The following is a 576,716-nucleotide window of genomic DNA, read 5'->3' on the forward strand; positions in this document are numbered from 1 at the left end:
AAGAGAATGACCTGCTACAAGAAGCTTTTAACACACATTTACCATACTGTTCCCAGGAAGACGCAGATATTTTATTGGTTGGGAGAACATATTCAAGGCCTTTAAAATTAGAGATACCTGCCGCCATCAGATAGATAAACAAAAGTTATGGTGGACAATATAAACTATTGGAGTTTCATATATTTTGACAGAAAAGGTTCTGCCACTTAAGTGGTTAATGTTTTGAGAGTAGTTGACAACTATGGTACGTGCTCTGCTATACTGTCATTTGTTTATCTCTTACATAGTAAGCTATCAGCAACACAATAGATCTGACCAAAAACAGTCAGCCTTGATCCGAAGGGGGCTACACTAATATGTGAATAGAATTCAGCATAGCCCAATAATCTCCAGTCCCCCACCTTGCACACTTGTGAAATTCAACCAACATTCTCTTTTCTCTGTCAACATGCTTTTGCCAGTAATGCCAATATATACAGACATCATTGAATTATTTCACTTTCATTCTTCGCTGTTTCACTATGAGACAAACATTTCCTGTACTTCATCATATTTTGTAATTAACATTGGACTGAAATTCAACATCAGTTAGCAGGCAAATTCCAACAATACTGGAAGCAAATGAGAATTATAAAACAATCCATGACAAAGGACAAAATTTTCAAAGTTACGTGATATTAAGGGACTCAAATCTTTAAAATTTATCTTCCATTCACAAGCCTAAAAGTAATGTGCCATACGGATCATTCCTCCTGATACCATCTTTTCTGCACTGGGCAGTTGGGAAGCCTCCCTGCAATATATTCAACATTAACCTGCATCACCTTCTCTACTCCCACTCCAGGACTACATACAGCCTTCTATTCCGCCGATAACACTCTCACTCCTCGCTTTCACTTTATTTATTTCTCTCATGTCCCCCTAGCTTCCCCCCCCCCCCCCCCCCCAGTTCCACACCTCCTCTTTACCTTTACCTCCACCACCTATTCCAGAAGGCGGCTCCCCCGTAGGCACAGTTGCTGTCCGCAGTCTGGCCACGGAGACAGTTGTCGTGTTTATGTGAATAGTGTGTCTTTTTTATTTCAGAAGAAGACCTTTTGGTCAAATGCTTAAATAGGTAGCAGTCTTTTCGTTGTGGTTGTCTGAAGCTCAACATCTCCTCTATGTGGTAGGTAGCAATCTATCCTTTTTGTAATATTGTTATTTAAATAAATATTTTCTTTGTACTGCCAAACATTTAAATATGTGCAACCATTTCCCATACAGAAGATATAGGTAATAACATTTATTACAGTACTTCATATTGTTTTCAGATTGCCCAAGCTGGTTGAAATCTATGACTAAGATGCAAGTGATGTATGGCATTGCTGAATGTACTGCGCCACGTGCCAAACTACCTAAATTGAAAAGTTTTATTTTTCCACATTTTCTTTGCATATTTGCATAAGTGTGTGCGTGCATTGTTTCCTTTGTTAACAGTAACAAGAGAGAAGCAAATGGATATCAATACAGTTTACTCCTCTCAAATAGGGCTAATTAGAAAGCCAAGCTTACCATCATCTCCAACCCTTTCCTCCCACCCCCTTTCCTGGGACGGATCACTTTTAATAGCATTGTGTGTGCCCTCACTCCCCAAGACACTGTGGACATAAGGAGGATTCTGACACAGGGTGTTAGTTACATCCTGTTCATGAGGAACCTCACACCACTGTCAAAATACTGATTCTGAACAATTCTTCAGCCACAAGTGTTCAAACCACCAGAATTTACTGCATATTAGCGGAGCAAGAAATCAAAAATTTGACACTTGATTCTGTGCATGAAATTCACAAAATTAGTTGAGAGAGTGGATAGATGGAAGAAAACAATTACAATAGAAGAAACAGCAGAGTATTCGTGAACAAAAGCTGAAATAATTGCAGAAAAGTTTAATTGTTCTCTGAAAATCAAAGTACATTAAAATACAACAATCAAACAATGGAAAATACAGGATGGAATGTAACAATACCAGAGAAGGAAAGTTGCTACTCACCATATAATAGAGATGCCGAGTCGCGATAGTCACAATAAAAAAATTCACACAATCATAGCTTTCGGCCATTAAGGCCTTTGTCAGCAGTAGACACACACCCACATACACACACGCACACACACACTCCCCCCCTCCACACCTTCTCCTGCCCTCCGTCTAAAATGCAACACGTCACTGTCCGCCACTCTCAAGATACTATCTCTCCTCCTTCCAACCCCAGCCTCCTCCTTACCCCCACCCAGTCGCCACTCCCATCATGCACTGGTGCTGCTGCTCGCAGTGCAGTTTCAACTCTCTAAGACTGCAGGCGTGTGAGCAAGTTGATTCTGAGTGTGTGTGTGTGTGTGTGTGTGTGTGTGTGTGTGTGTGTGTGTGTGTGTGTGTCTACTGCTGACAAAGGCCTTAATGGCCGAAAGCTATGATTGTGTGGTTCTTTTTCTTGTGCCTATCGCGACTCAACATCTCCGCTATATGGTGAGTAGAAACTTTCCTTCTCTGGTATTGTTAAAATGGAACCATTTATATTAAGACCACAGTATAAGTAATGTGATAAATAAATCCTTTATTTTGCTTGTCGTCAAATCACTCATTCCTAATAATGATTTCGGTATTGAGGTTTAAAACATGGCAAGAAAAGTCACACAATATGAGTAGCTTTGAAAAAAGCACTCTTATCTTTTTGAGCTGGTTGTTCCCTCTGTGGGAGCTAAATACTAATGTAAAAGAATACTTATGTAGACTACAGTTGAATTGGTGAGAGGAAAAATGGTACAACTCCAATAGTGTCAGTTTTTTTTAATTGAGATAGCCAAAATCATATTTAAACATGTACCTTTCAGATGAGTTGAAGAGAAGTAAAACTATGTACACATTTCTGAAGCTACCTATCATGTAATTGGATGGAAGAACAATAAAACTCCAGGAGTTGTAACATTCTTCCAACCAGTATCATATGTTCTTCTAGTTGCAAGAGCTTGACATGCACAGACGTTATCTGTAAACCTGCAATAAGGATTATCAATGTTGTTTGTTCGGTTGAAAGTTACTCTCAAGACATATACCTGTGTAATAATGAAATACCTACAGAATATCCAGTAGTGTGCAGATAATGAAAGAGACATATATACATGCAAACATAAAAGGTGTTCTGAAGCATGGAAGAAAACAAGCTTATCTTCATGGACAACAGTGCATCACTGAAAGGGGAAAAGTGGTAGAGAAGAAAGATACTGGGCCAGATTACATGTAAGTTTTTTCTTATATCATTAAATGACATAAGATGTTAACAAAGAAAATTAACAACTGATATAGCTATATCTTTCCTTTCTGTGTAGTAGCAAAAAGTAGTGCATGTTCAATTTAAGTCAAGCAGAAAAGGAATCCATTTTGAGTAATATGTATGAAGAAGGTTCTAAAGCCCAGCACGATACACATTTGATTGGCCTAATGGAATGTTGCGAAGTAGCTAGATGTTGTCTGAAAGGCAAAACCAAGCAAAAAGATGTTTTCATATTTTATACAAATGGTTAAGAGATACTATCCATTTGTAAAACATCTTTTTTTCAATATACATTCAACAACAAATTCCCATGTTCATGAATAAATCAGTAAACTGATTTCTGGACAGTATCCTAAAGAATTTGCACAGCTAGCATAGAAAAGGTCATATGTATTGTCACCTCAGATAATTGCTAAAATAAAATGTCACATGGTGTCATTCTCCACAAAGGTTTCTTATTGCAGTTCCAAAGATGTATACTATATTGACACCTCTATAAATTTGAAGATTGTGTATCACACTCCCATGAAGAAATATGCAGAAGAAAGAGAGAAAGTTATGTATGAATTCTACTTGAAGACTTTCAAAGAAAATTTTGCTTTGAGGCTTGGGAGGCCAAAAGTTGATATTAGTGGTTTAAATGAACACCTAAGTAAGAAACTAACAGATCAAAGTCTCATTTATAATGTGAAGCAAAATGCTGGAACAGAAATGATGGTACACAAATGAAGAGCTGATAAGTCTTATGCCAAATTAAATTAAAGCTTTGTGCTAGGAACAAGAAACTGGCAATGTTACAGTTTTTTATTACATTCAGAATATGGCAGTCTCAGTGATACCTATTCATGAAATGTTTTACCATTGACACTTCTGTCTCTATGGATTTGAGATTTATGACTTGAAAAGTGGTACTGGACATTTCTATACATATCATGAAGGTGGGGTGTATTTTTCCATCTTTTTCTGCTGTTGTTTATTTTTTAGGATTTTTTGTGGATCTTATACAGTGCTAGTAGGAAGTTGCATACCTGGCCGATATAACAGGACAATATTTTGCCTACCCAAATACACTTGCAGATGAAGGTAGTATAACCTTTATCCTCTCTTTCCAGAGTAGTTTTTTGGTGGTCCAGATCCTTCCATGCCACATCCCTGTCAATCCAACTGCGGTGAAGATCCCTGGAATGCTTCAGCAAATTCTCTATATTGCGCTACAAAATAAATAGCCACACTTTTCACAAACGGGGGAAAATTTTGTTCAACATTTTCACAATTACTTTCCACAACACAACTAACAATGGCTATGGTAATACCACTCTCTCGAGTACATTCAAACGTCCATACATGTGTAATGTAGGACCTGAGAGAAAAAACAGAAAATCAACTAGCGCTCTTCAGTTGTTCATTATGCCCTTGTTGGTACATCATTTACTCCACGGCTCTTGGATTCAGGCACTTGCTGCACCATGGCACAAATGGTTCCCAGACAACCAGTGGTTGTAATACCATTTTTACTGGTCCCTACTTGCCAGCTCCACCACTGCTCCACATTCACTGCATACGAGAAAAGGAGAAACACAGTTTCCCTTTCCCACTAAATTTATCTTTATTCAATTTAGTCACAAGCATCTCTTGTTGATGGCTGTCCAATGGTATGTTGGGATTTTCACAAATATCCCAAAACACTACAAACGCCAAGCTTTGAAAGGTCCAAATGAAATTTGTAGCTTTATTTACAACTACATAAAAGAATGCCTCCTGAGATAGAGGGATTTTTATGGTTATTGGATTTTTTATTGTTATTATTTTTTTAAAGGACAGATGTCTGGGGCAAAAAGTTATCATACAATTTTGAGATTTCTCTTAAAAAGTGTTTTCGTACAATTTTTCAGTATTTCCCTGTACATGGACACTTCTCCTCACCATGCAACAGAGCCTTTGGAAATGTCAAACGAATCATAAAATGACATGATCAAATTTATCTACCAGAAGGTTATCAGCTTGTGATTGCGAGCAGTCACAAATCAAAGACATTTACAGTATCAGTAATCAAGTATACAGAAGTAACGGACTTCAAAAGCAGGTTGCCAAGCTATTACAAAAAAACCTGCAACTCAATTGTACAAAGAAATAATGAAACCTTCTCAGTTTCAACCAATAACCAGTTACTCTATGGCAGTTCTGCACCAGTTTATATTTCTGCTAGTTATTTTGTTGAGGACTACATACAAACACTTTTAAACTACTCAAGCCTCATGTCACTCCAACTTTTAAAAACCAACCAGCCTACAAGAAACCATTACCAACCAATGCAAAGACGACCAATGATCAATTAAAATCAGCAGAGATCATGTAATCATTACAGTTCTAGGCCAACATACTATGTAAAAAATCTGTTCAAATGGCTCTGAGCACTATGGGACTTAACATCTGATGTCATCAGTCCCCTAGAACTTATAACTACTTAAACCTAACCAATGTAAGGACATCACACATCCATGACCAAGGCAGGATTCGAACCTGTGACCATAGCAGTCGCGCAGTTCCAGACTGAAGCGCCTAGAACCACTCGGTCACACTGGCTGGCTAAAAAATCTGTAATAATGGCATTCTTATTAAAAAGAGCAAACTTTTTAATAACAAGTTTGTTTGTGTGGCCATCCTCCACAGCAAGCATGTAAATACTTGTTTTGTAAATAAAACTGCCGTTTCCTGCTGCTGCTAGTTACATGTATGGGACAGATAAAGTAACTAGCAGCAGGAAAAGGCAGTTATATTTACAAAACTTTTTTTATGTTTGATGAATATTGACTGGATAAACGGCACAATTCCAAGTTTTGTTTTTGGCTGTACAGCTTCTCAGCATACACTTAATGAAACTTGCTTGGCAAAGTCTTCTAGAGGAAGTCATTCATTACAACTTATCTGTTCACATGATTGCTATAGAATGTACACTTTTCACCCAAAACATGGTTTCAAGTTTATCTCAAAAAAAGGATTTTGAAGTTTTATTGTTTTCCACTCCTCAATTCAGTTAATCTGTGTTTCTCCATTTTCTGTCACATCAGCTCAATTTTGCATCACATGAGAAACAAAAATGACATTAAGATAAAAAAATTGTTATGAGAAGTCAGAAAGTTGTGTTGTGTGTTTCTCTGACCATTGCTCATTCTGGTGCTGGTGTTGTGTGTTTCTCTGATCATTGCTCATTTTTCAAGAAAGAAACAACCTAAGTATTTCTGGAACTGAGTAAATGGCTTAGCTGATGTATGTGGATGCTAGAAGGAAGAAGATTAAGATTAGGTTTTAATATGCCACAGGGTGAGAACAATGAAGAAAATTGACTGCATCCAGTTCAAAGGAAGCATCCCAGCATTTGACTCAAAATTATTAGGGAAGTTACAGAAAACATAAATGTGTACTGATGTGCACTTCCCCCAACAGTCACTTGAAGATGTGAAGCAGGTGTTCTGAAGGAACTTCTAGCAGCATCACAAAGTGAGTGACAGGATTAAAGATAGTCATGTATCTGAATGGGAGCTAACAAAATATGGCAACTAAGCTGAAAATAAATTTTATCATTCTGCCATGGAAAGTGATTAGAAAGTGAAGGAACTGCTCTCACTAAATGTTGGTAGTATGACTGTTCAAAATTCATTTTCAGAAGTTTCTCTCACTACACAATTACCTGGTGCCCACATCATAGACGATGTTAGATGGAGACGAAACTACTTTACTAAATGTAATTCATCAAGATATTAAAGCTGTTTACGAAGAATTGTATAATCAAATTTAACAGATAGAAGTAGCCTCCTAATTTCAATCATTTGCTTAACCAAATGAATTTGTTTTACAGACAGAAAGGGCAGTGGAAAAGTATATAGAGTAGTATCATTTGTATTAAACTGACTTCTGTTACCATACACTCGGAAACACACACACACACAAAAAAAGAAGCAGAACAGTTATGTCACTGACAGACACACACAAAATCTCACTAGCTTTTGGTATGAATCCTTTTCCAAGCTAGCTCCACTAGAACTTTCCGTCTATTACATGGAAACAACACTTGATCAGGAACTGAACTAACCAGTTCTCATAACAATTCTACATAATATTTGCTTTTAGTAATTGGTTGTGCTCATATTATAAGATACATTATAAATCACATAACAAACAAAAAATACCAAAATACAGAAGGGGTACACCTATGTGTAACACATAGTACCAATGGATTTTAACAAGGTATCTCATCTTTTAAGTATTTCACAGTCAAAGCCAAATTATTTTTGAGACAAAAGAAACAGGTTTACTTATATTCTCACTTATTCATTTATGAAAAGAACAATATGCAGTTTATTGTACATGCAGATCATGTTGCACATTATACATAAGAAATCCTACATTTTTAACTGAATTTTATTCCTATTTTCTTATTGTTTTTATGATATCTGTGTTAGTAATATCTATAACTATGTAATTCTAATGGAAGCATTATCACTAAAACTTTTCATGCATACAGTGATAAAATACAAAAAGTCACAAGATTACAAAAACATCTGCTATCTAACAGTGTTCTCAGAACTGTGAGGTTATTTGGGAATGTGTTTACAATTGGAGTACGTTTAAAAAACTGTATGCTCATAATTAATTTTTGTATTAACCTGGTAATAAAATATAACAATTACATTGTTGTTAAAGCAATATTTGTCTCTTAATAAACTGCATGGTAAGCATTGTAGATCTTAGAAGCAGAAAAATGTAATTTCCGTTATTTTTCTTACATAAAATACTTATAATCAGTTCATCGCGAGAGCTAATTTCATGAATGCCCTATGCAAAGATCCATGAATTAAAATATAATTCATGATCTTTGCTGGTACCTCAAAACTTAAGAACTCTGATATGTGAAACTAAAGCTGCCATGAGCATTAATTTTCATTCAGATATGTGTAGAAGTGTTTTCTTTCTTTCTGTACATCACATTTTAATTACAAAACAAAATAATTTCATTATGTTACAATCCTAAAACCATGATTTATGCAGACACAGTCAAAGGAAGCAAAAATCCTGGGAGGAGATGAATACTATTCTACAAAACACACATAATGAAAGCCCATCCATATCAGTCAAACTTTTCACATCTGTGTTCTATCCCTCAGATGAAATCGTGTGCTATGCCATTTTTCCTAGGATTAACAATATAGTCTTAACAGTCGAATACAAATTAAAATGAACAATAGCATAAAAAAACTCTCACACATCATTATCACCACCGCCTCACCAGGAATTAGGCTAACTGCCTGTTCTATGTTCAAAGTTTATACTTGAGGATTTCTCAAATTGGGCCTACCCAGGTTTCTTCTTCTGCTTGGACTGCATCTTGACACCTATTTTGTCAGTCTTTTGCTCACGATCTCTTTCCATATTTCTCTCTTATGTTGGTTATTCTCTCAACAGTCAGCTCTTCTCCAATCTGTCCATTCCTAAGCCACTACAGACATAAAGAGGCCAATGGCCACAGAGGAGAAAACCAGGAAGACAGATCCTGTTGGCTAGGAGGCAGTAAAGTGGCAGCCTTGATACTGGGCAAACCCTGCACAGCACCCACAGTACAACTGCAGGGCACTGAATCACTGGCAGTCTTCAAGGGAAAACAAACATGGACGGATGTCAATGGAAATGACTCTCTCACATAATCCACAAAACCATACTTGCAAACGACCCCATAAGTAAGTAAGTCAGTATTAGCTACATTCCACTCTGCACCCCACATCAATACTTTTAACAATTAACCAAAACTGAATGTAATACACATGTGCAATGTTAAAGATGACAAAAAATTGTAGTTTTTCAAATAATTAAATCATAAAATTCTCTCTTCTCTTCCACCTTTGACTGACATTCGAAAGCAAACATCACTCAAAGCATATTTTTAAAGAACTGAACACTAACTTGCATAGCCAACCAGCCTGCCTAATTATGCAGCAAGCGGTACAATCCACAAAAATTCTTACCATCATCTTCACTTTCTATTCTGAAGATAATGTTGTCATGAAATAATTAAACTAAATAAAGCTCTAGCTGTCATACTATAAGAAGTTATCATAACACATAAAAACAAGTATCCTAGCTTTTGAAACTGGTAGTTCCTTTATCAGGAAGGAAAGAGTGATACAGGCCAGGGAAAGTTAGAAAAGTGAGGCAGGAAACAAATATTCATGTTGAGAGGGATCCATGTGTTTCTTGCCATCTCTGAACCCTGCACTGACAGAATACAGGAAAGATCTAGGACTCAAATCATCTGGAAATTGTCAGAAATACGACCTATTAAAAGGGATGAAGTTTCCAACAAGCAAAATTGCAACAATACCACACCTAAAATTTAATGTGCAACCTCCTTCACTTTGGTGCTAGTGGCAGCAGTAGAGATGTGCAAATGAAAGTGATATAGTCCAACAATGAGAACACGCAAAATATTTGTTACCTGATTGCGAGAATGAATTTTTTTGCCTGTGCAAATAGTAAACTGTCTGTGAAATTTCCACTGCTCATTTGAGTAACTACAGTTTGTTATTACAAAAGAATCTCAGGACATCCTAACTATTTAAGTCAATACATTACTGCAGTTACTATGGATAGCATGCAAAGGATAATTATAAGCTAATCTTCGCAATCCTAAAGCTTCTCTCCTACATTCACACAGCTTGTCATTGATTATTACTTGACATTAGATTAGCCCTTGAAGCAAACAGTGAACACACAATTTTGCTACAATTAAAGTTTGTTATAATGAAGGTATCAATAACCACAAATATATGTGAAATCCATTAAGTAGAAAAGAAAATCTCACACTATAGTAACTAAAATATAAAAGTATCAATGAAGAGAAAGGAAACTATATACAATCACAACCAATCATAGGAAACTAAACACTACATGAATAAATCTCTTGATCAAACATGTATTGTTATCAGACAACACAGAAGGTAAAACATGTAACCAGATTCAACACTATAAAGACAACAAGAAAAAGAATCTGTGAAGAAGAAAGAAGAGATGTCTCTCTTAGGAAATGTAAAAAAGTGACAAAAACTGAGTTTCTGTTAAAAATTTCTTGAAGAAGCAGATGTCATTGGTCCCATAGTTCCTTTATTGCTGGTAAATACTGAAGTCTTCATAATATTCTAAAGAGGGTTGTAACCATCAGTAACACTGAATACAGTCATTCACTACAAAAGAAATTTAAAACAGTGCAAACCAGTGGCTCATTCATTCTATTATTTGAAACATTAGAAAAGTGTATACAGCAGAAAGTATGGCAAAATTTTTCTGTATTGACATAGCAGCAAATTATCTGTGCCTTAATAATCTGAATGAAGGGGGATGGGGGCAAGAGGTGTATGTAGTAAATCATATAAAATGTTAACACAAACGGCTGTAACTGACATGAAACTAATAAAACAAATGAGATTGTTTGTGCTTCCTTTGCACAAAAAAGTCTCCTGAGTATGAGAGTGGAAGAGGAAGTGTCACTGTGAACACAAATAGTGTACCAAGCAAACATCCAGAACAGAATGTGTAAGAGAATCAACAACACTGAATCATGCCTGTAAATTGCATGTGCTACAACATGGTAACAATTACTTCACAACCATCTTTTTTATTTACTTTTTCCAAGAATTTGGAGTTAAATATTTTTGATATGTTTTGTCATGTCCACTTCTCCAGAAAAATGCAAGATTTCAACAATAAACAACATTGTCTCCATCAGGAAAAGCAACTAATGGTAAAAAAAGTCACATTTAGATGGAAAACTAACACACTTAGTGCACCAATAACACAAACTGCAATAAATGTGTCACGAAAGATTTTATGAAAGTCTAACATCTACCTGCTGCCATATAGACAAAAAGTAAAATTTGTCACAAGTAAGTGAGAAGACACAGATATTTTTTAACACTTTTGGCCTATATGACAGCGGTTTTCCGCCTTCAGATTGGATGTGTTTTCCCTTGAAAGAACACAGAAAATGGTATTGAACGGAAAGTTACATCGACCACAGCTATGAGCAAGCAGAGAAAGATGGTACAAAACTGTAAATGACTAAAAACAAATTACAATGGAAGAATCTGACCGTCCAACATCTGCAATGTGGCCATTAAGAGGCAGTGGGAAGGGACAGATAGATAAATGGTAAAATGGTTGTGATACAAATGTACCTCTACATTTTAAAAATAAAAAACTGTTATAGCCACTATGTGTTACCCAAGAGTTTCCAAATTGAGGAAGCGAGAGAGAGAGAGAGAGAGAGGGGGGGGGGGGGGGGGGAAGGGAGGGGGGGGGGGGGGGGGAGAAAATCACTGTACACATACGAAACAACAACTACTCTCTGAAATTATGTGTGGCCCTAAAAAGAAAAGCACCCTAAAATTTTGTTACTGCAGTTTCAACCTTTTTAATTGAGAGGGTTCAGTAAACAACTGGTTGGTATCCAAGTAAAGTAGCCATTAATTAAAAGTCAGAAGGTGAGGTGCAAAACATTGTGACATTTCAATACTGTACTGTGCTGGAAGTCTGAAACTTTTTCACCATGACTCTAATGGTGTTCAGTGTTACAGCATAACAATAAGGGGGAAGAGCACAAGATAATCACAAAAATATAGAAACCAGTGTTTTCAAATTTACATCAGTTATAATGAGAACTATCATTAGGCCATTAAAACTTGCATAGGTTATGAATCACTAGGTTCAAAAGTACCTTAATTGGATTTTGTAAAAATTCTATACTGACTATTTTAATTAAAGCCCAACCAGGTGGTGGAATTCATTATTTGCAGGACTTACTAGTCCTTAAATTAAAAAGTCCATAAATTAAAAAAAAAAGAAACTAGAAAATATTTTGTTATAATGTTGTAGAAACTAGAACATTGAAATTGCTTAAGAATGTGACAATACCCCTTATTAATTCATAGAGTGGAGATAAATTTACTATGTTGTGTTGTGCCTGCACCTGTGGCTAGACTGGTTATTCTTGAGTGCCTTGGTTTCTTGATGGTTAATGCCTCTAAATGTTGAAAATCTAGCATTTCTTGCAGCAAGAAAAATCATCAGACTTTAGATGACTCCTAATTACAATAATGAATTCCCACAGTCACTTCTTCCCAAATGTCTCTCACATTTTTGTTGTTAACTGTTTCTGACATACATAAAAAATGCACCAAAGAAACAGTGCCTACAATCACTTTACCGTAATCTATCGAAGATGCCTATAATCAAGTAAAAATTCTGTCGTGATTTAAAAATCAAGCACTTAAGGCATAAAAAATCTGTTTTTAATAATACTTTAAATCAAATAATGGTAAGTTAGAAAACAATTAATAATTCGCACTGTGTTATTTACAATATAATTTTTCAGAAAAAATGTCTTACTTAAACGACAAAAACAGTCTTTCATGTATTTCACATTATGCATTGCTTAAATTATGGCAGCACCTCCTTTAAAGACACCCCTGAAATCAAATTTGCAATAAGATCGCTGACCATACAAAGGGTACAGTGATGAACAACTGATATAACATACTGAACAAAATATGTAAAATTCCAGCATTAACATGATGATTGTTTCGAAATCTGAGAATGTGGTGAATATTAATAAGTGCTTGCTGTTTCAAGGCAACAGAACATTATCACTGCAAAAGTGCAGATAGATTATTCTCTACTCTTCTGAGCAGGAGTTATGATTATGCTTTATTGTTGTTCATTATCTCAGCCTATCTCTTTTAAAATTATTTCAGATGCCTTGTAGACTTCCTGTGACACTAATATCAGTTATCTCTTTCTTGGAATTAATTCTAAAATAAAATAAAATCTGATGCATTTATGTTGGGAACAGAAGTGAACTGCCTCTTCTAAATTATGATAAATGTTCTGTACAATCAGTATAGCACAAGCTACCTTTTACATCATGCAAGGTGTACATGTATTTGTCCTTATCCTACCACATGTACTTCCCTCTTTATAAAATATTATCCTTAAAAAAATCTCTTTGTACAATAGGAACATAATATCTGATGCAACATCTAATACTTAGCACTATCTTATTTTCTCTGACACAAAAAAATGTAAAGTGAGTGAAAAGACTTACATTGTAGTTCAGTTGCAACTGCAACAAATCTTTTTTTTGTACTATTGTTAGACAAAGTTTCGCAGCAGAGTTATCTGAATTAAAATAAAAGTATCGGTTTTAAAAACGTGTCATGTGGCAGCCACATTAAAAATACTTTAGTGAGAAAAATAGATGAAGAGAAAAAAATTCATAAATATAAAATTATTTCTGCTCAAATAAAATATTTACAACTTCACTGTATTAATATTTCACACATTGTAGTGAAGACACACAATGATGCACCAACAGCTCATATTAAAAATTATGTGAGAAAAAGCATTATATATGTTAATAGTAAAAACCGTCTGACTGGCAGGTATTGTAAATCTATAAAAATGTATGGCACTATGCAACAACAACCATAAACTGTGTAATATACACAAGTATTACTTTCCTATTACCATAGTAAAGCTTTTTAAGAGATTTCACTTAGGAAATATAATAAACGTGTCTTAATGTTAAAAGACACACTAAATATGACAGACCACCTTATTGTTCGCTTGAACAAAACATTAAAGGTTCATGATATACACAAATCTCTAGTAACAGCAGCCATTTCACAGTGCTGAAGGAATCCATCCCAGTCTCATCTGTAACTGCAGTTCCTTCGCCACCTACAAAATGAAACTGAGCATGAAATCAAATCCATATATTCAGAGGCTCACTTAAAGATTATACTTAGAAGTTTTTAATTGTTTCTTAGATAACAGAATGGTACAGTCTTTGGTGGAAATGCAATAGCACTCACTTCATTGATCTTGAAGAATACAAAACTGCAGAATGGAATTATGAGTTGATTAGAAGAAGAAAGGAAGAGTTATGGCAGAGGGAAAATGGGAGGCCGGCAGGGGGGGGGGGGGGGGGGTTGTGTGTACTGCTACTGCACAGGTAGCATCAGTGACATTCATCAGCCAGTAAGATAACTGACTAGTTTCTGTTTGACAATACTGTGTATGTTACGTATGCCCTAGCTTTAATTTCATACAAAAATACTTGGTCTTCCACAATGGTTGGAACAGACAGTTAAATGACTGAGTGAAAAAACAGTAAATTAACTTTATTACTAAGATGATGAGGATATATAAAAAATAGTTTCCAAACAAGTTGGCAAAAATTAATGACTGTGTGCTACAGCAGGATTACTTTACAGTTATAAATGTTATACGCACAGAGGTTTGATATTATCGAGGAGAAAAAAATATATAAACCTGCCGAGCACATTTTCAAGTGCATAATAATATTGAAGTGACTTAGCAAGGTCATCTTCATTTATAGGTGAGTACCAGCCAGCCAGCTAGGGAAAGTTCTGTTGAAAGGATTCTGATGATAAGAAAGCAGGTAGGATCAAGAACTGGAGAAAAAGCATTATTTAATGCATAATCTAATGACAGATAATTCACAAATAACTCCCTCACAAATGAGAAGTAACATTATGCTCTGCTGTAATAAAATAAGAAAATATTCCATACATCTTGTATGTGACATGTTAAAGTCACTTGGTAAATTAAACTCCATTCTGTAAGACTTTGCTGAAGTCATGTTCTGTTATGTTCCTATCTATTATCTGAGACCGTTGTGGTCGCTCCATAATATGACATTTCTAGAGTGCGGTGTTTGCCCCCCCCCCCCCCCCCCCCCCCAACCCCCGTGATGAAGGGCATGGATTTTTGTAGAGTTTACTCCCCTAGGAATGCTGCCTTCTATCTCACTTTTGACCCCTCACTGCCTGGCCACACACTATGCCTCCACTGTAGGGAACTGTTCGGTCAGTGGGCATCAGAAGTCGATTTCAGCTATAAATAGTGGTGCAAGATCGACACAGTCTGGTTGGAATCCAGGCAGCCAGTACACACAGTAGCATCTAAAGACGACTGTGTCATTGGGTGACATAGCGTGAATAAAATTGAAATAAAAACTTTATTAAGCACACTAGTAAAGAATCTATGCCTGACTGTATTCTTATATTTGGTGACTTACATGTATTGTTACGTAAGCTCCGGTCTATTACTTTAATATGCTTTGCTCTACAAAGTGCTAATAAATTTATACTTACCTTAACACTCAAAAACACATATAACAATAGAAACATTTTTCGCAAGAAGTGATATACAAAAATGTTCCATTTTTATTAATTTTACTATAGTGTTACAATTAATTTCCATTCGAGAATTAAATGAAAATGAAATTAAATCTGTTTGATAAATGTGTATTTCCCCGTGCACATTTCATTTCAGATATACAGACTGGTACAAAATGACATTTTAGAAATTTGGGAGATTGTAGATAATGAAATTCAGAACATTTCGCAGTTATGAACCTATAGCTGGAAATGTGAAATAAAGTTTCTACATCACTTTGTACGCATTCAGTAAGCTAAACGAAACATTCAAACATTATAGCCTGAAAAAAGTTTACTGACAGTAAAGTACAATCGAACACTGGAAACTGATTCCGTGGATTCATTACATTATGTAATGTGCTACAGGGAACAATGTATTGTCTGACTCTTTGCAGGATTCTGTGCTCACCTCTGATGGTATCAAATGCTGTAAAGACATACTCAATGACCTCAGGTAGTTTTCCTACTGGTGATGAGTACACAAAGGCCTTTACAAAAGCCCAGATAAAAAAGTCAAGAGGGATGGGATCAGGTGAGTGCACCAACCAAGGGACTGGTTACTCTCTGCCCGAGACAGGCCCTGGCTCGATGATCAAACTGTGCTGGAATACCGTCAGGCAAGGCATTCTCCAAAAAGTTCAAATACTATGCACAATTCAAATGATCCAGTGAGATGTGTGGTCCAATAAAATGAGCTCCACGATTTCCAGCCTAAGTGTTCACCGAGAATCTCACCCGATAACCTCTCGAATAGGATGTGCCTGGATTTTTAACGAGGTAGTGGTGGCTGTAGAAACTGTATTTCACATTTCCCACTATATGTTTCTTATATCAAGATGTTCCAAATTTCATTCTCTACAGTCTACCAAATTTTTAAAATATCAATCTGTAACAACCTGTATTTTGTCTATGTATTACACATAAAGTTTATTCTGATTTAAAATGAAATTCAAAAATACGTATTAACAATACTTCACACTTACCTCAAAGTTTACTGGTTGGTTGTCATCCTGTTGTGCAGCATATCCATGCTAGGATCTGTGTGGTGTATAGGCGGTATATAATATCCCATGTTGCTTAATGGTAATGCAGCTGGCACATACGAGTGAACGTGATACGAATTCATAAGATTTGTCTGTGCAGAAGTTCTATCGACTGCATCCTGGCTACCGTCCTGCTGATGGTGATACATGTTACCAATTGTGGGCATCTTCGCAGCAATGTGATTCATATCACTATTGCCAGTATTGTGAAACACGTTTGACACTGCCACTTTGTTTGTATTAGTATGTGATCCGTACATACTTCCAACAGACATTTTGGCAACGCCTGCGCCAATATTAGGATGGTTCTGGTACAGTACACCTCCCTGTACTACTGGCATTCCAGTTGGTCCTAAACCACTATTACTACTACTGTCACCAATACCACTATTCGTGTGATTACTGCTCAAATTGTACGGACCACCGAGAGAAGATACTGACGAAGGTGGTGGCACGGCAGAAACAACAGCTGTCGACGTCATTACACTACCACTTTGCTGTGGTAACATCTTCATACTGTCTGGTGCCATAATACTGCTATGTATTGTGTTTGTGGGAGCCTGTAAATTAAGGAAAAAAATTATTTTATTTGTATCAGACATTGGATATTCGTGTAAGTACCTTCTAGTTTTTAAGTTCATAGTGTCTTTGACTTAAATATTCCACACATTTTACCTTATGTCGGAAGATGAGAATAAAATTTTCTAAAACCTATTTCATATTTTAAAAAAGGCACACAAAACTCTGCACCAAGCAAACATAATAGACAGCATATGATGGGAAGCAACAAGCTATAGCTTTATTTCCTTGGCTTCACCATATGAAGGAACCCATAGTTCAGAAATGAGGCCTCATTTACTTTTTCTTTATGTCAGCGCCTGTGACCCTGAGGTTACCAGAATTTTTTCTGTGTTTATTTGACTATAATTTCATTTTTAAAGTCGTTTCCTTTAAACGATGGAATACTAATTTACCTTAACCACAACACTTTCAGTACAACAGAGAACCTGGACAAAAAGTGTTCAGTAACCTTGGCAATGTCAAATTTACATAAAATCATAAGCTTCTGATGACTGCCTCCACCATCTTCATCATCTCTTCAGGTATTAGGCAGGAACTGCCTGTTACAGTACCCATCTCTGTCATGGTCTTCCTCTGTCTCTTCTCCCATGGCACTTATAATTTCTTTGTTCCATTTTCTCCTGTAATCTCGAATTTTATCATTGAGGCTACGGATTTGCAGTTCTTCTCTAATATCTTGATTTCTTAGCCTGTCTTCTCTTGTGCAATCTTTAACACCTCTAAAGAATTTCATTTCTTGTGCCTGAAACCGATTTCTTTGCTTCTTGGTAATCACCCGAGTCTCACTTCCACAGAGCAGTGTGGGAACTGCAACAGTTTTGTAAAATTTAATTTGAGTGTCTTTCCCAGTTTGTTTTTTAGGTTCCTGTCGATTGTTCCACACACTTGACTGAATTTACTAAGCTTAATTTCGATAGCTCTGCTGTAGCCCCATGTCATTTCACACCCGAGGAAACTGAAATGGTTTACTTGCTCTAAAATCTTCTGATCTATTAATATTTTGGTTCTAATTGGTTCTTTCCCCATAAAGGGCATTGTCTTAGTTTTTTGTTATGAAATTTCCATGTTAAATTTTGCACTTATTTGTTTTAGCAAGTAGATTCATTTATGAAGGTCATCTTCCTGCATCATCAGCATATATGAAAATTATTTAAAAGAATGTTCCAGTCTAAGTAGATGCCTTTCTGAAAATCTAATTTCCATATATGTATTATTTCATTAATGTAGATGTCGAACAAAGTTGGAGAGATGCAACAGCCTTGTCGTACTCCTTCGTCAGTCGGTACCTCATTAGTTGTTTTACCATTGAGATCTAGAGAGATACTTGTGTCTCGATATAAACTTTTTATCGCAATTACTAGATGCTTCGGACATCCATGATTCGTCATTATTTCCCAGAGTCTCTGTCTATCTGTCTATTGACACTGTCAAAAGCTTTTTTAAAGTCAATAAAAGCAATGTGTGTCGCTTTATTATACTGTCTCCATTTTTCTATTATTTGCTGTATAATAAAAACTGCACCTATTGTGGAGCGCCCTTTACTAAAAACCCATATGTTCCTCATGCAGTACTGCTTCTGCTATGATTTTAGTCTCGTGTTTAAAATCTTAGCATACACCTCGTATGCTGAGTCCAGTAAACTTATTCTTCTATAATTACTGCATAGGCTTTTATCTCCTTTTTTAAAAATTGATGCCACTCTAGCTGTTTTCCAGTCTTCGGGAATACTCTTCTCCGTTGAAGAGATGTAGCAGTTGTCGGTATAGCGTCATTCCTCCATATTTTAATAATTCGGCATTAATGCCATCTTTTCCTGTTCTTTTCTATTCTTAAGTGATGTTAGTGCAGCTGTTAATTCGTCAGACTGTATTTCATCTAATCCTTTCTCAATTAGTTGTTCAATTTCACTTTCTCGTGCTGTATGATCGTACCACAATTCGCTGTAATGATTTATCCACTGTTCTTCTTCAATACTATTTATTTGTGTCTTCTCTCTTTACGTTGTGTTTAAGGTTTTTAAAAACTTGTATGCTATTTGTCGTCTTCCGTGGATATTGTGTTCGATATTAGAAATAAACCTATCCTGGTGTTCAAAAATGGCTCTGAGCACTATGGGACTTAACATCTATGGTCATCAGTTCCCTAGAACTTAGAACTACTTAAACCTAACTAACCTAAGGACATCACACAACACCCAGTCATCACAAGGAAGAGAAAATCCCTGACCCCACCTGGAATCAAACCCGGGAACCGGGGCCTATCCCGGAGTGCTTTCCTTACTATGCATTTAGCATTATTTATGTTCTTCTTACAGTATTGTTTGTGTCTGAATGTTGTGAAACTGAAGAGGCTGCCACTTACATGGCATCTGATTTGTCTGCTGCATTATACCACGGTGACATCACAGAAATATTGCCTACTGACGTGGTGCCCTCTACGTCCACAGATTATGTTTGTGCTCTCTGTACACAATTGCTTGCGATGCACAGAGTGGTAAACTACAAAAATTCTTCCTCTGTACTCTTTTTTTATCATGTGCAAGCTTCAATGCATTGATAAGTGCACAGCTGATGTTTTTATTTAAGTTTTTATCACAAGCTTGAGCAGGATTTTCATATGTTCGAACATATTCTTATGTTTATTTATCAGACAGTACTTACCCACTACTGATTTTTCAAAATTCCTTTACTTCAGGTGACAGTGATGTTCATCACAGTTATTGGCAACAGTCTGGAAGACTACGCCATGTAACTGCTGTCAAACATCCCTGGTACTCTAGGGCTGAGCTTATCAATGTTACAAATTTCCAGCCAACCGGTTGCTAATAGAATTTAAAATTCTTTAACTAGTTTTCAACGCCAACTAGGAGTGCCTTCTCCAGAAGAAACTGTTACCTTACCTAACAATATCACAGGAAGGTACATTAATAGCAGGTAGGCATCAGAACAAACACTTAATTTTTACAAATCCTGAGCTCGTCTTTAATAGGTCGCAACATTTCCTCAATTTTTCTGGGTGGCCGATACACCGATCTGATGCCTCGCCTATTTAGGACTCTCCTCATCTTACTAGTTGTCGAACAGCAGAACAGAAGCTGTGCTACATGTCGGTCCTCCCGGCTTTGTCATACATCATCGCACCTCGGTTTTCTTGACGACCTTGCCCTAATATTACAGACTGAAAACTGTCATCAGATGATTTATCTCGGAGACAAGGTGCACCTTGTCTGATGTAGTCCTGGCTCTGTGTGTTAGGATGTTCAGCATTGCACTCTTCTGACCTGTATAGTGAAAACTACACCCATTGCAATACAGGTCTGTAAGCATTGGTTTTCAATATACAGAAAGGCCAAGTCATCCACCTACTTTCTGTTCGACCGACACATCTCAGAAGGTAACTTTCTGTCCTCTGTTTCTGTGATAAATCTTATGTTTGGCCACATGGCCGACATTCCTTCATATTTAACCCTCTTAAAAAACCTATGTTTCAATGCACATCTTCTCTAAAAACTGCCTCGAGCAATTAGCTCGATAGCCCACACGCAATGAAAGTATTTTAGAGGTTGTAGCTACACATGGGCCTGACTTAATCGACGGCTTCAATGTAGAGACATGGGTTAGTGACTATGTCATCATGGTGACTGGTTAGTACAGTTAATAGACCTATCAAGAAGGCTAGGGGAGTATATCTGTTAGAAAGTGCAGACAGACAATGATGAATTGATCTCATTCAGTTCCACTACGATGATTGCCGAGGAATTATGGGCAAGTGGCCTGTAAATCATACTCTGGATAAGAATGTGGATTAAGGATGGAAAAGACCTAATTTGGTTTAACAGCGAAATTCAAAAAATGATAAAACACAGGCTGTTGCACAATTGGTTCAAAAGAGAAAGTGCAAATGATGACAGGATAAAGTTAAGAAATCTTTCATGCAGGAGAATCGTACAAGCATACCGTAATTTGACAGGTGCACAGAGTCCCCTATGGATGACATAGTTCTGAGCAGCCCTGACATAGAGGAACAATTGAAAGAGTCATCAGGTCTACATGGAATCCGAATTCAGTTTTATGAAGAGTACTCTACAGCATTGGGCCCTTATGTAGCTTGCATTTATGATGAATCTCTTGCCCAACACAAAGTCCCAAGTGACTTCTGTATACGGTAAGAGTAAAAGAACAAGCCCACAAACTTACAAACCAATATCCTGAACATCTTGCTGCTGAATCCTTGAATATATTCTCTGCTCGAATATAATAAATATCTTTTAGAAGGGTGAGCTTCTGCCCATAAATCAGCATGGTTTCTATGGATGAAGGGAACAGATGGATTCCATATTCCTATATTTTCCTAAAGTAACTGACATGGTGCCACACTGGTGACTTTTCCAAAGGTGTGAGAATACAGAATAGGTTACCAGATATGTGAGAGGTTCAAAGACTTCTTAAGTAACAGAACCCAGTATGTTGTCCTTAACAGTGAGTGTTCATCAGAGACAAGGGTATTTTCAGGAGTGCCCCAGGAAAGTGTGATAGGACAGCTGTTACTTCCTATATACATAAATGATATGGCCAACAGGGTGAGCAGCAATTTGTACTGATGACGCTGTGGTGTACGGGAAAGTGTAGTCGTTGAGTGATTATAGGAGGATGCAAAATGACTTGGATAAAATTTGTAGCTGATGTGATAAATGGCAGCTAGCTTAAAATGCAGAACAATGTAAGTTAATAGAGATGAGTAAGAAAATCAAACCCATAACATTTGAATACAGCATTCGTAGTGTGCTGCTTGACACAGTCACATCAATTAAATATAAAGGTATAACATTGTAGAGCAATATGAAATGGAATGAGCATGTAAGTATAGCAGTAGGGAATGCGCTCGTGTCTCTATCTGAATGGTCAGCGCTTATGATTGCCGTGCAGTGGGCCAGAGTTAAATTCCCTGACAGGTCAGAGATTCTCTCTGCTCATGGACTGGGTGTGTGTTATCATCATCATCATCATCGACATGCAAGTCACCCAGTGTGGCATCAACTGAAAGGACTTGCAACTCGGCAGCCGAATTGCCCCAGGTGGGGACTCCCAGCCATCAATGCCATATGAGCATTTCAGCAGGGAAGGCAAATGGTTGACATCAATTTATTGGGAAAATTTTTGGAAAGTGTGGTTCATCCTCAATTAAGACCACATTAGGACACAAGTGTGAGTCATTGCTGAGTATTGTTCGAGTGTTCGGGATCACACCAGGTGGCATTAAAGGAAGACATCAAGGAAATTTAGAGGTGGGCTGCTATATTTGTCATATTTGTTACTGGTAGGTTCCAACAGCATGCAAGTATTATGGAGATGCTTTGAAGGTAAGGCATTTTTTTCCCCCTAGCCGCAATATTGAAAAAATTTAGAGAACTGTCATTTGAGGCTGACTGCAGAACAACTCCACTGCTGGCAACATACAGTTTGTATGAGGAACACAGAGGTACGATTAGAGAGATCAGGGCTTGTACGGAAGCACCAAGACAGTAATTTCTCTTGTTCTATTTGAAGTGGGACACAAAAGAAAATGACTAGTAGTGGTAACAGAGTACCCACTGCCATGCACCACAAAGTGGCTTGTGGAGTATGTATGCATATGTGGATATGGTCAATGAACTACTGCAGCACCTCAATGTCATGTAGTCAGATTAAAAACACATTGATACCACATCTGAAGAAGCAGGATGGACAGAGGGGGAAACAGTGGTCAACCCATGGTTGTTCCATTGGTCACTGCATAGTACCTGTAACTTCCACTACATAAAAATATGTGGTCCTCAGGTTGCGCTGGGATAATTTTAAGATTTAAGGTGAGAAGCCAACAGTCTTAATGTTTCTTTTATTGGTACTTTCATAAACAGGACCTCATAGATTTTTAATGTGGTACTGGAGTAGCCAACAATTGGTGCTATTAACTTAGATAAACACTTTGTCACAGTGTATAGCTGACAGCACCCACAAATGAGTAGTACATGATATTTGTGTATTTTAGGCAGACCATACACAACCTGGGTGCCCTAGGAGCACTTGGCCTCAAATTCTTCACAAGTTCATCAGAGAGGCGAGAGTTCGTTAACAGCTCCCTGCCTTCTAGCTCACTGACAATGTGGCATCTCATTTAAGAATTTTGTGTCTGCAGTTTCCTGCAATAGACTCAGTTAGCTAGGATAATCAGTTACACTGAGGATAACCATATCATTCCCCTTGTTCCCCTTGTCAGGAAGTGTTGTTGTTGTTGTGGTGGTGGTCTTCAGTCCAGAGACTGGTTTGATGCAGCTCTCCATGCTACTCTATCCTGTACAAGCTTCTTCATCTCCCAGAACCTACTGCAACCTACATCCTTCTGAATCTGCTTAATGTATTCACCACTTGGTCCCCCTCTACGATTTGTTGCCCTCCAATACTAAACTGGTGATCCCTTTGTGCCCCAGAACATGTCCTACCAAACAATCCCTTCCTCTCCCTAATTCCATTCAGTACCTCCTCATTAGTTATGTGATCTACCCATATAATCTTCAGCATTCTTCTGTAGTACCACATTTCAAAAGCTTCTATTCTCTTCTTGTCCAAACTATTTATCGTCCATGTTTCACTTCCATACATGGCTACACTCCACACAAATACTTTCATAATCGACTTCCTGACATTTAAATCTATACTCAATGTTATCATTTTTCTCTTCTTCAGAAACACTTTTCTTGCCATTGACAGTCTACATTTTATATCCTCTCTGCAACAACTACCATCAGTTATTTTGCTCTCCAAATAGTAAAACTCATCTACTACTTTAAGTATCTCATTTCCCAATCTAATTCGTCAGCATCACACGATTTAATTCGACTTCTAATTCGACTACATTCCATTATCCTCATTTTGCTTTTCTTGATGTTCATCTTATATCCTCCTTTCAAGACACTGTCCATTCCGTTCAACTGCTCTTCCAGGTCCTCAACTGCTCTTCCAGGTCCTTTGCTGTCTCTGACAAATTACAATGTCATCGGCAAACGTTGAAGTTTATATTTTTTCTCCATGGATTTTAATTGCTACTCCAAATTTTTCTTTTGTTTCCTTTACTGCTTGCTCATTTTACAGACTGAATAACATCAGAGATAGGCTACAACCCTGTCTCACTCCCTTCCCACCCGCTGCTTCCCTTTCATGCCCCTCGACTCTTATAACTGCCATCTGGTTTCTGTAGAAATTGTAAATAGCCTATTGTTTCCTATATTTCACCCCTGCCACCTTCCGAATTTGAAAGAGAGTATTTCAATCAATGTTGTCAAAAGCTTTCTCTAAGTCTACAAATACTAGAAATGTAGGTTTGCCTTTCCTTAATCTAGCTTCTAAGATAAGTCGTAGGGTCAGTATTGCCTCACATTTTTCAATATTTCTATGGAATCCAAACTGATCTTCCCCGAGGTTGGCTTCTCCTAGTTTTTCCATTCGTCTGTAAAGAATTCACATTAGTATTTTGCAGCTGTGACATATTAAACTGATAGTTTGGTAATTTTCACATCTGTCAACACCTGCTTTCTTTGTGATTGGAACTATTATATTCTTCTTGAAGTCTGAGGGTATTTCACCTGTCTGATAAATCTTGTTCACTAGATGGTAGAGTTTTGTCAGGGCTGGCTGTCCCAAGGCTATCAGTAGCTCTAATGGAATGTTATCTACTGCTGGGGCCTTGTTTTGACTCAGGTCTTTCAGTGCTCTGTCAAACTCTTCATGCAGTATCCTATCTCCCATTTCATCTTCATCTACATTCTCTTCCATTTCCATAACATTGTCCTCAAGTACATCACCCTTGTATAGACCCTCTATATACTCCTTCCACCTTTCTGCTTTCCCTTCTTTGCTTAGAACTGGATTTCCATCTGAGGTCTTGATATTCATACAAGTGGTTCTCTTTTCTCCAAAGGTCTATGTAATTTTCCTGAAGGCAGTATCTATCTTACCCCTAGTGATATATGTCTCTACATCCTTACATTTGTCCTCTAGCCATTCCTGCTTAGCCATTTTGCACTTCCTGTCAATCTCATTTTTGAGACATTTGTATTCCTTTTTGCCTGCTTCATTTACTGCTTCTCCTTTCATCAATTAAATTCAATATTTCTTCTGTTATCCAAGGATTTATACTAGCCCTTGTCTCTTTACCTACATGATCCTGTGCTGTCTTCAGTATTTCATCTCTCAAAGCTACCCATTCTTCTTCTACTGTATTTCCTTCCCCCGTTCTTGTCAATCGTTCCTTAATGCTCTCTCTGAAACTCTCTATAACCTGTGGTTCTTTCAGTTTATCCAGGTCCCATCTCCTTAAATTCCCACCTTTTTGCAGTTTCTTCAGTTTTAATCTACAGTTCATAACCAATAGATTGTGATCAGAGTCCACATCTGCCCTTGGAAATGTATTAGAAATCAAAACCTGGTTCCTAATATAGTGCCCCCAGAATTTTACAAATGTCTGGAGACCCTTGTGTTCCAGCCGTTTCGAACACGCGTTATTTTAAAGCAGCGTGTAAGGATGATCATGGAATACTCCACCCATTTATTGTTTGTGCAGGCGAAACTGGAAGGGAGATAATTCATCAGTGCTGGCCAGTGTTCAGTGCAAACTGCCAAGAATAAGCAAATACGGCCTGGAAGCTCCATGGCCAGCTGCAAAGAGTAATGTAGCATTGTAGTGTTAAAAAACAAATGGAGAGACTCGAAACAGTGACTGTTTATTAGATGTCGAACTGCTGTTGAGAGTACGTAGACTGGACATGGATAGTCAGCCACGATAAAAGCTTATGCATTAAATTGTTCAAAAATGTGTAATTAACTGATTCTGGGTGCCCGGTAATGTGTGGAATTTTGTCATATAGGTTAGTTGCTTTTTTGTACAAAGTGGAAATAAATATGTTATTGAATGATATTCCAAGAGGAGCGTATTTTTTAAATAAGAAGAGAGAGAGCAAGAGAGTGAACATTTCCCCTTTGTAGCAGTGAAATCTTTGGAGAAACGTCCGGTGCTAGCAGAAGACATTGGTGCTGCAAGAAAGCAGAACCAGCATTCTTCAACAAGTAAGTCCACGAAAATGCTTAAGCTGTATAGAGAGAGCTTAACATTAGACTGGGCCACTGCAAGAATGTGGCAACCATAAAGTAAGGACCTGAGAAAGAAGGAGAAATATTAACAAAGATAGGGGGACGGGGGATGGGGGGGGGGGGGGGGGGACGGTTGGGAGTTGCCAGAGGAACAGATAACAGTGAGGCTGAAGAGCGATTCCACAATACTTATCCAGAAATGTTGATAAAGGGAAAATGATTAAGGGAATCACGAAAATCGCACAACGCTGCAGTTAGTCTCAAATCGCTGCCGCTCCCATCTACAAACGCTGACGCCGCTGCACACCAATGCCGACCCCACCGTACACCAACGCCAACGCCGCCATACACCAACAGTGACACCGCAGTACACTGGTGCCGACGCTGCCTTCCACTGACGCCGGGTGAGCTACTACTGACCTTTGATTGTGAAGTGTGGGGGGTTGTGGAAATAAGCGAGTTTACTTTTAATGATAACTAGATTAAAAGCAAAACAAAACACAATGGAAAAAGAACATCAATCCATAGAGTCTTTTGGGGCTATGGGAATTGAAAAACAGGGGCCAGATTTAGGCAAATTAATGAGGTTTATCAAAGCGCAGTTTGAATCACAGAATACAAAACAGGATGAACTGAAGGCAGAATTAAACTCTAAATTAGATTTGCAAAACACAAAACTAGAGGCTCAAGTTAATATACTAAGTAATCAGATGCAAGAATGGAAAAAAGAATTGTCCAATTCCCTGAGTGAACAGACAAATATTTTATTTAAGGATTTAGAACAAAGAAATGAAGCTCATCTAAAAGGGTTAGTTCAAAAATTAGAATACAATGTAGACTGTAAATGTAGTAATTTGGAAACACAATTTAACAAAAAATAAGACTGTTTGAAAAATGTATGTAATGTTACATTTGATGTGGTCGAACGAGAATTAACTACGCTAAAAAGCAATGTCCAGAAACAAGGTAAGTTGCTCTCCCTAGTGCAGGTGCAAATTTCAGGGGTCAAATCACGGGTGGAAACCGTAGAACAGAACTTCAAAGAAAAGTTAATGACTGCAGAGCTTATAAATTTGAATGGCTTAGAAGAATAAGTAGAAGAATTAATACGATGAAAGGTTGAAGAGAAACTAAGTGTTGATATCTCTTCGCCTATGGTAACTTCTGATTTAGATAACACAAAAAAAGACAGAAATGTTGAGGAAAGAATTCAAGCTTATGCAGGAGTAACTAGAGAAAGGCACAGATTCCCAAAATATTATATTAAATAAGGACATGGTAACTGATTCGCAATGGGGATCAAATTCAGGCTTGTCGAGGCAGTTTCCTAAACTCAAACCAGACGGGGATGTACACCCCACCCATTTCTTAAAACAGTTTAATCAAGCCATACATTAAAGTTGGGAGGATGCTAAGAAAATAGAGTTTGCGGTAGGTTATTTAGAGGGTGAACCTTCAGAATGGGCACAGTAAATATTGAAAACTTCACATCCTGGGAAGATTTTCAGAGAAAGTTTAAGGAAAAATATTGGTCTTCAAGTGCGCAAGAGAAGTTGATCTCAGATTTGTGGGATCCTAAACACTATAGTAATGCCTGGGGTACAAAGCGCAAGTATTTTGACTGCCATTAGACGAGGGTGAAATATTTAGATCGACCAATGGAAGAAGAGGGATTAGTTAGAATTTTAATAAGACGTCTACCTACTTATGCTAGAAAAGATATTCTATGCAGTGGGTGAGAAACGGTGGAGGAACTGTTCTCCTTTGTAGATGCACTCGATGCAATCAATAAAAACAGGAATGACAAGGGGGGGGGGGGGGGGGGAACAAATTTTAGGGGGAATAACATGAATCATAATAACCAGTCAAAGCCTTATAAATACAATCTTGCCAGAGTCCACCGACCTAGCAGGAATGTAAATAAAGGGGGTTGCTCACGAGGACCATTAACGTCCAACCTCGGTCTAGTAACTACGCAGGAATTTGTGCCCAGCAACTGCTGTGGAACAGGGGGTAACGCAGTTCCAACGTTTGGAAATTGTCCCTTGGTTGCTACCCATGAGGAAAATGTGGAGCAATCTGGACCCAGGGCCAGGGCCCAGGTCGTCGAAATACATTGAGAGGCCTAAATAAGAGGGTACAGGTTTCCTTTATGCATGAACTACCTACCAAGGAGTGGCTACTGCTGGAGGAAACAAACAAAATAACTATGCCACCACAACCTATTATAATAGGAAAGATAGGATACCACAAATTAGACATATTCATCGATTCTGGTAGTAAAGTATCACTTATTTCTAAGGAATACTTTAATACATTAAAAACTGAAAGTAATTTTCCTGTTTTACTAGTAATTGGGGTATACATATTTGGTATAACTGGAAAGAAGAGTAAGGCACACTGCCGTATAACTGATATGACGTTTCAACAACCTCTTCTAGTAGTGGAAGACATAAATAGAGATGTATTGTTTGGTTTAGACTGGTCAACTGATTTTAATGTTACACTAAACTTCGACGAGAACTGTATTTATGTGGGGGAACCCGAGAATAAACATTGCATTACGTTTGTGAGGGACAGCGATGTGTATAAACAAACATCTGAACACCAAAGATTACAATTAACCGTGTCAGCTCAGTTGTCTCTAGAAGTAGAGTTAACTACTACTGCATGTCCACAAGACGATTTTCACAAAAAGGTAAGTAAATCTGAAGTGTTAAATATTGAACAGCAAATGGATTTAGTGAGAATTTTGTCTAAATACCATTCAGTATTTTCAGAGACTCCAGGTACTGTTGACGATTATGTTTGCAAATTTAAGATTAAGGACGAGACTCCGTTTTTTTGCAAACCGTACCCTATACTTATAATTCTTAAACAAGCGGTTAGGGAGGAGATTAATAATATGATTGATCAAGATATAATAGAAAGCAGTATGAGTGTCTATAATAATACCTTAGTAGTAGTGAAAAATGCTACAGGTGCAGTGAGATTGGTGTTAAATGCACGCACTCTCAACCGTCATATTGAAACCAAAAGAGATCGTCTCGTTAATATAGATGAATTATTAACTAAATGTAAAGATACACAGTATTTTAGCTCCGTTGATCTGATGGCTGGGTACTGGCAAATCTGGTTACATGCTGATTCAAAAAAGTATACTGATTTTTTGTTCAACGGAAAATCTTACCACTTTAAAATACTACATTCTGGACTAAATATATCAGTATTGGTATTTATAAGAGCACTTGATACGGCTATTGGATGAGAGTTATTGAAAGAACTAGTTATTTATGTGGATGACATCTTAATTATTTCACCTACTTGGGAAGAACATTGTAGGACACTGAAAAAAAACTTTGGAGCAATTTAAGGAAAAGGGTATCACCTTAAAGTGAAGTACCAAATTTACTCGAATCTAAGCCGCACCTGAAAAATGAGACTCGAAATCAAGGAAAAAAAAATTTCCCGAATCTAAGCCGCACCTGAAATTTGGGACTCGAAATTCAAGGGGAGAGAAAAGTTTTAGGTCGCATCTCCAAATCGAAACAAAGTTGGTCCATTGTAATACGAGACACATTTTAGGTCGAATGAATGATGCTACAGCTACAGTAGTTTGGTTTGAGTCGTAAGCTTAGCAGTTAAGAGTTAAGCTTTACCAGGTAGCCATTGCTATGCGTCAGGTGCTCCATCCGTATTTATACGGGTACCCTTCATCTACATCTACATCTACATCTACATCCATACTCCGCAAGCCACCTGTCGGTGTTTGGCAGAGGGTACCCTGAGTACCTCTATCGGTTCTCCCTTCTATTCCAGTCCCGTATTGTACGTGGAAAGAAGGATTGTCGGTATGATTCTGTGTGGGCTCTAATCTCTCTGATTTTATCCTCATGGTCTCTTTGCGAGATATACGTAGGAGGAATCAATATACTGCTTGATTCTTCGGTAAAGGTATGTTCTCGAAACTTTAACAAAAGCCCGTACCGAGCTACTGAGCATCTCTCCTGCAGAGTCTTCCACTGGAGTTTATCTATCATCTCCGTAACGCTTTCACGATTACTAAATGATCCTGTAAGGAAGCACGCTGCTCTCCGTTGGATCTTCTCTATCTCTTCTATCAACCCTATCTGGTGCGGATCCCACACTGCTGAGCAGTATTCAAGCAGTGGGCGAACAAGCGTATTGTAACCTACTTCCTTTGTTGTCGGATTGCATTTCCTTAGGATTCTTCCAATGAATCTCAGTCTGGTATCTGCTTTACCGACGATCAATTTTATATGATCATTCCATTTTAAATCACTCCTAATGCGTACTTCCAGATAATTTATGGAATTAACTGCTTCCAGTTGCTGACCTGCTATTTTGTAGCTAAATGATAAGGGACCTATCTTTCTATGTATTCGCATTACATTACACTTGTCTACATTGAGATTCAATTGCCATTCCGTGCACCATGCGTCAATTCACTGCAGATCCTCCTGCATTTCAGTACAATTTTCCATTGTTGCAACCTCTCGATACACCACAGCATCATCTGCAAAAAGCCTCAGTGAACTTCCGATGTCATCCACCAGGTCATTTATGTATACTGTGAATAGCAACGGTCCTATGACACTCCCCTGCGGCACACCTGAAATCACTCTTACTTCGGAAGACTTCTCTCCATTGAGAATGACATGCTGCGTTCTGTTATCTAGGAACTCCTCAATCCAATCACACAATTGATCTGATAGTCCGTATGCTCTTACTTTGTTCATTAAGCTACTGTGGGGAACTGTGTCAAACGCCTTGCGGAAGTCAAGAAACACGGCATCTACCTGTGAACCCGTGTCTAAGGCCCTCTGAGTCTCGTGGACGAATAGCGCGAGCTGGGTTTCACACGACCGTCTTTTTCGAAACCCATGCTGATTCCTACAGAGTAGATTTCTAGTCTCTAGAAAAGACATTATACTCGAACATAATACGTGTTCCAAAATTCTACAACTGATCGATGTTAGAGATATAGGTCTATAGTTCTGCACATCTGTTCGACGCCCCTTCTTGAAAACGGGGATGACCTGTGCCCTTTTCCAATCCTTTGGAACACTTCGCTCTTCTAGAGACCTACGGTACACCGCTGCAAGAAGGGGGGCAAGTTCCTTCGAATACTCTGTGTAAAATCGAACTGGTATCCCATCAGGACCAGCGGCCTTTCCTCTTTTGACCGATTTTTTTTCACGTGCTTCGTCTGGTTTGAATTGATTGCTTATTTTTCTTTGATCTGATAAACGCCGTTTTCTTTGTTATAGGTGTTTACGTCACTCTAAGCTGAAAATGCATTACTGTACTGTGTCATGCATTGTTTGTCGCATTCTGATAGTGCGTGTTTACGGCCTGTCGCCGCTCACGGCATGGCTTGCTTTTATGTGCGCTACCGCCACTTACAATTAAAAAAAAAAAAAAGAAGAGATGAATCTTCTCATTAGCGAAACAATGGCAAGAGACTGCTATTTGTTGTTACTTACTATGCTGCTTTCTTGGACAAGAACCAAATAATAGACTACGTATGATAGAAGATGTTCTGAATGAGAGTTTAGCGAAAAATTTTCTCTGTTTGAAAATCTTTGCAGGCGCCTCTTTAGTACATTACATTCTGCACAGAAATTAGAGTCATCTTAGATTTAAAAATCTAGTCAATTGCCGTGCTTCATTTCTGACTGTATCACTATTAGGTATAAGAATAATACGAATATAAACATGACATGATATGTATATCCTTCCGCGTTTGCTGTTGTCTTACTCTAGTTTCGTAGTTTATTAGGCAGATAGGATTTAAATGAGATAGCAGCAAACACGAGACAATACATGGCAAAATGTTTATATTCGTATTATTCTTATGGTGAAGAGAATACTGCATGTGATTCACAATTCATAAAAGTTCCTATTAGCAACCATCTCTTCTCGCAGGTAGGAAAAAATTCAGTATATAGAGTTGAGCATATTGACAAACATTCCTAACAGTCTTGCCAGTTGGATTTCCGTAGTACATTGAAATTCTGCTACATTCGAAGATGAACAATATGGAATTTGTATTTACTTTGTTGGATAATGTATGAAAATGCAGTGGTTGAAACTCGAGGAAGAGAAAAAAAAAAAAACTCGTCTTTTACCTTGTTTTTTAATTTATTTACTGAGCAGAGGTTATGGTGCCAGTATTTATCTTTGTGCCTACAAAGCATGCCTGTGTAGCGCTACATGTATTCGACGGCAGAAGTTAATTGTGGCGGCACCCACCAACATTTTTCAGAACTCCCGCTTGCTTTGCACTTGATTCTAAGCCGCAGGCGGTTTTTTGGATTACAAAAACCGGAAAAAAAGTGCAGCTTAGATTCAAGTAAATACGGTAAATTTCACTTTGCGAGGCAGGAATTAAAGTTTTTAGGACACATCGTAGGAGTAAAAGGCATTAAACCAGACCCCGAGAGAATCGAGGCTATTAAAAACTGTCCATCTCCTCGAAACGTTAAACAACTAAAAGGGTTTCTAGGAATGGCAGGTTATTATTGGCGCAATGTGCAACGCCAAGAAATGAACAACCCTAGACTATTAAGATTATTACTTAAGGTATATCACGGAATTGGGACCAAGGGACCCAAGAAGTCTTTGACAAACTAACACAATCTTTAGTAAATGCGCCTATCTTACAACATACCATAATGAATGAACCTTTTAAGATAGCAAATGATGCATAAGATGAAACTTCCTGGCAGATTAAAACTGTGTGCCCGACCGAGACTCGAACTCGGGACCTTTGCCTTTTGCGGGCAAGTGCTCTACCAACTGAGCTACCGAAGCACGACTCACGACCGGTACTCACAGCTTAACTTCTGCCAGTATCCGTCTCCTACCTTCCAAACTTTACAGAAGCTCTTCTGCGAAACATGCAGAACTAGCACTCCTGAAAGAAAGGATACTGTGGAGACATGGCTTAGCCACAGCCTGGGGGATGTTTCCAGAATGAGATTTTCACTCTGCAGCGGAGTGTGCACTGATATGAAACTTCCTGGCAGATTAAAACTGTGTGCCCGACCGAGACTCGAACTCGGGACCTTTGCCTTTCGCGGGCAAGTGCTCTACCAACTGAGCTACCGAAGCACGACTCACGACCGGTACTCACAGCTTAACTTCTGCCAGTATCCGTCTCCTACCTTCCAAACTTTACAGAAGCTCTTCTGCGAAACATGCAGAACTAGCACTCCTGAAAGAAAGGATACTGTGGAGACATGGCTTAGCCACAGCCTGGGGGATGTTTCCAGAATGAGATTTTCACTCTGCAGCGGAGTTTCATATCAGCGCACACTCCGCTGCAGAGTGAAAATCTCATTCTGGAAACATCCCCCAGGCTGTGGCTAAGCCATGTCTCCACAGTATCCTTTCTTTCAGGAGTGCTAGTTCTGCATGTTTCGCAGAAGAGCTTCTGTAAAGTTTGGAAGGTAGGAGACGGATACTGGCAGAAGTTAAGCTGTGAGTACCGGTCGTGAGTCGTGCTTCGGTAGCTCAGTTGGTAGAGCACTTGCCCGCGAAAGGCAAAGGTCCCGAGTTCAAGTCTCGGTCGGGCACACAGTTTTAATCTGCCAGGAAGTTTCATATCAGCGCACACTCAGCTGCAGAGTGAAAATCTCATTCTGGATGCATAAGATTACAGTAATGCAGCAGAATTATTACAAGACGAATGGGGGATAGAAACCTATGATCATAGATCTATAGTATTTATTAGTCAAAGCTTAAAAAAGCATGAACGAAATTATAGTGCTACTGAGAAAGAATTGCTAGCGATAGTGCGGAGTATACAAAAGTTCCAAACTTTGATATGGGGTTCGGAAATCTACATTTATACTGACCACCAGGCTTTTTCATTCCTAATGAGTAGTAGATTATTACACAGTAGACTAATGAGGTGGATGTTGTTTTTAACAGAATATGATATTAAAATACAATATATAAGAGGATCAGAGAATATAGTACCCAATGCTTTGTCACGACTACATCAAAACATGAAAGACAACATACAGAAGGACCTGGGATAGTTTTCGTGATAAATTTTATAACAACAGAATATCCAACCAGGGAAGTACACGCGTTAGCCCAAATGATAACAGAAAATATTAAACATGACCCTTATTTTACAGAGATCAATGATATGTATATAAGAGTGTCATTACCGGTAAACAAAAGGGAACAGTGTGAGATAACAAATCACAACTTGTTCTGGAGAAACAGCAAAGAGTCAAGCTATTGGCAGCTCTGTATACCACAAACAGCAGAGTCTAAATTAATACAGTCAGGATATATACGGGGACAAGGAAAAAAATTCCCGGATTATTCCCGGATTTCTCCCGGATATACCGTTTAAAAAATATGCTTTTTCCCACCCGAAAATACACTTTTTCTGTGCTAAGTGTCAGTAGGTTTTCCGTAGGTTTTCCCTCGGAACTGTAAAACTTATCAATCCTTTGAATGGTTAACGTTTTATACAATTGCGCCGAACGTTCCGGAAAAAAAAAGATGGGGCAGAGAAGTTTTGGAGAGACTTTTAATAAAAAAGGATAGATGTTTTGGAAAGGCCTTTGATTTGCAGAAACATATACACTGCATATTTTCGTATTACGAAAGTATAAATTCGAATTGCACCAAACACAGCGCGTTAGTTTCCAGAACATTGAAACCGAGGTTGCGATGTCCTTTTGTAAGCGAGTCATCTCTCAAGCCAAGAGATCTCGCCAGCCGATGACAGTAGCTATTCAGAGCATACTCCACATGCAAGATCACTGGTTACATGTGAACACACAAGAGGAAAAGTTAACGGTTTACATTAATGTACACAGTACGATATATCTACAAGATAAGCTAAGCTTTCACATAAAATATTGGTCTTTTTTGCATGTGTTATAATTTAAGACACATCACACAAATGTGCCAGTAAATTTAAAATTATGACATAAATGTCTCTGCTCGAAATTCTTGTAAGTGACTGGTTCTCAAAAAGTTCAGCACGTATCATACTTCACCTTGCGGCGCGGGGAAAAAAAAAAACTTTGGAAGTAACGCTTTTCTAACCACCATTCACAATACTATCCGGAGACTGTTAGAAATAGGTTCAATTTACCAGTTGCCAGAGAGCGCCAGAAAACAGGCATTGTTGTGTGTGTGCAACTACAGTGGTGTAGGAAGCCCGCATGTTCCTGTGTATAAAGCACTAAGAGAGCTTACATTACACCATAAAAGAAACAGGGCATCAGTGGATACTCCAAAGAGCATCGGAATTTCATAAACCATACTTCAATGCATAATTCGGCTTGAAGCGCAAATTGGTTTTTTCCAGATTCACAATGAAGTAGGTCCCATCTGATATTAAGCTTTTCAGTGTGGTTTTTGGGATGTAAATTTTCTTGGAGTACCAGTATGCTACAATCTCATTTTTGGTTCTTTATTATGGCATAATGCCATATATGACAGATGATGATAATGTGCACTTGAAATTCAGGGAACAGTTGGAACTAGCCAATACTGTAGAATGAAACACTTCGTTTCAAATAAAATTACTGCCTCAGCAGAAAGATTAATAAAGCCAAATTTCTTTAGCAAACTTGCAAAAATAACTTCACTGTTCTGCAAGGCGATTAATGCTTGACTCCTACTAACTTGGAAATAAAATCAAATCAGAAAACTGAAATTAATAATATATTTTTGTCCTCCGTAACTATGTGAATGTGTTTTAATTCACATGATAGCTCCCGACCACAGAAATCCGTTTTGTTTTCATTTGACGTGGGAGCTGTACAGGAAGAGAAGCAGCGAAATGACTTAACGTAAACACATGCCACGTGGAGACTAGCCCCCTCCCCACTACAACTCGGACAACTCTGTGCAAGCGCGAATCTGGCAGCTAGGGTGCACGAGGAAAATTTTTCTCGTTTGCATCTGGCTGCTTGCTGCTACTACCGATACAGCTAACAGCCAAACTTCAAGTAGCGGGAAGAAGGGACAAGGTACTGCTTATACGCAAGTCAAATGCGCATGAGCAACAGACCACTGGCAACTGGTCAAATGAACCTACCTAATGTGAACAGTTGTGACGTCATAGTCATAGCAAGCAGTTTATTGTTACGAAGAATTACAGTCTACGCCCTATGGCCTTTGACATATTTTTGCTATTTGCAGACGCTTGTGCGTGCACAGTGTTTTGTTGTTGTAAATTGCACATTTCCTTTGTCACTAAAGTTTTATTTTTTTCCCTCTCGTTTACATTTTATTGCTGCAGTATCATTCTCCAGTAGCATGATACATTAACATTCTTTGCTAGAGAATCAACTCTGCAATCAAAATTCCAAAATTTAACTGAAAACTAAAACAATGAAAAATTACCGGAATTCCGAAAAGTTCCCATGTTTTTCCGGTTTTCTCCGGATGAAAAAATTCCCAGGTTTTTTCCAAATTTCCCGGTTTGTATACACCCTGACAGTACATTCATAGTAGATATGGCAGCCACTTTGGAATGAAAAAGTGTATAGCTCACATGAATAAGTTTTAAAATAAGTGACTAGGACGTGTGAAATCTGTCAGAAAGCTAAGGAGAATAATACCCATGTAAAGTATAAGGTATATCCGATTATTCCTAAAGCATTACATGAACTCACAGCTACCAATTTTTTTGGACCATTACCCAAAGGGAAGGGAGGCAGGGCTTATATATTAGTACTTATAGAATATTGGTCAAAATATGTAAGACTGTATGCTATTAAGAAGGCTAATGCGCAAACTGTGATCAAGTGTTTGCAAGAATATTTTATAGCTACAAGTAAACCGAGGTGTTTTCTGTCTGATACTGTACCTCAGCTTACTAGCCATGAAGTTAAGGGATTTTCAGCCTGGGAAAATATATGAAACATTTTAACATCCAACTATAATCCATCTTCGAACCCTTGTGAAAGAGTAGTGAAAGAGATTGGTAGGTTGTGCCGCACTTACTGCCACGCCACTCATACCTCATGGGCGGAAAGAATTAAAGATTTTGAGCTTATTCTAAACGAACTACTGCATTTGTCTACAGGAATGATGCCTGTAGAAGCCATTGGCAAGCCATTTATAGGAAAACCTCTAATTAAGTGTTTTACGTGGCCGGAGCAAAAAGCTACTGATCACCAAGCATAGGCACAGACACGACCTACACACGACACCCTCCATACAACCCTTGCAAACAAGTGTGACTGGTTCTTCATCATTTGCCGTTCCATTGGAGTTGCTATGACCTTTTCTTCAGGGACTTCAAAGGTGACGGTGAGAATGTCCATTCTGCAGGAGACGCTGAACATCATAGCTCCTCTGGTTTCTCGCTTAAGTACCGGCGAAGTGGTGATCTTGGGGAAGGGGGGTGGGAAGGGTTTCCTGTCTTTGGGGCTGTCTTCTTTCTTTCTTCAATCTTAGCAACCAATTCTTTTATTTCCTTTCTTACTTCTCTTATGAGTACCAATCTATGTTTCCCTCTGTCAACATTCATATACTTCTATCGCTGAAGTCCTTCCCTTTTCTGTGATTTCTATAAAGCTTTAACTAAGAACCATAGTGGGCCGAAGAATCAGGATGCACGATCACACTACCACACTCAAACAATTAAATACAAAGACGCAGACAAGTAATAACAACCTTCACAGATAAGGGGAGAAGTAATGCTCAAGAAAGGCTCGAGCACACGTGCTAAGTAATGACGGCTGCACATCTCAAGTGAAATGGTATAGTAGGCTTAAGCTAAAGGAACAAGGGGGGACAAAGTGTATATCCATCTGTGCTCATAGCTGTAGTAGTACAAGGTAATATGAATGGAAATAAAAAGAAATAGATATTAAGCCAGAGGAATCGAGTCAAATAAGTTTTCTGATGAATAACAGGATTGTGCAGACCGAATAGTCCGAAGAAAAGAAATAAAGTTACAACCACGGACAGAACATATTTAGTTATTAAGGCTATATAAGTGAGCTGTTAGCAATGAACAAGCGAAGAATTTAAGCAGGTAGGCTGAAGAACTCAGGAGGAGGAAAGGAGAGGTGGATAGAAATTTTACCAGGAAATTTTAAATAAAATAGTGTGCAGAGGAGTAAGAAAGAGGCAAGACTAGGAATCATTGTTAGAGAAGATAGGGAGGGCGCATCTGATGTAGATGAAATGAGAGAAAGAGAGGCAGGTAGGCACACCCACATGAGGCTGACCTATACTGTGCGGGCAGGGACACCAAAAAGGGGATTGACCTGTACCATAGTTTACTACAAATGGAAGGGGCATACCTACTCAAGGATGAGGAAGAAGAAAACCCCCCCAGTACAACAAATTTTTTTCTGACCCAAAAAACCGGTGGTTATCATTGCAACAGCTTCTTAAAACAAAAAAAGTAAAGACTCTACTCAGAATAACGCCTGAACTTCGAAACTAGCTAGGGGGGGGGGATTTATTTTGGCTCAATCCTGGAAGCAAGAGTAGATAACTCTATTGGAAATAGCTAATACTTGTTGTACTATTAGTTTATCATACTACTATGTCTAGGAAAGATATTACCAACAGCTTAATGAAATACCGGAGACGGAAGAGAGTTTTTGTACCTAATGTTTTCATGTAGTACAAAGTAACAAGATAAGTGTTAAGAAAAAAAATTATTAAAATATATGTTGTGTGCAAAATAACGAGTGTTTGAGCTAAGGTGAGGGATATGTAGTGCCCCCAGAATTTTACAAACGTCTGGAGACCCTTGTGTTCCAGCCGTTTCGAACACGCATTATTTTAAAGCAGGGTGTAAGGATGATCATGGGATACTGCACCCATTTATTGTTTGTGCAGGCGAAACTGGAAGGGAGATAATTCGTCGGTGCTGGACTGTGTTCAGCGCAAACTGCCAAGAATAAGCAAATACAGCCCGGAAGCTCTGTGGACGGCTGCAAATAGTAATGTAGCATTGTATTGTTAAAAAAAAAAAATGGAGAGACTCGAAACAGTGACTGTTTATTAGATGTTGAACCGCTGTTGAGAGTACGTGGACTGGACGCGGACAGTCAGCCACGATAAAAGCTTATGTATTAAATGTGTTCTAAAATGTGTAATTAACTGATTCTGGGTGTCCGGTAATATGTGGGCTTATGTCATATAGTTTTTTTTTTTTTTTTTTTTTTTTTTTTTTTTTTTTTTTTACAAAGTGGAAACAAATATGTTCTGGTGCATTGAATGATATTCCAAGAGGAGCACATTTTTTAAATAAGAGAGAGAGCAAGAGAGTGAAAATTTCCCGTTCCAGCAGTGAAATCTTCAGAGAAGTGTCAGGTGTTAGCAGAAGACATCAGTGCTGTAAGAAAGCAGAACCAGCATTCTTCAACATGTAAGTCAACGAAAACGCTTAAGCTGTATAGAGAGAGCTTAACATTACACTGGGCCACCGAACTAAGTCTCTGTCTTACCATTCATAATCTATCTGAAACCTTCCAGTGTCTCCAGGCCTCTTTCATGTATACAACCTTCTTTCATGATTCTTAAACCAAGTATTAGCTAAGATTAAGTTATGCTCTGTGCAAAATTCTACCAGGCGGCTTCCTCTTTCATTCCTTACCCCCAATTCATATTCACCTATTACTTTTCCTTCTCTTTCTTTTCCTACTATCGAATTCCAGTCATCAATGACTATTAAATTTTCATCCCCTTCACTATCTGAATAATTTCTTTAATCTCATCATACATTTCATCTATCTCTTTGTCATCTGCAGAGCTAGTTGGCATATAAACTTGTACTACTGTGGTAGGTGTGGGGTTGGATCGTTTCGGGAAGGAGACCAGACAGCAAGGTCATCGGTCTAATCTGATTAGGGATGGATGTCGGCCATGCCCTTTGAAAGGAACCATGCCGGCATTTGCCTGGAGCGATTTAGGGAAATCATGGAAAACCTAAATCAGGATGGCCGGACGCGGGATTGAACCGTCGTCCTCCCGAATGCGAGTCCAGTGTCTAACCACTGCACCACCTCACTCGGTGGTAGGTGTGGGCTTCGTGTCTTATCTTTGCAACAATAATGCGTTTACTACACTGTTTGTAGTAGCTTACCTGCATTTTTTTTATTCATTATTAAACCTACTCCTGCAGTACCCCTATTTGATTTTGTATTTATAACCCTGTATTCACCTGACCAGAAGTCTTATTCCTCCTGTCATTGAACTTTGCTAATTCCTACTATATCTAACTTTAACATATCCATTTCACTTTTTAAATTTTCTAACCTAACTACCCTATTGAGGGATCTGAGATTCCAAGCTCTGACCCATGGAATGCCAGTTTTGTTTCTCCTGATAATGATGTCCTTCTGAGTAGTAGAATGGGGAACTATCTTAACCTTCAGAATATTTTAGCCAAGGGGACACCACCATCATTAAACCATACAGTAAAGCTGCTTGCCCTCTGGAAAAATTACAGCTGTAATTTCCCCTTGCTTTCAGCTGTTTGCAGTACCAGCACAGCATGACCGTTTTGGTTAATGTTACAAGGCTAGATCAGTCAACCATCCAGACTGTTGCCCCTGCAAGTACTGGAAAGGCTGCTGCCCCTTTTCAGGAACTACACGTTTGTCTGCCCTCTCAACAGATAGCCCTCCGCCGTGGTTGCACCTACAGTATGGCCATCTGTATCGCTGAGGCACGCAAGCCTCCCCACCAAAGGCAAGGTCCATGGTTCAATGGGGAGGTGTCAGCCTGTCAGATAACTAATTCTTCATCTTCCTCAAATGATTTCATAGATTGTCTTTCCACTCTGCTAATAATGGATATATGGATGTCACAAAAATCAATTGGGTAACTTGAGCAAGAAAACAGCAAAATAGTCTGATAAACTTGGGAGTCTTATCCGTGAATGGTATTTACAACACAGAAATCAAATTTTCTAAAAATAAATTTGACAAAGACACCATCTCCGTGCTGAGTACGGGACTGAATTTTGTTCCAGCTTCACGAACACTACCAGCTGCCAAGATTATAAACAGTGTGTAAAAAGCAGTGTGGCATTTTCCTCAAGAAGAACCACATGAGATAGGCTTAGGATTATAGCAAAGGTCGAGCATGCTTTCTGTAAAGAAAGAGCACAGTGGAAGACTTCTTGTGGCTTACTGCTTGCCTGATGTGAACGCTGGTGCTGGATAGGCGGCACCACCTCACCTCAGTATGTGTCATTTCTGTCTACATCTACATCTACATCTACATGACTACTTTGCAATTCACATTTAAGTGCTTGGCAGAGGGTTCATCGAACCACAATCATACTATCTCTCTACTATTCCACTCCCGAACAGCGAGCGGGAAAAACGAACACCTAAACCTTTCTGTTCGAGCTCTGATTTCTCTTATTTTATTTTGATGATCATTCCTTCCTATGTAGGTTGGGCTCAACAAAATATTTTCGCATTCGGAAGAGAAAGTTCGTGACTGAAATTTCGTTAAAAGGTCTCGCCGCGACGAAAAACGTCTATGCTGTAATGACTTCCATCCCAACTTGTGTATCATATCTGCCACACTCTCTCCCCTATAACGTGATAATACAAAACGAGCTGCCCTTTTTTGCATCCTTTCGATGTCCTCCGTCAATCCCACCTGGTAAGGATCCCACACCGCGCAGCAATATTCTAACAGAGGACGAACGAGTGTAGTGTAAGCTGTCTCTTTAGTGGACTTGTTGCATCTTCTAAGTGTCCTGCCAATGAAACGCAACCTTTGGCTCGCCTTCCCGACAATATTATCTATGTGGTCCTTCCAACTGAAGTTGTTCGTAATTTTAACACCCAGGTACTTAGTTGAATTGACAGCCTTGAGAATTGTACTATTTATCGAGTAATCGAATTCCAACGGATTTCTTTTGGAACTCATGTGGATCATCTCACACTTTACGTTATTTAGCGTCAACTGCCACCTGACACACCATGCAGCAATCTTTTCTAAATCACTTTGCAACTGATACTGGTCTTCAGATGACCTTACTAGACGGTAAATTACGGCATCATCTGCGAACAGTCTAAGAGAACTGCTCAGATTGTCACCCAGGTCATTTATATAGATCAGGTACAGTAGAGGTCCCAGGACGCTTCCCTGGGGAACACCTGATATCACTTCAGTTTTACTCGATGATTTTCCGTCTATTACTATGAACTGCGACCTTCCTGACAGGAAATCACGAATCCAGTCGCACAACTGAGACGATACCCCATAGCTCCGCAGCTTGATTAGAAGTCGCTTGTGAGGAACGGTGTCAAAAGCTTTCCGGAAATCGAGAAATACGGAATCAACTTGAGATCCCCTGTCGATAGCGGCCATTACTTCGTGCGAATAAAGAGCTAGCGGCGTTACACAAGAGCGATGTTTTCTGAAGCCATGCTGATTACGTGTCAATAGATCGTTCCCTTCGAGGTGATTCATAATGTTTGAATACAGTATATGCTCCAAAATCCTACTGCAAACCGACGTCAATGATATAGGTCTGTAGTTAAATGGATTACTCCTACTACCCTTCTTGAACACTGGTGCGACCTGCGCAATTTTCCAATCTGTAGGTACAGATCTATCGGTGAGCGAGCGGTTGTATATGAGTGCTAAGTAGGGAGCTATAGTATCAACGTAATCTGAAAGGAACCTAATCGGTATACAATCTGGACCTGAAGACTTGCCCGTATCAAGCGATTTGAGTTGCTTCGCAACCCCTAAGGTATCTACTTCTAAGAAACTCATGCTAGCAGATGTTCGTGTTTCAAATTCTGGAATATTCCATTCGTCTTCCTTGGTGAAGGAATTTTGGAAAACTGCGTTCAATAACTCCGCTTTAGCGGCACAGTCGTCGATAACAGTACCATCGGCACTGCGCAGCGAAGGTATTGACTGCGTCTTGCCGCTTGTGTACTTTACATACGACCAGAATTTCTTCGGATTTTCTACCAAATTTCGAGACAATGTTTCGTTGTGGAACCTATTAAAGGCACCTCGCATCGAAGTACGTGCCAAATTTCAGCGTCTGTAAATTTTACCCCATCTTCGGGATTTCGCGTTCTTCTGTACTTCGCATGCTTTTTCCGTTGCCTCTGCAACAGCGTTCGGACCTTTTTTGTGTACCACGGGGGATCCGTTCCATCTCTTACCAATTTATGAGGTTTGAATATCTCAATTGCTGTTGCTACTATATCTTTGAATTTGAGCCACATCTCATCTACATTCGCATAGTCAGTTAGGAAGGAATGGAAATTGTCTTTTAGGAAGGCTTCTAGTGGCACTTTATCCGCTTTTTTAAATAAAATTATTTTGCGTATGTTTCTAATGGATTTGGAAGAAATGGTATTGAGCCTAGCTACAATGACCTTGTGATCACTAATCCCTGTATCAGTCATGATGCTCTCTATCAGCTCTGGATTGTTTGTGGCTAAGAGGTCAAGCGTGTTTTCGCAACCATTTACAATTCGCGTGGGTTCGTGGACTAACTGCTCGAAATAATTTTCGGAGAAAGCATTTAGGACAATCTCGGAAGACGTTTTGTGCCTACCACCGGTTTTGAACAAGTATTTTTGCCAACATACCGAGGGTAGGTGACGTCATCACAAACAATCTCATACTGTCCTTAGGGCATAAACGTTGGAACTTCTCCAGTTCCACATAGAAAGAGCCCATGATGATAATGATGATGATGATGATGACAGATGTAGTCATCGAAAGCTTGGAATTTTATGTGAATTTTACCTAGCAAGTTTACTGATAACTTTTTATCTGAGGACTCTGCCACAGAAGACTTTGTAGCTAACTGTGTGCCCAGTTATCAAAGCTCCATAAAAAGATATTGTGTTTTGCAAGGAACAATGTCAAATGGCATCAAAGATACCTGAAAATAAAGGAACAAATTTATATCTGGATCAGTAGAGATTTCTGCAATAACTGTTCACATAAGCACAACTGTTTGAAGCAAGGAAGAATTCAGCACATTTTGGCACACAATCTTTGAAACTTCTGCAACTACTTCCTGTTGGTGGTTTCAGTTAGTAAGTGGTCTCATAACAGTTTTTTAAAAATGGGAGGAGCTCTACTTACCGCACCTGCAGATTGTGGTATGTGTTGGAACTAACAATACCAGTCATCTATGCTCTGAGGTCATACTCACATCATTCCAGTGACTAGCCGAGATGGTTGAGAATACCAACCTCACTCTACTGGACTCACATCCGGGAGGACGACGGTTCAGCCCCACGTCCGGCCATCCTGACTTAGGATTTCCATGATTCCCCTAAATTGCTCGAGGCAAATGCCACGATGGTTCCTTTGAAAGGGCACGGCCGTCTTCTTTCCCCATCCTTCCCTAAACCGATGAGACCGATGACCTCGGAGTTTGGTCTCTTTCCCCAAAACAACCCAACCAACCTCAATTGTGGGGTTTCAATGAGGCTCACGAAATGCTGCATTGGCCCAGAATGGATTTTTTCCCTGATTCTTAGCTACACTATGGGTGGGGTGTACACTACAGTTTTCTAGATTAGCTGACTCTCCATCGAGTCCAGTAACTATACCTATGGGAAACTCGTAAGTATCAGTACAAGATCCCAGTTGCTGAAGCAAATGCAACAGAGTTTGAAGCTCTCCTAAAAACAGTGGAGCTCACATAAATATGGCACAGGTACAGAAAGCTGGTTAAAATCTGAATTGGTCAGCAGTGAGATTTTGGAGGAAAATATAAGCGCGTACTTAAAGGATAAGCTAATGGAGAATGGAGGTGATGTATTTGTAAAACAAGAAACGAATCAACAAAGATAAAAATTATATATTCATGTGAGGTTATTTGGGCAATACTCAGTACGAATGGTGGGCATAAAATTATAATTGGGTCCTTCTTCTGTCAAACAGACTCACCTCCTGCTAACTGAAAACTTTGTAGAAAACCTTAGTTTGCTTGTATGTAAGTTCCCTGAGTGTACTGTAATCATCTGAGGGGACTTTTAATCATCCAACAATCAATTTGTGCAATTACAGATCGGATAGTGGTGTGTGTGACAAGGCAGCATATGAAGCATTACTAAATGCTTTCTGTGAAAACTTCCTATAATGGGCCAGTTTGAAATCCCACCCATGATGGAAATATGTAGGATGAAACATGTTCAGTTCACTAGATAAAGAGGCAATAATGTCATGTCTCAAAGAGGAACTTGAAACTTTTAGCTCAGGGCAGGAGCATGCAGACGAACTATCTCTCATGTTTAAAAGAGTAGTTGACAATGCACTGAACAGATACGTATCCAGTATAATAGTTAATGATGGGTGGGACTCTCCATGGTATACAGTCACTGTAAAGAATCTTCTATGGAAATGGAAACTATAGCTGAGTAGGTATAAAACTAGATAGATAATAGAAAACTTAAGGCTACAATAAAACAAAGCATAAGGATGCAACAGAGAGATGCTGCAAGAAATTTGTTTGGCTGTCAAGAGAACAATATGGAAAGCCTTCAATCACAAATACAGCAGAATATTGTCAAAAGACCTTCCACAAAACCCAATGAAATTTCAGTTGAAAAAATTTCCCTATATCCGTAATTAATGACCTTGCGGCACTGTGTTTTAATACAATGTCTTCCACGATGCATTTGGCTACCTCAGATGTTCGGCTGTTTTCATGGCTTTTGTAATGGCGAAGCATGTCAGATAATCAGAGCAAACAATAATCCATCTATTGCCACTATCACACGTTGGAAATCATCCAAGGAGGTCAATCCCAACACACTGAAAATGTGTTTTGGCTGGTGGAATTGGTATTAGTCGGCCAGGTGGTTTCTGAGGAACTGCCTTTCTCCTCTGGCACTCTCTAGATAGCGACACATAGTGACGGACACTCCTAAATAAACCTGGCCAGAAAAATCTTTTGCGTATTCTATCGGAGGTCTTAATAAATCCTAAAGGTCCGGCCTCAGGTATGTCATGGAATTTCTGTAGAACATCTAAATGCATGTGTTTAGGAATCACTGGTGGTCACCTCTTTCCAAAAGGATCAAAGATTTTCAATCCTTTAACTACCTTGAATTGTCCTTTCACATCCTCTGACCGATTTAAGGCAAGCATATGGCACCCTTCTTCTACTCAGCAGAGAGATCCTAGAGTGCAGCGAGACAATTACTATCTTCATCAAAATCATGACAGTCTTGCACAGTGTTTCTTGAGAGACAGTCGGCATCTTCGTGTTTTCTTCCATTATTGTACACTATGGTAATGTCATACTCTTGAAGACGTAGTGTCCACCTGGCGAGTCGTACCGTTTGATCCTTAAGATCTGTCAGCCAACAAAGTGAATGATGGTCTGTAAAAACTGTGAATGGTCTTCCATAGAGATACTGTCGAAATTTGCACATGGCCCAGATCACAGCAAGACATTCTCTTTCTGTAGTTCAGTAGTATCTCTTGGCTTTTGTAAGTGTTCTAGAAGCACAGGCTATAACCTTCTCTTTTCCATGCAAAATTTGCACCAGAACAGCACCAATCCCATACCCACTGGCATCTGTGTGTACTTCTGTAGGTGCTCTCTCATCATAAAGACCAAGTACAGGGTCAGTCGTCAGAGCGTTTCGCAGCACATCGAAAGAATCTTGTTGAGCACCACCCCAGATAAATTTAGCATTAGCTTTTAACAACTCTTGGTGTGGCCTGGCTTTGACACACAAGTCTTTGATAAAACAACGGTAATAAGAACATAATCTGAGGAAACTTCTCAAATCTCTAATAATTTTACGAACAGGAAATTCCATTATAGATCTCATCTATTCTGGGTCTGGCCACACACCTTCATTTGACACAAGGTGTCCAGGTATTTTGATTTCTTTTTCTCCAAAGAGACAGTCTGCCTTTTTGGATACACTTAAGAACGGCACTCAGTCTTTTTATATGCTCATCAAATATGTCTGAGAACACTGTAAAGTCATCTACATAACAAACACACATCATCCACTTCAGGTGACATAGAAGAGTATCCATAATCTGTTCAAAAGTTGCTGGTGCATTACAGAAACCAAACAACATTACTTTAAACACATACAGGCCCTCAGGGGTGATGAATGCAGTTTTCTAACAATCACCCTCATCTACTTCGATTTGCCAGTATCCCGAGTACATGTCCATGACAGAAAAACTTATCCCCTTTCAGACAATATGGTCTATCGTCAATTCGTGGAAGAGGGTAATCATCCTTTTTAGTTAACTTATTCAGCTTCCTGTAGTCGACACAAAAGTGCCCACTACTATCCTTCCTCCTGACGAGGACCACTGGTGAAGACCCTGGGCTCTGCGAAGGCTGAATGATGTCATTATTCATCATCTTCTCTACCCCATCGTGAATTACTCCACATTCCATTGCTGACACACGGTATGTTGTCTGGCTTATTGGTTGATGATTTCCAGTGCTTCACCATCGATTTGTCTAATTTGCTCTCCACGTGTGGATTTAAGCATTCAGAGAACTCTTGAAGAATGGCAAGTTGCATCCCCTGTTGTTCCTTAGTGAGATCTGGTGATAGTTGAGCTAGAAGAGCTTGTCTCATAGTCGTAGCACTAATTTCACCCACAGACTCGGCATGGGAGGTTTCTATGATGCTCAGATGTTCTTCAATTAACAGCTCAGCATTTGCTATGCATATGCGTCTTGGAAGAATCTGCGGTTCTCAGCGACAGTTAACTATCCACAATACACAGAATCCATTCTTAAACGAGACAAAGAGGCTGGGATGACCAAGTAATTCTTCAGTGGTATGCTTCTCTTACATTCCACTACAAGATCCATGGTTTGATTCATGGCATGACACGTGACAGTTACCTTTCCAGCACTGAGTGCAGGAATGATCACTTCATCCAGCACACAGTCTCCACACACTTGGATACGCATCCTCCTGTCCACAGTATCTCATCTAACCTAGCATAATCTTCGAGCGACCACAATCTATAATTGCCCGAGAAGCTTTCAAAAAGTCACATCCGAGAATGACGTCATGACTGCACTCTTGTAAGATGATGAATTCTAAGGGCTGTGTATGGCCACTTATACCCACATGAATGGTACATCTTCCTGTAGGTTTTACATATTTCCCATAAGCCACCTTCAGCAGAGATGTTTTGTTGTCGATGAATACTGTGTTCTGCAAGTGGGGACAGTAATTCTCCGAAATGACTGAATATGATGCTCCAGAGTCCACAAGAGCTGGTCGGCCATCCATAAGGTACTGACGTAGTTCCCTATCATTTTTGTAGTGATCAACGGAAGAGGATTTTTCTCTTCGGTGGCCTCACCTCCAAGGAAGGCCACACCCTTTAGTTTTCCAGGTTGCGGCAGGTGGGTGATCCGCTGAAGGTTCTAAATGGCAATGGAGACCTTGATCGGCATGTCGGGGAGCGTCCTCTCCAGCGGCTAGCTTGCGGCGGTGGTGACCTACATCGTCCTGCACCCACATCTTCTTGTTCATCTTCGTCGTCCCGGAATTGGCGTCGGCTAAGATCGGTCTGTTGTGTTCTGGCATGGGCATCATCAAATATCTGCTACCCTTCTTGACTAAAGTGCATCAAATGTCCTGGTCGTCCACAGTGGAAACATAATGGTCGGTTATCCTGGATCCTCCAGACATCAGTCTTCCTTAGTTTCCAAACAGGTTCCTCATGCAGCATTGTAGGAATGTAACTCAGCCTGGATCTCGACTTTTTCACCATTTTAAAGGGAAAAGAAGGACATGAGATTGGGTTCAATATCTATTCCACTTCTCCCTTATGACCTCTTGAAGCGTCTCGGTGTTTTGCTCTCCGTGCAATCCGAGTGCCTTCTGAACTTCCTCTCTCAGTATCTCACAAAGAGCACTTGTGAAATCAGTTGCTTCCTCCATCACAGACATCGATAAGACATTTGGAAGCTGCTCAAACATCTTGCATGTAATTCTTTTTTTATGCATTGTCTCGATATACTGGCACCATTTTATGAAGTCGTCTGCAGTCAAAACCTCCTTCAGGAGTAGGGCTTGATACATGTCCTCAGCAACACCCTTCATGAGATGTGCAACCCTATCTTCCCCCTCCATTCTAGGATTCACTATTTTACACAGCTCCAAGTTGTCTTGAATGTAGGATGCTGCAGTATCTCCTGCACGCTGTGCCCTGCACTTTAATTTATCTTCAGCCTTGCACTTCTGTCGTTTTGTGTTGCCAAAATACTTGCGCAGATCCGCCTGCAATATTTCCCAGCTTGTTAACTTTTCCTCGTTGTTCTCATACCATTTCTTGGTAGAAAAATATGTTATCCAAATACACGGTGTCATCCCATGTCTGTGTCTGTATATGTGTGTGTGTGTGTGTGTGTGTGTGTGTGTGTGTGTGTGTGTGTGTGTGTGTGCGCGCGTGCGCGCGCATGAGTGTATACCTGTCCTCTCTTTCCCTCTAAGGTAAGTCTTTCCGCTCCCAGGAATGGAATGACTCCTTACCCTTATGTACATACTGACACACAAGAAACTTAAGTTTGTCTTCACAGTCCTTCAATCCAGTGCACTGCATATTTCTAGCAGGAAGTCCTCTTTGGCACCGTAATAGGCTCGAATCCTGCATACACTGACAATGTGGTGAACAGCCTGGTATCGAGCCCCGCAGTCACAAGCTGGATCAGGCAGCTTCTTCCACCTAAAGAGAGCATCCCTGCTTTGGCCATGGCCGGTATGGATTCTGTTGAGAGTATTCCAGGTCTTGCGTGGTAGGTCAAATCCACTTTGAAGTTTAGCATCTGAGAAGATGCTACGTTAAGAGGGTGGTGTTTGTAGCATAGTGTACAATCCAGGATGACACCAAGATATTTTGGTTTCCAATTATGACAAAGAATTCTGCCTCTGAAACTTACTTCAAGTTTTACATTCACCAACGGGTTATTTGGAAGGAAGCAACACACTTCTGTTTTACTCACACTGGGTTGGAGTCTTCAGATTTTGAAGTAATTATCTAATGCAGACAGGTCATTGGCTAGAATCTCTTCTGTTGTCTTCATTTCCTTGTGTTTTATGGCTAGAGCCAGGTCATCGGCATAGCAGTATTTTCTGGACGAAGTGTCAGGTAGATCAGATAGATATAGGTTGAACAGTAAGGGTGAGAGAACTGATCCCTGAGGCAATCTGTTGTTCAGCTTCCTCTCCTTACTTATGTTGCTTCCAGTGATTACCTGGAACTTCCGACCACTTGGCGTGCTGTTAATCAGTCGAGCCATTGTTCTGCAGGGCATGATGCGGAGAAATTTGTAGATAAGGCCTTCCCTCCACACAGTGTCGAAGGCGGCAGTTAGATCAACAAATGCCACAGATGTTTTCTGCTTCATTTGTTATCCTGACTCTATGAAGGATGTGAGACACAATACTTGGTCGCAGCAGCTACGCCCTGGTCTTAAGCCTGCCTGATCAACTGGAACGTTCTCTAGGATGGCGCTACTTATTCTGTTCTATACTAACCTTTCAAAAAGCTTGCAGCAGTAGCTAAGTAGGGCACTGGGGCGATAGCTTCCTACCTTCTTGCTGGATTTGCCGTGTTTCAGAACAGATATTATCTTCGCCTTTTTAAACTCCGATGGAAGTTGACCAGTTAGCAGGATGTCAGTGAAGAATTCTGCCAGCCATTTCTTAGCTTTTCCTCCCATATGCATCAGGAATTCTGGATGGATACCATCGAATTCAGGCGCCTTAAGAGGTTTGAGGTCCTTCAGTCCAGAGTCAATGTCTGAAACTGTGAAGGGATGGGTATACTCAGATGAGGGAGATGCCTTCTTTTTCAGGTCATGAAGCTGTCGTCTGATATGTCTTATATGTTTCTTATCAGGAAGTACTCTTGAGGTAGTAATGATGTGGGAAGCAATTTGGTCTGGTGTTACTTTGGAATTTTTTCTGCATGCTGGTGCACTTCCTCCCAGCTTTCTCAGAAGACTCCAGGCTTTCCTGCTCAAGTGGATAAAGTCCATATTTTCGACTGTTTCAGCCCATTTCTGCCTCCGAGACACGTCCAAGCTGGACAATAGTTCCGTAGCTACCTCTGGGTCACCACTTAGCTGGAAGTGTTGTACAGTGTTTCACCTTAGTCGTTCCATCCTGGAACATATCCTTTTCGATATCCTATTGGCACACATTTTTAGCTCTTGCTGTTACTGCACCAATGAAGCATTGATAATTATTATGTGATGGAGGTATCTATCGAATGGTCTTATCCAGTTCTGTTGAAAACTTCATCCAGTCAGCTTTCTGGAAATTCCATCAAGCATGCGTAGTTGATCGTATGACAGGAACCGTGCAGCCAATTTGTATCATTATAGGTCTGTGTTGGCTGTGAGGAAAGACATCTATCACTCTCCTTGTGGCATTGATGGCAAAGCCAGTTTTGTTGTAGCTAACAAGTCAGGATTTGAATCCTTGTCCCAAGCAGCTGACCTGAAAGTGCCTTGATCTTTGGCATCAAACATTAGATAGAGATTATTCTCTTCGACCCATTCTGCAAGCATGCTCCCATTTTCATCATTCAGAGAGTGTTTTCAAAGTTCGTGGTGACTATTGAAGTCTCCAGTGGAGTGAAGGAACATGGACATACAATTTATGTGTAATGTCAGAGAGATGCTACCTGGAAAAATTAGGGAAACATTTCAAAGGCTACTCTCCTTACAACAGTGTTGCACCGAAGTTCTGCTGTCTATCATAATGAGAAGTAAAGTGAATATTGTCTACTGAGGCAAAAGAAAGTCATTTACTCCAAGGGAAACTGATTGTCATCATTAGATGAGACTAGTCATCCTAGAATTGGGAAAATTACTATTTAGCACATGGTGGGTGTGACAAGATATTCTATGAAATATTACTAAATGCCTTCCCTGAGAACTATATGTAGTTGAGTTGGTGTAAGCACATCTACATTTACATATGATGTGTGATAACAAAATAATGGGATTTTATTTAAATTTTGAGGGCTTCATAGAAATGACTTTCAATTTTTTTTTATCTTGCTGGTACACATGTTCCTCAAGTATCTTTGCATTTTCAGCCATTTTGAGTATGTAGTTTACTGTTGACAGCGAAAAAAAAATCAATAAATAAATAAAGAAGGTTATATATGTTTTTGAGAGCTCAAGAATTTTTACTTTAACTGAAAATGATGATTGTGCTATATGCCCTACTACATCAATTACTGGCAACAGTGTGGAATAAGTCAAGAAAATGGTTCTGGAAAATCGCCAAATCACCATCAGAAAAGTTACTGATGATGTCAGCATATTCCTTAGCTTCTATCCTTATCAGAAATAAGACTGATAGTTCGGAAACCTACTCATGACAGAAATATATTGGTTCTAACAGCAACAAATTGACCTTACCCTTTTAAAGAATATTTGGAACTGCTATCAGTTAACATGAACTCTGGTTACCAAAGTACAATGGGCTACTATAATAAATAGAAAGATTTACATGTTCAGGAAATTAGATAAAGAAGCAACAGTGTGGTATCTCAATAAAGAAATCAAAACTTTTAGCTGTAGAAAGGAGCATGCAGAAGAAATATGACTCGGGTTTAAAAGAATAATTCACTATAGACTTGACTGATATGTACCTAGCAGAACAGTTCATGATGGGCAGGGCCCTACAAAGTAAACAGTCACTGTACAGGAACTTCTAAAAGTAGTGTAGAGTATTGCATAATATGCAATAGGAGTAGAACAAAGCACATGGCTATAGCCAGAGAGATGCTGAACAAAACATATTTGACTGTCAAGAGAGCAATGTGTGAAGCTTTCAATGACAAATATAGCAGAGTATTATCAAAAGATCTCTCAACAAACACAATGAAATTCTGGTCATATGTAAAGACTGTGTTACCAAAGTTAGTGTCCAACACTCATGCACAAGACAGAAACTGAAACTGATGGTAGCGAAGTGAAAGCAAATATGCTTAACTCCATTTTCAATGTCCTTCGACAAAGGAAAATCCAGGGATACTGCCCCAAATTTAATTCTCACACCACTGCAAAGATGAGAGATATAGACATTAGCGTCTGTGGTGCTGAGAAACAGCTGAAATCACTAAAATTGAACAAAGCTCCAGGGCCAAATGGAACCCCTAACAGAATCTATACCAAATTTGCTGATGAGTTAGTCTCCATTTAAACCATACTCTACCATAGGTTCCTTGAACACAGAACAGTGCCCAGTAGCGGGAAGAAAGCACATGTCACACCCACCTACAAGCAAGATAACAGAAGTGATTCACAAGGGTACTGTCCAATATACTTGTGGATATGTAACAATACTAGAGAAGGAAAGTTGCTACTCACCACTGAAATCACAGTTGCCTGAGATTGCAGACGTGTGTGTGTTTGCGTGAGTGTCTGTGTGCTTGTGTGTATGTGTGTTTATCACTGACAAAAGCCTTAAGGGCAGGAAGCTATAAGTATGTGAATCTTTTTGTTTTGCCTATCGTGACTCAGCATCTCCACTATATGGTGAGTAGAAACTTTCTTTCTATAATATTGTTACATTCCATCTTAGATTCTCCATTGTGAGAGGATATAAAATCGTCTGCCATCTTATTGGTCAGAATTTCAAAAAAGCGAACAATCTGATTAATAGGAAAATCCTGTGCTACCTTGATGTATAAATGAAAAAGTGTATGAATTGTGTGGTTTGGTAATGTTGAGTGGAAAGGTAATTTTGAGGGTTACAGCTATCTTTATTACATAAGAACTTTTATTATGGAGCACATTCTCAAGTTGTTGATCTATTTATTTGCCTGAGGTATTTCTTATGGGCTTATGGCCATAGGGTGCTTGGGTTTTGGGTTCTGCTGATTATGTCAGGAGTCCACTACATGCTGCAGGCAGCTACAAGTGTAGCAGAGGCTGTGAGGTGTGGACTGGATGGTTTTATATGTTAGAGGACTTGGGGAAACACAAAAAGGGCTTCAGTCACAAAGAGTGCAGGTCGAACATAGGAACAATGTTGATACAGGAACCATTGGCAAAATAGTTGTCAATTGCTGTGTTGGTAAAGTACCAGAGCTCCAAGTGCTAATAGAAAACAATGATGCTTGAATTGTTATAGGCACTGAAAGCTGGCTAAAGCCGGAGATAGGTTGAGCCAAAATTTTTGTGGAAAGGATACACTACACATGGTGGTGGAGTGTTTGTCACTGTGACAAGTAGTTTATTTTGTAATGAAATTGAAGCAGAGTGTTTGTGTGAGTTATTATGGGCAGAAGTCATCCTTGGCAACCACAATATAATAATAATTGGATCCTTTTACTGATCTCCCAACTCATATGATACAACTGCTGAAAGGTTCAACGAAAATTTGAGTTCAATTTCAAGCACATATCCGACTCATACAATTATAGTTTGTGTGACCTTAATTTACACTTGATATGTTGGCAAAAATACGTGTTTAAACCTGGGGTTATGCATAAAATATCATCCAAACTTGTGCTCAATCCATTCTCTGAAAGTTATTTCAAGCAGTTCGTTCATGAACCCATGCGAAGAGTAAATGGTTGTGAAAGCACACTTGATCTCTTAGTAACAAATAATCCTGAGATAATAACGAGCATCAAATTGGATACAGGGATTAGTGAAAACAGGGCTGTCATAGTGAGACTGAATATTGTAACACCCCAACTCCTCCAAAAATAAATGAAACATATACCTAATTAAAGAAGAAGATAAAAATTCACTTGACGCCTTCCCGACACAATCTCCACTCTTCCAAATTAACAATGTAAATGTAGACCAGACATGGTGTTGATAGCAATTCAGAGATTTATACCAAATAAATTAACAAATGGCGGAGCTGATTCCCCTTGATATACAAAATGGGTCAGAACACTGCTGCAGAGAGTACAAAAAAAGCATGCCAAATTCAAATGAACACAAAATCTCCAAGATTGGTGATCTTTAACAGAAGCTCAAAATTTAGTGCAGACAACAATGAAAGATGCTTATAATAGTTTCCACAACTAAACTTTATCTCGAAACTTGGCAGAAAATTTGAAGAGATTCTGGCCGTATGTAAAGTTTGCTAGTGGCAAGACACAGTCAGTGCCTTCTCTGAACAATAGTAATGGAAATAATACTGGCTACAATGCTGATAAGCAGAGTTACTAAGCAGAGCCTTTCGAAATTCCTTCACCAAAGAAGATGAAGTAAATATTCCACAACTTGAAACAAGAACAACTGCCAACACGAGTAACTTAGAAGTCGATATCCTCGGAGTAGTGAAGCAACTTAAATCACACAATAAAAGCAACTCTTCTGGACTGTATACCAATTATGTTTCTTTCAGAGAAAGTTGATGCAATAACTCCATATTTGACAATCATTAACAAACGCTCGCTCAACGAAAGATCTGTACCCAAAAACTGGAAAATTGCATAGATCACACCAATATTCAAGAAAGGTAGTAGGAATAATTCACTAAATTACAGACCCATGCCATTAATGTTGATATGCAGTAGTATTGTAGGACATATGTTGTGTTCAAATTACCTTGAAGAGAATAGTCTATTGACACACAGTCAACACGGATTTAGAAAGCATCATTCTTGCGAAATGTGAAAATGAACACTTTACAAAATGAAAAAAAGTAATGTCCTATGGCTACAACATCAATAAGTTACAATTGCAATAAGTCAACACATACAAGTACCTGAGTGTAGCAATCTCTAGGGATATGAAATGGAACAATCACATTGGTCAGTCATAGCAGGTGGCACACTTCAGTTCATTGGTAGAATAAAATGGAAATGCAATAAGTCAAGAAAGAAGATTGCTTTATTGTGTCCCATTCTAGAATATTGCTCAAGTGTGTGGGATCTGTACCAGTTAGGACTAACTGGAAATATTGAACATGTACAGAGAAGGGCAGCACAAATGGTCACAGGTTCATTTGCGTCACGGGAGAATGTCACAGAAATACTGAAGAAATTGGAATGGAATATGCTTGAAAATAGATGCAAATTATCTTGAGAAATCCTATTCAGAAAGTTTCAAGAATCAGTTCTAAGTGCTGAGTAGGAATATACTACAGCCTCCTACACTCACTTCGTGTCACTCCCATAGGGATCGCGAGGCCATGATTAGGCTAATTACAGTGTGCTGCTATCAGTTTTTCCATGATCCATACGTGGGTGGTGACGTGAAGGAGCCATAACAGCTGGAACTATGGCATGCACTTGACAGTGGTTTGCAGTCAAATAAGAAGTTTCTCCAAATGTATAGGAAATAAAAATATGTCTACAGAAGAATGAGTTGTCTTCAGTCCAAAGACTAGTTTGATGGAGCTTTCCAGGCTACTCTATCCTGTGAAAGCCTCTTTATCTCCAAATAACTTCTGCAACCTACATCCTTCTGAATCTGCTCATTGTATTCATCTCTTTGTCTCACTCTACAATCCCCCCCCCCCCCCGCCCCCCCCTCTCTCAAACACACACACACACACACACACACACACACACACACACACACACACACACAATCTTCCCTCCAGTACTAAACTGGTGGTCCACTGATGTCTCACAACATGTCGTGTCAACTGACCCATACTTCCAGTCAGGTTGTGCCACAAACTTCTGTTCTCTCCAGTTGTTCCCAGTACTTCCTTGTTAGTTACGTGATCTACCCATATAATCCTCAGCATTCTTCTGTGGCAATACATTCCAAAGCTATTACTGTCTTCTCTTCTAAGCTGTTTATCATCCATGTTTCATTTCCTTACATGGCTACACTCCACACAAATACCTTAAGAAAAGACTTACTAACACTTAAATCTATATTCAATGTTAACAAATTTCTGTTCTTTAGAAATACTTTTCTAGCAATTGTCATTCTACATTTTATATCCTCTCTACCTCAGACATCATCAGTTAGTTTGCCGCCCAAATAGCAAAACTCGTCTACTACTCTTAAGTATCTTGTTTCCTAATTTTGTTCCCCAGCATCACCTAATTTAATTCCACTACGTTCCATTACCCATTGATATTACTCACCTGGTAAGTACGGGTAGTGCTTCTGTTGGTATTTAAGGCATTAGGGTCATCACTGTTCCGGTGACGCCTCTTCATGTGCTTATTGTAGTTTGCCCAATTTGTGAACTCTCGCCTGCACTCCTGACAGCTGTATGGCCTCTCCCCCGTGTGCTGCCGCCTGTGCACCTGCATGCAATTAAGATTCACAAAGTGTGTACCAAGTTTCATTTATGCAAACCCTTTAAGTGACAATATACTTTTTTCCAGCACATCAATGAAATAAATGTCAGCATGTACTCTTTTGGAATAGTAATGAATAGAACTGCTCAATCTATTATATATTTCTCAGTCCATCATAAGCTACTGGGTAGCAAATATTTATACCAATGTATCATGAGAATAAAAATTACACATGGTAGTTCCCATTGTACATACATTTACCAGTGTGGATTGACAGCATTTTTACTAATCTTTGAAAAGAGGAGGAGCAGAATTAAGAGCAAAATAAAAATACTGTTATCACAGAATGTTCTGGCACTCACAATTCAGCCTGTGGGCAACTGACACAGATTAAGCTGATCTCGAGATACCCAAACAGAATCCATATCATTGCGAATATAAGCCACCGACGCTGCTCTGTAATTGTTTCTATTTCATATTTTATAAAACATTCACAATGAGCCCATTTTGGCATATTGCCATCATCAGGTGCTCTGTAAATACGTAAGTTAGCAAAGGTCTTAATATAACGGCCTGTAACTACGACCGGAAAAGTTATAATACATTGTTACGTGCTTTTACTTTACAGTAATATTGTTGCTGTCATATCGTCACGGTCGTGTCCTGTCTTTTTTAGAATTATTATTTCTCCTTAGATGCACACTGGAAATGTATATCTGATTTTAGTTGGTTTCCATGTATGCTATTCTTTTGACTGCCTGCAAAGGTAGTACATGCTTTTGCCTATTGAGGCCGGTGACAGTGAAACAGACTGCCACCAGTGCCTGATAGTTTACTACATGTACACAAGCTACTACTGAACACTGCACGTGAACTGGCACTTTGGTGTTGCACACTTATAATGGTAGACAGTTTGTGTGTGGTGTTGAATGCTCTGTTTAAAGTTCCAAATATCGAGTGCCAAATAACAGTTTTAGTTGCACTAGAGCTAGAGTTCTGCACAGATGGACATGTCCATGGATATCCACACAGTAATTACCTAGTGGATAAAAGCTTGTTTGGCTATAGACATAAGCAAGGTATACTTACAGATATCTATAATAAATAATAATAATAATAATAATAATAATAATAATAATTACACTCTGGTTAAAAGAGAGACAACAATTAAATGTGCTTCCTATTGCTGTTCTAACAGCTATTGCGTCTGAGTAATTAGTTTTTCTTTTGCAATAAAATGACTAAATTATGCAATTATCAAAAGATGCCACAAAGTGACACTTATGCTGTTCTAGTGCAAGCGATTCTTTGGAATCTTTGGCCCACAGTCTGACTCCTGTCTGAGATTTACATATAACATAAATAATGTTTCGCATAAAATCATGGAATCTATAAATGTTTCTGTTACTATAGTGTGGAAAGATCTGGAATAAACTTCACTAGTTTCACACTTGTACAGCTACAGGATGCCATCTGAATACACAATGTTTCTTTTAAGTATATTTAAATAAAGAGTATAATACAATGCTTGCTAGAATGAGAAATGAAGCATGTTGACATGCTTTTAACATACATATTATAAACAAGGTATGTGACTAACATTTAACAATATGCAAAATATGATGATGGAATTCATTCGACTTCCAAATGTTGCAAAAATACTCCACAGAAAGTTTCAAAAATCAGAATCTTTCAAAAAATCCATTTCAGTAATTAGGATATTATTACAATTTATGGAATGTTCTGGTAATATGACAATGCAGTTACAATTTGACTATACTTTCTAATTTTATGACACGTATATACAATGTTTGTTGATAAAATGTTAAAAAATGGATATGAAATTTCTTTTCAGCATGAAGCCTATAACATAATTGAGGCAAAAATGTTCTGAGGCAGCCTTAGATGCAGAAAAACTTAGAATTCGAGTGTAGCTTTCAGGAGACAAAAATTCAGATAGGCACAAGTCTCTCATACTGATTGGGTTAAAATGTTTCACAAAACTTTAATGTCCACAGATGCAAATGTGAGAGTGATGTCACTAATATTTCTCTTATTCTTGCAGATGTTTGGTGGTAGCATTACTATCCTTTTAACTTTGAAGGTAAATAACATTTCATTACATTTCGTTCATCACTGTCAAAGCACAATATTTTGCAATTATAAATGTACTAACATAAAACTTCTTCATTGGAGATAACATGGTATTTTCACAGTAATATATTTGTGGGGACACAAGCTCTATGGACTTCTGTCCCCAAGAATATAGCTGCAAAAACAGTATCTCTGGACCTTGGACAGTGTATTCTGAGATGCCAAGTGTTTAAGTTGAATCTGTCCATACAAGGTGTGTAAATAAATATTGTGTGTATGAATCAGTAATGTTGACAGTCATTACACATCATGAACATCATGTGTATTACCCAAATCCAACATTGGTGAGCCCGAGTTTTTTGACGACTGTGCCGCGACATTTTCATGTGACACATTGCTCCACATCCAACCAACACGAGAATCCAACACTTTGCTGACATGGATCCTATATACACTGACAGTTAGCCAGCTGTAGTCAATAACAGCAAGTGTTGTGGGTGTTTATCTAACAACTTTCAGTGTTACAAGACGGAAATTGCAATACTTCTGTGTTTAATATCCGCACAACAATACAACCATTGTCACATCATCGCACACATAAAGACTATGATATTGAACTTCCATTAACTACAATGACTTTAACGAACACTGAAAATAATGCTACGAGTGCTTATGTGGACACTAGCCTCGTCAGACTATATAACGAAGGGACAATGACAATCGGTGGTAGTGAAGAATGGCACTACCCTTCCACTCCCAGCATTTTTGAGTGCAGTATTCCAGTTGATATACGTAGGTTGGAACTTGAATAGTGGCAACACTGCTGTAGAGACACTATGCAATGGTATCTAATATTGTCGCTGATAGCACACATTGTTGACATATTTACCTAACCTCTGAGCAAATGGACTCGCCCGTCCCACGTCACCAGCATGCGCACAAGCAAGGGAAACACAGTCACTTGTGAGCAAGTGGTCTGACACTATGTTTTCAAAATGGACACAATGGTGTTGGAGCAAAATTGAACGTGCCAGAGGTCGTACTGCATGACAGTGTCATCAAGATCCTCAAGTGGTGTGTGGGGAATCAGCACTGCCGTACAGAACGGGGAATCAGCACTGCCGTACAGAACCGTGGCACGTTGGGTAAAAGCCTTCAATGAAGGTCGGAACACTGTGGTAGACATGCATCGGGCAGGTCATCCTAGTATCTCTGAAGAAGAAGTGCATGCTGTTGCCACATTACCTGAAGGAACCCCTGGGCATGTGAAAAATTGCATCATGATGGGTTCCGCAGGAACTGACGGAAATGCAGAAATGGATGTGTTACAACGCTACTTGGAGCACTATGAGCACCAAGGAGGGGCTTTCTTATGCCATATTGTAACACTGGATGAGATATGTGCCACATTGTATGAGCCAAAACTGAGTCGCCAATCCAACGAATGGCATAATTATGGGTTGCTGCAAAAGTCAAAAGTGTGTCAGAGCCCCAGTATGGTGAAAGTTATGGTGATTCTCGTGTACAACTGTGATGGTGTTATGCTAACGCATTACGTTCCTCCGTGGCAGACCATCGATGCACAGTATTACTGTTCGTTGTTGAAGCATCATCTGCGACCAACTTTGCAAAGGAAGTGGCGACACTTTCTATGCAACCCACCCATCATTTTGGACAACAATGCGTGAGTGAATACACTGCAAGCTGTGGCTGCTCTGTTCGGTTGATGGGACTTGTAAGTACTGTACCATCCACCATACTCCCCAGACTTAAGTCTATGGGAGCCTTTATATTTTATGAAGTAACGGCTTTTTCATGAGATGAGAAAACATTTTATTTTCCAAGCACAGATCAAAAACTAACAAGAATAAACAACTCGTAACCAAGCCAACTACGTCAAAGATAAATATCTATAAGCTGCAGCTTTCACCCGCTGTTTTTGGCGTGGATACATGACGTCGCCATATCAGCCCCCCTCCTTTTTTGAAACCGGGTGCACCAGGTATGTGGGGAAACTTGCACTTGATTTTTCTACCAGCTCTCTTGAAAACATCTGGTGCAGGCAATGGCTGCTCCTGTTCTGCACTTGCTGCTTCGTTGTCCTCTTCTGAAACCGAGGGCTCGGCGAGACTATCTGCTGTTTCTTTGGCCTCCATGTTTGACGGTGGTTTTGCAGACCGAGGAAGGAGTGTACCCTCTTTGGTGTAAGCAGGTTTAAGCCGCTCAATTGAGACTGTCTCTTCTTTATCATCCTCATCGATTTTGAAGCTGTGGCTTCCTCTTGTGATTACACTGAATGGTCCAGAGTAAGGCGAAACAAGCGGCGGGCACACCGTATCATCCCTAAGCCACACGAAGGATGTTGCTTGCAGATCTTTATGTACAAACACTTTCCGGTCTCCATGTCTGACAGGGTTAGTGGGTTTGATGTTTCTCATTCTAATGCTGAGTTGTCTCGCGAATTGCGTGCATAGCTCAGGGGCGAACGGCTGTGTAGATGCTGGAACAATAAATTCTCCGGGAACCCTCAATTGCTCGCCATAAACCAATTCTGCGAAAGAGCATTGTAAGTCCTCCTTCACGGCCGTTATCAATCCGAGTAGGACCAGCGGTAGTGCTTCAGGCCACGAAGTGGAACTACACATTAATGCAGCTTTGAGCGTGCGGTGTAGTCGTTCCACCATTCCATTACTAGATGGATGATAGCTTGTGGTGCGTAGGTGGTTGCACCCGTACAGTAGTAAAAGTTCATTGAAAAGTGGGCTTTCAAACTGCCTTTTGCGATCTGTTGTTATGTTTTGTGGAACGCCAAACCTGGAGAACCATGAATGCAACAGTGTATTTGCAACTGACTCCGCAGAAATGTCTTGTATTACAATTACTTCTGACCACCTGGTAAAACGATCAATGATTGTGAGCAAATAGCGTTGATCTGAAGAGCATGATAGCGGGCCCACAATGTCCACATGTATATGTGAAAATCTTGCAGATGGTGTTGGGAAGTCAGCAATAGGTGAAAAGACATGTCTGCTGATTTTATTATGCTGGCATGTTAGGCATGCACGTGCCCATGCGCGACAATCTTTTTGTATTCCAGGCCACACTACTTTGGAGGAAACTAACTTGGCTATAGCTCGTACTCCTGGATGTGATAGATTATGTAGTGCATTATAAATCTCGCGACTATATTGTTCTGGTATGTAAGGTCGCTCCTTTCCTTTTGCTACATCACACCAAATTCCGTCTGGAACATTTGGGACAGACACACGTCTGAGCTGCAGTGCAGTTCTCTGTTCCACTATTAGACGGCACAAGAAAGGATCTTCTCGTTGTTTAGACGCTTACTCCGTCCAACGAACTGAATTTAAACTGGCACAATTCCTAGACAGGCAATCTGCGACCAGGTTGTCTTTTCCTGAAATGTGACACACATCAGTTGTGAACTGTGCAATGTACTCGACTTGCCTGCCCTGCCGTGGTGAATTGAGCTCTGTGTCTTGTTGAAATATAGCTACTAACGGCTTGTGATTGGTAAAAATTGCAAAGTGCCTCCCTTAGACAGACGTGCGAAAATGCTTTATTGCTAAGTAAATAGCAAGCAACTCACGGTCAATAGCACTCCATTTTTGCTGCTGTCGAGTCAGGTTTTTAGAGAAAAATGTGGGCGGCTGCCATCTGCCATCAACTGCTGTAGCGCTGCACCCACTGCTGTTTGGCTCGCATCAACCATGAGCGCTAAAGGAGGGCTCAATCTTGGATGTCCCAGTAGTGTTGCCCAAGAAAGACATTTCTTTAAGTCATGGAAAGCTGCTTCAGCATCTGGACTCCATGGAATTTTACGATTTCCTGTTGTATTTTTACCTGCAAGTAAAGTTGTGAGTGGCTCTTGGGCGGCAGCTAATTTAGGTAAGTGACGTCTGTAATAGTTGAGCATGCATAAAAATCTGCGATGTCCTTTGTAAGTTGTGGGAAGGGGCATCTGTTGTACTGCTTCAACCCGCTCAGGCAAAGGTGACAGGCCTGCTGCTGAAACCAAATGTCCCAGGAACTTAACCTCGCGTTTTGCAAACGTGCACTTTGTTTCATTAATAATTATGCCATACTCTGTCAGACAGCGGAAAAGCTGCCGCAGATGTTCGACATGCTGATATACAGAACAAGAAAATACTACAATGTCATCCATATAACAAAATACGAATGGTAATTCTTGAAGCACCTCATGCATGAATCTTTGCCATGTTTGGGCAGCATTTCTGAGGCCAAATAGCATAAAATTGTACTCAAACAAACAGAATGTTGTGATAACTGCTGTTTTCTTAATGTCAGATGGAGCCATGGGAATCGGGGAAAATGCTTTGGCGCAATCAATCACACTAAATATTTTGGCATTGCTAATCGTACTGTTAAAATCAGTCACACTGGGTACTGGGTAGCGGTCGGGAATTGTGCAGGCATTGAGTGCCCTGTAGTCTCCACATACTCTCCATGAATTGTCTTTTTTACGGGCCATGTGAATTGGAGATGCCCATGAACTATCAGACCTACTTACAATACCTGTTTTTAGAAGTCTGTCGAACTCAGCTTGCGCCGCGAGCAGCTTCTCTGGAGGCAGATGGTGTGATTGGTTGACTACAGATACCATGGCGTTTTCACCTCTTTGAATCACACTATGACTCGGGCGCCTATGTTGTTGTTGATGAACGTTAGTGCCCTTTAATGCCCGCCTTTTAAGTTTGGGTAGCTGCAGGGTTGAATACATTGACGGGCAGTGTTACCGAAGCATCTGTGGTATCAGCACCATTAATCTGTCAAATCCTGTTGGATAGCATTTCTTCATCTTTTCCAACTGCGACTTCGTAGCTACTGGTGGTGCGAAGTTACTTGCATGTTGAGTTTTGCCACTTGTGCTGCCAGCTGCTGTATGGTGGGTTCGGTCGATGAGCACAGCTCTTGGGAAGTATTATTGCATGTTCCTGGCTCACTGACATCAGATTCCATCACACTACACATTCTTGGGCCTCTATCCTGGCTGTAGTTGAATACGGAACACGCAGAAACTTCGGTTAACGTGTTTGAGATGGTGTCTGCCTTTTTTGCTAAGACTTGCAATGGTAAGTCTGTTTCTGCTGCGATGACGGCACGGATGTTGGCAGGAAGTTTACGAAGCCATATTATATGTAAAGACTCTTCAGGTAGGAGTTCCGGGCCGGCTAATGTACGTAAGGCTTTGAGTACTTGTGACGGAGTCTTGTCGCCCAAATCTTCGTATGCGAAAATTTTTTGTAGTTGCAAATCTGGTGACAACATATAATGCTGTATGAGAGCTTCCTTTGGCACAAAGTAATTTTGTTGCAACAAGGTTTCTTCTACTTGCTCTTTCACTTCTAAATTTAGATGTGAAACCACTATATTAAATTTGTCAATGCTGTTAGACACCCCACACTGCCGAAATATGCATTCAGTGTGCGTGAACCAAAGCTGGGGGCGCGTCGGCCAGAACGCGGAAAGCTGAACATTTCCGTGTCGCGCGCAGGTACTCCCATCTTTTGCATTAACATCTGTCATTCCGTTTTGTGGCAAATCAAAGGGCATGGACCGCGATCCTTGGTCGAACAGACTGTAGTCTTCAATCTTGATTCCACTGCCCCATGCTTTTGTCTCTGAATTCATTATTCTCAACGGTATATATATTTTCTTTATGCTTCTGCTACGATTTTTCAGGGTCACCACTATGGGAGCCTTTATATTTTATGAAGTAACAGCTTTTTCATGAGATGAGAAAACATTTTATTTTACAAGCACAGATCAAAAACTAACAAGAATAAACAACTCGTAACCAAGCCAACTACGGCAAAGATAAATATCTATCAGCAGCAGCTTTCACCCGCTGTTTTTGGCACAGTGGATATATGACGTCGCCACAAGTCCTTCTGACTTTGATTTGATTTCAAAGATGAATGAACCACTTCGTGTCATTCGTTTCAGAACTGTTCCAGAGATTCAATAGGCAATAGATCGCTCCATTCACACCATCAACAGAACAGGTTCTGCTAATAGTATATTATGCCTTCCACATTGCTGGCAATGGGTTCTACAAAATGCTGGTGACTAGTTTGAAGGACAGTAATAGGTGCAAACATGTAACTCTTTTGTATCAGTTGTGAATAAATAGTTGCTACTATTAAAGTTCCAACCCTCTTACATTCAGCTAGTACTAATGCTACTCGCACGTCTCCCTATGAACCGAGTATCATTACTGAGATATCAGGGATTGACAGGTTACCAACCACAGTGGCGTAACAAATGCCGAACTATCAGTGACAACAAACAAACAAGCAGATCGGTGTATTTGGTGGTCTCAGGGAGAGATAATGCCAGTTCACAGTGATTTTGAACAGAATGGCATATTCCTGCAAACTGCTTTCACTCTCACACATCACGCAGGTGACATTATGGCAGCTGCACCGTGTACCACAGTACACCTTGGGCGTGATGTCAAGGCCACGCCACTGCACCGCTACCCATACTCTAGCTTGCACCGGCATATGCTGATGCCCGCCACGTGCTGGTATGGACACACAACACAATTGTTTTACCGTGACCACACATCAACAGCTACCAGGATGCCAAAACAGACACATCAACAGCACTATGACCACAAGATGAATATCAAGTTCAAAACAAACATCACTGCTGCACCTACAGTGAACCCCATACCATGCGGGTCAACAATTGGCCACGAATTTATCCAGGTAACGATGATTACAAGACATGTTGCTGATCCTATGGGCACAATGCATGGATCTCCCATGCCACAATGGCCTACGTTCGACTGTGACTTCACCCCACCTACCGTGATGCACGTTATGACCGAGGTGGGCAATTCCGACTTACTCGCTATGCCGTCCACGCTGCACGCTATGTTTCGTTACACCAATGCCACCGCGGCAACTGCAATGGCTGCGAGGCGACTAATGGAACAGTGTACACAAAGGACACGCAGACGAACACCATCAGAAAACTGTGAAACCTAACAGAACTGTATTTCTCCGCAGTCTGCAGATGCCTCCATACATCACAGGGGTGATGGCACACAGATATCAGCTGCACCGCAACACTGGCCACTCCAAGGGTGTAACATCACCACCTGGCCAGCCATGCTGCATGCCGAACCACAGCTCCATTCACAATATCACACCACACCATGCCGACAGGTACAACAAAGAGTGGCCATCTGTCATCCAGCCACCAAAGTCAGTCCGAGCAATGCCGTGCAACTACTGCATGCTGGAAACTAATTGGGACCAACACAAAACAACCACTATGGGAACCACTCACCCTCTATCAAATTCCACCTGCCGCCCATTCACACAGACTCACCAGATGTGTGGTTTGCTTTATGCAAATGTATGAGGAGGGCAGCTAGGATTGCTGACGACCAGAGCGAGCCGTTAATACTTCTCAACCGTGTCAGTGAACAGTGGATCTCGTCAGTGATCTACTGATAAATACTCCAACTGCGCACAAGTATGAGATAGTGAAGTCACTAATATTGCAATGATTATCACGCACACTGGAGCAACAACTACACCTCACCATAAATGAGAAGACGATGGGCAACGACACGTCATCGGCATTAAGTGTAAAATGCGCCAGATTAACAACCTAGCACCAGACTGGGCCCTATTGTCATTATGGTTACTCAAGCTCCCAGAGCAAATAGAGACAGCAGTTCTAGTACAAGCAGACACACCACTGGCCAATAGGATACTGGCACTCGCATGGCTCCGGACACTGATCAGTGCCAGGACACCTATCTGTGACCGCCACGCCTGCGACGAATAGGGTGCACAACAGACAAGGAGAGCAGCAGTGGCACACACAGTGCAAAACACTGCATGCAGATCCAGGGAAACCTCCTCCTCCTCCTCCTCCTCCCCCCCCCCCCCCTTCACCCGTAACTGGACCCTCGGCTAACTTCAGGCCACAAATGCTGCAGTGCATCAACAATCACGTCGCACAGACTCAGTTCCTGCAGGAAATCGACAAAAAAGGAAGACAGCTGATCCCTGGTCAGCCACAAAACAGCACAGCCAAATTAAAACAACAAGCGACTATATTGGTTTCACGCGCGGTTCAGCGCCAATGCACACCACTGCCGACAGCCGTGTGGCTACCCAAACTACACTGGTGGACAGGCGCACACCAGCCCGCCTCCCCACAGCAAGTTGTTTCTACTGGCAATACCACAGCACATAACACGCCACACACACGAGCAGATGGCATGCAACTGTTTGTTTACAACTGCCGGCTACATCAGTACCTGCCGGTCGATATGGGCGCAGACATCAGCACACTACCCCCACATCCCAAAACACGAGATTACAAGCCCTCAACCATACAACTCCAAACGGCAAATGACACAAAAACACTGGTAATGGGGACAACCTCCGCGACACTCTAGCTACACGACCACACACCATGCCCACGGACTTTCTTTGGAGCTGAAACAGTGGAACTATTGCTCGGAGTGGACTTCCTCTGTCATTACCATCTCATCCCAGACCTCACAAGGGCTCTGTTATTACAAGGTGATGGACAACACCCTACAAGACCCTTCCCCTCCACTGCTAGACTTGGAGAACGCAGCGGATCTTGCATTACAATGTGCAACACTGTGCAATGAACTTGACAAAAAAATTACGGCCTACACGAACATCTACAAAGAGAACAACAAAACACATACAGAGAACTAGCAGCTATGCAGCCACCATTACGAACTGGACAGCCAACTACAATGAATCTGGCAGCGACTACAGATCACCTGATGCACCCGACAGCCGCAGGATAGCTGCACAACCAGTAGCATGGATACACAGGTGTCTATTATACTTGGTGATGCAGCTCTCACAAGCAGGATGAACAGTGACAGTGTTTCTGTTCTCGCGAGCTGATCACTCACCGACAAGGATACCACCTCTGTGGACAGGTTAGACAACAGGATTCCTTCTCCTGGACCATCCCTATCAATCAAAACAGTTAGCATAGTTATGGACGGCACCATCCACAGAATTAATACCACTGCCTGTATGCCATCACCACCACCACCACCACCACCACCTAGCCCCCACAAACGCAAGGCGGCCATAGCAGCCATTGAAGAACTTTTGCAGGATGCTTCATTCAGACCTTCCAACAGTGCATGGGCATCAGCTATCACTATATGGCTAAAGATAGATGGTTCATGGTGCCTCTATGGCAACTACTGGTACCTCAATGCCAGAACAATTATTGTCTTGAATATCCGAGATTTCACACGTGAGTTGGCAGGGGCAACCATCTTTAGTGTAATGGACTGTAAAAGAACGTACTCCCACATACGTATGGAGGAGATTCACAAAACAGCCATTATCTCTCCATTCAGTTCACATAAATTCTTATTCAAGCTGTTTGGGTTGAAAAACGCTGCACAAACATGGCAAAGATTCATTGATGTTTTTCAATGTGCCACGTGGTTACTGCTATATATAAGATTTAATTATATTCTCAAAATCCACAGAGGAACACGTACGACACCTGCATGGAGTATACGAAAAGCTGTCACAACACGGGATAGAAATTAATACTGACAAATACCACCTGTGACAGCCTTGTGTCATGTTCTTCAGCCTTCCAATCAACCCAACAGGCATACGGTCCACACAGGGCAAAATTGAGTAGATTACTAACTGTTCCCCTCTCATAAATTGCCAAGAACTACGTAAATTGTCTACTGACAACACCTACTCTAGGCAGCTGAAACTCTTACTTCCCATCACAGAAGCTCTATGGAGGAAAAATACATTGGTGAAGAGGAAGCTAACATGGAAAGTGCCAGGGATGACACAACCTCTCCGTTTTCTCTTAAGGGAACTGACATACTGTCAAAGGAGGTGGTCGACCTTTGACCGCAAACTGCTAGCCATGTACAAAGCAGTGTGCTACTCCTGCAATGATACTGAAGGGAGACCACTTACTATACCATCAAGCATTAGCTGACGCAGTAAAGAACCCATCTGCCACTGCCACACCACCAGGTTTAGGCACTTGGACCACATCTCGCAGTTCACAACAGACATTCACCACATGCTCGGAGTGGACAATATGGTTGTGGACTACCTGTCCCACCTAGTGGCCGTGACCAATTAAATGGATTTCGATAATCTTGTGGACGCAAAGGCAACAGATACAGACCTGGAACGATTCTTGTCAGACGGCAACACAGGATTACAACTACGACAATGCCCAGTGCTTGAAACCAACTAGTTTGATGCAACGTGTCAACTTGGAGGCAATGAACTTTTGTCCCTGCCAACTATTGCTGAACAACATTCAACTTGCTCCATAACTTAGCTCACCCTGGAGTGCACACCGCAATGAAATTAGTTTCGGAGCGTTACATATGGTCGAATACAAAGAGGGATTGTGCCACTTGGACATGAGTGTGCATTCCTTGCCAGAGCGCGAAAACAGGATGACACAACGACAGGTGTTGGGGAACTTCCCTGTCCAGAAGAGCCATTTTTGACGTGCTCATATAGATTTAGTAGGGCCACTACCTGAATCAAACAGATTTAGTTATATCCTATCAGTCATCAACCGAATGACTCAGTCGGTGGAGGCTGCTCCGCTGAGGGACATATCAACAGAGACAGTGGTGAGATCATTTATCAGCCAACGGATAGCGGGATTTGGCTGCCCTGAACGCTAACAACCGATCAGGGCAGACAATTCATATCAACAATGTTTACAGAACTGTACCACCTCTCTGGCTGCCACCGATTTCAAATCACAGCCTACCTACAATCCACAGTCAAATGGCCTAGTGGAGTGGTGGCACCGTATGCTGTAAACAGCACTGGTGTGCCACGATAACGAATGGTCAGAGATGCTATCCTGGGTGCTGCTGGGTATCAGAACGGCCCACAAAGATGACCTCGATGCCTTGCTAGTGTTGATCGTCTACAGTGAAGCAATTCGTGTCCTGCTGTAATTTGTCACACAGACAATGGACGAAGGCAATGAGGACCTCCCAGACCTTGTATGATGGGTCAGAGAATGGACACGCAGCATCAGAGTCCCACTGCCTTCAAATCACACAACAACCACTGTACTCGTAGAGGGGGGGGGGGCCTACAGACTTGCACTCATGTAATGCTACGCACAGATGTCATCGAGCCAGAGCTGTACCCAGCATACAGTGGACCGTATAAAGTACTAAGACCAGGACCCGACACATTCAAAATCATGATAGCTGGCAAACAAACTACTGCGTCTTTTGATAGACGGAAGACAGTGTGGACTTGGGCAGAGATGTTGGGGAAGTCCCTTTGATCTCACACCACAACGCAACCCCCTTTTCCGTCACAGTCGATGTCAATCACTACCTTCCAGAAAATGTCAGTGTCTCTAAATGACACGATGATCGTGGTATCTGCCACATACGAAAATCGACAGGTCAGCAACAGCATGGTGTCGCAATCATTGTACCACTCCACACTGATACTACAGTCAGTCGATACAGCTGCACTCTTATCTACACTATCCAGGGATGGCATCCTACAAGTGTCAACCCCAGACTACAATGTGGACAGGATCACGTACAATCACCAGTGGACGACCTAACGATAGCACCTCCACTACCACCTACTCGGCCAGTACCGATGTCATAAACCGGCAGACCACACCGCAACACAACATAAAAGAGCACACCGCAATACAACTTCAGCACTCCAGCCATTGGGGGAGGAGTCCTATGGGGACACAAGCTCTACTGCCTTCCATCCCCAAGAATATCGCTGCAAAAACAGTGTCTCTGGACCTCGGACAGAGTGTTCTGAGATGCCAAGTGTTTTAAGTTGTACCTGTCCATATAATGCATGTAACTAAATATCGTGTACGTGAATCGGTAATGCCGACAGTCATTACACATCACGAACACTGTGTTCGTTACCCAAATCCTACACACTCATTTCCCAACATATGAGTTCTTTTATTTCAATATTTTCTTAAAACCGCACCTTAATGGATTACACTGTATTTCTAAATTTTCACTTACTTCAAAGAAAGCTGATTTCATTTTAACTGCTGCTGTGCAGCCTTTGACATGTACTATTTCTTTCAAGATCTTTTATTTTAGTCTAATGCCATACCGTGGGTCTCTCTATCTAGGATCATCGCCAGATCTAAAAGTCTCGTGTAGTTCTTGGTATGCACTTTGCTCGGCCAGGTATCACACAGAATTTTGTGGTGGACACAACATAGCGAAACAGAAAAATGAGTGGGCATCATTATTGGTACAGATCACCTCCTTTTTGCTTTGTTCATTTTAGTATTGCTTAAATTGCGTTAGGTGGATACAGCACATTTTGTGCACCTGGAACAACCTCAACTGAATGTACCAAGTCATAGGTGAAAGTATGGTGCAATATTAAGGACCAGCTGAGATTTGGACCAGGCATCAGTTACATAAGGTAATGCATATTTTGCCAAGGAACAGATTTACATAAAAAGCAAACCAAACAATTACTATGTGAAAGACAATAGGCTTCGTGGTGGAACTAATGAGAGAATATACACTCCTGGAAATTGAAATAAGAACACCGTGAATTCATTGTCCCAGGAAGGGGAAACTTTATTGACACATTCCTGGGGTCAGATGCATCACATGATCACACTGACAGAACCACAGGCACATAGACACAGGCAACAGAGCATGCACAATGTCGGCACTAGTACAGTGTATATCCACCTTTTGCAGCAATGCAGGCTGCTATTCTCCCATGGAGATGATCGTAGATATGCTGGATGTAGTCCTGTGGAACGGCTTGCCATGCCATTTCCACCTGGCGCCTCAGTTGGACCAGCGTTCGTGCTGGACGTGCAGACCGCCTGAGACGACGCTTCATCCAGTCCCAAACATGCTCAATGGGGGACAGATCCGGAGATCTTGCTGGCCAGGGTAGTTGACTTACACCTTCTAGAGCACGTTGGGTGGCACGGGATACATGTGGACGTGCATTGTCCTGTTGGAACAGCAAGTTCCCCTGCCGGTCTAGGAATGGTAGAACGATGGGTTCGATGAGGGTTTGGATGTACCGTGCACTATTCAGTGTCCCCTCGACGATCACCAGAGGTGTACAGCCAGTGTAGGAGATCGCTCCCCACACCATGATGCCGGGTGTTGGCCCTGTGTGCCTCGGTCGTATGCAGTCCTGATTGTGGCGCTCACCTGCACGGCACCAAACACGCATATGACCATCATTGGCACCAAGTCAGAAGTGACTCTCATCGCTGAAGACGACACGTCTCCATTCGTCCCTCCATTCATGCCTGTCGCGACACCACTGGAGGCGGGCTGCACAATGTTGGGGCGTGAGCGGAAGACGGCCTAACGGTGTGTGGGACTGTAGCCCAGCTTCATGGAGACGGTTGCGAACGGTCCTCGCCGATACCCCAGGAGTAACAGTGTCCCTAATTTGCTGGGAAGTGGCGGTGCGGTCCCCTACGGCACTGCGTAGGATCCTACGGTCTTGGCGTGCATCCGTGCGTCGCTGCGGTCCGGTCCCAGGTCGACGGGCACATGCACTTTCCGCCGACCACTGGCGACAACATCGATGTACTGTGGAGACCTCACGCCCCACGTGTTGAGCAATTCGGCGGTACGTCCATCCGGCCTCCCGCATGCCCACTATACACCCTTGCTCAAAGTCCGTCAACTGCACATACGGTTCACGTCCACGCTGTCGCGGCATGCTACCAGAGTTAAAGACTGCGATGGAGCTCCGTATGCCACGGCAAACTGGCTGACACTGACGGCGGCGGTGCACAAATGCTGCGCAGCTAGCGCCATTCGACGGCCAACACCGCGGTTCCTGGTGTGTCCGCTGTGCCGTGCGTGTGATCATTGCTTGTACAGCCCTCTCGCAGTGTCCGGAGCAAGTATGGTGGCTCTGACACACCGGTGTCAATGTGTTCTTTTTTCCATTTCCAGGAGTGTATATAATAGTAGACACATGTGACACTACAAGAAAGGGAACATTTAATCTTAACACAGTAGCAAGTGCTGTCAACACAAACTTTTCCAAACTGCGCAGATGGGAGCTCTCCCTCTGTTCCCGTCACTACTCCGGTCTTCCACCTTCACCAGTCCCTGTCCTCCATCAACCTATCACCTTCCCTGCTCTCATTCCAGCAATACACATGCTTTCTATCCCACCGACACAACCACCACTTTTTATCCTTCTCCACTCCTCACCTCCTCCTCCTGCCCACCCTCCTTTCCTTTAGCACAGCTTCCCACCACTGCAGCCAGCAGCCCTATCACATCCCTGTACACTCCCACGTGCAGCACCATCCACCACCCATACATTATTATCCCTCCCCCTTCCTGACCAATGCCTCTTCCTCTCACCCATCACCTACTCAAGTAGATTGCTGCTCACATCAGATGCACAGGTCCCAGCATACAGAGACAGTGACCGTGTGTGTGTGTGTGTGTGTGTGTGTGTGTGTGTGTGTGTGTGTGTGAATGGTTCAAATGGCTCTGAGCACTATGGGACTCTACTGCGGTCATCAGTCCCCTAGACCTTAGAACTACTTCAACCTAACTAACCTAAGGACATCACACACATCCGTGCCTGAGGCAGGATTCGAACCTGCAACCATAGCGGTCGCACGATTCCAGACTGTAGTGCCTAGAACCGCTCGGCCACTTCGATCGGTGATTGTGTGAATGTGTGTACATTTTCTATTTCGTAAATAGTATTTTGTCCAAAATCTTAACATTCTAGGAATCTTTTTCATTGTGCCTGTCTGTGACTCAAAACCTCCTCTATGTGGTGAGTAGCAATCTATCCCTTTTGTATTGTTGCCTTTCCATAGTGTTGTTATTCCATCCTGGACTTTCCATTGTTTTACACCCAAATTAAAGGTTGATAAGGACGGAGATTTTTGAAGCTGATATTGCAAATAATTTCTCTAATGTGTAGTTGGAGAGAGTCTCTCTTAAGGTCGCATTACATTGAGTCTTTCTATCCTACAGGTGCAACGTGTATGAGAGTGAAATACACTCAGACTTCAAACAAAATGTAGTACATCCAAATCCAAAGAAAGAAGTTGCTCACAGAAGTGAAAATTACTGAGCAATCAGTTTAATAGGTCATGGTTGCAAAATACTAACACGAATTCTTTACTGGAGACTGAAAAACATGTAGAAGCAGATCTCGGTGAAAGTCAGTTTGGATTCTGGAGAAATGTAGAAACGTGGAAAGGAATACTAACCCTATCACTTATATCATAAGGCAGTTTAAGGAAAGACAAGCTTACATTTATAACATTTGTGGACTTGGAGAAAGCTTTTGACAATGCTGACTGGAATACTCTCTTTGAAATTATATATGTAGCAGGGGTAAAATACAGGAGAGAAACGCTTTTTACAACTTGTACAGAAACCAGATGGTAGTTACAAGAGTCGAAGATTCTGGGTCAGTAGTGGAGAAAGGAGTGAGACTGGGTGGTAGCCTATCGCCGATGTTATTCAATCTGTATGTTGATCAGCAGTAAAGGAAAATAAATGGAGTAGTAATTAAAGTTCATGGAGAAGAAATAGAAACTTTGAGGTTTCCCAGTGAAACTAATTCTGTTGCAGACAGTAAAGGAGTTGGAAGACCAGTTGAACGGAATGGAAAGTGTCTCGAAAGATGGATATACAATGAACATCAACAAAAGCAAAACAAGAATAATTCGAATGTAGTCGAATTAAACTAGGTGATGCTAAGGGTATTAAATTAGGAAACAAGACACTTGAAGTAGTATATGAGTTTTGCTATTTGGGCATCAAAATAACTGATGATTATCAAAGTAGAGAGGGATAAAATGTAGACTGGCAATGGCAAGAAAAACATTTCTGAAGAAGAGAAATTGGTTAACATCAAATATAGATTTAAGTGTCAGGAAGTCTTTTCTGAATGTATTTGTCTGGATTGTAGCTGTGTATGGAAGGGAATAATCATCCTGGGATTGAAGCTCTTTTCTCCCATGTTTGCTTTCACAATACATATGTTTTTGGATAGGGTCCGCCTTTAGCAAAACACTATTTTGTTTTTCAACCCAAACATGTTTCACTGCAGTTGCAGCGTCTTCAGTGGGCTTTTATTTCGTGGCTGTTAAAGATAGAGAATGTTCTTTAATGTTTGTATACACAGTTTGTCCTCTGCAGATGACAAACTGTGAAACAAAACAGTCACTGTAGAAACTTAATATGGAAAACCATACCATGTGGTAAAAAGGTATGAATTCATAATTTTATGTATTGTTTCAAATATCTATAATTAAGATTTGAAAACTAATATTTACATGTATACAAAAAGTAAAGAACGTTTATTATCTTTAACAACCATAAAATAAAAGCCCACTGAAGATGCTGTAAATGCAGTGAAACACATGGTTGGGTAAAAAGCAGACCCTGTCCAAAAACATATGTATGGAAGGGAAACAAGGACAATAAACAGTTTACATAAAAAGAGAACAGTAGCTTTTGAAATGTAGGGCTACAGAAGAATGCTGAAGATTAGATGGGTAGATCACATAACTAACGAGAAAGTACTACATTCAATTGGGAATACAAGAAATCTGTGGTACAACTTGACAAAAAGAAGGGATTGGTTGATAGGACATATTCTGAAACATCAAGTGATCACCAATTTAGTATTGGAGGGAAGTGTGGGGGGTAAAAATCGTAGAGGGAGACCAAGAGATGAATACACTAAGCAGATTCAGAAGGATGTAGGCTGCAGTAGGTACTGGGAGATGAAGAAGCTTGCACAGGATAGAGTAGCGTGGAGAGCTGCATCAAACCAGTCTTCAGTCTGCAGACCATAACAACAATGGGTTTCCTTTTCCAGATACTCTATGAACAAATGTCATATTTCCCTTTCTTACTTCTTTTAGAGATACTGTAGTTTCCTGCTCTTCACTGTCTCTCTTCCAGGACATAAAATATTTAATAAAATATGTCAGAAGATTATCATTTCTTTTTTAAATTTTAATTACACAATATTTCCAGGATTTTTTAAATGTAGTTTCTCTTACTGCCTATTAGTCCACATTACAGTTATTGTGGCAGATTTTAGTAAATAATTTTCCTTTTTGAAAGTTTGTATCCATAAAAATTAGCTCAAACTTACAGTGAGAATACCCTTGAAACGGAAGTTCTTTCCACAGAACTCACACGTATATGGCATAGCACCAGTATGTATCCGGTTATGCTCCCTCAGTGCTCCACGTTCCCGAAATTGTTTTCCACACACGTCACATTGATGAGGCTTGATACCAGTATGTAAAGTCGCATGCTTTCCCAGAAGTCGTGCAGTCTTGAATCTGTTGACATCATAAGACACAGTGTAACAGTGTTTTTGGTGCACTAAAGTGAAATAGTGGTCAGCTTTAAAACTATATTCTGACACAAAGAATATGAAAACAAAATATTGAGAACAAATTAGAGGAACAAGTTTTATTGTCTGGTACACAACTAAATATAATTTCCATCATTCCAGTTTCCTGTTTCTTCCCAACATGATTTATGGTGGCCCCACTGGAACCGCAAACACAAATGAAGACGAATAGTGAAACAGGGGAGACACTGGAAAATAAAAGATCAATACAAAAGATCATCAAAAACGAGACCATAAGGGACAGAGTACAAAATCGAGCAGGTCAAGGACGTGTCAGGAGACACCCATGGACTTTCTGAAGAAACCATATGCTTAAATGTCTGATGGACACAACAGGGAACCAAAATCTGGATGGCCAGGAGGGAATTTGATCCAACTTCCCCCTGAAAGTGACACCGTATTTTACCACGGCTTCCACCACATAGCTCGGTAGCTATGGCACAGTATACTAATGTAAAATACGAGTAAGCAACATGAAATGAACAGTGTTCATCTCATAGCAGTTGCTTCTCATTAGTTTACACACACTATTTAGAGGCACAATGTTGCTGGATAAAGTTCTGCAGTGGTGCAATATTAAACGATTATTTTCAAAAGTTCATTCCACTGATGATGGAGGATCAAAGGCCACGTTTTACACATCCAACTATAGCCCAAACACAAAAGCTGAATTAATATTACTAAAATCTTACACATAATACTATATTCTCCACAACCTCAGAAACAGAACAGTCTTATAAAATCTAAGGTAAGTTTCAAAACTGGCACAAAAATTTCTTTAAGGTGAGACACTTTACAACATCATTTTGCAGTCATTTGAAATTGTTTATCAATAACATTAAATTTATTTTGCTAAGTTGTCACAACTGGCTGTGGGTAGAACAGAACGTTTGCTACCACATTAGTATACAGTCCGATAAATGCAGTATGCAGAGGGAAAACACTTTTCAGTTAAGATTACCAGGAATTAAAACAGCAAGAGCCATCAGCCTGCTTAAATCTACTACAAAGTAGATGTTTAAAATTCTTTTTTTGACATTTCACATCCCTGAAATTGGTGGGGAGAAAAATGTCTACAAATAGATTTTAGAAAAATGACAAACAACATTTCTCAGTGACCTCACATCATTATATGACATGTAGACCTACAATTCTTTTATTTATGTGAATGGTTGTTGTTGTTGTGGTTTTCAGTCCTGAGACTGGTTTGATGCAGCTCTCCATGCTACTCTACCCTGTGCAAGCTTCTTCATCTCCCAGTACCTACTGCAACCTACATCCTTCTGAATCTGCTTAGTGTATTCATCTCTTGGTCTCCCTCTACGATTTTTACCCCCAACACTGCCCTCTAATACTAAATTGGTGATTCCTCGATGCCTCAGAACATGTCCTACCAACCGATCCCTTCTCCTAGTCACGTTGTACCACAAACTCCTCTTCTCCCCAATCATATTCAATACCTCCTCATTAGTTACATTATCTACCCATCTAATCTTCAGCATTCTTCTGTAGCACCACATTTCAAAAGCTTCTATACTCTTCTTGTCCAAACTATTTATCGTACATGTTTCACTTCCATACATGGCTACACTCCACACAAATACTTTCAGAAACGACTTCCTGACACTTAAATCTGTACTCGATGTTAACAAATTTCTCTTCTTCAGAAACGCATCCCTTGCCATTGCCAGACTACATTTTATATCCTCTCTACCTCGATCATCATCAGTTATTTTGCTCCCCAAATAGCAAAACTCCTTTACTAATTTAAGTGTCTCATTTCCTAATCTAATTCCCTCAGCATCACCCGACTTAATTCGACTACATTCCATTACCTGCGTGATGTTCATCTTATATCCTCCTTTCAAGACACTGTCCATTCCGTTCAACTGCTCTTCCATGTCCTTTGCTGTCTCTGGCAGAATTACAATGTCCTCGGCGAACCTCAAAGTTTATTTATTTCTTCTCCATGGATTTTAAAACCTACTCTGAATTTTTCTTTTGTTTCCTTCACTACTTGCTCAATATACAGATTGCACAACATCGGGGAGAGGCTACAACCCTGTTTCAATCCCTTCTCAACCACTGCTTCCCTTTCATACCCCTCGACTCTTATAACTGCCATCTGGTTTCTGTACAAATTGTAAATAGCCTTTCGCTCCCTGTATTTCATCCCTGCCACCTTCAGAATTTGAAAGAGAGTATTACAGTTAACATTGCCAAAAGCTTTCTCTAAGTCTACAAATACTAGAAATGCTCTGTCAAACTCTTCATGCAGTATCATATCTCCCATTTCATCTTCATCTACATCCTCTTCCATTTCCATAATATTGTCCTCAAGTACATCGCCCCTGTATAGGCCCTCTATATACTGCTTAGGATTGGGTTTCCATCTGAGCTCTTGATATTCATACAAGTGGTTCTCTTTTCTTCAAAGGTCTCTTTAATTTTTCTGTAGGAAATATCTATCTTACCCCTAGTGAGATGAGCCTCTACATCCTTACATTTGTCCTCTAGCGATCCCTGATTAGCCATTTTGCACTTCCTGTCGATCTCATTTTTGAGACGTTTGTATTCGTTTTTGCCTGCTTCATTTTCTACATTTTTATATTTTCTCTTTTCATCAATTAAATTCAATATTTCTTCTGTTACCCAAGGATTTCTCCTAGCCCTTGTCTTTTTACCTACTTGATCCTCTGCTGCCTTCACTACTTCATCCCTCAAAGCTACCCATTCTGCTTCTGCTGTATTTCTTTCTCCCATTCCTGTCAATTGTTCCCTTATTCTCTCCCTGCAACTCTGTACAACCTCTGGTTTAGTCAGTTTATCCAGGTCCCATCTCCTTAAATTCCCACTTTTTTTGTAGTTTCTTCAGTTTTAATCTACAGTTTATAACCAATAGATTGTGGTCAGAGTCCACATCTGCCCCTGGAAATATCTTACAATTTAAAACCTGGTTCCTAAATCTTTCAGTGTTACTCTTCAAAATGACATATGTGTGATATCTGTACAATGTTTGGTTCTTGTGCAATAAATAATTGAATGTGTTCCTGAACTTTATGTACACCCTGTACATCAACATGTCTTGTCCATGTCCTATTTTTCTACATAATCTCCAATACATTCTATGGCCATACACCAATGATGTGGAAGAGCATTTATTCCCTGCTGATAAAAACTTTTGTCCTGTAGGCGTAGCCATGTTTTCACTGCATGACTGACACTCTCATCATCCTCAAAATGTGTTGCACCAAATAATAACACGCCAGAAACAATTTTAATCCATTTTAGGCACCCCAAACAACACTTACACGAATCTGTGAATGTTTCTGGCTTTTTCTAAATTTTTGAGGCCCGAAAAAAACAATGAAATTTTTTGACTTTTTTCAGTTTTTTGCCTATAACTCGAAAACTATTCATCCTACATAAAATTTTGCCAGTACCAAAATGAAAGAGCATAGAATGACCTACTTGTCAGTTAAAATCGGTTCTGTGGTTTAGCCACAATTGATAGTCAAAAATGAGTATTTTTTTTCAACTTCATGGTTCTAATGCCTGTAGCTCAAAAATGGCTATTCCAAATGAAAAATACCATGTGTCAGAGTTATAGAGCATTAAAGTCTGCATTAGAAAGAATTGCTAAGTTTTAAAATTTGCTCAGTCTTATGCATATATACTAATAAAATCGCGAAAGTATTTGTAGCACTAAAATCTCGATAAGACACTTTTGCGAAGTCCAATTACTTTTCAATCTCAAATCATTCACATTCGTCCAAATATTCAAGTTTAAAGGCATTTTAGATAGGTCCCTATATACATTAACTCTGTTTATTAATTTGAAGTATTCTAGTTTGTCATTTATAGTTTTTTGTATTAAGAAAGTGTTTTTATGGTCATAGGCATCCGCAAGGGAGGGGGGAGGAGACACAGGGGGCCCTCGCGTGTTCATGGACGTCCATACAGTAAACTCAGAAACAATGACAATTTATGTTTTTATAGAAAACAACTCGCGACAAGCCATCAATTGATCCAATTTCTCAGTAAAGACATGAGGTGGGTAGTTGGAATAAAGTATACATTGTAGCGCCTCTCACTGATTGGTGCTCAAATGACCACCCTAGAACCACATCAGCGATAGGATCATTTTTACACACCCTCCACACCCCTATGCTCACGTCTGAATGGAACACGGCGCTCCTTCGTCTTCCAATGCGGACCAGCCAGCTCCTCTTTGTAGACTTTTAGATTTATTTCCAATAGTTACTAAGGGAGAACTTTATGGCACTGCTGAGTCTCTGCTAAAAGGCAGGACATCAGATGGGGGCATCTGTCTCACCATCATTTGAGGTCAGTTGGCTATGTGCTGTCCATACTAATCAACATGATAAGGTGCTCCAATTCCTGAAAGATCAGGAATTTTCTCCTTGGCTTTAAATGTCAATTGCAATACTGATCAGGTTCACTCTGAAATTTTCTACATGCATCTGACATAAATTGATTTGCACAGAATGTTTATGGTAATCATATGAGAAGTATCTACCAATACTTATTACTTAGTTCCCCTTTGTTGCTTTCAGAAATCCAATTCTGGAACAGGATAGTCAAATGACTGGCCATCTGCCATATCTCAATTAGTGAAGTTGTTCTTGTTAAGTTAATCTCTTTTGCCATTTGTGGAGTTCTAAAACAATGTGTATGAGTTGTGAAACACATGATTTGTAGGCAAATTGCCTTGATATGGTGGGCACTACTTGTTTTTATATGCAGTGATGCTGTTGAAAATAATGAAGATAAGGGTATACTCTACATCTGCAAACCACCTTGAGGTGCGCTGTACCAGTTATTAGGGTTTCTTCCTGTTCTATCTACATATGGAGCATGGAAAGAATGACTGTTTCAATGTGTCTATGAGCGCAGTAATTATTCCAATTTTACTCTAACGATCTCAGGCCCAGGGTCTGGGTGTTTGTGTTGTCATCATCATCATTTGTGACAGTGGCCAGATTGGACTGTGAAAAAATTAGACTGTGTAAAAATTGGGACTTTGTATGGGCGCTGATGACAACGTAGTTGGGCATCCCACAAACTGATCATTATCATCTCATGAACCCTGTGTTGTTGGGGGTTGTATTATATCCCTAGAGCAAGCATTTAAACCTGATTCTTGAAAATTTGTTAGTAAACTTTCTTGGGATAGTTTCTGTCTAGCTTCAGCCAGTTCAGTTTCTTCGGTATCTCTGTGCACTCTCCCATGGATTAAACAAACCTGTGATCATTCGTTCTGCCCTTCTCTGTATATGTTCAATATCCCGTTAGTCCTATGTAGTACAGGTCACACACCCTTGAGCAATATTCTAGGGTGGATCGCACGAGTGATTTGTAAGTAATCTCCTTTGTAGAGTGATTGCACTTATCCAGTATTCTACCAACAAAACCAAGTCTACTACCTGCTTTACCCATGACTGAACTTGTGTGATCATTCCATTTCACATCCCGACAAATTGTTACACCCAGGTATTTGTATAAGTTGTGCCGATTCCAACAGCGACTCATTGGTATTATAGTCATAGGATACTACATTTTTTCATTTTTTGAAGAGCAAAATTTTACATTTCTGAACATTCAGAGCAAGCTGCTGATCTCTGCACCATGTTGAACACTTATCAAGATCTGACTGAATATTGATGCAGCTTCTCTCAGGTAGTACTTCATTATAGATAAAAGTATCATCTGCAAAAATCCTGATTTTAATATTAATATTATCTGCAAGGTCAATAATATACAACACGAACAGCAAGGTTCTCAGCACACTTATCTGGGGCACATCCGAAGTTATTTCTACATCTGATGATGACTCTCCATCCAAGATAACATGCTGTGTTTTCCCTACCTAAAAGTCCAGAATCCAGTCACAAATTTCACTTGATACCCCATATGATCGTGCTTTCAGGAATAAGCATAGATGTGACACTGAGCCAAATGCTTTTTGGAAATCAAGAAGCACTGCACCTACTTGGTTGCCCTGGTCCAATGCTTTCAATATGACACGTGAGAAAAGTGAGAGATGAGTTTCACATGATCGAGGTTTTTGAAAACCATGCTGGTTCGCAATGAGGAGGTCATTGTGTTCAAGATACCTCACTATGTTTGACTTCAGAATGTGTTCTAAGATTCTACAACAGATCGATATCAAGAATATTGGACGGTAGTTTTTGGATTGCTTCTACTACCCTTCTTGTAGGTGCGTGTGACCTATGCCTTTTTACAAGAACTGGGCATAGTTTTTTATTTGAGGGATCTACAATAGCTTAGAGTGAGAAGACAGGCTAACTCAGCCATAAATTCAGTATAGAATCTGACAGGGATTCGAATGGGGCCTGGAGCTTTGTTCAGTTTTAACAATTTCAGCTGTTTCTCAACATCACTAACACAAACACTTACTTCATTTATCTTTTCAGTGGTTTCAGGCACTGAAAACCTTTAGAGGAGAAAAGATGGCCATCATACTTGGTTAGAGTGTCAAACATCTGTTGTTCATGACAATTGTCAAAAGATGTCTACACAAGAAGTCAAGTGTTCTCAAGGCTGAAAGAGAAGTAAAAGATTCTAAAATGTGCATCAAGAGGTAAAGTGAACAAGCTGAACTTCAATTAACTACATATTTATTGTGAAACAGATGCCTCTGTATCCATTAAGGCCCAACAATGGAAGTTTAATAAACACAGGTGAGATAGAGTGCGCCTCCTAATGAATTTCAGACACCACAAAAAATATAAAAATGGCTGCTTCAGCTAGAGCAAATGAATGGGATGAGGGCATTTTATGGAGGCTTGGCACTGGAACAGATTTAAAGAAGCAGCATAAAGTAGGTACCTCAGTTACTGTCACATGCATTTCCTTCTCTCTGCATCTTTTTCAAGACATTGTGGCCAGCTGGAAAAAGCTGTAATGACTGACTGTATAAACTTCATCATCAAATGGATGGAAGAAAATGAGGAATTGAGTCACTTTATACTGGAAGACATTCTGCAAATACATGAACCAGTTGCTCCCAGAAAGAAATATACCCTTCCTAAGTTGCCTGAAATATGTAAAGCAATATAATTGTGGTACCCAGAAACAATCAACTCCAGCAATCCCGAATATGCTTTGAAATGTGAAGTCATCAGGTGGACAGTGAATTCATTGGATAAATTTCCCTCTCCTGACATGTTTTCGAGAAGTGTGAATGACAAGATCCCAAATTCTTTGAATGTCGTTTCAGCCATGGGTTTCAGCAGTTCATAAGGTGAAGTGATAAAATTTGAAATTTCAGCTTTTCAGCAGCCTCTTGAAATCATAATCAAAAACCTAGTCACACAATTTATTCTGACAATGCAGGCATAAAAATTGATATAATTGATGGCAATGACACTTTTAATGCAACGTGGGGTATTCAGTGTTTTATCCCCAAAAAATCCATGATCCCAAAAACCCCTAGGCCTCCTGAAAGATTAAGTCATTACCGAAAATGACATCCTTGAGAGAGTACGCCAGTATTCCACCGGAGCGCTTCGACAAACCTAGTGTAGAAGGTTTAACCACAATAATCTTTGAAGCTATAACTACTTGTGAAGCTGAGAAAGGTGTACTGGTGAGGTCAACAGATCTGCTGTGAATCTTCAGGAAATGTAAGAATGCCATCAACTTATCTGGATGGAATGGGTTTAGGAAGACAATAACAGCCGGCCGGAGTGTCCGAGCGGTTCTAGGCGCTTCAGTCTGGAACCACGCGACTGCTCCGATCACAGGTTCGAATCCTGCCTTGGGCAGGTTAGTTAGGTTTAAGTAGTTACAAGTTCTAGGGGACTGATGACCTCAGAAGTTAAGTCCCATAGTCCTCAGAGCCATTTGAATCATTTGAACAATAACACGTAACCAGCCCTCATGCATGTTGTGGCTTCCATTTATCGAAGTCCACCCCACCCCTCCAGATGTTGACACCATCTATATAGCTGTTAAAAATGTAAGGAGCAACATCAAAAAATCTGTTTGTCACCTTCGATCATCCACTCTATATAAAAGCAAGAAAAATTCTTGCTTCCTGTGGACTACATTGTGAGCTGAGTTGTGTAACCATGTGAATTGATGGCTTCCATTTCCTAATGTCCTTCATGGCTGCCACGGGATTTATAACGGATGGGAGTGGTTTTCAAGATATATACATTGTTTGTTTCACACTAGTATTGACAAAAGCCACGATGTCTGGTTCCACCATTCAACAGCTGTAAGCACTTTTGGCTCAACTTGCTCTGCGTGAAATTATTCTATCAACATGGAAGCTATCACAGATGGAGCAAACAGCACTATCATCTCTTCTTGACCTCTTTGGGAATGGTGAATTTGAAATGAAAGACTCCATTGTGGAATAAGTGATGTGGAAATTTCAAGCACAATGTGGAAAAAGTGATGAGGAAATTTCAAGAACAGTTACAAAACTTGGAGGGAAAAAGCCCAACAGCTAGACTAGGTGCAATATTTTCATTTGGTTTCAATACTCACACAATTCATTGAGAATGAGAGATGTGGGGATTAGGAGTTGCACCCATCAATTGCAAAGAACACAATACCTTATTTTGATGCAAGTGACCACTTTATGCCAAAGCAAGAAAAATATACTTGCAGGATATGCAGGAACTTGATAAAAAAAAAAAAAAAAAAACCCTCACTCCTACCAAAATGAGTAATTTGTGAATAACAGTTATTTGACCAGCAGGCAAATCCAAAAACACTGGTCAGAACATATGGTCAGACATGAACACTCAACAAGTTCTCATGAGGGCTATATCCACCTCTGGGGGCTTGTCATGAGGGCAGGGGGTTACAAATGGAACTCTGGCTAAATGGATTGCTGGAATGCCAACAGAAGTGGACATTACACACCAAATTGAGGACTTCCGTGGTGTATTGTTTACCTCATCCAAACAACAAGGTGATACCACAAATTCTCCGATGAAACAGGACAACCCTGATGTGGATAAATTCAGTAAAGGGTTTGATTCTCATGATCCATTCTCCCAAGGAGAGTTCATCATGCCCATTAGTACCCTGAGGAGGGATCTCAGAAAAGCATAAAATCTGCTGAATGTGCGCAAAGAGCACATTTCATGTCATCTGCTTCTGTTTTACTTGATGAAACAATGTCACCAACTGTGTCAAAAGAAAGTTTATTATTAAATGAACTTAATAAGAAATGTCTATCTCAATGTTGACATAAAAATTATGAGGTGAAGGGATCAGGTCAAGCAGACCATTGAGGATGCAGACTCCTTGATTGTTGGCATAGCCGTAGAAAAGTCAAGAAAGGGAGGCAAGGTCTTCATTGTTGGGGAAGATATCTATTTGTTGGCCCTACCAACTGACCACATAGCTGGTAGTAGAGAACAGGAAGGACTGTCACCAATATCTTGTTTATGAAAGCTTTAAAACGCAAGCAAGGCACATCCATCTACACGCCCAACAGTTCTAAGCTCTCTGAAGAAGGCAAGAAACATGTTATTTCTTCACACCTTCAGTGACTGTGACACAACCTCTACATTGTTTTGATATGGCAAACTAAAATTTATAAACAGTTTTAAAATGAACGTGAGTCTCCAATACTTCACATCAGACTTCATGGAACCCAACACCACTCCTGATACGGTAGCTGAGGCAAGAGTGAATTTCATCTCCAACCATTCCAGAGAGTTATAACGAAAAATAGTATCTTCAATCTCCAGGAACTGCTGAACACAATATCCTGTAATGCAAGAAGGTATTTCAAGCAACTTGTTCCTGCACAAAAGTGTTCATAAATTGCTCGTCTATGTGCAACAATTGTAAGGGGCTTTTCTGCCTTAATTGTCTAACAGATAAGGATATCTTCCTTGATTAGTTGAAAATTGATGATGAGATTGACATCTTTGAAGACGAAATTGATTTACATCTCATGCCAGAAGAAGGCAAAGAATTGGATGATGTTTCCTCCCCTGGACCATCTCCCCTGAAATGCAGAAAAACATAAAAAAAAGGAATAAACTGTGAGTAAATGAAAATACAAAACAATAACTGGGTCATATAAAGACTGTTCGTGAAACCTTATCTCTCATCAGTTTTATATTGTAATTTAAGCATATTTTGATCAATTAAGCCTGTCATTTGACATATTCCATTTTTAAATCAGTTTATTACCATTATAGACAGGCATGATAATTAATTCATATTAATACATACAGCTATCTAGTTAGGTAGGTATGTACCTAAGTAAATTACCTTTAAATTTGAATATTTAGATGAATGTGGACGATTTGGGGTTCAAAAGTAATTGGATGTTGCAAAAATGTCTTAGCAGGATTTTAGCCCTGCCAATACTTTCAAGATTTTATTGTTATTTATGCACAGGGGTGAGCAAGTTTTAAAATTTACGAACTTTTTTTACACGTAATTTAATGCTCTTTAACTCTGGTACATAGTATTTTTCATTTGGAATACTCGTTTTTGAGTTACGGGCATTGGAATCAGAGCGTAACTCAATTTTCCATTACGTTGGTAAGGAATGTTGATTTTTGACGATTGATTGTGGCTAAAGTAGGCCACAGTACGTGAAATTTTATACTCTTTCTCTTTGGTCTTCACAAAAATTTTCTATAGGCTGCATCGCTTTCGAGTTATAGGTGACAAACAGAAAAAAGTAAAAAAAAAATTAGTTGTTTTTCGGCTCTCAAAAGTTTAGCACAAGCCAGAAACCATCGCAAACTCATATAACTGTTATATGGGATGCCTAACATTGATGAAAATTATTTCCAGCTTGTCTATATCTTTCCAATTTGGCTGCGCTATAGGGATAATGAAGTTCTGTGGACATCTCTGTTGGATGCTGGGGTCTGAAGACAAGTCAGCAACCTAACTCATACCAAAGGTGTTCCACTGGGACTCTGGGCAGGTCAACCCCTTTCACAAATAACTGTCGACAGCTCACTGCTTCATAGATGGTGTCTTATGACAGGGTACACTGTCTTGCTGATACAAGCAATCACAATCTTTATAGTGTGTAGTACACAATAGTGTAAAATGTGTTCATATTCTTACAAATTTAGCATTTTCTTAAGCTCAGGAAGGGGACCACAACCTAACCATAAAAAACACACCATATTCTAACAAAACCTTCTCTGTATTTAACTATTAGTTTTGGCTCCCGAGGCTACACTAGCACTCAATGTTTTATTTAATATCTGTTTATGTACCCACTCAATTAGTGGGTTCAATGAACACTCTAATGTATTACCAATAAAATTCTGAAATACAGCTATGCACCGCACTCCACCTGCGAGAGAAAAGCGTTCACCCTTTGGACTGTAGTTGCTTCTCGGAGAGCTAAATCTAAAGCAAAAAGCTTAGATAGATGACACACACTGTTACACTATGCGATCGATAATACACTTGTGCAAATCTGGTGTTGAACCAAGGATATATTTTTACATCAAAAGCCCAGCACTTTTAGGTAAAGAGATCTTCTCTCTTTCATATCTAAAAAGATGACACACAGCAACAAAACTTCATAGAGTAAAAGTGTGAAAAAGAAACTCTTAGCAGCAAAGAATTTCACATGACACAACACCGAGCACCACCATATGAGAGGACAGGAAACACACAGTTCTGATTTACACTTACTTTAACACTGTCCCTAAATCAAATTGTGGTGCACAGAACAACCTTTACGTAAAAAACAAGCTGTCAAAACACAATAGTTACGAAGTTCTATCTTGGTACACATTGCTCTCAATTTATTTGATTTTAAAGGCTTTATAAACATGTCATCAAGCTGATTTTCAGATCATACATATTCCACAGTGATGTCCCCAATTTTATAAAGTTCTAGCATAAAATAATATTGTACTTCGATGTGCTTAGAGTATTTGCAGAACTCTGGATTTCTCAGTAATTTAATGGGGCTCGCATTGTCAATGAAAAATACGGGCATGTTTGTTTTTCCACTGTCTCCAACAGCAGTCTGATAAGGCATACTAATTCCTTGGCTCCCTTACTTGCAGCAACAAACTCCACTTCAGTGGTGGATAGTGTAAATGATTTCTGGAGTTGAGATCATCAAAATACAGCCATATCACTGGTCACTGAAACAAACAATTTGTTGATCGTCTTGTTTTAGTGTTGCCAGCAAACTCAGCAACAGCATAGGCACATTGTTTACTGCAAGATGAAGTACAGAAGAGACCCAATTTGGAAGTACCATGAAAATATCTGAAAATTCATTTACAGAATTCCAATCAAAAGATGTAGGTTTAGCCATAGATCATGCAACTTTTGAAACAGCATAAGTGAGATCAAGACTAGTAGAACATGCCAGGTACATTACTGATCCTACAGCCAAACAATAGGAACATTGCTGTCAAGAATATTGCTATATTCATTGTCTAACTGTTTATTATCACAGGAAGTTATCCGTGGTTTCGAATCAGTCATGTTACAATGATGTAGAATCTTCTCTGTCTATGCTTGCTGTGAAATAGACAAGCCACAGTCTAGTTACATGCCTAAAAATGAGTCTAAAGATCCCACTGTTATTTTGAATTCTTACTTTAACATAGCTACAAGTGAATTCACTGTGATTTGAGATGTTCCTGCAATTCATCATCGACATAAATAGCAATCACCAATTTTTCTGTTTCTCTTTGTCAAATGTATAAGCAAGAATCTGCAGTATAGGCAATAAAACAATTTTTTCATGAATGAGTGAAACTTGTTATTACAGCAACGAGGTGATTGCCTAAGGCCATACAATCATTTCTTGAGGTGGTATGCATGACTTAACCCGTCATCAAGACCTTCTGGTTGAGTCATGTATATTTCTGTACCAAAGACACTATCAAAAATGCAGTTCTAATGTCGAATTGAGCAACTTACAGGTTTTCTTCTGCTGCAATCACATTACAGCACGAGTAGCATTAGAATGAGCAAGTGGACTAAATGTTTCATCATAATCAAAGGCAGCACAACCAAGCAAGCAAGGTATCGATCAATCGATCTGTCAGGTATATATTTAAAATGGAGTACCAACTGATTAGCAATAACACTTTTTTATCTTTAGGCAGTTCTATAAAGTCCAAGGCATATTTTTCTTCAAATGCCTTCATTTCTTCTTTTATCTGTTAAATCATTTATTTGAATTACTACTTACCATAGCTTCTTTGAAGTTTGTTGATGCAAGTTCTTCATGCATTGTTTTTGCCAGTAAAACTAATGCATTTGCTTCTTGAGACTGGTATCCTAATTCGTAGTTACTAAATTTTGCTGGGGGCATATTTCGTGAACTGGACATTACTTTTGGTAGCTCATTCAAATATTCCTGGACACTAGTCTCAATTTGATTAACAGTAGATTAACTTTATACATGAAACTGTCAAATACTTTGCCAGTCCACAGTCCAAAAAGTGTTTTATCTTCAATGTCGGACTTCCCAGTATGACTGAGTAGAAAAATGGCTGTGTCACATGCACGAGCACAATATAATTTAGGTAACTTGGATATTAACACTGAGTCAGCTAATTCAACAATATGTCGATCTGCTTGTCAAGCAACATCATTTTGCTCAGGAACATCTGCACAGATAAGGTGAAACTCAACACCACAGTCCTGTAGCACTGCAGCTACCATGTTACAATTAAACTCTCCTCCACCGTCAGACTGAAACACTTTTACCTTATGTCCAGCAGCATCACAATCCTTCAAAAATGTTTTCAAATTGTCAGCCACTTCAGATTTATTTTGCATGAAATACATTTGAATGAAAGGGAAATAATCATCTTTGAAAATCACATAGTAATAGAAACCATTCATCTGCAATAGATGTAAGAATTAATAAAATAGAAGAGCATATGGTTTGACCAAAAATATTTACAACAAGAAATGTATATATAGAAAAACAAAACTAACACACTAGACCACAGTGGTACAACCAGAATGTTTATATGGATCTGAATGCCTAATGATGAACTATATGGAGGACACACTAGAGGTACTGGAAAGAAGGATTATTAGAGAAATAATGGATGCAATAAAAACTGCAGATGGTTGGAAAATAAGAAGTAATGAGGAGATCTACAAAAATATAAAGAAAATATCTGAAGTAATGGCCAAATGAAGATTAACCTTTTTCGGGCACCTCTACTGAATGGATGGAAATAGACTAATAAAACAAATACTTCTGTATTTCTGGAAGAAGAAATTGACAACAGCATGGATTACTGTAGTCCTCCTACACATCATCGAACCAAATGATAGCTGATTGCACTGGATCAGTTACCGAAGCTTCGGGGGGTCAACTGAAGATTGGGACACAACTGGTTGGAACTGACCAGTGATATAACAGTTTACTCATACATATTAATGTTTTTATATTCAGGCCACAGATAATAAATCGATTATCCTCTGTGGTGACGCGTCATCATTGTAAATTGAAACAAATGAATGTGTTTGTACAAGGCAGGGCTACACATTGTGTACAATTTATGTCACTTGTATTAATTTAAATTATTTGTTTGTTCAATTCATTCTGTACTTATTTTCATTTTTAGTGAGTTTGAGATATTTTGGAAGAATTGCTTCTCATTCTGGACAATTTTTACTTTGTGATTTTTGTTTGTGGGTATGGATTTATCTATTCCTATGACTATGGAAGATTTGAAGTAGGGTTCATTGATAGAATACAGTTTTACAGTTGTCAATAGCACTAGTATTAATGCGATGTTTTTCAGTCAATAGTAGTACTATCAAAGGAGAAAACACTGATGATCAAAAATATACGTCAACTAAAGAATAGGATGCTAGTACTAACAAAGACAAAAAAAAGTGACATACTTAACATTGGCATCCTGTGCCTCAGTTGAACTACAGAGATAGTATCCTGTTCTTCAGTTGACCTATATAGGTCATCTGAAGTACGGCATATAAATCTTATACACAGTGCTATTTTTCACCTTTGCTAGCACTAGCGTCCTATTCTTTAGTTGACCTATATGGGTCAACTAAAGTACAGGATAAGAATTCTACATATGTATTTTGTAGTTACCTAGAGTTTTTCGCCTTTGCTAATACTAGTATCATATTCTTGAGTTGCCCTACATAGGTCACCTGACGTACGGGATACAAATTTTACTCTTGCAGGTTTGTTCACCATCACTAGTACTTCTACGATAATTTTCAATTGAAGCTATTGGTATCAAAGGCAAATAAAAAATTTGTATTCCATACTTCAGTTGACCTATATTCGTCAACTGAAGTATGGGATGTAAATATTTTTACATATGTCGCTCTCCTCCCCCCTCCCCCCCCCCCCCCCCCCCCCCCCCTCCCTTTCATCCTTTCATAGTTCAACTACGGTACATGATGCCAATGTTATGTACATGGATTTTTTCGTCTTCACTAGCATTAGTATCCTATTCTTCAGTTGACCTATATAGGCCAAATGAAGTATGGGATACAAATTTTACTTAAGTCGGTCTTTTTGCCTTTGTTAGTAATAGTATCAGCTGAAGAATAGGATGCTAGTAGCAGCAAAGGCGAAAGAAGCAACACCTGTAAAAATTGTATCCCGTACATCAGTTGACCTATATAGGTGTTCCATGCTAACTTTACTTCTGTCCCTTTCCTTTTTCTTTCTTTTTTGCACTAGTATCCCATTCTTCAGTTTAGCTATACAGGTAACATGGAGAATAGGGTACTACGACTCAAATAAGTGATATACTTAACACTGTTTGAAATATGAATGTACGTGGTATATGTCTACCATATGCTTTCTCTGGCCTGCATTCATTTGTTTCTCAACATTCGCCTTTGCTGTTAAATAGGTGCAATACATCATCTCTGGTAACTTCTGACGTCATCAGTCAAAGCCGACAGCTTGCATCCCATTCTCCAGTAATCCCGCTTCAGTCAAAAGTCCTAAATATTGCCAGGTGACCAGCAGCGATCTGCATCTGCTCCTCCACAATGAGATTGTCGAGCACCACTAATTACTGTCTTACAATTATCTGCAGGGACTACTGAATTTTTAACGACATACAGAAGGACTCCGATCAAGAGCATTCGAGACCTTGAAGGGAATCTGTATTTTCTCTGAATAGATAATAACAAACGATTTTAACTCAGCTGAACGTTAGTGACAATTTTCCGAGTTACCAAATAATTTAATTTCAAGGAAGTTGCATATTAGTTAACTTTATAATTACCCACTTCAGTTGATTATTTCCTTTTAATGTAGGAGTAGTAAAGTAAGTAGCAACAGTTTGTTATCTAATCCACCGGACACAACAGAATTAAACTTAAAATTAATAATATATTGGTACTGCATATGATAGCAGGCAACTTCATTTTGCAAAACCCAAATCCTTCCATCAGATTTCCAAAGGGTACATCACAATTCATTATTCCAAATCACTCATTTCCAGTTATCCACCATTCAGCAGTTTGCTCTTTACACCACCTTTCGTGTCGCTTACCACCGACTACAGAAATGTGTGGCTTACGAGGAGCTGCTTGACCATTATACCTCCCTTATTCCAACTCCCTACACACAGTCACTGTGCCAGCTGGACTGCCGACAGCACTCTGGAACACACGAGTAATTCCTTCCACTGATATCGTGCGATTTTTTATAGCTATCTTCCACAACATTGCCCGATCCTGGTTCAGGTGTGGTTTTTCCTTTACTTTTCCACTTCACAATAACATCACCAACACTCAATAAAGGGAGCTTCACAAGGGCTGAAATGACCCTGACAGATTTGTTACTAGGTGACATCCAATGAATAATTCGCATCTGAAGACATTGAGTTCTCCAACCAACCAACCTACCTGTCTAGCTATCACTGCTTCTCTGCTGACCACCACTTTTCTACTGGCAGGTCTGCGTCTCGCAACATCTAGTGGTCAGTTTCTAATTACGTCGGAGTGTCTGTCTACTTTTGATCAGATAATGTACAATTGTCATGACTGTTCACCTGATTTGTGATCACACAGACAAGCACACAATCATGTACTTGCAATGCTGCGATGTGGGTCGGTCTGCCCCTGGCCGAACGACTGGCCTCGTCACTATCCACTGCACGGGCCTCCCCCACAAACTTCCGAGATGGGAGGGGAGGGGTGTGGTATCGACTAATAACTGGCCGTCCACACTTTCAAATACGTGCATCACCAGTTATGCCGCTACCAATGAGGTGCGAGAGATCCCTCTTTGGCTCTCCAGCAGCAGGTGTACTTCAGCTTGGACATTCATGCACTGACCCCTGGTTTTGTGTTTGCCAGTCGAATAACATTTACAGACTTTCGTAGTGGCCAGGGATCGAGTTCTGAATAGTTGAACTGAAGAGTGACATATTTATAAATCTTTTGCATCTGTATATTTTTCAACGTCCAAAGCTACAGTTAGCAACAAAACAAAAAAGAGTTCCCATGAAAAGAATATGGAAATTATCAAGATGTCCAGTGTGAGTCAGTAAGGATGAATATGGACTGTGAAGAGAACTGAGACAAGCACAAGACATAACATTAAGGTTAATTAGGAGCACTGGAAGATTGAACATCTGAACTTAAAACGAGGAGGCAGTAAAACTAGGGGCTAAGCTGAACAGACTGGACAAGTTGGGAAATAAGTAAATTAGGTGAACTGTAAGTGTAGAAAACACGTAAGAGAGCCAAAATAAGATGAGAGTACCACGCACAACAGACAATAAAAAGAAGCGGAAATGCAACCTTTGCATTCAAGTCAAGCACTTCCAGTTATCAACAACAACAACAGATCTAACAACAACATATCTTGAAACAATGGAAAATCCAGGATGGAATGTAACAGTATTATGAGAAGGAAAGTTACTACTCACCACATAACGGAGATGCTCAGTTGCAGATAGGCACAGCAAAAAGACTTTCATAATTATAGCTTTCGGCCATTAAGACATTCGTCAACATTCATGTGTGTGAGTTGCATTTGCACGTGTGTGTGTGTGTGTGTGTGTGTGTGTGTTGTTGACGAAGGTCTTAACGGCAGAAAGCTACAATTGTGAGTGTCTGAGAGTCTTTTTGCTGTGCCTATCTGCGAATCAGCATCCGCACTATATGGTGAGTAGTAACTTTCCTTCTTATAATATAACAACATATTTTGCTTTGAGTGTCACTATTTCTCAGAGACTAGATTATTCCGATAAAGATTAAACCGCAAGAAAGTTAGCAAAGTATGTGTCAGTGATTATGTAGTCCAATGAAAATGTGGTTGATCACTGAAACTTAATAATTGGCTTACAGACATGAAGGATGATAAATGGTACACAAAACCTATAAAGAACAATGGCACATCAACCACACATAAATAGCAATTACAAAGAAAATAAAATAAATAAATTAACAAACGCTGGCAATATGGAGCAATACTCCAACTTTGACATAAAAAAGGGCACAGAAGAGAATAATCCATCAGCCAAAAAGATAACAAAACGATGTGGTAATACTGCGGCACAAACTGACACTTTCCTACCTAATTACTTTTCAATCTTCCAAATATAAAAAGCAATCTTCCAAATATAAAAAAGAGGTTAAGTCACAGATAATCTGGTTAATAAAATGGTAAAACCAATTTAAAAAAGAAATGAAATTTGTTTCTATATAAAAAATAAAAATAAACAGGATCAGTTCCCTTTAAGTTGCTTTCTCGAGTTTCCCACTACAACTTAAAATCACACACAACTGGTAATTTTTACAGTATAACTTTTATAATACTATGCAATTCATATACCAAATCTTATACATAATCTTCTACATGAAAATGAAACTAGAATGGAATGTATCAGTAGTATTATAATTTCATTTTATTTCAAAATTTGGTCATATTTTCCATAATAATGGGTCACTGATGTGGAAATTGGAAATTTTGACAGGAGGGAAGGTGTACTGACCCACAATTTCTATTGTGTTGCCTAACACCAGTACACATTTTAGCATACTGCTAACAGCAGTTTCTTCTTTACAGGATGCTGAATTCATACTGGAGGAGGCTAAATTTCCCATACTGTAGATTTTGCCATATTTTATTTTGTCTTATATTTTCGGGTGAGTTTTATCTCATTTCCAATTCACTTTCCATTTTCATAAAACAAAGAAAATTAGGATTCCAGCATAACTATTACGGCCTTCAGTGGGCTGTGTACCAAGTACACTATAATGCCTTGTCATTAGTGGCAGCATTCACGGTAAGTCGGCAAGTGATACTTACACAGTGTAAATAATGTAATTATGGTACAGTGTGACTGGCTAGCAGCAATACTCACAGACCCAAACAAGTTTTCAAGTTATACTCAATAGACACATTTTTAGATATGTAACTGTGAAAAAAAAGAAAAAAGTAAAAAAAATTTATTATTTTGAGTAAAGACAACTTATGTTAAAGTGACACATTCCACATCATTACGAAATGTTGTATTCATGATCTTTGGAACAATGGATTAATTTATGTATGTCCGAGAAAAGATGATCTACACCTCATTAGCTTATGCTCAATGAACTTCAGTAGTAAGTTTATAGACATGCATAGAATCATAAAAATAAGGGAAATTGATATATTCTGACAGGGGTGACAAAGCAATGATACAAACTGAAAACACGAATTATAAATAGAAAAAAAAACATAGACATGTTTATTTCTACAATGGTTTACATCAGTTTACAGCTTGAACATTTAGCAATTTTTTGACATAATCAACATTTCTGTCAATGCATTTTTGTAGATGCTTTGGCAGTTTTGTATGCCCATATCACACCAGCTCACCGCCATGATGTTTAGAAAGTTATGAACCTCTTCTTTCACCTTGTCGTTGGAGCTGAATCGCTGGGACCACAATTAATGCTGACAGGCACTGTGAGACTCTGAAGAAACTCAAACGGGCAGCAAACCGTTGCTCTCCGGCAACAGTTTCAGTGGAACATAATCACCCACCCACCCAGTGACTGTCAACTGCTCCCTAGGTTAAAAGAACATTTGGACAGAAAGCGATTCAGCTCCAACAACAAGGTGAAAGAAGAGGTTCATAACTTTCTGAACAGCATGGCGGCGAGCTTGTATGACATGGGTGTACAAAAACTGCCACAGCGTCTACAAAAATGCGTCGACAGAAATTGTGATTATGTCGAAAAATAGCTAAATGTTCAAGCTGTAAACTGATGTAAGCCATTGTAGAAACAAACAGGTCTATGTACTTATAAAAAAGAATAGGAGACCTTACTTTTGGGAACACCCTCGTATTTGGCCATCCTGTACAACTTTGCATGTTCCCTTAAGAATAATAATAATAATAATTTTATGAGTGATATTCACCCATTAAATTTTAAGCAAAACTGCCTGGAAAAATGTCAAAGATTGGCTTTTTATATCTCAAGGACTAAATGTAAGATGAACCTGAAACTTGGCATGTAATACACTGACATTACAAGTTCCTCAAATATCAGGTTTCATTTATGTACCACTGAACAAATTAAGTGAAAAGTTGAATATTTTGTAAAAAGTTACAAAGTGCAGTATTTTTTATGTGAGTTTGCAAAACACTGTGTTCAATAAAACTCTCCAAACTGGACTCATTAGAAAGACCATGGTGTGATCTGCAAAACAAACTGTATTTGATCATCTAAAGTGGGCTAACTATGCCAGGTAATTTGAATCAAAATTTGGCACAGAAAATGTACAGTTCAGATTGTTATATTCCATGAATGCATATCAACATGAACACATTAACTCCCATGATGTTCATTTGGGGATTGACTAAAATATAGCATTTACTTCACGGTTATTTTATTTCCTTTCTATTTTACATTCATTTTCCCAGTCTCTATGAAAAAAAAGTTGATGAAAAATAATTTGGTATCTATCTCACACATAACTCAAAAATATATGTAGGCTGAAGAAAAATAGCTTGGCTGTTAATGAGTTAACAAGCAATAGCTCAGAGGCACAAAGATGTGGAGTAAAAAATTTCGTTAACTTATTTACTTCATCTTCTGTAGTGATCAATCCAAGGATTGGTTTGCAACAGCTACAATAGCAGCTTGTCTACATTCAGTGTGTCTTTCAGTTTTTCTCTTCATTTCTTTATAGGTGTTACATCCCACATCTTTCACGATTTGAGCCATGTACCTCAGCCATGGTCTTTCTCTGGGTCCTTTTCCCTGGACATATCCCTCTGTGATTGTGTTCAGGAGTCCTTTATGTCTTAATAGATGGCCTGTAAACTGCACTCTTCTTTTAACAATGAAACTCCAGAAGCTTCTCTTCTCACCTGCTCTTTCCAGAACCACTTCGTTTGTGACCTTGCCGATACATTTTACTTTGAGCATGCGTTTACAGCACCACATTTCAGAAGAATTTAGCTTCTGGTCTTCCTCTGTCTCGAGAGTCCATGTTTCACAACCATAGCATGCCACACTCCACACATATGATTTCAAAAATCTTTTCCTGATTGCAAGGCTGATGCTCTTAGATGTTACGATGTTTTTCTTCTTGTTAACAGCAACCTTTGCTTGAGCAATTCTACTTCTCACTTCTGCCTTGCTCCTTCCATCACTGGTAATATTACTGCCCAGATAAGTAAATTTATCAACTTGTTCAAGCAGTTCATTGCCTACATGAACTTGGACTTTCACTTGATCTTTTTGGTCGCATGCCATTACTTTTGTTTTTGCTTTATTAATTCTCATATTATATTCTTCCCCCCATACCTTATCCATTCTATTTAGTACGACTACAAGATCTTCTTCACTTTCAGATAGGAAAGCTGTATCATCAGCATATCTTACCATATTTATTCGTTGGCCATGAATTACTATACCTGCCTGTGAATTTTTCCTTACTTTTTTCAGTGCCTCTTCAATGTATAGGATAAAGATAACAAGGGATAGTGCACAACCTTGTCGGATGCCTTTCTGTATCTGCACCTCTTCTTGTTTTGACCATCCACGGATAACTACTGTCTCGTTTTTGTACAGGTTCCATATCATTTTTCTATCTTTATAGTCTATTCCTACTTTTTTTGAGTACCTCAAACATCTTATCCCATTTAGCATTATCAAAGGCTTTCTCTACATCTACAAAAGCTATGTATGTTGTCAAGTTATTATTTAGTTGTTTCTCTAATATTAATTTTACAGCAAATATTGCTTCTCTGGCTCCTCTATTTTTCTGGAATTCAAACTGGTCTTCGGAAAGTGTAGTTTCGACTTCTTGTTCTATGCATTTTAGGATAACTGAGGTTACTATTTTAGAGGTGTGAGTAATTAGGCTGAGCGTCCAATAATTTTCACATCTTGTAGCATTTGCCTTCTTTGGAATGGGGGTCAAAATGTTTTTATCAAAGTCTGTAGGAATTTTACCCTATTTACTACAATCTACAAATTCATCAAAAGTTGATTTTTTTAACGAAATGATGAAAATAGGGTATTCTTTTACAAATACTGTTTTCTGTTAAAGCTTCAAAACAGTCTCATTAAAGAGAATGTGCCGTAAGGCACTCAGAATAGTGGTTTTAATTCTCAATATGATTAACATGAAACTTTGGACACAACAACTTAGCAAGATAAGGTTTTCAAATGTAAAATATGATTCACAAATGGCTTTCCAAATTGCTACAACATCAGTTCATACTTGATTTCCGTAAAAATTATAAAAATAGATCACATTCAATTAGCATTAGAAAATTCGTTTTTAATTGATTTCAAATTAATCATAGTTAGAAAGAGCCAGTTTTCAAGCATTCAGGAAAACATATTCGATTTTCAAATGTGAGCTAACAATACCTGAAATTATGGACAAATTTGACGGCATGTATCACGGCAACAGGCTATGTAGCAGCCACCTGTTGTCTATGTTTCAATGAGCATGGTATTTATTTTTAAGCTGATAGGTAATATCTCACTGTATTGTGTCGATCTGTGGTGACATTGTCCCTTGCCATTCAACACCATGAAGCAGCAGCCCCATCACCATAGGAGTCAAACTATACCAGTCATGATGTAGCTTTCGGCAAAGGCAGTGTGGCCTCTGTTGCCTGAGACTGCAGTCATGTGTGTGTGAGCTGTGTTTGTGTGACTGTATATGTGTGTGTTTGTCATCTGATCCCGACGAAGGCTTTACTGCCAAAAGCTATAGTTGCGACAGTCTTTTTTTTGTGCCTATCTGAGACTCAGCATCTCCGCTTTATGATGAGTAGAAACACTCCTTTTCACAATATTGTTACATTCCAACCTGGATTTTCCATTGTTTGATTTATACCAGTCATGAGTTGGATTTCTTCATCCAGGTTCCGAAACCTGTAATTTTGTCTCTTATCTTACATTCCATAGCTTTGTGGTGGTACCTGGCTGCTTACCATGCCATTTGCTAAGTATCTTATCTCCGATCCTTAAATCTGTAGGAGTAAATCATTTGAAATTTTTTAGCCACATTCTGAGGTTCATTTCCCAAAAAATGGTACTATCATCCAGATGATGATACTGAAGAAAAGATGTTGCCACTATCTAAGCTCTATCTTGCTCTACAAATGTCAAAAACTCCAAGCATTTTTAGGTAAAATGGCTTACTTTCACAAATTTATTCCCTTTTACGAGTTCCTCTACATGAACCTACCTTCTCTCAGTGCTCACTGACCTGCAAGCATGGATCCACACCTATGAAATCTAAATTACATTCTGCTTCTTGTTTAGCTACTCTTTCCATTATTGCCACTACCTGGTTTTGACAACGGACATGTCTGAGTACGGACTTGAGGCCGTTCTTGCACATCGATATGAGGACAGCTCCAAACTCCCGATAGATGAAGCATCAGAAACACTCAACTCCACTCAGTAAGTGCTTCTCGCTAGGTGAAAAGGAAGCAATTGCTGCTGTCTATGCCCTACAAAAGTTTCACGTGTTCTTGTGTGCATCTAAGTTCCACCTCATTCCTGACCATAAGCCCTTGTTTAATCCTTCTGATTCAATGCCTGACAAAGCACCACATCGCTTCCAACGTTGGGCCTCATTTCTGTCTTGCTATAACTATGAAGTACATTTCTGGCCTACCATCATGATATATGCTAATACTGTTGCGCTGTCCTGGGTTCCAATGGATCAGGATCCTATTTTTGATTAGGATGAACTCCTTTGTTTCAATTTAGATGTTAAGGGACAATGTACACTGGAAGGGCTTCCTATTACTGGATCATAGCTGCTATCACTGCCAATCCAATTATGCCCTCCAGACAGGCCTCTAGGCAGGACTTCTGGTCCTATGCATAACTAATCTGCTTTCTGTCACTGCATTTGGTATTTGATATTGTCGCTCTCTTCGCTACAGACAAGTTGTCGCCCAGCTATACTATTGTGGGATGTGCTTCGGCTCCCACATCAGGGACAATGGGGGGAGGGGGGGGGTCTTGCGTATCATGTTATTGGCCTATGGCAAGAGTTCTGGCCCAGCATTGGCATGACATGTTGCAGCCTGCTCTCAGAGTGCCACTGAACAAGCAATGCTCTATCCTGCACTGCAGCATCAGTGGGAACACAGACATGTTGATTTCTCAGGACCCTTCCGATATCCTTCCTGGTTGTCAGCTGTTGGTACTTTTTCTAAATTTCCACATGTTATCTGTTGTCCAACATCAATGGTAGCTATGATTTAAGCTACTGAAGGACTGCTTACATTCTTGTGATGGTTAACAGTATACAGTTTTTGTTTCAGGCTTCCACGATTTTTGCTAACATCGAGGTATTCGCCATGTGACTACTTCTCGCTTTCATCCCCAATCTAATGGCAAGGCAGAATATCTCATTTGCACATTCAAGTTTCAAATGAAGAAGTACGTTGCTGACTACTCCACTGATTACACCCTGACATTATGCTCGAGTTCTGTAGGTTTATGTGGGGGTCGGAGTCTGGCCGAGCTGCTCCTCAGTCGTCAGCCAATCTGCTGCCCAATCGACACCTGTCAGAACTTGTGGTACTTTGCAGAAAAGCAGACTCTGCAAGCGTCCACGAATGCACCATTTCCACCCCATTCAGTGGTTCCAGCCCCGAACTTCCTTTCGTCAACATCATCGTCTGTGGCTTGCACACAGAAGCCACAGATGTTTCGACAGTTGCCCTGACACCTACTTTGGTCGACTGCCATTTCCCAGAGAGGGGAGGTATGCTACACACCCCTGTACTGGCAGAGAAAGTCGAGAAGACCAGCCTTGTGCATGGAGTTTCAATGAAGCTCACAATTTGCAGCACTGTCCCCAGAATTGATTGTGGCCCTTTGGTTATGAGTTGAGTGGAAGGACTGGACCGGAGAATTCGAAGGTTCGGCGACAAGCGAGGCTGTAGCAGTAACCTCAGACTTTTTGCATATTACACAGTTATCTATAATAAAGTACTGTCTGAAAGAAGCTGCATAAATATACAGCCAAATCTGGATAAGACTTCAAAGTGGTGCAAAGACTAGCAACTTGGTTCCAATGTTCAAAAACATACATTTGTGCACTTCACAAAATGAAAAACCTTTGTTACCCTATGACTAAAATATCAGTGAATCACTGTTGGAATTGGCTGTCTCATATGAATACCTGGCTGTAAGACTTTGTAGGGACACGAAATGGAATGATCACATAGGCCCAGTCGTAGGTAAAGCAGGGATAGCTGCTTGTAGCAGCACCTGGATACTTTCTATGTTTTTGTCTATGTTCTCAACTGTTTTTGCTTGTAGGTGGAAGAAGAAGAATCTTTGGTTCACTATGGTCATGCTGTTGTGTCTTAAAGTACAAATGTTTTAAGGTTCAGTCAAATAATTAATCTCCACAAGAAACAGAAATTATGCAAATACTTCATTGAAACGAGCCACTTTTAAGTTATCCTGTAGCCTGATTTAGTTGTTAGTTACTTCATTCCTTTTGTAAGTTAGCTTAACACATTGTTTCCTGTCTTTCACATAGGAGATTAGTGATTTTAAGGCTACTTTTCTCATCCAGTTTTCTTCTAATTTGTGCAATAAAATGGTAAAATTCACAGTATCTAAAGCCTTACTCCTTGCCATGAAAGTGCCTGTTACCTTCTCTCCTTTACTTGGTTTGTTTCATACTTTACTTATAAAAGTTACTACTACTGTTACAACAGATCTTCCTTTTGTAAAACTATGATGTAAATTGAAGTGTGGTGAGGTAAAACCATTATTCAAAAAGTTAAAAAAAATCTTCTTGACACATATGAAGGAATTGGAAAAATTTTCCCAAGGAGTTCCAGAAAGTTCAGTATTAGATTCCTACTAAATACGAGGGGGGAATCAAATATAAATGGGATTTATGTTCCTGAACATCAACAGTTGGTACGACTGGCTCCGCACTTCTGCTAAGCTTAGGTGGGAGGAGAGCCTGCTGTTAGATATTTCCCACCATTTCATCAGTAACACTCACAATTTCTGAGCAACAGGTGCACCCCTCCACTGTGCAATGCATAAAATCAAATTTCTTGCTCTCAAAGGAGTTACAGCAGCAGATATATGCCACAGATTGACTGCACAGTTCGGTGATAAAACATTGTTGAGGACACATGTCTTTGCCTGGCATAAAAAATTCAAGGAAGGACAAAAACATGTGGAAAATCAGCAACACGATCGCCGTCCTCGGACCGGCAGTACAGACAAAAACATTCGTGCGGTTAAAGACATTATTGATGACGATCGACGCGCGAGAGTATCAGAAATTTTATAAAAAGTCGGAATCAGTTATAGCAGCTGTCAAGCAATCATCACACACAACCTACAGTTCCATAAAGTGTTTTGCAGATGTGTCCCTAAACTTTTGAGTGAAAATCTGAATTGAGATATTTGGAGGTCTGTCATAGGCTTACAGCAAGCTTTACAGAAGAAGGTGATGCATTTTTTAGTCGGATTGTCACCTGTGACAAAAAAATGGGTTCACCGCTACACTCAAGAATCCAAACAAGTCAGAAGGAAGTGGTGAAGGAAAGGGGAGGCAGTATCAGTGGAAGCCAAGACTCAACTGTCAGTTGGCAAAGTTCTTTCAACCATTTTTTCCCCCCAATCAGCTTGGCATTTTGCTGACTGATTTTTTGCATGGCCGACGCACAATCAATGCTGCTTACTTGTGAACTGCTGAACAAGGCGAGAGTAGCATTATTGCCACAAAAGACAAGACCAATCGATTTAACAGATCATCTTCCTCCATGACAATGTGCGACCCATACTGCAGCTCAAACTGTCTCCAAAGCTACAGAAAATGCACTGGAGTACACATCATCATCATCCTCCTTACAGCCAAAACTTATTGCCCTGTGATTTCCAGTTGTTTGGACCACTTAAAGAAGCTTTAGGAGGGTGACAATTTGAAGATGACGAGAGTGTGGAAGACCTCATCCGCAACTGGCTGGTGACACAACCCAGTTCTTTTTACGATGAGGGCATCAAGAAGCTGCCCATGTGCTGGGACAAATGCATTTCCAAAGCAGGAGATAAATGTGGAAAAATAAATTATAAATGCCTTCAGTTTTTCAATAAAAAATAAAATCCTGTTTATATTTGATCTGCCCTTGTAAATGAACTAGTAATTGGTATTTATGTCCATTCAGTTTTATTTGCTGATGATATATCAGTTCTAATTGAAAATCAGTGCCTGATAGAATACCAAAACGAGTCAACAATACTTCAGCAAAACTTGCATCATGGTTCCATAAAAATGGACTATACCTCAATCTAACTAAAATAATTTGAAACTGAATTATTAGAACAGAGGGAAATAAAATATGGTGCAATGATCAGGAAATTGCAAAGGCAATCCATGTAATGTTGTTACGGATAAATCTTGATAAAAATTGAAATCAAAAGCACTCGTGGACTACTTAGCAAATAAACTGAATAATTTAGCAATTTCAATTTATGTTTTGTCATGTGCACAAAAATGGACACCAGAAAGATAGTCCATCACTAGTACCCATTCATTACATCATCACCATCTGGAAAAATTCTGCAAATGGCATGAGGCTACTAATATTACAAAAGAAAATAATCAGGAACACATGTTTGACAAACAATGTGTATCCCGTCGAACACTGTCAAAAAATTTAAAAATACTTTCCATACCTTCCCTTTAGATGTAGGAGACACAGATTTTCTTATACAAAAACCAACATAAACAAGATACTTTTGTTTCCAATGGCAGTAGGTCAGTGAAAAGATTACTCCTTATTCTTCTGGTGAATTAATTGAGGATAGTTTCACAGCATGAATAAGGGATTTACATATTTTAGGTTTTGTGTACTAAAAACTGTTTTTATATCAAATGTGTATAAAGCAAAGTAATTGAAAATACTGATATAGCTCCTAAAATCAAATGATTTGAAAACAGTATGGAACGTGATGAATAAAACACAATTCATATCACACAACACAACACACACACACACACACACACACACACACACACACACACACACACACACACACACAAAATCATTTGACATATGCTGAAAACCGACATCAACAGACACAATTACACATGAGACATCACAACAACCCAGTTCTCAAAAGCAAGCAGCACTTAGATATATGCTCCACGGACTAAACACAGTACCATTAGATACAGACAATTACAAAAAAGAAATGATACCATAATACAAATGGCGACAAATAATGGATACAAAGAGAACTTAGTAACACAGTTGAACAAGAAAATCAAGAAACAGAAAAGAACAACCACCCAGCTGTCAACATCACAAGGACAAAATCACATACAAACAAATACACAAAATACAAGAACAGAAACAACACAAAATGTGAAAGAAATAGAAAGTAAAAGATGGTATCCAATGACACACAAACACAAATACACACAGAATAGCCGATATTTTCAAAAACAGGCATAAAGTAGCCCACCAAAACCAACAACTCAATTCAAAAATACTTCCCAAACACAATAAGAAAAATTTATCTATATCAAAAATCAGGAATACATCAACCAAAATTTAATACATGTGGTTAAAGATACGAGGTGGAATCCAAAATTTTCAGGAGTGGTGCTGCCATCTGTAAAGTAGGAGTAGTAGATCTTTGGACCACTATGTGGCACGAGCTGCATATCTGATGAGTCAGTGTGCAGAGTGGTATTCAGCTGGGAGGACGTGTTGCACGTCCACAGTGATTTCTGTAATACTCTGTGTTCGGTGTGTGGCGATTACGATGGATCTTCAGACCGCATCTGATGATCCAACCTTCTTATCACGGGTTATCTCTGGCTACGAGAGCTGGTTATGACCCAGAGACAAAGCAAAAATTGTCCCAGTGGAAGAGCCCAGCTCCCCAAGACCCAAAAAAGCGAGACAGATGAAGAGCAAAGTGAAGAGCACGATCATCATTTTCTTTGATACCGAGGGAGTTGTGTACAAAGAATTCATCCCATCCAATAAAACAGTGAATTCCGCATACTACTGTGACGTTTTGCGATAGCTACGTGAAAACGTGCAGTGACGATGGCCCAAACTTTGGCGTCAAGAGAACTGGCTGCTGCATCACGATTACACGCCCTGCCACATGTCCTTGCTCACAGGACGTTTTTGGCAAAAAAATCACAGCCAGAGACACAGACGTGAAAATCATGAAGATAAATAACAACAAAAAATACCCCCTCACCTTAGATGAAAACTACTACATCCAAAAAACCATAACAGAAAAGAAACAACCCATACATGAACAGACCAATTTGGCAAACCACACACTCTTCAAACTGACTGACTACTTAATATAACACTAAATGTACACATATAACCACAGGTTCTTTTTGCCACCACAATCTACTCCCAGATTCTGTTCTATAATGACCGTACAGGCCCATCATCACTTGCAACCCCCCCCCCCCCCCCCCCCTCCCAAATCCAAAAAATGTCAACCAACACCCACTCGTCTCATGTCTCTACTTAACATAAAAGACAATCTCACAAATATGCACTAAAACACACACACACACACACACACACACACACAGAGGCAACAATCACAATGAAAATAAATGACAGGCACAAACACTATTACTGAGTGGAGTGAGAAACAGTTTAAAAAAGTAAGGTGTAAATAATGCCACACAAGAAATACTGCAGAATGGCAAAAACTGACAAGTGCAAATGTGAATTGAAGCCTTTTGACACCAACCACTGCTAGTGAGGAGGGAAGGAGCACACTATGTAAAGAAACAGCGTAAGAAACTTCCACACCAACTTTATAAACAAACTACTCTTTTTAACTTAAAATAACCGAAAATGTAGAAAAGTATACATACATGTATCCAATTTGTAGAATAACCATGGAAGACGTTTTATAAATAAAAGTGAAATGCGTCTTGTGAAATTCTTTTTAATTAAGTTGTAGTCAGCACAAGACAGATAACCAATAGTAACAGAGAAAGTTGTCACGATCAAAAGAATATGTGAACAGCGTGATTTTTGGTTGTGGGGACAAAAAAGTGACACTGCCCTGTGCCCAGCTTTTGTGTGATGGAGCAGCACATATATCTTCTCATGGTGGAAGTAGAAAGAACAAGAATACAACTCCTTAGTTTACGTTGCAAGAAACATTTTTGCATTGATTCATTTGAACATTTGAAACATTTGATTCTAGATATGACTCTTCCTATAATGGAGCACATCAGTAGTTGTATACACTGCATTACTTAGTTTTTGTCTTACACACTCTACAGTCTCAAAAAGCACAGGTTCGTTAGAGGTGACATGATATTGGTAATAAGTCATTTCGCACAGTACATTAAATTTAACAAAGACATGATCATGCACTTTACTTTGTAATAACACTGGTTATGGTGAGATTAATGTAATAATCGATCTTGGATCATGTGAAATGACATATATATAAATATAATGTAATTACTTCTCTTTTCTTCCATCATTCTTTTGACTGGTTTGATGCGGCCCGCCACAAATTCCTCTCCTGTACTAACCTCTTCATCTCAGAGTAGTATTTGCTGGATGTACTCCAATCTTTGTCTTCCTCTACAGTTTTTGCCCTCTACAGTTCCCTCTAGTACTATGGAAGTCATTCCTTCATGTCTTAACAGATGTCCTCTCATCCTGTCCCTTCTCCTTATAATTGTTTTCCTCATGTTCCTGTCCTCTCCAATTCTGCACAGAACCTCCTCATTCCTTACCTTATAAGTAGACCTATTTTTCAACATTTGTCTATAGCACCACATCTCAAGTGCTTCGATTCTCTTCTGTTCTGGTTTTTCCGCAGTCTGTTTTTCACTACCATACAATTCTGTACTCCAGACATACATTCTCAGGAATTTATTCCTCAAATTAAGGCTGATATTTGATATTAGTTGACTTCTCTTGGCCAGGAATCCCCTTTTTGCCATTGCTAATCTGCTTTTGGTGTCCTCCTTGCTCCATTCATCATTAGTTATTTTGCTACCTAGATAGCAGAATTCCTTAACTTCATCTACTTCATGACCATCAAACCTGATGTTAAGTTTCTCGCTGTTCTCATTTCTACTACTTTTCGTTACCTTCGCCTTTCTTCAATTTACTCTCAATCCATACTCTGTACGTATTAGACTGTTCATTCCATTCAGCAGATCATGTAGTTCTTCTTCACTTTCACACAAGAAAGCAACGTCATCAGCGAATTGTATTATTGATATCCTTTCACAATGAATTTAAACCTGGGCAGTGGTCTTAATGTTTGGTTCAGCTGTGTAGGTAGTAAGTTGCTGCATTCTTCTAGTATTAAACATCGTTATTTTAGAATAACTTAGTCTGTCCTAAGAGCACTACTTCCTAAGCCGCAACGAGTGATAATCCTGTCCAATGTTTTATGTTCCCTTCGTCTATCTAAATCTGTTGCCTTCTCAATGTCAGAGACAAATTTCTTTCAATTTTATTTTTTTTCAAGTATCAGTCTTCCGAAAATATTGTTGTTATCCTATATCCCTTCGAATAACTGCTGAATCATTTCTGCGTATCTAGTACATCTAAAAGTTTCGACCATTTGTTTTGGTATACACTTCTATGTATCTGGCTTACTGTTTTCCCGCATTACAGTTCCAATTCCAAGTAGATGCTGTGGTTGAAGAACTACGGAACTGTATCTTCACCCGGTAACCTTTATTTCCATCATTGCTTTCTTGATGCACAGACCGGACAGTAGAGGTGAAAGGCTACATCCTTGTCTTACACCTTTTTTAATACGAGCACTTCGTTCTTGGTCATCCTCTCCTATTATTCCCTCTTGGCTCTTGTACATATTGTATACGACCTGTTTCTCCCTACAGCTTACCCCTACTTTTTTCAGAATTTCAAACATCTTGCACCATTTCGCACTGTTGAACACTTCTTCCAGGTCAACAAATCCTATGAACATGTCTTGATTTTTCTTTAGCCTTGCTTCCATTACTAACTGCAATATGAGAATTACCTCTCTCATGCCTTCACCTTTCCAAGGCCAAACTGATTGTCGTCTAGTGCATCCTCAATTTTCTTTTCAATTCTTCTGTATATTATTCTTGTAAGCAACTTGGATGCATGAGCTGTTAAGCTGATTGTGCAATAATTCTCATACTTGTCAACTCTTGGGATCTTCGGAATTGTGTGGATGATGCTTTTCCGAAAGTCGGATGGTATGTTGCCAAACTCATACATTATACAAACCAACATGAATAGTAGTTTTGTTGCCACTTCCGCAATGATTTTAGAAATTCTGATGGAATGTTATCCATCCCTTCTGCCTCATTTGATCATAAGTCCTCCAAAGCTCTTTTCAATTCTGATTCTAATACTGGATCCCCTAACTCTTCTAAATTGGCTCCTGTTTTTTCTTCTATCACATCAGACAACTCTTCCCCCTCATACAGGCTTTCAATGTATTCTTTCCACCTATCTGCTCTCGATGTCTTCACATTTTTCCTGCAGCCATTTCGTCTTAGCTTCCCTGCACTTCCTATTTATTTCATTCCTTAGCAACTTGTATTTCTCTATTCCTGAGTTTCCCGGAACATGTTTGTACTTTCTCCTTTCATCGATCAATTGAAGTATTTCATTTGCTACCCAGAGTTCCTTCACAGTTACCTTCTTTGTATCTATGTTTTCCTTCCCAACTTCCGTGATGGCCCTTTTTAGAGATACACACTCCTCTTCAACTGTACTGCCTACTGGGCTATTCCTTATTGCTGTATCTATAGCCTTAGAGAACTTAAAGCGTATCGCATCACTCCTTAGTACTTCCGTATCCCACTTCTTTGCATATTGATTTTTCCAGACTAAAGTCTTAAACTTCAGCCTACTCTTCATCACTACTATATTGTGATCTGAGTCTATATCTGCTCCTGGGCACACTTTACAATCCAGTATCTGATTTTGGAATCTCTGTCTGACCATGATGTAATCTAACTGAAATCTTCCCACATCACCCGGCCTTTTCCAAGTATGCCTCCTCCTCTTGTGATTCTTGAACAGAGTATTCACTATTACTAGCTGCAACTTGTTACAGAACTCAGTCTTTCTCCTTTCTCATCCATTGTCCCAAGCCCATATTCTCCTGTAACTTTTTCTTCTACTTCTTCCCCTACAACTGCATTCCCATCCCCCTTTACATACTGTATTACCCTTACAATATCTTCATACACTTTCTCTATCTCTTCATCTTCAGCTTGCGACATCAGCATGTATACCTGAACTATCGTTGTCAGTGTCTGTTTGCTGTCGATTCTGTTAAGAACAACCCAGTCACTGAACTGTTCACAGTAACACACTCTCTGCCCTACCTTCCTATTCATAACGAATCCCCTTATACCATTTTCTGCTGCTGTTAATATTACCTTATACTCATCTGACCAGAAATCATTGTCTTCTTTCCATTTCACTTCACTGACCCCTACTATATCTAGATTGAGCCTTTGCATTTCCCCTTTCAGATTTTCTAGTTTCCCTACCACATTCAAGCTTCTGACATTCCATGCCCCAACTCGTAGAACATGATCCTTTTGTTGATTATTCAATGTCTATCTCATGATAAACTCCCCCTTGCCAGTCACCTTCCGGAGATCCGAATGGGGCACTATTTCATAATCTTTTGCCAATGGATGGATCATCATGACACTTCTTCAATTCAGGCCACATGTCCTGTGGATACACGTTATGTGTCTTTAATGCAGTGGTGCCTTCTGCATCCTCATACCATTGATCATTGCTGATTCTTCCGCCTTTAGGGGCAGTTTCCCACCCCTAGGACAAGGCCATTGGCAGAACAAGGGTGACTTCTTATGCTGGAAGTCTTCGGCTCCCAATGCTGATTATTAACCCAAATTTAAGCAGCAGCAGGATTCAAACCGGGGACTGAAGATGTTTTGATTATGAATCACAGACTCTACAGCCCCTTCCAACACCCCCCCCCCCCCTTTTCCTGTTTTTTAAATCTCATTTTGTTCATTTCAACTGCTCTGTGCAGACGTCGTAAGACACCTGCTTCAGTTCGGCGTTGATCCATTAACTCCGTTCTTTTATTACAGAGGGCAGCTAACCCTCTGACCAAACACGCTGAGTTACCGTGCCAGCAAAATGAGATGGAGCCAACAGCACCCTTAGACCACAGGTGATGATTATAGCCTTCTTAAAAAGACAAGCAATGATAAACAATTATTTGACCTTTATTTATGAAATGTATGTTCCTGATTGTGCACAAACAGATTGATATAAGATAGTATTTTCCTTCCTACATGTTGTTAGAGATAAATATTTGTGTTTGGGTAGTTAGTGGTATGGGGTGAAATGAGTTCAACATTAGAAAATCCACCAGTGTTCATATTATTTGATAGAATGAAACCAAACATCCTCTAATCCAGCATAAAAAAATTACAATTGAGGATGGACTACAAGACTGCAAATTACAACAAAGAGGAAGAATAAAAGATAAGTATTATGAAAACTCTCTCTGCAGCGTGTCACTAACTCAGCATGTCAAGTGCTGTCAAAATGTGACCAGTTGCATAAATTATTAACTTACTTCAAAATTAATAAATCAACTTTGGGCTACAAGAGGGTGGTGATGGTTAGAACCTCCTTACTGAATCACAACTAGCCTTACACTCCTGCACGCTTCAGGAAGAGAGAACAAGTTGATGAGTAGGAAGCAACAGTAGCTCCATCACTCTCACTACTCAGTCATACTTATGGAATTACAGTAGGAAAGAAGGATGGTGGTACAGTAGCTACAGAAACAGCATCACCTTTATTACCACTGTATGCAACCCTCAACATTAGGTTCGTACTCATTCAGTTTCTGATTTCTACTGAACAGTTACTTGTTGTTAACAGTTTTTGCTGCTAATGCTGTTTTCCGGTAATAGTTATCTAACAGTCATTAATAACAGTAGCCCTGCACAATCTGTATACCAGTTGTAGCTGTTTTTAACACTCACTGCCAGTTATATCTGATGAATGGTGCCAAAAGCACAAAAATGCTACCATCCTGCCTGTAAAGGCAATTACTTTTCAGAACCTAAGATCTGCAACTACACTTTCCAAATTGATGAAAGACTATACAAGAAGGGTACACAAGCAATGCACAGAAAATTTTTTTGTGAATAGCACAGCAATCACGTAGATGTAGACACATGAAGCAACAAATTTTGGCTTAATTGCTTCATCCCATTTCGTTACACTCACACAAATTTTTAACGAGTACTGCCACATTAACATTGCCGAGTTCTGTAGCACAGTCTCACCTGTGTAGCAATTTTCCCACAAGTGTCATACAAGAGCAGAATCCAAAATATTTTCTACATTATTTGTCCCCCAGGGGACTTCAGCTAGAAGTACGCTGGTGGCGACCACAGGGACCCAAGCTGAGTCTAACATTGCTTCCACTTACTTGTGTCAGACTTCTCCTTTCTCTTTCCCTGTCGGCCTCCCTTGGCCAACTCTTGCTTTTTCGACCCCAACAGTATTAGGTTTTGAGGCCTGAGTGTGTCTTTCCAGTTTTCTTATTCCTACTTATAACCCAACTCCTGAGGGGAGCTCACCCCTTAAGAAAAGCCAGCTGTCCTGTAAGCTGTGAGGGTAAGACTGTAGGTTGCACGGCAGGGCCCTCTCTTCATAAAAAATTAAACACGGTTTCAAGACTATAAGTAATCCTCGGAACATTACTGATAAAAATAGACGACGTCAATGGCAAAGAAACGGTATACGATTTGGAACGTGGAATGTAAGGAGTCTGTACAAGACAGGAGCTGCAGTCAGTGTGGTCAAGGAAATTCAGAGGTACGAACTAGACCTAGTTGCACTGCAAGAAATCTGGTGGGGCAATGCTGGGAGCATTGATGTTGAAAACTGTACAATTCTGTATGGAGCCTGTGAACGAGGTCATCTGTTAGGCACTGGTTTCTGTGTCAGTAAGACATTGGCCACTAATGTTTCAGAATTCGTTTCAGTCAACCCAAGAATATCTGTTCTAACACTGGACGTAAAGCATATTAAGGTGACTTTTGTGAACTGTCATGCTCCCACAGAGGAGAGCGAATGTGAAGTGAAAGACGAGTTTTATGCGCAGCTGGAGGCAGTGATGGACGCTATACCAAATGGACACCTAAGGATCCTCCTTGGTGATATGAATGCCAAGGTTGGGAAAGAAGAAATATTCCAACACACAACAGGAAGGCACAGTCTACACAACCTAAGCAATGACAATGGGGTCAGGTTCATCAGCTTCGCTACATCATTATGGTTGTTCATCTCCAGCACAAACTTCCAGCAGAAAAACATACATAAAGGAACCTGGGTGTTACCAGATGGGAGAACTGTAAATCAAATAGGCCATGTTGCCATTGATCTCAGAGCCAAGAGATGGGTGTTAGATGTTAAGACAGCGCGAGGTGCCAAAGGTGGGAGTGATCATTTCCTGGTCAGAGGCCGTTTAAACATACAGTGTAAAGGAAGAATGGGGCCTAAGTTAAAAAGACTGGAAAGGTACCATGTGGAGAAACTGAAAGATGAGGCAACAAAGACCGGATGCACAGTTGCAACTTAGTAACCACTTTGAAGCACTCAGTGAAATGGACACGATCAGGACCTTGAACTAATGTGGGGAAGCATCCAGAGCTCAGCTAGGGATACAGCAAAGGAAACACTCATGGGAAACCCAGTGGGCAAAAAGATCTGGTTTGGAAAGGAATGTGCAGATGCCCTGGAAAGGAGAAAGGAAGCCAGGAACAAGTGGCTGAAGGGGACTAATCTGGCACAGGCCAAAGCACAATTTGAGGAGGTCCGGAAGACTACACAAGGAATTCTGAGAAGAGCAAAGAGGAAATACATAAGGAATATCATCATTGAAGCAGAAACAGACTTTAGAGGACAAAAGACTAAGCAAATGTTTCTGAAGGTGAAGTACCTCTGCAAAGGTCACCAGGCCAAGCAGAAATTTGTCAAAGTTTCCTGTATAAGATCCTGACAAACGATAGGGACATAGCTGTGAGATGGAAAAGAGTACTTTCGACAGCTGCTAAATTGTGATGAACCCGAACTGCAGTTTCCAGTACCCAATTACAGCTGATGCAGACTATCCCCCCACCTACCCTAGATGAGATAAAAACCAGAATCAGAACCTTAAAAAGAATAAGAGTCCAGGCGAAGATGGAATACGGGCTGAAATGATCCTGGCAGGAGGAGAGAAACTTGCAGAAAAAATACACCGACTGATACAGGCAATATGGACCAAAGAAGAACTACCAGGAGAATGGAAAACAACTCTGATTTGTCCAATACATAAAAATGGTGACAAACTGAGATGTGACAACCATCGAGGAATTGCCCTGCTTAGCGTCTGCTATAAGATCCTGTCCAATTGCTTCATATATAGAATTCAGCCAGTGGCAGAATCGATGATTGGGGAGTACCAGGGAGGTTTCTGGCCAGGACGGTCAACAGTAGATCACATCTTCAATCTCCGGCAGCTCACTGAGAAACTGGGTGAATATGGTAAAGATTTGAATATTTTATTCGTTGATTTTAAGAAGGCCTATGACTGCATACATTGCAATAGCCTGCTCAACTGCTTAAGGGAGTTTGGCATAGCAGAGAAACTCATCAATCTGATAAAGATCTGTCTGAACAAAACATGTGCAAAGGTGATGATGGGAAATCGCGTAACTGAGGAGTTTGAAATTGTGACAGGACTCAGGCAAGGAGATGGGTTGTCCCCTATCCTGTTCAACTTTGCCCTCAAGAGAGTGAAGGGATTGAAATCAAAGGAAAGAGACTGGCATACTTAGCCTATGCAGACGACATCTGTTTACTCTCTAGGTTGGAAGAGGAGTTGGAGCGAATGACCAAAGCACTAAAGGAGGCTGCCAGCAAATTTTGGCTAAACATAAACAAAGCCAAGACAGAGTACCTTGTTATGACACGTGGTCGTTGTCAGACTGCTGATCATCTACAATCACTGCAGGTTGGGGACCATTCCTACAAGAGAGTGCAAGAATTCAAATACCTAGGGGCACTTTTCACTGAGAACTCGTCATGCTAAGCAGAGATCAATGCCAGAATACAAGCAGGAAACCGATCTTACCACAGCCTAGCACAACTGCTTCGGTCCAGATATCTCTCCAGATAGTTCAAGATTCGACTGTACAAAACCCTAATCCAGCCTGTTGTTCTATATGGCTGTGAGACATGGAGTATCTGGAAGCAGGACTTCCATAAGCTCCTTGTTTTTTAGAGATAAGTGCTTCGGAAGATCTTCAGTCCGGTTCTGGATGCAGATACAGGGGAATGGAGGATCAGATACAACCAAGAGCTTGAGGAACTATACCAGCAGCCCAACATAGCAGGAACTGTCAAAGCCAAAAGAATGCAGTGGGCTGGCCATGTGGGCCGGGTGGAGAATCACAGATGACCTCGGAAGCTCCTGGATTTCACACCTACAGGGAAAAGACTGCCAGGGAGACCCAAGAAGCGTTGGAGGGATGGACTCCATGAAAATTTAAACCAAGTGTCAACAGATGTGAATGGATGGCGGATAGCAGCAATGGACAGAATACGTGGAGGAGGAAACTCGTAGATGCGTGCAGTCTACTGGGCCTGATAACATAGTAGTAGTAGTAGTAGTATTTGTTCAGAAAAGCTGTAATGTTCAGTGGACACAGAAATGCTGCTTCTTTTTGGTGAAATACATTTACTGCCACATCTGGATTATCAGGCCATTAAAACTGTTGGCCAAATATTTACTGGTGACTGATAGTATTTTGTGCTCATTATAATATTCTCTGCAAAAGTTACTATCCAAGAAATTTGAAACAGAAAATAAACTGAGACTCCAGAGCCATCTTTATTCATTTTAATGTCTTTGTGATTGTGGAAAAATTTTGATTACAAAGAAACAAACTATCTCCCCTCCCCTTTCTTTGTTTCTTGGGGGCAGGGGAAGACATCAATTGCAGAGGATAATCATCTTGTTAATTATGCTCAAAATTCAAATGTGTTAGCAAATGATGATAATATTTACATTCTGGATGAGGACATGGTGCCTCTGTTTCATTATGTTACTGGTTACTGAGCACATTATGATGTTATGAAAACTAAATTTAAGTGGGACCAAGTTTCTCTAATAACAGAAAGTAATCTCACAAATGCAACTGACAAGGGCGGTTAATGTTATCCATCTGTTGATGTTATATGTGTAGTTTACACCTATGTTGTCACTAACAAAATACATACAGAAAAATTAAATTTATTTCTATAGCAAAACAATCAAACTATATCCTGATTGCACTGACTTGGAAATGATAATTTTTTTCCACTGTACAGCTATGAAATATATTTAATTGGGTGACTAGGCCCACTCGCAGCACTGAGCAACATCTGGTTTGGAGATGCGACAAAAAGCCATGCCGCAAGCATGTGACTATATCGTATACCTGGAAAAGTACTGCACAAATGCTGAATAGCTCACTTAATAAAACATCAAGAGTTGGTGAATGAATGACTTTAATATTATGCATTTCAGGGTAGTACATCATCAGATATCTGTGGAACAGAGGACACAGAGTAAGGTAATAAAAGCATCAGTGTTGCCATGACATGTAAAAATATATTCACAGGTCACAAACAAAGTGGTGCTACACAGTTTTCAAACCTAAACCAAACCTCAGATAGAAAAATGAATTAAACAAAAGACATGACAGTTCTTCTATGAGGGACAAATGCCTGATGCTCATCAAAGATACCAGAAGACACAAAACCTTCCCAAAAAGGAATGACTAAAAATTGGTACACTCGAATCCTCATCCTAACCAACAAATGTGAAGAACTAGTAGATATTATAGACAGGCGTAAGCTCAGGATATTGGGGTTCAGTGAGACAAAGAGGAAAATCTGTGGAAAGAAACTACTGAGAAATGGATATGTTCTATACTGGAGTGGTAACAGTGAATCCAAAAACGGAATAGGCTTTGTCCTCCGTAAAGATATAGACATACAGACAGACATCAAATACATGAGCGACAGGATCATCCAGGTGACACTAAGGGCTGGTAATACACAGCATACTGTTTTGCAAGTATATTCACCAAGACAGGATTCATCATGGAGGAGAAACAGTATTTCCTAAATGAAGCTGGAGAACAATTAACAGAGGAGAACACCATCTTTATGGGCAATTTTAATGCTCAAGTTGGTGAAAAAAGACTGCTCTTCTTTTATTTTTCTACATGATCACACCCAGTAGACCGCACGCTGCTACAAGTTTCCTCCTCCATTGTACTCTGTCCATTGCTGCTATCCACCATCCGTCCACATCTATTAATGCTTGGTTTAAATATTCGTCGAGGCCATCCCTCCGACGCTCCTTCAGTCTCCCTCGGAGTCTCTTTCCTGTAGGTGTGAAATCCAGGAGCTTCTGAGGCCATCTGTGATCTTCTATCTGGGCCACATGGCTGGCCCACTGCATTTGTTTGGCTTTGGTAGTTCCTGCTATTTTAGGAAGCTGGTATAGTTCCTCAAGCTCTTGGTTGTGTCTGATCCTCCATCCAGAACTGGACCAAAGATTTTCGAAAGCACTTTTCTCTCAAAAACAAGGAGCTTATAGAAGTCCTGTTTCCAGATACTCCATCTCACAGCCATATAAAACAACAGGCTGGATCAGGGTTTTTTATAGTCAAATCTTTAACTGTCTGGAGAGATATCTGGGCTGAAGCAGTTGTGCTGGGCCACGGTAAGATCGGTTTCCTGCTTGTTTTCTGGCATTGATCTCTGCTTCGCATGACAAGTTCTCAGTGGAAAGTGCCCCTATGTATTTAAATTCACGCACTCTCCTGTAGGACTGGTCTCCCACCGGCAGAGATTGTAGATGACCAGCAATCTGACTTTGACCATGTGTCACAACGAGGTACTCTGTCTTGGCTTCGTTTATGTTTAGCCCAAATTTGCTGACAGCCTCCTTTAGTGCTCTGGTCATTTGCTCCAACTCCTCTTCAGATCTAAAGAGTAAACAGATGTTGTCTGCATAGGATAAATAAAGAAAGACTATGATGTGAAATCATCATCAGTCCTCAATGGTTACGGGAACAGAAACCCAGTAACAGAGAACTTAATTGATTTCTGTGTGCAAAACAACTTACCCATAGAGAACATGTGGTGTCATGGAAAAGTCACAAAATAATGAGATAAAGCTGGGATGATAAGCTCAAGACTATGACAGACCTCATCATCACTGATGCAAAAGCTGGTCAGAATGTTACCCAGTGAGTTCCTAGATAGCAACCACTGGCCATTAACTTCCGATCAAAAAGACGTTCAAGTGACAAAATTTAAACAAAAGAGAATTCCAAAGATTAAGGCTTGTAACAATATTATGAAAAGGAAGTTGCAGATAGGCACAACAAATGTCCTCTCATCATCCCCTGAAATGATAAATGTCCTGCCCATTATCCTCCCCACCCCTCTCACAGCGGTATTCCACCGTCCACTGAACTTACACAATATACTCATCTATTCTTACACAACTCCTGCACCCAATCTCTTACCTCATGGCTCACAACCCTGTAACAGACCTAGATGCACGACCTTTACCATACATCCTCCCAAGGACCAACACCAACTCCCGTTTGGTCACTAACATCACCCATCCCATTAAAGGGAGGGCTAACTGTGTAACTAGTCATGTGATCTACAAGCTAAGCTGAAACCTCTGTGCTGCATTCTATGTAGGCATGACAACTAACAACCTGTCTGTCTGCATGAATGACCACCAATAAACTGTGGGCAAGAAACAAGTGGATCACCCTGTTTCTGAATAAGCTGCCAAACATGATATCCTTCATTTCAATGAGTGCTTCACAGCCTGTGCCATATGGATCCTTGCCACCAACACCAGCTTTTCTGAATTGCACAGGTGGGAACTTTCCCTGCAATATCTCCTAAGTTCCCGTAACCCTCTTGGCCTCAACCTTCGTTAGTCACTGTCCTCGCCCATCTAGTCCCTTCCCTGTTCCCATTCCAGTACTACACAGCCGTCATTCCACTATCACACCCAGTATTCTTATTTCTCTCCTTTTCTGCTACTTCCTCCCTCCCTCCGTCTAACCTGCAACATTTCACTGTCCGCCACCCTCTCCATACTATCCCTCCCCCTCCCCGCTCTAGCCTCCTCCTATCACCACCCAGTTGCCACTCCCATCATGCACTGGTGCTGCTGCTCGCAGTGTGATTTCAGTTGCCTGCGACTGCAGTCATGTGTGTGAGTTGCGTTTTCATGAGAGAGAGAGAGAGTGTGTGTGTGTGTGTGTGTGTGTGTGTGTGTGTGTGTGTGTGTGTGTTGTCTATTGTTGACATAGGCCTTAATGGGCAAAACATTAATTATGAGAGACATTTTGTTGAGCCTATATGTGACTCAGCATCTCCACACTACACAGTGAGTAGCAACTTTCCTTTTCATAATATTGGTACATTCAATCCTGGATTTTCCATTGTTTGAAAAATTAAGACTTGGTTGCTGAAGGACATGGAAAAGAATAGAAAGTATAAAGCAAGAATAGCAGCCAAATTACAGAAAACTGAGAAAGGGGGAGTAGAAGAAGAATGGTCCTTATTCAAAGAAACCCTTGTTAGAGAAGCCATAGACATCCGTGGAAAAATTGTATCACACCAAAACTGAGGGAAACACATTGGCGGAATGACTGGGCAAAGACAGCAGTAAAAGATAGGAATGTACTGAAAACAAAATTAGACCATGGAAAATAGAAAACAGATGATAGACAAAATGAATTAGCAATTGAACATTGCCAGGGACAGGAACTAGCTGTAAAAAGACTAATCCAGGAAGAAAAGGAAAAGTGCTGGGAAGACTTCACTACAAAGATAGTGGAAGACTGTCACGGAAGTACAGAATTACTATTCAAAGTACTAAAGAGTAAACGAAATGAGTATGTTGATATCTTTGCCCTGAAAACAGATGACAGTAACTTAATATGAATAAAGAAAGGGATCAGGAATGAAATGAAAAAGTGCTGCAACATGGAGATGGTGACAACATAACCATCAATGACTCTGGAGTATTTAAAGAAGTCCAAACCAACAAACACACAGTAACATGACATGAGATAGAATGAACATTAAAGAGCATGAGGAATGGAACATCGAAAGGCTTTTATGATCTCAGCTCAGACGTGATAAAGGCAGCTAGAATATTAGGCTTAAACTGACTATATAGAATGTTATCAGTGGTTTGGAAAGAAAACAAAATCCCAGAAGATTGGAGTTAAGGATTCATCATGCCTCTGTTCAACAAAGGGCAATCGACGAAAATGTGGAAATTACAGAGGTATCACGCTGCTGTCACACACCCTGAAGCTGTTGGAAAAGATCACTCAAATGAGACTTAGAAAGACAGTAGAACCTTTGCTCAAAGAATAATAGGGATTCAAGAAAGACCGAGGTATTATTAATTTATTTATTTAATTGTGTCAGAAACACACACTATAGCTTACAAGTTACGCAAAATGTTCCAAAACATGGTACTATAAGCATTACAATTACAATCAAATACGGCGTGACCAGTCTGCAGCAATTTCGCGCATTCTTCCTTGGTGGCATTGATGATATTCTGTGGCGAGCATGTTGCTGGGCGTAGGCTGCAGACAAGAAGATGACTCTTTGCCTGTTCTTCACCATGTTCACATGCTGTGGAGTTGCATGTAAATCTCCACTTTTTCAAGTTGGTCTTTGTTCTTCCAATTCCAGAATTCAGCCTGTTGAAGGTCTTACATATTGACCAGCTTTCTTCGTTACCTGGTGGGAGGCTTTCGGTTGGATCATCCATCCTGCAAGGTGGCTGGATCTGGAATGCCATGAATTGAATGTGGTTCAGTGAGGCTTTCAGTTGAATGGGGAAAGCTTTTCCTCGACTTGGCCCTTGGTACTGCTGGCTGATAACTGCGTAATGTGTGGGTCTTCAGATACAGTGCCTTAGACTTTTCCAGTCTTTATGCACATTCACGATGAGTACCTGAAGGTGGGATCCCCACTAGACAATAAACAATAAACTTTATCAAGTGGTGTAGACTTCAGACATCCCGTAATGGGTCTGCAGGTTTCTTTCAAGGCGATATCCACTTGTTTACATTACTTGATCTGCACTAGACAGGGCAAGCATATTCTACTGCTGAATAACAAAGACCTACAGCAGAAGTTCTTAAGATGCGAGGATGAGTCCCCCAGGTTGTACCCAATAATTTCTGGAGGAATGTTGTTCCTTGCAGATACCTTCCGTTTGGTGTTCAAGCAAAGTATTCTGTGGGTAAGTGCTAGATCAAGAGTTACTCCAAGATATTTGAAAGTGAAGCAGAGTTCTAATTGCTTACCTTCCCAGAACACCTGCAATTTCCATGCTGCATGTCTATTTCTAATAACGCACAAATCTGTGTTTTTGCTGGGTTTGGCTTCAGCTGGTAATCTTGGTAATAGCCACCTCACACACAACACCGTCCAATTATGTGTCAGCTGATACCAGCAACCCGCCCACACACCGTCCTTCAGGTGAAGCTACAGTTTCAAGTAGGAAAACTGGCAAACATTCTCCACAATGTTTGATGAAAGGATTACAACAACTGATCCCGTTCCTGAGGCATATGAAGAGTTTCTGGAAGTAGTCCAGTACTGCTCAAGAAAAACCATTCCTAGAGGCTGCAGGACCAGTTAGCTTCAAGGTCTTACCTCTGAAACATCCACTTTATTGAAAGAATATCAAGGCCTATCCAAAAAAGAGGTACTATGGATCTTATTTTTGCAGTAAGAATGCCGAGAGAAAAGTACTTGGAATATGGAAGAAATACTGTGATCATATTTGTGGACATTGAAAAAGCATGTGACAGTGTTTCTCGAAACAAGATACATGGGAATGTTTGGAAGACCTAAGGGTTACAAAGTACCTATTCGATAAAGTCAAGATGCTATACCAAAAGTGTTACAGCTGTGTCCAGATAGGCACCAGACAATCAGAATGGTTTGAAATGAAGAGAGAAGTCCAACAAGGAAGTGCCCTATCACCACTCCCATTTGTAATAGTAATGGACAAGATCATAAAATCTATTAAGAAAATAGACAGCAAACCAAATGCCCTGCTTTTTGCTGATGATTTGATAGTATGGGGAGGGAAAGAAACTGAAGCACAGAAGAAACTTAATGATTGGAACAACATATTCAAAAATTTCAGACTAAAAATAAGTAAAACAAAGACAGCAGAAATGGCCATCAAAAGGCAACGAAGAACCTCAAATATATTTCTAGAAGGAGTCAAAGTAGAATCTGTTTCACATTTCAAGTACAGAGAAAGCGGGAACTCAAGAGACGAGACTGTTAATCAGGAAATACTCAGCAGGAAACACAAAGTCAAATCCGAAATCTTATCTGGGATGACAAAATGCCACGAAAAGCAAAAGCGACCATGGACCATACCTATTTCGTACCAATCCTAACATATGGTTTATAAACATGTACCCTACATTAAACAAAATCCTCAGCAGAACTTAGGCAACAGAAATGAGATTCATTAGGACTATGAATCAAACAACTAGAAAAGACAAATTAGAAATGAGGTGAACAGAAAAGTAGCTGGTATTGTGGTTCCTGTCACCAGTGTCATAACAAAACACATGTTTCAGTGGTATGGTCACACAGTGAGAATGAACAGCAAAAGAGCTGCTGAGTCTCACAGAAAGAAGACCACAGGAAAGACTAACAAACTGCTGGTTAGAGACTGTAAGATCAGATGTGGAGGAGAAAGGACACAAATGGGAAACTGTCCTGGAACAGCATATGTATGGAAACAGAAGGAGTTGCATGTAATATTATGGTATATTGATAATTTTTTACTTTTTGGACCACCTGACTACAACTGAATGAAACATAATTTTCATGCCATACGCGTTTTGTCTTTACCGTATTTACTCAAATCTAAGCCGCACTTTTTTCCCGCTTTTTATAATCCAAAAACCAGCCTGCGGCTTAGAATCGAGTGCAAAGTAAGCGGAAGTTCTAAAAATGTTAGTAGGTGCCGCCACAACTAACTTCTGCCATCGGATATATGTAGCGCTACACAGGCATGCTTTGCAGGCACAAAGATAAATATTGGCATCAGTAAATAAATTAAAAGAAAAGGTAGAAGAATGTAAACATTATGCTATGTATTCTTTCGTGTTTGCTGCTATCTCATTTAAATTCTGTCTGCCTAATTAACTATGAAACTAGAGTGAGACAACAGCAAGAATATAAATATCATGTCATGTTTATATTCGTATTATTTTTATGCTGAATAGTGATACAGTCAGAAATAAAGCACGGCAACTGACTAGATTTTTAAATCTAAGATGACTCATATTTGTGTGCAGAATGTAATGTACTGAAGGCGTCTGCAAAGATTTTCAAACGGAGAAAATTTTTCGCTAAACTCTCGTTCAGAACATCTTCTATCATACGTAGTCTATTATTTGGTTTTTGTTGATCATTATCAAAGAAAGCAGCAGTGTAAGTAACAACAAATAGCAGTCTAGCAACAGTTTCACGTATGAGACAATTCCTCTCTCTTCGTTTTATTGTAAGCTGCGGTAGCACGACCAGAAGCAAGCCATGCCACGAGCAGCGACAGGTCATAAGCACTCATTATCAGAAGGCGACAAACAATGCACGACACATTAAAATAATGCAGTTTCAGCTTAGAGTGACGTAAACACCTATCACAAAGAGAACGACACTTATCAGATCACAGCTAAATAAGCAATTGATTCAAACCAAACGAAGCACGTGAAAAAGGAAGAGTACCCGTACAAATAAGGACGGAGTGCCTGACACATAGCAATGGCTACTTGGTAAAGCTTAACTGTTAAGCTTGCAACTCAAACCAAACTACTGTAGCTGTATCTTCATCTAATCGACCTAAACTCTGTTTCATGTTACAATGGACCAACTTTGTTTTGATTTGGAGGTGTGGTCTAAAACTTTTCTCTCCCCTTGAATTTCGAGTCTCAAATTTCAGGTGCGGCTTAGACTCGGGAAAAAATTTTTTCCTTGATTTCGAGTCTCATTTTTCAGGTGCGGCTTAGATTTGAGTGCAGCTTAGATTCGAGTAAATACGGTATTATCTGCAAAGTATCTTCAGTGACCTGGACTATGTACATATCTTTACTATTTAGTTTACATTTTTGGGCAATATACCTATAGGTTATAAGCAGTTCTGGTGGTTGGTTTTAGCTATGATGTAGTAATACTTTAAATTCTAATTACAAGTTACATGGACAATTTTCTACATATTACGTTTCTGTTCCACTTTTGGTGCCATTCCTCTTCTTATAATTGCCACTTGGGGTATGGCATGAAAATTGTGTTTCGATCAGTTGTAGTTATACGGTCCAAAAGGTAAAAATTATCAATATAACGTAATATTACTTGCAACTGAGGAAGACAGGAGTGCAAAAGTTGAAAAACTATTTATGTGTTAATATCTTTTAAAGGATTACATGATGTTACATAAACAGAAAGATCCAACTGACAATATAAAATGCACAAATAATTGAACTGGTGGCTTACAGTGCCAACATGGCAGAAAAAAATCTTAAAATAATTTTACATGGGTAAAATAAGACAATTTTGTTTAGAAATGGTACAAATCTTTACAATGTCTTCATTCCAAGATGACAAAAATTTTGAGCGATCTTCCAGATAACAACTTGAGAAATTAAATTCAGAATTGCTGTTGGAATAAGAGTGACAATACAACTCACATATGAACTGGAACACTTTTATTTTACCTACATAAAGTAATCAACTTGCTTTACAAAAGTATGCAGATATATACAAGATAACAATTTACATATGACATTATACAAAGATGGTGTACAAAGAAATAAAAGTCAATTTAATATTTACACCTCTTAATATCAGTTCCCTAATTAATGTATTATAAATAGATTAACACACATAATGTAAAAAAATTGCCCAAAATCAAGCTGTAAATCAGACAACCTAAAGATCATACCATCTTGATATATATAGACTTACAACAATTTTAAAATATATAAAATAAGGAGAAAGCAAGGTGGTTAGGTAGAGCTGTGGTATATCACTAGTTACACTATATGATCAAAAGTATCCGGACACTTGGCTGAAAATGAATTACAAGTTCGTGATGCCCTCCTTAGCCTTGATGACAGCTTCCTCACACAGGCATACATTCAATCAGGTGCTCGAAGGTTTCTTGGGGAATGGCAGCCTATTCTTCATGGATTGCTGCACTGAGGAGAGGTATCATTGACAGTCAGTGAAGCATGGCATGAAGTCGGCATTCCAAAACATCCCAAGGGTGTTCTATAGGATTCAGGCCAGGACTCTCTGCAGGTCAGTCCATTACAGGGATGTTATTGTCATGTAACAACTCTGCCACAGACCGTACATTATAAAAAGGTGTTGAACGATGCAATCGTCATCCCCGAATTGCTCTTCAACAGGCATGAAGGCGCTTAAAACATCAATGTAGGCCTGTGTTGTGATAGTGCCACACAAAACAAAACAAGGGGTGCAAGCCCCCTTCATGAAAAACATGACCACACCGTAACACCATTGCCTCCATATTTTACTGTTGGCACTACACATGCGGGCAGATGACATTCACCGAGCATTCGCCATATCCACACCTTGCCATCGGATTGTCACATTGTGTACTGTGATTCATCATTCCACTCAGTGTTTTTCCGCTGTTTAACCATCCAACGTTTACACTCCTTGCACCAAGCAAGATGTCGTTTGGCATTTACCGGCATGATGTGTGCCTAATGAGCAGCTGCTTGACCATGAAATCCAAGTTTTCTCACCTCCTGCCTAACTGTCATAGTACTTTCAGTCGATTCTAAGGCAGTTTGGAATTGCTGTATGATGTCTGGATAGAAGTCTGCCTATTACACATTATGACCCTCTTCAACTGTTGTCGGTCTGTCAGTCAACAGACCAGGTAGGCCTGTAAGCTTTTGTGCTGTACGTGTCCCTTCAAGTTTCCACTTCACTATCACATCGGAAACAGTGGACCTAGGGAGGTTTAGCACTGTGGAAATCTTGCGTACATACGTATGACACAAAAGACACCCAATCATTTGACCATGTTTGTAGTCCGTGAGTTCTGCAGAGTGCCGCACTCTCCTCTCTACTGACTACTGAGGTCACTGGTATGGAGTATAGACAGAAAGATCCAGTCAACAATATAAAATATACACATATTATTAATGCAGTTTTGTCATATGATGACATGATGAAGACCAAGGCTGTTGTCTGAAGACAAATGTTGATGGTGTTACAGCACCAACCAGCCACAAATTTACTTTCAGTTCCTTTATTCAAAGGGTACCGTTACCGGTTTCGAATTGTTGTGATTCATCCTCAGACGGTTTACACGCTTTCTTTATGACATGTGGTGTGTTTTTTAATGGATTAATTGTCCTAAAATATAAATAATACATAATTATAAACACGCCACACACAGATGGTTGCGTTACAGATTTTCGTTGCATGTGACTTACGTGAAACGTCGGTTTGGAGTGTTCGTTTCCATAACATTCGTCCAACATATGTAAATGCATTCCCAAGGCATACTTATTGTTGCACTCATAAATTGTTCTCAATAAACACTTTAGATTTGTCACCGAGAAGATTTCTACCACACACCATATGTTTTGATACATACAAAGAACTTACAAACATATGAGTATCACAGATCCTACGATATATTGTAACATTTGACAATGATGTCCTATGTTTGGAAAAGATCATATATTCACTTACGAAACTGTAATGCCTTTTACACTAGTACAGAGACATTGAATTTTTGAGTTGATATTGTTAAATTAATTATAAAGTGTTTTTTTTTTTTTATTTTTAAAAACAAAGATGATGTAACTTACCAAACGAAAGCGTTGGTATGTTGATAGAGACAATAACAAACACAAACAAACACACAAATATTTCAGGCTTTTGCAACCCACGGTTGCGTCATCAGGAAAGAGGGAAGGAGAGGGAAAGATGAAAGGATGTGGGTTTTAAGGGAGAGGGTAAGGAGTCATTCAAATCCCGGGAGTGGAGAGACTTATCTTGGGGGGCGGGGGGGACAGGTATACACTCGCACACACATATCCATCTGCACATATACAGACACAAGCAGACATATGTAAAGGCAAAGAGTTTGGGCAGAGACGTCAGTCGAGGCGGAAATACACAGGCAAAGATGTTGTTGAATAGCAGGTGAAGTATGAGCAGCGGCAACTTGAAAGTAGCAGAGGTTGAGGCCTGATAGGTAACGGGAAGAGAGGATATATTGAAGGACAAGTTCCCATCTCCAGAGTTCTAATAGGTTGGTGTCAGTGGGAAGTATTAGGAGAACCCGGATGGTGTAACACTGTGTCAAGATGTGCTGGCTGTTGAGTTGAGTTGAGGTTCGAGAGGAAATTCAGGAGTTGTTCTTCACTGTGAGTCCAGATAATGAAGATGTCATCAATAAATGTGTACCAAACTTTGGGTTGGCAGGCCTGGGTAACCAAGAAGGGTTCCTCTAAGCGACCCATAAATAGGTTGGCGTACGATGGGGCCATCCTGATACCCATGGCTGTTTCCTTTAATTGTTGGTATGTCTGGCCTTCGAAAGTGAAGAAGTTGTGATTTAGGATGAAGCTGGCTAAGGTGGGGAGGAAAGAGGTTTTTGGTAGGGTGGCAGGTGATCAGCGTGAAAGGAAGTGCTCCATCGCAGCGAGGCCCTGGACGTGCGGGATATTTGTGTATAAGGAAGTGGCATCAATGGTTACAAGTATGGTTTCCGGGGGTAACAGATTGGGTAAGGATTCCAGGTGTTCGAGAAAGTGCTTGGTGTCTTTGATGAAGGAAGGGAGACTGCATGTAATGGGTTGAAGGTGTTGATCTACATAGGCAAAGAGACGTTCTGTAGGGGCTTGGTAACCAGCTAGAATGGGGCGGCCGGGATGATTGGGTTTGTGAATTTTAGGAAGTAGGTAGAAGGTAGGGGTGTGGGGTGTTGGGTGTCGGTGGGGTCAGGAGGTTGATGGAGTCAGGTTTTGTAAGGGGCCTAATGTTCTGAGGATTCCTTGCAGGTCTGCCTGGACATCAGGAATGGGATTACCTTGGCAAACTTTGTATGTAGTGTTGTCTGAAAGCTGGCGCAGTCCCTCAGCCACATACTCCCGACGATCAAGTACCACGGTCATGGAATCCTTGTCCACCGGAAGAATGACGATGAATTGGTCAGCCTTCAGATCATGGATAGCCTGGGCTTCAGCTGTGGTGATGTTGGGAGTAGGATTATGGTTTTTCAAGAAGGATTGAGAGGCAAGGCTGGAAGTGAGAAATTCCTGGAAGGTTTGGAGAGGGTGATTTTGAGGAAGAGGAGGTGGGTCTCGCTGTGACGAAGGATGGAACTGTTCCAGGCAGGGTTCAATTTGGATAGAGTCTTGGGAAGTTGGATCATTAGGAGTAGGATTACGATTATTTTTCTTCGTGGCAAAGTGATATTTCCAGCAGAGAGTACGAGTGTAGGACAGTAAATCTTTGACGAGGGTTGTTTGGTTGAATCTGGAAGTAGAGCTGAAGGTCAGGCCTTTAGATAGGACAGAGGTTTCGGATTGGGAGAGAGGTTTGGAGGAAAGGTTAACTACTGAATTAGGGTGTTGTGGTTCCAGATTCTATTGATTAGAATTTGAGGTTTTGGGGGGAATTGAGCTGGAAGTGTGAGATTGAGTAGATGGGAGAGACTGGGTCTGTTTACCTTTCCGGAGGTGGGAAACCAGGAGATTGGTTAGTTTTTTTGAGGTGGCTGGTGGCATGCTGTTCTAATTTTCGGTTGGCCTGTAGGAGGATGCTGTGAACAGCCGGTGTGGATGTGGGAGAGGAAAGATTGAGGACTTTTATGAAGGATAGGAGTTGATGAGCGTGTTCATTGGCTGAGTTGATATGTAGGTGAACGATTAGGCAGGTGAGGGCTATGGATTGTTCAGTTTGGAACTGGTATAGGGACTGATGGAAAGACGGGTTACAGCCTGAGATGGGAACTTTAAGTGTGAGGGCTTTAGAGGTAATGCCAAAAGTCAGACAAGCCTGAGTAAATAAAATATGGGAGTGTAATCTGGGTAGGGCGAAGGCATGTTTGTGGAGGGACTGTAAATAAAGCTTAATGGGGTCGTTGTGGGGATTTTGTGAGGGTGTCATGGTATTAGAAGGTGGAAAGTGTAACATGAGGCTGAAATGAAAACAAAAATAAAAATATATGGGGAAAGATAAAGGTGAAGTAGAAAGCAACTGGAGATCTGGTGTGAAAAAAATCAAAAAAGTGTTGGTTAAAGCGGAGCTATGTTGATCCTATGGTGAACTTAGGTTGGTAAACAATGATGTGCACAAGGTTAGGTGGTTGTGTTGCCTCCAAAACACGTTAAAGTGTGGAGAAATTCAGGAAAATTTTGAAAAAACTGCGTGTAAATGTATTAAAAGGAGTGGTTTTGTGGTGGCAGATTATGAAAATGAGGCTAACAATTGTCTGACGAAGAAATAATGACGTTAAAACCTGTGGGAAGCAGCTAAAAATTGATTGGTGATTTGGGAAAAACGGAAATGGAAATATAGCGAAAGTTGTTAGAATTAGCCGAAATGGTTGTTTAATAGGGGAAAGGAACTGTTTGTGAACTGAGAACGGTAGATTTTATAGCAGCGGTAGTGTTGAAAGCAGACAAAAAATTTTTGGTTATGGTTTGGAAGTAAGTTACATATTATTGAGTATATATACCTGTATGCAGGATAAAATTGTATGATACATTAAGGTAAAAAGGAAAAGATGAATACAAAGTGAAACTACTTGCGCAAACAAAAAGAGAAAGTAAGATGACAGAAAAGATTTCGAAATGCAAGAGTGACAATAACAAATGTAATTGTTGGGTTCAAATTAATGATATGAATATAATAGAGGGAAACATTCCACGTGGGAAAAAATATATCTAAAAACAAAGATACTCTAACTTACCAAACGAAAGCGTTGGTATGTTGATAGGACAATAACAAACACAAACACACACACAAATTTCAAGCTTTCGCAACCCACCGTTGCTTCATCAGGAAAGAGGGAAGAAGAGGAAGAGACGAAAGGATGAGGGTTTTAAGGGAGAGGGTAAGGAGTCATTCCAATCCGGGGAGCGGAAAGACTTACCTTGGGGGAAAAAAGGGACAGGTATACACTCGCGCACACACACACACACATATCCATCCGCACATATACAGATACAAGCAGACATACGTAAAGGCAAAGAGTTTGGGCACAGATGTCAGTCGAGGCAGAAGTACAGAGGCAAAGATGTTGTTGAATGACAGGTGAGGTATGAACGGCGGCAACTTGAAATTAGCGGAGGTTGAGGCCTGGTGGGTAATGGGAAGAGAGGATATATTGAAGGGCAAGTTCCCATCTCCAGAGTTCTGATAGGTTGGTGTCAGTGGGAAGTATTCGGAGAACCCGGATGGTGTAACACTGTGTCAAGATGTGCTGGCTGTGCACCAAAGCATGTTTAGCCACAGGGTGATCCTCATTACCAACAAACACTGTCTGCCTGTGTCCATTCATGCAAATGGACAGTTTGTTGCTGGTCATTCCCAGATAGAAAGCTTCACGGTGTAGGCAGGTCAGATGGTAAATCACGTAGATGCTATCCACATGGCTCTTCCTACAATTCCGGACTGTAGTCAACTGTAACTCAGCCACGACAACCCCATGTATCCCCTATACTGAATGTACTGTGCATTGCATCTAATTAATTCTCCTGTCATCATTTGATGTTACCTTTATTGGCTGCCCAGTCCCACATCATTCCCTACTCCTGTACAAAGGTATGTTTCTGTGCCTGGTGCTTTACATTCTACTATGAAGACATCCTAAACGAGTATAAAGACTTATCTGGTTAATTTTGATATGTAATCTTGCTAGCAAATTACAAATACAAACTGTTTATTGGTAAGCACGACTCAGTGATGACACTTTCATCATATGCTCTCACGGAAAAAAACAAACTCTCAGGATTTCGAAATGATATAATTCTAATAAAGCCCGCAGTGGAAAAAGATAAACAAGGTCAAATTTCATTTCTGGATGTACAGGTACTTACCAAACTAACAGAACTTCTGGGCACAAACTCTACTGAAAGCACACACGCAAAGACAGGTACCTTCACAAAAATTCCATCATTGGGGAGTGATTAAGATACTAGAGGACTACACTAAAATGATCTGGGGGCAAGATTATTTGAAGAACAAGCTCGATAATTTAAGAATTACTTTTAAAAAATAGCTATTCTTACAAGGAAATAAAAGAGAGCACTACACCCTATACCAGCTAATGGTATGGTTTTCCTCCCACCCACAAAAAAAGTTACAGAGTGCACCAACAGACTGCTAGAAAGACATTGTATTGACACAGTGTCTGAACTGATAAGAAAGGTGCATGAACATTTCAACACTGCAAAGAACTTACACCCTTCATTTGCCCATAACAAGAGTACACAAAAATCTTGTACATTAAGTCAGGTGTTCATAGGAACAGATGACAATTGCTCTTGCAGTCTTTAATCTGAGTATGAATGGTTCATTCATACTCAGGTTAAAGACTGCAAGAGCAATTGTCATCGGAAAAATCACGTTGACAGTAACAGATGCACAGCAGTAATGCAAAGGGACCAGGGAACCACAAAATTTGATCCTCTGATACAAATAGTTTATTAAGGTCCAATAATTATTATGCTAGGATGTACAGAGACTGCAGAAATTAATAATGATAAAAACAAATGTAACAAAGCAGAAAAAGGATTGAAATGAGACAAGTTGTGAGACTCAGTGCTAAATAAAGGAAACAGCACCAATTATTTTTCTGTGCAAGCTCTGTAACACTTGTCGGTGTGACTCTGCAATCTTAGGCAGCAGACAGATGATGCTGTGACCTGGTTGTTGTGTGACTGACTGTAAACAGTTCAGCAGTTTTGGTTTAGTAAACAAGTTTACATTTGAAAAGTGTTATGTTTTTCCAGCCTCTGGGGATATCTGCTGGGGATGAAACATTATGCTCAAACACATGCCTTAGACCATAGCCTAAAACCTATAAAACAAATGTCACTAAGAATACTGAAAAATTTACAGCAGACTCATGTGTGGTATATAGACACATGTAACAAAAAACAGAGTTCATTAGCTTTCAAGCTCTTGGTCTTTTTCTAGTAGAAAGCAAACACATTCACATATGTGGCCATACAGACACATACTGTACTGCAGTTATGGCAACACTGATTTGGTGTTTGTGAATGGGTGTACTTTCTACTAGAAGAAGTGTGAGAGCTCAAAGTTAGTGAACACTGTTTCCTCTTACATGTTTACATGTGCCACATTTATAGGTGAGTGGTTGTCTTTCCCTTATTATATGTACTGCTCCATTCAGGAATTTTCATTATTGCTATGTACTGAAAAATTTACTAAAGAGATGAGATCATCAGCTGAATATATGACAGAAAACCATAGTGACAGTTTGCTCAGAATTAAGTACTTTTATCTGCAATGCACAAAATACGGATAGAAAAAAAGTTTTCAGGTTTGGGGAATAAAATGTTATACACAGAACTATATCATAAATGTAATGATCATGAAATGAACAAAGCTAATATTGTGTAACTGTATTAAACTGTGTACTGCAGATTTCTTCTGTAACCTTTCAACAAAAATTTTTTATATAAATAATTGACATTCACGTTTCTTATCTTGTACTTTAGTTCTGGCTCTTCAGGTAGAGTAATGTGACATGTGTTACTAAAGTAGAGACACGGTCTTTTTTTTCTTCTTTTTCTTTTTGTTTCTGGTCTCTTCACACATTGAAATCGTGTCCCCTTTGGAATAATTCCATTTCTGCAGCTGTACAGCAATGGAAGTGTTGTTTACAATTCCAGAAGTTTTCTGCCAGAATACCTTTCAGCTTGTCAGTTATGCTCTTCTGGATATTATCCGTCACTTGTGTGTCTCAACAACACAGTGAGCGATATCACAGTTTTGAGCACAATGGAAGAGTATCTGTTGGGAGGCCAGACAAAGTGTGGTTCCTGAAGGTAGTAGCAGCCTTTTCAGTAGTTGCTGGGGCAACAGTCTGAAGTTTTCGTATTGATTATTATTATTATTATTATTATTATATGTACTTATTATATCATGGCACGACAGACATTTTGTAACAAGGTTTTAAATTGTAAGATATTTCCAGGGGCAGATGTGAAATCTGACCACAATTTATTGGTTATGAATTGTAGATTAAAACTGAAGGAAAAAAAAGGTCAGTAATTAAGGAGAAGGGAATCAGACAAGCTGAGACAGCCAAAGGTTTTTGATAGTTTCTGAGGGAATTTTAGATATCAATTAACCGAATGAGAAGAAAAAAATACACTAGGAAATTAAGGGGTGGCTTTGAGAGATGAAATACTGAAGGCAGCACAGGATCAAATAGGGACGAAGACACGGCCCGATAAAAATCCATGGTCAACACATGAGATATTGTATTTAATTGATAACATTAGAACATATAAAATTGCAGCAAATGAAGCAGGCAAAGAGGAACAGAAATGTCTAATGAGATTGATAGGAAGTGCAAAATGACCAAGCAGGAATGGATACAAAACACTGTATGGGTGTAGCAGCATATATATAACTACGGGAAAGGTAGACACCACCTACAGGAACATTAATGAGGCCTTTGGAGAAAAGAGAAGCAATTCTAGGACTATTAAGAGTTCAGATGCAAAATCAGTCCCAAGAAAAGAAGCAAAAGCTGAAAAATTGGAAGGAGTATACAAAGGGAAATGAACATGGCAATATTACATTAAGGAAAGAGAAGATGGATAAGGAGATAATATACTGTAATAAGGATTTGACAAAGCACTGTAAGACCTAATCAGAACCATGCCCTTACAGCAGATGACATGCTGTCTGAGCCAGCCATGACAGAATTATTCCATCTGTTGTGCAAGATCTATGAGACAGATGAAAGACCCTCAGATTTCAACAAGAATGTAATAATTCCAATTCCAAAGAAAGCAGGTGCTGACAGGCGTGAATATTATCGAACTATCAGTGCAGTAAGTAATGGTTGCAGAATACTAACATGAATTAATTACAGAAGAATGGAAAAACTTCTAGAAGCCAACCTCCGGAAAATCAGTTTGGATACCAGAGAAATGTAGGAACACGCGAGGCAGTACTGCCCCTACAACTTATCTTAAAAGAGAAGACAAGGAAGGGAAACATATATTTACAGCTTTTGACAATGATGGCTGGAATACATTCTTTGACATTCTGAAGGTAGCAGAGGCAAAATACTGGGAACAAAAGACTAAATAAAACTTGTACAGAAACAAGGTGGCAGTTATCAAGGGGTATGAAAGAGAAACTGTGGTTGAGAAGGAAGTGAGATAGTGTTGTAACCTATACCCAGTGTTATTTGATCTGCATATTGAGCAAGCAAGGAAGGAAAAGAAAGAAAATTTGGAAGAAGAAATGAAATTTCAGGGAGAAGAAATAAAAACGCCAAGATTTGCAGATGGCAACTTGAAAAAGGATTTGAACAGAATGGACAGTTTCTTGAAAGGAGAATACGAGATGAACTTTAACAAAAGCAAAAATGGGATAATGGAATGGAGTCAAATTAAATCAGGCAATGTTGAGCAAATTAGATTACAAAGCAAATTAGATTACAAAGCAAGACAATAAAATGGCAGAGGAGTTTTGATATGTGAGCAGTAAAATGACAGATGATGGTGAAATGAGGGGGGGCATAAGAAATGTAGACTGTAAATGGCTCAAAAAACGTTTCTGAAGAAGAGAAATTCATCAACATCAACATTAGGAAATCTTTTCTGAAAGTGTCTTTCTGGAATGTATCCTTATATGGAAGTGAAATGTGGATGATAAACAATTCAGACAAAAAGAGTATAGAAGTTTTTAATGTGGTGCTACAGAAGAAAGCTGAATATTATATTATTACATCATGTAACTAATAAGAAAGAATGGAACAGTATTGAGGAGAAAACAAATTGTGGTGTAACTTGTCTAAAAGGAGAGATCACATACAGTATTATGAAAAAGATAGTTGCTACTCCTCATATAATGGGGATTCTGAGTAGCAGATAGGCACAACAAAAAGATTGCCAGAAAATGAGCTTTTAGCCAGCAGGGTCTTCATCACACAACACACACACAAAACTCATACAAGACTGTGTAGTCTCTGGCTGCTGAGGCTATAACTGCAAGCAGCAGTGCATGATCTTTCCATCCTTCCTAAACACTAAGAATTCCAAACCCCTCATCAAGTTCAGATTCATTGATGACATCTTCATGATCTGTATTGAGGGTGATAACACCCTATCCACATTCCTCCAGAACCTCAACACCTTCTCCTCCATTCACTTGCCCTGGTCCTACTCAACCCAACAAGCCATCTTCCTTGATGTTGACCTCCACCTCAAAGATGGCTACATCACCACTTCCAGCCATATCAAATCTAAGAACCGCCACCAATTCGACACCTGCCACAATTCCTTACCAGAAGTCCCTTTGGTACAGCCTAGCCACCCCGGGGCGTCACATCTGTAGCAATGACCTAACTCTCTCGAAATGCACCGAGAGTTTCACTGAGACCTCCACAAAGTGTAACTGCTCTCCCACCCTCGTACAAAACTCCCAAGACTTAGCTCTCTAATCTCCAACGATCGCCTGAAGCCCCAGTGCCCGGTCACGGAGGAGCATTCTCCTCGTGACTCCATACCAGCCAGGACTGGAGCAACTGAATCACATTCTCCATCAGAATTTCGACTACCTCTCGTCATGCCCTGAAATAAGGAATGTCCTACTCACTATCCTTCCCACCTCTCCCACAGTGATATTCCACCACCCACTGAACCTACACAATATCCTTGCCCATCCCTACACAACTCCTGCTCCCAACCCCTTGCCTGATGGCTCATTTCCCTGTAATACACCTAGATGTAAGACCTGTCTCATACAGCCTCACATCACCACCTACTCCAGTCAAGTCACAAGCATCACCTATCCCACCAAAGGCAGGGCTACCTGTGAAACCATTCATGTGATCTAGAAGCTAAGCTGTGATGCATTCTATGTGGTCATGACAGTTAACAAGCCATCTGTCCACACGAACGGCCACCAACATAGTGAGGCCGAGAAACAACTGGACCACCTCATTGCCAAGCACTCCACCCGACACAATGTTCTTCACTTCAGTGACTGCTTCACAGCCTGTGCCATCTGGATCCTTCCCACCAACACCAGATTTTCTGTTCCGCGTAGGTAAGAACTCTCCCTGTAACATATCCTATGTTCCCGTAACCCTCCTGGCCTCAACTTTTGCAAGTCTTTGTCCTTACCCTCTAGACCCTTCCCTGTTTCCTCTCTGGCACTACACAGTCCTTTAATCCAACTACACACCCACAGTCTTTTTACCTCTCTCCTTTTGTGCTAACAGTCCCCTGCCCTCTGTCTAACCTCCCAACTGCACAAGGCTACCCTACCCTCTCTCCTACTTGTCCCTGTACAAGCAGCATTTTACCGCCCCCCAATCCTTCCCTGCAATTCCTTCCCCTCCCCACCCCAGCCTTACACTACTGCGCAGTTGTGTCTCCCTCATGTGCTGCAGCTTGCAGTGTGGCCTCAGCAGCCAGAGACTGCGATCGTGTGTGTGTGTGTGTGTGTGTGTGTGTGTGTGTGTGTGTGTGTGTGTTCTATCTCCAACAAAGGCCTTGTTGCCCAAAAGCTCATTTTCTGACAGTGTTTAGTTTTTTTTTCTTTTTTCTTTTTCTGCACTATACGCTCAGAAGCAACTAGGTTGCAGTAGTTATTCACAAATGGAGGGTCTTTCAGAGGATACAGTAGCATGGAGAGCTGCATCAAACTAGTCTTCTCACCGAAGACCATGACAACAGCAGCAAAGTAATGCCCTTTCGAGCAGTTTCTTGAGCTGAGGGAATTAAAAAAGTAATACGGAGTGAGATACAGCAAATGAGGGGGGGGGGGGGGGGGGGGTGTTGTTTGTTAAACTGTGCCTGGTTGGGCAAATGCCACCCTTTCTGAGAGGACTTCCTAAAAAGAGTTCACTCTTATATAAAAAAAGAGCAATTAATTTACTTTCAATTTGCCCATTTTCAGTCTCTAGACTTTCGATGTTGTGCGTTAGGATAGTATTCTAAAACACACATTTCCCCACGGGTGGCACTGTTTTGAAGCATTCTAGCTCCTTCTAAAAGTGTTTCGAAGATAAAGAGACACAATTGATTTTTGTTCTGCTCAGTCATGAGGTTTCTTGCAACACTCTTTGCCTGCCCACATCCTAGGCTAAAACATGATAAGCACGGCAATCTTTAAATTTAGTTTCCTACTGAATTCTCACCAAAAATCAACAGTATTATTTCACATGACACTTCACTCTTTCGTCCGCACTGTCGTATGTCTCGAGGTCAAATGTCTTTCCATGCTAGCACTGTCTTCCTCTTCTTCTCAGAATGCTAAAATGAACATGTGACATCTAAACACTTATGCCCTCAGTGGGAAATGTACTCCATTAGCTCCTTGTCTTTTTGTAAATCATGAAAGCAGTTTTGCCAAGCTCCACACACGATTTGATGGCACAGCATTGCTCGTGGTTTTGCCAGTTAAGTTCATAAAGTTCTTTACAAAGTAAACTTCACTTCATCAATATCAAAAGCACTGATTGCCACTCACCATGCAGAGGAGGCATTAAGTTGTAGAAAGGCACAATGAAAAGAAAGATAGAAATCTTCAGCTTTCAGACTATCTTCATCAGAACTAGAAAACATACACATTCACATGAGCACGACTCTGACTACTGTCATTTCTAGCCTCCTTTGTGCCTGGAGATGACAGTGGACATACGTGTCAGAGTTAGGCTGGTGTGAAGTGTGCATGTTCTAGTTCTGATGACGAATCTAGCTGGAGAGCTAAACATTCTTAGAATTCTTTTCATTGCATTTGTCTGTGACTCAATGCAACCTCTTTGTGGTGAGGAAAAATCTAAGCTTCCCATATTGTTATTATTCCACCCTGGACTTCCATTGTTTAAACATTCACTTCAGGTGCTCTCACCAAGTGTGTAACAATTGCAGTAAATTCAGACTGTATTGATTCAAGGGATGATACGGCATTACTGCTGTGTGAAGAAGGGAGCAACAGAATTTAGTCTGTGCAGTGTTGCTATTCACATTACTTTACCAACAAGTTTCATACCTTTAAGGATGCAATTAACTACTTTATACGCTCTTTACACACTGTTCTTTATCATACTACTATACATTTGATATTTGAAGTTTCTAGAATTAATAAAGCACACATAAAGTACTTACCCTTTCCCACAAACTGGGCAGTGATGTGGTTTTTCTCCTGAATGGGTCAAAATGTGGTAATCTAAACTGCCTTTCGCTATAAAACTTTTACCACATACGTCACATATGTAATTTCGCTCTCCTGTGTGTATCTTACGGTGAGTCTCCAACGTATGTTTTGTAGCAAAGCTAGAACAAGAGAAAAGTAGTAAAGTCAAGGAACAATGGATATTCTCCACTCAATACAAAACAATGAAGAAAAAAAATGAAATGACTCTGTGGCATCAGCCCCATCTGGGGTTGTTGAGCTGCCAGTGCCGTCTTTCTATCTGATGCTTCTTGATGTAGATGAGATGAAATGATGAGGACAACAGGAACACTTAGCCGCTGAGTGAACAAAATCTGCAATCTAGTGGGGAATTGAATCCGGGACACCACCAATATAGATGCAATGCTAACCAGTAGACTATGAGGTGAAGAACATACAGGTGCCTCAGATCAGGAAGGAAATGAAATAATCTTAAGTTTCACAAGCCTCAAGAGTATTGTCGTTAAACGGTGTTTTTGGATTAAACAATATTACAATTAGTGCAACATCTGTTTTCACCATGTCTTTTTCCTACTTTGCTATGCTTTTCCATTATTAGGGTACCGAATGACTACCATATCCTTACGTAAGGGTTTTTTGTTCTTTTTTTCCCTTTATTACCATTACCAGTAACAAGCTTTGTCAACTATTGTATCATTTATTTAGCAACATGTTTTGAGAGAATACCTCATCTTCAGGCTAAATGGCGTATCAAAAACAATTTTACAATAAGGTCATACTGATGTTACATAGTCTTTTCATAAATGCTGTGGTTATCCTGTGGAAGAAAGAAAACTTAGTATGAGGCAATGTCTCTTTGGAAGCTGGACTGATGTTTGCATGAAAATGTTTTGTAACTGTCACTCACTGTGTTCTTCTGCCATGGCAGTCTCGTTGTGAAGTGCTGAGGTGTTTCCATTTCCGTGGCACTCTTGGTTTTCTTGGTCACTGTTCACAAATTTTCACTAATGTAACAGTAACTTGGAAACACAATAACAAACAAATCTGTTTGGTGCACTGGACAATATGGCAGTCGAAATACAGCTGGTTTTGATTTGACTATCGATTTGTTAATCTATGTGGTGTCAGATGTTTACGTCTTGTTATCTTATTACAGATGTAGGTTGACAAAATACATTACAGTTTGAGCCCCTATTAGAATATTATTGAACACATCATGATATAAACCATTTTTTTTTTACATATTTCTAAAGTATTGCTGAGGCTAGAGTCAAACGACTGTCACATTATGTATCTTTTATTCTAAGAGTAATGTAGTGAAAATGGAAAAGAATGTGAATTTTTGAAGTCTGTCATTTCATTCAGGATCTCGTAACTCCCCATGTTGCCATGGATGAATATTTCCATTTCTTCCAAGATGTCCATTTGCCAGCTATTTTCTAAATTATGTAGTACTTTGAGATCATTGTCTATTGTAACAATGTGTCCTGTTTCATTTATATGTTTCGCTATAGCTGATTTATTCAGTTTGCCAAGTCTGAAACAGTCAATGTGTTCTTTAAAGTGGGGATTAAAATTTCTTCCCTTTTGGCCAATGTACTATTTGTTGCAATGACTGCATGTAATTCTATAAATTCCTGATTTGTTGAGTTTTTCTGTGGGATGTGAGATATCTTGTGTCAGTTTCTTATTTAAGCTGTTGTTGGTGGCAAAGTTGATCCTGATGTGTGTGTGTTTAAACAGCTTGGCTATTTTGTCTGATATGGCACCTAAATATGGTAATGTTATGTACTTGAGTTTTTGGATGTTGTGTGAGGAAATTGTGTCACATTGTTTGTTGTTATTTTTAGTTGTGCGTTGTGATAATGTGGCTATCTCATGTTTGTGACAACCATTATTATGTGCAATGTATTTGATAGTGTTCATTTCTGTCTCACAGTTGGCAGCATTAAGTGGAAATTTCTGTGCTTTGTTTAAGATGGATCTGAATGCAGCTTGTCTATGTGAGTTGGAATGTGTGGAAGATTTATTAATGACTGCGTCTGTGTATGATAGGGTTTGGTCTATGTTACTTATTGTCATGTCTAGAAAATTAATTCTGTTATCTTTCTCAGTTCTATGGTGAACTGGATGTTGTGTAAATTATTGAATCGGTTTAATAGAGTTTCTATTTCTTCATCAGTTCCATTGTATAGAATGAATGTGTCATCAACATAGCTGCAGTAGTGTTGTTAAGAAGCTTATTTTCAAGGTGATTAATGAAAATTTCTGCAATGATTCCACTTCGAGGACTTCCCATTGTTTGTACATTTTGCCATTAAATGTGAAATAATTATGTGAAAGAACAAGCTCTTCAATTCTATTAATTCAACTACTTCAGCTGTGGACATAGTCTGATGTTTTAATAAATTAATATGTATTTGCGAATGAGCCCATTAGGACTACGCAAAGTACTTAGTGGCATGCGTGTGCCTTTCTTTGTGCTGATACTTCTTTGCTTTCTTGAGACCACATTGTTCCAGTCTTCTTCTTTGGCTTCTCCTCTTGGTCAACTTGCCACTTGTGAATTTTGGATCTGAAGTTTTTCCATTTTTGGATATCCTCTGGTGTAGTTCCTGCTAGTTTCAAATCTGTTTTGATTTCGTAAATACATTTCATTGGGTCTGTTTTAGATTTACTCCTGTTTTCATAGAATTCAACTATTTGCTTTGTTAGTCTGTCGGGATTCATTCTTTTGATATGTCCATAGAATCTTAATCTGCATTTTCTAATGTCACTGTGAATATTAGAGTATTGTTTGTTTTCATGTTTGCCTCTGAGTCAATACTGTTCATCTACAAGTTTTGGGCCTAATATTTTTCTTATGATCTTCCATTCATTTTTCTGAAAGTTTTCTATGTCTGTATTTCTGTTTAAAATTAGTGTCTCTGATCCATATAGGCATTCTGGTCTTGAGATGGTATTGTAATGTCATAGTTTCGTGTGCTTGGAGACACACTTTTTATTGTAGATATTTCGAGTGAGTCGATAAGCTGTGTGCATTTTTTGGCATCTGACTTTGTCAGCTTTCCTTTCTATTCCATTTTCCTGAATCATTTCACTGAGATATTTAAATTGTGGGACTTGTTTAATTTTGCCATATTTTGTCTCCATGAATTTTGGTGCTTGTTCATTGCAGATTATGAATGGCCTGGTCTGAATCCTGCCCAATATTCTCCAATTTTTGGTTCTAGTTGTTGCTGTGCTCTATCGAGAAGCCACTGGGATAGAATTTTGTAAGCTACTGATATCAATGAGATTCCCCTATTGCTGTTTACATCCGATCTATCTCCTTTCTTGTGTAGAGGATGAATTAATGCATTTTTCCTGTCGTCCGGAATTCGATATGTTTGCCAAATGTCTTGTATTATTTCCGTAATTTCTTTTATAGTATTTGGGCCTGCTGATTTCAGGAGTTCTGCAATAATTCCATCTTCACCTGCAGCTTTATTGTTTTTAAGATGTTTAATCTGTTTGGTGATTTCCTCTACATCTGGTGATAATGAGTTTAGGTTTGTTCATTCAGGTTCCTGAGTCGGAAATCTTTGCGTTGTTTCTGGGCAGCTCAGCAGTTTTTCAAAATATCTCGCAAGTTCTTTGCAATTTTATTGATTGTTCAGTGCAAATTTCCCATTTCCTTTAATGAAGCAAAGATTTTGTCGCTGATATCCTGTGAGTTTTGTTTTGAAATTCTTGTAAAAATTGCTCATATTGCTTCTTTCAAAGTCTTTCTTGATTTCAAGTAGCTGGTCCTTTTTGAATTTTCTTTTGGTCTTCCTGATTAATTGGGCTGTCTCTTTCCTCACTGCCATGAATGTTTTGTAATCCTTCTCAGTCTTTCTGCTGTTGCAGTTACTGTATACTTTCTGTCGAGATTGGATTGCTTTTTTTGCTTTTTTTTTAAATCAATGTTTGTGTGGTTTCGATTAGTTTGCTTCCGAGTTGCTTCCAATTGTTTGGGGTTTTTTCTCTAATTCTTCTGCGAAAGATGGTTGGATCCAGCCAGTGTCAAATTTTGGGATTAGTGGCTTCCTTGTCGTGAACCTCTGAGGTTTTAACTGTTGTCAGATTCTTGTTAAATAATGGTCTAACTCTACATTCCCCCCCCCCCCCCCCCCCCCCACCTCCCCCACCCTTTCTTACTTGGATATTCATGATTTCTCTGTGGTTTGGATAGGAAATTGCTACATGGTCAATTTGGAATTCACCAATGAGTGAGTTGGGTGGTCTCCATGTCATTTGTTTTGATGGTTTCTTCCTGAAATATGTTGACATGATTTTGAGGTTGAATATCCTGCAGAATTCAACCAATCTCGTCCATTTTGATTAGTTAATTTATGTGCTGAGAAGTTTTCTATTGTTTTCCTGTATTTTCTTTCTTTGCCGAACTGCGCATTGAAATCGCCTAGTAAGATTTTGACGTGGTTTTGTGGAATTTTGGATAACATTTCTTCTAGTGTGAATAAGGCATAACCAAATAAGCACCTGCAGATCAACTGAGGGAATGAGGAAAATGGTCAACAGTCTTGAAGGCAGTCTTGGGGAATGGCAGAGAGGGCAGATGAACTGACTTAAATTCACTCTGCATCTGACTTGCAACAAGAGTCAAAGTGGTCAGCGTCTGATCTCCAGAGGTGGAGCTCGAAATGTATGTTCTCGAACTATCCACTCCAGTCCTATGAAACTGGACTACAGTCAAAAACATGTGATGATCAAGTAATATGAAGCGTGACAGGAAACAAATTTGCACTCCAGGTGGTAACCAATCCACTGCTACCATCAACAGCACAACCAGACTATCGGATTCTGGGGAGTCTGGCTTGATACGCATACAGAGGGAGTTGGACACCTCTGGCCAACTTCGCCCAAATACCAAAACATTTTTCGGAACGTTAAATATAAATTCTCCCTTGCAGGTAGGGAAGCTGTATGAACTAGAGAAAATCCTTAATGAACAAAAATTGGAAATACTGGCACTCCAAGAAACAAGACCGACCGACGAAAATGTAATGGATTTGGGGAAATATAGACTTTTCAAAAGCAAAACAGCCAAATGGATACTCAAAAATACACCACATTTAGGAGGTGGTGTTGCAGTCAAAAAGAGCACACTCAACTCAGTAACTCATGTGAAGCCTGTAAAGAATAGACTAATAACAATCACCCTCAAGTGTGCAAACAAAACATACACACATGCCTATCAATGATGACAATAAATTATTTTGAATATATCCATGGATTCTTTGATGGGTATGCTGCTATATAAGTTTACTATGTCAAGGGAGACAAGCTTTGCATTGGATGGAATATGAAGATCTTCAACACTTTGAATTACTTGGTAGCTATTTTTCACTGAAAAAGAGGTTTTAAATTAATATTTTTTTTTTATAAAATTGAATGCAGCTTATGCATAACTTTGTAGCCCAGATGATTTATAGCATTGACAATTGGTCTGATAGGGATAGGTTTACGGATCTTAGGCTGGGCTCTTTAACTTTGGGGCTGTTGCGTTCATAATGTTTAATCTCTGTATATCTTCCCTTGTTAATAAGAAGCGTGTTTTATTCAACTGTTTCTTTAGTTTACTGTCGAATTTTTGTGTGGGGTCACGAGAGATTTCTTTTATATGAATATTCTGAAAGATCTCAAGTGTTTTATTTATAGATTCATGTTTGTCCATGATAACTACTGCATTGCCTTTGTCAAATTTTACTGCTTGTGCAGTGCCCTCAATGAGCTTCTTGTTGATATTTTTAAGTAACTGGTTCTCTTCTTTAGATTATTTTAGTGGAGTATTGTTAAGGTGTTTCTCTATTAATTTGTTAGTTGTAAGACCTTTTACTGTTTGTTCATTTTTGTTTAGTTTGGATATATCTGCTGAATGAGCAAATGATGTCTTTAATGTACTGCTGATTGAGTTCTGGCTTTAGGTTATGTTTAAGGCCTTTGTTTAGTAGAGAGAGTTTGCTGATGTTAAAATGAATGTTTGGGGAACTGACTACTCTCGGGAAAATTTTTTGTGGGAAGTCTGACTTTTGGTGTTGTAAGTGAGGTAAGTGTTTGATTTTCTGAGTTGACCTAGTTTCTTCATATGTGTTGCTTTAATTCTGTTGTAATTTTCGTGTAGAGTTTAATTTATGACATCCTGGAAGAAAGATACTTGAGGTGGATGTGTGAGTAGTAGTAATTCTGAGTGCAATTTATATTCTGATATACTGAAGTGGTTTTTCTTTTTGCACTGTTGTTTCACCTTTCTTCTCAACCATATTTTTTTCACCTTTCTTTTGAGGCAACTTGGCAGAGAAAGAACTTGGGGGTGAAATCCTCTTTCAAACAGACTTTGTTGAAGTTTTTGCTTAGGTTAGTTAGCAGTATCTACATTTTAATGTTCTTGTGTGTCTGAAATACTTGTTAGTATAAAACTTGTTCTTTCACACAATTATTTCACATTTAATGGCAAAATGTACAAACAAGATGTAGGTGCAACAATGGGAAGTCCTCGAAGTCATTGCAGAAATTTTCATTAATCACCTTGAAAATAAACTTCTTAACAACAAAAACATAATAACCCAGAAAATAGTACACTACTGCAGCTATGTTGATGACACATTCATTCTATACAATGGAACTGATGAAGAAATAGAAACTCTATTAAACAGATTCAATAATTTACACAACATCCAGTTCACCATAGAACTGAGAAAGATAACAGAATTAATTTTCTAGACATGACAATAAGTAACATAGACCAAACCCTATCATACACAGACGCAGTCATTAATAAATCTTCCACACATTCCAACTCACATAGACAAGCTGCATTCAGATCCATCTTAAACAAAGCACAGAAATTTCCACTTAATGCTGCCAACTGTGAGACAGAAATGAACACTATCAAATACATTGCACATAATAATGGTTGTCACAAACATGAGATAGCCACACTATCACAACGCACAACTAAAAATAACAACAAACAATGTGACACAATTTCCTCACACAACATCCAAAAACTCAAGTACATAACATTACCATATTTAGGTGCCATATCAGACAAAATAGCCAAGCTGTTTAAACACACACACACATCAGGATCAACTTTGCCACCAACAACAGCTTAAATAAGAAACTGACACAAGATATCTCACATCCCACAGAAAAACTCAACAAATCAGGAATTTATAGAATTACATGCAGTCATTGCAACAAATAGTACATTGGCCAAAAGGGAAGAAATTTTAATCCCCACTTTAAAGAACACATTGACTGTTTCAGACTTGGCAAACTGAATAAATCAGCTATAGCGAAACATATAAATGAAACAGGACACAGTGTTACAATAGACAATGATCTCAAAGTACTACATAATTTAGAAAATAGCTGGCAAATGGACATCTTGGAAGAAATGGAAATATTCATCCATGGCAACATGGGGAGTAACGAGATCCTGAATGAAATGACGGACTTCAAAAATTCACATTTCTTTTCCATTTTCACTACATTACTCTTAGAATAAAAGATACATAATGTGACAGTCGTTTGACTCTAGCCTCAGCAGTACTTTAGAAATATGTAAAAAAAAAATAGTTTATATCATGATGTGTTCAATAATATTCTAATAGGGGCTCAAACTGTAATGTATTTTGTCAACTTACATCTGTAATAAGATAACAAGACGTAAACATCTGACACCACATAGATTAACAAATCGATAGTCAAATCAAAACCAGTTGTATTTCGACTGCCATATTGTCCAGTGCACCAAACACATTTGCTTGTTATCTTGTTTCCAAGATACTGTTACATTAGTGAAAATTTGAGAACAGTGACCAAGAAAACCAAGAGAGTCACGGAAATGGAAACACCTCAGCGCTTCACAACGAGACTGCCAAGGCAGAAGAACAAAGTGAGTGACAGTTACAAAACATTTTCATGCAACATCAGTCCAGCTTCCAAAGTGACATCGCCTCTTACTAAGTTTTCTCTTATTCCACAGGACAACCACAGCATTTATGAAAAGACTATGTAACATCAGTATCACCTTATTGTAAAATTGTTTTTGATACGCCATTTAGCCTGAAGATGAGATATTCCCTCTAAACATGTCACTAAATAAATAAATAATACAATAGTTGACAAAGTTTATGACTGGTAGTGGTAATTTTAAAAAAATACATATTTCTTTAGACATTCATGGTCGAAAAATATTCAAAATGGCTTCAAATTCTAGCATATCCTTAATCACAAAAGTTGTTGTGTTGGCAGAAGAGCCAACACCGTGTTACAAGGGGAGGCCGAAATGCACATGTTTTAGCTCATGCAGGCTGGTGTGAGGAGGGAAGAACTATACTGATATGAGGTCTGGAACATTACAAGGAATGAGAGTTCAGAAAGCGGACATAATTAGTTTGATACTTAACTTTAATCCATTAATGAGGAACTTCGCTCTTAACGGTACACGATTCACAATATTATCTGTTCAGAAGACATATAGTAACTGAATATGGTGCCTTGCTAGGTCATAGCAAATGATGTAGCCGAAGGCTATGCTAAACTGTCGTCTTTGCAAATGAGAGTGTATGTAGTCAGTGAACCATCGCTAGCAAAGTCGGCTGTACAACTGGGGCAAGTGCTAGGGAGTCTCTCTAGACTAGACCTGCCGTGTGGCAGCGCTCGGTCTGCAATCACTGATAGTGGCGACATGCGGGTCCATGGTATATTAACGGACCACGGCCGATTTAAAGGCTACCACCTAGCAAGTGTGGTCTCTGGCGGTACGCATTTTCAGTTCTAGAGTACCATTGGTAGCTGGTTTTGTTCTTCTCACACTTAATGTTTTACCTCCTTTGTGTATGCCACTAGATAACACACTGAACATGGCAATTAATTAACACAAACAAACCAGAAATTTCAAACAAAACCTAATAGTTTTCATTCAAAGTTAATATCTTTCAACCAAACATAACAGCTTTTCAGTTGAAGAAAGTTTAGTGTTTTATAAATATTTAATTGAACTGTAAAATTTATAAGTTACTGTATTTGGATGACAGCTGCTAAAGACAGACAAAAATTTCGAAAATAAAAATATATATACAAACAAAGTACCCATAACTTTGAGTTCGTAAACACAGCGAAAGTGTAGTTGCCAAAATCGCATCACCAGTATTGATTCCACTGGCTACATGCTTCTGATTGGGTCACTACTGGGTTATCAACACAAAATCAAGAGTGGTGGTGCAGGAGCAGACCTAATAATGAATACAAAAATAGGAATATGGTTAAGATATATGGGGCATTCAAATGCAGCCCGGTCACTAGTGTAAAGTAACGGAAATGATTTTATTAACTCAAATATGTAGTTATACACAGTAGACACACTCAAAAATAGTTGCCAAAATTGTTGGCATATTCATCCCATTGCAACACTAGCCAGTCGATTCCATCCTTGAAGAAACTAGTAGGCTGCTGTTGAATCCATGCCTGGACCCAGTCACACACTTCATTGTCCGTTGCGAATCATCACCTGGGACAACATGCGACAGAAAGCCCTATTCCTCCTCGTGATAATGTTGCAGATGACTCAAAGACAGTGCCATTTGAGTACTGCGCTGTTCAACAGTCAGTTGGTGGAGAACCCAGTGCGCACAGATTTTTCAAAAGTTCCAGTTCTGATGTACTATGGTGTGGGCGGTGGTGGTGTAACCAATGGAACTTGTCCTCGGTGATTCTGCAATTGTCCAAGGCTAAAGCATTCACTTCCACAACCACTTCAGGTGTGATGACACGATGAGACTGTCCAGGATGAGCATCACCTTCCAGTGACTCCTGCCCCTCAAGGAATCGTTTGTGCCATTCCACAACACTTCGACATAGACTTGACTCACTGTACACAGCCTTCATGTGTCAATACATTTCACAGCCTTCAACTCCCTTCACCACCAAAAACCGACTCACTTTTCGTTTATTCACCTGCATGTTTGGTAGTGGATGATAATTTGTGTGACCAACTGCTCTTCAGCACGAAACTGCACTGGCACTATGCAACATCAAATGGTGCACACGCGTCAATCTCTACCAATAGATGGTGCCACAATATCCACAGTTTTGTGGTGCCATCTTATGTGTAAGGCAAAAAAGGTACATGCACTGACTAGGTTTCATCTGAATGAACCTCATAGTGTCAACAGCACAGTGAACTCATTATTTCAGCTGAGGCAGGCAGGAAACCAACATTCATCGCAGCAGTGCAATTTTATATGCCAACTAGCTCTACAGATGATGAAGAGGCTGAAAGAATGTCTGACGAACCGTAGGCCTTGCCGTTGGTGAGGCGGCTGGTATGCCTCAGCGATACAGATAGCTCTACCACAGATGCAATGAAATGGAGGGTTTTCTGTTGAGAGGCCACACAAATGTGTCATTGTTTTAGGGCAGCAGCCTTTCCAGTAGTCGCAGCAGCAACAGCTGGATGATTGACTGATCTGGCACTGTAACATCTACCAATCCGGCTCTGCTATACTGATACTGGGAACAACTGAAACTACAGATGTTATTTAAACACAGCTCTACTGTATGGTTAAATGATGATGGCATCTTCTTGGGTAAAATATTCTGGAGCTAAAACAGTCCCCCATTCGGATCTCTGGGCATAGAATACTCAGTTAGGAGAATGTTGTCTGCCATCAGGAGAAACAAAACTGACACAACATAAACTCATGCTTTTATTCAAATCAATGCCCAGTGTCCAGTGACTTCTGCACCACCCTATACACAGAAAGACAAGTCCTAGGATAAAACAGGATATACTGAATTAAACTGGTGACAAGATAAATTACAAAAACACAATGAATATAGCAGGTGAAAGGAAAAACACAGGTCTAAAAAATGAGACTGACAGAAAGTTCGAAATGGCTGAGCACATATAACTAGAGCACAAATGCGAGGCTATAGAATCATGCATAACTAGGACAAAGATAGATGTCACCGTTTGGAAAATTAAAGTGAATTTGGAAAAAAGAGATGCAACTGTTAGAAAATAAAGAGCTCAGATGAAAATCCAGTATTATGCAAAGAAGGGAAAGGTGAAAGGTGGCCTGAGTATACAGATAGAATTGTCAATATTCATGAAAATGAAAGATACAATCATGCGAAGTAAGAAGGTCTAATAAACATGCACTCTAAAATGCATTACTATAGGCTCAGATATGATCACCTATTGTGTAGGGCCGCCTGGCATATTTAACATGTCCTTACAAGGAGACCCCCCCACCCCCCATGAACCATGGACCTTGCTGTTGGAGGGGAGGCTTGCGTGTCTCTGTGATACAGATAGCCGTACCGTAGGTGCAACCACAACGAAGGGGTATCTGTTGAGAGGCCAGACAAACGTGTGGTTCCTGAAGAGGGGCAGCAGCCTTTTCAGTAGTTGCAAGGGCAACAGTCTGGATGATTGACTGATCTGGCCTTGTAACAATAACCAAAACGGCCTTGCTGTGCTGGTACTGCGAACGGCTGAAAGCAAGGGGAAACTACGGCCGTAATTTTTCCCGAGGGCATGCAGCTTTACTGTATGATTAAATGATGATGGTGTCCTCTTGGGTAAAATATTTCGGCGGTAAAATAGTCCCCCATTCGGATCTCCGGGCAGGGACTACTCAAGAGGATGTCGTTATCAGGAGAAAGAAAACTGGTGTTCTACAGATCAGAGTGTGGAATGTCAGATCCCTTAATCGGGCAGGTAGGTTAGAAAATTTAAAAAGGGAAATGGACAGGTTAAAGTTAGATATAACAGGAATTAGTGAAGTTCGGTGGCAGGTGGAACAATACTTTTGGTCAGGTGACTACAGGATTTTAAACACAAAATCAAATAGGGGTAATGCAGGAGTAGGTTTAATATGAATAGGAAAATAGGAATGCAGGTAAGCTACTACAAACAGCATAGTGAACGCATTATTGTGGCCAAGATAGATACGAAGCCCACACCTACTACAGTACTACAAGTTTATATGCCAACTAGCTCTGCAGATGACGAAGAAATTGAAGAAATGTGTGATGAAATAAAAGAAATTATTCAGATAGTGAAGGGAGATGAAAATTTAATAGTCATGGGTGACTGGAATTCGAGTGTAGGAAAAGGGAGAGAAGGAAATGTAGTAGGTGGATATGGATAGGGGCTAAGAAATGAAAGAGGAAGCCACTTGGTAGAATTTTGCACACAGCACAACTTAACCATAGCTAACACTTGGTTTAAGAATCATGAAAGAAGGTTGTATACATGGAAGAAGCCCGGAGATACTAAAAGGTATCAGATTGATTATATAATGGTAAGACAGAGATTTAGGAACCAGGTTTTAAATTGTAAGACATTTCCATGGGCAGATGCGGACTCTGACCACAATCTATTGGTTATGACCTGTAGATTAAAACTGAAGAAACTGCTAAAAGGTGGGAAATTAAGAGGATGGGACCTGGATAAACTGAAAGAACCAGAGATTGTACAGAGTTTCAGGGAGAGCATAAGGGAACAATTGACAGGAAAGGGGGAAAGAAATACAGTAGAAGAAGAATGGGTAGCTTTGAGGGATGAAGTAGTGAAGGCAACAGAGGATCAAGTAGGTAAAAAGACGAGGTCTACTAGAAATCATTGGGTAACAGAATAAATATTGAATTTAATTGATGAAAGTTGAAAATATAAAAATGCAATAAATGAAGCAGGCAAAAAGGAATACAAACGTCTCAAAAATGAGACCGATAGAAAGTGCAAAATGGCTACGCAGGCATGGCTGAGGACAAATGTAAGGATGTAGAGGATTATCTCACTAGGGGTAAGATAGATACTGCCTATAGGAAAATTGAAGAGACCTTTGGAGATAAGAGAACTACTTGTATGAACATCAAGAGCTCAGATGGAAACCCAGTTCTAAGCAAAGAAGGGAAAGCAGAAAGGTGGAAGGAGTATATAGAGGGTCTATACAAGGGTGATGTACTTGAGGACAATATAATGGAAAAGGAAGAGGATGTAGATGAAGATGAAATGGGAGATACTATACTGTGTGAAGAGTTTGACAGAGCACTGAAAGACCTGAGTCGAACTAAGGCCCCCGGAGTAGACAACATTCCATTGGAACTAGTGACGGCCTTGGGAGAGCCAGTCTTGACAAAACTCTACCATCTGGTGATCAAGATGTATGAAACAGGAGAAATACCCTCAGACTTCAAGAAGAATATAATAATTCCAATCCCAAAGAAAGCAGGTGTTGACAAATGTGAAAATTACCGAACAATCAGTTTAATAAGCCACAGCTGCAAAATACTAACGTGAATTCTTTAGAGATGAATGGAAAAACTATTAGAAGCCGACCTCGGGGAAGATCAGTTTGGATTCCGTAGAAATACTGGAACACGTGAGGGAATACTGACCTTACGACTTATCTTAGAAGAAAGATTAAGAAAAGGCAAACCTACGTTTCTAGCATTTGTAGACTTAGAGAAAGCTTTTGACAATGCTGATTGGAATACTCTCTTTCAAATTCTAAAGGTGCCAGGGGTAAAATACAGGGAGCGAAAGGCTATTTACAATTTGTACAGAAACCAGATGGCAGTTATAAGAGTGGAGGGACATGAAAGGGAAGCAGTGGTTGGGAAGGGAGTGAGGGGGTTGTAGCCTCTCACCAATGTTATTCAATCTGTATATTGAGCAAGCAGTAAAGGAAACAAAAGAAAAATTCGGAGTAGGTATTAAAATTCATGGAGAAGAAATAAAAACTTTGAGGTTCGCCGATGACATTGTAATTCTGTCAGAGACAGCAAAGGACTTGGAAGAGCAGTTGAATGGAATGGACAGTGTCTTGAGAGGAGTATATAAGATGAACATCAACAAAAGCAAAAAGAGGATAATGGAATGTAGTCGAATTAAGTCGGGTGATGATGAGGGAATTAGATTAGGAAATGAGACACTTAAGGTAGTAAAGGAGTTTTGCTATTTGAGGAGGAAAATAACTGATGACGGTCAAAGTAGAGAGGATATAAAATGTAGACTGGCAATGGCAAGGAAAGCCTTTCTGAAGAAGAGAAATTTGTTAACATCAAGTATAGATTTAAGTGTAAGGAAGTCTTTTCTGGAAGTATTTGTATGGAGTGCAGCCATGTATGGAAGTGAAACATGGACGATAGATAGTTTGGACAAGAAGAGAATAGAAGCTTTCAAAATGTGGTGCTACAGAAGAATGCTGAAGATTAGATGGGTAGATCGCTTAACTAATGAGGAAGTATTGAATAGGATTGGGGAGAAGAGAAGTTTGTGGCACAACTTGACCAGAAGAAGGGATAGGTTGGTAGGACATGTTCTGAGGCATCAAGGGATCACCAATTTAGTATTTGAGGGCAGCATGGAGGATAAAAATCGTAGAGGGAGACCAAGAGATGAATACATCAAGCAGATTCAGAAGGATGTAGATTGCAGTAGGTACTGGGAGATGAAGAAGCTTGCACAGGATAGAGTAGCATGAAGAGCTGCATCAAACCAGTCTCAGGACTGAAGACCACAACAACAACAACAACAACAGACCTACAAGCACTACTTCAACTTTGATACTGCAAAACAAATCTCTTCTTTTGCAGTCCCTTCGCTTCCCATGTTTTGGCAGGTGGTAGTATTGGCCAAAACAATAAGAAATTGTCTAGTAGTGTACAGAACATTCTAATTGAGAATTATGAATTATTTAGGAACAAGGGAGATGACTCAACAAAAAGCAGAAGTGCTGAGTCATCGATAGGAACACATACTAAAGGTATAGTGTTCTGCTAGCTTTTGGAATGAAATTCCTACAATACTCCATTTAAAAAATCAAAGTACAGAGAAATGATCATATCATATGTCATTTTGTTTTAAAAATTGACAAAATCTGGCTCAAGTGGGAAAAATAAGAGGTGGCCTTTAATCCTGACCTTAAAAATACTATAATAGTAGTGGGGGGGGGGGGGGGGGGGGCTGCGAGCTTGAAGAAAGGGTGTTAAAGGAAAGGAGGAACTAAATATATCATAAAACTTACAAAGTCATGATTTCAAATATTAATAGAATCATCAAAAACTTACAACCATACAGAATTAAGGGACATTGCCCCAACGAAGCTACAGAACTTACAGGAATGTTAAAAACTAAGATCATAATAATTATGACAGTGTAACATACAAGGCATTTCTTATTAAAAAATAAATAAAGATAGAACACAGACGCCAATATACAGATATATAGAATGTGATCAGGGTTACTGACGAGAAATCCAAAACTGATGATGACCATATTTACATTCAAGCATAATACTGCCCAAAAATGGGGGATATGGTTACCATAGGTCAGTTATAAAGAGAACAATATTAATATAACATCAATTTAGAAATTTGGTGAAGAAAACTATTCAGGAAAGATGGCGGCTAGTGTTGATATACAGTGTTCATGTGAAAAAAGTGGAAATTATGCTGATAATATCCAGGGATGATCCTAAATGTGTTGGCTATATCACTGGCAGCTGTCCTAAACATGTAAAGAAATCTGAATGAAAAAAGTAGTTGTTATGGCGGACAGCCAAGGACGTGGATTTGCTCGCCTTCTGAACGGTCAATCCACTATACAATCAATCACTTATATAAAGCCTGGTGCTTCTATGTTGGAAGTTTACAAGCATGTACGATCCATAGACATTGCTGACTTATCCTCTGACCAGTTTGTTGTGCTATTTGGGGGGGGGGGGGGAGGGGGGGGGTTAAATGACATCAACAAAAATGAAACTCACAAAGCAAAACAAGAACTAAAAAGGTGCTTAGGACCGTTGACACCCACAAATGTTTTAGCATCACAATGGCGTGACTTACCGTCTTGGTCATGCATAAATAAAGAAATAATCAACACCATCCAACAAATTTCATTCCTTTGCAAACATATCAGAAATGTACAACTCGTGTAAATGTTAGCAATACTGGGAGCAGATTCCACACATTACATGGGTTGCAAATTAACAACATGAGAGAAAAACAGCTTGTCGAAATAATAAAAGAATTTATCAAAACGAGCCATCAAACAATCAGATGCAAATTCATCCTGGACTGGCCCTTCAATATTCAAAGGAAACAATGCCAACAAGACCTCAGTCACCATCAACAACAACAAAAGAAGAAACAAGGTGCTCTCGATATTCAGTCACAGCAACAACAACAACGAATGCAGTAACAGCTCTACCAACTGCAGACCCAGCTCTAACAACAACAGCAAAATCATTAACAGTGGCATCAGCAGCAGCATCAACAACAGGAACAGCTGAAAAAGTAACAGGAGAGTGAGACACATAAGAAAATTCTGCAGAAGATGATAATAGAAGGAGAAGTGCAGTAGGGAAGAGGAAAACAGTACTTCCATTACACCTGAAAGATTTGTTATTGACAAGACAAAGGTAAATGATCAATCAAATATGCCAAAGTCTAAAAAGTCTTGTAATTTTTTGTTGATTCACCAAAAGTCCAACCATTGCAAAACAAATTAAGTGAACTTGAATTTTATTTACTGATGAGTTAAAAAGCACTTCTGTAATGTGTATAACTGCTGCCTAAAGATGCAATGGCAGTCACAAAACTTGTAGACTTCAATCTTTCATCATCATTCTCTAGAACTACATCTAGTCATCAAGGGTCATGTATATTTGTTAAAACTGGTATTGGTTATTGTGACACAAAACCCATTGAACTGTTAGCTAAAATGAAAGTTTTTGTAGTAACTACAGTTGAACTATCCACACCAAAATTAATAATCATTTGTTTATATGGGAGCCCTGATGGGAACTTAAATGATTTCTGTCACCAACTAAAAGCAGCTTTAAATACTATAAAAAACTTCGAAAAAACAGTGGTCATATGAGGAGATTTTAATAATGAATTACAGGAAATCTCAACAGACATGCAAAGCTTAATGGCCCTACTGGAAACGTAACATAAAAGCCACCATACATTCTCCTACAAGAGTTACAACAACAACAAGCTCAACAATTGATCAGATATTAATAACCACAAATGTAGATCACAAATTATGTACCGGAAGTCTTAATACTGGCTTCAGTGATCACTATGCACAATTCATTGTTTTTCACACCCCAAGCGAAACATATAAGAAAGAGGAACTTGTAAAAGAAACAAGAAAATTCAGTACAGAGATTAAGTGAAGAAACCTGATATGAAAAAACCAACAAAAAAATTCAAAAATTCATGAAAATCTTCATGTCCTACTTTGAAGCTTCATTGTCATGGAAAAAAAACCAACAACAAATGGATTACAACAGTTATTAGGATGTCTTGTGCAGAGAAGAGAAGATTACACAATATAGCAGACACAGAGCATGCCTCACAAATTTCTACCTGAAGACTTACAAGAGGATCCAAAAAAATGTCATAAGGAAAGCCAAAACAATGGCAAATGACAAATACGTTGAAAATTCAAAAAAAAAAAAAAAAAAACTTAAAGGTAAATGAGAAGTTATCGAAAATCAAGCAGCAAGTGATACCAAACAATATAAAAATATAAACTTATGTTATGATGGACAAATGGTTTCTTACCCGACAAAAATTGCAGAGACTTTCAACAAGTATTTTGAAAATGTAACTGAACAGTTAGTGAGTGGACTGGAAGAACACAACAAAATATCACCTCTATCACCCAATAGCATAAGAAATGTGTCTACAGCATTGTTCCTTTCTCCCACAAATACCGAATAAATCTAATTAGTTATAAAAACCTTGAAAACAGGGTACCCTTGTGAAATTGATGCAATACCAGATGTGATTATTAAAAAATGCTATCTTGCCTTAGCTGGACCCTTGACACACTTGTGCAACAGCTCACTGGCATCAGGGACCTTCCCTTCATGTTTAAAAATAGCAAAACTGAAACCACTGCTCAAAAAAGGAAATCCAGAAGTCGTTTCAAACTATAGGCCAATATTTCTACTGCCTGTATTTTCAATTTTTTTGGGGTTCAGGAAAGGCTCTTCAAGAGAGAGTGCAATATCTAAATATCTTAATGAAATCTATCAATATTAGAGAAAGGAAGGATGGAATGTAACAATAATAGAGAAGGAAAGTTGCTACTCACAATATAGGGGAGATGCGGAGTAGCGAAAGGCACAACAAAAAGATCCACACTATTATAGCTTTTGGCCATTAAGGCCTTTGGCAGCAATACACACACACACACACACACACACACAAATGCGACTTGCACTCACATCTGTAGTCTCAGATAACTCAAACCACACTGCGAGCAGCAGCACCATTGCACGATGGGAGTGGTGACTGGGTGGGGGTAAGGAGGAGGCTGGGGTGAGCAGGGGGAAGAATAGTATGGTGGGGGTGGCGGACTGTGAAGTGCTGCAGTTTAGACAGAGGACAGGAGAGAAGGTGGGGAGGAGGGGGGGGGGGGGGGGAGGGAGTAGCGGAAAGGAGAGAAATAAAAAGAAATTAAAAGACTGGGTGTAGCAGTGAAATGATAGCTGTGTAGTGCTGGAATGGGAACAGGAAGGGGGCTGGATGCGCGAGGACAGTGACTAATGATGGTTGAGACCAGAAGGGTTATTGGAACGTAGGATGTATTGCAGGGAAAGTTCCCACCTGCACAATTCAGAAAAGCTGGTGTTGGGGGGAAGGATCCATATGGCACAGGCTGTGAAACAGTCATTTAGCAACAGGGTGATCCATTTGTTTTTGGCCACAGTTTGTCACTTGCTAGTCATGTAGACAGACAGCTTGTTGGTTTTCATGCCTACGTAGAATGCAGCACAATGGTTACAGCTTAGCTTGTAAATCACATGACTGGTTAAACAGGTGACAGGACTGGAGTAGGTGGTGGTAGGAGGATTATGGGACAGGTCTCGCACCTAAGTCTATTACAGGGCTGTGAGTCATGAGGTAAGGGATTGGGAACAGAGGTTGTGTAAGGATGGATGAGTATATTGTGAAGGTTCGGTGGCTGGCGGAATACCACTATAGGAGGGGTGGGAAGGATAGTGGGCAGGACATTTCTCATTTCAGGACATGATGAGAGGTAATCAAAACCCTGGCAGAGAATGTAATTCAGTTGATCCAGTCCCAGACGGTATTAAGTTATGAGGGGAATGCTCCTCTGTGGTCCGACTGTGGGACTTTGGGAGGTGGTGGGAGACGGGAAATATAAGGCATGGGAGATTTGTTTTCATACAAGGTTGGGAGAATAATTACGGTCAGTGAAGGCTTCAGTGAGATCCTTTGTATATTTTGAGAGGGACTGCTCGTCACTGCAGATGTGATGACCATGGGTGGCTGGGCTGTACGGAAGGGACTTCTTGGTATGGAACGGGTGGCAACTGCCGAAGTGGAGGTATTGCTGGTGGTTAGTAGATTTGATATGGATGGAGGTAATGATGTAGCCGTCTCTGAGGTGGAGGTCATCTAGGAAGGTGGCTTGTTGGGTTGAGTAGGAGCAGGTGAAGCAAATGGAGGAGAAGTTGTTGAGGTTCTGGAGGAATGTGGATAGGGTGTCCTCACCTTCAATCCAGATAGCAAAGATGTCATCAATGAATCTGAACCAGGTGAGGGGTTTAGGATTCTGGGTTTTTAGGAAGGAATCCTCTAGATAGCCCATGAATAGATTGGCATAGGATGGTGCCATGCGGGTGCCCATAGCTGTATCCCAGATTTGTTTGTAGGGAATGCCTTCAAAGAGAACTAATTGTGTGTGAGGATACAGTTGGTCATTGCAACTAAGAAGAAGGTTGTTGGTTTGGAATCCATAGGGCATCTGAAAAGGTAGTGTTCAAGAGTGGTAAGGCCATGGCCATTAGGAATGTTATTGTACACAGAGGTGGCATCAACAGTGATGAGCAGGGCACCGTGTGATAAAGGGACAGAAAGTGTGGAGAGTGGGTGGAGGAAATGGTTGGTATCTTTTATATAGGAGGATAGGTTCCGGGTAATAGGTTGAAGGTGTTGAGAGTAGATATTCTCTCCGTTGGGGATCAGTAACTGGCCACAATGGGTCATCCTGGGTGGTTCAGATTATGAACTTTAGGAAGCATGTAGAAGGTGGGGGTGTGTGGAGAGGTAGGGGTAAGTAGAGAGAGATGGACTCTGGGGAGAGGTTTTGGGATGGGCCGAAGGATTTGAGTAGTGACTGGAGATCCTGCTGGACTACTGGAATGGGGTCACTGTGGTAAGGTTTGTAGGTGGAAGTATCTGACAGCTGACAGAGTTCTTCCCCCAGGTAATCTATGATGTTCAAAACAACATTGGTGGAGCCTCTGTCTGCAGGTAGGATTATAAAGTCGGGATCAGATTTAAGATGGTGGACTGCAGTTCTTTCTTTTTGTTGTGCCTATCGTGACTCAGCATCTCTGCTATGTGGTAAGTAGCAACTTTCCTTCTCGAATATTGTTACATTCCATCCTGGATTTTCCATTGTTTGATTAATGAAATCTATGCTAAACTACAAGTGAGTGAGTTTGTGACAGGCATATGTCTGAATTTATCCAAAGCTTTTGACATCACTGAGCATAATGCCCTACTGCAGAAGCTTGACTAGTTATGAATTAGAGGTATATCCAATGAGTGGTTCAGGACATACCTGTGTGGACGCAAACAGGTGGTTGAAGTGCAATATACTGACTATAACAAAATCATCTGCTGCTATTCAGAACATGAAAAATGTGTAATACGGTGTCCCTCTAGGATCAGTTTTAGGACCCATTCTGTTTCTCCTCTATGTCAATGACCTTATATACAACCAGTATTGCCGAACTACACTACAATTTGCAGATGAAACAAGTTTCCTTATTAGTGGGAAAACAGAAGAAAAACTAAAATGCTCTGCTATCCAAACAATGAAGAGTGTAGGACAGTGATTCAGCTATAGCAAGCTAATTATAAACAAAGAAAAGATAGTAGCACTGCACTTCTACAATCTAAAAGGAACGCACCACCCAAATATACAAATAGAACTAAGGGTCAGAGTTCTTGAACGTGTTGACAGCACACAATTTCTGGCACTCTGGCTCGAGAACTAAACAAAATGGGAGGTACATATTGAATAACTGCAAAGAAAACTATGCAAAACCTGCTACATGTTGAGGATCTTAAACGTTGTTGCAGCAAAGCCAGCCTATTAAATGTATACCACTCCTATGTGCATTCTGTAATTAAATATGGTATTATCTTCTAGGGCAATGTAACAGCAAATATTAAACTTTTCAGGATGCAAAAGAGAATATTAAGAATTATTGAAGGTGTAAACAATAGGACATCATACAGGCCCATATTCAAAACAATCAATTATTCCTCTTCCTTGCATTTTTATCTATGAAATGTCAGTTTTCATAAAACAATATATTGCTAGACACCCAGATAACTTATTAAAATATGAAAATATACATGCATACAATTCAAAAATCTGATCTCCACATGAAGTAGGTGAGATCATAATTGTGCCAAAAAGGCACAATAATCTGCCTAACCATATTGAATCAGTAAGTAAAGTCAGTAGTTTAAAGCTAAACTAAAAGCATATTTAATTGATTATTGCTTTTACAATCTGAAGAGTACCTAGAAACCAAACAACAAAATAAATATGCATTATGAATTTTCTACTTTGAATGTTGTCTCTAATGTTTATTGCATATATGTGTCTTTGCAATGTTACTTTTATATTTAGTAACTAGGAATGCAATAGAAACTGTATTTTATGTTGTAAAGACTTAACCATATCCAATATCCTTGTATATATTCTATACATGTAGGACCAGAAGAACTAAATAAATAAATAAATAAAACTAAGGTGCAAAGAAGTGAAAATGTAATCACAGGGGGAAAGGGAATGTGGGCGGTGAGGAAGGGTTAAAAGGAAAACGTAATACATGTGCATAAAAAACTATACGTTACTCATTGAGAACTTTTTCTGAATGAATAATCCTATTTACAAACATCTCTGTTTCTTCCAGAAGGTTCATAATCACATCCTTTTCAACTCCATGAAACATCTCCATCTGACCAGCAATTCTATCCAGTGTATAGCTGTGTGAACTTAAACATATAATTAGTGCTGATGTATTATTTGGATAGGAATGTTCATTAAATCTAATTTTTAATTTCATTCCTGTTTGTCTGATAGACATTTTGTCACAGCGCAAAGAACTAATTTTATACACATCTGACTGATGACTTTTGATGAATATTGTTATATTTGCCCTAAATTATTGCCAATTTGAAATGAAATTGTAGTGTTACTTCCTTTAAATAAATGTTTGATTTTAGCAGATAGTTTGCCACAACATGGAATTGTAGCAAATCTTAATTAGGAGTATCTTTTGTCTTTTCCAAAGTGATTTCTTGTTTAAATAACTTCTCTTTAGCTTTGATTTTTTTGAAATATAATTTCTGTACAAATTCAGAGTGATAACCGCTTTTGCTCACAATGTATTTTAGGATATTCATTTCTTTATTTATGTATTCATCATTAAGGAAATAAGAGATCTAAAATTAACAATTTTGAATACCATATGGTAAAAAAGATTAAGCCAAGTGAAAACAAGGTTTTAGCTCTCAAGGCTGATAAAGGGAATTCTCTTACTGTCATACATACAGATGATTACATCAGCAAAACATATGAATTATTTGAAGCTAATAACATTAGAAAATTAGACTGTAATCCAACAGACATTTTTCAAAGAACTCTTAAAGATAAAATAAATACTATTCAATTTCTGTTTTCCGAAAAAGATAAAAAAGTAGGAGATCCCGGGTTCGAGGCCCGGTTGGGGCACACATTTTCAACATGTCCCCAATGACGTATATCAATGCCTGTTTGCAGCTAGGGTGTAGAGTTAAATATCATTTCATTCCAGAGAAGCTGAACGGTCATCAATGGTATCTGTTCTTTCGGGAACAGATACTACCTTCATATATAGTTAAAATATGGCTGCCAGGACATTGACCTTCTAGTGCGAAAGTACACATTATGCCCCAACTCGTACAGGACTTTGTAGCTGGGAATCTAGGTCTCACGGAGAGCATTCAAGGGATAAGCCCCTGAAGGCACACTATACTCTGTGCCCTTGGTGGTTCAGATGGATAGAGTGTCTGCCATGTAAGCAGGAGATCCTGGGTTCGAGTCCCGATCGGGGCACACATTTTCAGCACATCCCCAATGGCGTGCTAGGGTGTTGAGTTAATTATCATGAAAAAGAGAGTTCTGGTAATGAATCACAGATCACCACAGGTTAGATGTCAGCTCAAGATACATAAGAATGGTATTCCGTTAAGAACCATTATTAATTTTGTTAACTGATCAGGTTATTCAATTTGTAACTGAACTATATCATCAAACAAAAATGGAGGATTAGCAATAGTCAATAAATCTTTTAAATAATACTGAAATCCCACAAAATACCACACTATGCTATTCTGATGTGGTTGCCTTACATACTAATGTACCAGTTGAAGAATCCATAGAGTCAGTCAGACAAAAATTTTTACAACATAAAAAGTTAGGTGTTTCACAGAATGTTGAATTTATTGAGCTTTTAACCCTTGTTTTGTCCCATGATTATTTTTCTTTCAATGATGAATATTTTAGCAACAAAATTGGGTAGCAATGGGTTGCTGTTTTGGTACTCTTGCCAACATCTTCCTTATTTAATAGCAATTCTGAGGTGGTAAATAAAATTGTCTATTATAGAAAGTATATTGATGACAGCACCATCTTAATGCAAGGAGATCATAGAGTTGTTCAAAGCTAGCACAGTATTTTTAATGATATACACCCATCCTTACAATTCACTGTGGAAATTGAAGACAACTTGGGAATAAATTTTTAGATTTAAGAGGGAAAAAGTATAATGTTAGGCATTAGTTCAACAGATACAGAAAGCCTACAACCCATGATGTAATAATAAATAATCAATCATGCCACCAAATCACATACAAACACACCTTTTTCAACTCTATGCTAGACTGAGTTGTTAGATTGTCATTGTCTGATCAAAACATAAATAAAGAACTGAATATCCTAAAATACATTGCAACCAAAGATGGTTATAGCCCTGAGTTAGTACAGAAATTATATTTAAAAAAAAAAGCTATGTAGACAAGAATTCACTTTGGAAAAGATAAAAGATAGGCCTAATTTGAGATTTGCTGCAATACGATACTCTGGTAAAACATTTGATAAAAATCAAACATTTACAGCAGACTCCTACTATTCCGAATTTTGTTATTCTGAAAATCCACTTTTTCTGAACAGAATTGAAAAAAGTACAATATTAAAGAGGAATGTAATAAACTGGGTGTAATATTCATTGATCCAAACAAATTCCTTAATGACAAGTGTCTTGGTAAAGATGGATTGCATCTCAACAGACTAGGCTCTAGAATATTTAGTAAGATGTTCACAGATGTTTGTCACATTATAATGAACAAGGGACACTTATAAGCAGTAATAGGGGTGAAAATACATGCATGCAAATATATTCCAGAGAAATGTTAAATTCCCATTGTAAAACATCTCCCTGGAAAGAAAATTCAAAAAATACCAGGAATGATGTATCAGATGAAATTCAGACCTCCACCTCACAACAAGGATTTTCTATGGGGGGGACAAAATAAAAACTCATAGGTAAAACACAAAAATATGAACTTTTAGATCTTTTTCACCATAATGTGCAATCACTAACTAGTAAAACAAGTGAAATCCAAATCCTATTAGAAAATGAATTAAAAAGTACCTGACTATTGTGTCTCACAGAACATTGGCTTGATGAGGACAAGTTACATATTGTGTCAATACCTAACTTTGTGCTAGGTGGTTATTTCTGTAGAAAGATTCTTAAACATGGTGGCAGTTGTTTACTCATAACAAATAATATAAACTTTGTAAATATAAAGTTCCTGTTGAAGTAGTGAAGGAAAAAGATGTAGAGCTATCAGGAGTTGAGATAGTAGACATTAAACTAGCTGTTATTTTTTTAAACAGAGCTACAACTGGTGACATAAATACTCTCCTAAAAAGTTTGGAATATTCACTTAACAGACTAACACAAATAAACAGAAGAATTATTCTATGTGGTGATTTTAATATTGACTTTGCAAAGGACACCAAAGAAAAGAATGAATTACTGAATCTCTTGCAAACTTTTAACATGAAATCCACCATAGAAACAGCAACTCATATCACAAAGACTTCATAGATCATGATTGATCAGATATTTGTAAATATAGAAATGAAGTCTACAATAGAAACACTAAACACAGGCTTTGGGAATCACACAACTAAAAAAATCTCTCTGAGTATGGAAACCGAGCTACAGCTTAAACACTGCCTAACAACCACCTGTAGAAACTACAGTAATGAAAATATAAATCATTTTCTCCATTACTTGAGCAAAGAAAGCTGGGAAGAGATTTATAATTGCGAACACACAGATGAAAATAATAATAACTTTATTAACAGTTTTTCCAACTATTTTGAACTGTGGTCCCCTCCAACCCAGAGGAAAACATGCACAAGGAAAACAAAAAATAAATGGATTACTCCTGGGATTCTAGTATCTTCAAACAAAAAAAAAAGAGATTACCGCACAGATTGTCCAAACAACTCACATCACCAGAATTTGACTCTCATTACAAAACCTATAAAAAGATATTCAAAAATGCTGTCAAACAAGTAAAAATAATGGCAAATGACACACACATAAAAAATGCCACCAATAAGATGAAAGCCATGTGGAATATTGTCAGGAAAGAAACTGCAGCAGAACAGATAGACTTCCATAACATTAACTGCCTAGAGGAGAACTTAACTGTGATAACTGAACCTACAAAAATTGCAAATAAATTTAATTCCTACTTTACTCAGGCAGCTGAACATCTTATAAATCAAAATTTACAGTGTACTCCTATAAATCAGCTCAGATGTACTATAAATAACAAATCTATTTTCCTATACCCAACTAATGATAAGGAAATGCTTAATATCATCCAAGAACTGAAGCCCAAATTCTCTTTTGGCACCAACAATATAGCTGACTATATCTTGAAGAAATGTGCACTGGTCTCTATGAGAAAGGGTGTTCCCAGAAAAATTGAAGATAGCAAAAGTAAAACCCCTGTTCAAGAAAGGGATAAAAACAGAAGTATCGAACTACAGGCCAATCTCACTATTATCTGGTTTTTCCAAAATAATTGAAAAAATCTATTATAAAAGACTAATCAGTTTCATAGAAAAAATATAATTATTTCTCAAATACTCAACATGGATTCCGAAAATATGAATCTACTGAGACAGCTATCTTTGCATTCCTAAATGAAGCCTTAAATGCAATAGACAATAAAGAACATATCTCAGCCATATTTCTGGACCTCTCTAATGCATTCGATGTCATCAATCACATCATCTTGCTTCAAAAACTTGAATCTGTAGGTATTTGGCGTCCGGCCTATGAATGGATAAAATCATATCTTCAAAACAGAGAGCAATTAGTTGAGCTTACTATCCAAGAAGGGAACAAGATAAAGTCCTACTGCTCAGAAAAGCAGAGCATCAAGTATGGTGTACCACAAGGCTCCATTCTAGGACCAGTTCTGTTTCTACTCTTTGTAAATGACTTGGAACCGACCAATACATTACATAATTACATAAAATTTACGGATGACACAAATGTGATAATAAAATGAAGGACCAAGGAAGAATTACTACATGAGATTAAAAATTGTATCACCCACATTACAGACTGATTTTCTGGAAACAACTTAGTAATAAACTCAGAAAAAACAGTTACAATGCATATATACACAGTGCAAAATAAATGTCAACTAGCACCAGACATAGAGTTGTTTACTAGAACCCTCAAAAATGTAAGCTATACTATCAAAATTCTTTCTGATTGCACATCGAAAGGGACACTAAAAGACATATACTTCGCCCAGGCAGAATTATAACTGTGATACGGCATAATCTTTTGAGGAAACGCATCTGCTAGCAAAAGTTGTTTTATATGCCAAAAGAGAATTATAAGAGCCATAGAGAAGCTCATGCAAGCCCTTATTCAAGAAACTACATGTCCTTCCACTGTCATGTCTGTACATTTTACAAGTAATCATATTTGTAAGGAAAATCTTAGAAAATAGCAACAATCTTGTGTCAACTAACCAGAGTATCCACCTGTATAACACAAGGAGAAAGCAGGACATATATGTTCAACATGCACACACAACACTAAAACAGAATGGACCACTGCAAACAGGAAACAGACTATACAATATTCTACCTACAAACATTAATACAAAAAAAGACACTTCAAAATTTAAAACTGCTGTCCATAAAAATTTATTGCAAAAATATTATTATAGTATAGATGAATGTCTCGAAACATAAAAATTTATTGCCAAGGTTAAATATAATGTATGGAAGCTGAACCTTCAGTTGTGATAATATTACGCCTAAATCAACGTAAATATTCTTGTATGATTTGAAAACATGTATTGTAAATCACAATGACTTGACCAATATCATATGGTATAACTTGAACAATAAATGATCAAAAGGTCCAATAAAAATGTAATGTAGTGTAATTTTTTTAACTTAAAAGTAGGAAAAGATAGAAATGGAAAATTCAGGATGGAATGTAACAATATTATGAAAAGGATTATTGCTACTCATCAAACAGTCTGGCTTCTCCTGCCAGAGACTTGTGAGTGAGAGTTGTGTTTACTTGAGTGTGACAGTGAGAGTGAGAGTATGAGTGTGTGTGTATTTTGTCTATTTTTGACAAAGGTCTTGTTGGTCAAAACATTATTATGTGACGGTCTTATTGTTGTGCCTGTCTATGACTCCACATCTCCACTATATGGTGAGTAGCAACTATACTTTTCATAATACTGTTTGAGAAATTAAAAAGTCTTTCACGAAAAAAACCATACATTTATTATTATACAAAGAAGTTAAATAGAGACATACATATTAGAATTAAAGCTAGTTGCTTACAGTACAGTACATACTGTACATGTCAGCTACATTTATACAATTCTGCAGAATCATTTTTCATCACTGCTAAACACAAGAAATAACCATTATATGCACACTTAGGGTGTAAAGCCAGTCATTTTTTTCTGATAAAGAGAAATGAAATGACTCGAGAATGCAATGTTTCACTATGGCCGCAAGAGTGTGACATCATTTTATATTGATGAACCGAGCTGTTCAATGTAGTATATGGTAAGGTGAAGAACATTTGCTGCATCTGTGTGAAAAATGAATTCAGTTTGCATGTTCACTTCCTCCTCTCTTTCCTCAGAGTTGATCTGAGCTCATGAGTCCTGCACCACTGCTAAAATACCTTTGCCTCCATACTCCTGGTGGTCACTGTTGTCAACAGCAGTGCACTTCTCAACACTGGTTTCTTCTGTGTCTTTACCACCAGGGATTTCGTTGACTAGTGGGAGATCGTCACAGTCCTTTGCTGCTGTAAAAGTTATTTCAACAAATTCAAATGTAGGCTGGAGATTTTTCCCACAATTTTTGTAATGCACGTTTAGTGGTTTTATCGCATGCTTCAGCCAACCAGTAAATCACTTTCTTAAGTTTTTGCTGGATTCTGATTTCATTTTCACCCTCTTCAGGTAAGACGCAAAGTAGCATTTTTCTGTATTTTTGTTTGATGGCCTGCAACACACCCTGGTCCGTATGCTGAAGAATTGAAATCCAAACAGTGGCAGTAAAACTGATTTGATGTCTCCAGAAACAAGTTTCGTTTCTTCTAGGAGCATTGTCTATAAATGGCAGAGCACAATGAGGCAATCCATTTTATATATTGAACACTGACACTCAAATCATTCCTTGAACAAGTAGCATTCCATTCAAGCATTATTTTTTCAGTTCTTATAATACATAGGAAGTGAGTTGAAAGCTCATAATTTCACCAATTTGTGTATTACCATCAGCAGAAGTTTGTTTGTTACCGAGGCATTGTCGCAACCTAAGACAGTTAAACATTGTTTGTTCATTTTATACCCTGTGGCAGATTTCTATTCTTGCAAAGCCAAAAATTTGGTAGGCAGAGCCTTAAAATTCAGACCAGTTTCATCCACATTGTAAACTTGCTGCGATGAGCAGTTTTGAGAAGAAACGGGGGCTGTAAATTCTTTTAGGTAACTAGCAGCTGCTTCACTGTCCTCTGATAGCTACTCCTCAGCAACTGTGAACTGCCTAATTCCATGACTTTTCTTCCAATGATCCAAAAAACAACAGCTAGCTGAAAATGATGGGACACCATCTATAAGTATACTCAGTTGAAGCACCTTTTCTTTTACCAAAAGATCACAAATGGGGATTCCTTTCTGTCTTCTGTGAGCGAATCACAAGAATAAGGCCTCATCAAGTTTTTCATATGAAAACACAGGCGTTTCTTGTCGCTTTTCAATTATTTATTTCTCTTCAAGCAGAACAATACTGCTCAATTTTAATTTTAATTTTTTTCCCCAGTCACTAATCATTCCTCTTCTGATACCACATTTGAATGATAGTTAAGTAGCAATCTATATTGGCCAAACAGGAAGGAAATTAAAAATGAGATTTAATGAACATTCCTATCCAAGTAATACCTTAGCACTAATTACTCATTGAAGATCACACAACCATATGCAGAATAGAGCTGCTGACAGATGGAGATGTTCCAAAGAGCTGAAAAGGATCTGATTATGAACCTTGTAGAAGAAACAGAGAGGTTTGCAAATAGGATTATTCATCCAGAAAAAGTTCTCAGTAAGCAGGTGGAACTGAAAACTAAAAGTTTCTTAAACAATTTTATTTACATCGACATCGACATCTGCATCTACATGGATACTCTGCAAATCACATTTAAGTGCCTGGCAGAGGGTTCATCGAACGACCTTCACAATTCTCTATTATTCCAATCTCGTATAACGTGCGGAAAGAATGAACACCTGTCTCTTTCCGTAAGAGCTCTGATTTCCATTATTTTATCTTGGTGATCGTTCCTCCCTATGTAGGTCAGTGTCAACAAAATATTTTCACATTCGGAGGAGAAAGTTGGTGATTGGAATTTTGTGAGGATATTCTGTCGCAATGAAAAACATCTTTCTTTTAATGATGTCCAGCTCAAATCCTGTATCATTTCTGTGACCTTCTCTCCCATATTTCACGTTAAAACAAAACGTGCTGCCTTTCTTTGAACTTTTTTTATGTACTCTGTCAGTCCTATGTGGTAAGGATCCCACACCATGCAGCAGTATTCTAAAAGAGGACTGACAAGCGTAGTGTAGGCAGTCTCCTTAGTAGGTCTCTTACATTTTCTAAGTGTCCTGCCAATAAAACGCTGTCTTTGGTTAGCCTTCCCCACAACATTTTCTATGTATTCCTTCCAATTTAAGTTGTTCATTATTGTAATACCTAGGTATTTAGTTGAATTTATGGTTTTTAGATTAGACTGATTTATCATGTAACTGAAGTTTAACGAGTTCCTTTCAGCATTCATGTGGATGACCACACACTTTTCGTTATTTAGGGTCAACAGCCACTTTTCGCGCATTCAGATATCTTTTCTAAATCATTTTGCACTTTGTTTTGGTCTTCTGATGACTTTATTAATCGAAAAATGACAGTGTCACCTGCGAACAACTGAAGACAGCTGCTCGGATTGTCTCCAAAATAGTTTATATAGACAAGGAACAGCAAAGGGCCTATAAAACTACCTTAGGTAACACCAGAAATCACTTCTGTTTTACTCGATGACTTTCTGTCAATTACTACGAACTGTGACCTCTCTGACAGAAAATCACAAATCCAGTCACATAACTGAGACGATATTCCATAAGCATGCAATTTCACAACAAGCCGCTTGTGTGGTACAGTGTCAAAAGCCTTCCGGAAATCCAGAAATACAGAATCGATCTGAAATCCCTTGTCAATAGCACTCAACACCTTCATGTGAATAAAGAGATAGTTGTGTTTCACAGGAACCATGTCATGTTGACTGGTGTCAATAGACCATTTTCTTCGAGGTAATTCATAATGTTCGAACACAATACATGTTCCAAAATCCTGCTGCATATTGACGTTAACAATATAGGCCTGTTATTAGTGGATTACTCCTACTACCTTTCTTGAATATTGGTGTGAACTGTGCAACTTTCCAGTCTTTGGATACGGACCTTTTGTCGAGCGAACGGTTGTATATGATTGTTAAGTAAGGAGCTAATGCATCAGCATACTCCGAAAGGAACCTAATGGGTACAGAGTCTGGACCAGAAGACTTGTTTTTATTAAGTGATTTAAGCTGCTTCACTACTCCAAGGATATTTACTTTTACGTTACTCATGTTGGCAGCTGATCTCGATTTGAATTCTGGAATATTTACTTTGTCGTCTTTAGTGAAAGCATTTCTGATGGCTGTGTTTAGCACTGTGTCAGCACTATCTTCGATAGTATCTCCATTGCTATCATGCAGAGAAGGCATTGATTGTTTCTTGCCGCTAACATACTTCACATACAACCAGAATATCTTTGGATTTTCAGCCAGGTTTTGTGACAAAACCTGGCTGCACTAAATTTCGAGCTTCTGTAAAAGATCGCCAAACTTGGGGATTTTGCGTCTGTTTAAATTTGGCGTGTTTGTTTTGTTGTTTCTGCAAAAAGAGTTCTAACTCGTGTTGTGTACCAAGGAGGATCAGCTCCGTCATTTGTTAATTTATTTGGTATAAATCTCTTAATTGCTGCCAATACTATTTCTTTGAATTTAAGCCACATGTGGTCTGCACTTCTATTATTAATTTGTAATGAGCAGAGATTGTCTCTCAGGAAGGTGTCAAGTGAATTTTTATCTGCTTTTTTGAGTAGGTATATTTTTCGCTTATTTTTCAAGGATTTGGGGATTACAGTATTCAATCTTACTACAACCCTGTGTACACTAATCCCTGAATCAGTTTTGATACTCGTTATTAACTCAGGATTATGTGTTGCTAAGAGGTCAAGTGTGTTTTCATGACCATTTACTATTCACGTAGGTTCATGAACTAACAGTTCGAAATAATTTTCACAGAATGTGTTTAGCACAGTTTCAGATAATATTTATGCGTACCTCCGGAATTAAACATGTATTTTCGCCAACATATCGAGGGTAAATTAAAGTCACCACCAACTATTATCATATGAGTCAGGTACGTTTTTGAAACCAGACTCAAGTTTTCTTTGAACCTTCCAGCAACTGTATCATCTGAATTGAGAGGTCGGTAAAAGGATCCAATTATTATTTTATTCTGGTTGCCAACAATGACCTCTGCCCATACTAACTCACAGGAAGTATCTACTTCAATTTCATGATAAGTTAAACTATTTCTAACAGCAGCAAACACCCCACCGCCAACCGTGTTTAGCCATTCGCAAAAATTTCAGCTGAGCTTATATCCGGCTTTAGCCAGCTTTCAGCGCCTATAACAATTTGAGCATCAGTGCTTTCTATCAGCGTTTGGAGCTCTGGTACTTTCCCAACACAGCTATGACAATTTACAACTGTTACACCAATGGTTCCTGTATCTACGTATTTCCTATTCAGCAGAACCTGAAACCCAACCACCCTCTGGCCCAAGTCGAGGAATCTAGAGCCTACATGGTCACAGAACCGTCTGAGCCTCTGATTCAGACCCTCCACTCAGCTCTGTACCAGAGGTCCGCAATCGGTCCTGTTGACTATGCTGCATGCAAACGGTCAGCTCTGCTTTCATCTTGCAAACAAGACTTACAGCCTTTACCACTTCTGTTAACCACTCGAAACCAGAGAGAATCTCTTATGATATAAAGTGTCACACGTCACTGGTACCGATGTGAGCCACCACCTGCAGTTGGCTGCACCCTGTGCTCTTCATGGCATCCGAGAGGACCCTTTCGATATCTGGAATGACTCCACCCAGTATGCACAAACAGTGCACATTCGTTTTCTTACCCTAAGGGGCCGCATAACACGCCTAACATTAGAGTTCTCAACTACCAATAATCCCACCCTCTGTGATTGCCCGGATCTTGCAGGCTGATTGGTTGCCTCTGAAACAGGACAGGCGACAGCATCTGGCTCAGTGACAGTGTCAGCCACAGACAGCACCTGGAACCTGTTTGTGCTGCCTGGTAAGTCTTTCGCTGCCTGCTTCGCCCTGGAGTGACCTCCAACTCGACCACAGGTGAGGGGTCAACCTCAGTGCCAGCAGTAAGTAACTGGGTTGGCCACCGGTCAGGACCAATCAGAGGATTCTGACGTGCTGGACGTCTGTTGGATCCCCATGGCCGGCCCTCCACAGTGGTGCCCATCCACTGCAGCCTCAAGCTGTGTAACTGAAGCCAACCACAGCCTGAAGCTGAGAGCGAAATGTCACCAACTCGGCTCGCATCCACACACAACAATGGCAGACCCTATCCATACTAAAGACCGTGGGAAACTAATCTATGCAGATAAATGGACTTCCGGCACGTGCTGCACAACTCTACTGTAGATCCTGACGAAAACACGGGAACTGTGTCTAATAATATGCACATATTCAAAACCTAACTACCACAGCATGCAGGTGAAACTAAATAATTCGCCCGTGATTAGGAACTTGTAATATGTCACAAAATTGGTTTACTTTCTGACGCAAATGAAAACACAACTGGGGCTATTAGATATTTAATTTACACGCAGAAACACAAGAAACTGAACTATGAAAGCACACAGATGATATAATAAAATTCACTCCTGGTTTGGAATTCGTAAATTACAAATGCGGTTACTTCCCTGTTACTGCATCTGTCTTGGTCGGCTACTACTGCCTGACAACAGTTTCAAATATTTGAGTGGATCTCTTTATGCTATTTTAATATAACTTTCCTCAATTGTGCCCCACTTTTTTATTTCTCCTGTATCCCCCATCATTCAGAAAAAGTTCTCAATGACCAGGTGGAAATGAAAAATAAAAATGTTACTTACACAAATTCACAGCCTGGTTTGAAGCAGCTCTCCATTCTACTCTAACCTATGCAAGCCTCTTCATCTCCAAGTAACTACTGCAAACCTATATCTTTCTGAAACTGCTTAGTGTATTCATCCTTCGGTCTTCCTCTAAGACTTTTGCCCTCCACAGTTCCCTCCAATAGTAAATTGGTGATCAGTTGATGCCTCAAAACATGTCCTGACAACTGATTCCTTCTTCTATTCACATTGTGCCATAAATTTCTCTTCTCCTCGATTCTATCAATTCTATTGAACATCCCTTGATTAATTATATTATCTATCCATATAATCTTCAGCATTCTTCTGTAGCACCACATTCGAAAAACTTATATTCTCTTCTTGGCTAAACTATTTATGACTGATGTTTCACTTCCATACATAGCTAAGCTCCATACAAATACTTTCAGATAGGACATCATGACCCTTAAATCTATACTCTAAACGCTTTCTTTCCCATAGCCAATCTATATTTTGTATCCTCCTTACTTCAACCATCATCAGTTATTTTGCATCTCAAATAGCAAAACTCATCTACTACTTCGTCTAATTTCCTAATCCAATTTCGTCAGCATCATCTGATTTAATCCATCTACATTCCCCTACCCTTGTTTTGCTTTTGTTGATGTTCATCTTATATCTCCCTTTCACAACACTGTCCATTCCATGCAACTGCTCTTCCAAATCCTTTGCTGTCTCTGACAGAATTACAATGTTGTTGGCAAACCTCAAAGTTTCTATTTCTTCTCCCAGGATTTTAATTCCTACATGCAATTTTTCTTTTGCTTCCTTCAATGCCTGCTCAATATGCAGATTGAATAAAATCTGGGATAGACTACAACCCTGTCTCACTCCCTTCTCAACCACTGCTTCCATTTCATGCCGTTTACTCTTACAACTGTTGTCTGGTTTGTGTACATATTGTAAATGGTCTTTTGCCCCTGCCACCTTCAGAATTTGGAAGAGAGAATTCCAGCCAACATTGTCAAAAGCTTTCTCTAAATCTACAAATGCTATAAACATAGCTTTGCCTTTCCTTAACTATCTTCTAAGGTAAATCATACAGTAAGTATTGCCTGATGTGTTCCTACATTGCTATTGAATCCAAACTGATCTGCTTTCTTCGGAACTGGAATTATTATATTCTTCTTGAAGTCTGAAGGTATTTCACCTGTCTCATACATCTTGCTCATCAGATGGAAGAGTTTTGTCATGGCTGGATTTCCCAACACTGCCAGTAGTTCTGACTGAATGTTGGCTATTTCGACTGTGGTCTTTCAGTGCTCTGTTAAATTCTTCATGAAGGATCATATCTCCCATTTCATCTACATTTACGTCCTCTTCCATTTCCATAATATTACCCTCAGGGTCTTGTAGAGACCCTCTACCCTTCCACCTTTCTGTTTTTCATTCTTTGCTTACCACTGGTTTTCCATCTGAGCTCTTCATATTCATACAGATGGTTCTCTTTTCTCCAGAGGTCTCTTTAATTTTCCTGTAGGTGGCATCTATCTTACCCCTTGTGATATATGCTTCTATATCCTTACATTTGTCCTCCAGCCATCCCTGCTTAGCCATTTTGCACTTCCTGCCAATCTCATTTTTGATATATTTGTATTCCTTTTTGCCTGCCTCATTTACTGCATTTTTATATTTTCTCCTTTCATCAATTAAATTCAATATTTTTTCTGTTACCCAAGGATTTATACTAGCCCTTGTCTTTTTCCCTACATGATCCTGTGCTGCCTTCACTATTTCATCTCTTCTTCTTTTACTGTATTTCTATCCCCTGTTCTTGTCAGTTGTTTCCTAATGCCCTCTCTGAAACCTCTGGTTCTTTCAGTTTATCAAGGCCCCATCTCCTTAAATTCCCACTTTTTTTGCACGTTCTTCAGTTTTCATCTATGTTCATACCCAATAAATTGTGGTCAGAATCCACATCTGCCACTGGAAATATCTTACAATTTAAAACCTGGTTCCTAAATCTCTGTCTCGCCATTATATAATCTGTCTGAAACCTTCCGGTGTCTGCAGGCATCTTCCATGTATACAACTTTCGTGATTCTTAAACCAAGTGTTAGCTATGATTAAGTTACACAATGTGTAAGCATTCTACCGGGCGGCTTCCTCTTTCATTCCTTTCCCCCAGCGCATATTCACCTACTACTTTTCCTTCTCTTCCTTTCTACTACTTTTCCTTCTCTTCTTTTTCCTACAACCAAATTCCAGTCTTCCATGACTATTAAATTATCATGTTCCATAACTATCTGAATAATTTATTTTATCACAGCACATATTTCTTCAATCTCTTTATCATCTGCAGAACTAGTTGGCATATAAACTTGTACTACTATGGTAGGTGTGGGCTTCATGTCTATCTTGGGTAGAATAATGCATTCACTATGCTGCTCATAGTAGCTTACCGCATTCCCATTTTTTTTATTCATTATTAAACCTACTCCTAGGTTACCCATATTTGATTTTATATTTATAACCCTGTATTCACCTGACCATAAGTCTTGTTCTCCTGCCACCAAATTTCACTAATCCAGGAGCAGGGGAGGAGTGTGGGGCTGTAGAAGAATCCAGATAGCAGAGGCTGTGAAGCTGCCAACGGAGTCGAGGATGTCGCTTTCAGTAGCGCTATCCATCTCAGTTGAGTGGTGGCCATTCATTTGAGTAGACATGTGTGACTTGCATGTTGGGCTTCCCCAAGGGTATGATCTGTATGCAAAGTGCTGGGAGAACATGAGTCATCAGCGAAGACCAACATATTTCGTAGGTACACTGAGTGGGTGGGAGAATACCAATTTTGGAGGTTTTCGAAAGACTGGGAGTAGGATGTTCCTAATTTCTGAGCACAACGATAACTCTGGCAAGGGAAGTGTTAAGTTGGTGGGTAGTGAGGAATGTTCTTTTGCAACTGGTGAGTGGGTTGTGGGTATGCATGGATATGGAATAGGAACTCTGTTTCTGGTCTAGGTTAGGAGGATAATGCTTGTTTGTGAAAGCCTTAGCCAGACCTTTATTATACATGAAAATGGATTGTCTGTCACTCTAAAAGTGCCATTTATGGGTGGCCAGACTGAGTTACCAGATAATTTTTAATTTGAAAGTGTCAGCAGCAATGAAAATGTTAATAATGTCAATGGCAAATGGGATTGACAGAAACACTGTTTTTTTTACAGAGATCTCAGAGACATGGAGGCCAACACCCAGGAAGATAGAACATCGGTCTAAGGAGGAACAGGCGATAAGGATAGGGAAGAATATATTGAGGTTACGGAGGAATGAGGATAATGTATCTTGACCCATGATCCAGATCATAAAAGCTGTCATCAACGAATCTGAACTACACAAGGAGAACCGTCCACATGGCCCCTGCTGGGTGTTAATTTGTTTCTGTATGTTCACAACATCATAGAAGAAGTCATTATTGGAAATGGTAATATTTGTCAAGGGCATTAGGAATGGGATTCAACATTTGGTGTTGGTAGTGTGGTGCCCCAAAATGTAAGACTGGTAAAATCAGTTTAAATCCCATAGCAATCTGATAATTAAATCATTGCACACACACACACTTACATTAGATACAAATCAGTTATACAACAGAAACATTACATTGAGGCGAGAAAAGTCATGGGAGCCTCATAATATCTTGTCTGACCTCATTTTGCCTGGCATAGTGCAGCAACTGGATGTGACACAGACTCAACAACATCATTGGAAAACCCCCGTAGAAATACTGGGCTGTGCTGCCTCTATAGCCATCTATAATCGAGAAAATGTTGCCGGTGAAGGATTTTGTGCACAAACTGACCTCTTCTTTATGTCCCATAAACGTTCAATGGGATTCGTGTCGGGTGATCTGGGTAGTCAAATCACTTGTCGGAATTATCCAGACTGTTCTTGAAACCAATCGCGAACAACTGTGGCCTGCTGACACGGTGCACTGTCCTCCATAAAAATTCCACTATAGTTTGGGAATATGAAGTCCACAGATGGATGCAAATGGTCTACAAATAGATGAACATAAGCATTTCCAGTCAATGATCAATTCAATTGGATCAGAGAACCCAATTGTGCCACCACTAGCTTGCATAGTGCCTTGCTAACAACTTGGGTGTTATGGATTCATGGGGCCTGCACAGACTCTAGCATCAGCCTTACCGACTGAAACTGGGAATCATCTGACCAGGCCACAGTTTTCCAAATGATATGGACGTGAGCCTACGAAAGGCACTGAGGGTAATGTGCTATTAGCAAAGTCATTTGTGTCTGTCATCTACTGCCATAGCCCATTAACACTAAATTTTGCCACACTATACAAATGGATAGGTTCACATTGATTTGTGCTGTTATTTCACACAGAACTGCTAGTCTGTTAGCACTCACAACTCTACACAAATGCCAATGTTCTCGGTCATTAAGTGAAGGCCATGGGCCACTGCTTTGTCCGATTTGAGAGGTAAAGCCTGAAATTTGGTATTCTTGGAAGGCTCTTGACACTGTGGATCTTGGAATATTCACTTCCCTAATGATTTCTGAACTGGAATGTCCAATGAGTCTGACTCCTATGACCATTCCATGTTCAAAGTCTGTTAATTCCTGTCATGCAGCCAAAATGATGTTGGAAACCTTCCCACATGAATGACCAGAGTACAAATGACTGCTCCGGGAATGTACTCCCCTTTTGTACCTTGTGTACAAGATACTACCACCACTTGTATACAAGTACATCACTATCCTACAACTTCTGTCACCTCAGGATATTCTTTTCGTGATTTGTGGTGTTTAAGTCTCAGGAAAATTAGAACACAAACTGTAATAAGAAAAAAAAATAATCATTTAAGTTCCAATTCATCAGAGTAACAGGTGATCATAAAATATATACCCAAAAATAAATTACATAATTGAAAAAATATGCTCTTTTTTTGAGTGATGAAATGAGGATAAAAAATAATAAATTATGAATTTCTACTATGCGAATTTTCACACATATTCATACAGGAAAAACTCAAATTACATCTTTGATGCTCGGCTTCTTAATACGGCATAGATGCACGTTTAAAGTTATTTCAAAAATATTCTCACACTTCTGAACTGAGACTGTTACACAACTTGCAACACAGAAAACCTTTAGTGCTACCTACTGAACAGTTGTTGGATATACAATACCAATATACTTCCTAACATAAAATAACTTTACATTATCTCCAGCTGGTCTTGGAACAATAACTGAAGAACAAACTAAATTTTACTCTAACAATTTCAAATATTAACTATCACTGGTATTGCTTTTTCTCATAGTTACTATCTGTCACTTTCTTTTCTCTACAAATATTTCACAGTAAAACTATTTATAGCAATAATTCAAATATATTTTCTCTAAAGTTGTTTGAATGAGCACAGTTCCATAAATTTTTGTTCTAGATGTAAATATCTGAACCATCAGCTGACCACACGCAGAATTCATTGCTTCACAATGCTAGTTTTTAACCTGCCATGTGTCACGTAATACGAACAAAAGGAAACATTGTTGCAATACAACACTGTCTTGCATACCGTTCTGTACTTACAACAGAAAATACAGGAATTAGAAATGTTAGGATCCCTAACTCTACTATTACAATTATCATGTTATTCACCAGTTCACAATACTTTTCATTTCCTAGCTTACTGTAAAAAAATCTGAAGTGCACTTTTACTTCATGTAAGGAAATTGCTATATATACCAAAAACAAAGATTCCAAGACTTACAAAGCGGTAAAGCACCGGTAGACAGAAATGTCTGCTTGTGTCTGTGTATGTGGATATGGATATGTGTGTGCGTGCGAGTGTACACCTGTCCTTTTTTCCCCTAAGTTAAGTCTTTTCGTTCACGGGATTGGAATGACTCCTTACCCTCTCTCTTAAAACCCACATCCTTTCGTCTTTCCCTCTCCTTCCCTCTTTCCTGAAGAAGCAACCGTCGGTTGCGAAAGCTAGAAATTCTGTGTGTGTGTTTGTGTGTTTTATTTATTGTGCCTGTCTACTGGCGCTTCCCGCTTGGTAATATATATTGTGAACTTTATACAGGGTGGCGCAGTTCCCTCTGAACGAATGCATTATCTGGACTTCTGAAATAGAGTAAACGGCAATAAAAATGGACAGTTTTATGCACTAATCGATTGTTAGCATTCTTCTGTCAGCGTTTCAGATTATTTCATCAGTGAAGTTAGACATTTCTCTCTGCAGTCTGCAAAATGAATATCTCAATAGAGTGAAGAATTGAGATTGTGAAAAGATATGTGAAAAAAGGTTCGACTAAGTACACTCAAAAAATTTACAGGTGAAGTATCCGGGTAGAGAACTACTCAAAGAGAGCAATACAGACTCGGCATAAAAATTGGCAAACCTACGGATCTGTGCAAAACGTAAAACTACAAAGAATTCCTTCAGTTTGCACACCGTAACTTATTTCACACGTTCACTGAAAAATTGTTCAGAGCCCAAAGAAGTCTACATGTAAATTGGCCCAACAGGTGCATGTAAGTAGGGGGGGGACCACTAACGGATATTGAAAAGACTTAATTAGTTGCCATTTCATGCGGCCGTTGGGCAGCAATGATAGGAGGATGACAGAAGAAACGTACATATTACTGCTCGTGGCTGTTGAATAACATCAAAATAACATCAACAGTGGTTTGTTAAACCCTTTACATCCATTACATCACTAGTGATGAAGCACAATTTCATCTTTCCACTCATGTGAATTCGTAGAACACGAGACACTTGTCAATTGAGGACACTAACACTGTGTGTCAGTAACCACCGGATGATGAAAAAATCAGTGTGTGGTGTGGTGTAACAGGAACGTGCATCTTTGGACTGACATTTTTTTACACTATCCTGAACACAGTAGCAAACACGGAAATTTCTGATATGTTTTGCGCTAAAGTCACTGAATATGAAAGCCAATTCTGCTTTTTCCAGTAAGATGCGTATCATGCCACTCATCTAAGGTGTCCCTGGAACAAGTCCACGACGTCTTCACTGAGGGACAAACTGCCAGCGAACATTTATGGCCACCACTTTCGCTAGGTCTAATGACGTGATTTTTTGCCTATGGGAACAGTTGAGGAGCAAGTTCTATGAAACAAATCGACACAAAATACAGGAACTTATAGACAACATCAGCCATGAAGCTGCTGCCACTGACATCCTAACTTTATGCTAGGTGTATCAGAAAATGCTTAGATGTGCATGGCTGTGTACTGATGTTGCAGAGGGTCACTTTCAACATCTGTATAAATGTATTTTCCACTGTATTTTACATTGTAAATAAATGCTAAATCCATTTCAGCTCTTCATTTCTGTAATTTCACTGCATTTCCTTTACACTTACCCGGGGTACTTTTTGCATGGGTTAATTTTATCTGTGCACCCTGCATAACTTGTCCCCATTGTTATTCACATTCTTTACACTTACTAAATGATGACATCTTCTTTTATTCTGACAGCATACCTCAATTTTTAATTTAAAGCTTGCTATTCCAATTTGATGATACATGTTTCGTAAATACGGATCCCACATGTCATGCATCCACAGATTCCAGTACTCACTGCCACCAGCAATGGCAGCGTCAGTGTCTGTACAACCTGTGAGCCGTGCAGTGTGATGCCGGGGCCACCCTGACGGTTTATCTGAGCTCATTGTGTTCACTCAACAGTGTGGCCACATTCTTCATACCACCAATCAATTTTCTTGCTAGTAGATATTGAGAGTCATTCTTCTGCTATCAATTTTAATTTGATGGTCACTCCCTTAGCTGATATCAAGTTGACAGATTCTTACCCAGATTTCCTATAGTACACTACATTATTTTTATGAATTTGGTTTGATTGAATCTTCTGCTATTTTTATTTGGAGATTTGTTCTTTACCATAGGGGTTAATTTTACTCTGACCTTTATAACAGACTAGTCAAACTCTGTGCCCACTGCTCTTAGGACTTATTGTTATAGATTTCATGATGGTGAAATTTATTAATACAGACATGGTCCAGCTGCCAGTCACTTTTTCTGAAGGCGGGATATTTCCAGTTTTTTAATTTATGAGGTTCTCTTTAAAGCACGTTGATTTTGAGATAAGTTTGTGGCTTCTGCAACTCTTAATCAAACTTTGTCTATTTTTGTTTGTGCACTTATGAGCTAGCTATTTTGCAAAGATATCTCTATATCTCCTTTCTTGTCATGTTGTGTACTGAAATCACGTAAAAAAATTAATGCTTGATATAGTAATATTGATCAAGTTTTGGTCCATGAGATCGCAGAATTTTTGGTTCTTCCCTGTGTTTCAGTGTGTTATTTTTGTGATTGGTGTGATTGTGTTCACTGATGTTTGTGTCCGTCCTATTCGCAAATTTCAAACTTAATATAGTAACTGTGGGCAACTGAAATTTAAAATAACACAACTGTATCAATAATTATCAGATTTATTAGAAATATATGCACAAATTGTGGGCAATTTATAATGACTCATTTCTTGTTAATCCTTTATAAAGTGATCCACAGACACATCCAAGGTAAGAATTGTGTGTTTGCTCACGATAACAGTAAAGATATTTAATTTTCCAGACAGTTATCATGTTGCAATGTGAAAAATGAGATGCGTTTAGATTTAGTTTAGGTTTAATTTTTTTTTTTAATTATAAATGTGTGTGAATGACAGCCTACCAAAACCAAATGCTGTCTTTTCTGCAATCTAGGGTCACAGTAAGAATCATAAAAGAAGATTGTATACATGGAAGAAGCCTGGAGATACTGACAGGTTTCAGATGGATTATATAATGGTAAGACACAGATTTAGGAACCAGGTTTTAAATTGTAACTCATTTCCAGGGACAGATGTGGACTCTGACCAAAATATATTGGTTATGAACTGGAGATTAAAACTGAAGAAACTGCAAAAAGTTGGGAATTTAAAGAGATGGGACCTGGATAAACTGACTAAACCAGAGTTTGTACAAAGTTTCAGGGAGAGCATAAGGGAACAATTGAAAAGGAGGGGGGAAAGAAATACAGTAGAAGAAGAATGGGTAGCTTTGAGGGATGAAGTAGTGAAGGCAGCAGAGGATCAAGTAGGTAAAAAGACGAGGGCTGTTAGAAATCCTTGGGTGAGAGAAGAAATATTCAATTTAATTGATGAAAGAAGGAAATATAAAAATGCAGCAAATGAAGCAGGCAAAAAGGAATACAAATGTCTCAAAAATGAGATTGACAGAAAGTGCAAAATGGCTAAGCAGGGATGGCTAGAGGACAAATGTAAGGATGTAGAGGCATATATCACTAGGGGTAAGATAGATATTGCCTACTGGAAAATTAAAGAGACCTTTGGAGGAAAGAGAACCACTTGCATGAATATTAAGAGCTCAGATGGTAATCCAGTTCTAAGCAAAGAAGGGACAGCCGAAAGAAGGAAGGAGTATATAGGGGGTCAATATAAGGGTGATGTACTTGAGGACAGTATTATTGAAAGGGAAGAGGATGAAGATGAAGATGAAATGGGAGATATGATACTGTGTGAAGAATTTGACAGAGCACTGAAAGACCTGAGTCGAAACAAGGCCCCAGAAGTAGACAACATTCCATTAGAACTACTGATGACCTTGGGAGAGCCAGACCTGACAAAACTCTACCATCTAGTGAGCAAGATGTGTGAGACAGGCAAAATACCCTCAGACTTCAAGAAGAATATAATAATTCCAATCCCAAAGAAAGCAGGTGTTGACAGATGTGAAAATTACCGAACTATTAGTTGAATAAGTCACGGCTGCAAAATACTAACGTGAATTCTTTACAGATGAATGGAAAAACTGGTAGAAGCTGACCTCGGGGAGGATCAGTTTGGATTTTGTAGAAATATTGGAACACATGAGGCAATACTGACCCTACGACTTATCTTAGAAGCTAGATTAAGAAAACACAAACCTACATTTATAGCATTTGTAGACTTAGAAAAAGTTTTTGACTCTCTTTCAAATTCTGAAGGTGGCAGGGGTAAAATACAGGGAGCAAAAGGCTATTTACAAGTTGTACAGAAACCAGACGGCAGTTATAAGAGCCAAGGGGCACAAAAGGGAAGCAATGGCTGGGAAGTGAGTGAGACAGGATTGTAACCTCTCCCCAATGTTATTCAATCTGTATATTGAGCAAGCAGTAAAGGAAACAAAAGAAAAGTTCGGAGTAGGTATTAAAATCCATGGAGAAGAAATAAAATTTTTGAGGTTCCCCGATGACATTATAATTGTGTCAGAGACAGCAAAGGACTTGGAAGAGCAATTGAACAGAATGGACAGTGTTTTGAAAGGAGGGTATAAGATGAACATCAACAAAAGCAAAGCGAGGGTAATGGAATGTAGTCAAATTAAATAGGGTGATGCTGAGGGAATTAGATTAGAAAATGAGACACTTAAAGTAGTAAAGAAGTTTTATTTGGGGAGCAAAATAACTGATGATGGTCGATGTGGAGAGGATATAAAATGTAGACTAGCAATGGCAAGGAAAGGTTCTGAAGAAGGAAAGTTTCTGAAGCAGGGAAATTTGTTAACATCGAGTATAGATTTAAGCGTCTGGAAGTCGTTTCTGAAAGTATTTGCATGGAGTGTAACTATGTATGGAAGTGAAACATGGAGGATAGATAGTTTGAACAAGAAGAGAATACAAGCTTTTGAAATGTGGTGCTACAGATGAATGCTGAAGATTACATGGGTAGTCAGATAACTAATGAGGAGGTATTGAATAGGATTGGGGAGAAGAGGAGTTTGTGGCACAACTTGACTAGAAGAAGGGATGGTTGGTAGGACATATTCAGAGACATCAAGTGATCAGCAATTTAGTATTGGAGGGCAGCATGGAGGGTAAAAAACGTAGCAGGAGACCAAGAGATGAATACACTAAGCAGATTCAGAAGGATGTAGGCTGCAGTAGGTACTGGGAAATGCAGCAGCTTGCACAAGGTAGAGTAGCATGGAGAGCTGCATCAAACCAGTCTCAAGACTGAAGACTACAACAACAACAATGGTCACAGTTGACGGAATTCTTTATCAAATTATTTTCCACGGTTGACTTTCTAACTGGTCACCGTGAGATCAGGCTAAATCCTGAAATTACAATTCTGAATGGTATTCTGAAAGGCAATACTGAGAGAGGAACAATGATGCTACCAAGCTGTGAAGAACACTAGAAACTGAAATACATCCTCCAGCCTCGAAACCTAATACCACTGGGATGAAAATAAACAAGAGTTGGCCAAGGGAGGCTTCTACGAGAGAAGAAAGGAGTCTTACACAGGAAAGTGGAAGCAATGCTGGACTCAGCTCAGGGCCATGCAGTTGTCATACCTGTACTCCTGACACTGTAATCCCCTGGGTATTTTACTAAAATACACTTGCGTAGATGACACATTCTCTGCATTTTGGTTTTGTATATGATAATATTTTTTTACTAAAATATCATAAATAAAATTAATACATGTACAAATAAAAACGTGGTGAGGGTATAACCCGAGCAACTGTCCTTTGATGTAAATAGTAAACATGTTGTTGACACACAGTTAAACAATACATTTCAATTACTTACTCTTTGTGGCAGATGTCACACGGGAATTTAGGCTTCACCTGGTCTGGCAAATGACACTTGCTGTGCAGGTACAGTGAGCTGAACTGCTTGAAAGCTTTGCCACATTGTGGACACACGTGTGGTCTCGCATCAGTGTGTACTGTGCTGTGGGACTGCAGCACCGTCTTCTGAGAGAAACACTTGCCACATTCTTCACACCTGAAAAATATTGCAAAAATTCTGTCTGCAGCTTTTAAACAAAAACAACTATCGAGCATATCAACAGAAAATCTGAGACCTCGTATTATACGTATGCCGGTATAGATCGTCATTCACCTAATAATAGAGGAACTGCCAAGTGACAGACGGGTACAATAAACCGGTTAGTTTGCAGACCGAGTATTGTGCCATTACGGAAGTTGTGTATGACGGAACACATAGAGTAGGGATAAACAGTGCATCAATTATAAGATTATCAGAGATGGAGCACAAACTCGGATCAAACAATGTGAGGATTGGACGTCACGAAAAAAAGCAACTAGTATCTTCCCCCCTCTGAAAGCCCAATCCTGGTATTTACTTTGATCAGTTTACGGGAGAACAGAACAAGAACATGTGAGGAGGTGAGGTCAGGCATGAAGCACATGTTCCCAGCTGCACAGAGAACATAATTCCAGATGGCCCAGTCAGCTTTTTCCCCAATAAGAGAACAGTGCACTAACAGTGCTCAGCAGATAAGGGCCCACTAACAATGATGATAAGGTAGGAAAATGGAATTCACACAGGTGGAAGATGGAATACCTGGAGTAAGAGACGAGATAAAGACATAAGAAGAGAATAAAATTAATGAATTGAGATGGAGTAGAAAAATAAAAGTGGGAGTGTAAGGCTGGTGTGGAGCCTCCAGAGGGTGAAACAGAACGAGGACAGGTGAGGAGGTGAGGTCAGGCATGAAGCACATGTTCCCAGCTGCACAGAGAAAATCTTAACTCGGACAAGAAGTACGTGGAGAAGGGCAGAAAGAGGGGTGGGGATATAAAGTCACACCTGTTGTGAAGTGGCCACTGAAGTCTTATTTCACTATGCTGAGGAGCACAGCTAAAGGGTATAATAAGTCTCAGGCCTAACTTTGCTGACGGCGAGTGCCCCTTTTGTCACTAAGTACAACACAGAACTGGAGAAACAGAATCATATTTCCCATCAAGGTCAAACTTCTTTTGCCTGTGACTTTTTAATCATTGCTACTAATCTCCATTCCTGCGGACCTTTGGAAGGTACAACTTGAGACCTGTCTCACTTGTCTGCCAACTGGCTCCCGGTCAGTCCCTGTCATTGTCATCTGTTAAATGGTTACCTGTAAAAGCAATGTAAACCACATTAATCATAACTAAAGCAATCTGAGCACCTCAATGAAGGACTACTGCCAAACGAAGGCCATAAACTGACTATGTGACCGAATTTCAAAACTGTACAGCACAAAATACTGTCATGCGGCTTCAACAACTGCTTTGCGATCTATGCCACAAACACCATGTCTCCTATCATGAGCCTTTCTGAATCATGCAGGTGACAACTAACCCCGATTTCCAAGACTTCTGTCAGTGTCTGTGCCTGCCTGACACCTGCCTCGACCAACTCTACACCCCTTCTCCCAATCCTGTGTTGGCTTTACACTCCCCTAGTTACTCTGTATTCTACCGTAGCTCACAGAGTTCTTTGTTCCTTCAAAGTTTTCTTCTACTCTGGGTCACTCACCTTCCTCTCCAACTTCTACCCCCTTACTCAATTTTCACTCTTTCACTCTTGCTCTGCTGTCTGTCTCCCCACGTAGGTACCTACCAACTTTGCTACACAATCTTACAGGTTGTAAACTAATAGTATACTCCATAGCTCTTTCCTGTCTTATTTCTCCCTCTTACCAGTCTACCCACCCATTTCTATTTCCTCTCCAGTTCTATTTCCTCACCACACAGCACAATCAATGTCACTAATCACTCAACACAGCATGCAGAGCAGGAGACAGAAAACACACACACACACACACACACACACACACAGAGAGAGAGAGAGAGAGAGAGAGAGAGAGAGAGAGAGACAGAGAGAGAGAGACAGAGACAGAGAGAGTTTTTAATTTCTGACAATGGACTCAATGGACTTCGTTCAATAGCTGTGGAATTCATCATTTCTACTTGCCTGTCCATTCTTCAGTGTTCCTTTTACTTGGTGGAAATGCTCAATACTCTCTCACATATTACATCATTCATACAACCACAAGAATAGAGAATTATATTTTTCTTGTTGCCAAACACATGAACAAAATAACAATTAAAGTACAATTAATAGAAGATGCCTGACTTGGTGGTCCAGATTTAAATAATGTCAAAATGAAATTTGTAATATAAAACAGAATTACATTAACTGTTCTTATTTCACAATCCAACAGCAGATAAAACTTGTAACAATATTAATAACAGGAACGATTGATATCACTGTTAATAAAACAATGGAGTTGTGGTGCTTATCTGCAACTCAGCATCTCCTCATGTGATGATATCACTGTTTTGAAACGAACAACAAGCCAATAAAACATTCATATGGTGAAATCCCAAATCAGCAGGGAAACATTGTTTTTTAAAGTTGATGTGTATATTGGAGGAGGATTTCTGTCAAACAGTTAACTGTGCCGAATGTGACCCTAACAGTTAGCCGATTAGTGACGTTAACCTACCAATACTACAAAGTAAGGCGAGGATTGCCGACAGAGTCACACAGAAAAACTGTTGTGAAATGTATCACAGTCTACAGTTTTTCTGCATTAAAGTGATCCACAAATCTCACTACACAGATGGTGTGCATTCGTTGGGATCTCTTACAGCCAAATGACGGTCGGTATGAAGGCGTCAAAGAATTAGTCAAGTCTACTTGTAAATTGAGGTAAAATTGTCATTGACCAAAAAGTTGGTGTCAAACCTCAGTGTTTTACTGGCTACAGCACTGTTGGGAGAAGTAAACTGTTGCCATTGTCTGACTTTTCAACTGACGTACTCAGCCAGTTATAGAAAGACCTACTGTTTTAATATGAACTCAAAATAGCAGCACAGCTTGGAATTTTGCACATTAACAAACAAAGTCATTGGAGACACAAGTGATAGGTCACATATGAAAAAGGTAGGAGTAAGTAGGTACTGAACTGCAGATCTTTTGATCAGTGGTATGACACTTTCTTTGGCAGAGAACAGTTTTATTTATTATGGGGAAGTGTATGCTTGTACTTTTTAGAAGCACATATTTTCTTATCATATGTTACAAGGACTTCTAAGAACTGAACACATTTTCTTTGCTCAGCCCCCATCATACCTCTTGTAACTGGGTTACCATCACATCCACTGAGCATGAATAGCTATATTTGGTACAAAAAAAAATTTAGTAATAATCCACCAGAACGATCACTGACATTGGAATGTGAAACTGAAGAAGACAGTGCAGTGCTGCGTGTTCAAAGTTGTTGATGTGTTGAATTTGAGCATTTCTATTGTAGCCTCTAATATACCTCTCCTTAAATGCCCACACAAGATAAGAAACACAGGAAGAACATGGTATGTACAAAGAAAAGTGGAAGAACTTGAAACAAGCTTTACTCAAGCAAGATCTTCAAAACTTTGTGAAGTGTAGATGCTGTTGGTGCAGAACCTGATGTTTGTGACGTGTGCACCCAACGTGATGTGCATTTTCAAAACCTGAACACTGCTGTCTCGGCAGGCGCCTATACTGACACGGTACAACTACTGACACTGATACCAGGTAGCTATTCCAAGTACCCACTTCCTCACATTATTTAATTTCAGAAGCCCATAAAATAAAGAATAAATAATGTATTTGGGCTCGCCCAGATTTCTATTGTGAAAATCTACTGCTTGATACTGCTTTAGAATATTATCTAAGCCCTAATCAGGCTGTTGTTATTTCTGCTAGGAAAAATGGTGAAAAAGTTAGAAGGTAAAAACCAACAGTTGAAACTCCATGTAGGAATATCAACAATGTATGAGCTGAGCTGCCCGAGTTGGCAGTCATGTATGCTTGAGGTGTGCTTGCTTGTGTGTACAAATGGCGTGTGTTTCTTTGTTTCTCTTTTGCTTATGAAGACTGTGGCCAAAAGCTTTGTGTAAGTGTCTTTTAATTGCGACTCTATGCAACTTAACACGCCTTCTTTATGGTATGCAACAATATATCTTTTCCTACATTGTTAAAGAGGTAAAAAGATATATAACAATATCAGTAAGAGAATCATTTCTCAATGAAAAAGGAGAACCCAAATTTAAAAGCTGATCTCACAAAATTTTACTTCTTATGACCAAAATGAGTCAAATGCCAGCTGGTGAAGAAAGCATGCACTTATTTGTTGCACCATACTTAGTGTCACAGAAAAGTAGTACACAGAGGTGGAACTGATGCTCTTGTGTCTATGTCGATAGCCACAAGATATGTTGGTTGCGTGAGTGTGCACTGTGTCCTGGTGGTGAAGGGATGACCGTTGAAGCATTACACCTTCAGCATTCTGAAATTACATAATCTATGCATTGTGGGAGTGAGGAAAGCTGGTCAACAAAACAGTGGAGCTACGGGAGTTTGTTACAGAGGTTAGGCACTTGGCCGTGAAAGGAGTAGTTCATCATTATATCCACAGCATACAGAGACAGGCCATAGCAGAAGTATAATCAGCTAGTTTCCAGAATACAGACACATTAGTTCTTCATTTCAACTTTGCTGAGAACTGGTCTGTTGCTTTGCAGAATGAAGTTCAAAGTTACCATTGGCACACAACACAAGTGTCAATATTCATATGTGTTGCCCACTTCCTTGGTACATCACACTGTTTTGCTACTGTGCGATCTCATTCATGACAGTGCACATGCATGCTATGTTGTCAGCATAACTGATGACTTAGCACCTGTATGCCACATATTTCCTATGTAAGTGTATGTGACTGATGGTGCTGCATCTCATTTTAAAAACCACTTTAAGCTTAACGAAATTGGAAAACACAGTACAGGAATTACAATAAAAAACTGGATATTTCAGCAACATGTCATGGAAAAAGTGCATGTGATCGGGTAGGAGGTCTATGTAAACATCTTGCAAGAAGATTTAATATTCAGCATGAAGCTTCTGATGATGTAAGAGATGCTACTGAATTTCTACAGACCATATCAAAATTACTACGAACCACGAAACTCTTATTTGTAAATGAAAGCACATTAGGTGAATTCTATTGAAAAAAAAGGACAAAAATGGTCTGCTGTAAAGACAGTGATAGGAATTCAGTCAAGTCACTGCTGGGTTACATCGTGGAGTGGCACATATGAGGATTATTCAATAATTAAAGAGACAAATTGGTCTGGAGAAAAAAACTGTTAGTAGGGCAAGTTTGGTACTTTTATGGCTTTAAGTTGGCATCACTGGGATGAGCCCTGATCATCTGACGTATCAACATTGTTTTGTTCATAAATGCAAAAATACGTTTCAAGATGGTGAGTCCGCTTGAAACGTACACATTAGTTGAACAACATTCTGCTATTCGTTTTTTACTTGCTTAGGGTGAGAAACCTGTGAATATATACTGTAGAATGTCTAAAGTTTATGCTGAAGGTTGTACGAATAGTGCAAATTTTTAAAGTGGGAGGAGCAGTTCAATCATTGTATCGACTCAGTGACTGACGAAAACCATTTTGGCCGACCAGTTGCAGTTTCAACTCCCACACTTGAAAGTCGAATTGATCCCATTATTCATGCCGACCGCCATGTGACTGTGGAAATGATAGTTGATAAGGTTCAAGTTAGTACTGGTACAGTTCATAACATTATCCATAACAAGCTGAAGTACTGCAAAGCATGCGCAAGATGGGTATCAAAGTAGTTGATGCAGCTACACAATGAAACAAGGTTGAGAGTGTGCTCAGAGCTGAAGGAATGTTATGAAAGAGAAGGTGAAGACTTTCTCAACAAAATTGTAACTTGTGATGAAACTTGGGCCAGAATCAAAAAGACCAACCGTGGAGTGGAAACACAACAACTCACCTGGCAAGAAAAAATTCAAAACCAAAGCATCAACAGAAAAAGTCATGTTGATGGTGTTTTGGGATGCTAAAGGTCCACTTTTTGTGATTATCCCAGAGACGTTGTGGATCTCAAAGGAGAAGTGTGATTCTCCAGCAAGGCAATGCGCATCCTCATATTGCTCAACTAACATGTGAAACCATTGACAAAATGGGCTGGGAAGTACTGCCTCACCCCCTTACAGTCCTGATTTAGCACCTAGAGGTTTCCATTTGTTTTGTGGACCGAAGGAGGCATTACGTGGGAAGAGGTTCCAGGACAATGAGGATGAGAAAAAATTTGTGGGGAATTGGTTCAAACATCAAGATAAAGAGTTCCATGCAGCAGGAATAAAAAAAAGCTTGTAGCCCATTGGAACAAGTGCACAAATGTTCGAGGGGATTATGTTGAACAGTAGAAAAAGAATTGTTTTGAAAAAGTAAATGCTTTGTTCTCCAGACCAATTTGTCTCTTTGTACCCTTGTACATTACAGAAGCCCGTTACTATGTGAGAAATGCAGAGGTATCAGTATGCTTTAGAAGACTTTGTTGCGAGCAACTTCATTCCTCGTGTAACAATGAAAACAATCAATTTTTGACAAAATAATCAGTTTATGCAAAATAAAATATCCAGTTGGATTATTCATTTCTTGTGTGTGTGGGACAAATGATAAGTGTCCCTGACGAGCTGCAAGATGCAACCATCTGCTTCATGACACCTCATGGTCTGGGAAATTCTTTCAAATGGCTATTATCAAAAAATTAATGTGCAGTTCCCATTTCCTAATTACTGCTCTGGCATCATCCTTGTCAATGTGCAAATTCATCTCAGCTCTACAAGTTCAATGACGAGAAAAAAAAAAAAGCAAATGAACTCTTCCCAACAGTGCAGTGTTGACTGTTACAGTGTAGGCCATTTTAATTCATGGTATCTCATAAAGAAGACAATGAAAATTAGTGAATAATATCGAACCATAAAAATGTGCACATATGTTTAGAGAGGGGGGGGGGGGGGGGGCCACTTTGGACGACCAGTACCCATGCTGAACTGAGGTGACTGAAATGCTAATCTTTTTCAACAGAACATACTAATGTACACGCAATTTGTAGAATATTTAGAATCATGGTTTTAGAGAAAACAATTGATGATGAATCAAAAGATTTCAGATTCTCTCATTTTATATAGAGATATTTTGATGGTTTAAGATTTCAGGATTACTTAAGCGGTCTTTCCATTTTATCATTTCTCAAGACAGGTAACTCTGTGTGACTATTCATATCTCCAAACATAATTTTGAAGTTTGCTTAAACTTACAAGTTTTCATAGTATATTTTTCCAAATTAAAATGAATAAATGCAGGAAGTGTGTATGTGTAAATCATGTTTGATATTATTGTGAATGAGGTTTTTATTTTAGAATTTTCCCTTTTGTTACCACATTTTCACAAATGCTCTCATTTAGAGAGATCTATAATGTTTTAACAAATCATCAGAAAATCAAAATATTTTCGTTTCTGAAAGGTGGAACTTCAAGATATATTTTTCTCAAATCACTTTAAAATAATGATATCACACATTCACTTTTGACCTGCACAATTTGAGATGAAATCATTCAAAAGTACCCAGGGTTGGAGGAAGGGGAGGGTGTAGGAGGGGGAGGTTGTGGGAGAGAGGGGGGGGAGAAAAAGGGAGAAAGAGAGGGGGGAGGGAGGGGGAGGGAGGGGGGAGAGATAGATGGAGGGGGGAGAGAGAGGGGGTAGGATGAGAAGGTCAGGTGTATCGAGAAAAGATGGTGTTACGCCTATTTAAATGGTTTTGAGATTGACTTCTCAAAAGTGTCCTCCCACCATACATGGTCACCTTCTGTTGTGTCCTTAATTTTCACAAAATGCTTATCAAAATGTACAACACACCATCTCGGCTATCGTTTACACTGCAAAACCAGCTCTCTAGCTCCCCCACTGCCATTTACTCCAGCCTCACTACTGGCAAAATATACAATAGTAATGGCAAAGGAATTTACAAAACAACTCATATTGCCTAGCAGCAAGCTAGTTTTCACCACACAGCTCTTTAAATACAGATGACAACTGACAACCCAGCAGAGCAGACAAATAGACATAACACGAACTGTCTGTCTTGGTGGCATCCAGTACCAAGATAAGATGCAGCAAGTGCTCTAGAACAGGAGTCGAGAGATTTCAGAGCCTACTACATCAGGTATGTCAATAGGTTTCTTTTGTACAACACTGGTTTCCCTGCTTTCTGGTAATGGGGAACTCTTTATCAGAGACCTCTTCTCATCCCTTTGGACTTAACCTCAGTTATTCTAACCAGCCTTACCTTTTCCTATACGGTGTTACAGTCCCCCACCCCCCTCTTTGCAACTACTCACATTTCAGCTCACAGACAGTACTACAGGACTGTGCCTAGCAAAGCTCTGTGGTGTTCAAATTGAACTTTTTTTAAATAAAAAAGACTGTGTTTCAATTATATTTGCTTTATTTCAAATGGCATTTAGTAGAATAATTAACCATGACCAGGACAAAATATGTGCATTTCTGAATCATTTTTTATGGCATGTAAATAGTTTCTTCCTTCTGAGCTTATGTAAATACATTTTCAATCACAAACAAATAATATCTTTACATTATCCAATCTGGTGATCTGTGCATTTGCATCCTGCCAACCAATTAAGTTCCACTATGTGCTATAATGGACCACAATGCCATACAGAATAGTTGTCAGTATGGTCAGTCCTACAGAACGAATCACTTAAAACTATACACGGGTGTGGTCTTAGTTTTTACCCTTCTGACTCAATGTATAGAGTGGCAAATGAAGTATGTAACACCTCAAGGAAATATTGAAAAATTTGTCACGAGCAACAGGACTATGTTTCTTTCCACTAAGACACTGTACAAAGCATCTAATCGTTGTTATTGTTGTTCTGGTCTTCAGTCCTGATACTGGTTTCATGCAGCTCTCCATGCTACTCTATCCTGTGCAAGCTTCTTCATCTCCCAGTACCTACTGCAACCTACATCCTTCTGAATCTGCTTAGTGTATTCATCTCTTGCTCTCCCTCTACAATTTTTACCCTCCACGCAGCCCTACAGCACTAAATTGGTGATCCCTTGATGCCTCAGAATATGTCCTACCAATCGATCCCTTCTTCTAGTCAAGTTGTGCCACAAACTTCTCTTCTCCCCAATCCTATTCAATACCTCCTCATTAGTTATGTGATCTACCCATGTAATCTTCAGCAATCTTCTGTAGCACCACATTTTGAAAGCTTCTATTCTCTTCGTATCCAAACTATTTATCGTCCATGTTTCACTTCCATACATGGCTACACTACATACAAGCACTATCAGAAACGACTGCCTGACACTTAAACCTATACTTGATGTTAACAAATTTCTCTTCTTCAGAAATGCTTTCTTTGCCATTGCCAGTCTACATTTTATATCCTCTCTTCTTTGACCATCATCAGTTATTTTACTCCCCAAATAGCAAAACTCCTTTACAACTTTAAGTGTCTCATTTCCTAATTTAATTCCCTCAGCATCACCCAACTTAATTCAACTACATTCCATTATCCTTGTTTTGCTTTTGTTGATGTTCAACTTATATCCTCCTTTCAAGACACTGTCCATTCTGATCAACTGCCCTTCCAAGTCCTTTGCTGTCTCTGACAGAATTACAATGTCATCGACGAACCTCAAAGTTTTTATTTCTTCTTCATGGATTTTAATACCTACTCCGAATTTTTCTTTTGTTTCCTTCACTGCTTGCTCAATATACAGATTGAATAACATCGGGGAGAGGCTACAACCCTGTTTCACTCCCTTCCCAACCACTGCTTCCCTTTCATGTCCCTCGACTCTTATAACTGCCATCTGGTTTCTGTACAAATTGTAAATAGCATTTCGCTCCCTGTGTTTTACCCCTGCCACCTTTAGAATTTGAAAGAGAGTATTCCAGTCAACATTGTCAAAAGCTTTCTCTAAGTCTACAAATGCTAGGAACGTAGGTTTGACTTTCCTTAATCTGGCTTCTAAGATAAGTCGTAGGGTCAGTATTGCCTCACGTGTTCCGATATTTCTATGGAATCCAAACTGATCTTCCCCGAGGCCGGCTTCTACCAGTTTTTCCATTCATCTGTAAAGAATTCGTGTCAGTATTTTGCAGCCGTGACTTATTCAACTGATAGTTCGGTAATTTTCACATCTGTTAACACCTGTGTTCTTTAGGATTGGAATTATTATATTCTTCTTGAAGTCTGAGGGTACTTCACCTGTCTCATACATCTTGGTCACCAGATGGTAGAGTTTTGTCAGGACTGGCTCTCCCAAGGCTGTCCGTAGTTCTAATGGAATGCTGTCTACTCCTGGAGCTTTGTTGCAACTCAGGTCTTTCAGTTAATATTGGCAATTCCTTTGGCAGTTAACTGACAAATATATCGTATCAGTTATAGTTTAAACAGAAAAAACTATTATGTTTTCAGGAGAGCATACCTGAAAATGTGTGATTTCAAAATGTAACATGTTCTCCACATTAAAAGGACACAACAAGTAATTTGAATTAAGAAAGGGAATGATATAAAATGCTGTACATACCTAAATTTCTTTGGATTGCCATGAAGCTTCACGTGTCTTGCAAAACTTCGGTATCTTGTATAAACCTTGGCACACTGAGAACACTTGAAATTTGGTGGTTGGTTGTGCTCAGTCTGATGATGGGACCGCAGCTCCTGCAGACTGCTTAGCACAGCTGTGCAGTCTGTGCACTGCCACGAATATCCGTCCATAACAGTCTTTGGTCTGGGCTTTGCTTCCCCATCTTTTTTTTTCCTTGATGACCCACTCTTCTTTTTTAGAGCCTTCCCTTCAGACATGTTTTCTTCCTCACTATTTTCTTCCTTAATTCCACAAAATTCCTCATTTTCAGGGTTACGTTCAGGTTCTATAGGTTTGAGATCTTCAATTTCACTATTTTCCTTCTCTTTCTTTTCTGTTCTAGTTTCCTTCACCATAAGCAGCCTCTGCTCGAGTGGGATTCGTTCTTCTGAAATTGACCTCTCCCTCCTCATCGACCGTTCTTTAACAGAATTCTTAGATTTAGATGGGACACTGTCTTTCACTGAAGTTTTATCTCGAACTGCCAATCGCTCCTTCACCGGAGCCGTTCGCTTAACAGGAACACACCGTTTTCGTCGGGAAGAAGCTGATGAACCAGTTTCTGTAATTATTAAAGATAAATGGCATATTTTTAGACATGTTTTGGCACAAGAAATATTTATAATTATTTCACAAAACAAGTACACAAATTTTATGTCAGATGCTAAACATTAAAAAAAGGAATGTTTGAAAGAAGCGAGGTAGAAGGTCCAGTGTGATGTACAAACTTATTAATTTTGTGTGGCTTTATGAAAGATGTACTGTCTGTTCTCCTTTTGTCCGTGAACGGGATATTACATGTAGCATCAGGTATTAAGTGATCATTATGGATTTGGCAAGCACATATCCATTTTCTACAGTGCACCACAGTCTCAGTTTTCGATACAGTGCAACAGAAGTGTAGGTCTATACAAATGCGAAGTTGGCAGCAGGCCATTTGATACTTGTATTAGACTATAGTAATGGCATGTCATTCAAAGATTGTACTGGGAAAAGTTTTCAGACACAAATGTCCTGACAGGATTATGTCTGAAGCGATATGGGATGTTTAAGGCCACTGATTCCAACTATGGGAGACACAGAAGGATCAGGACACTGCAATTAGGCAAGGCAATTCTTCACAAAGCTGACAATCATCCTAGTGTCAGCATAATACAAGTAACTGCAGAAATAATGTTGATCACATGACTTCCATGTCGATATTGTGGAGGGCTGTGAAACTGTATACAATTAGTGCAATGGGGATTCAGTGTGGCGGCATGTCAACATCTTAACTGTACCTGTAGTGGTGCATCATATGATGACGCCCCACTGTGTAGCTTTACCACCCCCACAATACATCATACGATATGTTTACAATTTTTTTAATACTTTTTAATAATTTTTACAACAGCAGCAATTTAAAATAAGAACTACAAAGTGTTTGTGTCGCTCAAAGAGGTATACAACAGAGATCAAGGGAGAGCTGGCCCATATCACTAACGTCGATTTGCAGTAGGTTGGGGTTGGGGAAGGAGACCAGACAGCGAGGTCATCGGTCTCATCGGATTAGGGAAGGACGGGGAAGGAAGTTGGCCGTGCCCTTTGAAAGGAACCATTCCGGCATTTACCTGGAGCGATTTAGGGAAAGAGGAAGAGCTGGCAGATGTCCTTTGGGCAGCACAGGGATTTCACATCATCAGATAAAATCTTAACTGTATTAACAGCCATGCACTGTGAGAAGAATCCTGCATCTATGCTCTGCTCTGCAACCATTGTTCTAATAGTGTAAAAAGTAACTGATAATGTAAATGTTCTTCTGAGTTCAGTATCTGTTGGAACCAAACTTGCTCATTCATAAATGTTATTACAGGACTTAAAGTTTTAATATGTTGTGAAAATAAACCTGCTTGAAGTTTTGTGAGATAAAAAGTATTACAGATGTTTTGGATTTCAGGACCTTTATTTTCGAGACAGCATATGTACGGACAAATATTGGCTCTTTGTTATTTTCATGTGTGCTATCATAACTAATTGACGTTGTTTATTTTGAAATGAAAATTAACTGGACAGTCTGTTTGAATAATGCTCAGTGAGAATGCATCTGAAAAAAAAAAAAAAAATAGAATTCTGTTAACAATAATAAACCTACAAATAGAGATTAACAAAAGCTGCTGTGTAGCAGTGTTGCCATATCTGCGGTTCTTATGGTTACATAAATAGATTACAAAATGCTTTACTACGAAAGTTTTACTACAAAAAGATTGAATCATTGTGCCTGTTTTCAATCTAAGAAATATTAGAAAGAACTTGTAAACAAAACATACGTCAGAAAAAAGTGATTTACGTCCCATAACAGTGAAGCTATTATAATTTTGAAAGTTGAATGCTAACTCAGCATGTCACACAAATATGCTTACTCTTCTTACAGGGGTCATGATACTTTATAAAAAAGACCATTTTGGACATTTCATTTGAGGACGAGTTTCAAGCTGTATGTATTCTTATGATTAGCACACAGTGAAGAGCTGTAGAAAATGAGTTCTAATGTAGTAATAAATATTTCTGGACTCGTGTCTGCCTAACATAATTTTCTTCTCCTGTATGAAAAAAAATTAAGATTGGAGTGAAACAGTATTCTTAAGATCTTGGGAAAAGTAATCAACAGTTTTAAACCATGAAAAACTTACAGATGATCTTATGTCAGAAGTGTGCTTCTTTTGTGCTTTCCCCAATAAATAATAACATGTGCATTAAGAAGATACCCTAGAACGTGCAGGTGCACATGCTGGTGTACTGGACACAGTGATACAGAGGCAAGACACAACCAGTAGGGTTGTGATAATGAAACATAAACACCACTCACACATTAAGTCTTAAGCCTGTTCCGACTGCTGCCTACAAGGCAGTACGAGGAGCCATCCATGATCACAAGACACGTGATCAGCATAACACCGATCTCTCCAGCAGTATTGTATGTATCTCGTGCTGTTGAGACACATATCTGTTACTTTTATTATTATTATTATTATTATTATTATTATTATTATTATTATTTAAATTTGTTGTGCGCTTCCTTTTAATGAATAGGACGGTCAACACAAATCACACTTGGCTTTATTTCCTAGTTTGTTTCAGAGAAAAATCATACCATTTGCTTCTTGTCCACAACACAATGAGAAAATGCACTAAATTTATTATTATTATTATAAACTTGTATGAATAGTAGGAATAAAGAGGCATCATAAAACAGAATGAATGTCTCCCCTCAGCTCACATCACAATTTAACTTTATTATCACTCTGAACACTTTGTAAGAGATGTAGGTACCAAATTAATTTATGTCAGAGACATACAGTTCCTGTACAAGTCACTCACGCCATCTATCGGTGCCATATGGTGTTTGAAGTCACAGGTCGATGAAATGTATTTGGCAGCAAGGAATTGGGAGCTTATGAATACCACTGACACGGCCCAAGCTAAACACGAGCTGCGTGCGAGGGGAAAAAAAATGTCGTGAGTGTCAAAATGTATTTGGCACAATTGACATTGCACACTGAGAATAAGAAATTGATGGAATTTCAAAACTACAGAATTTGCATGGAGACATACAGAGAAGAAGACATATGAGTACCGAAAATTTTCTCTCTCTCTCTCTCTCTCTCTCTCTCTCTCTTTCTGAGTCCACTGAGAGCAATGAATTGCAGGAATATGGAAGCTACCGATCTGGCCCACATCAAGCATGAACTATGTGCGAGGGAGGAAATGCATGAGTAATGAAATGTTTCAGGCAGTAATGAAATGGTACTCGGTTTCTTGTGGCATACTTATTACTCAGAAACAAAATATGTACAATTTGCAACAGCTGCAGTAACGAGTTTTGCCCACAGGTGGTGTACCTGCATCAGTTGTACCTGAGTTGCCAGATGTTTATTGTTTTACTGAACCGTTTGGTATTTCAGGCCCATGTTCTGTGTTCGGTATATAAGTCTGCGAGATTTGGTATTTTTATAATTCCGTATAGCTAATATATTTATTCATTTGGAAAATCAAGTCATTAAACATTTGGTGGGGTGTTGGCAGCTGGCGCATGCTGCATTTGTTACCTCGACTGGCCGCTGTGTTGTCCGTCTCTCTGTTTCACTGCTTTCAGCTGCCAGCCTATGCTGCACACAGATTTATTAGTTGAACCTCGGGGGTTGAACGCCGTTGCATTCTGATTTTATTTTGCGCAGTGTTTCATACACATATCTGACCTAAAAATGTGTATACAAGCATCAAAGGTGGTGGGTAATGAAGAAGCCATTGACAAAAATAGTGTACATGAAGAGATACGCGTACTAATTACAACTTTGGAACAATCACATAGTCAAGCTTTTACATCCACAAACTTCCTTTCATTGAAAAATTTTTAAATGGGAAAGAAATGCCTAACATAAAAAAGTTATACATTTGATAATGGCAGTTCGATGCAGAAATGGCTATGCGAAAAGATTCGTCAGTCACATGAACCATTTATGGTGTCACACCACAAACAAATTTAGTGTCAATATAGTAAAAGCAGGATTCGACATTCATTGTAATTCGAAATTTCAAACGTGCTCTGACTTTTACCAAAAAATGAAATGTAACAAAATATATTGAAAGCTGTAACTAGCAACAATTAATATAACTTTTAATGTTTACTAACTGCTTTATTTTGTTCACCCTCCGCTCAGCAAACACTTTCACCAGGCAATGTTTGGTAACTTTGTCAATTTAATCTGGTAACCCTAGTTATACAAAGAGTGTCAAAAGAGCAAGCCGTGCCTTGCTTAGCAATTCAGGATGGCCAACGGCTCCTGTACTTTGAAACATGATATCCAACACACGGCTTGCTTACCACTGCTGGACAAGGTGTCCTCCAGAGGCCAGCAATCGCCTGTAGTGACAGTGTTAGGGCTGCAATCCTATGGTTCAGAAACGTTTCTGCCAAATTCAAATGCATTTAAGAGCAGAGATATTTATGCAAACACTAATTTTAAGACAGTTCAGTGTTTACAGAATTGTTAGTTTTATATAACCTAACAGATAACATTAGCAGATTATCTACTAGTAATGGTTATGATAAAATCTAGCCCCCATTTATGTGAGAGTAAAATTTTTGTTCTGTTGAATAACTGAAAAGCTGTACTTAAAGATCTTGTAACAATCACTGTTTGTAAGTAATTTTCATCTTCTTGAATACATGATGTTATCTTACGTAACTAATTTTCAGTTTCTCTTGTCAATAAATTTCACTACACAAAACATTTAGGCATATGAACAATGTTATCAAAATACCAGATCTAGAAATCCCTCAGACAAAATTTTGCTTAAAAAATGGAAAAATGTGCAGAGCCATCCGAAACAGAAATTAGTGGGGGGAATGTCTGTGTGGGGCATACCACAGCCTACACGAATGATTTTGCCCACATCTCAAAATGGAGTGACCATCATCATCATCATCATCATCATCATCATCATAAATATTTGAAAAAGAGCTGCTTTCTCCAAAAATTATTTTCAGAAATTACTTCAGGAGCCCACACAAAGTGTAAATGGTTGCAATAACATATTAGATCTCTTGGTGACAAACAATCCTGAGCAAATAGACAGCTCTACAATGGGTACATGTATCAGTGATCACAACCTCATTGTGGCATAGCTGAATATTCTAGTATCCAAATTTGCCAAAAATAAATGCAACAGTATTATGAAAAGGAAAGTTGCCACTCACCATAAAGTGTAGATGCCGATTCACAGATAGGCATAACAAAAAGACTGTCACAAAAAAAGCTTTCCGTCAGTAAGGCCTTCATCAAAAATAGACGACAGACAGACAGACACACACACACACACACACACACACACACACACAAACATAACTCACAGACACAACTGCAGTCTTGGGCAACAGTAGCCATACTGCTGTGGCTACAGTTGCCTGAGACTCCAGTCATGTGCGTGTGAGCTGCATTTGCATGAATTTGTTGTCGTCTATTTTTGACAAAGGCCTTACTGGCCAATAGTTTTTTTGTTGTATCCATCTGCAACTCAGCATCTCCGCTATATGGTGAGTGGCAACTTTCCTTTTCAAAATATTGTTACATTCCATACTGGATTTTCCATCGTTAGAAAAATAAATGCAAAATATATCTACTTTAAAAATTAACTTAACACCTTCTTAAGAGTGTTTCCATTCCTTACAAACTACTAACTACGTGCTGACCAGATGTTGCTTGGATTAATAGAAATACTACTGACAGAAACTGATAGTTTCACTCCAGTAAATTAATAAGAGATGGAACAGATCCTCCATGATGTACAAAACAAATTGAGACACTGATGCTGAACTAATCAAAAAAAAAGTCAGTTTTAAAAGAATGGAAAATCACCAAGACCAGTGATGTTTTGCAGAACCTTGAAACTTAGCATGGACTTAAATGTGAGACACTTCTTAATAGTTTCCAGAAACCAAACTCTGTCTTGAAATCTGGCAGAAGATCCATTGAGATTATGGTTATATGTAAAACATACCAATGGCAATACATGATCAATACGTTCAATGTGTGATAGCAATCTTAACATTACCAGTGGCAGTGCCATTAAGGCAGAGTTACAAAAAATGGTTTTCCAAAATTCCTTCACCAAAGAAGATGTGGTAAATATTCCAGAAGTTGAATCAGAAACAGCTGACAACATGAGTAATTTAGAAATTGAAATTTGTTCCCCGCAGTGTGGCAAAACAATTTAAGTCAATTCAATCAAGTCTCCAAACACGCTGATGAAATAGCTCCATTTTTAGCGATCACATACAGCAACTCACCAGCATAAGATCTGTACCTAAACTTGCACGGGTCACACCAACACGCAATAATGAAAACAGAATTATAAACCCACGAACAGTGGACATTGCTGAGTTGGTGTGCGTTGTATACCTCAACGAGACAGATGGCGGTACCATATGTGCAAGAACAACAGATGGAGAATCTGTGGAGAGCCAGACAAACTAATGATTCCTGAAGAGGGGTAACAGGATTTTCTGTAGCTGCAGTCTGGATTACTGACGAATCTGACTTTCATAACATTAGCGAACACAGACTTACTGTGTCGATACTGCAAATGGCTGAAGGTGTGGGGAAACTACAGGCATTATTTTTCGAGAGCATATGTAGTTCTACTCTATTACTTAATGATGATGGCATCCTCTTGGGTAAAATATTTCAGATGTAATTTAGACCTCTATTCACACTTCCAAGTGGGGACTACTCAAAAGGATTTTATCATCAAGAAAAACAAAACTGGCATACTATGGATCTGAATGTGCAATGTTAGATTCCTTAATCAGATATGTAGATTAGAAAATTTAAAAAGGGAAATGGATTGGTTGAAGTTAGATATAGAGATAGTTAATGAAGTGTGACGGAAGGCGAATAAAGGGTTACAAACGCTGAATCAAATAGGGGTAATGCAGGAGTGGGCTAGTAATGAATAAGAAAATAGAAATGCAGGTAAGCAACTACGAACAGCACAGTGAATGCATGATCGTACCCACGACAGACATGAAGCCACCATCCCTCACGTTATGTCAAGATACTACACCAATTAGCTCCACACATGAAGCTGAAATTGAAAAAAATGCATTAAGAGATAAAATAAGTAATTCAGAAATTAACATTTAATTGTGATTGGGGACTGGAATTCAACAGTAGAAAAAGGAAGAACAGGTATAAGGGAAAGTCAAATGATAACGAGACAAGACGAAGAAAAAAAGGTAAGTAAACTATTTATCACTCCAAAAGTAATTGCCATAACTGTTTGCTCATTTATCCCAGTGTGAGGAAAGGTGGTCAATGCCATTTACGGTTGTACACAGGTACGCACCTCTTACATCTGATGCAAATTGATGGCCACAAATGTGTTTCTACAGGGCTCCAAAAAACATAGAAATCACATAACAGGAGATCAGGATTGTACAGAAGATAGGTAATGGCTTCCCAGCAAAACTTCTGCAGCATATTCACCGTCCACAGCTTACCAAGCTAGTTTCATGTAGGCTGCAGAAGGTTCACTGGTAAGCTCTCACATATCCTCCATACAGTACCAATCTCATTCCCTGTGATTTCTTCATCTTTGGAGTCCTGAAGAAAGACATTCGTGGCTGCCGATTTACTTCAATGAAGAGGTGCACGCCTCAGTACAATCACAGTTCTGTAGGTAACTGCAAACATTTTCCCATGAAGGCACAGATCTTCCTGTCTCACAGTGGGATGAATGTTTTAATGTTAGTGGCAATTACTTTTGAAATAATAAAGAGTTCACTAACTTATTTTCATCTGATTTGTTTTCATTTGGCTGTCCATTATCAAATAATCTATGGGCTGGGTGAAAGGAACTAAAAGGGAAGTCACCTCATAGAATTTGGCACACAGTGTAATTTAATAATTGCTAACACTTGCTTTAAGAACTATGTACAAAGGCTATAGACATGAAAAAGATCTGCTAGGGCTGGAAGGTTTCAGAATGATTGTGTAATAGTATGAGAGAGACTTAGAAACTGCATTTTAAACTGTTAAGATATACCCAGGGGCAGATGTCGATGTTGACCATATACCGTTGGTTATGGACTGTATATTAAAACTGAAAAAATTGCAGAAAGGTAGAATATTAAGGAGACAGGACCTGGATAAATTGAAATAACCAGAAGTTTTTCACATAAAATATACACATGCAGCAAAAGAAGCATGTAAATGAAATACAGACATACCAAAGAATGAAAAATCCCCATATTGTTAATTTTTTATGGAAGCTCAAAATTTAGCACACACATTGGTGTGAGATGCTTGAAATAGTTTGCCCAACAAAACTGTCTTGAAATTTTCCAGAAAATCCAGAATGATTCTGGTCATTGTGAAGTATACTGGAAGCAAAACACAATCAATACATTCAATGCACGATAGCTATGGCATTGCTTCTGACGACAGTGCCGTTAATCCATAGTTGTTAAACATATTTTTCTGCATTTCCTTCATAAAAAAAAATGGAGTAAATCTTTCAGAATTTGAATCAAGAACAACTCACAACTTGAGTTATTCTGAAGTAGATAACCTCAGTGTAGAGAAACAACTTAGGTCCTTCAATTAGTGCAAGTTTTCTGGTCCAGACCGCATACTAATTACTTATAACTCCACTGATGGTGAAATAACTCAATCTTTAGCAATCATAGACAACTGCTTGCTCGACAAAAGGTCCATACCATACGTAATGACTTGAAACCAGTAAAGATCACACCAATACACAAGAAAGAAAACATAAGAAATCCACTGATTTATAGAACCATATCAGTGACATCAACCTGCAGTAGGATTACAGAAATATATAAGCTGTTCCAATACTGTGAAATATTTCGAAGAAAACAATATAATATGGACATATGGCTGGCACAGATTCAGAAAATATTATACTCAGAAACACGAATGGCGTTCTATTCACGTGAAGTAGTAAGTGCTACCGACAGGGGATACTGAATTTCTGAAAGTCATTATCTACGTCTGACTTTTTTTTACAGCTTATAGTTTTCATTATATTAAATGCCTTTTTTTGCTATAGGTATTTTATTTGACCATGAGAGGAAATTGTGGGAGTTGTCATATGGAAGTAAGTTGTGGGACGCATTGTGGGAGTTGTAGCAAATGGTTTCACTATGGGGAGGGAGGGGGTTGTGGTGTTGCAGGGAGAACTTTTGGAAGGTCACTGAGGCCCTCTCTTGTTACTGTAGAATATGCTGCATGAATAGGTTAATAGAGAAGTGGGAAAGGAAGATCAGTGGCCTAAAAACACATTTGGATGAAGCCATAAAGAGTTGGTAAGAATGAATGGAGGCAGTTATTACACGCGAAGATTTACGGCAATGACTGGGGGTTAAAGTAGTTTCAGATACCACCATCTTTCTGATAATGTTTATTCTGATTTTTGGCGGCAGTGTATGAGATTCATGTTTCTCACACAGTTATGCGATACACTGGTGTATTTATAGAATTTTCTCTCTCTCCAAATTTGTCCATAATGTAATAACATTTTCACATGTTTCTTTGAGATAATGTTGTGCTATGAAAATTAGCTATGCTACAAATTTCACTTTATAATGACCTAGATTTAAAAGAGTTTACCAATGCAAAAAGAAATCTGGTTTTTATGTTGTCTTGATATCATTCATAAAAAATGCCAGACAGACTGAATATTTTTCCAAATATAATTACATAACATTTCATGTAAATTTATTGTTTGGTAAATGGAAAACTGTCATTATGTTCCAAAACCAAACAAAGTTTTCATAAAAAATTCTATATTTTGTAGAAACTACACTGTGCTTTACAAGTGGCACCTTTTACAATTACTGAATGGTGACAATATAAATATCTTCTGTTTATATTTGTGGAAATTTTAAACACAAAACATAATTTCATTTACATGCGTGTCTCTGACAAATGGAAGCTTCTATAGGATTCTAGAAGGTACAATGTTTTGTATACAAGATGTCCCACCAAACTTTGTCATCTTATACACTTCCAAAATGAACAACATGTGAAAAATGCAATTGGCCACGGATGCATCTATGTGCTCAGATAATTGGCAGGAATGCACAATCCCTACAAGTAATCAAACATTACTTTCAACCCAAAGTTACGTTTTTTTGAATGGCATATATATGTTTTATTAACCAAAATGAAAACTGAGGTACAATTAGCAATGACACACTTGGTTTCATTGTTCTAAAGCTTATACCTTTTGGAATAGTTAAACAATACGAAAAAAGGAAAGCTGCTACTCACCATATAGCGGAGATTCTTAGCCACGATAAGCACAATAAAAAGATTCAAACAATTGTGGACAATTTATTGTGCCTCTCGTGGCTCAGCATCTCCGCTATATGGTGAGCAGCAACTTTCCTTTTCTCGTATTGTTAATTCCATCCTGGATTTTCCATTGTTTGCAATACTTAAACAACTTTAAATAAAGGAAAAGTTGCCACAGTTTCTGCTGTAATGCATGTTGCCTGCACTGTCCTGAGCTTGCAGTAGACAAACCTCGCCCTGCCCGTTATGACAGAAACTGTGGCACCATTGCCATCGTTTAAAGTCTAGGTATTTCAGAAAGTATGAGATTTAGAGGAATGAAGACAACTGTGCCATCGCTAACTGTACCTCTAGCTTTCATTTCTGTAGCAAAAATATATGTACGCCATTTTAAAAAAAAATGTAGCTTTGTATTGAAAGTGATGTTTGTTTACATTTATGGTTTGTGCATTCCTGCCCAGTGTGTCAGTCTGTCATAGGTACATCCCTGTCCAACTGCATTTTTCATATTTTGTTTCATTTCAGAAATATGTGAGGTGGCAAAGTTGGTGGGACATCCTGTGTACTTGAGATTCACACCTAAGCACACATTTCAATTCTTCACTTCAGTGTGGACACTTCTTGTGAACTCTTTTAACTCTTTAAGAGGGGACAGAGGCAATTTTATGCCTATTCTGACAATGCCATTTCACCCTTTGAATGTGTACATTTCTCAAAAGAACTACAAGTGTTAAAATGGTGAAATTTTTTCTAAATGTATATAACATATATGCCTGCATTTACAGGGTAACAATTATCGATCTATAAGGTATCCCTGCCATCACTGGCGATGATGTGGTGCAGACAAATAGCGAAATTCTGCATGACACGCTAAGTGTCGGAACATCTGTGCTGCTGATGATATCCTGAATGGCTGTTTTCAGCTCAGCAATCGTTTGGGTGTTATTGCAGTACACTTCACAAAATAGAGTCACTTGTGTTCAGATCTGGAGAATATGGTGGCCAATCGTGGCCCATGCCAGTTGCCTCCGGGTACCCCAGAGCCAGGATGTGGTCCCCAAGGTGCTCCTCCAGAACATCTAACTCTCTCCTGCTTCGATCAAGCTCCATCTTGCATGAACCACATCTTGTTGATATTAGGGTCATTTTGGATAATGGGGTTGAAATCATCTTCCAAAACCTTCACGTACCGTTCAGTAGTCACCATGCCTTCAAGAAATATTACTCCGATTATTCCATCACTGGACATTCATGGTTCATGGTGTGGGTTCCTGTAGTCATGTTCTAGTTCATGAACCACGGGCAACTTATGAGTGGCCAAGTAAGTGGTCCCGACAGTCGGGATACCAGTTACTTTGGAATAAGGCTGGGCATCTCGGAATTTTTCTGAGTCGTGGTCACCTTTGTGCTCATATGGCAAAGACTACCAAATCCCCCGGTTAGTCCCTCAGCCATTAGGGGCAAAACCCAATGGGACTCGGGGCAAGTAAGGCTAGCAACCTGCTTCTCTGGTACTTTAAATATGATGTTGGCAACAATCAGAGCAAAATGCCTCGGATCTTTGGAGGTGACGGAGTCCCATCTCTAACTGACAAACCAGGGACTCCTAAGATACGACTTGGCAAACAAATGGTAATGAGATGGGGAGCTATTAATATCAATGGGGGCTACTCTGGAAAGATGGTAGAGCTGGCAGAGGCTGCAAGTAAGATGGGGCTGGACGTTTTAACTGTTAGTGACATTCAGACAAGGGGTGAGAAAGAAGAGGAAGTGGGAGACTACAAGGTCTAACCGTCAGGAGCCAAAGCAGGAATAGCACAATGGAGTGTACGGCTTTACATAAGGAAAGAAATGGAACCCAGCATAGTTGCAATAAGGTATGTAAACGAACGATTGATGTGGATAGATTTGACAGTGTCTAGCAAGAAAATTAGGATTGTGTCAGTATATTCAGATTGTGAAGGGACAGATCAAGATAAGATGGATAGTTTTTATGAGGCACTCAGTGATGTAGTTGTTAGAAACATTCACTGGTATACTTGGGAAAGAAGGGGAACCAGATCTGTCATTGACTATATAATAACAGATCAGGAATTCAGGAAGGCTGTGAGGGACACACATGTATTCAGGGGATTCTTTGATGACACTGATCATTATTTAATTGGGATTGTGAGGCCGAAAGTGCAGGAGGTCAGGTCCATATGTGGGAGGATAAGAGTAGAGAAACTTCAGGATAAGGAAATCAGGCTCAAGTACATAACAGTGATCTCAGAAAGGTACCAGTTAGTTGAATGTAGTCAATTACAGTCATTGGAAAAGGAATGGACAAGGTACAGGGACACAGTACTAGAAGTGGCTAAAGAATGTCTTGGAACAGTAGTGTGTAAAAGTAGGTTGAAGCAAACAGCTTGGTGGAATGAACAGTCAAGGCAGCCTGTAAAAGGAAAAAGAAGGTGTATCAAAAATGGCTACATACTAGAACTCAGGTAGACAGAGAAAGTTATATTGAAGAAACAAAGCCAAACAGATAATTGCAGCATCCAAGAAGAAATCTTGGGAAGACTTTGGAAACAGGTTGGAGACTATGGGTCAAGGTGCTGGAAAACCATTCTGGAGTGTAATTAGCAGTCTTCGAAAGGGAGGTAAGAAGGAAATGACAAGTATTTTGGACAGGTCAGGAAAACTGCTGGTGAATCCTGTGGATGCCTTGAGCAGATGGAGGGAATATTTTGAAGAGTTGCTCAATGTAGGTGAAAATACGATCAGTAATGTTTCAGATTTCGAGGTAGAATGGGATAGGAATGATGATGGAAATAGGATCACATTTGAGGAAGTGGAGAAAATGGTCAATAGATTGCAGTGCTAAAAAGCAGCTGGGGTGTATGAAATTAAGTCGGAACTAATCAAATACAGTGGAACGTCGGGTCTTACATGGCTACACAGGATAACTGAAATGGCCTGGGAGTCAGGACAGGTTCCATCAAACTGGACAAAAGCAGTAATCACACCAATCTTTAAACATGGAAACAGAAAAGATTGTAACAACTACAGAGGTATCTCTTTAATCAGAGTTGTGGGTAAAATCTTCTCAGGTATTGTTGAAAGGAAAGTGCGAGTATTAATTGTGGACCAATTGGATGAAAATCAGTGTGGGTTTAGGCCTCTTAGAGGTTGTCAGGACCAGATCTTTAGCTTACGGCAAATAATGGAGAAGTGTTATGAGTGGAACAGGGAACTGTATCTATGCTTTATAGATCTAGAAAAGGCATATGACCGGGTTCCTAGGAGAAAGTTATTGTCTGTTCTACGAGATTATGGAATAGGAGGCAAACTTTTGCAAGCATTTAAAGGTCTTTACATGGATAGTCAGGCAGCAGTTAGAGTTGATGGTAAATTGAGTTCATGGTTCAGAGTAGTTTCAGGGTAAGACAAGGCTGAAACCTGTCTCCACTGTTGTTCATATTATTTATGGATCATATGTTGAAAACAATAGACTGGCTGGGTGAAATCAAGATATGTGAACACAAAATAAGCAGTCTTGCATACGCGGATGACTTAGTTGTGATGGCAGATTCGATTGAAAGTTTGCATAGTAATATTTCAGAGCTAGATCAGAAATGTAAGGACTATAGTATGAAGATTAGCATCTCCAAAACGAATGTAATGTCAGTGGGAAAGAAATATAAACCGGTTGAGTGCCTAATAGGAGGAACAAAGTTAGAACAGGTGGACAGTTTCAAGTACTTAGGATGCATATTCTCACAGGATGGCAACACAGTGAAAGAATTGGAAGCGAGGTGTAGCAAAGCTAATGCAGTGAGCACTCAGCTACGATCTACTCAGAAAATCAGTACCAAGACTAAGTTATCTGTGCACCGTTCAATCTTTCGACCAACTTTGTTGTATGGGAGCGAAAGCTGGGTGGATTCAGGTTACCTTACCAACAAGGTTAAGGTTATGGATATGAAAGTAACTAGGATGATTGCAGGTACTAGTAGATAGGAACAATGGCAGGAGGGTGTCCACAATGAGGAAATCAAAGAAAAACTGGGAATGAACTCTTATAGATGTAGCAGTCAGGATGAACAGGCTTAGGTGGTGGGGTCATGTTACACGCATGGGAGAAGCAAGGTTACCCTAGAGACTCATGGGTTCAGCAGTAGAAGGTAGGAGGAGTCGGGGCAGACCAAGGAGAAGGTACCTGGATTCAGTTAAGAATGATTTTGAAGTAATAGGTTTAACATCAGAAGAGGCACCAATGTTAGCAATGAATAGGGGATCATGGAGGAATTTTATAACGGGGCTATGCTCCAGACTGAACGCTGAAAGGTATAATCAGTCTTAAATGATGATGATGATGATGATGATGATGATGATGATGATGATTGTATTAGGTAATCTACCGTTTGCATGTGTATTTTATTTTATTCGTGGGCATTTGTCACGAGATTTAGGAACGTAGCATATCTACAAGCTAGGACAAAGAAAAATATTGTATCATACTCATGGTACCTTCTGTTCAGATGTTTTAGTATAATTTTCAGGTCTTGCCTTGAAGATATTGTGTGTGCCATAGAGGTAGGTTTAGAATTTATTTAACGTTGAACATTTTATCTGTTATAAGTGCAAATATTGACACATGAAGCTAAGAGACATGAGGTACATATAATTTCATATTTAAATCAGTGACACATTGCTACATATAAAGTGAAAATTAGATTGAAGCCGTGACAACATGTACGACATCATGGAAACAAGAGAAAACTTGTTATAAAGATACTTTTGAATGAAATCTATTAATAAACACAGACCCTTTTATAACTTTCTCCTCATCAATCTTTTTACAATGTTCAAAATATTATAACATTTTTATAATGCAAAATTGTTAAGGGTTAGTGGCCACTTGCTGACAAACTGTCTGTTGGCTTCTGTCTCGCGTTACTCAGCTGACATTGTCAAAGCTTTACCCTCCACGGCTGGTGGTAGACTGGAGTCAAACTCACAGCCGCATATTATATGTACCTGACAAGCCGACGCCCAAGTGCGGTTCTCCCCCGGCTACCTCCAACAGTCATTTGCTGCATCACTGGAATCCAGAACCCACCCACCTTGAGGCTTTCTTCTTTCTTGTTCAAGCTACTCTTATGTTTTGGTGTAATCTATAGCTTCTCTGAAGAAGCAAGTGTGAAGGCCCTTCCCTACAACAAGAGCTTCCGTGTTGGTGAATTTTACTATGTGGTTGGTCTCACACATTGCATGTTCTGCCATGGCCAATTTCTCCACCTGCCCCAACCTCCAATGCCACTTACTTTCTGTAATCCCAGTGTCGGCTGATCGTCCAGTCATTCCAATAAACTATTCTGCATGTACGTTGTAAGTCGTAGATTTCCGACACTGCAAGTGGGTCCATTTTCTCCTCTTAGTCCAGTGGTGACCAACTTCTTCACGGAACATTTCAAAGCACAGCCACTGGACTTGGCACTTTATAAGCCTTACGTGTGGTGCAGATACATTGATGATACCTTCATTGTATGGAGCAAGGTGAGGAGCAGATCAGTGACTCCCTAAGACACTTGAACAGCCTCCGTGCCAACATAAAATTTACCATGGAAATAGAAAAGGACAAACAGCTAACCTTTCTAGATGTGCTGATCACAAGGGGTGGTGAAAACCTGGAACACAACAAACATAAAAAACCAGCCACATGCACAAACTATGAAATCACCACCAGAGCCAGAAACGAGGCACGATTAATATGTTCGTAATGGGAGCAAGTTGAATATGTGAGCTGCAGAACCTTAGACACGAGATTCAACATCTGGAAAGCATTCAGAGGAGCAATGGATACTCCACCAGTTACAAAAGAAGTGTCACGGAATCAAACACTCAGCAAAGTGACACATCGGTAAAAGAAATGTCCTCTATGGCCTTTATGCCATACATTGATAGAGTGATGGACAGAATTTGTCATATATTGCACAAACACAGCATAAAGACTATTTATAAACCTACGAATATGATAAAGTGTCTCAGATTGGCAAAGGAGAAAAGGGATCTAATTGCAATATGACGAATATACCACACACCACGTTAGTGCGGAAAAGTTTACGCTGGAATGACTGGATGATCACTCGACACCAGGATCACAGAACAAAAACGGCATTGCAGGTTGGGGCAGGCAGAGTAATGGGCTGTGGCAGAGCATGAGCTGTGTGATACCAACTACATAGCAAAATTTGCCAACACAGACGCTCTTGTTGTAGAGAAGAGCTACCTACTTGCTTCTTCAGACAAGCAATAGAAATATACAAACAAGAGAATAGCTTCAAAAATAAAGAAGAAAGCCTCAACATGAACAGATCCTGGATTCCCGTGCTGCAGCAGAGGACCACTGCCGATAGCAAAGGTAGAACTGCACTGTAAATGACCACAGAACAGCCCTCGGATTTTGGCACACTGGCAGTCACGAGCTCGACTCCAGTCCACCACCGACTGTGGAGGGTGACATTTGACAATGCCAGCCACTTGAGCTGACAAAAGTCCGAAAAATCATCAAATAAACACCAGCTGAAGACAGAAGTCGACAGGCAGTTTGTCAACTTTGCAAAGCACAGTTATTGTAAAGTTCAGTATAAAATGAGGGACATTGTTAATGAGAAGTCTCACATTTATTCTGAGAATTGGATGTTAGAGTCATAACTTCTAGCAATCACTGTATCACTTTGAGAAAAGAAGTTCGATCAGATGTGGTCGGCAAGCATCCTGAAATAGTAAGGCGTGCTAGCTCGAATAATACGAAGTCTCAGTTCCCGATCAGACTTTACTTCACCATTCGACAGCACAGTAAAGAACCAGTGTGTGTGGCAACCGTTGGCAAGACCCAAAATAAAATTTATGAAGAACAAGGATAGTAAAATAAATTTGAAATTTTTAAGAGAACTGGTGACTGTTGAGTGTGTAGATTTGCATGAGTTTATATTGGTTGTCAGTAGTAATGAGGATAAATAGCCAAGTCTATGTTGCATTGAAAAATCAAATGTGGATCAATAATTCTGCACAAGTTTGGGTTGACTATACAAAATTATTAAATCATTCAACTACTATTATAACAGAGAAGAAATTAACTAGTCCACAAATCAGAAGATTTCAACTGCGGACTATGTTGTTGTTGTGGTCTTCAGTCCTGAGACCGGTTTGATGCAGCTCTCCATGCTACTCTATCCTGTGCAAGCTTCTTCGACTCCCAGTACCTACTGCAACCTACATCCTTCTGAATCTGCTTGGTGTATTCATCTCTTGGTCTCCCTCTACGATTTTTACTCTCCACGCTGCCCTCCAATACTAAATTGGTGATCCCTTGATGCCTCAGAACACGTCCTACCAACTGATCCCTTCTTCTAGTCAAGTTGTGTCACAAACCTCTCTTCTCCCCAATCCTATTCAACACCTCCTTATTAGTTATGTGATCTAGCCATCTAATCTTCAGCATTCTTCTGTAGCACCACATTTCAAAAGCTTCTATTCTCTTCCTGTCTAAACTATTTATCGTCCATATTTCACTTCCATACATGGCTACACTACATACAAATACTTTCAGAAATGACTTCCTGACACTTAATTCTATACTCAATGTTAACAAATTTCTCTTCTTGAGAAACGCTTTCCTTCCCATTGTCAGTCTACATTTTATATCCTCCCTACTTCGACCATCATCAGTTATTTTGCTCCCAAATAGCAAAACTCCTTTGCTATTTAAAGTGTCTCATTTCCTAATCTAATTCCCTCAGCATCACCCGACTTAATTCGACTACATTCCATTATCCTCGTTTTGCTTTTGTTGATGTTCATCTTATATCCTCCTTTCAAGACACTATCCATTCCGTTCAACTGCTCTCCCAAGTCCTTTCCTGTCTCTGACAGAATTACGATGTCATCGGCATACCTCAAAGTTTTTATTTCTTCCCCATGAATTTTAATACCTACTCCAAATTTTTCTTTTGTTTCCTTTACTGCTTGCTCAATATACAGATTAAACAACATCGGGGAGAGGCTACATCCCTGTCTCACTCCCTTCCCAACCACTGCTTCCCTTTCATGCCCCTCGACTCTTATAACTGCCATTTGGTTTTTATACAAATTGTAAATAGCCTTTCGCTCCATATATTTTACCCCTGCCACCTTCAGAATTTGAAAGAGAGTATTCCAGTCAACACTGTCAAAAGCTTTCTCTAAATCTACAAATGCAAGAAATGTAGGTTTACCTTTCCTTAATCTAGCTTCTAAGATAAGTCGTAGGGTCAGTATTGCCTCACGTGTTCCAATACTTCTACGGAATCCAAAATTGGAGGCTGCAACTTTTTTATTATTCTTGTCAAAACCACTACCAGAGGATTGTGAAGGCCCTGTTTGTTCAGATTTTATGTTCCTATTTATCTCAATTTTTATGGTGTTCCATATAGTTTTGTTTTATTGTTTGGCTTGCTGTTTTTTTCTGCATAATGCTTTTGTTCGGCCTTCCTGATTACACATGTTAGAATTTTACAGTATTTGTTTGTAATATAGTTTAACTGCTAGGTTTGAATTAGCCCATTGTTCTATAAACAGGACTCTCATCATAGCACATGATATTTTGACGCAAGCTGTTATCCACTCTTTCCTTCCACTACAGATTGATTTCATTGTAATCCGTCTTTGGGGGAAGCAGGCTTCAAAATGTTTGAGAAATATGTGCAGGAATAAATTGAATATCTCATTTATTGTAACTGTTGGTCCACTTCCTCCCATTGCTCATGGTATGAACTGTTTCTCAACAAGCTAGAAGATGCCATATTTATTATTCTAGCCTGGGTGTGATCATTTACTGTTTGTCTACTAGCAAGTTTTAAGGTGGTCCATTGAGCATCGTGATCAGACAGACTACTAATTATGGCTTTGTGTGTTTACATCATTGTAATTTGTGGGGTCTAGGAAAATATTATCAATCAAAGTCTTGCTGAACACTTGTGAACACAAAATAAGCAGTCTCGCATATGCGGATGACTTAGTTGTGATGGCAGATTCGATTGAAAGTTTGCAAAGTAATATTTCAGAGCTAGATCAGAAATGTAAGGACTATGGTATGAAGATTAGCATCTCCAAAACGAAAGTAATGTCAGTGGGAAAGAAATATAAACCGGTTGAGTGCCATACAGGAGGAACAAAGTTAGAACAGGTGGACAGTTTCAAGTACTTAGGATGCATATTCTCACAGGATGGCAACACAGTGAAAGAATTGGAAGTGAGGTGTAGCAAAGCTAATGCACAGAGCACTCAGCTACGATCTACTTAGAAAATCAGTACCAAGACTAAGTTATCTGTGCACCGTTCAATCTTTCGACCAACTTTGTTGTATGGGAGCGAAAGCTGGGTGGATTCAGGTTACCTTATCAACAAGGTTGAGGTTACGGATGTGAAAGTAACTAGGATGATTGCAGGTACTAGTAGATGGGAACAATGGCAGGAGGGTGTCCACAATGAGGAAATCAAAGAAAAACTGGGAATGAACTCTTATAGATGTAGCAGTCAGGATGAACAGGCTTAGATGGTGGGGTCATGTTACACGCATGGGAGAAGCAAGGTTACCCAAGAGACTCATGGGTTCAGCAGTAGAGGGTAGGAGGAGTCGGGGCAGACCAAGGAGAAGGTACCTGGATTCAGTTAAGAATGATTTTGAAGTAATAGGTTTAACATCAAAAGAGGCACCAATGTTAGCACTGAATAGGGCATCTTGGAGGAATTTTATAAGGGGGGGGGGGGGGGGCTATGCTCCAGACTGACCGCTGAAAGGCATAATCAGTCTTAAATGATGGTGATGAGTCTTGCTGTATCCATATACTTTTGTTGGGAATGAAACCACTGGGAGCAGGTTGAAAGAAAGTTGAGAACAATGATTCCAGTTCTTTATGACTGATACAATTTGAAAGAAAATTAATGTTAAAATCTCCATACACTATAATCTAACTGTTATTCCTATAAAGCTTTGTAAGAACTAATTCTTGCTGTGAGAAGAACTTTTTAATGTTCCCCACAGGTGCCCTGCAGGCTGCAACTATTAGGAGGAACTGAGTTTCCAATTCTAATTTTAATGCACAACATTCAAAATATTGTTCAATACAGTATTGAACTACACCTATGCTTTGTGATCTAAGAGTATTGTGCATGTAATTGCCACCTCTTGTCTTTTTTTTTTTTTTAAGTTGATCCTGCAGTAGTGAAAAACAATTCTATAACTATTTAAAATGTATTTGACTTCTGTGGTTTCCAGGTGATGTTCAGTTACACAGAGCACATCAGCAATAATTTCATCAGTGTCAGCTGTTTCTTGAAGAGAAAGCAGTAGTTCCTCTTCTGTATTTGAAAGGTTTCTTATATTTTGGTGAAATATTTTTAAGCTTTTCAGGTAATCTGTTGTACTTCTAACAGGTTCCTTAATGTTAGATTTGACATGAGCTAAATTATTATTAAAGGGCACAACATTTACTCTGTAACTTTCTCTATCCTCTAGTCTAAAAAAGGCTTTCTTTGAGTGTTAACTAGTACAGGAATATGCTGCAATGGCAAACAATTGCTATATCTCTTTTTTGTAGTACGAGATATAACATTTTTTAAACCTTCTCTTGAATGTAACATTTTACATTTGATTATTGACTATTTTTTTAGTAACAAACTTTTTTCCCATGGCCATTCAAATGAAGCCCATGTATGGTATAGAATCTTTGGCCAATACTATTCGATGTCCAGAACATTCACTTTGGCAAACTGACTGCACATGTTTAAGAGCTGTTCATCTGCAGCACTGATCTCTTTGTTCACACATCAAATCAAATCAAACACATACACTGAAAGCAGCAAAATAAGACAATGATACAGACATGTGGAACAACTTGAATGTCAGTGGCACTAAGTCCAGAGATTCAGGTAACATGGAATTTCGTAGTGGCTGCAGCCGCCCATCCCATCTTGGAGACGGACTTGCTAGAATCCTTCAAGTTACTAATTGCTACACATAATCATTAACTTATTACTAGAAATTTCTCACAAAGTTCCTGCCATCAAACTGGTGGAATTTCAAACAAGAAGACTCACAGCTACAGATGAAGACACATTTCAACAGATAATACATGACTACCCATCTTAGTCACTCCGATGACAAGACGGGAGCAGAGTCAGCATTTAATGATCTGCTAAATCAGAAATATAGAGGTTCACCGATCTATGCCTGGGCCCGCCGGCTCGCACCTAAGACGTACTCAGCAGCAAAACAACACTTCGATAGAAGGTTAGACACAGGAATTGTACGTCAATTGGACAGCCTCTGGGCATCGCCTCTGCATCTGGTCAGTAGGAAAGGTACTACCTATAGACCTTGTGGTGATTTCAGCACGTTAAATGCCAGGACAGTGCCAGACTGTTACACAATCCCAAACTTTCAGGACTTTACAGGTATGTTACAGGCGTCAACAATATTCGATGCCACAGATTGTTATAAGGTGTACAACCAGATCCTAATAGCTCCCTGTGATATCCCAAAAACAGTGGTTATAACACCTTCTGGGCTATTTGAATTTAAATTTATGACCTTTGGGTTACAGAATGCTGCACACACATCGCTGTGATTCACAGATGAGGTGTTATGAGTATTAAGAGTCCCCCCCCCTGCCCCCCCACCCCCCACCTATATCGATGATATTTTGGTGTTTCCATGCATGAGATAAGAAAGAGCACAAGAGGCATTTATGACAACTGTCCGATCTTTTACAAAAATCTTATATCCTTTTAAATCCAGATAACTGTACATTAGGAAAAAGAAAGACCAAATTTATGGGATACGAAGTAACAGCAGAAAGTATAAGGTCACTTGCAGAGCATTTAGAAGCAATAGTAAATATATGCCAAGCAAAAACATACCAAGAGTTACATTGTTTCTTCGGATTGATAAATTTTTACATATGTCACTTACTACATGTTGCTGAGATTCAAGAGCCCCTTAATGCAGTGCTAGCAGGGAAACATGCCAACGGTAAAATTCAGGTGTCATGGACACAGCAGAGCTTTCTCTGAATTCTAGGATTCTTTGGTGTAGGCTACTCTGTTATGTCACCCAAGTCGTAGTGGAGAACTGGCTCTAATGGTTGATGCAGCCCAGAGCTCCGCAGCCCAGAGCTCCACTGGCGCAGCAAGCAGCAGCAGGTGGCAGGGATATGGCAGCCACCGGCTTTCTTTTCAAGAAACCTCGTTCCAGCTGAAACTCTGCGGTCAGCTATTGGTGGGGAGTTATTGGCAATGTACGAAGCAGTAAAACATTTCCGTACAGATGTGAAGGCAAGACCCTTCTCTATTTATACAGACAACTGCCCACTAATCAACACCTTTGAGAGGATCCACCAAGATAGTTCCCCACATTGCATCAGACATTTGGAATTCGTAGGACAATTTACAATGGACATACATCAAATCAGTGGTTATGGCAACATTGTGGCACGCTGTCTATGAAGAGCTCGTACAGTGACTCGAGAAATTTCGTGGCCAGTTATTGCGTTGGCACAAAAAGTGGCCAAAGAACTGCAGAGATTGAAGGAAGACAAAAATTCGAGTTATGAAATGAAGTAAATTGATGTACCAGCCATGCAAATGACACTGTGGTGTGACACAGCTTGTGATCAGATCTGCCCTTACATTCCTGAACAATACCGTAAGACCTTATTTCACACGGTTCACGATCTTTCATATCCGGCAATTTGCACATCGATACATGCAGTTACTCAGCATTTTACTCGGCTGAATGCAGACAGGATTGTCGACAACTGGCTGTTTACAGTGTCAACAGCATGCTGTTGCACCCATTGGCAATGTCAGTACTTCAACAACAACATTTACCCATCTATGTGTAGACAATATGGGACAATTACCCTTGTCAGAAGGATACGGGTGCCCACTTACAATGCTTGACTGCTCAACACAATGGCCAGAAGCTGTACCGATTATGGACATCTCGGCAGAGATGGTGGCTAGGAACTTTTTCAGTGTACGGATCACTAGATTTGGAGTCCCAACCACGGTGACAACCGACAAGAGACATCAATTTGAGTGTGAACTTTGTTCACAGCTTACAAGATTGTGTGGAATTTCCCATTTCTATGCTTCAAGCTATCATCCCACCAGAAACGGCATTGTAGAAAGACTCCATAGAACTCTTAAAGCCGCAATCTTGTCAACACGAGACATGGACCAAAACTTTGCCAGTAGTGCTGCTTGGGTTACAAACAGTTGTTAAAACAGATATCGACCTAGCATCAAGGCAATTAGTTCTTGATCAGCAGATCCGTATTTCTGCCAATTTAATAGAGCAACCAAATACAATGATAACTTCACGCCCGCGTGCTACAACACTTCTCACAAAAATTACAATGTTCAATGCAAAAATTTCACCCACAGGCACCTCTGCATCATGGTAGAATACCTGTATTTATTTGTTAAGATATTCATCAATGGTCACATGTTTGGTTACTAGTAGATGCAGTCAAAGCACCATGGTGTCCACCATATGTGGGACCATACACAGAGTCTTGAAGCATAGGCCACATGCTTTCATCATAATGCAAGGAGGCAAGGCCACGGCAGTATCTGTAGACAGACTAAAACGAGCATATGTGACACAGGAGAACACAGTGCAGTCTACAACACTTAGAACTGCAAACATTCGAGAAAGTGGAGATAACATTAACACTTGACAATACATTGGTCTTTACCAGAGGAGAGAAAAGTAGTTCACAGACATGTTAGAAGGAAGAGAATGAGCATTCTGTTGAGCACACAGACCAAGCAGAATACAGAATGTGGGCAGGAAGAAAAGTCATGCCTCAGTGTCCCTATACTCCAGATACCTCAGCAGCCAATCAACCGCAGCCACAGGAACAGCAAAGAAGGCCATGGCCACCAGCTGTGGTACGTAATGAGATACCTTGATCAACAAGAGGACAGCTCAGAGCAGTAGTCTCCCGAATTGGACGTCGCATTTGTCCTACATGTCCAGAGGTTCCAGAAGAAGATTTTTGCCATCAGAAGAGAAGAAACAGTGACCACATTCTCCAGAGTGTTGCCACACAATGGTACCTGCATGCCCCAGCAACGTATTACAATGACAGTAGTCCAAAGACGATAGTTGAGATGGCTGAGAAGTTCACTGACACTGTTTATTCTTTGCAATTTACTGGTTTCATAGTTTTGTGTTTATTAGAGTAATAATAAAGATTTGGTTTTTGGGTTCAACACATATCTATTAATGCAGTTATTTCAGAGAACAGTGAGCGGCTAATGTTTAGGGCTATTTAGGGCAGCAGCAGGCCCAACCCATTCTGGCTTCAAAACCATGTACAGTGTTAAGTCTGTACTGCAATCTCCCCTTGTTTTTACCTCCATAAATACAAACAACAATAGCTAACATCTCTAAGTAAGCTGTATACACTTTGTAAACTTATACCATCATAGTAAAGAACTATCAAAACTGATGTGTCAAAATATCTGACAAAAATGTATTTTTATATTTCGTAGCTACAAGAACTATTAAACTTACCGAGACATGACTTAAAAGATTTTACTATGCAATTTGGTTGTCACTTACATCTAGATAAGTACCAGCGCAAAAGTAAATGTAAAACAGCCACAATTGATGTACAGACGGTCTTACTAATATTATTTTGTGGGTCGCTTGATAATGGTAATAAGCCGGAAAAGATCTGCAGTGTAAGACATTAAAGAAAACATATTACCTTATTGCAGCTGGTTTGGAGCATTCATTTCCATAGTATCTTATACTGATGTATACTATGATGCGGGCCCAACTTAATGTAAAATTCTCTCATCAGTTGTTGTTGTTGTGGTCTTCAGCCCTGAGACTGGTTTCATGCAGCTCGCCATGCTACTCTATCCTGTGCAATCTTCTTCATCTCCCAGAACCCACTGCAACCCACATCCTTCTGAATCTGCTTAGTGTAGTCATCTCTTGGTCTCCCTCTATGACTTTTACCCTCTACACTGGCCTCCAATACTAAATTGGTGATCCCTTGATGCCTCAGAACATGTCCTACCAACCAATCCCTTCTTCTGGTCAAGTTGTGCCACAAACTTCTCTTCTCCCCAATCCTATTCAATACTTCCTCGTTAGTTATGTGATCTACCCATCTAATCTTCAGCATTCTTCTGTAGCACCACATTTCAAAAGCTTCTATTCCCTTCTAGTCCAAACTATTTATCGTCACTCTTTCACTTCCATACATGGCTACACTACATACAAATACCTTCAGAAAAGACTTCCTGACAGCTCTTCCAAGTCCTTTGCTGTCTCTGACAGAATTACGATGTCATCGGCAAACCTCAAAGTTTTTATTTCTTCCCCATGGATTTTAATACCTACTTCAAAATTTTCTTTTGTTTCCTTCACTGCTTGCTCAATATACAGATTGAATAACATCAGGGAGAGACTCCAACCCTGTCTCACTCCCTTCCCAACCACTGCTTCCCTTTCATGTCCCTTGACTCTTATAACTGCCATCTGGTTTCTGTAAAAATTGTAGATAGCTTTTCGCTCCCTGTATTTTACCCCTGCTACCTTCAGAATTTGAAAGAGAGTATTCCAATCAACATTGTCAAAATCTTTCTCTAAGTCTAAAAATGCTAGAAACGTAGGTTTGCCTTTCCTTAACCTATTTTCTAAGATAAGTCGTAGGGTCAGTATTGCCTCACGTGTTCCAACATTTCTACGGAATCCAAACTGATCTTCTACTCGATTTTCCATTCGTCTGTAAAGAATTCGCGTTAGTATTTTGCAGCTGTGACTTATTAAACTGATAGTTCGGTAATTTTCACATCTGTCAACACCTGCTTTATTTGGGATTGGAATTATTATATTCTTCTTGAAGTCTGAGGGTATTTTGCCTGTCTCACACATCTTGCTCACTAGATGGTAGAGTTTTGTCAGGTCTGGCTCTCCCAAGGTCATCAGTAGTTCCAATGGAATGTTGTCTACTCCGGAGGCCTTGTTTTGACTCAGGTCTTTCAGTGCTCTGTCAAACTCTACATGCAGTATCGTATCTCCCATTTCGTCTTCATCTACATCCTCTTCCATTTCCATAATATTGTTCTCAAGTAAATCGCACTTGTATAGACCCTCTATATACTCCTTCCACCTTTCTGCTTTCCCTTCTTTGCTTAGAACTGGGTTTCCATCCGAGCTCTTGATGTTCATACAAGTAGTTCTCTTATCTCCAAATGTGTCTTTAATTTTCGTGAAGGCAGTATCTATCTTACCCCTAGTGAGATAAGCCTCTACATCCTTACATTTGTCTTCTAGCCATCCCTGCTTAGCCATTTTGCGCTTCCTGTTGATCTCATTTTTTAGATGTCTGTATTCCTTTTTGCCTGCTTCATTTACTGCATTTTTATATTTTCTCCTTTCATCAATTAAATTCAATATTTCTTCTGTTACCCAAGGATTTCTAGCAGCCCTCGTCTTTTTACCTACTTGATCCTCTGCTGCCTTCACTACTTCATCCCTCAAAGCTACCCATTCTTCTCTCATCAGTATAGAAGTGAAATCCGATATGTATAGGATAAAAACAGCTGTGTTCTCAAGTCCCACAGTAACCACATCCTCAAAAATTGCAACATATTCAAAAGGAACAGCCAAATATTTGTGACGATGAAGACATAAATTTCATAAACTGTGCTATTAGAATGGTGATGATGTAATATGTACATATTTTTACTATTTAGTTTACATTTTGGGGCCATGTTCTGGTGGCTGGTTTTTGCTAAGATTAGGGTTGCTACAAGTTTCCCCAAGTGAAATTCCCTGATAAATCCCTGGTTTCCGGGTAAGTTTTAAGATTTTCTCCTGACAAATTTGAGAGCTTAAGGGTAAGTTTAGATGTAAGTTGACAATCTGTCTTTGCAACAATGGTACAAGAAAGAATAGTGCAAATGAGGGGGGAGGGGGGGAGGGGGCAGGGGAACCTTGCAAGCAGGTGGCCATCTCCTGATGTGAGCAAAACTCTTAAGTACTAGCATCAACATCTTTTGTAATGAACTGATTTTAGATGAAGAAAACAAGCCAAATGGTATGTGTGTTTCATTAAGACTACTGATGTTATTTTATTTTGATAAAACCAAACACATTTGATGACAGAAATATGCATTTCCTTGGAGTCACAAGACATTTAAAATACCTTCACTGATTTCAGAAATAACCTCACACAAAAAGGAGACCTCTTAAAGAAGTGTACAAGTAGGGGAGGAATTGTGTAAATAAATCAATAAAATGTTGGCTCTACTATGTTTGTTAATGTCGGTTATAACCCAATGTGTTATACCTATCATTTAACAGGTATTGTGAGCTTTTCTTTTGAGAAATATATGAGTACATAGTGTACAAACCACCAACAACTGACACAATTTTCATCTTCTTACCGTTCATTTATTAGAACATATAAAACTACTTTTGAAGTGCCAAAATGTACTAGAACAAATAAAATGTCTATAAAATGCCACTCTGCACAATGTACTTGGGGTGAAATAGTAGTAACTCCTGAAATATAACACCCATGGGCTCTGGCCTGCTGAAGAGCACTGCACTACTCCATCCGAGGATAAACCACAAAAATCCGCTGCATTGTGTCCCACACACAAACAGACCAGGTCTACACGGTGATACTAGATAATACGGGCAGAGCCTACACATTAGTGGGAACCGAATGGCTTCCGATCATCAGGCCCAATCCATTACAGATACCTGCAATTTTGACCCATTGTGAAAATTCACTTGTGTGGCCAGCTATTCACGAGCCACAGACAGCATGTTGATGAAATGAAACCATGGTGATCAATCTATGCAACAGATTAACTTGTTCAAATACTCTGAGATTCAATAATAACGAGGATAGGTAACAACTCACTGTAAAGATGATTTCTGATCCACAGACAGACTCACAGAAAAGACAATCATCACTAAATTTTCAGCCACAGCTTTTGTCAGAAGACGAGAGCCCACACACTTTCACACAATCACTTGGTCACAACTCGTGCACAAATGACCATTGTCTAACAAGGGAAGGACTCAGGTACGGCCAACCAATTCAGCTCAAATTTGACAGGTTGCTTGTGTACAACCTAAAACGAAGGTTTCTAAGGTATTATGGCTCAACACCCTCCCACTTTTGAGAAAATTGCCCCTAAAAGTTATGACGAGCAATCAACTCAAAATTGCCAGTAATTGTAAAAAGAGCATTTTTAATCACCAGGTATGAGGTTCACAAATGCATGCTTTTCCGGAAGTCAAGGAAAGAAACTTTTACAATTGCCACTTATTTACCCACATGGTAAACGCTTTGTGCCAACAGTGTAATGGTCAAGGTAATTGGCTGGGAAGCAGAGAATCTAGGTTTGAATCTTAAGGAAACCTAGCGGACATTATTCTTCTCGTTTGTATTTTTCCATATCTCAACTGATAGGGATAGGTGGGTTAATAAGGCAAGTAAATCAATAAGGAAATTTTAAAAAAGGTAGGCAAATAAATTTCTAGAACCTCTTGGGATAGTAAACAACTAAAATGTTACCCCTGGTCACTTTACAATGGATCCTCCAGTCACTGTTACATGTCCTCACTTTTCTTCATACAACTCGATGGATGGTAGGATGGTACTTGTTACATAAAGATCCGAAGCAAATATACTCTTGGCACCAAGAACATCTAATGAACGCAGTCTTTTGACAGCTACACTGTTGGGAATTAATTTCGATGCGTACCACACATACAATATCATTGCCTGATAAATGAGTGCTGAAAGTTGGTTGTGAGCTATGCTGTGAATATTTATTGCATCTGTGCAGTTTTGCAATTCCCGGGATGGTGTGAAGCGCCGTCTGTGAATTTTCTTTTATCTTGTCATTTGTTGCAAACCTTTGTCCTTTCGATGGGGTTTTCAACTTTGGAAATAAAATAAAAAGTCCGCAGGGGCCAGGTGCGGAGAATACAGAGGATGAGGCAGCACAGTGATTTCGTTTCTTGTGCAATACTCACACACCAACAGGGATTAATGTGCAGGTGCGTTATCGTGATGCAAGAACTGTGAATTGTCTCCACATTTAAAGCTGTTTCTTTCTCACATTTTCTCACAAGCATCACAGCGCGTCCTGATAGTATCATTGAGCAACAGTTGTCCCTGTGGCACACACTCATAATGAACTAATCGTTCGTAGGCAACACGGCTTTGACATCTGACCAGATGTGATGAGCTTTTTATGGTCTTGGAGGACCTTCCTCGACCCAGTGTGGAGATTGCACCTCAGTCTCAACATCATAAGTGTAGACCTACGTCTCATCACTAGTTACAATTCTCTTATGGAACATCTAATTCTCATTTGCACTTTCCAAAAGCTCTTCACAGATTGCGTGGCAAAGGTCTTTCTGGTCTCGACTTGTGAGCCGTGGGGTGAACTTGGTGGCAACACTATGTACTCCAAGATGCCATGTCAGGATTTCATGACACGATCTGACTGAAATGTTACATTCTTCCGTAACCTCTCGGACAGTCAGTCTTAGATTGGCACGCACAATTTCATTAATATTCCTGACGTGAGTGTCGAGGGAAGATGTTGAAGGGTGTCACGAACAAGTGTCACCTTTAACTTCCGTCCAGCCATTTTCAAACTGTGTAGACCATTCTTAACACTGAGTACTGCTTAAGTACTCATCACTGTAGGCTTCCTGCATCATTTGGTATGTGTCTGTAAAGGTTTTCTCGAGTTTCGTGCGAAAAAGGAATGCAGACGCATTACTCCTCTATCTCTGCCATCTCTAAATTTGCAAACTGCATGACACGACGTTCTATTCGATACGGCACTGAACGAGAACTAGCAGTCGTACAATGGTGAAACTTCTGGCAATACAATTCTGTGTTTAAACACAGGCATACCCAGGAATGCTAACCACATTTTTCTCCGACTACCATCAGTATTGAAATTGCGAATGTTCCAGAATTTTTTGAACAGATCTCATACATAACCTTGTCACATTACAATGCGGCAATGGTTTTGCGAGAAAAGAGAAGAGACCGACATGTGTGTTTTTTAGACCTGGAAAAGGCTTTTAATAATGTAGCTTCAGATAAGATTGCTACTATAATGAGGGAAAAGAGAATGGACTGGAAAACCAGATGACTTATCAAAATTAACAATATATTTAGTTACAGCATATAGTGTTGGTGAATGTGAGACGGGAAAGTACCAACTGGACAGAACTAGAGAATGGAGTAAGACAAGGTTGCTGTTTGCCTCCTACCCTTTCATTTCTATTTTATACTTAGAAAATATGATTGACCACTGCCAACTAGATGACAAGGGGGTACAAATCAGAGGAAGAAGAATATGGTGAAGGAGAATTTTCTGCAGCAGTACAGACAGAGATTTGAAGTTGGAAGCCTTTTAAATGTGGACATGGCAGAGGATGGAAAGAATAACTTGAATGGACAGAGTGAAAGATGGAGAGGAACTGAAAAGAGTGAGAGAGCAAAGACAATTTCTGGATGCCATACAAAGAAGGAAATGAAACTGGATCGAACATATGTTAAGAAAGAAGGTGGGGCTTATAAAAGAGTCTTAGAAGTGTATGTGGAAGGAAAGAGGAGGTGAGGGAGGAAGAGATTACAGATCCTGGATGAAGAAGGGAGAGATCGATGGCACGAAATGGAATGCAAAGAACATGCTAATATGGCAGAAAACTAATGATGATGATGATGAATTTGTAAATGGTGGATGTCAAAAGACATCCTGTGAAACATCAAAAAATGCTGTTTAAAGCTATAATGAATGTTAATCAACCATGACTTTTTCAAAAATATGAGGTTTTACGCCCTCTCTGAAAACTACATAGAAGAGATTGTACAGGAGCCCCTCATTAAGGAAATGACAATGGTGACTTAAGGAAATGACAATGTGATCTGACCTCTTTTGAGGATTTCCACAATGCAACTGGTATTAAGAACCATGAGCTAGTTGTAGCAGCAATGATTATCAAAGTACAAAGGGTAAGTAAGACAAGTACATAAACTAGATAAAAAGGCAGAGATATTGTAACTCAAAAAGGAACTCAAAACATTTACCTCTGGGTGGGAATATATACAATAACTGTGACTCTAGTTTAAAATGCAGTAGATAGATATGCACCTTGTAGAACAGTTCATAATGGGAGAGACTCTTCATGGTATTAAGTCACTGTAATGAGAGTTCAAATAAACACCAAATATGCATAATGGGTCTAAATAATTATGGGGCTATTTATATAGAGACAGTGAATGCAATGTATTTGGCTGTCAAGAGTGTAACAAGTGAAGCCTTTAGTGAATAGCATGGGAGAATATTGTCAAAAGATCTTCACAAAACCCAAATAAATTCTGGTCATATGTCAAGATTGTCAGTGATGCCACATATGAGAAAGGAACTGAATTCGAGAGAGAGTAAAGTAAAAGCAGAAGTGCTGAACTTTGCTTTCAAGTGTTTCTTTACAAAGGAAAATCCAGAAGTATTTCTCCAGTTGAATGTACATACCATTAAAAAGATGGGGGAAATAAATACTAGTGACAGTGGCATCGAGAATCAGCTGAAATTGTTAAAACTGAAGAAATCCCCTGGACCTGATGGAATCCCTATCAGATTCTATACCCAGTTTGTGGCTGAGTTATTCCCTCTGTTAACTATAATCTTTTGTAGAATCTTCCAACAAGAAACTGTGCCCAATAGTTAAGAATTCTGATCACACTAGTCTACAAGAAAAGTAGCTGAGCTGATCTTCAAACCTATTGTCCAATAACCTTGACATCCATTTGTTGTAGAATCTTGGACTATATTCTGAGCTCAACTGTAATGAAGTATCTCAAACAGAATGATCTCCTCCAGGCCAATCATGTGAAACCAAAATGGCCTTGTCTCACACGACACTATGAGAGCCATGGATGAAGACAGTTGGGTAGATGCAATACTTCTCAATTTCTGAAAAGCATCTGACTCAGTACCACTCGTACACTTATCATGAAAAGTATAACCATATGGAGTGTTGAGCAAAATTTGTGACTGATTTGAGGATTTTTTTGGTAGGGACAACATAGTAAGTTGTTTCAGATAAAGAATCATTGACAGAAGCAGAATTTGGGTAAGCCCGAGGAAAGTGTGTTGAGCCCTGTTGTTCATGTTGTACATTAATAATTTAATGAGCAATATTAATAGTAATCTCGAACATTTCACAGATGGTGTTGTTACCCATAAAGAAGTACAGCCTGAAAAAAGCTGCACAAATATCCAGTCAGAGCTTGAGATGATTTCAAAATGGTGCAAAGATTGGCAGCTTGCATTATATGTCCAGAAATGTAAAATTGTGGATCTACATCTACATGATTACTCTGCAATTCACAGTTAAGTGCCTGGCAGATGTTTCATGTAACCATCTTCAACCTACGAGGGTTGACTGAAAAGTAATGCCTCCACCTTCAACAGTTGGCAGCATTGGCATGCAGCAGGTACTGGCTTGTTCTGTAGCCTCTTCTTTACAGCTCCAGTTGGCGGGAAGTCTTAGCACTGAATGGTTGTGTTGCTACAGTCTAAAGTATGAAACCCTGTACAGATGGTTGGTCAATGCAATTTGAGCAACGTGCAGCCATTGAATTCTTGACAGCAGAAGGTGTCACCCCAAAGGCGCTTCATCAGAGAATGAAAGCAGTTTTGGTGATTGTGTTGATATGAGTACTGTGCGTTGTTGGAGGTGTAAGTTTAAAGATGTTGAGGCAGGAACATCTAACCTGCGTGACAAACAGAGTTGGATGTCCTGACAGCAACCACCAATTTCCACAAGCAAAATGTTGACAGATTGATTCAGGACATCATCGTATCACTCAGAGAGAAATTGCAAACACAATCGGCATTTCACAATAATATGTAGGTCACATTATTGCTTTGCTTTCCTGCAGCATGACAGTGCCAAACCACACACTTCAACTGTCACCACAGCAGAACTTCAGGGACTGAATCTCACCACCATACGGCAACCTTCATATAGTCCACATTTATCACTGCCTGACTTCCATCTGTTCCCAATAATGAAAGTCGATCTGCAGGGACATCATTATGGTTCTGATGAAGATGTTGCGTGAACTTTAAGACTGTGATTGCGGAAACAGAGTGTAAACTTCTGTGACGGCTGCATAAAACTTGTTCATCATTGGCAGAAACGTATCCAACTGGCTGGTGAATATGTAGAAAGTGAATATTGGTAATTAAAGATCACATTCCAAGGATTATTTCTGTGTTTGCTTTATTAAAATATTCCCATCCAAACCCAATTAACGAAGGGGAGGCATTACTTTTCATTCCACCCTCTACCATTCCACTCGCAAACAGTGCGCAGGAGAAACTAATGCTTAAACCTTTCAGTGTGAGCTCCGATTTCTCTTATTTTATTATGATGATCATTCCTCCCTATGTACACTATGTGATCAAAAGTAACCGGACACCCCCAAAAACATAAGTTTTTCATATTAGGTGCATTGTGCTGCCACTTACTGCCAGGTACTCCATATCAGAGACCTCAGTAGTCATTAGATATCATCAGAGAGCAGAATGGAATGGGGCCCCCGTGGAACTCACGGACTTTGAACGTGGTCAGGTGATTGGGTGTCACTTGTATCATACATCTGTACACGGGATTTCCAAACTCCTAAACATCCCTAGGTCCACTGTTTCTGATGTGATGATCAAGTGGAAACGTGAAGGGATACACACAGCACAAAAGCATACACGCCGACTCATCTGTTGACTGACTGAGACTGCCGACAGTTGAAGAGGGTCATAATGTGTAATAGGCAGACATCTATCCAGACTATGACACAAGAATTCCAAACTGCATTAGGATCCACTGCAAGTACTATGATACATAAGCAGTAGGTGAGAAAATTTGGATTTCATGGTCGAGCAGGTGCTCATAAGCCACACATCACGCCGGTAATTGCCAAACAATGCCTCACTTGATGTAAGGAGCATAAATGTGACAATCGGATGGCAAGGTGTGAGTATGGCGAATGCCAGGTGAACAACATCTGCTGGTGTGTGTAGTGCCAACAGTAAAATTCGGAGGCAGTGGTGTTGTGGTGTAGTCATGTTTTTCGTGGAGGGGGCTTGCACCTCTTTTTGTTTTGCATGGCACTATCACAGCACAGGCCTACATTGATGTTTTAAGCACCTTCTTACTTTCCACTGTTGAAGATCAATTCAGGAATGGCGATTGCATCTTTCATCGTGATTGAGCACTTGTTCATAATGCACGGCCTGTGGTGGAGTGGTTACACGACAATAACATCCCTGTAATGGACTGGCCTGCATAGAGCCCTGACCTGAATCGTATAGAATAACTTTGGGATGTTTGGGAATGCTGACTTCATGCCAGGCCTCACTGACCGACATCGAAACCTCTCCTCAGTGCACCACTCCGTGAAGAATGGGCTGCCATTCCCCAAGAAACCTTCCAGCACCTGATTGAACATATGCCTGCAAGAGTGGAAGCTGTCATCAAGGCTATGGGTGGGCCAACACCATACTGAAATCCAACAGCACCAATGGCGGGTGCCATCAACTTGTAAGTCATTTTCACCCAGGTGTCAGGATACTTTTGATCACATAGTGTACGTGGACACCAACAAAATATTTTGGTAACTGAAATTTCAAGATAAGATCTGTGGTGTTCTCTCCCCTACTTTGCAATCATACAAAACAAGTAGCCCTTCTTTCAACATTTTCAATGTCCTCTGTCGATTTTACCTGACGCAGATCCCACACCGCGTAGCAGTACTCCAAAAGAGGATGTACAAGTGTAGTGTAGACAGTCTCTTTAGTATACTTGCTGAATTTTCTGTGTCTGTTAATAAACCATTATCTTTGCTTTGCACCACCCACAACATTACCTGTGTGATTGTTCCAACTTAAGTTATTAGTAATTGTAATGCTCAGTATTAAGCTGAATTTACAGCCTTTAGATTTGTGTGATTTATGGTGTAACTGAAATTTAGTGGATTCCTTTTGGTACTCATGTGCATGACTTCACACTTTGCATTATTCTTAAACCATTGTCACTTTTTGCACTATACAGACATACGGTCTAAATCTTTTTGCAATATGGTTCGATCTGGTGACTTTATAAGACAGTAAATGACAGCATCACCTCCAAACAATCTAAGACTGCTACTCAGATTGTCTCCTAAATCATTTATGTAGATCAGGAACAGCAGAGGGCCTGTAACACTTCACTGGCGAATGTTGTATATTAGTTCTGTTTGACTCAATGACTCTCCAAAATTACTATGAATTGTGACCTTTCTGATAGGAAATCATGAGTCCAATTGCACAACTGAGAGTATAGCCCATATGCACTCAACTTGATTAGATTTGAGGTACGGTGTTAAAAGCTTTCTGGAAATCTAAAACAATGGAATCAATTTGGCATCCCATATCAACAGCATACACAAAATAAGAAATCATAGCATCTTATGACTATAACATCAGTAAGTCACAACTGGAATCAGTCAACTCATAAAAATACCTTTTGTAACACTTTGTAGGAACATGAAATAGAACAATTACAAAGTCAAACAATGGAAAATCCAGGATGGCATAATGGCAATATTATGGAAAGTATAGATTGCTACTCACAATATAGTGGAGGTGCTGAGTCGCAGATACACACAACAAAAAGACTGTAAAACAAGTAAGCTAAGCTTTCAACCAAAAAAGAAAAAGGCCTTCATCAGAATTAGACAACACACACACACACACACACACACACACACACACACACACATATATGCAAAAGCAACTCTCTCTCTCTCTCTCTCTCTCTCTCACACACACACACACACACACACACACACACACACACACGGCCACAGCCTCAGGCTGCCGAAGCCAGATTGCCTATGTGTATGTTGTCTAATTCTCATGAATGCTTTTTGGCCACTCTTTTTCTTATGCCTGCTGTGACTCAGCATCTCTGCTATATGGCGAGTAGCAATCTATCCTTTCCATAAAATTGTCAACAACCACATAATTTAACTGTGGCTAAATCTGGTAGTAGATGTTGCTTAGTTAGTAAATACTCGGGAACTGCAATCAGTTACTCACAAATCACTTGTGCAAATCATCCTTGCTTACTAATCAAGTGTGTGAAACCTGTACCAAAGAGGACTAACAGGGGACAATGAATGTATACAGAGAAGGGCAGCACAGATGGTCACAGTTTTGTTTGACCAGCAGGAGAGGTTCACAGATTTTGTAAGAACTGAATGTCAGATTCTTGATGACAGAAGTAAACTACTCTGAGAAAGCGTCGTTACAAGATTTCAAGAACTGGCCGTAAATGACGACTCTGGAAATATACTACAGACCTTACAGATCGCTCCCATAGGAATTATGACAACAAGATCAGATCAATTATATCCTGTGCAGATGCATGTAAACAACCATTCTTCGTGCATTCCACACGTTAATGAAACATGAAAAGATCCTAATAATTGGCACTATGGGGTATACCCTCTACCATGTATTTCACAGTGGTTTGAAGCATATGGATGTAAATATAGCTCAAAGACTGGGATTCAAACCCAGGATCTGTTGCTTAGTAGGCAGTTGTGTTAACAACTGCATAATCTGGACACAGTGCTTATCACAGTTGTGTGGACTTTCTCTGTATGCACTCTGGCCAACCCACAATTCCACATAGCGGTCATGTCCGAAAGAACGGACACCGTGCATTCATTTAAAAGAAGATGGAGACTCACTGCTATTTTTTAATTCAATGTGTCACTTACACAACAGACAGTTATACAAATTTGATTTGTTTGAAAAGACAACGTAAACAGTTACTCTTTACAGGAATGCCTGTAACAGATCATGACCCCATGATGGTTTACTTCGGCTTGTGTCAACACTATTCTTTCTCAGTTGTATTTATATTCCAGCAGAATCTCATGCATAATTTTATACATGAAATTTGCTATTTTCCCAACTCATTTTCCATTTATTTTTCACTATTTAATGTTCTATGAAAGAACTATGAATTGTGTGCCTGTTGATAATAAATAGGATGTGTGTCCGTAAAAACAAAAAAAATTTAATAATTTGTAATAGCATATTTATGAGTTTTTGATTGGTTGAAGCAAAGTATCAAATTTGGAGGTTTAATAGTGAGATTTTTTGGTGCAGTTATAATCATGTAAAATTAGTAAATAGAAAGTTGTAGAAAAATGCTGTGTCATGTCTCAACTAATTATTGAAAGCATGAACACACAATAATCTTTAACATGGTTTATAAGATATATGTACCAAATAATGTAACTCCAACATTGAAGCTTCTGTGAATGGTATTAATTAAAGTAATTAACCACATTAGTGCCAATTTGCATATTGTAATATCATTTTTTTAAATGTGCTCGTAATGTAATTGACAGTCAATGCCTCTGTAGTTTATGAAACAATTCATTTAAAATGTCTTTGTTCCCTGATGAAATTAATATCACTTGTGAAATTATTTGTATTAGTATTTTTTTCATTGTAATTAACATATAACATAAATTTTAATAACACATAATATTCTTTTTTAAATCTGTCATAATATTATATAAGTGACAGCTGTTTCAGCCCATAGACAGTGAGGCAGTTGGTCTGTTGGTTGGCCAGTGGACAATGGTAAAGTTTTACTCTTGCCAATTAATACTCACAGAGATATATTCATTTGTTTGACCCCACAGCACAGCTACAACAGTGCACCTGTGAGGTTTTGACAATTTTGAGACATAATATCTTCACCAATATTTTCTTGAAAGAAGCAAAACTAGGTCATCTTGTGTTCTCTTCAGTGAAACAATTAAAAAAGAAAAAAAAGTCCTGAGAGACTTGCATATCGATAATGTGAAGTAAAAATGGCTGAACAAATACACACGCAATAAAAGTATTGTGAAGTTTAGCTTTCTGCATCTCAAAAAGTAACTGTGGGATACACCTGCAACTTTGCACATAATGATTTACAAATACAAGGTCTTAGAATATAAAACTTTTTTTCTCCTGCTGCTTTCCATTAGCATACAAATAGAGAGCACATTTGACAATTACTCTAAAATGCCAAAAATGGCCATTTTTGGCCCACTTCTACAAAAAATAAGTCTCCTGCAATCTCTTTTAAACCATATTCAAATGTAATTTCTCCCCAATTCCGAATTACGTCCCTGGACTGTACTGCCTGAATTACTAAGCACAACTTTCTGTATTCTTTTGGTTAGATATGACATTATCCATTGGTTGGCTAATTCCATTAAATGTCAATTTATCTAGAGGATTACTGTGATTCACACAGTCAAATGCCTAAGAGAGATCGCAGAAAATCCCAACTGGTGCTATTATATTATTTAATGCTTGTAAAATCTAACGAGTGAATGCGTAAATGGCATTCTCAGTAGACCAACCCTTCGGAAACACAAACTGTGATTTGCTAAGGACACTATTGTTGCTAATGTGAGATACTGTTCTAGAATACATCACCATCTCAAAAATTTTGGAGAATGATGTCAGCAATGATACAGATCAGTAGTTACTGACATCTCTCGTATCACCTTAAAGAGGCGTTTCACAATGGCATATTTCAGTCTCTTTGGAAAAATGCTGTGGGTTAGTAATGCATTACATATTTTAGATAAGACTGGGCTTATTACATGGGAACATCTTTTTATTTCTCCATTAGAAACACCATCAAAACCAGGCGAACTTTCATTTTTAAGAGAATGTATAATTTTCTTAATTTCAGGTGGAGAAGTTGGTGATACATTCATGTGATTGAATTTTATGAAAGTTAAATTTTCAACATACTGCTGTGATTTTTCTCCTGAACTGTTCATCCTTAAGCTTTCTACTATATTTAAGCAATGATTATTAAATGCATTTGATAGCTGTGACTCATCATTTATAGCCCTTCCATTCAGTTCAGTACTGATGTTGTCTTGTTCTGTGGAGTTTGTTTCTAATACATTCCATATAGCCTTAACTTTGTTGATGGAAGTACTCATTTCTGACATTACGTACATGTTCTATGCTTTTTAATAACTTTTCTTAGTAATTTTAGTACTTTTTGTAGTGTGCAGTCCTGCATATTCCCTATTTATTCCTGCCAAATGATACAATACTCTGATTTCTACTGAAGAATACCCATTCTGAAGGCGCTATGTTATTTATACTCACTAACAGTGCATTATGATCAAACAGGCCATTTGTTACTGGGTAAATAGTTATTTTCTTACATTGAACTTCAAAGGTATCACAAGCACACGCTTCTATGTGCTGATCACTATAAAATCTACTTGACTCAATATTTTAGAATTTGTGTTATGTTTTAATGTATGTAACAACTCGTCCTTTTTATGTAATTTCTGAATGAGTAAGGTGAAATAGTGTAATCTTTTATATGTAGCTTATCTAACCCTGTGGCTATGTGGCGCTCAGACAGCCACAGGATGTCTGTCTTTTCAGAGCTTTCTGAATTTTCCAAACAGACAAGATCTTCTACTTTACAACCCAATCCCCTAATATATTGATGAAATAAGCTACTCTTACTTTTCTGTGCATAATTAAGCATTATGTGGGACTCTTCTGTTATTTTAACTTTTTTCAAAACAGGGTGCCTGAATCCTGATTCTAACCTAAAAAATGATCCCGTCTGGCACCAGTAACCACAAGGATCTTGCTATATGTGATGGTGGCTCCCCATACATCACCTGCAAGGAGCTCAGCAAACCCATCTTTCCCTCTTCTCTTCAGGTGCAGGCCATGTCTAGCATACCCCATCTCTCAATTGTAGCAACTGGCACTGCACTCATACAAGATTTTTTTTCAGTCAGCAGCAGCCTACTCAACTCAGTGTTCATACAGCTCACAGCAGTGTTTACCCAGGGACTAGCCAAGGCACTGCAGGACCTCCACAAAACTCACATTTGTGTTAGTAATTACTGGTCCTATTTCAACGAGGTCATCCTCAATGCTGTAATTTCTATTCCTAGCCAAGCTGTTCCCTGCTCCACCAACTATAAGGGACGTTCAAAAAGAAATGAGCTGGAGGCATAATTACAGAGACCAGTACCTGTATGCTAAAAGTATTGACCCTGGTTGTTGAGACACTTGTCCCACTGTGACACAAGGTGGTGAACAACTGCCTCATAAAATTCCCGGGGCTCCGACGTTAACCAGTTCTGCACGTACAGCTGGACGTCATCGTCCGAGGTGAATCGACACTCTTCTTTGAATGAGATGAACCCCTTCTGATTCCCTTCCTGCAGCACACGACAACAGTGAATGTCTAGCATTACTTGTAGACCTCAACCACCCTCCACCGAGCGATCAAATCAAAATTACCTGTGGGGTAATTCTGCTCCACAACAATGCAAAACGTGACACGGCCAACACAGTCACAGCACGCCTGCAGAAAGTCAAATGGGACGTTCTCCGCCACCCTCGATACAGTCTGGACGTCTCTCCCTGTGATTATGTTATTTTTGGTCCCCTTAAAAATGCTCTGAGGGACACACAATTCACCTCGGACGATGACGTCTAGCTGTACGTGCAGAACTGGTTAACATCGCAGTCCCGGGAATTTTATGAGACAGCCATTCATTGCATTGTGGCACAGTGGGACAAGTGTCTCAAAGCCAGAGTCAATACTTCTAATACACAGGTACTGGTTTCCGCACTTATGCCTCTCGCTCATTTCTTTTTGAGCACCCCTTATATAATAACTGATCCTCTTTGCCAAAACCTTCGCACAAATCGCCAAAGTGCTCTGTCACCTAGCTATGCCTAGCTCTTGGCTTCACAAAACTTGGGACCTGATACCCTGTCCCTAATCTGTCCTGTACCATCTGGTCTACATCACTCCCATGACTATTACCTATCCTCTTTTGATACCAATCTACACTCTGTTTCTTTGCTAAAAGTCTGCTACACCCTACTGTGACCTACAGCTGGCTGAGGCTCTTCTCCTACTTAAGGTAACAAGACAAATTTATTCAATGCTGGTAGCTCAAATGTAGATGAAGTTGAAGAGCTGTTCCCCTTTCGACCATTGCTTGTTACCTTTACCCTGTTCCCAAGACCTTTTCCCCCCTTTAACCTATCTAGTTCCAATTTTTGTGTGACTTAATTCAGCCTGAAGGGCACAAATCTTTGCCTCCTGCTTAGTGATTCTTGTCATTTTTGCAAAGCCTACAGTTCTATGGGACAGCCCCTTTCAGTTTCCCACTATATTCACAGTCTACCCATACCACTCCCTCTTTGATTATCCTACAGCAACATCCACACTTATCATGCATTGCAACACAGATTACATGCTTGAAAATGGAATTTAATCACTTAACACACTTTACACTATATGAATTAATGTTACACATAAGCAGTAAAAATTATCCCTACTGGTGAATGATATAATGTAAAAACTTATTTATTTCCATTTACAACAAGAACTTAGCACTCACTCAGCTGCAGTATCCATGAAATTTTCTTAATCACAACAGAATGTAACTTTATTGTATGCAAACAACAAGTAAACAACTGACTAGTGTGAAAGATTACAAATCAAACAAGTTAAGATTTAAATAGAAAATCCAGGACAGAATGTAACAATATTATGAAAAGCATAGTTGCTACTCAGTGTATAGCAGACATGCTGAGTTGCAGAAAGGCACAACAAAAAGACTTTCAGAAACTGAGCCTTCAGCCAACATGACCTTTGTCGAAAATAGACAAAAAACACACATACACACACACACACACACAACATGGCCACAGTCTATAGCCTCAGCAACCAGAGACTGTGATCATGTGTGAGTGAGGTGCATTTCTACACCTACATCTACATACATACTTCGCAATCCATCATAGAGTGCGTGGCAGAGGGTACCTCATACCATAACTAGCATCTTCTCTCCGTGTTCCACTCCCAAACAGAACGAGGGAAAAATGACTACCTATATGCCTCTGTACTAGCCCTAATCTCTCTTATCTTACCTTTGTGGTCTTTCTGCGAAATATAAGTTAGTGGCAGTAAAATTGTACTTCAGTCAGCCTCAAATGCTGGTTCTCTAAATTTCCTCAACAACGTTTCATGAAAAGAACACCTCCTTTCCTCCAGAGACTCCCACCTGAGTTCCTGAAGCATTTCCGTAACACTTGTGTGATGATCAAACCTACCAGTAACAAATCTAGCAGCCCGCCTCTGAATTGCTTCTATGTCCTCCCTCAATCTGACCTGACAGGGATCCCAAACGCTCGAGCAGTACTCAAGAATAGGTCGTATTAGTGTTTTATAAGCGGTCTCCTTTAGAGATGAACCACATCTTCCCAAAATTCTACCAATGAACTGAAGACAACTATCCGCCATCCTCACAACTGCCATTACATGCTTGTCCCACTTCATATCGCTCTGCAATGTTAGGCCCAAATATTTAATCGATGTGACTGTGTCAAGCGCTACACTACTAATGGAGTATTCAAACATTACGGGATTCTTTTTCCTATTCATCTGCATTCATTTACATATATCTATATTTAGAGTTAGCTGCCATTCTTTACACCAGTCACAAATCCTGTCCAACTCATTTTGTATCCTCCTACAGTCACTCAATGATGACGCCTTCCTGTACACCACAGCATCATCAGCAAACAGCCGCACATTGCTATCCACCCTATCCATCTATGTAGATAGAAAACAACAGCAGACCTACCACACTTCCCTGGGGCACTCCAGATTATACACTCACGTCCGATGAACACTCACCATCGAGGACAATGTACTGGGTTCTATTATTTAAGAAGTCTTCGAGCCACTCACATATTTGGGAACCAATCCCATATGCCCATACCTTAGTTAGGAGTCTGCAGTGGGGCACCGAGTCAAACGCTTTCCGGAAGTCAAGGAATATGGCATCCGTCTGATACCCTTCATCCATGGTTCGCAAGATATCATGTGAAAAAGGGGCATGTTGCGTTTCGCAGGAGCGATGATTTCTAAAGCCGTGCTGATTCATGGACAGCAACTTCTCTATCTCAAGGAAATTAATTATATTCGAACTGAGAATACGTTCGAGAATCCTGCAACAAACTGCTGTTAAGTATATTGATCTGTAATTTTGAGGATCTGTCCTCCTACCCTTCTTATATACAGGTGTCACCTGCACTTTTTTCCAGTCACTCAGGACTTTACATTGGGCAAGAGATTCGCGATAAATTTAAGCTAAGTAAAGAGTCAATCCAGTAGAGTACTCTCTGTAAAACCGAATTGGAATCCCATCAGGACCTGGTGATTTATTTATTTTCAACCCATTCAGCTGCTACACAACCCCAGGGATGTCTATCACTATGTCCTCCATACGGGAATTTGTACGAGACTCAAACGGAAGTATGTTTGTACGATCCTCCTGCGTGAAAGATTTCTCAAATGCTAAATTTAAAATTTCAGCTTTCGTTTACCTGTCTTCCGTTGCCAGGCCAGACTGATCAGTGAGTGACTGGATGGAAGCCTTCGACCCGCTTACCGATTTTACCTAAGACCAGAATTTCCTTGGGTTTTCAGCAAGATCTTTTGCTAAGGTGTGACGGTGGTAGTGGTTGTATGCTTTGCGCATTGCTCTTTTTGCAGCAGCGCAAATCTCTACTAACTTTTGCCTGTCCTCATTCTCCCAATCTTTCTTGTACTGTGAGTGCAACTGTCTTTGCTACCTGAGCATTCTCCGAATTGCGCTGTTAAACCATGGTGGGCCTTTTCCGTTCGTAACCCACTTCTTCGGCGCATACTTCTCCAATGTGTGATTTACAATGTGTTTAAAATTTGCCCATAATTCTTCCACGTCCATCATACCAGAAGTAAATGAAGTCGATTCATTTACAAGGTGGGACGCTAACAACTGCTTATCTACTCTTTCTAATAAGAAAACTCTCCTAGCCTCCTTACCGAGTTTTTAACTTTTGTAACCATAATCGTAATGACAACATCATGGTCACTAATCCCTGTCTCAACACTGACACCGTCGATGAGGTTTGGTCTGTTCGTGGCTACCAGATCTAAAATATTTCCATTACGCGCTGGCTGTTAATTTAGCTGCTCAAGACAGTTTTCATATAATGTGTTCAAAAGTAATTCACATGACAGCTTGTCTGTACCACCTGTAATGAATCCATTGACATCCCAGTCTATACTAGGCAGGTTGAAGTCACCTCCGACTAATATAGCATGATCCGGGTACTTCTGCGATACAGATTTTAGACTCCCTTTGAATGATTACAGAACTGTCACGGTGGAACCTGGTGGCTGGTAATAACACCCAACAATTAACTTTTTTCTCCTAGCCCTGCTAAACATGTCCAGATAACTTCACAATCACACTCTACTTCGACCTCAGTAGACACAATATTTCTGTCAACTGCAATGAAGACGCCACCTCGTACGGTGTCTAATCCGCCTTTCCGATACACTTTCCAACCCTCACTAAATATTTCAGAACTTCCTATCTGAGAGTTCAGCCAAGTCTCAGTCCCGAGAATAATTTGCGCGCCACACACTTGCATGAGTGTGTGTGTGTGTGTGTGTGTGTGTGTGTGTGTGTGTGTGTGTGTGTGTGTGTGTGTGTGTGTCTATTTTCCACAAAGATCTTGTGGGCTGAAACCTCACTTTCTGACAGTCGTTTTGTTGTGCCTATGTGCCACTCAAATTAAGATTTAAGCTGCTTTCTGGAAATATGAACTTAAAAAAAAATAAAAAATAAATAAAAAAACAGTGATTGGACACTCTCATATTAAATTGCTGGAAAGAAAAACAGAACAACTGAGGGGGATTCCGTAAGTTAATTGTGCCAAAACTTAAACAAATATGTTATTGCAACCCAATCTCAAGATCTTTCCATATTTTCTGGAATAATACATAAAGGAAATTGATATTTTTAACAGTACATTTAAAAAACACACTGACATACATATTTAATTATTTGTACTAAACTAACTGTTATTACAATCTAAATAACATATCTTTGCAAGAGCGCAAAAGTTCGGAAATCTCGCCTGGTGCACGGCTGCCAATATCTATAGCTACCTATAGCTTGTAGAACAGTTCATGATGGGATGGACCCTCCATGGTATAAGGTACAGTAAAGAGACTTAAAAAAACAGTAACTGTTGCATAATTGGTGTAAAACAAATATAAGGCTATATTCAAACAATGGAAAATCCAAGATGGAATGTAACAATATTATGAAAAGGAAAGTTGTTACTCACCATATAACAGAGATGCTGAGTCACAGATAGGCACAACAAAAAGACTCTAACAATGGCAGTGTGGTTTCAGATGCCTGAGGCTGCAGTCGTGTGTGCGAGGTGTTCTTGTGTTTGTGTTGTGTTGTGTTGTGTGTGTGTGTGTGTGTGTGTGTAATCTAGTGTTGACGAAGGACTTAATGGCCGAAAGCTTTAATTGTGAGAGTATTTTTGTTGTGCCTATCTGCGTCTCAGCACCTCTGCTATACGGTGAGTAGCAACTTCGCTTTTCAAAATATAAGGCTATAGATGACGAGAGAGCGTATGAAACATGTTTGGCTGACACAAGAGCAATGCATGAAGCCTTCAGTGCCTACCACAGCAGAATCTTAAAATGCCTCACAAAACCCAAAGGAATTCTAGTAGCATGTAAAGGTCATCACTAACATGAAAGTTAGTGCACAGAGACTCATGGATGACAGAGAATTGGAATTAAGGGTAGCAAAGCAGAAGCAGATATGCTGAATTCCATTTTCAAATGTTCCTTTACTAAGGAAGATGCAAAAGTACTCTCACAGTTTATTTCTTTCACCACTGAAAAGATGTAGACATGAATGTCAATCGCATTGAGAAACAGCTAAAATCCATAAAATTGACAAGGTTCCAGAATCCAATCGAATTCCTGTCAGATTCTATAATGAATTTACATGTAAGTTAGATTTCAATTTAAAAAATGACACCATTTTAAAAAAAAAAAAAAATGTCACCATAGGTACCTCAAACAAAAAATTGCTCTGAATGATTGGAAGAAAGCACAAATCTCTGAGTAGGAAAGCAGAAGTGATTCACAAAACTATCCTCCTATCTCATCAATATCTATCTGTTGTAGAATCCTAGAACATATCCTTAGCTCATACATAATGAGGCATCTCTAATAGCAAAACCTCCTGTATGCTAATGAAAATAGATTCTGGAAACACTGATCACGTGAGATGGAACTCTCACTTTTCCAGCGTGACATCCAAGATCCAATCAGCTGGATGCAAAATTTCTTAGCTTCCAAAAAGTAATTTATTTGGTACCATACCAACAGTTAATGAAGCTACGATTATATGGGTTATCAAACAAAACTTGTTACTGCACTGAAGATTTCTCGGTAGGGAGGACACGGTACGTTACCTCAGACAGAGAGATGGCAGTAGATGTAACTTCCAATGTGCCCCAGTGAACTGTGTCGGGATCCTTGCTATTTGTGTTGTATATTAATGAGCTGGCAGACTATACTAACAGCAATCTCTGAGTTATTGCAGGTGATGCAGTTATCAATAATGATGTACTTTGCAGAAAATGCTATGAAAAAAAAAATTAAGAAAAAAAATAATCAGCCAGATTTGGATAATATTTCAAAGTGGTGCAAACACAGGCAACTTGATTTAAATGTACGGAAATGAACAATTATGCACTTCACTAAACAATAAAAGTAGTATCCGACGACTATAATATCTCTCTCCGACACAGTCCGAACATGCCTCAGAAGGTCCGACAGTATGGACTGACCACCGTTTCATCGTCAGCCAGTAGGCACCACCGGATGTGGACACAGAGGGCCATGTGATCAGCACACAACTCTCCCAGCCGTAGTCAGCTTCAATGACTGGACCCACTACTCCTTAGTTGGCCTCACAAGTGTCGAGTGCACCCACTTGCAGACAGCACTCGGCAGACCTGACAACGCTTAACTTCAGTGATCTGACAAGAACCAGTACTGCCACTGTGGCAAGGCCATTGGCACGACTACAATTTCGAGTGATCCAAAATTATAATTTGTTAGCTGATCCAAATATCTAGGTGTAACAAGATGCAGAGATATGAAATGGAACAATCACATGAGCTCCGTCATGGTAAGGTGGGTGGCAGACCTAGGTCCACTGCCATAATACTGGGAAAATGCAGTCAGTTTACAAAGGAGACTGCTTGTACGGACCCACACCAAACTGAACTAACAGTGGTTCACGAACGTATACAAAGATCTGTGACACACCCTGTCACGAGATTGTACGATTCGTCCGAGAATCTTTTCGCTTTGGCAGGCTCTTGAATATTGACACAAATTATCACACAAAAGCCTATTAACAAAATATCAGGAATCTGTAATAGGTGAAGAATCTAGAGACATTCTTCAGCCCCAACTTGTCACTCCCATAAGGAATATCATGACACGATTAGACTACTTACTGCACACAGAGAGGCACCTATGCACTCATTCCTTTCACATTCTGTAAACACCCGAACGCAAACCGTAATGTGTAGTACTTCGCCAAGTTCCCTCTGCCATCTACTTCAAAGTGGTTTGTAGCGTATATGTGTAAATGTATATGTAAAACGTGTTGGTTCTTATGTAAAACTTGTTGGTTCTTTGAAGCAGACTTCAAATTCCATACAATCATTGTGTGTGTTCTGTTTGGATTTGCACACAATGGCAGTGAAACATAGTTTGATGGTTATGGAGTGAAACATAGTCTTTGCCAATAAGTTTTCTTTTGGGGATATTGGCGATAGCATATTTTGGATTACATCAATTTATTTCTCTTTGGCTGTCAAGAAGTTCGTTAATCTAGGTGACTTTTAAGTCTCTGCACATGGGTATGTCAGATTTAGTGTTGTGAGCCTGGTGGAGAACATACTTATACAGCTCAATTTACAAGTGCAGATTTTTGAGCCATTGTCACTGTCATCATTTGTTTCCCAGCACCTGTTTACAGAGTAGACTTCAAGATACGTGTTGTTAAAGGCTTTACAACAGCCTGAAGCTCACCTTTATTTCCCAAGTACCTCAACACACGAAACATTCTCACATCCACAGTAATAATTGCTATCGTCCACGTAAAAACCAATTACAACCCAATAATCTCACCTTCGGCAAACACTCCTCCACTATCGTTAAGCATGAAGCACTGCAGGGATTGCCTGGGTGAGAGGTTCTGCCAGCAGTCATACTTGCCCACCTATGGGCACTGCAACAGTGACCTCATTCCAAAAATCCAGCAGCATCTCAAGTCCCTATATTCATCCCATACCCTCATTTCTGAGACTGTCTCCCTCATAAGTCCCTTACTCCCTACACTCTTAACCTTCGACACACACCCACGATGCCCCATTGTAAGTGGATACTGCAGGCCCCCCCTTCTCCCAGAGAGAATCTCTGCCCTTGTGGACTGACATCTTCAGCCTATTGCTCATAACTCAAACTTCTATGTAAAAAGACACCAATCATTTTCTATACTGACTGACTAGAGTTCATGTCTTTTTACCTCCTGACACTGTGCTCATCACTGCCAATGCCATCTCCCTCTACACAAGCATCCCCAATGTTTCGTGGCCTTGTTGCCACTGAACACTATCTTTCCCAATGCCTGACTGACTCCAAACATATGTCCTCCTTCCTGTTCACCATGACCAACTAAATTGACCCAAAATTACTTCTCCTTTGAAGCGATCACCAACTGCCAAATCTGTGGCACAGCCAAGAGCAACCTATTTGTTGACTATCTATATGAATGCTTTATCTTCTTCCAGAATCCCAGACTTTTCACCTGCTTGAGATTCAATTACAACATCTCTATGATCTGGAGTAAGGGTAAGGACATCCTGCACATATTCCTCCAGAACCTCAATACATTCTCGTCCATTCACTTCACCTGATGCTTCTCTATCCAACAAGCCACATTGTCCGTCCTTGCTCCAAATCGCTTGCCGTCGGTTGGTATCCCTGTAAAAGACCTTAGATGCAGACCTGCCCCACAGATCCCCCCCACTGCCACCTGCTCCTGTCACAGGGTTTCCTACTCCACCAAAGACAGGGCTACTAATGAAAGACGCTATGTGGTCCACCAGCAGACACAACGATTTTGCAGAATTCTATGTGAGCACGACCACAGACAAAGTGTCTGTCTGTATCGATGGCCACTTCCAACAGCAAAATATTGCATGTAACACGAGCTATGTTTGCATGCAACAAATCTTCCAAAAGATGAAAACTGGATTTTAGGAGACCATTTTTCTCTGTTATGTTTACATGTTAAGGCCTGAAGCAAACTTGCTAGCTCAGTTCAATTTGGTGTTTGGAAAACTGCTGAACCAGCTTCTGATTTAGTCAACACATTCTTTATTTCTCTTCAAAGGAGAAGTAATTGTAGGTGACCCCATTCTAGAAATCCTGCAAGATCTCCAGTCTCTCCTCAAATCCTCAGGCCCATCCCACAACCTCTCACAGGATATCTCTCTCTCTCTCTCTCTCTCTCTCTCTCTCTCTCTGTCTCTCCTTACTACTACCACTCCCTGCACTCCTATCTTCTACATGCTTTCTGAAATCCATAAACCAAACCACCCAGGCTGCCCCAATGTGGCCAGCTACTGAGCCCTAAGTGAGAGAATCTCTGCTCTCTTAGACCAGTGCCTTCAGCCCAATATCTACAACCGACCCACCTATATAAAAGATACCAACCATTTTCTTCACTGACTCTCCACAGTCCCTGTTCCTTTACCATATGGTGCTCTGCTCATCACTATGACGCCACCTACGTTTACACTAACGTCCCTAAAGACCGTGGCCTACTGCTATTGAACACTACCTTTCCCAATGCTCAACAGATTCCAAATCTACAACTCATTCGTAATCACCCGGACCGACTATATCCTCACCCACAATTACTTCTTCTTTGAAGACATTACCTACAAACAAGCCCGGGTTACAGCTAATAGCACTCACATGGCACCATCCTATGCTAACCTACTCACAGGCAATCTATAGAGGAATTCTTCCTAAAAACCCAGAATTGCAAACCCTTCACCTGGTACAGATTCACTAATGGCGTATCTAGGATCTGGATTGAGGGTGAGGACACCCTATACACATTCCTCCATAATCTCAACACCTCCCCTATTTGCTTCACCTGGTCCTAGACAACCCAACAAACCACCTTCCTAGATGTTGACCTCCACCTCAAAGATGGCTACATCAGTACCTCGGTCCATGTCAAACATATCAACCACCACCAATACCTCCACTTCAACAACTGCCATCCATTCCAGACCAAGTGGTCCCTTCCATACTACCTACTCACCTGTGGCCATCACATCTGTAGTGATGAGCTGTCCCTCTTCAAATACACTGAGGATCTCACTGAGGCCTTCACAGACTGTAATTACCCTCCCAACCTTGTACAAAAAGAGATCTCCTGTAACTTATCTCTCGAGTCACCTACCACCTCCCAAAGTCCCACCATCCGGCCACAGAGGAGCATTCCCTTGTGATTCAGTACCACCCATGGCTGGAGCAACTGAATCACATTCTCCCCCAGGGTTTTCTCGCTGTGCCGTAAAATAAGGATTGTACTACCCACTATCCTTCCCACTCCTCCCATAGTCGTATTCCGCTGCCCACTGAATCTACACAATATCCCTATACAACTCCTGCTCCCAACCCCTTGCCTCATCGCTCATTTCCCTGTACTAGACATAGATGCAAGACCCATAAATATTCCCACCACCACCTACTCTCACCTGGTCACAAGCATCACCTGTGCCATCAAAGGCATGGCTACCTGTGAAACTAGTCATGTGATCTAGAAGCTAAGCTGCAACCACAGTGTTGTTTTCTACGAGAGCATGACAAATAGTAAAATGTCATCCACATGAATGTAGTCAAGAAACAGCTGGACCACCCCATTGCTGAGCACACTGCCCAACACAACATTCTTCATTTCAGTAACCACTTCACAGCCCATGCCATCTGGATCCTTCCCACCAAAACCAGCTTTACTGAAATGCACAGGTGGAAACTCTCCCTGCAATATATCCTACGTTCCTGTAAACTTCCTGGCCTCAACCTTCGTTAGTCTTTGTCCATACCCTCTAGCCTCTTCGCTGTTTCCATTCCAGCAATACACAGCCCTCTGTTCCACCAATGCATCCAAAGTCTTTTTACCTATCTCCTTTTCTGCTAACACCCCCCCTTTCCCATCCTCTGTTTAATCTCCCGAGTGCACCTAGCTGCCCTACCCGCTCTTCATCTTATTCCTGTATGTTCCCACGAGCAGCACTTCACCGTTCCCCACACCCACCCTGCTATCCTTCCACCTCCAAGTTCCAGCCGTTTGTTGTGCCTATCTGCGACTCAGCATGTCACCTATTCTTATCATAATATTGTTACATTCCACCTGGATTTTCCATTGTTGAATTTTTTTTTATATGTAACATGTAACCAGCTCAAACTTTCTGTTCAACTTGCATGTGTTCATCCACTGAGTAATGACATTTTAGTGTCAGTGCCTCATGCAGCTTCCATTTAAGTGGACATTCATCTGCATTAACTTGTTCCCTTGTAATTTATAATAAATTTTCAGTCCGGCATACTGAAGTCACTATGCATACAGACTAGGAATGGCAGAGTGGATGACTTTATGATTTACAGTATATATATTTCGAATGATTTTTTTCTGTATTTTTCGTGTCCATACAATGTTTGTCGAGTTAAAAGAGGAAAAAAAAAAAAAAAAGAGGGGTCACATTTAATAATGGATTTAATGTAGCTTTTATATGCTATTTTCTGTGTGTTGATGTCTGTGGTAGTTGATAATATTTGCACTGCAACTGCAAAGCTGCTGACTTTGTTTGATAGGTACTCAATAAATAGACTCAACCATTTAGCTGAAACCAAGTTTCTAAGGTTCTGAGAATACTGATCAAAGATTTTGGATTTTTTTTCCAAATCCTGATTTTCAACTAACACAGAAATATTATCTGCAAACAAAACTAACAAGAAGCTGATATTTCATGGTAAGTCATTAACACAGAAGATAAACAGGACTGGGCCTAGTGTGGAGCCTTGTGGAACACCTTGAGATTCTTTTTTTCCAGTCAGAATAATAATTTGCTCCATTTAAAGAAATGATAATTCTTTGCTTTCTGTTTGATAAGTATGGTTTAAGCTACTTTAGGGTACTGCCCCTAATGCCATACTTTCCAAGTTTGGAAATAAGCAATGCACATAGTTAAGACTATGCAACAAGATTATAATCGCAGCAGCTCAGACAGTTCATTGCAAAGTTATTGCTGCAAACAGATGTTTATATGGTCAGTGTGTAAAGTTGTTTTGAACTTGAGTTTTGCCAGTTATGTAATAGCTTGAAATATGTGGACTGAATTTTTTGGTTAATAAGTCAGTATATTTCTTCTCTTTCAAAAACATTTTGAATAATCTGAAACAAATTTTCTTTTTGGAAATGAAACTTTATCATTTCTTTGTTCCTAATGCAAAACTTTTTCAGTGTTTCTATGAAAACATATGAAGTCTGTTGAGGTAACTTAAACGGAAGGATGATGAACAATGAGCGACGAGAGAGTTTTGGAAAAGAAGGTGTTTGATTTTTTAGTATAACCATTTTGGACCTACTGAAATAAAACTTACAATGTGATGACATTAATATTTTCAGCAGTCATTGAGTGGAGAGGAGTTATTAACTGTTCATTCCTACCAGTCTGATTCACAAGACAACAGCTAGATGTTCATGCTTGTTTAATGTTCAAGAATTAGAATTAACAATCAATACATGAAACATAAACTTCATTCACTTTGCAAATTGTTACATGTGCCTGTTATAACTAATTGTATACATTCAGTGCCAGAACATGTGAAATAAGCAAAACAGTGGTTTACCATTATGTTAATAATTTCATGCAAAATAATTATTAAACCAATATGCGTTTAGAAACCCTTGTGTTGTGCCGCACCTGGTCAGGATTGATCTAACAACAAGTGATTATTATTGTGTAGGAAACTTGATAGTAACTATCCTTCTTTTATCTTTGTGGACATATGGGCATTGCGCATAAGTGCATTACTAGTTGACACAAGTGGAAGAAGTGCTTTGTTATGCTCCACATTTTATGTTGTTTTTGTGAGATATACTGACACTTTAGTGTTCATCTCTGGCATGTTAATGCAGGTGTCATAAAATCAGCTATAAGCAACATCTCTGCAAATCAGATATTTATTTATTTATATTTATATGTATAAGCTGAGTTTCAACACTTGCTTCATGTCTGAGCAAATCATTTGTGTCAGATAATTTTGCTTTAAATGCATAGATCTAAAAACATTGAGTATAATTTAAACACACATTTTATACTGATCCCCATCAAAACTTGTGCTCGACTTGTGATATATTGTGTATTTTCATATGTAAGTGGACAGAAACAAATTTTGTGGTACAGGAGAAGTTCAAATCCACATTTGTACTTTATAAAATTTTAGCAGTAGTCTCCTCATTTACAAATCATTCACACTGAATTTCAGTGTACCTGTAGGTGAACTATCAATTATTTTTGAGAATTAATGGAAGGAAAGATTGTTTTGCATAACACATTCTGTAGTAAATCGGCATTTATGATTGACAGTTACTGTAGCACATATTATGACTAACATGATGGGATATATTTAGTTGTCTCTTTCATCTGGGATGTATATTGTCTTCATTTATTGCACATTAATGATATTTTCAAGCTTTTTCATTGTCGTAACCTCAAAAAACTCAAGAAATTTGTGATTTCTGTCCCAGTATTACAATCATAGTGATGAACTGCTGAAGCATTCACAACAAAATTACATGGTTTGAAGAACTCTAAAAAAGCAGTGGAGCTTGCATAATACTAGTGTACAGCAGGACAGGTTGGTTGCAAATGGTGTTAGTATATTTGTTGCCATTGACAAGAAACTCAAATCCACTGAGAGAAACACTGAAGCTGCATGTCAGATCTTTAGGGCGGGCCTCAGTAATCGAAGTTCAGCATAAGCTTATAACTAGATCCTTCTATTGACCACCAGACTTACCTTTCAATGTAACTGAAAACTTTAAAGCAACCTAAGTTCTGGTCATATGTAAATGGTGTTAGTGATATCAAAAATAGTGTCCAGTCACTCATGGACAAAATAAGAACTGAAACAGAGGGTAGCAAAGCAAAAACAGACCTGCTTAACTCTGTAAATATTACCTTACAAAGGAAAATCCAATAGTAACGCCCAATTAAATTTTTGTATCACTGCAAAGGTGAATGAGGTAGATATTAGCAACAGTGATGATAATGATAAAATAACTAAATTCACTAAAACAGCACATAGGTCCAGAGCTTGATGAAATACCTGTAAGATTTGATATCAAATTTGTAACAGAGTTAGCTCCTTTCATAGTCTCCCATCAATTCTTCTAACAAAAAACCATGTCCAGTAGTTTGAAGAAAGCAAGGATTACACACTTCTACATCAAGGGTAGCAGCACTTGACATCCATTTATTCTAGAATATTAGAACAGTACATACTCCAAAAACATCGAACACGTGACACACAACTCGAATTCTCTTACATGACATACTGAAAGTATGGATCAAAGCAATAAGGTAAACACAGTAGTTGTTACTTTCCAAAAAAGCATTCGAGTCAGTGTCACATGTATTCTTATTACTGCAATTATGATCATATTGGCTATCAATTATGACCATATTGGCTATCAAGTCTGAAATTCCTGACTGGACTGAGGATTTTGTGATAGAGAGGACACAGCACATTATCTTGAAAGGAGACTCATCAACAGATGTAGAAGTAACTTCAAGTGTGCCCCAGTGAAGTGTGTTGGGAAATTTGATATTCACATACTATACTAATTACCTTGCAGACATTATCAACAGTAACAGAACAGATAATGCAGGTACCTACAATGAAGTATTGTTTGAAAATGGCTTCACCAATATTTAGTAAGATTCTAAAGTGGTTCAAATACTGGAGACTTGCTTTACCAGTTCAGAAAATTAAAATTGTGCGCTTCAAAAAATGAGAAAATGCAGTATCCTATGACTACAGTATCAAGGAGTCACAGTTGGAATTGGCCAACTTGTACAAATACCTGGGTGCAATAATTTGTAGGGGTATGAAAAGAAACTATGCAATAGGTTCAATCTATATGTTCATAAATACTGTTCAAGCCACTTTACAGTGCATGGCAGAGAGAACCTTGCAACACTCCTAATCACTTTTTATCCTTTCCTGTCCCACTTACAAACAGAGTGAGGGAAAGTTGACTGTATATATGCTACTGCATGAGTCCTAATTTCTATTGTCTTATCTCTGTGATCCTTACACGGGCAGCAGTAGAATAGTTCTGCAATTAGCTTCAAATGACAGTCCTAAATTTTCTCAATAGTATTCCTTGAAAATAATGTCACCTTCCCTTCAGGGATTCTCATGTGTGTCCCCAAAGCATTTCTGTAGCACTTGTATGTCAATCAAACCTAGTGATATCAAATCTTGCAGCCTGCCTCTAAATTGCTCTGATGTCTTTCTTTAATCCGACTTGATGGGGATCCCAAGCACTTGAGCAACACCTAAGAATGTTCTATACACAGTTTCCTTCACAGATGAACAAAATTCTACCAATGAACTGAAGTCAACCATTCATCTTCCCTACTACCATCCTTACAAACTTGTTCCATTTTATATCAATTTGCATTTAATTGATGTGACTGTGTCAAGCAGCACATTAATAATGCTGTATTCAAACATTATGGTATGGTTTTTGCTACTCACCTGCATTAACATACAATTTTGTCCATTTAGAGCTCCCATACCAACAAAAAAATGTTTGCCTAAGTCATCTTGTATCCTATTACAATCACTCAATGAATATACCTCCCCATACATCACAGCATCATCAGCAAACAGCTGCAGATTGCTGTTCACTCTGTCCGTCACATCATTTATGTATAGAGAGAATAACAGCAGCTCTATCAAGCTTCCCTGCGGCTTGCCTAACGATACTCTTGTATCTGATGAACACTCATCGCCAAGGACAATGTACTTAGTCCAATTACTTATGAGCTCTTTGACCCACTTCCATATCTGTGGACCTATCCCATGTTCTCACACCTTTTTTAACAGTTTTCAGTGGGGCATTGTGTTTAATGTAGGTAAAGTACGTGATCAAGTACGTGACAGACTGACAATATAGTAGGAAACAGCCATTAGTTCACAAAGGAGATAACTTACAAAATACTTATGCAACTGATTTACACAAAAAGCCTGCAGCAATAAATTACCACATAATCATTTGCACAGAAAACATTCAAAATATTTATTCTTAAAAGTGATAATGAAATGACATTTGGTAGAAGGCAGATATTGTTAATTTTTCATGTTTTTTACAGAATCATTAACATCCATACCACCATCCTCCAATTTTTTATTCCTTTCAGTGTGTTAAATGGCATTTTTATAAGAAACAGGAAAAATTATGCAGCAACTTTTAAATACTCACTTTGTTCATTGTGTGTGTTGATGTCTCTGTCAGAGAGAACACACTCTACAAATTCAGGAGGCTCTGCGTTGGTCTCAGTGGGAGAATCATACTGAAACACACATCATCATTAGTGGATTATTTCACAATTATTAATAAAACACTTTTATAATTACAAATAAGTATGTAATCATATAATGGAAAATCCACACACACACACACACACACACACAGTACCTATTGCAGCCCACATCCCTCTGAATCTGCTTAGTGTATTAATCTCTTGGTCTCCCTCTTTGATTTTTACCCTCCACGCTGCCCTCCAATACCAAATTGGAGATCCCTCGATGTCCTACCAACCAATCCCTTCTTCTAGTCAAGTTGTGCCACAAGCTCCGCTTCTCCCCAATTCTATTCAATACCTCCTCATTAGTTATGTGATCTACCCATCTAATCTTCAGCAATCTTCTGCAGCACCACACATTTTGAAAGCTTCTATTCTCTTCTTGCCTAAACTAAGTATAGTCCACGTCTCACTTCCATACATGGGTACACTCCATACAAATACTTTCCGAAAAGACTTCCTGACACTTAAATCTATACTCGATGTTAACAAATTTCTCTTCTCCGAAAACGCTTTCCTTGCCATTACCAGTCTACATTTGATATCCTCCCTGCTTCGACCATAATCAGTTATTTTGCTCCCCAAATAGCAAAACTCCTTTACTACTTTAAGTGTCTCATTTCCTAATCTAATTCCCTCAACGTCATCCGACTTCATTCGACTACATTCCATTATCCTTGTTTTGCTTTTCTTGAAGTTCATCTTACATCCTCCTTTCAAGACACTGTCCATTCCATTCAACTGCTCTTTCAGGTCCTTTGCTATCTTTCACAGAATTACAATGTCATCGGCGAACCTCAAAGTTTTTATTTCTTTTCCATGGATTTTAATACCTACTCTGAATTTTTCTTTTGTTTCCTTCACTGCTTGCTCAATACACTGATTGAATAACATCGGGGATAGGCTACATCCCTGTCTCACTCCCTTCCCATCCACTGCTTCACTTTCATATCCCTCGACCCTTATAACTGCCATCTGGTTTCTGTACAAATTGTAAATAGCCTTTCACTCTCTGTATTTTACTGCTGCCACCTTCAGAATTTGAAAGAGAGTATTCCAATCAACATTGTCAAAAGCTTTCTCTAAGTCTACAAATGCTAGAAACATAGGTTTGCCTTTCCTTAATCTTTCTTCTAAGATAAGTCGTAGGGTCAGTATTGCCTCATGTGATCCAACATTTCTACGGAATCTGAACTGATCTTCCCCGAGGTCGGCTTCTACTAGTTTTTCCATTCGTCTGTAAAAAATTCGCGTTAGTATTTTGCAGCTGTGACTTATTAAACTGATAGTTCGGTAATTTTCCCATCTGTCAACACCTGCTTTCTTTGAGATTGGAAAATATTATATTTTTCTTGAAGTCTGAGGGTATTTCGCCTGTCTCGTACATCTTGCTCACCAGGTGGTAGAGTGTTGTCAGGAGACTCTCCAAAGGCCGTCAGTAGTTTCAATGGAATGTTGTCTACTCCTGGGGCCTTGTTTCGACTTTGGTCTTTCAGTGCTCTGTCAAACTTTTCACGCAGTATAGTATCTCCCATTTCGCCTTCGTCTACATCCTCTTCCATTTCCATAATATTGTCTTCAAATACATCACCCTTGTATAGACCCTCTATATACTCCTTCCACCTCTCTGCTGTCCCTTCTTTGCTTAGAACTGGGTTTCCATCAAAGCTCTTGATATTCATGCACGTGGTTCTCCTTTCTTCCCAGGTCTCTTTAATTTTCCTGTAGGCAGTATCTCTCTTACCCCTAGTGAGATAAACCTCTACATCCCGGCTTAGCCATTTTGCATATTTCCTGTCGATCACATTTTTGAGACGTTTGTATTCCTTTTTGCTTGCTTCATTTACTGCATTTTTATATTTTCTCCTTTCATCAATTAAATTCAATATTCTTCTTCTACTGTATTTCTTTCCCCCATTCCTGTCAATTGTTCCCTTATGCTCTCCCTGAAACCCTGTACAACCTCTGGTTCTGTAAGTTTATCCATGTCCCATCTTCTTATATTCCCACCTTTTTGCAGTTTCTTCAGTTTAATCTACAGTTCATAACCAATAGATTGTGGTCAGAGTCCACATCTGCCCCTGGAAATGTCTTACAATTTAAAACCTGGTTCCTAAATCTCTGTCTTACCATTATATAATCTATCTTAAACCTGTCAGTATCTCCAGGCTTCTTCCATGTATACAACCTTCTTTCATGATTCTTGAACCAAGTGTTAGCTATGATTAAGTTATGCTCTGCGCAAAATTCTACCAGGCGGCTTCTCTTTCACTTCTTAGCCCCAATCCATATTCACCTACTATGTTTCCTTCCCCCCCCCCATGAACCATGGACCTTGCCGTTGGTGGGGAGGCTTGCGTGCCTCAGCGATACAGATGGCTGTACCGTAGGTGCAACCACAACGGAGGGGTATCTGTTGAGAGGCCAGACAAACATGTGGTTCCTGAAGAGGGGCAGCAGCCTTTTCAGTAGTTGCAGGGGTAACAGTCTGGATGATTGACTGATCTGGCCTTGCAACATTAACCAAAACGGCCTTGCTGTGCTGGTACTGCGAACGGCTGAAAGCAAGGGGAAACTACAGCCGTAATTTTTCCCGAGGACATGCAGCTTTACTGACCCTCTTGGGTAAAATATTCCGGAGGTAAAATAGTCCCCCATTCGGATCTCCGGGCGGGGACTACTCAGGAGGATGTCATTATCAGGAGAAAGAAAACTGGCGTTCTACAGATCGGAGCGTGGAATGTCAGATCCCTTAATCGGGCAGGTAGGTTAGAAAATTTAAAAAGGGAAATGGATAGGTTAAAGTTAGATATAGTGGGAATTAGTGAAGTTCGGTGGCAGGAGGAACAAGACTTCTGGTCAGGTGACTACAGGGTTATAAACACAAAATCAAATAGGGGTAATGCAGGAGTAGGTTTAATAATGAATAGGAAAATAGGAATGCGGGTAAGCTACTACAAACAGCATAGTGAACGCATTATTGTGGCCAAGATAGATACGAAGCCCACACCTACTACAGTAGCACAAGTTTATATGCCAACTAGCTCTGCACATGATGAAGAAATTGAAGAAATGTACGATGAAATAAAAGAAATTACTCAGATAGTGAAGGGAGACGAAAATTTAATAGTAATGGGTGACTGGAATTCGAGTGTAGGAAAAGGGAGAGAAGGAAACATAATAGGTGAATATGGATTGGGGCTAAGAAATCAAAGAGGAAGCCGCCTAGTAGAATTTTGCACAGAGCACAACTTAATCATAGCTAACACTTGGTTTAAGAATCATGAAAGAAGGTTGTATACGTGGAAGAACCCTGGAGATACTAAAAGGTATCAGATAGATTATGTAATGGTAAGACAGAGATTTAGGAACCAGGTTATAAGTTGTAAGACATTTCCAGGGGCAGATGTGGACTCTGACCACAATCTATTGGTTATGACCTGTAGATTAAAACTGAAGAAACTGCAAAAATGTGGGAAATTAAGGAGATGGGACCTGGATAAACTGAAAGAACCAGAGGTTGTACAGAGTTTCAGGGAGAGCATAAGGGAACAATTAACAGGAATAGGGGAAAGAAATACAGTAGAAGAAGAATGGGTAGCTCTGAGGGATGTAGTAGTGAAGGCAGCAGAGGATAAAGTAGGTACAAAGACGAGGGCTGCTAGAAATCCTTGGGTAACAGAAGAAATATTAAATTTAATTGATGAAAGGAGAAAATATAAAAATGCAGTAAATGAAGCAGGCAAAAAGGAATACAAACATCTCAAAAATGAGATCGACAGGAAGTGCAAAATGGCTAAACAGGGATGGCTAGAGGACAAATGTAAGGATGTAGAAGCTTATCTCGCTAGGGGTAAGATAGATACTGCCTACAGGAAAATTAAAGAGACCTTTGGAGAGAAGAGAACCACGTGTATGAATATCAAGAGCTCAGATGGCAGCCCAGTTCTAAGTAAAGAAGGGAAGGCAGAAAGGTAGAAGGAGTATATAGAAGGTTTACTTGAGGACAATATTATGGAAATGGAAGAGGATGTAGACGAAGGTGAAATGGGAGATACGATACTGCGTGAAAAGTTTGACAGAGCACTGAAAGACCAAAGTCGAAACAAGGCCCCAGGAGTAGACAACATTCCATTGAAACTACTGACGGCCTTTGGAGCGTCTCCTGACAACACTCTACCACCTGGTGAGCAAGATGTATGAGACAGGCGAAATACCCTCAGACTTCAAGAAGAATATAATAATTCCAATCCCAAAGAAAGCAGGTGCTGACAGATGTGAAAATTACTGAACTATCAGTTTAATAAGCCACGGCTGCAAAATACTAACGCGAATTCTTTACAGACGAATGGAAAAACTGGTAGATGCGGACCTCGGGGAGGATCAGTTTGGATTCCGTTGAAATGTTGGAACACGTGAGGCAATACTGACCATACGACTTATCTTAGAAAAAAGATTAAGAAAAGGCAAACCTACGTTTCTAGCATTTGTAGACTTAGAGAAAGCTTTTGACAATGTTGACTGGAATACTCTTTTTCAAATTCTAAAGGTGGCAGGGGTAAAATACAGGGAGCGAAAGGCTATTTATAATTTGTACAGAAACCAGATGGCAGTCATAAGAGTCGAGGGGCATGATAGGGAAGCAGTGGTTGGGAAAGGAGTGAGACAGGGTTGTAGCCTCTCCCCGATGTTATTCAATCTGTATATTGAGCAAGCAGTAAAGGAAACAAAAGAAAAATTTGGAGTAGGTATTAAAATTCATGGAGACGAAGTAAAAACTTTGAGGTTCGCTGATGACATTGTAATTCTGTCAGAGACGGCAAAGGACTTGGAAGAGCAGTTGAACGGAATGGACAGTGTCTTGAAAGGAGCATATAAGATGAACATTAACAAAAGCAAAACGAGGATAATGGAATGTAGTCAAATTAAATCGGGTGATGCTGAGGGAATTAGATTAGGAAATGAGACACTTAAAGTAGTAAAGGAGTTTTGCTATTTAGGAAGTAAAATAACTGATGATGGTCGAAGTAGAGAGGATATAAAATGTAGACTGGCAATAGCAAGGAAAGCGTTTCTCAAGAAGAGAAATTTGTTAACATCGAATATAGATTTATGTATCAAAAAGTCGTTTATGAAAGTATTTGTTTGTAGTGTAGCCATGTATGGAAGTGAAACATGGACGATAACTATTTTGGACAAGAAGAGAATAGAAGCTTTCGAAATGTGGTGTTACAGAAGAATGTTGAAGATTAGGTGGGTAGATCACATAACTAATGAGGAGGTATTGAATAGGATTGGGGAGAAGAGAAGTTTGTGGCACAACTTGACTAGAAGAAGGGATCGGTTGGTAGGACATGTTTTGAGGCATCAAGGGATCACAAATTTAGCATTGGAGAGCAGCGTGGAGGGTAAAAATCGTAGAGGGAGACCGAGAGATGAGTACACTAAGCAGATTCAGAAGGATGTAGGTTGCAGTAGGTACTGGGAGATGAAGCAGCTTGCACAGGATAGAGTAGCAGGGAGAGCTGCATCAAACCAGTCTCAGGACTGAAGACAACAACAACAACAACAACATGTTTCCTTCTCTCCCTTTTTCTACTCTTGAATTCCAGTCACCCATGACTATTAAATTTTCGTCTCCCTTTACTACCTGAATAATTTCTTTAATCTCATCATACATTTCATCAATTTCTTCATCATCTGCAGAGCTAGTTGGCATATAAACTTGTACTACTGTAGTAGGCGTGGGCTTCGTGTCTATCTTGGCCACAATAATGTGTTCACTATGCTGTTTGTAGTAGCTTACCCGCACTCCTATTTTTTTATTCATTACGCCTGTAGTTTCCCTTTGCTTTCAGCCGCTCAAAGTAACAGCACAGCAAGGCCGTTTCGGCTAGTGTTACAAGGCCAGATCAGCCAATCATCCAGACTATTGCCCCTGCAACTACTGAAAAGGCTGCTGCCCCTCTTCAGGAACCACACGTTTGTCTGGCCTCTCAACAGATACCCCTCCGTTGTGGTTGCACCTACAGTATGGCTATCTGTATCATTGAGGCACGCAAGCCTCCCCACCCACGGCAAGCTCCATGGTTCAGGGGGGGGGGCGGGGTTATTAATGTTCCAAAACATGGGTGTTGCTAAAAAATATATTTTCCTTGATAGTTGACCCTTCTTCCACATGCAAGAAGACAACTCTAACACAGTTTTTCAATGGCACTGTCCATCAAAGTAGTCATCAATCCAGTGGACAGCCTAGGCAACACAACGCTTTCTTTCTGCAGCGAAGTGTACACCGATTTGAAACTTCCTGATACATTAAGTGAAAATTCATTCTGGAAACAATTTCCAAGTATGTGGCTGAGCCCATGATATCCTTTTGTCCAGAAGTGCTTGTCCCGCAAGATATGCAGGAGAATTTCTGTGAAGTCTGGATGGCAAGAGACAAGGTACTGGGGGGAGTAGAGGTGTGAGGGCAGGTCATAAGTCAAGCTCGGATAATCATAGAATGAAGGCTTTCACTTTCACGGCACGTGTTGTCATCACTTAACACTTCTGTGCTGAGATGCCGTGGTCCATACATAAAACTCTCCCCTGACATTTCGCCTTCGACTTCCTAAGGCATCTTCCAAGGGCAATGGGTGAACTGCAATGAGAGCGCGAGTGAGCGAAGTATATGTAAGCCATCCAGAGGGCACCACTGTCAATCATGTGGCGTCAGCTGTGTTCTGATATTGCCAACTTTCTCAATTGAAATTAATCTATTGACATGCTGTCGGTGCAATGTCGACATCCATATCTTATCCATCTTAATGCCTTCATCTTTTCTATTAAAATGATTGCAGCGTTTGGCAATCTCAATGGCTTCTCTGTACATTCACGCATAATAATGCGACGTCTTTGCTACGACGATCGTCTCACTCTCATTGTAGTTCGCCCATTGTCCTCAGAGGATGCCTTCTGCAGTCAAAGGTGAAACGTCACGGGAGAGTTTTATGCATGGACCACCGCATCTGAGCCCGGAAGTGATAAGTGATGACGAGCTCGGGTAGTTCAGTCGGTAAAGCAATTTCAAGAGAAAAGCACAGGTCTACGTTCAAGTCCCAGTCCAACTCCCAGTTTCAATGTGACAGGAAGTTTCTAGCCAGTTGCAGCAGTGGCTGCTTCTGCCTATTAAGGGAGGATGTAATGGACATTGGTCCAAAAAATCAATTTTTCAAAAATATTATTTTCTTGACCTACACAGTTTAATCTGTTGTGTGTGAATTTTATCATGATAGCAGCTTTAGAAATGCCTTTAAATTGTTAAACTGATTAACTCTGCAGTGGCGGCCACTCCCATCTTTTCCAACATTTGGGAAACTGCTTGCTTCACTGGAATTTTTGTCAGTGTGGAGGCTATTTTCTTTCGGTATCTTTGGCTGACATCTGTATCTGACTGAATCTATATCTTTGCCCGAAAACTTTCTTACATGTGGTTTATTTACATTTTGACAATACTAACACATATTAGTAGGTAGAAGGGCTTTACATGGAAGTCAAGATTTATGCATAATGGGTGGTGGAAAAACTGTGTTTAGGAAATGGAGGTTTCATGGAAATTGGTTTACCAACAAAAAAGAGGAAGCAGTTAGAAATGAAGAATTTAAGCTCTCAGCTTCAGCATTGAAACTTGGGACAAGACAATTGTACAGGTGCATGAATGATGTTGATATGGATTCCACTAGATTCAGACTTATTGATTTAGAGCTTCTCTGCCAGGCTATAATGTTTTCATGTTCATGTGTTAGCTGTAAAAATACAGAATGCATGATTGTTGTTGAAGAAAAAAGAGTGGGAAAAGCTTGTGATTTTAAATTAATTTATAATTCGTGTGGCTATGAATTTTCATTTTCCTCCTCCAAAGAAACTGACACTGGTACCTATGAAAACAATTTTAGGTTAGCATATTCTCTGTGATGCCTTGGACAGGGCAGGGAAGGAGGTAATTTATTGTGTGGTTTTCTGAACATGCCACCGCCTTGTGCAAGGTTTGAAAAAATAAATAAAGAAATGTCTGATGCTGTATGCTATACTGCCAAAGTTCCTATGAAGAAAGGAGTGGAGGAATTGGTGGAAATAAACCAAAAAGAAATATTTCCTGGGGTAGATATTTACGACAGTGAATCTCCTAAAAATTTTACTGACCTGCGCATGTCTGTAGATGGGACCTGGATAAAAAGGGGTCACAAATCACTGTATGGAGTTGCATCTGTTATTGGTATTGACTCAGGTAAAGTTTCAGATGTAGAAATGATGTCTAAATACTGCCACCAGTGTGCAACCAGGAAAATGTCCAACAATGAAGACAGTGAGAAACTGTTGCAAGAAAAGCAATCAGTAGCATGCTCTAAAAATTATAGTGGCTAAAGGGGGGCATGGAGGCTGCTGCAATTATGAGGAGGTTCTCCAGATCTGAGGAATATTATGGTGTTCGATATACTAAATATCTTGGTGTTGGGGACTCCTCTCCATTCAAAGCTATAACAGTTATAAATCCATACAATACAACAATAGAAGAGTTGGAATGTGTTGGCCACATCCAAAAGAGGCTTCGTGGTAGGCTTCGTCACTTACTGAATGGGAAGAAAGGTGATGTACTTGAGGATGGAAAACCACTAGGAGGAAAAGGCAGGATTACAAGGGCAGGATTACTCAGAAAGAAATTGATTCTCTTCAGTTATATTATCGGAGAGCTATCAGGAAAAACACACACAATTTAGAGGCAATGAGGCATGCTGTGTGGGCAATTTTTTTCCACGAACTATCCACTGACCAAACAACAATGCACAATCTACGTCCGAATGACAACGGATGTAAGTTCAACAACAGGTATGACACGTATTCACACAAACATTCATTACCAGAACCTGTTATTAATGCAATTAAGCCCACATTCAGGTTTCTTGCAAATCCTAATTTATGGAGGAAGTGTCTTCATGGAGAGTCACAAAATGCAAATGAAAGCCTCAATAATTTAATTTGGATCAGATGCTCAAAAAGGACATTCTGGGGACTTGGAGTACTCAAAATAGGTGTCTATGGTGCAGTTTTGTGTTACAATAATGGAAATAATGGCAGAATTGAAATGCTGAAGAGAGTTGGTATAGCTCCTCATGTGTTTACAACAAAAGCATTTTACACCATCGACAACAGCACGGTCAAGAAAACTAACAGATCAGTGTCTTATCTCCAAACACAGCCCAGGCAGATTCGAAGAGGAGAGAAGAGAAACCTGGAGGATGGGGAGTATCATTATGGAGGATTTTAAAATTGAGGTAAGCTTATTACATGCAAAAGTATGAGAAGAAAATCTTTGAACCTCATTTTCTATGGTTCACATTTTCTACATTATTAGAAGCCTTTTTCAACAAATATACATGCTAAAACAAGATCTTGCAATTACATTCTGATTTTTAGATGACAGTATGTAGAAAAAAAAACATAATTTTAGATGTGCAAAATTAAAAACTCTGTTAATGATAATATTTCTACCATAAAATCAGAACTGTAGCTCAGGTCTTATAACCTTTCAAACACTACAATAAAATTTTCAGATTAATTGCATGATTAGAATTTGAGTTATGACTTTTTATAAAATAGACAATAAAAAATCAAAAATTCAAATTTTTGGTAAAATATTAATCCCGCCTATTTCGTCACATTTTTTTGTTAAAACACAGCTCTTTTGCTTTACACATGCAAAATTTAGGATTTGTACATTAATAAATATGGCTGTAATGATTTGTAAATAAATGTTTACATTTTCCGTTAAAGTACAACCTGGCTCGATGCAAATTGCTTAAGGCTCTCCTTCATGATAGGACTGACAGAGCACAATGTGTAAATGAATTAAATAAAAAGGATTGAAAGTCTTAAAATTCTTAGTTGTGCATACTAATGAAAACTTACGCTGGAAGAACTACCATATAATACGAGGGGGTACTAAAAGAAACGGAATATCACAGCCATGGGCGGAGCTTGTCTAGTACGCATTTCTGCCGCTAGGTGTGTATAGCGCAACTCATTGCCAGTTCACTGCCAACTGTGTTGTTGACCTGGCTTGTTCTGCTCATTTGCAGTGACTGTTTCCGCTGGCACTGTTTTGTTCTTGTATTGTTTTTTATAATGGCAATTTAAGCTGTGAAATTTTGTTTTCTACTCGGTAAAAATGCTGCTGAAACTGCTCTACTGTTGAAATCTCTTACCAATATAACGCAATAGGAAAAACTCAAGTGTAAGAGTGGTTTGCTCGATTTAAAAATGGTGACACGTCATTTTATGACAAAGCTCGTTCTGAATGTCCAACAAGTGCCCGAATTGACGAAAATATTGAGAAAGTTTGAGAGCTTGTGCTCAAGGACCATCAACCAACAACTGATCAACTGTCAGAGATCAGTGAGTTATCTTGGAGCTCGGTTCAGCAAATTTGTTGCAGACAGGTGACTGGTTCTTCCACCACGACAATACACCTGCACTCACAGCCTACTCTGTCTGACAGTTTTTGATTAAAAATGGCATGTTTCCACAGCCCCAAGCACCTTATTTGGCTGAGGTGGCTCTGTGCAACTCTTTCTTATTTCCACACATGAAAAGGAGCATGAAAGAACATCAATTTGACAGCATTGAAGAAGTTAAGAAAAAAAAATGAGATAGGAGCTGTCAGCTATTTCTAGGGACACCCTCCTCTAACATTAACTTTTTTCTATAGAAATAACAGATACCATTTATACTTTCAATTCTTGTATAGGTGAACATTATCTCATTTGTTTAACTAAAAGGATTTCATATGATTCTCTATTCAATGTATTATATTTCAGGCTAAAATTTATAAGAAGCAATTAATGTGTTATAATCGATATGTACTAACAGTTAAAATTCTTCTTCTTTTAATAATATTTGACATTACGAAATGTCTGGCATACTTAAAATTCATTTTATTAATTGCACTATCTGACAATAATTATAAAATTTATATCTGAACTCATTTACAATATAATGATATATTTTAGCAAGGTTTCTTCTTTTGTCAAGTAGGTTTGTAAACTCTTTTACTTTGTAAACTCTTTGGAATATTGTGAGTACCACAGAACATAAGGACTAGTGGGTATGCCTTTGATGGAAACAGACATATTTTTTTATGATCAACACTAACAATGTAATTTGGAATATTAAGTGGAAGTTGTAAAGATGGTGTGATATGAAAAAATTTGACAGAATTTTGCAGCCGTGAGTTATTAAACTGAAAATTCGGTAATTTTCACACCTGTCAACACCTGCTTTCTTTGGAGTTTGACTTATTATATTCTTCTTGAAGTCTGAGGGTATTTCACCTGTCTCATATGTCTTTCTCACTAGATGGTAGAATTTTGTCAGGGCTGGTTCTCCCAAGGCTATCAGTACTTTTGATGGTATGTTATCTACTCCCAGGGACTTGCTTCTCAGTGCACTGTCAAATTCTTTACACAGTGTCGTATCTTACCATCTCATCTTTATCTACGCCCTCTTCCATTTCAATAATATTGACGTCAAGTATTACGCTCTGGTATAAATCCACTATACACTCCTTGCACCTTTCTGACTTCCCTTCTGTTTCATCTGAGCTCTTGATATTCATGCAAGTGGTTCTCTTTTCTGCAAACATCTCTTTATTTTCCTGTAGGCAGTACCAACTTTACTCCTAGTGATATACACCTTTACATCCATGCGTCTGTCCTCTAGCCATCCCTGCTTAGCCATTTTGCACTTCCTGTTGATCTCATTTTTGAGACATTTGTATTCCTTTTTGCTTGCTTCATTTACTGAATTTTTATATTTTCTTCTTTCATCATTTACACTCAATATCTTTTCTGTTACCCAAGGATTTCTCCTAGCCCTTCTCTATTTCATCTCTCAAAGTTTCCATTCTTCTTCTACTGTATTTCTTTCCCTCATTCTTGTCAATTGTTCCCTAATGTTCTCTCTGAAACTCTCTGCAACCTCTGGTTCTTTCAGTTTATCCAGGTCTCATCTCCTTAAATTCCCATCTTTTGGCAGTTTCTTCAGTTTTAATCTACAGTTCATAAGCAATAGATTGTGGTCAGAGTCCACATCTGCCTCTGTAAATGTCTTACAATTTAAAGCCTGGTTCCTAAATCTCTGTCTTACCATTATATAATCTAACTGAAGCCTGTCAGTATCTCCAGGCTTCTTCCACATATACAACCTCTTTTCATTATTCTTAACACTTTGAGAACTGAGCAAGTGTGTGGACACTCAAGAGGCTGGTACTGAGCGATTTCACAGTTTTTCTTAATTTTCTACAGCATATTCTATACCCCAGGAAATAGATTGCTCCTTTGCATTTAATAACTACGTCCATTCCCTTCAGAGTACTGTAAAGAAATAAACATTTACTTTGGTGACAAGGGTTGTATATTATTTTGAGAGTAAGCTGTTTTCACAGTGAAAAAAAAAATTTCTTTTAGATTTTAGTACCTCTAAGGGACATAGGATTGAAGTTGTTAGTTTTAAATGAATAACTGTTGAAATATGAACTTTTATTTTATTAATAATCACACAGTAACATTGGCTTTTGTATGAAATATCTCAAAACATTTTGGAAAACAAAGTCCTATGTCAAAGGTTTCACAATAATATTGCGTGTCTTTCCTTGAAACTTTACCGTATCTGGCCTTGCTAGTTTCTGCGCATACTTTGCACCTTCTCTGAAGCCACTCAGACATTTTCGTGGGTGGAATTAATTTTGGAAAATGTCTTCAGCTTAGTCTGTTGATGGGTGAACTAGTCTGAGAAGTGCATGAGTCTAAGAGGCCACCTTTGTGAACCAAGTTCTCTACTAACTCTGTAATGTATTCAACCAGATGTTTGCTTGTATTTCGCGTCATTCTGTACAAAATGTATGAATTTACAGTCATGAGCATGAAAATGTGAAAGAAAACTTTTTTTCACCACTTTATTTGTTTTCGTTCAAAAGGATAGTACGCCATTAGGTGGTCGCTATGATCCACACCAGCTGTTTTACTATTGTAGTCCAAAACACAGTCTGGCTTCATTCTTTCCACTATTCCAAATTTAGTTTTTACACTGACATTTGTTGCCGTCATTTTATGCTTTGTTGTCAAAAGAAAAACGTCTCTGTTGTCCTTCCATTTTACAAACAGTAAGTGATCTCATCTGTGAAACGGAAGTTCAATTTTTTTTCAATTTCTGGCCAACAAGATCCCTTGGTAGTCCTTTGCTATTTTTCTGCACAGTACCAACTGCCTTAGTTCTTTACCCCCACAAATAATCCAGTAAATCAGGTCTGGTGTAAAATCGGTCCATGTATAATGTGTGGCCTTTATTATGAAACGAATGACACAATGTGTAAAATGCTGTTATCGGCATTAGACTGTTTCCCAGAATAAACTTCACAGTTCAGGACGTACCCACTTTCACATAGCATAAAATATTTTACGCCATATTTATTAGGCTTATTTTTCATCTACACTCTAAAACTCAGTCTACAACAAAAAGGGCAAATTCCATCATCCTCTGCCTGGCTTGTAAGGCTTTCCACTTTGGGTCACGCATCTGTCGAATATAGATCATACCTTATGAGTAGGATCGTGACCTACCTGCTTTTTAGGAACATATGTTGCGTTATCTAGCGAGATGTAAAATTCGTAGAATTCACAAAAATCTCTCTCTTGGGAGACACTTTGCCACAAATGAGGACTGCAACATGAGATTTGTTGACCAGTAGTCAGATAGTTTTGGTTTCTTGACTAGGCACATATGCAAAATAATACCAAAAGATTTACACAGTTCACTGAGTTTCATTGTTGCCCACTTACGCCACACTGACTGAGGCTTCAGTTTTCCTGTAGCACTTCTACATCTACATCTACATGACTACTCTGCAATTCACATTTAAGTGCTTGGCAGTGGGTTCATTGAACCACAATCATACTATCTCTCTACTATTCCACTCCCTAACAGCGCGCGGGAAAAATGAACACCTAAACCTTTCTGATCGAGCTCTGATTTCTCGTATTTTATTTTGATGATCATTGCTACCTATGTAGGTTGGGCTCAACGAAATATTTTTGCATTCGGAAGAGAAAGTTGGTGACTGAAATTTCATAAAAAGATCTCGCCGGGACGAAAAACGTCTTTGCTGTAATGACTTCCATCCCAATTCACGTATCATATCTGCCACACTCTCTCCCCTATTATGTGATAATACAAAACGAGCTGCCCTTTTTTGCACCCTTTTGATGTCCTCCGTCAGTCCCACCTGGTAAGGATCCCACACCACGCAGCAATATTCTAACAGAGGACGAACGAGTGTAGTGTAAGCTGTCTCTTTAGTGGACTTGTTGCATCTTCTAAGTGTCCTGCCAATGAAACGCAACCTTTGGCTCACCTTCCCCACAATATTATCTATGTGGTCTTTCCAACTGAAGTTGTTCGTAATTTTAACACCCAGGTACTTAGTTGAATTGACAGCTTTGAGAATTGTACTATTTATCAAGTAATCGAATTCCAACGGACTTCTTTTGCAACTCATGTGGATCACCTCACACTTTTCGTTATTTAGTGTCAACTGCCACCTGCCACACCATACAGCAATCTTTTCTAAATCGCTTTGCAACTGATACTGGTCTTCGGATGACCTTACTAGACGGTAAATTACAGCATCATCTGCGAACAACCTAAGAGAACTGCTCAGATTGTCACCCAGGTCATTTATATAGACCAGGAACAGCAGAGATTCCAGAACGCTTGCCTGGGGAACACCGGATATCACTTCAGAATTTCGGAAAACTGCGTTCAATAACTCCGCTTTAGCGGCACAGTCGTCAGTAACAGTACCATAGGCACTGCGCAGCGAAGGTATTGACTGCGTCTTGCCGCTTGTGTACTTTACATACGACCAGAATTTCTTCGAATTTTCTACCAAATTTCGAGACAATGTTTTGTTGTGGAACCTATTAAAGGCATCTCGCATTGAATTCCGTGCCAAATTTCACGCGTCTGTAAATTTTAGCCAATCTTCGGGATTTCGCGTTCTTCTGAACTTCGCACGCTTAGTGTCTCTATGTCACTCTAGTGTAGCAGTTTGTCTCACGTTTGATCAGTCTCACCAGTTCTTCATCGAAAAAGTATGTGACACCATCAAACACTGAAGAATGTTGGTTAATCCCATCTTGAATTCCACAGAATTCAGAAAAAACAGGAAGCTGGGGAGTGATTGTATCATCATCTGTCCACTGGCCAGAAGAATATGGCAAATTGCAATGACCAGTTGTGTTTGTTGTGACAAAGATGTCAACATCCTCATCTTCAGGTCTTCCTGATGGCTCACCGTCCTCGGGATCGTTTTCATTTATAAGAAAATTCATAAAAATTATCTTTTTTCGGACCGGAAATCAAACCACAGAATTACGGAAAATTCAGACAAAATATAGCTTACCGTCACTAATGTAAAAATCTGCAATTTCTTAATTTAATTCTGAACCACTATTGTTCAATTTAAAATCTGTTTCTTCATCTTGCAAGGCCATGATGAAAATAAAGCGCAAAGCTATCAGACGACAACAATCTAAAGTTTCAAACTGCCGCGCGCCTGTTGTAAGTTGAGCGTGAGCGCAGCAAAGCAAATGACTCAAAATATATTCCTGTACCACCTCCAACAGTGACATATGCTGCCATCTATAATTTTTTCTTGGTACTAGGATAACCAGAGAGTACTTTTAAACCTACAGAATATGAAAGTCATGTGCTGGGAATCGTTAACATCGCTGATAATCGGCCGACGTAGGGTACTGTCGGACTAACATAGGAGAAACGTCGCTCGTCTCGAAAGTGTTAAACACAGTGTTAGTTAGGAGGCAAAATTTCCTCCAGGGCTTCCTCTTTCATTGCATACCCCCATTCTATATTAACCCATTACTCTTCCTTTTCCTACTATCAAATTCCAGTCCCCCATGGCTATTAAATTTTCGTCTCCCTTCGCTATGTGATTAATTTCTTTCATCTCATCTCTCATTTCTTCAATCTCTTTGTCATTTGCAGAGCTAGTTGTCGTACTTGTACTACTGTGGTAGACGTGGGTTTTGTGTCTATCTTTGCTACAATAATGCGGTCTTTGTAGTAGCTGACCCGCACTCCTATTTTTTTATTCATTATTAAATCTACTCCTGCATTACCCCTACTTGATTTTGTATTTATAACCCCATATTCACCTGACCACAAGTCTTGTTCCTCCTGCCACCGAACTTCACTAATTCCCAGTATATCTAGCTTTAACCTATCCATCTTCTAACCTACCTGCCCGATTAAGGGATCTGACATTCCACGCTTTGATTCGTAAAATGCCAGTTTTCTTTCTCCTGATAACGATGTCCTCCTGAGTAGTCCCTGACTGGAGATCCGAATGGGGGGCTATTTTAGCTCCGTAATATTTTACCCGAGAAGACGCCATCATCATTTAACCATACAGTAAAGCTGCATGCCCTCAGGAAAAATTACAGCTGTAGTTTCCCCTTGCTTTCAGCCGTTCACAGTACCAGCACAGCAAGGCCATTTTGGTTAGGGTTACAAGGCCAGATCATCATCAATTACATTCAATATTTCTTCTGTTACCCAAGGACTTCTACTAGCCCTCATCTTTTTACCTACTTGGTCCTCTGCTGCCTTCACTACTTCATCCCTCAGAGCTACCCATTCTTCTTCTACTGTATTTCTTACCTCATTCCTGTCAATTGTTCCCTTATGCTCTCCCTGAAACTCTGTTCATCAATTTCTTCATCATCTGCAGAGCTAGTTGGCATATAAACTTGTACTACTGTAGTAGGTGTGGGCTTTGTATCTATCTTGGCCACAATAATGTGTCCACTATGCTGTTTGTAGTAGCTTACCCGGACTCCTATTTTTTTTATTCATTATTAAACCTACGCCTGCATTACCCATATCTGATTTTGTATTAATATAACCCTGTATTCACCTGACCAAAAGTATTGTTCCTCCTGCCACCGAACGTCACTAATTCCCACTATATCTAACTTTAACTTATCCATTTCCCTTTTTAAATTTTATAACCTACCTGCCCAATTAAGGGATCTGACATTCCATGCTCCAATCCGTAGAACGTCAGTTTTCTTTCTCCTGATAACGATATCCTCCTGAGTAGTCCCCACCCGGAGATCCGAATGGGGGACTATTTTAACTCCGGAATATTTTATCCAAGAGGATGCAATCATCATTTAACCATACAGTAAAGCTGCATGCCCTCGGGAAAAATTACGGCTGTAGTTTCCCCTTGCTTTCAGCCGTTCGCAGTACCAGCACAGCAAGGCCGTTTTGGTTAGGGTTACAAGGCCAGATCAGTCAATCATCCAGACTGTTGCCCCTGCAACTGCTGAAAATGCTACGCCTCTCAACAGATACCCCTCCGTTGCAGTTGTACCTATGGTACAGCTGTCTGTATAGCTGAGGCACGCAAGTCTCCCCACCAATGACAAAGTCCATGGTTCATGGGTGGAGACTTCAATACATATTGCTCCTATTTCAAACCATTTTTCTTTGAATCGGTCTTTATTGCTAGAGAGCCATAAAACTCTCTAGAGTGCTTGCAAATTCTGATAGTTTTTATACCTTGTTTCATTGTAGGCATTTTTGATTAGGTGTTAAAACATTTATTTTTCATTAAGTATTAAAATAAGACCTTTGTAGAAATGTTGTTTAAATTACCAATCTGAAATGTCACAACTGTAGACAGTGGACTGATATAGTTGCAGGAGCACAGGCTAAAATCCTCCGTATTTACATCCTCTCATCTTCATCATGTGCCAACACAACTGCCTGTCTTTCCCCTTCCCTGCTATTCTTGCCCCCCCCCCCCCCCCCTCCCCTCACCCTGTCCCAAAACACCTTGCAACTAGCAGTCCTCATCCCTCCATCCAATCCCTGCATACCAGACTACACTCATCTCTTCCACAAGCTGTATTGTGCTACCACTTCCCCTGCCCTGCCTACTCCCAATCACTGCTCTCATTCAACATGACATATGCACTCTGGCGAGAACTGCCAGAGATGGCTATTATGTGTCTGTGACGTCTATCTCTAGCTATTTATGAAGGTTATTCAGTATCTAATTTCCCCATAATTTTTGCTTGGTAAGAGTTAGAATTGAGTTTCACTATTGATCAACATTCCTTTTACATGCATTATTTTCTACATTGTTTTTCATCATGTTGTATGGCCCTGTACATGTATTCTGTAAGACCAAGTATTTCCAGCTGGTAAAAGCTATTGTCCTTTGCTCATTGGGTTCATCACCATCAACTATTCATGACAGAAAGACCTCACTATTGGCCTCTAACTGCTGCTACAGTTCTGATGAAATGGCTTTTCTTTGTATTTTGTCATCTTTTGTGAGCATGGAATCTATCTTCAGCACACTGAATATCCAAGGGTCTCAATCTTCCAATGCCCACCGGGAGCTATAGAGTCAATTGTTAAGTAGTGGTGTAACAGCCTGCTTGAGTAATGGCATCCCTACTATTAACATTGTCCGGCACTGTGGCTGTGGCAGGGCATCCTCAATGTGGATGATTACACAGCTCAGTTTCTCCACTTCCTTATGCTTTGAAAGCTCATCCAATCACCCAGGAGTACTATCAACTGCATCATTACTATGCAGATCACACACACATTTACAGATGTTATTATACTTCCTTTCTCCATGACCATGGATGCAATAACAGAATGTTGTTTGTGGTGAGAGTCTTCTGTATAAGTCATTTTTACAGTTTTCTATAGTTCTGCCATCTGTCTGAGTTTTCCAAAACATAAATAGGTGCAGAAAAAACATAAAATTACAAGACATGATAGGCGGTGGTGACAATAGGGTGGTGGTAATGGGGGAGGGGGTGGGGACAGAGAAGGAGAAAGAGAAAGAGAAAGAGAGAGAGAGAGAGAGAGAGAGTGAGGTGGGCACTGGGAAGGTAGGGCTTATTTATTTTATTTATTTAATCAGCCTTTTAGAACTGTGATGGAAGTACATGCATCACTACTCTTGCTCTAACACTTCAGTTCATCAGTTTTTTGTTTTTTTAAGATACTCTTTCGTGATGCACTAGCATTTTCTTTTAACCTAGTGTAGCAGCTCTGAAAGGAATGGCACCCACAGTATTCAGAATGCGATGCTAAATACAGGGTGTCCCACTCCTGATTCAAGGACCCTGGAGAGAAAAACCACATTGTAGAGCATCTCAAAGAATTTATATTCTCTGTCAGAAGTGCCAACCAAGTACTGCCATCAAGGTGCAGCATGGTCGAATGAAGTGAAAATGGCAACTCCACAGCAGCGCGCACAAGCGGTAGTGTGGTTTACAGAAACAAAATCACCAATTATTGTGCTAATAAATTATCGTTGTGTGTATGAATGTGATCCACCTGATGTGAAAACAATTACGGAATGGTATAGAAAGTTTCTGGCAACAGCAAGTGTTCTGAAACATTCTAGTGGTGCACATTACAGAGTTTCAGAAGAGACAGTGGAGGCCATCAGAAGCCCACATAAGTCAATTTGTCAAGCAAATATGCAACTTGATGTACGTCAATCAACATTGCACTGTTTAGTTCGCCAACGTCTTCGTACGTGTGCTTACAAAGTGCAAATTCTGCAACATCTGATGCAGAACGATAAACCACACTGACAACAATTTGCTGCAGATATGCTGCAGCGTATGATATGGAGTCAGCTTCCTGGAAAGATGTTTATTCTAAGATGAAATGGCTTCTAAGATGTTCTGTCAGGAACATTTAATAGACATAATGTTCGGATCTGGGGTTCACAAAATCTGCACATTGTCATTGAACATGTTCGTGATAGTTCTAAACCAAACGTCTGGTGCAGGCTAATGCACGACAGGATGGTTAGAACATTTTTATTTGCGCTACAAACAGTGAATGGGTCAGTGTATCTGGACATGTTGGACGTGTCTTTGAAATCGGGGAGGTTTGAGTGGGACACCCTGTATAATGATATTATTGTAGCTATCTACATCTGTAATCTTTCCTCTGTGAAAATTTATGGTAGTGCATCATTTCTGGCCCTATATAGAAAACAAAGTTATGAAGAAGACCCTCTCTGCATAGGACATACAAGTGAGAAAGGCACTGGAAGTTAAAAATTAAAACCTTACAAATCATGACAAGATTTAATGTTCTTGACACACAGATAACAACACAATTGTTGTTTATACAAAGATCCTTCTACAGAGTGTCCAGCATACAGATGTGCAACTTGGACCGCTTCCACACTATGAGAAGATTGCTAAAGATCTTTATACAGAGTGTCCCAACATACAGACAGTCATGGCAGAAATCTATCCAGCATGCTCCGTGAGAAAAATCACAACATAGCAGTGATTAGTGTAGTGAAACCAGGAGCGGGATGTAAAAATATTGTAGACATTAACTCTCAGACGAAATTAATGCAAGAAAATGACTTTATCGTCTGTATAATGGGTTCAAACAATGTGGCAAAAAATGAAGCAGAGGTTTGCGAGAAAACGCTGCAGAATTTTTTACAAGCTAACAAATGCAGAAACACAGTAGTTGCCACACTTCCTCATAAGCATGATCTGATTTATAGTTCGTGTGTACAGAAATAAATTTGGAAAACAAACATTAAAATAAGGAAACTGTTCTCAATACGCTAAGTGCGATGTACTAGACGTAAGCAAGCTGCATCGAAACCTGCACATTAAGCATGGAATGCATTTGAACTATGAAGGGAAAAGGTTTGTTTGTGACCGTGTTAGTGAACTAATTAAAGAAAGACTTGTAAGGGATAGAGCAATCTATCAGCTTCCTGAACATCCTTCCAACATCAGCAAGGAAAACAAAATAAACAAGAAAGAAGAACGAAAATACAACACTGCTGACGTTCCTAATTTAAACTAGAGGTATGTGATGCTGTAAATATGATTCCCAATTACCAAATCGTGAATACGCCCAAACTAAAAATTTATCACCATAATGTGCAATCCCTCCATAATAAGATCGATGAAATTAATGTACTGTTAACACGTGAACTTAATTATATCTGTGTGTTACGCATTTCTGAGCACTGGCTTAACCCAGAATTAATCCAGAATACGAAAATAAACAAATTTGTTTTGGCTGCTTACTACTGTAGGAAAAGCAGCAAGCAGGGTAGGGTAGCAATTTACACAAAGGATAATGTAGATTTTATTACACTACCTGACTTAACTGGGGCAAATGTCGAAAAGGATTATGATACTGCAGCTATAAAAATTATTCAGTTCAACCTGGTTATTGCTACAGTTTACCGATCACCATCCAGGAATTTTGAACTTGTCTTAAACAAAATGGAGTCATTGCTAAATAAAGTAAATAGTATGGATTGTGAATTGATAATCTGTGGTGACTTCAATATTGATTTCCTCACGGATAGTGGAAATAGGCAGACCATTTTGAACCTTGCAACATCCTACAATTTAAAGGCTGAAGTAAAAGCAGCTACCCAAGTAACAGAAACTTGCCAAACAGCTCTTGATCAGATTCTAGTCAAGAAGAGTTTACACAACACCTCACTAAAAATTTTCAATGCAGGTTTTAGTGACCATCTTGGTCAAATATTAAGCATAAAAGTGCAAGGCAGTATTATTAACAACACGTCTTTCAGAGCAGCATATCGAAGTTATAATCAGCATAATGTAAACTACTTCAACAACTTATTACAGAAAGAAAAATGGCCAGGATTGTACAAAATGAACGATATAAATCAAAAATTCAACACTTTCATTCATACATTAACAAATTTCTTTGAACTTGCATTCCCACTGAAAACATTAACCATACAGGGGAACTCTAGAACAAACAGCTGGATCACAAAGGGCATAAGGGCCTCATGCCAGAAGAAAAGACTACTTCATGAAATATGTAGCTCAAAAAATTCCTCACCTGTAGTACGCGCATACTATAAAAAATACTCCAAAATATTAAGAATAGTAATAAAAGCAGCAAAAATAATGCATAATGATGAAATAATTTATAATTCAGCTAATAAATCAAAGGCTATGTTGAGTGTTACAAAAAAAAGAATGTGGAGAATACAGACAATCTTGCAAAAATATAACACTATCACATAAAAATAAAAAAGTAACAAATCCCTTAGAAGTAGCCAACACATTTAACAACTTTTTCACAGGAGTTTCTGATAAGATGTTACAGTCAAACTTTAAGAGCACCCAGGCAAATGAATACAAAATAAGTGAATGTAGAGGATCAATGTACATCAGTTCTGTTTCACAAGATGAAGTAGCTAAAGCAATAAAAGGGCTAAAAAATTCCAAATCGGCAGGTATTGATGGTATACCTGCAACAATGTAAAAGAAGAGCGCATCAAACCTGACTGAAGTACTCACACACACTTATGTGACTGCTCACTTCAGGCAGGCACTTTCCCTGATGTGTTGAAAACAAAGTTATTCCTGTATATAAAAAAGGGGATAGAGACAATGTAAATAACTACAGACCCATCACAATTTCCTTCTGCATCTCTAAAGTACTGGAAAAAGTTATGTATGAGAAACTTATGAAATTTATAATAAAAACAGCATCCTATGTAATGAACAACATGGATTCAGATATAAGATGTCAACGACAACTGCTGTCTATAAGTGCATCAATTCCATCCTAAACCTGATGCACAAAAAACAGGAAACAATAGGAGCATTTATTAAAGCTTTTAACATGGTGGACCATAAAATTCTGCTATCAAAGCTTGAAAGATACAGTATTCGAGGTCTGTCAAACAAGTGGATCAGTTCCTTCCTGACTAATCGTAAACAGGCAATGTGCATCAAGCACATAAATATTGAACTAAAAACTGTATCTGATCACTTATCTGACTATAAACAAATTAAATGTGGTGTACCCCAAGGATCAGTATTGGGACCCCTTCTGTTCCTTCTGCACATAAATGATCTAAGCTTAAATGTTGATGCACACAAAACAATCATATTTGCAGATGAGACCACGATTCTACTAAAAGGAGACGACGATGAACAGTTACAGCAGACAGTAAACACAGTCACGAAATAACTTAGCAGCTGGGCAGAGAGTAATCAGCTTGTAATAAACAGTAAGAAAACCATTGCTCTAAAATTCCACAATGTTCCTAACAAGGACATATTTATCCCATCAGTCTCTATCAATGATGAACCAGTTGGTAAAAATACTGAAACCAAATTCTTAGGACTCTGGCTGCAGAGTAACATCAGATGGAATAAGCATACTGAATATCTCAATGCATAACTGAGCAAAACATGTTACCTTCTTTGTTCATTAAAATCGTGTTGTAGTGAGAAAACTTGTAAACCCCTGTTCAAGAAATCTGGTATTCCTCCATTACCATGTGTATACATTATGGAAACCCTTTTGTTCTTTAAATCAAATGTAATAGGCAAGGATTGGAGACTGCAAAAAAAACTGTGATATTCATGATCACTTTACCAGACAAAACAGAAATTTACATATGACTCAAATTAGCACAGCACTGTGCCAAAAAGGTACTTTTCACATGGGAGTTAAGCTTTATAACAAACTTCCTGAAAACATAAAAGCTATCACTGAGGTCAATACATTTGTAAAATATCTAAAGTCATATTTACAGCATCATTGCTTTTACTCCATTGAAGAATATTTAAATTTATGAAATGTGTTATATAAATACGTGTAAAGTGTATTATTGTAACCTTAAATATGTATGCCTTGAAATGACTTTCAGTCTGTATATTTATAACTTGACTTGTCCAATGTCTTATGCATAAGCTGCTATGTAGACAACAGGACCAATAAACAATACAATACAATACAATACAATACAGATGGATATTACCAAGGAACAAGAAAGCCTGCCTGAAAGCTGCGAAACTGGAGAAATACAATAACTTGTTGGACTGAGAGAAAAACAAAGGACATGGTTCTACAAGGAATACGAAAGAAAGAACTACTGAAAGTTATAAACCAACACAAAGTAAAGCCCACTGGACACTTAATTAGACATGATATTCATTTACAAAACATTTGCCCAGATCAAATCATAGAGAGAAAAATGTGGAGATGACTAAAGAATTCTACTTAAAAAATATGATCTGTGAGAGGAGTGCTGAAGAGAGGGATCTTTGACTGCAGCGACAATGCTTAGCCACTGGAAAGTAGCAGAAGTAGAAGAGGAAGAAGATAATGATGATGAAGAAGAAAAAGAAGTACATCTTACCACTAGATTAAACATTTGAAGGAAGCTAGTGATGTTAGGTACTAAACTCTGTTGAGTAAAACATATTATTACTGAAATTACAACAATATTGACTGTATCAAAACTGAAATTCATTCATCATATTGTATAAAAAATTTAAACTCAGTGAGATGGGCGATGTTCCCAGCAAGATAATAAATAAAGTCTAGTGCATGTCCTGTCTCCTTCATAATCAACCAGTATTTTGATGAGGGCTGTCTTCTAAATTGACGAAAATATTTTGAAGTTTGGCCAATTCATGGAAATGTAAACACGGCTAAATCAGGATCTAGAGACCTGTCTCATTGTTACCAGTTTTCTCGAAACTACTTGAAAGAATTGCATGTGATGAGTTACAGATTGTAGTTCAACACACAGGATTATTTTTTGCAATTAGTATGGCTCTAGGAAAGGGTGCAGTATAACTAGTACAATAAAGAAATTGGTCACAGAGACTGACAGTGAAATTTATGTCAGTTATCTTGTGTGTCCTAACAGGGGCTGTTTTTCCACAAACTGATAAGCTATGGTTTTCAAGGGAAATATATAATTTGGATATCATCATATTTAGTGTACAAAAATCAAAGAGCACTAGTTCAAAACTGTGACAAGAAATTTCTCTCTGGCTAGGCTCACAAAATTACGTGTTCTGGCTGGACCCACAAAATTACAAGTTCCACAAAGTTCAATGTTAGAGCCACTACTAATTTCTGTATTATATCCTGATGTACCACAACAGGTTCAGTTTGATATCACTCTCTATAAAGATGAGTGATCAGGGATAGCAGTGATAATCTTCTGGAAAACTGACTATGAAGTAATCAGTCATACTGAACAGACACTCAGGGAACTACAGGCATGTGTTAAAAATAATAATTTGTAACTAACCATTCTAAAAACAGATATGTAAGAGAAATAAACTATATGGACCAAAAACTGGATCCTGCAAACAGTGTCAGATTCATGTGTGCTAGCAAGTAAAAATATGTTATCAAGTAATCGTGTCGAGGACAACACAGTAAGTTAACCGAACAATCTCTACTAGGTCATGAATGTCATGTAATATCACATATTTGGGTGTAAAATAACTAACTGTAGAACGACAAGTAACAGTTCAATGTTGTTACCAAAAATCTTCAAAAGTTCTCAACCGCTTTACCTCAATTTTTACAAGATACTCTAATAAACATTTGGATGGGCATTGGCTATATATTTTTAATATCTGGCATATTAGTGATGCCAACGGAATTGAAGTCACTTAAAATGAGTGGGTAAGTAAATTGGTATGTAGGGTGTGTGAGAGAACTCTTGAGCTGCTGGATCTGTGAGGACAGTAGCTTCAAGGACAGCATTTTTCACAGTTTTAATCTACAATTGGGTAGGATTACCAAGTTTCAAATGATTCAGATTCCATGTTGTTGTTGTTGTTGTCTTCAGTCCTGAGACTGGTTTGATGCAGCTCTCCATGCTACTCTATCCTGTGCAAGCTGCTTCATCTCCCAGTACCTACTGCAACCTACATCCTTCTGAATCTGCTTAGTGTATTCATCTCTTGGTCTCCCCCTACGATTTTTACCCTCCACGGTGCCCTCCAATGCTAAATTTGTGATCCCTTGATGCCTCAGTACATGTCCTATCAACCGATCCCTTCTTCTAGTCAAGTTGTGCCACAAACTTCTCTTCTCCCCAATCCTATTCAATACCTCCTCATTAGTTACGTGATCTATCCACCTTATCTTCAGTATTCTTCTGTAGCACCACATTTCGAAAGCTTCTATTCTCTTCTTGTCCAAACTAGTTATCGTCCATGTTTCACTTCCATACATGGCTACACTCCAAACAAATACTTTCAGAAACGACTTCCTGATACATAAATCTATATTCGATGTTAACAAATTTCTCTTCTTCAGAAACGCCTTCCTTGCCATTGCCAGTCTACATTTTATATCCTCTCTACTTCGACCATCATCAGTTATTTTACTTCCTAAATAGCAAAACTCCTTTACTACTTTAAGTGCCTCATTTCCTAATCTAATTCCCTCAGCATCACCCGATTTAATTTGACTACATTCCATTATCCTCGTTTTGCTTTTGTTAATGTTCATCTTATATCCTCCTTTCAAGACACTGTCCATTCCGTTCAACTGCTCTTCCAAGTCCTTTGATGTCTCTGACAGAATTACAATGTCATCGGCGAACCTCAAAGTTTTTACTTCGTCTCCATGAATTTTAATACCTACTCCAAATTTTTCTTTTGTTTCCTTTACTGCTTGCTCAATATACAGATTGAATAACATCGGGGAGAGGCTACAACCCTGTCTCACTCCTTTCCCAACCACTGCTTCCCTTTCATGCCCCTCAACTCTTATTACTGCCATCTGGTTTCTGTACAAATTATAAATAGCCTTTCGCTCCCTGTATTTTACCCCTGCCACCTTTAGAATTTGAAAAAGAGTATTCCAGTCAATATTGTCAAAAGCTTTCTCTAAGTCTACAAATGCTAGAAACGTAGGTTTGCCTTTTCTTAATCTTTCTTCTAAGATAAGTCGTAAGGTCAGTATTGCCTCACGTGTTCCAACATTTCGACGGAATCCAAACTGATCTTCCCCGAGGTCTGCATCTACCAGTTTTTCCATTCGTCTGTAAAGAATTCAGATTCCATAGCAGTATTCTATTCGTAAGCTGATAAGCCATAAATAAACTTTCCTGTTTTCTGTTAATGCCAACTATGAGGAATAAAACGAAACAGCTTATCATTATGTATGTACATTTTGTTTAAAATGTATATACAGGATGTACACAAAGGCTGGGAACACTTTCAATTATTTATTACACAAGAACCAAACATCGTACATATATCATACATATATCATCTTGAAGAGAAACCCTGAAAGGTTATTTTTTTTCTTTTTTTTCTGCATGTATACTGCCACAGCATAGTTCGGTAATTTGCCGATAGTCAACGCTAGTCACAAACTTGGCGAGTTCAGGTGTGGAGCAAGGTTTCTGTGTGTTGGAGTTCGACAAAAACAATGGTGCCACAGCTGATCAACGGATGTTTAGAACCAAGTACGGTAAGAAGCCACCAACAAGGAAGGCAATTTACCACTGGAGCTACAAATTCGTTATGATGGGTTGCTTGTGCCCGGCAAAGAGAAGTGGACATCCCAGTGTGAGTGAAGTGAATGTGAAGCACCTACGAGAGACATTTATAAGGAGTCCAAAAAAAATCGGTGCGTCGTGCATCCTGTGAATTCGAAATGACTCCACTGACAGTGTGGAAAGTCCTGTGACAGAAGCTGTCTATGAAACCACTGAAATTGGAGCTGGTGCAGAAGCTCAATGGCGACGACAAAGAGAAGTGTTTTGAGTTATGTTCACATTTGCAACAACGAATGCATTGAATTTGAGCACGATTCCCCAGGGGTAAATGTTTTTTTTGCCTTGTCACGTCGAAAACTCTATGGGCCATTATTCTTTGTCAAGAGCACTGTCACTGGATATTCCTACTGGGATAGGTTGCAGCAATGGCTGATGCCGCAAATGCAGTCAGACTCTCTGTTCATCTTTCAGCAGGATGGGGTTCCACCAGATTTTCATTGAGAAGTTCATGGGTACCTGAATACGGAGCTGCCACATCGATGGATCGGCTGTGCTACAGAGGGAGACAGCTGTTTCTAAAATGGCCTCCCCTATCACCAGATCTCACTCTGTCCGACTTTTTTCTGTGGGGACACATAAAAGGTCTGGTGTATGTACCGCCTCTACCACGTGATGTAGCAGAGCTCGTGGAGAGCATACAGGAATGACTGCCACAGTTGACGATGCCATGCTGGGATGGGTATGGCAAGAATTCAATCACCATATTGACGTCTGCCGGGTCACTCGTGGTTTGCATATTGAATGTTTGTAAAAAAACTTTCAAACTTTCTCTGCAAAATGCAATATGTATGACACCTGTACAATGTTTATACCCGGGCCGCTGAAACATTGCACTTGACGTTTGCGTATGAAGTTGGCAGCGTAACAGAGTAACAAGTGAAGAACGATAGGCGCTAGGCGTTCAGCGTGGGGCGCCAGCCAATCACAGAGCAGTGAGCACTGCTGTTACTCACGTGCTGTGACGTCAAAGTTCCCGCGTTGCCGGCTTTGTTTAGTGCATGTGTATACAACGTGAGTTGTGTGTTGTTTACCGCGTGTTTTCGTTGTACTGTGTGCTATATCTTTGTGACTTTTGTTACGTTGTGAGTTTACGTACTTGGAAAATGCCACCGAAAAGACTTCGTTCACCTAGTGACAATCCTTTGCGTCGAGGGGTGCCACTAAACAGCCAGGCACTGGAGTTGCTACGCAGAACTCGTGAGTTTTACGAGCAGGAGAAAAACTACGTAAGCATTCATGGACAGCCATCAATTCCTGCCGACAAAGTGGTGGAACGTACGTCGAAAACTCTTGGTATTAGTGCAAGAACGGTAGTAAGGGAGTATTACTACAAAACTTGGAAGATACTGAAGTGAGCCGTAATGATTCCGAGCTGTCTGGATCAAATAATACATTTTTATCAACCCCAGGAAAGAAGAAAAAGCGGCGAAGTCCTGTCACAGATTTAGATTCTTTCCAGACTGATGCAGTTTGTAGGCATGTTTATGCTTACTACAGCAGAAAAGAGTATCCGACTGTAGCTAAGTTATTAATCTCTTTAAAAGAAAGTGAACTCTTCAGGGGTGGTAAAACATCACTAAAAATTGTGCTAAAAAATATGGGTTTCCGTTACAAAACGCTAGACGGACGCAAAGTACTGTTAGAGAGGGCACATATTGTTACCGCTCGTAGCATTTTCTTGCACAAAATTGTGGGCAGAGACATTCATTCCATAATTTGGCTAGACGAAACGTGGGTTAATGCCGGGGAAGCTGTCAGTAAATGTTGGACGGATAACACACCCAGCAGTAGCGGCCATCAGCCGACGGGAAGAGGAGCTAGATTAATTGTGGTCCATGCAGGCTCCTCCAGTGGTTTTGTCCCTGACGCACTTTTAGTTTTTAGATCAAAAAAGACTGGTGATTACCATGAAGATATGGATCACGCACGATTTGTTGAGTGGTTCAGGAACCTTTTAAAACAATTTCCTGTCCCTACAACAATTGTAATGGACAATGCTCCATATCATTTGGTGATACAGAACAAAGCCCCAACTACAAATGATCGGAAAGAAGTTATGGTGCAGTGGTTACAGGCTCGAAATATTGCAGCGGATATGGGTATGACAAAGGTTCTGTTATATTCTCTTGTTAAAGAAAATAAGCCTACGACACCTACATACGTAGTAGACGCAATTGCCAAGGAGCAGGGTCATACTGTAATAAGGCTGCCACCATATCACTGCCATTTCAACCCTATTGAGTTAGTATGGAGTGACGTAAAAATGTATGTAAGGAACAATAACAGAGGTGGAAAAGCTGTTGCGTGAAGCTCTTGTGACTGTGGATGCAGCCTCATGGAGAAAAAAAGTAGAGCACGTTGAGAAGCTTATACGAGCAGCACAGACAATAGAAGGCATTATCAGTGGCCATGAACAATTAATGATTTCTCTTGCGATGACGACGATGAATACGGTTTTAGCGATGAATCGGACAATGGCGAGCTGGATGGAATTGTGCCATTATCGCTGTAAATTGGTGAGTGAAAAAATTCTAATATTGGTTATTTATTGCAATCTCGGTTATTATTTATTTTGTAAACTACGTACATTATTGATTTTAAAGTACCAGTCGTCAGATGCTTGTTTTTTGTGTTTCTTTGCTCCGTTATCGAAAGGGTGCGCATTGTTATGCTTTTACATGCATTATTATACGGTTGTTTACTTCCTGTCATTGTAGTACAACTAAAAACGAGTTTTTATATACATTGTAATTGCTCAATCGCTTGCATTTACGAGATGGGACGGAAAACTGTATCGTCTGCTGTGTGTATAGAGGCTGCTGTTGCAACATCGCTATTACAGTATAGCCAACCTAACTAGACAAAAAGCGAACTGTCAAGTGCAATGTTTCGCCGGCGGGGGTATAGTTCTTGTGCTATAAATAATTAAAAGTGTTCCCGGATTTTATGTACACACTGTATACGTGAATAAGGTGAACAGGTATGCGTAGGAGAAACAATTTACCTAATGGTTTAAATGCACTGATAACATATTTAAAATTGAGTGTAAGAAAGGTAACTAAACAACCTTTTACGCAGCAGCCTTCCCCCTCCCCCTGCCGTTCCACTCCCCTCGCAGTGGATTTTAACAGAAAAGCTGGACAGTGTTGTTTAAAAAACAGATAGTCTCTGTCCACTTGTATGTTTGTTAGAGTATTGTGCAAAAATTGAAATAAAGTTTTTTTTGTCCATTTGAATGTTTGGTAAAGTATCATGTTAAAATGTGAAGTAACTTTTCGAGATTTTTGTTAACACTGTTAAACAGTACCTGGTCTTTATATAGTCAATGGAAGAGGGGAGGGGGGATGGGGGGAGGGGGGGGGAAGAGAAGAGGTATACAGAGAGGGGGAAGGAGCAGAAGGAGGAGGTGGACCGAGAGAGAGGTGGGGGGAAAGGAGAATGACAGAGAGAATTAGGAGGAGCTAATGGACAGAGAAAGGAGGACAGAGAATGGGGGGGGGGGGGGGGATGGACAAAGTGAGGGTGGTAGAGGATATGGAAAAAGAGGGAGGAAGGGAGGAGGAGAAGACAAAGACAATAGGAAGAGGGAATGGACAAAAGAAGGATGGAGCAGGAGATTAGGCTACGTCCAATTCCCATACATATTTAGTAATTGTGAAGCATTGCCAGGTTCACTAGTTCTGCGCATTTTGTTTCTGTCATTATGTACACCATAATTTTCTGGACGTCTGTGAGAACAAATCTACTCGAAACTTTCAGACTACAGAAAATAATCGTCTGACTGGTGGTCGGAACTAGAAAGGAACATGACTCAGAGCCTTTACTTGAAAAGCTAATGTCCATTCCAAACGTGTATGTATGAGACTTATTTTCACAAAGAGAAACCCACAGCTTTTTACAGCAACCACTTCAACATCAGTATGAGACTAAATGCAGAGCAAGGAGTGTGTTACTCTGGACATGTGACATATATCTGAAAAATGTTGAAGAAACCCAGAAAATTCATCCAAAGTAAATGCTATTATCTTGCAAAAGATCTCTCAAGTGATAACCATGATAATATAGCACCTGTAAGTACATGTATATACTCACTAATTTAATCAATTATAGCTGCTAGTCTTTAATATAATATATATGGAGTAGTAACAGCCGTCTGAAACATATGTAGAGCAATGTAACAGTAAATGTATCCCAGGAAAATCCTTTTGAGAAAATGTGTAAAGTGTGAGACAGATTTGCTGACCTTCCCTTAAGGATGAGATGGACATGGTGGTAATGAGTATGAAGGTAGGCACTAGCATCCTATGACCTGCTCTTTGTTTTAACCTTCTCCACCCTAGCGCTTCTTCTCCCAAAGGAGGGCACTGTTACCTCCTAAAGCTAGTCAGTGTGTCCATTTCATTTTTATATTCTCTATGGCAGTACAACACAGTCTGCCTCTCAAAGATAAGCACGGCCCAGCAATTCAGTCTCATAATTAATTACATATGCTTGAAATGGAGATTTAGAGACTAGATTTGAGGCCACAAAACATTTCTAGGTGCCGATTTGGTCTCTGAAGGTAATGTATTAGTAATAAAATACAAATTTAACCTGAAGAACTTGCAGGGAGGTAGAAAATTAAAAATATGGGACCCAGTAAGTCAAAACGACTGGAGGTCGTCAAGTTTCAATCACAGCATTAGGTAACAGTCGAAACAAATGAGGGAAATAAATAAGAAAGAATATGGGTGAGTAGCTTTGACAAACTGAATAGTGAATGCAGCACAGGAATGCTTAGAGCAAAAGGAATAGTGCGACAGAAATCCTTACATAAATTGTGAGATATTGAATTTATTTAATGTGAGGAGAAAATATTAAAATGTATCGAAAGAAGCATCTCAAAATTGAGATTGAAATTAAGTGAAAAATGGCAGAGCACGGATGTATGGAGGAGAAATTGCAAAGTTGTAGAAGCACGCACAACTGTGCAAACAATAGATGCCACATAACAGAAAATTTACAAAACTGTGGGCCGACAGCTTGGACCTCGAGCTAGTACTGATCTGATATAGGAGAGATCCAAAGATGAAAGGAATGTATGTAAGTGTTCTACAGAGAAAAGGAACTTGAGGATAATATTATGGAAGAGACAAAGGATTGGATGCAGCTGACACTTCAGAAGAATATGACAGAGCATTGAAAGTTCAAAGTCAATACAATGACTTAAAATCCTCAGGAGGATAGACCATGACAAAACTATCATGAGACAGGTGAACTCCCCCAGACTTCAAGAAGAATGTAATACTTCCAATACCGATGAAGGCAATCAATGGTAGATGTGGGTTTTATCAAACCATCAGCTTTGTATGTTGCAGTTGCAAAATAACTAACACAAATTATCTACAGAAGAATGGAATTACAGATAGAAACAAATTTTAGAAAGGGTCAATTTTGGTTCCAAAGACACACAGTCCTTTGCAAGGCAATAAAGATTCTACAATTAGCCTTAAAAACTATGTCAATGAAAGGCAAATACGTTTGTATATTACAAAAAGCTTTCGATAATGTGGGCTGTGATACACTATCAGAAATTTTGAAGGGAGCGAAACTGCATTGTAGTCTATCCCTCAAATTATTCAATCTCTGTGCTGGGCAAGAAGTAAAGAAAGCCATAGAGAGACTTGGAAAGGGAATTAAACATCAGGGAGAAGAAATAATATCTTTGAGGTTTGCCGCTGACATTGTAACTTGAGTAATCTTGTCAGACTTATTGTTGAAATACACAGAGCTATCAATGTGTGTCACTGCGTCTATGTTTAGTGAGGACATTGCCAGCAAGGAAAATGTGGCACCTCATACTGAGGGATCAACAGCTAGCCAGCCAAGTGGCCACAAGCTCACTTTCATTCTCTGCCGAGTTCTTATACGATGGCAGTTTCCCTACACACCACCATTATATTCACAGATTCTTCTAGATAGTAAAGCAGACTGTTCTTACTGTGATGCTAATCCACTATGTCTCTGTGTGAGAATGTTAGAGATAAACTGCACTTTGGCACATATGTACTGGTGTACTTATTCAGTTGAGTGAACTAACAAACTTTATGATGGTTTCCAGCAATGCTTATCAATATCACCATGTTTGTGCAGAAGGTGGCAGGTCTAGTTGCATGCTGAAAATATTAAATAATTCCATCTTCCTATCATTGTAACTAGAAGAATGCTTTTCTTCAAATAAAATCTAAAGCTGAAGAGATTGTAATAGGTTATCACTGTCCAGTTACTTGAGTGCACAGGGACCACACTGTTAATTAGTCAGGGAAGTCTGCAAGCCAATGACAATGTTATGGTTTGTAGGATGCAACAAGAGCCTCAAAGCCAGACATACTAATGTATCATCAATTCTGCACTCAAGGATATACTGCTCTTTTGCATTTGTTACTACAAGCTGTTATTTGGTGAGTGGGAAGCAGGAGGTTAGCTACAGATAAGAATCTAAAAACTATAAAGAACCATAAATTTTAATTAAGAGGTGTATTGTTCTTCCTGAATCTGCATCTCACATTAGTAAAGGATTGATAATTACATTCATATTTGGCACCTCTTGCTTCTGATGAGAACGTAAAAGACATCTGCATATGGTTAACTCCTTCACTTGCATCCCATGAATGATACGTCTGCCAACCATGTTACTTATTGTCTTTAGCATGAAACATGTACTCATTAGAGAACAAAACTATTCATTCATTAGCCATCCCAACCGCTGAACTCAGAAAATGTATAAAACTGTAAAATAGTTTGTAACACAATTTACACTGCTGCTCGTGATTTCATGTAGCCTAATTAATGTGTTGCTTTGGACACTCATAGGGGTGTTAACTGGTTTTAAAATACTAAATTAATTCTGAAATGACCATTTTTAGAAAAGTGTTCATACATGTGAGTTGGCCCTAAGGTCGTTCAGTTGCGACTTGCAGTTGTGAGCACACCACCACCGAAGCTGGCTTTTGTTGTGGGAGTCACATACTCAATTATGCAAATGAATGAATGCATACTAAATCTAACAGAGGAAAGTGACCCATTAGATTTGATGTGAATTACTTCCGTTATTATGTTATTAAAATAAATAGTTCTTAACCTGAGGATTAAAAAACTACAGGGAATAGTTTACGACATTTGTTATACAGGGTGAGCATAAAGTCTTGTCCTGATTATAAAAATTTAGCTAGGTGTTTCATAACACGTGCTCTTTTACAGTACCCACAGCAGCTTGTATCCTAGCCTTCAGTTCGGCGATGTGAGCAACTAGTGTGACAAAGACTCTGTCCTTGATATACACCCCGAGGAAAAAAGTTAAGGGGTGTAATGTCTGTAGAGCGGGGTGGCCAGGTTGTTGGACCGTTCCTTCCAATCAACCAATCCTAGGAAAGCTGGCGGAGATCCTTAGCCACATAGTCATTATGATTTGTGTTCACTGTGATGGAACCTTCTTGTGCAGAAAGAATTATAAGGTGTGGATTGGTCTCATCTTCCATTCCTAAATCTCCACCACCTTTCCTATTCATCAACGCCTAAAACCCATTCTCTGTTTCAGATTCATTGATGACATTTTCATGATATAGACTCTTGGCAGGGACAACTTTTGCTCTTTCCTCCACAACCCCAACACCTACTACCAAACTTGTTTCACTTGGTCCTTCTCAAATCAATGAGTGACCTTCCCATGTGTTAGTCTCCACCTCTCAGATGGCACCATAAATAAATCCGCTACTATAGAGCGTACCAACCACCCACAATATCTCCAATCTGATAGCTGTCACCCGTTCCATGTCAAAAAGTCTCTACCCTACAGCCTCAAAACCTGTGGACACTGCATCTGCAATGGGAAGCAGGAACTGTCAAAATATGTCGATAGTCTTCCCAAAGCCTCTTTTTAACAGACAGTATCCTATTCAGCTGTGTCACAAACAGATCTTCCATGCCATCTCCTCCTCTGATACCAGTAAGCATGTTAACCTACCAACAACTAGCACTCCTCTAATCCCTCATTATTACCCTGGACTTGAAAAGCTCATCCACTTCCTTCACCACGGCTTTGACTACCTCTTGTTGTACCCTGAGATGAGGGATATCCTAACCAAAATCCTACCAACATCACCCAAACTAGTATTTTGCCGCCCACCCAACCTACAGAATATCCTGCTCTCAATCCTCCAACCCACGGGTCATTCCCTTGTGGTCAATCCAGATGCAAGATCTTATACATACATCCGCCCAGCACCTACTGTCGCAGTTGTCGCATGCATTTACTCACCTATAAAGGCAGGGCCATGAGTGAAAGTATCCACACCATATATCTGTTATGCTGCAAATACTGTACCAAACCCTATGTGGGCATGGCTATTAACCAACTGTCTACTCACACAAATGGCAAACTGCAAACATGGCTATCCAGTTGCTAAAAATGCTGCCCAACACAACAAAAATGATATCAACAGCTCCATCACTACCCAAGCAATTTAGGTAGCCCTTACAGCATTAGTTTCTCTGAAATATGCAGGTGGGAATAGTCTTCCCACCATATTCTTCTCTCTCACAATCCTTCTAGCCTAAACCTCTATTAACTTGTTTCCCATTGCCACACCTTACCTTTTCTCTTGGCTCTTCTGCCCCTCCACTCGTTTCCAATCCTGCTTACATACTGCCTTCTCTTACCACTCTTCCTTCTCCCTTGCCGCCCCCCTCCCCCCTTGCAAATATACTGTCACCCTTCTTCCCCTTCTTTCTTCCCCTCCCCACTCCCTATGATCTATACACATCCTTCCCTTTAGAATGCATCTCGCCGTGCACCAACTGATTCATTGTTGAAAGACTTACCTCATCATCATCATGCTACTCTCTCCCTTGCATCCTCCCTTCCTTTACTGGAGCCATCACCCTTGACAGGCTGTCTTGCAGTGGACTTGAGCATATGGGTGTCTGTGTGGTTGCATGTATGAATGTGAGTGTTTTACTAGTGTTACTAGAGTATGAGCCAGAGCTAGTGTAAATGCTTTATTCTCTTGAGTGTTTATGTGCAACACATTAGTCAGCTGTATATGGTTGCCCTTCCTGTGAACAAATTGCCTTTTCTTTAAAAACTGAGAGAAGCTTGCTTACATAGAAGCAGAGTGCTGTTAAAAAGAAGACAGATATTGAGACCTGGTCATGCACAGGAATGTGAAAAGACACAAATGTTCAGCACAATGTAATACAAATCCACAGCTGCTTCACAACACATATCATCATGAATATTCTAGTGCCTCCAAGACATTATGTGGCTGCAGCCTCAACATCCCCTGTTTATTGCTCTGTTCTTGTCCCATCCTACTCACTTTATAATCTGTCTTTCTTCATATTTCATTTCTTGGTATATCCTCCTCCCCTTTATTTATACTCTCTCTCTCCCTCTCTCTCTCTCTCTCTACCTATCTCTCTCTCTCACGAGCAGAAACACCTTTCAGGATGTGGTGAAAGTGCGCATGCTAAATATTTATTACGAGCGTTATGCTCTGGTAGATTATTTAGAAGACCATTCAAAGTGGGTGACAAAAATGGTTAAGGCAATAAGACATATTTTGTAATTATAATGTGTTTGTTAGTATGTTTGAACAAATCTCACAGTTGACATCACAATCACACCAACATGGAATCTGCAATAGTTATGGATTATACCTAGTTCCTGAAGACGCTGCAGCTGACAACCTACAACATTAGAGGTAGCGTCCATGTGTTAACATCACAAAAACTAATGAAACAGGGTGTATACACAGCCAAGGAAAAAAAAATCCCGGAGTTTTTCCGGATTTCCCAGTTAAAAAAACATTTTCTTCCAGGTGAAGATACACTTTTTCCACGTTAAGTGACAGTATACTTTCCCTCAGAACTGTGAATTCTTTGAATGGCTGTGGTCTTATACACCGGCGTAGTATGTCCCAGCATTTTAGAAAATGATACACGGGGAAGGGGTAGGGGGGGGGGGGGGGAGTTCTGGAAAGATCTTTGATGTGCAACAACAAGACGCTGCAAATTTTCACATTACGGAAGTATAAATGTGAATTTCACTAAACAATGCCTGATACTTTCCGAAGTATTGAAATCGACATTGCAATGCACTTTTGTAAGCCAGTCATAGTTCATGTCATGTGATCTTGCCAGCTGATGACAGCAGATATTCAGAGTATAGGACACATGATGTAGTCAGCCAATAGTAACATCACTGTTAAGTAGCACGAACACACAAATAGGAAAAGTTAATGGTTTAAATTAATATATATAGTGTTGCTACAAGAAAAGCACATATAATATTGGTCTCAAAGATTTGTGGGGATGTACAACCACTGGCTCTTCCTCCCAAAAATAACATAATTGTTTGGCAAGGCGATTAATGCTTGATTGTCAGGAAGGTGGAAATAAAATAAGATCTGTAACTAATAATGTATTTTAGCATTCTGTAATTATGTGAACGTATTTTAATTCACTTGGTAGCTCCCAGTCACAGAAACCAGTTTTGTTTTCATTTGCCATGAGAGCTGTGAATGAAGAGGAAACCGAAAAATCACTACACATAAACATTGGTAAACACTCCGCACTCAAACTGCTTTGCACATCAGCCTCAGGTCTACGATATTTCTGAACCAGGCAATACTAGATAGCGCCCCCCCCCCCCTTTCCCCCGAGTGTTTGAGATAGGACACAAAAAACTGACTTTTCAAAAATATGTTTGAGATTTTAAGTGGGACAAAGTGCAGTTCCACACCTCTTCATACAGAATTCTTCTATCGCACGTCATTGTATTTCACTTGGTGGAATTTTAACATGTACATTTTGTAATGGATGCCATCAAACTATATTCAGGACAATGGAAATTAAATGTCCTGTGGTGCCTCTTCTGCTCCCAATCAGCCAGTTTCACATCTCTCTCTCTTTAAATAAAATACCCTCTCAATTAGTACTGGATGGGATTATTTGTAACTGGGAGAACAAGGACTCTTCAGAAAATTTGCACTCTTTATTGCCTATTGCCATTTTGTGTCCCATAAAATTAAACAGACAGTACATAAAACCAGTAAAGACAAGAGACAAGCAAGACAGTACACTTTTCTTCAATCTTTAGGTCGTAGCATTTTTCTTCTCTCTAATCTTGCTACAGCTTTACTTGCTGTGCTTTCCTTTCTTCAAAAGAATCTAATACCTCATCAAAATTCGTCAAATGTTTTGCTACATAAAAGATCGAAATGTCTCATACTGAAAAAGCTGTTAAGACAAATAGCACCCAAGACTGGTGTGATTTCTAGATCTGATTATGTCTATTTTGTCACTGTGTGCTACATGAAACAAAATAGGCCTGTCTAATATTGCAGCAATTTTAATACTCACCAAACAAACGAGACTGTTTTGGCACAATACAATTCATGAGTATCATTATCAAACACATATTAGACCTACTACAAGCAAAAAGCTTTATGTTAGGAAATAGTTTCACATTTCAGTCACACGCTCCAGCTTCTCAAGCATGAGATCAAAAAATAGTTGTATGAAACTTTTGTATAAATTTAAAATCGTCATATTCTTGCCATAATTTGTGTGATGTCCCCATTCTTCTTCTTCCTCGTTCTAACAAACAATCTTGTCATCACTAATTCTGGTACTGTTCCTGCCAGAGTCCAAACTTATTCTCTGTTAAAGTCACTCATCCTGCCAGTATCACCGGTTTCGTTATCCCACATTTATTCTCTGTTTAAGCGTTACTGTGTGTTCGTACAATGCTTTTTCCATGCTACTATCAGAATAGAACTTAAAGCGGCTGCTAGTTGGGGACTGTACACATGACCCTTACTAGTGTAGCGATCTGGCCAAAAATTTCCCGTCAAAATTTCATTTTCTTGGGTACACCAAGAAGATAATATGTAAACTTTCTTACCTGTTATTCCTGTTTGTTGTTTATTTCCACTCTAGTAGGCTTATAACAAAGCTGATAATTCACAAACACAGTCAACTACATAAACAAACAGCGATCGGCATTGACTCCTTGTTTATTCTGCTTAGCTCGTCTAGCCTGATCCCTTCTGTTCCTAGGAAAGTTAATTTCCAGATGCAGCTGTGATTCCCCTGGCAGAGACATCACATACACTATGCACACATTCAAAAATAAACTTACGATTCATTCAGAAATCAACTTAGAATCTATTCAAAAATGTTCAAGAACCAACATGGGTGTGTTTCAAAATCATATGTATAATCAATAGGCCAAGGTGCGCTGGATGCTAGGCGCTTTGTGAAACTAGGTTTTTTTTCCTCAAGTATACGAATTTGGTATCGCCATTCAAGTTGCCTCCTGAGGCGGATACTCCGGTTTGTCCCCCCTCCCCCTCCTCCTTACCCTCCCCCACCCATCCCAAGCCCTTAGATCTCGGCCTGCTGCACCTGCGTGAATCTGGCGGCTTGGGCGCAAAAGTAAAATTTTTCCAGCTGCTTGCTGCCCACTCGCAACTGCTCGAACAAATCCAATGTAAACAGTTGTGATGGTCACGCTCATCGGAGGCAATTTGTTGTTATGAAGCATTGCATAGCCTTCCTAAAGTCTTTGACACATTTCGCTTTGGCAGATGCTTGTGTAAGCACAGTTCTTTGTTGTTGTATGTAGTGCTTTTCCTTTGCAACTTAAGCTTTATTTTCATTTTTTTCTCTCGTTCATGTTTTATTGCTGCAGTATTATTCTGCAGTAGCAGGACATAGTAATATCCTTTGTTAGAATATCAGTTCTTACCAGTCAAAATCACAAAAAATTAAATGAAAACTAAAATGATGAAAAATTCCCAGAATTATAAAAAATTCCCAGGTTTTTTCCAGTTTTCTCCCTGATGAAAAAATTCCCGGGTTTTTCCCTGATCTCACAATTGTCCCAGGTCGTATACATCCTGTGAAGTCTTGCTTGTCCTTTCACTTAAAATTATAACAATTATTTCCAACTGTGTTAATATGAAAATAACATCAATATTTATTCTTTTAATTCGAATGATGTGTTTGAGAGAGTTACTTGTTTTCAAGGAACTTGTACAAAAGATTACTGGATGTACTTATTTGCTGAGCATTTGCTTCAGTTATGTAAGTCATTGCATAGTACCCTTGGCATGAAGAAGACCACTTTATTAAGTTACTGCAGAAAGGAAACTAAATTCTTGTAATGTCATCACAAGTAATATATCTGTATGAAGTTGCACCTCATTGGGAACACCTTAATCACTTACATATCAGAAGGTACAAACTTCAGTGGATCAGTGAGAAGTGACACAGCAAAGTAAGAAAATCACAGTCACCACACAAAAAGGTTTACACAATTAAGATCACAACAGACAATAATTCTTCATCCTTCATATATCAAGAAACAAAGACTCTATGAATGCAAAGAGCAAAAGATTAGCAATAATGGCCATAATGTTAAAACTCTTACACCACAGAATTTAGGTTAAGCTTAATATGTAATGTATTAAGTGTGCTGAATGATCATGCACAGGAATGCGACAAGATACAACCCCAAATATCTGTGTGTGTGTATGAGTGTTCATCTATGACAGTGACTGGTAAACACTTAGTTCATTACTGCAACACAGAATTCATTGACTTCCCAACAGGAGATCTCAACATTAACTGATAAAAACAAGCAATGCACAGTTGTCATTATCTAAAGCTGACATGATGTTTTTCTGTTGTATTGCACAGTCAGCATGTTGAAGACAATAATAATCATGATGATGGTGATGATTGTGAAGATGATATGCAGTTATTTTAGAAAGTTTGAACATGTACCGGATTGTGAACACTCTTCACTAACATTTTGTCACATGGACACTTACCATAATGAAATTCCAGTAGTTCTTGTACTTAAATATAAAGAGAAGGGGTGTACTCAATTGGGCAGCAACAACAAAACTCACTCGATAGCTGCTGTCAGTTTATGATGTGTCCTAAGCAAAAGACATTTTTAAGAGTAAACAATGCAAAGTATTATTAGCATGGGAAATTAAAAAGTACTTTAATTACTTTCAAAACAATGAGCTGTGTGGGTATTTATTGTCCTTGCCTCATATACCATCACGTAATTCACAACAAGTGGCAGTTCCCAAATTTATCTAGTAGGAAGGTAGCAATGTGAATGAGAGAAGCTATGTAAAAGTAGCAGTGAAACTGAGTCCCAGAAGTCAAACAAAGAACTGAGAGTAATGCATTGTGTAGAAACTATAGAGGACAGAAATCACTCACTGCAATGATAGCTGCCACTATAAAGATGAGTCTAATGTCTACAAATAACTTTAAAACTGTCAACAGTAAATGAATGCAGACACAGTCTTAACTTACTTCATCTAGTGCCCCATCAATGTTATAATTAGATCCATCTCCTTCTTCCTCCTCCTCCTCCTCCTGCTCCTCCTCCCCCTCCTCCTCATCATCATCATCTTCATCATCTTCTCCTCCACCAGTGTCACGATCACTTGAGGGTTTTTTGGTCCTGTCATTGGGTTCTACCTTTGCGACAATATCAAGAGAGTCAGCTTTGAATTCTTCTTTCGCTACTTTCGGATCAAATAATATCTGCAGTGATAACTGTGCACGTGAGCTTGTTTCAAAGAAATCAAAGTATTGATTCAACTTCGTGCAGCACTCCAAGCAAACAGTTTTTGGTAGTGGATCCTCTGGGTATAACTGAAACAATAATACAAATAATAAATACAGTGGGAACATGAATTTGGCAGGAACTCATCACTAGCTACATATTAAACATACAATACACTGATCTTGGTGCTCAAAATTATGGTGATGAAGCAAGTATCTGCTCACAAGAATGAGAAACTAAATAATTCTCTATCCAGACAGAAAATTTTAGAGTATGTAACCATCTACAGAGTCAGAAGAATGCAGTATTAGGATATGTCCACCTAAATGAGACAGCTTTCATGCACAATGATGGAATATTGCTCAATTTGTTTCTGTTAGTTGCTTCACATCAGCAGGAAGGTATGTGTGCATAGCAAGCTGGAACCTCATATATGAGTACAGAATATCATTTACAGGTAAGGCCACTAAACTATTCTCGTAAATTTAAAATTTGTTGCACAGCATATCACATATCACTACAGTACAGTGGATAAAAGGAAGCTCAAATACTAAATATCCATAAACATTTGATAAATGACAAATTCCTAATCCAACACGTTCAAAGCTTATAATGCATGCAGGAAGTGTAAAGCACAGTTTAAATGCCTGGAATGGTTCCTGAACTAATGGTACAAATTCCTACTTTCAAATAGTTTTTCCAAATAGGAACAATGGTACTGCCATCACACTCACTTTCATCTGCATAGGTTGAAACCAATAACTGGTCTCCATACACTCTGAAGTGACACACTTGTTATTAAAACAGTGGAAACTCCAGGCAGGAGCACCAAAAATGTAGGAAAATTGGACTGTTACTTGACATAAAGGTAACATGCTAAGTTACATACAGGCTCAATTAAAAAGACACCCACACATAAGCTTTTGATGCAAGCCTTCATTGGAAAAAGAGAAACACACACCATTCGTTCATATGCGAGCACATCATAGGCGTTCTGGCCTGAGCTGCTACAGTTGACAGTCGTGTGTGCACGAGGTGTGTATGCTTGTGTGAATGAATGGTGTGTGTTGTTCTTTTCCGATTAAGACTGTTGCCAAAAGCTTATGTGTAAGTGTCTTTTAATTGAGCCCATTTGCAACTTAGTATGTTATCTTTATGGTTAGTAGCTATCTGTCTTTCCCTACACTCTTGTTTTTAACCTGCATAAGTCTTCAAGTAATGCTTTTGCTTTTACATTCTTAAACTTTATAAATCTTTCAGTGTCTTCACAGGGCAGACAAACAATATAGAGTTCGTTGAGAAACAAGCATAATAACCACTTTAGCACATAGAGCTCACAAGACACGTGAACAAGACTACAGGAGGTTTACAACTAACTGTTTAACTGCTAAGTCCACATAGAGATAAATTTAGCACCTCCAAACAAGCAATAGTAGCCTGCCACACCAGAACTAGCCATACAGTGTGTGAAAGACCTCGGGGTCCAACTCAATAATAATGAAGCCAAAATATTGGTAAAATACTCAAGAATTTGTAGTATAAACATCGCAGAAAAAGATTTGTTTTTGCTATTTTGATCTGATGCAATTTACAAGTTTAAGTGCAGCAAATTGCTTCTTTAATATTTTGTTTGTTTGAGCAACGGCCTCAAGATATTCAGTTTCCAACAGAATTTTTTTACTAAAGAAGAAACATGCTAAACGTATTAATGCATAAGTATAAAAAATGACATAAATGAAACACTAGCTTCTTATAATAAGATCACAGAACTATGTCTGATTTTTGCAAAGACAGAATTCTATATGTATAAAAACAGTAACTGATACACAAAAAATACAGAGCTTTTCTCATAACAACTGTTTTACTGCTATATCACCAACATCTGAGTACAAATAATCTATGTCACTGACATCAGGTTCTTGCAGAACATAAAATATATCTGTGATGGCCAGCAGCAAAAGTGAGGAACAGTCATCTTCATTTCAGTTTTTACCATGAAACATGTGTGTTTATACTAATTTATGCAAGAAGGTCCAACACTAAAACTGACATTTTTTGAAAATTTGTTTGATGTATCTGTGAATGTGCCATGGCCTGACAACTTAACCTGACACAAAATACACAACACTGTCTCATAATGTTACATAGTCCATCATTTTCTTTTAAGGGAGATTTCTTTGAAGCACGAAACATAACATATACACTGTACATCACTTTATTTTATTATGTGATTATTAATACCACCATTTTCAGTTGTTATTGTTGTTGTTGTTGAGGTCTTCAGTCCAGAGACTGGTCTGGTGCAGCTTTTCATGCTACTCTATCTTGTGCAAGCTGCTTCACCTCCCAGTACCTATCGCAACCTACAACCTTCTGAATCTGCTTAGTGTATTCATCTCTTGATCTCCCTCTACGATTTTTACCCTCCACGCTGCCCTCCAATACTAACTTGGCGATCTCTTGATGCCTCAGAACATGTCCTACCAACTGATCCCTTCTTCTAGTCAAGGTGTGCCACAAATTTCTCTTCTCCCTAATCGTATTCAATACCTCATCACTAGTTATGTGATCTACCCATCTAATCTTCAGCATTCTTCTCTAGCACCACATTTCGGAAGCTTCTATTCTCTTATTGTCCAAACTATTTATTGTCCACATTTCCCTTCCATACATGTATACACTCAATACAAATAATTTCAGGAACGACTTCCTAACACTTAAATCTATACTCGATGTTAACAAATTTCTCCTCTTCAGAAACACTTTCCTTGCCATTTCCAGTCTACATTTTATATCCTCTCTACTTCGACCATCATCAGTTACTTTGCCCCCCAAAGAGCAAAACTCCTTTACTACTTTAAACGTCTCATTTCCTAATCTAATTCCCGCAGCATGACCCGATTTAATTCGACTACATTCCATTATCCTCATTTTGCTTTTGTTGATGTTCATCTTATATCCTCCTTTCAAGACACTGTCCAATCCGTTAAGCTGGTCTTCCAGGTCCTTTGCTGTCTCTGACAGAATGACAATGTCATCGGCGAACCTCAAAGTTTTTATTTCTTCTATGGATTTTAATTCCTACTCCGAATTTTACTTTTGTTTCCTTTACTGAATAATATATTCCAAAATTTCTACGGAATCCAAACTGATCTTCCCCAAGGTCAGCTTCTACCAGTTTTTCCATTCGGCTGTAAAGAATTCTTGTTAGTATTTTGAAGCCGTGGCATATTAAACTGAAAGTTCGGTTATTTTCACATCTGTAAACACCTGCTTTCTTTGGGATTGGAATTTTAATCTACAGTTCATAACCAATAGATTGTGGCCAGAGTCCACATCTTCCCCTGGAAATGTCTTATAATTTAAAACCTGGTTCCTGAATCTCTGTCTCGTCATTATATAATCTATCTGAGACCTTAGAGTACTTCCAGGCTTCTTCCGTGTATACAACCTTCTTCCATGATTTTTGAACCAAGTGTTAGCTATGATTAAGTTATGTTCTGTACAAAATCTACCATGCAGCTTCCTCTTGCATTCCTTACCCTCATTCCATATTGGCCTCCTACATTTCCTTCTCTTACTTTTCCTTTTATCGAGTTCCAGTCACCCATGACTATTAAATTTCCATCTCCCTTCACTACCTGAATAATTTCTCTTATTTCATTATACATTTCATCAATCTCTTCATCATCTGCGGAGCTAGTTGGCATATAAACTTGTACTACTGTGGTAGGCGTGGGCTTCGTATCTATCTTGGCCACAATAATAAGTTCACTATGCTGTTTGTAGTAGCTTACCTGCATTCCTATTTTCCTATTCATTATTAAACCTACTCCTGCATTACCCCTATTTGATTTTGTATTTATAACCCTGTATTCAACTGACCAGAAGTCTTGTTCCTCCTGCCACCGAACTTCACTAATTCCTACCACATCTAACTTCAACCTCTCCATTTCCCTTTTTAAATTTTCTAACCTACCTGCCCGATTAAGGGATCTGACATTCCACACTCCGATCCGTAGAATGCCAGTTTTGTTTCTCCTGATAACAACTTCCTCCTGGGTAGTCCCCACCTGGGGATCCGAATGGGGGATTATTTTATCTCCGGAATATTTTACCCAAGAGGACACCATCATCATTTAACAATACAGTAAAGCTGCATGCCCTCGGGAGAAATTACGGCTGTAATTTCCCCTTGCTTTCAGCTACCAGCACAGCAAGGCCGTTTTGGTTAGTGTTACAAGGCCAGATCAGTCAATCATCCAGACTGTTGTCCTTGCAACTACTGAAAAGGCTGCTGCCCCCTTCAGGAACCACACATTTGTCTGGCCTCTCAACAGACACCCCTCCATTGTGGTTGCACCTACGGTATGGCTATCTGTATCGCTGAGGCACGCAAGCCTCCCCACTAATGAGCAAGGCTCATGGGGTGAGGGAGGGGGGGGGGGGGGTGTGCATCTTCAGTTAATGATCTGTAATTACATTCCATTTTCAGTTAACAATCTGTAATTACATTCCTTTATGATTAAGTGCAGAGTATCCAAAAAGTTACGAAATTAAGTTAGAAAATGTTTACAAAAGTAATTTTTACTCATGTACTAATTATGCTGATTTGATAGAGAAAATTAAAAATCTGAAATAGAAGAAATCGTATTTGATGTGAACAAATATAACCAACAAAACATCACTGATTAATATGCCTAAATTTGGAGGAACAGACTATAAAACATAAAAAATAAAAATAAAAATAAAATAAAATAAAAAATAAAAATAAAATATTCATTCGTCTTTGATGCCATCTGCAACACATTCTTTTGCTCACAAAACATGCCATATTAATGGATTTACTTCACATCTTCCAGACTGCTGGCCATTAGAAGGGCAGGGAACCACGGCACATAAAAAAAATTACTTGTTGTGCATTTAGAGGACAGTAGATTTGGCAATATACAGTGTATGGAGCAGAAACAATAGCTCTGACCCACCTAGACGTGGAGACTGATTGAGCTCGCATGGCAAATATGGGTCTCTGTCTGTGTCAGAATTCATCAAGTGTAGAGGATGCGTAGTGGTGACTTGCCAGTCTGTCGGTAATCTGTGACCAAATGATATAAGTGGGTGAGAGGTCTGAAGAATGCACTGGCCACACCAACAATCGAACACCCTCTATGCTTACACAGGTAACTAAGCAGGCTGACATGCCATCTTGCATCATGTTGTTGAAAGGTTATGTCACAGAGACTTAGAAGACAGAGCCCGGCCACTGCCGTTAACACAATGTAAATGTGACATCTGACGTCCAAATTACTGTCTAAATTGGACTGGATGGTATCGTGTAACTGGTGGCTACCTGTACCATCACATCTGATGCTGACCCGGCAAAATGTTGACAAATACAATCTGGCAACTTGGAGCCTTCACATGCACATACATCAACCACGACGCCATACGGAGAAGTAGGATTTGTGCCAAAATATGATATACTGCCACTCTCGTGTCCAACATACCACTTTCGAAACACTTCTCTCCACAACCATGCCGAGGGAAGACCCAGAGACTGTTGGACTGTCTGCACAGATACTAGTCTTGCTGCAAACGAGTCCATTTCCTCACTTGTGGTATGTGACGCAGTTGCACAATCCCACACATTTAAGCAAAAATATACCTGTTCTCTCGGGTGCCAGTGCTGTGGAGTTATCAATATTCTGCACGGCTCTGTGAACTGTCCTCTCGAACTCGCTGGTGCCATATTCACATAACAGTCATGACTGACAGGGGCAGTATCATAGGAAGACATATCAAAGTCCCAACCAGCTACAATCTGTCGCTGTCGGGTTCCAACAAGTGCCAGTATACATTTCTCCTTCATACTCCGGGCATAACGTTATCATCTCACAAATAAACTAAATTCAAATGCGATTTCTGAATGGTAAACCTCATGCATAATCTTCCTTATGTGGAGCAGTCCGATGTCTGTAGACTGCCACAGTGACGATTCTGAAATTTTAATGGCCATCAGTGCATTTTTTAATGCTGACTGGCAAACTGAACAAAATGTATTTTGAAAGCTACTTATTTGGGTTCTTTGGATAAACTGTACCCCAAGGGATATGGTGTAATCCCAATCAAACCTCTGATTAGCAAACACAATCAACTTTTTGGACATTAGGACTGAAATGAGATAGAGTTATCACGTTACTGCACACTTGTGCTAACTAGACTGCAGAATTTGCAACTATTTCTAGATATTGCACCCTACACTGTTCGATAAGGTCTCAACTTCTGGAGAGAACATCACCTGAACCTTAAAATTTCACAGCTTTTTCCCTCTCATAATGTGAGTGATGCCGTTGGGTCCACAGACAAAACACAGTCAAACACTCCTGCAATATAGCACGGCCGAATTATCCGAACTTCAGGACCACTGCCATATAAAAATTTTAAATTCGCAGAAAGCCTTTGTCTTTGGATAAAAAGTAAACTGCCGTTGTTAAGTTGTGCAGCAGAAGAAGGTGCGTTCTTTTGGCAACTACGGTCTACTGTGGCCATTTTCACTGTGTCCTCCTGCATGAGACGGTCATTTCTATAGCTCGATACAACTTATACTGACAATTGACATGGGGAAGATCAGGCAGAGGTACAGATGACATTCAGTAAAGGTTCGCATTTGCCACGAATGTGAAATGGTGACAAAACCGCATTGTGCCAAAGAAACAGTACTGTGAACCCCGAATAGCTTCACAGTCAAACAAAGCTGAGCTACATAGTGCTCATATTCCACAACTTCACAGTCACATTTAGAAATGTGTGGGGATTCTATAACAACTATAAGTTGTGCAGCAGAAGAAGGTGTGTTCTTTTGGCAACTACGGTCTACTGTGGCCATTTTCACTGTGCCCTCCTGCATGAGACAGTCATTTCTATAGCCCGATACAACTTATACTGACAATTGACATAGGGTAGATCAGGCAGAGATACAGATGACATTCAGTAAAGGTTCGCATTTGCCACGAATGGGAAATGGTGACAAAACCGCACTGTACCAAAGAAACAGTACTGAGAACCCCGAATAGCTTCACAGTCAAACAAAGCTGAGCTACATAGTGTTTATATTCCACAACTTCACAGTCGCGCTTAGAAATGTGTGGGGATTCTATAACGAATGAATAGTTTGTGATTCACATTCATCTGTATTACACATTGCATACTGTGACACTAATTGTATGTAAATTTTTACCACAATTATAGTATTTGACTTTCACAGTTTTGATGAATTTCGTATACTATCTAGACACAGCACTAACTCCACAAAATCGTCTCAGGCGAGTCTCAATTCTGTACACAGCACCTGGACAGACGTATCAGTGTCTGCAGGCTCCATGGAGAACAAACACTAGAGAAAAGTTACTGCATTTGTAAAATATTTCTGTCTGTGGCACATTGATGGAAAAGAAAATGCACATAAAATATATCAACAAACTGCAGTAATTTGAAGAAAAAACAAAATAACATACAGTTATCTAACAGCAGAAACTGCAAAATCACTCACTGCCAATGCCATTATCAATGACAGTGGGCTTCTACAAGGTGTTCCAAGGAACAGGGCACCTCATAACACTGTTATAGACATACCAGTAATGTGAGTACTTACACTGTCCTACCAGAAATGAGAGTCACTGAACTGTTTTGAAAAAAGGGTTGCAGTTTACACGCGCGCGCGCGCGCACACACACACACACACACACACACACACACACACACACACACACACAAGTTACAATTTTGGTGGAAAAAGTTCAACCTAATAATTCATGTAGTACTAATCGCACACCACACAGCCATTTTCACTCCTGCGGGCATTCTCAATGCAACTGGAGAGAATTTTCAGAACTCTGAGAACATCTCTCCTGTGAACTGAAGTACGCCAATAAATGTAGACATGCATCTTTGTCAGAAAAAAAGGGCATTCCCCAGGATTAGTTTCTCTGGCATGCATAGACTGCAACTGCCAGTCACAGAACTCATTTAGATTAGCGTCACCTGAACTGTTTGGCTTGTGCTGTACTCTCCTGTTACTTCGCAAGGTTTCAGTCCACATCCATGCACAGCCCTGCTAGCAGGTACTGCCAACACACCACTCCCGAGTGGATATAGTACAGTGATTTCCTCACCCTTCTTTCTGCACCATTACCATGACAATATGACGCAGTGGTTTTCTTGGACATCTTTTTGATGTTACGCCTAACTCATCCAGTTTATTCTTGATTAAAACCTATATTGGGTGCAGTGGTTTTCTTGGACTTCTTTCTGAGGCCACTCCTAACTAATTCACTTTATTCTCATTAAAACCCATACACCCCCTGGCAGATGGCCTGGGTGACGGCCCACAGCACTACACAGTGACTGAGCCCATGTGACCTACCTGTTCCGACACAGTGCCAGACCTGGCCACCCGTGTGAGACTCCCTGAAATACAAAAACATTAAATTCGCATCTCATAATTTTTAGTTCGCCAGGCTTTGCTGTTCTCTGCTCCGAAGGCTAAAAGTAAGGGTAAATTACAGCTGTTATTTTTCCTGAGGACATGCAGCTTCACTGTACAATTAAAATGATGGTGGCAGTCTCGTGGGTAAAATACTCTGCAGTTAAAATAATCCTCCATTCGAATCTCCAAGTGGGGAATATTCAACAAGACGTACTCATAAGGAAACGCAAAAGCGGTATTCGACAGATTAGAGTGTGGAGATTCCTTTAGCGGGAAGGTAGATTAGAGAGTTTAAAAATGGAAATGGATAAGCCAAAGTTAAATAGAGCAGTAATTAGTGTAGCGTGGTGGCAGGACATCCAGTCAGGTGAGCTTAGGGTTATAAATTAAACAGAGGTGCCACAGGAGTAGGTCTAATAATGAATAAGAAAGTAACCACACAAGCAAGCTTCTACCAACAGTACAGTGAATACATTATCACGGCTGAGATAGACATGAAGCTGACAAATTTGACAGTAGTACAGGTTTATATTCCTACTACCTCCACAGATGATAAAGAGCTTAAAAACAATGTTTGATGAGATAGAAGAAATTATCCAGAAAATTACGTGAGACATAAATTGAACTGTGGTGGGAGACTGGAATTAGACTGTAGAAAAAGGAAGAGAAGGAAAATTAATAGCAGAGCAGAACATGGACGAAGAGAAAGGAATGAAAGGGGAAGCTGCCTGGTGGAATTATGCACAGAGTGTAATTTAATTATTTGCAAATATTTGAAATATGATATGGAAGAGAAAGACACACTGGAGATAGATTATATAATGGTAAGCCAGATATTTCAACAGCAGATTTAAAATTCCAAACCATTTCCATGGGCTGATGTGGGGATTGACTATAATATATTGGTTGTGAACTGAAAATTAAAATGGAAGAAATTACAGAAAAATAAGTAATTAAGGAAATGGGACCTGGGTAAGCTTACAGGGAGCATTAGGCAACAATTGACAGAAAGAGGACAAAGAAATAAAATGTGAATGGGAGGCTTTTTTTCTTTTAATCTCATTTTTTGTTCTACATTGTCCGTTGATTTTTTCGTTGCGCATGTCCGATGACAGCCGTTCAGTTTGATAAAATAATGAAGCCAGCAGAGGATGACATAGCCAAAAAGGACAAGGCTCAGAAGAAATCTTTGGCTAACACAAAAGCTACTGAATTTAACCAATGAAAGAAAAAATAAAGAAATGCAACAAGGAGTCAAAAGGGAATACAGACACCTAAATAAATGAGATTGAAAGAAAGTACAAATTGGAAAAGGAGGAATGGCTAGAGAACAAATAAAAGGCCATAGAAGCATGGACAAACAGTGGCAAGATAGGTGCTGTCCACAGGCAAATTTAAGATAACTTTGGAAAAAAAGAGCAGCAATACAAATATCAATAGCTCACATGGCAAACCTGTACTAATCAAAGAAGACAATGGTAAAAAGTGGAACGAATACGTCGAAGGGCCATACAAGGGAAATAAACTTGTGAGAAATGTAAAGAAATGGGCGAGGACATAAATATAGATGAGATGGGAGATATAAAACTGCAAGAAGACTTTCACATAGCACTGAAAGGTGTAAGGCCCCTGGAACAGCTGACATTCCCTCAGGATTACTGACATCTTAGTGTCAGCAAGACTTTCCACTTTTTGTGCAAGATATATGAGACAAGCAAAATACATTATGACCTTCAGAAGAGTATATTAATATCAATTCCAAAAATGGCAGATTCTAACATGTGTGAATATTATTGAATTGTCAAATTACTTACAGAAGAATGGAAAAACTGTTACAGGCTGACCTCGGAGAGGATCACTTTGGGTTCCATATAAATACAGAAATGTGAGATCCCACTAACTCTAAGACTTATTTCAGAAGACAAACTAAATAAAGGAAAACCTATATTTATAGCAATTGCAGATTTAGAGAAAGCTTTTTACAATGTTAACTGAAATACACTCCCTGAAATTCTGAAGGTAGCAGGGATAATGTATAGGGAGATGAGTCATTGTTAACTTGTACAGAAACCAAGCAGCAGTCAAGAGTTGAAGGATATTAAAAGGAAGCAATGCTCGAGAAGGAAGTGAGACAGGGCCGTAGCCTATCCCCGACGTTACTCAGTTTGTACATTGTGGTTACGATTAACTTTCACTGCTTGAGCCAGCAAAGATGGAAAACTATTTATTTTGCGGGTACCCAACTTTCCAGAAATGACGTTCAGACTTTTTGCTGCAGGATTTGCACTGTTAGTAGTGTTAGTATAATGACGTGCAGTTAGGCATTGGCACAGGTACGGTAACATAGGACTGAAACGTGAGCATTAGTGTGCATTACAGTTTCAGACACGGTTCTTGTCAAGGTGAGCAGGGCCTTACACATAAAGCTGTTTAATCAAAACAAAAGCAATAGTGCTGCTCCCCCGTCACATATCGACGACTTAATGACTCACACGTCGTTACGCTTCAGACTGTTGTAAGCCACCGAGGGCCTCCAGGACAGGAAATCAGAGACACAATGCAGAGAGCAGGCAAAAGTGGTAGTGTTTAGGCTACCAGAGCTACATAGTAACACTAGAGCCCTGAAAACTGCAGAGAATTAACTAGTAACACCATCCACCGCCTCGATGCCATTGTAAGGCATCAGAGTAGATGGCCGTGAAAAGGCAAGTCTTAACAGAGGCACCAAGCTCGATACTTGCTCCCGAGAACTGCAACATCAGAGGGTTTACACAGGTTAGAGTACTACTACAGCAATCCCTTCTCACTAAAGGACTGGGGTTGGAGCCAAGTGACATAAAACATTGTGGTTGCTACCCATAACAGTAATGACAGTGGTTTACAGCTTTCCGCTGAACGCTATTGCAACAAAACTTGGAATTCGTTAATGTAAAGTCCAGGGGCATCCCTACTTACCAAGCAGGAGAATGGGTGGAATCTAAATGTGGTTGGTCAGAAGGACTCTGAGGATACAGAACAACTCGTCAGATCGGTTGAAGATCATTAAGTGCCAGTGGAGTGGTAGGTCAACTGTAGGAAGGGAGAAATAGTGCACCATCGTGGTTCTTTAAAAACCCATGTTTTTGTATACAGGAAGGGCACTCAGACAGATCACCGGGGTACCAACGCTGTGGCACTCGTGACCTATCTCGGTAAGGTCCGACACGTCTGCATTTCTAGCCCAAGTGCTGCTCTCAATTTGTACTTTACGCGTTGCTAGTGTTCGCTAGTTCTGTTAGTGCCCAACTCCTCAGATTCACACATTGTCTTCTGCCTCCTCTGCCCTTTTTAATGTTCTGAATTAGCCTTCAGTGTAGTGGTCAGTCTGATCACTCATAAATCAGATCCCCGAATTCCACGAGTCTCCTGCTACAAGCATCCTGTCGAGTTGCAAAATCTGCGCCTCTCGTAGGTGCCCCGTGACAGTGTTTGGTGCTGATCTGAGTCATCGCCCTGCCTTCACTGGGTATTTGTCTTTTTGCATTTGCTCCTCACATGTCGGAAATTGCAGACTCACCTCAAATCTCTGTCTTACCTCTATTCAGTGTTAGCACCTGACAAAGGTAAAAATTTTCTGGTGTTAGGTGTGGGGTATTTCCTTAACAATTTTTTTAAATAGACAGGGGTCTTACACATCTTTGGTCCAGCATTGCCAATTGTGCCCAGTAAGGAAAAGGTCACCCTTTAGTGTTTCTCGTGCAGGTGTCTAGGGCACTCGTCTAAGGATTGCATGTGTAGTGTAAAACCTGTCGCAAATCGTGGCATATAACGTGATATTGCCAACTTGAGAAAAGAATTCGCAAAGTAGAATGTGTCGAGAACCGGAGGTCCCGAAGACAGTCGAGTGCAAAAGTTGCAGTTTAGGGACCTACTGGGACATAGAGGTCCTTGTAGAAAGCGAAGCCAGTTGTGTGTTTTGTATGTCAGGCCAGGGCCCACGTCTAGAGAATGCAATGAGAAAGCAGGGGGTCATGTGAAAAATAAGAAGCATGTAAATGAAAGAAAAGCATAAGATTACTGTTACCTTACGCTGAATCGGGAAAGATATTCAAAATCGACTGTGAAAGTAAAACCGAGTTCTGCCCAAAGAATGCAGAAAGCCCATAAAAATTGCTTCTACATAAAGGAGCACAAATTAGTTTGTTCAATATGAAGCATCTGCAAAGCCAAGTCAGGTACAGACCTGAAGAAAGAATACAGATTAAAGGTGTCACAAGCCCAGTCATAAATATGTATGGGGCAGCAGTTTTAGATACTGACATAGATCGGGAATTAAAGAGTGAAACATTCTATTGTAGATACGTATAGTATGGCAGTTTTAGATCTTAGGATAGACTAGGAATTAAAAGTGAAACGTAAGATTCATCTGTTTAATTGGTAAAGATTTTTTTTTTTTAAGCAGCTACATCCTCATCTTCATCTACATCCACATCCATACTCCGCAAGCTACCCGACGGTGTGTGGCAGGGGCACGGTGTAGCAATTGATTAAACCAAGGAAACCCTGTGAATCAGGTGTAGGACCCTGTGGATCAGGTGTAGGGCCATTAAACTGTGTACAGAGACAGAAGTGCAAGTACACAGGGAAGGAGAAAAAATTGAAGATCAGTTAATTTAAAAGAAAACTTGCAGTTATATTATTTAAATGCCATAGAAAAACAATCCATAATAGAGGTGTGTTCCGCTTATAATGATATCTTCCATTTTCCAAGGGCTAAGTTGACATATACAGATACAATCTGGCATCAAACAAAACTTATTCCCGAAGCAGAGGGACAAGTAATTTGCTATCACCCTTACAAAATACCAGACGCTCAGAAAGAAGCATTACAACAGGAGATAAGTCAGATGCTGGAGGACGATACGATAGTACCTTCAACAGGTGGCTATAATTTCCTGTTGCTCATGATTCCCAAAAAGGTGGATGCATCTGGGAAAAGGAAATGAAGGGTGGTAGCTGATTACAGAAAACTAAATGAAATTAATGTCAGCCCACTCTTTCCACTAGCGATGGGATATTATCAGGTGATACTAGAGGGACAAAACTGAGAGCTGGCAGCTTTTAGTACACCATACACCCATTATATGTACAAAAGAATGCCAATGGGGTGCTGTTCTACATCCAAAACTGAATGAATTCAGTTCTAATGGGTTTACAAGGTGAAAAAATGGTTATTTATTTAGACGACGTAATTTTCAGCCCATCGATGGAAGAACACAGTGCTCAATCGGGTGACGCTTCTGAGAGGCTAAGGCAACATAGTTTGAAGTTGCAGAAGATAAATGTGGATTTGTGGATTTTTTAAGGAAGGACGTTACGTATATGGGACATGTCTTAAACAAGGATGAATTAAATCCAGACTCAAAAAAACTAGAACAGTGATGTAATATTCCCAGCCCAGTACAATGAAAGCATTAAAAAGTTTCCTCGGGTTAGTCGGGTATTATAGATGCTTCCTAAGAGACTTAAGTAAAGTGGCAAAACCACTACACTAGTTGTTGAAAAAAGGTGTTATGTAAGAATGGGGCACCAAGTAGGAAGAGGTGTTTTAAGTGCTAAAACAGAAGCTACTCCGTGCCCCCCCTCCCATATAACAGTACCCAGACTTTTCAAAAAGGTTTATAAGCACCAAACGCGAGCCAGGAGGCTACTGACTCAGTTCTTAGGTGAGAGGAAGTAGGTAACGATCTTCCAGTTGCATATGTGTTCAGAACTTTGAACAATGCCGAGTAAAATTATAGCACCATTGAGAGAGAGTTATTGGCTGTAGTGTGGGCAGTCAAACATTTCAGACCACATGTTTTGGTCATAAGTTCACTATTTTTATAATCATAAACCATTGCAGTCAGTCAGAAATATTAGCGATCTGTCATCACGCTTAATGTATTTCAGACTGATATTAGAGGAGTATGATTATGAAATTGTATACAAGAAATGAAAGAACAACTGTGTATCACATGCACTGTTCAAGTACAGTCAGCTGCTATTGAGACTTTAGTAAGGAAGTAAGGAAGTGCCAACAGTCGAGGATCTACATCTACATCCACATGACTACTCTGCAATTCACATTTAAGTGCTTGGCAGAGGGTTCATCGAACCACAATCATACTATCTCTCTACCATTCCACTCCCGAACAGCGCACGGGAAAAACGAACACCTAAACCTTTCTATTCGAGCTCTGATTTCTCTTATTTTATATACGATGAACAGCAGTAGATTTCTGCAGAAATTCCGTGATGCCCCCATGGGTGGTCATCGAGGGATTGTAAGAACTTACAATCGAATTAAGAAGTACTGAACATGGCCTGGGACAGAGAAGGATATTGAGAGCAACACTAGAAAATGTGCTAGCTGTAAAAAAATAATACAAAACAAAACAAAAAGCCACTGTTTATAACATCAACATCAGGTGTAACATTGACATCGTTGGTCTACTGATGGTAACAGACAGAAATAATTGATATATACTAACATTTCAGGATACTCTAAGAGAGTTCACTGTAACAGAACCGATAGACAAGCAAGATACAGATACAGTAACTCATGTCCTGATGAAAGGTTTGGGATACACTCAGTAATACTCAGTAACAATGGTAGTAGTTTTTCAAGTGACATTCTATAGAGAGTATGCAGAGTGTTAAGGACTGGTAGCTTACTGACTTGTTATCATCCCCAAAAGAATGGAGCATTGGAAAGATTACACCGAATTATAACATAATTCCTCAGACACTGTATCAGAAGTGCTCAATCAGGTAGAATATCAGGCACCGTAGAACCACATGACTTATTTTTTGTTAGAGCATGTAACATACCGAGGTATATTTTAGAGATATCCCACAACTGTTACTCATAATTGCAACGATTATGTATTTGAACTAAAAGAGAAAATGTGGCAGAGATTATAACAAAAAGTGTGAGGAGAAGAACAAAGAGGACTGTGATAGAGCCCAGAATCTGAAAGATTTTAAAACAGGTGGAAAAGTCTTACTGTATGATGAAAGCTTTTCACACTTAAAGCTTTTAGCCAATGGCAGTTTCAGTTGCCTGCGACTTCAGTCATGTGTGCGAGTTGCATTTATTTGTGTGTGTGTGTGTGTGTGTGTGTGTGTGTGTGTGTGTACTGTTGACAAAGGCCACTGGCCAAAAGCTTTAAGTGTGAAAATCTTTTTGTTGTAACTACCTTTGACTCGGCATCTCCGCTATATGGAGAGTAGCAACTTTCCTTTTCATAATACTGTTAAATTCCATCCTGGATTTTCCATAGTTTGATTGCATGATGAAAGCGTTTGAAGGAGGCACAAACCATAAACTAGACATGCAGTAGCATGGCCCATACACTGTTGTAAGGACAAAGTATCCAAATGTGGTCACTAGTTTAAAGGGGAACAAATCTTTAATTGAGCATGCCAATAGGTTGACAGGGTTCTACTCAAATAAAACTTTTTCTTGAATTTCAGATGAGGAAACTGACTGTAGTGTTGCATGCCACAGTGTACACACTTGGACAATTTCAAGATTTTAGCATAGAGAAGTTTCCCTCACTGCCAGGCTTATGTTATGACAGTATTGGCGAGATACAAATACACAGTGTGATTATATTAATCTGGAAGAAAAGATGATGAGACAGACATGATTATATTGTTGTTGTTGGTGTTGCAGTCTTCAGTCCAGAGACTGGTTTGATGCAGCTCTCCATGCTACTTTATCCTGCGCAAGCTTCTTCATCTCCCAGTACTTACTGAAACCTACATCCTTCTGAATCTTCTTAGTGCATTCATCTCTTGGTCTCCCTCTACGATTTTTACCCTCCACGCTGCCCTCAGAATGCTAAATTTGTGATCCCTTGATGCCTCAAAACATGTCCTACCAACCGGTGCCTTCTTCTTGTCAAGTTGTGCCACAAACTCCTCTTCTCCCTAATTCTATTCAATACCTCCTCATTAGTTATGTGATCTAACCATCTAATCTTCAACATTCTTCTGTAGCACCACATTTTGAAAGCTTCTATTCTCTTCTTGTCCAAACTATTTATCGTCCATGTTTCACTTCCATACATGGCTACATTCAATACAAATACTTTCCGAAAAGACTTCCTGACATTTAAATCTATACTCGATGTTAACAAATTCCTCTTCTTAAAAACGCTTTCCTTGCCATTGCCCGTCTACATTTTATATCCTCCCTACTTCGACCATCATCAGTTATTTTGCTCCCCAAATAGCGAAACTCCTTTACTACTTTTATTAAGTGTCTCATTTCCTAATCTAATTCCCTCAGCATCACCCGACTTAATTCGAGTACATTCCATTATCCTCGTTTTGCTTTTGTTGATGTTCATCTTATATCCTCCTTTCAAGACACTGTCCATTCCATTCAACTGCTCTTCCAGGTCCTTTGCTGTCTCTGACAGAATTACGTCATTGGCGAACCTCAAAGTTTTTATTTCTTCTCCATGGACTTTCATACCTACTTTGAATTTAACTTTTGTTTCCTTTAGTGCTTGCTCAATATACAGATTGAATAACATCGGGGAGAGGCTACAACCCTGTCTCACTCCCTTCCCAACCACTGCTTCCCTTTCATGCCCCTCGACTCTTATAACTGCCATATGGTTTCTGTACAAATTGTAAATAGCCTTTCACTCCCTGTAATAGCCTTTCACTCCCTGTATTTTACCCTGCCACTTTTAGAATTTGAAAGAGAGTATTCCAGTCAACATTGTCAAAAGCTTTCTATAAGTATACAAATACTAGAAACATAGGTTTGCCTATCCTTAATCTTTCTTCTAAAATATGTTGTAAGGTCAGTATTGAATCATGTGCCCCAAAATTTCTACGGAATCCAAACAGACCTTCCCCGAGGTCGGCTTCCACCAGTTTTTCCATTCGTCTGTAAAGAATTTGCATTAGTATTTTGCAGCTGTGACTTATTTAACTGATAGTCCAATAGTTTTTGCATCCGTCAACAACTGCTTTCTTTGGGATTGAAATTATTATATTCTTCTTGAAGTCTGAGGGTATTTCGCCTGACATACATCTTGCTCACCAGATGGTAGAGTTTTGTCTGGACTGGCTCTCCCAAGGCTGTCAGTAGTTCTAATGGAATGTTGTCTACTCCCAGGGCCTTGTTTCGACTCAAGTCTTTCAGTGCCCTGTCAAACTCTTCACGCAGTATCGTATCTCCCATTTCATCTTCATCTACATCCTCTTCCATTTCCATACTATTGTCCTCAAGTACATCGCCCTTGTAGAGTCCCTCTATATACTCCTTCCACCTTTCTGCTTTCCCTTCTTTACTTAGAACTGGGTTTCCATCTGAGCTCTTTATGTTCATACAAGTGGTTCTCTTATCTCCAAAGGTCTCTTTAATTTTTCTGTAGGCAGTATCTATCTTACCCTAGTGAGATAAACCTCTATATCCTTACATTTGTCCTCTAGCAATCCCTGCTTAGCCATTTTGCACTTCCTGTCGATCTCATTTTTGAGACGTTTGTATTCCTTTTTGCTTGCTTCATTTACTGCAATTTTATATTTTCTCCTTTCATCAATTACATTCAATATTTCTTCTGTTACCCAAGGATTTCTACTAGCCCTCATCTTTTTACCTACTTGGTCCTCTGCTGCCTTCACTACTTCATCCCTCAGAGCTACCCATTCTTCTTCTACTGTATTTCTTACCCCCATTCCTGTCAATTGTTCCCTTATGCTCTCCCTGAAACTCTGTACAACCTCTGATTCTTTCAGTTTATCCAGGTCCCATCTCCTTAAATTCCCACCTTTTTGCAGTTTCCTCAGTTTTAATCTACAGTTCATAGCCAATAGATTGTGGTCAGAGTCCACATCTGCCCCTGGAAATGTCTTACAATTTAAAACCTGGTTCCTAAATCTCTGTCTTACCATTATACAATCTATCTGATACCTTTTACTATCTCCAGGATTCTTCCATGTGTACAACCTTCTTTTATGATTCTTGAACCATGTGTTAGCTATGATTTAAGTTATGCTCTGTGCAAAATTCTACCAGGCGGCTTCCTCTTTCATTTCTTAGCCCCAATCCATATTCACCTACTATGTTTCCTTCTCTCCCTTTTCCTACTATTGAATTCCAGTCACCCATGACTATTAAATTTTCGTCTTCCTTCACTACCTGAATAATTTCTTTTATCTCATCATACATTTCATCAATTTCTTCATCATCTGCACAGCTAGTTGGCATATAAACTTGTACTACTGTAGTAGGCGTGGGCTTCATGTCTATCTTGGCCACAATAATGTGTTCACTATGCTGTTTGTAGTAGCTTACCCGCGCTCCTATTTTTTTTATTCATTATTAAACCTACTCCTGCATTACCAATATCTGATTTTGTATTTATAACCCTGTATTCACCTGACCAAAAGTATTGTTCCTCCTGCCACAGAACGTCACTAATTCCCACTATATCTAACTTTAACTTATCCATTTCCCTTTTTAAATTTTCTAACCTACCTGCCCGATGAAGGGATCTGACATTCCATGCTCCGATCCATAGAACGCCAGCTTTCTTTCCCCTGATAATGATGTCCTCCTGAGTAATCCCTGCCCGGAGATCCGAATGGGGGGCTATTTTAGCTCCGGAATATTTTACCCGAGAAGACGCCATCATCATTTAACCATACAGTAAAGCTGCATGCCCTTGGGAAAAATTATGCCTGTAGTTTCCCTTTGCTTTCAGCTGTGCAAAGTACCAGCACAGCAAGGCCATTTCGGCTAGTGTTACAAGGCCAGATCAGCCAATCATCCAGACTGCTGCCCCTGCAACTACTGAAAAGGCTGCTGCCCCTCTTCAGGAACCACAGGTTTGTCTGGCTTCTCAACAGATACCCCTTGCTGAGGCATGCAGGCCTCCCCACCAACGGCAAGGTACTTTGTTCGTGGGTGGAGGATGATTATATTAATCTGGGAGAATAGCTGATGATACAAAAAGACTATCACATTTATTGGTAGGATATTGTAAACAAAAGTTAAGAAGTTTGGGAACAAGCAATGAAGAATGTACTGCTGTACAGCAAGCCTGGCACGTCAAAAAGATCCTGAATTTTGTGGGTGATATTAGTAAAATAATGTTTGGGAGATTAGATGAACAGGATGCTTTCCATTTCAAATCAAAGAATGGTTTAATTGAAAATGAACAGAGGCAACTGATTATGTTGACCAAAGAGCAAATAACAGTAGTAAAAGCAACTCTGATGAATTTCAGTCATAGAGTAGCCAGCCTTGCACATAACGAGGAAATGATTGTTAAACTCCTGTTAATACAGTTGGTATTAATTTACACTGAGTTAAAAAGGGAACATAGGATGCTGATTTTTGCCATAGTAAATGCTCAGGAAGGAATACTGGAAGCTCATATAATTAATCCAATGCAAATAATTGGGTACTTGCATTTAATTCAGGCCGATATTAGAGACAAGAAGTTCCCAAATGTTCTCTCAGAACAGGGCAGGTACATAATTGATTTTGAAGCGTTTAGGTCTGCTGATACACTAAGTTATGTACTGAATGTGCCATTAGTAGAAAACAAACTGTAATCTGTACAAAGTTTTACCCTATCTTCTGAAGTTGGGGAAGCCAAGGTTTATTTATGTACATACAGCCAGAAAAAGTTTATTTGTTATTTGATGAATTCAAGAGGCACTATGCCAACCTGAGTAACAAACAAGTGTTGTGTAAAGCAATAGATCACATTCACAAAATTTATAAATGAAAGTTTGATCTAACACCCACATATGATCACAAAACATGTGAAGCAAGGATGTAGCAACCTGTAAGGGTAATTCACAGGGATTGTATCAAAAAGTTTGCAAAACTAAATGATAGTAGTGACCAAAAATTATCCATTGCTCCAAAAGAGGGAGGCTTGACAACTTTGTGTAATGACAACAAGCCAACAGACATACTGGCCAAAAGTACACAGAAACTAATGTTTTACAGAAAATGTAAAGGGTATGGACACATGTGTTCATACAGTCCAGATGAATAATAAGAATTAATGTGACCAGTGAAGACATTAAACATGGAAATTGATTGCCTATTGTAAATAAGGAAAAGAGAAATATTTCTGGGTTACAGTTAGACATGTCATTGGAACATGTAATACAACATTTAGATGACCTTAAAGCAGCAAGTCATAAAATAACAGAAATAGAAGAGGATATAGCTTTCCAACAGCAGCATATTTTCTCAGAAATACCTTGGTATCATTATTTGTTCTGGGCTTACCTAGGAGTCGTAATACTTACCATTATGTTTATATGTTGTTTGTGCAGATACTGCAAAACTATATGTGGAAAGAGATGGACAATGATTGTTGTGGCAAAGTGTGAGTGAGGACGTCAACAGTAAACACATGTGAAGGATTGGAAATGACATGCATTCATAGTAGATGACCTCCTCGATCAAGCAGAGGAAATAGTGAAGAGCGTGATGAAGCTCCATTACATTTGAACACAAAGAGGAAAGAGCCACGTTTACCCTTGCCATCTCTGCATAGAAATCAAAGATAGTGCAAGACACTGAAAAACTCCCTTTGTACACACAAAATACTATTATGAACCATGTAAGTAAAATGTAAACAAGAATTAGGTCGTGTGTTCTCTTTATGATTTATTATTATACTGATGACATGTAATGTGCTGTATTGATAAGTTTATGTATAAGTGATAGTAAGAAAAATAAAAAAATAAAAATATATGGATGTGTATATGTTGCATAAAAAAGAGAGAAAACTGTTTTATTTTTGATGTATATTTGTATCTGAAATGTAAAAAAGGGAAAAGTTATTAGCCAATGATTTAAATTTATGTTCTATGTAATGTGTGTCTTCATGAAAAATGAACCAATGTCTTACAATCATGATGCTAACTGTATGCATCTATGTGTATATAAGTACAGTGATAAATGAATCAGTGTTTTACGTCAATGTTTACATGTGTGCAGAAGTGAAGTGAAATATGAATTTTACAAAGTGCATAGTGTAAAGAGAACTAAAGTCATATACCAAGAATATCTACAATGTCATTTCTACAACACAAGCCAGATTACAAATTTTTTGTGACATAATTGTCATATATTGACAATGTAATGATTTGTAGGTTGTCATGCTTAAGGCTGTTGGGAGCCTCTAAGGGCACTCCAAGACAGGAAATCTGAGACACAATGCAGAGAGCAGACAAAAGTGGCAGTGTTTACTTTACCTGAGCTAAAAAATAAAACTTGAGTCCTGCAAATTTCAGACACTGTGTCCCTGTTCCAGTGAAGAAGTTGCAGTATATGACATCTCCCTCCTTGGTAATGATTTGTTGACACTTATGTCACAACAAATTTGTAATCTGGTTTCTGCTGTAGAAATGAGGGGGAGGAGGAGGAGGAGGAGGGGAAACAGTGAGAGCAGGGCTGTCCCAGAGACACTACACCCTTTCGGGCACCAGCGTCCCCGCTGATCCCACACCATACCATATGATAACAACGGAGACAACGCCAGTGGAAGAAGACACAAGAAAAGGCAAAACAAAACAGCACAAAAAACCAGACCAAACATAGAAAAAGGGGGCAGACAATGTCGCAAACTCATGAAAAGAATAGATGGAAAGGGTCAACAGAGGAAGAACTTATAGTGTTGGCACAGGAAACCAGCAGCTGGGACCACCAAGCAGAAAGGGGAGTGATCTCAGCTTCAACAAGAAGGCCATTGCTAAGGCTAGTGCGAAAGGTACCAGTGACTAAACAGATACAATGGTCAACCAGGTTCAAGATGAGCAGGGTGGAAGGGGCAGCTGATCCATAGACTTCACAACAATACTCTCGACAAGAAACAACTAATGCCTGATAAAGGTTGATCCGTACCCCTAGAAGAGTGGGCAATGAAGCAAAGGACACTGAGTTTATGAATGCAGCTAACCTTCAGAAGGTAAATATGGGGCAACCAAGCAATCTGGTTGTCAAAAAGATGAGCCAAGAAACAGATCTGGGAGACCACAGTCATGTGTTGGGCATTGAGGTAGGGCTCCGGATGAGGATGGACCGTAGCACGGCAACAGAAATGATCCACCCTCGACTTAAAAGACAGAGAATTGAAAATCGTGTGACAATGTCCTTGCAAAAGCATGTCAGATGGCACCCTGGGTCTGTTCCTTGGCAGAGCCCACTGAGTGGGATTTAGCCCAAATACTAAAATCATCCACATACAGAGCATGGGCAACCAACAGTCCAGCAGAGGCCACAAATTAATAGCGATGAGAAAGAGAAGGACACTTAATGCGGAGCCCTGTGGATCACAATTCTCCTAGGCCTGCGGAGAGCTGAGAATGTTGCCACCCAAACTCTGACTGACTGGTGGTACAAGAACTGATGAGCAATAATCAGGTTGGTTGGTTGGTTTAAAGGTGGGAGAAGGGACCAAACTATGAGGTTATTGGTCCATTGTTCCTAATAAAGCAATGCCATAAGGGTGAGAACAAAATGGGTGAAACATGTAACACAAAACAGAAAGAAAGCAAAGCCACAAGAACGAATGGAAGGCAACGAATACTAAACGGAACAAAGAGGACGAGAAAACAACAGAGAGACGCTAGAAACAGAAGGGAGTAAAACATGAAAGCAGATTACAGTGGCTGGCCAACCCCGAGAATAAAAAGGGAAAGCCAGCCACTCTGCAACACATAAAAACCACCCTATTGCTTTTAGGGTGGAGGACACGGAGGGACAAAGGACATGCGCTAAAACCTACATAGAAGTATAAAACCACTCTCACGGATAAAACGTAAGACTAAAGCTGCTGTGGACTCATTGTCACCCAACACCGAAGGCAGGGTGCTGGGAAAGTTAAAAGTCTGCCGCAGAGTGGCTAAAACTGGGCAGTCCAGCAAGAGGAGGGACGACTGTCACTTGGGAGCCACAGCGACACTGAGATGGGTACTCGCGACGGAGTAGGTAACCATGCGTTAGCCACGTATGGCCAATGCGGAGCTGGCAGAGGACAACTGATTCCCTGCGAGAGGCCTGCATGGAAGACTTCCACACATTCATAGTCTCCTTAATGACACACAGTTTGTTCTGCGTGCTGTAATGCCATTCCATCTCCCAAAGCTGGAAAACTCTGTGGTGTAAGGCAGAATGCAGGTCAGCTTCGGAGATGCCTATCTCCAGAAGCAGTTTCTGCATCGCCTGTTTGGCCAGCCTGCCGGCAAGTCCGTTACCGGGGATTTCGATGTGTCCTAGGGTCCACACAAACACCACAGAATGGTGGGACTGTTCCAGGGCATACATTGACTCCTGAATGGATGCTACCAGAGGGTAGTGAGGGTAGCACTGGTCGATAGCTTGTAGGCTGCTCAGTGAGTCAGTACACAGGAGAAATGACTCACCAGGGCACGAGTGGTTGTACTCAAGAGCACGAGATATGGCCGCCAGCTCTGTATTGAAAACACTGCAGCCAACTGGCAAAGAGTGCTGCTCAACATGTCCTCCATGAACATATGAGAAACCTATGTGACCATCAGCCATTGAGCCATCGGTGTAAACCACTTCAGAGCCCAGAACACATCAAGAGTCGAGAGGAAGTGACAGCAGAGAGCAGCGGGGTTAACGGAGCCCTTAGGGCCATGCAAAAGGTCCAGACAAAGCTGCGGACAAGGCGTACACCATGGACGTGTACGTGAACGGACCGCAAGTAGAGGTGATAAAGGGAAGGACTCCAGTTCGGAGAGAAGGGACCGCACACAAACCACAATCTGGGCCGCCGATGCGAGAGATGGACTGCCGTGGGCGGGAAGAGGAGACGGTAATTCGGATGCTCAGAGGAACTATGAATGTGTGCTGCGTAGCTGGTGAGCAGTTGTGCATGTCTGATCTGCAGTGGAGGGACTCCAGCCTCCGCCAGTACGCTGGTCACCGGACTCGTCCTAAAACCTCCTATTGCTAATCGAACCCGACAGTGGTGTGCACAGGGTCGAGTAAATGCAATGCTGCAGGCACTGCTGAACCATAAACCACACTCTCATAGCCAATTCGGGATTGGACAGGGTGCGGTTCTCCTCTTGCTACCTGCGACGGTCGTTCGCTGCAGTACGGGAAGCCAGGATCCATTTACCTTAAGGCTTTCCTCTTTCTTGATCAAACTGTTCGCGTACTTTTGTATTTCTACAGCTTCTCTGAACAAGCACGTGTGATAGTGCTTCTCAACAGCCAGAACTTCCGTGTCGGCAAACTTTATTACGTGGTCGGACTCATTCAGTGAGTGCTCTGCCATGGCCGATTTCTCCACCTGCCCCAACCTGCAATGTTACTACGCTCGTAACGAGAGCAGGACGAATATGTGAGCCGCAACACCTCAAACAAGAAATGCAACACCTGGAAACTGTCCTGAGGAGCAATGGGTACTCCACAAATGATTTTAAAAGTGTAACAGAGCCAAACACTCGGCGAAGTAAGGAACCAGAAAAAGAAATGTCGAGTACGGCCTTTCTGCCATACATTCCCAGAGTGACGGACAGAATCGGCAGTATATTGCACAAACATGGCGTAAAGATGATTTTCAAACCGACAAGGAAAATCAAAGAGTGTCTTAGATCAGTGAAGGAGAAAAGAGACCCACTTGCAACGTCGGGAATATACCGTATACCATGCACATGCAAAAAAGTTTATGTCGGAATGACTGGACGATCCATTAACACCAGGATCAAAGAGCATAAGCGACATTGCAGGTTGGGGCAGGTGGAGAAATCGGCCGTGGCAGAGCACGCACTGAATGAGTCCGACCACGTAATAAAGTTCGCTGACATGGAAGTTCTGGCTGTTGAGAAGCACTATCACACGCACTTGTTCAGAGAAGCTGTAGAAATACAAAAACATGCGAACAGTTTGAACAAGAAAGAGGAAAGCCTTAAGGTAAACGGATCCTGGCTTCCCGTACTGCAGCGAACGACCGTCGCAGGTAGCAAGAGGAGAACCGCACCGGAAATGACCGCGGAGAAGCCCTCGGACGTTGGCGCGCCAGGTACATATAGTCTGCGTCCGCGAGTTCGGCTCCAGTTCACCACCGGCAATGGGGGTGAAGCTTTGACAATGCCAGCCACTCGTGCTGGCGAAACGTCAGAAAAATCGTTAGATGAATGTCGGCCGAAGAACCCGAAACAGAAGCCAATAGGCAGTTTGTCAACAAGTGGCCACGAAAGCCTTAACAATCAAGTGATTATTGATGGAATCAGGGGCAGGAGCTGAACTGTGGGAAGAGAGGGCTAGAAGATGTTCCCATTCAGTAAAAGATTCATTGTAGGATTCAGCCTGATAACGGCTAAAACATAAGTGGGAAGCTTCACCCTGCTTTTCCAGAGGAGGAAGGCAGCTGGATAGAGGTTGACACTGATGCCATCACAAAATGGATCACGAGATGTTCTGTAAGAACTGATGGATTCTTACAAAGGGCCGTTGGAAGGGCATGGCCCCTGACAAACTCTGAATATGTGGAGCATAGCCCACGTCCATGACAAAGTTACAGAAGAGACTAGAGAGGAGCCAAAACATTCTGAACATACCAGCTTGCTCTTCTGGATTAATGGGCATTGGAGCAAAGATATTTCAAGGTAATAAGACCAGTTGGGAATGGGTGCCCCTTAAGATGTTGCAAGATAAAATGGCAATCACAGTTGATGGTCACAATGGCCATGCTCCACCATGGAACTGGCCAGCAGTGAATGGAGCCTGTCAACTGGGGAAAGGCAATGCCAGCACGATAGCACAATGAATTATATTATAAAACTTCCTGGCAGATTAAAACCGAGACTCGAACTTGGGACCTTTGCCTTTCGCGGGCAAGTGCTCTACCGACTGAGCAACCCAAGCACAACTCACGCCCCGACCTCACAGCTTTACTTCTGCCAGTATCTCGTCTCCTACCTTCCAAACTTAACAGAAGCTTTCCTGCAAACCATGCACAACTAGCACTCCAGAAAGAAAGGATATTGCGGAGACATGGCTTAGCCACAGCCTGGGGGATGTTTCCAGAATGAGATTTTCACTCTGCAGCTGTGAGGATGGGGTGTGAGTCATGCTTGGGTAGCTCAATCGGTAGAGCACTTGCCCGCGAAAGGCAAAGTTCCCGGGTTCAAGTCTCGGTCCGATACACAGTTTTAATCAGCCAGGAAGTTTCACATCAGTGCACTCTCTGCTGCAGAGTGGAAATCTCATTCTGGAATTATATTATAGATCACAAACAACTTCATCAATACTACCCGACAAAGAAGGTGTAAACAAAAATGGAAAGTATACAGAGGCCAACAGCATGATGGAAAGCCCTGGCCATCAGTAGAAGGGAAGGGAAGGGAAGGGAAGGGAAGGGAAGGGAAGGGAAAGAGTCACTATCGCACAGGTCATCGGGTGGTGACCAGTGTAAAAAAGGAAGAAGGGGAGGGGAAGTGAGCGAAAGATCAATGGCAGAGAAGGTGCCATAGGCAGCACTAAAATGAGAAGGGGAACCATAATTAAGAAGGCATATGTCGTGGTCCACAAGAAATTGGTCAATGAGAACCCCACGACTAGATGAAAAAGCACTGCCCTACAAAGGGTTTTAAGTTTCTTCTTCTTCTTCTCTTTTATAGGTCGAGGAGGGCAGGGCATACACAGAGAGCAGGCTTCTGTAAGATCCAGAACTGAGAGAGAGCAGACGACCTTGGGGCGTGGGGTGCAAGGACTGTGGATCCTGCGGCCAAGTTGTGGCAGCAGGCCTCCAGCTTGCAAGATGCTAGGGGCAGCAATCCAAGGAAGGAGGCTCAACACTGTCAAGTGCTGACTGAAGAAGGGGGAGTGGCAACCAGAGAGGAGGGTGCGAGAACCAAAGGGGAGGAGGAGACAAGATGAGGGTGAGACGGGTAAAGAGGAGGAAGGAGGGGAAAGGCAAAGTCACATGTCAATGACACAGAGTGTAGACGGTCATATTTCTGACGAGCCTCAGTGTATGATAAACAATCGAGGAACTTTTACTCCCACATCTTCTTTTCCTCCTCATAAACCTTGCAATCTGTTGAGCGTGGAAAGTGACAGCCGTGACAATGAAGACACACAGGTGGAGGAACACAGGGGAGTGAGTGTCCATATTCACCACATAGAGGGTTCTCCATACAGCAGAAAGACATGTGTCCCAAACACAAATACTGAAAACACCTCATGCGTGGCGGTCCATATAGCTTCACATCAACCGATAACACACAACCCTGACCTTCACTGGGAGGGTACCTCCCTCAAATGCCAGAATACAGGGGCCAGTAGTGATATTATTGTCCTAATACCTTTCTGAACATGCCGAAGAAAATGAATGCCCCATCGTTCTGGATTGGCCTGGAATTCATCAATTTTAAGGATGAGGTCTCTATGAAAAATGACTCCCTGAGCCATATTCAAAGACAGGTGAGGTGTAATGGATGTTGCCAACACGGTCACAAGCACAAAGGTCTGCAGATTGGGGGGCCAAAGTAGTTTTAAGCAACAGCGAACCTGACCACGTCTTACTGAGAAACTCCATTTCGCGAAACTTGTCTTTGATATTTCCCCCAAAAAAATAATGGCCTGGTGGTGGTGAAAGTGTCCCTGTCAATCTTATCGCAGCCCAGGTAGTAGGGCCAATGTTTCTGGTCCTCCTCCCAGAGTGAGGGAAGGGAAGGCTGCAAGATCATATGCAGCAGCATTAAATGATCCATTGCCAACCAAACACAGATCAGCAGAAGTATAGCTAGTCTTTTGGAGTTTAATGTGTTTCAAACACAAAGCATCTGCCACGGTAGTACCCATTCCAATCAGGGGCTCACCCCGTGGGCACCACCCAGCCAAAGCACGGGCTGTCTGGCACGGCCATTGTCAGGAGTCTGGATGCACTAGAATGACAAACAATCACTCCTAGCATGCACAGGGAGGCGACAGCTCAGGTATTAATTGTGTGACCCCTGTATTGTCAGGGGCTAAGCCAGGTGTGTCCATAACAGTCCCACCACACGGACTGGCTACACACGCTGGTGACCTAGCAGGGCTTAGGGGAGGGGAAAGGGATAGAGAACAGGGAAGGAAGAGGGGAATGAGAGCAGGTAGAGGAATACATGTAGTAGGCCTTAGATGCTTGGATAGGGAGTTAGGTCTTCCCCAAAGGGGGATCAAAAACACCAAAAAGGAAAGATGAAAATGAAAATGCAAGGGGAACAAAAACCAGAAGAAAAACAAGAAACAATGTGCATAGCCAGATCGACATAAGTAAGAACACCGAGAGAGGGAAAGGAGGGGGCAGAGAGGAAGGAGCGCGGACACGGAGGAGGGGCGTAGGGAAGGAAATGCAGCCCCCGAAGGAAGAATGGGCCACAACAGCCCAGGGCTCTGTGCGTGCCATACGCGAACTTAGGTAAGAGCCACAAGCTCTGTGCAGAGGGGGATCGAGAGGAGTGGGGGTATGCGAAAGGGGGGGGGGGGGGGGGGGGGATGGAAGGGAATTAATATTCAGGGAGAAGAAATAAACACACTGTGGATTCCTGATGACTTTGTACTGCTGTTAACGACAGTAAAGAACTAGGAAGAACTGTTGAACAGAATGGATAGTGTCTTGAATAGACGTTATAAAATGAAAATCAACAAAACTAAAGTTATTGCTCCTCAATTTGGGATGCTTACCAGGCAAGGGCAGGACTGATACAAGAAATACAGAAGATCCAACGAAGAGCGACACGATTCATCGTGGGCTCAGTTAGTAAGTGCGAGAGCATTGTGAGATGTTCGAGGTCCAATGGCAGACATTACGAGAGAGGCATTATGCATTAGGGAGAGGTCTACTATTCAAAATTCTTGTGAGAACTTTCCTGGAAGAGCCTGACAGCATATTATTTCCTTCCACATACATCTCACAAAATGACCATGATGAGAAAATTTGAGAAATCAGAGCAAATGCTCAGGCTTTCTGACAATCGTTCTTCGTGCCTACCATTTGTGAGTGGAACACCAATGTGGGGCTTGTGAAGTATGATGTAGATGTAGATGCAAAGAGTTGCAACAAACCTGTCTTTGACTGAAGAGCATAACAACAAATGACGGTGTATCGAAGTCAGTGAATGAAAGTGTTGAGTATAAGGAAGTTGCAGACCTGCAGGATTTGTTTTCTGAGGTTTTATGCAAGACCAACAATTTTGTTGACAGTGTCAATGAAGGACAACACACAGCCACATTTTGTCAGAGGTCATCCTATCTCTCAGGCTCTTTGAGAACAGGTGGCTCAGGAACTTATTGCTTTGCAGGACAATGGGGCCGAGGCACACAATACTGTGTCAGTGTGTGTTCCCTCTTAAAATTCTAATGAAGCTTTCCAGCAGAGTCCAGTCGTATATCGATCCTGAATCCTGTGAATCCTTAAACAGTCATTGACAGTTATCCCTCCTTGTGCCCTGAATAATCAAAGAATAAACTGGATGCCTGTTGTTAATTTTCCAAAACTGAAATGTGTGACAGTTATTTATAAATCCCTGTGGATGAGTAGTCGTACCAAATCTTTGTGATTAATGCGCTATTCAAATTTTTGGGATTGCTGTTTGGCAGTTCTTCCACACCCACCATATTTCAGCACTTCCTGGAGCAGCTGACTCAGAAGTTCCTTTTTGCTCAAACTATTAAGAGAACAGACTGTTTCAAGTGATGTCTGCACCTTGTATTAAATATAACAAAGAAAAATGTGTGTACCTTCACACTGAACTTGACTATTTAGGACATGTCATTAATAGATAGCGTGTTCACTCACTGAAATCACATTTGCTTGCTATCCTCAACTTCCATCCCTACACAATGTGTGGGAATTGCACTCTGTTAAGGAAGATAACATATTACATCCTATTTCTTCTAGATGCTACTGAAATTGCAGCTCCCTCGCATTGCTTGCACCGAAAGAATGTTCCTTCTGTTTGGTCACGAAAGTCTCAGTTTGCTTTCCAGAAGTTGAAAGATTCTTTGCTTATTGATCAATACCTAGTTCATTTTGATCCAGCCAAACCTGTCGTCTTGGTTGTGAATGCTTGTTCTCACGGCACTGGTGCAGTTTTATCACATAAATTTGGTGCTGCTGACAGGCTGATTGCCTTTCCTTCAAAGCAGTTGGACAAAGCTCAGCGTAATCATTCATAATTTGAGAAAGAGGATGTTGCCGCTGCCTATGGTGTCACTAAGTTTCATCAGTACGTTTTTGGCAGTGACTGATGATAAAAATCTATAATCTTTGTTTAGCCCTTCTCAAGTCAGTCCCATCTCCCACAGTGCAGACACTGCCAGGGTGTGCCCTTCTTTTGTAAAATCAACAATATGAGCCTGAGTATCAGTACGCTTCTAAGCAAGCCAACGCAGATGCTCTTTCTCGCCTCCCTGTCGGTCCAGATTCTGTCCTCAACAAGTCCTCTGTTTCTTGTTGCTATACTGTTCCACAAGAGACAGATGCTTTGCATCACTTTTCCACTTAATCACTGCAAAATTGCCCACAGCACAGTAGTGGATCTCGATTTGTGGACTACATTGGTACTGGTTGGCCGTGTTGAGCCAGTCAGATTTGTAACTCTGTGTTGCGCTGTTATTTTGACCGTTGACATGCCCTTGCAGTTCATGAAGATGTCATTTTTTATATATGAAGCCTTCACAGGTTGTCAGCCGAGTAGCATCGTCATCTCGTAGCAACTTTTCGATGGAATGCATCTCCATCATCTGCAGGTGGAGTGTCGAGATATCGTCAGTTGTGGGCTTATATCTCTGCTGGACCGTTCTACGTTTCCCGCAGCCGGCCAATCACGAGCCTGCGGAATCGCCCGATGCTTCTGGATTGGCCGGTGGTGGTGGTGGAGGTGCGAGAGTGTGTGGAGGGGGAGGAGGGGGGGGGGGGGCGTGCGCGGGGTTCAAGTCCCGGCGTCCGTCTCTGTCTGCTCCGTCCGCGACCCTTGGTGGAACGGAATGTTCTCTGATTTTCCTGACAGCAGGTTCCCAGGCTGTGCTGAGATGGTAGTCACTGTCGAGGTTGATTAGGATGTCATGTAACCATATTTATATGGGCTCTTTGGTTACTGAGTCCCAAAATCCATTTGTACTGCATATTTTCTATGTGTCCTCGAGACCGAGGGTGTGCTTCTCGTCAATACTATGTTTTGCCACAGCAGATTTGTCGGTCTGACCTAAGCGTACATGCCTTATGTGTTCCCTGCGGCACTGTGAGGTGCGACGCTGCGTCTATCCTATATATTGCATCCCACATTCGCATCTGATCTTGTACACACCTGGTGCTGTCAGACCTAGTGGATCCTCGGTTGAACCGAGAAGGTCTGTGATTTTTCCTGCTGCGCAGAAAATGGTCTCCATTTTATGTTTCTTGAGAATTCTCCTGATCTTGGATGTCGGAGGACCCACGTATGGCAAGAACGCACTGCCCACTGCTTCGTTTTCATCCGGTCTCTCTTCTCTCTTCTTGTGGTCGGTCTCCTTATTTGTATCTCACTGTATCCATTTTTCTTGAAGGTGTCCTTTAGGTGTTGCAATTCTCCTGGCAAACTTTCCTTTTCGCAGATGGACCTGGCCCTGTGCACTAAGGTGTTGAGTACAGCATTGTGTTGTGCAGGGTGGTGACAGCTATTGGCATTAAGTTAGAGGTCCGTGTGTGTGTTTTCTTTCTATACTCTGCATGCCCCAGCGTGCTGTCCATGTTTCTTGTGATCAGGATATCCAGAAAGGGTAAGCTTCTGTTCTCTTCTGTCTCCACGGTAAATTTGATATTTCCACGTATGCTGTTGAGGTGTTGATGGAACTCTAGCAGTTTGTCCTTGCCATGTGGCCAAACTACAAAGGTATTGTCAACATACCTGTAGAAGGCTTTTGGCTTATGTTTAGCAGTGTCCAGTGCTTTTCGAGGTGCTCCATGTATAGGTCAGCTATGCCTGGTGCTTGGGGGCAGCCCATAGCTACACCATCCATCTGTTCATAGAACTTCCCACCACACTTGAAATAGGTGGTGGTTAGAACATGGCGAAGAGCTTGATGATATCCTCCTCAAAGTGTTCTTCCGATAAAGCCAGTGAGTCTTCTATTGGTACATCAAAGCTGACTGGTAGGTCTTCATTTTTCAGCTGCATTCCCTGTAGTACTTTCACAAACTCAGCCGATTTTTTCACATGGTGTGGACCATAACTCACCAAGGGTTTTAGCATCTGTGATAAATGCTTAGAAATACCATATGTTGGCAAGTTAATAGTGTTAAAAATAGGTCATAATGGGACACCTTCTTTGTGGACCTTTGGGAGGCCATAGAGACGTGGTGGTGCTGGTGCCCTCGGGTACAGCTTCCAGACGATATCCTTCTCTAGTCCCGAGTTGTTGAGCATCTCAACAGTCTTGCAAATCACTGTTGTGGTGGGGTCCTTCCTTAGTCTTTTATAGGCAGGATATTGCAGGAGGGCGTCGATTTTCTGCCAATAGTCTTCTGATTTAAGCAGCACCGTGGTGTCGCCTTTGTCCGCTGCCAAGACCACTGCGACCTGGTCCTCCCTGAGTGCCTGTAGCACCTTTTGTTCTGCCGCCAAAATTTTATTTTTCGGCATCTTTGCTTTGTCCAGTACTCTGCAGACATCCCTTCTTACTTCTTCTGCAGCTTCTTCAGGTAGTCTCCTTATGGCTTGCTCCACCCCACTTATGATGTCCTGTTTCGGATGGTTGCTCGGAACCGGGGCGAAGTTTAGGCCCTTGGACAGCACCTCGTGTTGTGGCCCATCCAGTTCCTTATTTGTCTGATTAGTAACCGCCTTGTTGGGAGACAGTTTTTCTTTCTGTTGTCGCACTTCTGGAAGTCGAAGGAATTTCTTTCGGTGGCTTTCTTCTTGGACCATTTGCCATTGGCAAAGGTATTGCCTTCTATCCAGACCCAGGTGTGTTCTGGGAGACAAAAAGGCAATCGGAGGTGTAGAGAAAGCAGGCTTCTAGCAATCTTGTCGAGTTCCAGTCTTGTGGCCCTGATGTGTTCTCGTACCAGAGCCGCGCTCGCCCGTCGGAAGATGTGTCTCGTCCTGTTGGTATTGACAGGATGCCACAAGTTGGCGAACTTGGGCATCCCTTCTTTATCCTGACATCAGAGTAAGAAAGCCAACCTGCTGAGCAGCTGCCCCTTCTTGCTCCGTAGCTTCTGCAGCATCTTGTAACTGCGATGTATATCCTCCCTGCAGAGGTATGTTATATGCCAGTGCAGGCTTTCTCGGCAAATTTCATATATGAAGTCTTCACGGGTTGTCACCCGAGTAGCATCATCGTCTCGTAGCAACGTTTTGATGGAATGCGTCTCCATCATCTTCAGGTGAAGTGTCAGGGCTTATCTCTCTGATGGACCGCTCTCTGCTTCCCGCGGCCGGCCAATCACGCGCCCGTGGAATCGCCCGATGCGCCTGGATTGGCCAGTGGGGGGAGGGGGGGGGGGGACGTGTGCACGAGGTTTGAGTCCCAGCGTCCGTCTCTGTCTGCTCCATCCACGGCCCTTCGTGCAACGGACCGTTCTTCTCTGGTTTTCCTGATAGCAGGCTCACAGGCTGTGTACAGGACAACCTAATCAACCACAACCATCTCAGCACAGCCTGGGAGCCTGCTGTCAGGAAAATCAGAGAAGAACGTACTGTTCCACAAAGGGCTGCAGACGGAACAGACAGAGAAAGACGCCGGGACTCGAACCCCGCACATGCGCCCCATCCCCCACCACCACCACCACCACCACCACCGACCGATCCAGGAGAATTGGGTGATTCCGCAGGCACGTGATTGGCCGGCCACGGGAAGCGGAGAGCGGTCCAGCAGAGATATCAGCCCGTGACCGACGATATCCCAACACTTCACCTGAAGATGATGGAGACGCATTCTATCGAAACGCTTCTTCGAGATGACAATGCTTATCGACTGACAACCCGTGAAAACTTCATATATGAAATTCACTGAGAAAGCCTGCACTCGCACATAAGATTCATTTTGCTTCCCACCAATAACGAGCTACCACGCATAGTGTTTGCTCAGTGCCTCCAGCCTAATGTGCTTCATTTGCTACACCAAAGTCACTCGTGCATAATTGAACTTGGCACAATCTGGAAGCGCACACAGAACAGTTGACTTGTCAGTGCCAAGCCCACGCTGAACATCACTCGGGGCCTTCTCAGCAGTACTTTGAGTGACCCAAACCTCGAGCACCTTGGAAAAGTTTGCACCTGCATTTCACAGGTCCTTACAGTGGCTCATCATCATTAACGCTTTACACCTTCCTGGTTCCTGTGCACTCCCATCGCTCCTGAATCCGGGTCTCATCCTCGATGTTTTGCCTCGAGGGATTGCCTGAAATGACTGTGAATGACTGACAACAGACCTCATTTTGTTTCCCCTGAGTTTGAACAGTTTTGCACCGTCTCCTGTTACAACCACATCACGAGTGCACCATTCCACCAGTAGCCCAACAGCGAATCTGAAAACTTAGTATGAAAATTTAAGCAACAAGTGGACAAACTTCATGTCTCCGACACATGCGATTAATTTCTGTTGTTCCTCCACTCCCAGGAACACCAAGATCCACCACAAGCAGAGCTGTACACGTGTGGTGCCACACTGCACCTGGCTTCAGTTGCTGCATCCACCCCAGTGCGACGCTTGCTCCACCCAGACAAACAAAGTATAACACTAATGATTTGATGTTTTACAGATGGTATGGCAGACAGAGGCACTGGGAGCGTGGTACTGTTGTACGTTTGCTCAAAAGTCCTATGTTTCCCCTGCGACACAACCAGAATCAAACTTGTCCATGTGAATTGTGTGATACTGCTGCAGGCTTCGTCATTTCATATTCAATAACTCCCCGGACACGGCAGTCTTCTCCGCATCCAGCTCCTGCGGGCCCCGCTCCGTCAGCTCCGATCCCAGAGCTGACAGAAATCGACGCACTTTCGCAGTCGTTACTGTTTCGATGGCAACTGTCGTCTGTGGATGGGTTCATCTTGCCAGAGGCTGTCCCACGTGCCATCTGAGGTCCCTCTGCAGTCATTGAGATGCCTCCGGTTTCGTTTGTTGCTCCACCTCTGGATACAGGTGCCCGTCCCGTGCCCAGTTTTTTAGCCGGTGTTTCTGGGTGTGTTCTGGGCAAAGGCCAGGACACAGGCGGGATCTCTGCACCGGCCTCATTTTCATGTCCAGTCTCCTGCACCCAGCCTCCCTCGCCCATCTAAACTACACAATGATGGAGAGGAGGTTGGGGGAAGGGGGGTGGGGGGGGGGGGGGGATGTGGTACCAAATATCGATACCATCCCACAGGCATCACGAAGCTAGCAACAGGGTTGCAAGTTTCTATTAGAAGCTGATAGCAGTAGTGCAGATCCCATAGGCATCACGAAGCTAGCAACAGGGTTGCAAGTTTCTATTAGAAGCCGATAGCAGTAGTGCAGGATTTAGCAGACCCAGTGGAGGATGCCAGCTGAGCTACGCCTCCAGCACCTCCAGACTCAGAACCTCTCCTGCCACAGTAAACGATGGCTGGCAGCAGCCACTCCATCCACTTGCACTGGAGCCCCTTAGCTATGACACCACTGTTTGTACTTAGTACAGTGAGCCTCTTCCTTGTAGGCCTGGTGACAGCTGAACTCTGTTCTTTGGTGCAATATTTTTAATGAGTCTTCATACATTCAGAGAAATACAAGATTAGTAAATTTCTGTTTGTCGTGTTATCTGATTTGCTAATAATTTCTACTCCTGTCCAGGTATCCTACAACGACAGTTGCTGCACCACTCTGTAGCCCACCTCTCCTTACCAGTGTGTATTAATAGACTAACTACATCGCTGTGAAAGCACAGCAGGCAGTCTCGAGGTAGTGCCCGTTTGTTTTGTGGACAGCCGCAGCAAACAGACCTCGCTGCAGGCTCGCAAAGAGCAGCCCGCCCGACCGCAGCGACAGTGCTCACGTAAGCACGTGTAATGACTGGCGCAAGGTATGAAGTCTTGTGCTCGCCGTAATACGGCACGTGCTCTCCAATCTCACCCCTCATGCGGAGTTTTATTTGTGGCAGACGGGAACGTGTACAGTCTGTGTGTGATTACAGAAAGGTAAGCCACTTCCTTCAACTACTCTTTTGAGCAAATCTAAGTCACAAACAGTGCGTAGTAAGTTTTCGAAGTCCCCCGGTGTTATTAATGCAAAACAATGGTGTAATAGCCATTCAGCAAAAACTCTCAACTCATCTGCAATGCTATGTGAGGACAACAAAGTTTTTTTTATCTCTTAATTGTTGTGCCCCCCACCCGTACCACAGGAACCGTGGACCTTGCTGTCAGTGGGGTGGCTTGTGATCCTCAGCCCTCAGCAATACAGATAGCTGTGCTCCAGATGCAGCCACAAAAAAGGGCTGTCTGTTGAAAAGCCAGACAAATGTGGTTCCTCAAAAGGAGTAGCATCCTTTTCAGTAGCTGCAGGGGCAAAACTCTGGACGATTGACTGATCTGGCCTTGTAACATCGACCAAAACAGTCTTGTTGTGCTGGTACAACGAATGGCTGAAAGCAAAGGGAAATACAACCGTATATTTTCCTGAAGGCATGCAGCTCTACCGTAGGCTTAGATGATAACAGTGTCCTGTCGGATAAAATATTCCAAAGGTAAATAGTCCCCCATTTGATGTCCAAACAGGGGCTACTAAGGAGGATGATGTCATCAGAAGAAACAAAACTGGCATTTTTTTAATCAGGCAGGTAGGATAGAAAATTTAAAAAGGAAAATTAGTGAAGTTCAGCGGCAGGAGGAACAGAACTTCTCGTCAGGTGACTACAGCATTTGTGGCTATGATAGACACCAAGCCAAGAGACCCGGAGACACTGGAAGGTTTCAGACTGATTGTATAATGGTAAGACAGATTTTGTAACCACATTTTAAATTGCAAGACATTTCCAGGGCACGATTTATTGGTTATGAACTGTAGATTAAAACTAAGAAACTGCAAAAAGGTTGTTGTGAGCTTCAACGGAGCATTTGCCAAAGGTTGACAAGAGCAAGGGATAGAATACAGCAGCAGACAAATGTGTAGCTTTAGTATATGAAATAGTGAAGGCAGCACAGGATCAAACTGGAACAAAAAACAAAGCCTCGTATAAATCATTGGATAACATGTCAGATATTGAATTTAATTGAGGAAAGGAGAAAATATGGAAACGCAGCAAAGGAATGCAAAAGGGAATACAAATGTCTAAAAAATGAGATTGACAGGAAATGCAAAATGACTAAACAGCAGTGGTTAAAGGACACATGTAAAGATTTAGAAGCCTATTTCATAGCTGCCAACCTTGATAACTAGCTGTCAGTAATCACATGGCAAATATGGAAATGGGTTCCTGGGCTCTCCACACGAAGATTTTAGGGGTGAGGAGCTATAGTGTTTAACATCTCAAAGATGTCAAGGTCATTTAAACACGGATCCAAAGCTCACGTTGTATCAAAGATGGGGAAGGAAATTGGCCGTGCCCTTACAAAGGAACCATGTCAGCATTTTCCTGGAGCAATTTGGTGAGAAAATTTTAAAAATTAAAACTGTGTTCCAGAATTTTGAGCACTGCATTTCAGACATTCTGGCCCTACATAAAGAAGATTTTTCAGCAATCAAAGCAATTGCAAATGAAAAAATTAGGTTAAGTGGAAAAAGCTCAAAATCAATTTAGTATACATAAACGTGCTTTAGAAACATTTCTGTAATTTACAAATACAGCAAAATCAATACACATATATCTCTAAAATTATTAATTAAAAGGAAAGTAAAAGATATAAACAAAAACCACTCACATCAGGAAATGAGAGGCCTGTCTTCAGTGTTTTATACAAAAATTTTTACATGTCTTTCTCATCCACTGCCTCTTTTTCCTGAAACTCTCTCTAGTTGTACAATACAGAATGTTCACTGGTGATTCAAAATGCCAATTCTAATGTGGTTTTTCTCACAATCACTCAGAACATCATAAAATAGCTCTCATTCAGTTTTACAACTGAGAATAAGGATTTTCTTTTCCTATATCCGATATCTATAACTTCTCAGTTTTTTTAAGAAGTAGTGGAAATTTTTCTTCATCGTAACTGCACGAGTCGATGAAAAATCTTCTGACACTTTCGTAACATTTTGTAACTACAGATTTTTCAATCTTGGTATGTAGATTCTAGTGTCTGTGCCAATGACAATATCTTCATCCCTTTTGTGGTATTCATTTCTTTTTGAAATTTCAATACCATCAGACTACCAGAACTGGGTAATGCAGAAGGATTGATAAATATCACTATCAAGCCTGTAAATAAGTTATTTAGGATACTATAAAGTCTGTGAATTACTGGCTCTTCTTTCATTGGTAAATAATGAAAGGGTATTACACAAGAAAAGAATATACAGCTTAGTTACTGGACCATTTAGAATAGGGCGCACTCTAGATTAGTGAAAGTTATTTACATTTTTTGAAACTTCCTCACTGAAAATATTTACAAGAGGTTCCTACTGTTCTATCATTCTTTCTATTGATTGGAACACAGGGAGCCATCTTGGACAAACATCCTTCAGTATTTTATGGGGTTTGGTGCCATAGATATTTTGACAAAGTTTAAAAGTAAACTGTCTTTTTGAACTCTTCTGGAGAAAGTAGAAAATGCCCATTACAAATTCTTTGGCATCAAAAATAGTATAGGCTAAATGAAGTACATAGCGAAAAGAAGACTGAATATTCATGTGTGGCTGAACTTTCTTCAGCTCCTTTTATGTGTCTCACCACCATTGTATTTGCATTATCACCTGCAATTGAAATGTAACTCTTCCATGGAATTCCTTTTCTTAGCAGTTTGCCACTGAAGAGATTAAAAATTCCTTCGCCAGTATTTAAACTTGATTCCAGCAAGGATGGTATTGTGCTGCACATCTTTCCCTGTTTAACATCAAAGCAAGTAATGACAACTGGATACCTTTAACATCTGTGCTACCATCAGTTGCAAGAGAAAAGGGGTTTTCTTTTAAGTATTCTACTACATCATTCTGTGTTCCAGATGACAAAGAATTTATAACTGCAGTTGTTTTAGTTTTTTCACCAATGTATTTTTTAGCAATTGAGAATCAGGAAACTTTTTTTGAAAAGGTATTAAGTGTGATCTGCACAAGAAATTTGGAGGCTGTGTTTAATGATTAATGAACTAAAAAGCACTTCAGCACTGGTACAGAGCCCTCCTCATTAGGTTTCATTTCAAATGATGACAATGATGCATTTGAAGACTTAAGGTTTGTTGGTCTGCATGTACTTCAGACAGAACATCATGATGCAATCAGCACGACCAGCATGATTTATACAAATGTCTTGTGAACACACTGCACAAAACACATGTTGGTCTGATTTATTTGATTTTATGAAACATGGCCATTCTTTAATATACGGTTTCTGAAATTTCTGTTCAGTTGTACATTTCTTCATTACACTGCCATCCACTGTACTAACACTTTTGTGTTCCACAATATTTCTGTCTGAACTTGGTACAGTATTTTTCTCATTATCGCTCAGGATATCTTTCGCACTGTTGAATTTTCCATTATCATTTTTATCTGGCTTCCATAAAAAAAAGAAAAAAAGAAATGTCCAATCTCCTGCATTTTTAACAAACAACTTAAACTTCCTTAGCAACTAACACACTGTTTTCCAATTCAAAATGGCTGAATATTACGACCGAACACAATGTAACAATTACCAAAAGTGGTGTTGAGAAACAGCTGAAATCATTACAATTGAACAAAGCTCCAGGCCCCAATGGAATCACTGACAAATTATAAACCGAATTTGTGGCTGAGTTAGCTCCTCTTCTAACTATAATCTATCACAGATCCCTTGGATAAAAAACCATGACGAGTTCATGGAAAAAGGCGCAGGTCACACCAATCTACAGGGAGGGTAGTGGACGTGATCCACAAAACTACCGTCCAATACCTTTGACATCAGTTTGTTGTACAATCTCAAAACTCCTCAACACCAACCACCACTGATTTTGAAAACATCAGTACCGTGAAACACAACTTGCACTTTTCTCACATGACATACTAGAAGCTCTGGATCAAGTCAGTCAGGTAGCTGCAGCATTTCTTGATTTCCGAAAAGCATTTGACTCAGTACCACATCTAACCTTATTGTAAAAAATACAATCATATGGGGTATCAAGTGAAATTTGTGAATGGATTGAGGACTTTTTGGTAGGGAGGACACACATGTTATCTTTGATGGAGAATCATTGTCAGATGTAGAAGCAGTTTCAGGTGTGCCCCAGGAAAATGTGTTGGAACCCTTGCTGTTCATATTGTATATTAATGACCTTGCAGACAATATTAATAGTAAAATCAGGCTTTTTGCAGATGATGCTGTTATCTACAATGAAGTATATCTGAAAGAAGCTGCATCTCGATAAGATTTCAACGTGGCGCACAGACTGGCAACTTGCTCTAAATGTTCAGAAATGTAAAATTTGGCGCTTCACAAAACAAAACAAAACAAAAACAGTATCCTATGACTATAATATCAATGAGTCACTATTGGAATTGGGCAACTCATTAAAATACCTAAGATACTTTGTAGGGATATGAAATGAAATGATTACATAGTATCAGTCACAGATAAAGAACGTGGTAAACTTTGATTTATTGCTTATGAATCACTTGTGTGGCCAGTTCTAGAATATTGCTCAAGTGTGTGGAACTTGTACCAAATAGAACTGACAGTGGATCCTGAACGTATATAGAAAAGGACAGCACCAATGGTAACAAGTATTTTTTCATCCATGGGAGAGGGGCACAAAGATACTGAAGGAACTAGACTGGAAGGATCTTGAAGATTTAAACTATTCCGAAAAACTATATTGGCAAAATTTAAAGAATCAACTTACATGATTACTCCAGGAATATACTACCACCCTCTACATATCGCTCACATAGAGAACATGAGGATAACATTGGACTAATTACTGCATAACTTTCAGAGAGCTCAGGTTTCCTATATATTAAGTAATTGTTTTTTGCTATTATTTATTACATAATTTTTGCTCTCTTATGTAAATATCACAGAACTATGTTCTGGATGCGAGCGTGCGTTATCGCCACCTAGTATGCTTGCACCGATTCACAGGTGGTTATAACTTCAGTGCGCAGATGACATGTATACCAATTTTCTTAGTTCCACCGCTAGTTGGTTGTTGCGCTAGACTTGTACACTGAAATCATTCGTAGACTTGTTAATTACGTGCTCTGAAAAGAAATCATTGCAATATAAAAACATTTTAACATTTCAGTAGCATATGACTGGCAGAAGGCAAACAGTATTTTTTGAGGATTTTTTTTAATGTGGAATCAATAATGTCCATTTCCATAATTTTTTAGTTCCTCTCCGTGACCCTGTAATGAAAGCGCTAAATTTGTAATAATTACAGACAACCTGTAATAGGTGGCAGCTATGATATTTCACTGGAGGAAAGACAGATACCACCTACAGGAAAATTAAAGAAGCCTTTGGAAAAAAGAGAAGCAGCTGTATGAATATCAAAAGCTCAGATTGAAAACCAGTCCTCAGCAAATAAGCAAAAGCTGAAATGCTGAAGTAGTCTACAGTGTGTCTATACAAAGGACGTGAACTTGAAGGCAATATTGTAGAAATGGAAGAGGGTGTAGATGAAGATGAGAGATATGATATGCAAGAAGAATTTGACACAGCACTGAAAGACCCAAGCCAAAGTAAGGTCCCAGGATTAGAGCTACTGATGGCCTTGGGAGATCCAGCCATGACAAAACTCTTCCATCTGGTGTGCAAGATGTATGAGACAGGTGAAATACCCTCAGACCTCAAGAAGAGCGTAATAATTCAAACTCCAAAGAAAGCAAATCCTGACAGGTGTGAAAAATAACCAAACCATCAGTTTAATGTCATGGTTGCAAATTACTAACATGAATTGTTTACAGTAAAGTGGAAAATCTGGCAGAAGCTGTCTTCGGGAAGATCAGTTTGGCAATACTAACCCAATGACTTATCTAGATGTTAGATTAAGGAAAGTCAAATAGCGTTTGAAGACTTACAAAAAGCTTTTGACAGTGTTGGTTGGAATACACTCTTTGACATTCTGAAGATGGCAGGGGTAAAACAAAGAGAGCGAAAAGCTTTTTATAACTTGTGCAGAAACTAGAAGGCAGTCCTAAAAGTTGAGGAGCATGAACAGGAAGCAGTGATTGAAAAGGGAGTGAGACAGGGTTGTAGCCTGTTCCTGACCTCACTCAATCTGTACACTGAGCAAGTAGTACAGGAAACCAAAGAAAAATTTGAAATTGGAATTAAAGTCCAAGGAGAATAAATAAAAATGTTGAGGTTTGGCAGTGAATGTAAGTCTGTCAGAGACAGCAACGGACATAGATAAGCAGTTTAGTGCAATGGACAATTTCTTGAAAGAAGGATATAAGATGAACAGCAGTGAAAGCAATACAAAGATAATGGAACGTAATCAAATTAAATTAGATGATTCTGAGGGAATCAGATTAGGAAACAAGACACTTAAGGTAGTAGAGGAGTTTTGCTATTTGGGTGGCGAGATAAGTGATGATGGCTGAAGTAGAGACAATGTAAAATGTAAGCTGGCAATGGCAAGAAGAGCGTTTCTGATAAATGTAAATTTGTTAACATCAAATACAGACTTGTTAGGAAGGCTTTTCTAAAGAGAATAGTTTGGAGTGCAATCATGTATGGAAGTGAAACACGGACGATAAACAGTTTAAACAAGAAGAGAATAGAAGTTTTTGAAATGTGATGCTATAGAAGAATTCTGAAGATTAGATGGGTAGATAGCATAACTAATAAAAAGGTACTGAATACAATTGGGGAGAAACGAAATTTGTGGCACAACCTGACTGAAAGAAGGGATCAGTTCGTAGGTCACATTCTGAGATGTCAAGGGATCAACAATCTATTACTGGAGGGAAATGTGGAGGGGTAAAAAATCACAGAGGGAGGTAAATACAGTGAGGAGATCCAGATTAATGTAGACTGCAGCAGTTATTCGGAGCTGAAGGGGCTTGCACAGGGTAGAGTAGTAGGCAGAGCTGCATCAAACCAGACATCAGACTGAAGACAACAACAACAACAACAACAACTATTGCTGGACAATTGGTCCGTTTGCTGCTTGACACTGAAACTTTAGTTACTTTGCTCAACCTTAGCACTTACGAACTGCCTCAATATTGTGCACATCCCGCCATATGCTGACGAGGTATAACAGTCGAGACATTCTTATCTAAGGCACTCATAGCCTTCCTGCAACTTTCCGAAATTTGACAAAGACAGTAACATTCACAGTGCTTCCGTCCCGAAACAGAGTTAATATTTTTGTTCTAGATACTTTTGATCTATCTGGAGTAAGCTGTCAAGACAATGGAATTTCTGTTTCTTCCTTTGGTACTCCAAAGAATGTTGCTAAGTTACATCCAGAATTTCAGGTTTTGTTTTCTGAGGATTTTGACAAAGCCCACGTCATAATGAATGGTAATGCATGACCGTGTTTTGTCAGAGCTCATCCTGTCCCTCAGGCTCTTTGAGAACAGGTGCCTCAGGAACTTGCTGCTCGGCAAGGCAGTGAGGTCATAGCACCCAGTAGTGCCAGTCAGTGGGTGTTCCCTCTTTTACTTTTCCAAAACTGATTTGAATGACACTGATTTGCAAACCCCTGTGGATGTGTAGTCACAACAGGTTTTTGTGATTAATACTTAATACTCATCAGAGCCTCTTCAAGTTTTCGAGATTGCTGCTTGACAGCACTTCCATACCTGCGATATTTGAGTGCTTTCTGGAACAGGTGACTCAAAAGTTCCTTTTTGCTCAAACTATTTAGAAAACAAACTGTTTCAAGTGTTGTCTGCAGCTCATCTTAAATGTAACAGATAAATGTATGTTTCTTAAGACTGAACTTGAGAATTTGGGACATGTAATTAACAGCCACAGTGTTCACCCACTGAAGTCACATTTCCTTGTTATCTTCAACTTCTACCTCCACACAATGTGTGGGGATTGGAATCTGTTAGGAAATCTCACACATTAAATCTGGTTTCTTCCATATGCTGCTAAAATTGCAGCACCCTTGCACTGCTTGCGGCAGAAGGAGGTTCCTCTTGTTTGGGTGCAAGAATGCCATTCTGCTTTCCAGAAGTTGAAAGATGATTTGCTTACTGATCAATGCATTTTGATGCAGCCCAGCTTGTGGTATTGGCTGAGGATGCTTCTTCTTATGGCACTGGTGCAGTTTTGTCGCATAAATTGACAGGCCAACTGTCTTTGCTTTGAAGCTGTTGAACTAAGCTCAATGTACTCATTTGCAAATTTAGGAAGAGGCTCTCAACATTCTCTATGGTGTCACTAAGTTTCATCAGGATCTCTTTGGCAGAAAATTGTACTTCGTGACTGACCATAAATGTCTCAGCTTCGGTTTAGCACTTCTCAGTCAGTCCCAACTCTCACAGTGGAGAAGCTGCAATGATGCTCGCTTCTTTATTAAAATTACCAATATGAGATTGTGTGTCGGTCCACTACTAAGCATGACAATGTCGATACTATTTCTTCCCTTGCTGTTGGACCAGATTCCTCATTCTACAAGTCCTCTGCCTCTTGCTGCTACACTGTTGCACAAGAGGCAGATGATTTGCATAACTTTCCGCTTAATCACTGCCCAGGCCACAGCAGCAGATCCTGATTTCCAGATTCTGTAGCACTACATTGGCACTGGTTGGCCACATTCAGCCACAGATCTGCAGCTCCGTATTATGCCAATATTTTGCCTGTCGACATGCCCTTGCAGTTCATGGAGTTGTCACTTTGCTTCCCACCAACACTGAACTGTCATGTGTAAATGCTGCTCAAGCTCTCCAGCCTAACGTGCTTCATTTGCTACATCAAAGTCACTCGTGCGTAGTTCACACCAAGCAGTTGGCGTGACATCATTGAACTTGGCACAATCTGGAAGCGCACATCAAACAGTTGACTTCTCAGTGCCAAGCCTGTGCTGAACATCACTCAGGCCCTTCTCAGCAGTTCTTTGAGTGGCCCAAACCTCGAGCACCTTGGAAAAGTTTGCACCTGCATTTCACAGATCATTACTGGAAAATACGGTAGCTTATTATCATTAACACTTTTCCCTTCACGGTTCCTACGCACTCCCCTCACTCCTGAATCCGGGCCTCATTCTCGATGTTTTGCCTCGAGGGATTGCCTGAAATGACTGTAAATGACTGACAACAGACCTCAATTTGTTTCCCCTAAGTTTGAACAGTTTTGCACCGCCTCCTGCATCAACCACATCATGAGTGCACCATTCCACCAGCAGCCCAACAACGAAGCTTAAAACTCTGTATGAAAATTTAAGCAACAAGTGGACAAACTTCATGACTCCGACACATGCGATTAAGTTCTGTTGTTCCTCCACTTCCAGGAACACCAAGCACCACCACAAGTAGAGCTGTTACACGTGTGGTGCCACACTGCACCTGGCTTCAGTTGCTGCATCCACCCCAGTGTGCAGTGCTCGCTCCACCCAGACAAACAAAATGTCACCCTTACGATTTGATGTTTTACAGATGGTATGGCAGACAGAAGCACTGGGAGCAAGGTACTGTTGTATGTTTGCTCGGATGTCATATGTTTCTTCTGTGTGGACCGAGAGGATTGCTGAGACACCACTCGAATCAAATTTGTCGTTCAGATTCCATGCCTGCTCGGATGCAGCAGTCCTCATCACATCCAGCTCCTGTGGGCCGAGTGCGGTCAGCACCGGTCCCTGAGCTGAAGGAAGTCGACACCGTTTCCCATTTGCCACTGTTGCAACAGCCTTCATCATTTGGGGACGGCTCACCTTCCTAGCAGCTGTCCCACATGTCCCTCTACAGTTGTCGAGATACCTCCATCTTCATTTCTCGCTCCACCTCTGGATGTGGGTGCCCATTCTCTGCCCAGTTTTCTGGGTGGTGTTTCTGGGCTCGCTCAGGGCTCAGGGCATAGGCTGTGGGCAGGCACTCAGCACCGTCCTCAGTTTCGGCTTCTGGTTCCTGACTGACACCTCCCACCCCTATCGTCATTCACTCATCTACACTAAACGATGAAAGTTAGAAGGTTTTGGGGGAGGGGGGGGGGGGGGGGGGGGGGGAGGGATGCGGTATCATGTATCGATAACACCCCATTACCCCATGTGCATCACGAAGCTGGGAACGGAGTTCCAAGTTTTCCATCACACGCCGACAGTGGTCGTGCAAGATTCGACAGACGCAATGGAGGGCACCAGCTGAGCCATCCCTCCAGCTGCTCTGAACTATGAGAGCCGTCTCCCACCAGAATAAACGATGGCTGGCAGTAGCCACTCATCCCACTCACACGGCAGCCTCTTTGCTATGACACTGTTGTCAGCGCTCAGCACAGTGAACCTGTTCCTCATTGATCTCATAATAGCTGGATTCCATTTCTTGCTGCCATATTTGTAATGAGTCTTTGTACAATTGGAGAAATACAAGTTAAGTACATTTCTTTTGTCGTGTTAACCTGTTTGCTAATAATTTCTGCTCCCATCCAGTTTTCCTACGACAACAACTGCGCACTACTCTGCAGCCCACCTCTCCTTACATTCATGTACAAAGTCTTGGACAACACGAACATCGAGAAAAGGAACCGAGGGTTATGGAATGAATGAATGGTTATCAAAGTTTTAATTATCACCCTGAAAAATAAAGCTACACATTTAAGTTTTTTGTTTGTTTGCAGGCACCTGCCTGCAGACCCGGTACAGTATCGCAGCTATAAGCTAGAGGAGTGAAAACAAAATGGTACACCTCATAGATAAAATGGAATATTGTGCAGTAATTTGTTTTCTGGATTTGAAGAGCAACAACACAACAACAATCCTTATCAAGAATTAAATTTCCACTCTGCGGTGGAGTGTGTGCTGATATGAAACTTCCTGACAGATTAAAACTGTGTGCCCAACCGATACTCGAACTCGGGACCTTTGCCTTTCACGGGCAAGTGCTCTACCATCTGAGCTACCGAAGCACGACTCACGCCCGGTCCTCACAGCTTTACTTCTGCCAGTATCTCGTGTCCTACCTTCCAAACTTTACAGAAGCTCTCCTGCGAACCTTACAGAAGTAGCACTCCTGAAAGAAAGGATATTGCAGAGACATGGCTTAGCCACAGCCTGGGGGATGTTTCCAGAATGAGATTTTCACTCTGTAGCGGAGTGTGCGTTGATATGAAACTTCCTGGCAGATTAAAACTGTGTACCCGACCGAGACTCAATCTCGGGACCTTTGCCTTTCCCGAGGTCCCAAGTTCGAGTCTCGGTCGGGCACACAGTTTTAATCTGCCAGGAAGTTTCAATCCTTATCAACTTGATGGAAATTGCAAGAGAGGGTACAGTATTCAAAGAACTGTAATATGACAATCAAGGTTGATAGTGGAAAAGGTGAAAATAATCCACAGATCAGTTTTCGACGCACTACATGACAGTTTGAACCCGAAGACTGTCACCGCTCACCCGGTTCTGCAATGGCTCTCGACCATTTGAAAACCACCCAAAACAAGGTAGCTGTGGTAGGCCGAGCTGTGGAAAGTTGTGGATTTACCACCGCCAAAGAGGCAAATATCTAACAACTACTGAACAAAGTTATGCAGAGAGTTTTGGACCGCCATGATACGCTGATAAATCAAGGGGAAGTCAAATGAAAACCTTAAAAGTGTGAATAAAAATCAACATTTTGCATCACTGTTCCGTAAGTTGGCAATTCTGTTACTAATAATGTAAGGAATGCCCTGCAGGATAAGTGAAATGTAGCCACAATACCAGTTCAAAATGGCTGTCCCACTTGTGAAATGTACCATGGAAGAACAGCATTCTGTCACACATATTCTGAGCAGGAAAGATATGAAATCTGTTGACAAATAATGGTTCAGTAACACGATGCAGTCCATCAATGCAATGAGCGTACAAGTGGAGAGGAAAGTTCAGAAATGGCAGAGCCTCTACAACACACTCAGTGCCCAGGTTGGGCACACCACCTTGTGATACCGTTGTCTACTGCAGCAGTCAAAGCCACTGTGATGAAAAATAACTGTATGGCAGTTGATGAAATAGCCGCAAATCTGTTCACATTAGTCATGGCTCAGAGTATCACATGATTTTTGAAGTTTTGAGAAGTGCCTGCACTACATGTGACAAGGCAGTTAACTTCAGAACTGAAAGAGGAATGCACTGAAATCTATGCAGAACTTCTGCGATGCTTTGAAGAGGTGACAGCTTGTTCTCGAGAACTGTTCAAGGACGTGAAACCTGGGTATGCTACCACCAACCCAAAACAAAGAGAGCAAGCAAGGAATGGTGCCATTCATCAACAAGACCCAAGAAGTGCCGGATGCAGCCAATGCAGTGAAGGTTTTGCTGACTCTCTTTTGGTATGAACAAAAACAATACACTTGTGTTCCACTTTTGTCCAATAATTTTTTAAAAATATTTAAGGTTTTCATATGACTCCCCCTCATAGATTGTGCTTGCAGGGTGTGAATCCTTACAGCAGCACACTATCAAAAGTTCTTGACAATGCTACTGTCAAGATGAAGAATTGCTGAACCATCATAGACAGGTGAATTAAATTAGGTGACAATAAGGGAATTACATTACTAATAGACACCGAGTCACGCGCTGTCCGTGACTGTAATTTCTAAGTTTATCCCATCTTCAGTCACAATATTTTTGATTCTTAATTACTTTCAATGGAATTCAGAGCTATAACTCCATTTTCAAGGACTGTATAGAAATGCAGAAGAAGAACTTTACGTGGTCAAATGCAGGTAAGAAACTGAAGAATTATGTATACACAGTCCTTGAAAATGTAGTTGTACCTATGGAATACATTGGACATCAGAAAATGAAAATATTGTTATTGAAGATGGAATATTATTATTAAAATATATCCGTAACATATTAGGAAATTAGATTTTTAGCATCTGCTGCAAACAAGTGTGCAGACATCATTTCTGAAAGTATTTGTGTGGAATGTAGACTTACACTGAAGTTGAACACAGAGGCACACAAAAAGAGAATAAAAGCTTTTGTGTCAGTTTATTAACTAAGAGGTACTGAATCAAATCAGAAACAAAAGAATATTATGGCACAACCTGAGTAGAAGAAGGAATTGCTAGAAATTACATACTGTGAGGCATCAAGGAATCATCAATCTCGTATTAGAGGGAAGTGAGGAAGGCAAAAATTATAGAGGGTAAACAAACCTTGTCTACAGTAAGCAAATTGATATGCATTCGGGTTACAGCAGTTATGAACAGAGAAAACAGCTTGCACAAGATGGGCAAGTGTGGGGCGATGCATCTCACTAGCCTTCAGAATGAAGGCCACAACAACCATAAGAGAGATACAAATGCCAGAACAAAAACCACAGAGATCATATGCCTTTGAAGACCCAGGGAGCAGTTCTATTCCAATCCTGTCATGTGCTTACCCTAACCCATCAGAGGTAGGGTCACCCATGAAGGCAGCCCTATCATATACCAATTCTGCTGCAATCACTTCACAGTTTTTTATACCGGCACAACAACTGACCGGCTCTCCACCAGAATGAACAGCCGCCATCAAATTGTGGCTGAGAATAAAGTTTACTACTCAGTGGTAGAACCGTCTGCCCAGCACAACATGCTCGAATTTGGGCTTCACACCATCTGGATCCTCTCCTAGAGCACGAGCTGTTCTGAGCTATATAGATGGGAGTTACACTTGCAACACATCCTTTGCTCCTGTAATAATCCTCGCCTCAGTCTACACTGACCCACTGTCCCCACACTCTCTGGTCAACAGTAGTTTCCTCTTCCTCTGTCCTGCCACCCCGTTCCCAATCCACACTTCCACGTCACCTCCTTCACGCGCTGCAGCTCGCCGGATCCAGTGCCCGTGCACCTTCCACCCCTCTCTCCTGCATTCCTAGCCAACACATCTGGTGCCTCCATCCAAGCTACTACCCGTCCAGCCCCAACCCCTCTTCCTGCCTCTTCCCACCTCTGCCTCTCAATGGCACATTGCTTCTGCTTTTTGGAGAGTTGTCTCCTTTACTCCTCAATTACTAAAACTGAGGATCTATTAAGTAAGTTTGGCCTTAGGGAAATAAAAGGAATCAAGCAAGAGTAGTACTTGAGGATGGAGGCCAGACTTAAGAAAAAGTCAGGCATATTGGCAGATTTTCTGGAGAAAACAACAAAACAAATAAATAAATAACTGCCAATGTAAAATGGTGTGAGGTGTTAGAAATTATTATAAATTTAGGCATAAGCTAAAGAAAAGAAAAAAATGGGTAAAACACAATATTGACAAACACTGAGAGGGATCAATAAGAATGGAAGATCAAGAAAGAAGTGCTCAGACTTAAAAGGGCAGAAGACAAGGATGCAGTCTTTATCCCCTGCAGTTCAACATCTGCAACAACGAAGCTATGATGGGGAAAGATTCAAAATTGGGATTAAAGTTCGGAGTGAAAGAATATCAATGATAAGTTTTGCTGATGACATTGCTATCCACTGTGAAAATGAGAAAGAATTACTGGATTAATGAATGAAAAGGACCATCTACTAAGCACAGAACAGGGTTTGACAATAAACCAAAGACAGACGTAACGGGGAGCAGCAGAAATCAGATTAGCGATAAACTTGACATCAAAAGTGAAGAGTACACAGTAGACCAAATGAAGGAATTCTGCTATGCCAGAAGCAAATAACACCAGATGGGTGAAGCAAGGAGGATACAAGAAACAATGGCAAAAAAAAAAGAAGAAGAAGAAGAGAGCATTCCTTACTAAAACACAGAACTCAATTTGAGGACACAACCTCTGAGAACATACGTCTCAAACACAGCATTGTATGGAAGTGAACACGGAGTGGGGGAAAACTGGAAAAGAAAAGGATCAGAGCATTTTAGATGTGGTGTTAAAAGTTGATGATGAAAACTATGTGAACCAACAAAATAATAAAGATGGAATTCCTCCACAGAATTAGAAAGGAAAAGAAAACATGGAAAACACTGACTAGAGGTAGGGGAGTGGACGATAGAACATATATCAACATATGAGAGTACAAGGAGCCACAATGGGTAAAAATTACAGGGGAAGATAAAGATATAATATTGTTTTTTCAAATTATATTTTATGCCCATTTCCTAGACAATGTTCAGCCATGACCAGATTTTCAAGCTTCCGTTGTTTGATATGTTCTGAATGCTGTGCACAGCGATTAGCAATAATACAAATGATTTGAACCAATGCAATATACTACCACATTCACAGCACCGTACATGTTGTCTTTAACAGGGTGTGGTGTCTCTCTCACCTTGGAGATGGATCAGAACACTGGTCTCAGTGCAAGTCTCTTCAGCACGCACCCCATCTTCCTCGTAGTTGCTCCACAATATGGAAGGAATGCAGCTGCTCGACCTCTTCAGCCGATTCATAAGGTGTGTGTCATCAGTGGCACTTCAGGGCTATAGCGGTTTCTCCCTTGTTGTAACTATTTTCTCTGTACACGTGCTTCAAATCCTGAAATTCCAATTCTAGATGGTTGTTGTCAGAAATAATCTTTGCCCTGTGTAGTAAAGTGCTTTCTTATGTACAGGGTGGAGAAAACTATTGCCATTTGTGAATCGGTCAATGTGCATAGATTTTCTGTAAACTGAATGACCGAGCTAGCCCCCTGCCTTCTGTTCAACTAAAACATTCAAGAATAGAAGCCTGCCATCCCTGTCCACCTCGAGAGTTAATTTAAAGCTGGGACGGACACTGTTCACGTGATTGACAAACTAGTGCAGTGCATTTTCACCACGAGGCAGTATCAAGAAGATGTCGTCAATGTACCGGGAAGCGAGATGGTTTTATTTGAAATGACACGGCTTGTAAACTGAGAAGATTTTACAGAAACATACCACCATGAAAGACTCCAGAGGACACACATCAGTCCTCCACAGTGGGGACATAACGCGCAGAAAAACTGTGGAAGAAGAAATCACATTGGCACAGTTCCTTAACATTTTTACAACAATGCCGGAACTCAGAGGTAATTTCTCGATTTGTTGTAATCGAGCACCACATTCAAACTCTTCCAGTGGGCACAATTTTGAAGAAGACTTGTTCCACCACAGTGAGACAGCAAATATGAAAGACAAGGTTCAAGAACTTGATCTTAATGCTAAAAACCTACTCATCTGTCATCTACTTCTAGCACTAATGTCCTCGCCATTCGATTGGGAATGGGTAGACAAAGCCACAGCAGCATAACAGCATGTAAGTTTGACCACCTGCCTTGCAAAGGTGCTAACCCGTAGTCAAATATAAAGTACCAAAAACCACATAAGCTATAACACAATTCATGCTGAACATGTGGTAGAAAAATGTGATGAAAAATTCTGAATAAAATTTTGTACTGAATCCCTGAAATTTTAGCAGACTGGCTAACCATCCTATACAATATTTAACTTCCCGTATTTGTTTTTTGTCATGCAGGTATGACTGTATCCATTTGTGTTCTGTTCCCCTTACACCTAAATGTTTCATTTTGAGGGTAGCAGCTATCGTTGAATATAGCATACGTGTCCTGTTTATGACCCATTGACGTCAAGGTTTTATTTACAAAGTCTAAGACTGCAATTTCTGTGGACCCACATTTCCAGAAAAGATGCTCCGAGTTTGAGGAAATCTTATTTTCTTCTATTAAAATGAACCAATCTTTTATAAAATATTTGTTTCAACATTTTACAGAAGGCATACTGCAGAGAAAATGGAGAAAATAATCTGTAATTTTGTTCCTATGCTCTTTGCCCCCTTTCAAACAGTAATTTCCCCTTTGTTATTTTTAATTTTTCAGGAGAGACAGCAGTAGACAGCAAATAATCATATATATTAACAAAGGGCTTAAATAATTTATTTGGAATATAATCCGGGAAGTTATCAGTACCAGTTGAAAATTTTGATTTTAGTACTGCAGTAACATTTGATGCTTCTTTCTCATCTGTCGGATATGAAAAAATGCTCTCATTTAAACTATTTGTAGTGTGTTCTTTTGATGTATTTTGTGAATGCATTTTTGTAAGATTTTCTGCTAATTTTGTAAATAATAATTAAACTTATAAGCAACTTTGTTTGGGCCTGATAGTTTGTGTGAGTTTTCCAGTAGTTTATATTGTGGTATTCTTCACAAGTTTTACATGTTTCTTTTCTTACAATGTCCTATATCACTTTATTTTTGTTTGGCACCTTTTGCAAAAATCTCATTTGTCAGTTTCTTAGATATGTTTGGTAGCTACTATTGTGTCTCCAAAATTAAGCATCAAAATCAGGATGTCTTTCTGTTTGTCTCGATATTTCAAATAGAAATCTCTTAGGCGATAACTCTAAGTCTAGTGTTAATTTTCAGTTTTTAACTTTTTTCCTCTTGACAGGGTGGGGGCGGGGGCAGGGGCGGGGGCGAGTGCGAGGGCGAGGGGGAGGGCGAGAGGGAGGGGGAGCGGGAGGGGGAGCAGGAGGGGAAGAGGGAGGGGGAGAGGGAGGGGGAGAGGGAGGGGGAGAGGGAGGGGGAGAGGGAGGGGGAGGGTAATACTAGAATATGTTAACAGGTGCATTACAGTTTTTGTTGGTGTCTCTGATGTTATAAATTACTTCCCATTTTCCCATAGCTAGGAAGTGCAGAGAATAATTTCTATTTTATTCATTTAACTCCTATCTACAGTTGAATTGGCAGATTTGTAACCTCATGATCATGTTTCAGTTCCAGAGAACTTTGTGGAGGAAAATATTGTCCACTGCAGCCTGCAATTTTTTTTTTTTCAATTTTTACTGCTATTGGCAAATTTTGACTGAAGTCATTACTGAGCACGTACATAGTACCTCTATGCAACATGCAATAAAGGATGTGCCTTGCTTATGGATGAAACAAGAGTCGAAGTTGCATTTCATTTATGATAAAATATGGTTTTTCGATGAATGCACATCAATTCATATCTAAGCTGTATTCTACATGGTTCTTCCACATTTTTTTACAATCTGTGTTTGTTTTGATACAGATTGTGCCAATGTTAATGTGCAGGTCAACATATGAACTGATGGATTAATTTACACACAGATATTATGTATCTGCCCAACAATGACTTTACAGTCAAAATTGACTAAGAGCAGCAAATAAACAGAACACTTTATAGCCTACAATGCAAAAAGTTTGCTCCCACTGTGGTGTCACCGCCAGACACCACACATGCTAGGTGGTAGCCTTTAAATCGGCCGCGGTCCGGTAGTATACGTCGGACCCGCGTGTCGCCACTATCAGTGATTGCAGACCGAGCGCCGCCACACGGCAGGTCTAGAGAGACTTCCTAGCACTCGTCCCAGTTGTACAGCCGACTTTGCTAGCGATGGTTCACTGACAAATTACGCTCTCATTTGCCGAGACGATAGTTAGCATAGCCTTCAGCTACGTTAACTGCTACGACCCAGCATGGCGCCAGTATCCGTACTATTGATATTGTGAATCATGTACCATAAAGAGCGACGTTCTCCATTAATGCATTAAAGTTAAGTATTCCACCAGCTACGTCCGTTTTTCTCAATTCTAATTCCCTTGTCATGTTCCAGACCTCACGCCAGCCTGCGTGAGCTGAAACGCGTGCATTTCGGCCTCCTTTACTACACGGTTGGCTCTCCTGCCAACCACAACATTGGCGACGAGATAAAACCGCGTTCTTTTCTAAATTGCCCTGATTTACTTGTGCAATGGCTTCGCCACAATCTCCAGATGTACTGTCCGAATTTTATCGCTTACAGAATCAACAGACGCAGGCCTTACTGGATGCCCTTGGACAGCTCGTCCAGGGTCAACGTGCAATGCAAAACGATGCGGCAGTAGATGCTTCAGCGCTAACGCAGCCACAACACCTGTGGCACCCACTTTTCGACCTTTTGATGCTGCACTGGAAAGCTGGACGGAGTGGTCACGCCAATTTGAATTCCATCTCGCCGCCTACAGAATTCAAGGTAACGAGCGGCAGCCTTATTTATTATCGTCGGTCGGCGTGACCACGTACCGTGTGATAGTCAAATTATTTCCCCGACGCGACGCAGCAACTCTGTCCTACGAAGAAATTTCGTCTGCATTAGATGCGTATTTCAAAGAATCAGTCAATGTAGTTGCAAAAAGGTATACCTTCTTTCGTACAAAACGTACGGCAGGTCAAACTAATCGGGAGTGGGTTGCAACCTTGCAAGGCCTTACTAGGGATTGTGCTTTTGAGTGTCAATGTGGACTCCCTTATTCAGATACTATGGTACGTGATGCAATTGCACAGAACGTTTCTGATGTTTGTATAAGGGAACAGATTTTAAAACTAGTCAATCCCTCCCTTCAACAAGTGATGGACATATTGGATCGGCAGGACACACTTGACTTTGCTCAGGAATCATTTGAAACTACGCCGGCCGTGTCAGGTTCACCGGCCCGCCGGGCGAGCTGCACGGAGCAGTAAACAGCCCTCGCGCCCGGCCGCGCCGCTGCCGCCAGGCTCTCAGCCACGTGTGTCGCGCCGGCAAGCAAATGCAGTGATCAAATCATGCCCGCGTTGTGCTACTAAACATTCACGTGAGAATTGCCCGTCACACCAAGCTATTTGCTTTTATTGTAATAAAAAAGGACATGTTCAGAGTGTTTGCCAGAAAAAGCTTAGATCGGAAGATAAAACCCGTTCCAGGCCCTTTGCTTCGCGCCGGAATCTGAATCAAACCAAGGATACTTAGGCTCGCGAAATTTCGCCCATGGAGATTCATGTAGTTCATTCCACTCCACGCAGTGCCTCTCTCTAACAGTGGATGTGTTCGTCCCACAAATAGTGTGCGTCGATATCGCCGGAACTCCCGTCAAGTTGCAAGTGATTTTGTACCAGTGTCAGGTTACGTTGCACGAGACAGTCGCTCTTGTCGTCAGCAGGACAATAAACTTTTTGTGGACTTGGACATTAACGCCAAAGTGGTACCATTCCAGCTCGATACCGGAGCTGCAGTTTCACTGATCAATCAAGACACTTACAAACTGCTGGGCACACCTCCGTTGCGTGCCGCAAAGGTTAATTTAAGTAGTTATTCCGGTCAAGCTATCCCTGTGTTAGGACAGTGCAGCCTTCTTGCAACATACAGAGGACAAATAAAACTTTTGTCATTTTACGTCCTTCTTTCTTCTTCTGCAGTGAACTTGTTTGGTTTCCATTTATTTCAGTTTTTTAACTTGTCTATAGTAAATCAGGTCTTATCAGTGAACCAGACGGTGCCGTCAGTGTTTCTCGTCTGACATTTTTGCACCGGGCCTCGGTTGCGCTACGAATTATAAAGCACATTTGGAACTGAAAGTAAACGCGCCACCGAAATTTTTCCGAGCGCGCAATGTTCCCCAAGCATTACGTGATTAGGTCGCAAAAACATTACATGATTTGGAATCACATGGTGCAATTGAAATTGTGCAGGCTTCTCTCTGGGCATCACCCTTAGTAATTTTGCCCAAACCTTTCGGCAAATTGACTTTGTGTGGACTTCAAGGCAACAGTGAATCCACAACTAGTGATTGCAACTTTTCCTTTACCCCACCTGGAAGATCTTTTTTACAAACTGTGCCCGGGTAAATATATTTTTCAAAGTTGGAGCTAGCAGATGCGTACTTGTAAATACCGGTGGACGAAGAATCCCAGCGCGTTTTGGTGTTTAACACGCATTTGGTTTGTATCGATTCAAACGACAGCCAGTCGGGTGTGCATCCGCCCCTGCATTGTTTCAGCAATATCTACAAACTGTTTGTGCGTCGGTCCCTACTGCAGCAAATTATCTGGCCGATATTGTGATCTCTGGCAAGACGGAAGAACATTTGGCCAATTTCAGAACATTATTTCAGAGTTGGAGACAAAATGGTCTCCGCTTGTGAATGGACAAATGTGTGTTTTTTGCTCGGGACTTGCTATACCTGGGACATGTAATCAATGCCCAGGGCATACATTCCAGTCAAACGCACCTCCGTGCCGTACAGGACTTGCCATCGCCGCAGAATTTGAAGCAGCTACATTGCGTGCTGGGAAAAATCACCTATTATCATAAATATGTGCCGCATGCCTCTTCCATTTCAGCTCCGCTTCATCGCTTACGCCGTAAGGGTGTTCCGTTCGTCTGGACGACGGAATGCGAACGCGCCTTTCGCCTGTTGAAATCGGCGTTGCTTTCCAATACTTGCCTTACGCCATTCGATCCCACGAAGCCCCTTTTGTTGATGGTGGATGCATCGGATTTCGGGATCGGTGCTGTGCTTGCGCACAAAGATGGATCGCACGATCGCACTATTGCCTTTGCGTCCAAATTGCTCGTCTGCTCAAAGAAATTATTCACAGAGCATTGAAGCATTGGCGCTCGTATTTGGTGTTACAAAGTTTCATGATTTCTCCTGTGGTCGTCACTTTACCATCATGACAAACCACAAACCTCTGATTCGCTTTTTCATCCGACCAAGCCTGTACCTCCACGTACAGCGCAGAAATTCATTCGCTGGTCTATTTTCCTCTCGCAGTACCGCTACGATATCTTCTATCGGTCCACTGCTAAGCACGGAAACGCCGATGCGTTGTCCCGCTTGCCTGTTGCTGAGGATAGGGCATTTGATTCCTCCGAACTTGCTTGCACGTTCATTGATGCGGAAACCGATGATGTGGTCGAATCGTTTCCGATTGATTTTCGTCGCGCAGCTACAGCCACAGCTGCCGACCCTGTCCTTGCTCCCGTTCTGCGTTTTGTTGCTACGTAATGGTCCTTGTCAAAGTCACGGATCGGGGACCCGTTGGTTCGCCGATTTTTTGCTCACAAGGAGAGACTTTTTGTACGACGTGGTGTTTTGCTGTTGCGTTCTGATAATGATCAGTCCAGGGTCGTGGTACCACGTTCGTTACAGTCCTCTTACAGCTTCTCCACCAAGGATATTGGGGTATAGTGAGAACGAAACAACTTGTTCGTCAGCACTGTGCTTGGTTCGGAATCTATGCCGCGATTACGGAAATGGGCTCTTCTTGCATGGTGTGTGCCAAACAACAATCAGCACCACCGCGGAAATTCCTTCCATGGCCAAAAGCACGGGATCTGCCGCTCCCCGTCAGCTTTCAGCGACGGTGCCATCCGGTCAGCGCCCCGGGGACCCATCTACTGGCTCGCCTCAGCCCCAGGTGTTGCCGACGCTGCCTTCCATTTTGCCCCATGGCGACGCGACGCCGCCGCCTTTTCTCCCACCGGCGACGCCCGCAGTGGACGCGCCGCTGCAACCTCCGGGCGCCTCCCTGGGTCACGCGCCGCCGATCGCTTCCCGTGACCAGTTGTCCTCCGACATGGAACTCTTGCCCGCTCCGGACCATATGTCGTCTTCGCCCGTCGGGTGCCCCGGCCCGATGGAGGTCGACCCTTCGGCCCCTCCTGTCTCTCTACTGGCGCATACACCGCATGTTGGCGTGCACCCTGGAGCAGGTTTTCAGTCGTTTCCTAGCTCCCCGCGGTCCGAATGACAGGGTGTGGGTGGCACAGCCTCGCCTGTTTTTAGGCTCCCCACCTCGTCGCATACGTCAACATGGGGTCCTCCCCACGGCGGGCGGAAGCCTTATGCTACAACCGTACGCCGATTTGCGGGGGAGGAATGTGGTGTCACCGCCAGACACCACACTTGCTAGGTGGTAGCCTTTAAATCGGCCGCGGTCCGGTAGTATACGTCGGACCCGCGTGTCGCCACTATCAGTGATTGCAGACCGAGCGCCGCCACACGGCAGGTCTAGAGAGACTTCCTAGCACTCGCCCCAGTTGTACAGCCGACTTTGTAGCGATGGTTCACTGACTTTTACGCTCTCATTTGCCGAGACGATAGTTAGCATAGCCTTCAGCTACGTTATTTGCTACGACCTAGCATGGCGCCAGTATCCGTACTATTGATATTGTGAATCCTGTACCATAAAGAGCGACGTTCTCCATTAATGGATTAAAGTTAAGTATTCCACCAGCTACGTCCGTTTTTCTCAATTCTAATTCCCTTATCATGTTCCAGACCTCACGCCAGCCTGCGTGAGCTGAGACGCGTGCATTTCGGCCTCCTTTAGAAAAACACAGTTGGCTCTCCTGCCAACAACAATACCTACAAAATACACCGAGCCTACAGACCCACATACTAACGAGATTGCCTAGATAAATCATTAGCGCATTCTGATCCCCAGAATCTGTATTAATAATCTGTGTATTGTATTTACGGAGTAGATTTGCAAATACAGTAGGACTGCGATAATGCGGCACTCGATAATCCAGCAGGCCTGATTGTCCGGCAAGCATCAGAAGTTTGTGTGTTTGTTTGGTCTCATTGGTTGTACGCTTCACGCCTTCAAGAAACATCAGTATCCACTAATGAACTGAGTGAATTTTCAGTGGAAGAAGCTGGCGTATGAATCAACATTGACAAAAATGTAGCCATCATAGAAGAGCTGACTGTCAATGTGGATATTACAAGCTTTTTCACTGCACTGAAGGCACCAGAAACTCAGTGACACACACCTACAACTCACATCGCTCGCACTGAGGCTTCTGACATTATAAATGAACACACCATACACAATAATTCTTGTCGAAAGAGAACTAAATCCAAGAAATGTTTTAGCATTTCTCCAATGTTCCAGTGTGCTCAGAAGAAAATCTCAGCTGAACTTGAGACAGTACAAGTACATCGCTGATGGCTTGCAGTGCAACTGTGAAGTGCTAAGGGTTGCATGTAAAAATACTAGCCATTTACAGAGCTGTGACAACACTGAGGCAATGCCACGGAGATGTTTACAGAATCATGGTTCATTACTGGTTGAGGTAAGCCTGCAAAGCTGCCATGCCCAGCCCACTGCAACTGTCAAAGATCAACTTACACTGACTGAGCTATATACTATGACTGGTAGATACCAGTCTGACACATTTCACATGCTCGACAACGTCAGATATCTGTGCTATTCTGAAAGTCAGCAATTCCAATTAAACTGAACCAAATTCTTGCTAACTATTTTTATTAACTATCTTCTTGTTGATCTCTTCACATCGGTCATGCTTATTTTATTTCATAACAGACATAAAAAAGGGTTATTTATGTAAATTGAAATTTTTGGAAAACTTTGAGCCTTAAACTGGTTTAAACAGCAGTGCAATATTCAATTTTTAATTCATTTTTGTCTTTACAGAAAAGTAATACATACTTCTAATTTTTTATAGTGGGTGATTTCATCTCAAATCATACAGGTCATGTCAACTAATGGTCATGAATTTCCCTGGAAAAAATATACATTAGACCTCTACATCATAAGTGTTAAAAAATACAATATTTTCATTTTATCTTAATTTTTCTAAATGTTTGTGTGTATTTTTAGTTTGGTCTCATTGGTTGTACGCTTGACACCTTCAAGAAACATCTGTATCCACTAATGAACTGAGTGATTTTCAGTGGAAGAAGCCTTTGAAAATTGGATATTTTGTAAATAATTCTTAAAACAGTAAAGAACAAAAAAACTACTAAACCAAAAGTAATGGAGACGTGGCAGATGTTTTGCGTTAAAGCTCCCTCTCTGTGTGTTGAAATTTAGTTGATACCTGCACACTTATGGTCTTCATTTAACTTACAAATTTAAAACAAAAATACAAAATACAAGTTTTTTGACTTTAAAAAAAAATTCTAGTTTGGAAAGTCACACAACGCTATCTTTTGTCATATTACCAGATACTAGTGATGTAATTAAACAGTATCTTCTCTGCTCCAACTATCTGTATTTATGTAAATGTTTATTATTAAAAATGTAAAAAAATTGCATTTTTATGAGATTTTGTGAATTATTTACTCAAAACCCCATATCAAAAATTTTGAGAATTGGTTAAACTATTGTTTGGTTAATATGTTAAGTCAGTGCAAACACAATGGCCAATATTTTTCTGTGCAAAGTGTAAAATTTTTTCATTATTCTGCATATTTTGCATCACTGAATTTCTAGTGTAAAATATGCATGTTGACAACTCTCTCTGCAGATCTCTTCTGTTTACAACAAATGAGTGAGAACTTGCACATAAACCATTCTGCATCGAGTTTTGTGTTTGGTTTGAACTTTTTGTAAGATACAATGTCAGTGAGGAAATAAAATAGTGAAAGAGTGAAATGTATGCACTAAAAAAAAAGGAAAAAAAATACACCAGAAGGTGGTTTTAAGAAAAGTGAAAAACACTTCAGAACTGTTGGAAATCTTTCAGATATTGCAGAAATATCTTGGTCTTCAAATAATGGTATCAGGATCACATCCATTGTGCAGGAATTGCTACACTTACTACAAGAAGAAATTTAGTGACAACCCACCTGAACAATCACCGTCACCTAAGTGTGAAAATGAAGACAGTACAGGTGTTTATATTCCTGCGAGTGAAGTTGTTGGTGAATTAGGTATTAGCATTTCTGCTGTAGCCCCTACTATATCCCTCCTTAAATGTCCAGGAAAGGTAAGAAGCACAAGAAGAAAACAGTATGTAAAAAGAAAAGTGGAAGAAATTAAAAAAAAAGTTTTACACAAGCAACATTTTCCAAACTTTGTAAAGTTTAGATGTACTTTGTGCAGAACCTAAAGTTAGTGACGTGTGCACAAAATGTGATGTGTGGTTTCAAAACCTACATAATGCTATCTCAGCAGCCACCTAAAATGAAAAGGCACAGTTGTCGACACTGATACCAGGTAGTCACTCTAAGGAGCAGATAATGAAATACATACCCACCTCCTCGTATTATTCGATTTCAAAAGCTTGGAAGATAAACAATGGGAAAGGCATTTGAGCATGCCCAGATTCTTCATGTGGGTATCCGTTGCCAGACGATACGCTTACTGTTGCCCTGGAATAATATCTAAATATTTCAGCAGGAAAAGTCCTAACCAGGCTGATGTTATCACTGTGAAAAAGTTGAAGAGGTAAAAAGATATATGACAAGATCAATAAGGGATATATCCTAATGAAAAAGGAGAACCCAAATTTACAAATTGGTCTCACAAAATGCTACTCCTTATGAGCAAAATGTGTAAAATGCCAGCCATTGAAAGAAGCAGGCATATGTATTTATTTCACCAATTTAACACTTGTTTGTTTCACCATAAGCAGTGTCACAGGAAAGAAGTACACAGAGATGGACCTGATGCTTTTGTGTGTATGTCAAGAGATGCACAAGTGTGCAATGTGTTCTGATGCTGAAGTGATGACTGCTGAAGTATTACATCTTCAGGTGATATAACATATGCATTTGGAGAGGGAGGAGGGTTGGTGAAGAAGACAGCAGAGCCAGAGAAGTCTGTTACAGAGGTTAGGCATTGAGTCATGAAAGCGACATCCCAGAATACTGACACATTAGTTCTTCATTTCAACTTTGCTGAGAACTGGTCTATTGCTTGGCACAACAAAATTCAAAGTTACGACTGACACTCTCACAGGTATCAATGATCACATTTGTTCTAACTTTCTTGGTACATTGGGTGATCCACACGGTTCAGTCATGGGCCCCTTTCTGTTCTTGATATAAATGAACAATCTCCCTTCCTATCTGAAACAGGAAGCTGAACTGACACTGTTTGCTGATAATACAAGCATCATTATTAATCCAGTAAAAGAAACTCCAATTGAAAATGATACAAATAAGGTCTTTGGAAAAGTCATTAATTGGTTTTCTGCAAATGGGTTTCCTCTAAACTTTGAAAAAACACAGTACATCCAATTTTCTGCTGCAAAAAGTAGAGTTCCTTCAATAAATGAAACACATTAACAGAAGTCAGTAGACAGGGTAGAGCATACTAAGTTTTTGGGTGTACATATAGATGAGAATCTTAATTGGAAAATTCATATTTCAGCTCTTCTAAAGCAACTAGGTTCAGCAACTTTTGCAATCAGAATAATTGCCAATTTTGAGGATACGGAAATTAGTAAGCTAACAAACATTGCATACTTTCACTCTCTGATGTCATACGGAATAATATTTTGGGGTAACTCAACATTTAGATAAAAAGTATTCACTGCTCAAAGAAAGTGGTTAGAATAATGTGTGGGGTTCATAGCCGCACATATTGTTGGCATCTTTTTAAAAGATTGGGAATTCCTACAACAGCCTCACAGTACTTTTACTCACTAATGAAATTTGTTCTCAACAACATGGACCAGTTTGAAACAACAGTGACATTCAAAATTATAATAGCATAAAAAAGAGACTTACACTGTCCTTTACTCAACCTATCTTTGGCACAGAATGATGTAAAATATGCTGCAGTAAAAATTACCAGATGAAATAAAATGACAGACAGCAGTAATAGCTTCAAAAATAAATTGAAATCGTATCTCCCTGACAACTCCTGCTATACCATAGATGAATTCTTGAATAGGGGAATAAATAAATCTATAAATACAATATATGCATTTTGCGCCATTTAAGGGAATGGTGCATTTCTTGTGCACTTGACACGTTTCACATCATAACGGTTACCGTACCGTGCGACTGATTAATGGAACACGCAACTAACTCTTTTGCTATTGTCAGTGATGATCCCATTCATGACAGTGCACATGCATGCTATGCTGTCAGCGCGATGATTGATGACATATCATCTGGAGGCCATGCTTTTCCTAAACATGTGTATGTGACTGATGGTGCAGCATTGCATTTTAAAAATTACTTTCAGCTTTATGAGCTTGGTTAACACTGTAGTACAGGAATTAAAACAAAAAATGTATATTTTCTGTAACAGATCAAGGCAAAAGTGCATGTGATGGGTTAGGAGGTCCCTGTAAATATCTTACAACAAGATTTAATCTCCAGCATGAATCTGCTGATGCTATAAGAAATGCTACAGGATTTGTACACAACACATCAACATTAGTAATAGACACGGCACTCTTAATTCTAAATGAAGGTACATTAAGGGAATTCTATTTAAAAAAGAGAGAGAGAGAAGAGTGGTCTGCTATGAAGCCTGTGGTAGGCATTCAATGAAGTCACTACTGGGTTGTATCCCAGAGTGGTAATTACATTCCAAAAACAGTTCTCCACAAAATGCATCCTGTTACTGCATGTGAAATGCAGAGACCACAGTATGCATTAGATGACTTTGTATTGAGCAACTTCATTTCTTGTGTGTATGACAATCAGTGGCGGGTGGGGCAGATAATAGGTGTCTGTCATGAGCTGCAAGACATAATCATCACCTTTGACACCTCATGGTCTTGCTTAATACTTTCATGTGTCCATCATCAAAAGATCAGTGTGCAGTTCCCATTTCTCAACCACTGCTATTGTGTACAAATTCAGCTCATCTATAAGAGTTCAATGAGAAGCACATGAAAAAAATAAATGAACTCTTTTTGATAGTGCAGTGTTGATTGTTACATTGTAGGATATTTTAATTCATGCAAAGTCATGAAAAAATGTAATTATGACAGAAGACAATAATAATTTGTGAATAGTATCATAAAAAAAATGGCTATACACTTAATTATATCTCGTTTTTGTTATAAAATGCTTTCGAAGGAAATTATGAATTGTTTTCCGACTCACTTATAATGTTATAAAGAAATACCACTATTGCATCACATTTACTTAAAACCAGTGATCAATTTAAATATGTAAGTGTCCATAATTTTTTTACTTTGAGAGTAGAGCTAGGTCTACCAAAAAATTTCTCACATTTCGTACATCAAGTATTGCCCACTCTGGCTTACATTACCTAAGTACAATGACCAACTAACATACCATGAAATTTTTTGAACATTTAGGATGGGGACGTTGGAGAAAATAATTTCTAAATAACAATCTTTGTGTGTAAATATTATGACAGTTCAAGAATTTCATGCATTAATGTCATAGCTGACAGTCAGCAGTCCTTCCACTTTATCATTTCTCAAGACAGTTAACATCCTGTGACTATTCATATGTTCGAAACATAATTTTGAAATTCACAATACGTTACAAATTTTCATAGTTTATTTTCCCCCCAAAAAGGAAAAAAATGCTCAGAGGTATGCATTCATGTCTCATAGTACTGGAAAGAAAGTATTAATTGAAAATAAATTCAAATCTCTATCACTTTTGATTTCTCTATTACAATTTTTCAATTACCCCTTTCATTACAGCATTTTCACAAATGCTCTCATTTGGAGAAGTCTGTAGCATCTCAAAAAATCATCAGAAAATGAAAATATTGTAGTTTTGGAGAGGTATCATGTGGAACTTCACCATATACTCTTCCAGCTAACTTTGAAATAGAGATGTGACACATTCACTCTTGACCTACACTATTTAAGATTAAATCACCCTAGTGTAATTTCTGCTGTTGTGTTTAATAAATAATAGATACATGTTTTTTTACCTTAAACCAGGTTTTTAAAAATGACCTGGATAATCTGGTATACTTGATAATCCCACAGTTACAGAACCCCGAGCACACCACATAATCAAGATCTTACTGCATTTGTTTGACACTGATATTGCTGTTACTTGTGCTGCTGCTGCTGCTGCTACTTTTATAGGTTTTAAATTAAATGGTTCAAAGCATCAGTTTTTGTTTTGTATTGTATTGATGCTTGTAGGAAGTTAAAATTAATACCCACATGCATAATTAGTTTTTTTGCATCTTTTTGTGAACATGTGAAGGGAAATTTTCAAACTTTTTAGCAGGGTAGACATATTGCCTATTGGTGCTCTATACACACAGACAGTAGCTGCTTCTAGGCTACTGATTTAACTCAAGGTATCTCTGAAGCTTTTTTACATCTACAGCTCCCTACATGGATGTGCATAGTTTTGCAGGAATAGCAACCTAAAACAATATTTTGGAGGGAGGCCGCAGCCCAGGCTGCTCGCTCTCATGTTGCATACAGCCTTCTCGCTGAGCAGACGGCTCATGGTTTAGGCTGTCTGCCTCCGACTCTGTTCTTTTTGACCGGCCGCCACAGAAGCATACCGACAATCCTTCTTTCCACGTACAATACGAGACTGGAATAGAAGGAAGAACTGATAGAGGTACTCAGGGTACCCTCCGCCACACACCGTCAGGTGGCTTGCGGAGTATGGATGTAGATGTATCATTTCCTCTTTCCTGCTATTCCTTTATACACTACAGTCACCTGGTTTGATCTACAGTCTGGCCTGGATGAGACCTTAGGCAACATGAACTTTCAGAATATGATCATCATTATTTTTATTTAAACCTTTCACTTCAAAGCTCCCTTCAGATGCCTGCATTTTCATTCATCCTAATTTTGCTCCAGTATACACTCATATATTATCAAGAGGAAAAGAACAGGCTTATGTACCAACTGTAGGAACAGAACATTACATACAGTGTGCCCTTAGGTTATTTTCTAGCTCCAATCTAATTCCTGCTGTTTATTAGTAATGTAAGTCATCAACTTCATTCCAAAAATGTACAAAATTTATCTCTGACACCCAGAGTGCATACGAACTGGAGAATAAAAAGCAAACTATCAGTGTGACACATCACTGACCGATTCTCCAGAAACAGTCTACGCATAAATGCAGAAAAGGTAGTAATTGTGCATTTACATACTGCACTAAGAATATGCCCTCTTAAGTCCTAACATCACACCATCTGAAAGTCAGTAAACAGTACAAATTTTTTCATGATACTGATCTGATAAAACGCAAAGTGCAAGCATATAAGCTGCATCAATACAAAATTAAGTACAATCTACTACTGTATCATAATACTTATGCATGGTGCAACAAATGATAAAAAATGGGTGTTATGCACATGTGGAATCACTATTGAGGCAATGGGGTTAGCTCACCTGCCAAAAGATGTTACTTTATGGTCCAAAAAGGAATTGGAAAACCTACAGACGTGAAACTACTCGAACTTCATGCAAGCTTCTCCTTAAGAGCTTGCAAATTTTATCAGTACCTTCTTTACATATTCTATAAGTTACATGTTCCATTGAGAAAATAATGCACACTGAAGACCAATTAGAGAAACAGATCATAAGTGTGTGACAGGAAATGGAATATACCAAAACACAAAAAATGTAAGGAATTTTAAACTGGCTCTAAAACAATGTCTTTTACATCAATTGTACTGTAGTGTTGATGAATATATTAGTATATATCCTAGACTAATACAGGACGTCCCAGGAAGAATGGTCAATATTCATGGATATGATGGGAATGATCATTTGACGCAAAAAAGGCTAGTGAACATGGGCTCTTAAGTGCGTACCTTGAGAACTATAGGCCCTACTTAATCTTCGATACTGTGGAACAAATCTCTTTAATGCGTACCTTAAGAGCTATGAGCACTTTTCCATCCACACTACTCTAAAACACATCTTCTACTGAATGACTTTCCACATTTTCTTTTTATGGACTACACTACCATCTCTCTGAACATGGAAAGCAAAGATCTTCCAATAGAAGAGATTTTAGATCACAGCTGCTAAGGTATACATTTCAGAGCCCATGTTCACTAGACTTTTGGCTTTGAACGACTGATTTTGTCATATCACATTCATCCTGGGACATGCTGTATAGATGAAATAGATATATTAATTTTCATCTGTTGATGTTCCAATATGCAAATTTTCTCTTGTGTACTGTAAGAAATTTGAACATTAAGTACACTGGCTACTGAAAAGCATATGGTTGTCTCAGTAATGTCTTACTTTTGAATTTCTTTTTCTGATATTGTACTCTACAAATCTTGTGTATCTACAGTGGTTAACACTGTAAACTTATAATATGTTGAAAGATTTTGCTGTTATACTGTCATGCACTCAATATCATTTGTATAGATACATAAATATCATCCAAAACATTTTCTCATACTATCATTGCCATTGCAAACTGATTTGTCCTATTTCTAATTCTAGCCATGTACAGAAAAGATGAAAATGGATAATAAATAAAAACTTAAAAATAAGGCTTCTAAGGGAGAAAAGTGTAGAGAGAAATTATGCAAATGTTAAAAAGATAGCTATCTAAATGTTTTTCTAATGTTTGCTTCTAGAGCAGATGAACTTCAGCAACTAATGGAAAAGTTAGTAGGACAATCTGGGAAGTTGGCTTGAAATGTAATGTTGGTATAACCAAAATAATGTAGAAGCAACACACTTAAAATAAAATTGAGCTGGTACACATTGACAATGGAGTCACAGAATCAGATGATTGATTTCTGTATTTAGATCAACTAAAGACAGTGATTAGATCAATAAAATGAACAATAAAAAAAAGAAAAGCAAAGAAACCAAAAGAATAAAAATGGTGTGGACAGCTTTTGAGAAACAAAACAATCAAATTTTCTAAACCATTACTCCAACGTGTGAGGAAATAGAAAGCTTGCAGTCAGTGTATATTACCAGTTCTTACAGCACTAAGATGTGGGCTTATAATGCAAGAAACATCTGCAAACTGAAGCTTGGTCAGCAACATGGACGTTGGGAATGACAAGAAGAAACAAAAAACAAACAATTGGTCATGGGACAGACAGGACTGTGAGACATAATTATGTAAATAAGATGTAATAGTGGTGTCTAGGGCACGCAGCCAGGCAAATTTATTGTTGTAGTTAGAATGAAGTCTGTAAAATAAGAAAATACTGGGAAAACAATGTAAGAAAGTCGAAAGACAATTTTTGAAACCGTGCAGGAACAGCACATGGCACGGACGCAACTTTACCCAGCATCAGATGATGACAGTGGGCTATGGTAGTATCAAAAGATACATTTTTGTTTTCCCAAATACAATAAAAAAATCCAGTGAAATAGTTTGTGCATGTTCCATTTTGATGCACATTTGTTCTATTCTGAAGAACATTCTGGTGACTAAACTATTGCCATAGTTATTAAATAAATTACAAATCACAACATGCATAACTTTAAAACATGCTTTGTTGCCACAGGTTTCCAAGTGTTCTTCCTAATGAGAGTAGAAATGTTAAATTTACAAATGTTTTTACAGCCATGACAAAATTTCTCTCATTCTCATGATTCATGTTCCTTTTCTCCTTTCGATCTTTTCATTATTATTTTTTACCCTTTTTTGTCCCATCACTCTGTCTACTCCAATGATGCCAGTGTCAGAAGCTTTTCAGGATACTGACCATTGACCCTCTAGATAAAAAAATGTAAAATATTGTACCTAAACAGTGAAAAAGACTTACTGTTCTTTGATTAAACAACTATCAAACAATCACTGAAAACAGTCACAAACGTTAAATTGCTTAGCAATATAAATCTGGGGCAGTTCAAGGTGGTTCAACCAAGTGAAACCAATAGCAGGAGTGGCAAAACTACACTGAGATACACTGAAATAATACAAAGGAGTGAGGTAGCTTAGAAAACCCTCATTCATTTTATTTATGAGTAGTCCCCATCAATTTGGGATCCTTACCAGGCAAAAAGTTGATAGAGGAGACACAGAAGACTTGAAAGTAGCATTTTTCAGAGAAGTTTTCTGTAGAAAGCAGACAAGTTTCACGCAGATGTGCATCACATTCCACTCAGGCACTATACGACAGGCATTGAAGCATTACACAGAAGTATAACACTAAAATTTCTAGGATACATGCTCCACAAAAAATCGTATAAAAAACTTTACTTCCTCCAACATATATTTTACAAAACAATCACAGGGGTGAAATGAAATCTTCAGACAGCTGTAACTTCACACACCATTCATGAATGGAAGAAGAAAAGGGAGAAGAAATTACAACAGTGCTGTTAACATCCCAGTTTCCAGCTGTTACACGCTGTAGGTGCCCTGCAGGGTGTCAGATGTACATTGATGTGACAAAAGTCAATCCATATAAACAGATGGCAGTAATATCGCTCACACAAGGCATAAAAGGGCAGGGCGCATTGGCAGAGCTGTAATTTGTAATCAGGTAATTCATGTGAAAAGGTGTCCAACAAGACAGGAATTAACAGACTTTGAACATGGAAGTCAGTTGGAGCTACATGCATGGGAAAATGTTAGGAAATTACATATTATGAGCTCCACAGTGTCAGGAACATGTTGAGAATATCAGATTTCAGGCATTACTACTGATCATAGACAACATAGTGGCCAATGGCCTTCACTGAATGACTCAGAGCAGCAGTGACTGAGTAGATTTGTCAGTACTAAAAGAGAAGCAACACTGTGTGAAATAAGGGCTGAATTCAATGTGGGACATATGACAGACATATTTGTTAGCACAGTGCAGTGAAATTTGGTGTTAGTTGGCTACAGCAGCAAACAACTGGAGCAAGTGCCTCTGCTAACAGCACAACACCACCTGCGGCACCTCTCCTGGGCTCCCAACCTTATCGTTTGGACCCCGGATGAATGGAAAACTGTGGCCTGGTCAGATGATCCCCAATTTCAGTTGGTAAAAGCTAATGATATGGTTCAAGTGCGATGCAGAAGCCATGAAGCAAGTTGCCAACAAGGCACTGTGCAAGCTGGTAGTGTCTTCATAATTGTGTGTTTACATGAAATAGACTGAGTCCTCTGTTTCAACTGACCCAATCATTGACTGGAGATGCTTACGTTCGGCTACTCGGAAACCATTTACTGCAAAACAACAATGGGATTGTTATGGACCACCATTGTGCACAACTGGTTTGAAGAACATTCTAGACAATTACAGTACATGATCTGGCCACCCACATCACCTGACATGGAACGTTTATGGGACATATTCCAGAGGCCAGTTTGTCTACAAAATCCTGTACTGGCAACACTAATGGAGATGTATAGAGGCAGCATGGCTCAACATTTCTGCAGGAAATGTCCAACGACTTGTAGAGTCCATGCTATGTTGAGTCGCAGAATTACACCAGGCAAAAGAAGGTCCAATACGAAATTAGGAGGAATCCCACGACTTTCGTCACCCCAGTATATGTGTAATACATTGCTTGCTACCTGTCTGACTTTGTTGGGTACTCTTCCGCTTTTCTTTCTTCTTCAGCAATGTTTACAACCCCCTGGCCACCATAATAATTTAACTGAATGATCAGTATTTTTCTCACCCATATCAAAGTCAGAATCTTTTACCAATATGATTATTCATTGTTTTCTCCATAGGCACTATTTATTTGGGAGGAATTATTTCTCTACTCTTTTGGAGATCATTGTTGATGGATGTTAACCCCTTAGTTCTTGTTTAAATGGTTCAAGCATCAAAAACTTTAAGCCTCAGAGGAATACAAGATGATGATTATAGCAACTGCTTCACTTCTATTAACTACACATGTAATCTTGAAAGGGGCTCCAGATCATGGTCTACTCCTTAGCGCCCCTGACTATGTACTGTGGGTTCTCAGGTTCGACTGGGGACTGGGTGTGTGTTTAGCACTTTCCTAATCATTTTATCTCATCTTCATGACAAAAATGTTCAAGTCACTAATAATGTCACAAAATCATTTTATTTTATCTTTAGCAAGTATGAGCTCTTATTGCTATGCATGAATTCGATAACTATTGCCAATCATCGGTGATAATGGCTCCTCTATTGTGCATCCAGATGAGGAACTGTCAAACAGGGTACTGTCACTTTTTTAAGAAACCTTATGACTAAATATATTAACGTTAAATATGTACTAACATTAATTTCTGTGATGACAAAGTAACAACGCATGCTGATAGGGGTGGCACAGTGGTTAGCACACTAGACTCTCCTTCGCGAGGACGATATGTGCAAACCCATGCCTGGCCATCCTGATTTTGGTTTTCCACGATTTTCCTAAGTCGTTTCCGGTAAATGCTGGGTTAGTCCTTGTGAAAGGGCACGGCTGACTTCCATCCCCATTCTTCCCTAATCCAATGGGACCAATGACCTTACTGTTTGGTCCCCTCCTCTAAATCAATCAATCAACCAACCAACCAATAAAAAAATACACACACAACATGTAGGTTTTTTTATCATTACGTTTATACATAGAAGTCCATAAAACTGTCCACTCTACACACAAACAATACCAGGGCTATCTCACAAGTTGGAAACCAAATTATCCTTTTAATAAATTTGTACTAGTTTCTCGAAATTATTTTCAATTTGCACAGACAAAACCAACAATTACATGTATTTATAAATGCCGGTCACTGATGCAAATAATATTCATAATTTAAAAGCTGAAAATAGGATCTTCAAACAATTTCTGTTATGTTCCACAGCACAGTGGGATATCGTGAACATGCACTATAACGATACATGCAAGAGACGAATCCTTTGTTTTGGAGGAAGGGAAGAATTGTCATGTAGAGAATGAATAGGTTAATTAGTTAAACTGTTAAAGACACACCCCTTCACATTTGCAAAGCTCGCTATCACTAAATTACACTATTTTTCTTTGGATTTTACACAGTTCTTTCTGAAACACATGCAGCCTTTAATTCAGTATTCCACATGGCATTCTCTTGCTTTCAGGTAAACAGGACAGGATGTATACAAATGTACATTACTTTCTTGCAATGAGTACAGCATGAATTGGTTGGCATTCCATGTAGAAGTTACTGACTGAGGGGTTGGGTTGCGTTGTTGGGGGAGGAGACCAGACAGCGAGCTCATTGGATTAGGGAAGGACGGGGAAGGAAGTCGGCCGTGCCCTTTCAAAGGAATCATCCTGCCTCAAGCAATTTAGGGAAATCACGGAAAACCTAAATCAGGATGGTCAGACACAGGATTGAACAGTCGTCCTCCCGAATGCGAGTTACTGACTGACCACACTGATCCCACACACATGCACGTTATTACTTATAATTCAGAGCACTCATATATTTAACATTTAACAGCATTAGTCCAGATATGGCTACTTCACCTAAAATTACAGAATCGTTAAGGCAAGAGAAAGGACACAAATATTTCCACCTTTAACCTTTCCTTCACTGAACCATTGAAGATCAGTCTAATATTAGAGGTGCCGGATTCAATGGTTAGTTACTCTTTGTGTGTAGCATCAAATCAAGCAGCAACATTATATGTTAGTTTCATTAGAGTATAATGTTTTCCAGCAAGCAAAATAATAACTGAATAAATTGTACTAGACAAAAAATTCATGCTAACAAAAATCAAAATGTAACCTCTGTCTGCCTGTCATATAATGCACATGTGTCCAAACTGTAGGTGAACAACAAAGTGGAAGAAAACCACTACAAAGAAAGCATAAAAAAATCTATTTTCTACAAAGACCACAAATTTTGCTACATGATACATGAAGCTATTAACATTTATCACAAAAGGAATTTTAAAATTGCTAGTACAGTCATCAGGATGAAGTTAAATGACTGTCTTGATAACAGTTCGGCATCATTTGATATTTCGACACATGCGGAGACACCCAGCAACAAAAGTGCCTCAAGTTAAGCGAAGAATATTTTAAAGCTGTTATTACTATATTCCCGAATCTTTTCAAACTATAATACTCATATAAAATTTCTGCTTATTAATAATATCATTTTAGCCTCTCACAAAATTTAAACTACAGGATCTATAGGGCTTTTATTTAAAAAAATAAAACACACAGTCGTTTTGCGAGTTCTTTAAATCCTGGGACTCCGAATGCATATTTTGGGAATAGGACCTGTAGAAAATTTGAACGTATCCATCTACATTTAATTGTTTTCTTTGTGGATGGTTACACGAAACAAACTTTGTATCAGCTCGCCAGCAAGTTTTAACTGTTTCTACAGAAAAATTAAGTAAGTGTGTAGGTGATGTGTTTGACGATACTACAAGGCTAGTATCAGTTTACGTATTAGTAAATGCATTCTTTTCGGCTTCACGGAGGCGACAGACGCATCAACTACAGCTGCATAACAGACAGTGCAGCTTACTGATTGCAAAGAAACTAGAGTTAACAAAATGATACAACGGTCAACATTGTATTTTACCACTTATTAAACATTTCTTCTCTCAAATGCATACCCAAATCTGCAGACACTGAATAATCTTTGTTGCAAGATTCAATTTCTGGCCTTCTTCTTCGTATATTCTGATGGAGCCTTCCCTTTCTCTTGCGCACAGGCGGCAAAGTTTATTGCTTATCATTTCTACATTCGCCACTCTAGCCGCACTACGTCACTCTATACACATTACACTTGTTTATAAACAAAGTCTCAAACTACCGAACACTTCTGTCCCACACCAAACACAAAAAAGGCATATCTTTCTAAGTACCAACGCCGATAATAGAGGGCAGCACAAGCTATTAACACAGAACACCAAGGCAATCAATAGTAGCGTATAGTATTATTATAGGATACGCTTATTCCAGTTAACGAATATCTTTCACGTGTAACTAATTTGACAGCTCTGCCCTAAATGAACATTACTTTTTAATAACGTATTTTAAACACAATTTTTTGCAAAAAATTGTTGTGTCTAATAATTTAATTGTCGTGCATCCTAAATTACGGGTTTCGGCGCTTGGTTTTCACATACTTATACGCTACGGCTTTTCTCGTTGCAACTGATAATTGTCTTCGTTATGAAGGTCGGAACTCTGGATGGATTCGCGGTACTCCCTATTCTGCGTAGCAATGAGGAACACTTTCATTGGATCACATAACGGTTACTGTAGCTCTGAATTAGTTGAGAGGGTTCCTAGTGATACGTCATTTGAGTCATGAGCACATAAAATGCTGGAGTCAATCTCTTAATACCATAGTACTGGTTCCATGGATTTTGCAGCGTCGCGCGAAAATTCAAGCCCTCCCCCAACCAAAGGTACTATCATTACCTCTGTTTTAGGACTACCTCTACAAGCCCCAACCCAGATGTAACTCTTACAGGGAAAAGTTAACTAATTTTCATAATACAAACGTCGAACACCAGTAGAATTAAAATTAAAGAAATGAACTATCATTGTGATTTGTTCAGCGCCAGGAATATCTAGCGTATTATCCAAAATTATACCATAATATTTAGCACTTTTAAAGAAAGACAATATTTTGTTTTTAATTTTTTGATGGAGAATGTAAATTATTTCATTTCGTACGTTATTTCCCAGAAAATGATAAGATTTAATTCCACCACTAGCTGTTCTTATATGATATCCCAGAACTGAATAATTTTTCAAAGTAATCCCCCTTGTTGTGAGCAGTGTGATAGCTAAGGGTTGGTCAGGCGTGAATCTGCCAGGGGCGCACTTCAAAGTTACGTTATTTCTCTTCCTAGAACATGTGGGGGGAGGGGGAGCAAAATTCATATCTTGACAAGGGCGCTTATGACCCTAGGGACGACGCAGGTTGTGAGTAAACAGTCTGAGTTTCTAGCCAAAAAAAAAAGGTGCTATAAGGCACTCGATTACACCTATCCAGTGCTCGGTTTCTCCAGAGTTCCTGCAGTGACAATTTCGCCAGATTTTAATTTTCTCGAGAGCTCAACCCGCGTTCGGTGTGATTCTAAAGTTCACCTGGAATCTACTGTGGTTAATGTATCAGAAACCTGGTGCTAGTTACTGTAACAACCTGAATGTTCGAAAATATCTGCGCTTTTTGATAAACTAATCACTTTCTCAGAACAGTTTCACTATTGCACGCCGCCAAGAGGGATAGAGTGTCAGTACCGGAGACAACAATTGCGGCACAAGAAACCAGGACAGTCAAGAACAGCACTGCGGACAGTACCATCTACGTTCCTGGTGTACAATGTGGAACACATATAAATGTTTTATTTGTCGAAAAGAGTGTCTATTTAGTGTGTCCGTATTAGTAGTAGGACAAAGCGAGCACAGCCCCACTCTGCATTGTTGCCAAATTTATTCAAATGGCGTATCCAAGATGCTGAAAATAGATATTGCAATCTCACGATGACATCATGGAGGAGTTCAAATTTTGGCGGGAAAATAAGTCAATTGGGCTACCTCCACTAACGTAACCGCTCCCCTCCCCTCTCCCCCTGTCACTCCCACCCCTTCCCCATCTGTTAATTGATGGAAAAAGGAATCAGTCTGTGCTCAGTTGTCGGATAGGACAATCAGATCTATATTTTGTATGCATTGCTCCCGTCCCCTTCCCATATCAGGAAATTTGTGGGATAAAGACTCAGTCTGTGCTGGGATGCTGAATAGGATGGACACAAGCATTGTTTATTTAAATAATTTGAGTTGTCTTTGGCAGTAGCTCCGTCCAGTGTGTTCACCATGAGATCCAAAGTCCAACTAACCTAGTTCACAGCGCTACCGGAAGGCACTGTCGTCCCTCCCCCTTCCCCTCTCATGATGTAATCCAAGATGGTGGTCTGGGGAAAAATGGTGGGCAAAGGACTGTATGTGTCTAGCTGCTGGACTGGGAGGACAGATGTAATTCTATACTGCATTCAATGGATGAGATGTCTTTGCTTGAGAAAGATAAGTGCATTAGCATCTAAGGTCTGTGTCAATAGTGTTGATATTTGGTGAAGATGAATAAGGGCTATGTTACACTTTGAATCTCATAGTGATAAATGTGTATGCTGTAAATGTAGATCATTCGATAGAAGTCCCGTCAGTCAGTCTGCTGAAGCACAAAAGGCAAAACGTACACCCACTCTGGTGCACAGCATCTTCCAACCGGCCCAGGGACTTGGGCAGGCAATAAGTTGAGCTACCTGTCCCAAGTCTACATGATGGCTCACGCCATGGCCAGGGAGCGCACTGGCACAGTCACGTGGTAGATGCTAAACAGTTCTTCCAATGTTGAAAATAATCACAGCCCCCTCCCTGCCCATCCCTGGTGCACCGACACCCTTTGTCGTTGAACACGAACTGCTTTAGGAGTTATTAAATGTCTCCAAATGCACTATCAAAAAGACTGACGCACCGTAGTTTGCTTCAATATTGCAATGTATACCACTACACTTGAACACAGACTCTAAAAACAGATCATGGCACACTTGTGAAACGGTCCCAGAGACACTTGGTGCATTGTTGTGGGAAATACACTTGTCTTTGAGCACGAGCTACTTCAGGAGTTACTAAATCTAATTTAATATGGCTCTAAATACACTTGCAAAAATATTGCTGCACAGCATTTGTGTCAATTTTGCAATGTATACTACTACACTCAAACATGGACTTTAAAATCAGATCGCTGTAACTCGTGAAACATCCCTGAGACATTGCACAAGCTTTTATAGCAAACATCCTGCAACTGATATCAGCTACAATAGCTGATTTTACATGCAAAAACGATGACATTTGAAAGTCGAAATACATATCTCTGTAACTCCTAACACGACACTCACTAATTTTCGAGTTTTAGCTGCTTGTTTGAAGACGTTGCCTGAGAGAGAGAGAAATCCTACAGCTGCTGTGGTGTTCATCACTTTTCTGAAATTGTGAGTTGGCTTAGTTTATATTTGCTGCTGTTGGAGTCAGGGAGTTATTTTCTCCTCATTTCTCGAAGCACACACTCGTGTCTAAGGGCAAAATCGGAACAATTTCACAAACAGAATTTGATGTACTATCCTGGAATATTTGGTGAATTTTCGATGTCCTACAACTGCTGGTCTAGAGATGCTCTAAAGCCACACTGGCGGATGAGATACAACATCCTACCAGAGATGGATGGTCTGCTTGAACTTGCCTCTGAACACATAAACAAAGACATCACATTACTCTCAGATATTTCCGTAGATACCTTTCCCCCATCTTGTTCGAACCAGTCTATAGAGGCCCTTATACCCTGCACAAAAGATGTCTTGTGAATGAATGGAGCAATGTGATTGGCTCTTACTTAAAATTAGAAGTGATGGACTTCGCCCTATCCCTAGTAGTAGCATGTGGGTCATTTTTTACTCACAGTAGAAAAGCACCGTTTTGTTTGTATTTGGATGGTGTTTTGAGTGTCTTTATGTTGGCAACATGTCTCTAAAATGAATAGTACACAGCTAAACACAAATTTTCAGGAATAAACTTTTTTATTTTAAATTTTACAGAAGATATTCCACAAACTTGCATCCACCATTATTAAAACAAGTAAGTAAAACTGTGTTATAATGTTTTTCTTTATAAAAAGATTGAAACAGAATCAAAACATATTGATTATGTGAGCGTTAATTTTATTTTTACTTTCACAGAAAAATAAGATAGCTACCAAATATTTGTGAAAGATTCTAAAATGCAGCAGGAGACTAAAATTCTTTGCATGTTCTTTTGCTTATTACAGTCAGGAACGAAAACATAAGAACAAATAACTTCGGCCTATAATTCTAAACATTTGGAAATATTTAAGAACAGGTAGTTGACAGAATTGGCTGAGCTGGGATTCAGACTCTCGACAAGACATTTTGCTCGGCAGCTTGCGCTCACACACACGTTGCACTTGAAGCATACACTTGATGTTTTATTTTGCTTTGTTGTTTTGTTGTCTGCTGGAAACCTGAATTTGACAAGACCTACTTCCATATCGGCCAGCGCTGGTATCGAGTGCCTGCAAGGGGAGACTGGCTCCTGTCTGCAGTATGTAGAGGGCAGCGAGCTCATCTACTACTCTGAGGATAATGTCCTGACTTGAAATCTTCTTAGAAGTACGTAACTTAAAAATTGCGTGAGCATTGATTATGGCAAACTCAAGAATAATGCAAAAGACATGCATAGGCCATTGGTGGCTACCATCTCAGACACTGTAGTGTCTAGCCATTTGGTCAACTACACACATCAAAAAAAGTTTTGCATCACCTCGGTTCCAAGAGTTCTAGTACCTATACAGAAAACTGGACTAGAGATTAACATAAACATCATTTCTGCCCTTTTTATTGCTCATGAAAACCACACATTGCATGTTGTAACACGATACAGCGAGATCTTCAGAGGTGTTGGTCCAGACTGCTGTACACATCAGTACCCCTCATACTTAGAAGCATGTCCTCCTGCATTGATACATGCCTGTATTTGCTGCGGCATACTACCCAAAACTTCATCAAGGCACTGTTGGTCCGGATTTTCCCACTCTTCAACAGCTGTTCAGCGTAGTGGTTGGTGGGTCATTTTGTCCATAAGCAGCCCTTTTCAAACTATCCCTGGCGTCTTCGATAGGGTTCATGTCTGGAGAACATGCTGGCCACTCTAGTCGAGCGATGTCATTCTCCTGAAGGAAGTAATTCACAAGATGTGCACAATGGGGGTACAAATTGTCATACACGAATATGAATGCCTCGCCACTATGCTGCTGATATGGTTGCACTATCGGTCAGAGGATGGCATTCACGTATTGTACATCTGTTACGGTGGCTTTCGTGACCACCAGTGAGTGGCATATGTCGACCACACATAATACCACCCAAAACAGCAGGGAACCTCCACCTTGCTGCACTTGCTGAACAGTGTGTCTAAGGCGTTCAGCCTGACCGGGTTGCCTCCAAACACGTCTCCGACGATTGTCTGATTGAGGGCATATGTGACACTCATCGGTGAAGAGAACCTAGTGCCAATCCTGAACGGTACATTCGGCACGTTGTTGGGCCCATCTGTACTGCGATGCATGGTGTTTTGGTTGCCATGGACCTCAGGAATGAAATTGCGCATCATGCAGCCTATTGCACACAGTTTGATTCGTAACACGACATCCTGTGGCTGCACGAAAAGCATTATTCAACATGGAGGCGTTGCTATCAGGGTTCCTCCGACCATAATCCGTAGGTAGCGATCATCCAATGCAGTACTAGCCATGGGCGGCCTGGGTGAGGCATGCCATTGACAGTTCCTGCCTCTCTGTATCTCCTCCATGTCTGAACAACATCGCTTTGGTTCACTCCGAGATGCCTGGACACTTCCCTTGTTGAGAGCTCTTCCTGATGCAAAGTAACAATGCAGATGCAATTGTACCGCTGTATTGACCGTCTAGGCATGATTGAACTACAGGCAATATGAGCCATGTACCTCCTTCCTGATGAAATGACTGGAAATAATTGGCTGTCAGACCCTCTCCATCTAATAGATGTTGCTCATGTGTGGTTGTTTACATCTTTGGGCGGGTTTAGTGACATCTCTGAACAGTCAAAGGGACTGTGTCTGTGATACCATATCCACAGACAACATCCATCTTCAGGAATTCTTTTTCCGTTGGTATGTTGTGAGATGATTGTCAGTTGACTTGGCAGCAGTGGCGTAGCGTGAGGGGAGACTTTGAGACTTAGTCTCCCCTGTATTCGTGCTTAAAAAAAATGCAATAGTAATTCATAACAAAAATATAAAAAACTTTCTACTAAGAGCTCTAAATGTGCGAAGACATCAGTTTTGTAGGCCACGCCGCACCCTGAGTATTGGTGTACCTGCCTGCTTGAGACTCGCCTGCTCCCAGTCTCTGCCTCCCTTCCCTTACCTGGCTGTGTTAGTGGCATTCTCGGCTCCCCTCCACTTCCCCTCCTCCCAGGAAGGCCGGTGCGCTGGGCTTGCTAGCAGGTATCGAGACCAGCCTCTGCCGTTTCTATGCTGGCTTTTAACACGGAAGTGAGCAGTCGTGCAGTCTGTGTTCATGGTCATTCTTGTGTGATTTTAGTGCATATTTTCGTTGTGTCGCCAACACGAGTGAGCCAGCAACTGAGCACCTTATTGAATTTTTATTAAAAACGCCCTTTTCTACAGTTACGTACGAAAAAAGCGCGAATTGAAGGACAAACGAATTACTCTAGTGTAGAATGAGATAAAAGAAATTATTCAGGTAACGAAGGGAGACGAAAATTTAATAGTCATGGGTAACTGGAATTCGTCAGTAGGAAAAGGGAGAGAAGGAAACATAGTAGGTGAATATGGATTGGGGGGAAGAAATGAAAGAGGAAGCTGTCTGGTAGAATTTTGCACAGAGCATAACTTAATCACAGCTAATACTTGGTTCAAGAATCATAAAAGAAGGTTGTATACATGGAAGAATCCTGGAGATACTAAAAGGTATCAGATAGATTATATAATGGTAAGACAGAGATTTAGGAATCAGGTTTTAAATTGTAAGACATTTCCAGGGGCAGATGTGGACTCTGACCACAATCTATTGGTTATGAACTGTAGATTAAAACTGAAGAAACTACAAAAAGGTGCTAATTTAAGGAGATGGGACCTGGATAAACTGAAAGAACCAGAGGTTGTAGAGAGTTTCAGGGAGAGCATAAGGGAACAATTGACAGGAATGGAGGAAAGAAATACAGTAGAAGAAGAATGAGTAGCTCTGAGGGATGAAGTAGTGAAGGCAGCAGAAGATCAAGTAGGTAAAAAGACGAGGGCTAATAGAAATCCTTGGATAACAGAAAAAATATTGAATTTAATTAATGAAAGGATAAAGTGTAAAAATGCAGTAATTGAAGCAGGCAAAAAGGAATACAGACGTCTCAAAAATGACATCGACAGGAAGTGCAAAATGGCTAAGCAAGGATGGCTAGAGGGCAAATGTAAGGATGTAGAGGCTTATCTCACTAGGGGTAAGATAGATACTGCCTACAGGAAAATTAAAGAGACCTTTGGAGAAAAGAGAGCCACTCGTATGAATATCAAGAGCTCAGATGGAAACCCAGTTCTAAGCAAAGAAGGGAAGGCGGAAAGGTGGAAGGAGTATATAGAGGGTTAATACAAGGGCGATGTACTTCAGGACAATATTGTGGATATGGAAGAGGATGTAGATGAAGACGAAATGGGAGATAAGACACTGCGTGAAGAGTTTGACAGAGCAATGAAAGACCTGAGTCGAAACAAGGCCCCAGGAATACACAACATTCTATTAGAACTACTGACGGCCTTGGGAGAGCCAGTCCTGACAAAACTCTACCATCTGGTGAGCAAGATGTATGAGACAGGTGAAATACCCTCAGACTTCAAGAAGAATATAATAATTCCAATCCCAAAGAAAGCAGGTGTTGACAGTTGTGAAAATTGCCGAACTATCAGTTCAATATATCACAGCTGCAAAATACTAACGCGAATTATTTACAGACGAATGGAAAAACTGGTAGAAGTGGGCCTTGGGGAAGATCAGTTTGGATTCCACAGAAATGTTGGAACACGTGAGGCAATACTAACCTTACGACTTATCTTAGAAGAAAGATTAAGAAAAGGTGAAACTTACGTTTCTAGCATTTGTTGACTTAGAGTAAGCTTTTGACAATGTTAACTGGAATACTCTCTTTCAAATTCTGAAGGTGGCAGGGGTGAAATACAGGGAGAGTAAGGCTATTTACAATTTGTACAGAAACCAGATGGCAGTTATAAGAGTCGAGGGGCATGAAAGGGAAGCAGTGGTTGGGAAGGGAGTGGGGCAGGTTTGTAGCCTCTCCTCGATGTTATTCAATCTGTATATTGAGCAAGCAGTAAAGGAAACAAAAGAAAAATTCGGAGTAGGTATTAAAATTCATGGAGAAGAAATAAAAACTTTGAGGTTCGTCGTTGACATTGTAATTCTGTCAGAGACAGCAAAGGACTTGGAAGAGCAGTTGAACAGAATGGACAGTGTCTTGAAAGGAGGGTATAAGATGAACATCAACAAAAGCAAAACGAGGATAATGGAATGTAGTCAAATTAAATCGGGTGACGCTGAGGGAATTGGATTAGGAAATGAGACACTTAAAGTAGTAAAGGAGTTTTGCTATTTGGGGAGCAAAATAACTGATGATGGTCGAAGTAGAGAGGATATAAAATGTAGACTGGCAATGGCAAGGAAAGCATTTCTGAAGAAGAGAAATTTGTTAACATCGAGTATAGATTTAAGTGTCAGGAAGTCATTTCTGGAAGTATTTGTATGGAGTGTAGCCATGTATGGAAGTGAAACATGGATGATAAATAGTTTGGACAAGAAGAGAGTGGAAACTTTTGAAATGTGGTGCTACAGAAGAATGCTGAAGATTAGATGGGTAGATCACACAACTAATGAGGAGGTATTGAATAGGATTGGGGAGGAGTTTGTGGCACAACTTGACAAGATGAAGAGACCGGTTGGTAGGACCTATTCTGAGGCATCAAGGGATCACAAATTTAGCATTGGAGAGCAGCGTGGAGGGTAAAAATCGTAGAGGGAGACCAAGAGATGAATACACTAAGCAGATTCGGAAGAATGTAGGTTGCAGTAGGTACTGGGAGATGAAGAAGCTTGCACAGGATAGAGTATGTGGCGTCGCAACTAGTGCGAGCGCACAGTTTTCTATCAAATATTTACTGTGAAATGTAGACAGACTGTAAAGTAGCCATCAGATTAGCATATGTGCTGTAGCGGGCAGATTACCGGTGTCCGTTCGTCTGACGTCACGACCATATGGCATGTCTGTACCGTGAGAATGTAAGACCTGTGCGCTAACTAGCCGCGTGTATAACGTGGAACTTTCATCTTTAATAACTTCTAACTGAGGAACCTGAGGAAATTAAAAGTTAATATACTAGTTTCTGTTATGAATAAAAATAAGTCATCCAAATTTGAGCTTTGAAACCTGCATATTTTGGAAATTAGAAAAATCTTACAGAAAACGCTAATTTCTACAATTTTCGAGTCTAAATAAATACCATTATGTATAGATCACCTTCAGTGACCATCCAACTATGAAACAAAATCACCTTCCGTGCTTTTGTATTTATTTTGAGAATTTTACTTTTAGAAATTCACCTATAACTTTGTTAAAACCATAAATGTTTTGAATTTTTGTGAACAGTTATTTATATGAGTAGGTGAGAGTGAATGAGTGTGCCTGAGTGAATGAAAGAGGGACATTCGCCATTCTTTGCAAGTGTATAAAATCTAGGTTGGAACTCGCAAGTGTTCAGACGATGTAACCGTGGGAACAGAGTCGCCAGTGGTTCCCCATCTTAGTGAATGTCGGATGTCCAAGAGTGTATGGTATTGTACAAGCAGCCAGAACGTTCGCGAGTATTTAAATAATTTCTGGAAATAAAGTAAAGTCTAGTTTTCCTTTCGGTTTGTTAAATTATACAGTAAATTTTGTGTAACAAGAAATCATGACGTAAATGATTCAGAAGTCATGACTGGTGCGTGCTAGATTTTGGCGCGAGGCGCACCCAAAGAGTTAATTCTGATTGGCTGTGTGATGTGTGAGCCAATGAGATGCGAGGACGGTTAGCAGACTAGGAGAGGGAGTCGCGAGTGGATGAGGGGTCGCGAAGGAACTGTGATCGAGAAGAGACATGCTTGATGTGTCCTCGCGAATAATGTGTAAAAACGGCTTCATCGGTTCGGTACTGTGCGATTTGAGACTGGAAGAGTCCAGTAACGCGTAGTGTGAGTTTGAGCGAGTTGTGACTTTTCGTTCCGCGAAAGACGCGAGTAACTTTAATAATTAAAAGCGTGGCGGTACTTCGTAAACTTTTACTAAGTGCTTATGGCGAGCATTAACGTTAAAAAACGAACTATTATTGAACATCGACTGCAAACGTGTATGTTAGAAAATCGTCTGTGTTGCAGTTAAGTAAATTCCGTAACTTTGAAAGCTAATTCTGGCGGGGTTTGAGTGTGGATAGAATTGTGAACTGAACTTTCTTCAAACGTAGATTAGCGGGCTGATGATCAGGCTTAAAGACAATAAAGAGCTTAAATAGAATTACCAACTTCGCGTTCTCGTTTGAGTAAACAATTACTACCATTCCAATAACTCAATTTATTTAGGAAGATTGCTCATAGATTGTATTTCAGCAAACATGTATCGCGGCCTCCGGTGAGCGGCTATTAAATTGCAGTTTCTTCAACACTGCTTTTCTGCAATTTTTCCAGTAGCTGCTATCAGGAGAGGCGAGTGCAGCAACTACCTAAGAAACGAGGTAGGTGGATTTTCTTTCAGGGAAAGGAAACTGCGCGATAAGAGCCTGACCCGTCGCAAGTAGCATGGAGAGCTGCATCAAACCAGTCTCCAGAATGAAGACCACAACAATAATAACAGTTTTAAGTGAAGCCAAACAAAAACGCACTTCTCAGACAGCCTGGTACGATAAGTATGCTTGGCACACTGCGTATGCAGTTAATGACAGATTACATTGTTATATATGACTTCTGTTTGGTGGTGAAAAGGAATGATGCAATGAGGGCATTTGTACAATAAAGAACTTTGAAAGGAAAGCACAAAAGCAAAGAGTATCAAAACGTCACCTGCAGAACAAAGAATCATTTCAGTTATTGGGCAAAAGTAGAATTAGAACGCCCTTTCTGAAGCCGACAAACAAGTTGCATCCAGCAGGAGAGTATTGGCTCGTCTTATTCAGGCAACTGTATTACTTTGTAAACAAGAACTAGCCTTTCGCGGCCATCGAGAAGACGAATCCTCCAGCAACAAAGGTAACTAACTATCTGCAATTGTTAGATTTACTAGCCCAAGGAGAGCAGTTAATCCGAGAGCATCTTTCATCATCTTCAACCTTTAAAGGAACTTCTCCAGATATACAGAATGATGTAACAGAAATCATAACTCCAGTAGTTAATGGGAAAATAAAATCTGAAATTCAGAACTGCAGTTTCATTTCGATTCAGGCTGATGAAACATTAGACGTGTCATGCAAGAGTCAAATCAGTATAATATTCAGGTACTGTATTGCAGACAAAATCGAGGAAAGATTTGTTGGATTTTACGATGTTTCTGGAGATAAAACTGCTGAAGGTTTGTCAAGCATTATTCATGCAGTACTGAAAGAATGGAATGTCGAAGGAAAAGTGGTTATTCAAACATATGATGGCGCTTCAGTAATGGCGGACAGAGAAAGAGGACTACAACAATTGGTGAGCAGTTCTGTCCCTATGCGCTGTTTATTCATTGTTACGCACACCGACTGAATTTGATACTGTTACATGCCTCCAAAATCATACAAGTACGCGTGTTTGTAAGTGATCTTACTGTATTCCATTCGTTTTTCAGCAAATCATCAAAACGAACTGTATTGCAACCTGAGAAAGGATTTAAACTGCCACATCAAGCAACACTCGTTCCAGGGCAGTTTCAACAACATCTAGTAATTTCTCAGGGCTGTATAGTGTTTTTAATTATATATTTGATGATATAGACTCTCAGTGGGACCCAGAATCTTTGAAGTTGTGCTGTGGGATTGAAACGACGGATGGATGATCCTACGTTTGTCTACTTGCTTTGCTTCTACCGAGGGTGCTTTGTTTATATTGATCATCTCTTTTATGTTCTTCAGTCAAAATCTGTCAGTATAACATTCTGCCACGACGAAATAAGACCTGTTTTGAGAAACTTACGACAGTTAAGAACGGAAACATTCGTTGATGAATGCATTAAATGCAGCTTGTGTTTGAATGGCAACTTATCATTCTGTGACAGTCAAAAGACATCTCTCAGGCACTAACTTACGAGATATTGGATTTGCAAATTGTTCAGATGGAAAGAAGGTTTTGAAGACTTTCCCCAAATTAAGTTTGTTGAAATTTTGAACTAAAAGTGTTTCCCGAACTATCAAAAACAATTCCCAAAGTTGAAACTGCTTCACTTATTAGAACAGTACCCTTTTTTTGAAACAAGAACAACTTGGAAATGAGCTGTGTAACATATACGCTGATGAGAAAAAACACTTATCTTCAAGAATCCTCTTCAAGTACATTGTCAACAATGGTTTAGACTCTGTTTATGAAGAAACAACTGGGTGTTTGACCCTACCCGCAACTACAGCAAGCAGTGAATGAAGCATGCGTACTCTTAAACGACTGGCAGTTTCATGGAGGGGAAGAAGTTGTCAATCGTGACATTCCGCAAGGGTGAAGTGCTGACATCTGCTGTCGTGTAAGATAACTGCTATCTGTGTAGAAGGAGATGGGGGCGTTCCCCACTGTATTATATGCTATTCTGTAGCTTCAGAGTATCACTTCGTAGGTCTGCATGTCGCCAGTCCATAGAAAACGGAAAGTCGAGCTGATATAAAGTATCCTCCGACCTCCGAACACTTTGTATTTCACGTTCTTTTTCACCCAAGTATCGTAATACACTCTAACATCTCGTAAATAACTTCGAGGCACGCCCAGAAACAGGTGTTACTGATATCAAAGAGCGTTAAAATACTTGTGGGTAGAAATGACCCAGATGGTACTACTACTATGACAGGCAAATTTTTCACTCTAGGTGGGCTAGGAGGATGAAATTTTGGTGAGTTGTACAACCCCACAAATGATGAAAATTCGTGGGAGCGTCTGGTCCTGCGATGATTACTGAGCGGGCTACGACCCTCGAAAAACTATCGTGGGTCAAAAATGACCCACATGGCACTTCCAGTGTTCATTTACCCGCTAAACTGCGGGCTGGGAGAACTGGCCACCATTTTCTGCAGACGAGACTTTCAGTGGCAAAACTGTTTTGTACAGATTGAAAAAAAAGGTATATCAGCCATATTGCACTGTCAGTTAAACCCTGCAAAAGTAATCTACAGATTCATGAAATATGGAAAGACGCTTCGTCAGTTACACTGCTCGGCTGCTGTCAAGGAAAGCTCGAATATTTCAGTGTAAAACCGATCTACAACGCGGCTATATCACTACGACCATGTTGATGTAGTTGTAAACACAATTTGTGGTGTCACCGCCAGACGCCACACTTGCTAGGTGGTAGCCTTTAAATCGGCCGCGGTCCGGTAGTATACGTCGGACCCGCGTGTCGCCACTATCAGTGATTGCAGACCGAGCGCCGCCACACGGTAGGTCTAGTCTAGAGAGACTTCCTAGCACTCGCCCCAGTTGTACAGCCGACTTTGCTAGCGATGGTTCACTGACTAAATACGCTCTCATTTGCCGAGAGGATAGTTAGCATAGCCTTCAGCTACGTTATTTGCTGCGACCTAGCGAGGCGCCAGTATCCGGACTATTGATATTGTGAATCATGTACCGTCAAGAGTGACGTTCGTCATTAATGCATTAAAGTTAAGTATTCCACCAGCTACAAATTCTAATTCTGCGTGAGCTAAATCACGTGCCTTTCGGCCTCCTCTAGTAACACGTTGTTGGCTCTCCTGCCAACCACAACACAATTCATATCCTGCATCATACAGAATCGCCACTACTGCGTCCTGCATACAGCTGTCAAGCACTAGACACTTGTGCATATACCGCGAAGATAGGCGGCATAAGCGCGTGCACCGTATATAGTCTTCGCAGCAGTATGCAATTCCCACGAGCTCGCTCGGTAATCCACCACACCCAATGGCATAATTCTGAAGATGAGGACTGGAAATTATTTCTCTAGAAACCCAAAACTTTAGCGAGGTCCAGCGAGGTGGAACGTGCTGTGAACTACTGAGAACTAGAAACTTATCTCGTCTGCGAAGATCTTTAAGTGAAAACTCGAAACAAATAATAACGGAAACAGATAGTTACACTCGCGAATGCCATCGTCGGTGATATAAGATATTCCAAACCGTGTTTCTAAGTTACAAAGTCAAGAAAGGTGTTTCTCATGTCTAGGGAACCAGCAAATGTGGCCTTCACCTGTCTGCCCCCATCTAGATGCACATAACACACACTACAGTCAATGTATTCTCAGTCAAATAAGACGGGACACGTGCAGAAGCAGTCATTCGGACAATTTACATGGGAGGCCATAAATGGCCAGCGCTAACACACATCGATAGTGATCTTTTCAAATTTCCATGGGGAACACACGCGATCACGAAGGTTTCTGAACACATATTGCGTGTTGTTGTTGTTGTCTTCAGTCCTGAGACTGGTTTGATGCAGCTCTCCATGCTACTCTATCCTGTGCAAGCTGCTTCATCTCCCAGTACCTACTGCAACCTACATCCTTCTGAATCTGCTTAGTGTACTGATCTCTCGGTCTCCCTCTACGATTTTTACCCTCCACGCTGCCCTCCAATGCTAAATTTGTGATCCCTTGATGCCTCAAAACATGTCCTACCAACCGATCCCTTCTTCTAGTCAAGTTGTGCCACAAACTTCCCTTCTCCCCAATCCTATTCAATACCTCCTCATTAGTTACGTGATCTATCCACCTTATCTTCAGTATTCTTCTGTAGCACCACATTTCGAAAGCTTCTATTCTCTTCTTGTCCAAACTAGTTATCGTCCATGTTTCACTTCCATACATGGCTACACTCCAAACAAATACTTTCAGAAACGACTTCCTGATACATAAATCTATATTCGATGTTAACAAATTTCTCTTCTTCAGAAACGCTTTGCTTGCCATTGCCAGTCTACATTTTATATCCTCTCTACTTCGACCATCATCAGTTATTTTACTTCCTAAATAGCAAAACTCCTTTACTACTTTAAGTGTCTCATTTCCTAATCTAATTCCCTCAGCATCACCCGATTTAATTTGACTACATTCCATTATCCTCGTTTTGCTTTTGTTAATGTTCATCTTATATCCTCCTTTCAAGACACTGTCCATTCCGTTCAACTGCTCTTCCAAGTCCTTTGCCGTCTCTGACAGAATTACAATGTCATCGGCGAACCTCAAAGTTTTTACTTCGTCTCCATACATATTGCGTATTAGTTCGCAATTCAGCCGTCTAGAGGCCGACACGGTTATGTCAGCTACATACCTGATGCCCAGCTGGCCTCTCCATTCGGACGGCTCCCACCAAAAGCCGGAAACGTCCTTCGTTCCCGTAACAGGCCACCCCCACCACGTACTTCCCGCACCGCAGGTTGAATCGTCCTAGGAAACCAACCACATATATTTTATCACTGTATTTACACTTAAATATTGCGATTTGCTGCCTTAGTTGGACGACATTCGACAATGAGCGAAGTATCGGAAATACCTCCACCTGACGACTGCGGCTCTGAAAATAAAAATATCTATATCATTCTTATGACTGGACATAATTTTCCAAGTAAAAAAAACCTTTGCTTCCCCCTGCGGCTATTGCAGTTTTCCATGTCAAATATATAATTCCTTATGGTAGTCTTTCTCTCTGCACATGTCAGAAAACACACGTACTTTATGACAAGACTGATCACAGCAAACCTACCATGCACCCACTACGACTAAGTGTAATACTTCGCCAGTAACCGAATGCTGCCAATACAAAGAATACTTAGGGAAAATCCGCGATGGATGGACATGTCTCAGAAGTTTTTCTTGCGAGCGCTACCAGTGTGTCTTAGGAAGAGAGATGTAATCGCCTTACAAGCCACCAGATGTTAAAAACACGTTTGCAAAGACTAAGATACTGTCACAATCAGTCTTGGTTCTACCAGCGCACGCAAGTATCCATGTAACAACTATACTGGCTTTTTAAAACGAGGTGTGGACTGCTTCTGAATGAAGTGGTTCCCCACACAAATACAGCGACATTCACTATAGACAGTGATCGGTGGGGTGTATATCAATAGAGCGACAGTGCAGGTGTACATCGCCTGTGCTGTAAGCTAGTAATGAAGTCACCGAATTTAGAAAGTGATTCGGCTAAGGAACGTGGTATGAAGCCAGTTTTCCCCGGTATTTGTAACACATTCTATCTTAATGCCATGTCAAAGGTTCTGCGATATACCCATCGGATTATAAGTAATGGTCGAGTGAGAATAATCACATAGAGTAGATGGTGTGCTACGCAACAAATCACTTAAAAACGTGTAATGGTACATTGAGGTCGTAAGAAATATACATTAGAATTTCAGGTTTATGCTGTTACGCTTTCTGGTAGAAATGATGTCTGCGATTGGGAATCAGGTCTTTCCATTCAACCACATACCTGCATTGGATCGTATGGTGAAGTCTTATAATGATTACAGCCACTAGTGAATCGTGTTCGTGGCACTCTCACATCTCGAAACGAGTTACCTTTTTTGAATCTATCTTTTACAGTAAAACTCCAGCGTGGTTTTTTAGCAGTCTCTATACATCTTGTAATTGTTTCTCAGACTGTTCCCCACCGTCACTGCAGTTTTGTGGATGTGATTGTTCCAATTTAAGTCGGAACTGAGCATAAGTCAGAGAGCGCTGTATTTACCACATTTTGCAACCCATGCAGAAACAGGGTAAGCTGAGTTAGTGTGACAGGCTGTGTTTTGACCATCATGTGGAAATGGTGACGTGTTTTTATATCTGCACCATCTGTGAACGATATGTTAACGCGAGCACCAAACGAAGCTTTCTCCTACAACACAAGGTAGTATAATAGACAGTATGGGAACTGGGAGAAAAACGAGGAGTTTGCTACGGCATTGCGATGCGTCTCCAAACTACATACACGTACTGCAGTTCAGAGGAGATCTGCAGCGGTCAGGGTGCTACCATATCTGTCACCCAAACATTCGCTCTGTCATGTACCACCCAACAGACAATAGAAAGTTCACTAAGTTCATCTGACAGAGAATTCGTCACATATGTAGAAGACCAATACCATCTATGTGTCGGCATCAAGCATATGCGCCAGGCTCATTAAATATACAGGTACTGATCCACTCAGTCGCCTGCACAGATCAGTATAAAGGTACTGTAGGGGGAGGACCGTATCCCACAGACTATAAGTCGCAAGAGAGGCTCCCTGTGCCCCTGCATCATTGAAACAGTGTTTCTTTCTGCAGTGTATGACACAGCTCTGCACTCCGCTATATGCTTTGCTTTTTCCACCACGACTTCGATGCCTGTGTCAGGATCTAAACTGACATTAATACGTTCCGATCCATTGGCTCTCACACAAAACTAGACATCGCATGGCATAAATCATGTTGCTGTGGCTGCTCCCACTACACATACAATGGGTGACTGAAATAAAAGACAGTCACAACATAACGAAACTGGAAGAGTTTTGTGGCATTGTGGAGCGTTTCCAAACTGCTGTCTGAAGGTGACTGACAGTCACTACATTTAATCTCATCGTTCACAGTGACAGGATAGCTCATAACTCTGTGTTCCATTTCGATTGATTCCTCGTATTGCAATCATGTACACAATCACTATTTTGGTGCTAGCCATCCCCAGAACTTGTTACTCCTCCGCCAACACTCCTTCTCCATATCAAACAAGCGATGTCAGTCAATAATTATGTGGTAATCAAATGGTTCAAATGGCTCTGAGCACTATGGCACTTAACTTCTAAGGTCATCAGTCCCCTAGAACTTAGAACTACTTAAACCTAACTAACCTAAGGACATCACACACATCCATGCCCGAGGCAGGATTCGAACCTGCGACCGCAGCGGTCGCGCGGTTCCAGACTGTAGCGCCTATAACAGCACGGCCACCCCAGTGTGCTATGTTGTAATCAACAGCATACTAGTGAACACATGGGATGGAAACACCCTGTCGATGTGCTGTAATAATAAGCTTCTCATACTGCGATCAGTTTCAGCAGTTTTACTGTAATTTCAACACTGACCAATGACACAGCAGCATTCTTCCCAATTTCTCTACCATAGGTAAACCACCCCTCCACTACTTTGCGAGTACCGTTGCGAATTTAGATAGATGACCTTGCAGCACATCCGTTCAATGTTAATTCTCGAAAATACACGCCAAAGTATACCAGACACTGATATGCATATTTCCAGCACTTCGATCATATAGCATGATTTACGAACTTTCTCTATGTGATGGGAGTCTCAGGGCATTCTCACATTCTTAGGATGTCACTGAAAGATCTCCTCGCATTGTCTTTGACCAACGCTCCCTGCAACACTGGGACTGATTTGATCTGCGGCTGACCAGAAGCAGGCAACTAAATTACATGGTTCGTGAAGGCACACTGTGAACCGAGTCTGTAGCTACTGTCCCGCACCCAGCCAAGAAAACAAGATTTCTCCAGAAGTGCGAATGCCGAGGAGGTTAACAGCCCTTATCGGTGTATAGTAGATATCAAACTGTTGTGATGATGTAACAGACGGTTAAGAACAAGAAATGGGTGGTTTTTTAAATGATAGAGCTCCAGACGGATGGAGTTTGAAGCATTCTACGTAAATCAGCTGCGCTATCAATTCTTAAGTTGTAATGTCTGGGATCAGCACCAAGAAAATATTGGTAAGAGAGAACATAAACACCTATAAGGCTGCACTGTTCTGCACTAAAGCTCGCTATAATTTTAGAGCAGTGTGGTTTTGCACTTACACACATAAAAAAAAGGTTTGCATCAGCCCGGTTCCCAGAACTCCTGAAGATAGACGTTGACTGTGGATATTGTATCACAGACACAGTCCCAATGACTGTTCAGAGACGTCACCAAACCCGCCCAAAGATGTCAATAACCATGCATGAGCAGCGCTTATTAGACAGAGGGGGTCTGACAGTTGATCAATTCTAGCCATTCCACCAAGAAGGAGGGACAGCGCCCATGTTGTCTGTAGTTCAACCGTGCCTAGATGGGCAATATGGCGGTTAGAACGCGTGAGCATTGTTACTTTGTGCCAGGAAGGGCTCTCAACAAGGGAAGTGTCCAGGTGACTCAGAGTGAACCAAAGCAATGCTGTTCAGACATGGAGGATATGCAGGGAGACAGGAACTGTCAATAATATGCCTCACTCAGGCCGCCCAAAGGCTACTACTGCAGAGGACGACCGCTACCTACGGATTATGCTCGGAGGAACACTGACAGCAACGCCTCCATGTTGAATAATGCTTTTTTTGCAGCCACAAGACGTCGTGTTATGAATGATACTGTGCGCAATAGGCTGCATGATGTGCAACTTCACTCCCAGAGTCCATGCGTGCAGTGCAGATGGGCCCAACAAAATGCCGAACGGACCGCTCAGGATTGCCATCATGTTCTCTTCACCGATGAGTGACGAGTATGTCTTCAACCAGACAATCGTCGGAGACTTGTTTGGAGGCATCCCGGTCAGGCTGAATGCCTTAGACACACTGTCCAGCGAGTTCAGGCAAGGTGGAGGTTCCCTGCTGTTTTGGGGTGGCATTGTGTGTGGCCGACATACGCCACCAGTGGTCACGGAAGGCGCTGTAACGACTGTACGATACGTGAATGCCATCCTCCAACCGATAGTGCAACAATATCGACAGCGTACTGGCGAGGCTTTCGTCTTCATGGACGACCATTCGTGCCCGCAACGGGCACTTCTTGTGAATGACTTTCTTCAGGATAACGACATCGCTCGAGTAGAGGGGCCAGCATGTTCTCCGAACATGAGCCCTATCGAACATGCATGGGATAGATTGAAAAGGGCTGCTTATGGATAACGTGACCCACCAACCATTCTGAGGGATCTACGCCATATTGCTGTTGAGGACTGGGACAATCTGGACCAACAGTGCCGTGATGATCTTGTGGATAGAATGCCACGACAAATACAGGCATGCATCAATGAAATAGGACGTGTTATTGGGTATTAGAGGTACCTGCGAGTAAAGCAATCTGGACCATCACAACTGATAGTCTCGCTGTGTGGTGGTACAACATAATATATGTGGTTTTCATGAGCAATAAAAAGGGCGGAAATGATGTTTATGTTGATCTCTGTTCCAATTTTCTGTACAGGTTACGGAACTCTCGGAACCGAGGTAATACAAAACATTTTTGATGTGTGTATTGGTCGTGGGGAATGCAACGTTGTTACTATCACAATGTAAGAAATATTTCTCCAGCGCATGACATACATTTTCCTTGCAGGTTTCTCTGCGATAAGCTATGGTGACAAACTGTAAAGTGATAAAACTACTTCCATAAAACATCGATTCTTTGTGATACATGCAGAATGTAGTTTTCCAGAGGTGTATAGTGTCCACTGACTGAAAGAATCAAACGCATACGGCGCTGTTTGGCATGTGAAATTACATGTCACGCCACCACTAACCCTGTAAACTGGTCATCTGTCAAGCAGATGTATACACGGGGATGGCAGTACCTCACAAACACCTGTAACTAACTTAGAATTACCGTAGTTGAGAAACTGAAGGCTTGATTTTATGCCCAAAACGCGATGGGGGAATGGAGTACGTCGCATAAATCTGCATTCATCTACAGAAAAGCACCGAAGCAGGATGAAAATGTTTAATCATCATCACACATGAGATCAAAATCCTCTGATGACTGAGAGGTTTCCTGTTAACGATCGCAAGTAGATACTGTTGTAAGACACACACAGAACACGCAGTTATATATGATTTGAACTCAGGTTTAGCTACACAACTGATGCGCCCCTACAGAACAATGGGAAGAAATGGTTAAATGACATACAACAATATATATATATATATATATATATATATATATATATATATATATATATATATATATCTTTGGAATGCATCATCGGTCAACCATTAAATCGTTCCTTGTTACAACTCCATCCCAACTGATCAGCCCATCCACTTTCTATCATACTTTAATGGAGATGTAAGTAAGTTTAGATGCAGATGGTTCCCTTTTTTCTAGGAAATCATCAAAGACAGCAGTCAATTCGCGTGTATCACTATTACCTTAATAGAGATACAGTGGAATGTTGCCCTAAAGCAACTGTTTGTTAACTGTCACGGCAAAGTTGTGATTGATGGAGACTACAGAAAAGCACATTGTAAATAACGTTTGTTAGTGTCTGAAACACATAATCAGTTCTGCAGAAGGTCATCAAACATGCATACCATCCCATAGTTGTATATTGCAGTCTCACACTCCTCTGTAGCTACGGACACATAGCATGTTAAACATTCTGTTCCAGCCATCTTATCGATATCCACTATAAAATGACTGTTTCTTTAGTTCTCGGTGCTTCTATCTCAACTGTTTGTCACAGTCTTCTGGTTACACATACAATAATTGTCAAGAATTGTCATGTGCCAAGCAGAATACAAGCAAGTACTCCCGCATTTCAGTGAACATTTTTCCCCTCAATTTATATCTCATTTTATGTCACCTCTGCCCACACTATCATGACATTACTTCTCGGCATGTATCCTAAAATTGTCTGTAAATGTAGTAGTATGGTTGTCAACACCTAGCGCAAATGTACTATTTTTTTCTGATACGGTGGTATAATCTGGCACTGTAGTTGGATGCATCCAACCACGTATTCTCCAGATCCAATGAATTTCCTCTATTTTCTATATAACTGTTTGTTGCAATGGGTTCATGGGGACGATAGAGTGGCTTCAGGTCTTTTACCAGTCCATACCACACCAGGCAAGGCTTATGCTATTCCTAGGCATACTTCCAGTAGTGGGACAAGGGGGATGCTACCCCACATTCCATTGTTGCCAGATGTATCCAATATGGCGGCCGTGACGACACAGACACTCCCCTGAGACGTCATACAAGATGGCGCTGTGACATCACAGACACACCCTCAGTGACGTCAATCAAGATAGCGGGTTTTGACGGGAAGTTTGAATCTTGGCAGCAAAGTGCCACGCCCCCCCCTCCCCCAGAAAAATGGCGCGGTTCAAATTCCAGCTGGATAATGTATTACGCAACTCTTATCTCTACTAAGCAAGGAAAATGGGTGGGAACGAAAACATTTTTCTTTATTATTTAACCAAGTTAAACCAGGTAAGAAAAGGGGTTCACTATACTTTCAACTACCTAGCTTCAACTATTTTTCAAGGTCCCGACCACCACCTCTTCCTAGGAATCTGCACCAAGTTTGAATTCTGGCAGTAAAGAAAAGACACTCCTGCTTTCGCTACCAACCCAAAGAAAATTGTTGCAAACGAAGCTCACCACCACTAACCTAAGCCTCCAGGGCGCAACCTCTTCCTAGGGGTTGCTAGTAAAAGTACTCAGCCCACACTAGGCTGATGGAGAGAGGAAGGAGTGTACTTTATTTATTTGGGGGCAATTTATTTAGGGATAAGTATTTATATCATAGAACACACGTTCTGACATGCCCCACAGCATACAGACCTGCAAAGTACTGCTACATAACTCATGTATAAGGCTCTACACACATGCTTGCTAACCGTAAAGCGTAAAAAAAATGCATTGCACAGCCTACAGACATATGAACCACTCGTAAATAATGCAATGCTTCCTAAGCCTCAACTGTCGAAATCATAAACCAGCCCTTTTTAAAGAATTAGAGCCAGCACCACCACCCAGTGTATTCGCCACTGAGTCCAGAACCCAACTGACTTAGTTCATATCGATGCCACTAGAGGACACTATAGTGACGTCAGGTGATGACGCAAGTAGCAAAATCTAGTACTCAGTACCACAAGCAGAGGACGCTGTCGTCCTTTTCATGATGTAACCCAAGATGGTGATGGAAAGTGGTGGGAAAACAGCCTGCTCTGGGCTTCTGGGGAGAGTAAGGATGGAGTGCACTCTATTTATTTTCAAACAACTTATTTAAGGATAGAGCATATCTATCACACTGATACAAAACATCCACACTAATGTGCCTGAACTTATGTTGCACAGCCCACAGACACGCAACCAACTCGTAATTTCGGTACACAGTAGCAAACTGCTCCTAAATAATTCTTCACACTGGTGTGTAGACACGCGCAGTACTCGTAAACAGTCTAAATAGCGCACAGCAGGGACTACAGAGCCGCTCATAAAATAACGCAATCAACGTGCACAAGCACAGTCCACTGGCCCCTTACAGTAGAGTACACAGGAGGTAGCGAAAAGTGACACATGCATCATATGTCAAACCACGCACAGCCCTGCTTGGCTTTTGCAATCATGAGGTGGTGTCATCCCCATTCATACGTAACTCATGACAAATTCCTATCGGCTAGACACCGATGATGACGCAGTCATACTACCCAATGCGGCTTTCTATCGTCCTTCTGTGCTGATGACCTTCTCCTTCACCTCACTCACCTCCTCTCTGAACAACTCAACTCCCGTCGCTCCGCCATCTTCCTCTCCCTCGACCTTGAATGTGCTTATGATAGTGCATGGCATTCCAGCTTCCTCTTCAAGCTCCAAACCTTTGCCCTACTATTTTACACACACAAGATGTGACAGGGGCGATCACGTAAATCAAAGCTCGTTTAGAAGAGTGTGTCAAGTTTCTTCACACATGAGGTGAAAGTCCTCTGATGACAGACAGATTTACCGTTAACGATCGCAAGTAGACAGTGCCTTAAAACATATACAGAACACGTAGGTGTACACAAGTAGAACGCAGGCTCTCACGTAACTGATGCATCCAGACAGAACACTAGAAAAAAAATTGACCTCCATCAACGTATCCTTCTCTAGAATGAATATGTCAGCCATTAAATGATACCTCCTTATAACTTCATCTCAATCGATCACCCAGCCCACTATTTGTTTTCCTTTAACGCAGATGGGAGTAAGTTTCGAAATGAATTGTTCTCTATCATCCTAAAAAGCATCAAATACACCAGTCAACTTGCTTGTATCACTGGTACCGCAATAGACATACGGTATAATGCTGCTTCAATGGGGAAAAATTGACTGCCTCCCTTATTCCCATCGTTTCGATGTCCACATTTTTCCAGATTCCTTCTGTTGCCGCATACTTGGTCCCATATACAAACTGTTCGGCACGAACCAGAAGATAGCAAAGTACTGCCTCAATTTAACCGCATTTCGGTCTATATTCTGTCAATTTACACCTATTCCCTCGTCATTTTTCGCAATTCTATCGATTTTAGGTCAGATCTATCCATGTGATCATGACATAATATCTCGTTCTGTGTTCTAAAATTGATGTAAATGTAGCACAGCTGCCAACTCCTAGCCCAAATGCACTGATCGGGAGGTGTAATATAGCACTGCACTCGATGTATCCAGTCACCTCCACATTTGGAGAGCGTTTGCCCTGCTTTCTGTATGTCTGTGTACATGTACGCCTTGTGAACGGTTCCCAGGACCTGCAGTAGACCTGAGTTAGTGTTTCACTGTGGATCCGCCGCATAATCGGTGTTGAGATGCGGATCCACAATATACCACGCATGGAATAGGGTTTGGAGGTCGATCCATCATGTGCAACGTACGAAGCTGTGTTAGGATGCAGATCCACAATATATCACATCTGAGTTAGTGGTTGTGTGTGGATCTTCTGCGGACTATATATACGGAGCTATGTTCAGAGACAGATCCACCACTCTTCTGGGGTGACTGATTTGAATGGACGTGAATCTGTAGTACTTGTATCTAGTTTGGGGATGATCCGTATTGCGCTCTTTTCCATTGAATGGTCAAAACACGGTTCTGTTGCAGTAACTCAGCTCAATCTGTTTCTACAAGGGTTGCAGAAGGTGTTGGACATGTCCTTCTCTGACTTCTGCTGAGTTCGGACTTAAATTGGAACAAGCACTTGTGGAAGTTGTAGAAATGGGTGGGACTGCAAGATGTGTAGGGTGTGATTAAAACCAGGTTGTAATTTTACTGTAGCAGACAGGTTCGAGGAAGGTAACTCGTTCAGAGATATTAGAGTGCATGAAATATGATTGACTTGTGGGTATGAGCCTATGGAAGTGTTTGTTTGAATGGACATAATTTCGAACATATAGCATAACGTTAGATATCTGAGAAGTTAGTGTATATTTTTCTTCTTACGACCTGAATCAGCACATCATCTACTACTACTCTGTTCACAAAATGCTTGAAATGGCTCTGAGCACTACGGGACTTACCTTCTGTGGTCATCAGTCCCTAGAACTTAGAACTACTTAAACCTAACTAACCTAAAGACATCACACACACCCATGCCCGAGGCAGGATTCGAACCTGCGACTGTAGCGGTCGCGCAGTTCCAGACTGTAGCGCCTAGAACTGCTCGGCCACTTCGGCCAGCTACTGCTTTGTCATTGCCTATAACTCAGCAGGTATATAGCGGAACTGCTGATATGGTCTCGAGACAGAATGCGTTGCAAAAACTAATCCATTATCTAGTTGGGTGCGGTGTGATGGAGTCTCAAATAGCGCTTGCATACCACGTTCCTTAGCCGAATCACTTTCGAAGCTCAGTCATTTTCTCCCTAGGCTGCATCTTTGGCTGATAATACGTATTTCTATTATCACCATTGTGGTACTTGTTCAGAAAAACCGACCTCATTCAGAGGTAATGGCATACATCGATTCCTAATGAGGATATGCGTTTTAACACAGATACTTGTGTGCTCCTGTAGAACCAAGACTTGCTGAGATGGTGATCGGTTTCACGCTCCAGTATTCTTGAGAGTCTGGTATGTGTATATATTGTATTGTAAAGTTATTGTGTGTAAACTGTATATATATATATTGCATTGTAAAGATAGTGTGTTTTATGTTATGGCATGACTAGAGAGGGTGACTGTCTGTCCTATCGTGAGGGATGTATACGTTGAGCACACTGATACCAATGAGGGTATGAGATAGAGTTTTTAAGTGGGAAATTATATACGCTATAGATACTGAATCAGAGTCATCAAGAGGAGAGATTATTTGTACATTGATTGGTGTGATAGTGTAGCAGCTACCGTAATATTTAATTGTAGTTACACTGGTAAATATGTTCCTGGCTTCCAATACTCTCGTGAGTCTGGTATGTATTTCATAATGTGGAGAGAATTTTGCGGGCTTAACTGTCAATGCAATTTAGCGATTTATGTAAAATAACCGCTGGAAGTCCGAGAAAGAACAGGTGGATGGTGCTTCGATACTGGTGGCATCAGTAATTGAGCGAGAAAATTGGATTAGAGCAAATGATAATGTTGGACTCATTAACATGCTCTGTGCTGGGATATGGGGCCTCTACATAACTGCGCAAACATTTGCGTATGTTGAGTGCAGGATTGGTATAATGTGATGGGGTTAGGCTCACGAGTAAGAATGCATTGGACGTTATTGTACGTTATTTTCGTAACTAGGTTCTGTTAGGGCATGCATTTTCATGGATAAAAGCTGAGAGAAGACGAAAACTAGTACAAAAGCGCACATTAAGAATTTCTGGGGGCTATGGAATTTACTAGAGTTAGACTTGGTTATTATTTTAGATAGCAATGTGAATTGAGTATAAGCTTGATAACGTTGCTAGATGTGTTTGCAGTGGTATGTAGCTACGTGTGGTGAAGCGTCAGTCAGACGTCAGTTATGGTCCATTAGAATCGCTAAGGGGAAAGCAGGTTCTGCTACTGTGGGATGGAATTCTGCAGCATCTTCGTCGTACCGCAGTTAGAGTGAGGGTAGCGAGGAACGCCCAATGTGAGCAGTTCTGCTTGGAGTGCATGCTATGTAAATAACCCCCGGCACGGTCCGGTCGCATCATCAACGGTGGCTACATACAACTTTCGCCTGCTTTTGGGGGCACATCGCGGCTGCGCTCCCGCCTGATCACGTCAGCATGTGTGTCTAGGTCAACATGATTTGGAGAGAAATTTCTCAGAAATGCAGTATGAATGAGATGCCACCACTTATGGGACACGGGCGGGTGCCTGTGCGTGGTTTGACAGTTGGCAGCCACATCTTCCATATGTACAATTGCGTCATCATCGGTGTCTAACCAACAGGAATTTCTCATGTGTTACGTATGAATGGGGGTGCCACCATCTCATGATTCAGGAAGCCGAGCAGGGCTGTGCGTGGATTGACATCTGATGGATGTGTCACTTTTCACTATGTCCTGTGTACTCTACTGTACAGGGGCCAGTGGACTGTGCTTGTGCACATTGATTGCGTTATTTTATGAGCGGCTCTGTAGTCCTTGCTATGCGCTATTTAGTTTGCTATTGTGTACCGAAATTACGAGTTGGTTGCTTGTCTGCGGGCTATGCAACATGCCCCAGGCACATCAGTGTGGATGTTTTGTACCAGTGTGATAGATATACTCGGTCCTTAAATAAGTTGTTTGAAAATAAATAGAGTGCACTCCATCCCTACTCTCCTCAGCAGCCCAGAGCAGGCTGAGTCGTTTTCCCACCATTTTCCCTCACCATCTTGGCTTAAGTTATGAAAAGGACGACAGTGTCCTCTGCTGGTGTTACTGAGTACTAGACATGGTGGAAAACACTCTGACGCCATCGTGGATAAATGTACTTGGGCCGTCAGCTGGTGTTACGAAGACGTCTTCTGGCAGCGACGAAATGTACTAAGATAGTTGGGGTCCGGAGCTCTTGGTGAACCCACTAGTTGGCACCGTTTTAGATTATGGTACTTGCCTCATACCTGACGTCACTGCAACCAACTAAGTGAGTTGGGCTCTGGACTCAGAAGCGTATACACTGGGTAGTGGTGCTGGCTCTAATTCTTTAAATAAAGGCTGGTTAATGATTTCGACAGTTTACTATTAGCAGAGTCTTTTAGATGGATTATTATTTTGACAATTCACGAGTTGTTTGGCTATCTGGACGTAAATCCATGTCTGTAGGCTGTGCAGTGCATTATTTTTGACGCTTTACAATTAGCAAGTATGTGTGTAGAGTCTTATACATGAGTTATGAAGGAGTAGTTTAAAGGTCTGTATGCTGTGGGGTATGTCGAGCATGTGTTCTATAATACATATACACGATCCTTAAATAAACTGCCCCCAAATAAATAAAGTACACCCCTTCCTCTCTCCATCGGTCTAGTGTGGGCTGAGTCATTTTACAACCCCTAGGAAGAGGTTGCACCCTGGAGGCTTAGGTTAGTGGTGGTAAGCTACGTTTGGAACATTTTTCTGACGTTGGTATGAAAGCTTGAGTGACCTTTCTTTACTGCCAGAATTCAAACTCGGCGCTGGTTTCTAGTCAGAGGTCGTGGTCTGGACCTTGAAAAGTAGTTGAAACTAGGTAGTTAAAGGATAGTGAACCACTTGTCTTACCTGCTTTAAATTTGTTAAATAATAAATACGAGTACTTTTCTCTCCCACCCATTTTGCTTGCTTAATAGAGATAACAGTGGTGTGGTGCATTATCCTGCTGGAATTTGAACAGCGCCATTTTTCTGGGGGAGGGGGTGTGGCACTTTGCCACCAAAATTCAAACTTCCCGCCAAAATCCGCCATCTTGATTGACGTCTCTGGTGGTGTGTCTGTGATTTCCCTGTGCCACCTTGGATGACGTCACAGGGGGTGTGTCTGTGATGTCCCTGTGCCACCTTGGATGACGTCACAGGGGGTGTGTCTGTGAGGTCACGGCCGCCATCTTGGATACATCTGGCAACAATGGAATGTGGGGTAGCTTCCCACTTGTCCCACTACTACTTCCTACCCCTTCAGTAAACCTCGGTGTTCCTTGTTTGTGACTGCGTGTAGCCGACAACAGACCTGAAGCCGCTCCGCCTTCCCTGTGAACCCACTGCGATATACGGACACAGCAAATTCATTACAACTGGAGAATATGTCCCTGAACGGGTTCGAGTACAGTGCCATACTATATTGCCAGGCCAGAAGAAAATAGTGTATTTGTGCTAGGTGTTGACAACTCTACTACTACATTTACAGTTGTTGTTGTTGTTGTGGTCTTCAGTCCTGAGACTGGTTTGATGCATCTCTCCATGCAACTCTATCCTGTGCTAGCTTCTTAATCTCCCAGTACTTACTGATACCTACATCCTTCTGAATCTGCTTAGTGTATTCATCTCTTGGTCTCCCTCTACAATTTTCATCCTACACGCTGCACTTCAGTACTAAATTGGTGATCCCTTGATGCCTCAGAACATGTCCTACCAACCGATCCCTTCTTCTAGTCAAGTTGTGCCACAAACTCCTCTTCTCTACAATTCTATTCAATACCTCCTCATTAGTTATGTGATCTACCCATCTAATCTTCAGCATTCTTCTGTAGCACCACATTTCGAAAGCTTCTATTCTCTTCTTGTCCAAACTATTTATCGTCCATGATTCACTTCCATACATGGCGACACTCCACACAAATACTTTCAGAAACGACTTCCTGACACTTAAATCTATACTCGATGTTAACAAATTTCTCTTCTTCAGAAATGCTTTCCTTGCCATTGCCAGTCTACATTTTATATCCTCTCTACTTCGACCATCATCAGTTATTTTGCTCCCCAAATAGCAAAACTCCTTTACTACTTTAAATGTCTCATTTCCTAATATAATTCCCTCAGCATCACCCGACTTAATTCGACTACATTCCATTATCATCGTTATGCTTTTGTTGATGATCATCTTATATCCTCCTTTCAAGACACTGTCCATTCCATTCAACTGTTCTCCCAAGTCCTTTGCTGTCTCTGACAGAATTACAATGTCATTGGCAAACCTCAAAGTTTTTATTTCTTCTCCTTGGAATTTAATACCTACTCCGAATTTTTCTTTTGTTTCCTTCACTGCTTGCTCAATATACAGATTGAATAACATCGGGGAGAGACAACAGCCCTGTCTCACTCGCTTCCCAACCACTGCTTCCCTTTCATGTCCCTCGACTTTTATAACTGCCATCTGGTTTCGGTACAAATTGTAAATAGCCTTTCGCTCCCTGTATTTTACCCCTGCCATATTTAGAATTTGAGAGAGAGTATTCCTGTCAACATTGTCAAAACCTTTCTCGAAGTTTACAAATGCTAGAAACGTAGGTTTACCTTTCCTTAATCTTTCTTCTAAGATAAGTCGTAGAGTCAGTGTTGCCTCACGTGTTCCAATATTTCTACGGAATCCAAACTGATCTTCCCCGAGGTCGGCTTCTACCAGTTTTTCCATTCATCTGTAAAGAATTTGTATTAGTATTTTGGAGCTGTGATATATTAAACTGATAGTTCGGTAATTTTCACAGCTGTCTATCTTTGGGACTGGAATTATTATGTTCTTGAAGGCTGAAGGTATTTCACCTGTCTCATACATCTTGCACACCAGATGGTAGAGTTTTGTCAAGGACTGGCTCTCCCAAGGCCTTCAGTAGTTCTAATGGTATGTTGTCTACTCCCGGGGCCTTGTTTCGACTCAGGTCTGTCAGTGCTCCATCAAACTCTTCATGCAGTATCATATCTCCCATTTCATCTTCATCTACATCCTCTTCATTTCTTTAATATTGTCCTCAAGTACATCGCCCTTGTATAGCCCCTCTGTTTACTCCTTCCACCATACTGCTTTCCATTCTTTGTTTAGAACTGGGTTTCCATCTGAGCTCTTGATATTCATGCAAGTGGTTCTCTTTTCTCCAAAGGTCTCTTTAATTTTCCTATAGGCAGTATCTATCTTACCCCTAGTGATATACGCCTCTATATCCGTACATTTGTTCTCAAGCCATCTCTGCTTAGCCATTTTGCACATCCTGTCGATCTCATTTTTGAGACGTTTGTATTCCTTTTTGCCTGCTCCATTTACTGCATTTTTGTATTTTCTTCTTTCATCACTTAAATTCAATATTTGTTCTGTTAACCCAAGGGTTTCTACTAGCCCTCGTCTTTTTTCCTACTTGATCCTCTGCTGCCTTCACTACTTCATTCCTCAAAGCAACCCATTGTTCTTCTACAGTATTCCTTTCCCCCATTCCTGTCAATTGTTCCCTTATGCTCTCCCTGAAACTGTGTACAACCACTGATTCTTTCAGTTTATCCAGGTCCCATCTCCTTAAATTCCCACCTTTTTGCAGTTTCTTCAGTTTTAATCTACAGTTTATAACCAATAGATTGTGGTCAGAGTCCACATCTGCCCCTGGAAATGTTTTACAATTTAAAACCTGTTTCCTAAATCTCTGTCTGACCATTACATAATCTGTTTTAAACCTGTCAGTATCTCCAGGCTGCTTCCATGTATACAACCTTTTTTATGATTCTTGAACCAAGTGTTAGCTATGATTAAGTTATGCCCCGTGCAAAATTCAACGAGTCGGCTTCCTCTTTCATTCCTCACCCCCATTCCATATTCACCTACTACGTTTCCTTCTCTTCCTTTTCCTACTACCGAATTCCAGTCATCCGTGACTATTAAATTTTCGTCTCCCTTCACTATTTGAATAATTTCTTTTATCTCATCATACATTTCATCAATTTCTTCATCATCTGCAGAGGCAGTTGGCATATAAACTAGTACTACTGTAGTAGGCATGGGCTTCGTGTCTATCTTGGCCACAATAATGCGTTCACTATGCTGTTTGTAGTAACTTACCCGCATTCCTACTTTTATTCATTATTAAACCTACTCCTGCCCTATACTATTTGATTTTGTATTTATAATATTGTATTCACCTGACCAAAAGTCTTATTCCTCCTGCCACCGAACTTCACTAATTCCCACTATATCTAACTTTAACCTATCCATTTCCATTTTTAAATTTTCTAACCTACCTGCCCGATTAAGGGATCTGAGATTCCACGATCCGATCCGTAGAACGCCAGTTTTTTTCCTCCTGATAATGACGTCCTCCTGAGTAGTCCCCACCCGGAGATCCGAATGGGGGACTATTTTACCTCCGGAATGTTTTACCCGAGAGGACGCCATCATCATTTAACCATACAGGAAAGCTGCATGCCCTCGGGAAAAATTACGGCCGTGGTTTCCCCTTGCTTTCAGCCGTTCGCAGTACCAGCACAGCAAGGCCGTATTGGTTTGTGTTACAAGTCCTAATCAGTCAGTCGTCCCGACTGCTGCCCCTGCAGCTACTGAAACAAACCCTTAGCTTTTCTTCCTTCTAGAAACGCGAGCACCCACAATTTGCTGTTCAGTAAGAAAGTAGGTCGCACGAAGGTATTTAATCAACATAAAATTTGGTTTCTGTCTTCCTGAAAACATTGTTACTTCCGCGCGTAATTTATAGCGGACAGAAAAGTTTAGACTTGAGAGATGCATTTCAAGTCTGTACGATAACAGAGTAAGTGAGAAACGAAAGCGAACCCCAACACCGTCTGAACCAAAATTAATACTGCATTGCAAAATCAGCTAGTCGTGGCGTTACAAATACTGTGTTACTGTCTTCCGAATATATTAAAAAAGTGCTTTAGTATGCGAGCTATGTGGAAGAGCTTGGCATTGCGTTAGCGAATCGTAAAAGAAAACTTGTGATGCTTATAAAATGGAGTCAATATTAATGCATATTTTTGCCAAAAAAAGCTAAACGTATTAAGTTTTAAATATAGGGCGTATTAACCAAATCGGAACTTCCCACTGGTAACGGAAAACTCTCAGCTATTGTGTAATGAAGCTGTTGTTTTGCAACGACAGTGAAACCGACGTAAACGCTATCTATCAGGATCGGTCAAGTGCAAATTCTTAGCAGCCCGGGTATGTTAAAGCGCAGACACCGGAAAAATTTGGAAATTTGTGGTGAGTTCCCTAGGCTTACACACTACTTAATCCAACTTAAACTAACTTACGCTAAGGACAACACACACACCCATGCCCAAGGGAGGACTCGAACCTCCGACGGGGGCAGCTGCGCGAACTGTGGCAAGGTGCCTGAGTGTGCGCGGCCATTCCGTGCGGTAAAACATCGGTACGATAAGTGGTGATGCCAGCACTGCTGTCTCTGTCCACACCTTTACTAAGCCTCCAGGGCACTATTGTGCTTTTTACACCACTCCGTACGCTTCACTCGGCGAACTGCGAAACTCCCACGAAAGCTATACACTTTGTCGACAGCAGTAAGATCACGAATGGTGCCGGCCTCAGTGATGTGGCAGCTGTAGCACTACAGTAGAGCGAGGGCCCTAATGTTTTGTATTGAGTGTCAGCTCATCCGAGAAAAAAAACATAATGATCGATAAAGCCTGGTGTCTTCGAAGCGATTTCTACATCTACATCTACATCCGTACTCCGCAAGCCACCTGACGATGTGTGGCGGAGGGTACCCTGAGTACCTCTATCGGTTCTCCCTTCTATTCCAGTCTCGTATTGTACGTGGAAAGAAGGATTGTCGGTATGCTTCTGTGTGGGCTCTAATCTCTCTGATTTTATCCTCATGGTCTCTTCGCGAGATATACGTAGGAGGGAGCAATATACTGCTTGACTCTTCGGTGAAGGTATGTTCTCGAAACTTCAACAAAAGCCCGTACCGAGCTACTGAGCGTCTCTCCTGCAGAGTCTTCCACTGGAGTTTATCTATCATCTCCGTAACGCTTTCGCAATTACTAAATGATCCTGTAACGAAGCGCGCTGCTCTCCGTTGGATCTTCTCTATCTCTTCTATCAACCCTACCTGGTGCGGATCCCACACTGCTGAGCAGTATTCAAGCATTGGGCGAACAAGCAACCTCGTTGCTCCCGCGTGTATTTTATACCCTGTCTGCTGCACGTCGTCGGCAAGCGCGCACATCTAAGGCAGCAGCACTGCACACTAGACCCGTAGGCGTTTCCCCTCTCGCCTCCATATTTCTCGTGGCGACGTTCCTCTTCTTTCTGTTTTTCTTCTTTTTCTTCTTCCTGCTGTTCCCGCGCTTCTCAGCAGTTGAAGCTCAACTTCGCCTTGACAAGTAATATATTGGCCCGACTGTTATGAGAATTATTTTCTTTATACATGAAAGTAACTTTTCAGATTACAAGACACTGAAAAAAAGAAATTTTTTGAGAATATTGTGCAATATTCAATCGGGTGCTGGAAGGTTTCTTGGGGAATGGCGGCCCATTCTTCGCGGAGGAGCTGCCCTGAGGAGAGGTATCGACGTCGGTCGGTGAGGCCTGGCACCTAGTCGGCGTTCTAGAGGTGTCCTGTAGGATTCAGGTCAGCACTCTCTGCAGGCCAGTACATTACAGGGATGGTATCGTCGTGTAACCACTCCGCCACAGGCAGTGTATTAGGAACAGGTGCTCGTTCGTGTTAAAAAGGTGCAACCGCTATCCCCCAATTGCTCTTCAACAGTGGGAAGCAAGGTGCTTAAAACATCAGTGTAGGTCTGTGCTCTGATAGGGCCTCGCAAAACAATAAGGGGTGCAACCCCCCTCCATAACACCACCGCCTCCCAATTTTACTGTTGGCACTACACAAGCTGTCAGCTTCACGCTCCTGGCCGGCCGGAGTAGCCAAGCGGTACGTAGTCTGGCTTTAGCTGTCGCAGCGGTCGCACACTCTTCAAGTTTGCTCCGTGAACGTTCAGTGTTTACACCAGTGTTTTCGTGTTTCGTGATCGTTTATTGACGTTGTGCAAGTGAATTAAGCGTCATCAATTGAGAATTTGGTCTTCGTTTGTGTCGTCTTTCTACGTAGTGCCATTGGGATTTCGGCGTTGTCCGAGATTTCTTCGCTGCAGATCACCATGGTAAACTCCGTAAGAAAAAACACCGTGATTTTCACCTTCGACAAGTACACCCGTCGAGTACAGCCCTCTGCACTTGAAATGCACGACTGGATTACCTAGGTGATGGGCCTTCATTCTGAATCTGTTCATACCATGCAGCTAGACGCTGATGAATGCTACATTTTTGTAAGGTTTAACGATTCCGTGAGTGTAGACCGCTTTCTGGCAAAATTTGGTTATGAAACGGAATTTATACACCGTGATGGTACTAAAAGTACTGTCAAACTCCAGAATTCCGAGTCTGTAATTAGGAATGTTAGGGTTTTGAATATTCCCATCGAAGTAGACAACTCGAAAATTAAAGATGTCCTTTCAAAATATGGGGTTGTCAGGCAAATAGTCAACGAAAGGTGGGCTTCGCATTTCAAGCTGCAGTGCTTTAACGGCATTCGCTCCGTGGAGATGCAGGTGATGCAGTCCGGAGCCGTGCGACTGCTACGGTCGCAGGTTCGAATCCTGCCTCGGGCATGGATGTGTGTGATGTCCTTAGATTAGATAGGTTTAAGTAGTTCTAAGTTCTAGGGGACTAATGACCACAGCAGTTGAGTCCCATAGTGCTCAAAGCCATTTGAACCATTTGAGATGGAGGTGAAGGCAAGCATTCCCTCCCACATGTTTGTTGACGGCCACAAGGCGCATCTTATGTACTCGGGGCAAACCCCTACATGTCATGTATGTAACGAGTCTGGTCACCTCCGTCACGACAGACCTCGCCGTGTTTTTGCGCTAACAAATAACCTTACGCAACGCCGGAAATTAACACTCAACAATTTGTTGCCAGCCAGTAATACAACAGAGCCGGCAGCTGTCGTGGATCCTGTTACTACCTCTGAAAATGTTGCACTTAATGTTAATGACTTTCCGCCTTTAAAACCTGCATCAACTGCTGAAATTCCGTCCCGTGACAGCGAGATTCCCACTAAAAAGCATCCTCTAGAGGACACTGAAAAAAATGTTGATGAGGACTCTTCGTGTGAAACACCCGTTTGCCAGGAGGCCGAAGCCCAGTCCTGAAGATTCGTTGGAAGTGGAAAAAGGAGATGGAATGCAGGTCGATGTGGCTCCCACTTCCGCACAAGGACTTATACCGCCACGAACAGATAGTGACGCAGCTGGTAGTGACCTTTCACGGAAATGTGACCCTGAGCCTGAGGTCACGGCTGAGATAACCGCATCGAGTGCACAGCCCATACAGTGCGAACAGTACGAGGAAGTACAAAGTAAACAACCTGCTGACTCCGAAGCGCAACGCAGCGCCGAAGGAGGGAACAAACAAGCATCACCGCCTCGCCAGCAAGACAACACAACAGCCACCACGCCGGACCCAAACATTGACGATTCGCAAGCCACGGCCGTTGCCCCATACAGCCACCGCCGGCGGCAGCGACCGACACCGGGTCTTGCTGTCACGCGTCATCAAGCGAAAGCCACACCAGAGAAGAAAGACGTCAAGAAAAAGAATATTAAATGTGAAGTCATCAGGGCCAACACTGAGGAGGAGAAAGAGAAGGGCCACAGTGACTCTTAGCCATGCATTGTCAGGATTTCAGGATACTTTTCTTCTCAAGCTCTTTGTTTAAACGCAGTGGAAATTTTTCTACGAAGTTAGTACATGTAATGGGCACACAGCTTGTAAAGATCGTGCCTTGTAGGCAAGCACGTTTCCGCTATAATCCCAAATAGCTTCTTCTGGTATGTCTGTGATGCAAGCATATAGCATTACTACTATTAACATTAATAAAATACAGTCACCCTCGAAATTGGCAGCACTAAAAGAATTCTTGTGCCAGTCAAGGACAGACATCGCGTTGCTACAAGAAGTTGCGATAACGGAATTTCGGATCCCAGGCTTTTTTGAAATTGTTCATGTTTCCACGGAAGCTAATATCGGTACAGCCATTCTTATAAGGGAAGGCATTCCGGTGACTGAAATCGAACGACTAGAATCAGGAAGAGCCATATGCATAAAATTTTTCGATGTGACAGTGCTTAACCTTTACGCCCCATCAGGAAATTCCCACAAATTGGATCGTGCGAAGTTTTTTAAAATGAACTGATTTATTTATTGAGGAAAAATCTGTGTTCTCTTATACTAGGTGGAGATTTTAACTGTCTTAAACCAGAAAGATCAACAACCCAACTTCAACTACTCGCAACAGTTAAAAAAGTTAGTAAGTGATCTACACCTTAAGGATGTGTGGGAACTTCAGCACCCGACGTCAGTCGGGTTCACGTATATAACCAGCCACTCCCGCAGCAGACTAGATAGAATTTACGTGTCACCAAATTTGCTAAATTATTTATTAAACGTTGAAACTATTCCCGTGTATTTTAGCGATCACAGTACACTTTTAATTTGCTTTAATTTAAGGGTACAGCCAACCCGTCGATTCAGAGGCCAATGGAATTTAAAGATCTCTGTTTTAACTGACGAAGAACTGGAACAGAAAATAAGAGTAGCGTGGACTGTGTGCCTCCGCACAGTAGGCAGTCATTGACTGGTGGACTAGGAGGGCTAAACCGAGGCTGCGGAAAGTTGTCATGCAGTTTAGTGCAGCGAGGCACAGGGAGTTGAGGAAGACAATGGAGTTTTATTATAAAGTTTTAAGAGACTTATGTCAACAGGCCCATGATGACGAAATTCGTCTGAATGATATCAAAAAATAGAAGCCAAGTTATTAAGCATTAAACGGCAACAGATGGAGGGACTCAAAATTAAATCAAAAGCCACATCAGTCGTAGCCGATGAAACAGCTTCTCTGTATCACTTGGTGCGGCATGCTAAAAACAGAAGTCAAACTTTAACTGATGAAGTCCAGACGCATGCTGGTACGAGGCTCACATGGCAGAAACAAAAACTGGACGAAGTCCACAGGTACTATGAAACCTTATATGCCCTTACCACAGTGGAAGATGCAGCTCTCGAGGACTTTCTCACTATTTTAGGTCCACAGTTGTCGGGAACAGACAACGCTGACATCCTGTCACCTATTACTAAAGATGAAGTGCATGAAGCAGTGCATAAGTCACCTCTCAAAAAATCTCCGGGACTTGATGGCCTCCCTGTGGAGTTTTATGCCCGCTACTGGTCTGTAATTGGGGACAAGATCACTTCCATGGCAAATGAGGTCCTGAACGGAAAACCGGTCACCGCAGATTTTAAGGAAAGTAAAATAGTACTGATTCCTAAGAGTAAAGGCAAAACCAACTTAAACAATTTTCGGCTTCTTTCGCTACTAAATTCTGATTACAAAATAATTTCGCGTATTATCAACAAAAGACTCTCTGCCTTTTCCAAGCCGGCCTCGGTGGCCGTGCGGTTCTAGGCGCTCCAGTCCGGAGCCGCGCTGCTGCTACGGTCGCAGGTTCGAATCCTGCCTCGGCCATGGGTGTGTGTGATGTCCTTAGGTTAGTTAGGTTTAAGTAGTTCTAAGTTCTAGGGGACTGATGACCACAGCAGTTGAGTCCCATAGTGCTCAGAGCCATTTGAACCATTTGCCTTTTCCAACAAAATATTGAGTCATCATCAATCTTGTTCTCCGACCAGAACGATATTCGAAAGTCTATGTGCATACAGAGACGTCACTGCAATTACCTCAGTGACAAGTATAAAATGTGCGTTAATCTTTATAGATTTCAACAAAGCTTTTGACTGCGTTAGTCACAGATACCTCTTTGCGACGCTGTTAAGAATGGCTTTCCACCCCCAGATTGTGAACATGCTAAGGAATATTGCAACAGGTATAAATGCGAAAATTGCAATCAATGGCCAAACATCTAAACCCATACAGATAAGACGACGGGTTCCACAGGGCAGTCCCTTATCTATGTTTTTATTTTCCGTATCTTTAGAGCCCTTCCTCCGCACTGTCCACGCAAGATTAACAAGCATAACATTGAGTGGTGAGAAAACTGTCATACGAGCTTATGCTGATGACGTGGGCGTTGTAATAAGGAGACAGTTACACTGGAAAGAGAAATCCAAAGGTATTGTCTAGTGTCGGGAGCGACAGCAAATGTAAACAAAAGTCAAATATTGAATCTACGGGGCCTAGATCACCTTCGACTGGCATGGGCAAAAGAAGACAACAAACATCAAACTTTGGGAGTAACCGATGAAGATGGCTGCTTTTAACTGGACGGAAACTAGGAGAAAAGTTCATGGTCCTGTAATGGAGAACATCCATCGAACTATGGACCTGGTGCAAAAAGTCAGATTCATCAACTCCTGCGTTTTGTCTAAAACGTATTTCACTGTGCAGGTATTTCCAGTCCCTAAACTAATAGCGAAAGGACGTGACGAAATCAGAAGCAACACACGTATCACAGCGCGCGACATCATACTTGAAAGGAAGTTAAATGAGGGTAGAAACAAAATTGAAACGAAATTCCCAAATTGTGACTGGAACATCAACTTTGCCGAGCTATCTGCAGACGCTATTTCCGCATGGTACAAAACAGTTAATAATGTCATCAGCACCAACGAGAGACTATATGAGATCGGTTTAAACCAGACACATCTTTGTGGAAAATGCAATCTGGTGGATACACTCAGCCACAGATTCACCTGTGGTGGCAATGTGCAAAACTGGAATTGGATCAGGCAACAAATCGCCTTTCTCACCAGATCCTCTACGGAGTATATAACGCCATCGCTTCTCCTGAGACCAGACATGACATACTTTCCGAAATTAAAAACCAACGGCATTACCTGGTTACTGGGAAAGTATGTCAGTTATGTCATCCACACACTTGGGTCGGACAACGAGATAGAATTCCGCGTTTACATGAAGTGTGAATATGCAAAAACCAGCACGTATCGCAACCACAGGAAGCACTACGGCAACATGCTGAAGATCATTTTTGAAAGAATGGGTGTCGGTTAAATGTGTGGAACCACTACAACACCTTGAACGAGAACGAACAGAAGAAAATTAAAAGTCACATGGTTTCTTATTATTATTTACTATTACCTTGCTTCCGGAACTTTTTTTGTGTGCTTCGAGATTTTATATCAGAGTTCAGTTTCTACTCAGAGAAGAGGTTTCTTTGTCTTTATTACGTCGGAGAATGGGAATATTGTGTTAAGATTTGTGCACACTTAGTGCTGTGACCCAACAGGGAACATGAAAAAGGGGTGGCAGGGGTTTGGGCCTCGACGCACCGGCAGTGCCGTGAAGAGGCACCACTGCTAGTGCGCCGTGTACCACGCCCTGGCCATTCTAAAAATACAATAAATTAATTAATTAATTAAAAAATTAAAAATAAATTAAAAGAAAATAAAAGTGGTTAATAAAAAATTGGATTGCTGGAAAAAAGGGATGGATAAAAAAGTGGATAGAAAAAGTGGTAGAGCAAAAAAAATCTTGTTCGCTCAAAGGGTTAGCAGCCCTCTGTAACAAAAAAAATTGAGTTAATGTATGAACGATGAAGTTCAACAGGTTTCATAAAACGTCCGCCCCGAACAAATACAACGATCAATTAAAAAAAGGAAAAAACAAGTGGTAAAAAAAAGCGGTTCTAGGTGCTACAGTCTGGAACCGCGCTGCTGCTACAGTCGCAAGTTAGAATCCCGCCTCGGGCATGGATGTGTGTGATGTCCTTAGGTTAGATAGGTTTAAGTAGTACTAAGCCTAGGGGACTGATGACCTCAGATAGGTATAGAAAGCTGGCTAAAGCCTGACATAAGTTCTGCAGAAATTTTTACGAAGTCTCAGACGGTGTTCAGGAAAGATAGATTAAGCAGAATTGGTGGTGGAGTGTTTGTGTCTGAAGTCGAAGTAGATACTCCGTGCGAATTGGTATGGGTGGAGGTTATACTTAACAACCGAACTAAGTAATTGGCTCCTTCTACCGATCCCCAGACTCCGATGATATAGTTGCGCAACAGTTCAGAGAAAATTTGAGCTCGTAACAAATAAATACCCCACTCATACGGTTATATTTGGTGGGGACTTCAACCTTCCCTCGATGTGTTGGCAAAAATTCTTGTTCATAACCGGTGGTAGGCAGAAAACATCTTCCGAGATTGTCCTAAATGCTTTCTCCGAAAATTATTTCGAGCAGTTAGTCCACGAACCCACGCGAATTGTAAATGGTTGCGAAAACATACTTGACCTCTTAGCCACAAACAATCCAGAGCTGATAGAGAGCATCATGACTCATACAGGGATTAGTGATCACAAGGTCTTTGAAGCTAGGCTCAATACCGTTTCTTCCAAATCCACCAGAAACAAACGCAAAATAATTTTATTTAAAAAACGGATAAATTGTCACTAGAAGCCTTCCTAAGAGACAATCTCCATTCCTTCCGAACTGACTATGCAAATGTAGACGATATGTGGCTCAAATTCAAAGATATAGTAGCAACAGCAATTGAGAGATTCATACCTCATAAATTGGTAAAAGATGGAACGGATCCCCCGTGGCACACAAAAAAGGTCCGAACGCTGTTGCAGAGGCAACGGAAAAAGCATGCGAAGTTCAGAAGAACGCGAAATCCCGAAGATGGGCTAAAATTTACAGACGCGCGAAATTTGGCACGTACTTCGATGCGAGATGCCTTTAATAGGTTCCACAACGAAACATTGTCTCGAAATTTGGTAGAAAATCCGAAGAAATTCTGGTCGTATGTAAAGTACACAAGCGGCAAGACGCAGTCCATACCTTCGCTGCGCAGTGCCGATGGTACTGTTATCGACGACTGTGCCGCTAAAGCGGAGTTATTGAACGCAGTTTTCCGAAATTCCTTCGCCAGGGAAGACGAATGGAATATTCCAGGATTTGAAACACGAACAGCTGCTAGCATGAGTTTCTTAGAAGTAGATACCTTAGGGGTTGTGAAGCAACTCAAATCGCTTGATACGGGCAAGTCTTCAGGTCCAGATTGTATACCGATTAGGTTCCTTTCAGATTACGCTGATACAATAGCTCCCTACTTAGCACTCATATACAACCGCTCGCTCACCGATAGATCTGTACCTACAGATTGGAAAATTGCGCAGGTCGCACCAGTGTTCAAGAAGGGTAGTAGGAGTAATCCATTTAACTACAGACCTATATCATTGACGTCGGTTTGCAGTAGGGTTTTGGAGCATATACTGTATTCAAACACTATGAATCACCTCGAAGGAAACGATCCATTGATACGTAATCAGCATGGTTTCAGGAAACATCGCTCTTGTGCAACACAGCTAGCTCTTTATTCGCATGAAGTAATGGCGGCTATCGACAGGGGATCTCAAGTTGATTCCGTATTTCTAGATTTCCGGAATGCTTTTGACACAGTTCCTCACAAGCGACTTCTAATCAAGCTGCAGGCCTATGGGGTATCGTTTCAGTTGTGCGACTGGATTCGTGATTTCCTGTCGGGAAGGTCGCAGTTCGTAGTAACAGACGGAAAATCATCGAGTAAAACTGAAGTGATACCAGGTGTTCCCCAGGGAAGCGTCCTGGGACTCTGATGTTCCTGATCTATATAAATAACCTGGGTGACAATCTGAGCAGTTCTCTTAGGTTGTTCGCAGATGATGCTGTAATTTACCGTCTAGTAAGGTCGTCCGAAGACCAGTATCAGTTGCAAAGCGATTTAGAAAAGATTGCTGTATGGTGTGGCAGGTGGCAGTTGACACTAAATAACGAAAAGTGTGAGGTGATCCACATGAGTTGCAAAAGAAATCCGTTGGAATTCGATTACTCGATAAATAGTACAATTCTCAAGGCTGTCAATTCAACTAAGTACCTGGATGTTAAAATTACGAACAACTTCAGCTGGAAAGACCACATAGATAATATTGTGGGGAAGGCGAGCCAAAGGTTGCATTTCATTGGCAGGACACTTAGAAGATGCAACAAGTCCACTAAAGAGACAGCTTACACTACACTCGTTCGTCCTCTGTTAGAATATTGCTGCGCTGTGTGGGATCCTTACCAGGTGAGATTGACGGAGGACATCGAAAGGATGCAAAAAATGGCAGCTCGTTTTGTATTATCACGTAATAGGGGGGGGGGGGGGGGGAGATATGATACGCGAATTGGGATGGAAGTCATTACAGCAAAGACGTTTTTCGTCGCGGCGAGACCTTTTTACGAAATTTCAGTCACCAACTTTCTCTTCCGAATGCGAAAATATTTTGTTGAGCCCAACCTACATAGGTAGGAATGATCATCAAAATAAAATACGAGAAATCAGAGCTCGAACAGAAAGGTTTAGGTGTTCGTTTTCCCCCGCACTGTTCGGGAGTGGAATGGTAGAGAGATAGCATGATTGTGGTTCGATGAACCCTCTGCCAAGCACTTAAATGTGAATTGCAGAGTAGTCATGCAGAGGTAGATGTAGATGTAGATGTTAAGTGCCATAGTGCTCAGAGCTATTTTAACCATTTTTTGTTTACTTCCCAAACTGCTTGCGATAATATTACCACTTACTTGACAGCTGCAAGACAAGGAAATCGATCTCTTCCAAGTTACGCAACTTGTGAAAGCAGCGTGCAACAGCTTGAAAGCTTGAAAGAACTTCATCAGGACAGTATTTTACACTGCCATCCTGTCTTTAAGGCAGCACAAGAACCTGAGAAATGTGGCACTGAGATAAAAACTCCTTGAACAACTAACTTCCTTAGAGAAGAATCGAACGAATACCCCACCTGAGTCACTTGAAGAATGCTTTAGAGTGGCAGTCTGCTTTCCTTTTCTAGGTTTTCTGTCTAATGAGCTTGCCTACAGATTCCCCAGGGCATCCCTTGAAGCCATTGATCATTAAGAAGCTAATACCAAAATATATTTCTGACGGGTTCACTGGGGAAGTGTTGAAAAGCACAGAAATATACAAAAACGATTTGTCTTGTTTCGCAGCTTTGGAAGGGAAACTGATGATCTGGAATCAGTTGTGGAAGGGACAAGACCATAAGCCACCCTCTCCATCAGAAGCTAATAAAAGTTCACCTTGTACTCCAAACATCACAGTCCTCTTTCAGCTCGTAACGATTCTGCCCATCACTAGACGACTGCAGAAAGATCAAATACTGCGCTGTAACGCAGCACCATGGCAGTCAAATTTAGAGCAGGAGAAGAGCTAGAAGTCTTCTGTCGAAAATTTAAGGCAAGACTGAACTTGCAGTATATATGAGGGTGCAGTATTTATCAGATTGTTTCTTATCTTATGGAAATGAAGACCCATGCTTCTTGACAGAGCGTAGGAGAACGATGCGGGAGACACGCACCGCCGTACGAGGCGAGGTGGTAACGGAGGTGGTTTGCCGTTGCCTTCCGTAATGGGGCTGAATGATGATGACGAAGACGGCACAACACCCAGTCATCTCAGGGATGGTGAAAATCCCTGACCACGCCGGGAGTCGAACCCGGCACCCCGCGCTCGGGAAGCGAGAACGCTACCGCGAGACCACGAGCTGCGGAATGTTATGTGTGTACATATATAAAATGATTATGTAACTTGCTTTCCTGTAGTTAAACCAGTAAAATTTGAAAAAAAGTTCATTTGATTTAAATTTATTACAAGCAAAAGCAAAGCGAGGATAATGCAACATAGTCGAATTAAGTCGGGTGATGCTGAGGGAATTAGATTAGGAAACAAGACACTTAAAGTAGTAAAGGAGAGAAATTTGTAAACATCGAGTATAGATTTAAGTGTCAGGAAGCCGTTTCTGAAAGTATTTGTATGGACTGTAGCTATGTATGGAAGAGAAACATGGACGATAAATAGTTTAGACAAGAGAATAGAAGCTTTTTATATGTGGTGCTACAGAAGAATGTCGATGATTATATGGGTAAATCACATAACTAATGAGGAGGTATTGAATAGAGTTGGGGAGAAGATGAGTTTGTGGCACAACTTCACTAGAAGAAGGGGCCGGTTGGTAGGACATGTTCTGAGGCATCAAGGTATCACAAATTTAGTATTGGACGGCAGCGTGGAGGGTAGAAGTCGTAGAGGGAGACCAAGAGATGAATACACTAAGCAGATTCAGATGGATGTAGGTTGCAGTAGGTACTGGGAGATGAAGAAGCTTGCACAGGACAGAGTAGCATGGAGAGCTGCATAAAACCAGTCTCAGGAGTGAAGACAACAACAACAACAACAACAACAGAAAAGTCCACGTGAAGACAACCTTGGCCTTAACGTATAGGTGCCCTTTCGTAATGAGATACCCTGTGCTCTGCTGCGACGTGAATAATTATTGACGTGAAAGCTTGTGCCGCCTCCCCAGAAAAATATTCTAAATCTCGTCCCTGTCTTCGTCACTCATAAGGACCACAGTGCTGCCTTTATTTGCTCTCGTGTTTACTCTTTATGTCAGTTTAACTTCTTACTTACGTTATCTGTAATCCTACTACCACCTTACGGATAGTTTTTGACTGCAACTGTGTTTTTAACACGTTGGTGACTTTGACGGCGAGGCCATTCTCTTTATGAGGGGGAAGTTTTACTACATCACAAGTACATTTGACCTCTGCTATAAATCTCTATGTTTTTCTGTCCTAGAGTTGGTTAGGGATCACGGTCTGAACATTTTGATAAAAGAGTATTTCAATAAGAATTTTTACGTAACTACACATTCTATAATTTTAGCACGACCTTCCTTGTTTGAGTCGGGACATCCTCATCACCCCTCCCCCACTTCATTTTCCCTCTCCCAATCAGCCTCATTCCATTTCCCCTTTCCCCTCTCCCCCTACTTCCAGCATATATGTGTTTAAAACACTGACAGCCGTCACAAAACACAGTACTCTTATATGTGGTTCTGGGTAGACAAGATGAGTTTCTGACTCAACTGCTACACTTAAGGAAATTCTTCATTTTCGTACAGTTCTTTTCTACTTTTTGTAAAATAGTAGGCGGTACGTATTTAGTTTTACTTCGTTTCAGATCTGAAGATGATCCAAAGTGATCAAAATATATGTTGTTGTTGTTGTTGTGGTCTTCAGTCCTGAGACTGGTTTGATGCATCTCTCCATGCTACTCTATCCTGTGCTAGCTTCTTAATCTCCCAGTACTTACTGATACCTACATCCTTCTGAATCTGCTTAGTGTATTCATCTCTTGGTCTCCCTCTACAATTTTCATCCTACACGCTGCACTTCAGTACTAAATTGGTGATCCCTTGATGCCTCAGAACATGTCCTACCAACCGATCCCTTCTTCTAGTCAAGTTGTGCCACAAACTCCTCTTCTCTACAATTCTATTCAATACCTCCTCATTAGTTATGTGATCTACCCATCTAATCTTCAGCATTCTTCTGTAGCACCACATTTCGAAAGCTTCTATTCTCTTCTTGTCCAAACTATTTATCGTCCATGATTCACTTCCATACATGGCTACACTCCATACAAATACTTTCAGAAATGACTTCCTGACACTTAAATCTATACTCGATGTTAACAAATTTGTCTTCTTCAGAAACGCTTTCCTTGCCATTGTCAGTCTACATTTTATATCCTCTCTACTTCGACCATCATCAGTTATTTTGCTCCCCAAATAGCAAAACTCCTTTACTACTTTAAATGTCTCATTTTCTAATCTAATTCCCTCAGCATCACCCGACTTAATTCGACTACATTCCATTATCCTCGTTATGCTTTTGTTGATGATCATCTTATATCCTCCTTTCAAGACACTGTCCATTCCATTCAACTGCTCTTCCAAGTCCTTTGCTGTCTCTGACAGAATTACAATGTCATTGGCAAACCTCAAAGTTTTTATTTCTTCTCCTTGGACTTTAATACCTACTCCGAATTTTTCTTTTGTTTCCTTCACTACTTGCTCAATATACAGATTGAATAACATCGGGGAGAGACAACAGCCCTGTCTCACTCGCTTCCCAACCACTGCTTCCCTTTCATGTCCCTCGACTTTTATAACTGCCATCTGGTTTCGGTACAAATTGTAAATAGCCTTTCGGTCCCTGTATTTTAGCCCCGCCACCTTCAGATTTTGAAAGAGAGTATTGCAGTAAACATTGTCAAAAGCTTTCTCTAAGTCTACAAATGCTAGAAACGTAGGTTTGCCCTTCCTTAATCTAGCCTCTAAGATAAGTCGTAGGGTCAGTAATCAAAATATATAATATAATTTAAAATATGCAACTGAGACGGAACAATAAATGAGCATTATCTCAAGTTTTCAAAGCACTTTCTGTTATTGTAGCGCAAAGTAACAGTTAAATCTTAAATATTGTTGTTGGAACGCAGACAGTGCGAAATACGAGGAAACTGGATAATGTTATGCGACAGACAGTGGATATTTTACTTATTCCTTATTTACTGTATTACAAAGTGTTCTTCTCACCGATACTGTTGGTGTACAGGAACTGTTAGGCCATAATCTGCAGACATTTGCCTTTATTTCTTTATTATGAAGTTTTTCGCTTTTGTAGGGGCTTTCAAGCTCATGTAGGTACATTTCATGTGTTGTGTGTGTACATGAAAGAAACTGAGTTGGCAACACCGTCAGCAGCGAGGTTGGTGTTTTAAAAGATGACCAGCTCCAGTTGCTTCTTTTGTCATCTGTTTCCGTAGATGGTTTCCTGTAAGACACTAGCTGTTATGAATGATTTGTATTTCCAGCTTATTCCCGAACTTCTTCGATTATTCCAAATGTTCATTGTCTTGATCGATTCGTCCTTTTGCAACCATATTAAAATTTAAGTTTTGCCGCCCCACCAAAGCTGCCGCCCTGCGCGCCGGCACTCGTCTCCCTGCTCAAAGCCCCACCCCGTGGCCGGCACTGCAGTCACACACTTTCCCGTTTAATACGATTGGTACAAGTTCGCAAACACGACAAAGACCATCAAAAGAATTGTGCAAGGCAGATTCTTCTGAATTCACGCAAAAGCCGGCATACAAATATGCTAAGCTGTTTAATCCTCAAATGGAGTCGTGGCGTCCTTTACAGTACCTGTTCAAATGTACACGTCTGCCACTTCCTATTTGCGTCATTCCATTACTGGCTTTTCCACGTACTTTGTAAACAGTTAGGCTTTTTCAATGGATAGCTATACAATCTATGTGGTGCCATTATTGATTCCGCGACATACATGTCTCTGTTTTTTATAAGGTCAAAATTAACTTATCAACTAAGTACCATATTTCAGTGGACTGGGAATAACAGCAAATCAGTTTCAAAACACAGGATTTACAGAGTTTTAAAACTATCCTTTCCAGAAGGTATTGTTTGAAGACTCACACTATCTGCATCCAATGAGGGGGTCATTGACCCTGGCTAGCATCTGCACCTGTCACCCACCTGACTCTCTGCTGCAGAGCTTTCTCTTAAATTTTTTATATTTTGCTGTATTTTAGGCAATACTGAACACAGGCGAAGTTAACTCATCTGTAACACAAACATCCTGCAAGAAGCAGGGAAAGTTGCTTTATTTTGACACTGTGACCTTTGGACCACATGTATATGAACAGAAGAACCACCTTTTCTAGTTCACAGATTTTCTCACAGCTGCAGCATATCCACATGTTTTGCACAGCTTTTTTAAAGTATATTTGTAAAATAAGAGTAATCCGTTTGCATCCAGAAAAGTACGAGCTATACCCACGTTTTAATATGTTGTTTTATCATGTAAATTTGTTGTACTTTTAAAATAATTGTTATTTATCTATATTACAGTGAAATGTGAGTAGTATTTGTAAAAAAGTTTGAACTTAAAACATATCCTAACATTGACTTGTGGTTCTCTGTGTACCTTTGACCACTTAGTTTGATGTTCGTCTAACAGGTCAAAGGGACAACATAACCTTATATTCAGCCAATAACAATGTATAATATTTCTAAATTATAGAATCACAAGAAGTAAGACAGGAGTAAGAAAAAAAAATAATGATAGAAGATATGCGGGAAGCAGTGAGAGCTGTAAGGTCGGGAGATACAGCCATTAAGAAAGCCAGCAAAAAAGTTAAAATCTACACTCTTTTTTCACTTAAAATAGTCCAATGCACCTGGAGAGAAACGTTTGTATAGTGGCCTAAAATGGCTGTGGAAAAAGTTTTCAACAGGGAGGATGAACGACTGTTGGTTAAATAAAGCTGAAAATATACACCATGATTAAAAAGCAATTGTCGTACCAATATGCTGTGACCACCAACGAAAATTTTGCTCCATCTTCGAAAACAGAAGAAAGCTGGATTTTCGTGCAGGGTACTCCAATGATCTGTGCTTCAAGTGGCCAGGAGGAACAAGCCTTGCTCAAGCCATTGCCTTCAATCGCACGACAGTGAAAGTTGTTTTCCAGAACTATAAGGAAGTATTATCACGACATTCTTCAACGATGGATGACCGGCCGCTATGGTCGAGCGGTTCTAGGCACTTAGTCCGGAACCGCGCTACTACTACGGTCGCAGGTTCGAATCCTGCCTCGGACATGGATGTGGGTGATGTCCTTAGGTTAGTTAGGTTTAAGTAGTTCTAAGTCTAGGGGACTGATGACCTCAGATGTTAAGTCCCATATTGCTTGGAGCCATTTGAACCATTTCAAGGATGGATGAGACTGGAACGTCAACAGTCCACATTCCCAACAAAATCCTAGCCCCAAAGGGGTGTAAACAGATTGGAGTTGTCGAATCTTGGAAAGAGGCGTCAGTGTGACAATGATTGCTGCAGGGATCTCGATACCATGCTATTTTTTGCAAGGATTTTATGTTCCATGCTGCAACACGTGGGTCAATTATAAGACCATCTTGCTCTCGATGATGCAACAAAGAGGTTTTTTTGGAGTTTCCGAAGCACTTCTTCCAGCATGTCAAGCTCAATCGAGAAAGCCCTGTGATCAAACTAGTGGAAAGTCACAAAAGCAATATCAGCACCGAGCGAGGTGGCGCAGTGGCTAGCACAGTGGACTTGCATTCGGGAGGACGACGGTTCAATACCGCGTCTGGCCATGCTGATTTAGGTTTTTCGTGATTTCCCTAAATCGCTCCAGGCAAATGCCGGGATGATTCCTTTCAAAGGCCACGGCCGACTTCCTTCTCCGTCCTTCCGTAATCCAATGAGACCGATGACCTCGCTGTTTGATCTCCTTCCTCGAAACAACCAATATTAGCATTCCCGCAGTAAGGTTGGTGAGGGAGTCTGAATGTTCGAGACGAATTTTTACCCTCGTGCAATCCATAAGATGTACCCACTCGACACGACAGCATTTGGATCTTACTAAAGTGCTGCATCCCGAAAACGTAAAATTGTTTTGAAGTTTTTTTTCCTGGCCGTTGCTGGGAGGTAGAGGCCAGCTCGGCCCGATGTCCTAAACAAGGAGGCCACTGGGCAGTATCGCCTACATTACGTCCGACACTCTGGCCTGATAGGCTCGTGACATCGGTCACGGGGAAAGTGCATGCAACAGTTATCACCACAATACAGGGTGTTTCAAGAGGGACTTAACAACTTTAAAAATTCATATAAATTTATTGAAAGAAGATATAGAACTGGGTTTAGTGTTATTTTCTACGGAAACACATCAAGTTTTTTTAAACCGTAAACTAAAGATGTTGTTATGGCTTCTGTCGGTTATAGTGTACACATCCCATTGGAAGTCAATTTCTTCCCAAATTCGCTGTAACGTTTCAGGTGTAACTTTCTCAGTGCCAGCGTAAATTCTTGCTCTGTGTTCATGTATAGAAGCCGGCACAGGAGGCGCTAACACGATAAAAAAAAATCGAGTGGTGTCAGGCCTGGGGAACATGGGGGCCAAACAATTGGCGCATCAGAGCCAATCCATTGAGATGGAAAGAGGTCACTGGGGAAATTCCGGATGTCAGCCAGGAAGTGGGGTTGTGCACCATCTCGTTTTTTGTTTCTGGTTATCATCATCGATCTGTGGTATCAAAAATTGTTGTAACATATCCAGGTACACCATCCCGTCGACGGTTGTCTCACGGAAAAGCGAGGTGCCGTACACTTTGTTGTTGCTCAGGGCACAAAAAATGTTCAGGTTAGGGCTGTCACCAACATGTTGCAATGTTTGATGTGGATTTTCACTGCTCCAGACGATTTTGTCCAAGAGATGTTCGTTCTCGCGTAATCGATTTAACATATACTCAGGGAAGTTCTTGGGAGCAATTTGATCAGTGTCTTTTATTGCTTGCAGGATAGTCAATCTGTACGGTTGCAAATGCAAACAGTTTCTCAACACACACCAAACAGTCGTATGCGGGATGTGCAGTTCGCCAGACGAACGCCGGGTCGATTTTGTAGGGCTCGGGTCCAGTAAAGGCAACCATCTTTAACGCAACTGCCGCTAGCGCTCCTTACCGCGCGATTCGGCATTAGGGAACTACGCGAGACAAATTGACACTACAAATACCTCTGTAGGTACTATGAATTAATTTATACGAATTTTCAAACCTGTAAGGTCCTTTTTGAAACACCCTGCACAGAGTGACCGAGAGTGAAGTAACATAATTCGGAGTACTCGTGTTCTGCCGAAAACTCGCACAGACGAGAGGCTGCCATTCCGTCTGTGCCTCGAACTGGAGAGAATGACGTGCTCTCGAGTTTCAGAGAAACAGCAACCGAGACCTGTGTGCCGATCGACTTGTCAAGTTCAGCACCTGCGGCACAGCAGCTGCTGGACTCGAAAACTTGAGACCTCATTTTAGTTTCGTCCACCTACGGTCAATGGAGCACGTTGTCATGATTTTATACGGGATACTCTACCTGTGCTGCTAGAAAATGTGCCTTTACAAGTACGACACAACATGTGGTTCATGTACGATGAAGCTCCTACACATTCCAGTCGAAGTGTTCGTACGCTTCTCAACTACAGATTCGGTGACCAATGGATTGGTAGAGGCGGACCAATTCCATGGCCTCCACGCTCTCCTGACCTCAACCCTCTTGACTTTCATTTATGGGGGCATTTGAAAGCTCTTGTCTACGCAACCCTGGTAACAGGTGTAGAGACTCTTCGTGCTCGTATTGTGGACAGCTGTAATACAGTACGCCATTCTCCAGGGCTGCATCAGCTAATCAGGGATTCCATGCGACGGAGGGTGGATGCATGTATCCTCGCTAACGGAGGACATTTTGAACATTTCCTGTAACAAAGTGTTTGAAGTCCCGCTGGTACGTTCTATTGCTGTGTGTTTATATTCCATTATTAATGTGATTTGAAGAGAAGTAATAAAATTAGCTGTAACATGGAAAGTAAGCGTTTCCGGACACATGTCCACGTAACATATTTTCTTTCTTTGTGTGTTAGGAATGTTTCCTGAAAGTTTGGCCGTACCTTTTTGTAGCACCCTGTATATTCTGTCCTCTCAGTTAAAAATATGGCCTACCTATACTTCGATTACAATTACTTGCTATAACTCTGACCCTATATTGTGGCAACTTGCTGCGAGAGTAAACAAATGAGGACTTTTCACGTGCCACCTTGTAAAAGATAAACCTCCTCTGCCACAATTGGTTCCTTTGAGAAAAAAAGTGTTACGTTCTGTGAAATGCTTTGTCTTCTTATATAAAAAAAGAGAGTTTGTTTGTTTTCCTAATTTGTTTACAGTCGAGGCCGACTGCCACGATATAGTGTCCAAGTAGTAGTTGCAGTTGTCAGCTGTGGCTGAACTGTTGCCACACCGCCTGCCAGTTGCCAGCTACCAACTGACAGTGCACTGTTGCAACGCCGCCTGCTAGCTGCCGGCTATGGGCTGACAGATGCCGTTCAGTAGGTACGCAAAGACGTAAAAATAACTAGACTTTCCGAGCTGTTTACATGGGCACGAAAATCGACTGTGGAACTGGAAACCGACTTTATAAAAGCAAATTTCCAGAATCGATTTTGAAGTGTTTCCTTGACCAACCAAAAGCAGAACTGGGACATAGGCTTACGAAATCCGGTTTTGGAAACGCATGTAAAGTAGGTGAATGTATTCTCACACATTGCATGATTGCACGACAGACGTCACAATAGTCATTTAAAGGCAATTCCTTGGCCTCTTTTCTTTCGTGATGTGTTTGTATCCCAAATCATGGGTCTGCATCTTTTCTTCACAGCCTCGCGGCATGCCTGCGCAGTTTAGGGTGCTATGTCGTGGATTGCGCGGCCGCTCCCGTCGAGTCCTCCCTCAGGCATGTGTGTGTGTGTGTGTGTGTGTGTTTTGTCCTTAGCGGAAGTTAGGTTAATATTGTATAAGACTAGGGACTGATGACCTCAGCACTTAAGTCCCATAGACTTTACATACATTTGAACATTTTTCTTCGTATTTCACAAAAAACCACACACACTCACGACTGTTACGAAATATGCATGCTCCTTACATAAAAGTAGCAAAACAGTGGAAGAGAACAGACCACAAGTGGCAGCTTGTCAACAGCGAACAGTTTGGATGTGGTGTTGATTGCTCTTGGAGGAAGGCAGCTCCAACGTGTGAAATGTCAATTACCAAGTAATTTTAATCAGGCTGTAGTGTGTTGAACAAAGGAAATGAGTGTCTGGATACAGTGGGAATTCAAATAGGATCGTTAATTTCAATGTTGGGAAGCCCTGCCCTACACCAAACGGTTCAACGGAGTTTGATGTTTTTCCTGATTCAAGTTTTGTGTTGAAGTCACCCGTGACTATAGTCAGGTCTTCTCTTTTTAGCTTGTTCAGAATTTGTTTAATGCTATTGTAAAAATTTCCGACCTCCTGAGCGGGTATGTTTTCCTAAGGTGCATAGATTTGAATAATGTTCAAGTTAACTGATCTAGCTTTGATTTGAACTAACATAACACGTTCTGAGACTGGGATAACATTGTCAACACATTTTGCGATTCTTTTGTTCAGTATGATTCCAACTCCAAGTTGATGCAAACCATTGCCTGTACCTGAGTAGTAAACTTGGTGATCATCTATGTTGATGTTTCCAGTTCCTGGCCATCGCATTTCGCTTATTCCCAATATATCTATTTTCATTCTTGTTGTCTCCTTTATCACATTATGAATCTTTCCTCCCTGGCTCATCGCCCTTACGTTCCACGTTCCAATTTTGATTTTATCTCGATTTTTCAATCTTCCTATTTCTGCACTTACTCCAGATGTTAATTTAGCTGCAAGCATAGCCATGGTGATTACTAGGACATATCCATTATGCATCTCTAATGAGGTTAGGGTGAAGCCTGCTTCCTCATCCTTATGCTGTTGACCACATTCTGCAGTGCATCCGCCCACGGAGCCTGTTTCCTGACTCCAGGGCAAAGGAGTGCCCTTCTCTTGTTGGCTTATCCATCAGAAGCTATTGGCCAGCGAGAGTTTTTTGTTCTCTGTTAATTAAACCCCAACAGAGAGGGTAAGTGTCTCTTCCATCGTCTTTACTGTTGAGGAGTATTTCCTCCTTCCACTTCTTGAGCCATTGAACATTCGATGCAGTCACAACCACCTCACTCCGTCGCTGCTCGCCCCCATTGTGCACTGTACTAGTATTGGGGCTAGGCTGGTTCTATTCCAAAGAACCGTTATCCAACATGGCGGCGATGACATTATCCAAGATGGCGGATTTTGGTGGGAAGTTTGAATTTTGGCGGGAAAGTGCCACTCCTACCTCACCCAGAAAAATGGCGTGAAGTTCAAATTCCAACATGATAATACATCACACCCCAGGTATCTCTTCTAAACAAAGTAAATGGCGAAAACAAGTAGTTGTCTTTATTATTTAACCAATTTCAAGCACATGTATTCTCCACTGGGTCTGGACTCCAACTGGCTTAGATCATATCAGTGCCACCAGAGGGTGCTCTCCTGACATCAGGTGATGATGTCTATCCACCACATGGTGTGGGTTTAGTCCTTGTTGCCGCGAAGTTAAAAGGAGAAGTTAAAAGTAACTGGTGATGCCAGAGCATACGTTACATTACATGCCATGAATAATTAAGGGATGCTCAGACATTTGAAATTCAAAAAAGGGTTGCTGGAAAGGTATCAGAGGAAAAATATGTCTCTATATTATCGGGAACAATTGAATAGAATGTATGAAAGGAATGGGGAATCAATAGAAGCTTTTGTAGATCGAATTCGAAAAATTAATGTTAATACCTATGAACTAATGGATTCAGAGAGGTTTAATGAAGCCATTTTGCAGGAAGCTGAGCAGAGGGCGCTAGACGCATTTTTTTGGGGAATACAACCCGAAACCTGCCACAAGATTAGGATGGAATTCCCTAAGACTCTCAATGAGGCAGTCGGAATCGTTGTGGCGTTAGAGGAAGTTGAAGCAGTAACGAAGATGTGGGACATGAAAGCAGTATTTAATGCAGAAATAAAATGTTTCATATGTGGTCGGATGGGACTCATTAGATGCGATTGCAAGGAAGTGCAGTGCAGGAAATGCAGATGCTGGGGTCATCGGGAGCGTAATTGCAATGGGTCCTGGCAGAAACATGATAGGAAATCGCAAGGTGGGCCTCACTTTCCTGAGGTGCAGGGAGTGGTGTGTGCACTGTGCAACACCCCCAGTAAGGATTAATGCTAGTGGCAAGTAGAAATGTGCTCGGTAAAGCAGAATTAAAACTACCATGCTGGGCGTTAAGTAGCGTGGGTGGGGGACAAGTGAAGTCACTCGGATCAGCAGTGTTAAACTTCCGAGTGGAAATGAGGAACTTCCAGGTGAAGGTAGTAGTTCTTCCAGTTGTTGGCAGCAGCTATGATGTCATACTTGGGTTGGATTTCCTGGTTATGCATCACGCAAAAGTTAACCTGGAACGGTGTACAATAGCACTGGACAGAATACAATTTTGCCTAGGTTGTGTGGCCGAAAAACCATTACTATCTCAAGGAACCGGCAGATGTCAGGTGGGCCACCTGAACTGCATACAAGGTCCCTTAGGGTTAACTCGTGGGATACTAGACCAAAGGGTACAGGGAAAATAATCTGGGCAGATGTTGGAGCTAGCATGCAGGTAAATTCGTTGTGTGTCGTTGAACCTTTGTCTGAGAATGAGCCACAGGATAAAATGAAGCTTTTTACACGCCGTAGTGTATCCTATGTGCCGGAGGTAGAAGGAAAGGAGGAAAGAAGGTGGTGCCTGTCAGTATTGATAATTTTGGGCTTGAAGTGCAGTTAGCATGGGGTAGCATAATAGAAAATCTGGAGATAACAGGGGAAGATGAACTGGATAAGGATTTCGCAGAAGATTACACAATGCCGGGAGAGTCCGTAGGCTGGTCCGCACTGAGGGGTAAAGTAGCACATTTAGAAGGGCAAGACAGAGAAGTCATGGATAACTGTTTGACGGAATATAAAGAGTTATTTAATTCTCATGGTCCACTGCCCGCCACATCGTTAGTTCAGCATTACATCCCCACTGGGAATGAAGCACCTGTGTATAAACGTCCATGTCGTGTTCCAAAAAGTTTACAGCCTGTCATGGAAGAATTTATTAATCAACAGCTTAGGGATGGGATAACAGAAACCAGAAGTAGTCCATGGTTGGCTCCTGTCATAACAGTTGGTAAAAAAAAAAAAAAAATCACCTGATGGGGGCAATGCATATCGTTTTTGTTGTGATTATCGTTTCCTGAATAAAAAAAACTGTATAAGATGCATACCCAATGCCTAATATCACTGAAACTCTGGATAATTTGGGTCAGTGTTGGTACTTCACGACCTTGGATCTTTGAAGTGGTACTACCAGTTGGAGGTCGTCCCAGAAGACCGACCGAAGGCAGCTTTTTCGACACCTACAAGTCATTTTCAGTATTGGCGAATGCCTTTCGGACCCAAGAATGCTCTGGCAACCTTAAAACGGTTACTAGATAGCGTGTTACGAGGGCTGAAACCTAATCAGTGTATGGTATATTTGGATGACATAATTGTTTTCTCAAAGGACGTGCAAGAACAAAAAAAAAAAAAAAATGGCTCTGAGCACTATGGGACTCAACTGCTGTGGTCATCAGTCCTCTAGAACTTATAACTACTTAAACCTAACTAACCTAAGGACATCACACACATCCATGCCTGAGGCAGGACCCGAACCAGCGACCATAGCAGTCGCACGGTTCTGGACTGTGCGCCTAGAACCGCGAGACCACCGTGGCCGACGACATGCAAGAACATGTGCGCTGTTTGCGCGAAGTTTTCGATCATCTGAAAGCAGCACGGTAAACTCTTCATATAGAAAGATGTCATTTTTTGTTATTTAGGTCATATTATGGGACAGGAAGGTGTCTGCATGGATCCATAACTTGTAGAGCCGATAATGAATTTTATGACACCTACAAAAGTAAAAGAGTTGCATTCTTATTTAGGTGTCATCAATTTTTACAGGAGATACATTCCAAAATTCGTGTAAATTGCAAGGCCCCTCACGCAGTTGTTGAAGAAGGGAGCAAAATTTCACTGGTCAGCAGAATACAAAGAGGCTTTTCAAAAGTTCAAAAATTTGTTAACATCTAGTCCGGTTTTGGATTTTTCAGATTTTATAAACAGTTTATATTTTTTTGTGACTAACAATTTTGCTTTAGGTATTATCTCAGGAAATCGATGGGCAGGAACACCTGATAGCAAATGCTTCGAGACAGCTAAACAATGCAGAAAAAGATTACTCAACAACCGAAAAGGAGTTATTGACATTAATTTTTGGAATAACCTATTTCCAGTATTATTTGTATGGACGACGTTTAAAGGTGATTACTGACCATGCAGCAGGGTTGTTAGGGCTTAAAGACCCAACGAGTAGATTAACTATGTGAGCTCTGCATCTAAGTGAGTACGATTTTGAAGTGATTCATCGACCAAGTAAATTGCACGGAAACGCACATGGTCTGAGTCTTAAGATATGCTCCATGGAATGCACAGGAATAAATGAGAACGAATGGGAGGAGCCACAAACCGCCAATACAGATTGTCAATGACTTACCTTGCAGTGACAGTTCATTGTGGAAGACGGGATATTGTACTGTAAAACTAGGAACGGTCTGCGCATAGTCGTACCAGAAAAATAGCGAAGTGAAATTTTAAGCCAAGCACATGATTCAATGTTTTCTGATCATTCGGCAATGGAAAGGAGGGTAGCACAGAGCTATTGGTGGTCAACGTGTAGGCAAGATGTCGATCAGTACGTAAAGAATTGCATTCCGTGTGCTCAATGGGTGGAACTGAGTCATCAGAAAATTGTTTTGCAATGACTACTGGAAATCGATAGACCTTTTCAGTAACTTGGCTTTGACATCTTGGGACCCTTTGTGCAAACACCAGCGGGTAATCGCTATGTTTTAACAATAATAGATCATTTTTTGCGCTATGTGTCTATGACAGCTGTTCTGGACCAGCGAGCCAAAACAGTGGCTCACGCCATGGTACACCGATGGATACTGAAATTCGGAACACCTGAAACTATAATTATAGAACAAGGGACAAACCTTATGTCCGATTTGATGAAACAGTTATGCAAGTTGTTGCATGTAAACAAATTGAGAATGAGCGCGTTACACCCACGGGCTAATGGTCGGACCGATAGAGTTCATCGTACAATAGCTGAGATGTTCAGTTATGTAAATGTGTAACACAACAATTGGGATACCCTATTGGTGTTTGTAGCAACGGCGTATAACTCAAAAGTGCATGAAAGTACAGGATTGTCTCCTTATGAAGTACTGTTCGGTCAGAAGATGCCATCTCCGTTTGGATTGCTCAAGACCCCACCAGGAACCAATATTTCGGCAGTTAAGGATTTATCCACAAAGTTGGAAAAAAATATGGCAGCTGGTGAAAAAAGTGAACACTAAAGCGTTAGAGAGACAGGACGAAGTTCACAATAGAAAGGCGGCTTTACCCAAATATCATGTAGGACAATGGGTGATGATGACTAACCTGTATGTGCTGAAAGGCAAAACGAAAAAATTGGTATCCCGTTATCAGGGTCCTTTCCACGTAATCGAGATAACATCGCTGGTGAATCTAAAATTAGAGCTTCCAACTCACCATACTATTGTGCATGTGAGCCGAATTAAGCCTTTCCAGGGCAATTTTGAGGAACGTCCTTCTTTGTCTGCAGTAACTTCTAGTGGAGAGAAAGATGAATCTAAGAAAAAGAATAAGAAAGGAGTAGCTAAACAAGAGAACCAAGTTAACTGTGGAAGCGATCAGACATGCTATTATGCTCTTAGGCCACGAGTAAAAAGGAAGAGCTAACGTGAGTTGTTTTTCTTTTGTTTCTTAGGAGACGTGACGTCCTGGTAAGAACAGCAGTTCCAGCGTCATAGGTTGCCCTGAAGAGGGAAGAGGAAAGGTGTGCACTATCTCTCAGCATAGTTATTCTGTTTTGATGTTGCAACTTAGCTGAAGCCTTGAAGGTACGTCCTATATCAAGTGATGTTTCGTTCTCGTGACAAGCAGACATAATTATGTCTGGACATCAATAGACCTTAAGGGTGGAGTGTAGTATTTGGGCGGTTGACGGCGAAATCTGTAAATTAGAGTATACATTTAATGAACTTCATTCCATGGTGGCTAATCAGTCAAGGTTTAATGACACACAGGGGGAATATCAGCTACTACGATCAGCTTTTGCACGCTTACAAGCTCAGTTTCAGCAAACTGCAGGGTTAATGCTGCACGTCCGTAGGAAAAGAGGATGGTTAGACACAGGTAGTCGTATCCTAAATTTTTTTTTTTTTTTTGGAAGCGCTGACGTGGAATATATTAAAAGTATTAATGAAAGGCTACGGCAGGTACAGGATAATGTGAATAGCAACCAGGGAATGCTAGATTCACACAACCCAATTAGAGAGTTTGGAGAAAGATGTAATTAATAATACGCGCCATTTGCGATCTTTGGCCGCGACATTGATGTTCCACATTAAGGCCACAGCCGACACAACCAATCACGACTTGGGTATAATCAAATACCGGTTGGATAACATCGATTCACAGCTGATAATCGGTAAGCTGCTCCGTTTTCTTACTGATAGCATTACGGAATCATGCATAGAAGCCACAGAACTACAGGAGTCTTTGTTGCACGCAATGCGTGGGCACCTAACACCAGTACTGTTCTCTTCGGAACAACTTGGGAAGGATTAGAGAAAGTTCGATCAGGATTTCCCGCATCCCTGGAGCTACTGACGACATTAACAGACGAACACTTATCCCTGTACTACAAAATGGCCACTCTTACCAGTATGCGCACGGGTACCCTGCTGAGAATTCATATCATGATACCATTAACATGTAAGGATTGTAAATTTGAATGTTACACCTTGCATACGTACCCAGTGAAGTGGGAAATTCTGCAGAAATTCGTACAATTAACTGTACAGGAAATACTGTTAGCGGCACATAGCAGACAAGCTCATGGGTTCCTCACTGCACAAAACTTGCTGCGTTATCGAACAGGTCCAGTTACCATCTGCCCCTCGAAATTGTTACACACTGTTCCCAAATCTTTTGAGTATTCTCCATTCCGCCCTCAAGAACCAGTTGCGGAGTGCCCTAAGGAAATTATAGCAGGCACAGTGCTGATCTTTCAGCAAGTGGGTCCACATTGGGTATTTTCAGTAATGGAAAACACAGTTGTTATTTGTGTTTGTTACGAGCAGGGTAAGCAAGGGAGTACGCAAAGAATAGAATTGCACGGGTAGGAACTATTCATTAACAGCACACAGTGTGACATTTCACGGCCAACTTTCCGTTTACCAGCCATGATTACTGGAGCTACAATCATGAACATAGTACGCACATTGATCTATGTACCCGACCAACCGGTGCAATTCGTCACGAAAGAAAATCTCACTCTTTTGAATAGCACATTAGACCCGACTTTGCTCGCCTGTTTGGACCAAATGCTAGCAGCTCAGGCTGGACATATAACAATGGAACATTTTTTTCAACGAGTGCATGAGTACGATAATGAGCATATGCGACACTTACTAGTTATTGGATCATCAATCACCGCCACCTGTATTTTTATCTTTGTGGTATGATTAGTGTACTATCGGCTTAAAAGGAAGGTAGCCCAAATCCCACCCCTTCTAACCTTTAACCTAAAGGTTGTAAGCAGGCTGTTCAGGTTTTTTTAATGGTAACGCCACGTAGCGCTCTGTGTATCACTGGCTGTGCTGTGTGCAGTCTGGCTGGTTGGCATTGTTATAATGCTCGCCATTGTAGTCTTGGGCAGTTGGCTGTTAACAGCGCGTATCGTTGCGCTGTTGGAGGTGAGCCGCCAGCAGTGGTGGATGTGGGGAGTGGATGTGGGGAGAGAGATGGCGGAGTTTTAAAATTTGTAAGACTGAATGTCATTATGACTTTTGAATACTATTGAGGTAAATACATTGTTTGTTCTCTATCAAAATCTTTCATTTGCTAACTATGCCTATCAGTACTTAGTACCTTCAGTAGTTGGAATCTTATTTAGCTGGCAGTAGTGGCGCTCGCTGTATTGCAGTAGTCCGAGTAACGAAGACTTTTGGTGAGGTAAGTGATTTGTGAAAGGTATAGGTTAATGTTAGTCAGGGCCATTCTTTTGTATGGATTTTTAAAAGTCAGATTGCGTTGCGCTAAAAATATTGTGTGCCAGTTTAAGCACAGTCATGTATAATTGTTTAAAGGGGACGTTTCAAGGTCCAGGCAAAATCATTGAACAGTTGTGAGACACTGCAGAAGAACACTGAGTAATGTTAATGAACAAAGATTAGACGGAGGATAGAAGTGAATGAACACAGTGTAAATAGTGAATCAATAGCATTTTGTGGTGTTTGTAAAGTTAACTGTAGTTGTTTTGTCTTTTTGGTTGAATTCGGGGATGAATTCTTTTCAAACAAGGGAGGAATTGTTGAGGAAAAGTGGTTATTTTTAGGAAATATGGTGCGAAATTGTGATTTAGTGTGTGTGAGTGCGCGATGCGCCAGCCTAACTGCAGATGGAGGACGAAGGCTGGCCGGCGCGTTATGCAAGTGACACAGTTTTGCAACGAGCGTCAGTATGTGTGTACGTGCGCGCCAGCCATCAACAGCTAGAACGCAGCATTAGCAGAACTTCGCAGGTGCGGGCTGAGTGGCACAGTTGCGTTAGCCAACTCATCGATAACATTCTAATATACACGGCGCCGCGTAATCGGCGGATTGAGCAGCGGCCTGCACTGTTTAAGAGCATCAGAGTTGGGCTTCGGCATCAGTTCGACCGGCTGGGCGTTCGGTCGTTGTTACGTCGTCGTCATCAGTGACGCTGTCCCCGAGGACCGGTCGGCGGAGGCTGTTGCCCGCTGTCTTTCTTTTTTTTTTTTTTTTTTTTTTAGTGTGTGTAGTGTGGACTGAAGAGATCATCCTTGACGACTTATTCTTCTAGGATGGGATGTAAGGATAAATGGAAAACACTTTATTTATTACACATACAGTTAGGCTTGGCCACGCAATGGGTCCTGTAGCCTGCTGTCTTTGGTGATGGTGAAATGTGTCAAGGCTGTTATGTGTGACTGCTTCCTCGTGTTATGACAGATTGCCTATGGGAGGTGAAACGTTATTGACTTCGGTACTCTATACTTGTGCCGTCTTGCAGGGTTTACCGTTCCTACCGATTCTAATTGTCGAACTTCGTCCCTAAGGGCATCGATTTTGTCAAAATCTCGTGGAGCCTTGTCACGGACCTTCTCCTGTATAGTGGTCTCGTGGAGTGCGGTGCGGATGACGACGTTTCTTGTCCACCGTGGAGCTCCTGTGATCCATCGATAGCAAATGTTTTGCAGCGCTTGGAGTTTGTTGTAGTTGGACACGCACGTAGTTCCCCACGAGGTGGAGTCATACAACATTGTGGGTTCCACCGTTGCCTTATACAATTGGAGTTTAGTCTTAGGGTTGAGATCCTTACTCTTCAGGAACGGAATCAATGACCTGGCCATTTTCTGGGCTGAAGTCTTCTTGTCGTCGATATGCTGCGTAAAGATTAATTTTTTGTCAAGGTAGACACCGAGATACTTCACTCCCGGCGACCGTGGGATAAATTGGTCAGCTATTTGGAGTCTGTCATTCAGAACCGGTTTCCTCCGTGTGAATAGAACGGCTGCCGTCTTCGTCGGGTTGATGGTTAGCTTATTTTGCAGCGCCCAGCGTTCCATTACAGCAAGTTGCCGTTGCATCCTAGCGATTAGCTGGTACAAGTGTCGTCCAGTTGTCAGAAAGGCCGTATCGTCCGCATAAAAACTCGCCGTAATTAGGGGGACTGTTGGGATATCATTTATATATAAGTTGAAAAGCAGAGGCGAAATGACAGAGCCCTGCGGAATTCCTGCGGAGATCAGTTTCATTTCGGAGTTTTTGTTTTCGACTCGGACATACAGTTTCCTGTCCTGCAGAAAGCTGTCTATGAGTCTAACGTAACAATCCGCAATAAGGGTAGTGCGATGCATTTTGACGATAAGGTTGGGCCGCCACACCTTATCGTAAGCTTTTTCGATGTCAATGAAGACACCAATCGTGAAGTGCTGCTTGTTGTATCCGTCTTGTATCCGTTCGGTGATGCGTGGAAGTTGAAGATCGGCAGATAACCTGTCCTTGAAACCGAATTGTTCGGGTCGTATAACATCATGCACTATAAGCGTGTCATGGAGCCTCTTCAACAGCACTCTCTCGAGCACCTTGCCAAGGGTCGGCAAGGGGCTAATTGGCCGGTAACTGTTGGTCTCTGCTGGGTCTTTACCTGGCTTGGGTATTGGAACTACTCGAGCCGTCTTTCATGCCGTAGGGAAACATCCCTGCAGAAGACAGCTGTTGAGAATTCGGGTAAGAAGCACAGTTGGCTTCCTGGGCAACTGTTTCAAATCGGTGTTGCTTATGGAGTCGTTGCCCGGCGCATTATTCCGAGACTTCCGGATAATTTTACGGATCTCTGCTGGTGTGGTGAGTTGTGGGCGGCTCTGCACAGGCGCAGTACGAAAAGCAGTCCATTCTGCTTTAACGACGGCTTCCTGTTCTTGCAGGCGGACGTCGTTCACGGGGGCCGCTGGTGTAGTCATCAAGTCGTAGCATACAGCTCCGCCAAGGCGAGTTCGTCACAGAGGAGGCCATCTGGTTCTCTGGCGGCTCGGTTAGGCGGCCGCTGGTGTCGCATGTTCTTCACTACCTGCCGTTCGTTCTTGGTTCGAAGTAAGAATTCGTCCATCTTATCTTTCCAGACCTGCTGTCGCCACTCGGCTACTCTCCTGTGCAGTTCTCGTGTTAAGACGTGTGTTTCTTGTCGATTGATCGGGTTTCTATAGCGGAGCCAACGTCGCCTGCTCCTGTTTCTCTGTATCTTCAGTTCTTGGAGTAGAGGTGGGAACTCGTCGAAAGCTACTACAGGGTAGACCGTGTGAGTAGTTGCCCTCCGTTTGGCTACCTTTATCTTCTGCGTCAAAGTTTGTACTGCGATGTCGATGGCTTCCGGTGTTGAAACGTCCTGCGTCGGGCAGATATTGTTGTCAAGATATGTCCAAAATTGACCCCAGTTCAGAGTTTGTGAGGTTGGGGGGCGGAAGGTTGGCCATTGCGTTTCCACTATGCTGATAACAGGTCGATGGTCAGACGAAAGATCGTCGATGGTGAGGAGCTGGAGGTTCGTCTCAATATTTTTGATGATAGCAATATCTAGGACGTCTGCTTCTTGCCGATCGACGTAAGGAATCCGTGTGGGCTCCCGTGGGCCATGGACTGTGATGCCCAGTTCTTCTTCCATGCCAATCAAAGTTCGTCCACGAGGGTTCGTACGCCGGGAATTCCACTCGACGTGCTTGCTGTTAAGGTCACCTCCTAGGAAGATTTTGTCAAAATTGGTGAAGAAACTGTTGTACGCCGCAATGAAAGTGATGTTGCCTGCCGCCGATCGAACCGTTACTGCTGTTGCCTGCAGATGTTGAAGGTGAGGTAGTGTTTCATGATGGTGCCGCAGTTCCCTTTTAAGCAGAACTGCGGTCCCTCCACCTCGTTGGCCTTGTCTGTCCGTTCTACAGACGTACATGTTACGAAATCTGAGCTCAGTTGTTGGACGAAGGTGCGTCTCCGATACAAGTGCGATGTCGATTTTGTGACGTTGTAAAAATTCAGTGGATTCTGTTTTCTTGTGTTTCATTCCGTTGGCGTTCCATTTACAGATTTTCAGGTTTCTCGTAGTCCTAGGGCGATCCATCTTAAGGTGTTCCAAAGGCCTTCAATACACTTTCGATTAAAGAAAGTATCCCCACTAGTTGTTGCTGCACGGCGGTGAGAAGTTTCGCGACATCAGAGAGCGCTGGAGCTATGGATTCCATCAAATGAGCGTGGTGATGCTGCGTGGGCGTAAGAATAATGCTGGCAGTGCTGTCGAGGTGGGCGTGCTTCAGGAGGAGGCTGTGCTACTGGCTGCCGAGTCGCCGCTGGCTGTTCTTGTGGCGTTTGCTGACGGTGTGGCGGCGGGTGTGGCGTCAGCTTCGAGTTCCGTGTTACACGAGACCTCCGTTGAGAGGGCTGCGGGAAAGACCGTTGTGTGTATTTCCTGAGAAGTTCCTGGTACTTCTGGCAACCACGCTATGTGGCAGGATGGTCCTTTTCACAGTTAGCACATTTCGGCGGAGTCCCTTGGGGATGAGTACATGCTGAAGATCGGTGTTGCCCTCCACATCTAACGCAGCGAGCAGGCAAGCTGCAATAATTAGCCGTATGTTCGAGTCGCTGGCAGTGGCGACATTGAACAGGTCCTTCTTGTCTGTTGTAGGCTTCAATAACGACTTTAGTATATAGAAGGTATTTGATGTCGTAAATCTTGTAGTTTTCCTTTTGGGCTGGCAACGTGACACAGTAAGCATCTTGAGGTCGTAATTCCTTCGTGTGGTCGTCTCGATTTTTAAACTGGTGAACGTTGATGACAGGGAAACCCTTCTCTATCAGAGCGGCTTTCAGTTCTTCCTCCGTAACTTCGGCAGGTAGACGTTTGACAACCACTTTGAGGTCCTTGTCCTCTGCGGCCTGATGTGTAAAAAAGTGGATGTCATTCGACACAAAGGATGTAATGGCCGCCCGTTGATCTTCATAGGAGTCAAAGTGATATTTGATTCTGTCTCGTTGGTAGATGGCCTTAAGACTGCCGTCAATATTCGTTTTCAGCGCCTTCCTGAGTTCCATGTAGTTCTTGGTATGGTAAATATTAACGGGCGGGACTTTTCGTAGTAAGTTCCGGCCAGAGCCATCTGTCTCCTCTTTATCTGATTCGAGATTGACGTCACACGTCTGGTCCATACGTTCTGGAGCATCCGCATTATCTCCAGTCGCAACAGCCTCATAACGGTCGGAAGTTTTCAGTTCTTCTGGACGTTGTCGCTTCCGAGAGTTATTCTGCTTAGGAGAAGCGTTGAGTCGTTTTGTTTGGCGAACTGGTGTAATATCGCCCTCTCCGTCGGTGGGCTGCATGGTCCAAACATCTTCAGAGGAGACTCTCTCCATTTCGTCATCTTCTGGAGGAGAAAATTGTTCCACGTCTTCTACCTGTTCTTCAGGCTGTGAAGTAGGAACTGTACTAGTGCGGTTGTCGTATACTTCCTGACTTTGCAGAATCATGTGTTGTATTTCACGCCTTAGTTCCCGTTTCTGCCGATTGTTCTGTGTTAGCTGATGCCTCTCGCCATAGGGGTTTGACGTATGTTGTCCTCCGCTCTACATTCGCATATCGCTCGTCGTGGTCCTGTCCTCGTTATGTTGCCTGTCAGAATCCGTCCTGTGGGGAGCGGCCGGCGGGGCTGGCCCCACCGACCGGCCAGCGGCCGGCCCGGCGCGACCCAGCCGGCTGGCTCGGAGGCGCGCGCTCCGTTGTCCGCACTCATCGGCATCGCGCGCTCAACTGCCGCCGCGGAAGTCGAACACGCGCCACAACAAATGGACGTGGTCAGCACATAGAGGGCTCCGCCTCCGCGGCAGCTATTCCGCGCAGCAGCTCTCGCACAGCGAGGGCGCCACCGCTACGCCACGTTCAGACAGCGGCCAATAGCTGCTCCCTCCGGTTTCGCATATAGGGACCCGCTCTGCGCTAGTCCACTCAGTCTGATACTCGCTCTGGATTTCGTTTCTATCTCGGCGGTACTGCGTCCTGGTCGTTGCTCGTTGTTGACATTTGCCTGGCTCTGGTTCCGAGTGGATTTGCTGTTGGTGTTTGGTGTTTGGTGTTGTGGTTTCCACAAGCCTCCGTTGTTTATCTCTTCCTTGTTGTGCCGGTCATAGTCGGTCGTGGTACTGCGTATTGCCCATTCCTTCGAAATTGCTCAGGCGGCGAACGAACGTGTCATGGCGCGGCCCCAGGCGGCAGCGGTCGAGTCCACTTCCCGCTGTGGACGGGGCGCAGTCTCCAGAGGGCACCGCCATCGAGATCCCTCGCTGTCTGACGTCTCTGTGGCGCCCGACCGCCAGTCGCCCCTCGGCGTCGGCCACGTGGCCCCTCCCGCCGTGCCCCCAGTGCTGCTCGGCCCTCACTCGAGCTGACTGTCCCCATCGCTGGAAGACCTGTTCGCTCTGTGAGACAGAGGGCCACCTTCGATCTGTCTGTCGTAGCCGCTCAACCCGCCCCTGCAGGCCAACGGGAAGCCGTCCATGCTTTACACGCAGTCGCCCCTCGGACCGACACATTGGCTCAAACCTTATTCATCACCCTACGCATCTCTAACGAGGACGTCCGTTTCCAGGGCGATATGGAGGCCACAGTTTCTTTGGTCAATCTGACGACGTATGCGCGTCTCGGGTCTCCAGAATTGGTCCCACCCTCTCGGAGGTTGGTCGCCTACGGCGACGGTTCCATCCCTCTGTGGGCAGTTTACTGTTAAGGCCACCTACAAAAACGTTCCCCGGCCCCTTACCCTATTTGTGATGGACCACCCGTCGGCTTCAGACATTTTTGGACTAGATGCGTTTACACGGTCTGGCTTTTCCATTCAAGACGAAGTGCAGATCGTTTCAACTACGGTTCCATTTCAGGACCTAGACGATCTGTGCGCGTCCTTATCCTCTCTGTTTTCGGCAGACCTGGGCTGCGCTTCCGATTTCCAGTCACACATTACTTTACTGCCGAACGCACGGCCTCGCTTTTGTCGGGCTCGGCCTATTCCGGTAGCTTTGCGTGCGGCCGTCAAGCATGAACTCCATTAACTTCAGGCTGTGGGGGTTATCGAGCCTGTACAATCGAGTGCGCAATGGATCGATTCGTCTTTGTGGGGATTTTGGGGCTAAGGTCAACACTCAGTCTTTGATCGAAACTTATCCCATTCCTCGACAGGAAGACCTTCTCGCTAAACTGGCAGGTGGCGCGTACTTTTCTAAGATCGATCTGGCAGAAGCCTATCACCAATTGCCGTTTGATGAGGAATCGCAGGCCATCGTCGTTATCAACACGCCTTTCGGTCTCTATAAATACAAGTGTGTACCGTTTGGCATTCCCTCTTCCCCTGCGATTTTCCAGAGGTGTCTTGAGCAACTTACGCAACCAATACTGGCTTGTGTCAATTACCTCGATGATATCTTAGTCCCGGGGCGCACGCGCTAGGAACATCTGGGCAACCTCAGTACCTTATTTCACGCCCTGCAGGCTGCGGGTTTACGTTGTCGGCTGGAGAAGTGCAGTTTTTTTCAACCGGAAGTGAAGTACTTGGGACATTGGCTCAGTAAAGATGGCATTCGCCCTTCGGACCACAATGTCACAACCATCGATGTCCTTCCCCGTCCACAAAACTTATCTGAACTCCAGGTATTTTTGGGGAAAGTCAATTATTACTTAAAGTTCTTACCCCAAGCCACCCACGTCGTGCATCCCCTAAATCGCCTGGGTCGCAAAGGGGTGCCTTACACGTGGACTTCTGCCTGCGATCAGGCTTTCACCCGCCTGAAGACGATGCTGAAATCTGTCCCTTGCCTTACGCCTTTCTCTCCAGATCGTCCCTCGGTGGTGGCGGCCGAGGCCTCAGTGTACGGGATTGGGGTAGTCCTGGCACACAGTAATGAGGATGGGTCGGAACAACCTATGGCATATGCATCCAAGTCGTTAACCCCTGTGCAAAGGAATTACTCTCAGATAGAAAAGGAGGCTCTTGCCATTATTTTTGCAGTTCAGAAATTTCATATTTACCTGTTTGGGGCGCAGTTCATCCTCCTCACGGATCACAAGCCCTTAGTGTCGCTTTTCGGGCCCTATTCGCGCCTCCCAGAATGGACGGCTCAGCATCTTCATCGCTGGGCGTTGTTCTTGCGTAATTACACTTACACCATCCGCTATAAGCCCACCAGTAAACACACTAATTCAGATGCCTTGTCACGTCTCCCAGTTGGACCCGATCCCACTTTCGACCAGCAGGAAGTCCTGTGCTTCCACATCGACTCTGCCCACCGGGAGACTCTCGATAGATTTCCTCTTATGGCTACGCAAATCGCCGCTTCCACGAGCAGGGACCCCATTTGCGGCAAGTCCTCCGCTATGTGACCCATGGTTGGCCTCCCTACCTTACCCGACGCTTGAAAACTGACTTCAGCCCGTGGCGTCACGTTTCACACAGACTTTCGGTGATGGAGGACGTCCTCCTGTTGTCCACGGACTCGGACGCCCATCGGGTGGCCATCCCTCCAGACTTACGCCACCGCATCCTGCACTTATTACACCGCAGCCACTGGGGGGTGTCTCGCATGAAGGCGTTGGCTCGACGACATGTCTATTGGCCAGGGATCGAAGGAGACATTGAGCACCTGGTCCGTAGTTGCACAGTGTGTGCGCATCATCAGGCTAGTCCTCCACAATCTTTCGTGCCCTGGCCAACACCCAGCCAACCCTAGGACAGGATCCATCTAGATTTTGCAGCCCCCTTCTTAGGCTCCATGTAGCTCCTCATAATTGATGCCTATTCCAAATACCCATATGTGGTCCGCATAGTCTCCACCACCACTGACGCCACCGTCACCGTCTTGGCCCAGGTGTTGGCCATTGAAGGCCTTCCTCAGACGTCAGTTACAGATAATGGGCCCCAATTCACGGCGTCTTCGTTCCAGACCTTCTGCTCCGCTAACGGTATCAAACACATTCGCTCTCCCCCCTTCCATCCTTCATCCAATGGAGCGGCGGAACGCCTGGTCCGCACTTTCAAACAGCAGCTGATGAAATCAGTGGAGCCGTCACCTTGTTTCTCAGCACCTACCGCACTTCGCCGGTGGCCGGTCATAGTCCTGCTGAACTCCTTCACGGGCGACGACCTCGGACCCTCCTCCATCTGCTGACACCCTCCCCTTCTGGGCCCCACTCTCGCCCCTCCCGGCGCTACGCCCCGGGCATGACCGTGTGGGCCTGCTCCTATGGCAGCACACCTGCATGGACACCCGCTACGGTGACGGCGGCTCATGGGCGGCGAGTGACGACCGTACAGACACACAGAGGGCTCGAGCGTCACCACCATAGCCAACTCCGCCCTCGGGCCCCTGCCTCGATTCCGCCCCCACCGCCTTCCCTGCTTCCTGGTGCAGACACGTCCCTGGAGGTGGAACCCCTTCACCCTCCATCTCCTCGCCGGCTCTGCAGACACCGCTTCCGCTTCGCCAGGTTATAGAGACGCCCTCTGATCCCCTGCCCTCTGGTGGCACCTTCATGGATGCCACAGACAGTATGCCCTCCCCTCCCCCCAGTGGTCGCTCCGGACGTCTCACAAGCCGTGCCCTCGTTCCGCCTGCCTCGGCATCGTCCGGGGCATTTCCGCCCCTATGCACCAATTTCGGAGGCGGGGGGGGGGGGGGGGGGAGGAGGGAGGAGGGAGGGAGGGTCTAGTACCTTCCGCGGCGGAAGTCCAACACGCACCAGAACAAATGGACGTGGTCAGCCCGTAGAGGAAACCGCTTCCGCGGCGGCTATCCCGCGCAGCGGCTCGCACGCAGCGAGGGCACCACCGCTACGCCACGTGCAGACAGCGGCTAATAGCCGCTCCCTCCGGTTTCGTACATAGGGACCCGCTCTGCCCTAGTCCAGTCAGTCTGGTACTCGCTCTGGATTTCGTTTCTATCTCGGCGGTACTGCATTCTGGTCGTTGCTCGTTGTTGACGTTTGCCTGTCTCTGGTTCCGAGTGGATTTGTGTTTGGTGTTGTGGTTTCCACAAGCCTCCGTTGTTTATCTCTTCCTTGTTGTGTCGGTCGTGGTCGGCTGTTGTCGTTGGTCTGTCGTCCGACTCGTCCTTGTGTTTACCGGGTGGTGCGTTGTAACATTATGTGATTGCCTTATCACTGTAAATCATTCACTAATCGAGCAGTCGCTCGGCAACAGCTACAGTTTGCAAATAATGTTGCGAGAATGTAAAAGGTGAACGACCTGTGACATAACTTGTTTATTGTCGAAGCGCCGTCAGAAATCGTGCATTGTAACCGTGGTACTCTGTCCCCTATTTTTCTATATTGTAAAACTAGCTGTTCTTTCTTTGAACATTTTTGATGTCTTCCATCTATCCAGTTAGGTTAGGATCCCATACTGCACAGTCATACCCCAGAAGAGGACAGGCAGATGCAGTGTAAGCAGTACCTTTAGTAGATTTATTGCATCTTCTAAGTATTGACTTTGAAAACCGCGGCGCGAAAAACGGACAGAAGAAGAACACTTTTACACATTTTCTTTTTTTTTATGTACGAGATATTCTCGATGAACAGTTACTAATTCTTCTCTTGTAACTTGTGTCGGACGCGCATGTCTTGCCGCCATATTATTATCGTTAAAAATAATATTATTTTAGTGTAAAGTAAAGTGCAATACTAAAAGTGCAATACTGCATAGCAGTAAATTTGTTGTGCGACGTGTATGTGAAAACGTCAAAGGAATTATTGTCATTACCAGAAGAGAAGTGCCAGTCAAAACGGCATCCATGTTAAATCTTTCATTGCAGTGTATGTTCTTCTATTAATTGCCATAAATTCAGATTTAAATGGAGTTGGTGTGTGGACTATTTATTTAGTGTAGAATCTATGTCTCACTCCTTCATGAAGTTATTTAATTTTCTTTATGTTTCTGCCAAATAGAGAGTTCACAGTCACGAATTCTTTCGTCGAAATCGGACGGAAGTTGTATGAGGCGAAATATTTTGTCCGCGCCCCATTCTGCGGGTAAATGCATGATAAACTACGGTCCCTTAGGAAATTCATGTTGAGCTCTCCAAAAGTAATTATATTTTGAATAGGCATTTACTCTCCTCTGCAATGCAACTTCCGACTGATTAGACGATCCAACAGGAGGCAGCCGCACACGGTCGGCGTTCGCAAATATATTTCCACCGCTGATTATAGCTATATGTTGCAGCACAAAAGAAACATATTGTTATAATTAGCGACTACGGACGGGGACGTTTATAACGTATGTTTATGTATACACATTACGTAAACATATCGTTATAGCGTGCTCCACCGCCGGCGGCTTCCCCGCCTGGCGGCTCCGATCCGCAGCCCAAGGCGTTCCCGCAGTTGGTATTGGTTACTGCACCCTGTGTCGTCACGAGCCGCAGCGTCTGGAGGAGGCGAGAAAGGCCGGGCCTCATGCTGCTAACCTCCTACCACCTGGGAAGCCACTGACCGAGCCCGGCGTCATATTCCCCGGACTGCGTGCATCAGCACGTCTTCACCATGACACGAGCGGTGGGGCTGAGCCACCGGAAAATGTATTGGGAAAACCAACAATAAAGAGGGAGATTGCTAAAAACAGCCACCTTCTTCTACCCAGCCACGCCCTACAATCCCTACCACGTCTCCCACTCCGGTCATCCTATTACAGTACTAAGAGGAGGAAGAAAATAAGTGGATATATGAAGCCTCAAGCCGTGGAGATGTCTGATTAGTATACTCCGAGTTGTCGACGAAGCAGAAAGTGATTCAGGTGCGTAAAGCAATTTGTGAGAAATTACGGCTGCTGAGGTTAGGTCATATGGATGAAGCCAGTTACTGCATCTCTCCGACAGCTCTCAGCAAAAACAAAAACCCACGATAACAACGGTGTTGCCACTGATGATTTCATTATTAGTCACACTCCAGGCCAGATAGATAGAACATTCGGCGATAGCAGGGGAAGACAGTAAATGTTGGGTGCGCATCCTAAAACTGTAACTGAAGACAAAATACAGATCAGTGATAGACAGTTTGACAGAACACCCGGCTTAATGAATCTTATTTTCCTAAGACCTACAAAAAAACTATAAATTATACACTTTACGATAGGGAAACATGCCGTGAAATACTGCACATGACTGGTGTACACGAAAAGCCTGAGCAACAAGAAATATAAAACCATTATAAAAGCCAATACTTGAAGGCGAAAACATCAACAACGGTGGCAGCAGTGGTGATGGTATTGACATTGAGCATAAAGCAATGAAAAATCGAATCCCGCAAAGTATATATTATGACGACCCCAACGAACTAATAGATCGACTACGGCTACTCATGGCATCAGCTGCTGCAGGTAATACAGCTCATTCGAATGAGGTTGTTTCGACTATCTCCGAGCTTCGCGAGAGAGGTATCACCGAATAAGTATGGAGACGGTAGTTCGAGAACTGCACAAACCAGCACGCAGAACATACCCTCGCAGGCATGTCATGATTAAAGCGTTGGATGACTTTTGACAAGCTGATCTTGTAGATATGCTTCAATATTCACATGACAATAATGGATTCACATAAATTTTAATAGTTATTGACACATAGTCCAAATTTGCCTGGGCATTACCCGTCAAAACAAAAACTGGTCCAAATGTCGCTGATGTTTTTGAATGCTTACTGTAGACAGGAACGAATCGATGCCCAGACAATCTCCAAACCTATCATGGTGGTGAGCTCTACAATAGGTATTTGAAGACAGTTATGCAGCGGTTCAGAATACATCACTACTCGACATTCACTCACCTTCAGTCGAGTATCGTGGAGCGCTTGAACAGAACTATAAAAGGTCGGATGTGGATACGTTTTAACCTTCGATGCTCATATAAATGGACAGATATCCTCCCAGAAATAATTGCTCAATATAATAGAACGAAACATAGCACAATAAAAATTGAGGCCAATCGATGTTCGTGATAACGGCCTCATGGATACCGTATACTTTCGCATTAAGATGTTCGATCCACGCAAAACCTCCAGCCATCTAGAGACACACTTAATCATTATATGATTTCAGACTAATAGAAGAGGTAATACAGCAAATGATTCCACCATGTTAGATAACTGCATGTTAACTAATGGCAAAGTCTACCTGAATCCAGAATTCTACCCATATGACAATTTACCTCTGCAGTGGAATCAAAATGTATACAGCCTGGCGTATGACATGTATGCAAGTTTTCGTCATTCTTACTATGAAACTGCTGAAGCAGAGGAAGGGGGGTGTCTACTCAGTCCACGTAAGGTCAAAGAGCTTTCACCGATCATTGTAATAGACTGCTCTAAACAGAATGAGGTAATTAAGTCTGGGCCTATAGATGTGCGAACTGAATTTGAATCATCGTCAAATTTCCCAGAACACACTGCTGCGTATGCCTTAGTTCTACACGATCGTGTAATCAACTACTGTCCGCGCACAGGTGTTGTGCAGCGAGCTGTATAAATGAATACGTACTGCCCTGTGCATTGTTCATTCGACGATGGCGTGTCACCAAGTGAACGCCATTGCGGGCGCTCAAGGATTCTGTGACAGTTCGTATTTAAAGATGTTGCATTTGTAGCGTACAGACAAGATGCTGGAATAATAGAGACATTCGCTGCAAATATCTCGTCAGCGAGACCATTCGAGCAAGTGATGTGCGCTAAGACGAGGAAGAGCGCAAAGTGGTTAACTCATTTCTGTCATGGAATTTATTGTGATGCTCCTGGCATACCATATAAAGATATGGTGACTGCATTTAAACTATTCGATCACATGGACACCATAGTTTATGTGAAAGTAAACGACAAAATCTCCTGGATGCGACGTATACTTAAATTTGCTTCTATTCAAGACCTGGATTTCTACGGATGTCCATCTATCCGTCGACACAAGGACATTTATCAAAAATGTGCTATTGTATCTGCATATGAGAATGTAAAATTACTTTTAAGTTGGATGAGAAATAAATAATTTTATTGTTCCAAAACAATGCTTGTTTTCTTTCTTTCTGTGAGACCCACATCCGTAAGTTTATTGGTTATACTGTACCTGAGACACATTCCACTGGAACTACCTGAGGCGCATACCCCAGCCTTTGAGCGTGGTTTCACCTGATGAGTAAGGTTACCTGCTTCATTAATAGACGAGCTTTCACCTCACGTGCGTGGAAGCCACTCAGAGTGACAACTCAGATGCGATGCGTCATGTACCAGCCGTCTGCGCGTGGCCGCCGGACCTGAAAGTGGCAGCTCAGGGGCGATGCGTGCACATAGTCCAAAGCGTGTCATTCGGAAATCATTGTTTTAAAGCAACATACCTCATAGGCATGTGCAGTGCAATGTGGATGTTCAAATGGTTCAAATGGCTCTGAGCACTATGGGACTCAACTGCTGTGGTCGTCAGTCCCCTAGAACTTACAACTACTTAAACCTAACTAACCTAAGGACATCACACACATCCATGCCCGAGGCAGGATTCGAACCTGCGACCGTAGCAGTCGCACGGTTCCGGACTGCGCGCCTAGAACCGCGAGACCACCGCGGCCGGCAATGCCCTTTACAGAAATACATTTATCATCTTTTAATAAAAATAATCATGATGTGTGTGTGTGTGTGTATGTGTGTGTGTGTGTGTGTGTGTGTGTGTGTGTGTGTGTGTGTGTGTGTGTACAGGATGGTCCATTGATCATGACCCGCCCAAATTTCTCACGAAATAAGCTTCAAACGAAAAAACTACAAAGAACGAAACTCGTCTACCTTCAAGGGGGAAACCAGATGGTGCTATGGTTGGCCAGCTAGATGGCACTGCCATTCGTCGAAAGGATATCAACTGCGTTTTTAAAAAATAGGAACCCCCATTTTTATTACGTATTCGTGTAGTACGTAAAGAAATATGAATGTTTTAGTTGGACCCTTTTTTTCGCCTTGTGATAGACGGCGCTGTAGTAGTCACAAACGTATAAGTACGTGGCATCACGTAACATTCCGCCAGTGCGGACGGTATTTGCTTACTGATACTTTACCCGTTAAGCAATTGCGGAAAATGTCGATATCGTGATGATGTATGGCTGTTGTGATCAAAATGTTGTGTGCTATGTATGCTGCTCGGTGTCCTGGACGAAATCATCAAAGTGTCCGGACCGTTCGCAGGGTAGTTACGTTATTTAAGGAAAGAGGAAGTGTTCAGCAACATGTGAAACGTCAACCACGACCTGCAACAAATGATGCCCAAGTAGGTGATTTAGCTGCTATCGCGGCTAATCCGCACATCAGTAGCAGACAAATTACGCGAGAATTGGGAATCTCAAAATCGTCGGTGTTGAGAATGCTACAACATCGATCACACCTGTACGATATTTCTGTGCACACGGAATTTCATGGCGACGACTTTGAACGTTGTGTACAGTTCTGCCACTGGGCACAAGAGAAATTACGGGACGATGACAGATTTTTTGCACGTGTTCTATTTAGCGACGAGGGGTCATTCACCAACAGCGGTAACGGAAACCGGTATAATATGCATTATTGGGCAACGGAAAATCCACGATGGCTGCGACAAGTGGCGGGCTAATGTATGGTGCGGCATTATGGGAGGAAGGATAATTGGCTCCCATTTTATCGATGGCAGTCTAAATGGAGCAATGTATGCTGATTTCCTGCGTAATGTTCTACCTATGTTACTACAAGATGTTTCACTGCATGACAGAATGGCGATGTACTTCCAACATGATGGATGTCCGGCACATAGCTTTCGTGCGGATGAAGCGGTAGGTACGTTTGAACATTTTATTTCGGTTATTCCAATGTGATATATGTACCCTTGTGAACTTATCATTTCTGAGAACGCATGCTGTTACAGCGTGATTACTTGTAAATACCACATTAATGCAAAAAATGGTCAAAATTATGTTCGTCAACCTCAATGCATTTGGCAATACGTGTAACGACATTCCTCTCAACAGCAAGTAGTTCGCCTTCCGTAATGTTCGCACGTGCATTGACAATGCGCTGACGCATGTTGTCAGGCGTTGTCGGTGGATCACGATAGCAAATATCCTTCAACTTTCCTCACAGAAAGAAATCCTGGGACGTCAGGTCCGATGAACGTGCGGGCCATGGTATGGTACTTCAACGACCAATCCACCTGTCCTGAAATATGCTATTTAATACCGCTTCAACCGCACGCGAGCTGTGTGCCGGACACCCATCATGTTGGAAGTACATTGCCATTCTGTCATGCAGTGACATGTAGTAACATTAGTAGAATATTACGTAGGAAATCAGCATACATTGCACCATTTAGATTGCCATCGATAAAATGGGGGCCAATTATCCTTCCTCCCATAATGCCGCACCATACATTAACCCGCCAAGGTCGCTGATGTTCCACTTGTCGCAGCCATCGTGGATTTTCCGTTGCCCAATAGTGCATATTATGACGGTTTACGTTACCGCTGTTGGTGAATGACGCTTTGTCGCTAAATAGAACGGGTGCAAAAAATCTGTCATCGTCCCGTAATTTCTCTTGTGCCAAGTGCCTGAACTGTACACGACGTTCAAAGTCGTCGCCATGCAATTCCTGGTGCATAGAAGTATGGTACCGGTGCAATCGATGTTGATGTAGCATTCTCAACGCCGACGATTCTGAGATTCCCGATTCTCGCGCAATTTGTCTGCTACTGCGGGCCAACCATATCGCCATCTGGTTTCTACCTTGAAGCTAGACGAGTTTCGTTCTTTGTAGTTTTTTCGTTTGATGCTTATTTCGTGAGATATTTGGCTCGGTCACTATCAATGGACCATCCTGTATATTTCTTTGAAGTCGATGGTTCTAAATATGTTGCACTACAACAAGCAAGTGAACATACATGAAGAATTTAAGTGGCTGTAACTGACATACATAAAACCAGTTCTGACTGAATGGCTAGCGGTGGGTGAAACTTACAACGAAAATGTAATCTAAAACCACTCACACGGAAGTACATATGAAGTGCGAAAACCTGGTTTTTTCTTCATATACAGGTACAAATGAAGTGCGAAAGGTTAGGTTTCGTTCATATATTAACTAGTAATACGGAAGAAAAATATTTACATACATAGAGACTTGTTTCTAAATGATTTTTCCGTTTTAATATTTTTTTCGTTTTTATGATTTTCTTTACCAAAATAATGAACATATATTTACACAGACATACACTTTACACAGGCTCTCACACTCATTCCCACACTCAGGCATACATGGACGCATGCAGACTCATACACACCACATAACACACTCATCTGATATTTACACTATGATTAAAGAGCCATACTATTTCCATGCATAGCCCACCATTCACCGCATTCACATGCTCATTCCCTCTGTATCAATCAACCAGTGTCCCTAACCCCTACTTTCGTTTCAAGTAAATAGTGTGAGTATAGGAGGGATTCCACCCCCATCCTCAAAAATGACTCTTATCATCATGAGGAGACAATCCGACTTTAGACTGAAGGATAGTGTACACAGTGTGCCCTCATGATCGAATGCTAGTTTGTTGAACCATGTGTGGACGAGCGCCTTGAACGCTGCGACCATACAGGCACTGTAAATAGTCAAAAACCGCAAGAACAGGAGATGCCGTGCATCTAGCACCCTTTGCCCGCCTTTGAGCGCCCCCGTCTATTGTACAATATGCATTCATTTTGGATCTCAATCCCAGAAACTCTACAATTGGTAAATCATTGGACTCGTCTTTCATGAGACCGATAACCTTCTTGTTCTGAGGAATAATACCGTAAGAATTATCGGCGCCATGTCGCGTTCTTTACCATTGTACCTAATTACTTCATATGGATCGCAGTTCTTGATCCAGTAAATAAAGCTGTCTGTATCCATATAAAGTAACTTTGGTTCTACGAAATGTGGTTTCACAAACTCGTAGTGGAATCGGTACATGTAGAATTAGGAGATATCCAGTATACACATCCTCAAATAGATGGGCTTCATACACTCTACTGCAGTCTTCGACATCTGGAAAGCAAAAGGTTTTCATTGAAGATGGTGGGCCGGCCGCGGTGGTCTAGCGGTTCAGGCGCTCAGTCCGGAACCGCGGGACTGCTACGGTCGCAGGTTCGAATCCTGCCTCGGGCATGGATGTGTGTGATGTCCTTAGGTTAGTTAGGTTTAAGTAGTTCTAAGTTCTAGGGGACTGATGCCCACAGATGTTAAGTCCCATAGTGTTCAGAGCCATTTGAACCATTTGAAGATGGTGGCCCGCTTAAAATTTGGCCTGGCTATACATTTTCTCACGTCATAACGACCTTCCGATTCGGTTCTAATGACGATATCACATTCATTTTGTACATTCTGCATAGTTTTCCAGAAAATGGAATTATTCATTAATTAATAAAAGTCTTTTTCAAAATCATTACTCTCGACCGCCCTCTTTTCGGCATTTAGTTCGATATACTACTCCAACCAGGGGGATTGCTTGAACGAGAAAGTGTGAGGCTAGGGGATTCCCTTCACAACAAGTATCAGGAGCTATCAGGCATTCAAAGTCGGCGTACACTACAAAAGGACAATGCTGCTGGTGGTGAGCATTTTGAAATTTAATGAAGTTATTTTCCTTGTACCACAACCTTGGAAGAAGAATCTAATAGATGTATCGCTAATAACTGTTCAGATGAAAAATAATTCAAACACCTTAAAGAAATATCCTTTATGTGGTAATTTTTTGATAGTCGGGTGGAGAGGAGTCTTTGATCCAGGCGTAGTGATACTTATCACCTTCAGAGAAGAGCAGCATGTTTTCACGCAAATCTCCCTCACGTGCAAATTTTGTGAAATGGAGGAGGCCGATGACGGTGTGCTTGTCGTGCTCATTTGACTTGGTTTTCTTCTCCAGACCATAAATATGAACCGATATTCCGGTATTCTGAGCCTCAGACTTAATGTATGTCCTGGATCTTTACAGGGAACTCTATACGATCAAAGTTAAACTGTCTCCTAATATCTTTGACTTTGTAACTGCCGGGATGCTCGGGATGATCTTTGTAACTGTAATTTCTCTCACAAGACAGGACTGACAATGCAAAACGAGCATTATCATACTGATTTTGAAAATTATGCACGCATGCTTTTTCTCAATATCTTTAGGGAATTTAATATAGCTGGACCCTCCATTTATTGGATCATAGACAAGTATATGAATGTCGGGCATAATAGCGTTCAAAGTGGATTCTCGATACCACTCAGCAATGGATGTGCTTCAAGAAATAACACCATTATCACCCCATATATAGCGCAGAGTGGTTGTTTTTGCGTCACCCTGATGTTTAGGCGGGTGGCTCAGTTCGCAGCATAATACTACACTGCATTTAATGGCGTTAAATCCCAGATCTTCTGGGACTTTGAGGAGCTCTGTCTCCAAGACAGGGGCGCACACCGCCAAAAACCCGACAGGGTCGCGATACCTTCCGCCTGGATTCACAATTCTAGCGAATGAGATGCGCCCCTCAGAAGTCATAGCAACTGCTGAGTATTCTAGGGAGGTCATTACGCCATTATTCTGATCCGAATCATTATCGATAGGACGGGGGAGAGAGGTACCGCTAGCCACAGGGTAGGAGCTGGAGCTGGCGCCGGCGTGTCGGCGTCTACAGGGAGGGGGAGAGCTGCCGGAGGAGGTGCAGGCGGCGGCAGCCGGCTGGAGCAGCTCCCTCTGCCTGCCTGCGCGGCGGGAGGCCGCTGCTCTTCCTCGTGGCCAGGGGCGCCAGGGGGGCTGGGGCGGTGCTGCGCGCCTTCTGCCGCCGCCGCCGCTTCCCGCGCAGCCCTGATCGGGGCCTCCCGCCCCCCAACCACCACTCTAGGTATACGGGCTATGCCGCGTGACATACCTGTAAAACACAAAAGAAAAAATATAAGTTTAATGACGTAGATTTAAAAGAGCAACAAATAATAACGTTAATGTTCAAAATTATTCACCTTCTCCGCTCTGGCTCCACGGTTCGAGCGACTCATTGCCACAGTCGACAAGGTCTCCAAACCAGTGGGGCTCATCGATGGCCTCCTCCTCCTCTAAACATTGGATGATTTGGCTGTCCTCCGCAGCACCCGACATTTGACCCCACCTCGCACACATTCCTCGACACACCCCTCCCTATGCGCGGAATTAGGATCATCTAGAAAGAAAAGAAAAGAGTCTGTATAAGAAATCTCAATCTATACACATGGAAGACGAATATATATTAGAAGAAATTATTTAATTTTAGGAACTACGATTTTATTAGAAATGTACTTACATTGCAGCTGCGCCTGCGCCATCTCCATCTCGAGCGCCTCAGGTTCTGGACGGATGTAGTCTAGAGAGATGGAAACGACTGCGTATAATGTCGAGTAGAAGAAGAAGTGCAGTGACTTAAATGATACAGAAATCAGCGGACCGAAACAGATATAACATATAGACACAAACACACACAAACAAACACAAACAAACACACACACACACACACACACACACACACACACATAAAATCTTTATAGAGAGCAGTCCAAAACAAATATAACACGTAACATGTGGACACAGAGACATGCAACATACAGACACAGAATATAGAGACACACAACACGTGGAAGCTCAAACGGTATAGAGAGCTCTCCGAAACAGATATAACACGTAACACACAGAACGTAGAGAGACGCAACATATAGACACAGAACATAGAGACACGCAACATATAGACACAGAACATAGAGACACGCTACACGTGGAAGCTCAGTCTGTATGGAGAACTCTCCGAAACAGATGTAACACGTAACACACAGAACGTAGACACACACAACACGTGAACACTCAGTTTTTATAGAGAACGGTCCAAATCAGATGCAGCACTCATACACGGAGTTAAACGGTACAGATATCGAAACACCGAAAATGTACTTACCAACTAATGGAACTTGGTCCACACGAGCCCGTTTACTGCTGCTGCCTGTAGGCTTCATAATATAGAAAAGTTGACTGACGTCGACAAACGTATTTAACGAAGTATAGAAGCAGAGTAAGGGTGAGTTGGATTGCCGCCTGGTTTATATAGACTCTGTGAGTTAGACTCACGTGACTAGTGCAGTAGCCAATAGGAGAGCAGTATTCTAGGGAGGGGGGTTGTACGTCATGAAGGACCACTGAGCCCCTAGTGGGGAAATATTAAATTTGTACTTGGGTAATTAACAGGTTAGATGGGCGATGTGAGTGTTAGTTTAGTTACAAAACTTACGGTGTGAGTATAAAGGTCCAGGCTGGGGAGATGTGATGTCAGCACTCTCGCGCTCGGGGGCCGCTGGCGCAGTGCGAGAGAGAAAGCACCCGACGTCGCGGTGGCGTCCTCTGGTGACACCGATACGAACTAAGCCAGTTGGGCTCTGGATCTCGTGGTGGACACATCAGGTGCAGCCGTCTCGAATGGCGGTACTTGTGTCATCACCTGACGTCGGGAGAGCGCCCTATGGTCACACCGATGTGAACACATGTGCTTGAAATTGGTTAAATAATTAAGACAACGGGGGTGTGATGCATTATCACGTTGAAATTTGAACTACGCGCCATTTTCCTGGGCGAGGGGAGCGTGGCACTTTCCCACCAAAATTCAAACTTCCCGCCAAAATCCGTCATCTTGATTGACGTCATAGCCGCCATATTCGATGACCTAATGGACGCAATATTGGGTAACGGTTCTTTGGAACAGAACTGGCCTAGCCGCAATACTTATACTCGGCTTCCCCCATCTCTTAACAGCCGGGCAGGAAGCTTCCCAGGTTGAACGTCTGGTTCACTGGGAGGGAAAGGGTAATGGCAGACATGATAATCTAGTACCAGAAAGCTGTCAGTTTTGCAATCTTGCGGGACACGAGATTCCGTGCACTAAGGCTGCAGCAACCACACATTTTATGTACATACATTTGGTCATTTGGATCGAGATTATTTTCGGATTGTGAATGAGAGATGATATGCCGAAAAAATGAATTTTTAGTGTTTTTTGAATATTTGGGTGCCTTACTTAGTAATATGTGTTTGTAGGTATTCATTACAGTACCGGTAAAGCATACACAATGGTACTACTGCAGAGTCTGTTGGTGCTGTAGAAGAGCAACTGCGGCGTCAACAGATGAAAACTCTCGCCAGAAGCAAGATTATGAGAACCTTCTTCGCAGATTTGAGGTTTTGGAGGCCGTTCGGTTACAATCACAGTCTGAGTCAGAGAAAAATATGGCACTCTTGGGGGTAACTTCCTCTTATTTTGATGCTGTAGTAGCCACACACTTCAATCCCTTTTCGGCTAAAACAACGGAAGACGAGTCAATACTCATCAGTTATATTACAACTCCTACCCCCATGAACCATGGACCTTGCCGTTGGTGGGGAGGCTTGCGCGCCTCAGCGATACAGATGGCCGTACCGTAGGCGCAACCACAATGGAGTGGTATCTGTTGAGAGGCCAGACAAAGGTGTGGCTCCTGAATAGGGGCAGCAGCCTTTTTGGTAGTTGCTGGGGCAACAGTCTGGATGACTGACTGAATGGCCTTGTAACACTAACCGAAACGGCCTTGCTGTGCTGGTACTGCGAACGGCTGAAAGCAAGGGGAAACTACGGCCGTAATTCTCCCGAGGTCATGCAGCTATACTGTATGGATAAATGATGACGGCGTCCTCTTGGGTACAATATTCCGGAGGTAAAATAGTCCCCCATTCGGATCTCCGGGCGGGGACTACTCAAGAGGACGTAGTTATCAGGAGAAACAAAACTGGCATTCTATGGATTGGAGCGTGGAATGTCAGATCCCTTAATCGGGCAGGTAGGTTAGAAGATTTAAAAAGTGAAATGGATACTTTGAAGTTAGATATAGTGGGAAATAGTGAAGTTCGATGGCAGGAGGACAAAGACTTTTGGTCAGCTGAATACAGGGTTATAAATACAAAATCAAATAGGGGTAATGCAGGAGTAGGTTTAATAATGAATAAAAAAATAGGAGTGCGGGTAAGCTACTACAAACAGCATAGTGAACGCATTGTTGTGGCCAAGATAGACACGAAGCCCACACCTACTACAGTAGTACAAGTTTATATGCCAACTGGCACTGCAGATGATGAAGACATTGATGAAATGTATGATGTCAAGGGAGAAATGAAAGAGGAAGCCGTCTGGTTGAATTTTGCACAGAGCATAACTTAATCATAGCTAATACTTGGTTCAAGAATCATGAAACAAGGTTGTGTACGTGGAAGAAGCCTGGCGATACTGGAAAGTTTCAGACAGATTAAATAATGGTAAGCCAGAGATTTAGGAACCAGGTTTTAAATTGTAAGACATTTCCAGGGGCAGATGTGGACTCTGACCACAATCTATTGGTTATAAACTGTAGATTAAAACTGAAGAAACTGCAAAAAGGTGGGAATTTGAGGAGATGGGACCTGGATAAACTGACTAAACCAGAGGTTGTACAGACTTTCAGGGAGAGCATAAGGGAACAATAGACAGGAATTGGGGAAAGAAATACAGTAGAAGAAGAATGGGTAGCTCTGAGGGATGAAGTATTGAAGGTGGCAGAGGATCAAGTAGGTAAAAATACAAGGGCTAGTTGAAATCCTTGGGTAACAGAAAAAATATTGAATTTAATTGATGAAAGGAGAAAATATAAAAATGCAGTACATGAAGCAGGCAAAAAGGAATACAAATGTCTCAAAAATGAGATCGACAGGAAGTGCAAAATGGCTAAGCAGGGATGGCGAGAGGACAAATGTAAGGATGTAGAGGCTTATCTTACTAGGGATAAGATAGATACTGCCTACAGGAAAATTAAAGAGACCTTTGGAGAAAAGAGAGCCACTTGTATGAATATCAAGAGCTCAGATGGAAACCCAGTTCTAAGCAAAGAAGGGAAAGCAGAAAGGTGGAAGGAGTATATAGAGGGTCTATACAAGGGCGATGTACTTGAGGACAATATTATGGAAATTGAAGAGGATGTAGATGAAGATTAATTAGGAGATAAGCTACTGCGTGAAGAGTTTGACAGAGCACTGAAAGACCTGCGTCGAAACAAGGCCCCGGGAGTAGACATTATTCCTTTGGAACTACTGACGGCCTTGAGAGAGCCATTCCTGACAAAACTCTACCATCTAGTGAGCAAGATGTATGAGACAGGCGAAATACCCTCAGACTTCAAGAAGAATATAATAATTCCAATCTCAAAGAAAGCAGGTGTTGACAGCTGTGAAAATAACCGAACTATCAGTTTAATATATCACAGCTGCAAAATACTAACGCGAATTATTTACAGACGAATGGAAAAACTGGTAGAAGTGGGCCTTGGGGAAGATCAGTTTGGATTCCGCAGAAATGTTGGAACACGTGAGGCAATACTAACCTTACGACTTATCTTAGAAGAAAGATTAAGGAAAGGTAAACCTACGTTTCTAGCATTTGTAAACTTCGAGAAAAGTTTTGACAATGTATACAGGAATACTCTCTCTCTCAAATTCTAAAGATGGCAGGGGTAAAATACAGGGAGCGAAAGGCTATTTACAATTTTTACAGAAACCAGATGGCAGTTATAAGAGTGGAGGTGCATGAAAGGGAAACAGCGGTTGGGAAGGGAGTGAGACAGGGTTGTAGCCTCTCCCCGATGTTATTCAATATGTATATTGAGCAAAGCAGTAAAGGAAGCAAAAGAAAAATTTGGAGTAGGTATTAAAATTCATGGAGAAGAAGTAAAAACTTTGAGGTTCGCCGATGACATTGTAATTCTGTCAGAGACGGCAAAGGACCTGGAAGTGCAGTTGCACGGAATGGACAGTGTCTTGAAAGGATATATAAGATGAACATCAACAAAAGCAAAACGAGGATAATGGAATGTAGTCGAATTAAGTTGGGTGATGCTGAGGGAATTAGATTAGGAAATGAGACACTTAAAGTAGCAAAGGGGTTTTGCTATATGGGGAGCAAAATAACTGATGACAGTCAAAGTAGAGAGGATATAAAATGTAGACTGGCAATGGCAAGGATAGCGTTTCTAAAGAAGAGAATTTGTTAACATCGAGTATAGATTTAAGTGTCAGGAAGTCTTTTCAGAAAGTATTTGTATTGAATGTAGCCATGTATGGAAGTGAAACGTGGATGATAAATAGTTTGGACAAGAAGGGAATAGAAGCTTTCGAAATGTGGTGCTACAGAAGAATGCTGAAGATTAGATGATTAGATCACATAATTAATGAGGAAGTATTGAATAGAATTGGAGAGAAGAGGAGTTTGTGGCTCAACTTGACAAGAAGAAGGGACCGGTTGGTAGGACATGTTCTGAGGCATCAAGGGATCACAAATTTAGTATTGGAGGGCAGTGTGGAGGGTAAAAATCGTAGAGGGAGACCAAGAGATGAATACACTAAGCAGATTCAGAAGGATGTAGGTTACAGTAAGTACTGGGAGATGAATAAGCTTGCACAGGATAGGGTAGCATGGAGAGCTGCATCAAATCAGTCTCAGGAGTGAAGACAACAACAACGCTACAATGTGCGGTGCGTCAGCTGAAGTAGCCCTTCATGCGCCTACCTTGCGTTTAACAGGGAAACATGCATAATGTCGAGCAAAGTTCACTGGTATGTACATGTGCATTATCAGCCTGGAGGATAAGTGGGCCACTATAACGTAAGGCATGTGGAGTTGGCGTTGTGTCACTCGATATGACGGTACATAGCCTGGGCAAGCAAAGTTTTCTGAGCATGTGGGGTTGTGGATATTCAGAGATTCTCAGGCTTGATTTTCTCGACAATCATGCTAGGAGTGATCTGTTTTAACGCAGGGTTGAGCTCAGTGAAACTCTGCTTCATTTGCAACTGCAGTCCCCAATTCAAACAATGTCATAAGCTTCACCTGTCATGAAGATGATCCCAGCTAAACTGAAGATGAGTTTGTTAAAAATTTACAAACAGAAGAAAATATCGGCAGGTGCGGTGCGGGTTTTGGTGAGTTCCGATTTGCTCTGTGGGGTTTTGTATGTGGTTGAGCCACCCTCAAGCAATGAAGAGTTGGACGAGTCACACTGTTTCGTGCGCACAAACATAGTGTGTGAGTAATATGAATGGAGAATTTATAGATTCAGTTAGCATAGATAACTTTGGCAGAAGTGAATGAAATGTGTCAGCACAGCATGAAATTCAACTTTTACACAAGGACACAAGCTCAGCACAATAGGCTGTGGGGTGGGAGGACTGCATTAAGTGACACATCAGGCAATCACCATCGACAGTTGCACTGAACATTTATTTGGCACATTTAAACAAGACAAATAACAAATAAAACCATCAACACAATTTTATAATTACCATTTAGGTGAGAGCAAGTTACTTCAAAATTTAAACATTCATAAAGCACGGCACTCATGGCCTATTACACATTTAGTGAAATGAGTTACAAATTAATTATTCAAAAACTATGATCAACCTGAAGAACAATTTACTAAAATTTAACGAGGAAATGTTGTCTTTCGTTACTGCAGTGATTGGTATTACCAAAGTAATTCAGAGTACAGGCAACAACAGATCAGCTACCATGGCACACAACTACGTTACTTAAATGGCAGGCACCCTACAATATAGAATATAAAATATAGAATCCCTCGCGGGATTCGACAAACTACGCCCAGAAGCGGACGCCCTCCCACTCAGCTGTTCCCAATACAGGCTCCGCATGGACCCCCAAACGGAAGCAGCAACGGTCACGAATAGGCACGAAAAATCCCAGATCTAGCGGGTATCTACAACAGACTGAGATCTGCCTTAAGTAACTAGAAATACAATAATTCGTTACAGAGCACCATCTGTAGAATTAATCAACCTATTAATGAAGGTCAGGTAAGCAGCAGAAACCTATTCTCTTATGTGCGTAAGGCCAATTATACACTGAGCCGCGAGCGAACTACATACACGGCCAGCCGGCAAGCGCAGCAAAGGGGGCGGAAAACACACAACAGCACAAGCGGGACGCAACCCAGGACCCCCCACCCGCTACCAAGACAAACAGCACAAGTCGCGATAAAACGAAATCAAATGCAAGTGACTAGCGCGCAGGCTAATTGTATATCGAGACCCCCCCGGCGCAGAACACAAGGCGACTTACAGCAAATGGCCACACTTAAATCTCTGATTAAATCATAATTACTGTAATTACCATATTCACCCGTATCATTGAAGGAATTCTTGTTTTTTCATTAACAGAATCAGTTTCAAAAGATTTAAACACACAATAACAACTGGCCTCTCAGTAACTTTTAAGAATTTATGAAACTACTCATTTAGAGTTAGACACGTATCTCTCAGACACACTATCACTTCAGATAGAAACGTAACGTAATGTTATTGCAATTCGCAGCAAAATATAACCAGGGAAGATTTTATCCATGTACACCCCTGGAAATGGAAAAAAGAACACATTGACACCGGTGTGTCAGACCCACCATACTTGCTCCGGACACTGCGAGAGGGCTGTACAAGCAATGATCACACGCACGGCACAGCGGACACACCAGGAACCGCGGTGTTGGTCGTCGAATGGCGCTAGCTGCGCAGCATTTGTGCTCCGCCGCCGTCAGTGTCAGCCAGTTTGCCGTGGCATACGGAGCTCCATCGCAGTCTTTAACACTGGTAGCATGCCGCGACAGCGTGGACGTGAACCGTATGTTCAGTTGACGGACTTTGAGCGAGGGCGTATAGTGGGCATGCGGGAGGCCGGGTGGACGTACCGCCGAATTGATCAACACGTTGGGCGTGAGGTCTCCACAGTACATCGATGTTGTCGCCAGTGGTCGGCGGAAGGTGCACGTGCCCGTCGACCTGGGACCGGACCGCAGCAACGCACGGATGCACGCCAAGACCGTAGGATCCTACACAGTGCCGTAGGGGACCGCACCGCCACTTCCCAGCAAATTAGGGACACTGTTGCTCCTGGGGTCTCGGCGAGGACCATTCGCAACCGTCTCCATGGAGCTGGGCTACGGTCCCGCACACCGTTAGGCCGTCTTCCGCTCACGCCCCAACATCGTGCAGCCCGCCTCCAGTGGTGTCGTGACAGGCGTGAATGTAGGGACGAATGGAGACGTGTCGTCTTCAGCGATGAGAGTCGCTTCTGCCTTGGTGCCAATGATGGTCGTATGCGTGTTTGGCGCCGTGCAGGTGAGCGCCACAATAAGGACTGCATACGACCGAGGCACACAGGGCCAACACCCGGCATCATGGTGTGGGGAGCGATCTCCTACACTGGCCGTACACCTCTGGTGATCGTCGAGGGGACACTGAATAGTGCACGATACATCCAAACCGTCATCGAACCCATCGTTCTACCATTCCTAGACCGGCAAGGAAACTTGCTGTTCCAACAGGACAATGCACGTCCGCATGTATCCCGTGCCACCCAACGTGCTCTAGAAGGTGTAAGTCAACTATCCTGGCCAGCAAGATCTCCGGATCTGTCCCCCATTGAGCATGTTTGGGACTGGATGAAGCGTCGTCTCACGCGGTCTGCACGTTCAGCACGAACGCTGGTCCAACTGAGGCGCCAGGTGGAAATGGCATGGCAAGCCGTTCCACAGGACTACATCCAGCATCTCTACGATCGTCTCCATGGGAGAATAGCAGCCTGCATTGCTGCGAAAGGTGGATATACACTGTACTAGTGCCGCCATTGTACATGCTCTGTTGCCTGTGTCTATGTGCCTGTGGTTCTGTCAGTGTGATCATGTGATGTATCTGACCCCAGGAATGTGTCAATAAAGTTTCCCCTTCCTGGGACAATGAATTCACGGTGTTCTTATTTCAATTTCCAGGAGTGTATATCTATAGCAACTGCCCAGTTTACCTCCGTCGTGTGATATAAATACAATAACGAGGTGGCACTTGGACAAGGACCAGCCAAACTGTTTTCTCTGGCCAATTGTGGTTAACACTGACAGTAGCAATCCACAAACAGAATCTATCAGCACTCCAGGCCCTAGTAAATGTTAATCATCACATCACATACAGCTGTCACTAGCACCTTGCGTACTAAGCAACTTGAAATTAACACATTGTAGTGCTGCGCTAGTTTCCGGTGTGCGAGCTCGATATTTTTCCTGACACCTTTCCAATTCTGCTGAATGAGCCCGCTGGTCACCTCTTCGGGCAGTAAATCATTGATGGACCCCAAATTGGCGAGTGGGGATTTCACAGGATAATTGAGCATCAGGGAGAGGGCGGCAGCTTTACTCGCTTCGTGGAGGCGGAGTTGAAGACCAAGTTCAACCGAGGGATCGTCTCATCCCATCTTCGCTGCGACTTCTGGTCTAAGGCTGTGAGAGTGGCCATAAGACTGCAATTCACGCTATCCGCAAATGAACGTTGCGGGTAGTAGGGAATAGTAGTGACATGATGTGTAACACTTTCGAAACAAAATCTCCTGTACTACTACTACATGAAAACAGGGGCGTTATCATTAACAACCGACCTCGGTGGACCAAAGATTCAAAAAATGTTAGTCAGATGGTGAGTGGTTAAACCTGCTGTTATTCCACTAGTAGGGATGAGCCGTACAAAGCGTGTGGACGCATCCGCCACTACCAACATACATCTATTGCCATTCCGCGTTCTCGGTAATGATCCGATATAATCAGTGAACACCTTGTGCATAGGCGCATTCTCCCTGGTAGATAGCAGCAACCCTTTCTTCGCATTAGAGTTGGGCTTGGACTCCTTACAAACGTGACATTGCTCTACTAATCTACGAATGTCCTTATACAATGTCGCCCAGGATAGATGCTCCCGTATCTTAGCAGTAGTCTTGCCTACTTCCAGGTGGCCTACCACCACAGAATTATGGAAATAATGGAAAATCGTCGGGACTAGTTCACCCGGTAGACAAATCTTAACCCTTCCGTCGCTCTTAGTTTGGTAGCAAACGATGCCCTGAGAGATGTTATAGCCCGGCACCTGCTTCTGTTCTAGGAGCTGCTGTTTTATGGGACTCACGGTAGTATCCATGTCTTGCTTTTCTCTCGAACTGCCAAACAACTCCGGAACTTCAGTTAGACCAACCATTCCCTATGTCAGTAGTATCCTGGTCTCCTTCCTGCCCCTCCTCAAACATCCGACTCAGTGCGCCCGCTATAGAATTTTCCGCTCCCCTTATACGTCTACGCTGTATTTGAAGGCAGATATGCGTGCTGCCCACGTCCGGTTTTCCTGGGGGCGGGCCAGTACCCAGCTTAATGCCTGGTTGTCGGTCTTCAAGTCGAAATGCATATGTTCTAGGTAGAAACGAAACCTTTCTAAAGCGAACAGTACTGCCAACGCTTCCCATTCGTACGCAGAATATTTTCACTCGGCAGGCGAGAGTGTCCTGGATGGTTTGCTATCGGACGACGTTCACCTTCATCATCCTGCTGCCAGCCCAGAATTAGACTGTCTGAACAATAAAACGCTTACCAAAATCTGGTACAGCCAACATTGGTGGACTGGCTAAGGCCTCCTTAATAGCATCAAATGCAGATTGCTAGCATTCGCCCCGTTGAAAATCCACGTTCTTCTTCCGAAGTTGGTGTAGTGGAGCAGCTAATAGGGCAAAACGGGGTACAAATTTACGGAAGAAATTAGCCATCCCTATAAGTCGGGCAACTCCCTTCTTAATCTTAGGAGGCGGAAACCTATGTAGATCCCTCGTTCTCCCCTGCTCAATCCTCACGCCCCCTGCCGAGAGCAAATGACACAAAAACGAAATCTCCTTGCGTACCAAACTCATCTTAGAAGGCTTGACTGTGAACCCAGTTTCCCGCAAGTGGAATAAAACTTGCTCCAAACGCTGAAGGTGCCTCTCAAACGTAGGACTACGTACTAGCACATGTCAAGGTAGTTATAAACAAACCTGTAGCTGACACCTCCCAAGGTGATATCTAGCAGCCCACACGGGAGTGCCGCGCCCGTCGACAACACGAATGGCGCCCTATTAAACTCTCAAAGGTTCCAGTCCGTGCTAACTGTAGTCACTGGCTTACACTCTTTAGATAATTGAATCTGGTAGTAAGACTGGTTCAGATCGAGGATGGTAAAGACCTTTGCCCCTGAAAACCGGGTAAAACAATGGTTCAAGTAGGGCAACGGCACCGACTCCAAAACTAACTTGTAGTTTAATTGTCTATAGTCCACTACCGGGCGATACCCAGCCGCTGCCTTAAGCACCACAAACTTCGGAGAAGCATAAGGAGTGGTCGACTTCCTGCTCACTTCTTCCTCCAACTTCTGCTTACCAACTACCTGGCGGCGGTCACAGTCCGTACAGTGGTTGTCCAACTGGGACCTCATCGGTCAAGTGGATATGGTAACGAATTTTATCCGTCACGCCGAGCTTATTAGTCAGCACATCAGCAAAACGACTCAGAAGCGCCAATAATTCCTCTGGCTGACTACCTGGCAAATGACTGAGTCCAAATTCAGAATCCTGAACAGATATATTGTATACCTCCGTATACCCTGGCATGAACATAAACTAAAGTTCTTCGCAGGTGTGAACCGAAAATGAAACATCCTACTGGCGTAATCTAACACCAAAAGTGACTGTGCGGCTCTACGCGCTTCAGTCCGGATCCGCGCGATTGCTACGGTCGCAGGTCCGAATCCTGCCTCGAGCGTGGATGTGTGTGATGTCCTTAGGTTAGTCAGGTTTAAGTAGTTCTAAGTTCTAGGGGACTGATGAGCTCAGATGTTAAGTCCCATACTGCTCAGACCCATTTTTTTAACACCAAACCCATCCGTTGCATTGAATACCAGCCCAATAACAAATTAACGGACAGGTTTTCCACCACTAACAAATGAATCGGCCACGAAAACCCCTGTATCGATACATTTCCCGGGCAACCTGCGCCCGTTAACCGCACGACATCCCTCTGAGGTCGACGTTACTGCTAGGAGTCCCAAAGCCTCGCTACTTTCTAGGGATCCCCGACCGTCACGGTAGGTGTCGCCACCGCGAGCTCTGCGCACACCACCGGAAAGATGACCCATACTGGCGGTGGGAATATCGCTGATCGAGTCACACGGCTCACTGAAAGTATCCTGTCAAAGGGTTCAGTTACAGCCATTCTGGAAGTATTGGAGGAAGAACACTTCGATATGAATGAATCTTAAAAGTGGTTATCAACAGTTGGAAGTAGCCCCTGAAGATAGACAAAAGATAGCTTTTAGAGAATCACACAGATAATTATCAGCATAATCAGGTGCTATTTGGTTTAAAAAAATGTTTCAGCTACTTTTCAGCAGTTATTGGATGGAGTTTTAAGGCGGTTAAAGAATAAGATCTGCGTGGTTTGTTTACATGACATAATAGTTCTCCAAAAGATATTCCAGAATATGTGAGACAATTAGAGCGTGTTTTCAGTGGATTACATTCAGCATGTTTGGCACTGACCGTGGGCAAGTGCCATTACACTTAAACTCGGTGTAACTGCCTGGGGCACGTAATGTGTGGACGTGGTGAGCGCACTGATCCCTCTCCTAGAGAAGCAATTTCAAATTTTTGAACACCGTGAGCATCGAAACAGATATAGTCATTCACCTGTTTATGGAATACTATACTAAATTCGTCAAGGTTTTCACAAAAAATAAAGGAAGCTTTTAACAGATTACTCAACAGTGTATAAAGTTTCAGTGATCACGGCAGTGTCAGCCAGTGTTCGAAGAATTGAAGTAGGCATTGATTTCCTGTCCAGTACCGGATTCTCCCAATTCTGTAAGAGTTCATTTTCACACGTGACGCTTCCAGTGTAGCAGTCTACTGTATTCAAAGTCAGATTATGAAGGGACAGGAGCATGCCATATGCTTTAAGAGAAATAAAGCAGTGTGGAACTACTCAAGAACTGAAAAGGAAATGTCAGCGGTCATATATGGTATTACACATTTCCAGTGTTACTTGTATGGTATATCATTTAAAGTTCTAATGGATCACACATCACTGAAATGGCTGCTTTGGAAGAACCATCTAGTCGTCTAACATACTGGGCTCTCAAACTATGTGAATTTGATTATGAGCTTATCCATAACCCAGGTAGGAAACACATTAAGTCGCAAATTAACCATGTTGAGTACACTGAGCAAGGGCAAGTGTGTGTTAAAATGGCAGCAAGAAAAGACAGAGGATAAAAATTGTCAGGCTTTTAAGTCACAGCGACCCTTTATCGTATATTAGATTCTGCTGTGCAGAGTCCCAAGACGTCGACCATGTCTCGTGGTCCTACCAGCTTTTCAAAAGGTAGTATTACAACAGGCTCATCACCATGTATTCTCAGGGGACAGCATGGCGGGAAATTAAAAGCAAGGGCGGTAACGGGAATTCCATTATAAAATGCAGAGGAGATAGCGGGTATGTGGAAAGAGTACACTGAAGGCCTGTATGAGAAGGAGCTGTCCGATGGCATGACAGAAGAAGAAACACAGAAACGACTGCAACAGGCACCATGCCGACTGGTAAGGCTTCAAATGGCCTCTGCTTGGAACCTTTCCTGGGAGTCCAGTAGTAGTTTCCGATGAACCACTGCAAGCAACAGATAGACGTATCAGTATGTCAACGTCCGTGTACCATGTGCACAGAGAGTGAATATTTTGCATCACAAAATCCCTTTGTAGGAGTTACCAGAGGTGTCCAAGTCATTTCAAATGCTTGGGCTCGCATTTTGGGATCATTTAACCAAACACCTGCAGGGAGGAATATGCTTATCATAATTGACCATTGCTCATTGTTTCTAGCAATGATAGCAATTGTGGACAAACAGACCAATATTGTAGCACAGGCATTAGTTACCAGTTGGATATTGAAGTCTAGAGTACCTGATACCTTAGGCACATATCAGGGTGTGAATTTCTTTTCAGAACTTATGAAACAGCTATGCAGTGCGTTACATGCTTGGAAGTTATGAGCAAGCCCATTTCACCCTCAAACCAATGATAGAATGGAATATGTCGATAACATAATTTCGAAAATGCTAGGCTTCTATGTGAATGCTAGACACAATGATTGAGACAACTAACTTTCATATGTGGTCTGCAAGTACAACTCAAAGACTCGTATAGGAGAAGCCATGTCACCATTTGAGGTGGTGTACAGGAATAAGATGTTGTCCCCTTTGAGGTTTTAAGCCCTAAGTTGGACTCACATTATGAATCAATAAGAAATTCGCAAGCAGAATACGAGAAATATGGATGAAAGTCCTAAAAGCGAACACAAAGGCTCTAGAACCTTTAGTGATTAGACAGTGCAAGGCACATGACATGCCTTATGCTTTAAGGTCATGTAAGTAGTGGAACAAAGTTCGTACTGATACATGTTATTTTTGCAGGTTGCATACATTCAGAGGGAGCATACATTCACAGACAAACCTATTGTTCTGTTAATTTATTTATAACCGCTTGGGGACTGATTTATTACCCCCTCTGGATAATCTATCCCAAGAAATTCCCACCCTCTCCTCCTCCTGCAAACCTCTGGGAAATCCCCAACTTCTTCCTCTGCCTCGCCGATACAGCACACTTTTTATATTTTAATTAATTAATTAATTAAATTGATCAATTAATTACCCTTATCCCTCTGAGAAATTCCCGAGCCTTTCCCTCCCCTCCCCATCTGGAAACTGCTGTGAAAGAGACTTCATCTGTACTGGGTACTGGGGAGGAAGAGTGTAAGGTAGAGTCTTTATTCATTTGCTTTGTTTATTTTTGTAGGTGTTGGTTTGTCTGCCACATTCCGCCGCTCCCTCCTGCCCCCGCTTTTGCACTTATTCTGATCGCTCCTCCAAGTATGAAGACGACTGCTTTTATCCACAATACAGCCACCAGAGGGTGCTCCAAATAGCTGTACAAAAAAATCTCACTCATAAACAACAAGCCATAGTGCAACACATGCTCTCAAAGTCGAGAAAAATCATTGTAATAACACAACTACCACAAAATCAACCCCAGTAGATCTTATCGGGAGACAGTGGTGGCAGCTGCACATGTGTTCACAATGATGTATGGGTACTGGATAACTAGCTTAGAAGCAGTCTTACCTCCCCAACTACCTCCCCTTCTCCCTCCTCCTCCTATAGGTAGGGATACCAGTTTTCCAGGTGTTCTAGCTTGTCACTGATGGTACACAAAGAGATCCAGGTGAAAATCTTCATAAATATGTAATACCTGAGTAGTATGATTATACAAGCACTCTCCTCCACTTGCCGCCCATCCTCTGCACTGCTGTGCCACATCAAGTGAGAGATCGCAGCAACAGCAATACCAAAAATGGCTGGAAAAGGCCCGTTTGCACTGCCCTATCAACTTAATTGTTTAACCATTTACATGAGTCAAATAGATCACTTAAAACACTCACAATCATCTTACAATGATTTTTATTCATAATGAAATATATTTTCAACGTTTGAGAATCATACACAAACAGACTGCAAATCACATAATTAAATTTCCACAACAAATAGATCTTAGCACTAAATATGTCCGAGGTCTTGTATGCGCCAACGTTTGAGAACACAGGCACCCTCTTCCACCACGATATTTCCACCTCACACTAAACGTACCTGGCGAAAAAAACCTTTCTATCGCACATACTCGTGGTCGTACACACCATCTGACAACTACCTTGCATTCCGTGAGAGGACTAGAGACTACATCTGTACAAGCCATGCTGGCACTTGTGTTCACATCTCCAGCCATACTAGATGCTCAGAGCCTGGAGAGGCTATCACCATCACCATCCACCTGTCAATCAGACTATTTACATACATTTTCGCCCAGCGGAAACACTCGTCATACTGAGTCTTCTCAAGCTTCTGTCACCGCTCTAACGGCATACTGACCAGTTTACTATTCAACCACTGAAATGCCGCCCCCACAGCTGCGGTCAGAGCATTCTTTCTAACCATTGCTCAGGTAAGGCTAGGCTACTGGCTGTGGTCACTGCGAGACAGACATACGGTTCTAACTGGAATTCCAACTCGCCATGGACACCCCCGTTTAAAAAATCCATTTTACCCATTTCATACTGGAGATGCTCTTGTCCATACACCTCAAGTATGCTCTACTACCAGGTTAATACTCTGGCTCATTTCATGTAATGAGTTTAATATTCTAGTCCTGTGATGAAGGACATAACAGATAAAAGCTGATACGGGTTCCCGGGTTCGATTCCCGGTGGGGTCAGGGATTTTCTCTGCCTCGTGATGACTGGGTGTTGTGTGATGTCCTTAGGTTAGTTAGGTTTAAGCAGTTCTAAGTTCTAGGGGACTGATGACCATAGATGTTAAGTCCCATAGTGCTCAGAGCCATTTGAGCTGATAAGAACTTATGAGGTAACTCAAATGAGAATCCCAGGCATGAAGGCGATGTTCTTTCGAGGAACTCTATTAAGAACCGACATTTTAAGCTGACTGTACAAGGATTCTACAGCTGCTAAACATACATTTCGTGTAACGACCACGAAGTTAAGATACGAGAAATTAATGCTCATGTGTAGGAATATAGATAGTCTTTCATTCATATTAGCCTCTAATTTTCTCACTGCAGTCACAGCATGACACAATGTGAGACCTTGTAATACGTTAGCCTACAACTTTAGAAGAAGCAGTATAGAGCTCACCTCGCAACTCCCCTATCTTCAGAGTATCGCTTACCTGCTGTATGCTCACGAATCCTCCAGACTTCGATACACAGCATTTGAATCCACCTTATTTCGACAAGTAAGAAATGTCCACCGTCCAGTCACAGACCCTTGCTAATTCCTTTAAAAGCCCATAACGTTCCGACGGCACTGTTCTATTAGTTAGAACACTCTAGCTCTCCAGCTGCCAATGACTAGGTAGAGAGCTATCACAACAAGAAAAATAGCACACTCTTAGGTAGAGGAGGAAATTCACAACCATGCGGAGTATACTTGGACTGCACAAAGAAATTGTTATCAAATGACTGTCTATAAGCATCCCCTGTCTATCACCTTTAGTGTGTTCTTATGGTTACTTGGCTAGAAATACGACAGTCTAGCGACGTGGGAGACTTCGTTGACAGCACACTGTTTCTCTCTCTCTCTCTCTCTCTATATATATATTTTTTTTTAACATTCGACGAAATAAAACTAAGGACTATAAAAGTTTCGCTAACATCACCTGGTTAAGAACTCAATAAGATTTTAGCGCGGCTCTCTCTTCCGATACATCGAAAACAAATACCGTCTGAATGTTAACATAGACCGTATGTGGTGATTCCATTAGATGTACATGCGAGCAGGCGTCCAGTGATGGGAGTCGCTTCCATGGACCTTTTAAAGTTTTGTCGCCTGTACTGGAAGAAGAGCATATTCCACAGACTGTCAGTACCAATAGAGGGCTCTTGTTGTTTCGTAAGCAGTTTGATGCATTGTTTTTTGCTGTACACAGCCATACATTTGGTTTTTCTATCATGACTGAGGTCTATGTCAGGTGCGAAACTAACATTAACACGTTTCGATCCAATGATTCTCACAGAAAGCAGGACATCGCATGTTGTGAAGTAAGTTGCTCCCACAACACACAGGATGTTTGAAATAAAAGGCAGAGGTGGTGTTTCTTAATGACAAAAATGTGGAAGTCATCGCTGCATATGGACACTGAAAGAGTTTGCAGCTTTGCGGAGCGTTTACAAACAACTGTCCAAAGGTGGTGACCTCTACATTTAATCTCATCTTCCACAGTGTCAGGGTATCAGTTGTCTCAGTTTCCGTTTTTGAAGAGACGAATAGTACTAATTCTTCATATTGGTGGTACATATTGCACCCAGGTATGTGATTGTTGTTTTAGTGTCCTATGTGGTGGTCATCCTGACCTCCAAATCTTTGGACACTGTGTCTTTTATTTTTATGGCTTACTATGCATAACTGCGGTATTATGCAGGATATAAACCTACAGAGCGAGGGTAGCATGCACCATCAGTTGCCAATCCCACCAGTGGAGGAAACAAATGATTTTCATAAACCCGTGCGAGCTTGTAAACACCCTCAGTCCTCCATGCTTTTTTTCATATTTTCATCAGTTTTATATATTTTCTATCAAATTGCGCAATATTACCGGTTTTCCGTAATTTCAACGCATTTTACACAATTACTAAAGGTCGAAACCACCACTCTCGATGAGTTTTCACGATCACATCTCATGTGATGTTATCAGCCAATGACATTGCAGCATTGTTCTCAATATCTGTATCATTGCCAAACCTCGATCCACTGATTCTCACAGAAAGCAGGACATCGCATGTTGTAAATTAAGCTGCTTTCACAACACAGAGGATGTTTGAAATAAAAGGCAGGGTCACACACGTGTGGACATATCGCAAACTCTGTTACACAACCTACATCACATGACACTAATACTGTATCTTAGCGTAGGAAATAGCCATCAGCGGAGAGGTGGCGCAAAAACTACGTTTCTTAGCCAAAACACTTTATAAATTTGGTCAGATTTTATTAGAATTGGACATCTCCCTCTATGTGGATGGAAATCACAAAGTATTCTCGCATTCATAGGAAAAGTCAGACTGAAAGATCGCACCAACACCTTTGATGATTACCACACAAACAAAGAAATCATAATCATAGCAGCATTCTGTCCTCTATTTCGAAAATTCTCTTTGTTGAATCTGTCAGCTAAGGATCCTGAGCAAAACTGGGGGATGCATCTTTTAAATGTTTCTTTTCTTTAACCATCGTTCCTTGCAACACGGTCTCCGATTTAATTTGGAACTGACCAGACGACAAAATACTCACTACATTTGATGTCTTGTGAAGGAACAGAATGAGATGCATTCCTCGTTCCACACAAACAATTGTTGTTGTGGTCTTCAGTCCTGAGACTGGTTTGATGCAGCTCTCCATGCTACCCTATCCTGTGCAAGCTTCTCCATCTCCCAGTACTTACTGCAACCTACATCCTTCTGAATCTGCTTAGTGTATTCACCTCTTGGTCTCCCTCTACGATTTTTACCCTCCACGCTGCCCTCCAATACTAAATTTGTGATCCCTTGATGCCTCTGAACATGTCCTACCAACCGGTCCCTTCTTTTTGTCACGTTGTGCCACAAACACTTCTTCTCCCCAATTCTATTCAATACTTCCTTATTAATTATGTGATCTAATCATCTAATCTTCAGCATTCTTCTGTAGCACCACATTTCGAAAGCTTCTATTCTCTTCTTGTCCAAACTATTTATCGTCCATGTTTCACTTCCATACATGGCTACACTCCATACAAATACTTTCAGAAATGACTTCCTGACACTTAAATCTATACTCGATGTTAACAAATTTCTCTTCTTCAGAAACGCTTTCCTTGCCATTGCCAGTCTACATTTTATATCCTCTCTACTTCGACCATCATCAGTTATTTTACTCCCTAAATAGCAAAACTCCTTTACTACTTTAAATGTCTCATTTCCTAATCTAATTCCCTCAGCATCACCCGATTTAATTTGACTGCATTCCATTATCCTCGTTTTGCTTTTGTTGATGTTCATCTCATATCCTCCTTTCAAGACACTGTCCATTCCATTCAACTGCTCTTCCAAGTCCTTTGCCGTCTCTGACAGAATTACAATGTCATCGGCGAACCTCAAAGTTTTTACTTCTTCTCCATGGATTTTAATATCTACTCCAAATTTTTCTTTTGTTTCCTTTACTGCTTGCTCAATATACAGATTGAATAACATCAGGGAGAGGCTACAACCCTGTCTAACTCCCTTCCCAACCACTGCTTCCCTTTCATGCCTCTCGACTCTTATAACTGCCATCTGGTTTCTGTACAAATTGTAAATAGCCTTACGCTCCCTTATTTTACCCCTGCCACCTTCAGAATTTGAAAGAGTATTCCAGTTAACATTGTCAAAAGATTTCTCTAAGTCTACAAATGCTAGAAACGTAGATTTGCCTTTCCTTAATCTTTCTTCTAAGATAAGTCGTAAAGTTAGTATTGCCTCATGTGTTCCAATATTTCTGTGGAATCCAAACTGATCTTCCCCAAGGTTCGCTTCTACCAATTTTTCCATTCGTCTGTAAAGAATTCGCGTTAGTATTTTGCAGCTGTGACTTATTAAACTGATAGTTTGGTAATTTTCACATCTGTCAACACCTGCTTTCTTTGGGACTGGAATTATTGTATTCTTCTTGAAGTCTGAGGGTATTTCGCCTGTCTCACACATCTTGCTCATCAGATGGTAGAGTTTTGTCATGACTGGCTCTCTCAAGGCCGTCAGTAGTTCCAATGGAATATTGTCTACTCCGGGGCCTTGTTTCGACGCAGGTCTTTCAGTGCTCTGTCAAACTCTTCATGCAGTATCTTATCTTCTAATTCATCTTCATCTACATCCTCTTCCATTTCCATAATATTGTCCTCAAGTACATCTCCCTTGTATAGACCCTCTATATACACCTTCCACCTTTTTGCTTTCCCTTCTTTGCTTAGTACTGGGTTTCCATCTGAGCTCTTGATATTCATACACGTGGTTCTCTTTTCTCCAAAGGTCTCTCTAATTTTCCTGTAGGCAGTATCTATCTTACCCCTAGTGAGATAAGCCTCTACATCCTTACATTTGTCCTCTATCCATCCCTGCTTAGCCATTTTGCACTTCCTGTCGATCTCATTTTTGAGACGTTTGTATTCCTTTTTGCCTGCTTCATTTACTGTATTTTTATATTTTCTCCTTTCATCAATTAAATTCAATATTTCTTCTGTTACCCACGGATTTCTATTAGCCCTCGTCTTTTTACCTACTTGATATTCTGCTGCCTTCAGTACTTCATCCCTCAAAGCTACCCATTCTTCTTCTACTGTATTTCTTTCCTCCATTCCTGCCAATTGTTGCCTTATGCTCTCCCTGAAACTCTGTACAACCTCTGGTTTAGTCAGTTTATCCAGGTCCCATCTCCTTAAATTAGCACCTTTTTGTAGTTTCTTCAGTTTTAATCTACAGTTTATAAACAATAGATTGTGGTCAGAGTCCACATCTGCCCCTGGTAATGTCTTACAATTTAAAACTTGGTTCCTAAATCTCTGTCTTACCATTATATAATCTATCTGATATCTTTTAGTATCTCCAGGATTCTTACATGTATACAACATTCTTTTATGATTCTTGAACCAAGTATTAGCTATGATTAAGTTATGCTCTGTGCAAAATTCTACCAGGCGGCTTCCTCTTTCATTTCTTCCCTCCAATCCATATTCATCTACTATGTTTCCTTCTCTCCCTTTTCCTACTGTCGAATTCCAGTCATCCATGACTATTAAATTTTCATCTCGCTTCACTAACTGAATAATTTCTTTTATCTCATCATACATTTCCTCAATTTCTTCATAATCTGCAGAGCTAGTTGGCATATAAACTTGTACTACTGTAGTAGGCGTGGGCTTTGTGTCTATCTTGGCCACAATAATGAGTTCACTATGCTGTTTGTAGTAGCTTACCCGCACTCCTATTTTTTATTCATTATTAAACCTACTCCTTCATTACCCCTATTTGATTTTGTATTTATAACCCTGTATTCACCTGACCAAAAGCCTTTTTCCTCCTGCCACCGAACTTCACTAATTAACACTATATCTAACTTTAACCTATCCATTTCCCTTTTTAAATTTTCTAATCTACCTGCCCGATTAAACGATCTGACATTCCACGCTCCGATCCATAGAACGCCAGTTTTCTTTCTTACACAAACAATACACTTCGATATTTTGCTTTGGGAAAGAGCATAACATTACACATGTTTCAAACTTGCACAAACGATCGATGCTATTGGTCAATGCATTACCACAACTACTGGTCTGTGAAGAATACCCCGTACCACTCTTACTCACATCAGCCATCCAATTAAACACAACCTCTCTAGGTGCGTGAATACTGAGGAGGTTAGCACTCATTACTGGGGTACAGTAAATATGCGCCTAGTACATTTGAGAGTGTTGTGGTGATATAACAGACAGTTTGAAAAAGAAGAAACGTATGGCTTATGCATGATGAAGCTCCAGAAGGAAGGAGTCTGAAACATTTAACATAAATAATTAGTACTGTCAATTATGTAGTAATATTGTAGTGTTTATATTCCATACTGAGAAGGTACTGGAAAGAGAGAAACGAACTTAGATCACAAACCACACTCCTAAGGCTACATGATTGTGCACTTAAACATGATGTAATGTTAAAGTGGTGTGGTTTCCGATATTTTAGTTGCATGAAATGCAACTCTGTTAATACTCCAATGCAGGAAATATATTTCCAACACGTGACATACATTCATCCTGAAAGTTTTCTATCCCAGTCACTATGGCGAGAAACTTTAAGATGATAAAACTACCGTCTTCTACAACAAAGGGAAAAAATATAGATTCTTTGTAATAGATGCACTATATAGCTTTCCGAAGATGTATATCACCCACTGTTCACATCTGGTTACATTTCGGAAATTATGCTATGTCTGCATCAGTCCCATAATATGATCGTCAGGAATGGAAAAATATTACAGAAACAACGATAGGAAATTGACAAATACATAGTCAGAATGTTTGACATGTGAAACTACATGCCATGCAGCAGTAACTCAGTGAACAGAACACAGTCTCTCCCACACATAACAACTATCAAGCAGTTGTATACACAGGGATTACAGTACCGCACGAACTCCTGTTATTGACTTAGAATCACTCCAATTATGCAACCGATGACATTACTTGTGGCTAAGATATGGCAAGAAAATGGAGTACTTCGCATACATCTTCATTTGTCTAGAGGAGGGTGCCAAAATAGGCTGCCATCGGTTTGGTGTGAAACGTCCCCTTAGAAAAATTGTACAAGACTGTGCTTAAACTGACACACAATATTTTTTTTAGCGCAACGTAATCTGACTTTCAAAAATCACTACAAAAGAATGGCCCTGACTAACATTAATCTATACCTTTCACAAATCACTTACCTTACAAAAATCTTCGTTACTCGAACTACTGCAATACAGCGAGCGCCACTACTGCCAACTAAATAAAAGATTCAAACTACGGAAGGCACTAACTACTGATACGTATAGTTGGCAAATGAAAGATTTTAATAGAGAACAAACAGTGTATTTACCTTAATAGTCAAAATATATATGGTAGTTCATGACATCCAGTCTTACAAATTACAAAACTCCGGCATCTCTCTCCCCACGTCCACCACTGCTGGCGGCTCACCTCTAACTGTGCAACGCTACGCGCTGTTAGCATCCAGCTGCCGCAGCTCAACACTACAATGGCAGACAACAATGCAAACTAAACACAGACTGCGCACAGCACAGCCAGTGATTTTCATACAGAGCGCTACGTGGCGGCGGCGTTACCAATAAAAAATCCTAAACAGCCTACTTACATAGCCCCCATGCTCCTCACAAAAAATTTTACAAATTGTTTTGGGCACTGGCCAATAATGATTTGATAAAATTTTTCATAATTACTATAACAAAGATATAAAATGCGCACACTTATTTATACAATGTTGGTCAGAAGCTAAAATTCTCTAACAGTCCATAAAGACAGTCCTGATCGTTCATCATAGTAAAATTGCAGTGTTTTTTTAAAAGTCTGAGCAATAAAAGAAATTGCACTTGAAAGTAGTGGATTTCTAAGCAGTCTTGAAGAAGTAGTGTTGTCCTTCCAACGAAAGACAGTGCTGACTCTTGACATGCAGACAGGTAATGGGCCACAGCAGAGTCAGTCGACGTTGAAGACTATCGGTAGGTAGGTCATCACAGAGCAGACCCACTGTAGTCCTGGTAGAGATTACTATTGGTGGGCCACCAGAGGTGCAGACCCACTGCAGTCCTTGTAGAAATAATGGTATTGGTGGGTCGTCAAAGGTGTAGACCCACTGTAGTCCTTGTAGAGATGGCCAGCAGCCATCTGTTTGACTGTGCAGGTGCACAATCACCATTGAAGAGTCTTGCAGATAATATAGCAAGTCCATAACCACCACTAGTGCACTCACAAAAATTGTTTTTCAAATGTCCTTACAACCACCAATGCTGTTATCCAGTCCCTTACTGAATTATTAACACACATGCAAACACTATCAGTCCCTTCTTCTCACATATTGTCCATATACTATGACCAACAGAAATGTGTGCAGTGAGATGATAGTTAATTTGAAGATCTGGTGTCTATACAATTATAAATTTCATAACATAAGAATACAATAACAAAGCTACAAAATACATTATAAAAGAACATAACAATACAGATAATATTTGTAGTAATAGGGGCTTTACAAAAGAATCGAAATAACAAATACATCAGTGTTACAAAAATTGTGACATAAGTACATACATAAAAGATCAGAATAAGTTTTGAAACATCAACTTCACACATGAGCATTAGAACAAAACAGAATAAATAATGTGTAAACAACTTTACAAAGTAAATAACATGTTATTAATGCAAATTATATTTGAGGATAACAGTATTCCTCATCATAGTGACTGTAGCTTAGTATTAGAAGAGAAAAAATTCTATGAAACAGTACACAGAGACAGGAAGAAAATAGATACACAAGGGTACACATAGTGGGATAACACAAAAGGAAAGGACAGGGTTTGTTTTCAGGGCAACATCTGATACTGGAGTCCAACCCAAAACTTCATTCCATAGATCGCCCCTCTTATTTCAACATTTGCTCCAGCCAAAAAAAAATCCTATCCAAGCATGCTTTCTGCATTCTGTTCTCATCCTCTTTCAAAAATAGTTTTCCTCCACTGTACACTACTTTTTTGGCCAAACCATTTTCTTATAGCTTCTCAATGCGTTTCTTCCAATTCATCATAGTTAGTTTCTTATATAGTCTACCCCCTCTTAAGCTAACTTAAACCTACTGAGCTCAGATGCTAAACTAAGGGACAACACAATGCAGCAGCACAAAACAAATTAACACAAACAGCAATGACCCAAAAAAAATGCAGATTTGCAAAGCAAGCAGCAGTAAATGTAATAACTTATATCTAAACATGAAAAACTCACAAGCAGAAAAAATAGTACACTAAAGCCAACAACGCAGATAAGGGAAACATATTCACATCTTAATGTGTATATAATTAAAGTGGTGCACCACAAAAACTAATGCTACAACAAATTACCAAGTACTTGAAAAGAAAATTATATATACAGTTACTGTTATTAGTCGCTTCTTATTGCTCTTTCCATTCCAAGAGCTCCTTTTTCGAAGAATGTGGCTCATAAAATAATTATTAGTAGATCTGTTGACAGAAAGTGTTCACATTAGCAAACACATTTAATTTTATTTTATAAAAGCAATGATGCAACACACCTGGAAAACATATCAAATAAGATAAGCAACGATGTACAAAGTAAAGCATAAAATAGTCATTCAGTAGTCATGAGGCATTTTATAAGTTAGCAGAAATTCTTTCAATTCTCGTAGAAAGACGCTTGTCATAATCAGGTGTGCAGATGTACGAATATTTCCCATCAATTCATAAGCATTTAAGTAAGTAGCACAAAGTACAAGTAATCATATGTTTTCATGTAATGAGCGTGTCATATTTGCGATGTTCTCTACAAAGGGATGTCAATAGAGAGGTTAATGGTCTCTTTTTTTTCTCCACCTGTGCCTCTGAAAGGCACAAACTAATGGCTTTTTCCCAGGCGACTATCGCGCAGCTGGGTGCCCACCACGCATTACGTGAAGGTCACTTAACTCTCCTACCGAAATATTTTCGACAGCAGTTTGCGCTACAGAGACAGACTCATATAAAAATATCACTGGTTGAGAATTTGCGTTGCAAATCTGTAGAAACAAAATCCTATAAATATAACAGTGTCCAAAAAGTTTTCGCCGGCATTGTGATACATTCACATATATTTTAAAGTATGATTCTGGTTTCCAACATCCTTTTCCACAGTCAGAGTCCCTAACCACTACTCATTATTCCTTACCTTATTACCTATATACATATTCCTCGACACGTCTTCAATATTTCATCATAACAGATACGTAGCATAACCAAATAACTCATATAGCATCAGCTTAAACATACCTCAGCAGCATAATTCACATCGTCGTCGTAATAATAACATCGTAACACCTCAGTCAAATCTCAAAAATGTCATAGCTTTCTGCAACAATTTCAAAACCTAAAAAAATTCTCTGCTCATGTCAAAAGTGTCATCTGCCTCAAAGGTACTTTAACAATCATGATCGCATACCAAACACATCATTCAAAGATTTCATAGTATCACAATGGTTCTGAAAAAATATTAACAGTTCACAAAGTACAGACAAAATACAATTTCATAAGTGTGAAGTTATCTAACTGTGCAATTACGTAAACATCTGTCACTAATGTAGTAAAATAAATGTTTGTCTCTCTCAGTTCAATGATCAGATAGGTGTGTAATTTATGTGTTAGAGAAATATGGTACCGATGTGTAAAATTGTATAAGCAAATACCATATTAGCTAGGGCTCCTTGTGCTTGCCAGACACATGGTACACAAAGTAAGCGTGTACCCCCCTGAGGATTAATGTAATTATATCCTCAGGTGTTACAGATTACAGCAATGGAATTAAATGTATCACGGAAAACTTTCTTTGTAATTCAAATATGTTGAAAAATAAATAGTTTAATGCGTGTCCTATAGCGCTAAATGTGCGTCTTGCTGTAAGACAATCTCTGTGGAAGTGTCGTAGTTATTGTCCTCCGAAAGCTAAGTTCTGCAGAAGTCAATGTATTTACCTCATGATAAACGAAATTGAAATGCTTTGCGTATAGATATCTTAGTTATTACGCTTATTGCCGTGATGAAGTAAGTACTGTACTGTACGTATTGTTGTGCTACAGAAAAGGCTGTCTCATTGTAGATATACCACAAACGTTACTACTAAAACATGTTTTACTTTCCAGAAAAATTCAGAAAAACTGTGCAGATATAAAACAGATAAACTGCAAAAGCAACATTGTAAATTGTCACTCATTAGTAGCGTCGTGATAAAATCGTGTAGCTGTCACATAAACTAACCACTGTATCATCTGGTATCTCACAGAAAGTACTTTAAATTCAGAATGTATTTTCAAGTAAACCAAAATGTTGCATTAAAATCTCATTAGCAATACTGGTAAATGTTCTAAGTATGTGAGCCTTATAGTCGTTACGTAATCGTGCAACTAACAAGCAAGAATGTACACACGCAATAACACAGTGATGTCTGTTCACTATAACAATGCACTCGTAAATACTGTCTAAATATGTTCCGTAGGTTCTAGACTGGATAGTAAACTTCAAAACATTGTCGCATGTTAGTTTCTCACTGTGACAAATTGTACTAGTAGCGTGAAGTGAAAAATTTTATGGTAAAGACTAAGTTAAAAAGCAGATTGTCTCTCAATAAACGGTTTTACATGTGAAATATAGTGCAATTCTTTACTCTTCATAGTACTCAGAGTTTCAACTGAAAAGCAATTATCATGTGATTACGTCGGTAAGGAACACTGGAATTTTGCTCAAGGTTAGCTTATGTTATTTTTCTCTGAGCCAGCCGGCGCACGCGGCTGCCTGCGGTGCGAGTCATTGTCTGTTTCTTTGTTGGCGCGCCGTTATTGGGATTAGGAGACCAAACTTGCCGAGAGGGCCCAGCTCTGTTTGGATCCCGCCAGTTCTGATGAAATTCTGGTCTGTCGTTATGATTATATCGTCTGTCGTCATGTCGGTAGTTCCTGTAGTTTCTTTCTTGTCGGTTAAGTGGTGGAGAATTTCTCCCTGAATCTTAACTGCGCGCTGGACCGTTGCGTCTTAAGTTATTCTGTCTCCCTTGATAATAATTATTTTGGTTCCCATATTGTCTGTTTCTCTGATTGTCTCTGTGATAGTCACTACCGCGGAGAGGTGACCTTTCCCTGTAATTATTACTACTCTGCCAACGGTTGTCATAGGGTGGTGTCTGTTTTGGTCACGATTTGTATTGTGAGAATAGCCTTGTCGTGTCCAGTTATTATTTCTTTCATCGCGGAATTGCGACGGATGTGACCTGTAATTGTTGTGTTCCTGTTTTCGCGTTCCGCGATTGTCAGTGTCAATTTCTAATTCTTGTAAGAGTCCCTGAAAAACTTCAATGTCGTCTTTGCAACGGCCTGCCAAAATAATATGCCGTAAATGTTCAGGCAATTTGATTAAGCAAATGCGGATGAGTTCTGACGGGCTGTATGGGTTTGACAGGTACTGATTCTTGTGCAACATGTCATCAAAATATTTCACAAGACTGGAAAATTCAGATTGTTCGAAATGTTTCATCATCATGATGCCATGTTTTACTCGGTCTTGTGTGGCTTGGGACCAATATGCTGAGAGGAAGGCATGGTAAAATTCTCCTTCACTGTGGCAATCGTGAATGACCGATCGCATTCTTACAGCTGGTTCATTCTCTAAGTAGTCACACATAAATTCTAATCTGTGCTCTAGTGACCAGTTGGGAGGAAAACAATGAGAGAATTGATGGAGCCACGCTTGTGGATGAATGTCGTTGCCAGAATTCTTAAATGTTTTGAATTTACGTGTAGTAATGAACAGCTTATAGTCAAAATCATCGTGTCGGCGGGTCGCATATCAGTCATTGTTACGTCGTTTCGGCGGTTCCATCTCAAAATTCGGTGTACTTTGCCAATTTCTTTCATAATCTCCAAAGTGCCGTGTGTTGTTATTTTGTGGCAGTTCCGTATTTTTATGTCCCTCTTCCCGTATTGGAGTGCGAGTGTCCTCTGAAATACGTAATTCTTGTATTACCTGTGTCAACTGATCTTGTACTTCCCGGATTTCTCTTTGGTGTTGCGTATTAATTTGATTCTGATTTTGTTTGAATTTCCTAATTTGTTCGAACTCTTCTGTGTCATTAAAGACTACCGGTTTTGTGTCATTCAGATTATCATCTATCTTTGTAGATAAGTTAGTGAACTGATCCGAAAGTTCGGCTACTTTCTCCGATAGTGAACACATTTCCTCAGTGTGTTTTTCTGAACCAAGTTTCAGAGTGTCCATTTGTGTTGAAATCGAATCTACTGTGTCCTTTAAGTTTTCCTGAGTTCTTGCAAGTTGCGTAACCGAATCGGTGGATGCAACTGAGTCCATTTCAGCTTGCAAGGTGTCGTGATTTTCACGAACAACAGTTTGCAATTCTTTTATGGCTGCTTCGTGATTCTGTAATGAGTTTGCATTAACTGTAATAACAGTGCACTGGTGTCTGAAACATGTTCCTCAGTGCTTTTCGGCAGTGCATTTGAACCGGCAATATTCGCATTTTGAAAAGCAGAAAATGTGTCTTGATTTATTTGAGAAAACGGTGAGGACGCAAAATCTGAATCTACAGTATTTGCAAGATTGTGTCCTGTCATTTCGGAATCCTGAGGCGAGCTGTTGCCGACCGATCGATCGATAACGCTTCCCTGTTCACTAATTGTTTCACTGCCTACACCATTATTTGCAACCCGCTCCATTTCCCTATGCGCTATTACCAAATTACTACTTTGAACGTTAGTGAATTCATTACATGGTGACGCTAACACACTGCTTTCGTCTTCACTGTCATTTCTCAGTTTACTTTGGAGCCTAGTGTTACGTTTTTCACACGCCATTATTGTCACAATTTTTCACACGACAACACAGAAAAACACAATTTGAAGAACAAAAATAAGAGAACACATTAACATAGCACTGAAAATAATATCTAGTTAATTGCAAGCGCAGCTGCGAAATACTTGGTGCAAATCTACGTGCATGCCACAACTGTTGTACTGTACAACAATGAAAGACTGCAACTACAAAGGAAATTCTCTCTATGATTACGCGCTAGCAATAAAAAAATCTACATTAATTACACAAACTACAAGAAAAAATCAGAAGATTCCAGTGAGGTATCCTCGGCTAAGGGTCGACATATGAAACGTCCCCTTAGAAAAATTGTACAAGACTGTGCTTAAACTGACACACAATATTTTTTTTAGCGCAACGTAATCTGACTTTCAAAAATCACTACAAAAGAATGGCCCTGACTAACATTAATCTACACCTTTCACAAATCACTTACCTCACAAAAATCTTCGTTACTCGAACTACTGCAATACAGCGAGCGCCACTACTGCCAGCTAAATAAAAGATTCAAACTACGGAAGGCACTAACTACTGATACGTATAGTTGGCAAATGAAAGATTTTAATAGAGAACAAACAGTGTATTTACCTTAATAGTCAAAATATATATGGTAGTTCATGACATCCAGTCTTACAAATTACAAAACTCCGGCATCTCTCTCCCCACGTCCACCACTGCTGGCGGCTCACCTCCAACTGTGCAACGCTACGCGCTGTTAGCATCCAGCTGCCGCAGCTCAACACTACAATGGCAGACAACAATGCAAACTAAACACAGACTGCGCTCAGCACAGCCAGTGATTTTCATACAGAGCGCTACGTGGCGGCGGCGTTACCAATAAAAAATCCTAAACAGCCTACTTACACACATGCGTTGGAAGTCCTCTGCAGACAGTGGTATGGGGAAATTTACTCTTAACGATTTGCGAGTAGATAGCTCTCTAAGTTATGCTCAGAACACACAATTGTATACTAGTCGAAAGCAGGTTGCCCCATACAGCTGATACTGCCCAAATGAACAATGAAAAAAATGGTTAAATATGCGATAAATGAGCTGCCACAACATCTTCCTCTCACTAGAACCAATCATCAGTCTACCATTAAATCCTACTTCGTTACAATCCCTCTCAACCAATTACTCCCTCTACTTTCTATTGTCTTTTAACTCAGTTCCATGTCAGTCTAGAGGAAGAGGGTTCTCTTTTCCAGGAAAGCATCGAAGACAACAGACAAGTTGCATTAATTCCTGTTACCTCAGTAAACATACTGCAGAACATTATTAAAAACCATGCAGGTACTGTTCTTAAGGTATTTGTTAGATGAAACTGTAAAGTTGTGATTAGTGGAGAGTACAGAGTGCACATTGTAAACTCTGCTTGTTAGAGTTCAAAACACTTAAACAGTCTTGCACAGGGCCGAGCATGTGTACCATTCGATAGTTGTGTATTGCAGTCCCCAATGCTCTTTATCTAAGGAGGCCGTAAAGATTATTATAGTCACATGTCGGGACACTATAAAAATTTATAACACGGCTGGTGATAACTTTCGGGTCACACCTGGGCTCGTGATCCGACATATATAAATTTATTACTCTACATTTTGCTGCCATCCACGTTAAACAGTCGGTTCCAGCCGTCTAATCGCTGTCCACGCAAAATTACTGTTCCCCTGGTTCCCAGCGCTTTCATGTCGCTCTCATATTCCTCGTGATGTGACACATTCGTTTCCACGTACAATATTTTTCCTGCGCCAAGCAGACATGTGGGTACTCTCTTATTCTCCCTCAATTTTCCCGCATTTTGTCGTAGTTTTTCCTCAGTTTATATGTATTTTCCGTTAACTTTAGTAATTTCACCGATTTTACGTCACTTCTGCTCAAGTGATGACGAGGGGGACCACTATGGCACAGGGTAGGTTCGAGGTAGGACGAGGATACTCGTAAGTGGAATAGAGCTCGGAGGTGGATCCACAACTTGTTAAAACTGGGATGGGGTTTGAAGGATAATTCAGCCGCGATAAGTGTGGGCAGTCTCTGAAGGCGGACTGAGCAACAGCAGGCTCTGGGGCACTCGATGTGGCAGCCAGCGTCTGCCCAGCTGGCTGCAGCATGCGCCGGCGCGCGGCTCTGCTGGCGCCTGCCACAGCACCGAGGCACAGTCTTGCGGAGGCAGCCCCTCCCCGACGAACGACCGCATTAGGCACCAGCCACCGAGAGACGTGCCCACTATACTGGCGGTTGCTGTGGCCAGAGTGTGCCAGCGAGCCGGCAGGCCTACTGCACTGGGGCACAAAGTCCTGGGGGTGGAGGCATCTGTCCTAGCGCAGTCGCAGCTGGCGTTTCCGTGTTGTCTCTGTGTCCTGACAGTACTACCACATTCTGAATGACTGCTACACAATCCACCATTATTTATACTAGGTAGCAATGCACTTACGTCAGTGTGCCACTCCTGGACACATACTTGGCAAGAGCATCGGAAACCTTCAGACAGAGACACTGCCTCACCTGCGCCGTATCTTACCGCCAAAGCAACAAGTTATGCTGAGTGATGCTACTCTGTCTCACAACGATTTCTGCCTTAAACTGAATTCAATATGCCACACTCACTGGTCATCAGCAGCTAATGCAGTGTTCTACAACACCTTCTCGCATAATTTACCTTTAACCTGGTAGCGGCCCCACATTACCCCCTCCGAGGTAAATATCTAGCTCCTCGGGTCTTCCTTTCCCACTCTATGTTGTATATAAAAGTTCCCTTTACAAAACATCTGATGGTACAATTTTCAAAGTTCAGAGTTCGCATTGACTTTAACCTTCCTTATCCTATTCACTTGCTAACATCTACCCCACTTAACAGTCCATTAGTTTCTCTAGACTTTTCATCACACTGAAATTCTACACTTCTCACATTCAGAAAAAGCCCACACCCTTGCCGAATTGCAAATATTCACTGCTTATTATGTGGCTTTATACCCTCTTAAATTTTGTCGCACACAGATTTTCTTTACTATATCGTACTGATTTTAAAACTCTAGAAATATTTTCTACTGAGATCTGTGTTGTGTCACTGGGTGGTCAATTTTCTTCTTGACAATACTTTGTTGGTTGCCATTCATCCTCGTGGATGGATGCTAGTCACGTCAACATAGAAGGCTGAGCAGTGCTTTCTACTGGGCGGCCCTCTGCCTCAAATAGATGAAGGTTATGCAAATCACAGTTAGAGTGACTACAGTGCCAGATATCACGACATATGAGGTAACGATTACCCATGGCTGCCCTTCTCGAGATCGTTTAACATGCTGTAGTAACTGCCCCACAGAAATTCATCCCTCCTGTACCACTATTAATTGGTTCAGAGGATCGATCTGGTCTGGTTTTGAAGTATGGTTCAGAAAGGTTAGATTCTGCTCACAGAGTATTTCTAGTGGCTTGTCCAGCCAGTACAGCTGTGACTGCGTTATGTTAACGTAACTCCTTTCATCTTGGGTGGTAGATGGAAAGTTGGCCCTCTTATGTCTCGATCTCATGGGCCTTCCCTGCTCATATCAATACCGCTACTATTACTGTAATGTCATATTTATATCTGCACTACTATAAATGTTGTACGAAAGTTCTTGTAGAACGTAAATGCTTTAGGATTAAAGGATATCACTAACCAAAATAGCACCACTAAGTTGTCAAAAGACACACACGAAAGAAAGAAAATTTGCTAGCTTTCAGAGTAACCTATTCACGACCAAGAGTAAAATACACAAACAGACAGGCATACACATGTCCATGACCTTACATAGTGCTGCCTAGTCTAACAGCGCCAAAGCTATTTTGCAGCACGTGGACTGATTGTAGTGGGGTTGGGTGGGTAGAGGTGGAGGCAGACCTGAGGCAGTGAGAGAGACTGGCGACAGGTGGCTGGCAGGTTGGAAGGCTGGAGGAGGGGTGGCACGTATGTACCTGGTGGCACAATTATAGCGGCTGGTGGGAGAGGTAACATGCACAGAAGGTGATGTGAAGATGTGAATTGGGACAGGATAGAGGAAGGGAAAACTATTGGGTGGAGTTTGCAGGAACAGTGGGTTACCTGAAATTGAGGCTAGGGCGATTAGGGGAGCAGGGGATGTGTTGTAAGGATAGCTCCTATCTGCATATTTCACAGATTCTGGTGGTGATGGGGGAGATTCAGATGGCTTGGGTAGTGAAGCAGCCATTCAGACTGAGCATGTTGTACTCAGCTGAATGTTGTACCACTGGGTGGTCAATTTTCTTCTTGAGAATAGTTTGTTGATGGCCATTCATCCTTGTACATGGTTGCTAGCCATGTCAAAACAAAGGGATAAACTGTGTTTTCAGCAGAACTGGTAGATGACAAGGCTGCTTTCACAGGTGACACAGCCTCTGATGGCCTACAGTAAACCTGTGACATGACTGTATAAGGGGTGCTGGGTGTGAGGATTGGGAAGGTTTTGCACCTCGGTCTGCCACAAGGATATATGGTCCCTGTGACAAGGTGCTGTAAGTGAGAGTGGCGTAGGGATGTACTAGTGTGTTGTGTAGATTGGGTGGACGATGAAACATCCCTTTAGGATGGGGAGGGAAGAAATCTTGTTGGGGTGTCCTTCTTTTAGATCAGGATAAGAGATCATCAAAATCCCAACGAATTATACGATGCAGCTGTTCTAGTCCAGTGCAATAGTGGGTGACGAGGGGGTGCTCTTTTATAACTTATTCCTGGTGTTTATGGGAGGATTGGGGATGTGGAGGATACCACATGGGAAAGGGAGTTCTCTGTTGTGGGTGGCAGGAGAGCCAACCGTGTAGTAACGGAGGCCGAAATGCACGCGTCTCAGCTCACGCAGGCTGGTGTGAGGTCTGGAACATGACAAGGGAATTAGAATTGAGAGAAACGGACGTAGCTGGTGGAATACTTAACTTTAATCCATTAATGGAGAACGTCGCTCTTTATGGTACATGATTCACAATATCAATACTACGGATATTGGCGCCATGCTAATGCCGTAGCAATTAACTTAGCTGAAGGCTATGCTAACTATCGTCTCGGCAAATGAGAGCGTAGAAGTCAGTGAACCATCGCTAGCAAAGTCGGCTGTACGACTGAGGCGAGTGCTAGGAAGTCTCCCTAGAACTGCCGTATGGCGGCGCTCGGTCTGCAATCACTGATAGTGGCGACACGCGGGTCCGACGTATACTATCGGACCGCGGCCGATTTAAAGCCTACCACCTATCAAGTGTGGTGTCTGGCGGTGACACCACATTCCTCCCCCGCAAATCGGCGTACGGTTGTGGCATAAGGCTTCCGCCCGCCGTGGGGAGGACCCCATGTTGACGTATGCGACGAGGTGGGGAGCCTAACAACAGGCGAGGCTGTACCACCCGCACCCTGCCATTCGGACCGCTGGGTGCTAGGAAACGCCTGAAAACCTGCTCCAGGGTGCACGCCAACATGCAGTGTATGCGCCCGCAGAGAGACAGGAGGGGACGAAGGGTCGACCTCCATCGGGCCGGGGCGCCCGACGGGCGAAGACGACACATGGTCCGGAGCGGGCAAGAGTTCCATGTCGGAGGACAACTGGTCACGGGAAGCGATCGGCGGGGCGTGACCCAGGGAGGCGCCCGGCGGTTGCAGCGACGCGTCCACTGCGGGCGGCGGCGGCGGCGGCGCGGCGCCATGGGGCAAAATGGAAGGCAGCGTCGGTAGCACCTGGGACTGAGGTGAGCCAGTGGATGGGTCCCCAGAGCGCTGACCGGACGTCACCGTCGCTGACAGCAGATGGCGGGCGGCAGATCCCGTGCGACGACAGAGGCGCAGCTGATTGAGATGCCGACGCACCTCACCAGAGGCCCCCAAAACCAGATACATAGAGCTGCCGAGGCAGCGAAGAATGCGCTCTTCGAGCCAACGCCGTGAACCTCGTTAGTGGCGATAGTAGACAACGTTGCCTGGAGCAAAAGCAGGTGTCTGCCGCTGCACAGGAACCTGATGCGGCGGATGTAGCAAAGACATCAAGGTTCGATAAGGGCGACTGTGGAACAACTCAGCAGGCGAGCGACCATCTCGGGGCTGAGAGCGATACGAGGACAAAAAGATCAATAACGCGTCCTCACGAGAATGCGACTCTTTCAACTTCAACATCTGTGACTGGAAAGTCCTGACCAATCGTTCAGAGGCACCGTTTGACTGTGGCGAAAACGGCGCGGACGTCAGATGTTGAATGCCATTGGCCTTGCAGAATGACTGAAATTCTGCGGACATGAATTGTGGGCCATTGACGGAAACAATAGTCAGTGGAAGACCTTCAATGCAAAAGATAGCGGATAACGCTTGAATGGTGGTAGATGACGTCGTGGAAGACATCCGGACAACAAAAGGAAAATTACTGAATGAATCTACCACAACCAACCATCGAGCATTCTAGAATGGACCAGGAAAATCGATGTGTAAGCGTTGCCATGGGGATGTGGCTTTTGGCCAAGCAAAGAACTTTTGCGGTGGCGCTGATTGTTGTTCGGCACACACCATGCAAGAAGAGCACATGTTCGTAATCGCGGCATCGATTCCGAACCAAGTACAGTGCTGACGAGCAAGTTGTTTCGTTCTCACTATACCCCAATGTCCTTGGTGGAGGAGCTGTAAGACAGAGGACTGTAACGAACGTGGTACCACGACCCTGGACTGATCATTATCAGAACGCAACAGCAAAACTCCACCTAGTACAAAAAGTCTCTCCTTGTGAGCAAAAAATCGGCGAACCAACGGGTTCCCGATCCGTGACTTTGAAAAGGGCCATTGCGTAGCAACAAAACGCAGAACGGGAGCAAGGACAGGGTCGGCAGCTGTGGCTGTAGCTACGCGACGAAAATCAGTCGGAAACGATTCGACCACGTCATCGGTTTCCGCATCAATGAACATGCAAGCAAGTTCGGAGGAATCGAATGCCCTATCCTCAGCAACAGGTAAACCGGACAACGTATCGGCGTTTCCGTGCTTAGCAGTGGACTGATACAAGATATCGTAGCGGTACCGCGAGAGGAAAATAGACCAGCGCATGAATTTCTGCGCTGTACGTGGAGGTACAGGCTTGGTCGGATGAAAAAGCGATGACAATGGTTTGTGGTCTGTGATTATGGTAAAGTGACGACCATACAAGAAATCATGAAACTTTGGAACACCAAATACGAGCGCCAATGCTTCTTTCTCGATCTGTGAATAATTTCTTTGAGCAGACAAAAGCAATTTGGACGCAAAGGCAATAGGGCAATCGTGAGATCCATCTTTGTGCGCAAGCACAGCACCGATCCCGAAATCCGATGCATCCACCATCAACAAAAGGGGCTTCTGGGGATCGAATGGCGTAAGGCAAGCATTGCAAAGCAACGCTGATTTCAACTGGCGAAAGGCGCGTTCGCATTCCGTCCTCCAGACGAACGGAACACCTTACGGCGTAAGCGATGCAGCGGAGCTGAAATGGAAGAGGCGTGCGGCACATATTTACTATAATAGTTGATTTTTCCCAGCACACAATGTAGCTGCTTCAAATTCTGCGGCGAAGGCAAGTCTCGTATGGCATGGAGGTGCGTTGGACTGGGATGTATGCCTTGGGCATTGATTACATGTCCCAGGTATAGCAAGTCCCGAGCAAAAAACACACATTTGTCCATTCACAAGCGGAGACCATTTTGTCGCAAACTCTGAAATAATGTTCTGAGATTGGCCAAATGTTCTTCTTCCGTCTTTCCGGAGATCACAATATCGGCCAGATAATTTGCTGCAGTAGAGACCGACGCACAAACAGTTTGTAGATATTGCTGAAACAATGCAGGGGCGGATGCACACCCGAATGGCAGTCGTTTGAATCGATACAAACCAAGATGCGTGTTAACCACCAAAACGCGCTGGGATTCTTCGTCCACCGGTATTTACAAGTACGCATCTGCTAGCTCCAACTTTGAAAAATATATTTACCCGGGCACAGTTTGTCAAAAAGATCTTCCAGGTGGGGTAAAGGAAAAGTTGCAATCACTAGTTGTGGATTCACTGTTGCCTTGAAGTCCACACAAAGTCTCAATTTGCCGGAAGGTTTTGGCAAAATTACTAAGGGTGATGCCCAGAGAGAAGCCTGCACAATTTCAATTGCACCATGTGATTCCAAATCATGTAATGTTTTTGCGACCTAATCACGTAATGCTTGGGGAACATTGCGCGCTCGGAAAAATTTCGGTGGCGCGTTTACTTTCAGTTCCAAATGTGCTTTATAATTCGTAGCGCAACCGAGGCCCGGTGCAAAAATGTCTGAGACGAGAAACACTGTCTGACGGCACCGTCAGGTTCACTGATAAGACCTGATTTACTATAGACAAGTTAAAAAACTGAAATAAATCGAAGCCAAACAAGTTCACTGCAGAAGAAGAACGAAGGACGTAAAATGACAAAAGTTTTATTTGTCCTCTGTATGTTGCAAGAAGGCTGCACTGTCCTAACACAGGGATAGCTTGACCGGAATAACTACTTAAATTAACCTTTGCGGCACGCAACGGAGGTGTGCCCAGCAGTTTGTAAGTGTCTTGATTGATCAGTGAAACTGCAGCTCCGGTATCGAGCTGGAATGGTGCCACTTTGCCGTTAATGTCCAAGTCCACAAAAAGTTTATTGTCCTGCTGATGACAAGAGCGACTGTCTCGTGCAACGTGAACTGACACTGGTACATAATCACTTGCTACTCGACGGGAGTTCCGGTGATGTCGACGCACACTATTTCTGGTACGAACACAGTCACTGGTAGAGTGGCACTGGGTGGAGTGGAATGAACTACATGAATTTCCATGGGCGAAGTTTCGCGAGCCTGAGTACCCTTGGTTCGATTCCGATTCCGGAGCGAAGCAAAGGGCCTGGAACGGTTTTGAGCTCATTGTCGAATCTTATCAGATTGGTACTGCATCATATAATTTAGTAGTAATTACAGTGATAAATATGTTGCTGGTTTCCTAGGACAACATCGTTTTTCATGCAGGGTGTGTGGTGAAGGTAGCTCGTGGCTGGAAAGAATTGGAATTGACATTTCTGGCTTAAGGCTGTCACAAGTCGTTGGTACAAAGAAAAGTCCTGGCTGGCAGGCTAGTCCGTTCCTGCCTGCAGCTGTGGGGACATGTCCTCGTGGTGGTCTTATAAACGCTCTCTGGTCAGGTGAATAGCGATCTCATATGTGTTGGGTAACCTTTGTGATCACGTGTAATGCGGCTATTCTCCGGTTTTTATGTGGAAATTTGAGAAGATTCGATATTGCGCGTGTCGGCACTGGACGTCTCCATAACACCAGAATTCCAACCACTCCTGTCATCCTGGACACCCTCCAGTCAGTGGAGTCTAGCTGCAGATCACATGGCGGCATGACATCTGGCCTGGAGCACTGCGTGTGGACATCGGGCCACGAGGATGCGGAATGGGCGAGTGTTTCAGTGATCTCCGACATGTAGCCACAACTACGAGTACTACTCTCAACAGGATCTTGCTTTAAGTGAGTCTTGTTTAGTGCTTCTCAATACATTGCAGTGGACTCTGTCTTGCAGTTGTATTTGTTGTTTTCTGTATCATATCACGCAGTAGGCCCTTCCTCTTCCTTCTTAATGTAGTGGAGAGAACCTGCTTAGGAATTCTATAGTTCTTTGAAAATCCAGTCACAATATCTAGTTACTGATTGATGAATTCATTTTTTTTCGATACTGGCACGCATGTGTCCAGTCCCTCCCACAAACTGTTCAAGGACATAGCATGAAACTGAGTTGAAATTTGAAATTTTCAGCTACCTCCAACGTAATGGACTTCCTACCAGACAGCCTGACTTCACATTTTTACACAATACATTTAATAGAAATTTGGATGGACAAAGGCTATTTATTTTTTTTATATTTGAGGCATTTAAATATAAATGTAAAGTCTACATACTGTATGCACATTTATACAAATTCTCAGTCGCTACCCTCGTTCCCACTCTGTCTTCTATGGCCTCCTCCCTGCCTGCCTCCATTCCCCTCCCTCTGTCCACCTCCTCCACCCCCTGCTCTGTCCATCTCATCCTGCCCCATTCTCCATCCATCTGCTCTTCCCCATTCTCTCTCTCTCCACCTGCCCTTTCCACTTGCGTCCATCTGTTTCTTCTGCTCTATTGATTTTCATCTGTTCCCTCCACATCCATCTCTTTCTGTCTCTTTGCTAGGATGGATAGGATGTGAGCACGATGTGTGCAGACGCAGGAGGAGATGGCCACAGTTGGCGAACAGCTGAATGTGATGTCGAGTACGGACAGTGGAGTTCAGGTTGCGCTGCTCGAGGCGGAGGCGCAACGTGGAGACTGGCCACCAGGTCTCGTCCGTTCACCCTACGAGTGGACGGGTATCCGCTGCCATATGTGAATTTATAAAGCTGATATAGCTTTTAACGCGGCTAGTTGTGTGCACATGTAGAACCAAGACCGCTTGTGACACTAACATACAGTAGTTGTTGGGCTCGGGTTTATTAACATCTGGCAGTTTGTAAGACGATTAAACCTCTCTTTCTAAGACACAGTGATAGTACTCGCAAGAAAAACTTATGAGAGACGTCCACCCATCATTGATTTTCACTCAGTATTATTTCGTATCGCCAGTGTTCAGTTATTGATGAAGTATTATACTTAGTAGTAGGGGTGTGTGTTATAGGTTCGCCTTGAGCATCAGGCTTATAAAGTGTGTGTTTGTGTTCAGACACGTGCAAAATGGGACGACTATGTCCATTGGTAAGGGAGGTACGGGTTTGACGTGGAGTGCTGTGACAGCAAAGGGAAGGGTGTGTCAACTCAAAAGAATGGTACTGGTATTCCTATTTCCAGAGCCACGGTCTTCAACAGGGTGTATTTGAGATACATCGCCCGTTGTCGACTGTCTTTCAACTGAGAACACGATCGTAACATTTGCTTGTAAGTACGGGGATAAAATATATATGTGATGGATTTCTTAGGATGACGATTGTACCTGTTCGTGCTGGGCGTGCAGTGGCAGTGGCCCGTGTGGGGACGATTCACGGTTCCCGTTAACTGTAGGAGCTGTCCGAATGAAGAGGCCTGTTTGAGTGTAGGAATGTAGATCACTCAACCGCGTTGTCCTCCGAATAGCGAACTAATACTTAGTATGTGTCTGGTAGCTTTCGTGATAGCGAGGATTTTGAGAAGATTGAATACGGAAGTGTGTTTGCGCTGGACTGTCATTCCCTCCCATGCAAATTGTCCGTTTGACTGCTTCTGCACATTTCTCGCCTCTTTTTAGACGAGAGCAGATAGGTTGTGGCGTGTGCATTTTGCCTGTTTAAGGTACATTTGCCGGTTATCTAGACATGAGAAAACCCGTAGTTGACTTTGTAAATTACAGGAATGCTTTGGAATCAGCTACATCACTGACATCTGTATTCGTGAGTGGAAATATCAATTTCGTGTAATTGTTTGGAGTTCTCACGTAAAGGTCTTCTCAGATGAGATACGTTTCTGGGTACTCAGTCGTCTACAGCACACTCGACCTAGCTAAAATTTCAGGTATTTAGAGACATAATTTCCAGTCTATGTCTTCAGAATTGTGTTGCGCGAGCAGTGGGTAGGATACTGCTGTGTGCTCCATAGCGAGAAGTACTGCGAGGACGTGACAGTGGAGGAGGGGGCAGTGTGGAGTCGGGCTGGTGTGGGCAGGCTGGCTGCTGCAGCCCTGAGGCAGAGCGGCCCACCGACGCCAGGGCGATGCTGAGGCGGCGGCGGCCGATGCCGGGACGGTGGCGTGCTCGAGAAGTACTGCGAGGACGTGACAGTGGAGGAGGGGGCAGTGTGGAGTCGGGCTGGTGTGGCAGGGTGGCTGCTGCAGCCCTGAGGCAGAGCGGCCCACCGACGCCAGGGCGATGCTGAGGCGGCGGCGGTCGATGCCGGGACGGTGGCGTGCTCGAGAAGTACTGCGAGGACGTGACAGTGGAGGAGGGGGCAGTGTGGAGTCGGGCTGGTGTGGGCAGGCTGGCTGCTGCAGCCCTGAGGCAGAGCGGCCCACCGACGCCAGGGCGATGCTGAGGCGGCGGCGGTCGATGCCGGGACGGTGGGGTGCTCGAGAAGTACTGCGAGGACGTGACAGTGGAGGAGGGGGCAGTGTGGAGTCGGCCTGGTTTGGGCAGGCTGGCTGTTGCAGCCCTGAGGCAGAGCGGCCCACGGACGCCAGGGCGATGCTGAGGCGGCGGCGGCCGATGCCGGGACGGTGGCGTGCTCGAGAAGTACTGCGAGGACGTGACAGTGGAGGAGGGGGCAGTGTGGAGTCGGGCTGGTGTGGGCAGGCTGGCTGCTGCAGCCCTGAGGCAGAGCGGCCCACCGACGCCAGGGCGATGCTGAGGCGGCGGCGGCGCTTGCCGGGACGGTGGGGTGCTCGAGAAGTACTGCGAGGACGTGACAGTGGAGGAGGGGGCAGTGTGGAGTCGGGCTGGTGTGGGCAGGCCGGCTGCTGCAGCCCTGAGGCACAGCGGCCCACGGACGCCAGGGCGATGCTGAGGCGGCGGCGGCCGATGCCGGGACGGTGGCGTGCTCGAGAAGTACTGCGAGGACGTGACAGTGGAGGAGGGGGCAGTGTGGAGTCGGGCTGGTGTGGGCAGGCTGGCTGCTGCAGCCCTGAGGCAGAGCGGCCCACCGACGCCAGGGCGATGCTGAGACGGCGGCGGCGCTTGCCGGGACGGTGGGGTGCTCGAGAAGTACTGCGAGGACGTGACAGTGGAGGAGGGGGCAGTGTGGAGTCGGGCTGGTGTGGGCAGGCTGGCTGCTGCAGCCCTGAGGCAGAGCGGCCCACGGACGCCAGGGCGATGCTGAGCGGGGGCGGCCGATGTCGGGACGGTGGCGTGCTCGAGAAGTACTGCGAGGACGTGACAGTGGAGGAGGGGGCAGTGTGGAGTCGGGCTGGTGTGGGCAGGCTGGCTGCTGCAGCCCTGAGGCAGAGCAGCCCACCGACGCCAGGGCGATGCTGAGGCGGCGGCGGCCGATGCCGGGACGGTGGGGTACTCGAGAAGTACTGCGAGGACGTGACAGTGGAGGAGGGGGCAGTGTGGAGTCGGGCTGGTGTGGGCAGGCTGGCTGCTGCAGCCCTGAGGCAGAGCGGCCCACCGACGCCAGGGCGATGCTGAGGCGGCGGCGGTCGATGCCGGGACGGTGGGGTGCTCGAGAAGTACTGCGAGGACGTGACAGTGGAGGAGGGGGCAGTGTGGAGTCGGCCTGGTTTGGGCAGGCTGGCTGTTGCAGCCCTGAGGCAGAGCGGCCCACGGACGCCAGGGCGATGCTGAGGCGGCGGCGGCCGATGCCGGGACGGTGGCGTGCTCGAGAAGTACTGCGAGGACGTGACAGTGGAGGAGGGGGCAGTGTGGAGTCGGGCTGGTGTGGGCAGGCTGGCTGCTGCAGCCCTGAGGCAGAGCGGCCCACCGACGCCAGGGCGATGCTGAGGCGGCGGCGGCGCTTGCCGGGACGGTGGGGTGCTCGAGAAGTACTGCGAGGACGTGACAGTGGAGGAGGGGGCAGTGTGGAGTCGGGCTGGTGTGGGCAGGCCGGCTGCTGCAGCCCTGAGGCACAGCGGCCCACGGACGCCAGGGCGATGCTGAGGCGGCGGCGGCCGATGCCGGGACGGTGGCGTGCTCGAGAAGTACTGCGAGGACGTGACAGTGGAGGAGGGGGCAGTGTGGAGTCGGGCTGGTGTGGGCAGGCTGGCTGCTGCAGCCCTGAGGCAGAGCGGCCCACCGACGCCAGGGCGATGCTGAGGCGGCGGCGGCGCTTGCCGGGACGGTGGGGTGCTCGAGAAGTACTGCGAGGACGTGACAGTGGAGGAGGGGGCAGTGTGGAGTCGGGCTGGTGTGGGCAGGCTGGCTGCTGCAGCCCTGAGGCAGAGCGGCCCACCGACGCCAGGGCGATGCTGAGGCGGCGGCGGCGCTTGCCGGGACGGTGGGGTGCTCGAGAAGTACTGCGAGGACGTGACAGTGGAGGAGGGGGCAGTGTGGAGTCGGGCTGGTGTGGGCAGGCTGGCTGCTGCAGCCCTGAGGCAGAGCGGCCCACCGACGCCAGGGCGATGCTGAGGCGGCGGCGGCCGATGCCGGGACGGTGGGGTGCTCGAGAAGTACTGCGAGGACGTGACAGTGGAGGAGGGGGCAGTGTGGAGTCGGGCTGGTGTGGGCAGGCTGGCTGTTGCAGCCCTGAGGCAGAGCGGCCCACGGACGCCAGGGCGATGCTGAGGCGGCGGCGGCCGATGCCGGGACGGTGGCGTGCTCGAGAAGTACTGCGAGGACGTGACAGTGGAGGAGGGGGAAGTGTGGAGTCGGGCTGGTGTGGGCAGGATGGCTGCTGCAGCCCTGAGGCAGAGCGGCCCACCGACGCCAGGGCGATGTTGAGAAGGCGGCGGCCGTTGCCGGGACGGTGGGGTGCTCGAGAAGTACTGCGAGGACGTGACAGTGGAGGAGGGGGCAGTGTGGAGTCGGGCTGGTGTGGGCAGGCTGGCTGCTGCAGCCCTGAGGCAGAAGCGGCCCACCGACGCCAGGGCGATGCTGAGGCGGCGGCGGCCGATGCCGGGACGGTGGGGTGCTCGAGAAGTACTGCGAGGACGTGACAGTGGAGGAGGGGGCAGTGTGGAGTCGGGCTGGTGTGGGCAGGCTGGCTGCTGCAGCCCTGAGGCAGAGCGGCCCACCGACGCCAGGGCGATGCTGAGGCGGCGGCGGCCGATGCCGGGACGGTGGCGTGCTCGAGAAGTACTGCGAGGACGTGACAGTGGAGGAGGGGGCAGTGTGGAGTCGGGCTGGTGTGGGCAGGCTGGCTGCTGCAGCCCTGAGGCAGAGCGGCCCACCGACGCCAGGGCGATGCTGAGGCGGCGGCGGCCGATGCCGGGACGGTGGCGTGCTCGAGAAGTACTGCGAGGACGTGACAGTGGAGGAGGGGGCAGTGTGGAGTCGGGCTGGTGTGGGCAGGCTGGCTGCTGCAGCCCTGAGGCAGAGCGGCCCACAGACGCCAGGGTGATGCTGAGGCGGCGGCGGCCGATGCTGGGACGCTGGCGTGCTCGAGAAGTACTGCGAGGCCGTGACAGTGGAGGAGGGGGCAGTGTGGAGTCGGGCTGGTGTGGGCAGGCTGGCTGCTGCAGCCCTGAGGCAGAGCGGCCCACGGACGCCAGGGCGATGCTGAGGCGGCGGCGGCCGATGCCGGGACGGTGGCGTGCTCGAGAAGTACTGCGAGGACGTGACAGTGGAGGAGGGGGCAGTGTGGAGTCGGGCTGGTGTGGGCAGGATGGCTGCTGCAGCCCTGAGGCAGAGCGGCCCACCGACGCCAGGGCGATGCTGAGGCGGCGGCGGCCGATGCCGGGACGGTGGGGTGCTCGAGAAGTACTGCGAGGACGTGACAGTGGAGGAGGGGGCAGTGTGGAGTCGGGCTGGTGTGGGCAGGCTGGCTGCTGCAGCCCTGAGGCAGAGCGGCCCACCGACGCCAGGGCGATGCTGTGGCGGCGGCGGCCGATGCCGGGACGGTGGGGTGCTCGAGAAGTACTGCGAGGACGTGACAGTGGAGGAGGGGGCAGTGTGGAGTCGGGCTGGTGTGGGCAGGCTGGCTGCTGCAGCCCTGAGGCAGAGCGGCCCACGGACGCCACGGCGATGCTGAGGCGGCGGCGGCCGATGCCGGGACGGTGGCGCGCTCGAGAAGTACTGCAAAGACGTGACAGTGGAGGAGGGAGCAGTGTGGAGTCGGGCTGGTGTGGGCAGGCTGGCTGTTGCAGCCCTGAGGCAGAGCGGCCCACGGACGCCAGGGCGATGCTGAGGCGGCGGCGGCCGTTGCCGGGACGGTGGCGTGCTCGAGAAGTACTGCGAGGACGTGACAGTGGAGGAGGGGGCAGTGTGGAGTCGGGCTGGTGTGGGCAGGCTGGCTGCTGCAGCCCTGAGGCAGAGCGGCCCACGGACGCCAGGGCGATGCTGAGGCGGCGGCGGCCGATGCCGGGACGGTGGCCTGCTCGAGAAGTACTGCGAGGACGTGACAGTGGAGGAGGGGGCAGTGTGGAGTCGGGCTGGTGTGGGCAGGCTGGCTGCTGCAGCCCTGAGGCAGAGCGGCCCACGGACGCCAGGGCGATGCTGAGGTGGCGGCGGCCGATGCCGGGACGGTGGGGTGCTCGAGAAGTACTGCGAGGACGTGACAGTGGAGGAGGGGGCAGTGTGGAGTCGGGCTGGTGTGGGCAGGCTGGCTGCTGCAGCCCTGAGGCAGAGCGGCCCACGGACGCCAGGGCGATGCTGAGGCGGCGGCGGCCGATGCCGGGATGGTGGCGTGCTCGAGAAGTACTGCGAGGACGTGACAGTGGAGGAGGGGGCAGTGTGGAGTCGGGCTGGTGTGGCAGGGTGGCTGCTGCAGCCCTGAGGCAGAGCGGCCCACAGACGCCAGGGCGATGCTGAGGCGGCGGCGGCCGATGCCGGGACGATGGCGTGCTTGAGAAGTACTGCGAGGACGTGACAGTGGAGGAGGGGGCAGTGTGGAGTCGGGCTGGTGTGGGCAGGCTGGCTGCTGCAGCCCTGAGGCAGAGCGGCCCACCGACGCCAGGGCGATGCTGAGGCGGCGGCGGCCGATGCCGGGACGGTGGCGTGCTCGAGAAGTACTGCGAGGACGTGACAGTGGAGGAGGGGGCAGTGTGGAGTCGGGCTGGTGTGGGCAGGCTGGCTGCTGCAGCCCTGAGGCAGAGCGGCCCACGGACGCCAGGGCGATGCTGAGGCGGCGGCGGCCGATGCCGGGACGGTGGCGTGCTCGAGAAGTACTGCGAGGACGTGACACTGGAGGAGAGCAGTGTGGAGTCGGGCTGGTGTGGGCAGGCTGGCTGCTGCAGCCCTGAGGCAGAGCGGCCCACGCACGCCAGGGCGATGCTGAGGCGGCGGCGGCCGATGCCGGGACGGTGGCGTGCTCGAGAAGTACTGCGAGGACGTGACAGTGGAGGAGGGGGCAGTGTGGAGTCGGGCTGGTGTGGGCAGGCTGGCTGCTGTAACCCTGAGGCAGAGCGGCCCACGGACGCCAGGGCGATGCTGAGGCGGCGGCGGCCGATGCCGGGACGGTGGGGTGCTCGAGAAGTACTGCAAGGACGTGACAGTGGAGGAGGGGGCAGTGTGGAGTCGGGCTGGTGTGGGCAGGCTGGCTGCTGCAGCCATGAGGCACAGCGGCCCACGGACGCCAGGGCGATGCTGAGGCGGCGGCGGCCGATGCCGGGACGGTGGCATGCTCGAGAAGTACTGCGAGGACGTGACAGTGGAGGAGGGGGCAGTGTGGAGTCGGGGTGGTGTGGGCAGGCTGGCTGCTGCAGCCCTGAGGCAGAGCGGCCCACGGACGCCAGGGCGATGCTGAGGCGGCGGCGGCCGATGCCGGGACGGTGGCGTGCTCGAGAAGTACTGCGAGGACGTGACAGTGGAGGAGGGAGCAGTGTGGAGTCAGGCTGGTGTGGGCAGGCTGGCTGTTGCAGCCCTGAGGCAGAGCGGCCCACGGACGCCATGGCGATGCTGAGGCGGCGGCGGCCGTTGCCGGGACAGTGGCATGCTCGAGAAGTACTGCGAGGACGTGACAGTGGAGGAGGGGGCAGTGTGGAGTCGGGCTGGTGTGGGCAGGCTGGCTGCTGCAGCCCTGAGGCAGAGCGGACCACGAACACCAGGGCGATGCTGAGGCGGCGGCGGCCGATGCCGGGACTGTGGCGTGCTCGAGAAGTACTGCGAGGACGTGACAGTGGAGGAGGGGGCAGTGTGAAGTCGGGCTGGTGTGGGCAGGCTGGCTGCTGCAGCCCTGAGGCAGAGCGGCCCACGGACGCCAGGGCGATGCTGAGGCGGCGGCGGCCGATGCCGGGACGGTGGGGTGCTCGAGAAGTACTGCGAGGACGTGACAGTGGAGGAGGGGGCAGTGAGGAGTCGGGCTGGTGTGGGCAGGCTGGCTGCTGCAGCCCTGAGGCAGAGCAGCCCACGGACGCCAGGGCGATGCTGAGGCGGCGGCGGCCGATGCCGGGATGGTGGCGTGCTCGAGAAGTACTGCGAGGACGTGACAGTGGAGGAGGGGGCAGTGTGGAGTCGGGCTGGTGTGGCAGGGTGGCTGCTGCAGCCCTGAGGCAGAGCGGCCCACAGACGCCAGGGCGATGCTGAGGCGGCGGCGGCCGATGCCGGGACGATGGCGTGCTCGAGAAGTACTGCGAGGACGTGACAGTGGAGGAGGAGGCAGTGTGGAGTCGGGCTGGTGTGGGCAGGCTGGCTGCTGCAGCCCTGAGGCAGAGCGGCCCACCGACGCCAGGGCGATGCTGAGGCGGCGGCGGCCGATGCCGGGACGGTGGGGTGCTCGAGAAGTACTGCGAGGACGTGACAGTGGAGGAGGGGGCAGTGTGGAGTCGGGCTGGTGTGGGCAGGCTGGCTGCTGCAGCCCTGAGGCAGAGCGGCCCACGGACGCCAGGGCGATGCTGAGGCGGCGGCGGCCGATGCCGGGACGGTGGCGTGCTCGAGAAGTACTGCGAGGACGTGACACTGGAGGAGAGCAGTGTGGAGTCGGGCTGGTGTGGGCAGGCTGGCTGCTGCAGCCCTGAGGCAGAGCGGCCCACGCACGCCAGGGCGATGCTGAGGCGGCGGCGGCCGATGCCGGGACGGTGGCGTGCTCGAGAAGTACTGCGAGGACGTGACAGTGGAGGAGGGGGCAGTGTGGAGTCGGGCTGGTGTGGGCAGGCTGGCTGCTGTAACCCTGAGGCAGAGCGGCCCACGGACGCCAGGGCGATGCTGAGGCGGCGGCGGCCGATGCCGGGACGGTGAGGTGCTCGAGAAGTACTGCAAGGACGTGACAGTGGAGGAGGGGGCAGTGTGGAGTCGGGCTGGTGTGGGCAGGCTGGCTGCTGCAGCCATGAGGCACAGCGGCCCACGGACGCCAGGGCGATGCTGAGGCGGCGGCGGCCGATGCCGGGACGGTGGCATGCTCGAGAAGTACTGCGAGGACGTGACAGTGGAGGAGGGGGCAGTGTGGAGTCGGGCTGGTGTGGGCAGGCTGGCTGCTGCAGCCCTGAGGCAGAGCGGCCCACGGACGCCAGGGCGATGCTGAGGCGGCGGCGGCCGATGCCGGGACGGTGGCGTGCTCGAGAAGTACTGCGAGGACGTGACAGTGGAGGAGGGAGCAGTGTGGAGTCAGGCTGGTGTGGGCAGGCTGGCTGTTGCAGCCCTGAGGCAGAGCGGCCCACGGACGCCATGGCGATGCTGAGGCGGCGGCGGCCGTTGCCGGGACAGTGGCGTGCTCGAGAAGTACTGCGAGGACGTGACAGTGGAGGAGGGGGCAGTGTGGAGTCGGGCTGGTGTGGGCAGGCTGGCTGCTGCAGCCCTGAGGCAGAGCGGACCACGAACACCAGGGCGATGCTGAGGCGGCGGCGGCCGATGCCGGGACTGTGGCGTGCTCGAGAAGTACTGCGAGGACGTGACAGTGGAGGAGGGGGCAGTGTGAAGTCGGGCTGGTGTGGGCAGGCTGGCTGCTGCAGCCCTGAGGCAGAGCGGCCCACGGACGCCAGGGCGATGCTGAGGCGGCGGCGGCCGATGCCGGGACGGTGGCGTGCTCGAGACGTACTGCGAGAACGTGACAGTGGAGGAGGGGTCAGTGTGGAGTCAGGCTGGTGTGGGCAGGCTGGCTGCTGCAGCCCTGAGGCAGAGCGGCCCACGGACGCCAGGGCGATGCTGAGGCGGCGGCGGCCGATGTCGGGACGGTGGCGTGCTCGAGAAGTACTGCGAGGACGTGACAGTGGAGGAGGGGGCAGTGTGGAGTCGGGCTGGTGTGGGCAGGCCGGCTGCTGCAGCCCTGAGGCAGAGCGGCCCACGGACGCCAGGGCGATGCTGAGGCGGCGGCGGCCGATGCCGGGATGGTGGCGTGCTCGAGAAGTACTGCGAGGACGTGACAGTGGAGGAGGGGGCAGTGTGGAGTCGGGCTGGTGTGGGCAGGCCGGCTGCTGCAGCCCTGAGGCACAGCGGCCCACGGACGCCAGGGCGATGCTGAGGCGGCGGCGGCCGATGCCGGGACGGTGGCGTGCTCGAGAAGTACTGCGAGGACGTGACAGTGGAGGAGGGGGCAGTGTGGAGTCGGGCTGGTGTGGGCAGGCTGGCTGCTGCAGCCCTGAGGCAGAGCGGCCCACCGACGCCAGGGCGATGCTGAGGCGGCGGCGGCGCTTGCCGGGACGGTGGGGTGCTCGAGAAGTACTGCGAGGACGTGACAGTGGAGGAGGGGGCAGTGTGGAGTCGGGCTGGTGTGGGCAGGCTGGCTGCTGCAGCCCTGAGGCAGAGCGGCCCACCGACGCCAGGGCGATGCTGAGGCGGCGGCGGCGCTTGCCGGGACGGTGGGGTGCTCGAGAAGTACTGCGAGGACGTGACAGTGGAGGAGGGGGCAGTGTGGAGTCGGGCTGGTGTGGGCAGGCTGGCTGCTGCAGCCCTGAGGCAGAGCGGCCCACCGACGCCAGGGCGATGCTGAGGCGGCGGCGGCCGATGCCGGGACGGTGGGGTGCTCGAGAAGTACTGCGAGGACGTGACAGTGGAGGAGGGGGCAGTGTGGAGTCGGGCTGGTGTGGGCAGGCTGGCTGTTGCAGCCCTGAGGCAGAGCGGCCCACGGACGCCAGGGCGATGCTGAGGCGGCGGCGGCCGATGCCGGGACGGTGGCGTGCTCGAGAAGTACTGCGAGGACGTGACAGTGGAGGAGGGGGAAGTGTGGAGTCGGGCTGGTGTGGGCAGGATGGCTGCTGCAGCCCTGAGGCAGAGCGGCCCACCGACGCCAGGGCGATGTTGAGAAGGCGGCGGCCGTTGCCGGGACGGTGGGGTGCTCGAGAAGTACTGCGAGGACGTGACAGTGGAGGAGGGGGCAGTGTGGAGTCGGGCTGGTGTGGGCAGGCTGGCTGCTGCAGCCCTGAGGCAGAGCGGCCCACCGACGCCAGGGCGATGCTGAGGCGGCGGCGGCCGATGCCGGGACGGTGGGGTGCTCGAGAAGTACTGCGAGGACGTGACAGTGGAGGAGGGGGCAGTGTGGAGTCGGGCTGGTGTGGGCAGGCTGGCTGCTGCAGCCCTGAGGCAGAGCGGCCCACCGACGCCAGGGCGATGCTGAGGCGGCGGCGGCCGATGCCGGGACGGTGGCGTGCTCGAGAAGTACTGCGAGGACGTGACAGTGGAGGAGGGGGCAGTGTGGAGTCGGGCTGGTGTGGGCAGGCTGGCTGCTGCAGCCCTGAGGCAGAGCGGCCCACCGACGCCAGGGCGATGCTGAGGCGGCGGCGGCCGATGCCGGGACGGTGGCGTGCTCGAGAAGTACTGCGAGGACGTGACAGTGGAGGAGGGGGCAGTGTGGAGTCGGGCTGGTGTGGGCAGGCTGGCTGCTGCAGCCCTGAGGCAGAGCGGCCCACAGACGCCAGGGTGATGCTGAGGCGGCGGCGGCCGATGCTGGGACGCTGGCGTGCTCGAGAAGTACTGCGAGGCCGTGACAGTGGAGGAGGGGGCAGTGTGGAGTCGGGCTGGTGTGGGCAGGCTGGCTGCTGCAGCCCTGAGGCAGAGCGGCCCACGGACGCCAGGGCGATGCTGAGGCGGCGGCGGCCGATGCCGGGACGGTGGCGTGCTCGAGAAGTACTGCGAGGACGTGACAGTGGAGGAGGGGGCAGTGTGGAGTCGGGCTGGTGTGGGCAGGATGGCTGCTGCAGCCCTGAGGCAGAGCGGCCCACCGACGCCAGGGCGATGCTGAGGCGGCGGCGGCCGATGCCGGGACGGTGGGGTGCTCGAGAAGAACTGCGAGGACGTGACAGTGGAGGAGGGGGCAGTGTGGAGTCGGGCTGGTGTGGGCAGGCTGGCTGCTGCAGCCCTGAGGCAGAGCGGCCCACCGACGCCAGGGCGATGCTGTGGCGGCGGCGGCCGATGCCGGGACGGTGGGGTGCTCGAGAAGTACTGCGAGGACGTGACAGTGGAGGAGGGGGCAGTGTGGAGTCGGGCTGGTGTGGGCAGGCTGGCTGCTGCAGCCCTGAGGCAGAGCGGCCCACGGACGCCACGGCGATGCTGAGGCGGCGGCGGCCGATGCCGGGACGGTGGCGCGCTCGAGAAGTACTGCAAAGACGTGACAGTGGAGGAGGGAGCAGTGTGGAGTCGGGCTGGTGTGGGCAGGCTGGCTGTTGCAGCCCTGAGGCAGAGCGGCCCACGGACGCCAGGGCGATGCTGAGGCGGCGGCGGCCGTTGCCGGGACGGTGGCGTGCTCGAGAAGTACTGCGAGGACGTGACAGTGGAGGAGGGGGCAGTGTGGAGTCGGGCTGGTGTGGGCAGGCTGGCTGCTGCAGCCCTGAGGCAGAGCGGCCCACGGACGCCAGGGCGATGCTGAGGCGGCGGCGGCCGATGCCGGGACGGTGGCCTGCTCGAGAAGTACTGCGAGGACGTGACAGTGGAGGAGGGGGCAGTGTGGAGTCGGGCTGGTGTGGGCAGGCTGGCTGCTGCAGCCCTGAGGCAGAGCGGCCCACGGACGCCAGGGCGATGCTGAGGTGGCGGCGGCCGATGCCGGGACGGTGGGGTGCTCGAGAAGTACTGCGAGGACGTGACAGTGGAGGAGGGGGCAGTGTGGAGTCGGGCTGGTGTGGGCAGGCTGGCTGCTGCAGCCCTGAGGCAGAGCGGCCCACGGACGCCAGGGCGATGCTGAGGCGGCGGCGGCCGATGCCGGGATGGTGGCGTGCTCGAGAAGTACTGCGAGGACGTGACAGTGGAGGAGGGGGCAGTGTGGAGTCGGGCTGGTGTGGCAGGGTGGCTGCTGCAGCCCTGAGGCAGAGCGGCCCACAGACGCCAGGGCGATGCTGAGGCGGCGGCGGCCGATGCCGGGACGATGGCGTGCTTGAGAAGTACTGCGAGGACGTGACAGTGGAGGAGGGGGCAGTGTGGAGTCGGGCTGGTGTGGGCAGGCTGGCTGCTGCAGCCCTGAGGCAGAGCGGCCCACCGACGCCAGGGCGATGCTGAGGCGGCGGCGGCCGAAGCCGAGACGGTGGCGTGCTCGAGAAGTACTGCGAGGACGTGACAGTGGAGGAGGGGGCAGTGTGGAGTCGGGCTGGTGTGGGCAGGCTGGCTGCTGCAGCCCTGAGGCAGAGCGGCCCACGGACGCCAGGGCGATGCTGAGGCGGCGGCGGCCGATGCCGGGACGGTGGCGTGCTCGAGAAGTACTGCGAGGACGTGACACTGGAGGAGAGCAGTGTGGAGTCGGGCTGGTGTGGGCAGGCTGGCTGCTGCAGCCCTGAGGCAGAGCGGCCCACGCACGCCAGGGCGATGCTGAGGCGGCGGCGGCCGATGCCGGGACGGTGGCGTGCTCGAGAAGTACTGCGAGGACGTGACAGTGGAGGAGGGGGCAGTGTGGAGTCGGGCTGGTGTGGGCAGGCTGGCTGCTGTAACCCTGAGGCAGAGCGGCCCACGGACGCCAGGGCGATGCTGAGGCGGCGGCGGCCGATGCCGGGACGGTGGGGTGCTCGAGAAGTACTGCAAGGACGTGACAGTGGAGGAGGGGGCAGTGTGGAGTCGGGCTGGTGTGGGCAGGCTGGCTGCTGCAGCCATGAGGCACAGCGGCCCACGGACGCCAGGGCGATGCTGAGGCGGCGGCGGCCGATGCCGGGACAGTGGCATGCTCGAGAAGTACTGCGAGGACGTGACAGTGGAGGAGGGGGCAGTGTGGAGTCGGGCTGGTGTGGGCAGGCTGGCTGCTGCAGCCCTGAGGCAGAGCGGCCCACGGACGCCAGGGCGATGCTGAGGCGGCGGCGGCCGATGCCGGGACGGTGGCGTGCTCGAGAAGTACTGCGAGGACGTGACAGTGGAGGAGGGAGCAGTGTGGAGTCAGGCTGGTGTGGGCAGGCTGGCTGTTGCAGCCCTGAGGCAGAGCGGCCCACGGACGCCATGGCGATGCTGAGGCGGCGGCGGCCGTTGCCGGGACAGTGGCATGCTCGAGAAGTACTGCGAGGACGTGACAGTGGAGGAGGGGGCAGTGTGGAGTCGGGCTGGTGTGGGCAGGCTGGCTGCTGCAGCCCTGAGGCAGAGCGGACCACGAACACCAGGGCGATGCTGAGGCGGCGGCGGCCGATGCCGGGACTGTGGCGTGCTCGAGAAGTACTGCGAGGACGTGACAGTGGAGGAGGGGGCAGTGTGAAGTCGGGCTGGTGTGGGCAGGCTGGCTGCTGCAGCCCTGAGGCAGAGCGGCCCACGGACGCCAGGGCGATGCTGAGGCGGCGGCGGCCGATGCCGGGACGGTGGGGTGCTCGAGAAGTACTGCGAGGACGTGACAGTGGAGGAGGGGGCAGTGAGGAGTCGGGCTGGTGTGGGCAGGCTGGCTGCTGCAGCCCTGAGGCAGAGCAGCCCACGGACGCCAGGGCGATGCTGAGGCGGCGGCGGCCGATGCCGGGATGGTGGCGTGCTCGAGAAGTACTGCGAGGACGTGACAGTGGAGGAGGGGGCAGTGTGGAGTCGGGCTGGTGTGGCAGGGTGGCTGCTGCAGCCCTGAGGCAGAGCGGCCCACAGACGCCAGGGCGATGCTGAGGCGGCGGCGGCCGATGCCGGGACGATGGCGTGCTCGAGAAGTACTGCGAGGACGTGACAGTGGAGGAGGAGGCAGTGTGGAGTCGGGCTGGTGTGGGCAGGCTGGCTGCTGCAGCCCTGAGGCAGAGCGGCCCACCGACGCCAGGGCGATGCTGAGGCGGCGGCGGCCGATGCCGGGACGGTGGGGTGCTCGAGAAGTACTGCGAGGACGTGACAGTGGAGGAGGGGGCAGTGTGGAGTCGGGCTGGTGTGGGCAGGCTGGCTGCTGCAGCCCTGAGGCAGAGCGGCCCACGGACGCCAGGGCGATGCTGAGGCGGCGGCGGCCGATGCCGGGACGGTGGCGTGCTCGAGAAGTACTGCGAGGACGTGACACTGGAGGAGAGCAGTGTGGAGTCGGGCTGGTGTGGGCAGGCTGGCTGCTGCAGCCCTGAGGCAGAGCGGCCCACGCACGCCAGGGCGATGCTGAGGCGGCGGCGGCCGATGCCGGGACGGTGGCGTGCTCGAGAAGTACTGCGAGGACGTGACAGTGGAGGAGGGGGCAGTGTGGAGTCGGGCTGGTGTGGGCAGGCTGGCTGCTGTAACCCTGAGGCAGAGCGGCCCACGGACGCCAGGGCGATGCTGAGGCGGCGGCGGCCGATGCCGGGACGGTGAGGTGCTCGAGAAGTACTGCAAGGACGTGACAGTGGAGGAGGGGGCAGTGTGGAGTCGGGCTGGTGTGGGCAGGCTGGCTGCTGCAGCCATGAGGCACAGCGGCCCACGGACGCCAGGGCGATGCTGAGGCGGCGGCGGCCAATGCCGTGACGGTGGCATGCTCGAGAAGTACTGCGAGGACGTGACAGTGGAGGAGGGGGCAGTGTGGAGTCGGGCTGGTGTGGGCAGGCTGGCTGCTGCAGCCCTGAGGCAGAGCGGCCCACGGACGCCAGGGCGATGCTGAGGCGGCGGCGGCCGATGCCGGGACGGTGGCGTGCTCGAGAAGTACTGCGAGGACGTGACAGTGGAGGAGGGAGCAGTGTGGAGTCAGGCTGGTGTGGGCAGGCTGGCTGTTGCAGCCCTGAGGCAGAGCGGCCCACGGACGCCATGGCGATGCTGAGGCGGCGGCGGCCGTTGCCGGGACAGTGGCGTGCTCGAGAAGTACTGCGAGGACGTGACAGTGGAGGAGGGGGCAGTGTGGAGTCGGGCTGGTGTGGGCAGGCTGGCTGCTGCAGCCCTGAGGCAGAGCGGACCACGAACACCAGGGCGATGCTGAGGCGGCGGCGGCCGATGCCGGGACTGTGGCGTGCTCGAGAAGTACTGCGAGGACGTGACAGTGGAGGAGGGGGCAGTGTGAAGTCGGGCTGGTGTGGGCAGGCTGGCTGCTGCAGCCCTGAGGCAGAGCGGCCCACGGACGCCAGGGCGATGCTGAGGCGGCGGCGGCCGATGCCGGGACGGTGGCGTGCTCGAGACGTACTGCGAGAACGTGACAGTGGAGGAGGGGTCAGTGTGGAGTCAGGCTGGTGTGGGCAGGCTGGCTGCTGCAGCCCTGAGGCAGAGCGGCCCACGGACGCCAGGGCGATGCTGAGGCGGCGGCGGCCGATGTCGGGACGGTGGCGTGCTCGAGAAGTACTGCGAGGACGTGACAGTGGAGGAGGGGGCAGTGTGGAGTCGGGCTGGTGTGGGCAGGCCGGCTGCTGCAGCCCTGAGGCAGAGCGGCCCACGGACGCCAGGGCGATGCTGAGGCGGCGGCGGCCGATGCCGGGATGGTGGCGTGCTCGAGAAGTACTGCGAGGACGTGACAGTGGAGGAGGGGGCAGTGTGGAGTCGGGCTGGTGTGGGCAGGCTGGCTGCTGCAGCCCTGAGGCAGAGCGGCCCACAGACGCCAGGGCGATGCTGAGGCGGCGGCGGCCGATGCCGGGACGGTGGCGTGCTCGAGAAGTACTGCGAGGACGTGACAGTGGAGGAGGGGGCAGTGTGGAGTCGGGCTGGTGTGGGCAGGCCGGCTGCTGCAGCCCTGAGGCACAGCGGCCCACGGACGCCAGGGCGATGCTGAGGCGGCGGCGGCCGATGCCGGGACGGTGGCGTGCTCGAGAAGTACTGCGAGGACGTGACAGTGGAGGAGGGGGCAGTGTGGAGTCGGGCTGGTGTGGGCAGGCTGGCTGCTGCAGCCCTGAGGCAGAGCGGCCCACGGACGCCGGTGCGATGCTGAGGCGGCGGCGGCCGATGCCGGGACGGTGGCGTGCTCGAGAAGTACTGCGAGGACGTGACAGTGGAGGAGGGGGCAGTGTGGAGTCGGGCTGGTGTGGGCAGGCTGGCTGCTGCAGCCCTGAGGCAGAGCGGCCCACGGACGCCAGGGCGATGCTGAGGCGGCGGCGGCCGATGCCGGGATGGTGGTGTGCTCGAGAAGTACTGCGAGGACGTGACAGTGGAGGAGGGGGCAGTGCGGAGTCGGGCTGGTGTGGGCAGGCTGGCTGCTGCAGCCCTGAGGCAGAGCGGCCCACGGACGCCAGGGCGATGCTGAGGCGGCGGCGGCCGATGCCGCGACGGTGGCGTGCTCGAGAAGTACTGCGAGGACGTGACAGTGGAGGAGGGGGCAGTGTGGAGTCGGGCTGGTGTGGGCAGGCTGGCTGCTGCAGCCCTCAGGCAGAGCGGCCCACGGACGCTGAGGCGGCGGCGGCCGATGCCGGGACGGTGGCGTGCTCGGGGGCGGTGGCGGCGGCGGCGTGGCTTTTATTAGCCATCTTTCCTTTATACTGTATTCAATCGATTTCACCAACCAATAGCATGCTGCGAATTGAAAGAAACTACTGCATACATGTGAAAAATATCGATTTAATTAGTTTGCATAATTTTTTATATCAGCGTGGTGTTAGCTGTACAGTAGTTAAGGGGAGGGAGTGCGTGAGTGGGTGACATGGAGCAGAACAGCAGGTTAAGTGCAGATCACTAGGTTAATTTGTATACTTTTTATGTAAAATGCAGTAAAATGATTGAAGGGGTTGGGTGATAAAGAAGAATGCGCCAGAAACGGCGTTCAAAAGCACGTGAAATTCGAAAAGTGTACTATAAAATGGTGGGAGGCTAAAACTAATTACTTAATTTGGTATCGAAGGCGGTAAAATACTTTAAGGAAATGGGGATGACACGGAAAACCACTTAACATAACGATAGGTTAAGTGCCAACAGAAGGTCAAACATTAGGTTAAGACAGCCAGAGTACAGTGCCAAACATTAGGTTACGCACTCGTTTGCTCCGTGTAATTACTTCTCACGAGACCTACGTGTTTCCAAATAGCAGAGAATGGTGAGCGAAAGAAATCGAAACTGCACAAACTGATTTTTTATATAAAGAAACAATATATATTTGACTTTCCTGTTATGAGGCCCTTCCGCTCCATCAACAGACAGCCATCTCGGATTATGTAATGCTAGGGACGACAGTGCGCTCTGATGGCATTACTATGTACTAGGTCAGTTGGACTCCGGACCTGATGGCGACTGCACTTGATGGTGGTACTGTCCCTAACTCTTTAAATAAAAAGTACATGCAAAATAAAGAGATGTCCAACAGAGGCTGGGCCCTCTTCTAAACATTCATGGTGGTTTCTGTTTGTTCTATATCGTGTCTCCCTACCACTTTCGCGCAACGACGCTCTGAGCGTGTTTTTTAGGGAATTGACTAGTTTGAACCTGGGACCTGTTGCTGGTAAGGAGACGCCAGACCACACATGACATGTAGAATTCAGAAGAGTTCAGTGAGACTAGCGATGATATAACCAAATACTAAGTGATCTCAGCGTCAGCTCCACTGCACTCCCTGTAAAAGAATCTTAATACTAACTAAATGTAGTGGAAAGGGTTCAAGGCTTTCCTATTTTTAGTTAGCTGGTAAAATAACGTCGAAAAAGCAGTTAAGTTTACCACTGGAAATTTTATTCTACTCACAAAACATCGTTTATAAATTGCACTATTGATAAAAGGAAATGTTTTAATACAGGATGGTAAAAACCAACTGCGTTCAACAAAAATGTGAACGAATATTCCCTGAGTGGGTTTCCAAGTTCTACAATGGATCGAAGGATGATCTATGCCATATCACATCTATAATCTAGGTTTACATTAAGCTTCACAAGAGAGAAAACTATCAAAATGGTCTACAGTGACGCTCAATTATCTTTAATTACTTATCTAACTTGTCGTAAATTACAGTGACTGATATGGCTTCTCAATAATTATATAACAGAGAAATCATCGCGTTTCAGATTTTTACTTCAAGTGGCAAATGTGAACACCATGTGCTTTAATTTACGATCGACACTAGTATTACGCAAAAAAGGAGGTGTAACAGATGAGACTTCTACAGTTCTGAGTGAAGCTTTATACAATGTTATGCGGCATCGCGTGCTTTCATTACCTTGTTGGTGTTCGTCAGGGGGGGCGGCGGCCGGCGCAGCTCCGTCCAGCTCGCCCTCTCGGAAGCAACTCCTTTTCTCCTTACTACAATTTATCGAAGTTGGTTTAAAAAAACTATCTGGCTATGTTTTCATCTGACCAATCAGGGTCTCAATGTTAACTTTAAGCTCCGCCTACAAAAATTCTGTCTATCCAATGAGAAATGTTATACTTTTCGTGGTGGGGCAATGTTTTTAAGGTTTGCAACGTAACAGAGACGCTAAAAAGTCTCACGCTAAAAACTGCAGCTGGTGTGGTCCTTTTAGCGTTATCGTAAGATCTATACTGTTCTTCTGGAGGGCTCTAGCTTTTAACATGGGCTGGGGCGTGGTCCTTGACGTAACAGAGACGCAAAAAAGTCTCATGCTAAAACGTGCGGGTGGTAGTCTTAGAGGTAGGCTGCCGACGTGGGTGTCCAGTCCGTCCCTTATCGTAGGGCCTTCTAGCTTAACACAGTTCTGCTCTCGGCTTCTGTTCTCGTTTCTACCCTCAGAACTGCGTCGGTCTCACGGTGGGAAGGTACGACATGCATTTAGGCATTCTTGTGTTAGTCTGTGGTATTCCATTTGCTCACTCGTTACTCGTGTTACTTTGGTTAATTCAATGTCACGATTTATTCGGAGCTATATGACATACTACTGGATTTGCTTATCATGTCAGGGTTTTCATGGAAGGTGTTGGATTTGCCTGACACCTTACACTCTCCCTGCCACTTCCTAGGATGAGGTGGTGGTCAGGTGACTTAGGTTAGAGGGGGTAGCCTAACTGACCTTTCTTTCACGCCATTTTTCTTACGTTTGTAGAGGCTGCATTATCCTTATGGAGTTTGTACTTCCCACCATTTTCTGGGGGGAGGGGGTCAGGTTAGTGGAGGTAACTGAATTGACCTATCTTATCGCTTAAAATTCAAATTTCCTGCCAAAATCCGCCATCTTGGATTATGTGATTAGATGATGCCATGGACGCCATCCTGGATGACGTGATCACCGCCATCTTGGATAATCGTACATTGGGTCAGAATCCCCTTGTCCCAATACTCCTGTAAGCATCATAATTTATTAGTAGCCGACTACAAATGACAAATGAATCATGCAACAACATCTATGTTGTATGTTTGTCAGGTTGATGTTAAACTGTACTACTCAGTGTGCATGGGTGTACAGGTGTGATAGTATTAATTATGTAAGCCCATTCACCACAGCAAAGGTCATATCATATTGTATGGGAAAAATAGGTTTTTAATCGTCCTGAGGCCAAAAAACGCATATAAAGCATAAATAACATAGGTTTTTATTTGTCCTAAGACCAAAAACAGCATAAAAAGCATCACTCACATCCGTTTTTAATTGTCCTGAGGCCAAAATCGGCATAAAAAGAATCAATGAAACCAAATCGGATTATTAATTTTCGTGTGACTGGCGCAAAACATGTTCATTATGCTGTCCACCGTTTTCTGCAAGTTGAAATCCAGAAACAGGATGTTTCACAACTGATCGAAGTGTTTCCGGGGTCACATTCAGAATGCGTTGCGCAAAGCGTGCCTGAACACTGAACACAACATCTTTCAGACAGCCCCACAGCCAGAAGTCTCACGGATTAAAATCAGGCGGCCAGGACAGCCAGGCTATAGGGAAATGGCGACTGATAATTCTAGCATTTCCAAAATGGCGCTTCAGCAGCTGCTTAATTGGTTTTGCAATGTGCGGAGATGCGCCATCTTGCGTAAGAATGATCCCATCCGCACATCCACGCTGTCGGAGAGCTGGAATGACGTGGTTGCACAAAACACACTTATAGCGCTCCCAGTGTCGCTACAGGTATTGACCAGAAGCGCCTGTCTCTTCGAAAAAATATGGCACTAAGATAAATGACGCCGTAAACCTGCACCACACAGTGACCTCTTCAGGATGAAGTGGTACTGGTTCATTTGCGTGTGGCTTTCCATTGCCCATATTCGGCAGTTGACATATCGTGTCAGATCTAAGTGGGCTTCGTCTGTCCAGAAAATCTTCCACAGCCAATCATTGTCGACTTCCATGCGAGCAAGAAATTCTAAAGCAAAGGCCTCTTGCTGGCAGGTCAACAGGAAGCAACTGGTGCACATTTTTGAATGGATAGCAAAGAAGTACATTTTGGAGGATTTTACGGACCGTGCTCACGGGTATGTCCAGTGTTCAGGCAGTTCCCCGAGCACTACACGCTTGCACACCACCACTCGTCTCCTCCTGCATTGCTCTGGCCACTGCTTCCACCGACGTCGAATCAATTCGTTCACCCCCCCCCCCCCCCCTCCCTATCAGGTTGCACACCAAAAGAACCCGTCTTTTCGAATTTCCGATTCATTTTCTCCAGACCCACGGCACTCATCGGACCAACGCCTTTTGTCAAACGCTTTGGTGTCCGGAACTTCTGCAGAGCGATGTGTGCACAGTCATCATTCTAGTAATACAACTTTACAAACAGAGCGCGATCCTACATTGAGACAGTCATGGAGAACATGGCAGACGCGAAAGGGGGAAAAGCCGTGAACCCGGTATGTTTATACCTGCTTCTATGGGTCATACGCATGACAGATATTTTCATTTACGTGTTCTGACACATACAGCGCCACCTGTTGATCAATTTTCACACTATTTTTTTCTTATGACACATATTTTCCCCTTCTACGAAAATATTCCGTTGCAATATGACGTCATTCTGACCAGTGGTGTTATTTCTACAGCGTTTTGAAAAGTTAAGTTTAATTATGATCAACCCATGTATTTATTTATTATGGCCCCCACTGAACCACTCTAGTCATTTATGCAAAGGTTTTATTATTCAGTAATACAATATAGTTCAACAAACGTAAGAAAAATGGCGTGAAAGAAAGGTCAGTTAGGCTACCCCCTCTAACCTAAGTCATTTATGCAAAGGTTTTATTATTCAGTAATACAATATAGTTCAATAATAATTCAGTTAGAAATTGAACAGTGCTGTAGTTGTACAGGGACTGTTATAATTTATTATATGTGAAAGGTGTTTTCCTCTTCTCTCTGCCCAATACTTCTTCATTATTTTAGGTGTGTTCTTTCTTTCTTAATCTGATATCACTCTTCCTACAGCTCTTCATTTGTAGCCTGGTTTGTGAGTTGCAGAATTCTGGTTTTATCTGTTGTGTTTTTTAAGACGTCTGCTATAATTTTGTTTTCTCGTGCATCTTCATTTATTTCTGTGATCCATTGAATGTTGCTCTTACCATTCCTCAATTTTCAGTTATTGTCCAAAGAATGAGATACACTGCTTCCTGATCGTGTTCGTTACTGCTTCTATTTTCTTGTTCACTGTTTCATTTGAAGCCATTCTCCTATGTCCATTTACTTGATACTGTTTAGTTATGCATGTACTAATTATTCTTCTTTATATGTTTAGTATTTTGTCTGTTTCTGCAGTATTAGTTGTTTTGAAGATGGTTTCAGCTGCGTAAGTTATTTTCGGTTGTGTAACTTTTATATATAATGTTTTAATTTGGCATTTGTTCATGCCATGATGGTTTCTCATTTAGATTGTAAGTATGATTTTACCGGCATTTAAATTTATCCACAATTTTGATTTCTTGTTTTCCTATTGTAATTTTATTTGCAAACAGTGGGTCAGTTAGCATAATCTCTGTTTTTTTCAAATGATATTCTGAGGCCAATTTTCTGTGCTATTTCTTGTAGTGATTTAACTTGTCGGTTTCTTGAACATTGTGGCCTAGGAGAGCAAGATCATGAGCAAATAAGTTCATATTTATATTATTTTTAGCACTTCCAATTCTTACGTTCTTTGGGTTATCCTCGTACGATTCTCTCATCATGTGTGGCAGGGCACAGTTGCACATTAACGGTGATAGGCAGTCGCCTTGTCTCATACCTGTTTTTGTAAGGAATGGCTCAAAAATTTCGCCTCTAAACTTAACCTTTGATTTGGTGTTGTTTAGAGTAAGGCCTATTAATTTAATTAGTTTTGGGCGGTGTCCGAAATTCCTTAAAATTTTTAATACTGCAGGTCTACGGAGACCTTCTTAAATTTTATTGCAAGAGGTTTGTTCCGTTCCACGTAGTATGTCACACTAAATTTTAAACTAATGATCTGCTCTCCACAGCTTCTCCATGGTCTAAAACCTCTCTGGTATTCCTCTAACTCCACTTCTAGTTGTTCCCTGATTCTTTCATGTAGGACCTCGGATAAAATCTTGTATGTGCAATCTAGGAGAGATAGTCCTCTGTAGTTGTCTGGATTATTCTTATCACCCCTATTGTGTAGTGGATGTATGATGGCCATGGTCCAATGCTTAGGGAATTGTTCCGCATTATTCAAATTTTTGTTAGGGCCTTGTGTAAAGAGGTCTTGACTGAGTCACTTGAATATTTCCACACTTCAACAAAAGACTGATCTTCCCCAGATGCCTTGTAGTTTTTTTTTCCTTTGAAGACTCTTCCTACTTCTTGAAAAGTTGGTGGAACTAATTTGTTAGTTTCAGTTTTAATTGGGGTATTTACGTCAATCTGTAAGAGTTCTTTGGATTCTTCACAATTCCAAGGCTTATTAAATGCTTTTGACATGGTTTCAGTATTTTCTTTGTTACTGTGTGCCATTCTTCCATCTTCATCTTTCAGTATTAGCTTCAGGGGCTCATACTGTTGTAGCTGTTTTCTAAAGATTTTGTAGTAGTTCCTGGCATTGGTTTTGTGGCAATTATCTTCTATAGAGTTTATTATACCTTTATGGAATCCTCTCTTAATTCTCCTAATGTTTTGTGAGAATTCCTTCCTTTCATTTTTGAGATTGATGACATTTTCTCCTGTATTTTGTGTTTGGAACTTTAACCATACTTGATGTCTTTCTTCATGGAATTTGTCACATCCCAAAGTTCACCATACGTGTTTTCTTCGTGGGTCAAGAGAGCTAGATTCTCGGCTTTTTTCTTCAAACTTAGTACCAGTTCTTCTAGATTAACTGTTACTTTAATGGTTTGTGTTATCAGTTGGTATTTTAATTAGCTGGTGTGGTTCATACTTTTATTAGTTCTTTCATTCTTTTTCTTCAATGGAGTGAATTTTGTTTTAACTAAGTAGTGGTTTGAGCCTGTGTACTCCTATCAAGAGTTTAACATTGCATATTTCCTTATGAAAATCTTTATCTGTAAAAGCATTATCTAGCTGCCGCTCCCCCTTCCTCTAGTCTGGATGTTTCCATATTTTAATTTTATTCAGGTTCCTCTTGAAATATTGCCATGTAGAAGAAGGTGAAATCAGATGATGACGAACACTAACTTCACTTAACGAAGGTTTATTCAGCACTTGCACATACAAGATCGCGGAGCGAACTACCTCCTGGCAGAACACATAAATATACTCGTATATACAGCTACACAACATTCCAGTACAGTGATTCTTGATATTTGTGGATACTTCTAGAATGTATTCCAACCGAATATATAAATTAAAAATGTACAGTCCGCATGAGTTTTGAACTCACGACCCTCCATGCAACAGTGCTATTCAGCTGCTTCTGCGACATTGCTCCCTCCTTAAGAAAACAGCGTCTCTGTGTTACGTCCTCCTATTCCGGGAACGACTCATCGGTCCTGCATACTCCGACTCCTGATGACTGATTCCCACCCTGGCGGTGATCATCTTAGAACTTCTTTTGCCGCTACACTCTTCGTCACCTTTCCGCTTGTCGCTGGAGCTTTGAATTTACCCTGGGTTGCAGGATCCTTACAGGGCTGCATTCGAAGGACGTGGACCGTATCTCTGATTCTTCGTCGTCTTGTGTCGGGGTCGAAATCTTCAACTTCATAAGTAACATCAGACAACTGTCTTACAACCTTACAAGGTCCAAAGTAACGCCTGAGGTGCTTCTAAGAGAGACCAGCCTTCCGAACAGCGAATATTATCTAGAGGTTTGTTACTGTTTATGTTATAGCAGGCAACTGCACTGTTTACTGAGGTAAACAGGTACTGCAAAGATGTAACAACTACTAAAGAAAATAAATTGCTCCTAACCTTTCTTATCCTACCGGACACTGAGTCCAAAGATGTGTAGTACTTGCATGTAGTTTGGAGAAGCACCACAATGCAGTAGTAAAATCCATGTCCTTCCCTCATTTCTCATACTGTGTTTTATACTACCTCGTGTTGCAGGAGCAGGCTTTGTTTCCATCTAATGGTCAAAACACAGTTGTGTTGTGGTATCTTAGCTCGCCTGTTTCTACACGGATTGCAGGAGGTGGTAGATGTAGTTTCCCCTGACCCCTACACAGTTCTGAGTTACATTGGAGCGATCGCGTGCGCTAAGCTGCATAGATGGTAGCGTAGATTCTGACGGGCTGCCTAAAAACTGGTGGGAATTTTACTGTTCGAGAAAGGTGACTTGTTTCAAGACATGATAACGCCAGAAATATGATTCAGTAGAAATCTGGAAAGCTAGTGTAAATTTCTTATGGCCTCAGTCATCACACCATCTACTACTATTTGTGATCCTTCTCAATCAACCATTGCCTATAGCCTAGTGGATATATCACCGACCCTCTGACATTGCATCGAGGCAGAATACATTGCAAATACTGGAGAAATGTCTAGTGGCGATTGCGTGAAGGAGTTGCAATCACCGAGTTCATACCATGTCCTTAGCCGAATCGCTTTCAAAATGCGGTGATTCTATTACCAGGTTGCACCATCGGCGACGTGTTGGTCTGATACTATACACTCTGGTGAGCACCATCTCGGTATTTGTATGGAAAAATCAATTCATTCGGAGGTAATGCCATACTTTAATTTATAAAGCCATTATACTTTTTAACATGGATGCTTGCGTGGACCTGTAGAGCCAAGACCGCTTGTGACAGTAACAGACAGTCGTTGTTGGGATCGGGATTTTTAGCATCTGGCGGTTTGTAAGAAGATTGGACCTCTTTTTCTAAGGCAGGCTGGTAGCGTTCGCAAGAAAAACTTGTGTCCACCCACCGCTGATTTTGGGTCAGTATTATTTCGTATCGCCAGCGATCAGTTATTGACAAAGTATTAGTAGTAGGTCGTGAGAGATAGCTTCGCCTTGAGCATCAGGCTTATAAAGTATATGCTTGTGTTCAGACCTGCGCAAAGGGAGGTATAGGTTTGACGTGGAGTACTGTGACAGCAAAGGGATGGCTGTGTCAAGTCATAAGAATGGTACTGGTATTCCTATTTCCAGAGTCACAGCCGTCAACAGGGTGCATTTCCGATACTTCGCTCATTGTCTAATGTCGTTCAAATGACATCGCGATTGTAACAATTGGTCGTAAGCACAGGGATAAAATATATATGTGACCGATTTCGTAGGATAAACATTCTACCTGTGTGTGCTTTGTGTAGAGCGCCAGTGAAATGTGTGAGGGTGATACACGTCCCTGTTAACGGTTGGAGCTGTCAGACTGGAGAGGCCTGTTGGAGTGTAGGAATGTAAATGAATTAACCGTATTGTCCTCTAGACGACTGAATAGCGAACTAATACTTAGTATGTGTTGGATAGCTTTCGTGATTGTATGGAAATTTGAGAAGATTACATAAGGAGGAGTGTTTGCGCTGATCGTTATTCCATCCCATGTAAGTTGTTCGGTTCACTGCTTCAGCATTTTTCGAGCCTTTATTTAGTTGAGAGAACATGGTTTGTGGTCTGTGCATCAAGCAGGTGAAAGATATGTCTCTTGGTTCTCTAGACATGAGAAACACATTAGTTGACTTTGTAAATTATAGGGACGATTTGGAATCTATTACATCACAGACATGGGTATTCGTGAGAGGAAATATCAGTTTCCTCTATTTGTTTCGAGTTCTCATGCAGTTGGGATAAGTGCTAAAGTTTGGGTTTGTAGAGAAATAATTTCCAGTTTATATCTTGGGAATTATGTTACGCGAGCGATCGGTAGGCTACTGCTGTGCGCTTGATAACGAGAAGTGCAGCGAAAATGGTATAAGATTATGGCAAACCAAATGAAAGTACATGTGTTCTTGTAATCCCATAGTCTGGAGATGGGTGTAGGAAAGCAAGCAAAAAAGCAGGTCCGGACCAGAAACAGTAACACGTTTGTGCCAAGGGGGAATGAGCCCAAATTTAAAGAACAGTGACTTCGGTCCGCTGAAGTTGCTCTGGTTACCCGTTGGGCGTGGATGACCGTGGACTTCACAGGGAAATATCTAGTGCTGCGAGGGGTATATACGATGTTGTCTGTCTTCGCGGTATATCTACAAATGATGTAAAAGGGATGATTTTGTATGGTGCAGGATAGGAATTGTATGTTTACTACATCGAAACGCACGCGGTGATATATTATTGGGTTGGAGATTGGTTTCATTCTCTCATATTCAAGCTCCTGTCCTCAGTGGAAGAGCAATGTAATTGAGTAAGAGTCTTTCCGTATCTGACAATATGTAGGGTACTTTTCAGGGTTTAATTGTCGGTGCAATATGATGATCTGTGTAAAATAGTTTTTTTCCCACTGATAGTCTCATCTGCAGAAAGAAAAAAAAAAGCTGATGGTGCTTCGATATCGGCGGTATCAGTAATTCGACGGATAAATTCGATAAGAGCCAATCATAATGCTCGATTCATTCACAAAACATCCTTTTGTGCTGGGATATAGGAGTCTCTACTTAGTGGTGGGAACGTCTGTGTGTGCTGACAGCAGGTAGGGTAACACGTGATGGACGGGGTACCACGTTAGGAGCGCGAGGAAGACTGCATTCGATGTTATTCTGCGCTATTTTCGTAAACAAGTTCTATTAGAGAAAGAATTTCCGTGGATACAAGCTGAGACATCAGAAAGTGAGCGTTAACTATTTCTGGGACACTATACAATATCCAAGAGGTCGACTCGGTTCTGATTTTATGTAGCCATGTGACATCAATATAAGACTGAGAACGTTGTTAGATGCGCTTCTGATAGTTTGTAGCTACACGCGTGAACTTCGTGGAATTGTGTCAGGATCAGGTACACTCGGCTGGATGCAGCTCACATGTTCTGTTAGGATTGCTAAGGAGAAAGTAGCCTGTGCTATTCTGGAACAGGTTTCTGTAGTGCAGTCTGTGACATCAGTACCCATAGGTATAGTAGCAGCTGTGGTAAACACACGTGCCGCCCAGAGGCATTTCATGTATGGCATCGGTGTGAGCGTGCTTTGGAATTCTGTGACAAGGTGGACAGGGGTGTGAGCTGTACCTCACTTGATAAGCGAGGACGTGACGGCGGAGGAGGAGACGCCGCTGCAAGCAGCCAGGTTGGTGCAGCCCTAGCCCGCTAGCCTGAGGGAGGGTGGCCCATTCGCCAGAAATGGCGTTCCAAAGCATGTGAAATTCGAAAAGTGTACCAGAAAATGATTGGAGGACATAAATAATTATGTAATTTCGTATCGAAGGTGGTAGAATAGATTAAGGAAATGGGGGTGACGTGGAAAACCACTTAACAGAACAATAGGGTAAGGGCCGACAGAGGGCTGTAATGTTGAGCCCCCTGTCGACACCAGGAGTACAGTGTCGAACATTAGGTTATGCATTATGTTTGCTCCATGTAATTACTTCTTACAAGACCAATACATTTCCAAACAGCAGAAAACGATGAGCAAGAGAAATCCAACCCCCACAAACTGATTTTTTTAAATAAATAAACAATATACCTCTGAATTTTCTGTTATGAGGCCCTTCGTCCCCACCATCAGACCGCCATCTTGGATTCTGTCACGAGGGGGACGACAGCGTTCTCTGGTGGTGGTACTGTGTACTAGACCCACACCTCATGGTGAACGCACTTGATGCTGATATTGCCTCTAATTGTTTAAATAAACAGTGCATGTAAAATAAAGACTCATGTGCAGCACAGGTCGAGCCCTCTACCCACCATTTCCTAAGATGAGGTGGCAGAAAGATGACTCAATGGAGGTAGTCCAAGCGCCCTTTCTTTCCAGCCATTTTCTCACGTTAGTAGAGATAGCCCCAGTGACCTTCCTTTACCACCAAGTTTTCCGCCAATCCCTAGGAAGTGGTGGCAGTTGGATGACTTAGGTTAGTGGAGGTAGCACAATTGACCCATCTTCCCACCAAAATTCAAACTTGGCGCCAGTTCCTAGGATGAGATGGCGATCAGATGACTTAGGTTAGTGGAGGTAACCCAAGTGACCTTTCTTAGGTTAGTAGAGGTTGCATTTTCCTGATGGAATTTGAATTTCCCACCAGGGGGGATGTGGTAGGGGCTGCGTGGCTGCACAGTGTGGTACTTTCCCGTCATCTCGGGTAATGGTACTTCCGCCATCAGCTGATGCCACTGTCGCCACATTTTATGACATCATCAACTGACATCACTGACGCCATCTTTGATGATGTCATCAACTGACATCAGTTGATGACGTCATCGCCACCATCTTGGACAACGGTACTTTGGGGAAGAACCTGCCTTGCCCCAATACTCATGAGGACCAGTCAGTTCCATTGCGATACGCCATACGTTACTGGAAACTCTGAGTCAGTAATATCTCTATAAAAGTCTTCAATGGATGGCCAGATCAGTCATTTCCAACAGGAAAACCCTTATAAGATAATTACATCGACAGGACGTATTTATTGCAGCTGTCTCAGAAAGGTTATTGTTCTCATTCCCAGACTGCTACATTTTTTGGGAAGACAGACACTACGGAAAACACGGAGTTGCACTGTTCGTAAGACCCTCAGTTCCTGCTTCTGCAAGATATGTCAACCACACACACACGTAAAAGGCTTTCAGGCTGTAGCAGTGTGCACTCGCTTCAAGACTTTTGACCTCTCTGTAGTAGCACTACGCAGCCTTCTGAGAACCAAAATCCAAATTGATGAGTGACAGCTTGGTTAATCAACACAATACCCCTTTCATGTTTTGTGGAGACGCGATGTGAACGGCAGATATGGACCAGATATTTTGGACATCAGAATTTAAGTAGGAGGTATACCTCCACCCACTGGGGTCTGCTCATTTTGCTACTCGAATAACTAACTTCAATGAGAGTGATCCAGGTCCACACATACCGGCATTGAAGAGGAAGATGTGGAAAGCAGACTGGTAGGAGTATAAAACATGTATCACGGAATGCACACAGGTTTATTTCAAGGGCCCACAGACTAATATTACAATCTGTACGTTTCCTTAATACAAGAGATGGCCGTATTTTCCAAATGCCACGTCAAACCGATCCTGAGGCCGAACGGTCTTTCAGTTTCATGGTCGAATCAGGACTGGCAAAGACAAGTTGCTAAACGAAAGCTAACTTACAGTATCTATAAAAGAGAACGCACCTGGGTGAATTTTCTCAAATACCATCAGGTGGCCGCCGCTAACTGTTCTCGAACAACAGTCCTGAAAACAGTTTTTTTGAGACGCTCGCTGGAGAAACTTTGTTGCCATCGGTTTTGTCCACCATACGCAAATTCCGAGAAAGGTCCGCGTTCAGTAAAGGGTCACAAGGCTCGTCGCATCCCCATTGGTCATCCCTGAATCACTGCCAACCACGAATGCTGCTTGTCCTTCGTCCCTGGGATCGACGTAATTATTAGTGACTTCAATTCTCAGAACTGTTGAGCGTCTTAAAAGGCGCCAGGAATGCTGCTCCAGGGTATGACGACATACACTGCAAAATGCTGACCAGTTTGCCGGATGAAGCTTTACACCGTATTGCTCGACATCTACAATTGTTTACGGGAACTAGGCAACTTCGTGGACGATTGGCGCACTTAGGTAAATGTTACCACACTCAGGCCCGGCAAAGACCCTGATTTGGGGCAGTTCATGCAGTCCCATCGCTCTTGAAGCGCACTTTGATGTGGTGCTTTAAGAGGAATGATTTTCTGCTCCGTTCTCAATAGGGGCTTGCGAAAGGAAGAGGCACCTTAGACAGCCTAAGTCTCTTACCTACCGACACAGAACGTATTTCTGCTTCTAATGGTTACTTGACGGCACTGTTTGTCGATGTGTTCAGTGTGTATGACAGTCTGGGCGTGAATGTCCTTCAAAATGGTTCAGATGGCTCTGAGCACTATGAAACTTAACATCTGAGGTCAACAGTCCCCTAGAACTTAGAACTACTTAAACCTAAAGACATCACACACATCCATGCCAGAGGCAGGATTCGAAAGTGCGAACCTAGCGGTCGCGCGGTTCCAGACTGAAGCGCCTAGAATCGATCGGCCACAGCTGTCGGCGTGAGCGTCCTGGTACAGAAGATTCAATGAATGGGTGTACCAGACCTCATTAGCTGCAACCCTTACTCTCTCATACAGCAACGTGTAATCTATGTCAGGCAGTAGGACAAAACATTGCATGGACCGCATTTGGTCTACCGAGGACTGCCATAAGGCTCCATCTTAAGTCCTATTCTTTATGCAGCGTACTTGTCAGATGTTAGCACAATTTTGGTCGTAATGTACGCCGATGACATGTGCATGAGCGCGTTTTCCCTCTGCTTGAGGAGGACCCTAAGGCGGTCGGTCGAGCGGCGTGCGCGCTGCATACGTGCACGTGCTGACTGGACGGAATCTGGCATACACCAAACCTTCGGCGGTTCTCCATCGACAATAACAACGCCCAAAATACGATGAGGGACTTTTGTTATTGCTGTAACGAGCTCAGTGAAATAGCTTGGGCTCTGTGTCGACAGCAGACTGGCGTGGGCAAGTCATGTGAAATATTTGCTTTCCAATCACTCAACATCTTGCGATAGGTATTACGTATATTGTGGAGAGCTGATGTTACAGACCTACTTACTCTTTACTGTGCCATGATTCAGTCTATACTGGGTTACGGGTGCACGTTATGTGGCAATACCTTGACATCTCTACAAGCAAGTTCGATACTTTTGCAGCACTGTGCCATACGTATCTGTGTTGGGGCAATAAATTCTACACCTATAAATGTGCATTTGGTGGCGCGCCCCCACAATTCAGGAGGAACACCTTGGCTCAGAAATTTGTCCTTAGTAGAGCAGCGCAAACAGTTCATCACCCTCTCCGAAATCTTAGCTGTTCATTGAGGACAACAGGTACATCGATAGGATTCGAAGGAGGAGTTCAGCGTTTCAGCGTTTCGTGCAGCAAACATATGTGATAACCCTCGTCCCGCGTCTTACATTTAGCTCGGAATAAGATGTAGTAAACCACCAGCCCACATTTCTCTATCAGCCCATACGGTCGGATCGAACTTCTGTTACTTTTACTGGCGTTTCCCATCTGATTGCATACACATTGGCCTCATCGGTCAAAATATTCACTGAAAGCTCCAAACTAAGAGATGGCGCCGGTATTGGTTACGTCTGCGATGATCCACTATCTTGGGCTATGTTTGCGATGCCGACAGAAGCCAGCATCTTCACTGCCGAAATTCTTGAAATTAATCAATATGTGGTAAATCAGTTCCTTATTATCACGCGTTTGAGGAGTGCACTGGAAAACCTGGAAAAGCAGCAGTGGGGCTCCAACACTAATCGCCATATGCTCTATGTAATTAAATTAATCTGTCACTGTGAAAATCAAAATAAATGTGTCCAGTTATGGATGAAGGGACAGTCTGTCGTCTCATGTAAGGAGGTGGCGTGCCACCTTGCGAAACAAAGCGTGATTGATGGCCAACCGTACCAGACTTGCCTTCCATGTACAGATTTTGTTGCTGGCGTAAAGCAGAAGATCGATCACGAGTAGTCACAAACGTGGGAGAACGCACAGCAATCCAAAGGGAGACATTATGCCGCAGTGCAGGCGAGTATTCCGTGAAACAACTGGTTCTCCCAAATCGAGCCATCTAGACGTCATATCAATATTATAATGCGCATCTGGCTGGGTCACATCTATACAGGGTGTTACAAAAAGGTACGGCCAAAATTTCAGGAGACATTCCTCACACACAAAGAAAGAAAACATGTTACGTGGACATGTGTCCGGAAACGCTTACTTTCCATGTTACAGCTCATTTTATTACTTCTCTTCAAATCACATTAATCATGGAACGGAAACACACAGCAATAGAACGTACCAGCGTGACTTCAAACACTTTGTTACAGGAAATGTTCAAAATGTCCTCCGTTAGCGAGGATACATGCATCCACCCTCCGTCGCATGGAATCCCTGATTAGCTGATGCAGCCCTGGAGAATGGCGTACTGTATTACAGCTGTCCACAATACGAGCACGAAGAGTCTCTACATTTGGTACCGGGGTTGTGTAGACAAGAGCTTTCAAATGCCCCCATAAATGAAAGTCAAGAGGGTTGAGGTCAGGAGAGCGTGGAGGCCATGGAATTGGTCCGCCTCTACCAATGCATCGGTCACCGAATCTGTTGTTGAGAAGCGTACGAACACTTCGACTGAAATGTGCAGGAGCTCCATCATTCATGAACCACATGTTGTGTCGTACTTGTAAAGGCACATGTTCTAGCAGCACAGGTAGAGTATCCCATATGAAATCATGATAACGTGCTCCATTGAGCGTAGGTGGAAGAACTTGGGGCCCAATCAAGACATCATCAACAATGCCTGCCCAAACGTTCACAGAAAATCTGTGTTGATGACGTGACTGCACAATTGCGTGCGGATTCTCGTCCGCCCACACATGTTGATTGTGAAAATTTACAATTTGATCATCAGAATCGAGGAAGTACAGTACATACTGACGAAACTAAAATTAACTCTAACATGGCAATTAAGCGTTTCCAGACACATGTCCACATAACATCTCCTTTTTTATTTGTGTGTGAGGAATGTTTCCTGAAAGTTTGGCCATACCTTTTTGTAACACCCTGTATAGGATGAAAGTTCAGCCATCTTCATACTGCAAACTCCACCCAACTGAGACTGCAGACCTCAACCGTGTGATAATAGGAAGTTCACACTATGACAGAGAATGCTGCAAGTTTCTTAAGGCCTAGATCAGAGCAGAAATTCCCCCAACCTACATCTGTGATGAACCTATTTCGACAACTCACCACAATGGACCTTGTCAGAATTGACCTGTTTCTGCAACAAGCGGATATCCAGAGTAGGGGGACCAGGCTAGCGTTGTCCCACTCTGCATTGTTGCCAAATCTATTCAAGATGGCGGATCCAAGATGGCGGCGATAGATGTGGCAACGTCACAATGACGTCATGGCGGGAAGTTCAAATCTGGCGGAAAAACAGAGCAGCTGAGCTACCTCCATTGACCTATCCCCCCTCCCATTCCTCCCTTCCCCTGAAAATGGCGTGTACTACAAATTTTGGTGGAAAAACCGTAACTAACCTAATAACCGGCACTAACCTAAAAAAGAGGTGGGAAAATAGGTCACATAAGTATTTATTTTGCATGAAATGTTTATTTAAACAATATGAGGCAATAGCTCCAACCCATGTGCTCACCATGAGGTCTGGAGTCCAACTGAGCTAGTACACAGTACTCCCTGCAGAGGCTGCTGTTGTGCTATGGAGATCTGGGGGAAAATAGCTGTGTCCAGCTGCTGGAGAAAGGAAAGAGTGTACTTTATTTATTTTGGAGCAATTTATTTCGTGATGGATTTCACATAATTTATTTATTACACTGAAACGAAACACTCACTCTGTGTGGTTGGGGTCACACTACATAGCTTACAGACCTGCAAATTACTCGTAAATTATCGAAACAATGCAGTACACTGATGTGCAGACACGCAAAGAACTCGTAAATTGTCAAAATAATAATCTGCAAACAAATTCACTAATTCTAAACTGTCCAAATAATGCATTGCACAGCAAACAGACCTGCGAGCTAAACTCAAATTACCGACATAATGCTTTATAACACTCTGTCAACACGCTTACAATGCTCAAACAGCCGAAAATAATGCAGTGCACAAACACTCACTGCACGTAAAAATCGAGACATACCAGCGGACTGCCCTCAACGAAGGTTCCAACACGTGCACACGCCAACGCCGCTGACTCCGTACGCGAGCCACTGCTCTCAGGCTGATGTTGCCTACAGCCAGCAGGTAAAAATCGCGTCTATTTTCGGGTATACAATTAGAATTCTTTGAGTGGTATACTGATGTCAGTTGTCTGTGTAAATAAGAGGCGAGTTACCCACTGGACGTGCACATATTCACCTAACCACCATGGCTTAGGCATACCTGATAGTCCAGCACTGACCGACATGTTTGTATAGCGGCTCACTCTCACAGATGCAGCTAAAAGGTTATCAACGTTATACTTATGTCACATGTCTACGTAAATAACTGCCAAGTTTTCCTCTGAGCGCACTTTAGAAATGTGTTGCAGTGCTTCCCAGAGTAGCACAGGGTGCATTCTCCCTAGCGATCCCAATGGGACATCCTATCCTACACGAGAGACGCGTTGGCCGTGCGCCGTGTTTACCTGCCCAGTACGGCTGACTCATAAATGTGAGATGTGTGCGTAGCGTGGCTGGAATTTTCGGTGTCCTACAGCTTCTGATCTGGAGATATCCTAATGCTGGTCAGATGAGGGACTGCATCACGCCTGAGATGGATAGTCTGCTTCAAGTTGCCATTGAACACCTGAACAAAGAATACAACACCTTACACTCAGAATTTCTCATAGATACCTTGCCACCCCATCTTGTTCGAACCAATCTGTAGAGGCTCCTATGTTCCAGTACAAAGGATGTCTTGTGAATGAATGGAGCAATCTGATTGGCTCTAACTGAATTTACACGCCAAATTAATGATTCTGCCGGTATGGAAGCACTGTCCGCCTTTCCTTTTCTACACGCGAGAATTTCAGTGGTAAGAAACTATTTTGTACAGATAGCCATATTGCACTGACAGTTAAACCCCGCACAAGTGGTCTACAGATCGTCACACACATCCCACGCACTCACCATAGCACAGTGCAGCGCTGACGGAGGAAACTGCCGCCGTAAACGCGGCCCACGCCGTAGAAGCACGTGTCAGCCAGAAAGAGGGCAGCCAGCTGTGGCTTACCCTCCAACCCCAGGAGGACCCGAGTACTACGATTTCGAAGGCTGTCAACACTCCCAGTGCAAACACTCATCGTACTGAATCTTCTCAAATTTCTGCGGAGTATACACTCGACACACGTGTTCCGAAGGCGACTCGACGCAAACTGGGTATTAGTTCACCATTTACCCACCCAGTTGAGCCACGAGCTTTCATAAGTCGAAAGCTATCTCGGACTCTCTGAACCAGTGTACAAAGGATGGGCAAGCTACCAGCTCGGAACAAAGGCTTCCACTGAGATGCTTTTTCTGGCCCTGACCTGCTTTCTTCTCGGTGTGCTTTCTGTGGTCATCACCAGACTCATAAGGATATTGGGAACCAGGCATATATTTATCAGTGTAACTACAATTAAGTATTAGGATTGCTGCTGTAGTCTGACACCGAGCAATGTAGTGGAAATGTCTTTTCTTGATGGTCATGGTTCTGGAACGAATCTCAGTATCTATATTACACATAATTTTCCACGTATAAAAGATCTATCATTTCTCTTACGGCTATCTATGTGATGAATCTATACCTCCCACAAGACAGTACACATAGCAGCAACCACTAGACACTCATACATATACTGCGAAGACTGTTGTAGAAAGGCTGCGTCGGTTCTCCTCGGAACAAAGGCGTCACTGTTTCTGGCCCGGACCTATTTGCTTGCCATCTTTCTTTCTACACTCATCTCCAGACTCTAGGATTACAAGAATACTTTTATTTACACATGGTTTGTCGAATGTCGTCCAATAGAGACCGCTATTGTAATACTCTACTAGCCATTACAATTGCTACACAACGAAGATGACTTGATACAGACGCGAAATTTAACCGACAGGGAGAAGATACTGTGATATGCAAATGATTAGCTTTTCATAGTATTCACACAAGGTTGGCACCAGTACGACACCTACAACGTGCTGACATGAGGAAGTTTCCAACCGATTTCTCATACAGAAACAAAAGTTGACCGTCCTTGCCTGGTGAAACGTTGTTGTCTCCTCGTGTAAGGAGGATTGTAGCCTATCGCGATTGCGGCTTATCGTATCGCGACATTACTGGTCGAGATCTAGTTAGTGTTAGCAGAATATGGAATCGGTGGGTTCACGAGGGTAATACGGAACGCCGTGCTGGATCCCAACGGTCTCGTATGACTAGCTGTCGAGATGACAGGCGTTTTATCCGCATGGCTGTAACGGATCGTGCAGCCACGTCTCGTTCAACAGATAGGGACGTTTGCAAGACAATAACCATCTTCACCAACAGTTTGACGACGTTTGCAGCAGCATGGACTATCAGGTCGCAGACCATGACTGCGGTTACCCTTGACGCTGCATCACAGACAGGAGCGCCTGCGATGGTGCACTCAACAATGAATCTGGGTGCACGAATGGCAAAACGTCATTTTTTTCGGACGAATCCAGTTTCTGTTTACAGCATCATGATGGTCGCATTCGTGTTTGGCGACATCGCGGTGAACGCACATTGGAAGCGTGTATTCGTCACCGCCATACTGGCGTATCACTCGGCGTGATGGTATGGGGTGCCATTGGTTACACGCCTCGGTCACCTCTTGTTCGCATTGACGGCACTTTGAACAGTGGACGTTACAATTCAGATGTGTTACGACCCGTAGCTCTACCCTTCATTCGATCCTTGCGAAACCCTACATTTCTGCAGGATAATGCACGACCGCATGTTGCAGGTCCTGTACGGGCCTTTCTGGATACAGAAAATGTTTGACTGCTGCCCTGGCCGGCACATTCTCCAGATAACTCACCAATTCAAAACGACTGGTCAATGGTGGCCGAGCAACTGGCTCGTCACAATACACCAATCACTACTCTTGATGAACCCTGGTGTCGTGTTGAACATGCATGGGCAACTGTACCTGTACACGCTATTCAAACTCTGTTTGACTCAATGCCCAGGCGTACAAGGCCGTTATTACGGCCAGAGGTGGTTGTTCTGGGTACTTATTTCCCAGGATCTATGCACCCAAACTGCGTGAAAATGTAATCACATGTCAGTTCTAGTATAATATATTTGTCCAATGAATACCCGTTTATTATCTGCATTTCTTCTTGGTATGGGAATTTTAATGGGCAGCAGTGTATTTAATTGTAAGTACAATGATCGAGCGTGCAAGTTTCAATTTTCCTTGATGGGCTAAACGACTTTTTGTAATAACGTGATGTATCTTTCTCACGTAAAGCCCAAATGAAACTGAATTTGCCTCTAATCGGCTCAAAATCACAAAATGAAATTCAATGCTGCAGGTAGAGCTTGGTTTGACCTTTTCCTTAGACGACACAGAAATAAGCTCACAGTTCACAAACCTATGGGGACCTCATTCTCGAGAGCAAACGGGTTCAAGAAAGAATCTGTAGACAAGTTTCTTGACATTGAAAGCTGAGTACAGTAAACACTCCTATAGTGCTGATGATGTGTACAGTGTGGACGAGACTGGACTCTCTGTCGTCCAGAGCAGAGTACCACATGTAATTGGACTGAAAGGTAAACGTCAAGTAGGTGCCCTCACATAAGCAGAGAGAGGATCCCTGGTGACTGTCATATGCTGTATGCGTGCTGGCAGTACTTTCATACCACCAGTGATGGTCTTCCCCAGGAAGAACTTGAATGATACTCTACTGAAAGGAGCACCACCTAGAACACTTAGTAAATGCCATCCTTCAGGTTGGATTCAAACTGAGCTCTTCTTAGAGTGGTTTGACCACTTCATTTCTAAGGCCACAAGAAACTCCTGCGTTGTTAATTCTTGATGGGCACACTAGTCATGCCAGAAATCTTCAATTATAGAACGTGCAAGGGAGAACCATGTTACAATCATGGAAGATTCTTTTTACGTAGAAAATTATGTGCGCTATAGATACTGAGATTATTTCCAGAACCATGGCCATCAAGAGGAGACATTTCCACTACATTGCTCGGTGTCAGACTACAGCAGCAATCCTAGTACTTAATTGTAGTTACACTGATAAATATATGCCTGGTTCCCAATATCCTTATGAGTCTGGTGATGACCACAGAAAGCACACCGAGAAGAAAGCAGGTCAGGGCCAGAAAAAGCATCTCAGTGGAAGCCTTTGTTCCGAGCTGGTAGCTTGCCCATCCTTTGTACACTGGTTCAGAGAGTCCGAGATAGCTTTCGACTTATGAAAGCTCGTGGCTCAACTGGGTGGGCAAATGGTGAACTAATACCCAGTTTGCGTCGAGTCGCCTTCGGAACACGTGTGTCGAGTGTATACTCCGCAGAAATTTGAGAAGATTCAGTACGATGAGTGTTTGCACTGGGAGTGTTGACAGCCTTCGAAATCGTAGTACTCGGGTCCTCCTGGGGTTGGAGGGTAAGCCACAGCTGGCTGCCCTCTTTCTGGCTGACACGTGCTTCTACGGCGTGGGCCGCGTTTACGGCGGCAGTTTCCTCCGTCAGCGCTGCACTGTGCTATGGTGAGTGCGTGGGATGTGTGTGACGATCTGTAGACCACTTGTGCGGGGTTTAACTGTCAGTGCAATATGGCTATCTGTACAAAATAGTTTCTTACCACTGAAATTCTCGCGTGTAGAAAAGGAAAGGCGGACAGTGCTTCCATACCGGCAGAATCATTAATTTGGCGTGTAAATTCAGTTAGAGCCAATCAGATTGCTCCATTCATTCACAAGACATCCTTTGTACTGGAACATAGGAGCCTCTACAGATTGGTTCGAACAAGATGGGGTGGCAAGGTATCTATGAGAAATTCTGAGTGTAAGGTGTTGTATTCTTTGTTCAGGTGTTCAATGGCAACTTGAAGCAGACTATCCATCTCAGGCGTGATGCAGTCCCTCATCTGACCAGCATTAGGATATCTCCAGATCAGAAGCTGTAGGACACCGAAAATTCCAGCCACGCTACGCACACATCTCACATTTATGAGTCAGCCGTACTGGGCAGGTAAACACGGCGCACGGCCAACGCGTCTCTCGTGTAGGATAGGATGTCCCATTGGGATCGCTAGGGAGAATGCACCCTGTGCTATTCTGGGAAGCACTGCAACACATTTCTAAAGTGCGCTCAGAGGAAAACTTGGCAGTTATTTACGTAGACATGTGACATAAGTATAACGTTGATAACCTTTTAGCTGCATCTGTGAGAGTGAGCCGCTATACAAACATGTCGGTCAGTGCTGGACTATCAGGTATGCCTAAGCCATGGTGGTTAGGTGAATATGTGCACGTCCAGTGGGTAACTCGCCTCTTATTTACACAGACAACTGACATCAGTATACCACTCAAAGAATTCTAATTGTATACCCGAAAATAGACGCGATTTTTACCTGCTGGCTGTAGGCAACATCAGCCTGAGAGCAGTGGCTCGCGTACGGAGTCAGCGGCGTTGGCGTGTGCACGTGTTGGAACCTTCGTTGAGGGCAGTCCGCTGGTATGTCTCGATTTTTACGTGCAGTGAGTGTTTGTGCACTGCATTATTTTCGGCTGTTTGAGCATTGTAAGCGTGTTGACAGAGTGTTATAAAGCATTATGTCGGTAATTTGAGTTTAGCTCGCAGGTCTGTTTGCTGTGCAATGCATTATTTGGACAGTTTAGAATTAGTGAATTTGTTTGCAGATTATTATTTTGACAATTTACGAGTTCTTTGCGTGTCTGCACATCAGTGTACTGCATTGTTTCGATAATTTACGAGTAATTTGCAGGTCTGTAGGCTAGGTAGTGAGTGTTTTTTATCAATGTGTAATAAATAAGGTACATGAAAGCCGTCACTAACTAAATTGTTTCAAAATAAATACACTCCTGGACTTGCATTCGGGAGGACGATGGTTCAATCCTGCGTCCAACAGTCCTGATTTAGGTTTTCCATGATTTCCCTAAATCACTCAAGGCAAATGCCAGGATGGTTGCTTTGAAAGGGAATGGCCGACTTCCTTCCCTAATCCGATGAGACCGATGACCTTCCAGTCTGATCTCCTCCTCCACAACAATCTCAACTTCAAATTCACTCCACAGACTGAGTCCTTTTCCCGTCATTCCCCCCCCCCCCCCCCCAGAGCGAAATAGGAAGACAGTGCACTCTGATCATAGACTGTGTACTAGGCAGTTGGAATCTGGACCACATGGTGAACACTCAGAACAGAGTTACTGCCTCAAAATGTTTATTTAAACACTGCACGGAAAATAAAGACTTATGTCCATCGTGTCTAGCAGCCCAGCACATGTTGAGTCCTTTTCCCGCCAATTCCAAGGAATAGGTGGAGGTCAGATGGCTAAGGTTAGTGGAGTTTGCCCAAGTGAGCTATTTTCTTGCCATTTGCTTAGGTTAGTGGAGGTAGCCTTAGTGACCTTTCATCCCCACCATTTTCTGTGGCCGCGTGGGATTAGCCGAGTGGTGTAGGGCGCTGCAGTCACGCACGGACTGTGCGGCTGGTCGCGATGGAGGTTCGAGTCCTCCCTCAGGCATGGGTGTGTGTGTTTGTCCTTAGGGTAATTTAGGTTAAGTAGTGTGTAAGCTTAGGGACTGATGACCTTAGCAGTTAAGTACCATAAGATTTCACACACATTTGAACATTTTCTGGGGGCAGGGGGAAGGGGTGGCAGTTGGGAGTAGGGGAGGGATTACGTTAGTAGAGGTAGCGAAACTACCCTATTTTGACGCCAAAATTTGATCTTCTTGCCACTATTTCATTGTGACATTGCCATGTCTATCGCTGCAATCTTGAATAAATATGGCAACAATGCAGAGTGGGACACTCTCGGCCTTGTCCCCCTACTATCCAGTTATAAGTCAGACACAAAGGATACAGAGTAAGAAGTTGTGACATGTGGACTGTTTTGAGTGTGTAACTGTGCAGAGAGTACCATGAAGTTTACTTGGAATTAATGTAATTTTTAGTGCTATGCTGTATATGTGATATTTTATAGCAATTCTGTAGTTACTCAGTTCTCTGGCTACACGATTAATGCAAAAGGCTAATATACTCAGATCTTGCAGCAAATGCTTACTGAACTTGCTGGTTGCTGGAAGTTTTCCCCAATTTGCACACGTTTTGTGTGCGAAATGGCCAGCGACGAAAAGAATAGGCATAAACAAAAGTGCAACTCGAACACTTAAACGTATACAACTGGTATCAAAAACCGAGGAAGAGCGAAATTAATTTACATGTTGCTTTGTTTCGCCACAATGGAAAGTAGAATGACAGTGAAGTCGGCTTTAAATTTTAGCTGATTTCTTAATGTTAGCATCAACAGAAATGCATTATATTTTTAATAAAAGCGATAAATATTGCACACAAAAATAGAAGAGTAATTAAAAGGCCACCTGTCGTTCGTATACCTTGGCGAATTTTTGTATCCTCTTACCGAATATTTGATTGCACAATGGACAAATGATGTCAGAAACTAAATACGACGTTCTCAGGAAGTTTCCTAATCTGAACGAACTCGTCTGATATATATTTCGTGCGATAGTATTTCTCGATAACTTAAATACGTACGCCTGCAAATTCATTTATCCAATCAAACATTCGCATTTTTTGTTATTTTCATTTTTCGTAACGATTTTTGTTCAATAATAATAATAATAATAATGCTATTACGGTGGTGGGTGCAATGTTTTTAATCACGGCACTGTAAACTTGCACGACGCAGCTCTTCCTCAAGAACTTGCAATTAATTTCTGAAATTAACTTACCGAAGCGACTTGCGGAAGTAAACTTGCGCAAGTGTTTCTTTCAGTGTAAACACGTGAGCAAGCGCTCGCACGAGTTACTTGCGGAAGTTGTCTCCCAGTGGACACAAGCCATTAAGGCCCGATTGGCAGGAGTGACCTTTCGGAGCGCCAAGCTGAGAAGGGTGACCGAGTGCAACATTTGTGTACAGTGGTAACCGCTATTAATGGCGAAAACTGACACGTGCGAAATGTACGACGGTAAAGTGGGGGTCAGAGAGGGGACGGGGATTCGTACGGGAAAATGTTTTGGAAGCTGGTAAGTCGGCCGGCTCTCGCCGAAGGCCACGGCCGCGGAGGCTGCCTGCCGGAGGGTGGTGCGCTCTGTCGGCGGTGCGGGAACTGCGCGGCCCACCTGCCACTTGCACCTGGCCGCCGCCAGCTCGCTGCTCGCTGCTCGCTGCTCGCTGCTCAGTCAGTCCGTACTTAGGCACGGTGCAGTGTTGTTGAGCGTCAGGAGGTCGGAGGCGTGTGCTGCTGCTGCCGCCCAACGAGGTTTGTCCGCACTCCACTAGCGCTGAGAGCACGCCCGCGCCGAGGGCCTCGCATTCTGTTTCTAGCCTCTGGGGAGCTTCATCGTGGAATTCGACCGGCAGCTCGGGTACAGACACGGAGAGCTGGCCTTACTTGGCAGTTGTTTGTCAGCCAGCGAGGACGCGTGCAGTGACGCAAGTGGGAGCCAGCGTAGGCGCTGGGCGAGGCACGACAGGCGGCGCCACACCCAGGGCTGCTCGCCTCGCACCCACATGGCGGGCACGGTGTGCCAGCGTTACTCACAAAAAACTACTGCATTTCAGAGCTATTACGTAACAGTGTAGTCGTTTCAATTGTTGAGTGTCTTTGCCAAGTAAATTACGGAAGTGAGGGGGAGCCAGGATTCACTGGCTACTCTCTTCACGACTAACTTCAGACATCACTAAATTTCGACTTTTAGGGGAAATCTTCCACGCTGGACACGGTTTGAAAAATATATATATGTGTGTGTGTGTGTGTGTGTGTGTGTGTGTGTGTGTGTGTGTGTGTGTATACCAGAATAACTCGAAAAATAAGCTTCACACGAAAAAATGTGTAGAATCCAAAGTTGATTATTTTCGAGGGTGACATCTGCTGGTGCAATAATTAGCCCGCCACCCCAGCCGCTGGGGTTGGGGCGGGAGGCAACTTTAAAATTTCAAATGGGAATCCCCATTTTTTATTGCAGAATCAAATTCTACATAAGTAGCTACCTACATTTTGTGTTAAACATTTATTTTGATTCTTGGTAATTGGCGCTGTAATTTTAAAAAAAAATCCATGTTCTCGGTTTTGGGTGGAACATGGTAACGGATAAATGAAAAAAAATGTATTTACTTTGTAAATTTTGATTCGCTAAAACTGAAACTCTCCCTCTCTCCCCGTGGGTTGGGGTTTGAGAGAGAGGAATTAAAGTTTTACAAATGTTGACCCAAACAACATTGGTCCAATGGGTCAACATTTGTAAAACTTTAATTCCTCTCTCTCAGACCCCACCCTATGGGGATGAATGGCTCTGAGCACTATGGGACATAACAGCAGAGGTCATCAGTCCCCTAGAACTTAGAACTACTTAAACCTAACTAAGCTAAGGACATTACACACATCCATGCCGGAAGCAGGATTCGAACATGCGACTGTAGCGGTCGCGTCGTTCCAGACTGTAGCGCCTAGGACCGCTCGGCTACACAGGCCGGCGCCCCATCAGGAGAGAGGGAGAGTTTAGTGACAGTATTTGAATGATTCTCGCGTCAGTTGACCGTTGATGGTTGGAGTGCTGGCACATTATCTGCGAATCCAGTAATGCTGACAACTGATGGGTCATGCATGGGGATCGTATCAACCTGTAGCGCATCAAAGCAGTCTGAAGATGACGCAATGAAGCGTCGCAACTGGTAGCGACAAAATAAAATCGTAACGACGGCTGTAGGTGTTTTTATTTTTTGTCACGATAGCAAACGGCCGTCGTTCCAGAGACGTCCTGCTAAAATGATGGACATACAAGAGGGAGAGTTTTAGTTTTAGCGAATCAAAATTTACGAAGTAAATAAGTATTTTTTATTTATCCGTTACCATTTTCCACGCAGAAATGAGAACACGGATTTTCTTGAATTACAGCGCCAACTACCAAGAATCAAAACAAATGTTTAAGACAAAATGTACGTAGTTTCTTAGGTAGAATCTGATTGTGCAATGAAAAATGGGGATTCCCATTTGAAATTTTAAAGTTGCCTCCCGCGCCAGCACGAGGGTGCCGGGGTGACGGGCTAATTTTGGCACCAGCAGATGGCCCCCTCGAAAATAATCAACTCTGGATTCTACACATTTTTTCGTGTGAAGCTTACTTTTCGAGTTATTCTTCTGTGTCCACTTAAAATTTACACCCTGTATATGCCGTCGTCAACTTGTCTGTGGGTTTGAAAAGCATTTGTAAAATGTAGCAAGCGCCTAGTTGGTGAAACAGTCTACGCTGTAGTTAGGCACGCGAAGCTGTGTGAAACTGCCAGTGCGCCTGCTGTTCGGTGGCGTCACGTGTTCCATTGCCACCAAAGGGAAAATCTGTCGCTTCCGGTGCGAGAAGGTCCCAAGGACAACCCAGAGTTCCGCACGAGGGGCCCGCTTTTATTCTACACTCGGTGTGAGTCAGCAGGTGTCGCATTGCCTCGGAACGAGATCCGTGAAAAGGCGCTGCCAGTCGATTTGATTTCATTAAGTGAAAGCCTGGTTCACTTTCTGTCGCAGGAGCTGCGCACACGTTTTGCTTTTCGCAGTGGTCGCAGCAGAAAGGCACAAGAGTTTGGGATGCCACCCTGTCCTCTTCCCCACAACAGGGGCGCAGGGCGCAGGGCGCAGGCGGTGGACTGGAGCTCGCTCACCCCCTCACCCCACTCGGCGTAGCTCGTACAGGCACAACCGCAGTGGCCACCGCCGCGCCGCCACTGAATGAGGGACGTGGCTGTCACGAATTTTCAATTTCTGAATGGTGTAGCCAGGACAACCGAGTTGCTTAGCCATTGCATTGGTTTGCCGAGTTGTGAGGAGACACAGAGAGCTCGTAAACCCGGCGCGGTGCTCATGTACGAGGCGACCGCGCGCACACGTCATCGACGGTTTCCTGTAAGTCTGTCAGTTTGCTCTGGCAGGAAAACGACAAAAGTAGGAGCTCGAGGTGGCCAACCATTTAGGGGAAAAAAAAAAATTTTTTGGCGGGGGTCGGAAGGCACATTGAGCCATCATTCAGGCAGCGGCCGGCGCAGCGGAATGGGCACAGAACGGCAAGCCGAGGGTCGGTGGGAGGGGAGGGTGCACAATTGCATAAACCTTTTTTGTGTGCAAATTTTACGTTAAGTACACTGCAAATAAATCGAAATAATGCCGAAATATATTGTATTTACTTACACATTCGTAAACGGCATGTAAAAGAAAAGCAAAGGAAAATTTTGGATTGCAAATACATTTTCGAGGAAGGAGTGGCCATGAGGACTCCTCAAGCAATTTTCCGAGAAGGGGCTGGAGTTGAACCTCACAGGGGTGCACAAAACGTGCTCGGCCAGTTCCATTCTGACCCCGGAGCCGCTCTCGGCTGGTGTCTCGCTGCTGCACGCTGCCTCACATCACTGCTTCCCCTCTTTACGACAAATATCACGCAGTACATGTAAATCGTGAACTGTACAGTAATAAACGTATCTAATTTTAAGACTCCAGGTTCTCGTGTACGCCTTACAGTCCGTTCCTGGAAAGTTACGCGCCATCTCAAATTTTCCTTCACCCTTCATTTTCTCACTTTTGATGAAACTGTGAATAATGCCAGTTTACTGAGCTTCATTCCGTTTATTTACGGCGTAAGTAACGTAAAAATTAAAAATAAGAAAATTGCCACATAGGGACACGACCCTAGAATTACACACATCGAAAACAGTTTTGCATCTGCTCGGTTCCGAGAGTTCGGGAACGTGTACAGAAAATTGAATTGATGCATACTACCCACAAGGTCATCGAGGCACTGTCGGTCCAGATTTTCCCGTCCTCAACGGCGATTCGGCGTAGATCCCTCAGAGTGGTTGGTGGGTCACGTCGTCCATAGACAGCCCTTTTCAGTCTGTCGCAGGCATATTCGATAGAGTTCGTGTCTGGAGAACATGCTGCTCACTCTAGTCGAGCGATGCCGTTATCCTGGAGGAAGTCATTCACAAGGTGTGCACGATGGGGATATGAACTGCCGTGCACGAAGGCGAATGCGCCGCCAGTATGCTGCCGATACGGTTGCACTATCGGTCGGAGAATCGCATTCACGTATCGTACAGTCGTTCAAATGGCTCTGAGCACTATGGGACTCAACTTCTGAGGTCATTAGTCCCCTAGAACTTAGAACTAGTTAAACCTAACTAACCTAAGGAGATCACACACACCCATGCCCGAGGCAGGATTCTAATCTGCGACCGTAGCGGTCTCGTGGTTCCAGACTGCAGCGCCTAGAACCGCACGGCCACTACGGCCGGCACGTACAGTCGTTACGGCGCTTTCCGTGACCACCGGCGGCGTACGTCGGCCCCACATAATGCCACCCAGAAACAGCAGGGAACCTCCACCTTGACCGATGACCTCGCTGTCTGGTCTCCTCCCCCAAACAACCCAACCCAATCTCTCCACCTCGCTGCACTCTCTGGATAGTATGTCTAAGGCGGAACCGCGGTACTGACCGTTTAGGCATGGTTGAACAACACGAACCGTGCACCTCTTTCCTGGTAAAATGACTGGAACTGATCGGTTGTCAGATCCCCTCCTTCTAATAGGCGCTGCTCGTGCACGGTTGTTAACATCTTTGGGGCTCTGAACAGTGAAGGGGACTGTGTCTGTGATACAGTATCCACAATCAACGTCTATCTCCGGGAGTTCTGGGAACCGGGGTGATGCAAAACTTTTTTTGATGTGTGTATTATCGTCACGTTAACTAAACTGATCATCTGTCTGAATGGTTACCGTTACAGGATATTGGAAAAGGCAGAAACAGGAAAATGAAAGTTCTACGAGTTGAGTGCGTAATGAAATATATTAGCCGCAATGACATTTTTCCGCGTGGTCAGCCTGGGGCGACTGTGCGTCCCGAAGACAGCCAGGCTCCCGCCTGGCCACAGCCGCAGCTCAGGTCGCCCCCATGCTCTGCCGGTGGGTGACTGTGGCACGTGTTTCCGTCGCCCCGCCGCTACCCGCCTGCGCTCTGTTCTCGACACCAGGGGTTCCCGACCATCCGGATGCCAGCCAATATCACCAACTACATTTGGACGATTCCTTAAAATTAACCCTCTTGTTTTCAAAGTGACGAAAGGTGAAAAATATTTCGTTATCATTAAAAAAACTCTTTCATAATTAAATCGAGCAAAGTGTAGGAGACGGAGGATCCTGCATATTTCTAAGACTTTAAAAAAAATATTGTTTGGTATCAGCGATTTACATGCGTCGAAAAGTCGCAAAGCTAGTAGCCCCACTCGAACGTAGGAAGCCGAATAGAAGTCAGTTTAACAAAAAATAGTTATTATTTGTGTCCGATCGATGCTTGAAAGTTTACGAACCTCAAGACACAAGCCCAATCGATCGCAAAAAGAACGCCAGTGTTACGTGGAGAAAAGCTAAATACTTGCAGGGCTATATCTGCCAGTGCTGTGCTGTGTCGTGTTGTCTGTTGCACGTAGCCCAGCGCGTGGCCCTGCTGCGCCACAGATGCTCGCCACGAGCTGTTCCATTCCGCTCTCTCTAATCACTCCGTTCAAACTACACTTTTCCACTTCGGCAGTGAATAAGTGAATAAAGACAGCAGAGTAATTTCTGCTCTAGAAAATCACTTTGAAGTACAAATATATGTTGGTTCGAGCAAATAAATCCTCATGACTCCTGTGAATATGCAGGCTGTGAGACATAAACGGCAGTTGGTAGGCGTGTTTCTACATCTTAAAGTTGACCTCTCTTCCAATTTCGCGCCAGCTGCGTGAGAGTAGCACTAATAGAGCTACTACGAGAATGGAAATCAAGTTTGCTTTAAACACTCGCATTAACGGTCGTCAGCGTTAGTTACCTTTGAGTCTGTTACAGGACTCTTGTTTTCTTTTTTTGTGCAGTGACTTGCCCTTCCGGAGCCTCATGTGTACACGGATTGTACACAAATGTAGAGTTTCATTGGATGCCAGGGCGAATTCATCTCCGTATTTTAAAAATCGGTATTGTTACAACTTTTTTGTTGTATATACTTACGACCCACCTGTTCCCCAAAGTGGCACAACTTCTGTTTTATCAAAATTTATTCCAAAATGTTATGCTTGCGGAATTAAAACATTTTACTGTGACCGGAGTTCACAGTCTGAAAATACTTGTTCCTCCTCTGAGAATGGCCCGAGAGCTCCGACATGTACTTGAAATTTTCCGCCGGCCGCGGTGGCCGAGCTGTTGTAATCCGGAACTACGTGGCTGCTGCGGTTGCAGGTACGAATCCTGCCTCGGGCATGGATGTGTGTGATGTCCTTAGGTTAGTTAGGTTTAAGTAGTTCTAAGTTCTAGAGGACTGATTACCTCAGATGTTAAGTCCCATAGTGCTTAGAGCCATTTGAACATTTTTTTTGAAATTTTCCAACACACACACACACACACACACACACACACACACACACACACACACACACACACACACACACAGTTTCTAACCTTAATACTACAAACATGTCTCTTCTTAATGAGTAAATTAGGAGACATTTCAAATTTTTAAACCAGGTCAAAACTTAGCGCAAATATTGAAATTCAATGTTTGTTGTCCCTGGGAGCTGTTAGATGGGCAGCCCGCGACTGGACAGTGGTGCCCGTGGCCCGGCTCGGGCGTTTGTTTATACCTGGTCAAACGTCTGAGCAGAGCGAGAAGGAATGTCTCTTGAAATTACCAATTTTTGTCCGAATTTTCATAGCCTAACGAAGGTGGGAAGCGGCAAATAGTCGCGAGACCAAATTTTTCAAACAGGTGTAATTCCTTGAAAGTAAGTAGTTAAGAAAAACTGGATCAGTCTTTTGAGGGAAAATTTATGTCCGGATTTTCGTAAGGAAACGAGGAGTGGGAAGCGAACAAATGCGCTATCAAACTGACCACAGTTTGTGTCCTTGAAAGCCTAGCTGTCTCACGCATAAAATTTGGCATTTTTGTGATATTTAGATATATTATATAAGTGAATCGAGCAATGGTTTGCTATAGCTATATACAAGGACGAAAAAAAAATGGAAATGCCAAAAATAATCATCGCACACTAATGAAATCTAGGTAATAAATTTGTTTAAATAACGTACCTAAGTTATTATCGTTGCAAGAAACAGGTTAAAGTAAGCGTTAGATCATCGATTGGCAGTTTGAAATTCTGGTGCATTAATAACCGGTGTAAACACTACAATGTTGAATGCGAGCGCGCAGACGTGCATGCATTGTGTTGTACGGGTGCCGGGCGTGTTTATGGGACGCAGTTCCGTGCTTGTCGCACTTGGTCGGTCAAAATAGGGACGGTTAATGCTGTTTGTGGACGACGATGGAGTTCTCGTTTCACAATGTCCAATATGTGGTGGGTTGGAAACATGTGGTGATCGAGCAGGCCAAGGCAACATGCCGACATCTGCAGACCATACTCGGCGAACGTTATCCTGTTGCAAAATACCCGCTGGACTGCTGGAATGCTGTTCATGAATGGCAGCAGAACAGGTCGAACCAGCAGATTGATGTACAAATTCGCAGGCTGCATGGGATAATCGTGAGTGCTCCTGCTGTCATACGAAGTCGCACCCCAGACCGTAACTCCAGGTGAAGGTGGGGTATGTCTAGCGCGCAGACGAAATAGTTAAAGGCCTTGAGCTGACCTCTTAAGACACGGCTACCACTGGCATTCAGGCAGAACCGGCTTTCAATGGAAAACGCAACAGATCTCCATTTCCAACTTACCCTCCAATGAGCTCTCACCTGATACCACTCGAGTCGCAAGAGGTCGTGGTTTGGGCTAAGCCGAATGCACGCTACAGGGCGTCTGCCCTCGAAGTAGCCGATTTGGAACAGTTGGCTGCGTCAACATGGTGCCGCCTGCTCCTCAGACTGCTGCTGCAGATGCAGATGCCGTACACCAAACACGACGCTCTTCCCTCTCGGCAGTGCCACGCGGCCGTCCTGAGGCCGGCCCTGTTGCGACCGTGCGTTTTCGTGACCACCACGGCCAGCAGACATGTGCAGTGGCTACGTGCCTGCTTGACGAGTCTTTCTGCAATATCGCGGAAGGAATGTCGAGCTTCTCGTCGTCCTGTAACACGACCTCGTTCAAACTCACTGAGCTGTTGATGACGGCGGCTTTTTCACTTTACGTGCATTCTTGACGAACATCGACTCACCACGTCCAATCTCAAAGGCAACTAACGCTGACGACCGTTAATGCGAGTGTTTAAAGCAAACTTGATTTTCATTCTCGTAGTAGCTCTATTAGTGCTACTCTCACGCAGCTGGCGCGAAATTGGAAGAGAGGTCAACTTTAAGATGTAGAAACACGCCTGCCAACTGCCGTTTATGTCTCACAGCTCCTCCTTGGTGTTGCTATATTTCTCTGTCAGTATGTGGACAGGTATTTGGTGTATAAACTCGTCCACCCCACTTCTCCTCCTCCTCCCCCCCCTCTTTGTCCACCTCTCAGTTCTGCCCCCTCTCTCTGTCCATCTCTTTTCTTCCCCCCATGTCCATTTCCTCCCCTCCCCCAGCCCCTCTCTCCTCTTAACTCCCTCTCTCACCTTGAGCCTTCTTTAATATTGTTGCAAACAAAACTTTGAAGGAAAATCAAAGTCGCTTAGCGTTAATGGGTAAATGATGACTGGTATGCGGGGTATGAACACCTATCCCGTTGCTGGCTCAGTGAGGACAGTAGCTTCAGTGACAGTATTCGCACAGTTTTAATCTCGGAATCGGTAGGATTCCCAAGTATCGGATGATTCCGGTTCAGTAGTAGTATGACAATCATAAGCCGAGAAGCCATTAATAAAACATTCCTAATTTCTGTAAAAACCGACAGCGGGCAAAAAACAAAACAGCACTTAAATTGTATACACAATTATTGTTTGAAAATTGAAGGAGAAAGAATATATACAGGGTGGGTCACCTAACGTTACCGCTGGATATATTTCGTAAACTACATCAAATACTGACGAATCGATTCCACAGACCGAACGTGAGGAGAGGGGCTATTGTAATTGGTTAATACAAACCATAAAAAAATGCACGGAAGTATGTTTTTTACCACAAGCCTAAGTTTTTTTAAATGCCGGCCGCGGTGGTCCATCTGTCCTAGGTGCTCAGTCCGGAACCGCGGGACTGCTACGGTCGCAGGTTCGAGTCCTTCCGCGGGCATGGATGTGTGTGATGTCCTTAGATTAGTTAGGTTTAAGTAGTTCTAAGTTCTAGGGGACTGATGACCACAGATGTTAAGCCCCATAGTGCTCAGAGCCATTTGAACCATTTTTTTTAAAAATGGAACCACGTTAGTTTTGTTAGCACATCTGAACATACAAATACGTAATCAGTGGCGTTTGTTGCATTGTAAAATGTTAATTACATTCGGAGATATTGTACCCCAAAGTTGACGCTTGAGTACCACTCCTCCGCTGTTCGATCGAGTGTATCGGAGAGCACCGAATTACGTAGGGATCCAAAGGGGACGGTGATAGACCTTAGGTACAGAAGAGACTGGAACAGCACATTACGTCCACATGCTAACACCTTTTAATTTGTCTTTTTCACTGACGCACATGTACATTACCATGAGGGGTGAGGTACACGTACACACGTGGTTTCCGTTTTCAATTACGGAGTGGAATAGAGTGTGTCCCGCCATGTCAGGCCAATAGATGTTCAATGTGGTGGCCATCATTTGCTCCACACAGTTGCAATCTCTGGCTTAATGAATGTCGTACACGCCGCAGTACATGTGGTGTAATGTCGCCCCAGGCTGCCACAATACGTTGTTTCATATCCTCTGGGATTGTAGGCACATCACGGTACACATTCTCCTTCAACGTACCCCAAGGAAAGAAGTATGCGTCCTCCACGTCCTATGAAACGCCCGTTGAACATCCTGTCAAGGGTCAGCCTAGTGTTAATTGCGGAATGTGCAGGTGCACCATCATGCTGATACCACATACGTCGACGCGTTTCCAGTGGGGCATTTTCGAACAACGTTGGCAGATCATTCTGTAGAAACGCGATGTATGTTGCAGCTGTTTGGGCCCCTGCAATGACGTGAGGACCAATGAGGTGATCGCCAATGATTCCGCACCATACATGTACAGTCCAGGGTCGCTGTCTCTCTACCTGTCTGAGCCAGCGAGGATTGTCCACGGACCAGTAATGCATGTTCCGTAGATTCACTGCCCCGTGGTTTGTGAAACCCGCTTCATCGGTAAACAGGTAGAACTGCAACGCATTCTCTGTTACTGCCCATTGATATAATTGCACTCGATGATTAAAGTCATCACAATGTAATTGCTGATGTAGCGACACATGAAACGGGTGAAAGCGGTGACGATGCAGTGTGCGCATGACACTACTTTGACTCAGTCCACCGGCTCTCGCAATGCCCCGTGTACTCATGTGTGGGTTCATGGCAACAGCAGCTAACACACCAACTACACCCGCTTCTCCTGTGACGGGCCTGTTATGGACCCGTTCGGTAGATGTTTTGCAATGTGCGGCACGTTGGATGCTCTCTGTCAGGGTACCGATCCGCATACACCCTGCAGGCTTCAGCTGCATTTCGCCGACACTCGCTATAGATGAGTATCATCTCCACCTTTTCAGAGTTCGAATACACCGTGGTCACAGTTTCTACAACACTGCACTATCACAGACGTCTGGTAACACTGTGTACTACAGTTGGTCTGAGTGCGGAGACGAATGCAGAATAACAATAGCAGCAAGCGCTACATGCGGACACTGCGACAGACCAAACCACAACAGTGCACTACAGCCGCACTCGTAAACACGGTCGTCATGGTAAACATGTCCCTGCAGATGCTGCTCGCCGACTGTGGCCCGTGTTTGTTACAATACGCAACTGAACGTCGGAGGTTTCAAGCGTCAACTTTAGGTTACAGTATCTCCGGATGTAATTAACATTTTACAATGCAACAAACGGCACTGATTACGTATTTGTTTATATGGTCAGATGTGCTAACAAAACTAACGTGGTTCCATTTAAAAAGAAACGTAGGTTTGTGTTAAGAAACATACTTCCGTGTACTTTTGTTGGTTACACTAGCCCCTCTCCTCACGGCCGGCCGCGGTGGTCTCGCGGTTCTAGGCGCGCAGTTCGGAACCGTGCGACTGCTACGGTCGCAGGTTCGAATCCTGCCTCGGGCATGGATGTGTGTGATGTCCTTAGGTTAGTTAGGTTTAAGTAGTTCTAAGTTCTAGGGGACTAATGACCACAGCAGTTGAGTCCCATAGTGTTCAGAGCCATTTGAACCATTTGAACCTCTCCTCACGTTCGGTCTGTGGAATCGGTTCGTCAGTATTTGATGTGGTTTACGAAATATATCCAGCGGTAACGTTAGGTGACTTACCCTGTATAGAAGAAGCACCATTTGTGTACACGCCCTTCTACCGTACTGAAGCTGGCTGCGAGAAAGAAATCGAAACCACACATTTTAGAGTAACACAGAATTTTCTTTATCGCAGTCAGTTTTAATAAAAAAAACCTGTATATTATCGCTCGACAAAAATATTATTTAGTATACGTCCTTTTCAACGTTTATAAGGTTTGGTTACGACTTTTCCCATTTCTATATTAAGTATATATTTATAGCCGGCCGGATTGGCCGAGCGGTTCTAGGCGCTACAGTCTGGAACCGCGCGACCGCTGTTTTTGTAGGTTCGAATACTGCCTCAGGCATGGATGTGTGTGATGTCCTTAGGTTAGTTAGGTTTAAGTAGTACTAAGTTCTAGGTAAGTGATGACCTCAGAAGGTAAGTCCCATAGTGCTCAGAGCCATTTGAACCATTTTTATATATTTATATATTGGTAGCATTAAAATATATATAGCCTCCTACCGTCCGAATGTTGATTAGAGTATCGTGTAAAAATTTGAAGTCTGTCAAACACTTCTCGAGATTTTTGGTGACAACGTTTCATCGCCCATGTACGAGTGTTCATTAGAGAATGGTGTAAAAAATTGAAATGAATCGGTTAAGAACGTTTCCAGATTTTCAGTAACGTTCACCGTTCACATACTGTGATGAAAGACGTGCATCTCTTCCCATTGCTACTGACAATATTGTTCATGCTCACTTGTCAGCTTGTGGTTGGTTACAGTATTTCCTACAGTGTAATTAAAAAAAAAAGATAAATCGTAAAAATGGAATAAAATTGTAATCTTCAATCAGATAGCAGTTGGAATCGGTTGCCGAATTTCACTCGGTGGTCTCCGTGTGTCGCTAACATATGAGGATGCTCGCCCGGCTAGCCTTTCGATCTAACTTACTGCTTCCCGAGCGGACGGCGTGCTGGTCCCCGGCGGATCAGCGTCGAGGCCCGGTGTGCCGGCCAGCCTGTCCATGGCTCTTAAGGCGGTTTTCCATGTGCCTCGGCGAATGGGGGGCTGGTTCCCTTATTCCGCCTCAGTTACTCTATGTCGGCGATTGCTGCGCAAACACTGTCTCCACGTACGCCTACACCATAATTACTCTACCACGCAAACATTGGGGCTACGCTCCTCGTCTGGAATAAGTTCCCTGGGGGGTCCACTGGGGACCGGACCGCACAGTAACCCTGGGTTCGGTGTGGGGCGGCGGTGCGGTGAGTGGAATGCTGTAGCCTGGTTGTGAACCACTGAGGGCTACGGCGTTGCTAGGTCCCCAGTTCAATACATACATGGAACATACGAGGATGGGGCGCACGCAAAGTTCTCCCGAAAAATTGAAGGAAACATGTAGTGTTATCGTAAATCTCCATATGTACTCTGTGAAATACCTTGGAGTGCAGTGGCGGAGGGGGGGGGGGGGGGGGGTTACGTACTTTAGGTGGCACTAACGATTTTGCGTTCCTGGTATTCCCCCCCCCCCCTTCCCCCCGCCTCACACTCACCTGTTTGATTCACGAACGCTGTGTGGGAAGAATGGCCGTAGCCTGTCGCGGAGGGCACGGATGAGGCCTCAACTCTTCGCTTTTCCAGCTGTGCTCATTTCCTGCAACGCCTGTGTGAGTAGGTATAGTGTGTTGTCTCAAACGAATACTCTAGGAATCTTCGTGATGCACACCACCTCTCTCTCTGCCAGAGTACCGCAGCGTGTCGTCAGGCTGCTCCTGTGTTAGAGTGGTCACGTGAAGGTCCCTGAGCTGGCGCACAGTCGCAAGAGACGCGCAGGCGTCCAGCGGCTGCGCCAGCTGTTGTCTGTGTGAAAAGGTTTCCAAATACTGCTACCGGCCACAAAAGTTGTTGAAAACTGCGTCATATACGAGAGGCGTTTGAAAAGTCCGTGCAAAAATATAAACTAATTACGTGTTTGGGGTAAATCGTTTTTATTTTTCGATATAGTCTCCTTTTAGACTTACACACTTCATCCGACGCTATTCTAATTTATTGATCCCTTCCAAATAATAGGAATTGTCCAAGTCTGCAAAATAGCTATTAGTTGCTGCAATCACTTCCTCGTTTGAATAAAATCTTTGTCCCGCCAGGCATTTCTTCAAATTGAGGAACAAATAGTAGGCTGAGGAAGCCAAATCTGGAGAATAGGGGGGATTTGAAACGAGTTGGAATCCTATTTCCGTTAATTTTGCGACCACAACTGCTGAGGTCTGTGCTGGTGCATTGACGTGATGGAAAAACACTTTTTTGTGGTCCAATAAAAAAAATGGTTCAAATGGCTCTGAGCACTATGGGACTTAACAGCTATGGTCATCAGTCCCCTAGAACTTAGAACTACTTAAACCTGACTAACCTAAGGACATCACACAACACCCAGCCATCACGAGGCAGAGAAAATCCCTGACCCCGCCGGGAATCGAACCCGGGAACCCGGGCGTGGGAAGCGAGAACGCTACCGCACGACCTCGAGATGCGTGCTTTGCGGCCCAATCGCCGGCGTTTTTCTTGCAGCTCGGCTTTCAAACGGTCCAATAACGATGAATAATATGCACCTGTAATAGTTTTACCCTTTTCCACATGGTCGATGAGGATTATCCCTTGCGAATCCCAAAAGACAGTCGCCATAACCTTTCCGCTCGAAGGAATGGCCTTCGCCTTTTTTTGTGCGGATTCTCCCTTGGGAACCCATTGTTTAGATTGTTGTTTGGTCTCAGGATTATACTAATATATTCATGTTTGATCCACAGTGACGAAACGACGCTTAAAGTTCTGCAGATTCTTTCTGAACACTTCACACGATTCCGTTTTTGGTCAAACGTGAGCAATCGCGGAAGATTTCTCATGTCCAAATGTTTGTGTAAAATAGTTTGTACTCTTACATTCCAGATGCCCATAGCACTAGCAATCTCACGCACCTTAACTCTTGTATCATCCATCACAATATCATGGACTTTATCAATGGTTTCTGCAGTCGTAACCTCTACAGGGCGTCCAGAATGTTAAGCATCACTTGTGCCCATATGGCCACTCCGAAAATTTTGAAACCACTTATAAATTGTTCTAATCTAAGGTGCAGGGTCACCGTAATGTTTATCAAGCAGTGATGAACTCAGGACGTGGCCGGGGGGAAATAGTCCCTCCCGGAAACTGGAAATTCCCCCGAGAAATTCATATCTATAGTTGTGGTGAAGCATAAAAATTATCACCTGGTCTGTTAACTTGTACCGTTGTGACAAAATTTAAACTACGCCTGCTGCTGTTACAAACGAATTTGGAGTCAACTATGGAGAAGTCGTGATGACATGCAAAAAACCTGATGTCGCAAATCGCGTCCCTGGGTATTGCTACGGAATTGGAAGTAGCATCTGACATTATAAAAGATTGTTTTAATTACTGGGAATATTTCCAAGATTTAATAGCCATATAGATTTTTCCTAATAGATGAGTCCAAAGTTCAAACCAAATATTTGTGTACACTTGACAATAATTTTCGCAGTGTCAATGTGAATACACAATTTTTGCCTGAAGAAACTGTACATTCCACCACGAGTAAGACGTTTGGCAATGCTGCTCTACGAGTATAATATAAGCTTTCACTGATGTATAAAAACCCAATGCATTGCTGAAACTGTTGTAAGGTTGTAACAGTCAGTCGACAGGTTACTATGGACGTGTAATATGGTTATGTACTACGTGCAGTCTTCGTCAGTTTATAACATAAAAAGAAGTGTTAGTGCCGAAATACAATGTCGAAACAACAAACTTTAATTTCTTTCTTTTCTAATAAAAGACAGTGTATAGCAAAAGACAAAGACGAGAGTCAGTCTACTGAAAGAAGTGCTAGCACTGAAAGAAGTGCTAGCGGGGTGGGGCTTTCTGCAAATTGTGTGAAATGCATTTATAAAACGATGTCGAAGCGCTACAGAAAACAGGAGTGTTCATTTCTGTACCTTTCACTAAATTTTGAAAAGCTACCGGAAGCACGGGAAAACTAGAAAAGCACAGATATTTAAACAAAATTAAAATGAAAAAGCTTTAAACCGCCAAACATTGTCATCGTTAATTCGAAGTCTGTATTTCCTTAGTAAGGAAGAAATACCCCACACAACAAAATATGAACCTCTAATTCGCAAGGTAGTACTGAAAAGCGACATTAATCTTGAGAAGTGGTTAAAATTTCAGAGCGAAAGGTCAACATATCTTAGTAAGTATATTGCATCAGAATTGTTGACTTGTTTGGAGAGTCTTTAGACTTTCAAGATGAAACACTTCTGCATGACAAATATTTTTCATTAATGGCAGACGAATCTACAAATGTTTCCAACCAAAGTGAACTGTCTTAAGTAGTTCGATATGTCGCACCGTCTCCATCGTTTGAAGTGAAGGAAAGGTTTTTATGTCTCGTTGAGTTGAAAAGCACTTCAGCTGAATCCATATTTACAGCAATTGTTCTTTCGACGGTGCTGCTAATTTTAGTGGTTCTACCGCAGAAGTTCGCGCTCGGTTGTCAGAGAGGAAGGGCCATAAGCTGCCATACAATCACTGTATACCACATGTTTTGTCAATTGCTGCCACCAACTCTAGAAATAAACACCCCATTATAAAACGCACATTACATGTTGTTAAAGACATTTACAATCTTTTTCATGTTTTTTTTCCAAACGAGAAAGTGTTCTGCACGAAATTCAGCGTGCTTTAGAGCAACCTGCTTTAAAAATACCCGAAGCTGTTGACATCCGATGGTTAAGTACCTATCGCGCAGTTCATGCTATTTTCGTAACCTACAAGTCCATTATAATGGCATGTAAACATATACACAAAGGCGGCACGGATTTAACAAGTTTAGCTGGAGGAATCTTGTTAGAAACGATGAATTCCAATTTCATTGTAGGTTTAGTGATTTTAGACGATACGTTAAATGCAGTCTCAAACTTATGTAAAGTTTTGCTGAGACAATCACTTACAATTTCGCAAATCCATCTACTTGTTTCTGGAACTCTAGAACATTTAAGATACATCGACTGTCTTTGTGACCGCGAAGTGCAGAAAATGAAATTCTTAATAACATTTAAAAAAACTGCAGGAGGACGCAACAGAAGTTAAAGGTGACCAGACGTCCGGATTAATCCGGACATGTCCTTTTTAGCTCTTTGTCCGGAATCCGGGCGGATTTTTACAGTGTCCGGCTTGAGCGTAATACAGTTAAATTTACAGTTCGCCCCTTTCTATTGCTCTTTTCTTAAATACTTTAACTTTTGGCACAGCCTTCATGATAATCACGCACGGAGGTGGTGTTAGTAGGTTGCACCAGGATCGTCGATGTTATCGTTGAGCGACCTATAAGTGAATGCAAATATCGATTATTTAAAATTTTCGTAACGTATCTTCACTTTGTATTGACTTGGCTTCCTGTAGTGCACGTGTGATTTGTGAGTGTAATTTTTAACCTGGTGAATTACGTAAAATATTTGGCTATGCCTAAACGAAAGTGTACATTTTCTGATGTCCTTTCCTGCAAATATCCGGCTTTCAAGAAAAGGAGAAATGAATTTGAAGCGGAATAAAAGATATGAGGAGCTGGAACGTCTCAGTGGGCAATAAAGGTAAGAAATAACTGGACAGATTAACTGTCATGGTTTTATTTCATTGTTTCATAGTAATTCAGTTTATTTGTATTCGGAAGGGTAAAGTGCAGTTTACATGTCGTCAGCTGCTGCTTGAGTTGAAGATGTTGTAGCAGTGCGTCGAATGAAGGGAGTTGAATGGTTTTACGTTTTTCGCTTTGTAAACAATTCCGTGTTGTTGACATATCAAAAGAGTTGACGCCACACTGTCACCACAATCAATGTTTTTAATTTTTTATATTGCTCAGTTAACCACCATATGACCATCAGTAATAATTGACAACTAGTTTTAATTCCCGGCAGAAACACGCAATCTTATTGGCTGCCTGAACGCTATAAAATAAAATGCATGTTGCTTTGTTACTGAAATGTTAAATTTATTGCACAGGTGGCCAAGATCATGAGCATCACATTGCTGTGTCCTCTTTTATTCCTATGTCCTCCTTTTTGAAGCTGTTTGTCCTTTTTAAACAATTGCATCATTCACGAACGTAGAGGAGCAGATTCAAGCCATGAAAAGCGCAAGGGAATTTGTTAAAAGTATTATTGATGAAATTGAGCAACGGTTTGATGTGAAGGCAATAAAAGTGATAGAACTAAGTGCATATTTTGAAAGTTTAAAAAATTTTCTAGAGTTTAGTGATAATGATTGTAAAGAACTGTGCTTGATTTTGGGACTTACAAACGTCGACGCTGTTATTACAGACTTGCATTCTTTTAGGACGTTGTTAGTAATAAATTCGACGATACATCTTCTTATGTTGCTTCTTTCATTCTAAGAGCCGACATCGGCTCCGAAGCACTACGGACACTCGCTCAATGTGTACTGTGCATTCCCATTTCGACTTGCAGTTTGGAAAGGTCATTTAGTACAATGAACAGGGTGATTACAAAATTAAGGAATAGGACGAGTCAGGAAACGCTCCAAGCTTCTGTGAAGATTTCAATTGATGGGGACGACGAGCCAACAGAAAATTTTATTGATGACGTCATCAAGAGATATGCTGTAAAAAAGCCTCGACGTATTAGTTTGATGTAAATGTGAGGTTTTTTTCCGTGCAATAAAATTATTTCATTTTTAATATAATTAACTTAGGCTTAGCCTAACAGTTTAGTACTTAGCCTACATATTATTTAATTATATATTAGCTATTCATGAAAATTTTTAAATATTAATAGTGCTGCTACGTGTTTAGAACGCTATCACTTAAATTTTAAGCCTATAACTTTGTCCTCTCCCCCCACCCCTCGCCGTCAGTCTATATATCATCCTCCCCCGGGGGGGGGGGGGGGGGGTGGATTTATTCATCACTGTTATTAAGCTTCTCTTCAGTCTCCTGAGGCGTTTCGCCTTTCATAAAGCTATGTTAAGTCACCACACGGAATTCTTTTTCGTCCATTTTATGACAATCACTCGACTCCCTTGATTCATATGAATGCCAAACACAAAGAAATAGACCAATATGGTTGAAATTTGGTGTGCGTTCTTTCCAAAGATGCTACTAACTAAACATGATCTTGATACGTGCTGGTGCTTCCATCTCTCGGAGTTTGCATTGACTTTTCAAACATCCCTCGTATTTACCTAAATGTTTCGAGAAAATATCTCACCATCAAGCTATGTTGGCATTACAAAAACTTAACACGTATTTATACAGATATTAAAGCTTCTTTATACGACTTCTTTGATCATCCTGTGGAGAGAGAAGAATAATCTAGTGAGAGAGGATGTCGTTTTGTGTATTGGTCTTTCGTTCGCTTGAAAATTTTATAAAACTATCACAGAGTGTGTTCTTGTGGCGTGGCAGTTTTCTCGTGATTTGTTGAGGCAGTGCTATTTCATGGCTTTTTTGGACTTCTTCACCACTATTCATACACTTCACAACGGTGTCTTTGAAGCACGTTATACAAAACAAATCAGCAGTGCAGAACATATGATGGCGGCCAAAATAAGGCTGTATTCGATTTGACTATCAATATGTCGATACTGATATTGTCAGTAGCGATGTTTTCTGTATGTCATGCGGTCGTATCACTGATTTTGGTTGGCGTAATATATTTACAAAATGAGCGTCTGTTATAGTTCTGTAATAAAAATGACAATATAAATACCTACTATTTTCAGAATTACAAAGGAATTTCTGTCATGCACTTTACATTGTAAGAGTACTGGATTGGAATTCGTGAAGAAGTATATAAAATCAGAAATACCCAAATAAAAAGGAACTTTTAAAAATGTTTTTTTTTATTTTAAAAAATATTATAAACATTAAATCATACTTAAGAAAAATTGCCCAGGAGGAAAAATTACACTTTTTGTCGATGGTCCAAACAAATAATTTTTTTACAAATAGCACATTTTCGGTCTCGAGCCGTAGGGTAGAAAATATACCACCCCAATTTCGATTCTGGAACTTCTTGGGCTTCGTCGTCCTTTGGCGGATCTAAAATAAGACTGGTGGTTTGACGGAGTACTCTTCTTAAAGTTGGTTTTGCGAAACGTCTTAAAATGTGTGGTCGCATCATATCTGTAGGTTTTCTCTTTAGGTTCAATTCCGAAATATTTCCTTATCATCTGCAGAGCTCCCTCTCATAGAGTTGTATCCGTTAACATTTAATAAGTTATGAACTATCCAGAGAGGCCAGCGAAGAGCTCTAGCACGAGAATACGAATGACAACTGGTCTGGCGTATCAACACCACCTTCACCAGGGTAATGAAACTAAATGATTTCCGGGAGTTCTCCAGCACATAGTTAAATCCTTTTTCATGCATAGTTGACAGCAGAAGAACGACATTTTTTTTCTATTGGGGGGGGGGGGGGGGGGCACTGTGATAACAGAGTAAGGTTACCACTGAAACAAAACACTGTAGATTTCAAACAGAACACTGTAGAATTTGGCTGTCTCTCCTTAATGTGAGGATAGATTTCAGCGTACCCGCTGTCTTCTCTACAAGACTTCACAGTTGTTATGGGTGTAAACCACCTGTCCGCAATTAAGTTTCTGTTGGTTCCATGAAAAGAAGTAGTGAGTTTTTCATAGTAGTATCGAGTCACAGCTATGTTATCTGGTGTAGATTCCTTACCTGGATACACTTGTGCATCGTGTACATATAATGTTTTTGTATCACGTAGTTTTCTGGTTTGGAAGGAATATACATTTTAAATGGACATCGGCCTCTGAATCCAACTAACTGTTCCTCTGTTGTCGTGTAGTCGAAAAGTATGTATAGTTCTTTCATTTTTTTTATAGACCGCCCCTGGTAGTTGAGTGGTCAGCGCGACAGAATGTCTGTCTTAAGGGCCCGGGTTCGATTCCCGGAGATCTCCGCTCAGGGACTGGGTGTTGTGTTGTCCTAATCACCATTTCATCCCCATCGACACGCAAGTCGCCGAAGTGGCGTCAAATCGAAAGACTTGCACCAGGCGAACGGTCTACGCGACGGGAGGCCCTCGTCACACAACATTATTATTATGATTATTATTTTGTTTATGGAGCGCTCAAGTACGTCCAGAAAAGGGGTCAATTTGTCACTCAGTCTTCTCTGCACCCGAGTGTCTGTCAGCAAATCTAAGAATATGAAACGCACTTCAGACAGTGTTACCAGAAATATTCCTCTTTCACTGTTTGTGTTAAAAAGCTCTTTTGTAAAGACATCTCCCCCTTTCACCATTCCAGCACTGCAGATGGGTCCTGTAACAGCTTGGGTTTCAATATAAGCAGTGTTTTCGGTGTATGAAAGCTTTAGGTGCTGCATCGTTGTAATTTTTTTGTGTTTAGATCTCTGAGCTTCAGTTTCTTTGTTTATGCACTCTGTAATCAAATCTAAATTTTCTTTTGTAAAGCGCAAGTGCCAATCACCCAGTGCGCTCTTTACATGTATTGTCCCCTGGTAACCGCACTACAAGATTCCTTTTATGAGCGCGATGAATAACTTCTCGCCTTCGATGAATCAGAACACTGAAGACGGTCAGGTGGATTATCTTTATCAGGTTCTGAGAATGGCACAGCCGGACTCAGAATTTGACGTGCAAGTTCTTATTCATTTTCAGGTTCCTGTCTGTTTTTAAAATCTGGAATCACTCAATTCAGTTCATCGACTTTATCGGTTTCAGAGTAAAGTCCTACATTATCTGAATTGAAGAGCATGAGATGGGTTTCGATAACATCCTCCTTCTTTGTAAGGTCGAAAGTCTCTTTTAGAGATGTCGTTTTCTTTCACCTATAAAAAGTCAGTTTACTGACAGTCTTCAACTATCCACTGTAATTGTTGAAAACAGTAAGTAATTTAAGTTTCGTAAATAGCATTGTCATTATTTATTAGTTTAAAGTGAGTATAAATATACTCTACTTAAACATCATACTTACAGGTATAAAGAACCTTAGTCCTGAAATTTCTTATACCGATTGTTCTACACTGTGGTGCACCTGTACCTGAAAAGTTAAATAACGACAATATCAAATGGTTCAAATGGCTCTGAGCACTATGGGACTTAACATCTGAGGTCATCATTTCCATAGAACTTAGAACTACTTAAGCCGAACTAACCTAAGGACATCACACACATCCAAGCCCGAGGCAGGTTTCGAACCTGCGACCGGAGCGATCGTGCGGTTGCAGACTGAAGCGCCTAGAACTTCTCGGCCACACCGGCCGGCTAACGAGAAAAGGATAAACACTGTTGTTACTTTGAAGGTAACACACATATTGATTTGTTAAGGCACGAAACTTCACGAAACTACTAGGAAGTGCAGTGCTGTGTGCTGGCCATTTGGTACAGTTTTGGAAGCACTGGGTGTACCCCCATTAGCATTCCAGTTCTGGTAACATTTGCATTTGAGTAACACACTGAGCGTAAATCGAAAAGTTTGCAATGAAAAACAGGGGTCGCTATGATTTTTACTTTGGTGCAAAGTATGTAATATGTTGCTGCATATGAAATTTAGCTAACACTGACGCTTTAGACTTTGGTGAAGGTCTCTGTCTGTCATTTAACTCGAGATATTTGACCTTATGTAGCACAAACATTTGCGACCGAGCGCGTCAGCGATAAAGCTAGTGTGAAATATCCACAACATTCATGTGTCATTAACTGTTTCACATATCGAAATGGAATTTTGGCAAATGATAGCACGCAAAGAGGAGTGTGTTTTGCAATGTGGTTATTATGATAAACTTCGTTATCTGCCGTGTTATTCCACATTTTACAGATTTTTTCGATGAAGGAATGAGACTTTTAAGAACCCTAGAAATCTGGAGAAATGTAAAATGCCGTGAGGTTTGGAACAACATACGCTGGGTTGTTCGGGGGAGGAGACCAAACAGAGAGGTCATCGGTCTCATCGGATTAGGGAAGGATGGGAAGGGAAGTAGGCTGTGCCCTTTCAAAGGAACTATCCGGGCATTTGCCTGAAGCGATTTAGGGAAATCACAGCAACCTAAATCAGGATGGCCGGACGCGGAATTGAATCGTCGTTCTCCCGAATGCGAGTCAAATGTACTGCGCTACCTCGCTCGGTAACATCATACGTGAAAACATTGCAGATTTATTTTGGTATTGTGGATGTGCTTTTTCGTAAGCTGTTGACATTACCTTTATGCAGTTCCTTAATAAACCACTGTTTCCGAATTCCCTCGGAATTGCGTCTTCACGACATGTTAGTGACGTGACACTAAACTCAGCTGTGTTTTGGTGAAAGAAGCAAATTTCAACATGGCAGCAAGAGAAATGTAGGTTTTATTCAAAACTCGCCACTCGTGACACTTCTGTGAAAGTTACAAATGGCTAACAAACCAAGCGTGAATAAATCGTTGCTTTTATTGCATTTTCAGCGGAATTATTTTTAGATACTAAACAAAGCAGAGGTGAGAGTAGATGTTTTTGAATGGTCACCACACAAGTGTGGGCGTGGAGGGCCCCCACTTAAAATTTACAGACTTGAGTTTGGAACGGCCCTTGCCCTCCGGCCGGCTCTCGGCACGTCCCCCCTCCCCTGTAGTGCCTGCCACGGTATTCTACTGCAGTCATGTAAATAGGGGCGGTTCCTTTCCGCCCCCCCCCCCCCCCACCAGAAAGCTCGTGATACAATTTGCTTTTTTTTTCCCCAGACCGTCAGAGTATGACTCGAGCTCCACAGACAAGTTTGCAGAGACCGGCGCTAGGGCCCGCTGCAGTCACAGTGACGTCACCCAGCAGTTTCTCCGCTTCGCCCCTCGACGTAGCATAGCGTAAGCCGTCGCCACACGGGCCGTGCTTTTGAACGTTAACATTGAACGTGCCGAGTTAACTTGCTGCCGAATGCTCAGAAACGACGTGACTTGTGCATACGGTACGTGGGCCCCGACGTGGTACACGCGATTAGGAAAGAGCTCCAGCCGCAGTTGACGGCTGTATTTAGCTCACAAATCACAGTGTTTACGAAACAGACGGGCGGAAGATTCCTATATTGGCTCTATTAAAACGTATATTTCCTAACTCGTACATATGATACTCAGGTTGTTCTGTCTGTAGTATACGTAAATAAAAAGCTGAATGTTTGGGCAAATGCTATAAGGTAAAACAAACTACCATGTCTGGTCAAAAAGGACGTAGGCTTACGAGAGTCGGCCGGCACGGTAGTTCAGCGTGTTCGGTCAGAGGGTTTAACTGCCCTCTGTAATAAAAAACCGAGTTAATCAATTAACAACGAACTTAAACGGGTGTCTTACGACGTCCGCTCCGAGCAGATGCAACGAACAAAAGCGAACAAAATGAGACTTAAAAAAGAGTCCGATTACTAACATTGCGAAAGAACTTTACAACAGTTGTCTACTAGGTAAAATTATTTCATTATTCTCACTTTTTATTAAAACATTAAGGCTATTCTTACTTGACCACTTTACCTATTCAGCAGCAGAACATTTACAAGATATGGAACACGAACCTTAAAAGAAAAAAGGGCAAAATATATTAGTGCAAGGTCGCCTGTAGATTAAGCCAGTCGTACCGAGTCACAGCTCAGACAGAGCTCACTCGTATTACAATGTTATAGTGTATACGTAAACTAATAAGCATCGTAGCGTATTAAAAACGCCAGGGTTAGTAAAAAAAAAAAAAGTAGTGGGATGCGAACCACCAACACGTCACTCATTTCCTTCCGTATCTGTGGCACTACTCTCTGCCCTAAAACGACCATGAGTATTTGGTAACTATACGTAACGTGTTACATCTCCTGAAAACTTTAATCGTAGCAATGCTGCTAACTCGAATTTAATTATGACTAACTGCACCGACAACTGCGTTTTTGATAGATACTCAGTGTCCCGTTCCTTACCTTCAAACAGCTTACTCTCAAAACACGTAAGTTACAATAATTCTTTAACCACGAATACGGTGTTTCTCGTAATTTTAGTACAACGAATCGTACGATTAGGGTTTCTGAGAGATCCTCAATTTGCTGGTGCCCAGAAAGGGCACATATACATATGGGCTTCAACCTAAAGCCAGCACGGCGCCTCACGGTTCTGTACCGAAGGCAGACGGCGTGCATGTGACGCAGGAGGTGTTCGGAGTATCTGACGCGCTGCATACTGCTGTAAGCCTCCCAGCCCACCGCTCTCCCCGCACCCTGTTGCCCCTCGCCCCTCTTTGACCCCTTGTCCCGATCTTGCAAAATACTGCTACGAGCTTGGCTCAAGTACGGAAGTAACGCCATCTGTTAGCGCAACATGCAAATGCAGCCTCAGTTTTATTCGTGTCAACGAGTTTTATGATGAGAAGGTCGGGTCGTAGACGGCGTTGCATGTTGCGTATCCTGTATCGACGATGGAAGCACCTTCCAGATCTAGCGCCATCATTCGAAAAAATACCAGACTTCTCCAGTAGTACGGGGCTATTTAAGCAGTGTCAACCGGAAGAATCGGGCAGTTACCATTTGAAGAGCGATTTGATTAGACGACTCTTTCTATACGTAATACGAGCAACGAATGAAAATTAGTAATGTTAATAATGTTGCTGCCGGTACATAGGCGTGACGTGCACTTCGGTGACTAAAGTGTCATTGTCGTCTGTTTACCATCTAATAAACTTGCTTTAACGCCGCGTCTTGTCACGGTCCACGCGGCTTCCCCGCCGGAGGTTCGAGTCCTCCCTCGGGCGTGGGTGTGTGTGTCATCCTTAGCGTAAGTTAGATTAAATAATGTGTAAGCTTGGTCCCGTAATACCTTACCAGTAATTACCACTTGCTTTAACATAGCTCATAAAATGCCTAACCATGGAAAGAGAAAGTGTCTCTAAGGATGACTGCACAAAAGAGTCGTCTTTTGTCAAGAAAAGACATACGGACCAGGAAGCATTGTGTTTCATCTCAGCAACTCACGGGTTATGGCACATGTGAGGCATCACATTTCTACGAAGAATCACAAAATTCGCAGTACCATCGACATCAAGACCTATTTCTACATTCGTGATCAAAGAAGATACCCAGGAAGAATTGGAGTTGCTCATTGCTGCCGAACAGCTAACAGCAGTTGTCAAGCAGCATCATTCCTTCCAGTGTACAGCTAGGACCAAAGCTGCAGCAAATGTTAAAACATTATCGCGCTACACCCCGTGTCCGAATGCATACAACAATTGCAAGAAGCTTCTTTTTACGGCATAGGAAGGAAGGAATTGGATGCCCTCCACAATATTATAACGAACGTTGCAGGAGTATTAACTGTCGACATTGAAATAATCTTCATGAAAATATTTAATTATTTTTCGTTACACGCGGTAAGGACAGAGAAGCTGAGAGTTCTGCTTGTACATTGTCACTCGTCAGACTCTTACGAGATGGCTGTCGTTAATGATGGCGGGTGAGAGAATTCTTAAGTATTGCATTCCATTAAAACAGTTTTTCGACGCCGATACTAGGCCACCGAAAATAATTTCAGATTTTTTCCGTAGTCGGGTCAGTGAAAATTACTTCACATTTCTGCAGTCAAACTTCCTCTGTGTGAAAAAAATATGAAAATTGTGGAGAGGAATAAATTCTCGATAGCTGAAATAAGAAATGAAAGAGAGCCCGCTAATTTTATTGGCATGCAAACCAAGATGAATTTGTACGGATCAAAGAATGAGAACCCTAACAAAGAAATAATTAATTTGATTTCGAAATTTGAGGCAGAGACAATGACTTTCTGTACCATAGCACTTGCTTACTTAGAGAAAAAAGGCATTTCTTTTAATAAATGTCAACTATTTGATTGGATGACGCTATCTGAAACTCCAGATCTGGTAATGACTGAAGGTACTATATTTTAGGCGAAAGTTGCTTTCAGGAATATCTACATCTACATTCATACTCCGCAAGCCACCTGACGACAGAAAAATTTCTGAACCTCTCAACAGTGAAAAAAATATAATTATGTCGTTCACATTCAGTATAACATACCAACAGGAAAATTGCGAAACATATCAATAATAAAATGTGGCTAATCTCTCAATAAAAAAATGTGGGTCACTTATAACCTTTCAATAATCTGGTAAATTTTGGACGTCAGCAATGCTGCGTCATGGCCCTGATACATTATGTCGTTCACATTCAGTATAACCTACCAACAGGAAAATTGCGTAACATATCAATAATAAAATGTGGCTAATCTCTCAATAAAAAAATGTGGGTCACTTATAACCTTTCAATAACCCGGTAAATTTTGGACGTCAGCAATGCTGCGTCATGGCCCTGATACATCATTCTGAATAAACTGAAAAATCTTACCTTAATTAGATCGCCGGATAACGCGTATATATCTGCTCCTATAAGAAATTTTCCTGGCGCAGCTAAGTGCAGTGCTGGCCGATAGATTATTCTTATATAAAAGGGAAGAACTGATTTTTCTTTTCAGTAATCAGGATGACCAAGGATTGGAGAAATTAGTGAATTCTTTAAATTGAGATGAATGTCAAAAGTTACTTTTTATGAGAAAGATTATTATTAACAGTTTTTTTAAACATTTACATGGGACTTGGTGTAACAATACTATATGCGCGAGGCTGCTTTTACCTTATCCTACAACGCTCAGGCTCTGCCATCGCTGCACACGACCGGCCCAGCCAACACGATACACCAGACGCGACTGCTCGCTAGCAACATCTTACTCCTACTGACACACAGTTCTTACTGCAGTCAATACTGCTCTTTGGTTTCAGATTCTCTTCTAGCTTACATATCGCAAGCAGCGCGTGAGCAATACATCGAAATTACATCAGCTCGAGTGCGCTAGCAACAAATTCTTTAATTACGGACCTCTTACAAGATGGTTTCGTCGTATAGTGTTCTGGCTGGCGCTTCCTGGCAGTGCTCCTGGGAAATACACTTGTGGAAGTGTCGGCACAGACAGCAGCTCTTTGCAGCTGTGCCCTGAGCGTGAGCACGAGTGGGGATTTACTGGCCGACACGTCAGCACGCAGAAGTAACGTCGTGGGCAGCTCGTTAAATCGAGGAATCGGCCGGTAGTACCGATACTGTGCAGAAGACGAGTTTGAGCTCCCTGGGGTGGAGACGGCGTGGAGGGGTGTTTCGGAAGTTCGTAGTAAGATTGTTCTCTCGATGTGGAAAGTTGGGAAGTGCGTCCTCTTTCGCGCGCGTCGGAAGTGTCTTTCATCCGTTGCTGGTTTCGAGGTGGGTGTCGACGACAGAGCGGGCTGTTAGTAAGGTACCGCCTACTGTGAAGCGTCTGGCTCTCCGGAGGACTTAGAGGGTTATTTGAAGAAGAATAAATGGAATTTTACTTAACAGAAAGTTGGAGTGTGGTGTTGTCGTATCTGCCCTCATTGGACTGCGTTCCTGTGCTGCTTACAGAAGGGACGGGACGTTTAAACCGGCGACTGTCGGTCGTGTCCAGTCGAGTGGTCGGAAGCGGCAGCTGTGGCAGGCTGTCACGTGGCTTCAGGGCAGTGGAAGGGGCGCTCGAGCCCCGTCTGGCGGCTCTAGGCGAGGCTGCCCAACCTCATTTGGCTCTATAGCGATTCAGGGCCTGGAAATGGTCAGACATTTGGCGAGGAGGATGCGTCGCGCGGTGTGCCCGTGACGAGTCCAGGTACAGGTATCTCTGCTCGTGACTGGGACGCGACCTCGCCGGAGCTCGGAGACACCCGGCGAGCAGGGACGGTTCAAGTTCTCCTTAGGTGTCGTGGAGTAGGGAAAACGGGTTCGAACTGTTACGAACAATTTACTTACCACGCATTTACATCGATTCGTTAGGCAGGAATGAATGCCCACAGAACACTACAGGACGAAACCAGTTTCTTTTTTTTAAATATATATGTAAAAGAAACACAAGCGTGGAATCATATACTCCACACAACATTAGCAAGCAAACAAAAATCGAGCAGATTACGAGCAATATATTCGCAATGCAAATCAAAGAGTGCAACAAATACACACCGAGTCGTAATAAAAACAGAATGCTGTGAATCGAGATTCAACAAAAACTAATGTGGAGGACTTTATATCACCCATGATGAAACATTTGATAACGTTGCAGCGCTCCAAGTCACTTGGCAATGAAGCGCCGTCGTATTACCGGAGGTTCCTATAGGAGTTCCAGCCCCGTGAGGCGCTCTCCATTGTAAACATTAGTACACGTTGACTCGAAGCACAGAAGAATCACTGTTATTTCGTAAGAAAATTAGTTTTGCGTTTTGTTGCTCAGCTCTTCACAGAACTCGCCCGACGGAATCGAGCGTACATCGAAACCTACGAGAGGTTAACTCGTTTCATTTTATTTCACATATGTAGTCGTGACCCTGTTGAGCGCGCTTCGGGCATCGATCTCTTATTATTCTTGCATTTCCCTGACATTTCAAGGAGACGTACATCCACTGAAAGACTGTCTCTTGGAATGGAAGTACGTCTCCTTACATTAAAATGATTTTAAAATACATAGTTTGTGTCTGTTCTATCATTCATAGGGTTATCTGCAAAAATGTGTTTTTATACACTCGACGTTCCAAGCATAGGAGCACAAGTCACTGAAGGCAAAAGAACCGCGTAACGGACAATTATTACCAGCAGGTTCACAAGTGTCGTTACATAGTTGTCTTTAGCAGAAAGCTAATCATTTGCTTGAAACTATGGATATTGACACACAGAACAATGGCTGTATCTTATTTCCGAGAAGAGAAGCTTCTGTGCTATACGTCCTCTTTTCCTTTTTCTTCATCGAAATACAAATATTTGTTTTGAATGAAATGGTTACAACGCAACGGAACTGAACTGTATACACACTTGATGTAAAATGAAGTGCGTCATTTGCTACGTATCGGCGCTGGAGAAGTCAAAAGCAACAGTCGTTGTTTTATCAAATAATACTACGTGAGTTTTTCGCACGCATATGTTTGTGCGTTATCTCATTAAAAGTTTCCGGACGCCACTTGGTGGACGTTTACACGACGGCTTCAACTCTTGTGGCGACATCTGACAGTCTGTAGAGGGAAGGCAACAGGTACTGGAGGAGGCTGGGCTCTGGAACCAAGTCGACGTTGTAAGTCGTCCGAAAGACGGGTGGCGGGGGAGGGGGGGTGGGCAGTCCATTCAGCAGTGTTTTTTTGGTTTTTGACAGGGTGCGTTGTCGTGCTGACACAGTCACCTTCTCCGATCTGTGCTCCGGCTGTACGCAGATCATAACGCCGAAAAACGTGTCCGTATAACCTTCTGCATTAAGCGCTTTCTTTTAAGCTCGTTGTGGGCAGCACACCGTAACAAAGAAGAACGTCCCCGTACCGTGACGTCAGCCACCGCCTCTGCGCTTCACTGTTGGCGCTATGCTCGCTGGCAGGCACTCGCCAAACCCACAGAACCGGAGTGCCGCCACATTGTACAGGGTGATTCGTCACTCATCTGCAGTCACCCACAGTCACCTCAAGTTTGCGCGGGACTGACAACAGACGTGTGTGGCTTTTGAGCGGCTGCTCGACCATTAAATCTACACGGAACGCCACTTACATTCTAATTTACCCTACAATTAGTTTTTAATATCTGTCCCATTTAAAAAAGTGTACGTTTGCACAAAAAATGTAGTTTCTCACTATTATTACAATGTGTTTATTGGCTAACAGTACGAGCCCCAACTACCAACCAATTCACCGAAAACCACACATCAGTAGCACTTTTAGTTTTCGTAATATTTGCGGAGCACGTTGTAGAGGGTTCGTACATATGTATATATAGATGGGAAAAATATCGCAACACCAAGGAGGAGCTGTGAGACATAAACGGCAGTTGGCAGGCGTGTTTCTACATCTTAAAGTTGACCTCTCTTCCAATTTCGCGCTAGCTGCGTGAGAGTAGCACTAATAGAGCTACTACGAGAATGGAAATCAAGTTTGCTTTAAACACTCGCATTAACGGTCGTCAGCGTTAGTTACCTTTGAGATTGGACGTGGTGAGTCGATGTTAATCAAGAATGCGCGTAAAGTGAAAAAGCCGCTGTCATCAACAGCTCAGTGAGTTTGAACTACCAATCCATTCACCGAAAACCACACATCAGTAGCACTTTTAGTTTTCGTAATATTTGCGGTGCACGTTGTAGAGGGTTCGTATATATGTATATATAGATGGGAAAAATATCGAAACACCAAGGAGGAGCTGTGAGACATAAACGGCAGTTGGCAGGCGTGTTTCTACATCTTAAAGTTAACCTCTCTTCCAATTTCGCGCTAGCTGCGTGAGAGTAGCACTAATAGAGCTACTACGAGAATGGAAATCAAGTTTGCTTTAAACACTCGCATTAACGGTCGTCAGCGTTAGTTACCTTTGAGATTGGACGTGGTGAGTCGATGTTAATCAAGAATGCGCGTAAAGTGAAAAAGCCGCTGTCATCAACAGCTCAGTGAGTTTGAACTACCAATCCATTCACCGAAAACCACACATCAGTAGCACTTTTAGTTTTCGTAATATTTGCGGTGCACGTTGTAGAGGGTTCGTATATATGTATATATAGATGGGAAAAATATCGAAACACCAAGGAGGAGCTGTGAGACATAAACGGCAGTTGGCAGGCGTGTTTCTACATCTTAAAGTTGACCTCTCTTCCAATTTCGCGCTAGCTGCGTGAGAGTAGCACTAATAGAGCTACTACGAGAATGGAAATCAAGTTTGCTTTAAACACTCGCATTAACGGTCGTCAGCGTTAGTTGCCTTTGAGATTGGACGTGGTGAGTCGATGTTAGTCAAGAATGCACGTAAAGTGAAAAAGCCGCTGTCATCAACAGCTCAGTGAGTTTGAACGAGGTCGTGTTACAGGACGACGAGAAGCTCGACATTCCTTCCGCGATATTGCAGAAAGACTCGTCAAGCAGGCACGTAGCCACTGCACATGTCTGCTGGCCGTGGTGGTCACGGCCGCGTGGCACTGCCGAGAGGGAAGAGCGTCGTGTTTGGAGTACGGCATCTGCATCTGCAGCAGCAGTCTGAGGAGCAGGCGGCACCATGTTGACGCAGCCAACTGTTCCAAATCGGCTACTTCGAGGGCAGCTCCGACCCAGACGCCCTGTAGCGTGCATTCGGCTTAGCCCAAACCACGACCTCTTGCGACTCGAGTGGTATCAGGCGAGAGCTTACCGTAGGGCGCGCTGTCACGTGTCGGGATGGCAGCTATTGAGGCCAACATAGGAATAAAAACGGGAAGAGAAAGAGAAGAGAGTCGGCATGTGAAGCGGTGTGCACTTCGTTGTTGGATGTTGGGTGGACGAGAGCAAGTGGGGCCGCCGGCCGCCGAGTCGGCGGCTCGAGAGGGGCGCCGCCCACCCGGCACCCTTGTCCGACTGGCGTCGCGTGTCGCGCCTTCCTGCTGGTTCATCGTCGCAGCGTCCGACGTCACGACCAAGCTTTCCGCTGTCGTCAAACTGCCACAACAATTGGTCAGTCCACTTACAATTTCTTGTCCGTCTCGATGTGTCGAGAATTTTGGATGCCGATTCCTGGGCCTGCTCTTTTCATTTTTCACTTCATCAAGCTCTTCGGCATAGCAGACAAACAACGATGCTCCCCAAATGCGTACCTTTCGTACGCAGCACTAACCGAACGCTATCGGATCCTTTTGCACAACACGCGATTCGGCGTCGCATAGACAATTGTCATCAGAGAGATCGGTCTACATTAGATAAGTTTCGCTACATGAGGCCGAAGCATTTCGAGGCAACTCATCGTTGCGCCTAGCGATGGAAAGCCATAAATATGTGGGAAGCACCAGCTACGTGCAGCGACTGAAGAGACTTTGTATTTCTTTGTCCGACCAACTGCAATGTCTTTTCCCGCATATTCTTTCCTTTAATGTTTTTGTCAGTTCTCTATTTAAGCAATGTTAAGTAGCAATTTTCGTGTAATCTGTAAACAAGATCGTGAGGACTACAGTAAATGTAACGTTGTAACGCAGACGGTGGTGTAGCGTGATGGATAAATACATTTCTCATGTCTAGAAGGCTGTGAGCTCGAACCTGCGTAGATGCTTTGAAATTTAGTATTTCTAAATCTTATGAAAATGAGTTTGATTAGTATTTTAATTCAATCAATTTATTTAGGTGTATTTTTTACTTCTAATACTTTGCTGCGTAGTATTTTTTTAGTTGCTCCTAGTTCGTTTTCCATTTGGAATGTGCACCCGTCGCCTGTAACCTGTAGCTATCAGTGCTCGCCGACCTGCCGGTGCCACGGCAGCTCGTGTGGCCAGTGTGAGGTGAGCAAGAAAAATTGCTGTTTGCTTTTTGCATCAAACCGAAATTTTCCGGTCTCGAGTTTGATCGTAGAGGTTAGCTTTAATCGCCGTGAAGAAAGCGAGCGTGATTAGTAGTTCTACTGCAGGTTATTGACCAACGTTTTCACGGATACATTGAGGTTGCGGATAGCCTTACAGAATTATTATGGCTCACAGAACTATATTTTACAACTAACTGCAGTTAATGCAAGATAAGGTAGAAATGATATATAAATATATTGATATTAACATAATGTAGCCTTGCGCGGTAGCGTCGAGGTGGGTGTGTTGATTAGGTCCCACAAGATCTTACCACAAATTTTCAAAATTAATATAAGTGTACAAGCAGATACGTATGTATGTATGTACAGCTGGAGAACCGACAGTAGCTAAAAAAAGTTGAGATGTCAATCTTGTGTCATGTTAGATATCGAAAGACTGCGAGCAGTTAATGCTTATAGTATATAGTTTGTCCGATTTTCTCATAATTAAAGTATATGATATTAGTAGGACAGGGCGGTTTTCAGCACGTGTTTACCTCCGCCACGCCAGCAGGCAGCGGCAGGCAGCAGCACAGCCGACCCAGTGGCTGGCTGCACGTCCGCACCTCACTTCCGCGCCGCCACACAGCGCCGTTGCAAAAAATTACGTAACAGTGCTCCCTGCCTGTGTGGCGGCAGCAGCTTCGCAACAACTGCAGCAGGACGGCGTAGGGAGAACATGAGGCTGCGTCTAGATTTTCAGCGGCGAGTCGCAGTGTTGCTTCGACCAGCAGCAGTACTGGTATAGCTTTCGTGTGAACAGTTGAAACTATTAACGTGTGTCGATCGTGATGTGCCAGCAGTGTCGAGGGCAGGTAGTTGAAACAACTGATTAATATTGGCCTACATGTGGTGAGCAATAATGCCGATACACAGACGATGGCGTAGGTCGACAAAATTAATGTCTAATTAATACCGCAATGTGAGAGCAACGTTGTTATTCAATACTCTCCACTGCAGGCAGTCTGTCGGACAGTACTGTGGCGGCAGTAGCCACACTTTTGCTAAGAAAAGGACGCTGTGTACGGTGCACAGGAACAGGGAGAGATTCGTGTAGTGTCTATTTCTTAATAACAAACTGCGTCACTCGAGTTCCACTACCTCATTTGTGACACCGTCATATACGTAAGTACTCGCACGATTTTTGTACTTCTTTTTTCCAGCGTATCGTCGGCGTCACGAGGCTCGTACCCAGTCGCAATATAGGACTTGTTTATCGTATTGTAACAAAGAAAGTAGCACGGCATCACAGCACTTGCTGCGTCTTCCGTGGATCACACTTACAGACACACAGGCCGATTCCTCCGCTCCGCCCACGAGTTCCGCTACAGCCGTAGGCACACCGCTGTGTCTCCCACGGGAGAAACATTTTATTTAAAAGAAACACGTGTGTTTTGCAGTGGACGAGCTGCTTGGACAGGGAGAAGTGGCTGACATATGGGCGGGCGCCGCAGTGTGGCCTCTGCTGGCCTCCCGCGCAGAACGGAGCGCCGGCGACGTGTTGTGTTGCCGCCGCTGGCGCTACCTGGGAGCTGCACCCGTTTGGAAATGCACTCTGGGTATAGTGGGAAGTACGTCTCCCTTTCTGATCTATAATCGCAGACCGCAGAAGCTTCTTGTTAACCGTCCCGCTATCCTGTGACGAATAAAACATCGTTCGTTCATTTATCCGGAAGACCTCTCGCTTACGGATCAATGTTCGTAGCTTTGTAAGCCACTTCACTCCGTTACCACAACCGAATTTGAATACAGGATATTCTTTAGGCACCACGCATTAGGTCGCCTCAGTACTTACACATAGGCAGTTTGTAGCACACACTAACCCCTCGTATGAGCGCCGCGTCAGACACACGATGCTGGCGACATAACGGAATCACAGACGACGTTAAATGTGTTTTCTCGCAACAGTTTTCGTCAAAAATACGTTGTCTTTTTTCTATCACATCGGAGTATGGCCACGGTTATTAACGTAATTTCGAATGATCCAAGGAATTATAAAGACATGCGGTATGCACTACAGTATGTATTATGAAAACTTGTTTTTCCCTCAGTAATGATAAGTAATATGACATATACAGATTTCCAAACGGGTGAGGCTGACGAGTAGCGACACAACACGTCGCCGGCGCTACGCTCTGCGCGAGAGGCCAGCAGAGGCCAGACTGCGGCGCCCGCGCGTCTGCCAGCCACTTCTCCCTGCAAAACACACGTGTTCCGTTTACATGAAATGCTTCTCCCGTGGGAGACACAGCGGAGTGCCTACGGCTGCAGCGGAACTCGTGGGCGGACCGGAGGCGTCGGCCTGACGGACTGAGTGCGCGTGAAGGACGGCCGCAGCTGCAACACTTGCGACGACTCACTGATCTTCCCTCGTAACATCGCCTAAAACGGCCTCGGTGCACTCGTATTGCGAACGGGTGAAAGCAAGGAGAAACTACAGCCGTCATTTTTCCCCAAGGCATGTAGCACTATGTATGATTAAAAGACGACGGCATCCTCTTGGGTAAAATATTCCGGAGGTAAAATGTTCCCCATTCGGATCTGCGGGCAGGAACTACAATTGACGATTCGTCATTAGGAGAAACAAAACTGACAACCTATGGATTGGAGCGTCGAATCTTGGATCCCTTAATCGCGCAGGTGGGTTAGAAAATTTCAAAAGAGAAATGGATGCGTTAAAGTTAGATATAGTGGGAATTAGTGAGGTTCGGTGACTAGAGGAACAGTACGTCTGGTCAGGGGAATACAGGATTATAAATACACAATCAAATAGCGACAGTTCAGGAGTAAGTTCAATAAAGAATACGAAAATAGGAACCCTGGTAAGCTACTACGAACAGCACAGTGAACGCTTTACGGTAGCCAAGGTAGACACGATGCCCACACGCACCACAGTAGTACAAGTTGATATGCCTACTACCTCCGTCGTTGAGGAAGAGATTGAGCAAGTCTATAAGGAGATAAAAGAAATTATTCACATAGTTATGGGAGGAAAAAAATTTAATTGTCACGGGTCACTAAAATTCGATAGTAGAAAAAGTAGCCGGCCGCGGTAGGCGAGCGGTTCTAGGCGCTCAGTCCGGAACCGCGCGACTGCTACGGTCGCAGGTTCGAATCCTGCCTCAGGCATGGATGTCTGTGATGTCCTTAGGTTAGTTACGTTTAAGTAGTTCTAAGTTCTACGGGACTGATGACCATAGAAGTTAAGTCCCATAGTGCTCAGAACCATTTGAACCATTTTTTTTAGAAAAAGTAAGAGAACAAAAAGTAGTAGATGGGGGAAAGGAATGAAAGCGGAAGCCGTCTGGTAGCATTTTGCACATAGCGTAATTTAATCGTAGCTTAAGAATCATAAAAGAAGGCTGTGTACGTGGAAGAGAACTGGGGACTTCGGAAAGTTTCATATTACTTCTGTAATGGTAAGAAAGAGATTTCCGAATCACCTTTCAAACTTTCGGACGTTTCCAGGGGCAGATGCGGAGTCTGATCACAATTTATTGGTTATGAATTACAGATCAAAGCCGAACAAACTGCAAAAAGGTGAGCATTTAAGGAGATGGGACCTTACATAAAGTGAAACAACCAGCGGCTGTAGAGAGTTTCACAAGGAGCATTGGGAAAGAAATACAGTAGAGGAAGAATGGGTAGTTTAGAGACATGGAATAGTGAAGGCAGCAGAGGATCAAGAAAGTAAAACGACGAGGGCTAGTAGAAATGATTGGGTAACAGAAGAGATATTGAATTTCTCATGAAAGGCGAAAATACAAAAATACAAAAATGCAGTAAATAAAGCAGGCAGAAACGTCTCAAAAATGAGATCGACAGGAAGTGCAAAATGGCTAAGCAGGGATGGCTAGAGGACAAATGTAAGGATGTAGAGGCATATATCACCGGGGGTAAGATACATACTGCCTACAGGAAAATTAAAGAGACCTTACGAGAATAGGGAAACATCTGTATGAAATCTAGAGCTCAAATGGAAAACCAGTTCTAAGCAAAGAAGGAAATGGAGAAATGTGGAAGGAACATATAGAGAGGACCTATACAAGGGGGAAGTATATGAGGACAATATTATGGAAATGGAAGAGTACGTAGATGAAGATGAAAAGGAACATATGATACTGCGTGAAGAGTTTGGCAGAGCACTGGAAGACCTGAGTCGAAACAAGGCCCCGGGAGTAGACAACATTCCGTTAAAGCTTCTGATAGCCTTGGGATAGCCAGCCATGACAAAACCCTTTCCATCTGGTATGCGAGATGTATGAGACAGGCGAAATACCCGTAGACGTCAAGAAGCATATAATAATTCCAATTCCAAAGAAAACAGGCGCTGACAGTTTTGGAAATTATGAAACTATCCGTTTAATAAGTCACGGCTGCACTAACACCAATTCTTTGCAGAAGAATGGAAAAAAAAACTTACAGTGCCGACCTCCGTGAAGATCAGTTTGGATTCAGGGGAAATGTGGCAACACGTGGGACACTACTGACCACACGACTTCTCACAGAAGATAGGTTAAGAAAAGGCAAACCTACCTTTGTAGTATTTCTAGACTTAGAGAAAGCTTTCCACAATATTGACTCTTCTACTCTCTTTGAAAATCTAGAGGTAACATGTGTAAAATGCAGAAGAATGAAAGGAAGGCAGTATTCGAAAAGAGAGTGAGAGAGGATTGTAGCCTATCCTCGATATCTTCAATACATTGAAGAAGCAATACAAGGAACCAAAGAAAATTTTGAGCAGGAAAGAAAGTTCAGGGAGAAGAAATAAAAACTCTGAGCTTTGCCGATGACATTTTAATTCTGTCATAGTCAGCCACGGACTTGGAAGAGCAGTTGAACGGAATGGACATCAACAAAAGCAAAACTAGGATAATGGAATGTAGTCGAATTAAATCAGGTGATGGTCATCGAATTAGATTCGGAAATGAGACACTTGAAGTAGTAGATGAGTTTAGCTATTTGGGAAGCAAAATAACTGGTGGTCGAAGTAGAGAGGGCAATGGCAAGAAAAGCGTTTCCGAAGAAGAGATTTTCGTTAACATTTAGTATAGATTTGTCAGGAAGCCCTTTCTGAAAGTGTTTGTAAGAAGCGTAGTCGTGTATGGAAGTGAAACACGGACAATTAACAGTTTAGACAAGAAGAGAATAGAAACTTTTGAGATGTGAAGATTATATGGGTAATGTATGAATGCAGAGTGTCGCGGCGATAACATGGAACAAAATGTTCTCGGGTTTCCAACCACGTCAATTGGTTAAAACTACACGAGCTTTCGGCCAAGCACTCCTTGGCCATTGTCAAGTGTTATGACTGCCAGTGGGCTGTTAGTGCGCCCTTATATACGTTAGCTGCCGGCTGTGACGTCACTGGTGCCCGTCACATTGCCATATATGGGCATGTTTTGAGTCTGCGTTCGATGTTCCCTCTTCAACCACGCGATCGCTGGATCCCACGCAGCGCTGAGCTGTAAGCCACCGTCTCTATTCAGGGTGTTTGTGGTCATTTTTATTTTAATAGCTTCCTGTATTAAACTGTCGCAGAAGCAGTTAGTGAGAGCCACAACAGAGGAATCGTCAAATTTTGTGGTGACCGTTTTCTAACGCATGCTCAGCTAATGCGGATTTCGCTGGATAGGGTAGGCAATAATACTTCTCATGTTCTTTCCTGCGTTGTTCCACAATGCGGACTGTTTGTCCGATGTACTTCTGGTCACACTCACAAGTTGTTTCGTAGACTCCAGGTGTTCTGAGACCTGCTGCGTCTTTAACTCGTCTCAGTAATTGGCAAATTTTCGTTGGAGGCCTGAAGATGGATTTGATCTTGTGTCTTTTCAACAGGCGGTTTATCTTGCCCGACACAGAGCCACAGAATGGCAGCAAAGCAAGTTTCTTTTCCTGCTCTTCGTCGTTGTTCTTATTCTGATATTTCCCAGAAATCACTTCTTTCACTTGCTGGGCGCTGTAGCCTTTATTCCTGAAAACCTTGCGTAGGTGGCTCAGTTCGTGGGACACGGACGCGAGAAATTAGACGAGTTTTTGGAACACCTCAATGGCATCAACACTAATATCCAGTTCACCATGGAGGTGGAAAAAGATAATGCATTGAACTTCCTCGACGTCCCTGACCACAATAAACGGAATGGGCGCCTCGGCCACAGCGTCTACAGAAAACCCACCCAGACACACCTGTACCTGCACGCCACCAGCCATCATCATCCAGCACAGAAGCGCACAGTATTGCAAACATTGGTGCATCGTGCGAGAGTAATATCAGACGACGACAACCTGCCCCACCAACCTGAGCCACCTACGCAAGGTTTTCAGGAATAACGGCTACAGCGCCCAGCAAGTACTTTCAGGTATGACGGTATCTCGAGTGACGTGATGGAAATCAAGTAATTGAATTTGTTGTTAAGAAATAGACACTACCTGATTCTCTCCCTGTTCCTGTCAGCGTACACAGCATTCTTTTCTTAGCAAGTGGGTGCCTACTACTGAGAGAGCCAGTCCTGACAAAACTCTGCCATCTGGTGAGCAAGATGTATGAGACAGGCGAAATACCCTCCGACTTCAAGAAGAATACAACAATTCCAATCCCAAAGAAATCAGCTGTTGACAGATGTGAAAATTACCGAACAATGAGTTTAATAAGCCACAGCTGCAAAATACTAACGCGAATTCTTTACAGACGAATGGAAAAACTAGTAGAAGCCAACATTGGGGAATATCAGTTTGGATTCCGTAGAAATATTGAAACACGTGAGGCAATACTGACCTTACGACTTATCTTAGAAGAAAGATTACGGAAAGGCAAACCTACGTTTCTAGCATTTGTAGACTTAGAGGAAGCTTTTCAGAATGTTGACAGGAATACCCTTTTTCAAATTCTGAACGTGGCAGGTGTCAAATACAGGGAGCGAAAGGTTATTTACAATTTGTACAGAAAGCAGATGGCAATTATAAGAGTCAAGGGGCATGAAAGGGAAGCAGTGGTTGGGAAGGAAGTGAAACAGGGTTGTAGCCTCTCCCCGATATTATTCAATCTGTATATTGAGCAAGCAGTAAAGGAAACAAAAGAAAAATTCAGAGTAGGTATTAAAGTCCATGGAGAAGAAATAAAAACTTTGAGGTTCGCCGATGACATTGTAATTCTGTCAGAGACACCAAAGGACTTGGAAGAGCAGTTGAATGGAATGGACAGTGTCTTAAAAGGAGGAAATAAGATGAACATCAACATAAGCAAAACGAGGATAACGGAATGCAGCCGAATTAAGTCGGGTGATGCTGAGAGAATTAGATTAGGAAATGAGACACTTAAAGTAGTAAAGGAGTTTTGCTGTTTGGGGAGTAAAATAACTGATGATGGTCGAAGTAGAGAGGATATAAAATGTAGACTCGCAATGGCAAGGAAAGCGTTTCTTAAGAAGAGAAATTTGTTAACATCGAGTATAGATTTAAGTGTCAGGAAGTCGTTTCTGAAAGTATTTGTATGGAGTGTATAGCCATATATGGAAGTGAAACATGGACGATAAATAGTTTGGACAAGAAGACAATAGAAGCTTTCGAAATGTGGTGCTACAGAAGAATGCTGAAGATTAGATGGTTAGATCACATAACTAATGAGGAGGTATTGAATAGAATTGTGGAGGAGTTTGTGGCACAACTTGACTAGAAGAAGGGATCGGTTGTTAGGACATGTTCTGAGGCATCAAGGGATCACCAACTTAGTATTGGAGTGCAGCGTGTAGGGTGAAAATTGTAGAGGGAGGTCAAGAGATGAATATACTAAGCAGGTGCAGAAGGATGTAGGTTTCAGTAAGTACTAGGGGATGAAGAAGCTTGCACAGGATAGAGTAGCATGGAGAGCTGCATCAAACCAGTCTCAGGACTGAAGATCACAACAACAACAAAGATGGACTCAAGGAAGTGTGTGCTGTTTCCCCTTCTGGAAAATTCGCACATTGCATAATACATAGCAAAGCATTGGCTTATAAAGTAATACAACCGAAAGTCATTAAAGAGCTGAACGATGCAGTCAGTGTTGTAAATTTTATGAAAGCACGAACTTTAAACAGTAGGGTATTTTCCACTCTTTGCGAGGAGATGGGTTCTACATTACTTCTACTGCACACGGGGGTACGTTGGTTGTCTCGAGCTAAATTGCTTCGTCGCGTTGTGAAGCTAAAGCATGAGTTTGGTCTTTTCCTGCTGGACAGCAAGACTCTCAGTTGTGTTTCTGTATGATGCCTCACAGAGAATCGGTACAGCCTGCTGTTTAAAGCCCGTGCTTTGTCTTTGGTATTGTTCCTATAATAATTATTTGAGCAATGTTTCTTCCAGCAAGAGCAGTAGCTAGTAACTTCGCAATATTGCAGAAAAAGTCATTTTGAGCAGCAGCAGCAAACAGGGACACTTCATTACAGTAGGGATTTTCAAACTGGATCACAATGTCTATTTAATACTGTGTAGTTACCGTTGAAATTAGTTACAATAATAACAATAATAGTAATTAGAAAGTGTCCTTCGAGCATATCAGGCTTAAACATTTGTTACGGGACAGAATAGTAAGGGGTAGAAATTAGAAAAGAAATTATTAAAACTGACACACACTGCCCCAGGAAAATTCAGGTTCGGCTAGAGAGAGGCGGAAGCAGGGAGCAAGTGGGTCAGGTCGGCGACACCGTCTGCTGAGTGGGGAGTGAGCATTCGGCAGGAGGGAGGACGTGGAACCAGCGGAAGCTCATAAACATGTCGCAAGAAACCGTATTATTTCATGTGAACGCACAGAAAGGAACTGACACAGCGTTTAACAGCCTGTCACGTGGATGTAGCGGAACGCGGAGACATTCGATCATTAGGACCGAGCTTTGCGTCATAGCCTCACGCTAGATCCAGTTATTGTCGTGAGTTGATAGTGAAATCGACGGCATTCACTTTAATAGCACTCGATTCATAGATTACGATACTGTAGTGAATCTGAGTCCTAGATGTTCCAGTACAATCTATGAACTAGCCAGAGACGTACTGGAGACGATATCTTTCACCGGATGAATTTCATGCTTCTGGCCGCCTACTGGTGGAGAAACAGACTTTTCCGACAACACCACTTCACCACGGTGCTGCCAATATCGGAAGCCAAGAAGAGAGCCTGTCGGTGTCCACGTCCCTGTTCAACACTGAGACGCATTCGGGTGGTGAAACCTGACCAGGGCAGGGAGGAGGTGAACCGACCACGCGTCTACGGACACCAGGTACGTCGCAGAATTCGGAGTGGGACCGAGTACGCTGTGCTCCCGGCGGGCGCGGCGCTGACGTCACTTCCTGGGCGTCAAACGCCGAGCTGACTCGACGGACGCAAGCCAGAGTAGAACGCGCAGCTGGACTGTAATCCGTTCATCGTACAAACAATCCTGTCGGAAGAACATCCGCAACTGAGCATTGCAGCAGAGGTTGAAAATACCGCTTCAGTTGTAAATTTTTATATTTTCACACGCCCGGTTTCGGATTGTTATAACTCCATCCTCAGGTGTCGTACTGGAAATAGCAAAAGACGGGTGATAATTTTCACACGCAGCAACACACATAAAAAACAAAAACAGTTTTTTTCCCTAAATAGTTTTAAAAACTTTTAAAAAAAATTCGAAACTGCACGTCGGGCTAACTGCTGTGAAACCTATGTAAATGCGCAAGTGCCCCCAGACAGTACTACGGACGACTGCGTGGGTAGGGAATGTATACAAATGATATCACGACACTTAACGCTGAGCTGCGATCCACGGGCGCCTCGTGTACCAGGCGCGGTGTGCAGCCTATGAGTTATGAGTGGCAGAACAGGGAGTAGCAGATGCGAACCAGGATGCAAAAGTGCTGCCATCTATTGACGGAGAGAAGAACGCAGGGCCACTAGCCCGGCCGTTCACAAT

General features: G+C 42.0%; 3 protein-coding genes and 1 non-coding gene across 5 annotated transcripts in view; 1 reads left to right on the forward strand and 3 right to left on the reverse strand.

Moving 5' to 3' along the window:
* Nucleotides 1-12,624: 12,624 nt before the first annotated feature.
* On the reverse strand, nucleotides 12,625-370,510 carry LOC126336280 (zinc finger protein 879-like). 2 transcript variants are annotated; one of them, XM_049999798.1, is made up of 10 exons: nucleotides 370,248-370,510; nucleotides 295,339-295,683; nucleotides 253,337-253,427; nucleotides 195,658-196,279; nucleotides 184,964-185,161; nucleotides 139,227-139,394; nucleotides 76,901-77,093; nucleotides 57,423-57,587; nucleotides 16,582-17,201; nucleotides 12,625-14,093 (listed from the first exon to the last, which is right to left on the reverse strand). In XM_049999798.1, exons 1-9 carry the CDS (start codon nucleotides 370,368-370,370, stop codon nucleotides 16,590-16,592), a joined length of 2,517 nt encoding a protein of 838 aa, XP_049855755.1. In that variant the 5' UTR covers nucleotides 370,371-370,510; the 3' UTR covers nucleotides 12,625-14,093; nucleotides 16,582-16,589. The 2 variants fall into 2 exon arrangements, with proteins under 2 accessions (XP_049855755.1, XP_049855756.1); XM_049999799.1 differs by lacking the exons at nucleotides 295,339-295,683; nucleotides 370,248-370,510 and adding an exon at nucleotides 294,837-294,929.
* Nucleotides 33,109-33,183, reverse strand: Trnal-caa (transfer RNA leucine (anticodon CAA)). The gene has a single exon. It is a non-coding gene; the product is annotated as a tRNA-Leu (tRNA).
* A 65,028-nt stretch (nucleotides 370,511-435,538) lies between the features above and the next one.
* LOC126335631 (uncharacterized) lies at nucleotides 435,539-534,511 on the reverse strand. The gene is made up of 7 exons (XM_049999085.1): nucleotides 534,391-534,511; nucleotides 534,002-534,334; nucleotides 492,707-508,209; nucleotides 451,603-451,717; nucleotides 450,911-451,197; nucleotides 436,074-436,692; nucleotides 435,539-435,666 (listed from the first exon to the last, which is right to left on the reverse strand). The coding sequence occupies exons 1-7, from the start codon at nucleotides 534,509-534,511 to the stop codon at nucleotides 435,539-435,541; spliced, it is 17,106 nt and encodes a 5,701-aa protein (XP_049855042.1).
* The window catches only part of LOC126336284 (filamin-A), a 1,048,954-nt gene continuing 1,006,063 nt past the window's right edge, over nucleotides 533,826-576,716 (forward strand). The window contains 1 exon segment of the mRNA XM_049999806.1: nucleotides 533,826-534,258. The gene's annotated coding sequence lies outside the window, so the exon portion shown is untranslated.

This window comes from Schistocerca gregaria, chromosome 2 (assembly GCF_023897955.1).
Source record: "Schistocerca gregaria isolate iqSchGreg1 chromosome 2, iqSchGreg1.2, whole genome shotgun sequence".
NCBI classification, from domain to species: domain Eukaryota; kingdom Metazoa; phylum Arthropoda; class Insecta; order Orthoptera; family Acrididae; genus Schistocerca; species Schistocerca gregaria.

What these genes read in the sequence shown, in the direction of transcription:
- LOC126335631 (XM_049999085.1), bottom strand. Translation starts at nt 534,511, where the DNA reads ATGTGGGTGCGAGGCGAGCAGCCCTGGGTGTGGCGCCGCCTGTCGTGC. An exon ending in GGCTGACAAACAACTGCCAA is followed by an intron (nt 534,335 to 534,390) that starts GTAAGGCCAGCT and finishes TCCACGATGAAG; the next exon opens with CTCCCCAGAGGCTAGAAACA. An exon ending in CTCCTACCCTGTGGCTAGCG is followed by an intron (nt 436,693 to 450,910) that starts GTACCTCTCTCC and finishes CCTACTTCACAG; the next exon opens with CCTGAAGAACAGGTAGAAGA.
- LOC126336280 (XM_049999798.1), bottom strand. Translation starts at nt 370,370, where the DNA reads ATGATAAGCAATAAACTTTGCCGCCTGTGCGCAAGAGAAAGGGAAGGC. An exon ending in TTCAGTGTCTGCAGATTTGG is followed by an intron (nt 295,684 to 370,247) that starts GTATGCATTTGA and finishes TTATTGTTTCAG; the next exon opens with TTATACCCAGAGGATCCACT. An exon ending in GGCAATCCAAAGAAATTTAG is followed by an intron (nt 185,162 to 195,657) that starts GTATGTACAGCA and finishes AATATTTTTCAG; the next exon opens with GTGTGAAGAATGTGGCAAGT.